A 576,716-nucleotide genomic window follows, 5' to 3' on the forward strand; every position below is an offset into this window, starting at 1 on the left:
CGAGACTTGGCTGGATGTAGTGATCGATGGTAATCAGAGTCTGAAAGACGTCGTCCAGGGTGGGTATGCAAAGTGCCTCCAGCAGTTCTTTATATGGCCGATTTGAATCGAAGAAGGATTCCATCATATTTCGATGCTTCCCGAACCTTCCGAGCAAGGATTTATAAATATTAATGACCGTGAAAATTGTATATAGGTTGCGGAAATATCTCCATGAAAATAGGACGACGGTCTCCCGCGCAAGATTTATACAGCAAGTGGTTTGTATTTGAACCCCGCGAATGCAACCGTTTCCATTGATATTCGACGTGATATTTCGCAGCGGCTATTTGATTTCGCATTCGCCGCAGCCGTGCGGTGAGCTTACTTCTAAATCTTTCGATCGTTTTCCATCTATCGATCAATTTAAGTGACGTGCGGGATAGGAAATAATATAATATCTGAATCTCCTTACTCACAAGTTGAGTAAAGTAAACATTACTTTAGAGATTATTTTCAGAGTGGCGCAATAGCGAAGATAAAACTCAATCTTTGAATAAAAGAGTTTATTAATGAACGGAAAAGAAGACAAGAGTAAATATGTAGTAATATTCCATAACTTTCTCAATATATGTCTCGATACCTTTTCACAAGGAAAGGTGTCAAACCCAGAAATTAAAAAAATTACAATACTTTATGTGTAAGTAGAGTAAGTATAGTCTGATACATTGCAATTTTTTTTGTACCAAATTTTGTTTTGAAGGAGTGAAACCACCCCTTGAAAAAAGGTGCAGATTTTTCATTCCCGTGAATTATTTTGAAAACGGTACGACATAACGAGAAAAAGTTTAAACGAGAAATACATTGTTCGTTCATATCTATAAAGCTACAAACTAAACATGTTTAAAAAGTTCAAATTTTTTCAGAGTTTTTGATGTGAATTTTGAATTTTGAACATTTTATTTTGTAAGTTTGTACACGTGAAAGAAGAATGTATTTTTCGTTCGAATTTTTCTGGCTATATCTCACAGTTTTCAAGGGAATCGACGGGAATGAAAAATCCCTTTTTTTCAAGGAGTGGTTCCATACCTCCAAAGCGAAGTTCGGCATGAAAAAGAATTGCAATATACTAGGTTTGACTTACTCTATTTGCACACAAAGTTTCATGATTTTTTGAATTTGCGGGATCGATACCTTTCCTTACCAGTCACTGATTCTTACAGTTAATCATCACAGTCGCTTATTCTGTGAATTTCGTTAACCACCCTTATAGACCTCACGTTCTTACTCTCTTTCACACATACACAGGGACGCGCCAAAGGTATTTGTCGTTCGGGTGCAAACTTTTATTGGCCTCTACGGCCTTATGACCCTTAAAAAATTTAAAAACATCATTATGGTCTTTTAACAATGCTTCGCCGCAAGGCCGTACGCCGTCTTAATCTGCACACTATTAATAATTATACTACATTGCATAATTCAAATTAGATATTTTATGTGCATAAAATAAATATTAAATATTTGTTTCTTACCAGCCTATCAATGTTGCCGTCCGAGTGCGGTGCACCAGTTACACCCTCGGGTTGGCGCGACACTCTACACATACATGCGCGTACTTTTCTCTAAACCACCCACAGTCCCACGCGAACTCTTGGCGATGCACGCAGGGCGATATATTCAGAACCGTCCACTCAGTCTGAAACACCCTTCATTCACACCCAAGATTTTCCAAGCATTTCATTTATTTATTACATCCATTTAATACATTTACGACGACAGACTCTTATTCTGAAAAAATGCTTACGCTATCTACAGGTTTTATATTACGTGCATCTAATAATACGAATGAATAAACATTGCAACACATTTTTATTGGTTACTTTATTACTTATTTTCTAGCAGCATTACCTCTAAAAAGATCTTAAATGTTTTACGTTTTCATGACTTTTGGGGTAAGAAAGTCTACATTTTTAAAATAGATTATTGCATAACTTTTATATTATATGAAAACATAACTTTATCCGAAGATGTCGCAATGATAATAAATTTGTATGTCCAATACATTGATTGATAAAAGATAACTACATTTTTCGCTCTTTATTTTGTCCGCCTATTCACTACACGTATCTCTTCATCTATGCGGAGTATTCGTTTCACGTGAATCCATTTGACGCGAATAAAAATTGCTTAAATAGGCTCTGTCAGTACAAAAGAAAACAAAATATTTCAAAGAAAAGCTGATATAAGTTTTAGAATAGATATATAATAATAATGGTATTTCAGAAAACAATAAATTTTATTTAGTATCATTATCGCTATTGTACATAATTAATAACGTTCAACCATTTCTTCGTAGAAAACAAGCACTTATGAACTTGCTTGTTAGTGTGACTGTTATTGTTTACGAATTCTAGAAAAATATAAATTGTGGCGCTCGTAAATTTAGATCGCGCAAATTGATATCGCGTTTAAACAGTGCCGCGTAAATGGTGTTATCATTCATCGCGTAAATGACCGGTAAACTGTATTTATTTCTACAGTAGAAACCATTATATAGCTTTTTTAATGAGTTAACGAGTAGATCACGTTCCAATTGTACAATAATATATTATTAGAACTGTCAAAAGATATTTTTAATCATCGTCCCTTCTAAATCTTTGATTCAAATGCAACTCAAAAAACGTAAGAAGTGTCTGCAAGATTGAAAATATCTAGTTGTATCCAGTGACATGCAATTATTTATTCCAAGGTTTTGAAATACGTGTAACACACGAGTTACTCATTGGGCAAATTGATTAACTGCACAAAACAGAAAGTTGAGAAAACTGATGCAACAGTTATATATTGATTTTCAAAATTTCCCTTTAAATGTAAAATCAAATCGTCATTATAGAATGTATTTTACTTTACTATCACAGGTATAACTTCAATTTAACAAACGTGTAAAATACATAAAATAATATATTCTTGAAGTAACTGTTATTATTATTACAATTTTTCCATGATTAAAAGACTTTTTATTATTTCGTGGTACCAAACGCAGTCATCACATCGTGCATTAAATATCAAACAGAAAGCAGAAAATATCAAATTAAAGAAAAACCTAAAGAAGTATCCCTAATAGTTCACTCATGCTTTAATATTTAGAAATTTCTAAAAGAAATCATAGTAATACCCTTAATTTAATCAGCGATCCAGAACTAAGGAATACACAATACAATCATACACATAAATAATCATGTGCATAATTTAAAGTAGTTGCCAAGGTCCCAATAGTATTTACGCAACTTAAAATATATAATTAAAAAAAAGAACGACGAACTGGCTGCGTATGAATAGATAATTATTCTTTACGAAGTACCCGGATCGACCGGGGACTTGGGCTGCTGAATCAATAAGAATATTTTGTTCGTTCTCTTCCGGAGCCAGTGAAAAGGGTAGGTTTTCCGCGCGACGAGGGAAACAAGTAAAGAGGGCACTCCCTCGCGTAATCGCGTGGAATTCAGCGTACCTGCCCTTTTCATTCCCTTTCCCGTGGTCCGCGCGAGCGTCGGGGGCTTCATACAAGCGACGAAATAAGGGCTATTTCAATTGTGGCATGCTAAACCGCCAGCAATTACCGTTAAAATTACACGATACTTACCAGGGCACCGAAGTTCTGCAATGCGGCGGGGGTCTATTATTTCCAGGCGTTGCCGTGTTGGTACGCGTTCATTGTGAGCCGAGCATAATGCCCGCGACTCTTTAGAACCACCTGCGCGCGCGTTCCCCCTAGATGTGCTCAGGTGCTCGCCAAGTGGATACACCGACGGATTCAGCGGAACAGATGATCCTTGTCAACAGCGCACACTGATTCGTTTCCTTTTTGTTTCCTATGCAGAAAACCTTCAAGCCTTGCCCATACTTTCGCCGATATGATCCAACGGGAAAACAGGGAGCGGATTGCTCCCTTAACACCTTAACCCTTAGTATCATGACTCTTTTGTTGCGTCTACCAACACACTTATCTGCTCATGTGTTATCGTAAAAATGAGTAAAAGATTCCTAATATAACAATTGTTCATTTAAACGGAAAAATTGGAATGTGCAACAATATAATTACATTATAACAATTATTTGTACCTATTTCATATCAAATTCAATGGGTGGCGTCACCGACTCTTTCTATTCACATTGAATTCTATTCATGTACCTGCAGAAAGATACCATATATGTAAATGTATATTAGATATAATTAAGTTATAAATGATTATGATTAACTGGAGCAGATATGTTCACTGGCCCTGATCAAGAGGATAACTTTTGCAAAATGAAGTGCTGAGTTAATTTGACGCAAAAGGAGGTAGCGTAATATTTATACAAAGTTCTGGAAAAAGATAGATGTTACTCGTTGGATAGAAGAAAAAGTTTTAACACGACGATACAATAGCCTCCAAAGCAAAAAAAAAAAATCAATCGTTTTAACCAAAATAAAAAATTCTTCATAATTTTAAAAATATTAATTTTACGATCAAATAAACGTTCTTTTAACGTCTTATTTATTTGTATAATTGTTAATTTATTCGTATAATTATTAGATGTGATTGCGAGGTGTGCGATTAAAAGTATGCATAAAATTTAATGTACAATTTCTTTTTACACTGTGTATAAAATGGAAATTCCATTATGGAACAAAATAGCCGGTGATTTTAAGAATTTGTTCCGTTCTTGGTTTTAAGTAGCACAAAATGAACAACAGGTATGGATTTTATACAGCCTGAGCTTATAACAGAATGCTGTTCGCGCAAATTGGGCTTGATTGTATGTTAGTAAACCATATATTATTGGCAAGCAATATGGAGTAGTACTATTAACCTTTATGCACTGTTGGGGTCCATCTGACCTGAAATGCATATTCAAATTATTCTATGCTTCTGTAGGGTATAGAAATATACTAAATATGTGTTATGCCTTTTTTGTATACTTTTGTGTTATTATAAATGTAGGTAATGTATACAGTACTTGAAATTTCTATAAAGTCATTTAGTTCGTGTTTGCGTTCGGAGTGGATAATTACAACAAGCTGCGAATATTCTAAGTGTAATCGTATTAAAACTCATCAAAATTCTGCGTTCATTATTACTTGTTTTATTTATATTAGAATGCCACGTGGAAAATTGTTAACAAATGAAGGAAAGACATCGATCGCTGTTTATAAAGATATGGAATGTTCTAATCGCACTATTGCAAAACAAATTAATCGCTCATACACAGAGAGAAACAATTATGTGAATTTTATTAAGTGGATATAATTTTAATATCATTTCTAGAAAACATAGAAGATGATAATATATATCAACATGATAATGCTGCAGTGCACACATCAACGTAGACAGAACAGTGGTTATATAAAGAATATAAGAGCTTTATCATGGCTCACTTGTTCTCCTGATTTCAACCCCACAGAAAGTGTTTGGCGGATCATTACCAGAAAAGTTTACGGCAATAGTAAACAATACAAGTCTGTTACTAAATTATAGAATGCAGTGAACGAAGCCTGGAAAAGTATTGAAACAGATACACGATAAAGCATTCATATAGAAAGAAACCGAAAACTATTGTTAATTTCTTTTTTATATGTGTAAAGTATTGGTAACTTCATAGAAATTTCACGATTACTTTTCTGTTAGATTATAGTTTTGTATTTTTTCTGAAATAAGAATGTTATTTTCATTTTTACGAACAATGTATAGAATAATTATAAGACTTTACCGAAAAACATGGTGACTTTATAGAAATTTCAGGCACTGTAGTACGTGTATTGTAAACATAATATATACTTATGTCTTTCTAGTTAACAGTTTTATAATTTTGATCGACTGTGTACGTGTAACCGTATTGAGGAATAACAAATCAGTGATTGAAGGTATCAAGAATTAGGAAATAAAACCAATAGAAAATTCGACAGTAAAAAAATGAAAACTGATCAATCAGCCGAATTCTTCAGCCTAACCATCAAGTAACCTAGCAGAATATACAAAGTGGGGCATTTATAGAACACCTTATCAGAACACCTGAATAATTTCATTACTTTTGGGAATAGAAAGAAACTTAAATAGTATAAGTTTTTTTAAAAGCAAAGGTAGTAAAAAAAAATATTTTTTTATAAGTTATTTTTTCCAAACTTCACGGTCATCGGTAAATTTTTTAATGAAACCGTATATTATCTATCGCATATTGTTGTACGGATTACATTTACTGAAGCGTATATTTATGTTATAATGCCCGTTATTGACAACTAGAGAGGTACTTTTGGATACGGAGTTATTTAGGTGTTCTGTTTCAACTGCCTCACTCTGTACATTATACTACATCTAGTTGCATGTTTAGTTGTTTTTCTATTATTACATGTAAAATACTTTGTATACTATTAAAAACTCATCAGAAAAAATTGGATAATTTTCTGGCAATATGCGAAAGAAGGACTTAAGTAAGAGTTTAATGAAATCGTCATTTTATTTTTAACTGGAAGAAAATCTTGCGCAGCAAGGTAACTTAAGGATGAGGTAGGATATTAAATTATAGTTTGTAGTTATGTGTACATTTATATGATATTATACTTAAGAAATTCCAGTACTAATTAGGTAAGAAAGTATTTCGTTTCAATTGAAGTACAATACGAGGAAACCATACAACATGGTATCATTCTAAATGAATAATTCTGAGATGGTTACGTATGCTTTCCAGTTTCTTCTAATGATGTTGATCTTGAATTGTGGATGATCGCCACGTTCGACGAATTCTTTTCGCTGACTTTTCACAGTTCCAGTATGTCAACCTGCTGCTGATGAGGCAGACTGCAATGTTTGCGCAACCAAGAAGAATCTTCGGAAACCTAGAAATCAAGGCCGACAAGCCAAGACCAATACAAAATTCCTTTTTCCTAGCCAGCAGCGTTCCTTCAACCAAACAAAAAGAAGCACGAGGAAAAATCAACGATAATACCTACCAAAAGGAACGTTTGAAACATCAATCAATAGACTAACAGAAATACGAATATTTTACTCTGAAAATAATTTTTGAATTTCGTGGTATATATGTAGTTTCGGATTACTGTTGATTAAAAGTTGCAAAGTTCGTTATAAGCAGCACATAAATAACTTTATTTCAGTATTTTTGTTGAATTTAATTAAATTACCGTAGACGTCTTTGCAATCGTCATAGTTATCCAATTCTCGCCAGAAAATCATTTCTTTAAATTGTATGATCATTGTTGAATTCATTATGGTAAGAAATTATTTCTTTTGTTCACAATTAAATAAATATGTTAGTAAATGGTTAGTAATAAATAGCTCTAAACAATCTGTAGTAATTACAACAATGAAATTCAGTGTATTGTTGTAAGTATATCATCAATGTTATCTGCTTGAAAATAGAAAAAGGATATTAAAAGAAGTTCTGCCACGAATTACATGTGAGATAAGTTTCAATTATATTATAGAGATTTTAATTCACCTTTTAAGTTGGAATGATATGCGACGCACATCAAGATGTTGTTCCAAAATTGTTAACGACATATTATACACGTCAATAGTCTTATTGTATTACAAATTCCTGATTGTTTTAAAATCCATCAATCTGTAAAACATTATTAAAGTTTTTGAAGCTGACTCTTTATTAGAGTTTTTGAATTAGTTACTAGCAAAAAGGATTAACCCTGTAATAAAATGGTAACTGTATGAGATACACCTGAATTTTTAATGTATTATGAATTTTATCACCTTGGTTATACGTAATGTCATGTTACAAACAGTTTTGTGAATATTGTTTCATAGTTGGTCAATTGATTGTGAATTATTAGTGTAAACTTTGAAATCTGACAAAACAAGCACTAAACCGTTTGTTTCGATAACGAAATGAATTTGTCCTATGATCACATGATTGACAATTCATATATGATAACCAATTAAAGATTTGTCATTTAGATTGAAATATTCTTTATTCTGTTATTTTAAGAATTTAATAAATTGGCATATTAACACTATTTCTATCGAAGGTGTCAAAGGACATCTTTTGAAATTTTAACTTAAAATTATTTTTTAGTTTAATCAGTTTTCCTCAATTGAATTTTGGACATTTCCTACAGTTAATTTTATAATCGTTATTGGAAAAATCGAAAAGACAATTCAGAATGTACGATTAATTTTGGATAATAATTTTAAGTTAAAATTTCAAAAGGTGGCTTTCAACACCTTTGTACACCGAACATCAAAATCGCAATGTGAGAACTAAATTTGAGTAATTTAAATAGATCAATCTTTAAATAGAAAAATTCTTCCATTTAATACCATCATAATATCTGCAATGAAATAAATTGGATCATATTTCTGTGTATTATGGTGTAAAATAGTTGAAATTAAGTGACCAGATTAAAATTTTAAGTAATTCTAAAACAATTACATCAACTATAGAAAATATTCACAAATATTTGTAGACTGATGAGACAGAACTACGAAAAATAATTGTTATAAAATATTTATGTTTGTTTTTAGCATTTCTTATGACGAACTTTAATACCATTTTTCAAGCCGACAATGATTTCTTTAGACGAAGGACACTTATTTTGATCTTCAAAATGTTGAGCCTTGTAAGTTCCTACCATTATCGATATGAAACTATAATAATTCAACTGATGAATTTCTCTCGTTATTATGGTTCGCTATGGTAGTCATTCAAATTAGGGTATTTGTCGGTCCCTTATAATGTTTAATACGTCCGCTAAGAAAGTTTCGATATTTTGATAATTACACTGTTCAAAGCGATTTTTTAACCGAATCCAATGGTGCATAGCAAATTCGTGCTAGCCAGCCTACTTTTCGTAGAAATCTAACAGAAATGCGTGCAAAGTACGCGTAGCTACTCTTTTTTAAACTTTGATTATCATTTACAAGCATTTAATGATACGCAAGATTCAAAATTTTTATAGCTACATATTCGGGCAACTCTCCTCTATTTTTTACGATAAAATTTTAACTACCTATTGTTTTTAGTTTTCACGTAACACTTGTTTCTCTGAAAAATTCGACCGTTTTTACAAAAACCCATGATTTTCGGAAACTGAGTGTAACCCAGTAATTTGGTTTTCGGATTCATATTAAGGTTAGGAACTCTATAAGGATCACCTAGTGGTTATTGCAAAACAAAAAAAGAGTTCAAATTTGTTCCACACTGTTATTTGCTTTAACATTTTTTTATACATGAAGTGTTTCTCAAGTCTCCCAGACATACGTTTGTAAAAATACATTCGATATTATGTAACTGTACTTAGTAGACTGTGTTTGAGTTGCACAATAAATTGAATAACTATCAATCCTAGTCATTCTTATTCGTAATTATTTATAAGTATTCACTACTTATCGATAAGAACGCCTGCAATTAGTAAGTATTAAATTGTTATGTAGTAACCAACTGGATAACGGATCTTTGGAAGTAATTAGTAAAATATCAAAACAGTTTTAATGAATATCATAAAAGCTATAAGAGACCGCGAAATAAGTTACCAAGGAAGGTTGCTCAAAATGGTATCCTTAACAACCCATGTAAAGGTCAATGTTATCAACACGGCATCCGTTAAAGTAAATATTTATGTAAATTAGAATAGAAAGTGTACAAATGATAACAAACGGCCACGTTCCGATAAAATCACACTCAACGACAAATGTGTCCCGTTCCGATCAGCGACGCCGCAATTCCGACCGCACGGTCATAATTAAACGAACTAAAACTGGTTAATTGATTAGGCGTGGGCAGGGACGAAGGGGATTGGCAATATTGGCTGTCGGTCGAATGTATCGGCGCATAAATCGAACGAGTATCCGTACATGTATATAAACATACACTTTATTATGATGATTTATAATTGCATCGTATTCACAATGAATATGCGCAATAACGTATTGTAATTAGATGTACAAACTGGTCTATGGAGTAATAACTTAGACTAATCAAATTCTGTGGCTAATTATATACGGCCCATGTTCATGGATTCCGCGTCGATTACCGGTGCCCACCAACTCGGAACCTTCGCACCCTCGATATCGTAGCATTCGGCCCGGGACGAGCAATCTTTACCGATCGTTCCAAACTTCAATCGACGCGGAATCTCATTTCGCTTCGTTTATGGTGGAATGTAAGCTCTGCCAATCAGAAATTTTCGCCCGGGGGGGGGGGGGGGGGAAACGCGAAACAAATGCGACAAATACTTATGTAGTTCCGACTGAATTTCTTTTTCAAACTCGGTTACATTCGACGAAAAACTGATAGGAATTGAACTGATTTAGCGATCCATCGACGAAGCTCGATACGCGTTATCCGATAATCCGATTTCATGTGTAAAGAAAGGAGAAATGAAAAATGGGGAAGAGACTTCTAGCTGTTCTGCATCTTCGATTTTTCAATCGATTCCGGTTCCTGCGCGCGGAGCCTTATTCGCTATAGCGGAAGTCGCGAACGCCATGGACTTTTGTTCTTTTGTTCCAGTAAATATGACAAACAAACGCGAATAAGAAACGATCCCGAACATTTTTACGATCCGCAGACCCCTGTGAGGTTGGAAAAGTAGCTATATTTGTCTCATTCTTTTTTTCTTTTTTGTTTTTTTTTTATTTGTGTAAGTTGTACTGTACACAGTAAGCGATGAACAACCTCGTCATCTCGCCCCTTATTTCGCTGAGCAATTATTGTAACAATTTCTGTACCGTTTCAGGTAGTAAAGCATAGCTATATGTATAATTCTCTGTTACTATCCGTTACCGATAATAAAATAACGTTTACATCGTCGTCTCGAGGAATTAGATGGATCCATAATTACATCGACCTCGTTGCAACTCACTGTCTTGAACGGAATGTCGTGGCAAGTCCAACATAAGTTCAGTCGTTACACTTTCAGGTAATGGAAATTTTATATTTAGTTGTTATGTAAATGATAATATTAATAATTTATTGCGATTGTAAACATTTCTGCCTGAGTTTACCAGACATTGCGTGTTGCATAATTCATTTATGATAAATTAGAAGTGTTAGATGGTTCCTAATTGCTAAGTGTGAAAATTTATAAATGATGTATAAATGCTACTAGGTAAGTACTAAGTAAGTAAGTCTCAATTACGTAAGTACTAAGCCTTTTGATCATGATTTTCCAAATGAGAAATTCGAGGACAAATTTATTTCTCTGCTAATAATTCTACAGTCAAATTATAGTAAAACGTTTATGATGTCGATATCTATCGAACTGTAAAACGTAATAAAAAAATCTGTGTTCCATAAATACCTATATAAGTACATTAATTTATTTTGGCGTTATTATTATATTTGAACAATTATATCATGCTCATTTAGTAGGGTGGTACGAAAAAATATACTCTTGTCAGCACAATAAATTTGATCGAATTATAAACGAATTCTAACGTAGATATTGGAAAATTATTAAATAAAAATGATCTAGTATTAATAATCTGAATATTTAAATCTGACAATCTCAACTAATTATTAACTTTCAAATATACATCACTCGCATAAGTTTGCGGATTAATAAACAAAGTTATTTTTATTTCAATTTCAGAGTTAATTTCGTTGAAAAAATATTTTCATTTTTATATATAATTTCCACGTGTTCAATGCCTTATAAAATATATAATAGATACATATCATTCGTATTATTTTTTGATTGATTTCTATACTGAATTCCGACACAAGTAATCAGAGACATTTACAAATTACCAAACACGCAACATCCTATATACTCATATTTAATGAAAATACGATCGGTATATGTATTTACACACCATCACTTAAAAGAAATTCTTCGTCTGAATTACATCAACATTCAACCACTTGCTTCTTCAGCAATCCTGTCCCTCCTGGATCGTCATTCGAAAGCGTCCCATAGAAAAGGTTCCGTGAGTCAAATATCCCGGTGACCAATGGCAGTCCCCTATGTATCGTTACCAACATGCAACGGTTCAAACATTTTCGGCGAAGTAAGAAACAGGGTGGCAGCATGGTCGGCAGGAGAGAGCGCACACACATAGCGACGCAAATCTTGCCAATAAATTCACGCCACGTCCCTGTATTTCACATCCCGGAATCTTATTTGACGCTTCGATACCGCGGCCACGTGTGACTATTTTCGAAAGCTCTTGGATACGACTGATTCGAGCGCGTGACCCGTTGACCCGACGCCAGATACTCCGTTCAAGCCCGTGACACACACACATAAAAATGCACACGTATTACACACCCACGTACCCGCAACAAACACACGCACGCAGACCGTTATTACTTGAACGTTAATTGTAAGAGAGAATTTCAATAAGCATCGCCGAATGTTTCGATGTTTTAACGGTTTTTAGTGTACAGGGTATATACATTGGTCTTCCATAAAGTTTTGGCAACGTTTCGGTTTCGAGTTCGTTCTAAGCAACGATTTACGAGGAGAAAACGACACTACGCCTGTGCATCTGGTGAAACAACCAATGAAATGGGACCACGAAATGTTCTACATCGCTTTCGATCTTGTTCAATCGAGAGGTTTTAGATTTGTGTGAACCAAGGCATCTAGGCATAGAGAGATACCTAAACGGAATAGCGACAGATTGAAGTTATATTTAAAGGAAACTTGTTTCTCAACTTTCCAATGGTATCGGTGATGAAATCTTTACTGGCACTCGAATGTACGGGATTTCTTGTTTAACGAATATTTCTGGAAAAATTTGTTTATATTTAGTTCCTTACAGTATTCTGTCCTTTGAAATATAGTAATGAAATTTGATTTCTTTGGTAATTATACAGAATGGGTGACACTAATTTCAATGAATTTTGAATATGTTATCGAGGGTATTATGTTGACAATGCGTAATTTTTTAATCTCCTTTTTGACATATTAACAAAATTTTGCCTATACAATTGTTTTTGTCTTTAGATTTGTCTATAGATTCCTCAATTGATACAAACATATGTGAAACTTTAGGGATACGATGTATAGTATATGTATAGATACAACAGTACTAAGCTAAAGTAACAGAAACTAATTAGAAATGTCTTTCACTTCATTGAAATCGGCGAGTGGCACCTCCTTATGGATAATTACTATCTTTTCTATTACCGTAATATTGTAAAATATTTAAGGAGAAATTTTTCAATAAAATTGTATGTTGTATCTTAAAAAGGAAAGCAAAAGTAATAAACGATAAAAAACATTTGTAAGAAGCATTTTGAAAGAAAATTTGTTCTTTGAATCTACAGAAAGAGAAATCCAGTATTTAGAGTATTAAATTTGGGACGTGCGTATGAGTTAGGAATGACGATACAGAGGAAAATATTGCTTCCATGTTTGTAACACGTGGAAACTGTTGTATAATGTTTCATACATATCCAAAACGTTCATGTTCAAAATTATTTGTTTCTGTCAGTTATTATTTATAAATATATTATTGAGGAATACAATGTCCTAAAGCAATTTTGTAATATTTCCTGTTTACCTTCTTTTTTAATGGTGTCGCTGGATATTGGAATTTTCCTGTTGCTAGAAACAAACATCCAGGAAACAAAAGATTCGAATAATAAGTATCTAGAATGTTGATAATCTAAGATGGTGATGTATTCCACTGTATTTCCTCGGTAAATCGAAGAATTTTTTAATTTGAGAACATAAGAAATTGATAGTGCATCGATCCATATATCTGCCAGGATTAATGTCACATCGTGTTTCAGTTGGTTTTGATAGGCATAAATTAAAACCGATTATCCATTAATTGCGGAACATTGGTTGTAAAAGGCTTTCCAGCTATAAGAGCGATTACCTCGAAGCATGTTAAATTAGTAGCTAAATTACCAAACATAATGGAAGCAATTTCAACTCCGTAATACCAACAGAATTTAACGCCCGGCCATTGCCTAGCGAATACTAGTTCATTCTATCCTAAATGCAATAATATTAATACTTTATACAGAAGCCAAATAATTCTATTTAGAAGTTTTGCATTGTAGTATTCGGTGAAACAATAACTGTTATTTTAATTTTTCCATTATAAATTGTTTACAAATGTATATTATATCAATAAAGTTGTTGGAAAACAATGTAATAATATTTTTCGCCATGCTATTATTTACATGTGTTGTAGTAGTATAGATTTGATATTGCAATAAAATTCTAGACGACCCAAAAATGTACCGATGAACTTTTTACTTACAATGCACGAATACTGCAATACCATCGTTATAAGGTAAATTAGAATTTTTCAAAAGTAATGGAAAAAATATTCAGCAATACGATGTCTAGATTTATAGCGTAGATTATAAATCACAACAATATCCGTACAATGTAATAAAAAGCTATTCGCGAAACACGTTATATGAGTTTAATATTTGGATACATTTCACAATTTTCTTTTTTGATAATGTGATACTCATCTCTTATTAATATAAGCTTTAGGTAACCAGTAACTACAAAACATGATTTACCTAAAAAAAGAAAATAATACACATACTCAAGAAGGAAATATAAAAGTATATTCACTGAAATTTAAATGAAGACAAATATTGAAATAAGACAGAATAAAATAGTATATTTTCACTTAGAAATAATTTCTTTTTCAGTTACATCACAAGTTACACAGCACACTGTGTAATCCATGTACTTCGTATAACCCACATAGAGTAAATTATCTTCGCATTAAACGGAGGCCCACATTGCCCCTCATTGCAAACTTTAACTAACTCCTTTAGCACCTTATAAATTGTGCTTCGACCGACTCCGGAAACGTTGCCGAACAAAGCTCATCGAAGAATGACGTTACCTATTATACCTTCTTACCATTCCCTTAGTCGAGTTTCTTACAAAAGCCATACTGAATGGCCAGATCGGCGTTACGTTCATTACGCTAAGATTGGCACCGTGTAGATACGTGCGGAGAGAGAGAGAATAGCAACGTGTCCGCCGTATCAGGGACAGACACGCGAGGAATCGATCTGAAGAGGAACGATCGACGATGACCGGTTAATCAGCCGCCAAGCATCGTCGTTCCGCTCGTCATAATATGAAAAATAAATTCGAGAGCGGTTCGATGCTCGTTTCAGCGCGCAGCGGTCACTGCCTCTCAATGGTTCCCGCTCTCATTAGACCACTAATTCCAGGCTATCGTCGATAGCCGCAGAGGACCTCAATCTGCCAACAACACGAATCATCAAAAGGCATCGATCACCGTTCAATCGTTAACCCGCGGACCGACCAAAGGACAAAATTTAGTATTTACATGAGTTCTCGATGAGTTACAGCTCCGTAATTCGCGTAACTCGCCACGAAGGCGCGCCTCTGTCTTCTAGGAACGAAGATGAAAGAAAAATATTCTCCGGAACGACGCTTCGTCGCAAGGAAACTGCACCGGAAAGCCCGCCCGTAACACTATCATGAACCGCGCATTCCTCGCTATTTTTCGTACGCGTTCCGGTTGGACTGATTAAAGTACCATTTTCCTTCGATCCTTCTTTCTATATAAATCACGCTCGCCGTTGAACGACGATATTCCTCGGATATCAAAGTATTCCCCCGTTACGCGTTACTTAAATACAAATCGAGCGTTGCTCTCTTAGGCTTTGAAGGACCTACTCGAGCAAATTTGTACCGAAGGAAACACATGCAATGTTAATGTCGACAATCGCGTGATCTTCGTTACTTGTTCAGTGTTGTCTGTGCAACGTGCACTGAGGGAATACTTCGAAAGAACGAACGGTGTCATTGGTACGTGCACTGTTCCTCGGGAAACGTTGAAAGCACACTCGAAGTACAGCGAATATTTATAGAAACATCTCGACACTACGGATAGTAACTATATTACCAGCGTCGGGCGTTCGCCTCTCGTGGGCTCGCGCAAGGATTACCGTCGTATTCGAGCGACGCTCCATTCGCTCGCAGTTTTCCCTCGATCCTGTGTATCTCGCACGAGACTGCTCGAAGCGTTTGGTCCACTTCGGTGCAAACGTTTAGCTTCTCCGTAACACAGCCGGGATGCTCCGTAGACACCTAACATCGGGATTCAATGCCGAATCGCGCGTCTCTCCGTCATTTTCCTCGCGTTACGTGCATCGTTCACTAAAGAGTAGCACGTGTCACACGGGTAAGCACGGAAATCTCGAGGGCCCGAGACGGATACAGCACTTGCGACCCCTTCCCTTGGCAGGGGGCGCGGAGAGGAATTTTTCGCGAGAGTTTCGAGTCCACCGAAGCTCGTTATCCCGTTGGCTGTCTCGTTAAGCCGACGCGCGTGAAACTGGCCGAGGGGATCGGGGAGTTCAGATGAAGGTACGAGGGAGCTAGAGCGTCTCCAAAAGGTTCTGAACTAGGAGGGCCGGTGCCGTCATGCGTGCTTTTCCCTTTCTCGACTGTCTACAGGTACGTACGCTACAACGGGGAGCCCGCTCCAGCTGTTCCGACTTGTTGCTGTCCTGCTCGAGCTGCACCGACACACTGGCGACACGCGGTGTCGAACAACCGCCCTCCTGCAACAGACAATTCGACATGTTTGAGGGGTGTCCTGACGTTTACCGGATCGGCGAGCGTACACGCCGGAACACGCGTTAAGGGGACGATCCCCCGCTCGTCCTGGCTAATCAGCTTCCATGCAGATCGACGCCTCTAATACGGTCGCGTGGAAGAATGGACTGTCCACTGTATTTTTAACCCTTAGCACTTCAGCTGATCTTCTGATCTATCAACAGCTCTATATCATTTTTATTGTATTTCTGACGGAAGTTAAACAATTTTATGTTATAACATTTCTTAGATTTTTTATTTTCAATAGCTTTATGCCATTTTTATAGATCTTGTGTATATGTAGTAATCTTAAGATAGTTTTCTTCAAATTTGTTGATTCAAATATTTGATACTGTAAATAGTATAGTGTATAAATAATAGCGTACAAATAATAGTGTACAAAGGATTAATAAACGAAATAAAGTTTTAGGCTTACTTTTTGGCCTATAATTTCTTTCACAATTGTGGTTGATAAAACTACTGTATCGTTAATAACTTAATAGGAAAAGTAAAGAATTTCACGCTTTTTTTGTGTTTAATCATACTCTGAAGACTACAGATTGATAGTAGACAAGTGATATTTCATTAATATGGAAAATAAATAAGCAACATTTAGATTTGTCAAATTCGGCTGAAGATTTTCATCACGAGTCTGACTTTATATTATAAGGAAAGGAGTTAATTATATCTAAAACGCTAGAATATTGGAAATCGGAAGAATATAAATTGAGTTTTTGTTATTTAAATAATTTAATTACTTTCTTGTAACGACTTGAGATATCTATCGGAGCTCGCGGTGCCGTCTATATGACGTTTGTCTTCAAAGAGCTAATTCTTCTTTGAAGAAGTTTAAAAATGATATATTAGTACCAAATTCTTTGTTCTAATAAATATGTTTATAATGTGCCTAATCGTTTATTGGGAAAATAAGAAGAATTAGCTCTCATTTTCCCAATAAACGATTAGGCACATTATAAACATATTTATTAGAACAAAGAATTTGGTACTGGTATATCATTTTTAAAGTAGAAAGTCAGTTAACAATTGCTCCTGTAATATAATATAAAATTATGTATATTTGAACAGTAGATGTAAACGCTTTTCGAATTTAGTTTGGAAATATTAATTTATTCCTTATGATATTCAAATTTTTCAGTGTATTATTATTACTATTATTATTTATGTTTCTTTAAGTGAAACGATTTCATCCAAGAAATCTTACAATTGTTGATATAAATCACCCTTGTTAATAAAATCACACGGTTAAAATTGATGACTTAAACAATTAAAAGAATTCATGTGATAATAACATTGAATTATACTATAGACTGTAATTCATATGGACAGAGTAAAACAATCCTCAAAGTTGGAAACTGTCCATAATTAAACAATATTGCAACACCCTTAAACTTAGATAATTAAAGTAGTAACGGAATAAATGATTTAACATAAATAATTCCTATAATATATTATACTACTTCACGCATATAAAAAAAGTTAACGGAAACATTATGCATATGCAAAGATCAAAGAAAAACAGACATTAATATTGAAAGAAGGGAAAATTGTGGGTGGGAAACGTCTGAGTTTTTACGAGTTGAACCTTAACGACTGGAACGAACTATACCGCGGGAACATGGCTTGAATAGAAAACGAGAGTTCAGCAAGGAGACCGAGAGGAGCCGAATCTATTTAATTAGAATTATGGCGATACGACGTGACCGAAGAATCTCAATTAATCTCCTGAAGAGTTTAAGAGAGCACCAGAATGGAACTACAACTGGATCGTAACATCTGGAGCTCGACTTCAGCCCGACTAATTTGTTCAATTACTTTTATCGCCGTGTTTCCGCGGCAGGAAGTATCCAAAGGCGAAATGAACTGAACGCCTCGAGAGTCTACGATGAAATAAATATTCAAAGGTGAGGATGAAAGTAAAAGTATCGTGAAGCAGAATAAACGTCGAGTATAATGGAAACTCGGTAAAAATATTAATGTTATTATATTGGGAGTCATTTCTGAACAGTTTCTGACGAAACAAGGTCCAAGTACAAAACAGTTTTATAGCTATTCAAGTCGCGTGGTTTCGCAGACACAATATTTCAAAATACAGTTTCTATTGCTCTGTAACATTGAGTTATGTTACTGAACACTTCTTAGATACAATTCTCACGATACGTGTTAATAAAACGCATTCAATTGTATAGTGCTACGACGTATTACAATTTACATTCTTAACTATACGAGGAATTTAATTTTCTTCGTTTCTGTTTCTGATGTGTTCATCGCGCAGAATCTTCAATATTATACGTGTCTTAAGTATTTTAACGTTTTCACAGTATCACATGATCTTTTACCAGATAACGGTTTCCAGTTAGTAATCAAGCAAACAAGATTTTACTACTAAACTCCATGAAGTAAGACCCAGTATACAAGAAAATATAAACATGCCAATGTTAACCAGAACAGATCAAGACACACCCGCCCGCATCCGAACAGGCCATTTAAGATTAACACACGAATATTTACTAACAAAGCAACCTCCATTTAAATGCATACTTTGTGGAACACCTCTAAGCAGTAAACACATTCTAATAAATCTCCTCTAATTCTCCCCTAAAAGAAACTGTAACATTAAATCTAATATGAAGATGAACTTAAATGATCCCACCAGTATCCAGAATATGCTTCAGTCCTTCAGACAAATTAGCCTTCTAAATTCATTATAATTAAGATATGGTTATTCCGGAAATCCTGTATTATTATTCATACAACTAGTATATTACTGCACAATAAGACATTATGTATTAAATATTAGTAAGTAATAATTAATGTATCCAAATGTTGGCGATCACTAATGACTTTACTGTTAATGTGATCACCTTAAAATAAACTTAGATATAAAAAAAAAGATTTTATTATTTTCGAACTTATCGCCTATAAAATGAAAAGAATGATTCTTTTCCAATTTAAATAAAGACGATTCGATATCATTAATTTAACTTCTAATCAACTACATTTGTTACGATGAATATCTATCGTATACGAATGTCAAATATGCTTGCAATAGGTGACTCACTTTACAACGGAACCCTAGCTTAAATATAAATTTGCTGAACTACGAATACTGACCGACAGACAAAGATTTGCTTGATGCTGGTGTGCTTGACGACGCGATTCGCTCTGTAGCTGCCACGCGCGTATATAAAGATCGCCGCGATATATGAGTCCACCCCGTTTCGCTCGTAGCATCAGGTGCCATCTGAAAAATGAGCAAACAATTTCCATTTAGCGTCAAAAATATACCAGGCAACTGATAGATTCAATATTATATCCGCGTTTCCGATAACAAACGATCGGTAATCCGCCGACAATGGAGCTTCGAAATGAAACAGCGATATCTCGTCCGGGATGATATTTTTCTCCGGTGAAAATATCACCGTCGTATTCCGCTATCGGTAGCAAGAAAGGAAACACGTGTTTAACGTAGGTGCGAAATAAATTGCCAGACAGTCGTGCGAGTCATGCTCGCATTCATCGTGATGGAGTTTCTGGCAGCGTCGCTCTCGAGTACTATTTTACCTCGTTCCCTCTCTCCCTCACTGCATTCATCTTCCTTCTCTTTTCTTGATAAAATAAATTTGGAAATGACACCCTTTTCACGCGTCACTTCTGTGCGCGGTTCATTATTCGCGCTTCTCTTTTCGCGGCCGAACGGTCTGTTTACGAGGCGGAAAAGAGGGTGAATATCAGGAGTCAGTGGTCGAGTCCTACGGAGGATCCTTTACCACGTCACGGTTTACTCGCAACACTCACCGGAGTACGGTGTGCATCGCGTAATTCAATATTTGAAATTACTCAAATCTAGCAGAATTTGTTTAGTGTAACAAAACTATCCATGCAGCGTTTGCTTTGTTCATAAATGTAGGATTCCAGGTTGATAAAGGTGAGATAAAGTTAACGTCTTAACCAGTTAACTGCGTTCGACGAGTATACATATCATCTTAAAACACAAAATGGTATTAATTTTTTCAAAGATTAAATTATTTTTTTCTGGCAAATGTGTAATTCTTCTTCGTTCTGCTGTAGTTTTTCGTTAGTATGTATCATAGATGAATTTTCCCTGCGTTTAACGGATATGTATACTTTTTATGCTTTATTTTTATTGCGCACACAATGAAAGATTTTTCAAACTAAATTCCACAGTTAACTGGTTAACCAACTGCGAATATACTTACAAAAATTAAACAACACAATGAGACTTTTGTATTTAGCGAACGCAACTCAACAACTGTTCGTCTTTTTTTCCTAACCTACGGTCGTCGTATTACAAGGGCCCACTCGTATGTGCGAAAAAGAACGTGCGCTCTTGACAGGGCCGTATCAAACTTCACTCTCTACATAAATACGAGAATTATGTGACATGCGTATATTACGAAATATGGTGCAACTTCTTGCATATATAATGCAATGTAAAATAAATTATTATTAGAACTGTTTAGCAGGTATGAAATTTTGCGTTATTATCGGTGTTAACAAATTTACGTAATTTAGCGTATAAATAGAGTGCATAAAGATATGAATAAATTATAAATTGTCACGATTTCTGTTTAACACTAAACGTACTGCGACCTGTTAAATGACCGGTTTTAAAAAAATAATTTAATAATCTGAATTTTCCTTTATACATTTAACTTTATGTTAATTCTTACATCGCCTGATTAATCAATTTTCTAATTTTTGTTATGCCTTTTATTTTCGTTTCCACTAAGAAAAATCTACTCCTTGACATGTTTACCTTTATTTTATAATCAGTTATTTGACTGGTTATGGTAGGAATAGTTATGTATAATTCTTACTAGATAATATTTTATCAGCTGCTGGTACGTTTAGTGTTAAAAAAATGAAAGTTAGAAATGAGATGTTCTGTTATGCGAACAACATAATATGTTACATAGTAGGTTAACATTGTCTACATAATAGGTTCTATATTGGTCTATTAAACACAACTATTTGTAAGGACTCGTAGAAAAGCAAAGTAAAAATTTGATAGTAGACGTTCGCAGGTGCCAGAATTCCATTCGTTCAATAAGGTATTCAATAGAGGCATTCACTAAGTATCAAATTGTGGCATTACAATTCCAAATAGTTTAAACTACCGGGTAATATACACCAAAAACTATGAAAGTCCTTGTCGAGCCTACGTTTTGTCAATAGAGAGAGAAATAGTGTGGTTATTCATTACAATAACACACATTGCCTTAGCGCAATGCGCACTATGCATGTATCTCTTCTTTCTTTTACTTTTTCTCGATTTTGTTGTCTTTTTACACTTTATTTTATTTTATTAATATTCTTTTGTTATTATTATTGGGCCGAGAACACCAACACATGCGGTGTTTCCGGACTCGGCTATGAAGTCCGAGATGTTCATTTATTTAGCCATTTAACTACCTATGTACTTATTTAATTATTTATGTATTTCTTTATTTCTTTATTTCTTTAGTTCTTTCTTTATTTATCTATTTATTTAATTAATTATTTATTTATCTACTTATTTATTTATTTGTGTATTTATCTATTTATGTATTTGTCTATTTATTCATTTTTCCTTATTTATCTATTTATTATTTAATTATTCGACGGTATATTATTTATCTCATAGACACACTCTATCTAGTCATGTCTATGTATTTATTTATTTATTCATTACAAACAATTGAACAGAATAAAGGTCATTGGCCATTTAATAGCTTGACATTGAACCATCATCAATATATGAGCCGTTCATTTGCCAAATTGATTAAGTCCACAAAACAAAAACTAGAAAAAGCTTTGAAGGAAGTCGTATGACTCTGTTAGAGTCTCAATTGTTAGATGAATTATAAGATAATAACAAAACTAGTGTTATTATTATACAACACAATCGATAAAAACGACAAAACACTATTTCCTCTAGCTCGATTTGTGTTGATCGTATTAAACTATGAACTTTAATCGCTATGGCATTTGACATAAATTTGATATTCCGTACTCTATACAGATTTATCATTTCGTGGCGTTAAAACAGTGATTAAGCAACTTCAGTTCAGATGCAAAAATGTAAGCATAAATCAAATACCTTAACACTAAAATTTATAAAGGTTCAAACAGTAGACTCACAGGCCTCATCGTTTTGAGCGACTGATACTTCACTTTGCTGCATTTTATGTCCTTTGTGTTTTTCGTTGCGTGATTCGACCAATAACAAATATGTGTCAGTACCGAGTATTATTAGTGGACGCTTCACCCTTGCCTCTGTGCACTTTCAGTTTGTAGGTTGTAGGCACAGAATAGAAAGTGAGCACAGCATAGAAATTCTCACGTCGTGACACCGAATGACGAATCAAATACGCGTGGCACGCTTCGACTTCTGTGAGAAGAAGTAAAAGGGGATCAGGTCGAGATTAGCGTGGCAAACATTTCGGTGTCGGGGAAAGCAGAAATATGAGCGAGTGATAGTATAAACGACAGTCGTGTGCCACGGGAGCAGTGTATTCGATTACGCGACCTGGAAACGGGGCGTACTTGTCGCCTGGAATCTAGCGTAACTGTTCTCAGATGAATGTAACGGCTTTGGTAATGATCTGAGATTATATTAGCTGACTGAATGATGAAGGCACCGGTGGGGTTTGCCACCGTATTTGCCGGCCTAGAAAGAAAAAGGTAGAGAAAACAGAAAGAAAAGACCTTCAATCTTTTAATCTATGATTTCCTTTATAAAGGCGCTGGCTACAACTGCTTTCTCATTGTAAACTTCAAATAAATTCGGATGATTGACAATTAAAATACGTTAACTGTATATTTGTTGCTGTATTGCAATTCTTGAATACGTGGCAATCTTAGTTGCTAAGAATAAATACACGGTGAGTCGGAAATCGCATTACAACCGGGAAGGGGGTGATTCTACGTGAAAAAATAAGATAAAAATTTGGTACAACATTTCTTCATACGACATTTCGTTTTCGAGAAAATCGATTTTGAAGTTTGAACAATTGAATATGATTTGATGGTCGTTATTCTGACCGATTATCTTTGTAGGAGCTGGTGTTGATAAACATTGACAGTGATATGATTGAAATAAACGCATAGAGGGCGCAAAAATAATAAAAAAGATTTATATGAACGTTTGTCCTATTTAGCCTCGTTTGAAAGTTATAACTATTTTTGTGTTTATGGAGTTTGCGAAGTGAGTCCCGCATGTTTTTGTACACTATGTAAGTATATTCTACAGATATTAACCCCTTCGTCTCAAATGGTACACGTAGATACCACGAACATTTTAAATTGCCGAAAAGCTAGTAAACGCTTTAAAGATAAAGGAAAATTGTATTACATGCGAATCTTTGCTTATACCTGACAGTTTAAGTGCTAATTATTATTATTATTATTAGTGCCCATTTTATTCTTTTTACTGAAAAGCTTCAATTTCACCCAAAGCAGCTGTTCTTGGTCCTCTAAAAAATACATATGCAGGGACGAAAAGGTTAAAGTTTGTAATTTGCCTATAATTTCTCTGTAATTCGGCTATAAATATTGTGATGGCACCTTCCTATAGTCTGCCAATAGCAGACTACGAAACCTTACTTGAGACCAATTTGTATGTATGCATTCTATAAACCTCCAACAGTCGCCTCCGCGTCTAAGGCACCGATCTACCAAAAAGCTTTTCTGACGAGTCCACTGGTAGGTCCCGAACGAAATGTTCCCTCCCTCACCCCTGTTCTTTTCAAATTCTTTCCTCCCTCAACCAACCATTACACGCCACTTAAACATATTAACACTTTGTTAACCGGCAATTTTACGCAGAAGCGATCCCATGCCGCTGGTTATTATTCCGCAATTAAATATGAAAGTGAAACAATCTAAATAAACTTCAATATTCTTTATTTATACATAATGAACTGAAATGAAACTTTGGACATATCTTTTAGATAACTTCGAATATTTCGCGTTTGCAATATTCTATATTATCCCGCGTTTCCAAAATTGTAATAGCTAATGCAAGTGCAAACATGAGTTAACTCGGAACTGGTCAACAATGTGTTAAATTATATTTGTTCAGGTACACTGAGTTCCATCTTATTTGAAGGTTAAGGGGTTAAGTGGAATAAAGAAGTGCAAATCTGCGGGACCAGCTGCCAGGAATCGAAGAAACATAAACGGAAGTGGTTGTTATAGAGAGGCATTAACACGATAGTAGTTAGCAGGGAACAAACAGCATTCTGATAAAGATGGAGCGGAAGGCGAACGAATGGAAAGGTATGGCAAAGAATAAACAGGGAGAAGCGGAACGCAGCTTTTTATTTTCCGAAAAAGCCGACGCGGAAGCATTCACTAGAGCATGGAATCTTCTATCCTAGAGGAAATTCCAAGGCTGATGGAAATTATCGCAGCCCTCCGCCATCCGGAAGCCCTGCGCAAATATTCGTGAGATGCGTTTAGCAAGACGTTCCGAGAAATTTTCCCTGAGGCGAAGGCGAATTTTAAAACGTTCCCTCTTCTCGGCGCGTTCCCGAATCGTATTGCTTCGGAATTATTCCGAGTGTTTTCCATAGCGCGTTCGTACCACGGAGATTGTAAAGACGCGTACAGGAATGTATAATGTAAGATAATTGTTTGCGCAGAAACGCAAGCGAGCAATTTCAGCTTGCCTGATAGTCAGTTTGCGTGGAAATCAATTTTAAAATTTTGAACTTTACATTTCGCTACCTTGAATTAAAGTATTTTCTTTTTATTCTGAGTGTTATATGCATGTATCAAACTTTGCACATATGTATAATGCACAATTGAAATTCCTACGTTAATAAAAAATTGGAAAAATGTGGAAACGAAGATTCATACACGATTAAAAAATAAGTGAAAAGTGGGATTTAAAAGTAGAAATTAATATTAAATAATTTTATGAGCTCGTAGATCCATACTTAGCCTTCTTCGTATCTATTCTTCTTCATTCGATCCTAATTCATATAAACATTTTGATTCCGTGTGACTAAATTGCATTACTCTTCGGTAATAAAGTTTAAATGCCTACTGTTCCTTGGACTGTGCTTACAACACGATAATTGTTTAATCAGTTTCCCGAGTCACTATAATTTCATCGTTACTTTGTCTGGATAAAAAAGAATGAATATCCTTTGTCTGTTTTCCCTTCTATTATTTCACCAAAATGATATACAAACTCAAAGTACGGTGCTTCAACGACATATAAAAGGCCACAACGTTTGACCGGAACAATTTACTAAAAAAAAGGAGGAAAGAAATTAAAACTTTTGTCATAAAGTCAACAATAACATCAAATCTGCCAGTTGAACAATCTCGTCGTTCACGAGCAAGACATCGAATTGTTTTGTCAGCCGATGCATACACCGGTATTTCACACGTTTCATTCTCTCCTGACAGCAAAATGGACGCCGTTCTCTGTGCCTCGTGCATTACCGACGCTTTCCCATTCTCTCTACCGAACGTTCAACCTTCCAACTGGAAATTAAACATTGTCGACTAACAGAGGGCGGAGGGAAGGAGAGAAAAGAGAAAAGAACGGTCCCTCGCACTCGGCTCAAACGTTAACGCAGAATAAACTTCGATCGAACGGTAGTCATAACGAAGTAGTAACGCGCAACCTAGCTCCCGTGATATCGGCCATTTGCTAGCGTACTGATAGACCGGATGAAACACCGTGCTCCATGAATTATAAAATCGCCATTTAGCGAACAAGATAAAGGCCGGTTCGGTTGCGGTGAAAGGTACGGCGAGAGAAAGGGGAATATATACGTATATGAGAGAGAGAGAGAATGAGAGAGCGAAAGGGGGGTATACACAGGGAGCTGGAGCGGGGGAGACAAAATAAAGGATTCAGGAGGCGAGAACAAAGAAAGAGAGATAAATGGTAAAAGAATACAAATAAAAGAAGGAAAGACAGAAATGGGAAATAGGGGAAGCAGAGATAGATCGAGACTGCGAGGGGATGAAGAAACGGAACGCGGAGTGTGAAGTGGGAAAAAGTGAGGAGTAATAAATTGTTTAATCCTACTGTAACTCTCGGTTTAATTGTGCGCTTAATCTTCTCCGACGGAAGAAGAAATCTGCGGTTTAATATTAATTAGAGATATTCAAAGAAATGAGAATGTGATTGGAACGAAAACGTTAGGAGGGTTGAATTTTATGACTCAAAAAGGCGGATGTTATTGCATTAAACAAGATTTGTTGAAAAATAGTCAAATAATCAAGGTAGTATAGTGTGTTGCCTAATATTGAAATATTGAAAATATTGAAAATATTGAAAACTACTCTCGACTGTTGGTTCTCCATTTTTATCTTTACTATATTACATGAAAATGATTATTCTATTGCTTTATTTTTGACTTGTTTATATTACCCCTAAGACATTTGCGATCGGCAAATTTTTCATTTTTCTAATACTCATTGCCTGTGAAAATGAAGAAAATGTTAAGCTAATTGCCGCGAGTTTCTAGCGTTAAAACAGGGTCAAAAATTCAAAAATTTGTTTTGAAACATTAGTCTTGTAACGATCTGTTGTTTGAAATGAAGAACTTTCCGTTAAAGAAGTCGCAAATGGAAAGGAGCAGAAGAATCAAATATTTTGGAAGTTATTATATTTAAAAAGACGCGATTCACGTGAATTTCGGTCGCGAACGTGTTAACATATAACATTGAATGAATGAAAACTTTAAATTCAGTTTGACGGATACTTCTCCAGTTGCAACTACGTTGAATTTCTACTGTCTAAACAATTTTATTCGATAAAAAAATTTGTATATTGCCATTCAATATACTCGTAACTGTTGACGATGTTCTTCTCGGGTTCCGAAAACTATGGCTTTCCAGAAATGTGTGATATTCCAAAAATCTCGCACGGGCAGGTGCACACGCGATTCCAGAGCCGACGAGTTGAAAATACAGAAACGGAGGTAGCGTCAGTAAATTCCCGATTTATCAGCTCGACGAGCGCTTAACGCAACGGTGACGACGTTATCGTTGTCTATGGAATCATCCCCCTGCGCAGTGGCTTCGCAGGGAATTTATATGTTCGAAAAACGAGGGGCATAAAGAGCTCCAACTAAAACCTTCACATTCCAATGAACTTCGATTTCATATCCCCCATTTGAATTACTAATTTCATCATTCATCACTGAAATTTTGCTTCCGATTATTTTGCAATATATTTCGTATTACATTATCGTAATTTCGTTCCCTTTTTCACTGTTTGCCGTGTATGTGATAATTACTGATCGTCTCGATATAACCATTCCACGCGCGGTTTTTCCAGGCTGTTTCGCAATTAATTAGTAATTATATCTCAAAACGAGAATTCACGTATTAATGGCAATGTAACGTGAATATTTAAATAACAAGAAATTCATTACCTTCAAATTAATTTTTTTAAGCAGAATCAGTGGTTTTAGGATTAAACGATTTTTCTGATTTAGAGGATAAAAAATTGAATGCTTTATATTTATCCAATTTTCATATTGCTAGTAATATAATTATTAAATGGTTCTATACAGTTTACAAAATTGTAAATATTATTATAGTTTGAACAATTCGTGCATTATTTACACTTTGATTTTAAACATTTTCCAGGTGCGTAAAATAATTTCAATTGAGTAAAGTTTATATGAACTTAGATAATTATCATATGGTGTACAGTATTGAACAGTGAAATATTTCTACGAAGCTGTTAGAAATATTTTAAAATTTTGTAAAGGTCATGGTTCAGAGAAGTAATAAGAGAAGTGTGGATCAAAGAAAACTACGAAACATGTTTTGAATTGGTATACAGTATAAGTTTTTATTTGTTCCGTCTATTTTTTTATCACGAGGAAAATACCCTTCTCTCTCAATTGTCTGTTTGAGAATAGTTCGTAAAACTTTAAAATGATTTCTAAATGATTTTCTTGAACCTTAGATATTTTTGCATATTCGACGATCTTTTTAAGAAATTATCAGATTCGATTGACTTATCCTTTTAACACTAAATGTACTTTGTCCAGTTAAACGACCGGTTAATTCTGCATTTTCATTCGTTTATTCAAATTTACATCAATCCTTAAATATATTGTTTAATTAATAAGTTTTTCATTTTTATCTTACACTTACCTTGTATATTTTATAACCGGTTATTTTACAATAAATTATCGATAGATTTTGTTTCAAACACATATTACGTATGTATTTGTCTCAGTGGTTATTAATAAAATTATATCAATATGAAATATGATTATGATGATTATTTCAAGATATAAATGATGGTACATTATATCCAAAAATAAAAAATCTAATTTATTTTTACTAACAATGATAATAACCATTTGTTAACTGAGCTTTCTACAAAAATTAAAAACATATATAAAGAAACAGCAGCTTGCTATACAAGAAGTTTTAAATATTCTTAACTGTATTGTTCCGTTAAATGTATTGTAATAAATTTCTATCGTTCGTGCATCATAACACTTCCAAGATAGCAATCCACGAAATTCTTTACAAACAGTTCGAATTTTTCAAAGTTTTCAAGCGTTAAAGTTTTCATCCCGTTAAACCAGCAATCATGCACGGCGTCGTACGAACAATCGTCTATTCGATTTACATTGCTCTTTTGACGCCGTGACATCATAGTTTACCTTGTTCCAGCGTCCGTTTTTTTTTAGGGAGAGGAAGCAGAAAATGGAATAATGTTTACAAAGAAAAATTCAGCTGCTATCCAATATTTTTGTCCGCGCCTCTGCGACCGGAGCGCTTTTACCGTCAAAAAGGGGGATGCGTTATGGCAGATGGCTGATGTCGATTTTTCAAAGCGAATGAAAACACATCGATTGGAAAGCACTAATGCCCGATAATTCTCTGTAGCTATGCCAAAACCATTCCCGTGCTTGCGAGCGTCGATAATGCGCCTGTACTTTCGGATCCCCTGTATATTATGTAATTTTATTCCTCCCCTCTGTTCCTCCACCGAACGCATTAGTTCGTCCCGAAAAACGGTTCTGATTGAAAGCGAACGCTTTTGATCGTGTATTTAAATAACATCGACTATAATAGACGATAATGCTTCCGGCCGCGCGACGCGACTATAAAACGCGTCGTCCGCCAATCGCGACGCGCACACCCACCCGCGATTGAAAATTATACCTCCCGGAATTGTTCCCGTGTGTTGCGTATCGGTTTGTTCCGCGAATATTCCGGTCGGAAATTAAATAACTCGATCGTTAATATACCGTATCACTGACGGGAAATCGTCCGCGAATTAAAATGTTTCAACGCGCCATTAATGCGGACATTTCCTAACTTCCGGCCGATATATTGCCCACTGGAAAAATTTTAACTGTCATTCAGTGGAAGATTAAACGTTCGACCGATGGAGATTTGAATAGAAAAAGAGCAATTAATTTGGTTACACGCATGGTATGATTCGAGAGTTTATTTTAATTCATGTAGAATTATGAAGTTAAATGAAAGGTGCCAGTGAAGTACCCACGAAAATAGAATCGTTATTTTTTTCTTTCGGGCGAAAATAAATTTTGACGTCAATACAGGGAAAGCTATCAATGATTTAAGAGGAATTATTTCAGCACTGTGCAATCAGTGAAAAATTCAAATTGGTCGATAGAATTGTAATGCGTTTGCATTAAAACAAACACATTACAATTCCAGTATTTTTAAATTTTCGAATTTTTTATTAAGTTTGCTTCAATAACATTTCCTCGTATATTTGAGCACAATAGAAAACACGCAAGTTGTATACTTTGAATTTTTACTTACTAATATATATTAAATTTGTTTAAAAGTTATTACATTTTTCCAATTATAGATTTCAAAAAAGATCGATGTGCCACACATACACCTAGATAAAATGAAATTGGTATAAAAAAAACATATTTACATATGAAAGCAGGGTTTTGATGAAATGTATTGCAGAATTACTGAATTGAACTCATAGAAGTATACGGTAATATTATTTTCTAGCTTATATTATTGTAAGTGAACGTTTGACAGGGAAGAATATATTTTCCAGCTTACAAGGAAACAGAAAAATGACATCAGATGATTTTTATAAAACTAGATAGAAAATACTTCTTACAAAAATACTGAAATATACTTTCTTACGTATGTTTTTCTGAAACTCTAAGCCAGGAATGAGAAAAATATTTGACAGAATATTTTAGGAACCTCTGAAGCTGAAAAAACATTGAAAAGGACAGAATTATGTCCTCTTTGTTACAGAATTCAGTTACGTGCAGATTGCAAGAATCTGCATTTATTTCAATACTACATGACAACTCAATTTTCTTAGTAATATTGCTAATAAACCTTCAATAAATTTTTCCATATACCTATATATAGAAATATATGTGTATATAGTAACTATTTTTTACATTGTAGAACACATTATTATTACTAAACTTCCATAAAATTTTTTGCAAGAATCCTGAATAATGCATAATTAAACAGGTAATAAACTTCAATCATGTTTGAAGTAATTATATTATGAAATGTCTTTGACGTTACGTTTTGAATCTTTGCAGCTTGAATATACAAAATATTCAACCAAATTCCTTCCTCATTTTCAATATTAAAGGATGTTCTCATCCCTTTCCTGTGAATAGTACCCAATAAAAACAAATATGTCAAATATCTTTCTTAAGGAATACTTCCTATCAAAGTTTAAGCAAAATAAGCTGACGTTGCTTTGGTGTATCTATTAATCCAACTAGTTAAATGACACCTGAAAGTACGTCATTTATTTAATGAATTTTTGGTGTTTCTTACAGATATGTACGTATATGTACACATATGTATTCCTGTAACCTCATACGCATTTGTACCGCGTAAATGCATACACTTATAAATCACACAATCCATTATCACAGTTTCTAGTAATTACATTTCACTGAAAACATAATACCTGAGTTTTCAGGGAAAACGCGGACAAAGTGACACGCGAATTTCTTTCGCAGCTGTTCACTGATTACCTGACACAGTTCTTGGATGATTTATGCGCCCGATGATTTGTATTATATACAACAGTGGGGGAGGGGGAGGAGGAGGGCGGGAGGAGGAGAAGGCTACTGGTTAAACGTTGGCCGGTTCTGCAGTTCTTCCGCTGAATAATTCATGCCACTGAATTATTCATAAGTCGAATGTACTGAAGGGATGAACAATGAAACGGTCGAAAATGCGGTGTAAGATTTGACAAATTTATCGCTTTATGGTTTATTTACAAGCGCGTTCGCGTGTGGCCCACCATAAGCAGAACCCACTTAAACGGCGAATCAATATTTCCCGGAATTGGACAGGTTTGCCGTGCACGGTCGCACGCAGAAATGAATAAACGCGGCGTTGCATGGTGTTTTATTATTATTACGTGGAGAGAGTGCTCCCGGCACTTGATGATGCCCGGCAATTTTTAAACCGTCGAAGTGAATTCCGTGCCGTGAACTTTTGTCTGCAGAGCTTAATACTACGGAGAAGAATTAGTCGTTAATAGACTTTATTAATCGAATTAGCGCTCAAGAGACCCGGATTTAAATTGTAATAAAGCTACCGGTTAAACGAAGTGGTAATTATTATCAATGGGAACGAGGGCGAGATTTCGTGTTGGACAGTTACCGTCCAGCAAGTTGAATATTCTTGTCAGTAATCCTTCTTAACGAACAGATTATACTTTTATGGAATAATTCAGTTTCGTATTGTTATTTTATGAATGGTACCAATGTTACTGTCGTTCCATTGTTCTCGAAGATATGGCTATAAAAGTACTGGTACTTTTGTGTGCTAAGTGTTATGATACACGTTTGTTTTAATCCTTAATATCATTTCATTTTAAACTTCTATTTCTGTGCATATTATGGTAATATGTCAAGAATCAGAGTTACTCTACTAATAATTCAATATTGCATATATCCTTTTTATACGTGTTTCCAATCAACTAAGTACCTACGTACCTTTCTTTTTTTCTCAAAACTAAGTACGATTATGTATTTAAGATTTCAACCACAATTTAAGAAATAGTCATGTTTAATTAAAGATAATGCATTCTCTAAAAGAAGATTAGCATTAATCGTATAATCAGTGCACTTTCTAATTCCTCAAAGAATATTTAATATTCCGATACAGAAGAATAAAGGCGCAATTATTTTTGTCTCATTTAAACATTAGTGGAAGTCGTTCGAATGGAAAAAGATCGGTGAACCCGTCTATATACTGCGCACGCATCGATTTTGATAATTTTAAATATGTTGTTCGAGACCTGACTTTGAACAACCTCTTTCTTTATATGTTGCTTACGGCAAGCTTTAGTTTCCGAGATATTCGTGGAAATCTTCTTCTACTATTACACTGAATTCTGCTCCCATGAGCTTGTCCATTGTAATTATGCAGTTGGATAGCCCTACGAAAATATAAGGGTGCGTAAAATTAGCGAGGACCGCACAGTGTTCAATCCAGTGGACAAAGTAAAAAATTCGAAATGCAAAATTTACTTGCACATTTTTTATCTTAAGATATTAATAATGAAATATAGTTTAAGATATTACCCACAATTTGGATTGGATATATCAATTTATCATTCAAATTTGAACCTGAAATTTACTAAAATAGTAGAGCATTTCTTTAAGCATATGTCATTAGCAGACCATTTGCTTTTTGCTTTGAATTTTATGGAATATATTTAGTACTATAAGACCTGCAAAATGGCATAAAAACATTTTTGCAATATTAACAATTTGATCTTTGTGATCTTGATTTTTTAACGATTTTTTAGAAAAACTTGTTGGAAATTTTTTATATTGCATTCATAGTCCATTTAAGGCTGATTAACTTTCATCGGAAACATTTATTAGTCAGATTATGAGAAGTGCTTAAAAAAACGCGGCGACAGTTATGTGGAGCACTGTATGCATATGTAATATAAAATTATGTACTTTTCATTTATGATACGTATCGGCCAAAACCGTCATGACGCATGTGTAAAATAAAATGTATTGGAATCTCTGTTGTTGTTTTGAAATACAGATTCTTGATCGAAGTAACTCCTTCATTGAGGAGGTTCAAATTATCTGATTAAATATTATCGATATTCCGTATCGCTTTTCATTTGTTTATTGGATCACTCATTTACATTTCTTTTGTTTGATTAACGATTTCAACATTCGTGCATTGTTCGAGTTAATTTAACAAAATATAGCTTTTTTATTACACACTTTGTTATGAAAATAAACAAACTATTGTGATATTACGAATTTTTATACATTATATTGCGTTTCGATTAAATGTTTTGAGAGCTAGCGGGAAAGATTTCTACAAACGGATAATGTATGACACAGATTTATTACACACGACTAAAGATACGAGTACTGACGGTTTTACAAAAATTAACGTGGTACGCAAATAACGTGAACAGAGATTGTCGAAAGGCTATTTGCGAAAATGCTTATCTTGAAGTGCGTAATAGCAAAGCGACGTGACGTATAAACTCTAACGGTGAAACTGCGTAAACCCAAAAAGCATTTTAAAGTGATTTCGGCTTTTATAATGATATTGGACAGAGGAATATGGAGCGTGAGTGGGGATTAGAGCAGTGAACTATATTCGGAAATTTCTGGAAGTTGAAGGAGAAGGTTGGAGTCGACCGTTGATTAGGGAGAGTGGATTGGGTTAACGAACTAGGTTAATGACCGATGACAGTTAGTAAATACGTTAGACGAGGAAATAGTATAGGTGAGAAGGATGGAGAGTAAGGTGTGACGACCGAGAGTGACAACAGAGGAGCGAATCGATGATACGCAAAAACAAGGATAGCGACACAACAACAAGAAAAGAAATTTAAAGTAATATAAAACGATTTAAAAATAGGAAAGCCTAACAATAAAGTTAATGCATTCTTATTGAACATTAGTAATCAGACTTCTCACTGAATTAGATGCTAATTCTGATCTAATATCATTCTCTAATTTTTAGAGAGTTCGATGAAACAAGATTAACATAATAACATTGTATTTGCGTTTATTATATATAAAGGGAACTTATATAATTCGAAAATTTCAACACTCAAAACTTTACAGATTTGTAGAAGATTTTAATAGTAGTGAAGAAACATTTTTCGTCGCTTTTTGGTTATTCAGGATGGAACAAGTATAAAAGTTTTAAAAGGAAACTTTTAAAAGTTAATGTACGTTTTCTTATTAATCCTGCTTGCATACCTTGGAAACCATGATAAATATAAAAATATTTAATAGCCCTTTTGCCTTCGCGAAGCTGTCAAAAACTTTTTAATATTATTTCTATTAGACAGTTTTAGATGTTCCCCCCTTTGTGACATTTGCAAAAATGGAAATATTTCAGTTCAGAAATGTGGTATTAATGGTATTTGAATATGTTTTATTTAAAAAAAACATAGGAATAAATAATTGAATAAAATATAAATAAACAGAAACGATATAACTCGCAGTGTACAGGTCTTTTCTCTTCTCAAGTCAACGCAACACTCTCCAAATCTCTCGCCATCCACACTTAAAAATCATTCTGGCCCCCACAAGCATTCTTCTTACTCACACTTCCAACAAATTCTCAAACACACCCCGCACTCATCATCCTCACTTACGCATCCTTCGGAAAAACCCACCAATCTTTGGACCTGGTCTCCATGAGTCCCATTCTCTTTTATGGCCCTTAGAACACTCGCTGTCCCACCGTCTTAAAACTACGATACTACAGAAAAATAAGTATAAGGACGTAAAATTATTGTTTTGTCCTTACATGCTACTTGACCCCGAATCATGGGCGGCCAGGTACTTAATTTAAATTTCGTGACCGACGGTCGGTCTCACGTAAAGCGTTTTTCAGAAATCACGTAAAAACTCGGAGCTGCTTGTTGCCCTAGCCCTATCGATTTACTGCCCTACTTAGAAAAAGAACTTTCGCAGTCCGTCACTTCTTAACCTCTTAACCATCGAGCTCGTGACACATACATGTAATATATTCATAAATTGAAAAATAATATTGAACCGTACTAATTTTTTTAAAGTCAGGAGTACGGATTAGTTTTTCGACAAAACGAAAAGCTTCGGCTACTAGCAATTGAATGGCAACAATTTTATGTTCATACGTGAATTGAAACAAGACTAATACTTGATTTGAAGTTTATAAATAACGTTGTTCGCCGAGAAAATTCAACAGTTAAGAGGATAACACATTTTCTGCAGGCGCCGTATTTTATGTTTATCAAGTAGCGGTCTAATCTAGACATTGCAAATCTTAAAGTGGTACAACAACCATGCAAGCTTAAAAATAAACATTTTTTTGAGTAATTATTAACCCTTATATTAACACAAAAATATTGCAACACTATAGTTTAAACAAACGGGAACATTTCAAAAGCTGAGATTGATTCTTTACATTCCTATGTTAACCGATTTGCAAAAAATCATTCACCATCTCACCTGGTGATGAGCTGCTGCACTCTTGACCACTGACCTCGCGACCTCAGGATCCTGACCGTTCCCAGGAGCGACGATCTGTGCGAGGGCGACAATTCCATGGCTTTTAGATAGTACTTCAGAGAGGGTAACCATTTGCCTGAAGAGACAAAGTAGAATCTGCCGTGAGTAGAAAGCCATGGCCATATCGCGAGGCTGTTTCGCGCCGGAGTTCCGACACTGTTTGGTTACTTTAAACTACTTTAACTCGTACTTTAGCCCCGCGCCGCGAAATGGGGACTCGAGGTTTATCCCTCTGAAGCAATTTAAACCGCTTTACCACTGTCACTTACCGTTTTGGTACAACCAGGAAGCATATTCCGCGAGATGGTCCGGACTTTGGGGTTGCAACCGGACAACGTGTCTGAGAAGAACACCGGCCGTTGGTCCAGTCGCCAGTCTCGCCAGAACTAGATACGCCGGTGTGTACGCCGGATCCAGCGACACACACTTTTGTAACATTCGTATGCACTCTTCTGTTCTGTTCGTTTTTCTGAAAATCAGAAAAGAGTTGTCTGCTGAGTATATGTAACCCCTAGAATATATTAGGGGAATACTCCGACGGAGAACAGACTTCGCTTGTCCTAAAAGCTAAATAATAAAGAAGGCAAGGGGGCACTTTCACTCGCGATGTTTGAGCCACCACAGTCTTCCACATATGGTCGTTATTGGCGCGCGACAATAACAAAGGACAGAAGCGAGGCTGAATGCGACGGAATGAGATGTAACGATGGAAAATAAAATTCATAATACCGTCAACATCGTTTCCTTGCTTACAGCCTCACATTTGTCGTTGAATCAATGTCGCAAACTTCGTGTGAATAAAGATAATGATCTATTAATGCTAAAATGTCCTCAAACACTGTCCTCATAAGCTACTTAAGTTTACTGGCAGATTGAATATTATTTAAAAAGGATATGTTCACATAAAGTGATGACGGAGCGTATCCCACATTGTATACTTTATGAATTTCGTAAAGAAAATAATGCTACCGTTGCAACAATCAATATTAATAGCGTTTAGTCCGAGGTCCTAAGTGTCCGAAAATGTCAACGAGGGTTCACAAAATTTTGAAACCACGACTTGCATCTGCAAGACGATGAGAGTTCAGGAAGTCCGTTTCTTTTTAAAGACGACGAATTGAAGGTTGTAGTTGAAAAAGATCCGAGATTGACAGTAGAGAGATTGCAGAAATGCTTGGTATATTGTGGTCTACAGTTCAAAAACATCTTTACAAAATTGGAAACGTGTAATGATGAGGAAAATGGGTTTCGCATGTCCTTAATGCAGAAAATCGAGCAACGAGAGTTGCTATATGCAATTTGTTACTCGGTAGACACAAGAACCTTTTTTGTATCGTTTAGTTACGGAGGACGATAAATGGGTTATGTATGATAGTCTAAAACGGAAACCACAATGATTTTCTCCAAGTGATACGCCGATATATTCTACAATTTCTGTATTATTTTAGGAGTAAATAGCCTGGAATGATCTTGAAACGTAACGGTTATGTAGGTCAACTTTATTATGAAATAGACTACACGTCTATCAAAATAAAAATATATTGTTGCATTTGAAAAAACAAACAAAAGTCACCTTGAAATTTCAGAAACACGTCCTCCACACAAGATTAGTAAACACCATTAAATATCCTCTCTCTCTCTCTTTTCCCGAAATTAAGTAAGTGCTACTTCAAACATCTTTTTCTGTAACGAATACTGTAAGATATACTTGTATAGTTTACCTCGAATTGGACACCTTATATTAAACTTCATTTATGAATTAACGATTAATTTACACCCTTTCAACATTTTGTTCTGAAATTCTTATAATATTCATCATTTAATATTTATCATTTTAAAGTAAATGTAATAACACGGACATTGGTGAATGGAAGAGGAATTACAAAAATTATCATAAATTGAGGGACTGATGGTAAGAACTACAGTTACTTTCTTACGATTGCCAGATGGGAAGAGAATGTTTTCATGATCAAGTATATTTTCAATGCAAGTTCCTATAGTCTGTTCAATGAAACAAAGGAGTAGGCATAAACAGAACATTCACGAACTAATCGCGGCAATTGGCAATTGGTTATCTCAGTCGCATCTAATTGCAAGTTAGCCATTTTATATACCAGGTGAGACGTTTGTGAGACATCTGAAATATTGTGGAGCTTTTTCAAAGTCGGGTTGTGAAACAAATGTGGAAAATATATTTTACTACAAGAATTGTGTAGAATATATCATTGAAGATGTATAATTAATAATTGAATTTCTAGAAGAACATTCAAATAACTAATAATGTGAACCGCTTGCACTACTTTTACAAGTCTCACTCATGATCTCAATTTCGGACTAAACATGGATATCATGAATGAGACTTGAGGTCAAAACACAAAGGAAATATCAACTATTGTAATTATGCCTCGGAATTAGCTCAATGGTAGGGCACAGAGTGAATAGACATATTCCGACTGTGTTTTATTTTCCCCTTCATTTCTCCGTGCCACGGGTTACCCTTTCCGTTTAATTTACTTAAAATTTAAAAAAACAATAAACGAGCAGTAATAACATCAGAACAGAATGGTTGCAGTAAAGTCCACTTTCATTTCAACAATGGAAACATATATTTGAAATGAACTAATTTCATCACGGCTGCGAATGAACCAATTTGTAACGGTTCCATGATTGGTCAGCATTCGTAGCTCGCGTAACAATGATTTCGCAGGAAACTTTTTCCATCAGGAAAAGTTGAAAAATGAATGGAAAATTTCCGTGCGAAAACGGTTCCAAAAATTCTGCAGAGGGACGGGCAGTACTCGTGCGCGCGTTTCACCCTTCTCGTCAATTAAACTTTAATTTATCAAGCAGGAGATGTTAATTAAACTTTAATTCTGATCACGCCGCCAGGATTAGCTTGCCACGGTAAATTTATCGCACAATATGCATTGCGGTTTACTCCCGATATATCATTAATAAAATGCAACGCGACGGAATTCGAAATCCTTCTGTGCAACTCTGTTTATACCGCGTTGACGTGGAACTCCATTAGATGCCTGGATATTCGCTGCGAACAGTAATCCTTGATTTCCGCGTTGTTCGATGTACATATGTCAACTTGTTCATTCTTTTTTTCACGACAATAGATGCATTGCTTTTTACAGGAAATTTTTAAAATAATATCAAAGCGAAATGCACGGAAAAATGGCATACATTATTTCGTGGAATTTAGAAACGAAGAATATCATCCTTGAAAGACAAATCTGACAGGTTCACACCTTTTATTTATTGGTCTATTCTTATATTAATTTAAGAGAGCATGGTTATTAATTTTTAGAATCTATTCTTTCAATTTTCGTGAATTCTGATTACAAATATTTTCCACTTTTTTCAAACATGAGTACAGAACTGTTACGTTTTCTCCAAGTTTCTTTTTCATATGTGAAAATATTAAATTCAAAGTAGAAGGTTTTTTAATTTGTGTTAGTGATAATGAATGCTATACATGTAAAATTAATTTGCTTTTCAATGTTAGAAAAAATATATACAAAAGTAGATGCTATAAATAACTGCAGCAGAAGATGCAGTTGGAGTCAGTTTCAATAATTACATTGATTTATAGGCAAATAAAACATCAAATTATTAAAAAATGTTGTAAGAATACTTCTAAGTGTTTAAGAAAGAATAATTTCAAGAACTCCAATTTTAGAGATCTGTGATTATATATTTATCTTTACAAACCTGTAAAGTTGACCGAGGTTATAATGAGCATTCACGTGTCCCGGTTGAGCGTTTATCGCTGCCAAAAAGTGTTGCTCCGCTTGGTCGCCCATCGTGAGTGTACCTAGGTTGTTATGCGCACTGGCGTACGTTGGCCATAGCCTGCAACAAATAAACACCGGTTGTGTGCAAAGTGATTAATGATGCAGGATACTAGCCGTATGATCGCGCAATTTATCACCAAGATTACATTGTTTCGTACTAACGTAATATATGTTGTAACGTTGATGGTCATATCGATATATCTCCTGCATCTCTCGTCAAGAAGAAACAATAAATCGAAGAATCACACTAGCAAAATGTTTTATTTATAAACATATAATTACTTTGAAAGTAATTTTCGATAATTAAAGGTTTATTACATCTAAACGGGGCGATAGATTACATCTATTAGAATCACATTCTGCACTGAATCTGAATATTACCTCAAATTTTGATTAAAATACAGACAATTAACTTTAGAAATTATTAGATTCACTTTTTAAACGTATGATGAACTATCGACGTTTATACAAAATAAGAGTTAACAAGAAACTTTATTGTTTTATTTCATTTATCTCCAGCCGCTATTGTTTTATAAAAAAGATTGGATAACTTTTGCAATTTAAGATAAATACTAGACTCCGTAGAAATAATGGCTTCTGCTGTAGTAAAAATACATTTCAATGCAACGTTTATTGTTATTGTTACTTAAAAGTGACGTATCAGCTGTACATAATTCTGTTGCATGCATGAGGTAGAAGGACAGTAGAATAGTCATAGTGAAGAATCTTAGCTTTTCAGATTCTGCTTCATTAACCCTTAGTACCATCGTGCAACACCCGCATAACGTAAATAGAAGGAGTCGGAAATGCCATTCAATGATTCTTACATGGAACATAAGTACTTAGACTATAATAATGTTCTACAAATTATTCCTAAGTAAAGAAATATAAATACAAATCCTTTAGTGCAGTGTGTCGCATTTGTTAATGCATTAAATATATCATTCTGTTAGAACCGCTGAAAGCAATGGATGAGTATTCTCTTCTTGCGTCTTAGTTATTTTATTTTATTTTTTAGAAAAATTTGTAATTACTACATATGTAATAGTAAATAATAGTAAAATTGAATAAAAATTGGTAATAGTTAAATATTATAACATATTTGCTAGACGGTACAACATTGATATTACATTCAAACTCTTGAATTTAAATAAAAAATCATTACATTAAGCATTTCTTATTTATTTTAATGGTAACATATGGCTGAAAACACATCGATAGAAATTACTCTAGGCAGAACAAAAAAATCATGATACTAAGAGTTAAAAACACTGTTCCGACTGTATAGGAGTTTTCATGAGTGTATATTTGTCGGACAACGTGTTAAACATTTGCTACGTAAGTCGATACAGAACGTCAAAATTTACGCGACATAATCGTGTACGTAACATCGGGCACAAGCACGATCCACCGATGCGTGCACCCCCGGCATTTACAGGGCGGCGTATCCGTCGTTGCAACGAGATAATTTGTGAATAGCATCCAAACACTATTTTCAGGTCGGGATATTGTTGCAGCCGAGTTAATTAACCCCATTGCGTGCGAATGCTCGCGCCCGTTGAAAGTACGGGATAGCTAACGAGCCGCGACTATCAACCAGGGTCAATAAGGGGTCAACCCCCGCTGCCACTGGTCGTCCGCCGACATGGTTTCCCAACGCGTCTCGTCGCGAACGAAATTACTAAAGTCACTTTCCGCGAAAAAGGAAAACCAACTGGCGCACTATGAATTCCGTGACTATGACAAACAATGACACCGAGTCGGTCATCGCGAGCTTCAAGTTTTTCTTTTAACACTGGAACTGTCGTACGAGTCAAAATGACTGGTTTCGACTTTTTTGTTCTGCATCTATTGATGTCTTAACCCTTTACACTCGAGAAGTGACTCTCAATCACCCTTTTATTTGATATAAAACAATTATAAAGTGTTACATATAATATTAAGTGTTATGTAATGCATCAGTATGTGAAATATTTATATAAAATAGCTGTGTTCCTTAATTTACGTATGTTTTCTCATTAGTTCGCTTCAAAAAGTATCATCTATGTCTGATCGGAAGATATCGAATGTTTCTAGTGAAAAGCTTCCGATTGCAAAGGGTTAAACGCGTTGAATATTCGAAATGATCTTGAAAATAAATAATTTCACTTGAATACTATAACGAATGTCTGAAGAACATAAAAATAATCTATTGTTACAATTTTTATAGGGATTACATATTAATCGTATTAAATGTTTGGTAGTTCTAGCGTTAACTCCTCCGCTACCGCTAGTCGCGGAAAAAAAGTGCTGCTCATAGTCGAGGCTTCTGATTTTCGAAAGTTTAAATAATATATGTATTTTTATACAGGTAGTATTAAAATATACTACGTAAACAACACGAATAATGAATATAATTTAATGAATAATTCGTTGTTACTTGCATTTGGAAGTATCTGCGAGGCAAATAAATAAAATTTCGGTAATTGTTTACATTAGTATTTTCGCACAAATTTCGATGGTCTTGAAATATGTTGTTGATATCGCTCAGAACAATTTTTAATCTTAGTTTTCTAAATATATAGATGTTTTACATTTTGTTAGGGCTTAACTTGAATTTTAGTTAAATTGGGATTAGGTTTGATTTGTTTTAACATTCGGTTACAAAATAAAAACTGCTATTTATAGTTATGAAATTTAAGAATACTGAGCAGCTGATCGCCTTACGGTGGCTAATCCAAATGCAACACACAAAGAACGGAATATAATATTCAACAGACAGGGTTAGTAAAAATTATGTTGACTTAAATGAAAAAAACATTTACTAAAGTAACATTCAATTCAATGAAAAAATAAAGAATCTGGTAAGATCTATTCCCAGAGAACTATGTACCAGGGCGTTAAATGTTACTTGTAGTCGTTTCCATGCATTTGTTGACAACAATAAGCAACAGGTTGAGACTTTACATTGAATAAGTTCAATAAACGTTTTCCCATTCAACTGTTAACATAGTTTTAACTAGCCCCGTATTTTTGCAATTACAAGAAATTGTTCAAAGTGATGTCCTTGACAACATATTTTATAGTCATTTAAGTTAGTGAGGAGATGAAACTTTTGAATAATTATCAAAATTTGTTGTGAATACCTCAGAAACTACAGCCGAGCGACAATAGCGTTGTAGACAAAAGTCGTTTAGAATCAAGCCACCAACAACATGCTTCAAGTATATTTAAGTTAGTTAGGAATTACTAATATAAAGAATTACTAAAGTTTCATCCATTAATATAAAAGAAAATTAAAATCGGATTTACGTCACGCATATGTAATGCTGGAATGTGAGAAGAAACTAGTATGTCGCATGTGTGTGATGGATAGAAGCTACTTTTAGTACACTATTTCACACTGCTTGTTGATAATGTCATTTTACTTAATGTATGCGTTGTGTCTGGCACATAAATATTGCAATACTGTTTTTGAGCAGCGTGTATATGTTTATTATCTATTTATTATAGATCTCTTATATTATATTAGATTATACTATTAATTACATACAATGATGTATACTGAAGTATCATACATGTGTACTCTATATGTATATAAATACTGCACTGTGCCTTTTTACATTATCTCCTTTTTTTTACAAACTACAACTGTGATATCTGCTCATTTTATATACGTATATAATATATATATATATATATATATATAAAGACACTAGATAAATCAGCTAATTCCTTTGGGCAAAGTAATTCGCGCTACCTCCCGACCGGAAATTAAAATTTGCGCAAGTTCTGTCGCGATATTCTTCCAATAGATGCCGGAAATAAGGATAATATTTGGGAAAATATATGCCATCTCCATGAGAATTTAACGGAGATTATTTAATTCCCGACTTAATGCATAACCGGGCTAATTTAGATAGTAACAGTGTTAGCGAAAATATATTACGCCAGAAACTTTGACCAACAAAATTTCCGAACTTCTGCCGGAAATTGTATACCCTGACAGTGATTCTTCGAAGCGGCACAATTTAAAGTAACATCGCGCGGGGATTAAAGATCCGCGTTATATTTCCGCGGGTATCCTGTGGGATTCTGTAAAATTGATTTTTCCACGGAGGCGAATTTTAGAAACTGTATTAAAGTTGTTCTCGGCGAGTATCTAGCACGTAAAAAGTAGTTTGTGGACGAAAGAGCGGTTTGACGTTTGTTGGGTAATCGTGCTGTTTTAACATCCTTGAACTATCGTTCAGTATATTTCATTCTATTTTCATTGTCTGAAATATGTTGTTGTTCGGATAATAAGACATATTTCTTAAGATAATTGTGTAATTCTACCGTTATCCGCGAATAGTGATTAGAGCTTCTTTATGTTGACAGGCATTAATAAGATACATAGGATAGTTAACTTTTTTTTCAAGTTGGATACTGCTTTCAGTGTCATAGATTCCTTAAAGAAGAATTTAATAATCTGAAACATTAAAGCTATTCAAGTGTTGGTTGATGGTTGCATAAATACATTTTTCCCCTTAATTTTTAGTATTACTGGAAAGTCACTGTATGTTCAATTTTTGATGGCTGAGCAACAGATTTGAAATGTTTTTAATGTAGGTTGTTCATCCAAAGAATAATTTATAGAAGAAATACTTTTCATAAAATTTTACTGGTAAAGGAATATTCGTGAAAATATTTAATTCGTAAAGTTAAGTAAAACACCCTTAATTATTTATCACTTATTACTTATGGGTGATCAGATATACATATAATACGTCAGCAGTGTCCTTTCATTCCGAGATATTTTTGTAAAAATATTTTTGTTTTTAAATTGGTACTGTCTGAATTCAGAAAATTGTACCTTCCGCAGCGTTTTCTCCACCGTTACCGAATATTTGGACAAGCTATAATGAAAAAGTTGATTGAATGTAAAAGATAAAATAACAATTTTTTGCAAATTTCGTTTGTTTCTTTCTTTTGTAAATTTTTCTGTTACATTGTACGTTATATGACGATTAATTTTTATGTACGCTGGAATTATTAACAGTAAAATTTCAAAAATATATTTACTTATAGCAAATAAGATGAATTATTTTTTTATCATAAAGCTACGTTAAAATGTTTAATTAAGCTCTAAATCTCTGATCAGTATGAAGTATCAAAATACATCAATTTCTTTCACCATTCTTCATTAACTTAAGATAGATAATAGGAGCAAACATTGTTTTAAAATTCTATTAAAGAGATATTAAGATAGTCTGAAACAATAACTCAAAATGAAGTTTGATTATTAATTGCAATATTACGATTTTTCTATGTATATATATACGTTCAAACTTTAGGTATTATATACAAGTTCACGCATTATGTATCATTTCCCTTCATTAAAAGTTCCAAGTTTTCCTTTTAAGTATGCTATTCAGAGTGTTTGAGCATTAGTGTATAAAAGTATATAACTTCAAAACTAACATCTAATTTCAACTCAGATGAATATAATGACACTTATTTACATTTGAAAGCTTGAGAATTAATAAAACAATTCCCATCGATAAAACTTTGAACTGATAAGGCAGTTGGGTACTGCTTGCACAAGTCAGTATCAGGTATAAAGCCTGTAACCTAATTGCATTATCAAGTGAAACTTTTGATAATAAAAACACTCTTTAAATGTTTAAAACGGAAACGTGACTTACTTCATTTAACTTCTGTACCCTCCATTTGTTCACTTCTGTTCGAAATTTTTGTCTGACACGATATTATAAGACAGGGGGTTAAAATGTTCGTTGGCGATGATGCATGATTATAAAGCAAACTCGCAGGACTCCGGAGGCCGGTCCAAAATGAGACCTGTTTAAATCACCGCCACGACTTCCAAGATTCAAACGATTTCCTCGCACACACTGGGGCTGTCATGAAACTTCTGCCCCGCGGTGTACGTCTAAATTGCTTCTAAGCATGAAACTCCGTGCTTAATAAAATGTCACTCGCACCCTTTCGGGCCGTTGCCGTGTACATAGTCAGCTACAACGTCTCGCTTCCAAACGGCGCAGACGAAATTTGCGTATTCCGAATCCGGCGTGCCTTTGGAGAACAGAGAGATTTACCGGGTAGATGTTTGTATTAAACCGTTTGTAATCCAAAGTCTACATTATGTCGGTTTAATCAACCGCGCTGTGAATGTATTACGCGAAACTCTCAAACGGCGCAAATCGCATCGATGAATGTAAACGAAACTGTTCAGGAGAACTGGAAATTAATGAAGATACATTTTAACATCTAGTTTATCTTGATAGATCATACACTTCCCTACGGTAGAATACCCTTTTGTGGGAGGTATTTGTCTATTTCCTATTAGCCGAGAAATGTTGAACTGAATCTCTGGTTAGCCCTCATCCGCCCCTTAATACATTATTGACCGGTTCCGAGTTAACTCGTGTTTGAACTTGCATTAGCTGTTTCAATTTTTGAAACGCAGGGTGATATAGAATATTGCAAAAGCAAAATATTCTAAATTATATAAAAGATATGTCCAAAGTTTCATTTCAATTCCTTATGCATAAATAAAGTATATTGAAGTTTATTTAGATGGTTTCACTTTCATATTCAATTACGGATAACTTCTGCATAAAATGCTGGTCAACGATGCCTTAAAAAAAGTTATAGGAAGAATTTATCTCGATTTGGGTTAAAAAAGATTGTAGGGCCTAATCAAGATTAGTGAAATTTCTGTTAGAGTTATAGTTTAGTTATATCAAGCGAAAGGTAAGAAATTCATGGTGAATGACTGGATGTGTGACTGTATCTAAGTACATAGAAATGAGTTTCATTTAGATAATAGTTGGTAATTGGTGCAACTGGTTTTATAAAGAGGGAAGGCCCACGCTTTGATTATATAATTACCAAATTAGACCACGTCAATATACTGTCAATATGACAGGTTCAGTCTAAAAACTTTCCAATTATTTTTTGCACTGTATTTACAGAACTTTTTACCTGCATGAAATATGTATGTGATTTTCAGTTCCAGCAACCCTAAAGAAAGATTTTCATAAGAGACATTTAAAGCCGGAGCACCTACAACGTATCGGCCACTTAAAGCCAAAACGCCGGCCTCATTCGCTTGTATCTGATCAATGAGTAGCCAAAAAAATATTCAAAACATTATGCATTTTCGTAAAATAGTACATTTTAATTGCATATTCGTCATACACAATTTAACGGAAATGAAAAATAGAAACAAAATCGAAATTTTTAATTTATAATTATAGAAAAAATACAATTTTTTATTTCATGGTGAATTATTACATATATATAGAGAGAGAGAGAGAGAGAGAGAGAACAAAAATATTAATATTTAATTTTACTGCGGGGCCGGCGCTCAAGCGATAGACTCAGAATCCCGCGGTTTCACGGAGCCGGCGCTCAATGTGTTAATATCCAAGGAATTTGGATACAAAATTTTACTGCCGGTCGACTACAGTGTATCCATTTACAACAGGCTACGATTTTAAATCAGAATGTTTCATGTGATGTTTCCACTTCTTCAATGCTTTATAAAATACAGATACGTAGGTTGTTGCAAAAGTTTTACAGTTTTGACAGTGGTTACGGTTACAAAGCGCAGACATAACATAATGGAAAATGTATCAATGTTGAAGGAAAGTATTTTGAGAAACAATAAAACCATTAGTTCAAACTTATTTGTAACTTTCTCATAGTTTCCCGAAACTTTTGCAGCAATTCATATGTAAGTTGCGTTTAATAAGGCCAGATACACACGAACAGTCAGCTCTCAATCCTCTAACAGTTCCATCAAATATTATCCTAAAAGGAGAATTAATCAGAATCTAATTTCACTTTGATCTCACTCTTTACCCTTGCTAAGAAGGAACAAATCGTTAAACGCGTTCAAGATTATTGTGGCGCTTAACGTGTTAATGGTCAGATCGCCACTACTGATTTCAAGATTCGACGCTAAATACTAATCAGGTCCAAATTATAATTACAAGGACTTTCAGCCGACCGAATAACGGTAGCGAGCGCGTTAATCTGAAACTTAAAACTTTATCAAAATAATACTTCCGAACTGCACACAAGTAGGAGACGAAAAGCACACGACCGCGGAATAGGGAAATCACCGTCAACTATAACCACCACCATCAAGTTTTCCCAGTCTCATAAACGGCGTGGGCGTACAACCTAATAAGGTAATCGAGAGAATATCACGCAACGGGAGCTCATTGAAGATTACAAACCCAACCGGGTTAATTAAATCTTAATGCATTCAGGTGCCACACACGACGAGAAAATCGAGGCTTGATGGGACTGAAATAAATTGTTCCCGTATCGAGGACAGCGATAAATTCTCCGACACGTCAAAAAATATGTTCGCCGAACGAAATATTTCACTTGGGAATCAATATTGTCCGCCGAGCAACTTAAACATAGATGAAACACTTCGAAGGTTGGATACGGCGGAAAGAGCACGCGAAACAAAAAAGACGCGCGATCCATCCCCAGTCGCGCGTCGAATAAAACGGATTCGTCGCGAGACCGTGAACATGCATCACAGGAACGAGACAGAACGGTCGTGCAGGTCGCGTCGCGGATTAAGGTGTATTTATAAAAGATTCCCTCTTAACCGACCCATATGGGACCGGATGCTTGATTGGATAAACGAAAAATCGGTTAATCCAATGGATTAAAGTAGAGTAAAAAGGCATATAAAATGCATATGGTACTTATTTTTTATATATACAATCTAGATATAAAATGTAAGCAATATAATATAATATAATATAATATACAGGATGTAAGAAAATTATTGCGCACAAATGATAGGGCATGTACAACTCGCTAAGTTGAGTAAAAAAAACCACAATGAACATGGGTCCAAAACTCAATAGCTTCCAAGATAAAAATAGGTTTAGTTTTAAAAACAATGTATGGAGACCGAATCAAGAACACCGAATTATCTTGGATAGTATCAGTGATACGAACAAATGTGTCAAACAAAGGTTATAAGGTATGAAATACTATATATCACGGCGGGAGGTTTTTGACCGTGACGTGTCCTTGAAACGTCTTAATAGGATCACTTTACAATTCTTAAATGTACTATGGTTTTTATTCCATATTTTTAAAGCCGAAAGTCAGACGTCTTCAACCCATAAACATGAAATTTTTCCTGTAAGCCATTATCGAGTTATAAGTATCCTACCTTGCATTGTTATATTCTTGTACTCACAAGAAAAATATAAAATTATATAAGACAAAAATTATATATATATATATATATATTTATAAAAGTATATGCATGTATAATTATAATAATAAAAAATAAGAATTTGTATCTAAATACATAAGTACTGTTAATGAAGAACGGTTAAAGCGAAGTCGGGTAAGAAAGAGTCTACTGTATATAATATCCCTTCAAATATGTAGCGTTTCATTTCAGGTAAAGACTCTTGTGGATAGAAGCAACGCGATGTTGTAATAAGTGAATTGAGAAGGGAAAAGATGGGAAAGAATAGGAGAGAAGAAGATAATGTGTTCGTCCCAGGATCTGCTACTGGACTCGCCGGTAAGGCTTCCTAGCAGATTCCTGCCTTAGATACAAATATGATATGTTGGGCAATTGCAGAACATAAATATGCATACAAATCGCAGAGAGAACTAACCAGTAGCGAGAAACAGGAGTAGATCTCGTTGCCCTCTGGTGACATGTTTGGAAGGTGCCGCTACATGGTAATAAGATAGGACCGTTTATCCATATCGTTGCATCTCAGTTCAGACACATTGTGCTTCTAACATTCGAAGCAGTTCTAAAAGCAGCAGATGAAGTTGAAGGAACGTGCCTGAACGGCAATTGTACCACCGCTAATTCACACTTGAATGTCACATCAGTCTGCGTGCACCACTGGTGGCTTACACTTTGATTTCACATCAGATAGCGTGCACCATACAAAATGTAGTTCTAAACTGGTTTGGTACGTACAAAAATTGCCATGTAACTCAAAATGAATCTGCTTACTAATAATTCCAATCAATTAAAAAATTTCAAGAATTTCACTGCTAAGTGAGCAAAAATGTAAATTACAACGTTAACGTTAACATGTTGCATGTAAACGACCCACGCTGAATTTTCCGTTCAGACCAAAAATGAATTCTCATTGAAAAACGAAGAACTTTTTAAAAATTTATCATGTATACTGCGTTTATTTAATTTTATTTAATTGTAAAAGTGTGGGTCGTATACGCCCCATACGGTCTGCACGGAAAGTCTTAAAAAAACAGTCCAGTTTAGAAACGTCCTCACAGTTGTTTTCGGCAAATTTATTTTTCAGTTAATCTCAAAGCCGTGCATTCCAATAGTATTACCCTTTCTAACAATATAATTTAAGGATGAGGATAACTGACGCTGCCATTACACATACGCAAATAACGGTCTTAATTCTTGATTAATTACACCTGTGTACTAACGTTCACTGTAAATATATTTCTATACGTTCTTAAACTGTGTATAAACTGTATAATCCGAAATTATTTACTCATAAAAACACTATAAAATTAATCTATAGTACGACGAATTCTTTACTCAAGTAACTTTCAGACTGATTCAATTAAAACTATATAAACACGTAGAGCGAGAAATATTGGTAGACATACTAGGTGCCACTATATTTTTGTCTGAACTGAAACGTTACGTGTCTGAACAGACAGTATAAACGTACCCTTATAGTTCTTTCTCCGTCATCGATGATCTACTCGCGTCGGATTTGGTTCTGTCCCATTTTATCCGATTCCTTCGAGGCTGTCGGATCTCATCCCTGTATTTTTCTTCGATCTCGAACCTCCGGTCCCTTATTGGAAGCCCGCGGCCGACCCCTGCAGACTAGTTGCGCCGTTACGAGGCAACTAACCCCGGATATACGTTTCTCTGGATCGCCCTCCGCCGTTTCTAATATTCTCCCGGGTGTTATGGGCGACGGTCCGCGGCGTCGTTGTAGTTGTCATGATACCCTCTTTAATATCGAATATTACACGATAAGGCTGCGCCATTTCGGCGGCATACAGATAGAGTCAATTTGCTGTTACAGATGTCACGCGGCGAGGGACACCTCTGATGTCACGACCGCAAATATAGCATGGTTTTTCTTGCGATGGCGGCGCTTGAGACTCTTAGACTGGTTCACAGATGTTTCTATGTTATTATTGGAACGCAGAGGATTTTTGGTTTCTTTATGCGGTATTATTGAAGTAACTCATTCAAGGAATATTTATTTCGCGTTTGAGCGACATTTCGATTTAGGGATTTTAGAGAAATAGATTTTCTTTAAGAATTAAATATACGATGATTGTAACGGATAATTTAACACTTTGATCACTATGTCACTTGAATTCGGGTGACATAACGCTTTATGTGAGCTTGAAAATTAAGTTTTTCGGTGACGTATCAAATAAACCGAATTTTGGTGGATTTAAAACTTGCAAGAATGTTAAAGGAAGCAATCGCAGAAAATCTTAACTTTTTAGATTCTGTTAATTTAGGAAAATTGAACGGCATCTAATATGGCACTCCTGATTGGAAAAGCTTGCCAAAAGGAGAGATATATATTTTTTTCAATGAAACCTGCATCGAAACACGAAGAAATTAATAAAAATTCATACACTGATCAATAAGAATTTAAATGCTTTCAAACCACGGTAAAAGATCTAAATAAAGTTAAAAACAGCGATCTGAAAAAATGGTTCCTAATATAAAACACCTAGGTAATTTGTAAACGAGAAATAAATATTTATGGAATTAAGAAGGATAAATAAACAAATTTTCCACTGTTTTAAATTTATATTATATTAATTTTTTTCTTTTTTTCCTTTATACATTAGATATATGAAAAACACATATGAAACGTGTTCTGTATTAGGAACCCAGGTATTTCAATAGAAAAATAATTACTATTTTAAGATGAAAATAAATTTGCAGCAACCTAGTTTTGAATAGTACAAAACAAACATGTTCAGTGATAAATTATTGAAAAGTAAAATTTTGTAGCCTATCTATATTAAGAAATGTAACTTATTAACTCGTCTTTCAGAAAACTGTCCACACAAAATACCAAACACAAAAATGCTTCGCATTCAATGTCAAATTTTTAATTGATGTCCTACTATTAACATAATTGTTTTCTATTACTAATGAAGTGTTTCCCATGGTAACTGACGCGTCAAGCTATTTGTTTTCCAAAAAATTGTGGTGTTACATATTAGGCACCGTTACCCTAAATATCAAATATGATAAAGCGGAAGCTAAAATTATTATTTTCACAACTATTTGTATCGAAATGCAAGTTTGTTATATAATACCTCTTGGTAAAAATAGGCATATGAAAAGACGGTGTAAAAATGGCATTACAAGAAAAGAATAACGCGATATGCTTTTATGCTTTTTATAAGCATAGTTACGAGCAATGCCCGCGAGAGGACAGTCCGGATTTAGCGAGAGATATTATTTAACACGTTCGCGACCAACGTTTGTTTCAGTAGTAATCTTCATGGTTACAATATTTTATAAAATGCAACAAACCATCTTGGTAAAATGTAAATAAAAATCAAGGAAAAAATCGGGTCGACTTCCTACTCTACACATCACGCGTTACGATTTTAAATACAAGCATGCGTCAGAGTAATTTAATTCTCTTTACGCAAGATACAAAATATTGAGCGATACAAATGTGTGACAATGTTCATGAACGTGTTAACTGGCGATTTTTATGCAATTCTGTGTATTATTGTTGCTTATGCAAAGTTACGATACATCGTGTCAGTTGTAAATTGTATTTTCGTTCACATGATGTGACAAGCTCCTTTTTGAATCTACCCTATTAAAATATTTTTTTTTTTTTAGTTAATTTAACTTTGCAGGTGACATTCGGGTGTTATTCAATTTGAAGTATAAGGGACATTTTTCAGAAAGGAGGAACGTTTAATTTCTTATATTCTATACTCGTAACTTCTAATGTTCGATAAATCTATAAGAGCAAGCTCCATACACTTGATATTATAATCAATTCAATCACAGTTTCCTATTGAAATTTTTACATGTATTTGTAATTAGATGGACTTGGATAAAGTTCAGAAAAATATGTTAAATATTATTCAAAATATTAAGTGCTATATAATTCATACAGAATAATACTACTTCAAATGAAAAATGAAATTTCAGCAAAAGATGTATTCCTTTTTCAAGGCTTCGCTTTATAATATTAAAGTAACACCCGGCGGAAGCTTTAAATTGAATTTCATAAATGAAAATATTCTACCATTCACATAAATTGGTAGGACATATTATGTATTTCGTTTTTATGAATATTTAACATTTTAAATGAATTTATTTGTATAATAAAATTCTTACAATGACTGATTTATTTTTCGTGGATTAAAAAAAGTCTAAGTTAATTAGAGTAGAAATGATAATAGTAGTACAAGAAATGATATCTATAATCATATAATAGAACTTTGTACGGATTGATTGATACTGTTTAAAACGAGTAGTTTTCACAATTTCCCAGCACAAAATTATCATATTAGTAGCAAATATTTGCAATAGTAAAAATAATGACTCCTTAAAGCTTCATATTAAACATATATCTTATTTACTTATCGTATAAGTTTTAAAAGATTGCTTAAATTTCTTTTCTGAAAACTCAAACTAGCATATTCATACCAGAAGTGTAAGAATGCGTGTATTGATGAGTGAGTGTGGGTGAATAGATGAATGACGCGACTGTGCATATGCGTGTATTTTGAATAAATCTTCAAGGCATTGGAATATTCTAGACTATGTAATTGATTTTCTGTAATATTGATTTTTGTGTTTATAGGAAATGAATCTAGAATATTCTAAACGAACAAATTTGATTCAATTTTAGGTCATTGTGTCATTGTGAGTCGTACGATAAAAATATTATTTATACAAATAAAATTCTCGTCCTCCTGCAGAAGCCATCAAAACGAACATGATCATGGGCATAAAAGAACTTCAACTTACAAACGATTAACAAAACATGAACTAGGTCGGCATGAATCTCCCCGTTATTATCATCTAAATACTCTGAAGCCATTTTGAAACTTTCCCAAACACCACTGCAATCGCATAAACGGCACAGATAAGAACGCCACTGATTATACACCCGTCGGCGATATAAAACAATCAACGGGGTATTACATTTTCCGCGGGGAAACGTCGATGAAAGTAAAATACGACTGCACTAAATCACGGAATTCAAGCTTTCCTCCCCTATCAGCATTTACGGGCCGAGCTACCGCAATGATTTCGAAGCGATGTAAGCATTTCTCCTCCTTCCCCCTGTCCGTTCAATTTTCTTAATCGCATGGAACGTCCGACGACTCGTTTCCGGGAGAACTGACATTCCGCTTGGAACCGCGTGGCACGAGAAAGATGGAGGAAAGGACGCGATGCGTGAAGCACGAAACGAAGTTCGTGCTTATCACATTATGGGGTTGGGCGGTGGACCCTTTCGGATGTCTTAAAAGGGAGATACCCGTTCGAGCAGCTTCGCCATTCCCCGTATTTGTACTCCTCCGAAAGAGGATTCCTGAGGAACGCGTAGCTCTTCCTCCATATAAAACGCAATCTCTAAGAACGCTAAGAGAACGTGTGGCTGGCGCACGCGATCCAAGCTAATGGAAGGCTGGTTACGTCACGAATTTAAATCCCCAGGTAAGTTTTACGTGCGAATCTTCAGTTCTTTCATGAGTGAAATCAAGGTCAGCGTTAAAAATTGAAATGCCACACACATATTTTTTTGGAGAATTGATCTCACTTCTATTGATAATTCAGTGCCAGAGAATTTCATTGATTGATAGTGGATTAAAATAAAATCAAGCGATGCACTTCGCTAAAATGTCATTTTTTGAAGGAAATTCTTTCAAACTTTCATGATAGCTGAATATAATGTATAATTTCAAGGATTTTGTATCTAAATGGTGCAGAATTATGATATTGAAATGAAAGCGAATATAAAGGGTATATATAATATTATGTTTGTAGTCGTTTACTGCTTAAAATTGAAAAATGTTGATGTTCCAGACGTAAATTGAAAAGGATAAAAAGTTTCTAAAGATTGTGAAGAAAGTTTTCTGTATATATTTACTTAAAAACGATTAAATAATTTTATATAACACGCAATCGCTAATTTTAACGTTGAAGGAATTAACAAATTTAATAATAATTCAACATCTGTATACAACATCACTTTAATTTTGAATAGTTATATCATAATCATACATCCAAATTGTAAAGATCTAATAATATGAGTATGAAGCGAGTAAAATATAAAAGTGAATATAAAATGAGCTAGAATTCTGTTAATGAATATCGATGTGTTAAGAATGTTTGCTGAACTGTAAGTATTTGTACGAACGTTAACAGTCTATGAACAACCGTTGCTCCATTGAAATAAACAAGTCGAGTAAAGAAAATCTTCGATCTTATTTAAACGGGGATACGTTTTCAATAAGCTTAAAAATCGAAAAGAAGCGAACCAGGCTTACGAGAACCGTCCGAAAGCAGAAAATCACGGGCTGTTTGAAAGGCTTCCTTAATTAAACCTAACCAACTACGTTTGAAGTGAACTCTCTGAATAAGATATCTCTTTTCACAGTCTTTTGACGATCAAACTCGCAACATAGCTATTGAAACCACAATTTTTCGTTAACAGTTTCTTTTCACGGAAACTTTTAAATAAAATCTGTGAAGACTGCGCACAGCATTTAATTACCGATTCCTCGGAGAAATTATACGCATGATCTGTTTCTAGGTAATATTTAATGAAAGATCAAAAGAAACCTATTGATTTAGTAATCATCTTTTTTACTTCAAATCATATAATACGCTACGAAAGATAGTTCGTTATTGGATTAATAGAAAATTAATCGCTTCCATTCGAGGAATTAATTTTCCAAATACATATGAATAATGAAATATGAATAAGAATACAATAAATTTCAGAATGTGATGGCTCGATGAATAGAATTGCTTTCACAGATGCAACCGCATAAAGGAAACATTCAGTATTAGCGTATGTAACGCGTGTGTGGCTGCGATAGAGGATAATGGTGTGGAATTATAGAAACAATGCGGCCAATTTATTCACCAGCGTTTCCGGCATACGAACAATACGAGCCTGCATACCGTTCACCGGGTCTTTCCTACTTCAAACATGCGCAGCTTCGTTATTGTCCGACCACCATAATGTTCAATTTACTCAAAACCTCCAAAATGAAGGTTGATTCTCAATTAACATTCGTTGAATCTCTCAGATAACTACTAATTCCACAAAAATGCAATCTAAAACTCTCTAAATTCATATTTGTTAACATTATCATGAACAGATATAGCCAGGAATTAATACCTGATTTAAATTATCCAAATACTAATATATTACACATTGCTTTTATTATCAAATAATATGAAAATATTCGTTTGCTCGTTTAACGAAGAATAGATTTGAATTTCATAGTGAGAAAAGCGTTTTCATACAGAATGTCTATAACACGAAATACTCAGTGATTCTATATGAAAAGTTAACTTGAAAAACAGAATAACATTGTTTCCTTAGTTCCAAATAAAAAAATGTTTTGTATATTTATGACTTTTTTCCCTTAACCCTTTCGCCCCTAAATGAAAGAAAACCAAGAATTAAAGAAAGCTAAACTCCGCAGCCAAGAGATCCTACGTACAAGTTTAAAATGCAGTAACGAAATTATTGGAAAATCCAGAAACTATTTGAACACTCAAAATAAAAACTAAGAGTAATATTTTTAATTTATTGTTTAACTTAATCTAGTTTTTTGATAATAAATGTTGCGATCTATATTTATTTTCTTTTGCTACTATTATTATGAGACAAATTAAATTCATCAACTGCTACTATTATTATGAGACAGAGGGAGTAATAATTAGCACTTAAGCTGTCAGCCACAAGTAAAGATTCCCGTGTGGTACAATTTTCCTTTATCATTCAAGCGTTTTCTAGCTTTCTGGTAATTTAAAATATCTAATGGTACCTATATGTACTATTCAGAAAGAAAGGATTAAAATTGCACCCTTACTGATCAAATCACTATGATTGATCAACATAGTTTGAATTAACACAAGTAATTAAAGAGGAACGCAGTAAAATAACACTCATAAAATTTACACTGCACTTTACGTTCTTGCCGCCGTAAACTGCGAACGCTGTTAGGTGCAACTGCTGAAAAATTCCTGAATGGTGCCGCGTATTTGACTTGTTACTTTAATGGATTTTCTTCTATAATGTACTCTTAAGAAACAATGTTGCAGATGTCTGCGCGATAAACCGAACTTCCCAGAAGTTCCATTTCAATCTATACCCACCGAGTAATAGATTAAATCATTCCGAGGTCGTTAATTTTCATAATAGGGAAAGCCATGAAAACTGAATATTAAAAATTGGCAATTTCCTGCTCCAGTTCATTATGACTCAGCATACCAGGTAAGTTCGCCTAGAGCGCTATGATAGCCTTATAATAGAAAACCGGATTCGTTATACTGTCAACACGTCCGTTTCCTATTTTGCTACATATATCTCCAACGCTCTGTCTCCACCTATTCGGTACTGTCATTGCCTTAACTTTACGATTCACTGCAACCATAAACTCGGTCTATCGAAAATTACGGCGGGATATCCTGCAAGAACCGAACTACGAGGAAGTGCCATCGAGTGAGCTTTCGCTATGGCAGGAATATTGGCATCGAGATGACGCATATTATATACGTCCATTTGCGAGCTTGACGCTTGAGGAGCTGCGAGTTGATAGAATAACAACGAGCGGGTTCGATTCCATGCCTAACAAGGAAACGTCGCACTGGTTGGATCTTCCACTTCGATTGAACTTATTTCAGTGAATCTAGAGCAAAAATAAGCAGACCCATATTCGGCCATTTTCTTCACCAATCGATATTTATGAAGATGTTTACTATTTAATTTTTCGGCTTCGAAAGTTACTTCAATACTTCACCGTATCATAATAGTGTCTGTAGCAGTAGAGTCTTAAATAATAGTAAATAAGAATAGAAGTGGCAAACATTAAATTACAATAAAATAGAAAAAGGAAGAACAGGAAAAATTAATTTAAAAAAGTAAAACGTTTGAAAAGTACTGAAGAAAGTATATTTATTACGAAAGAAGGAAAAAAATGATGGAATATGGGTCTGCTTATTTTTGTTCCAGATTCATTAAAAAACAGTTTTATTAAAATGAATGGTCCAATCAATCTGACGTCTCCTTCTAAATACTTAACGATTTTTTTATCCCCTTGCACTTTGATTTATTTATTTAATACTTATTCTACTTCTACAAAAATAATATTCAATTTAGACTTGAAACGATTAAGTGACATTTGTATTTGTTAAGTTCTATTTGAAATCTTCTCCACGAGTCTGACACGATATTGCAGAATGCTTTAACTACGCCTTAATTTAGCGACATGAATTTTATAAGTTTGATATTTTTCAGAAATAGTTTCTACAGTCTATTGATAAAATGCTAATCAGTTGACGGTTCACATGATTACAAGAAAAGTATTGGACCTATCAATCACTTTTTATCAGACGTTTTAACTGTTTATTAAGAAAGATTTCCTTTATCGTTTAATCCATAAACAATTTAATAGCATGTATAGTATTAACATTTAACAGACCCGTGATTAAGTCAGAGAATTTTCGTTGACGGCTGGCAATATTTTGTAAGTTTTCAGAAAAAGAAGAAAAAGAACAGATGAACTATAAATTTTGCTTGCATATGAACCTTCCCAGGAAAAAGCTTTTATTATTGTTTTATGATAACTGTTGGTGTATAATATGTCAAATTATAAAGAAATTGATAATTGTTATGATTAACACTAACCGTATCGGTTAAATGAATAAACTTTTGTCTTTTCTTCTGTTCCTGTTTTCCCTAAAAAAAATGTGTCGTCTACCTTGTTTTCCTTTACTTTGTAGCCAATTATCTGTCTGGTTACAGTAAATGTATTGTAACATTTTCATCTATAACCGATAAAAACAGTAAAATGCATCTATGACTTTTCTTTTCATAGGGGTACCATTTGTTTACATGTCAATATGCTTTTTATATTAAAATTGCTTCCAGTTTTTGGAAATATCAGTGAAAAAAAGCTTCGAGCGCCAAAGATTAAAAACGATTTCAGTCTACAACAAAGTCTAAATGGGTATTAATAACCGCCCGGCCGTTCACTTAAATTTTTAAAACTAGTATTTTTACTTGACCGGCCGGTTAAATGTCAGGAAAGATCAATAAATTTATTCTGATATTTCCATTGGTATTAAACGCAAAACCAATAGAATTACAGAAAAATTATATCAAGGCGAAACATTCTACATAAGCAACATATTCCATGACATCAAGTTCAGCTAAATAATCCGCTGAAACTGTTTGAAACAAGCAAGCTTCGCTTTCTCCCGAGAAAATTACGGGTCTCGGCAATTTGTCACAACAGTAGTTGCTTAGGTATAATTTATTTGACATAACGAGACATTCTTGCTTACTAGAATTATATCTTGACGTCTAAAGTACACAAAATGATTTACGAGGGGTCATTTGTCGCCGCGACCATCTCGAGATTTTGCGGAAGCACGAACTAGTTGAAACGCTCCCTGTGCATTAAATAAATATTAAAGGAATGAGGCAGACCTTAACCCTTCCCTTTGGTGAAACCATATAAGGAAGGATTCGTTGATGCATAGTGCCTCTGGTAAACTAAGGCGAATCGGATCGTCTTCTTTTTGACGATAAAGAAATAAAAATACTGAAACATTCCAGATAAAAAGAGAAACAGAATTTCTAAATCTTGCTTTTGCAAATACAAAGCAAAACATATAACTTCCGGTACACATAACAAATATGGAGTAGATTCTTATTTTTATCTTAGTTAGGTATAGCCGGTCTAATTGTGAATCAGAAATCAAATCTAATTTGTCTGTTTGCATTCTTTCTCATCTGATTTTCGATATTAACACGTTCACGACCATGGTCAAATTTTAAATACCTGTGCTGTGGACCGTATCTTTCTTGCAATGTTTCACGTGATATGTTATTCATATAATTTTGATACATTTAAAGCATGGTAAATAAACCAAACAAAATATTTTATATGAATGTCATATATGTGTGACATTATGTTATAACCAAAGCGAGAATAGGGTATACCATATGCTAAACATAATGAACATTGGATAATTGCAACACTCAATGGAACGGGAAGGTTGCAATTATAAAGGGGTAAAATCAAGTCCACCGCAATAAACGTAGATTTTAGCATGGCAGACGTAGAAAAGGGCAACGCGAGTGAAGGAAAATGAAAGACTAAGAGTCGAAGTGGTTGGCATGAATAGTTAGGCTCACCGTAAGCGTAAAACCTTTAACTCAAAAACCAAACTTTTTTATTTTTTACTTTTAACCAATGAATCTTTTACTAACGTGTTTGTTATATTTTTCCGATTAAAATAACACCAAAGACGATAGAATTACGATCATAATTACTTGTATAATAAGCAATTGAAGTTCCGGGTATAGAAAAGGACTGCAAATAGAAAAGAAAGAAACGTTGGAATCGTCGAATTCGACAATAGTCGGATCATGTTATAGCCCTCAACCGCGGTCGAGCGCAGTGGTCTATTAAAAGGAACCTGGTGGGAATATGGCGGGGATGGCGATGTTGCAATTATCCAATGTTCACTGTATATGTTAATATCATCATGGCAACAGTAATCAACAGTCACACGTATGTGACGCTGGAATCTCTAAACGAATCGTTGTGTCACACATATGTAACATGTGGTCGCGAATGTGTTAACCAGTTAACTGTGGAATTCAGTTTAAAAAATCTCTCATTATACGTGCAATAAAGTCTCATGATGAAATGTATACTTGTCAAATACATATAAAATGAATCTATAACATATTTTATGAAACGGAATCACATGTTTATATGAAAAAAATAAAGAATTAATCGTTGAAAAAATTAATAACATTTTGCGTTTTGACCTTTTAAAATTTCCAATGGCATCTAAGCATCGACAGTTTAATTGCATGACGCATACTAGATTGTTTTCAATTATACCACTCTAAAATTATGAATAAATCAAATTAGTGTACATATCCGAGTAAAATAGGTAAAAACGAAATTCTTTGCGTAAGATTTTGTCAAGTCTGTAAATGAAATTCCAGCGCAAGAGGTTAAGATGACGTGATACTCGTCAAACACAGTTAACTGGTTAAATATGCTATTCGACAATACGATTACGTGTAATCAATCAAAGCTGCAAACAAAACACATCGCGAAAGACTGCTCTTACCCGTATGCTGTCCCGTTAACCATCAAGCGGTATACGGTCAATAACACACTCAACTTGCATTCTATTTTGTTCTTATAAATGAAAGAGATTATTTATTATCCAATAAAGAGACACTCCCTATAGGAGAGAGATTTGCGGGTACATAGAGCGGGGTTGTATCCTCTGACGTGTAAATATCGAGATTTCCCTGGGCTCTTCCCAGGAGATCGTCCGAACGCGCCCCATCTTTCACCGCAGTTTTCGACAGCACATATTCCTAGCGACATTCGTGGGGATATTGGGACGAATGACAGGCAAACAGTGATTTCAATGGAGAATGTGGAACATTTTGAAAACGATAAAGGAAGATAGATAGAAAAGGTTCAGGGTCTTTGGAATTGGAAGTAATTTCCGATGTGTATGCCAAGGATTTATCATAAATTATCTTGTTATAACTGAAATTGTTATATATTTTATATATAATATATAATGTTTTAGTTAAAACTTTATTTATTATTTAAATAACGTAATAATGTACTAAATAAAAAAAAACTAAATTTAAATTAATATAAACGTTAGACATGCCAATTTACTAATCATGATTTTTATTACAGATTACTGATTACTTGTTATTAAACAATTTCTTTATTAAAAATAATTGTTATAACTAAAAGGAATAAATATTTTGATTTAAAAAGTTAAGAAGTTTTTAGATTTATTTAGTATAACGATTTATATAAATAATGCGACTTTTTGGGCCAGAAATATAAAAAAATTGGAGGATCGCATTACCGTCTTCTTCTCTAATAATTACCTCAAATTCATCAATTGAACGAAGAAATTTCTTCCGTAAAAATTTGTGGAGTTTTTACGTTTCTGTGCTGGATAATTCTACCAATTTTCAAACTTCCGTTTGTCCCCCAGGCGACGGGCCGTAGAACGGCGTGTACGCAAGCGTGCGGAACGAAATTCGATCGCATGACCCAAAGAAATCCCAAGACACGCTTTAATAGCTACAATTTCTTAAATTGCCCGCGGATGATTGTATCTCGCGGAAAGATTTCGTGTCGGTGACCTTTATCAGCGTCGGTGAAAAAGAAACGCCGGGGTTGGAGGGCAGAAGGGTGGAGGTGTAATCGGAACGCTCAACAAAGCGGCTTTAATTAAAACTTTGTAACAGGTCGAATAGCCCCAGGATATTTTTTGGGCGGGCATAAGCAGCCTGAACTTAAGGGCGGAGGTCGAAGTTCCCGGAACCAGCGCCCGTGGTCAGATTTCCAGACATGAATGTCGGAAGTGACTGAGTCTGAATTTTTGCGTGGCGCTAGGAATTACGAGTTTCAAACATTGAAGCCAGTAAAAATGTTGGCTGATTGATTCCGACGTTTTCGCGTGAATATAATTCAAACTTCGAAGCTGGTAAAAATTTCAGCTGATTGATTTCGACATTATCGCGTGAACATAATTTTGCTGGCTTTAAAAGGAGTTTTACGTTTTGTACTCGTGATCCTGGTTACATGTTTGTTACACATTAATTAATGTAAAGTGTATTAATAAGTTATACGTAAATAATTACATTAGCAATTAATATTTAATCTAGACCCAGGTGTGGATTATGGTAGTGTGAACATTGTAATATTGTGTTATTGATTATAGGAAGATAGGAAGCATGTTAATTAACCCTAAAACAGAAACACGATGTTGCTAGTGGCACGACCGATATTCAAGTTGACGTTACACGGATGATTAAGCATAAGGAAGCTCATGACCTGGTCTAGTAGTTAAATTGGAGTTAAATTAACTTCTGGTTTATGTATATGTTGAGCCGTCACGGCTTAACAGAGTCGACACATGCAGAGACTTAAGCTCTTTACAGCACGGGGCAAAAAACGGCTCTTATTGTTTAGTATTTTAACGGCACATCGCGGCAAGATTCATTGGCCTTTTGAAATCAAATTCTAAAACCTTCCTTTCACCCGCATTCTTTCACCTTTCAAAGCTTCCTTTGACTCGCAGATCGCCAGCGAAAAAGACAACTCATAACTTTCGAACGATACACATCATGCAAGCGCGTCTTAGTGTTCAGACATAATTGTACACACAAAAAATACAGTCCACTCACGAAGAAGCAAGCGGTTTCATTTAATCAGCTCCAAGTAAGGACGCTGCTGTGAACGCCCAACAGTATATTTATAAAGACATTTAGTTTCGTATTACAAATGATACTGGTATTATTGTTAAAGCAACGAAATATATTCAGAATTTTAGACTACGAAATTGATTTTTAACAAATTTTTCTACATTATCAGTCGAATTAAGCATACTATCGTATTAATATTTCTAGAAATATTGTAATTTGTTGCAGTGATTAATTTCGATCTTACATATTCGTACAACACATCAAAGCGTTTCATTTTTCATTCATAAGAAAATAAACACTGGATTTACGGACATTTACAGTTTGTTCCATCGTCCTTAGAAAAATTGATATTCGCTGATTTAGATTTTTGAAATTAGAGGTTTAAAAGTAAACGCTTAGGACACATATTAGCGTAACTGCATAAAATTCAATATGAGTCAAATTGGTTCGTTCCGTAAATCTAGTGTTAAATTTTAATATGGGAAGGTACAGGCTTTCGTCCTCCGTCATCGAAGAGCCAGTCGATAAACAATAGAAGCGAATGCATTAGTGTCATTTCTTGAAGCGATAGAAATGGGAATTTTTATTGTGGATCAACGTATCGGGAGATTTTCTTCGCACTTGATTTATCGCTAGCCTGCGTCACCCACCCTCGGTTTTCCAGTTTATGCCACGCCTCGAGTAATAATAAAACCGCACCCTCGTAAAATTGCAATCGCATAATGCGTTATCGTAAATACAAGGCGACCTCGCACCCCAATAAGAATCCAAGCGCGTTTGCGCCTGTAACATCCGGCGCTGATCTACAATATAAACTATGCAAATGCCCAGGCCATTTACTTTTTCTTCCTTTATTCTTCTCTTCTTCTGTTTTCGCGGGTATGTAACAACGAATCGTAAAAACTGGCGAAACCCTGTATCCGAACCTTTCGAAAGCATTTCCACGCGATTCACAGTTACGCAACGACCGCGACTTTTATCGCGAAATGGCATTCGACGTACCGGCGATAACCAAAATTCGTTAAATGACTGTGATGCGAAAGTCGATGCTTGCCAGATATTATTGAACCCTTTAATTGACTGTCTGCGGCCGAAGTATAGAAGGGAACTGAACTCTTATTGATGGAACATTGTGAATAACATTCTCAGTTTATTCTTTTTGTCCTTTTTTTGGGATTCGATATTTGATGATTAGTTTTTATCTTAATCAAATGAACTGACTTATTATTTTTATATTATTATTGTTTTTTATTGTATCAGATTGTTGAATTTGTTTTGAAGTTTTCCCATAAAAAATAAATGCTGAACTAAGATTTACGTTAACTTAGAAACTTTTATGAGTACCATGTATTATAAATACTTCTATTTTTATTACATTCTGTAAAATTTCACCTTACATTAGTTTTAATTAATTGGTTGAACTGATTTAATATTTTGAATTCATACCTTGTTGAAGTAAAAAAGATTTTCTAAATTTCCATGAGAAACTTTCCTCTTTTACTTTCTTCATTTCTTCATTTATCGATTTTTCAACGTCAAAATTTTCACTACATATTGAGGTTTCCAATCAGAACAACTAAAAAAAATTTAGAAACACATGCTTTGGTAACTGCAATATACTAACAATTTTTTGGAACATGTGCATAGTATAAAATAATGAAAATAAATAAAAACTGATAATCCAGTTTTTCATCTATAAAACTAACCTTTCAGAAAAACTACATATTGGAATTTGGCAGAAACGCATTGCTCTTGTACGCTACCGAATGATCTATAGTCGGCTTAATAAGGTTTAGCACGTCTCTGATTCTTGTGTTCGATTATATGTCAAACGCGCAGTTCAAACGACTCGTTTAATTATTCAGTGTCAATAGGTACGCTCCAGATGCACGAATGACGTAACTCCACGTTGCTATTGTGGACTTAGTATATTGGGGCTCGGTTCAGAATACTACAGTACATACTCAGACGTTGCGTTTCCGTTTAGTCGATTTTTATTTATAATGAACCGTATAATGTTTTCGTTACGCGACGGCAAGAAAAAAGAATACGACCCTTAGCCAAGTAATGATCTCTTTATACAGGGTGTCTCGTAATTGATGGCACAAACAAGCAGACGAAAATTCTATGTGAAAAATTGAATTGAAAATGTAGAATAAAATTTGTTCATATGAAGCTTTCTTTTCGAGAAAAATAAGTTTAAAAGTTTGTGGAGTACGTGTGCACTTAATGTAGTTTCAACTTGACCGATTTCATTATCTTACCTTCCGAGTAGGAGAGTACTTCTGTGCTTGTTGTAGTGTTTATAAACATTGTTAACATGATGATATCTCTTGTATCGTTTGTACTTTTTTCTCATGTTTATGGAACAGGCTTTTAGTTTCCGAAGTACTGTGAATATAGTCAAGAAGTAAGGCGCTTTTTAAATGAGAATTATCACTACTGCCGCATTACTTAGCCGCTATACTATAAATGTTTATATAAGTAGGTAATTCATGAAAGAAATAGATCTTCGTGTGTCTTCTAAAACAGTCGATCATAATCTAGAAACATCAATATAATCAAAGAAAACACTATACAGAAAAATAGTAAACATTAATTTTTCGAAATTCACTCGTACCGTCAATAGTTTTTCGGATAAAACGTTAAAAGGATATGTGTTGAAGGGAAATAGGTCATAATAGGGATCTGAGTAAATTATTTCTTCAATTAAAGAATTCTATACAGTGTCATATAAGTAAGCCTAAGAGAATATCTAGTTAAAAACATTTTTTGAACCTCAATTGGAAATTTGTCGTTAAATGCGGAGTATTATTTGAAATTATTCAATTTCTTAGTATAGATAGGTTAAAAATATTATTTTTTCATGATTTATCATGAAACACGTTTGCTTGACAATATTCAAAAGCAATTTGCTGTAAGCTTGTTTTCTTCTTAGAATAGTTATTCCTTTTCTATCAAGATATATGTGTTTCGAATATGGAACACATTCCATATAGTGTACATTCTGTGTTAACGTTCATAAAAAGAAAATGTGTCCAATACATTATGTTCACGAATAATATGGTCTCCGATGTGTCATCCATGTATCCATTACATAGAAGAAGGAGAAGAAGAAAAAATTAATATACAGTGATGACCGTTTAAATTTCTTTAAAATCCGTACGGTTAAATTCTCATGACTCATCCCCACTCTTTTACCATCACTCAGTTCGCGAACTCAACGAAGGTTCATTTCACTGTCAGTTGGCAAGGATAAACAATGAATACAGTAAAAAAAGAGGAGATCGGCACACATAAAAAATATGCCGCGATTATGAAAGGTAAACATTCAATAAAGAAAATTCCATTTACAATAATTTTCGTATTATTTTTATCATTGCAGCATTAATGGGAAGTTGGCATTCTTCTGATTAAAACAAGCCCAAACAGGACGTAAATGGAACTAATTTCATCCGTTCAACATAAATAACAAAATTAAATATAAGAATGTTCCAAATCGATGAAATTAGTCCAATACTCGTCGTGTTTGGGCTGATTTTAATTGGAGGAATCCCAGGAATCTATTGGTGTTACTTTTATAATGGTAAGGAGAAAATGATTAAAAATGAAATTGTCCCTTTTGTAGTTTATTGTGTTCTGTTGCAGTCTTTGAAGTATCGAGACTCGACGGTCGCTGTTTGACGTACTGCGTCCATCCTGCTTCCGCTCGTTATATTCTCTCACTTTGTCAAGTAGTCTTCCAGTCAATTCTTAAAAAAGACTACCCTGTTAGTGAGAATTTTACTACTGGCTCCCGAGTGTTGTGAAATTTAAGCAGGCAACACTGTAATATAATTTCAAAGATCTCGAAGATTCGCTTATTTAACCTATTTGATCGAATAAACATATGTTTTCTGGTTCAAAAATATTCGATCTCTTACAGATCAGAACCTAGCTACTCGATTCATCAAATTGGTTCTGCGAGAATATATTCCATTGAGACGCTCAGAAGATCTCATCAGACACAGAAGTATGCATAAGAAGATAAAAAGTAATACCGTGTGTTAAACGTGGGAGGACATAGGAGGACATAGTCCTTCCAATGGAACAAAATGGCGGGGAGGAACGAGGGAGAAGATTGCAAACGGTAAGAAGCGTTTCGTAGAAACGAGCGGACGAATGGAAAGCAAACAGGACTCGGCTATCCTCGACTCTGCGAGTATTCCATCGATTGACTACGTATTTCTCTCGGTCCTATCCCCTATTTCATTCTTCCCTGACAATTCTCTAGACACCTCGAGCCATTCTTTCCGCGAATGCAATAACAGCCGACAAGCGCCATGGCGGATAGACGGAAAAAGGTGCAAGGAAAGAGAGAAGTTCCCGGAGAAAAGCATTGCTCGGAGAACTTTGCGTCCTTCCAGCGGCACTCAATTATTACTAGTGTACGGACCGGGTCAATCTCGAGCTACTTTAAATTACTTAGCCGGTGCGCCGGTCCCCCAGGACGGAAAAGTTCGCGGAATGTCTCCTCGGGGAAATTTCCAGCAGCTGATCGAAAACTAATTCGTCGTGTGCGGAGGAACGTCAACGAGGACAACGTGGGAATCCGGTGGCGTGTAGACGCCACGGACCGCTCGTGATAAACGTCAATCGCTGTGAACGTCAGCTTTACCGTGTCTCCGGCCGAGCTTTCGCTGTCTCGTCGTGTTTTCTCGCCGGGACACGGGGATGTCTGAGGACTGTTTGGAAAGACCGTCAAAGATAAAACTCTGTGGACGTTTGTCGTTGAATGGACGTAACAGTTTTAATCGAAGAGTAAAATTTACTTTTGATTTTAATTCGGTTAGGTGGAAGATTTTAATGTTTCTTTCGTCGCGTATGGTGGTAAAATTAACAGAAAGGGAGTTTTAGAGACTTGAAGACCAATATTAGGACATTTTTTTACGTTTTCTTCGTCCAATCGAAACTTATTAGTGGATTCAATGTCATGTTTAATTACAGTTACAGAACGTTGATAATCGGTGATCGTTTTTACTTTTATTGAACAGTATTTTTTAACCAAAAATCCAGATTTTGTGGTTTATATTGTCACTTCATATAATTCTACAATATTGTAGAAAAAATCAGGAAGATTGTAATTCGGTAAGACATAGATATCGAAGAAACGTAATCGTCGTTATTATATAGTCACACAGAAGAAAACGCAATTTTACCATTATGACACAGGCTGTTCTTCATAAAAAAGAAATAAAACAGAAGAAAGCTATAATCTGCACTTCGAACAATCGCTGTAGTTTCAAAATAACATTGAAGAAACTGTTATTTTAATGAAATTCTAATTTCCTTCTAACTCACGTGCCAAATTCCGACAAGTGCAATTCTTCTAAACAGATTTCGGAGTTCGAACAGAATCTAAATACATTAACATCGACGTAAATCACGGAAGAAAAGAAAATGGAGAAGGAAGTCCATAAAAAGCGCGCGTCCATAATCGACAGATTATCTGGTCCAGTGCCGCCCGTGAAAAAAAATCAACCGTTGTACAATCAGTCGGCATTCGAAAACGAGGTTCACGGAGATGAGGAACGCGCGCCTGGTCGATTTGGAAAAAACAAGCGGAGGAAATTAACAGTTAGTCGAAGGCTCAATTTTTCAGAGCTAATACCGGTCGACCGGAGAAAGCTGCGCCCTGGCGAACGGTAGTTGCGGGGCGTGATGGGGAGTGGTGCGACGAAGAAAGCTCGAAACGGAGCAAATGGGACGGCCGGGAGAACCAGCCTAGGAAATGAGATCTACAGGCGAGCGAGCTGGCCGCGAGGGGCTGTACCATACGTACAAGTGCAATTCTCATCCTACTGCAGCCGTTCGACGACACTGCAGCTGTTGCTCTTGCGCTCTCCACCGATTTCACTCTTTCCACCGTTCCTGAACTTTTCACGGTTTCTTTTCCTGTCTGTTTTGACTCTCCCGTCCACGTTTTCCCCTGTGTTTACCGGACTGATTGCATTTTCGCAGACAAATATCGCTATATTGCAAACAGGTTGATGATTAGCTCGGAGATACCGATGAGATCAAGTACACCGCGGCGAATAAACTGAGAGTAATTATTGAAACACGTAATAAGCGCGGTAACTAGTCTATCTTCACTTTGACGTTTTCTTTATGATTGCATAACTATCCCCAGTGGACTTGGGCACTGGTGAGTTTCGATTTGAATATTGCATCTGTTAACCAGTAAGAAGGGTTGATTCTTAGTTGGGAATCAAAATGATAAGAGTATGCTTGTTGTGATTTTATTGTATACTCATGTTTGGTTGTGGTGAAACTTCAGCTTTGTCAAGTAAGATTTAAATGGATGGAACATTGTTTGTGTATGTTTGTGGTGAGTTTTATTTAAATGCTGAAGTGACAATGGTTGATGAGTGGTAGATATTGTACGTATTAATTTGTGATTATTTAATATATTTAAATTAACTTTTAGTTGTGTATCTACTGCGAAGTGCTTCTTGTCAAAATTGTTGCGCAGGTACTGAATCACTTCGTTACAGAACTTTCATGTATACGTGAAACTTGTGTATATACGTATATAGTATGTGAAAAATGTCTTTTAACTGGCCGAACGCTTTGTGCAGCAGGGGTTTTAACAGCACAATTAACAAGTTAAATCTCTTATTTTCAATTTTTGGTGTAATAATACCCGTAGAAATTGTAAAGAAGTTGCCGTATATTACATGCTTTTCGATCGATAACCGGATAAAATTGAAATCTCTAAAAGTAAAATAAATGATAATTAATAAATAATTATGAAACTCATTTAACAACAGTTAAAATGAAAAATAGTATAATCATTTTTGAAGGAATTAACTATAAATTACAGCTTTGCAATTACATGACTTAACACACCATGTATTACATCCAAATCAATTCACGTTTTCTATTTATGCATTCAGACTCATTCATCTCACTCGTAAAAATATTTAAATACATTCATCTCATTCGCACACTTTCTACAACATTCCATAGTTTTCAGAAATTTTATACATTATATACTTCAGCTACGTTTGCAACATTCTAGAATTTGATTTCCTATAATATTGATTTTACATAAGATGTCTTATTTATAGAACCTTCCAAACGTTTCATACACGATACACATACACGTTCACTCATACCAAAAACTTCCATTCCTAAATAATTGGTAAAACTACTTTTATAAATGCTTTTCAAGTACTGTGGTTACAGTTTATTTAACTTTTTTTTTAATTAACCCTTCGAAACATCGTATGTCGCCAAGTATACAAGAAAAATGGATGTATTAACTTGCTGAGAGTAACAAATGAAATTCTTGACAATAAATGTATGAAAACATCACGCGAATGTTTGTTTAAATTTATAATGGAAAGATCAGTTTTTGAATTCAAAGTGCTGGCAACTATAAAACGAATCAAATTATTGAATTTCGGTGGACGCTGAGGTACAGATATTTTTAATTACGTTTACAGTTCATGATGACTTGTATCATTCGCTACGTACCGTAATAATTTTTAATATATCGAAAATGAAGCCCCAAGTCACAAAATGTTATCGTTAACATTTAAATAAACGTCGTCGTTTTGGATTTGTGTTTGCGTGAGAAACTTGTATGTTTCAGATTAACCCAATATTTTTAGAATACCTAATGTATACTAGATATTTGGGGCAAGTATGAGAAAAGTCGCCAATAAGTTTGAGCTAATGGTTTTATTGTTTCTCACAATATTTTCCATCAACATTAATATATTTCCATTACGTCTTGGCAGTAGCTTTTAACCAAAAAATGTAAAGCTTTATAAAAATGACATAAATAACTGAATGGAAGTGAATTTTCGAAACTTTTACAGCAAATGATCTAAATACATAAGTTACATATAATATCGATGATCTTAGAAACCTCTTAGAGGTTTCAGATCGTAATCAGAGATCTTAATGATTTTAGAGATCTTTTTATTAGTACTAGTCAAATATTAATCAACGAGCATGTATACCGTTCGAAAGGATAAAAATGATTAAATATTTGAACAACGAAGAGAACAAAGCGTGTGTAGACACAGATGGAGATGTGCATATTCCATAAAAATAATTGTAAAACCTTTCACCCTGACGCAATAACGAGGCCAATTTGTTTCACGTAGCAAGATTTATGCCGTGTTCGCTGAGCGCATTAATTCGCCAACAGGAACGATTTAATGTAAATGTAATTGGATCCGGTTAGCGAATTTCGACGAAACATTACAGGGAAAAGCGGTGAAAGAATTTAAGGTGTACACATACGTAAGATTTCGCGGCTAGAATTTCTACGGCAATAAGTTACGATCGTAATAGAGTAATATAAAAACAAAAGAAAACATGAAAATATATTTCCATACAAGCCTTTTCAAATAATTAATTTTAGAAGTTTCACTGTTACGACAATTATAATTGAACTACTCACAAGTCAAATCGATTTAGTTCACTTTTTAATTTTTGAGGTTTTAGTGCAGACTTCCTGATTAATGTTTGACTTTTTGTGTTTGAAATAAATTTTATTAATAAATTATTTTAACATCACGAAATGTTAAACTTTTTGAGTACGAAATGATACCAAATTTATTTCAAAAGTCAAAGCAATTAACGCTCATAACTTAACGCGATAAGCACAAGCCTAGCTCGAGCAAACTGTGTTTTAACGTTTTTATCGATTGTGTTGTATTATTGTTTATCACTATGTTATAATTTATCCACTGATTTGAGCCAGAGGATGTAACAAAGACAAACGATTTCGACGCTTCAATTAACTACTTATAGATCACTGACGCACAGTGTAATATTTCATCAACATAAAAAGGTCAAAATAAAGAAAGTTTTAAAAAGTCACGACGTGAATAGACATTAGTAACATTGAAGCAACAAGCTGTTATCTCTTATCATAAATTTTGATATTTCAGTCTTATCTTTAGATCTAGAACATATTGGCGAACTTTATAATCATTCAATGCGAGTGCTAATAAATATGATCTAAAAGGCTCACAATAAAATCCATATATTTAATGACCACCTCAATGAAGTGTAACTCGCAATTAATCTGACATTAAGGACCCTTTAAATACAATACGACATGCATAATATATTTTCACGCAAATTAAAATATTTCATAACTAAGTCGATAATACTTCCACTGAATAAAAACCTATCCCTTTTGTTACTGGCTTCACGGCAACTTAACAAAAACTCATTTAAATTTCATTAAAAGTTGTTTTATCGTGCTTTATGCATTCATGAATATCGGGGGTGTGCGAAACCCCGGTCTACCGATTACCAGTCTTTTCACGGCAAAAAGTTTCGCCGCGAAGCAGATTCCGAGCACCCGATAAATCAATTACGCGAAACGAAAGGGGAAGTGAAAACATTCAATGTTTGAACGGGGAGCGTCGCTTGCCGTTCGTTCACCATTCTACAGCCAACGATTCAGGTCGTTTGGATGCAAGGTTCGAGTTCAGCTGATGGAAGAGGCGAATACAGTAGAACCCTGCATAACGCGGAACTTTTATAACGCAATTAATGAGGTATTCTAGTATGGCAGGTTTTTCACGTTTTCTACGAATTATTTATGACAATTCGAAAATGTCTAATTCTTTGTTGAAAAAAGCAAACCTTATTTGATATTCTAAGAAACATTTATCCAATTACAATATGCTCCATTCGACTCCATACACTTCTACCAATGAGTTTTTAATAAATATATTCCTTTCTTAAAATATCACCGAAACGAAATTTTAAAAACCAACGCTATATTATTCTTTCATTCGCAGAATTGTCTCCAAATGTTTTCTTTATATTTTCAGCGGTTTTTCATGTAAGACTTATTTATCTGCGTGCCCTTTTTCGCCAGGGGCATGGTCACTCTTGCGCCCAAATAAGAGGCTTACACGCCAAAATCATGTATTTACACGCGTATCCCATTTGACCAATGACAAAACCGTTTAGTTCAATCGCCTATAGGAAAATTACTCACTTTTAGGGTTTCTGGAAGTCGTCGAAAAACGTTGTTTAATTTACGTTTATACATCTTCCTGTACATTAATTCTAGCGACTAACATAGCCGCATAATCAAATCCCAAGAATCAACTATCTATGCAGTCCACTGTACTTTTAATAAATAATCAAGTTATTTGGAGTTTACAATTACCGTATATTCTTTTCTGTCACATAAAAACAAACATTTACGTGATTCCAATTTTTCACGCTCTTCGACTCGTACAACGCAAAAATCTTTGACGCGGAACGTATCTTTCGCGTTACAGGGGGTCCTACTGCATATCCGACGGGATTCGAAACGAGGGTGCATTAGCCTGGGCCAGGTGGAGAGCGTAAGGAGCGGCTTGATGTCGGGGAAACGGGTAGAAGAGAATAGGGGAGCGAGTCGGATGGTAGGAGGCGTACGAAAGCGAAACAGAAGGCGAGAAGGTGGTAGAGAGTCGGTTACCACTTCATCTCGCGCATACCGGGAGCTAATTAATGCACTTTTGTTGGCTTTCCACGGCCTTGGTCTGGCTGTCGCGGCTACCCGAACAGAAGAGGGGCGCGAGTGTCACGACCGCGATGCGGAGATTGCGCGACGCCAATTTAAGCCGACGCTCCCCGTTGATAGAACTGCGCCGGTGATAAGGACGAGTGGACTGCAAGAGACGACGGTATCGTACGAAATAATTAGCGCGGCACAATACGCCACTTAACTCGGTTTGAAGGCAGGGGGCAAGTACGCGGAGTAGGAAGAAGAGATGAAAGAGATACAGCGCATCCCGCGAAATTTTTCAAAATTCTCGTGGAACGCCCTTGTCTTTTTCGGGTTCAAAAAAGAGAAATTCGGATAACGAGATACGGGTGCTTCAACCTGTATGAACTTGCGGGATACTTCGCTGACTGGGCATGGTTGTTACGTAAATAGAAGCGATTTTTCTGCAAGAGAGTGCTACGGTAATGTCAATGGAAGGAGGGCAGCTGGATTATCTACGAGGAAATTGTTTGGTGGCTGCGAGAGACGAGGGAGATGGACTGGGAAGGAAAGGAGATGGAGAAGGATAGCGTTCTTTTAAGAAAATGATGTTCACTTTCGTCAGAAGCGGGTAGAGTGTTAAGGTTTTAATGCTTTCGATGAAGCAATTAAAAGCGTGTATCGCTATAAAGGATATGACAAGTTGAATTTCTTTGGAATTTTGTTAATATCTTAACACTGAGACTACCGGGTAGGATAAAATCATTTGTTTATGTCTGTTCTTCTGCAATTATTGAGTAGATATAGATTTCACCTTGAAAAATTATTAAGTAAATTGATTTAGTAACACGTAAAACTAAAATATGAAAGAATCAAAATCACAATAAATGTATTTTCATAGTTTGTATATAAAAGAGAATCAATTGCTGCGCATTTCATTTAACTCCTTGTTAGATACTTGTGTATTCAACGATGGTTCTTCCGGCAAATTCCATACTACCCCAACTAATCAGGTTAATAAAATAATGTCATCAATTATCTTCAGATACCCGAAACACACTTAACAAAATTTGTGTCTAATTAAAATTAAAGTTTTCATAGATTATTTTTCAAAAATTATAATGAAGTAGTATTACACTCATTATTTGAATACGTGAACAAATAAAGTGAAAACTGCATCGAAAGTATATTTCATATTTCAATCCGTCTTCCACATTTGTATTATACGTTTGTCTAAGTATCTGCAATTTAATAACTCCCAAAGGTATATTGCATATGCTGTGTAACAGTTCTTATTTTAATTTCAGAAAATCAGAACTTCGATACACAACTTCGCAAAGGAAGGTATTTTAGAATGAAAAATAAGTTTCATGAAACGTAATCACGATACGAACATGTAGGTTATTAAAGAAGGTAACATAAGCGCGAAGCCCAAGCAAACACGATATTAATGCGTACGTCGAAGCAGACAAGGTGAAATGTAATCTTGGCAAAGCTATTGAAATAAAATTCCATGAATATGCAACTTTGACTAGAAAAGTCTGTACACAGCTATTCCGCGATATTGCTCGCAGCGTCCTACGTGCTTCTATAACAGGGACTCTTTGACATTCTCTTTGGAAAGAAGAATGATTTTCAATAAAGTTCTTTCCGTGCTGCGCTACTTGCCAAGTCAGCCTCGCATCACGCGCCGCCTACTCGTTGCTTGATCGTTACTTTTTAATTAACTCCGAAACAACGAGGAGCACTTTCATTAATAAACATTGGCCTTCGTCGAGCCGAGCGCAAAAGAATCCGCCCATAAAGCCGCGCGAAGATTACAAAACTGTCGGCCGATTAAAATTCTTCAGTGTCGCGGGATTTCATCGCAGCTGCCTTCCGCATTTTGCGAAGGCGGCCCGGCTGCCTCGTAAGTTACATTGTCCCTGTCGCTTGTGTATCCATAGTCATGAGAACCTCGCCACGCTATTCCGTGATCCAGGTTACATCAATTCGAGGTGGATTTCTCTTATAGAGGACGATATACAGCCTCAAAGAGATACAGTCAGAAGGGTGCTATCTTTAACACTAAAACTACCGAGCAGCTTAATTGACTTTACTCTATAGAAATTCCGAGAGTGCATCTATTGAGACTTCAATTGATTAACATTTCAATTTGCGTATTACTAAATCAATTTCTTCAGTAATGCCTCGGAGAAGCATCTATTATCTTTTTAATCATTGTGAAAAGCAAAAATCAGGGATGGATCATTTCGACCTGTTTGGTAGTTTTAGTGTTAGTTTCTCGCGTTATAATTCAAATGACATATGAAGACTACCTTCTACTAATATGTAAACACTACCTACAGGGTATTTTCGAAAATGTGGGCATAACTGCGGAAATAGATTCCGTACGTTATAATTTGTCTCGATTTTCTTCAATATGTCACGAGGTTTCAGGAACTGTAGTTAACGAGCTTTAGGAGCACAGGTATTCACTATACGTCATCGATCTCGGTATATTTCGCTTTTCTCTGAACTCGATCGAAGCTATCTCATAGACCTGAATTGGCGCAAATAACGGTCATTTCCGATCGAGTCACCATTGTCGAGACTCGACAATTCAAGAATATTTGATTATTTATTGATGAATGTTTACTTCTTTCAACCGTTTGATTCCCACATATCTTTTTCATTGAAATTGTTCCAATTGTTCTGACATTAACTATTCAGAAGAAATGATCAAAAGTTAAAAAAATTTGTTCTGCATGTATATAACATGTTAAAAATTAAACAGTTTCACAAGTATGATCAATTCTTTTTTTTTCAAAACAAACTACAGAAGTCTGATCTATTAATAATATTATCTGGTTTTTACTACATTCGTAAGAGAGAAAAAAAATTAGGTATTTTACTACAAAAAAATATACAAATTTTACAACATCCATAAAAAAATGAAATTAGATACAATATAGTAGTCATGACAATTGGCCAAAGTTGACTACTTTCACATATCTCACGCTAAAGAACAAATTTTTTTCAAATGGTACAGAAATAATTTTTGTCTTCAAATATATCACAATTAGATTTACACTTGATGTGTAAATAATTATAATTGGACAATTCTATTAACAGTTATGAAGCATTCATCTAGTTCAAGCGTATTTGTAACAAAAACTGTAATTATGAATATTGAGACTTTATATTGGGTTAATGTTCTGTGGAAATGTATTCAAATTTTTTAACTATTTATTGTAATACGTAAACTTCGTCAGTGTAATCTTGCCGTTTCAAATCATAATTCACACTTTTATTGTACATATTAATACTAGAACTACCGCCCTCGTTATTTTGTAATATCTTAAAAGTAATAAATATTCGAAATGATATTAAAGTTAAACAGTTTCAATAGCATACTATAATGAATATATAAAGAAATAAAAAAATCTATTGTTACAATTTTGATAAAGATTACATATTAATCATCTTAAATAATCGTTAACTTTAATATTAAGTCCTTAAATAAATACTGCGAATTCTTTTTCAGCGTGTGATTAGTTTATAAGAATGTGATTTATGACAAATAAATGAAATATAACGAAATTATCAGGGCTAAAAATTACACGCTACAGTTAATTAAACATAAAAAGTTAATAAATAAATTTAGTGGCAACAAAGCAATTTAGTTTACGCTACATTTCCAAGAAACGTTGAAGATACTCAAAGAAAAGGGAAATTCTTAAATTCTTTTTAATCTTTATAGAATTCTTCTGAATCGAAGTTACCAACAATGTTTCACCAATTGCATTGGCCAATATTAAATCAGATGTATTTTCGCAACTTCTCAAAAACATACCAGTGAAAAATATACATTCTACTTTCAGCTAAAGTAAACTCTGCCCGCGAAAAACACAGTTCCATTCAATTTCCAATTTTTTCCAATGGCTTCGAAAAGATGGAAATTAACGAGAACATCCACAATGTTCGCTTCTTGTTTTCAATTTTTACACATTTTTCCGAGGCGATGTTCTGGACCCGCAATGTAAATGAGTGCCAAACGTAAATTGGATCGCCGGTTAAATCCGTTCTTCGTATAGCTCTCGACGTATCGCGGAACACTGAGCCGGCACTTGATCCCGGTACATATCGGGAAAATATCGAGTGTTTTGCAGCGAGTTTTCATGTGTTCTCGCGCGGTGCGGGGTCAGCGCTAAAACGCGCACGGTCCGTGTGGCTGCACCCACCCAAGTCGACCCTTCATTGCGCCGTCATGCTTGAATTATTTAATTGGATCCTGCATTTTATTCCGCCTGTAAACGGTGTACGTCGGTGCACGGATTAATTTTGCTTACCGGATCTGAATACGAAGGAACAGGATCGCCAGAGCGAACGAGCAGTTTCAGAAATTCACGAATCGTTGCACTTTTCCATTTCCTGCCCTCCACACCTCGCCACCGACAACACTCACCACCCCTTCTCCCGCCAACATTCCGCGACCCACTCTAGAACCGCTGTCAGCGTAAAAATCCAACGGGAGTTACGACTCAAAGTGCAATAGACTGGACGAGATTTCGTCACACGTCTCGAGCTGATGAGACACTGATGACGATCACTGGCTGATACCTCTCCACTTTCCTTCTCCGCCTCTGCTCTATCATTTCACCCATTTTATGTTCTTTTTTTGTTAACAGCCGAAATAGTTTTACGTACTAGTCGGATAGTTAAATTCGGAGTGAAATATCTTTGGGGATTTCTTAGATATAAAATTGTTTATTACGTTACATTATCGTAGCAGATTCTACCGAGACGTTTGAATCTCTCATTCGGAGAAGGTATTTCGAAATTATCGGTGAAAAGAAGATCAGGGTATTTTGTATTTTAAAATAAAGGAAAAATATCAATGAAGACTGAAGATTACTGTTCTTGGGTTAACTTCCACAACAGTGTCCGAATCTACTTTTGTACAATACTTTATAGGATTCATTGAACTGATTAAATTTCAAAGGGTTTGGTTGTTGATGGCGTGTCGTTATCGAGAAGTTAGTATTAGTGTCAGTTTTATTCGATTTAATAGAATTGTCGACACATCTGAAATAAACACGATAAAAAATACGTTATGGAAAATCGTGATTTGCTTGAATGTAAATATATTTTATTCGCATTGGATTATAAAATACTCATTATAACATTTTTTAAATAAACTAAATAAAATGAATAAACTTTCTGTGTCAGAACTGGGTCGACAAAAATAAAATAAAAGATAAGATTAAAAATTATTTTAAGAAGTAAATGATTACAAAGTGTACATGAAAACAAAATTATTTCTATGACATTTTGTCAATAATTTTATTTCCTTATCGGCAAGCTAGACCCATCGCGTCTTTTAACAATTCAACCATATTTCTCGGCTGTGAAGTAATTTTAACAGAAGACGGTACCATACATGCGATTTACTCGTATGCTTGAGGATATTTTCACATAATAGCGAAATAGAGCCATTCTGCGTCACAGTTATGAATAGTGATGGATATTCCAGTCGTTCAAGTGCATTTGAGCTTACTCCATATTCGAAATATTAATTATGAATTCAAATCCACGCTTAAGCTATTTGAATCTTGATTCAAGTGATAGATTATGAGAAAAGTGATAGATTTATGAGCCCTAATATTACGAAATTAAATAGAAAAACACAAATAGTGTACTGTCTGTTGCACCGAACTTGGCACTCTCGTCTGAGTGGTCAGATTTGAAGGCACATACCTAGCCCACACAGATTTTTGGTTCTGGTATATGATTCGCTGAGACGGTCACGCTTACTAATCGGGTGGCGTCACAAAGAGCGCGAAAAGCGGTTTCCGGACGAAATGAGATAAAGAGAACGATCACTAAATCCTGAAGCATTAGTGTACTCCAAGTTTCTTTATTTCTTACCCTTTAGAAATCCGCTGACATAGTTTTATGTAATGTCATAATATAATACATATGACAATTAATATACCATATATAATTCTGTACACCATGTAAATCATGGAACTTGTAGGTCCCTGTGTAAATACGGTGACCCTACTTTGCGAAATGTGACATCGGGAGTCAGAATTGGGGATTTCTTGGAACGGCAAAGAAGAAACAGGTGGACCAATCGAGCAACCGTTTCTGTTCCTATGACATCACGAACGTCAGGTTCCGTGCAACAGATGATACAGTGCAGCTCCCACATTTACATCAGCGACTTTAAGTTGAAAATGCACAGGGGCAGAGAGAAAGTCTGCAGTTTTACTTTGGAGTACGCGTCATTAAAGTTCACCTTAGAAGGCCCTCATGAGCGGCGGGCTTGGAATCAGGCTCAATTAACCTACGGCTGAAGCCTTACTAACGTAACTTCCTGCAGATGACGAGTCCCGTGGAAGTACTATTCGCCTTTCACGTTTGTTCTATCGACCTTAGGCTTATAAGTGCACAGAGGCAAGAGAAATCAACCGCACGTTCTACCTTAGCACGCGGCTCGACCAATAACAAGGACGTGTCGAAACTGAGCAGCCATAACTACTGGGCCGAGCGGCGCGAGTGGACGTTTCCTCTTGCCCCTGCGCACTTTTAAGCCTAAGACCGATGAAACTAACGTGAGAGGCGAATAGTCGGCTGTTGGTAGCGCCGAGTTCCTTTTCAAAGCTGTACTAACTATCCAGGCTAGTGCCGGACCAGTTGGAACGCTGCTCACGCGCCGGGACCCTCCAAAGGTCCCTGGCCCAGCACACGAGCTTTCAAACACTGCTATTAGGAAGCCAACAACAAATGACCACAACGGCCAAAGCCGCCGGGCATCCGATACATGTAGTACCAATTATCACTGTCCAACACGATTTTTGTTCTGCAGTGTCCACTGGCTGAGTCTTATAAAGTACGTTTCCCTAAACAAGAATCTGAAAACCGAATTTCTCGATCACCCTCAGTTTTCGAAAACGGTCGATTTTTGGAAAGAAACGAGTATTACAAGAAATCTAAAAGCGATAGGCAGTTCAAATTCGTCGTATAGAATATAGGAAAATTGTCCGAATATGTAGCTATAAAGATTTTGAATATTTCGTATCATTAAATACATTTAACTGATGATCAAAGTTCAAAAAGGGTAGATGCGCGTACTTCTTAGTCGCTAGAATTAATGTACAGAAAATCTATAAACGTAAATTAAAAATGTTTCTAAGCTTACAGAGTCTCGTTGCTGGCTAATTCCTAGAAAAATCTCGTCGTTGACAAAAAGAAAGATAGGAACGTCTTCGGTGACTCCCGGAAATCTTAGAATTAAGTAATTTTCCAATTGACGGCTGAACTAAGCGAATTTGGCATTGATCAAATTGGGATATGCGTGTAAATACATGATTTTAACGCGTAAGGCTCTTATTTGAGCGCGCGAATGACCATGCTCCTGGCGAAAAGGGATCCACAAGTAAAAAACGTAATTTCGCGACACGTGTTAGATGACTCTACGAGAAGCTATAACCTATTCTCCTGGGAGTAATAAACATAAAGTCGCGAGTAGAAACAATGAAACAGTCCCTGTCGGTACAAGGATGCATAGAAATGTATAAGGCTTTAATTACGCTGTGACTTCTCGTATTGCATTGTAGAAATTACAGAATCTTCTGGGAATCGCCGCTGCCTATTGTGGTTTTGAATCTCTAACACACTTCTATTAAAGAGAAAACTCCTCGGCTCGCGGCTTGGCCAATAGCAAGGACGTGCCGAAACCGAACCTCTCTATCAAGTCGAATGCCGCGAATGAACGCCCTCCCTTGCCCTTGTGCACTTTTAAACTGAAGGTTGCTGCTATAAACGTGGGAGCTGCACTGCACATATGTAGGTTTATGTGCTCTAGTATTCACAAATTGAAATGGAGCACACTAGGGATGTGCGAGTTCTCGAAAGTATCGAGAACGCGAGAGTTCGGCTCCATTGGTAAAGATCGGGCGAGCTCGAGCTGAGTACCCGAGACATTCGAGCATTCGAGTGTACACACTCGTCTAAATAAAAAATTTATCATACAATCGGATTCGCTTCAGATTAATGATCTCTGTATGACAATATATTTTATCAAAATAATATCTGAAGATATTTATTAATTGCAACTAATGCGTTTAAAATTTCATATGATGATGTTTAATTAATGGTGCCGATCACTAGAATGTCTATCACTTCGTTAATTGATAAAATTTTGAAACTTCACGAGATGACCCGTGATGATTGAGCTATATTCCATGTGAGGAGCCTCTCGAATTCTCGAATATCTTGTGTACTTGGTTGAAGCACACTTTTTATACTTCTAAAGGACACATATGTACCGTATAATCTGATTCAATTATTACTCCTTAATAAGCCAGTATGCTGTTGGACCGTATTTGAACAGTGGTATCATCAAGATTATATTAAAATCAAGTAAACAATTTATTGTTATCATATTATACAAGTCATGTATACTTATTATACAAACTTAGACAGGGTGGACCACGAAGCGTGATCAGCTTTTAGATTATTCTATCGCTAGCGGTTCGCAGATCGCGAAACATTATTAACAGTTCACGTTCGATATTATTAAATGTGTCCCAAGGTACGGAACGAAATATTTACAAACAGAACACCATGGATCAAAATCAATAATGACTAATACCAAGTAACAACTCTAGAAAGTGTACAACAGTGTGGCTTGGTACAACGTACGGTAGGAATTGGGTGGTGACATATACCGAGAACGGCGAATCTTTTTCTTAGGTGTGCATTTCTAAGAAAGTATTTTCTAATAATCAAAACACTGAATTCCACTACATTAAAACAATATTATTTATTTCTTTGTATTCTGCATTGAATTGTTAGTGTACCTACTAAAAGTTTAACATTAACATTACTGTTTTTCACAGTATATCTAATAATCTAATAAAGCAATATTTTTAAGCGCTTATAGTCGCCTATAATACCATAAGAACAAGTTTTTTGAGCGCTTTTAGACATTAACAGTAGTTAAAGTGTTAATAATCTTTAAGAATCTTGCAAAACTCAACCAACTGGGAGTTTTCTTCAGCTTTTTTAGATTCAGAAACAAATATTTGTTATGATGTTTATCGAATTCGTCTCATTATCCCCCAAAAGATGAGTGTAAAAAAATTGTAGGTTAACCTGTACAAAATTGAAGGTGACCTTGATAATTTTGGAAAAAAAGGGTTGACAAAAAATCTGGTAGAATCATCTTAAAGCTCTCCTTGAACCATGTTTTTTTAGCTAACGAAATATCTGATCGAACCGTCATAACAAAATAATCTAAGTCGATCACGCTTCGTGGTCTACCCTGTATATTTATATAGGTACTATGAATTATTTAGGAAAACCACTTACATAAATAAATTAATTTCAAAATGTGTTAGTCAGAGTTTATAACGTTACCGATTGACTTGACACTAGATTTACGAAATGCGTCAATTGGACGAGTACTGAATTTTATAAAAATGATTTATTACACGACGAATTTTAAATGATGCAACTACACGAATACATAGCCTAATGGTCTATTTTTAAACCTCTAATTTCCAAGATCTAAATCAATGAACATAAATCTTTTCAGGAACCATAGAATAAACTCTACAATAAATGTCCGCAAACTTAATGTTAATGCAATATATAAATAATTACATTGATGTCGTTACGTTCTATAGGTTATTCTTCAGTGAAAACATATGAATATAAAGCTCCTTGTAGTGCAGCCTAGTGTGGCATTTCTAAATGCAAATTAGATTCCGTTAGAACTACTAAAAGCAACAGATAAATGTTTCTTTTTCTCTTAGTTACTTTTCCACCTGCTTAAAAACTTCGATGAAGATCTTTTTCATTCAAATAAGAAATTGTTACACTAGAAAATTTACTTTTTTTTACAGTAGCATATCAACCAAACGCTTTATAGTAATTTTTGTAGGTGTAATATAAAAATGATGATACTAATGGTTCAGGGTTAAGTTCAATACAAACTAACATCTGTTCGCCGAGATTCGAACGAGCTCGACTTTCCTACCGCTGGAAATACCTGGCGAGTTCTAACCTAAAAATGTTCGGAGACCCATCAGTAGCTACCTACCGATGAGGCGGCGCGAAAGATGGCTGGCGTACCGGAAAAGAAAGCAGGGTACGGACTCGTCTGGAGAAAGAACGGGGATCCGTTCATTGAAGTGCCGACTTCAAAAGGATTCACGCGAACGGAGAAGTGGAATTTTCATTATCGGAATACCAGTCGCTGTCAGTAAACCTCTTACTACTTTGATAAGCGCGTCCCCTCGTCTGGGCATACTCGCCTCTCGCTAAAAAGGACACAAGGTGGAGTGAAAAAAGAAAGAAATAGGAGAAAAGAAACGATCGTGTAAATCTAAGCTTTCTCTCCTTGCCAACCGAGTTTCCGCCGAGACGTCTCTTCCGTGGCGTGATCAACGGTACACGATCCACGATCACGTTTAAGCTCGAAATGAATGGCCCCTGGCGGAAAGCATTCGATCAAGATCGTAAACGTGATCGCTCGGAGAATTATTTGTACACGTATTAAACTCGCTATACTGTATTTTATATGGGTACATGAGAAATGTAAAATAGGAGAGTTGCCTACGCATAACCGGTTATGTGCTAAACATAAAATATAGTAACGCTTGCTTGAACGTCGAGTTTATGATTCACTTATTGTTAGTGACACGATAAGCTACTGAAAGTTTTTATTATTATTATTATTATAGTATTTTCGATATTCGAATTTACCTATTAAACGAATCAATCGGCTCTGTTTCTAAGGAAATTTAACTAGATAAAAGGATACTTAACCAGTTAACTGCATTCGACGAGTATATACGTTATCATCAGGTAAATGTGTAATTCTTCTTCATTTTGCGTTAATTCTTCATTAGAATATATTATGGGTGTTTGACCAGTGTACACTTTATTGCTTCATTTTATTGCGTGCACAATGAAAAACTTTTGAAACTAAAAAACTACACAGTTAACAGGTTAAGAAAGTCACTTGCATAAATGTTAGATATTATATTTGTCCTCACAATGTCCATATTCATTGCTTTTTAATATTCATGTAAATTTAGTGCGAAATTTAAAAATCGAAGTAGGATATGGATAATTTTCGAATTTTTTGTTGTTCACTATAGAACTTGTTAATATCTCCTTTTCTAAAGGAACAATACTTCTCGCGGCATAATTTTACTCGACTCTTAATTTTACTCGCATCTATTCTCCGTTATTGAACCGCGCATAAATGGCATCTCGCATTCAGAGCACTCGCTCCACAATCGTTTCTGATCAAACGACTCGAATTTCGAACCAGGATTTTGTACCTGTTCGAAACGGTCCGTATCCCGAGATTATCACACGGTCGCTGAATTAGGACGTTCATTTCGCGTGAGTTACCACCGAAATTATTGCTGAATCGATCGCGGGCGAAAGGTGTGCGTGCGAAACGGTGCGGCGAAAATCCGGCTGTCAGAGGGATGTCGGTGAGTAGCTTGATTTATGCACTTCTGGTCTATGGACCACGCGCGTGCGATCGTTTCGTTCGCGTTGCCGAAATTCCTGCTTTTAAAATCCGGCCGCTGAACAGTCGCGATTCAGTCCTTGTTTTCAAAAAAACAAACCAGCCGCTGGTCGAGATCGCGAAGCTTATAAAATTATTATCGCCCGGTCCGCGGCCATCCGTTTAATCCGCGACGAGCCAGCCGCGCGACGTCACTTTCGCCGACTAATTTTTAACAATGACGCATCGCGCGCCGGTTTTTCCACGTAATAAACGCCATCATCGCGCCGAGTCGACGAGAATTTTCACCCCCATCTCCGCGTCCCGATGAAAATACGGGAATTCATCGGCTGCGAGTGCCTTTTAAATCGTCCCACCGGCAGACATCGCTGTCTGCGGCTTCCTGAAAACACTTTCCCGCTAGAAACCGTCGGTCTACGTGTATTTCCGAGCGGTTTTAATGCAAATAGAAGTGGGTAGTCTCGCAGCCATTCGGAGAACTTGACAGAAGCTTTTCTACGGATCCTATTGAAGGGAAAGGACGACGGCGGCCGATACCGTTTGCGTCTGCCGCTGGAAAATTGAAAACGTTGCGCGTATGCATTATGCAGGCCACCTTGCGGAACGTAAACGATTGCTCTTTTAATTTCCATCCTTTTGCGACTGAAGCGCGGAAATTGGCGCGACTTTAAAGTTATTATGAAAATTGTAAAATTTGTAAAACTTTCGTCTGTATACATTTAGATTTCTAGCGACTGTGGATTTTCAATATTTTTTTTATCAGTAAACCTGTAAATTCTGATAATGGTAACGAGCTACCTTTTTCTGAAGTACTTCTAAATCCACACTTTTTTTTAAAGTGGAATGTAAGTCAATGTTAAGATTTAAAATTCTTAACGTGTAAAATAGACTGTATAAGAATTTCATTTTATACTTCAACTACATAATATGTGTAACAAAAAAGTAGCATATAGAAGAATAGTTTGTCTTCAATGAAAGCTTACAGATATTTACGTTCGGACTGCAAGTTGGAAAAAGAAATAAAAATAATTAATTTGTAGTACTTATTTCAAAATATTGTTTTACATTCAAGAGGTAAACTGATGAAACCTACAATTACCAAAACCTAAAATATTTCAGTTAGGATGAAGTTGCATGCCAAATCTAAGATAAAAATACTGAAAATGTTTTCTTTGTTGGACATTCTACATTATAATTTATTATAAATTTATAAAAATCGGCAGTGTAATAATTAAATTTGGAAAAGCGGATCGTGAGAAATGTCAATTATGTCAAACAGTCTCTGTCACGATGCAATTAAACATTCCACGGACGTGACGTTACGAATAGTATTACAATCGTGATGGAGTATGATTAGAATTAATTTGTCCAGCGTTCGAGATAACATATTCAATTTTGTCCTCATTAATCCCACTGTTTCGAGTCCGTTGTTATTGAACGCTGTCGCAGTTATTATGGCAACTACTGTATCGACTAACGATACGTCATTGTTGGAATTCAGGATTCGAATGAATTAATCAGTTTTCACAGAGGGGTTCGAAACAACCTTAACAATATAATTCTTGTTAGATGTAATTGGAATAGCTGGAACTTCTGAAAAGTTGACTAAACCTTATCTTCTTTATTTTACAGTATTCGATTCTTCTTAATTTTGACAATGAATGATATACACTCTTTTACGACTTTAATGTTAGTACATATTATAGTGCTCCTTAAATTATTTTTAATCTTATTTTATGATAAACATCTCTGAACTTCAAAAAATTATAAGAAGAATGTTTCAAGTTCTTCAGAATTATTTATTTATTTAATGTAACAATGTATTTTAATGTAAGAAATAAAAAGATTATAATAAATATTTTTTATCCTCCTTTTGTTCTACTATCTAATAATTTTATTATGCATTTACTGCGAAAATTTTCAAGTTAATTAAGAGAAGAACATAATGCCGTTTCTACTGCTTCGAAAATAATAATAATTAGTTAAAACAGAACGTATCAAACCTTTTACTTCTTCAAAATTGTTGATAATAAAAAAGAGAACATATTGCATTTTTTATGGCTTCAAAATCTTGGCGAGAAGAACATATTGCGCATTTTACCGCTTCAAAAGTACTGATAATTAAAAAGTGAACATATTGCACTTTCTACTGCTTGAAAATTATTGATAATTAAAAAGAGAACATATTGCACTTCCTACTGCTTCGAAGTTATTGAAGTTTTTTTTCAGGACAATACAGAGAGAAATATTCCGAGAGATACAGCACGAGGAGCAAGTTCTCATTGCAGTTCCGATATTTTTTCCGTAGTTATTGTCATGTGCTGCGCAGTGATACCATGGAAATACAGAATACCGTCTACTCACTGATAGAAGAACATTTAACAACAAAATTATTAAAACAATTTTAACTTTTAACGTACTATCTACATATTCAATTACTTTTTATATTAATTTTGTGTTGTGGAAAAAAATGTTTATTCTACCTTCTACATTCCTCAATATTTCACAAGATATATTTCCAATCCTTACGACTACTAGCACCCTACAACATAAACGATGTCTACTCGACATCTTATAATAACTCGAGCTTGGTTTTGATACACTTCCTCGTGACAATCGTAACAAAGATAATTGCACGACTTGTTCTTTATGATACATCGTAACGTCAGTTGCATCGAAACATTCACAGTTTAGTGGTTCAGGAAACCTTGGCTGTGCCAAATCTCCTGGCAGTTTATGTTCCCCGGTCTTTGGCAAAAAGTTTCAGCCGGTTTTCTGTAGTTCCATCGCGGCGGTAAGAAGCTGGACAACGTAGCGTTTACAGACCTCTCGGACAGAATGAACAACATCGAAGACGGAGTACTCACCAAAGGGCTAGCTGGTAATGCAGAATCGCATGGTTCGGTTGCGACATGTCTCTGAGGAAGTTAGCGAAGTTGTAATGCATCTTGGCGTTGTGGGGAAGAGACCGCAAGCCCGCTCTGCAACAACGCGGCTCCGGGTCAGACAAAACCGCCCTCTCGACCTCCGACACGACCCCAACTTCTTTCCCTTGTCAGCCCCGTTATCTACGATAGTTACGTTTCGTATCGTCGCACACGGCCCAATTGCTTCACGGCAACTTCCGGTCATACCTAGGTGTGAGTGCGGGCCTGGCGGTGTGCCACGAGCGTTGTTCGAGTCGTGACAGAGAGCCCGCCGTAAATCTCCGCGGAATTACTTCGCGATTTCGCGAATCCGAACGCGGGGATTTAGCCGTGTGCCGCGAACAGCCCTTCGCGGCCTGCGAATGACTGTCGAGGAAATTTTGATGACGCGAGAATCCGCGTCTTCCGGCATTTCCCTCGCAATTCTTTTTCCTTTCATTGTGAATTTTCTTCTATTTGTTAACCCTTTCGTTCCCGCCTTGTTATATATGTGGAAATGTGTGACTACATGTATAAAATTGTGAAATGAAATATCCTTAGCGTATGTTTAGTTATTTCAAAATATGTCAAAGTTTCCTTTTGTCTTATTTGTATTGTGATATAATATAATATGACTGAATTTATTATTGATAACGATTAAAAATGATAATAAAAATTAATGAAACCATACTGTATTTCAATTGTTTAAGTAAAACGTACTAATCAAAGATGAGACAAATAATATCCTCTTCAATAATAAATAATACATACCGTCATTGAATATTTTAGATTAGTATAATCAGCGATATTCAGACGATATTCTCTACATTCGTAGAAAGCGAATATTTACAAAAATAGTCGATACATTATTAATTAAAGGTAAACGCTATAAGTAGTGTTGAATTCGTGTTGAAAAATACAATGAACTAACAGTAATGAAAATATGTGATTCTATTTTTAAAAATTCCATTGACTTTAAAATCTCTTTAAATAACAATGTACAAGAAATTGAGAAAGCTTAATAAATATCTCTCTTCTCACGTCAAACAATGTATACTTCAAACTTTTTTTCGTATCTTCAATAATTACGGATATATTCGAGTGTACACGAATAAAACGGACATGCTGTATGTATATCGTTCTACGATATAAATTACAATATACAACATTATATACATACGTATATAATTATAATGAAAGTAAGCCGCGGTTATGCGGTAACAAAATAAACTTGACAGTTACTACTTCCCAAATATAAAACATTTGTTTAAAAACAATTTCTACGTAATATCGTGCAAATAAAAATATACAAATATTTTTTGAAAATTGTCAAACAGCTTGGGAACAAAAGGGTTAAATGTATCATTATAGAGAATCCACATTCTTTATATTCTAGATACTATGACGTTTGCAATATATCTTAGTGTATGTAATATTTTTTATTTAACACTGAATTTCTTAAGTTTATGAATATCGATTTATGTAATGATATGCCATTTCAATTCTTTCTTCTAATCTAATAATTTTGAATATTTGTATAATGAAGTCTCCTTTTTTTGAAGTGTAAATTTCTTAATTAATATTGGATTATATTAATATAGTATTTGAAACATAAACATATAGGACGGCTTTAATGAGTCAGAGTAACAGAAGAAAATTTTCACACAATTCAATACTATTCCACTCAGTGTCAAGATTCTTGTTTTGTTATAAAATGTCTATTACCCTGTTAAACAATCGAGGACACACGTTTCGCAACGGTACGTCAAGTGAAACATTTGCGTACTACTAATTGGAGCAATAGTATCTATACTAACCTGAGCAACGTTTCTCTAGATGTCCAGTCTCTGTTTCGAAGGACAGTTTTGTAACACCCTAAGATCAGAAGAAGCGTTATTCCCGCTGCTATTAAGCTCCTTCTACGTGAAACGGCCGTCCAGGTAATTTGCATCCCGTATACAACGAGAAGGATCCATCCGACACTGCAAATTTAGTAATTCCCTACTGCGTTAGCATCTTTTCAATTAAAAAGCGATTACTACGTAGACTGTCAGCATTTATGCAAATTAAAATTTTTGAGAACGTAATTAGAATAATATTAGATAATAGAATTACAATGGAAAATAGTTTCCTCTAACGAATAATACAAAAAGCACTACACTTAGGATATTTTATATATTTCCTCGTATTATGTGCGATACTTTTACTTTCTTATATTTTCCATAAACGCATAGAAATCTGCAGTTTAGTAATTATATTTTCATGCGCAACCATAGTTCAATTAGAACAGAAAAAATAGTAAGGAATTGTGTCAAACGAAAATGTATCTATACGATACGAGAAAAATTCATCTTACAAATTACTTCTTTCAAATTTATTTTTATATTATTTTTAATAATACAGCGGGTGTAAGTATTAATTTGATAGAAGTCTAAATTAATATTACCTAGGCATGTACAGTACTCGTTCCGCAACGACAAATCCAACGGTAATAAAAAGGTTGGATGCGGGCAGGAACGGCAGTACCAGGAACATCCAACCAAGAAGAAGGGGCGGGTGCCTCTGTTGCTGGAAATGAAACAAGAATTTCTGTGTTAGATGCACGTGGTGTAAAAGTGATACGCCTTAGAACGAAATTGCTCGACGTTACTGGGAATGCGGCGTCACCCACTGACCGCATACTAAACAAAGTTTATGTGAAGAAAAAACAACTTCACGTTTCTTCCATTGTTCTCTTAAAGCACTTAGAACGTGACCGCAAATATTCGTCAACCTTTATATAAATTTGTAATAGAGACAAGAAACCAAGTGCTGAAGGAAGTTAAAATTAATTCTTTTAAGAGCTTTATTATTTGAACAAATTTATATGACTATTCCAAAAATAGTTTGCCCTTTTTCTTTTCATTGTAGCATCTAGAGAGTGCTGAAAAGGTGTTACAATATCTATGTGTTGAACATGACACACTGTACTCCGTAAAAAACCTTAGTGAACATAAATCGAGATATTAACCATTTTTTAGATATAAACGTTTATGATGTGTGAATATACAGTGCGTTCCTTCTATTTGTGGACAACAAATTTTTTTGAAAAATCTGAGTAATAGGAAGTACGATTAGTAAATTCTACATGTCACGTTGCTATATTTTTGACCTTGGCATAACCTTGAAACATTTTTTAAGGGTCACATAAAATTTTTTAAATAAAACTCCAGATTTTCTGGGAGAGTATGAGATACGATAACGTTTTATGCGAAAATAACAAATTTGTCGTGTTCTAAAAACGTATCAACATACAAAAATATTTATATTTCAGAAGCGATTGAGATTTCGACCTATGTTCACTAAGGTTTTTTATTCATAACGGTGCAGTGTATCCTATTTATCATATAAGTACTGTAACACTTTTTTAGCACCTTATATATTATTATGCCCAACAGAATATTATATATAAATAAATATCGAAAGGTGTTAAGAAAGTATTGAATAAAATGGGTTTAATGAAGAGAAATTGAAGAGAAATTTCTCTTCAAATTTTCTTAAAAAATGCAAATATGATTTTTTTATCAACATAAGGTATTCTAATTCTAAAATTTGTTTTTATTTCAATAAAGAAAAGGGTGGTAATCATTTACACCATGAGAGATTTAAGGTATCCATGTATAGTTACATAAACAGTGGATATACAGCTCTCATGGTCGAGATTTCAGTAAAATATATTCATGTGCAATAATTATTCCTACGCTTCATGTGCAATACATTGCAATCAGCATCATCTTCAAATTCGGCGCTTATGTTAATTCGACGCATACGTTGAATCATTTTTCAATGTGTACTTTCAAGAATATTCGTTATGTACATACTTTCAAATGATAATTTTAATACTGTATATACAAATAACAGTGTTATATCTACAAACAACAATTGACCGTAGTTTGATCCAGTTAAAAATATAAAATTTTCTTTGAAATTAAAAAAAAATAATTGATCTCAAAAACATTTCTTGGCGTTCTTAAGGGGGGAAATACCTTTAGACGGATGAAAACGAGCTTATATTTATTAATTTTTTTGTAAAGGAAAGGATTGTTTTACATTTTTGAAACTTTGGTTATCATTTATTATATTCTTTCTCTATTACAACGTATTTTTTGTTTTTCAAAATATTTAAAAATGGCGGAGTTATGTCCGTGTTTTTCGGGAAGGTTGTGGTGCGACTTATTAAATGGTGTAAGCTCTAGCTTTGGCTACATTGATTTGAAACAAACCAGCAAGACATATTTCGATAACTAACACTTACAGTTTGTAGGTGAACCTAAAAAAAGTGAAAAATATTGAAAATTGAAAAAATGACACGCTTTTAAACAGAAATTTTGAATTTTACATGAAATTTTCGCTATATTTTGCAATAAAAAGGTACTTGTATTTACAATTTATTTCATATCTCTAGGTTCATATAGAAGACAATATTGTTATAGATATGTGTGCAAAATTTCAGCAAGATTGATTGAGTATTTTTTGAGTTATTGATTCCACCGATTTCGAAAATGTAGTTTTGAGATAAACACGTTCAAAGTTTCAATAAGTGATAATTCAATAATTTCAATGACTTATCAGCTAGTATGCGATTCCTGCGCCATACAATATTCCTTCTGTTTCCTCATAGAGCTGATTTTCCTCCATACGTTGCTCTCTTCTTGCTTTTCGAGCCTCTTTGGTAGTTAATAAGGTGCGTCGCTCCCGTCGAATTATTCTCTGTTCGTCGATTTTGGCGGCGTATGTTTTTGCTTGTTTTCCAATTACAATATTCAAAGCACTCGTAGTTCTTAAAACTGAAGAATATCCTTCGTTAAATAAGCCAGCTGCCAAATATGCTGCAATTTCAATAATTTTTATTCCCGAGTGCAGGTGCTTTGGAGCGAAGAGCCAAACAGTTAAGTTGAAACTCTCGTTATTGTTTTGAGTGTGTCCGCCCAAGCACCTCTCAAGTAGATTCTCTTCAGATAAATCTTCGTAAATTGGTAGGATGTGCTTCTGCACGTCTGGATGTAGTGGTGCAGGATGTTCTATAAGGTCCAAATTTGCTCCTGTAGCTAGAGCTTTCTGCCACTTGCACCAGCTGTCATTTCCTACCGGGTAGTATTCGTGCCTTGGATTTTCTTTGGTGGAGCATAAGTGATAATACGAGGCCATTATAGCTTTCTTCATATTTTCCACACTATAAATATTTCTTCGTATGGCTAAGCCATAGTATGCGGTGAGTTTCCTGATAAGCGCATCAGTCAGCTTGCCTTTTCCACCGAGGTTTTTTGTTTCTTTTAATATTTCGAAGCCGACAGTATGATAATTTTTCTTGTATAACACAAACAATGTAAAGTAACATGTTTACAATGATTGAGAGGAGGGAATTATGAAAAGCGGGTCCTCCGCTTCTAGCGCGTGAATATATACCTGCGGTGGGCTACCGCCTATGAGTCCCGAGTCCCCTTAAGACAGATTTATAATACTGGTAACCAAATACAACTGTATTATTTTCGTAGTCAATACAATCAAGGAGTGTTATAAACTGTCGACAGTTAAACTGAATTAGTTATACAAGCTAATTTATCATTCGGAGTGAATGCTAAATAAAATATTATTTCAGAATCAAAATTCCGTTAGCAAATTCAAGTCCTACTAAACCTTTTAAATTTTAATGTACAGTTCTTGATAAAAAAATTGGGGCTACCATAGTTTTTACGCTACTTTCTTCGCGGTAACCATAGTATTGGAAATCTACAAAAGATAATTTAATAATAATTTATTCGTCATAACGTTAACCCTTTCTACTTTAGAAGTTATTCACTAAAAATACTCAACATTTTCTAATGAGATACAAACGACCTTTTCTGAAACTAACTTGGGAAATCGCACATAAATTGAAAAACAAAACTATTTTAATATATTTAGAGAGACGCCTCTGCAGTGCAAAGGATTAAGACCAAAAGTTAAGGAAAGACATTAAGATTTTGTTTCGCATCGACGAGGGTTGTGAGTTTTCGTTTCTACTTGCAGACACCACGACTTGCATGAATTTCTTTGTAAACGGTTAATACGTTCACTGCCACGAGAATATTCAGAGAGAATATTCATTAATGATTTGGTGTCACAGTTCTTAAGTTAGACTATTATCTAATTACTTACGTGACCAAATATTCTTATTTTACATTAATCTTCTTTATTAATATTCTTTACTAAAAATCACAATAATTTTTTTAAGCCATTTAAAAATTCTAGTCATCGATGATCATCGTATCAGTCAATGTGTAAAGTTTGGAAAGGGATAGTAATCTGAGAAAGGTGATTGAGTTGTAGTGAATAATTTAACGGTGAACTTTGCTAATGTGACCAGAGCGTCCACCGAAACTGTTCAAATTTGAGTTGCAAGCGAGTGTTTGAGACCATGTTGTATGTTTGAGTGGTGATCGAAAACGTATCGACCGTACTAAATTTGTGAATAGAATATGTAGATTTTCAAATGAAATAAGCGTCAGTTAAAATTTTGGGAAAAAATACACGAAATAGACCTAATCTATTACTTTTAATTGGCGCTTGCTTCATTTGTAAATCTTAAATAGTAATCAAGAAAAAAAATGACAAAGTTTAGGGGTTTTACCCCTGTATCATCCTTAAACGAAGGATTAGAGACCCGAAATTTTACAAAGTCGTTTTCCAGGAAAAGAACATGGTCTAACAAATAAAAATAATGAAAATCACGCAGAGGCCGATCGGCCCAGTTATCCTACTAGACCCTTTGTGCATGTAAACACACATATATTAAAAAATGTATACAGTATATAGCAGAATGAAACGAAAGGCATCATTTTCTGCTCGACAGCCAAAAAGTAAAGATACTTGAACATTAATAACAAAAAATAAACAGAATAACAAATGTAAACCGAATTTTATTGTAAACAATATATATTACGCGTATAAAATATATATTAAAATATACACATCCAGCATATTGTAAATTAAAACGTAATTCAAGAAATACAGATACACTCTTCTCACAAATCAATATCTATTATAAAACTGCACGAAAACGAAATACCGTCCACAGACAATATTTTTTTCACGTCTCCAACGAACTCATGGGGCAAGTGCAGCAAAGGGACGTGGAGCATAGTTTAACAAAGTCAGAGAATGAGTATAATGAGAAGAAGTGAGACAGACACAGTCCTCCATGCAATAAAGCAAATATAAATTTTATTAATTTCAATTTTACTTTCTTAAACGTAGTGACAGTGAATCTCTGTAATTGTTGTAATTAAAATGAATCTCTACACGATGGAAGTCGGACTAGTTTTACCGACTCCATGTAACTGACAAAATTAAAGGTTCATTTCCTTAAAATCGATAAAACTAGTTCGACGTACATCGTGTTTAAACTTATTTTAATCACAACAATCTTAACAATTCACTGAAAGTACGTTCGAAAAAGTAAGATCGAAAATAATGGAATTGATATTTCCTTAGACCGAATGCGACTGAGACGGAACTATAGAGTATTGTTTTCTATCGTTCCGTCTCACTTGATCGCATTCGATCTCGCTTCCGTCCTTTGTGATTGCCGCGTGCCAATAGAGACCATGCGTGGAAACGAAGGCAGCCCGAGCATCGCGAGTGGAAGTGTCCTCTTGCCTCTGTGTACTTTCAAACCTTCGGTCTGCGCTACGCTCGGAAGAGGCGAACTGTAAATGTATCGATATAATTTATTAGGCAAATACAGCCTTCACTGAACAACTTCGGCGCAATAAATCGTATTTCGATTGGATAAATCTAGTAGTTAGTCAGTACTGATATATCGAAACAAATGGTTTTTACGAACGGTGTATCGGGCATGTAATAAAGCGCCGAATGATTCTGTGAAAGTGAAGGCAGTTCAATTCGCTGCCTCTTCTTTTGTGTATGGTTCGTGTCTCGTCCGCAGTTGGACGTCAGAAATTTAACGAGCGGGTCGTGGAAGGGGTGGGTCGTAAAGCGACCGGAAAACACGTCGACGACAGGACAGCTTTTTTGAGCGTCGTCAGACCAGAGTACGGACAGCAGAAATCACGCAACAACCGGGCTGGATTAAAGTCTCCGGAAACGAGATCAGCACGACTGGCTTCGAGCGGAACTGATTGGGGAAGGTTGTTTCTTGGCGTCCCTGGGAGACAGGTGTGTTTGGACACACTGTCGCGGATCAAAGGCTTCCAGATGTTGAACACAATAGCTTGACCGTGTTTTTATTTTCTTTTACCCTGAACGAAGCTTCGCCACCGTAAAGTAATACAAATAAATTTGACGATTTTCCTTGCGGCGGAATTTGTTTTCATAGCTTATTTGGAAAGCAAACACTCGATACTAAACAGGTATAAACAATGTGTTTTTCTTTCTAATTTCTTTTCTGTCTAAAGTGAAATTTTATAATGACAAATATTGAAGGAAAATTTTAATATTTGGAGTTAGTTGAAACTAATTTAGAAATGAAAAAAGTAGCTGCTGTTTAATTTATTTTAGTACATATCAAAAGAAATGGAAAAGATAAGATAGAAAAAGTGAGAAAGGGTATATAAATTTGATTAAATTGTTTGATTTTATTCTGAATCGTAACCCTGAAAACAAATTTTTCGTGACTGTACTATGTTGCATAAAAATATTTGAAAAATACAGACCGATCTAAAAAAATAATTGATATATCGATCCTAGATGAATCCTAATTTGTTTTGAGCTAGATCCTGATATTTTATTAATAAAATTGGATGACGATGTAGTATATCGGAAGCAATTTTTTGTGGAGGCAGAAAATGCAGGTGTCATGAATAACAATTTTTTGAAAAATCATGAAATATAGGAGAAAATAAAAGGAATTAAACAATTGTTTTATGTAATCGTAATTTGTCTAATTGAACGTTGAAATAGTAGGACGAAAGGAATTCGAAAGAAACCAAATACCAAGCGATTCGAAATTAATTTTCGTTGTTAAATGGAATAAAAAATTTCAATTAAATTCTTAGTGTCAGAAATGATTGAAAATAATTGGAATAATAATTATTATGTTCGAGATAATGTAAAGAAGATGAAAAGGAAGAGGAATCACTGCCAAGATTGTATAAATCTTATGCCGCATTCGCCACAGAACATTCTATCCAAAGAGACAGACAGTCGTGAAAATATTCATGAAAAATATGATAAATATGTGAGTGCAGCTGAAACATCAATTTACACGAACATCGGGGCGGACGAACATCGCCATGTGAAACATCGTGAACGTATGGAAGAGGAATCAAGTGTCTGAGGAGGAAATACGCGGGCGCGAAAGTGAAGCGGAGAAAATCGCCGAGGGAGCGGCGAACGTAATGCTCCATCGAAGAACAATAGAAACAACGATACAGGTTTTCATGAAAATACAAGAGACGGTTGAATAGCTTCCGATAAGAGACAGAATGGAATCGGAATTGAAAACGGTCACGTAGAAGCAACGAAAGTAAAATGTATTAATTCTAGTATCAACTATCAAAGTGTCAAAAGCTCACAATTTCAGAAAATACTATGCTGCTTTTCTATTCCAAAAAAATTGTACGACCGATGAAATCAATTGTACGAGTGATTGTACGAACAATTTCCTAGTGTTTTAGAGAAACGAAAGAAAAATAGAATACGAGTATAAGAATTTCTAAAAAGAGAAACTATAGAAATTTACTTAATTTCAGAACAAAATTTGTTGAAAGATATTATTGAGGGAGGTATAAAACTATGATTAATATTAAGTTGAAACACATAAAGCACACGATATGAAACACGAGAACAGATATCGTATACAGAATTGTTCTGCAACAAAATCAGAGATTACAAGTGCCAAATCATTGGCGAGTCTTAAGATTTATGAAACGAAAGATAATACGTCGAAGCATTGAGTTCAACATACACTGAGTCAATCTGATAGATGCGGAATGCCAGATACTAAAAACTTATGTATCACATGTGAGCGGATGATGCGCTGCTGGCGCTATCAGACATTAAATGTGTCAGTCGCTGCCAGCGCTCGAAGCCTCGTCGATTCCATAGAAAACTCGGAATCGCCTGTGACAACTGGTGGAACGTGCATGGCGAAAATAGGAGATGAAAACAGAGCGCATCAGTCAAGCGAAGCTGACACATCTGAAGTGCAATCTACCGCAAACATTCACGTTGGCGCAGCTGCGATTATAAGATACGACGCGTCGACAGGTGGTGCTAATCAGGACAAAACCGAGATACGCGGTTCCAGTGGGGCTTTATATGGCTGTGTACTAGCAACTATACAATCCCTTCGCATTGAAAAAAGTTATGAATCCCCTCGTGCACCTGATAAAATATATTTCAATGAAAATGCGGAGACAAGTCCTTTCCCTGAATTTTATGTGATTTAATTACCATTAAATGGTAATAAGTGTTGAGGGAACTCTGTTATTCGAGTTGGGCATCAATTTGTTTGAAAGACGTAACAAAGCGTATATTATTATCGAAAAATATGAAAAAGAGAAGAAATAATCTTGCCTAATCGAGATAATTTTATAGACTGAGTTGTCTGAGTAAATTGCAAACACAGGAGCCTTAATAGGGAAGGATTATATATCTGGAATAAAATAAATACTGTGAAAATAAACAAATCTAACACTGGCTGATTGAAAGTTTAGCATAATTGGTAAATCTAATTCAGATGAAACAGAAGACATCGACAGTACAATTATTTCAGAAATGATAGCAATGTTAAAAGAAATCATATTCACATCAAGGGACTTTATTGATTTATCAAAGTATTTGAAATGTAGATATGTTTGTTAAATTTAACAACGATGTTACCGAAATTAAAATGGATTACAAGAAAGAAACGAACTAAATGTTTTCAGTTATTGAATGTAATTTCTGTCACTATGTGGGTCTCTCAGTTGAGTAATTAATTGAAAATAAGCAGTTACATTCTATGGAGACGCAGAAGGTTAAAATGTCAGATGATTTGAACTCAAAGTAAGCATTTCACATTAATTTTACAGGTCACAGTGATATCACGATAAAATGTCATATATCACATGATGCAATTAATCAAAGGTCCGAAGAAGAATTGGAGGAACGAAACCCGGTTGAACACCATGTAGTTGGAGATGATCTGTCTGAACGTGAAGGTTCTAAAATGATTAGCAATTTGTCATCTCAAGACAAAGGAAGAAATAAAGACGTCCTGGAAGAACAGGATTGATTAACCTCAATAACCAGTGATGAGACTTTATGAAACTGAACAATCTTCGATAAAAAATTGCGTCTCTAAATCGCAACGATAGATTAACGGAGACAGGAGTACTTACATACCTAAGTTTTAAAAATATTTTCGAATTTGGCAGTACATACAGCAAGAATATCCGTCAAGCAGAACTGATAAAATTAAAAATTATGATTTTAAGGGGAGACACCCAATCAAAAATGGGTTATCATTTTTATGTTGAATTACCTGCTGGAAATATTGGCTTCTTAATTTCTGCAAAGACTGTTTTTTTATAATTACGTAAAGAAAATTTTCTAATTAACTTCTAACTTTTGAACCATTTGCGAATAATAAAAAGGTGGAAAAATTAATTAAACGTAATCAGAAACATCGTTACTTCTCAATGAAAACTATCCAAATAAAGACAAATTCTTTATAAATTGCTTAAATTTGAAGGAAGAAACCAACTGCATCACCGAAGAAAATGGTGAACCATCGTATTAAATGCACACAAGGCTGGACCCTATTTCTCGACCATTATATTTTTTGCGGGACACTTCCTAGAATTGTAGCACAACTAAAAAAATATCCTGTGTAAAATTTGAAATCTACCGGACAACAGGAAGTAATGTCACATTGCGTTTGAAAATTTGTAATTCTTACATTTCGTTTCTCTCCAATAAATATTACTTGTTATAGTTTTAAATGTGCCCCTTTTTAAATTAACCTTTTTTTCGTTGGAAGAAGAAAATTGGAACATTTTTATTATTTGTATAGTTGTTTTTATAGTATTGTAAAGTATAAACAGACAAATTCAACGATGCATAATTTTATATGCTAACGATATACTGTAATGGAGAACAATGAAATACAAAAATTACAAATTTCCAAACTCAATGTGACACTATTTCCCACTGTCCGATCGATTTCAAATTTTGCAGATTATTTTTTCACCTAGTGCAACAATTCTAGGAGGTGTCCAACAAAAAAGTTTAAATTTCCTTTTTTCCAAGCATAGTTGAGGTTCATCTCAATGCACACGTTACAGATTTCATGGAACGTAATAAATTGTGAGCAAGTGCGAACAATGAATTGAATGACGCGAAGCATGCAAACATGGGTTCGCACTGCGGAAATCTGAACGGGGACAAACTCGCGACGCACAATTTGCAAGAAGTCGGGCATACGGAGTTGTCTGCAGCGCCATTAATCAAGGACAACGAGACCGAGGTGCTGTCTATTACGAGTATCCGAACTACTTTGAATACCAAAACAACTGCCGTGGCACACCCTTCACGCGCAGATGGGAATCCAATTATACGCCGTTTAGTTGAAAGATCTCCGGCCGAGCTCATCACTTGGCTCGATAACAAACGATATGAAGGACCATTAACGGAAACTGATCGAATATGGTAGCATTTGCTACGTGTTGATACTATATACACCCGATGAATACTTGATTAAGTGCTTGATTGAATGCTCGTTTGAATATTCAACTACATATTTGACTAAATACTTGACTGAATTGTAACTTGAAAGAAAAGGCTCATCTGAGATAATAAAAATAAGTAAGGAAACGCAGAAGAAGGGGTCAGGTATACATTGTATTAACCAGTTACTTACGTTTGACAAATATACATGTCGTCTTCAAGCTTGAACTGATACTAATTCTTTCAACGATGAATTATTTAATTTTTCGAATAAACATGTAATTCTCCTTTGTTTTGCTGTGGTTTTTCATTAAAATATACTCTAGATGCATTCGTTCTGCATTTGATGAATAGACACTTCATTTTTTAATTTTATTGTACGCAGAACGAGAGATTTTTGAAATTAAATTCCACAGTCAACAGGTTAATTAGTCAGACAAGATATGACAAAACAGGATTGTTAAGCAAAATTAAACACAAAAGAATTTCCGACATGATGATATTATGAATGGAGACATGAAATACTTGACTGAATTGTAACTTATAAAGAGAAAGTCTTCTGAAATGGTAAAACTAAAGGAAAAAGGTGAACAGTTTAAATAAAGAGGATGTTGATCATTATTAAGCTGCGAATATCTTTTATTCACGGCACACATTACTATTTAAAACTTCTAATAAAGTTTATGTATGTTTTTATTTCACTAACTTTCATTCTTGTTTTCATATCTCACAGATTAATTAAAAAAAATTTGCATTTGTATAAATAAAGGCAGCCTAATGGGCACAGTTCGAAAACAGCATATAAGATCAACGGAAAAATCCTTAAATCCAAACAATACTGTCGAAAAACAACATGACTGGACATTCTTATTGAAAGTGGGAAGAAATATGTAGAGATAATGGAGGGTGAATTTATGAAGGGTGCTTTAAGTATGTCAGATATAACTGATTCATCGAGAAAAGGCAGTAATACGTATGATTGATGGCGACAACACTTGTCAGTAATGTGAAAATTCATCGCCTGTGCTGTCTGAAACGAGCGTCGAGCGACAAGAAAGAGTCATAACGGTGTCACAACTTTTCCAAATAAATGATGCACTACTTATTCAGAGGTGTGTATATATATATATATATATACCTCTGAATAAGTATATATATATACTATAATTGAAAGCAGTCAACTAATTCATTAATGTGATATAAACGATGTGAGACTAAAGCGAATGAATAACATTATTTATTATTAAAAAGTTATATTATTTTATCGAAGGAATAAAATTAAAGAAACATTTGAAGATAATCTTGAAAAGACAAGGCAAAAGGGAAGTATAATAATGTAGTTGACGAAAAAAAATTCTAGAAGCATTCTGGCGAATGAAATAATTATTTAAGTTAATCAGAATCTATTTTAGATCCAAGGATAAGTAATAGCAATGATGTTGCGTCATTTTGGCGTTGAAACTTGTCCGGAAAACTTACAGAATAAGTTAATGGATCTATTCAATCTTGTTACCCTGCAAGGAGGAAAGTATTCTCAGTTAACTGATTCAATGAAAAGAATAATCACTCAGATAGAAGCATCTCAAAGGAGGTTGTTACGACGGTTCCGGAAAGTATTTCAGAAAGAGAACAATCTCCAAGAAATATAGGACCTTAGGAGGATAATAAATTTCATGATCGTCAGTGGTCACTTCAGCTGCGGAAAGAAAGGGCAGGAAACGATTTGGCCCATTTTATGAGCGAAGATCCTGAAAATGTGTGTCGGTATCCTAATAAAAAAGAAGAAAGGATTGAAACAAGCGAGGTTGCGTTCCATTTCTAATCAAAACATTCACATAGTAAATCCAGTGAAGGAATGTCAGATAGCAGATTCATAAAGGAACTGCAACCTAGTTTCTAGAAGTTCGCAAAATCGTTCGCATAACTCCAATATAAAAGCGAACCTTTTGTTCCTGTACCTTTGATGCCGTTTAAACTGTATCCTAGAGAAAAAGGAACCTTGGGATATGCGAGGTTCGCGTCTTCCATATCTTCGGGTGCAGTTGCGACGTCGTGAACGACGATTTATTCATGGCTCCTGCGACCATATTTTCGTCCGGATGAGCTCGCGAACATGTAAAAAGTAGCGAAGTACCGGATACATGTTATGTTTCGACTGATGGCAGAGGAAAGAATGGAAGTTGCTTTAGTCGCTTTTGCATCTGGAGCAAGAATCTCACGTAGTGACATTAAAATTTACGCTCAAAGTTTGTAAATTATGTTATTTCAAACAGCTATTCACTTCTACTTCTGCTTCGAGAGCAGAGCAAAAGTTGATGTCTATAATTTAAATCAAAAGCTCAAACGATCTATAAAACTTACAGATCCGGGAAGCGTGGATACGGGATATAAAAAATATGTCACTGTCTCTTAAAAGATTGATACTATTAATAGTCAGAATATATGAAAGAGAATTAAAAAAAGTTATAATATGGCTTACTAGGTTTGCCTTCGACCAGCTCATTACGAATTGTTTCTTGTTAATAATATTTTATTAAATTATTTATTTATTTTATACATATTGAATGTGTAATATATTATTTAATTTATTAGTAATTGTACCTATGGCATTTATTTATAAATCGTACTTAGTAATGTAATCGTACATAGTATTTGAATGTAATTATATATGTATAAATAATTAATACATTCTTGACATCGTGATCCACCGACAATCCATTTCCTATTCTTCTATATAAGTTTTTTATTCTTAACGCTTCTTAGATATGTATTGTATGTTTGACGTACCCCTACAGAATAAGATAAGTGTTACATGTAAAAATAATTAAAATACACGTAATTACTAATTGTTAAGAGATTTAAAACATAAAGCGTGTGCTAAAACTGTTGCGTGTATTACAGGGGAACCAAGGAAAACTCGATACATACATTTATTTTGCTCGTGATTTTTTCGAAATCTATCGTTTTGAACCATTCAAAAGAAGGCTGATAGTAGGGCAGAACCACCGGGGCCGTAATGTATTTCTTTATTTGTATCAAAAAATCGGATGGCAAAAGAAACTCTGAACAAGTCTAAATCTCTTCAGTGGACCTTAAGGAATAAAAAAAGAACGTTTCCTTTTGTAAAAATAATTTTATTTACAAGAAAATAAGATTTAACGGGAGCGCACAAAACTCCAGTTTTTTTAGAAGACGTATAAAATATTAATATAATTATAAAATTTTTACTTTCAAAAATTAAGAAATATTAAAAAAGTTATTTTCAATCATTTTAACAAATATGAAACTATTTTAATTTAATTTAACTCAAAGAAATAGATAATACGGACTTAGGAACATTTATCGAATTTAAGTTTCTGTGAGTTAAACAATATTATTTTTGTTCGCCATTGTAAGTAGTATGAGGTAAAACTGGGAATCCGGTTCTACCTTAAACATTAAATATTTATACTTCAGTATACAATAAAAAGACGAATAAAGTGGCAAAATACACTGTAAAGACTACAGAATATCGAGAATTCTTTAATGCCAAAATATAAAAAGGACAAAGCGACCACTTCACCATATAAATGCTGACATTTTTAACTTCGTCTACACGACACACTACAACGATATCTGTTCTGAGATTCACTTCATAATGTCTTGAGGACTGTCCGAATGTGACGGGACGTTTCATTTGCATTTTGCAACTTTTATCTTATAAAAAACAATAATACCCGGTTTTATACAACTTCCGCCTATTACTTATTAAAAAAGCAAAACCAAAACTTTATTCCTTTGAAAAGTTACGGCTGTGGGGAGAGACAGTAAAAACAGGTTACGACGCGAATGTGTTAATAATACTTAATATACCAATAGAAATCACAAAACTTTTCTTAAAATTTCTTTCATTCAGCAAGAGTGACTTAGTCATCTCTGACCATTCTCCCTCAATATTTTAACAATTCTCAGTTTCTCTTTCCGTTCCTTCAGCCATTTCAGTTACAACCACTCCTACCTCACGGACAGAAGAAGTGGCCCTTTAAGGGCCATTGAACGCTCTGCAAGGTCCTAAGTGTCCCTTAAAGGGTTATTAAAGGACAATCAGGACCCTGCGTGGCCTACCAGGGGTCACCAAAGTGTCTTTAAGGTGCACGATAATCTGGATCAGGTAGGAACAGTCTCTGAAACAATCTGGGTTAAATTGAGACTTCTATCAACACGGCCGAACAGTCATGCGACGGTTCCGCCCTTTTCCCGGCAGAACTGTGTGGAAGACACACACTGAATGCGAACAATGCGGCACAGAGAACAATGGCGGCAAGTACCACTACAGAAACATCTCAGAAATCGGATGTCGGGTACAAAGATTATCGCGACAAGGGAACAGGGGAGGCGAGGCCGGCCTCGTTCCTGAAAAGGGTGTCCGCGCATCGTTCCATCAGCGCGGCCAACCAACTAAAGGTGGTCCCAGGTCCCTAACTTAGGACGAGTGTTCACGTCGGCTTAACCCTTTGCGGTACTAATTAATTTTTCCTATTCTTAGTAGTCCAGTTTGAATTAATTTTTTACTTTTATCAATTCATCATATACCTAAGAACTTTGTCTCAATTTTAATAAAGTTGTAAGTACAAATTATGAAGTATAAATTAAGCTAAAAACAATTGAAGACCTTTATTGATTGCTTTTAATATAAATGAATTAATTGGCGTGCGGAAATAATTAAAATAATTATAATTCTTGAATTTGAAAATTATGTCGCGTCACATTCAAGGTTAGACCTGCTGCATGGAAATGTTATGTCGGGTCAGACTCGACGTTGGACCGCAAAAGATTAAGGCTTGAAACGATACTGATTCTTTCAACGATGAATTCCTTATATTCTCAGATAAATATGTAATCTTCTTTGTTTTCCTTTGTTTTATCATAAAAATATACCCTAAGTGCATTCGCCCTACGTTTGACGCGTACACTTTATTTTTTGATTTTATTGCGTGCAAAACGAGAGACTTTTCAAACTAAATTCCACAGTGAACAGGTTAAAACCGCAGATATGGGCTTCTTCGGGAAAAGTTGCCGACGACCCGCAAGTACGGAAAACCTTGAAGAGGTCATTACGCTGAATGCTCAGTCGCGTTACTGATAAATAACCCGGAAGACAGAGGACTTCGAGGCCGGCCGGCCCCACCAGTTGACTCGGCAGTTGCGCCGCGAAACTTTCTTCGTGGCTCTCGAGCCAAGTACAACTTTATCATAGGCGGCCGCGTTGCCCGCCGGGGACCGGCAGGCAGCGCGAAACTTTGCGGTTCGTTGCTTCCTGCATTCGTGGCCGAAACGTTTAGCGGGCGAAATGACTTCTTGCAGACGATAACTGGCTGATCGTTTAACTGCAAGGCCATTCGCGAGTCCGTGTTCAACATCGCCGGTACCTTTAACCCAATACCCGCCAAGGCGTACGGGAAATCGTGCATGTTGGCTTTAAGAGAACATTCTGGTGTAGACATGCTGTTTGAGATCGATATTTAGTTGTTCTGTCGCAGGGGTTGATTGGAGTTCTTTACTTACAAGTGAAAACGTGTTAAGAAAAACTAATAGTGACATGAATCTTGAACTTGAGACTTTTGGTCACGTTCCAGACCAAGTTTCTTAGATATTCCGTAGACAAGAAAATGAAAACAACTCATTTATTTTTTTGATATTCCACATAAGATTGTAGATCGTTTAACGTTAGTAGTTTGTATTAAAAATGAACGTACACAATTGTTCCAATACATACCCTCTTCTAATGAAAATGTATTGACATTATGTCATTATCATAGAATTGGTCGCACGATATGTCAAATAAAAGCAAACACGTCACTTCATTTTATCTCTAGTCTACTAAGTTGCCTTAGTCTAGTCTACTAAGTCTTTTAATCTTTATCCATCTCTGTTAAACTGTCTGTCATTTTTACTAACTAATTACTATTAAGCTGTTGACTTCTGTATACTTTGTTATATACTAATTTTATTTATTTTTAACTATTGCTCACACATTAATAGTTTATTAGTCGTGCATAAATGAATAATTATTTACCCGTCCCTGTTAAATAATTATTATGTATATATTTTATTTTATTATAACTTATTATCCATTCTCGCCATAAAGGCATATCGCTCTATGTACCGGAGGAACATTTTCTGTAAAAATAAAGCGCTTTTATCTATTATGTTTATATTACGAATTTATGTATCACCGAAGAAAATATTGGAAAAGAAGACTTTAAAGTATCATCAAGCAAGTTACAGAAAGATAAATTAGTTCCTTTTGTACAGGAATTACCCTTACCATGTGTCATTAACGAGCCACCTTTATCTTTTGTCTAACCATAACAATTCCTCATAATTGCTTCATATGATATTAAGAATCTCTCTATAAAGTATAAAAATAAAAACTAAACTAAAAGTACAATAATCCGTATTTACATTGAAATGAATAAAAAGTGATGTTGCAAGACTTAATTACCGCGACAAAAAAATTGCTGACTCTCAGATGGGCCCAGACTTGTACTGACAGTACAAGAGACAGTATAATAAAACACAAAGCGATACATGCTTGAACTCTTTGTCGGACATGATATGCCGGAATAAAGAGAACTTCATCCCGGGCATAAACAAGAATAAATCCGTCGAGCGAACAATTCCTGCGAACATCGAGTACAAACCAAACTTTTGCAAACAGCTCATGTTCTCCGTAATAAAAGTTTACCGCGCGATTTGCGTAAAACGTCCGCCTAAAATGCGCGTAATTAATTCGTAATTAAGAGCTCACCTCGAAGTCCGTGAAGGCTTTGTACGTGAGGATGAGGCAACCGCCGAAAAACAGGCAGGTGGCCATGTTCCTGGTGTCGGCCAACGAAGCGACCAAAGGAACGGATCCCATTTGCCAGTCGTGCGAGAGAGTCGCCGGACAGAGCAGCAGCCAGCAGTTCAGCGCGGCCAGATAACAGAACGTCAATAACCTGAAAGCAAAGGACATGGGCCACTTGTTAATCCCGCGATACAGACTGCGCAAAAATTGATGTCAAAAATTCCTTTTATCGAAAAGTCCGGCTCCACGAAATTCTCGTCGAATAATCGAATTTCTCTACGGTACTCGTACCGGGGTCGGTACTCGTGTCGCGCGCCGCTTATTACTATCCGAAACCGTCAATCACGAGTCATTGAAGTGGTCGAACGACGCGTCACACGCAGACGTGTTGCGTATGTTAAACATCAAGTTTTGTTGCCTAACTGTGATAAGAGGCCATACTATTTATAGCATAATATCCTTCGTATTTCAGATTAACCAATTGTACTTTGATTTTTTTCACAACTGTATTTGATGAAGCTATTTTATCGTTGATGAGTTTATTCGGGAAGGAAAATAGTTTGATATTTATTCTATGGCTACGTTCCTCGCGGAGGTTAACGATTGTGATAATAGAAAAGTAATACATCTAATCCTCTTTTTATGCCAATTCTTTTATGTGAATTCAGAGTTACGCGAATTGGGAGATTAAAAATGATTTTTATTTATTTACTTTTTTCCCACCAACAGTTGGGACGCTTAAAATCTGTTTTCAAAGTAGACGCCGACAATATGTCGCCATGATCTTTTTATATGAGTTCACATGTTATTTTATGATCGAGAACTATTGAAAATATTAATTACCTTTTACCATCCTTTTTTAAGAGTTTATAGGAGATTTCACAATTTACCTGTGAAATTTGCAATTTTATTTTTGGGGGTTGTTCTGCAAATACTGCTTGTTCTCGGATCGGTTAAATTTAGTGTTTGTGTAGACAACAAAGTTACAACATTTTTTCGCATTTGAACGTTGTAAGTAAAATAAGAATAAAAATCACGATATAAGATTAATAATTTTATCAAGTAATAATAAATGGTAAGCTATATGTGATTTGCAAACTTTTGTTTCAACCTTCAACTTTTCTATGGTGTCTATAGTTATTTTTACGCGAATTCTGTTTACACTAAATTTTTGAGAACGTATCTGCGCGTAAAAAGAAATGTATCTAATTTATAGTAGAAAAAGAACCTAACAATATTTAGATTTATATAGGAAAAACGGTTAGAGATGAAAAGAAGAACAAAAGTTTGGATAGAAATGAGGTCCATTGTAATATGCTTGCAAATTCGTCCATATTGTGTGGCACGTATTTGTCATGTGTGAATATTTGTTAGACACACGGGCCGTTAGATAAATCCTGGCTAAACACAGGCAGTGTAAGTAGTAAAGAGTTATTTTAGATACACTCATATAGAATATTGTTTTTCTACTTAAGATCTCATTTGCTGGAACATCAGGTTTATACTTTCCTCAATTCTTTGATGTTCTGACATCTGTGTAAATGAAGACTATTATTATAATATTATCTTTTTTTAAATATTGTCATAGTATTATAGTATTATTTTTCAACTGTAATATTACAGTATTATAATATTATTTTCAAGTAGTATTAATTATTATTGTAAAAAAATTGAAAATAAGTTCGTTTATCATATAAATACATTTCCATGAGAAATGAGAAATACTGACATATTAAAACCATTAATTTATGCAGAGACATGTAACACGTAACATTTGTTAGATAGCACTATTGACGGCTCCACAGCAGATCAAAAACGAAACGCTACCGCCACCTCTCTTTTTCTATTGTAGTATCGTAGTTTTAAGGCAGTGGGACAGCGAGTATTCTGAAAGAGAGGAAGAGGGCCATAAAAGAGAAAGGGACTGATGGAGACCAGGCCCAAGGGTTAGCGAGATTTCCCGAGCAATGCGTAAGCGAGGATGATGAGTGCGTGATAGTGAGAGTAGGGTGTGTTTGAGAATTTGTTGGAAGTGTGAGTGAGAAGAATGCTTGTGGGGGAGAGAATGATTTTTAAGTGCGGATGGCGAGAGTTTTTGAAGAGAGTTGCGTTGGCTTTGGAAGAGGGAAGACCTGTACACTGCAAACTATATCGTTTCTATTTATTTATATCTTATTTGATTAATTATTCCTATGTTTTTTAAAAATAAAACATATTTATTTTCCATTAATACCACACTATATATCCTCTTTCGCTCTCCACTTTCACACTCTACGCCAAACCAGTATATACAGACTCAAAAATCAACACCTATCCAAATAAAAAACATTTCCTAGGTAAACAAAGCAGCAGGTGTTCGCTAACCAACAAACAAAGCCCCATCCTCCCTCGAGCACTAAAAAAGAGACCCCTCGCCGTTGCATCAACCGAATTACCTTAATTCGGTTCCTAAGCAACAGATTCGAAGCGTGAAGCTCCTCACAAAGCGGTATCGATTTCAAGTAAATCTGAAAGTGTCCTTAACGCGGCAGCGCATTAAATACCCGCATCTCGTCATTCCACTCGAAAAATGATCATCAATGCCGCCACTTCCGATACCCTTGCCTCTTTGTGCACGCGAAAAAATCGAAATCTCTTATCGCCGGTTTCCGTTCGCTCCTCCTCTAAACTCGCTTTGTCTTCGACGGAAGTTTTTCTACCGCCTGGTGCTTGTTCCGTCTGTTCCGGTTTCTCCGAGCCTCTCGGCATGTTCTCCAGGTTCCGCCGCGTAAATTGGATGACGATACTTCGCGGTTGAAGCGGGTTCCCGCGAGCCGGCATTGTTGAAGCCGCACCGGGCGGCGCGGCGGCGTCGGTGAAGAGGTCGAACGACGCCGTTGGAGAGCCGCCCTCGAATGCTGACGCCAGGCTTCCATTTACTCCCTATCAGCGTCTACCGATATAATCGGCGATATAATGGCCGGGCATCCCACCGCGAACCGCATCAGCCATCTTCGAGGAGAAAGGAGCACGGTCTCGGCGCATCGTCGCGCCCAACGGCCGCTTACTCGGCAAGTCTATTGTTTAGCGAACAAACCGGCGCACACACGGCCCATCCCGCGCGTAACGCGCCGTTAAATATTGGTCCCGTCACCCGTGAACGCTAACACTGATCCCGCATGATCCTCTCTAATTGTTCATGGTGACGGCTATGGTGCCTTAGGCATCGTTGCTGTTCAATGCCACGACTGACAAGAGAATCGGAAACTGACGGTTATGCTTTGAGACAGATGAAATCCGCACACTACCGCTCGTAGGGTAAGATGCAGCGATCTTAAATAACAATGTTAAAACATGAGAATTTCCGAATGGGAAATCATTTAACCTTTAATTCTTTCAGTGCTGAATACTCGCAGCCAAAACGTTCCGTGAAGAGTGCATATTTTTTTGATTATCTGAAGATCGATGTTTTATTTTAGTTTATAGAATGGATTAAGTTGTCATTAAATTGTAATTGTAATTCATCAGTACCACCAAGTTGAATAATGCTAAGAAGCGTGTACATTAATCTCATATACTTATAATTGTCATCGCGGCGTGTGTACGATTAGAAAAGCCGAAAAACGCGTATATGCGCCCATAGCCAACAGCGATGATTTTCGCCAAACGCATATATGCGTCCATAGAACTCAAACGGTTAAGTGCGGACGTTATTTCATTTTACACTGTTATGGACGGGCGGTCTCACAACCCCTATATAAAATATCGTGAATTTTGAAACCAGTGAACTTTTCGTTATATATATGAAATATTCAAAATGTTTCTTGCATTTCTGATCTAGCATGATCTTGAAGGTCACTGTACAGTATACAGATGAATTCGTCTAAACACACCGTTTTATGTGATATAAAAGAATATACAGTATTCCATTTAAAAAAATGAAGATTACCTTTGTATCTAACAAAATAGTATAAACACAAAAACATTACATACGCCATTGTGTTGCGTATAAAAAACAGTACTACTTTTTCATCTTTTATTTTTTTCTAATATGTATGATTTACAAGAAAAACGCTGGCTGGTAATAGTGTAAACACCCTGTATATATAGTATGTAGAGATGTTTAATACAGATATTACATCGTCATTAGCATAACTAAAACTGAAGCTACTGAGAACGAAGACTCCGATTAAGGTGTGGGGTAGCGGGAAAACAGAAACTGGTACAACAGCGCGGTTTCTCAGACTACGCGTCTATAGTTAAGGGTTAATTGTTTTATTGATGGCAGGCTCATCGTTGACAACTTTCGGGAGCTTAAGTCAACTGATTACCAAATGACTTTCTTAGGAATTACATTGGTTCACAAAATTTAACTTTCTTTTTTGTCACAGAAGGTTTAATGAACGATCTTAATAGCATTTCTGATGTTGAATTCGGATATGCGATCCTTTTTTCTCCATCATCCATAGCATTTGAGAAAATCAAAATCTTCAAAAATTTGACAAACTTTTCTTGGACAGTATTATTCTACGGACCTTCTTGAGCACATGATGTAAATTCTAATGATATTATAGATATTTATTTTGCGGATTTTTGCGGATATTTTTCAATTTATTTTAAAATCTAAGCGTCTGGAAAAAAATCTAATTGCAGCATGCGATAGAACAGGCATCTACTTTACGAAATCCGTTGAAACAAGTTCTGTGGCGCATATCGTTTTCGATTGAGAATGAAAAATAGTTGTAGAAAACATAAGGTAACCGACAGTGATGCTCAATGTCGATAGATAACAAAATTCTCTATAGTTTCGTCTCACTCTGTCGCATTCGGTCTCGTTTTCGTCCTTTGCTATTGCCGCGCGCCGGTAATGACTATACGTCGAAAACTAAGACAACCCGAGCACCGTCAGTTGAAGAGTCCCCTTACCTCTATTCAACTTTTACCTTGTGTACCGCGGGAAATAACGTGACAGTTATTCTGTATGTAATAATGATGGCCTGTCTTATTTATTTATTTTTTCAGATAATGTAATTCTTCCTTGCTTTACTTTGAGTTTTCATTAAAATATACCCTAGGATTTCGTCCTGCGTTTTAAGAGTACACACTTCATTCTTTTATTTTATTGCACGTGGAACGAGAGGTTTTTTGACCCGTTTGGTCATGGCGTCCTTATATAAGGACATACTAAATAAATGCTTGGTGCATCTAATTCGTTAATTTTATTGTTTGTAAACGTTGTCCGCATATTATCGCAACCATAGATTCTATTTGATAATGGCGTCGACCTCTCGCATCAAATTGTGTTATCACAAAATAAAACTAAAGACGCACATTCAAGTGGACTCAGGAAAAAATAATTCGTGACCAACAGAGTTAAACTAAATACCACAATTAACAAGTTAAGTATCTAACGTGTGGACAGTAACACAAGTGTACTTGCCTCACTTCGGGGAACGCATGCATGTAACTTTGCCCAAAGGTCTGCCCGTGGGCAACCAAGGCTATCCTTACGCGAAAAGTTCTACACCCTTCATTACCAAATGAATTTTTCGGACAGGGAAAAGATGTAAGCAAGTGCTCGCAAAATTCAGCATGACCTTTAAAAATATGGTTAAAATTTTGTGTTGGCTGCATGGTGATCTACTCAGCGCGGAGGTAAATATTCTGAAAGGAACCATGAATCGGAAATAGTTTGTTTGCTTGTAAATTGTTGAAGTTCGCACGGAAGAATAAAGAACCACGATATCCAGTGCCCTTTTCTGGTACATAAATATCGATTACTAGGAACACTGAGTGCAATGACTGTGTTCTGTGGCAGTCCAAAATGACAAATGTGTAACAGAAAAGGACACTGGATATTATGGTCCTCTACTCTCCTATGAAAATTACAACAATTTGCAAGCAAACGAATTATTTCGGACCTATGGTTCCTTTCAAACTATTTACCACCACGATGATTAGACCATGATGATACAATAAAAAATCGTAAACCTCTTTTCAAGGTAAGGGTGAATTTTGCGAGCACTTGCTTATATCATTTTTTATCAAATGAGAGGTGTGCAATGACGCTATGTTATTAAATTCTTTGTCTAGTAATACCCCGTGTAATGTGAATTAAACTTGCGCTATTGCCCTGTGGATAACAAGATCAAAAAATTGTTGAAAAAGAATCGTGAAGGCGATATTCTTCATACAGAAATAATATAATACGAGCAGTCCCATTATGGAATTAGCAACACGCAAATTCTGACGTTGCAGAGAGCTCGAGCGACGAAGAATTTGGACCGGTCTCTAAAAAGGATGTCGATGGAACTTACCACGTAACCAGCCGGTCGGGTAATAAACTTGGGTAAACGGCAGGTTGGGTATTAACACTTTGCACTCCACAGAATATCTTATTATAAATATTCGTTGTTTTTTGTTGAAATATTGATAGCCACTAATTTAAAGAAAAATCTTTAAATCGAAAGTCACCGATTAAGTATAAAGGGTTTATACTCCTTTAGATTTTGTTGTAGATTTAAGTATTTCCAAGTTATTAATCATAACAATTACCAATTTCTTTATAAATGTATGTATTATACAATAGTAGGTACGACGAAACAATAAAAATTATATTAAGTATCATAAAAAATGTGGATAAATACAAAGTTATAGCAGAACTCATACTTCACTTCTTTCTTCTGCAAAGTTACAAAATATTACCGACCGTCAATGAAAATTTTCTCACTTAATCACCGGGCGGTTAACCCCTTTAACGGGGAGCACGTCTTTAAACGCGCTCCACCGCCGACCATAAATTGGGGAGAGCGTTTATAGACGCGCCTCATAAAAAGATTTTTCTCTTGTCAAGAAATGTGTCTATAGGCGCAATTCCTTCAAATACATCTTCCGCACAATTCTATCATTTAGTGTGATTTTTTTTTAACTTGATGTTCATAGCGGAAAAAGTACAGATATCCTTCGCATGAGTGAAAGTTTTATGGTTCAGTGAAGCTCTCACCTTTCGGCCGAGTTCCGTTAGTGGGGATACCCTTCCTTTCTTAATTTTTTTAAAGCATCAAGCATAAAGAGCATATTAGCGAAAGGATTTTTTAAAATCCAAACATCCGACGAAGTTACAGCAATGCATATGAACTAGCGACGTGTAAAGAACGGTTCAGCTGCATCAAATGAAAATTGAAAAAGAAATTCGGATAATATTGATATAAAACCAAAAGACGACCAAGAATAGTGTTTCCGAGCTAAAAGAACTGAAATACTGACTTTAAAACTTCTTTCATAATTTTCTCGAAACCGTGCTTTTCATAGTGGCACACACGGGATCTCTGAAATTACACGTTGGATTTTCTCCAAACTCAGAGAAAATATTTTACATACAATACTCTATAATGTAGCACAAAATTTTTTAGTTTTTTGAAAACATTTAGAACTAATTTTTGGAATAAAAATGAGTTTTTGCACTTCAAATACTTGCCATTTCCATAGTAATTAAAATTTCGGAAACACTATACGCTACATTTTAGATAATATATTTTTATTTATAAATCCACAAATATTTTTGTCTCTGGATATTTCAGTTGTTTACAATCGAGACCGCCAACAATGAGTGTTTTAAGAAAAGAGATTCCGAAGCTAGCGAATAGCTGCGCTAGTTAGTAACATTTAACGTGCATGTCAATAAGATAAAATTCTACAAAAAATCAATCATTTCTATCGAGAGGCAAAAACCTCCCACCAGAGAAATTATTACTGAAAAAGCACCTATTAAAGGGCTTAAGTGTTCATCTTAAGGGATTGTGAACCGTTCTTACAACAAATTCATGAAAATCAGTAATTTTTGGCGACGTTCATAAGGAAGAAATCCTTTAACAATGCCATCTCGTCTGGACAGCCAATGCAAAAATTGCATCTGGCATCAAAGCAGAGTATGTTACAAATGAATTCGGATTGACACAATTACCCATATTAACAAGGATCTTAAAATATGTTCTGAATATCTCAATAGTATCTATACATACAGCTTCCTGAAAGTGGCATTGTATCGCTCCTGGATATCTCTTTGTGTACATGAAAAGCAAGGCGCAACGTTTTTCTCTTTAGTCAACCATACAGCTGTGTAATACGTGTTTACTTTTTAAACAATAGAATGTCGTTACATTCGTTTTCAAAATGCTTCACTTAGGTTATTAACATGCTACAGGCGAGTAATTTAGGCTATTTACCAATTAAAACATCATATTTGTGGCACCTAGGTGTTCAACGTTTTTCTCCATCGTGATTAACAAAATAAAAGAACCATATGAATAGGGGTTGAAAACAGGTTAATTATTTATACCACTGATTCCTCATCGATTTGGATGATCTTGAAATATTATCATTATAGATTGGAATTAGTGGGGCTGGTTTCTTTGAAGGGGGGATCGATCTCAACCCTTCGGAAAAACTAGCCTCTCTAATACCAATCTCTATTATGTAAATAAAGTTTGAGTGCCTATATTATAAGGAACACAACTTCAAGAAATGAAAATGAAGACGAAAATTTCTAGCGCAATGCGAAACTTTAATTATTCATAACTTTTGAACCAATACTTACTGCCAAAAAATTTAAAGTCCTGGTTGTATAAAATAATGGTCTTAACAATCTGTGTCAAGATCAAGGTCACGCGAGGGTTATTCTTTTTGTAAATAAGTATAAAAACTCCCCATTTCCGGACTTATTTTTGCGTATACCTAGAAAACTCAGGCTGAGTGGTGGTAACATGTATAGGAAAGTAGTTCAAAATCAAGTCACTCAAAATATATATCGAGGTCATCCAAATCGATGAGGAATTACTGTTGTAAATAATTATCGAAAACAGTTATGATATTTGTTTCGGTTTTTGAAATAGTTATGAAGAACCGAAATAAAGTCATAACTGTTATTCAGTATATCGGTTTCGGTCTCGGTTCTTCAGAACCGATATTACATATTCTCGCGATTAGTACACGAAAATCGGAACTGCAACCGGGTATTAATCGTGCAGTTGTGTTGATTTGAAGCCGAGCACCTCTGTTTGTCCTTTGTAGAAAAGGATGGTACGAATGAAAGAATGAGAGATCTGAATTTCAGAAAAATCAAAACGAACAATTGAATGAGGAGATATCAATGCAATTTTAAATATTTTTATTTTTGACTTTCAGTAAATGAAACATTTACCAATTTAATTATAGGGTTGTTCGAATTAAAATGAGACCGAACATGGCATATTTTGAAACATATCTACTTAATAAATTATAATAATTTATTTTCTTCTTGTAAATTGTGACTTAAAGTATCTCATGTTTTATCTTATTTTTATCTAATAAAAGTTTCACTTACAAAAAATACAATAAATGTGTCACTCCAGCATTCTCTGCACCCAGTAACATCATCTTTATCATTTGTACTATATTTAGTGGACTTAATAGAATTCTGATGATATTCTTATTCAACAAAATTCGGTTTGCAATTGGATCTCAGTTTACCAAGCTTAATTTCATCCATAAAAATTCTATTACGTTACTTTTGTCAATTTATCTTTAAATAAGCGTTTGTCATTTCTTTCTCGCGATTGTCATTTGAACCAAATACTTAAATTTGTTTGCTTCTCGTTAGTGAAATATCTTTCGATCGTTTCTACCAGACAGTAGACGCTTTTAGCGATTTCATTTCCCGAAAAACACCATCCATAATTTCATGACTCGTAATACTTCGACGGTTGCATATTTCATGGAAGTATTCTCGCGTTCCGACGTTCCGCGGCGGGTGCGTTGAGCGTAAGTCTTGCAGTTTACTGGAGGCGCTTTTCGCACAGTCGTTCATAAAATAATTAAAACATATTTATTGAAGGAAACGTTGAAGCCATCATTTAAATTGTATAGTATGGCTTTAGCTTTTATCGTAATAAGAAATTTTATTATCATGTCGCCAGATAATTGCTAAGACAGAAAAATAACATATTTGCGATGGTGACTGCTAACCGCCTGGATAGAAAAATCAGGCATACGTGTCAGTGGTCGTAAAGGTTGTACGGCATAGAAATATTACATTAAAAATATTTTCGAATCTTTCAAATTTTATGATAAAATAAATTAGTAGTATTAGTATCATTAGTAATTTTGGTAGTATTAGTAATATTGGTAATATTGGTAATATTGGTAGTATCGGTAGGATCGATCATATCAATAGTAGTATCGATAGTAGTATCGATAGTAGTATTGGTAGTAGTATTGGTAGTAATATTGGTAGTAATATTGGTAGTAATATTGGTAGTAGTATTAATATTAGTGCTTCGCCAAAAGTTGCTGATTTGAACGGTCATAACGTCGTGAGAAAAAATCGTATAATAAGTTACAAAAAAGGATTTTGAAAAAAAGGTTTCAATTTTAAAATTCATAGTGAATTCACTCATAAAAAAATTGTCCAAAGTCCGCAGAAGTATTTGAACTTTACAAAATTTTAAAAACAAGATATATTCATCTACTCTATATATGATACAGAAACATTTGTAAAAAAAGATCAACTAAGGATTCTAAAAGTATAACCTCCACACTTGAAAACGAATGCACATTAATTATCGTATAAGTTCTTTTTACAATGTTATAACAATTTAGATATTAACGATCCTTAACGAATATTCGATTATTGTCATCAAATTGAACAATCCAAAGCTAATATTTAGATGTTATTGCTGTCACTTGTTTATCACACAAATGTTTAGTCATTCCATTATTATTACAAGATAAAGGGACACGCACATCTGAAGTTATATTTGTTTATTATTGTTGTCACTTGTTTATCAGGCAAATGTTTAGTGATTCCGTTATTATTACAACGAAAAGAGGCACGCGTGCAGTACGTAGACACCAGGAAACATGAAAGAATGTTCCTATATTCCGTATGTCACTTAAGCAACCACAATAACTCCTCGTTGTAGATCGATTTCTCCCTAGTGCATCATCGTTTCCACGCGAAAGACGCGTGTTGTGTCATTCCCTGTGGTTGAAAGTTGCTGCATCGTGCTGGTCGACCACGTTTGGAACGAGTTCCACGACAGGGACGACAGTACGCAGCGGTGCCATTATGTGCATAGCAGCAACGACGCTTCAGACGAAGGATATGGGACACGGTACATGGGATACGTGGTATCCCGAACTGCATTGCGGTATACTCGACTTCCCACTGAGTAAAGATGACCTTCCTACACTGTTTCCGTCACGGTAAACTGACCCGTGCTTGGCCCGGTACAATGTGTCTTGTGTTTGCCGTTTTAGAGCTCGCTTCCACAGACGAAAAACCCCTTGATTTCAAGTACTGTATATACCAGGTTAATCTGTCGACTCTGCTACTGCGCCGAGATTGAACGAAAGGAAAATAGAGAAACGTTAAAGATATTCCTTGAATAACAGGTTTTGGCGGTGAAGTTTATTTTCTTTTCCGAACGGTTAATTTTTATTTTTGTTTCATTTCTTTCTTTGTCGGAAAGAAATTGGACACTAAATACATATAAAGCTTTACTTGGCATCTACAAAAACAATATTAGTTGTTAATCATTTTCTACGTTATAATAATTTATATTAATTTCCTCAAACTACTCATTCAGAGGTTTTAAAAGTGTTATGTCTTAAACAATAATAAAAAGTATAATAGGAAGTATTATATAATGTCACATCGATACTTATTATCATGTATATCATACTCATTATCATTAATAGAAATGTTAGCATTATACTGTAATGCTGACGACACACTTTTTATTCAAAACTCAATAAAACAGTTAGAAAAAATCTTACATGAGATTTTAAGACATCGCTGTAAATGGGAGATTATTCTTCAAATCTATAGGAGGTTTGCTGTCGAGAAAAATTTTTTAGTCTCTATAAAGGTGCTTGAATTTTAACAATCTTTGACGCATAATACTATGTCTATTTTCTCACACGTTACATAGTAATACCTTTTTAATAAAACTATACCACTTTGAAGTGGAATAATTTTTCAACGGAAATTTTCTTATCCTTTAATTCTGCATGCTAGTATATATTAATAAGTTTTTTAATTACCGACTCAGCTCTTTCTTACTAAAATATCTGTTTAATACTCAAATATTGCATGTAGTTATAAATTTCTGGTTCTCTCTTTACAATATCTTCTAACATTAATTATGCATTATTAATATTGAATATTTCAGAAAAATAATATTTTGTATCTAGTACCTAATCCTAAGTTTCAAACACATAATTAAAAGAAAAGGAAATTCTCAGTGTTTTACCTACAGTTATTATTTATGCTATTTTATTTTCACCTTATTCCTTTAACTTGAAGAAAATTCTGAATTTGCTATTACAAACTTTCCCAATTTTCCTTGTATACTCTAAAAAAAATGCATTTAAAACTACCAAAGCAGCGCGCAGAAAAATAATAAAAATCACAGGAAAGAAAAAGAACAGAAATATATCCGCAATTTTCGAAATAATAACTGCGGTTCTGTATCTCCGACAAAATCTATTGTACCTCTAGTTAAGTAAATATCAGTTTCCTCGCGGTATTTCAAAAAGAAATGCCAACACGGACAAGAGGGACACCTCTGTCCTCGTCATAAATAACGCGTACGCCGTTTCCTTCTTCCGCGGTGGCACCGGCTTTCTGCACATTATTTTACAAATGCCGAGTATTACAGGACGAGCGTCGCCGTAACGCTTTAACAATACGTCTGTTCTTCAGATATTACACCCTCGACCTCATGCCAAACCGCACCCGCCATATATTACGAGGAATGGCGGCGAAGCAAGGATAGTCTGCGCGGCGCGCGCAAGAATTTTAAAGGAGCAGAACGACTGTTTACTCTGGTTAACTCCCGCGCGTGTGCGAGTAAAAACAATTTTTAGAGCAAACATTGCACGCTCCCGGGGAAAATACGGCCGGATTATTTTCTTCCGGTGGGTCGGATTAATATTTAAAGCCGCCCAATATGGAAACGCTACGGCGCGCGCGGCGTTACCATCTTCTAAAATCTTTATGTCTACACCTTCGCCCGGAAGAGCTGGAAGTCCCAGTTTTATTTCTGTTTACCTGCACTACCGAACAACGTTCACTGCTCCTGAGGCGAGGGTAATCCGTGTAGATCGAATAAATAAGTTAACCGGTCGAACAACCTAGCTTTCGATTCGCAATACATAAATGCCCATGTGGGTGGTAAGTACTCGTTTCGTGTATTAATTAAGCAAGGTAGTTTGTATTTCCGGAAGAAAATATGGTATTAAAAATAAACCGATATTGCCTCGATATTACTCGGAATAACAAATAAACGAATGGATACGTAAGTGATAATGCTGTTCGTGGTTATACTTGAGGGAATGAGAACTTTCAATGAATATATGATTGAGCTAATGGAAATTAAGGAATTAGAAAGTAATAATCGAAGAGTCTAACAGACAGTTCATAATAGCAGCACGTAATAATCTAATAGCATATGAAATGTCAGATTTTGTGGGAAAAAGGAAACATTATTTGATGTTTTAAAAGACGTCTATTCAAATAACGTATGCTCAATTCGATTTGATACACTTCTGCTAATGTGTTTTTAATGAACATATTCCTTTTTTGAAAAAGTTTGAATTTTTAAAATTAATAAATTCTACAGACATCATTATAAAGTATTGTTTTGAATTTGTCACGCGGCTCATTTTCCACAAAAAACATCACCGAAACGAAATTTTGCAAAACAACGCTTTATTGTTCTTTTATGCACAGTATTGTCAATGAATGCTTTGTTTATATTTTGAGCGGTTTTTGCGGCATTATTTCCAAGTTTGAATTTATATAAAAAAAATTGTGTGAATGTTAACAGTATCCACGTTTTCAAAAAAATATTCGGGAAATAGTTATTGTGCACAATTCGGACAAGCTTTTTTGTAAAACGCTACTCTGATAATAGACAATGAAGCCTTTTAAAACGTTATATGAAAAACGAAGATCGATGTTTATATAACTACTAGACAAAAGGTATGCACGAGTTTTACAATTTGTAGAACTACGCAAGATTTTGGCGTCGACGTTAACGATATTTAATTTGTTAGTTTAATAACATGGTATTGGGATATTTAAAATATATTTAAAAAATAATTAAGCATGTACTATATACATAGATGTGCACTTTCAAAATTAAATAAAAACATTTAAAAACTTAACGATACACATACCTAAAAAGAATACTACGTACATTTCACTTTTCCATTTAACGACATTCTACATAAAATATAGATCCTCTATTCATTCTAAAGCTGTCGCAATATGTTTTATAGCAACATAAATAGTTCGTTGGTAAAAATTCTAAAAGTAATGCCGGTAAAATGACAGTATTAAAAATATTGCCGAAAAAGTACCTGCCAGTCGCATCGAAAGGTCTCTCGAATTTCCTCTTTCCATTAGCATAATTTTATATGTTTCAAATTAAAAGGCAAAAAGGATCATGTGTTCGTTTACGTGCCATTAAAAGGTATCCGTGGACGTATCTCGTCGAACAAATAATCGTAAATTCACGAGCGGCACTGGTCACGTTATTTAGAAGTTTCTTTCGGTAGGTCCGACAACGCGTTTTCGTCGGCAGGAAATGCCATGTGACGCGTTACGTTGCGACGGGTTGCTAATTAATGTCCACCGTCGAGAAACAAAAGTAGCATGACCGGCTCACGCTGCAAAAACCAATGATAATAATGTATTCCACTTGGCGCGGCGGCGATCTCTTTTGCCCCGTATCATTTTTCTCGGCGGCACCGGGTACACTTTTATTTTGCTGACATGATTAATGGCCTCGGCGGTTTAAGAAGCGCAGACTCGAGACGTAGGAAGAAAGGCTGACCCGAAACGTCAAAATAATAATTCGAGGTATATATCAAGCGGCGTGCACGTACTGTTACGTGAAAGAGCTAGATTTTCCTTGGCGCAGAGACGGTTTCACAATTTCGGCCCGACGTAGGTATACCGGGGCGCGGCGGCTGCGTTTTTTACCAGAACGTGTACGCGACCGGATATTGCCGCGAACGTACGACGAATACACTAGGATTTATAGGCTTTTATTCGTTATTTGGAACGGATACGTATTGTTGCGCTCGTTTCACGCAGCGTATGAATCAAATATGGGAGAAAAATTGTGAACGCGACGACGTAAAAAGCGTTCACCTCCGTGATGGACACCGGAAATTCATTTAATAGGTTCTCGCTTTAACTTGCGGGTTATCACGGGGACGATCGTCGAAAAAGCGACGATTTTGAAAGTGACAATGATGTCCTCCAGTTTCTTTTCATTTCAATTCATATGAAATTGATAGGACAATTTGGGACCAAATTCATTTGTCAAATTAATTGTATGTAGCGTTGACAATGCTCAAGCGCCGCTGTGTATTACCTACTTCTTACTTTAGATTATTCTTCTGCGTGTATAATAATAAAATATAAACTCGTACTATCTTTCCTTTCACGAACATAGCAGGAAACTTATATAGTTGACGTAAAGTGTTTATTTCGCGTTATAAAATAATAATACTCATTTCCATCAATTATTGAATTTAGACTGATACATACAATTTCAGAACCACATTTATTAGTCCTCCAATTTAATTTTTAAATAGTCACGATAATTCTTACAGAAGAAGAAATAAATTTCCATTAACTTCGAAAATGTCCATAATTTCGTACATTGTCTTTTCCTTTTTTAGTGCGAAATTGATAGACGTTAATCTTCGATTACTAAACTAGTTAGATACGTAAATGCAATCGGCAGTGTTTACTTTCTTTCTCGATTGTCGAGAGAAAGGATGACTCAATGTCGTCGCCTACATTCAAACAAAATGAAGTCGTAATTTAAATTCTCACGATAGCCGAGCAAATGCGATTTGCATTCTAGAGCAAATATTTCAATGTCCGGTCGTACAAGTGGAACAAAAAACGGAGCTTGGCGTCACGCGTCTCGACGATTTAATTTACTCGGAGGTTAAATTGCTCCGCCACGCCCGCGGAGATTTAATTTGATAACGTCTTTCGTGCTGCGAGGAAAAAATTAAATTTTTTCTTAATAACTCGACGAAGACGGCGACGGATCGTTTGTCTTCAGTATTGCGACCACGATTTCCATCGAGTGCCATCAAGTAGATCGTTATCAAATCGCTGACTCTATCGCGATGGCAGTTCTAATTTTATTCTCTATTAGAGGGTTACTAATTGAAAGAAAATACCTTTCTTACAGTTATTCCAGCTGCCCGTCATTAATTTTATACACATATCGGTTCATCCTACATGCAAAAATTAACAAATTTGGAATTAATCTTTTTCATTTGAAGTCCGAGAAAATCGAGATCGAGTATTTGTTAAACACATGCATACCTGAGTATATATGCATTAGACTAAAAATAGACGATAGAATTGACAGGACGTTGCCCTACGCGAAAAAATAAAATTTTCAACTGAAATCTTCTTTCCAGAAAATTCGAAAATTTGTTGAGCATACCTGTATTTGACGTGTAACACGTGCAAACGTGCATTCCAAAAGCTATGTTTCACATGAAATCATTCACATTTCAGGAGCTTATAAAATATACTATATAATATATAGCCTACAAAATATTCTTAACCCTACCTTAAAAGGATTAAGTAATTTATAAATGTCTAATTGTCTACAACTTTGTATTTTCACAAGCGCAACTATGCACTTAAAAGACGCATGCTTCTTAGCCATTTTCTTAGCTAAAACTGCATATTCTATACGTTCTGCGTACAAAAATATGAAATGCCTTGGAAAAGACTCCATTAAGAAGCTTGAGACTCCACGTCCTCCTCCTTTTTTTCCCCATTTGCACATTTACATTCCAGTCGCCAAAAGATACTTCAGAATCAAAAATTTTAACTACATCTGAAACTGGAATCAAGCAATTACGACCGAAGTTCGGGTACGTTGTGACGCATTGAAATTAGTTTGGTAATTACTGTCTCGACGCGAAATTGTTAATCCACTTTAACTGTAACGTTATACGCGGGGACAGAACTAGGCGGAAGCTTGGCCGAGAACTTTCGCCATTAGAGCGCACAATGCGTAATACGGTACGCAAACTTGAAGGTTCGCGCGAGCGGGACAAAAGGGGAACTAGTAAGAGGAACAAGAATCGATAAACGGAGTAGCCTGTGGCTGCTCTCGCGTTTCTGGTGTTCGACGTTTCTCCCGTGGTGCTGGCTTCGTACTGGACAAAAGTGTTCGTGAACAGAAACAGCACCATGTCTAAGTATTTACACTATACCTACCGAACAGCTTGCGAGCAAATCACAAGCAGTTACAATTTTGTTCGTTCAATGTCCACGGGCAGTTCGAAAAAATGTCTGAAAAAGATCTGTTATTCGCATTTGCTATAATTTTGTAATCGTTTCACCAGATATCACCGCGTAAGTGAATCTGATGATTTTACTTTTCAGCTTCGATCTGTATTTAACCAGATTGGTGATCATCGATGTTGCAAAAAAACGGAATTTTTGAATTATTGCTATAAACATATTATAGAGACTATTTTTGAGCGATAACAAACATTTTATTTACTTATCTGCATAATTTGATTACTAGAGAGTAATTACGTTATTGTCCTTGATTTCTGTGACACCACGCTTCGGTCATAAAAACATCTTATTCTTAGTAAGGTGAAAAATGATTGGTAAAAATACTATTTTTTACGTTCATAAATTATATCTACGTAATAATATCTACACTGCAACGCTCACGCGTTGGCCAAGCAATACGAAGCTAAAAGTGCACAGAGGTAATCTGCCGCATGCTCCAACTCGGTCCTTTCAGGAAACATAGTAGCCTCTGTGTCTCCGGGATTCGACAAACATAAGAAGCTACCGAAATGAAATTGGACCCCATGTTCATTACATCTCGCTTCATCGCATTCAGTTTCACTTGTGCTCTTCGTTTCGCGACTCGGCCAATAATAACTGTATTTATTATGCACTGTATCTATATTCAGAATCAGTTTCTCGCATATTTTAAAAAATATAAAATTTGGAGTTGAGTCTGTTTGAATAAGGAAGTGATAAGTGGAACAACCATTAAAAAATTGAAGCTAGTGCAAACAGCAGATATTTCCAGATATTTTTTTCCAAAGGAAGTGCATATGGGCGAGATCAATATTTAACTACTCATGTACAGCAAACGAATATCTCTGTAACTGTTTGTTATCTGATCGCAAACCATTTTCTAAGTCTAGTGTAGACATGATACTGCTTTTGTTTGCGAGTACTTCTGCCTAACGTGGCATCGCTAGCAGTCCCTTCGATGCACCATGTTCTAAGCAAATACTGTTCCCTGTTCGTCGATCGGTTCGCTGTTCATTGTTGACAAAAGAGTTTACACTGCCGACGTATATACTCAGCGTTGTTCAGGAGTAAAATCTTGAAAGGAAAACGGGTCTAATTGGTCAGCTTTCATTTTTTCTCATTCCATTTTCGACACTACTTTGCTATTCGTCAGTATGGTTACAGCATCCAGACTTAAGCCAAGGTAAAGACGGCCCTAAAGAAGTCTTCCTTTTGCCGCCATAAAATTACAGATGTACAGATATGTGCATCATAAACCAATCTATCAAACCGTTTCTGCATTTAGAACACCATCCCCATAGATTTCAAATTTACTATCTATTCCACCACGAAATAACTCCCCTTCTAAACACCCGACCAGGTAACTATAACCCCGTAATCAGGGACTTTTTCTAGACATGTAAAAAGTTTCACTTCGTCTCTAACAATCGAGACCGTCAATGGTTCTGCAGTCAACCAGTTATCCGTTCAATAAAAACGAATTCATACCGTCAAATTGCGTCCATCATTTCTTCTGTCTATCATATTTTCGAAATAATCCGAAACACACGTAACCAATAAAAACTATGAATAAAAATATAGCAAGGGATCGTTCTTACTCCTCTGCTGTGCCGGGACTCTTCTCCTGAACAGAGTTGAACAGTTTCCGAATAGTAGCGTGGACCCGGCATAAGCGACAGAAGTACATTCGCGTATGCTTCCCTCTTATCTAAGTGGGCCGTTAAACTCGATTGCCGTTCGGGGAGCGGAGAGAATGTATCTGTGAGAACGTCTGGGAGGCTCTAACAGGTAGTTTTTTGTCGGATTTGTTTGAAATTGGAATATAAATCGGTGACCAGGGCAAGTATACCAAGCACGTGCGCGTTTCAAGTTTTACAATCGTGAAATTTGAACAATGCCTAACGCTGTGCCGTAATATTATAACCGTACGTTATCAAGCATGATTACCGGTGTATTAGTATTAAACCAATAGTAACAGTTTCACGCGTTTGTATATCGAGAGTGATGATTGTAACAGAAAAGCAATATGTAAGGACTATTTTAGGGAAACCCATATAGTGTCGGGATAAAGGGGTGAAATTTTACAAGAAATTCGCACATTAACGAATAATAAAGATTTATTAACACAGCGGAAAAAACTGTATACTGTAAATTGTAAAAACTCTCATCAACTTTCAAAAATTTCACTCAGTTGCTTTCATGAACTACCCTTATAAACCTGATTCGCTCTCTTGCACTCTCTCATTTTTTTACTCTTTTGCTCTTTTAATTTCTCTCTCACTCTCTCGTTTAGTTTCTTAACCAATCCCAGTCCCACGCATAACCTTGGCGACACACCCTAGCCCAAGCACTCAGCCGTCCACGCGGTCCCAAGCCGTGTGGCCAGAACGGAGAAACACAGTGTACCCTCTTTCTGGCGTTACTGATGGATTCTGTGGTGGTTGCGGATGTTGTTGGAGGATGCCCGCTGATGAGGAATGGGGCAGTGGAAAGGGTAAAGCGGAATGGGAAGAACGCAACCGTTTGGTTACTTTCTAGCTGAGAATGTCCCAGCCAGTCTCTGTTCATCTCAAGGTCTTCCCAAACGTTTAGACTAAGCTTTTCCTCTAACTGGAAATTCTATAAACATTTAATTATAATATTGTTTAAAAAATATTATTAAAAATATATTTTAATATTATGAGATATATATTTTGATATTATTAAAAATATATTCGAAAAAAGTAAATGACATGTATATTCGTCAAATTTAGTTTAATTTTTTCATCCCGAATTTAATATGATATCATAGGATTAGGGATTAACCCTAAAGTGCTACAGTCGATCTATCAGCCCGTCAAGATTTGTATTTATCTGCATTTTCTTCCGTGGATGACTTACAACGTTGAAACATCATGTACCTTTCAATTATAATATAATGTTTAATCATTGAAATTATGAAGTTCATGTTTTACAATTAGTATTGGTTTATAATTCGTCAACGTTCTGAGAGACCGTCTGCGGCACTTAAAGGTTAAGCGGTAATGGCGAAGTATCGACGGCTATCCGTTCAACTGCTGGAACACATTAGTCAGGTCAAACGCAAGCTGTATTTCTTCCCAGAGCGTCAAATTCCTGTGAGCAAAGCGAATCATGAAGCGCTCTCGGAACTGTACGTTAAACTTAATATCGCCTTTGTCACGTTAATGGATAACGGACGTTTGAAGGAGTGCTTTTATACCAAAATTAGACGAAAATCGTAAGTGACGAAATCGCGATTATGACTCGGTTATTAACTATTAAAACACGTCAATAGGGGCGCGCGAGTCACGCCTCTGCGTCTGAGTATCTCGCTCGATACGTCACTGTCCTCGCTCGTACCGACCTGCCTCACACGCATTGTTATTGACGGGCAAACATAGTTCAAAGAGAGTTTTGACAGTTAATAGATCAGCAATGAAGTTAACACCACAGTTGCGTTATTCCTGATTTTTATTCCATTTTCAATTCTATTATAGGATTATTCTTTAAAATATATTTAGCACCTTTTTGCAATAAATTAATCCCCGATTAACGAAAAAGTTATATACATCTTTGAATTTTAGAAAAATTCGTCATCGTTTTCAATATTTTCATCCAATCCGTGAGGCAGATATAGAAAGTTAAATAATTTAACTTAAAATTGATTTTTATGCAATTAACACTAAAACTACCGAGCAGATAAGTTGACTTTTTGAAATTCCTCTATAGAAACTTCAGGAGTGCATCTATCGAGACTTCAATTAATTTATAATTCAGTTTGCGTATTGCTAAATCACTATCCTTAATCATTTCTCAAGGAAACGTCTGTTATCTTTTTAATAACTGTAAAATCAAGTAATCAGGAATGATTTTGACTAGTCTGGTAGTGTTAGTGTTAAATAAAATGGCGCAGAATTAATGAAACCCTGACTCTGATTATGTGTTTGTTTATTGTTTTGATTGGTTACGAGTGACCGTAGCAACGAATAATAAATTAGTATCGAAAATGAGATGGGAATGATTCTGACTCATAAAGTCGATAAATAAATTTCGTTCGTGACACTTTCAATTTCAGCTTTGATGGATGTAGATGAAGATACAAACGTGATACATATCTGCTCAGGAAGGTTGTAAGCGGTTTGAGGAATTTTGAGAGTTTCAAGGACTCTGTTAGATCTAAGCAGTTTAGTACTATTCAAGGAGTTTAAATAGTTTTGAAGATCCTTAGGATATCGCGGAGCTAAATTCTATCAGAAATACTATCATTGTATAGAACTTGTGAGGTTATGACAGTTACTAAGTTCGTGCTTGAAGAATTCTTAAAAGTGTCGGGATAATAAAGATGTCTGCATTTCGTAAGCTGTTCGAAAGTTTCAACAGTCTTAACAGTATTTGAAAAACATTATTATCATCATCGATGACTGCCGTTACAGTTAACCCCTTGTCCTATCATTTTTTTCCTAATTGAATTCATCAGAGATGTTTTATTGTTTGGAATTCAAGAATTATGGGACATTTATATTTATTGAATTCCATTTGAAATCTTCACCACGAGTCTGACACGATATTGTAGGTCAAGGAATTAAGATGTGAATAGAATCTTCTAGTTTTGAAATATTCCTTTAACCTTTTGACCCCTTGATTTTTCTTTATTGAGATTAATTTGTTTCTACTGTTTTGGTATTAACTAATCAAAGTAAATGATCAAAAGATCGTTCATCGAGTGGTACGAGTAAGTACTTACTACTACAGTGGTAGTTTTTTAAATTTTCGAATTTTTGAGTCGCGTTATAAGAATTCACGTTACAGGTAAGTCCATTGTATTATAAGTAAACTGTAGATTTTTATACAAATTCCAATTGTCAAGAATATAATTAGAAATATAGAATTACGCCGAAAAATGGTTTCTCTCAGCAAATAGTATAGAAAGCACTATATTTTTAATATTTTATATATTTTTCGTATCGCATACATTCTGTGCAACTTTGCACTTTTAAATTTCCCGCAAATGCATAAAAATTCGCAATCTAATTAGAAACATAATTAGAACCAGAATTTATCTTTCCAAAGAAAATCCATTTGGCTTGAAATGTTGATTCATATCGAATTTTTTCAATGCAAAGTATTACGTTTTAAAGTTTAAAGTCCACAATTAACATTAAATGTACCGACATTTTATATACACCTGTACCTTCTATAACTAGTCAAATAACTAGTCATAAAATAAAGGTAAACGAGCCAAACGATGAACATTTTTTATTGAAAACAAAAACAGAAGGAAAGACAAAATTTGAAAAACTGAATAATCGGATAATAATGGAATTACTTGAATGTTAAATTTTACTATTATTGCACGTTTATCTTGCCGAATTTCACCGCATTAGGTAACATAACTCATAACATAAAAATGTTTGCAAATAATCATCGTTTAATTGACTGAATTATAATAATTCGACTTGGTCGGGGGTCACCGGTGACCCCCAAAGCATTCGAACTGTTAAATTAAATTATCAAACCGGTCATTTGACCGTTCGCGCTACGTTTAGTATTTAAAAAATCCGACATATCAGAAAATCAATGCTCACTATCAACTCCCGGTTAACAAGGACTAACAGTCCGCTCCGTGCACGCGTGCAATCGGTTAATTAGACATAAGAGTTCAAGGCGCAGGAAATAAGGTCGATGTTGATAGTTTCCGACATTCGTGCGGATCACTCAGAGAACGGAGCGCAATTCACGAAACGAGGTGCGAAGTGAAAACTTTAATCGACGCTCGCGTGATAAGTTCGTTCGGTCCCGTTCGCCTTTCTATTGCCGCCGCACGCCAGTACTTTGATCTTCGGCTGGCGCATGCCTTTGAATTCATACGAGGGCAATTTCTCTCGGTTCACTGGGATTCAGACACAAGATAACGCGAGGATCGATTCGTACGCTGTATTTCTAAGTATCCACCTCTAGAAATGAGATTAATCACGCGAATAATACCGGTTTCCCTACCGAACACGCGAACGTCGTTCGTTTTTTCATTGACAAATTAGTCACGTGTCCCAGCATTCTTCCTTTTTCGCGCTTCCACACGATGACAACGAAGTCCTGGGCTGGGATTTGCATAAATCGAAGCGTGTTCCTTCTCCTCGGAACTCGGGACAGGAAGTTAATGAAATTCTTTTGAGGACAAAAATGTCGGAACGAAAGATGCCCATCGGTTCTGGTGCAGCGGGGCGTTCCCGGAGATGAATTTTATTTCAAACTGTAACTCGACTAACTTACAGTTTGAGTCTTCCAAAGTTTCATGATACATGTTGCACTCGAACAAAAAGTGAAAAAAGGCTTAAACCCATCGCGATGAGTAATGGGTTTGAGTCATCCAAAGTTTCATGATACATGTTGCATTGAAACAAAAAGCGAAAAAGGATGAAACCCGCCACTTGTAGCGATACCTGCATCGCCGCAGGTTTCAACATGTATGAAGACCTTTACAAGCATATCTGTTACAAGATTTGCCTGAAGTCGCAAAGGAACTGTTCTCGTCGTCGAGAAAATTGAGCCGACACGTGTAATTTCTTATTTCCTTTCACGGACATTTTTAGTCGTGAGCTTCACAGGGCTGAAACGTTCACGTGATATTAAAATATCCCGAGCAAGTGGATTCCATACGGCAAATAAAGAATATTATACTTCGAAGGTACGGTTCGCGTATATGTTCGAAAGTTATCCACGAGGAATAAAAAGATCCCACGAGCTTTTCTGTTCCTCAGCGGATCCCTGCGGCAAGACAGTCGGCATGACGAAGATTCGGGTAATGAATGTTCCAACGAAATTTTTCCGTGGGTTCCTGGCGGTATCCGTTTTCCATGTCCCTGAACATCCGCCAGGGATAACATCGTTAAATTTATTGCGTCTGCGAAATACCGTGATCCACTGCCAATCCTATGATACACCATTTTAACCGTGGGCGTGGAAAATATGTTTGGATGGTTCTGCGTTTTACCCTCTTCAGAGGGCATAGAGAAGAAAATAACCCTTAAAGTTAGGATTTAAAAATTTATTCTAATAAATATCTTGCAAACTACTACAAAGACAGGAAAAAGCAAAATTTTTTTTGTATGCTTTCAAAGTAAACATTGTGGTCTGTATAGAAAATAATTTATTTAAAAGACTAATAAAAAGTATCTATTTATGTTGCAATGTAAGTACATCGTTTATAACAGCTGAATTAAATATTCAAATTTATTCATATTTTAGATCGATAAAAAAAGGTTAATATGAAATATTAATTCGGTAATTGAACATTCACTAACATAAACCATATTATACATTTCTTATCGGCGCTCAGATCTTTTTAAAATACTTAACGAAGTAGATTATTTAATTCATAGTTGAAACTTACTTTTACAATTAAAAATATGTTACTGTCAATATTATAAAATACATGCCAAACATCTTTTTAAGTTCTATATCACACTAAAAAAGCATCAAAATCTGCATGTATAAATTTAGTAATATCTGTCATTCATATAATTGGTTTTATTTCGTTTACTCATTTTCTGATTTCATAGACCGTTCATCTACCAAACAAAACGAAAATGAGAAAGTAACTTGCGAACAATACGTTGCGAAGTACCATCCGAGGGATGCAATGCACAGTGGGCCGAAATTATCGGACACTAAACACTTGACAGAAAAACAATTCCTTATTTCTGTACTGCTATAATGCATTGAAAAAATATGCGTCCAAATATTGTAACGTAAAAGCATATTTTGACTACGATTCACTAAACTTTTCTTGTATGTTCCTAAATATGTTTAAAACATGTGTTATGCAATAAAAGCTATGGTTTAAGAAATTGGAGTTAAACATATATATATATATATATATGTATATATATATATGTGTGTATATATACGACTTATTTAACCTGAAATGTGCAAATTAGAAGTGATAAATATGCGTAACCTACAAAAATATCTGTAACGCGGTATAAATAATTTATTTAGAAACAATTAATTACATTTTATCGATAAGTCCAATGTGATATAATCTTGTTTCTGATCGTACGCGTTCGTATGCAGTCTGTCTGACTAAAGCGTGCTCAGATTAATCAACAAATCAATGGTAGAATTGAAAAAGTAATATAACAGTGCAGAATAAAAAAATCATTTTTCTGTCAAACACCTAGTATTCTACGATTTCAGTTCATTGCGCGATGTTTCAAACTGAACGCGCAATCTGTACGTACAATGAAATTTCACCGCGTAAAATGTGCAATGTGAAAATCCGGTCGAGCAAATGCCACGCGAGGTCTGTTAGGCCAAAGTAGGAAGTAGGTATCCCGGAATGACGCTGGGCCATGAGAAGAGTGACGGTACGGGAAGAGGCCCCTATAATGGAGGTTTATTGGCAATTAATCTTGTGAACCGGATGTGCCCGCTTCGCCGGGCACGATACACTTCCGTCTCGTCGGGCTACCGGTAAACCGAGGATAGAGATGTATTGCATCCTCGCACGGAATCAAACGTACGTCCAACCTTCCATCTCTCTCGCCCCCTTTGCTCCGTTCATCCCATCGTTTGCTCGAGCGTTCATTCTACGTCGAGTGTTTGAGAATCGCCGTGTATCCGCTGGTCCGTTCTGTCGATACCGATCTCCCTCTAAACGTACGGATGTCTTTGACTAGCGACATCTATTGTTGAGCAACAACCTTGACGTTTTCTAAGAAACCGGCGATGTGAGTAAGATCGAAAGGATACCACGGTTTTTCGCGACAATGCCCGTTGGATCATGCTATTTGTATGTTGCGTATTATTTAGAAAATATACGTAGCCACCGACTCAACAATACGTTGCAGTTGAAATCCATTTATCTGTACTTCACTTGTATAAGCTGCCTTACAGTGAGTTGCGAACACTTGAATTCAAAGCTGAGCTTTTGTTGTATGAACTGAGGCCCAACGGCGGGGATCTAGTTACAGTCTGTCCGGTTAAAGCGTGTTCAGCTTTACTGATGGACACGTTTTGTGTTTTAGTTTTGTAAGCTATACACACATGTTTTATATTTACGACTAAAATGGAATTAGGTTAATCGAGTTTCTTGTGGCATCGATGAAAGGAAACAAGAAAGGCTGCATCCTACAGGAGGATACTGATCTAAAATATTGCAATAAGGCCAACATCAAGTAGTTGGAGTGACCATCACAGTCATGATTATATGAAGCAGAAACTTTGTGAGAAGCTAATATTAAATCTTAAATAATTAGTGTAAGAAACTCCTTAATCTTAACCACAAGAACATGCGGTTAAACTGGTTCACAGTGTACTTCGGAGATTATCGATGTGGTATCAAACGATTATCGATGCAACAGGCGACTGGATTAACTATTCATCTAATTCCATTTTAGTCGTAAATATGATATAGTTATAGAACTAAAATACAAAACTTTTCTTCTAGGAAATTCGAACACGATTTAATCAGGCAGACTGCATACGAACGCATAAATTATTCATACCACGTTACCAATATTTGTATAAGGTACGCATACTTATCACTTATAATTTGCACACTTCAGCTTAAGTAAGTCGTATACATATATGACTCCAGTTTCATAAACCTCAGTTCCTATTATTGAAACTGATAAGTAGACTGCTGATCTATATGCATTTGTGGAGTATTTGAGAGTGAAAAATTATACAAAATGCCCACGCTACGAAAAAACATATAACATACCCAAACTGTAATACATTTTATAATATTCATTAGGAGAAATTATGACCTAATGTTATTCTGTTTTTGGTGGGACTCTATAATATGAACCACTCAATTACATAAACTGTCGTGCCCCTCGACCTCTTGATGTAAACCAAGTTTTACTATGATATGATTTGAAATTCTGATCTTCGAAGAGATAGCAGATGTGGATTCGATTACTATATTAAGGCTGACTTACTGTTAATTACACTGCTTTATCCGGAGAGAATTTAAAGGAATAAGTAAATTGTTTTGAACGTACTCTTAATCAATGTTTTTCGGATTCGTACGACTGTTAGTTGACCGGAATGTGGAATTGAATCTAAGAAAGTGAAAACTTTGTAATCAACGTTTAGAAGTTTATTGGCTGATTAAGCAGACACTTTTTATATAATTATTACAATTTCGAAGGAGAAATCAAAAGACCGAAATTATGTTGATAATAGAATGTATTTTGGAAGTTTCTATGTAGAACTCAGGGTATAATAACAACTTTAAAGCCTACTTTAAATGATGAATTTCACTTCGAAAATTAACTCTTTTAATTTCGACTTAAAGAAAACTGAGAAAGCAACAGTTATAAATATTGCATATATTTTTGGCACTCAAAGATTTGCAATTTAAATAGAAATAATCTATTATCGTCTCTACTTATTTTGGTAAACAATGTTTACATATTTACGATAAACAGAACGAGATTAACCTCTTCAAGACCGAATTCTTTTTGAGAACAAAAGCAGATCATTTTATTTTTTGTTTGATTACAGTTTATTTTCTTACAACTGATACGAATTGACCAATACGAAGACGGACGGTGGCACTTATAAAATACATACGAAAAACCTAGTATCCGTTCGATGGACGTTAATGTTAAACTAAAATCAAATGTACACATATGTGTCAGTATCCTTGAAGAGGTTAAGAATCAAAGTCAGAGTAAGCTCAGAGTTATCGAACGTAATACAAATTTAATCTTCATATTTCGTCATTGTAAATATTTTAAATGATCGCGTAATATGGTTTTTTCAATGTTCATATTAATAAGAATTTTTTAAGGATATGGTGTATCCTCCAACAATCTATAATATGAACGTATTACATTGAAGAATGCAAAATATCGAAAGAAAACACGGGAAGGAGATATACTTTTCTAATATAAACGTATTAAACGCAACTAAAAATGAAATAAAGGCAAAAAGGAAAATGTAGAATTTTCTATAACCACATAGAGAAGAACTGACGAGATAACCAATTGTTTTGATACAACAAAGAAGCTTCTATGGGGAGTATGCCGTTCAATTTACCTTCTGAATGAAAAAACATCCACGATTTAAAAGAAATATTAATTTTCCGACTCACGTTTATATAACTTCTTTTCCACTCAGTAAATGCTAGCCTTAGCGTTCTACTTACTTGACCTGAACATTATACTATCCTTGTCGTTAATAATCTATTCCAAAAAAGATAGAATCTGATACTTACTCCATGTCTACGTCATCTTCAAAGTTTAACAACTGATAACAGGAAAGCAATATTCAATTTACATTTAAAAAAACTAAACAATATTTATATTTGTCGAATTCGATTTAAATTTTTCTCCCAAGTCTATCACGACGTTATACCAGAAGGAGCTGAAGCTTCGAACCCCCGTTTCTATCATTTTATATAGGGAGACATTAATTCGAGCACGAGCAGGATGGGTGGTTTGCGATCGTTCTTAAATTATTTGTCCCAGAGTTCTTCAGCCGAAGCAGTGCCAGCATTATCCTCCCCCAAGCTCGTCAGGGGATGATTCTTCCCTGCTCGGCGTGGCCGTGTCTCGATGCTCACGTGCACGTTCAATTAAAACCCGTCGGAGCGGGGGGTCGAATTAATACGAATGCGGTCATTAACGACCAACGATGAAAACTTGCCCCTTGAAGAGCGAAAGGATTTGTGACGGCGATGCAGTGCGACACAGCGGGAAGAAGCGGGGCGGGGAGAGTGAACTCGAGTTGCAGGCAACACCTCCGCGTGCTGTTGGCTTCGATCCACCTCGCTTTTCACCTCCGCGCGGGGGATTGACGCTTAAAGGGAAACGGTGACGTCAATTCTCGCCGCTGATATTTTGAATCCTTATCGTTTCCGCCAATTATGAGCGTTTTATGTGAACTATTACGCCGAGACATCGGTTTACCGATTTTCTTTACTAATCCTTAACAGTCGACAATATTTCACTGTGTGGAAATATTACAAAATTTCTTTTCATTTCTGTTTATTATATTTGATGTAACTTGAGATATATTTTCTGATTCATTGTGTGAAGAGTTTTGTCGATGTTTTCTCTACAGTAGCCAACATCCTGTTGTATTATAGGTGAGGTGAGTATTGCGAAATTAGATTAAATATTGAAGGTTAAAATTTCAGACGTGAACACAATGCAATCCTATAGAGGTTATTCTTCGAAATGAAGGTAAATTTAATGATTAGTGCCCATTTTTGACTAGGTGCACGATTCCATGACGACACCACGCCTCATCTTTGAGAGCGAAGAATTCATGGTAGTTTGTGTCGACATTGACTAGTATTGCGAAGTTCTGTTTATGCAAAAAACATGACATACCGTTTAATTTGTTTAACAGTTTTTGTACTGTAGAAATTAGAGCAACTTCTTTATTGGCAACTTGACAAATTTGTCTCGCTGCAACTGTCGTTTTGAAGTACTGTTTCCAGTAACATCGTAAAAGTATACAAATTTCAAATCACTTTTTATATAATAGTGTATGATTGTTCTTTGAATTGCAATTTGAACTCACGTAATACATCTCTAATAGAATAAGGATTGTATACTATCTATCAAACAGCAGACTATAACATTACATAATAACATTACAGAATAAGAATAACATTACAGTAACAATAGAATAACATTACCTATTTTAAAAATTAGTATGAATAGTACTACTGCGTATAGTAGAAATCTCACGAACTTATGAATTATTCTAATATACGTCGCAAATTTAAAAACGTATTATGTAATTTAGCAGAAATATTCTTCCTCGGAATTCCTTTTCCTATTTGTTCTTTCTATGATTTAATTGCTTGTTTATCTTGGTAAAGATACTTCTGAATTTAAGAAATGCACGACAATATTCTTTTTAATGTATGTAAATAAGTATACTCACTTTCTTAATAATATTTCAAATGTATAGATGAATTGACTAGTGCAACAGGATTAAACTATTTAATCTTACGTAATCAGTGTTTCTAAAGGTTAAAGTAAGTATTTAGTTTCTTTAGTTCTTAGTCATTACATATTATTTGGATAATTGTTGATTTTACGATAGTAGCATCTTCGAAGTGAAGTTACGACTGATTTTCCTCCGTGTTCTTGCAATCATTTCCTGTTATGTTTTAGTAAACTGCACGTCTTTATTAGAGAGCTGACGTTTATTTGAACTGAATGTTACGAATAGGAGACTTTATCTGATTGAAAGCGTTGACTGCTGGGCGGAGTTGACTAAAGTCGTAATTACAGCTCGGAGTTCTTCGACTGGAAGTTCTAACTGGAAGTCAGTGCGGTACAACTAAAGGAAGTAAATGGTCAAAGTATATTGGTCAGAAATCTTAAACAATTTAATCAATAAAGTGACGAAAACCGGTTCATAATGTAATTAATTTTAGACAGACCCTTCTAACGCTGATGTTTAAACTCTGTCCTCCAATTTGAATTGAACACATCTAATTTCATATTATGATCGTAATATTATACATTATTAGGTCGTCCCATGAGTTTGTGCTGCGATGTGTTTATACTTTTCGCGTTACATTTTGTTATCACAGAGCGATACGAGGACTTGGATGACTAAACTATTATGGTTCAGTTTAGTTGATAGTGTCGTAGTAGGTATCCTTGTGCGCCCTTTTTTCAATTTGCTCGGAAAGTGACCATAGTTAGTTCCTTCGAAGTGACATTTCAAACTTTCGCCGTTTCCTTTATCGTTACACTATATCCCTTTTAGGGATGACCAATACCTAATTTATGCATTCGCTAAAAATATCTCTTTTCCAAAACTCAGGAACGATGAAAGCCCGCAATATCGGACTACAGGACCCAAAGTAGTGGACCCGAATAACTGTCCCGCCCAACCTACAGATCATTACAGTACCAGTTTTTCCAAACTCTTTTTCTCCTTCTGAGGAAAAGCTGTAAGAGCGGTCAGTGTTTTGAAAACAAATAACACTTACACTACTCTCCGTCTAATTTTATACTAAGTTTTTGTTAAATGAAGTTACGTAAAATGAATTCTGTGAAGTTTTCTCTCTGGAAGCGTTCTCCCAGAGTCATCTCAAAGACAGTAGAAGGTATTCAAGAGTGACAGGTCGTGATGTTATAAAAATTTTACATTTAGTAAAATATTATTTTATATGGTAGAAAAATAACGAACACGAATTTATGGAACGACTTAATACATTTTTGTGTAAGTTCTATCCGCCTTCTCGTTCGTATAAACAATCTGTCCATCTTATCGCTTGTCAGAATTTTTAATCACAACAACGGTATTAAGAGAAGCTGGTATAAAATATTCTTGTTAATTTTTGAACTTGGAGTTTATAGTTCAAGTACTTTAAGACATTTCGACGATAACGCAAGACCACATGTGACTATGAGAACGCAAAAAGAAGTATCGGAATTACAATGAGAACTTATTCCACGCCCACCATATTCCCCAAATCTGGCACCAACAGATTTTCATCTCCTTGAAACGAACAGACTTTTCGCAACAACCTAATATATTAGCGAGTATTAGATAATAGTGTTCCTGATCGTCAATTACGAAACATTAAACGACCGCATTACGATTGCATTACCATCTGCGGCAGTTCTGGACTTACTTTGGGAATTTTTTTTTAATCTAGACTACATTTTGTTGACTTTTTACATATATATATTTACTAACATATTTGGACTATGTTACGTATATAAAGTTAAAATGTATAAAATTATGAGTTTTACGGGTCAATAGAAAAAGTCGTATTAAAAAATCATGTCATGATAGTTGACATAATGCTGGCTATTGTACTGGATTGAGATAAAAGGAACGAGGCATGATTGTTTTCAGTATGGATGTAATTACAGTTTCTACGAAAAGGATTAAAATATCTTATTCTTCATAAAAAGTAGCGGCAATTTAAATTTCAAGTTTGAATTCCCTTCAAATTTTAAAACAATCGCACATCTCGATCTTGAGATACGCGTAAGTTGCTGCAAAAGTTCCAAAAATCCGCCATTTCCAACACTGCCATTCAGTCGTTTGTTATTTTCGTAAAGTTCACATTTTTATCTTTGGAAAGTGTTAACGCAATACAATTGAAAATGTGTTAATGTTGAAAGAGAATATTTTGAGAAACAATAAAGCCATTAGTTCAAACTTATCTGTGACTTTTTTCATAATTTCCCGAAATCGTCGCAACAACCCACGTATTATATCAACGATGTCAGAAAATATGAATTCAAGAAAAAAATACGTTTAAAGTTCTTGTATTGTTTACTTGTATTGTGGAAAAGAGAATTAAAGGGACTTTCGTTAAACAAGGACATAATAAATGCTACGCAAGGGGGAAAATATGCCTGTCGTTCTTCAAATATCTATACCTCTCTTATTTTAAAAAATTCTGATATACCCTTCGCATGGATATTTTCAAAGATATACATTTTAAGAAAGTGCAAGAAAAATGTCGATTTCTCCGAAGTTCAAAACGAAAATACCCCTCTAAAGTGATTTAAACGTCAGTAAGCAACTCGCAACGCGCAGCCGATAAAAGAGGATCATCCACTATATGCGTATCGAACAGTTATTCAATACTATCGACATACTATCGTCAATAAAATGCGGCTTATACACCGAACAAGCGGATCTGATAAAATTTTTAGAATTGTGTTTAGTAACTTATCACGGTAGACATAGTCAACAACGATTACGATAATTTGGTATTTTGTACATAGTACCTGTATGCGTAACAGATCCGGCTCGAAGGACCAAAAAATGTTACGTTACGTTTCGCGATTTTACGTTGACCGTACGTGTGATGCCCGCCAAATTAATCTTGGGCACCTGGATCCGTCGGTGGAGCAGTGGTCGCGTCTTCGTGTTACGTTTTGTTCGAATCGAGATTTTAGTAAGCGAGTCCTCGAATCCGGAACGATGATTCGAGAGCGATTTCGAGTGGTTGTCGCGTGAGTTGTGAACGAGTCTTTCGTGTGACTGTAGTTTTCGTAGGTAGTACGTGAACTGTGCTTGTCGAATGTGGTGATTGAATTCTACTTGTCGAATGTTGTACGTGAACTCTGCTTGTCGAATGTGATACGTGAACTCGTGGAAGTGAACTGTTCTTGTCGAATGCAGTAAGTGAACTCTGCTTGTCGAATGTGATACGTGAACTCGTGGAAGTGAACTGTTCTTGTCGAATGCAGTAAGTGAACTCTACTTGTCGAATGCGTAAGGTGAACTATACTTCGTCGGAGCTCTTGCACCCACAAGTCAACTTTTTTACCCCTCCTTCGGGTGTTTGGAAGGGGATGCTGACGGAGTGGGAACAAGAGATCGACGAAGTTTTGGATAAAAAATACATTTGGCAACAGCGGGAAAATCCCGCTACTTGACGAACGTGCAAAGGTGTACCCCGACTACCTAAGTACGGGCAGGCACCCATGGCCGCAGATAATCTTCGCCGCTGCGCGAGAATTCGTCTGGTTTATGCCAGGGGCGATTTTTGTACGGGACAGAAAATGCGAGGCTGACCTGCACAAAGGCCGTAGCCGGGCCCCGGATCAACTGTCCCGAACGCTCGATCGTGTTTGCGCCCGTGTCATAAACCAGAGCCGTGTATCGACGTGCCGCGGTCTTCGGTATCCGTAAGGTCCCTTGTTCCGCGACGGAACAGTACCTATTCTTGCCGTAACTACTCAAATGATTGGTTGCAAAATAAAGGTAAACAAGTTATACGATAAATTTTTCTTAGTAGAAATAAAAGCAAAAGGGAAGACATAAAGTGAAAAACTGACTTATCGAGCAATGTAGGAATGGATATAAAAATAAATAAAAGAAAGAACATGAAGAGAAAAGCAAAATTTTAAAACCGGTTGTTGGATCAATCGCGATACGTTTAATGTTCATATCGGTCTAATTTAAATGAAAAAAAAAGCAAAATTTTAAAACCGGTTGTTTGATCAATCGCGATACGTTTAATATTCATATCAGACCAATTTACGCTCCCCTGTTTATAAAAACCAGTGCTGATTTTAAAGCTTTATTTTTGCAACGAAGGCACTCATTTCATTTTTCTCTCTCATCTTTCCTTTCTATTTGTTTCCCCCCTCTTCACTGTTTCTTCATTTAAAATACTAAATAACAGAACATTTCTGTGGGATTATACTGGAATTGTTGATTAAATATTTTAATTGTTTCGCTCGGCATATTCTCTTAGTAGCAGTACCCACTAGTCGAAGCAAATATATGTTAAGATTATTTTTCTAAACGTGATTCATAATAAATATATAGATATTAAAAAATACATATCATTTTTTGAAGTTAATATATTTCGTTGAATACAAATACTGTAGAGAAAAATAAATATTTAAAGTACCTCCCGATCGTAAAATATCACTGTATTCAGAAAAAAAGATAATGCAGCCATAGTGACGACACTGATTTTGAAAACAAATGTTAAATGTCTCCACTGTGACAGTATCGATCGCAAAGGGTTAATTATTGAAAATGAAATCCAGTTCAAGAGTTTGTTAAATTATTGTACTAAAACACCAACGCGGACTAGTAAATTGAAGGTTGAGGTCAGTTTGCCGTCACGATGTCACAAGATTTATTTGCGTGACTATCGCGCTGCATCTCTGTATGCCTGAACATACACACTCGGATACGTCAGCCAGATAAACGCAATACTTCGTGTCATCTGCCAGATTACACTGGATAACACTTGCTATACGCGGCGCTGCCGCAGTTTATATCTATCAGTGTAGCAGAGAATGAAAGGAGACCAGTATCGTGAAAGAAAGCCAACAGTGGTCTTTTAAATGAAGAAAAACACGCTCGATTTTCTTTTTACATCAATTTCATGCAACACGACGGAAAACACATCGCGGCATGAAATGTTACCAGTTTCACAACAATTTCAAAATAAAAATAACTCGACTGAGTATTGCGAAATATTATATAATAACTTTTAAATGGAAAACTTTGATCTTGTCTGTAAATATAGAGCGTTCTCACTGATTATTCAGTGTTTCTCCCACAAATAATAAATACAATAAAAAATTAAGGAAAACGAAGCTTTACCGCTTTATACTATCGGTAACGTACCTAATGTTTTATGTTTGCAATATGTATGATAGCTAAACTGTTGCAGCTTAATTTAAAGAATAAAGCGCTACAAATACGTAAGTAAGGGAGAACATTGAAATTGAGAAATTATTCATTAATCGGGTATTTTTACGAGATTAATGTAAGTTACTTAAACAATTTAATTCATTATGAAAAAAAGAAGCAAATTATAATGAATACTTAACACTAGAACTATCGTACTAGTCAAAATGCCTAGTTTTGATTGTTTTGTTTCGCAATTATTCATACCTTAAAAGCATTGAATATTCGAAATGATCTTAAAAATAAATAGTTCGACTTTTTATAAGGGTTATATATTAATTGTATTCAATGCTTGGTAGTTCTAGTATTAAGGAAGTTATCAACGAATACATGAATATCTTGGATGTCCTTTGTCACACTGTTCTTAATCCTTTCGCTACCAACTTTTCTTCTCATATCGTTTTTTTTGTATTCACTTGCAAGTGTCTCTAGGATTCCACTAGCACGAATTTGCATATTATTGCATATAGAGATGATTTTTAGGAGATGTGGGACATATGATCCCACCGGTATTTCTTTCTGGTACATATATGTCCGATTGCTGCCAAGCGGACGCAAACTACAATACACAAAATCGGCTGAAATATATGTTGATTGAACTACTAAGGTTTATGTGTGTATAATCCACTGGTCATATATTCCCAGTGTTTGAAACGTACGTGTTCCATGAATTCAAGAATTAAACGACACAAACTAATATCTCTAGCTAAATTCCTATCACTTCATAAAGTACTCAGAAAAATATAAAATCAGAATTGTTACAAATATATGGAGGATTCAGAAGTCAAATACTGCAAGTCAGAGTTTCTTTTCAAACATTTAAAAAGTATCTCTATAATTTCTAAACTTTCAATTAATAACTCAATTACTTTACTAACTCTGTATTAACGACTTAATTCCGCAAGTAGTTCCCCAACTACTTTATCAATCCAAACTTACACCGATCAAAACTCTTTTAAACTATGTGAAATGAAATCGTGACTTCAACTGTGCCTGATGAAATTACTTCTTCGAAAAGAAAAAGGATTTAATACTTAATCTATGCCTACGATTGTTCTAAAAGTTAACGATAGACAATAAAAAAGCAACATTTAATTCATATTTAAAGAAAGTAAATAACATTTAAATTTGTCAAATTCGGTTTAAAATTCTGATCGCGAGTCTGACACGGTGTTACAGGGCAAGGAGTTGAAAACATCGTATGTTTACAGCAGGTAGACAAAAGAACGTCAATTTCCTAAATCTTCTGAGAATAATTAAACAATACCCCGAAATCCCAACAAGAAAACCTTAAAAAAGAAAATTTTAATTCCATCGCGCGGTATTAACAGCGAGCAGTTGCCGAAGGGTATCGTCAAAGGCAAGCAATCGCGTGCAGCGGAAAACACCGGAACGGGGTTGAGGAATCGGTGAAAAGCGGAACCGCAGTCGCCTTCCAGGAAATTCCCATTCCCCCCTAGAGAGAGGATGAAGAGGAGGTGCCGCCAGGAACAGGAAGGTGGGCGGAGAAGTACAAGGCAGGAAGACGGGGCTGGGCGAAGGCATAGCAGGCACGAGGCGAGAGAATTAGTGGGTGGTTCTCTACGCAGATAATTTGTGGCGTGCAATCCCGGCCCAGCCATCTAGCCGGATAGCTAAGGCGTAGCTATACCCGTTTCGTAGTAATTTACCCCGGGCTCCCTGGGACCGCTAGGATGAACGAGTACACTCGGAAGCGGGTGGGTTGATTGATCGAAGACGGGGGCGATCCCGTCAAGCTAGGAGCTACTTGGCTGAAGATTCGGTTGCAAGCGACGACGGCGACAGTGCCACGCAAAGATACGAAACGGTTGCGGGAAACGTACAGCCTTGCTCACACGTTAGCCGAGGCGACCATAGGTTTAAACGTGCACAAGGGCAACGGGACTCTTCCACTCACGATGCTCGAGCCATCTCGAATTTCGACGCATAGTCATTATTGACGCGCGACAATAACAAAGGACTTCCTGTCATTACGTCTCGCTTCATCGCATTTGGTCCCCCTTCCGTCCATTGTTATTGCCGCGCGCCAATAATAACCATGCGTCGAAAACTAAGGTTGCCCGAGTATCCTGAGTGGAAGAGTCTCCTTGCCCCCGTGCATTCTTAAATCTACGGTCGCTTTGGTTAACGTGAGAGCAGCAACTATGAACTAGAATGGCGATTCTCCTGCTCATCAACCTCTTCAATGGTCTTCTGTCTCTACTACCGGCCGACCTGTCCAATGTCCGAACCATACTTGGCCGTGTCTGGTGTCACATTGTAATGAATGCAAGACGTCGACGTGGATGATGATGAACAGAGGTTTCGGGGATGCAACCAAATATTCGGCTTCGGTGTACGGTACGGGCGCGGCGGCGCAGGGTCCCGTTGTTGAGAGATGTCAGCGACATCCCCTGCGGTCTCCACGTCATCCAGCCTGGTCGTGTTCGCGTTACGGTATAATGGTGTACGCAGGTGTGGGCCTCCAAGGGGGCCGAGTTTATGACGCGCGCCACCGAGCCGACCGGGATGGAAAAATGTTCGCGCATCGCGTGGGACTGTGCCGTTTATGCAAATGCCGGGGGCAGTCGTTTCTGGATGATGTTCTGACGGCTCTGGGGAGCCCGGTAGCCGTTTGTTGATTAATGTCCGGTTAAGTGGCAGGAAATATTTAACTCGCGAGATGTTTGGATTAATATCGTCGAATGCTTCAGTCGATAATAGTTGAACGGCGGAAATGAAAGAAAATGAACATCCAGAGAAAGCAGATAAAATATTAACGAAATAAAAGTTTGTTCGTATTTTACAAACTATTGATGCCCACTTTTAGTGCATTTTCAACCATCTTGAATATTTTTTAAATTCAAGTTGGTGAATGCACATACAGTCCTGTGCATGATAGTTTTTCGCAACGGAATTATTTAACGAATAGAAAAGGCCCTTCTTCTGAAAATATACATGATGTATAACAGAGTTGTTATTTTTCGAATATAGAAAAAAATTATTTACTATTTTCATTATCATAGAATCATCTATTCTTACGTTTTTTAATCAGTATAGTTTGGAATGCGAGTTATTGATAAGTGTTATTTGTAATCTGCGGACAGTTACAAGAAAAAGTGAACAATAATATAAAAAATGAATTAAATTCATGAAGAAATTGAATTGAAATAAACTATATATATAAAATATTACATCTCGAGTAGGGTAGACCGAGGCGAATCGAATCACTTTAGCGAAACATTAATAGTTAAAACTGAGAATGAATATTTTTTTCATAAATTTGTCATTAATACAGATTCAGCTTCAATATCTGTAACAAAATTTTAAATACTTAAAAATTTTCGTTTTTCAGTTATGGTAATATGGACGGTCAACATGCTCATTTCTATAACAATGCAGCAAACATAGCCAATATTCTTATTTTTATCCGATTCACCTCGGTCTACCCTATTTAAAACCAGTTCGGGAGAACCTACGAAAGTCAGTATGCACTGAAAACTGACGCAAGCGAAAGAAGTTCAGGAACTTCAGCTACCACGAAAACACCCCAACCACTCCGTAGCCCATTATAAAATGAAGTTCACTGCCGTTCTTCGAAGTTCATTACAGTGTGATTTAGACGATCGCTGAGATTGTTCGAAGAAAACGGGGACGTTCTGCTCGCTTTCCGTCGCCTCATAAACTTCTCTTCTCGCCAAAGAACGCGGGGGCGCTAATAACACGACCATCATCCCAGCCAGCCCCTCTAATATCCGCGCGGAGCCGAAAAAGAGAGCAACTTCGGGGCGGCGCGCCGCTTAATATCGCGTGAAATATTCAACGGTAGGCGACTAAATGCTCGGCGTTAACCGGGCAACGGTTAGAATACATATTACGAAGGAAGCTCGCGATTTAGTTCTGCGGGCGCGGTAACGCGACGCGAACGCATTCACGTCACTCGAAATCGCGAAGCCGTTGCTAATATCCGTGACACACCGTACACCGTGAGCCGTTATACATGTCCGGAATACTAATACCTTCCGCTCGAATTCCGCACTCGAATTTTGTATTACGCGCGGTATTTCTAGTGAAATATCGGTGACGTCCCTCGTAAATCGAAAATGGTAATGGGACCCCGGTGCCGCCATTAACCGGGAACAAGAAGTCCCGCAAGGCGTTAGATTCACCCTGCTCCCAGTCAGCGATGATACATTATTCTCGGGCGTCGTTAAGACTGCGAAGCTAACCCATTATCGTTCTGTGACGTCTCATCAGGGGAGAACCGCGATCCCTCCACGCGACCGGCTGGCTCGTCTGACTCCACTTGAAACCGTCTCCGTTGGTTAAGGCCGAGTCTCCGACCCCGGCCTCGTAATTGAGTGCTCCGCACGAGTCGTTATGCGACGATACGCGGATACGCTTACGGAAACACGCACGAATGTATACCAACGACGACGGTGTACGTAAACGCGAGGGCTTCGCCGTGCGTCGAGCACCGTGGAAAATTTACAGAACCCTGTTCTAGCCGTGAGTAACATTCCGCGGCTTCGTAGCCAGACGTTAACGCGTGTTAACGGCCGCCCTCTCTTCTTGCCGGCTCGCGGAGTGGCCTAGATAGCTACAGTAATAAAATCACGGTTTCAGTCAGATTTCGGAGAACAATTACCGTTACGTGTTGGGCGAGTGATTCTTGTGCTCATGCTTGCGGTGCATTCAGTTACATGATGTGCATTTTGTGTTTACACGAATGGATGTATTCAATTTTGAAAGCGTTTAGATTGATTCTTTTATATCAGGCTACCCATTTTGTGTAGAATATTGTATGTGTCGCATTAGTTACCTACGCTTTGGATAGCCTGTTGACTTTCTTTTAAATTTCTTAAATACTTAATATATTTATATGGGGCCACGCATTGCTTTCTGTTATTATTTCAGATCGCTTTCTTAAGCCTTATTAGCAATTAGGTATAGTAGACATTTTTCAAATTTTTTCTAGGCAATTTATGTTTTAGCGAAACTTTCACAAAATTGCTTTGGATCTAAACCTCTTTAACTGTCTGAGTGCTGTGAGCGCATATATACGTCCGGCAAAAGTCGTCACTTGGGACTGTGGGCGCATATATGCGTTTTTCGATCTTTTAACCTCTTACGTTGGAAAGACGTACCACACACGTCGAGATGTTTTTGTTGTAAAATTGCCAATGATGCATTACACATACTACATTATTTTTAAATGTATCACTCTATAAAAAGGATTAATAAACAAAATTAGTGTGCATATCCGTGTGAAATAAGTAAAAACAAAATTCTTCGCACGGGACTTTGCCGAATTTCTGAATCCGTTAGCAGCATAAGAGTTCAATTTCACGTGCGTTTCAATTTGGTGAAATGAAGGAATTACAGTAACAATTTAATTACAATTTACTTAATTGTATGATTTAACAGAATTCATCGATCTTAAGATAAGCAAAGAAATATTACGTCGGCTGGGAGTATTCACCACTCAACCGATTAACACTCTCGCGTCGATTTGTGCTTTAAAGATCAAAGATTTTCCTGAAAATATTGCAATATTAAAGTTTGAATAAACGTAGATATTTCAATTACTAACATAAAGGTTGAAATCCAAATGATGCTCAGATAGGAGGGAGTTTGAAGAAGTAACAAGTTGAAACTTGAGATAGTTAATTCATTTTTTTACTTAATCACTTTTCTTCTCTATACACTTCTCAGAGCATTTCGTGAATTTCTCAATTCCATCAAAGGACGTTTTTGTTTGTATCTTCAGCTAGAACTGTAATGCTTCTTGAAACATTCAAATACATGATTATCGGAGGGAGTAAGACCTAGAATGCTTCTTACCAACCGTAATGTCTACAGCTGAGCTATGAAATATGCGTCCTTTCAGGAAGGCCTTACGGGGTACAAATACATGGGTATCAGAGGTAGCAAAGTCTAGACTGCATCCCTCTACTGTATACCGCTCCAATGTACAGCTCTCTAATTATCCTGTGTTTGGACCCCTTATGGATGCTGTGAGAGGATAACGATTTCATAGTGATAACGAGGTCAAAGGACCAATGTATTCCTGCTTGCATCCAGAATCAAAAATACTACTCTTGCAGAAGCATAAATTTGGTACAGTGGTTTGAGAAATGTATTACCAAAAGGGAGATTATGTACTGAAATTATATATATAATTTATATCTGTTATTGAGTATTATATTGGTTTCATAATTCTCAATTCCGTTGCTGTTCTTTGGAAAGTTTCCGCACGAACACGACACTTCATAAATAACTGTTTCCCATCGACATTTCTTTTTCTACGTATTTCGGATAAAAACTGCTATAAATGTGTTTCAGAAATACGATAAAGTAGTCTAAGACATAAGTGCAGCAGAATCACGTTTAAACTTTATTCGAGAATTGTAAAACCCACAGCTACATTGTTATACTCATATAAATAATGAATCTTTAGATGTAAAATAACTTATTAAGAAACTTTTGGTTATCAATCATTTTTATCAAGTGTCAAACCAGATATCCAGAAGACGAAAACATGATTTCGTTTTAGGCTACTCATTTTTTTCAGCATTATAATATAGAAAAATATAGTATTAGTTGCTCAATAAGAAAACCAATATCCGTCATTCTAATGGGTACACTAGTTCTAGTATCAACTAAACATAGGTTTATACATCGTTTCAATGCAAACGCTTATACTTAAAAGTACTTATGGTAGGCCTCTCAAGTTTGTGCCAAGTAACCATAAATTGAAAGTTCACAGATGCCAGGGGAATCGTCCACTCGCTATACTCGAATTTTATTATTGGTTGAATCGCGTAATGAAGAACGCAAACGAAACAAAATGTGACAAAGTGAAATATAAACATAGAGAATGAACATGTACGTCAATATCCTATTATTAAAAATAGAATTGGCAATGACAGCCATCTATGGATTCGACTGTATAAAATCATAATCAAACAGATCTCAATCTCCATGACAATATTTATAAAGCAAGTTAATGTAGTTGCTTATTACAGCTCGATCTATTCTACCGAACAGACGCTGTGTTTATTTGTCTTACTTAAATAAAAACTGATTCATTATTCCATTATAAAACCTAAACTTGTATCTCAGTTTTTTACATGCTGTTTCGTTTGCGTCCTTCGTTAAGATCCAATTTAAACAGTCAAGTCACGTCCATCGTGTTCTTATTCACCATCGCAAACGCACTCTGCAGGAATTAACTTCCCGAAAGAGCATTATCAGATCACGCGAGCTATTTTAAATAAATTAAAAGTCCACCTCAAATAATCCGAAACAAACACCGCCGACCACACAGTTGTTTCTTTCGTAACAAGAATTATATTAAATAATTAAAATGTATTATGTTGTATACACTATCGTTTTAACCAGTTAACTGCATTTGACGAGTATACACTTCATTCTTTGATTTTATTGCGCGTTCAATAACAGATTTTTGAAACTAAATCATACATTTAACGGGTTAACCCTTTGCCGTCGGAAATGCTCTTGGTTTCTCACTTTGAGGTTCACGTCGGCGTTAGTTCATTCAATTGCAGCTTAATATGACGCTCTACTTATTTATTCAAGAATATTTGGGAGTCATTGAAATGTTACCTTTAAATGTTACAATTGTGATACTACAAATAAATATAGAAAAAATTGTTAAAACAGGTAGAGGTTGCAATAAAATAGAATGTCGAGTCTGACTCGACATAGGACTGTTAAGGGTGAAGAATAACTCATTGCAGAATTTTTACCTTTGTGGCTGTTCGCTACCGCAAACCTATAGTTGGTTACCATATGTCCATACAGGTTTAATAATTGGCTTCTGTATACGTTTAATCCATTTGTATCCGCAAGTGGAATAATCCGCAACAATCCGCAGGCCGCAACTTGTATTATTTCAAATTCTATTAACTCTCATAGTACACGCGATTTTACCGGCCGTAGGTGACCATATCTGAATTTACACGAACCCACAGGTCAGTAAAATAACAAAATGTAAGTTCAAAAAACTTTATTGATACAAACATTTTGAACTTATATTTTATTATTTTATTGTACTTTTTTATTCTTAAAAAGTTGTGCTAACTAAACAGTTTCATAATGCAAAGATTGTAAAAAAATTAATAGTTATCAGTTCAGGGTTTGAACGTTCCAAGGTGTGGTACGACGAGGGTAATATATAATATACCCTGTATTTTGAATTTTCGTAATTAGATAGCAATAAAGCAAAATAATAAATATTTGAACCAGAGTAGATTATAAATAACTCGATAAATTAATGCCTCGGGAACGACGTCGGTACAGTGTACTACTCATTATATGTAGTCGAATTTTTATCTTTACATTAGTGTAGGATTAATCTCAGGATACAACGATACGATTGACAATCTTTCTACACGACTCGAAAAACAAAACAAACTACTCCCAAATTCAATCACACTCTCCATTTATACTCGCATCTTTCATCTCATTCGCACACCTTCCAGAACATTCTTTCATTACTTCATGTACATTTGGAATATTCCAGTTTCATTAGGCTGAACGTAGCAAAAACAATATTAGTAAAAATCAATATATTCTGGAATATTCCAAATGCCATGAACATTCACACCATGCATACCGTAGTTATTCATTTATTGCATACATGCACATGCTACGTCATCCATAGTTTCATCTATTGTACACATACACTCTACATTACCCACATTAGTATGATGTATATTTCGAATAAGAATTATATTATAATAATATTTCAACATTCTATACAATAATTTTGTTATTTTATTTTCTTTTAAATATGAGACTATAAAACAAATTATATTTTGACGTGTCAGCAGCGCGTAAAGAGGACGGGGGATACGTCCTTTGGGTCAGAGAGGTTAATCACTTGTCCTATGATTTCTTTCACAATAGTCCTTGACAGAACTGCTTTATCGTTAATAAATTAGTAGAAAAAAAAGAATTTGACTAAGATTAAGGATTGGTAATAAACAAGTAATATTCCATTTATTTGAAAAACAAATAAATAACATTTAGATCTGTCGAATTCGATTGAGAATTTTCATCACGAGTCCGACTCGATATTATAGGAGAAAGGATGAAGTATCTGTGTGTAATCGGTCATACATATTCCAACCCCCATAGTACGAGTCGTGCAAGTGTATTAACATTAATTATTTAATTTAAGATTCTCCTCGCCGATTTCGATGATGTTTGGATATGTTGTCGGTTTAATAATTCTGGGCAACTTTTTCCTATATACACAAGCCTTATTGTGTCTTATTTTCCGAGATAATTGCAAACAACTTTTGCTTATACGTATGTTATAAGTGCGGTTGAACGTAATAGTATCAAAACGTGTTCTGCGATTATCTCAGAAACTAAGATCCAGCGGAACTGATGTATATTTACAATAAGTTGTTTAAAATTATGTCCCCGACGACATATCCAAAAATCATCGAAATCGGTTAGGAAAACCTCAAACTAAATAATTAATAACTTTGACCAGGGCCTAGGTTCTTTTTCGATCCAGATCGAGATTAACATTTGCTGTGATTGTTTTAAAAAGCAGACAAAGGTTGAACATCTATCGTATCCTCTAGACTAGATTTAATACATTGGAAGATAACTTTACCCATCAAACTTCAACTGTCACATCTCAAACAATCCCGGATCTATTATTCCAGCATCTCTTTCTCGTGAGATTCATTTCATTTCGACTTCTTACCGCAATATTACATTCTACCCATATACACGGTTCAGCCCAACGGGGTTTAATATCGCGAGGTGTGGCAAGGAGAGATCCGCGGTCGCCGACAGCCCTAAAATAGACGCGTGAACATCAACCCCAGGAAAACGAGATGTTCGCGTTTCCTTTTACGACGGTGGGGGGAATCGCGTTCCCAACAGACGAGGGCGAGCCTGTAGCCTTGAATGAAAAACATCAGATGGAACGAGGAGGGCAGACGAAGGGGGTGGCCTCGACGATACCCGTTGAGGGCCAACCGAGCGGAGTTAAGTAGTCCTTCCGCGCACTAGAAACCGTAACGCCCCGTGGAAACGCGGGTCTCGGATGGGTTGAGTGCGCACGTACGAGGCCGCGGAACGGAGACGAAAGTTGTAGGCCAAGATGCCCGTAGGCGATCCCCGGCTCTGAAGTGTCTACTGTCTTCTCTGGAACGCCGGCTAATTGGATACTCTGCAGCCGACACTCGTTTCTTTCTGCGAGTCAACTCCATCCCCCCGTCCCGTTCCGTTCCGACCCGCCGCGCCGAGCTTTGTCTCTCGTCGAGATCGTTAGGCGCTGAAGGAGAACCGATCGGGCCTGCACTCGCGTGGAAAATCGCTGACCATGGGGGAGGGAGGTTTCGACGGTGCGAACGAACGATGGGTCGAGGTAACGGCGTTGAGGAATTGAAAATTGATGAGGGAACGCCTTTGAGGCGGTGCGGTCTAGCAGGAGCACTAAGAAATTTTTACCTGTGGCAGCTGTAAAAATCAGAGATCGCGAGTAACAGTTGCCACGAAAGTTTTTATGAAAGAAATCAGTAATTGAAACGTGTTTGTTAGTTTAGTGGAATATATTGATCGTGAAATGTAAAAAAAGTTTTAGAAATAACTCTGTGAATGGGAAGTGAAATTTTTTAATTAAACATAATGAAAAACGATTGGGAATATTTTTCGTTGTTCATAATCATTAATAGGTGTTGGCGAGAGAAATTTATTACGGTTGTTGATGATAGTTATTGATGGGAGAAATTGTAATTTAAATGCACATAATGATGTATATTAATCTGAATTCAGTCAAAGCAATCAAATTTTCTGAATTCTCACCAAAATAATGTATAAATTAATCTAACTAAATACATGTAAAAATGATTCTGTAATCCAGATCTGTAAATATTACACCCGATTGAAATGCAATTTTCCTCGTTGACAACTGTTATGAACAATACAAATAAATTTTCGATTATTGTAAGTACTATTTGTATTAAAAAATATTTTACTTGAGAAATAATTGTTATCCTAGCACTCTTCCTCATTTTAGTTATAGCAGTTATAGCACTTTACAATTTTTCCAATTTCCAATTGAATTTGTTCTGAATGATGCTACTAAAAATAGATTTAAGTCAGACTAATAAAAATTTCATCAATGTTAGTGATTTTCTAAGTTTTCCATTTTCTTTGTAGAATGCTAATATGAAAGTAATATTTCATTTTTGTGTCTTGAACTCCAAAATTACAGCGAAATCCAATTTTATTAATTAATCATAGTTAGATAAATTAGCAAACATAGCAACAAACGCAAAAACCAACAAAGTCTGAAAATCGTAGATTTAAATGGCTCAATGAAGTCAATCGAAAACGTTGATATTAAAAAAGAAGTTGCAGCTGAAGAGAAATATTACTTTCTAAAGCAACAAGTAAAACCGTGGTATTTTAATAAAAACTTTTAACCTGAAACTGTAACGACGAATAACAAATATCTGATTTCTGATTACTGATTCCGATATCTTTTATTTGTCTTTTCATTTCTTGGAATAATAAAAGATTCGTCAAGTTATGACAATGTCCAATATTTGAAGAACAGAGATTAAAGTTTGTATAAAGGAACTGTACTAACTAAATCTTTTTAATCTACCAGGAATATAATTAATAGTTATAGCTATACAAGAAACCTGTTACTACACTCTGAGTATCGATTATACCATTTATCCTTAGTATCATTATGTAATAACGTATTCCTTTTGTCATGGCTATAGAATAGCCGTACCTGCTCTATAAGTCAATGTTGAAGGTATGAGGTAGGAATGTTCAGTGTAATAAGAATTTGTTCTGAATTACCAATAGTTTCTAAGAATAAAGCCTCGGTAGAGTAACTATACAATTAAAATAAACGAATGTTGGTTAAGTGGTGAAGTACATGGGACGGCAATGAAATCATTCCATTAAAAAAATGCAAATTTTTAATCTCGTAAATTATCTTGGAAACGGTAAAAGATAACGAAAAAAGGTTTAAACAAAAAATACATTGTACTTTTACGTCTATGAAATTGCAAAATAAAATTTTTCAAAAGGAGCATATTTGAAAAAATTTTTATTTTGAAAATGTGAAGATTTGAACGCACGATATGGTTATTAATATAGTTTATGAATAAATGAATAAAAGTTGGGCACTAAACTATTCATTATACTATATTAAGAACTATGTTCATAATTTAATACGAAACTTTATGAAAAATGGTTTTCAATCTGTTGAAGCCGGTTGGCGTACGTGTATGTCTTCATAACAGTAATTTTCTAATTTGAATTACGTGTATGACATTATTAACGGTGTTGCATGGTGACTTTTCTTGCGATTCATTTATCGGGGTTGAATTCTATAATCGTAACAATTGTTGATTAGGTTAATAACATCAGAAATAATCAAAGAATTGTTCAAGTAACAATAAATAACACTTATACATACTATCTCTTGCACAAAACCTTAAGAATATAGAAACAATAGTGACAGTAAGCTGAGAAAATACCATCTGACAATAAACTTAGCCAGAAGTATACGATTTCGTTTGTCATGCAGTTAGAGTACTGAAATAGAAGCTATACCTGGAACTGGTCAAGGGAAACTAGGACAAACATGTCTGGCTAGTCACAAAAAGATTAAATGGTACAAATGATAAATGAGAATACCTCTGGATTTTAGAAAATCTCCCAGTAGACCATGACAGAAAAAGGACACTTCTTAAAATACTTCTCTAGTTATTGAGTTTGCATGCTCCGCATTGACACATTCGCTTTCGGAAAATTTTTCACTCTTCTAATACTCATTGCCGGTGAAAATGAAAAAAATCTTAAACTAGTTACCGTAAATTTCTAACGTTAAAATACAGACAAAAGTTAGAAAATTTGTTTTGAAATATTAGTCTTATATCGATGTGTTGCTTGAACTTAAGAACTATCTGTTAAAGAAGTCACAGAATACGTAACGTCAAAAGACGTGAAGTCCCATCAACAGTCGTGAATGTGTTAAATTTGGTTTGAAACTTCCTTAATTGTTTAATAGTAAACGTACCGACACTTTGTATATATTTATTTCTATCGTAATCAGTCAAAGAACTGGCTACAAAACAATTGGTAAACAAGTTAGATGATACATTTTTCTTAGTGGAAACAGAAGCAAAAGGAAAAGTAAAAGTTGAGAAACTGATTAATTTGACAATATAGGAATTAATATAAAATTAGATGAACAAAAGAAAATGCAGAATTTTCAATCAAATTTTGGAAACTGATCATTTGACCGGTTCACGGTTTGATTAGCGTTAAAGACCAAATTATTTTGCAAAAATATGTATCTGCATTTTAATCAACACAGGCGTGAATAGGTACGGTAGACAGAAATCTAGTGATGTTAACATATTTGTCTGTTAACACATATAATAAACATGGCTATACTTGATTTTGTGGCAATTAAGGCAAAAATTATAATTTGTAGATTTATAAGATGCATAAAATATATTTTTTGCAAAGAAATGAAATAGTATTCTGCAAAAATGTGGTACAGAATTAATTTTAAACAACAAATTTACACAAATGCAAAGTTAAAGGCAAACATAAAACGTAACGATGAAGCATGAAATAGTACAAAAATTTACTGTTAAATTATATGAAAAAATTTTATGTATCGTTCTTCTGATACCCGTGACGATATCAATTCCTTTTTAGGTGATTGTAGTGATTATAAATTCAAAGAATAAACTCCTAGTGAGTCCAAAATCGACATAACTTTCTGTAGATGATGTATGCCTATGTACCTACGTCAACGGCTGTTTACATATATGTTAATCTGGTTATGTTATGGACCACTAACACCACAATATTATGTCGCCACAACTCACCAGAGACGTTTCTGAATTTAGTTGGGTTCTTATCCGGCCTGAGATATAAGAATTTCCGGAATTTTTGGAAATTCTTTCATTTTAAAACTAAGCTAGATGTGGTTATGGTAAAAGTAATAATAATAGTAGTAAAAACAGTAAAAACTGATAATAATAAGAAGACAATGGTTGAAGATATCGTTTAGGATAATATGTAAATAGTTATTGCCGTAAAGTAGACTGCAACACCGGAACATAACGAATTGAACCATTCCGAAAATTATCCTTAGCGTTACTTAATCAGGATCGAAAGAAAGTATTATGAAAAAGTAAATAAAATAACTAACCATATAATAACTAAATTTAATAATTAAGTAATAAACATCTAACAAGCCACCCACGGCCACATCAATTCACTTTTAAACGTAATTTCTACGATAATAATCACGAATCCGAACAATAAAACCCTAATAAATGCAAAATGACGTAACGGTTACAAAAGTGTTAATTAAGCTTCATCTAGAATGCTCATACGCCAACATTCTCCTCGGCCAACGAATGTCATTTTACTGTGTGGTGAACACTAAAGCGCGCAGTAATTCAAAAACCACGTCACGGCCAGATAGAGAACCTGGAGCAAGCGGAATAAAGGAAAGCTGGCACACGGGTACAAGGAAAACGTTACCATTAGCTCCAGCCGCGCGAACGACTTTACACATCTGATATAGTATTCGCGGAGGCTATGACGAAAATAAGATTTCCACGGGTAAAGGAAATGTTGGGTGTGGGAGTGGGGCGTTGGACATACTGCAAAAAGCTCCAATAACGAGACGCTCGGTAATTCTTTGATGTCGAGGTGGAAGAGCGGCGGGCGCGTCGCAGAAAAGTCGCAAAAACTGTTTGATATGATCTTCGTTCCTTTGTTCCCTCGCAAAGTATAAAATTTACTACCGCGGGGGACTCGTCAGAGAACCGCGACCGGCCCCCTCTGGATATAACTAATTACGTGCACTCAGTAGTGTCGTCAAGCTACCTTTGTCGGAAACGCTTTATCTTCCACCGTGCGTCAGAATTTTCAGCAGCCGGGACATTTCGCGTCCTCGGTGTACCCTTGGGGACCTAACAGGAATTATTTAATGGCATTACTTTTACCGTTCTTCCTCCTCTTTTTCATCGTTAAAATCATGAACTACGCTATCGAATAGTTGCTCGCGACTGGATCATTTTCATTAGACGCTTCACCAATTATTTGTCAGAACACAACTGAAATTGATCGAAGGAATCGATAGATTTGAATTGGGGCTAGAGATATGCGAGAATTCGAAAATGTATTCCGTATGTAGGGTGGCCGAGCGTATATGCGTTGTGTGTATGATTGTGTGAGTGCTGTGTGGAACTGCGTGCCTTCTTAAGTGTTTGGAACGATGCGTCGGACAAATGTTTTAGTTTTAGAAATCGAGCGAAGAGTGCGAATTTGATTTCGACGACATAGCGAACGACTTCATAGCGTAGCACGTATTGCAGTGAACCATAGTACATATATATTTTACATTAAATACCTTATACGTTTAATTAGTTTTTCACGATTAACTATCCCTACTCACAATACTCATCACTACACATGTTATTTGAGTATACAATTTAATAGTGTAGTATCTAGAATTGTTAGGATATTTTTAAGAAGTTGAATGCGAGAATGAGTGAGAGCGAAGAGCAACAAAGAGGGAAGCTTAACGGTCAAGGGAAAGTGGCACGTCGCAGGTTGAGTTCCAGGTCCAAGGTTTCCAGTCGGCTTTAAAGGGGTGTGTTTGAGAGTTTGTGGAGAGTGCGAGTGAGAGAATGATTTTTATGTGCGAATGTCCAAAAGAGAGCTGTCTAGAGAGAGTCGTTCATTGGCCTTCATGGCAGTAAGTTGTGTGTTGCTTCAGTTGTGCACCGTTAGTATATAGCTTCTTATATTAATAAACATAGTTATTTCTTAGTTTTTCCTTTATTAGTGTTTCCGATCCACACATATTTTCACTACGATAGTGATAAGGTTTCTATTACAATTTCAGTGTAGACTACAGTACAACTTCAGTATGTATCTTCTTAATTGTACAAGACTTTAGTCAACGGTGTATAATACTGCTATTAACACGTTGACCGCCACGGTGGTCATATGTGACCGCAAATTGTTCCTCCTGTAACGCCACGGTGGTCATCCGTGACCGAAACTTCAAAATTACGAGAAAATGATTATAGCTTGTAAGATAACTGATGTCGAATATAAATGTTCAGTAGCGTAAACAATTAGATAATAGTGTAATGTAAGAATTGTGATATCAAATCATTAATAATTCTTCTTTCTTGTCTCTGCTGCAGAAAGAATAAGTGATACATAAAGCGCTGATGTTTTCCGTCGCGTTCTGAGTAAAACATGTGATTGTGGCGCGGCAGTCAACGTGTTAAGAATTGCTGGAGTAGATTTTTAAAAAACTGTGTTACTCAAGTACCGTGTCGTTCGAAACAAACTCAACGAGTGGACTTGCAATCTTTTGAATAATGTCATACTTATTTAATATACAAATTGCAGACCCTTTTCAGAAAATAAGTTGTAATTCACTGGTATGTAAACTATCGCGTTTACCTTTTTCTCCTTTATTAACCCCTTAACCCGTTAAATGCGGAATTTAGTTTAAAAAATCTCTTATTGTGGGCGCAATAAAATCAAATAATGAAGTGTGTACTCGTTAAATGCAGGCCAATTACACTTATAATATATTCTAACGAAAAACTAAAGCAAAACGAAGAAGAATTACATGTTTGTATAAAAAAGTAAATAATCCATCGTTGATAAAGTTAGCACCATTTAAAAATATCCAAGAGTTCTAAAATGATGTGTATTCTCGTCAAACGCAGTTAACTAGTAAACCTATGATTTATTTCATAACTGCACCAGCAAGAATTATTTTGTCAACAATGATTTACCAGAAACAAAGGAGAATTTAATATTCATTTATATCCATGTTCACTTTAAAGCATAAAAATTGATGATAAAAATAAAATATGTAATTTAGATTTAAGAAAATTGAGATTTATTTATTTTTATTAATTTTAATTCAAATCTTTTTCGCGAATCTAATACGATATTGTATGGCAAAAGGTTAAATAGCACTTCAGTGCATCGGCTAACAAATAATTGTCCATATTCACTTCTGAAATTGCTCCATTCACTGTTTTTATCACTTCCCGCTTAAAACAGTAGAACAATTGAGGAAAGAAAATGACGATGTGCAAAAAAATGTATAAACTTCAACGTAAAAATCTGTTGAAAATTAAAGTAATCGCTTGAACGATGAAATTTTAAGCAATTCACGATTATTATATTATATTTGGTGTGATGTAAGGTGTTATTGAGGAGACAGTAAAACACAAGTCACACCCACGTTTTACGTTCGCGGAAAGGTCAAAATCTGATATTTATTCGTATCTTTATACAGCGCGCTTGGACGATGTCTTTTTGGAGGCACGCGTCGGCGGTATCTCTGTTTTACCGGGGTTATATACCCGGTTCAAGACAGAGAACCGCGAACGGACAAATAAATCAAAAACGTAGTGACGAAGTTGCTACATATATATTATAATATATGTCTAGATACTAAATACGACTGCAAATAGTATGCAAAACTGTAGCAAGAAACGGGAAGAAGAATGCATGACAAAGATTATATTAATTTCCTGAAACAACGAGGCAAACATTTGTCCAAGAATTAATCACCGAACATCTTCATTAAGATTTCCATTTTCCCTTTAATCTGCGATTCTCTAATTGCTGGGTGCACAGTGCACGCACACAGTTCAAACAGCTCTGTATCTTCCAAATTATCGTTCCCGTCTGGAGAACGTTTAAGACAGCGATTTATAAGAGAGGAAAATTTATGATTAGCGTTAATTATTTACAGTCGAGCGCTCCAGTGCCGCAATCCTCGTTGCGACTGCGCACAGGGTGTCCAAACGATCGTTTTCTGGACAAAACTCAATAATTTAAGAAGTCTGAGTGATACAAAAGAATACTTTAGACAAAAGTTGTAAGGTGTAGAGCTAAACATGTGGTTATATTTTTTTTACATTATGAGAATGTTATGGAATTGTTTAAATGACAATAGGTATTTTACGTTTTGATTCCAACGTTACATAAATAGAGAAACAGAATTAATTTGCACAAAATTTTGATTTTTGAAATGAAAATCATTTTGTATAGCAGGGACTACTTAGCAACGCAGTGCTTTTTGCCGAAAAGCTGGCTAAAATTCATAATTTCATAGAATTTTCATAAAAATTGGTATACTTAGGTTTCTGGAGTTGCCCAATTTGAATACTTTACCAAAAATGCAAAATTCAAAATGCGGATCTAACATCACTGATATAAACATAATTTTCAAGTTGTTATGTTAATTTTAAAACGTTTTTGCAATGATTTTTTAAAAGAATTATTGAACTGATCGCTTTATAATTATATATTAGATAGATGATTTCCTTATTTTATATTCAACTTTTACAAATATATTCACCTTACTAATGCCAGAGGCTGACAGCATGTTTTGATCGACCAGCGCGTGGATATCCCTCATTAACACTTTAAAGTTAAATATCTCAAAATAGTGTAAATTTATGCAAATTTTCTCAACGGGATATCATACTAGACATGTTACTTGATATCACGGAACTTGCCTCAGTGTGGCACTCGGTAACACTCACCTTCGTCTTCCTTCCGGTTTATTAAAACTTGACTAAGATATATAGTACATTGAGAAAGGGTACAAGGGTAAATTCAAGGATATTGTACTTATGTTTACGGATAATATATGCTTATAACATGTATTTTAATAGTCAAGTGTTTTAAACAAGAAATTTGTTAATTGCACGTTAACCCTTTTGCATCATTGGAGTATATATACGTTCAATTTTCCTGGTCACTATCACTGGAACGTATATATACGTTCAATTTTCCTGGTCACTATCACTGGAACGTATATATACGTTCAATTTTCCTGGTCACTATCACTGGAATGTATATATACGCTCAATAGGGATAACATCAACTTCATCGAGAAAAGCCCAAAAGCGTTGGGTCGTTAGTTTCAAATTAATTCAAATTATCTCAAAAAACAAGAAGAGAAACAATTTATCAGTGTAAAAATTGTGAAGTAGCTGTATACATTCAACACTTTAAATACTATCATACTGCACAAAATACAAAATTAATCGACATCAGCACCACATCTTTGCGATCCCTTCCTTCGTATGTAAATTTTATTATATTTTATATATCATTTTATATTATTCTCTGTATTTTATATTAAAGTGTGCTGAAATTTTATGATGTTATGATGCAAATGAGTTAAAGAAACTCTAATTTTCGAGGCATTAAGAGGCTGGAAATTTCGTCAATTTTGACGGTCTGTATCTCAGTAAGAAATCAATATATTTAAAAATGTTAAGCGATATTAGATGCACTGAAATGTATAAGATATATCTACTGTCTCAGAAAACCGCGGCCGCATATTTCGAAAATTGAATTTTGGCCAGGTTTCTGTCGAAAGTCATTACTGTGCGACGTGTAGTCCTTGTCTAAAATTTCGCTGCCACGTGGCGTCGCGTCACAGGTGCACGAACGGCAACATAAATCGCAGACGAGTGCGAGCACTCGCTATGGGAAAGTACTCGGCAGAAGAAGGAGGTGTCTATGAATTCATACTCGAAAACGGCGCGCGCGCCCACGCGTTCCTCCGGAAACGCGTGTATAAAAGTGCCGTTTAAATCGTAAATTCGGAAGCTGCGCTTAAATCAACGGCAGAAGATGTTTTCCAGGAGAGCACTCGTCCAGCATTGATTCCACCGCTCTGTTGTGTTTCGAGCTTTCCCCTCGAGCTCTTTACGGCTTTCGCGAACGCGATCCGCGAATATTGAATTTCTTTTTCCACCGCGAGCCGACGAACCATTCCAATAGCAGCATTCTCCGATAGTTTCCCGAATTTTTCTCCTGCCGCTTAACGCTGCCTCGCTTCCCGGGAAATTCTTATATCATCAGATCAAGATACAGCCACCTGAAAATATTTCCGTCGATGAACATCGTCCGAAATTCCGACTGCCTGCGAACCTTCCACGAAGAGTAAAGAAATCAATGCTTCGCGAATAAGAATTTGTTTCACTAGAAACTCGTAAAAACCTGAATGACGCGAGGAGTCTTAAATAACGGAAGAGAAGAGAGCCGGGTATAAATTTAGTTGGATAATTCAATTATTCATTTGCAACTTTCGACTTTAGGTATCATAGCTCAGTGTCATTACTGCGACATTCGGCTACGAAAGATTAAACATAAAAATTTGAAGCAGAACATTTGGATTAACAATGGGATGTTGTTTTTCTTCTTGTTTTAAAACTGTTCGTTTAACTTTATTGCGCCGCTCGACGACAAGGATTTCCGTTATTTCGTCCAGCTAATCCCGGGGAAAGCGGGTTAAAGAGGTTTCTCGGAATAAACATTCGCGAGATCCGCACGCGCGTACACAGAGTGGCCGCTCTAAATTTCAGAGATTGCATAACAGAGACGTAGCCGTCCGTTAAAATTGTTTATACGCCGGCAGTGCTGTACCCTACGAAATGTATCACACAAGGGTACAGTGGGGAAGGGGTCGAGGGCGGGAGGGAGGTGGTGGGTGGAGGTCAGTGGAAAAGTGATAGAGATGGAGGCGCGTACAAGAGAAATAAAACAGACGTTTTTCACAGAAAGAATTTGTTCACGGGGAACATTTATTTCCGCTATAAAAGATTTTACGACGAATAAATTTCCTCCGTTGTATCGAACAAAATTTATCCATCCCACGGAAATTTACACGCAACGATTCGGTATACCCTGCGAACGACCGCGGGTACACGCATCGATTCTGCGGTCGGGATATTGTTTTAGGAACAGAGAACTGAATAGATGTTTCCCTTGCGACGAACGATCGTGAAAGAATACTACGTAAGTATTCTTATAAATCTGTTTGTCATTGTTTCGCTCGTTATTAAATTCAACTCATGATAACCAAAACTATATTGACAAAATAAGTTTCTGTGAATTCATTTCAACTAGGCACCATAAAAATCGTCAATTACAGGAAGGAATTAAAGTATTAAATTATAAATAACACGGAAACTTTGTGGGTAAGTTGAGTAAGTCAAGCGTAATATATTGCAATTTTTTTCTAGTCTAATTTCCTTCACATCGAAGGAGTGAAACCACCCTTTAAAAAATGCAAACTTACATTTCCTGTGAATTATCTTGAAAAAGTTAGAGAAAAGTTACACAAAAAGAAACATTGTTATTTCACGTCTATAAAATTGTAAAATAAAGTTCTCAAATTAATCATTTTCAAAATCAGAATTTTCAGAAATCTGAACTTTTTGGTCATGAAGAGACGCGATCAGCTACAGAGTTCTATTCAGTAGTACATACACCAAGCAAATTTTCAAAGAAATCTCACCTGCAGAAAAATTTACCTTTTTTTCTCAATTTTATTTTATATGCATACCGTCACTCAGAAACGTGGGATGACATATTTCATCAGAGGAGAACGCAGAAAATTGAATGGAGACCACGCGAATTTAAACTTTCAATTTGAAATTAGCATATACTTCACGCCTGAACTTTACACGTGCAAATTATAGTAAAATCGTGAAATTAAATTATTAACGTAAATACGTTTATTTAGGAGTGCTGCTCCAAGCTAATTTATATTCCGTTCAAGATAACTTCTGATCATTTTAATACAAACTTCCACTCTCATTTCGAATTGGATCAACAATTTTCTATCTTCACATTCATTATACCCCGAAGCCACCTCGGTTCTGCATCGAAAAGATAAAATCGATCACAATTAAACGTTACGTAGGATTCAACAAACATAAAGTGTCATTTAGAAAAAGAAATTTGATTTGTCGAGGTCCTCATGATTCCAGTGTGCTCAATTTCTGACGCGAAACTTGTCCACGGGCTGCCCAACCGAATGAGCGACTACTCACGGTGAAAAAAGCAAGTTTCACTTAGCTAGATACAGTTTGACACCTTAACCTGATAAATGGACTTGCCGGAGAAGTTTCGGCGATGGTTGGAGCTCGAGTTTCGCGACATCTCTTTAAGGAAACTTCCAGGCCCAACGTGGAAATTAATCGTCCGTCGATCGATCGTCGGAGAAGACACGTCGAGGCGTTGTTTGCACCTCGACTTCGCTTCGCTCGTCATCGTCTCGTAATCTGCGACCTCTTTGTGCTGTTAGCTTGCTAGGAAACGACCGAAACGACCGTCGGAATACGTCGCGTAGCTCGCGTAATTTATGAATGAAGTTCGGTACGCGCGCGGAGTAAACTTCAATTTTCTCGGCTCCCGTGGGAACGGAACCGGACGAACAAGTAAATTTTCAGATTGCCCTTGTTGTTTCCGTATCTCCGCGCTGCCTGTTCCCGAGAAAAATTCGTGCACCCGCCGCTGAGTAGCGGCAGATTACCTGGCTCGTGCTTCTCTCGACGATTCCAGCCAAAAACCAAGCGCTACTGTATTTATATATTTATTTATTTGCAACATTCTGTTGCATTTGGGCTGCGTAATGGAATTAACTCTTTCCGCGAATCCAAGGTCATTTAAAATGCTACATTAAAGTCGTTCTTTATTTATGCGATTATGTATGGCTGTAAATGGAATTAATTTAAGTATTATGTTTGTTCGTATGAAATCTCGGATTTTTCTTACTCGTAAACGTGTCTACTCCTGTTGTTATTCCTTTGTCTTTCACATAATCTTTTAAACAGTTTCATTGTCTATTATCAGAGTAACATTTTGCCAATAAGTTTGGGCGAATGATACAGAATAACTATTTCTTGAATAGTTTCTTGAAAGCATGTATACCATCAACATTTTTGTAATTTTTTTATATGAATTTGAACTTGGAAATAATGCTGCAGAAACCGCTGAAAATATAAACAAATCATGTGGGGACAGTACTGTGAATGAAAGAACAGTGTAGCGTTGATTTGCAAAATTTCATTTCGGTGATGTTTCTTTGCAAAATGAGCCGCGGAGTAAACCCAAAATAGTAGTTTATAACGATGTCTTTAGAATACATTAATTCTAAACATTCCAAATTTTTCAAAAAAGGAATATATTCATGAAAAACTCGTTGGTAGAACTGTATCGAATAGAATAGATTATATTTTAATTCAATAAACACCTTTTAAAACATCAAATAAGGTTTTCTTTTTTCGCCAAAATTTGACATTTCATATGCACCTACCTAATACATTGAAATCAGCGCGAACAAAATTAGACAAAAGTGAGAATTGATTTGCGACTTAATATGTGTACTTATATAAATGAGAATTCTTCTTTATAGTAATTGTAACAACATCCTTGTTAATAAGGCTTTAACATTCGAATAAGTTCATGTTATTTTGTTTTGTTACTTAACATAGCATTGCGTGTTGTTTATGGTAGTTTGATGCAAAAACGTATCGTGAAAAATGGTTGATTTAATGAACAATATTTTTTAGTATGTTTCCGGTGCCTTTTTGAACGAAATTTTTTTGTTCGAAAGCCATTCGTTTAGCTTAGAGTCCTTTTACGATGGCGGCGTAATAAGCCGGTTCAGGACCATATAAATTCCATTTCAAAATGCTTCAAATGCACAAACGTAAACACAAGCTTTAGGCAGAATGCGCGCGGAATAAATTCTAACAAACTTCCTCGGTGATTTAAGAATGCAATAGACTACGGTAATAACCCGCGTAAAACCATGCCGAAGTTCGTCCTATAGCTCGAATCACTAACCGGCACGCGAAATAGTGTTCATAACATTGTATATTTAGTTATAGTTATAAACCGAGTAGCCGGAGAAAGTGTTAAATGTAAGAAACACGGGAATTTCCAGACAGGTTGAATAATCATTAAACCAAAAAGAGTTATTCTACATTGTAAATATCAATCGTTAAACTGCAAAAATATCTCCAGCGGAGATTTACGTGCAATTTACTAGGACCGCGTATTTCCAATTCGACTCTTAAATTATAAAAAGTATTTCACTGTGTTTTAAGGACTATGAGAGAGAAGGAAATAATATTCAATTTTATCTGGTAGCTCATTATCGTATTTTTATCTGACATAATATTTTAGGAATTAATTATATTCTTCGTTTAATTGTAAAAAATTCTTATGGGGATCTCTTTATAGCAAACACTGTAAGTATTAAGATTGGAAAATGTTGTTCTGTTATCGAAAAATGTTCTATCGTCAATGCTATTACACAATTTACGTGAAATACTTCTTTTGCAAATAGTCATTAATTCTTCTAAAAAAAGATATTACTGGTACATCCAACGTGTAACTAGATAACTTAAACCTTTTTTCTGACAATTCGATTTTTTTGATTTTAAGCGTTTTCTACGAGTACTCTTCAATCGTAATCAAATCGAAGCTAAAACTGGGCAATTTATTTTCTTTGGACAATAAAATTTAAAGATATAAAAGAGCAATGTATTTTTTGTTTAAACTCTGTTTCACTAACTCTTACTTTTTCAATATAATCCACAGGAAATATAAATTTGCATTCTTCAAAGGGTGGTTTCACCCCGTTAAGGTGAAATTCGGCACGAAAAGAAATTGCAATATATTATACTTGACTTACTCTGCTTATACATAAAGTTTCATAATTTTTTTAATTTCCAGGTTCGATACCTTTCCTTGTGAGTTACTTGATCGCTTGCATTAACGGTAAAATTCTTTCCATTAACATTTTTTATTTATCATGCGATCCAGAACAATGGAACTGTAAAGCTCAATATTAAACGGAACTATTGGTATTTATAAGAATATGAATAAACTAGCTTTACACTGTAAAAGAAAGGAAAGAACCATAAATTTATGGACCCCTCCGGAAGACTTTTATACGTATCCACCATCGATTCCATCCACAACAAAATTCAATTACACGACCATTTATTTGCCTTGGAGTCCCACTCCCTTCCATAATCGAGCCTAGCAAAAATATAGATCGCTGCAAAAATTCACGGGGACCTTATTTGATACACGAAACACTCGAAACACATTGGACTGGCTTCCAACGACAGCGGCCTCCAACGATAATATTTTACGCGTTCCCACTGCAGCAGGAGCATGCAATATCATTGCACGAAATGCTTTGTGGTTTGGATGCCACCTGGACTTAATCACTAGTAACACCTTGCTCGGCTTGGACGAGCCGTACACGACCCGTGAACTGTTGCAATTGTAGATATTCTCTGTTACCACCCCATTTTTACATTTTAAGCCTTGTACGCTGCTTGAATTACTTCGACTCAAAGTACGTAACTTATCACTTCCAAATCTCACAGAAATTTGACAAATAAAATTTCGTTAACAACAATAATTACTGATAGTTGCAATGATTTAATATACATTTAAGCAAGATTATAAATGATCATATTTCATTAGTTTTGTTTAAATTTGGATGCGATTTAATAAGAAGAGTATGAATTTATAATATTAGACATGATTGCTAAAGCATTCCAATATTAATAATTGCATAATTAAAAGTACTCTGCACAAAATGTAATAGAAACTGCTTAAAAGTTTTCGTCACGCTAGTTCCATAACTCATTTTACTTTAATAAAATATATTTCCTTTGACACACAATACTCAGGCCTATTAGCCAGAAACACTCATTAAAATTTCATTACATGCGACAAGATGAGTCCAATTCAAAGTAATTAGATACATGTTCTATAGACACGAATAAAGCATAGAAACAAAGTTCAGCCCGATTAAACCTGTCGTATATAAACACCTACTTTAGAATAAATATTACATTTAATATCGTCAAAGGAAGTCGTTCCTACAGAAATTTTATTATAGTTACCGCTCATTGTGTAGACGAAAATAACGTGGAACATGACTGAGCCCACGTCTAAAATTGTACTTCCGTGCATGCCGCAATAAAGTCATAATTGCAGCATTTTGCGAAAATAAGCGGTGCTAGAGGAATTTACATTGCCTCGGCCACTTTGCTCGACACCATCGGCTAGCCTTGCAACGCGCTCGTTCCCTAAAGAGAGAGATTCAAATTTTAATGTTTCTGCTACATTCATGTTGGGAAAATCCAAATCCATTAAAAGCCACTAATCCTCGAAATTATAAGTGTCGTAGTTACTTTCCAGAAATAAAATAGAGTACTATATTACAGGAGAAGTAAAAGGGCAATTGCGATTGCTTTTGTGGGAAAGTCTACTGTCCTCCAACGACGTTTGGTAACTTGTCCATCGAACTGAAGGAGCAAGTGCGGCAAGTGGTTCACGTCTACTCGCGATGAACGTTGACGCTTTGTTTTCGACCTCTTTTGTTATTGACTGCTTTAAGCAAGTGAATTATTGAGACTGTTGTGGTTAAAATAAGTCCAAAGACGATGTAAATTGGACTACTTTTACGGATTTAATGCAACTAACAAAATTAAAGATCCAGTCCTTTAAAATCGATAAAACTACTCCGATTTATTTGTATCTCACTTTGTCGTACGCTGTTTCATTTGCGATCTTTGTTTATTCATGTGAATCAGTCAAAAAGAAAGACCACGGAAATAGCGGGCCCAGTATACATATTGAATTCAAAATGTGGAGAAAATAAAAATGAATGATCGAGGTTGTATACAATGTCTCAATTTAGCATACACGATTACAGAAAACTAATAGAATTATAATAATTAATTTACGTTTACCAAAGTTTTGTTCTTTCTGCTATTTTACATTCTCCTTTCGTTGAACTAACTTCTACTGTTACCAATTCGAATTTTTCTATTCCTTAGAATACAACAAACTCATATTAAACGAAACAATTCTGCAATTGCCAAAACTTTTCCGTGGGCATGAATTAGACAAGGAAGCAAAGAAACTGCTTGCTGAACTGAAAAACACATACAAAAGTATAATAAATACAATCTCTAATAAATGCACTACAAATAGTTGTTTAAAAAAATAGCAAACTATACTACTTTCTGTTTAATTATGTTTCATAAACTACGTATATTAAAAGTGATTCCAAACTTTGAAGCGGTAGTGCATATAAATTTAATAAAATGGCCTAATGCTACGGAGCTATACGCGCTATAAAGACACGGACATAAAACCTCTAAATTTACGAGCACAGGTCAATATTTCCGTGGCTCCGTAGATTATTTAAAAGAACCATAAAACCATTTCCTGGACTCGCGACAAAGAAGCATCGAAGAATCAGAATCAGAATATTCTCCGACCGCTAATAATGGCTCAACAGCTATTGAAAACCAGGTTCTATTCATGTCGACTAGGTCGGGGTGTAATTTCACAAATCTTTCTAGGTCGCGCGATATTAACAGCCGCGAGGAAAGCGAAATATCGTGTTGAAATTCCCTCAACTTGCACCGTCATCTGCGGACACGTGTACCGCGCGCATAGCGCATATGAAGCTGGCCAGCGGTGAAATCGACAAGTAGGGAAACGCAGCTAGTAGCCAGGACGTTACGGAAGAGGGATGAAGGTGTAGTATTTGTCAGCCTGCTTAAAGGTTAATCCGCTAACTTCGAAAGATCATAAATACCATAAAACTCGGAGTCTGAAACGGTTCCGAATAAGGGTGACTCTTTTAAATTTTTATACCTTAAGATAACTTAAGATCCCTTAATCTTTGAAAGTCTCTTCGGTAGGTATAATATAGGCATATAAATTAAGCCTTTGCGAATGAATATAGACATTTCGGTGAGATGAAATTTTCGTGTTTGGAAAACTAAGTCGCAAGCAAATGATTTAATCACTCGAATAGCAAGAGATTAGTAGGTAGTTTCCCTTTTTTTTCTATTATTTAAGCAATTGATATGTAACTTAGCTTCATCTGTTGAAGGTTTTGTATATTTCGAAGAATCTTCGTTCGCAAAGAGTTAAGGAACAGAACTATTTTTCATTTAATAGCGAATACTGAATTACTAATACTGAAATACTAATTTTGTTGTATTAAATTAAATGTCGACTGAGAGAGGGTGGAAGGTTAAAATATCATAAAGGCAAGTAATGTTTATCTACCAATGTGAAAAATGGTTAGAAAAATTCATATATCTTTCTTTATTTTTTTTTATTTAATCTATTTGTTTATTTTACATATTTATTGTATAGGTAGTACTGTTATTTTTTAATGCTATGTGCGTGCTGGTAGACGACAATTCTGATGTAAGTAAATATTGAACTTGGTGTAATCGAACCTTCTGGTTTTTTAAGAGTTATATGAGTCGTTCATTTGCTAAAGATGTGTTACAGTTATGTATTCTTTGTTAAGACTTATAATTGTTTCAAAACCGTATTTCATATCTGTTTTCAATTTCTACACAAATCGGCGTTATATCCGATCAAATTATATATCTTCCACGGTGGTTTCTTGAAGATAGTCCGAAAGTATTTCGCATAATATCATCAGTAACTTGAGGAGAAATACGACCACCCTTCGGCAAATTCGTTCGCTTGGTTGCTGAAGAAGAACAAAATGAGACAACGGAAAGGAGGGCGAACTTTGGGCATACCAACAGGGGGAGGATAAGGAATGAATGCAGAAACAGAGTTCGGGAAGGCCACCGATACGCTGATACGACTCATCGGAGCTAAAAGAACGAAACAATATTTCGACATGCTAAAATTATCGAGCGCTCTTCCCGGTTTACTTCTACTAAGTACAGCTGCTGTACTCTGATTTCGGATTCCACGCGGTAACGAACAGGAGTCTTCTGCTATTGTAGGTTCTGCGGTCCAATCTGGCATATTTGAAGAATTCCTTTTGAAGATGAATGAAGTCTGACGATCGTAGAATCGACGGACTCGAATTGGAACAGTAGAAACTTGGGAGAGTTGAATTAGATCCGCGGGAGATGGCAAAGTTTGAATTGACATGAATAAGGGTTATGGGATTTGAACTGGATCAAGCCAGGGTATGGACAATCATGCGAAGGTTACCATGGATTTCGGAATAAGTGGGACGAACTTTATCTTGTTTTATGCTCCCCAAGCTTCTTTTTGAATATTTAATGGCATGTAAAGTTCTTTCAACTGAACATATCGATAATATTTACAATTCAATTCAAGATATTGCAAAAATTAATTTAAGGAAAATTGCAAATGGTGACGTTGTAAAGGGGTAAAAACTCACAGGTATACTAATAAAAGAGTTTATTAATAAAAAAAAAAGTAAAGGCTATAATAACAAAGCTCCATGACTCTGACCTACTATTTCATGATATTTACACGCTGACTCTCGTGAAATGCCTCTCCCCACGCATGCAAGCACACATGGACGCATTTTCCTTGGACCACCCAAAGTATCACATAAACTCTGAGCAATGCACCCAGTCCATGCACCAAAAGCAGTCTACTCTGTCCGAAACACCCTTCAGTCACGCCCAAGGTTTCCCAAAGCTTTCAACAACGCTCACTGTGATTTATTATGTCCAACAAACTTTCACTCTAAACAAGATCCTATAATACTAACTAAAATCATTAGCGTCATGGTTGGATTTTATTGCTGATCGAGTTAGTTTCAACACATCATTAAATTAATCGGATTAAGAGAAGATCAGAAATGTTAATATATGTATATTATTGAGTTCCAACATGCATACCAACTTTACTTTCATAATTTTTTAAACTTTTCAATTAATTATACGTTTCTTCAGAGGTCTTTACAATTATAGTAATAATCTGATTCTAGCCGCAAGGAACATATCGGTTTAGGAGGAAAATTATTTATGCACATTTCAAAGGTGCTTGCAGAAAATGATAACATCATTTTTTCGAATAATGACTCTTTGCGCGAATGATACATTTCTACAGAAGTTGAGTTACAACATCCAATCCTTATTATTTCAATATTACATCCGGGTTTTCCAATTTCTAAACTTTCGATACTCTTTTAGATCTCGTGCAGAATCAAGTCAGTAATGGGTATTTAATACTAATTTACGAACAGCTCTAGAAAGTGTACAACTCTTTAATAATCTTTAAAAATCTTGTAAACCTCTTGCAACTAAGAGTTTTCTGCAGTTTTTTTAGGTTCAGAAACAAATATTTGTTATGATGATTGTTGAATTCATCTCAGTATCCTCGAAAAGATGGATGTAAAAAATTGTAGGTTTACCTGTAAAAACTGAAGGTAACCTTGATAACTCTGGGAAAGAGGATTGACAAAAAATTTGCTATAATTATCTTAAAACTCTCCTTGAACCATGTTATTTTAGCTAAAAAAAATTTCAATCGAACTGTTAACAGCAGAATAATCTAAGCTGATCACGCTTCGTGGCCCACCCTGTATATAGCATATTAATTGTTATATGTAATTATATCATGACATTATATAGAACAATGTCAGTGGTTTTCTGAAGCAAAAGAAATAAAGAAACTGAGAGTCCGCTAATGCCTCATGATTAAGCGATTTTTCTCTTCACCTCGATTCGTTCGGAAACGGCCCTTCGCACTTTTTGCCGCGCGACCCGGTCAGTGTGCGTAGACGCCTCAACGAATCATATACAAGATTCGCAAATCCGTGTGGATAAGGCGTTCGCCTTCTAATCTGACCACTCAAATGAGAGTGTAGTTTTGCTGCAACGGACGGAACGTGACTGCGTGAGTTTTGGCTATGAATGCAAGGATCTGAATGCAAGTGAAAAGGAAGCGCAAGAAGAAAGAAAGAGCGGTTGGCGATAAAATATAAAAGTGCGTGGAAGTTCAGTGGCGAATGAATCTAGCGCTTGTTTTCGGCAGGTTTTTGAAAACTTTTTCCCGCTCTTCTCTCTCACGATGGCAATTGCTATCCATTTCTTCGCTATAATTAATGTTTTTCACTCTTTTAGATTGTTAGGAGATCAAATCTCCCTTCCCCTTCCGGACTCAACTAGGATCCTATCCTTGTTTAAAAAAACAAGCAGATAATGAGTTTAGGGCGAGAGTACGTACCGATAATTTGACAGTGACTGGTTAGCGTAGCAACTGGCAAAACTTAGCGCATTAGTAAATAATATTAGCGTTATTCTTATTATTGTTGTAATAAACTGTTTTCTGTTATTTCACACACTAAGGGTCGTCCAGAATTTCGTTAACTAGTATCTTACAAAATCGGAGCTCGTTCGCGAAAGCATTTAACGAATTTCCTACAAAAATTAACGACTCGTCCGGAATATCATATAGCGAATTTCGTACAATATAGTATTCATCAACATAAATACCATTGTCAGCGCTACCCACACTCCTATTGAAAGGGTGAGCACAAACAGCAATCCACGTATCAAGACCATGATTGCAACGCGATATCGGTTTCCGTTGGTCATTCGTCGTCGAAACGACGGGGGACACCGTACCACGGGACGCGACAAACGCTCGGTCAAAAACAGGGCAGCGGAATTGAAAGTGGGCCGAGCACATTCTCTTCCACGAATAATACAATAATTCTTCCGTCGATACTGCCGGAAGCGGATACGGACGCGTTCCGGCGTAACCGGCGCGGCGCGGCGGGACGCGAACGGCCCCGGCCGAAAAGGAAGTTTGGCGCGTCATATCAAGATATTGAAATGGAGCGTTACATCGGAATCAGTTCTATTTTCCCGAGCCACGTAAACCACCCCGACATATTCCTTTCTCGCCGCGGGATAGCTGGAGCTCCGCCGCGCCGGGTCCAGTCGATATCGTCAGTCTTCAGGGAGATAGCGGAATCGGATTTACCGGACACGTCCGTCGGTCCGTAAAATCGAGTCGTATATTTCGGAATTTTTCGTCGGGCGTTGGTGGGTGCCTCGGGGCGACTTCGTGCTTTCCTTCCCTCGTCTTTTTTCCTCGTGAAAAACAGCCGGGAGGAAGGTAAACGCTCGCGCTAGAGGACGAATGGCGCGGAACCTCCAAAGAACCCGGCAAGAAAATGATCGGAAATCGAACGGAGGGTCTTTTCGGCTGTTGCGGGCGAGCGTCTTCCTACGTGCAAGTGTACGTCAGCCTTCCTCCAGTGCAGCGAGGGGAAATTTTTGAAAAGTCGAACGAGCATCGGCTCTTTGACGGTACACCGAAGCAGCGAGCCGGCTCTGCATTCCTCTATCGACCTCTTTTCACTCTTTCCGTTACGAATGGGCGAGGTGGGCAGAAGTAAGCAACTGGAAAAGTCGAGTCGCTCGGTTTAACCCGCCTGCGAATCGGGAGGCTCCGACGTCGTCGGGTGATTCGACCGACGCTTTTCGAACTTGAGGATATCGCTTCGAGCTCAGCCTAAAGAGGGAAGAGCGAGGAGCCTCGACTACTGCGCTGCCACGGATTCGGGTCGGGCGAGGTAGACCGCGGTATAAACGATGGCTCTACGGAAGTGCAACGGAAACGATCGCGAATAGGAGATAGTCGTGTTGAGAAAATAGTAGTGGCCGTTTATTTCGTTTTAGAATTATTATATTTATAGTTGCAGCAGGAAATTGTGTTTTACAGAACCTGGGAAAATTGTGTGATATCATAGGATGAACGGGTTTTCGATTAAATCATTGATTAACGATTGTTTTGATGTTAGCTTGGTTAGAATTATTTATTATTTATAGCTTCACGTTTGACGAGGACATTATACGTTCATAGATCAGTGTATGTTTACCTATTGCAAAAATTTAACGTTTGGTTGGGTAAAATAGTATTCTGTGCACAACGAAATTTATTTGGAGAATACCAACATTCATTGGTGTAGACTAGTATTTCTTGACTTAACTTTCTTGTATATTCTAAATTATAAAATCTTTACACTTAATATTTTAGAAAGAATCCTAGATAAATCATTAAAAATCTACGTACTCTTTTTGCACGAAATTAAATAAAGAAAGTCCCTAAACAGCAATAATGATTATTATTATTAATAATTAATATTAAATAAGATATGATAATTATTAAAATTGATTCATTCTGTTAGTCTTCTCAGTGTATTTAATTATCATTTTTTAAATTTGTTTAATTTCCGTAAACCCGATATTTTTGATTTACCATCACACAGAGAAGCCCCGTTTTGGTACATTCATACTTTTAGTATCTTTCGGATAATCATAATAATAATAAACTCTAAGTCTTCTTAAATTCTTTATAAGCCAATGTTGCGATGGACGACTTAAAAAAAAAGTTCTTGTCGAACTATCCTGTTGCTCCTTAAAAGTCGTCATCAAACTTCAGTTTACAATCTTTAAAGACGTTTCCGTTTTGTAATAAACTATCCAATGAACTTCGTGCAGCTTCAAAACTAAGATAAAAAATAAATAAGCCTGACTTAAAATTTTATACAGTATATACCCACTCTTTTATGGAGCAGTATTTTTCAGACCAAGTGTAAAATATCCAGGATTTTAGTGTCCAGTACGGTTCCCGTAGTTATTGTTTTATTAGGTCGTGTAATATGAAATGTTGGATTTTGCGGAAGAAAGAAAACCTCAGTTGATGTTCTAAAAGACGTTTGTTCAATCAAAATATACTCTTCAATTCTATTTGATACACTTCTAACAAAGTATTTTTAATGAATATATTCCTTTATTGAAAAATTCTGAATGTTTAGAATTAATAAATTCTACAGACATCGTTATAAGCTACTGTTTACTGAGAGACACATTTTGCAGAGAAACATCAGCAAAACAAAATTTCACAATTCAATGCTGCACTGTTCTTTCATTAACAGTATTGTTCCCAAATGCTTTGTTTATATTTTCAGCGGATTTTGCAGCATTATCCTAAATTTGAATTCATACAAGAAAATTACACAAACGTTGGCAGTATCCATGTTTTCAAAAAACGATGCAAAAAATAGTTATTAAGCACAACTCGGAGAAACTTTTTGCAAAAAGTTACTCTGATAATCGACAATGAGACTGTTTAGAGGGTTTTATGAAAAAGAAGAAAATAACAATAATAGGAGTACGAACCTTTACGAGTAAGAAAAATCCCACATTTCATGTTACACGATATAATAACTGACTAAAAAGCATGAAATATAGAGGTATAATTCTCGGTACTTCGCATTTAGATTGGCGTATCGCCTTATATTTCAGTCTCTCGTTACTTTGATGTCGTGTTTATCCAGGGTGTCAGCTTTGAACGCATGACAGCGGCGCATGGTGTCTCCGCGTCCACAATCGCCACGAGTTTTGCAACATTGTAATTGTAAACCTTGTTACAACTCGTGTAGTATAAAGGACTTATGCAGATACTCACCTGACGTGGAAACAGGGATGAAAAGCTGCCGGATTATCCTGCGGCGAGAACTTCGGTAAAGCGCCGTGAAGGAGGGCGAGTCGTACAACTAACAGCACCCCGAACTGTAAATAAAAGAAATCCTTTAATAACGTGGACAAACGTTAATTGTTTCAGCCACGTTTTTCCATGGCAATTTTTATACTTCTCGTACCTTCAATATACAGAGTAAATCGGATAAAACGTTACGAGTTGTTATGTCTGAAACTGTAAGAGCTATTGATGTAATTTCTGTTTAATTAACCGGTACAAGGAGCCCGATTATATCACAAACAAAATATTTTGTTTAAAATAGCTACTAGTTTATATCAAATTAAAGAACATTTGCTTTAATCATTTTTTGATATTTTTTATGGCAAACAATTTATAACAAAGGAAATTTGCAAAGGGTCAATATACGAAATAATCGAATGGGTCTACTCTTCAGAAAAACCGATGCTCGTTTATTTCATCATTTAGCAGTTGTTTTAGGAAAAAGTAAATTTTGTACCGTTTAAAACAGAAAATTAGATCGATAGCTGCTATAGTTTCCGAGAGGATTACTTGTAACAATTTATCTAATTTATCCTGCATGTGTTTCATGCAATTGGTATTGAATACATTTCACTCTTGCGAAGAAAAATTCATATCGAACGCGGCTCCGTTTATTTTTTATTTAAAAACACTTAACAGGTTCATCGAAATTTGCGTCTCTGAACTAAACAGAGACAATAAAGCTATCTATACTCCTTCGCTCACTCTATGTGACATATTTGTTCATTGCACAATAATTACGTCTATTTACACATGTAACGTTCCACACAACGTAATTCGTAGTTTGAATTTCGTTGGTCCGTAAATACCTTTCCAACTCAATCACGACGAATTTGCGAGACATAGGCTTTCATTAAATTAATTACTTACCTTTGCCTTATTAAAAATAGACGTTAACTGGCATACGCGAACAATCAATGCGGTTGCTTAAAATGAAAAATATGATTTAAAGTTTTCATGAATGATGGACCAAGAAGAGTATTTTTTATCTAGTGTTTATAGGCAGATGAAATATATTTCTATTAGTATCAGAATTCACATTTAGTAAATGTGTGAATTAACTAAGTATTTTATAGAATAATCAACTATTTCAAGTGAACTATAAAATTCATATTAACTTTAATTATTAGGCACATAATGTATGGCGTAACAACAATAGAATTTCATGTGTTTGTTATTGATTAATTAAGTTCGAACGTTATGAATTATCAAGACAACATTGGCAAGTAATATACACACTGATATTGTTTATCAAACATTATAACTGTATCTACAACAGTTTCAATAGGTATGTTGCCTATTACATCCTACCCCACTAAGTACCCCGAGTATTCATAATAATTATTATTACTATTACTACGTTTCCATCATGACACCACACCATCATCACCCCTATCTAAAAACAACATTATGCATACCGAAATGTCCCGTTAGCATTATGACTGCGTCTATTTGTAAACCTAACCGCTCTGTGAACATCTTGTATATCTGATGAAGCGTAAACATAACCGGTAGTCCGACGTCCAGATTCTTAGTCATTCCAACCTCCAACGTGAATTATTAAGGTCCGAATGTTTCCTCTTCTCTACTATGAAATTCTCCCTTTTCCGAGTTTTCCTAAATCCCATCAACCGAGAAGAAAAGCAAAATCATTCTAACCACGCAACCGTCAACATTAAATGAAAACCTCTACCACGTTTTTCCTATTCGGACTCGCTATTGTGTGATTCAGTAAAACACAAAACCTAAGCAACTTTGGTTTTCCTTTGAATCCGGACAAGATCCCACCCCCTTTTTCGAGAGTACTCCTGCCGTGTGTTATGGCAACGTTACATGCCCCAGAATTGTTTATCAGTGTAACAATAATTATATTATATTATAATATATTATTATTAATATTATTACAATCTATTTATCCAATTCTGTCGCATAATGTATTTCCGATCATTTCTATATATCCTTCGTTCAAATTGCATGCATGTTGTACGTAAGGTTCTTAGTTTTGTAAATAGAAATTTAATAGTAAAATTTGATAATACAGTCACAAGTGGACTCCAAAATACAATTTCTTTTGGTAAAAACACAACTAAAATAATGTTATAAAAATAATACGCATCACAATGAAATTCAGTAGAAATTTCTGTTATTTACTTTTAAAAACAATTGTGAGCTAGAAATGGATGCAAATCCGTATAGTGATGTCAATCTCGGGAAATTATCACTTTGTTTGAAACTAGCACATGCAGTGTCCGAGTACCAAAATCGCGGAACAAAGCGGTTTATAAAACAATTTGTCTGGACGTGATCGCTAATCCTGGCATTCAATCATCGAGAACGAACATGTTTTTATTATTCTGTAACATTGCGCAGTGATTCCCTGTTCTTTTCGATTTAAATATTTGACACGATGTATCTATAATCCGAACATCTGGGTGATTTTAATCCACAAAAATTTTTAAAAAAAGTCCACGAACGAGTTTTGTAAATTCCACTTGAATAATCTCAGCCGTTTAAAAACAATATTTTGCAATCAAATATTCCATATGTTTCATCAACATCTATCCAAGTATTTAATTTCGATTAACGTCATTGATATTTTCAAGTTGCACAACGCGAAACTAAAAAAGATTTTTTAATTAGTCTGTGAAACAATTAATGAAAGCTTAGAACAAATTTCCAAAACTGAAAAAGCGATAAATACAACAAATATTTCTTAATCAATTTTATTATTTCCGTATGTTACGTTTATCCAAAAAATATTTTTTCCATTTATCAACTGAAAACGAGGCAAAGAAATAACTAAATTTCATTATGTTTTTAATATATTTCTTCTTTGGAGGATCCCACCGACCCTACTCGAAACTTTCTGCGGACTGTATCTGTATTACCCAGCGGGTCCTAAAACGAGAATTTTCTACCTAGCGTTTACACGGCTCGAAAGATGAATGGGGGTGAAACAAAAGGGAATCCCGATTACGGAAGAGCCTCTTACTAGCCTTTTCTGGAGACCCTCCACTCGCAGCTCGATGACTCGCTACGCTGCTAGAGCCATTCGAAGCTTTCATTAGCTGGCTAGGAAGACGGAAAACAAGGAAAGGGTTGCCAGCTAAAAATTTCACACGGAAGTGCATCTTTCGACATATTTGCTCGAAGCAAACACTCTTCGTTTCGTATAATAATGTCTAAATTAATCATTTTCCACTAAAACACAATTTATTCATCAAATACTTGTCGCGTTACTGTGTACTCTTCAATTTGTTGTTATTTCTTATTTTTCTTTTAATTTCATCTTCTTCCTTAATGTTATATCGTTTGGCTTGAATAATATGAATAGAACGTTGGTTTGATACCTTCGATGCTCTGGTAAATTCTTTGCAAGTTTTTGCTCATACTATTATCTACATAAGGGTGTATTCAACAATTTCTGTCGTTTGTATACTTGTGTTATGCAAGCTTTTTCTTGTGTAGAATCGGCAGTTCAAAATTTTTTAATAAAAGTCAAGTATTAATTAGCAAAACTACTTCTTTCATGCGATGAAAATATATAAAAGGTTCATATCTGTAATTGAATATCAATCAAAATCAATCTGCTTGAATGACAATCAACGTGTACCATTAATTGAACCACTCATTGGATAAATCAATTAACTCCACAAAACAAAAAGTAGAGAAAAGTGATGCAACAGTTACATATTGATTTTTAATATTTCCCTTTAAATGCAGAATCGAGTCATCATAATAGAATGTATTTTACTTGATTAACACAGGTACAGCTTCAATCTAACAAATATTTAACTTTTATTATTATTATTGCAATTTTTCCATGATCGAAAGACTTTTCATTATGTCCAAACTCGGTCATAATGAAGTTTATATTAAATATAAAAAGTTAAGAGCCAATGAAACGTTTTAATAACAAAATCCTAAAAAATTCAAAAGGTTAATCGATCTGGCCAGTGAGCGGCTCAATTGTATCTTATCCATTGTTCAACGAATACGCAACAACTGTTTAATAACGCAAAAGTGAATAGAAAGAATTAAACAATCAACAATGAGTTCTGACACGTTGACCAGAAAAATACCCACGAAATACCTGAACCGAGTAACATTCCCTAATTCGCGAACCGTCAAAGCCGAGAACGCTTTATCCCCGTCACGGCTGCTCCTTCATCGCATTTCAGTCACGTCCCGCGACAGTTCGCTAACCCAATAGCCGTACGTCCACTCTTCACGCCTTGCCTTTACCACTTCAGACGAGAAATGCTATCAAACCCTTTCTCTTTCTGTCTTCGCCAGGAATGCCTCTATATCTGGCCGTTCTTGCCAGCCGACAGACAGCGGATAGAGGGGTTTCGGTTTCAGAAGGGAGCAGACAATATCTGCCAATCCAAGGTATTCATATCTTCTTCGATCGAGTCAGACACCGGAAACACCGTTGACCCTACTCAGAGTCGTGGTACTCGTGCACACGGCCGATACACGTGGCGCCCTCGTCCCATATCCCGTCTATACGATGTCGAACACCGGCTCTCATTCCGTCGTTTCGCCTTCCGATGGGGCTTGGGGCTCACCCCCGGAATATTGTATTATGTCGCCACGGGGCTAGTCCGGGGTAACCCGCGGAATACGTAGGACCAGACGGAAATTCAATTTTGGTAAATATCCGTGGCGACGCGCGCGAAACGTCACGGGACCAGCGAACCGGGTACCTATAAGTCCGGAATTCTCTCTTGTTAGTCTTCCTCTGGATCCCCAGGCTGCTGGGAAACGTATATATGTACATATGTGTTAGATGATTAGTTTTTGTGTCTTTCTTTGGAAATGTCCACGCGTGTGCAGAGCCACTTCAATCCGAGGGTGCAATGGGTGTACCGCACTCGGACAGCAACATTAATAGGGTGGCCAAAAACAAATGTCTAATATTTATTTTATGTGCCTAATATTGTAGGAAATAATAATAGTTCACGCGGAAATAATACACACACACTTTATTAAGGAGTTCGATTATAGTTACTCGTCGTCGTGCTCACACAATTGGACTTCAATCTTTAACACACGACTCGTCAATATACACAATGCACAATGCCCTGAAATTCGAGGGCAACCGCCATTTATACAATCGCATACTTCCATCTCACTTGCACACCTCCCAGAACATTCTTCCGTCACCATGCATTAATTTCATGTTTATTTGGAATATTCTAGATTCATTAAAATGAATATCATTAACGACGAGGAATCAATAATTTAAAAAATCAATATATTCTAGAATATTCCAAATATCATGAACATTCACGCGCACATGCATAATCGCCGTTTATCTATTTCCACAGATGCTCATCATCCATTCGTACATTCATTCCCACAATATCTAGTTTGAATTATACAATGCAGTATAGAAGAAAATAAGATAAAACAGACCGATCAGGTAAAATGGGACAGTAATGTTTTTCATGAATAGTTGATATCGCGTAACATAGTTCTAATAAGTCCTCGATGTAGTTTGAGATCGACTGCAGAGCAGTGTATAAGTTATTTTTCGATTAAAAGAATTGGAAAAATATTCAGTGAAAAAGGGGCAAAACAGAACACTTTAGTGCTTTGCTTATTCCTTTGTTTATAGTTTTAATTGGTTATGTGTAATCGTATTGATGCATAACAAATTAGAATCGAAGATGAGATAAAAACTGACCAAATAGATTGCACCAGTGCGGAAAAAGAAGATAACACATTTATTTGTGATTTTTGCTCACAAAATTATCTTTATTTGCAGCTTATTTATATCAGCTAATAATTTAATATATTCAGCTAGCAATTTTGATGTAGTAGAAATAAGTACTCTGTATTTTTATGATTTTACATGAGATATTAGGATATTTCAATACCCTTAGAAAATCGTATTTTCCTTAGTAACTAAACAATTTTAGTAAAATTATAAGTTATTTACTTATAGCCAAAGATCTATTTAAGACTTTCAAAAAAGATTCAGAGAAATGTTATTTTTCGGTTCTTCACTTCAGTTCTTCATAACTGTTTCAAGAACCGAAAAATAACAATTATAGAACCATATCAGAACGGATATAATATCAGTTTTGAAGAACTGGAACCGAAACCGATATACCGAATAATAATTATGACTTATTTCGATTCTTCATAACTGTTTTAGTCGGAACCGATAAATAACAGTTTCAAACAATTATTTTCGGAACCTTTTCAACCCCTGATTCTAATGCGTCAAATGCGGGAATCTCGTGATATATTTTGTGTTGAGACGTTCAAAAGTTCGCCGGTAATTGTCGAAACCTCAAATTAGCGGGTCACTGAACACCGTTGTTGTAGATAATTTTGGGGAATGCGTCGACTGCCGCACTACCAGCTTTTTATCTATATAAGTTGTATATCCCCTTAGAGGTTAGATTCTTATCCACCGACAAGGACGTAACGCTGCTGGGCGAAATAATAAGAATTTCAAGAAACTATTTTATTTTTTGTCGTCTCAAGTCCGCGTATACGTAACATTTTGTTTTCGTGTGTACATCGAAACTTCGATTGAGAAATAAGATATGGGTGGAAATTGTGGTGACGCCGAGGGCGAACAAGGATGATTTAGAGTTCATTGTTTCCTTGTTGAAAACATCGTATGGAATGACTTTTACTTTAACACATTCGCTATCAGCGTCACATATTCGTGACAATCTCAATCCTACACTTTACATAGAAATTTTGAAACTAATGCCATAGATATTGTTGTTTGAAATTATAAAATATGACATTATATTTAGGAATTCTGTAACTTTTTTCAGTTTAATTCTTCCAGTATTTTATTTGGAAGATCTATTGGATTTAATAGAATATGGCTTCAGAGAAGCTTTACTGAAACGAATGCTGATAGTGAAAGTTTTAAGGTATAAGTGCGTTTCGTCCAAGGGACACAACCATTTGGCATTTTAAAAAATACGTGTCTTGTGGATTTTGTAAAAAGCATAAATTATTTATTAATTGATTGTATAAATAAATGAAATGAAATAAAATCCTATATATCAAAATGAAGCTATGTTATTGAATTATAGTATTTCATTACGTAAAAAATCTTTAAATTAAACTACTTTAATTATTTCCACTGAATATTTTTAATTCAAACTGTATCGTAATCGGTACTTCTAAGTCCCCTTTTATTTTTCAGAAGTACCAACGTATATTAACTATAAATGAACTATATACTTATTTTTAATTTTGCACATTGAAGTTGTAATTTCTTACAAATGAAATATTGAGCGTTCGAGCACTTAAGCAGGCGACAAACGGGTTCATTAAATGCAGACTCACGCTCCCAAGTACTCAGTCCGGGATACCGTGAAGCAATCCGTTACCTAAACGTTCCGATTGCTAGCAGGCCGGCATAACTAGTTCGAAACGGCGTGTTAACTCGATGTATGAAATTATAATTGCGCTCGCGGCCTTAAGATAATTCGAAACCCGTGGGTAAGATTTAAGCGGTAAACCAATCGACTAATAGTGGACAAATTGATGTAGAACCAGTCAACATTATGTGCGCGTAATGTATTAGCTTGTCGACTACGTCTGTTAGATTCCAAACAATCATAACGTGCCGCTGCGTCGCCTCGGCTCCGTCCGGTCGCAAATACTGACCGAACAGAGCCAACGACTACTTTGTTGTCTGCAGTTGTAGCTGATTAATTGATCCAAGTTCTGAAGTTTAATTACCTTTCACAGAATTTTAGAAATGATAATCTGAATATATGTTCTAAATGAACAGTATCTTTGAAATTCACCGTAATAAACAAATAATTACGTAATTCAAAATTAATTCTATTATTTCCGGACATGTTAATTGAAAACATTATAAACATATAGATTAATAATAATGATTTGTTATTATTATATGTGCAATATAGGAATTTAATATATTTATCGAGTGAGTATTGAAACATAAATGTATGAGAAAAACAAGAAATTATTTCTAATTAACTAAAAAGTAACCTCTTTATCAAATTAAGTATTTCTAAGTGACAGGTTTAATTCTATAAACAGCTTTTCAGAAAACCTATTCATTTAACTTTTTAACGTCAACGTCCATACATCATATAGACCGTAACATCTAACTACTTCTCTAACATCTATACATTGTATGGATTTTTTAGACAAAGAGTTGACTCTTATGCATATCACCATCTATCAACTAAAGTTGTTCATACGGTAAGAGATAGCCAAAAAGAGGTTACACAAAAAGGAACATTGTTCTTTCACGTCTATAAAATATTAAAATTGTTTAAAATTTTATTTCACGATTTTATAGGCGTAAAAGAACAATGTATCTTTGGTTAAAATTTCTTTTACTATCTCTTACCGTTTTCAAGACAACCCTCGGAAAACAAAAATTTATATTTTTCTTAAGGGGTGGTCTCACCCCCTCAAAGTGAAATTCGTAAGGAAAAAAACAATTGTAATGTATTAGGTTTGACTTATTCTGCTTCCACACAGAGTTTCATAACTTTTTGAATTTCCGGGTTGGGTACCTTTCCTTGTCAATGGCATCAGCGAGGGGAAGAAACGTTAAATAACCCTCTTGGAAAGGACATATCTTGAAACGTGTAAGTGGTAATAGGTAACATGAACGAGCAAGGTGGAATGGGAGTCAAGTGTGTGCGGGATCCTGTGCGAGGGTCCGGGCTCGCACGCCTCCCTCGTTTCTTGACATAAATTAGCATAACTCGGAATCGTGTTCGGTCAAACTATGCCCCGTGCTCACCCTTGAGTTACCAACTGGCTGCACGATACTTTATACGCTTCTCTAACTTTCCGCGCATGATAGAAATACGAGACGTGTCGATGGACCGCCGGGAGTTGACTACGATGAAAAATATAGTGGAATGTCGGGATAATTTATAATCGATGCTACTTTTATTGCGTATCACACTGTGGCGCGTCCTCGTTAATTAAATCAATAAATTTGTAATAAAGATGGCTGCACCGGCCAATGACAATTACGCGTTATTTATCACCCGCGATTCGTTATTCAGTCGTTACAGCGACTTAATTAAAAGTAATTAATCACTTGCATAATGTACTTTGATATTAATTCATGGGATTGCGCGGTACTAATATTTAGCATCGTGTTGCAGGAATTTTTTGTACGAACGAGAGTTGACAGGCCATTAATCCTGCAACTCCTATGATATTTTTGAACTGCATTTGTGAGGATAACGATTCGACTATTCCATGTTTTTTCAATCTGAAAATTTAATGTTTGTCAAAGTTGGGTAAATCCTCCCCAAATTGACTGGCACATTCAATTCAGATTTATTTATTTATTCAGCACACAAAGGTTAGTAAAACAAAAATCGAATTTTTCTATTTCGAATCTCGTGTCTTTAAAAATTAAAATTACATATTTATCTAGACGTCTGCATTGGTTTTTTATAACGCGCTAACAGATTCCTATTTAGCACATTCCGTACTCTATGAATTTGAGAATTCAAGAATTTAACAATTTATTAAGTATAAAAATTGCTGAATAGGAATCTGTCAGTGTGTTACAGAGATCCAATGCAGACTAGATAAATATTTAAATTCAGTTTTGAAAAACGGGAAACACCAAATAGACAAATTTTATTCTCTATTGTTAACTGTTGCCTAACTTTCTGGGCAAGAAAATTTCGAATGAACAAATTTTCTTTCATATTTGCAAATTATTTGTTCATAAAGAATCGTTCTTTTTCCAGTCATATCATAATCTTTCAAATTACAGAAAACCAAAGGTATTTATGGAAAACAGACAGCATTACGCTTGAACGATCGAATAAGGCGAGGTCCTAAATTCATCGGACGGTCGCGCCAATATCTACGAACAGTTTCATTGTTAACTTTTCCTCGAAGTTTCGTGCTCGTATTTCATCCGTGGCGTCTTAAAAGCTACGACTGGCATTACACTGCGATTTCTCGGGTTGAATAGTAGTCCATAGCTGCCTAACAATTCAGCGAAACGCAGTTTATTTCCAGGACTCGTAAAGGGAGAACTGCTCGGGACGATTGTATCTGTGTTAGGTTAATAATCGTTAAACTTAGTTAAGGCATTAGAGGCTGTAAACATCAGTTGCTCGGTAAAAACGAGTGATTTCGGCCGTTAAAAATTAATGGCGCGGATCCGAAGCCGCTTGCAAATGCGGCAAGACACAGCCGAGGATTTCCTTGACGGCCTGGCAACTTTTATTCGCTGCTCCGTGCGGATCTTTATGTGCGACTCAAGTGGTTTATGCCGTTGCTCGTGTATGCGATGAGGCAGGACCGTTTCGAAGTAAATATTGAATGAAAGTAAATATTGAGTGAAATGCTTGATGGCGGAGAAAAAAGCAGAAAATTGAACTACCTCGATCTGTAGGTAAATTGAAATGTTGCAAGCGTGTAACGAGATTGTATTGAATTTTACACATGTTGTTTAAACAGTTTGAAAGCATCGACAGTGATTGGAGTGTGGGTCTTCATGTATATGTGAATGTTTGTGGATAAAGTAATGAAAATTGAGACCAATTGGAAATTTAATTTTATTAATTATATTTGCAATTTCATATGAACTAGCGCAATAATTTTGTTATTCAATTAGAATTAATCCCTTCGTTATGAATTTTATTACGTGTTACCAAGCAATCAGGGGAACTTCGCTTAAATTTTACTAAAATTTATTATTTTGTAGCATTTTACACATTTTTAAATGACGTTGTGGAAACAAATTTACAGCGTAACAAAAATATAAGATTTGGTTTATTTTTAGGTAAAAATCAATCAAAATCAACAGCGATTCCTTATTTTATCAGTGAAAATAAAAATAAGTTTTCATTTATAATATATATTATAGAATATATATATATATATATATAAATTATATATATAAATATAAATAAATATTAAACATTTCCATTATTTACATATAAGTTACGTAGCACGCGAATTGTTGAAGTAAAGGAAGTAATGAAATGATAAAGACAAAACAGAAAATCCTTCATATATTGTAAAGTTTAAAAGTTTGCCAGTCACTGTCGCGTATGCATGACATTTTTCATCAGCGGTTATCGGCCAGTGTCACGAAAATATGACTTTGAAGAATTATACTATCAACATAAAGCGTACAGAAATGATTTCAAACCACGAATTCAACGTTCGTATAGTAATATATGAGTCGTTCATTGGACAACTCGGTCAACTTCACTTCTTTAATTTTTAAAAATTTTATCGTCACAGTGACTGGCTCTTGATTCTTCATATCTTATTATTAGATTTGTTATCACGAAATAACAACAATCCTCTTGGCCATACAAGAATCGCAACAGTAATAAAGATTTCTTGGATATTCTATTTTAAACATTTTACGCATTCATTAGATTTAAATTACATCTATAATAATAAAGTAAAATACATTCTGTAATGTTTATCTGATTTTTCATTTAAAAGGAAGTTTTAAAAATCAATGTATATACTACATCACTTTTCTCTGCCTTCGGTTTCATACAGTTTATCAATTTAAATAATGAGTGCCTTTTTTGCCATTGTTTCACGTGATACATTATTCATATAATTTTTATACGTTTAAAACATAGTAAATAAACAAAACAAAGCGTTGTACGTGAATGTTATATATGTGTGTTAATTTGATTAATATTCTCATACCAGTCATACATATGCGACGCGTGTTCGCAAAAGTGAGTGTTTTAAGAAAACAGTTGCTGTTACTGTACGCGTGTTCGAATTGCTTAGACAGTTTCTTGTTGAAATTTTCCACATCGAAGTATAGTCTATCACTTCAAAATTAAAAATTCTAAATAATTTTATAAAATACATATGCAACAGAAATAAAGTAACAATGATCCTAATACTTTGTTCTATTAACAATTACGGCAATGAAAAAATGCATGTGGTAAAGTGTTAAGGTTAACAACTGTGTTACAAATTACTAAAATATATGATGTAATCGGAATTCTTTCAACCTTGTGAAGCAACCTTAAAGCGTAACGAGGATTCAGTCGTGCTCGGAAGCCTCACACGGAGGACCGGTAGTAGCAGCGGTGCGCCTCAATGGCTTTGTCGTTATTGTATTATCGGCAATGTCTACACTTCTGCGAGCCAGGAACGAATGGGACGGTAGAGAAAAGTCGACAGATCCATTTATCCAATTATTCCCGTTCAGATTCGACCGCCTTCACACTCGAGACTCTGTGTCCAGGAAATTCTCGGGCATGCTAGCTCGACGCGACGGGACGATAATAAAATTGAAATTGCGTCCCGGCAATCGATACCGACTATTCTATCGGCGTTCGAAAACATTTTCAGCCTGATATATTCGATAGTTTTACGGCGGTATCATAACGCCGGTCGTTTACACGACCGGCAAACCGTTCGGATAAAAGCTACGGACACAGAAGCGCTGAGACAACGGACAACTTGCTGACCAGTATTTTTGTTCAAAAACTTTTCTGTGCGGCTATTTTTTGGCAAATCAATATGAAATGAAAAACATCTTTAAGGTGAGACACACGGATAGATAAAAAAAAATCCAATTTTTTCTTTCTCAATTTTCTTCAAGCATCAAGTATATGGAATATATTAGCGAAAGGATTTTTCAAAATTCAAACATTCGACTAAATTAAAACAATGTATACGGGCCAGCGACGTCTAAGAAACGATTCAGCAAAGTCAGATGAAAATTCAAGGAACATTGATAACAACATTCGAAACTATTTTTTTGGAGTAAAAACAGGTTTCTGCAGCTCAAATGCTTGCGATTTCCATAATAATAAAAATTTCGAAAAATCCCTAGACTATATTTTAGATAATATATTTATATTTATAAATCTGCAACAACTTTTGTCGTCGGATGTTTCAGTTGTTTCCAATCGGATCCACCAAAAATGGATATTTTATAAAAAGAGGTCCTGAAGCTAGCAAATAATTGCGCCATTTTGTAATATTTTTGTTTAAAGAAATACAAATTTAAAGCAGAAGCACACTTATACACCTAGAGAAAATCGAAAGTTTTCACTTAATAGTTATTAATAAAAAAATTTCTAAAATTCACCTATGTTTAGGACGTTTCTAGGTGATTTAAGACTTTGTACTTCCTTTCGCCCATTTAACTTTGCATCAATTCTTATATTGTCCAATTAATTGGGTTTTTAAATTTAAGACAATTTAGTCTTAAGTCCATTAAGACAAATTTATCGTCTAACTTGTTATTAAACTTCAACATACTTAATTCGTTTACATATGATATCCTACAATAACTTAAACGTTTCAGACTAATGATTACAATTTAGAACAATTTTTTGAAGATGTGTATGAGCGGCTTAGAATTATAGTGGCGTAACTCTTACTTCTCAGTTCTTGAGAGAAAAAAGCTTGTATGAAATGTTATTGAATTTCAATTACTAATATTGGTAATTAATAATAATTATTATTGTTAATAACATTGCATTTCTGTGACATAGTAGTACTTAATTAATCTAAGGACATTTCACAAAAGCTTTTTATCTTGAAAACACGGACATAGGAGTTAGACCACTATTATTCTAGGCCACTTAGCTACTATTACCTTCAGATAGAAATGAATGTAAGCATAAATGCTATTTAACTCGTGATAGGTCTACACGATGTCAACTATAGTAATATAATTGACGGATCTTCTATAACTATAATAATACATCACTTGTTCTTTTTTAATAAAGATATTGGCTGTCATTGATCACTATGGCAATTAACGTGTTAAGTATGCATACAAATTAAATGTCAATACAAACAAGTAAAAGTAGATTTGAGAAGGGTAATTCGCCTTGATGGGAAAGTCATTATGGGGCTCGCGAGCTTCCAGTTAGACAGCCCTGATTTAATGTGTATTAGGTATAGTGATATTAATAGTACGCGTCCGCATTTCTTTAATGGAGTTACCTGGGCACTGCATTTATTAATTCAATTATATTCAAGTTACTGTCAGACTCACCGAGACTAACAGAGCCGCAGCACGTCGGGAAAAATGTCTGGAGTCGTCGTTCCATCTGGCCTCGAAAATAGATCTGAAATATGAAGAAGTGATGCTTTAGATGGCTTCTGTAATTGTCGCTGTCGGAGAATGAAAATGTTAAGCTAGATAGGTCTTCAGGGAATGAAACATAGATGAGTGTCGTAGGGGTTTGAAAACATTTACATGACGCAATGTTGGAAGCTCCCTGTGTTTTACTTCTACAACTTTTTTATTTTTATTTAAACAACAAGAATTTGGGCTTTATTTGATGGGGAAATTAATTTTCACTATACTAATATAATAAATAAATACTTCAGTAGATTGAATAAAATAGGAACATTTAATGAATCGAATTTATGCAATATTTCACTTAAATTTTTATGTATACAGCGTCTCGTATCATTACATCAGAACCTGGCGTTATATTTGTACAATTTAATTGATACAAACAAATATTGCCTCGGCACGCAATATTTGTACACATCACACTTTCAATATTTTTGTACAGATACGTTACACCTAATAAAATTTTGAAACACTCGTACCGTATGAATGAAAAGAATTCTAAGAAATAAAAGTCACTCAATTCTTAAGGGCCACGAATTATAATTCCCAATCAAAGTTTTCAGAATAAATTTGTCTTTGGCTCAGAATATTCGAAATCGTGTAACAAATACGCGACACACAAATACATGTTAAAAAATCATAATATAATCTATTCGTTGCATAGATTTTTCAAACGTTTATCAAACAAAAGACACCTGCAGATTAGAAGCAGAATGACAACTTGTCTCGGCGTCAAATTCACACCCGCGAGGTTTATAAAGGGAAGAACTACGGCGAGAATGACGGCGCGTATATTTCCGCGAGGTACGACTCAAGGCGGAGGACTGTTACTTCTTATTTCGGAATTTATCACCGAAAGGTACGTGTCGCGTTTCCAAACTGCTCTACGACCGCGCGCTTAAACGCTTACCTCTTGATTGAATGCCAGGAGCGACAGAGGTCGTAAAGAAGGTTTAGAGGCAAAACAGTAATGCCGGTTTCCTTGGCTAACATCGACAGCGCCCCGAGGCACACGCTGCTCCACACGTAAGTCGTCTGTTGCCTGGAACCAAAGCAAATCCGAAAGATTTAATTTAATGCACGCTCCCGGGCTTGGTTATTGTCGCCGGAATCTCGAGTTTACACTGTTTTCTAGCCGCTGTTAAATCCTTCTAATCGGAGGAAAAGGGCGGGGTTCGTCTAAAAGCATGCATAAACGCGCAGCTACCAGCAAAGGTTGGATCATGGTTGCGTTCAGGTAAACGTTATTAACACTCGCACAACCGCCGGTGAAGAAGTTACACGGATTGACATCGGTGGGACTTGTTAGACCCAGGTCTTATGCTAATTCTTATTTAACATTAAAACTGAGAGATGGGTCAAAATAATCCATTGCTGATTTCTTTTTTTTACAACTATTAAAAAGATAATAGATGTTTCTCTGAGGAATTATTGAAGAAACTGATTTAACAATACAAAAACTATATTATAAATCAATTAAACTCTCAATAAATGCACTTTTGAAATTTCTATAAAGGAATTTCAAAAAATCAAATCAATTGCTCAGTAGTTTTAGTGTTAAAACTATTTATATATGTAATATCTAGGATTTTATCATAGCTCAGGACATTTTTAGGAAGTGTGAGTGCGAGAATGAGCATGAGCGAAGAGCAATAACAGAGGAAAGCCTAACGGCCCAGGAAAAGTGGCCAGTACAACGTCGCAAGCCCAAGGTTTCCAATTCGGTTTTGAATAGGTGTGCCTGATAGTTTGTTGAGAGCGCGAATGAGAAGAATAATTGCGCGGCAGAGAATGATTTTTGAGTATAAATGTCTGAAAGAGAGTGTGTCCAGTGAAAATCGCACGTTGGCATTCGTAGTAGTAAAGTGTGTGTTGTTTTAGTCGTATGTAGCTATTATCTAGTTGCTTATATTTATACAGTACTTGTTTTATTATTAATAAACGTAGTTATTTAATGGAGTTTTCTATATTCCCATATATTATTTTCGATCCATACATATTTACACTGTATATATTTCCAATTAATCTGAAAATAATTAACTGGAGTATACAATTCGGAGATTATTGAGTGGCTAGACTGAGGAATGCGAAATGATGATTGATCGGTTTTCATCTGTTTTGTATATCCGGTTTGTATCTTAGTCACGGTTTATGCAGAAAATTAAATTTTTAATACTTTGAAGTCGTTTAAATGTCAGCTTCAAGAATATGGAATAGAATACAATTATCCACGGATAATAAATATCCTTGCTATAATTAGTAAATAATTAAAGTCAAGCAAGTGTATTACAAAAATAAGGGAGCAAATCTGTAATAATTTAGATTTTTTATTACAGGCAAACACGGAAACCTTCGAAAGATTAAAAATGTGTCACTGTTATTATAAAATATATAAAATATACTTATCACATTAATATTTTGTATATATTGCTATTAATAAACATAAAAAATTATTTACTCGCAATGTGTGGTTATTGGTACAGTTATGCTCATCACTTTATATGTACAGGTATATGAATGCAGCACAAGCGTCAAGTATATTTATTAATTATTATCATTACTAGCCTATGCAATATATTATTCAAGATTGTAGATAAATGTATATAAATTTCTAATAAAACAGGAACTTCCATCTTTTATTCCAAAGGGGTTACAGTCCCGCAACCCGCATGCACGAGCCGTCTATGGTTAAAATCCACATCGATAGCATCCAGGAATGATTATGACAGAAAAAGAAGGATAAAAAGGGAGAGCGTGCGTTTGAAATCCCACGGAACGGCTCTCCGAGGGGCGAGAAAAGTCAATTACCAGCTCGCATATTGAGCAAGTGTCGGTCAAAGGAACGGCAGAGATTTGCTATCGGCGGGCACGCGAGCGGCACGCGACCGTCACGCAATTGTCCCGATTACGATGCCTCGTAATTTTATTTTATCGTCGGCTGGAAAAAGGAATGCATGATAAAGCGACCGATCGATCGGAACAGAGCACCCGGGCCGTGGGCAGCGGCGAACGATTAAATCGTCCAACGACGTATTTGATCTCGCGCGCGTTTCAGCTTCGAGCCGGAGCGGCCTCAACCCAGGATCGCGTCGATCACGAACGGAATCGTAACACGCTCAGCGGCGTGCACGCGCGCGCGAATAAACATTTCGTCGGCTGAAGCACGAGCTTTATTAAATTATGCATGCGATGCAGGCTGCGCAGTGCGTGCCGCAGTTTTATTTGCGCAGGCTAGACCACCTTCTGCGGAACACCATCATGGAAGAATCGAATTCACCTGGATCTATAATCAGTTTCACGGAAATTGATTTTTACGGTATGACGATGGAATTATATACGCAATGTTCAAAGAAAAGTGATTCCATCGAGTCGAGCTCGTATTTCAACGAGCATTGTGTCGTGGTATGAATGATAAAACAGGTGAATATTGTGTTGATGGAACTTAATCAACCACAAAGAAATTGTACAGGATGTTTCTACATTATATATCATGACTATCGCAATATGATTCTACACATGAAATTGTTATTGTTGTGTGGCAGCAGCTTCCCGCACTCCATCAATAGAGGGTTACACACACTCTAGGCATTCTGTATAATGATTTTATAGATTGAACGAAACTTGTTACTGGCAGTTTGCACAATGTCTTTTCGAACGGGCACTCTACACAATGCCCGGTCATTTTACAAAATGCCCACGTTAAACACATTGCCCGTAACATATACGGCTATATATATATATATATATATATATATATATACACACACAGTCCGTAAACCTCCAATACTTGTCCCAACGTCTAAAACACTGGTCTGCCAAGATGTGTTATTGACGAGTTCACTAGGTTCCGGATGAAACGCCGCTCACTCCTTCTCTCCTAATTCCTTTTCCAACTTCTTCCTCCGTTCATAACATTATAGGCCGCTTCAGTTGCATCATGTTCTATTACTGTGAAGGTAAATATAAGGCTGAAGGAACTATTGGGTTTGGAAATGACTAGTTTGACTGCAAATTGCTGTTCAAGTTCCCATGGGAGAGTAAACGACTGCGATATCTAGTGTGTTCGTTCTTGTGTATTACAAGAATATCGATTAGTTGGGGTAGCAACTGCAATGCCTGTGTTCTGTTATGCTGCAAATTGACGAAATGTTACGCAATTTGACACGAGATGAAGTCCTATTTTGTCGAGTTCAGTGACCCACCGTGTACCAGAAAAGAACACTAGAGGTTTCTTTGAGATTAATTTATCTCTGCAATTTACAACACGATGCAACAATAATAGATTGTTACTCTTATTTCCTAAGTTAAAATGAATTTTGTGATCACTTTCTTACATGTTGTCCTTTGGTGGTTGTGATACATAATTTAGAAACATCGTGTATACCCTTTACAAAGGAAATGAAATATAATTAATGATCTGGGCACACACGTCCTTATGCTGTATACAGTGAAACCACCGTCGTGGACACACACAAGAATAAAAAGCAAAAGACAGCAGAAACTTTGATACTATGATCTTCCTTCCACTTTGACACATTCGTGACCATATGTGTGCAATCTAGAAGTTAGAAGAAAAATATGTGAAATGTAGATAATTATTCTGTAAATAAATATTTTAACTTTCAACAAGATTCGTATTGTAGTATAGCCGACTAAAAATCGTCATTTTTGAAATCTCACGAATGAACAATATTTTTCAATTGTAAAATAAGAGTTCAGACATCGTATAAGTAGTAGTAGTTAGATACAATAATATTTGAAGTAAAGAATGAAATGTTGTTAAGTTTTCTTACTTTTAACCGTACAACATGATGATACCTTTTCGCAGAGACAATTTTTAATAACCTGCTAGTAAATAGTAGTATTATACTGTTTTATTTTAATTACTATTTAGCTTTTTTGAACAAGCTATTGACGTCAATGTATCATTAAAATGGTTGGAAATCGCTGGTACATGAAAAGTATAATATATTCGTAGTACCTAGACTTATGACAAAACTTTCCTTGAAAATATAATATCTATTCAAGTTTATATCATTCCATGCTCAAATAGTTAAACAATAGATCACATTGTCTTGAATGATAAAATAACTAAATGAACAAACAATAGTTTTGGCTTCCATTAGCATTAGATCGATGTTACGAAATTTCATCTCATATCATTTTAATACGACAAATTTCGAAGAATGTGCTTTGAAGAAGAGTTAGTGGAACACCACCGATAACAATGACGAATGTAGACCTCAGTTTTTATCACGTTGGAAGCTAGAGTTCCCTGAAAACCATTCGAACTTCTCGAAATTAAATTAGAATATCTTTGAAGCACGGTGCTGACGTAAAAAGTTCAAGAAGGTCCAACGGCGAGTCGAGGAGACGTCCCAAGGATACGCGCAAGATAATTCTGCCTTTTAACGAGCCGGGGAGAGATAAAGAGCGGAACGAGAGGTCAACGGGATGAGGGGAGAGGAGAATAATCGCGCCTGCGGAAACTTTGGAAATACACATTTTTTTCCTCGCGGAACGAAATGAAATTGCTGAGCTTCCGTCAGAAATTTCGTTCTCTTCTTAGATTCCGCGGGGCATTAAACAACTGTTTGAGTTCCCTTTCGTGTTTACACTTTTATGGTAATTACATCGTAATCTCGTCGTTTAACTCACTCAAACTCGCTAATTTCAGCTACCTCTGTGTTGCAGTAATTTATGGAGTCGCGTAGTTTGCTTTTCGAAACATGGGCGACGTCAAATGGTCAGTACATTAAATTTTTTCCCCATTTCTCGCTTGTATTATAATCCACGCCTGTTTTGAAAAGTAAGCGAATTAGTGGAGCAAATTATTGATCGTGCGTTATTATTACTTTCCATCTCATTTCTCAATTATAGCTCACGTTACATTATCGAAGTGAATTATGTTCTGACTGCGTACACTTATAGGAAACTCGATTCAGTTAAGTTTTGATTGAAATAACATGTATTGATTTTTTGAAGCAAGTAATTATATATAATTATGTGTAGTGAAAGAATTATATGGAAAGACGCATTGAAATAAAATATGTTAATAAAATATCAAGCTTTTCATTGAATTGATATTGAGTGGCATCTGACCACGCGTATTAAATTTTAAAATGCAATTATGTAATGGCCAACTACTAAGGAAATTCATTTCCACGTCTACCCAAGTAACATTGTACTCCATGACACTTTATTTATAATGCCTGATATGGCGCTGTTTCTTGTACTGGCTACACTGTGCGCAGTACAACTTACGCACACTGTGAGACTTAATTTCTATTTTAGCTTTAACACGTTCTCGACCTCAGTCAAATCTGATACAACCGTTACTGCGGACCGTACCTTTCTTGCAATTTTTTCACATAATAATTTAAAACACACCTCATAAACCAAATGAAGTACTTTACATAAATGTTATATATGTGTACTATTTTAATATAACTAACGCGAAAGTAGGATACAATTACCATATGCCAAAAACATGCTGATACCATACTAATGGTAATCAACAGCGTCACCCGTATACGAGGCTGGGCTCTGTAAACGAATTACTGTGTGACACATATATGAGGGAATAGGAGTACTGATAAACGAGTGTGCGTGAATAAATGAACGGCGCGACTGTGCGTGGTATTTTAAATAAATGTTCAAGGCATTGAAACGGACCTAGAGTAATTGATTTTCAGTATCCAATTTTCTTGATGTGACGAAAAATTCTTTTAGAAAAAATATTGTTTATGCGAATAAAATTGTCTTACTCCTATATATGAGGCGAACGTGTGGTCACGAACGTGTTAAGTAGATACTATACACCAATCGGATGTTGACTACCCTAAAAAGGCACAATGGCAAGGGGAACTGTCCTGTCACTACACCTCAGCCTTACGTGCATACTTGTCCACGGGATTGCGTAAACATAAAGACTCCTCTAAACGTTGAAACAAGCGATGAGTTTAAGTCTTCTGATCTTCCATGGCACATGTTGCACTCGATCAAAGTGTTATAATGACTTAAACCCATCGCTTGGAACGATATCTGCATTGCTGCATGTCTGAATGATCTAAAATGTTACACCAACGTTCTTCTTCTATCGTTACATTTCACTTTGTTTTATTTAATTTCATCTGTGTCCTTTGTTATATAACTCAACCAGTAACGACGAGCCAAACATCGTAAGTGGAAGATTCCTCTTGCCTCTGTGCCCTTTTGTATGCTCGCGTAAATTCTACAATTTCGGATCCCAGCAGTGGAATTTAGCCGAGCAGAAAAAAACAGGAAGAAGCTATTTCCTTCCAGGAACTGACTTGAGCACAGCTTGGCAAAGCCAGAGAATCGATAGTGAGCGGAAGCGAGATAGATACAGTCCGCCGAAAATCGAAGGTCAAGACGCGAGACTTCAAAGCAATGCCGCACACGTCGAATATAAACGTCCAATTACGAAAATTTTAATTACACAAATGTTAACCTTGCCTTCACAAATATCAGTGAATTTCTCAGATTCTTGTGATTAAAATGAGCCCAAACACGATGGAAATCGAACTGGTTCTACCCACTTAATGTAATTAACGAAATTGAAGGTTCATTTCACTCAAATCGATAAAACTAGACCGATTTAGACTCATTTTAACGAGAATAATCTCGACATTCCATCGGTACTACGATTGAGAAGATAAGGTTAAAATTATTGCAATTGAAATTTTCTTCGTTGTATGTTTAAATTTAATGCGTGCGGCGTCGTTTTGAAGCCCCGCGCCTCGATTCTCGATGCTCGACGGACTGCGTCTATCCCGTTTCTGCTTATTATATTCATTTTCTGTCTCTGTCTAATGGGATCACGTAACACTGAGTTCGAAACAGTGAGTAATGGGGGATCAGTAGGGATCGTGCAGTGGAATTTAGCCAAGCAAATTTTGTGGATATTAAACGAGTATCATTGTATTCTCGAGCCAGGGCTGTTCAGCAGGCCTTCTCACGGACCAAAATCAGTGCGGTGTGCCCGTGGTCAGAGGTGATAGGAAAGCCAAGGGCAGCTGTCCGCGGAGTGGGAGAACTGGACATATAGTCAAGTCAACTATCATCTTAACCATCACATATGGTCAAGTATTCACTACTGTTAGGAAATTACTTGATAGCTAGATTGTGGAATTCGGCTGAGTGAATAATTTTCATTTTTTCTCACCCAATTTTCTATTGGTTCTGTATCCTAATTAGTATCGTATCTTGGATTTTAGCATAGCTCAGGGTATTTTCAAGAAGCGTGAATACGAAAATGAGTGAGCGAAGGGCAATAAAAGAGAAAAGTGTAACGGTCGAGGCAAAATGGCTTACGCAACGTCGCAACCCCAAGGTTTCCAGTTTGGCTTTGATGGAGTGTGTTTGAGAGTTTATTGAGAGTGCGAGTAAGAAGAATGATTGTGGGAGAGAGAATGATTTTTTAGTACAACTGTCCGAAAGAGAGTGTGCCCAGTGAGAGTCGCACGTTGGCTTTCGTAGCAGTAAGCTGTGTGTTGTTTTAGTTGTGTGTTGCTATTATATACTTCCTTATATTTATACACTACTTGTTATATTATTAATAAATCTAGTTATTTATCAGTGCTCTATATTCCCGTATATTATTCCCGATTCGTATATACTATATACATTATATTAGTAATATCGTCCATCAGTAATTTACTAATCGTCAATACAATTGTACGTGACCAATTTTAACTATGAAATTCTAAAATAGAAACCTCTCTTGCTACTGTACCGTTTTGCTAGACATCAAGTCATCCCCCAATTGCACACAGTTGGTAGTCACACGCACAAGCCGGACGCTCACGAACATGATATTGCCCACGGAAACACGCGTGGTTTGCGAGGGTTACTTGCTGAACAGCCTTGGTTCAGAGGTAGGCAGTTAATATCTCATTGATGCATGATACTTTAGGTATTTTCGCTTCCCTTGCTAGTTTTTAAGCAATACTTGTGAACTCAATAAAAACTCTTTAATAAATTCATAAATAATATATATATATACAATAATGTATAATATTTTGTAAATTCTAAGAAACTGAAGATTAGATCTTGTCGTCTACTACGGTTCTTTTTTGTATCCTAACCTTTTAGCTACTATAAGCCACTGTAGTGGCTTTCGTGTATATCATCTTTTTAAACGGTACACAATTATAGCGGTACAATCCTTTCTCTGTCATTGGTAGCTATGCACGTTATAGTCTAATCTATAAATGACAGTGCTACCTTTATGATGTACAGATCGCATCAAACCTTGTCGTACAGAGGTATATCTTCGCGGCTAGTCCCGCCGTAGCTAAAAGGTTAATTTTCACATTATCATTATATGTAAAAAGTCAATGACCTGGCCGACTGATCGACTGACAACGTCAAAACGAATCAAAGAAGTCCAAAGGCCGCAAATGCGAAACTAAAAACAGAGGCAGACACGTCTCCATGAATATTACAAAATATCGTGAATATGGCAAAAGAACAGTAGAAAAAGAGACGCCGTAGAGTAGAGCAGTTATAAATAGTAGATACTACTTCAAATCTGTCACTCACTTGAAATCCTAACATTATTATGGATAAAAGACCTCTGATATAATAAATATATAAATCTCCAGTTCATTTTCTCTAAAATTCATCGCTATCGAGTTTCTTCTTTTTCACCGCAATTTCTGCATGCTTATTTGAAATTCAGTCAACTATTAAATCAGAAATACATCGTTTAACAGCTATCGATATTAATTGTTACAAAATCTACTTTTAGGAATATAATACGCTTCATCGAACGCGCTTTAAGCGAGCGATGGATCAAGTAATCATTACTTCTCAACTGATGAAGGATGAGAAGCTGTCGATAAGCAGTTCTCATCCGGTAGGAAGACACTGACAAGGTGACGGGCCGATCTGCGTGATACGTATGTCAGTCCGAAATGGATTTCAGATCCGCCAATACACGTCGTTTCCGATTCAGAAGTCGATGAATCGGTTTTCGTCGAGAGGATTCGGCAAGAAGTGAAAGCGCGAAACGCGCGCGGCCTCGTAAAAACCCGGTGGATGTCCACACCAGTGCACCGCGGCGTTTCCTGCAATTTACATCGATACTACGTAACTAAGATTAATGGATGGCTAAAGGAACAGTTCGAGGCGGCGAGTTCCGAGAGTCCCTGCAAAAACGAGCGACAGTATGCTAGCGCCGGAAGACAGAGGATTAACGCGCTGGAATTATCACTGATTGGATATTCAACGTTAATTGCCTCGGAGACGGAGCTGTGCAACGCCGGCGCTGTTGCTCGGATTGGAAATTAATATTAAAACGACGAATGGACGAAATTATTATTTCGAAGCTGCAAAGAAATCGATGAAGGTGTTACGTCGTGCTATATTTATGACAATACTTAGAGTTGAAAATATTTTTATATTTTACTCGCAAATTTTCATCCTTGTCGCATGATATTCTGTTTTTTGAACTTATTTGTAATTTCAGCTTGTCATACTTCGATACCAGTGTCGCACGTAGTTGATTTCGTTAAGTAGTTGTTACTGGCTGGCATCGTGTAAATGTGATTTTGTTATGTGAGTGACTGGCTAAGAGCTATTATATATACAGTTGCGTGTAAAAGTTTCCAGACAGTTAAATTTTTCACTATATTTTCCATAAGTGATATTTAAAAGAATTATTATCAATATTAGTTAAAAAGATATCGCAAATATAGAAAAATAATGCAACAGTATAATACTGTGTGTTATTTTAAACCTACTTGTTTACAAAAGTATTAAAATAGCGTGTTCAAATGTATCCGGACAGTACAACGTTTTAATTCGTTAGAGATTTCGGAATGTTTACAATTGAATATTCGTGGAAAATGTCTTTACGATCAGTTAGAACTTCATTACTAGTACAGTAACATGCGTCAAAACAGGTCTGTCGAATTGTAGAGAAAAGTCATTGCATTATTGCAATCTCGAAAATCTGATCGTGAAATTGCTGCATCAATATTAATTGGAAAATCAACTGTTAGTCATATTATAAAGAAGTATCATGCAGGATATTGTTTAAAAGAGAAACTACGAAGTGGAAGACCAAGGAAAACAACAGTGCGGATAGATCGTATTATTAACCGAAAATCTGTAGGAGACGTAAGAAAGACAGCTTCTTAAATTATGCATGAATTACGCGAAGAAGGAGTCGCTAATATTAGTCATTTTACCATAAAAAGACGACTACATAACATTGGTCTCTTCGGCCGAACAGGTTCAAAACCCTTGATTAGTTAAAAAAACGAAAGCCTCGTTTAACATTCGCAAAGAAATATTTGCATTGGACAACTGAGGAGTGGAAGAACGTCGCATTCTCAGACGAATCGAAATTTAATTTATTTGGAAATGATGGAAAGCAATATTTACCACTTTCAATTGGTAGAAGGTATGACGCAAGATACCAAATACCATCCGTAAAACATGGCGGAGGAAATATAAAGATCTGAGGCCGTAAAATTTTAGATAATAATTTGCTTTAGTACGCAGAAAGTAACGTGTCTGAAAATTGGGCTTTTCCAACATGATAATGACCCAAAACACACTTAGAAAGTTGTTAAACAGTGGTTATCATCCAAAAAATATAAACGTTTCGACCTAACCTGCTCAATCCTCGGATCTTAATCTGATAGAGCATTTATGGGGAAAGCTGAAACAACGCGTTAGCAAATTTAAACATCAAAACAAAACGGAATTATTTGATGTTTTAAAGGAAGAAAGGCATAAAATCCCTTCAGCTGTTATTTTGAAATTAATAGATTCAATGCCACGCTTGATTCAATTAATAGATTCAATGACGCTGTGCTGCTGTGATTAGTGCAAACCGAATGGCAACGAGATATTAACCCTTACCCTCGGAAATCCCCTCAGAGGGGACATATTGAATGCAATGTTAAATGCTCGAGTGCAAAGAGTTAAGAATAATTTATGGTAACTGACAGGTTAACTTCTTTATATTATGAAATATCTTTGATAAAGTGACGTGTCCGGAAATTTTAGAATAAATTCATTTAACGATTTTGTAAATATGTACATATGAAACAATAAATATCCTTTATTTTCTAAACGATTGTTTTTTATTTGGAACACCCTTTTAACTAAAATTAATGACAACTCATTTTCATATCACTTTCGAAAAATACAATGAAAAATATAACTGTCCGGAAACTTTTGCACGCAACTGTATATATTTTTTTCTAAATACATCAGTTCTGATCGATGTTCAAGCTTTTTCATATAGTTTAAGTGGCAAAATTAACGTTGCCTCCGTTAAATACGTTATAATCATTTTATTGATAAGTGGCCGAAAAACGGCAACAGTAGACTAAAATTTATGGGAAACTCCTTATTCGTCTGAGATTTCTTAATATGATAAAACGCCTTTGTTTTGTGTTTGTTTGAAGTTGCTTTCGTTTTAAATAGATATGCGTGAAAATGTATATATTACGGTAAATGTGATTAATTCGGTGATTATGTATAATTGCCGGTTATTATATATAATCACCACTAACTTTTGTAAATGTGATGAATTCTTGAATATTTAATCAAATTAACCGGCGAGTTTATATAATTCCCAATTCGTCATGGTGAATGTGATAAATATCTTGACCGATTGAGCCAGTCGAATACAGCGCAGTTTTTTGAGTAGTTACTAGTCAGAAGGATATTTTTTCGTTGTACACTATAACATAAGAAGCTGCGAATAACAATATTTTATAATTTACAATTAAAAATTCAATAAATGGCTATTTTAAGTCACATTGATGTAGCCTGAATGAAATTTGAATAAGGGACTGACATGTCGTGTCAAATGAAGGACCTAAGTAGAGAAAATAATTTTATTCAATATCAAAAACAAACTAAACCCGTAGTCTAGAGAAAAAAGGCATTTTTACAAATAACGTTTATTGCTACTACTACAAATTATTAAATATTTTAAGTTCACTTATTTAAACATATTAGACTGTTATGACATTTTGAATTAGAAAGTTTGCCAGACTTTTTGACAAAGTCTGATCGCGACATATGTGCGTTCGGTGCTCGCCAAAGGGACCGCGTAAGAAAAAAAGAGAGTGCATCCGACATCGACAAAGACCGTCAATAACGAATAGTAACGGACTTTTATCACATTCGCCATTACGAGTTGGGAATTATATAAACTCGCCGGTTAATTTGATAAATATTTCAGAATTCATCACGTTTACCAAACTTAGTGGTGATTATATATAATAACCGGCAATTATACATAATCACCGGATTAATCACATTTACCGTAACATATAAAAAGTATAAAAGTAACGTATAAAAAGTCAAGCAAACTGAATGTTAGAAACTGATGTTACGATAGCTTCAGTTACGCTAAAATAAGAAAAAAGTTCATATAAAATATGCCCGATATAACTTTGCTTCCGAATTATAGCCGATTTTATGTGAAACCTGTTATTTAACAACTTTCATAAAAACTGTTCGAAATGGCCACTCCCAGTTTGAATAGAGACTTCCAACCGTCGCATCACAAATCTTCTCACCCGTTCAAAAATACCAAGTGTTGTTTGAATGCATCGGCAACTGTTTTGAATACGATATCGCAGTTCTTCAACATCGTTTACTGGTGTGTTGTAAATCAAAGAGCTTGGGCGTTGCCACAAATAAAAGTTCAATAGATTTACATCAGGTGATCATGCTGGCCAATTAATTGACCCTCCGCGATCAATCCATTTATTAAAAAATCTCTTATTTAAAAACTGTCTCGTTAGTTGATTAAAATGTGGTGGTGCACCATCATGTATAAACCACACACCGTTGATAACATCAAGCGATACGTCTTCCAATAGTTTATGTAAAATTTCTCTTAAAAATGAATCTATCATCTCACGATCTTTCGAGGGAGAGAATGCCGTTGTTAGAAAATAGCAAATAGAAGTATATTATATTATAGATCACAAAAATTGGAGCAATTGTTAAAGAAATTATCTAGATAAGTTATTGTTATAGAAATATTACAATTGAAGTGAATAGAATAAGTAAGAAGACAACTTCGATCCGTAAACATTTAGATCTTATATAATCGAAAATTCAAAGTCATTAGGAGAACAATTGATTCAATTTGACGAATGTAAAGGAGAACAATTACATGAAGGAAGAGGAGCACCTACACTTAGTATAAACGGAGCTCAAGTAAAAGAGAAAAGAACGAGTTCCTGCAATTCTGAGGTAACCGCTTTATCTTGCATCTAACTGTCAATCGAACGGGGTTGGAGCCGATGCTGCATCCTTTACTTTCTATTCTGAACTTTTCTGAAACGTTTTTTCTCAGTTTCAAGGGTCTACGCCTGGAAACTTTCTACCTCAGTGGAATGAATGGTAATTCACAACGTTTCTGAAATAGTTTCAGCGCTTCTGTTGCCTCGAATTTACGAGTATTTTCCGACTTCTCCAAAATTTAAAGAAAAATATTTCAAATACTATTTGAAGCATTAAATATTATAAAGACCACATGAAACATTATTCCCTATTGAAAGCATAATTTTTTAATTCAATTTTTTGTTTGAAATATATAATTGAAATATTTCTTTATTATGTAGTGTCAGAAAACATGTGTTGCAAAGCAACTTTATTTTTAATTTACCTTTACGTACTATTTTCAGGTAATAAAATAAACAATTGAACATTTTCGACGTTTTTAAAATAAAGTAAAAAATATCTTCAGTATCCCTCAACTAAAATACTGTATTTAAATGCTTTTAAATTTGTTTTGAAGGTTGCATTTTCTGATGCTGATGCTTCAACAGTTACTTAAGTACCTAATTGTGCAGATTGTGATTACAATAATATTTACCGCATTGAATGGTACTTATTATGTATATGGCTATATTTAATTATTATACCAAAATTACTGTATTATATCTCAATAAAAAATAAAGGTAAACAAATTAGATGATACACTTTTTTTCGTGGAAACAGAAACAAAAGGAAAGAAAAACAATGAAAAACTGATTAATCAAACAATATAGGAATTGAAATACAGTTAAATGAACAAAAGAAAACAGAATTTTAAATTCGATCATATGACCAATCCGGTACGGTTAGTGTTAATCAATTTATGAATCCACTAGCTTAAAAAAAGTTCATTTATTAGATTACTAAGCACTTTAGCACTTTACCTAGTGTGAAGATTCAGTTGGATCAATCACGACAATTGAATACAAAATGTCATCGTTTTAATCTTCCATCAGATCCTTTATGAATCATTAAGGGAAGCAGATGAGCGGATAAGTTTCACTGATTCGATTAGTAAATGGTGTCACTGGCTTCGCACAATGAACATTTGTCCCCGAACCTTTCGCTACAGCTCCCTTCACTTTTTCCCTTTTTTTAAATATGAATATTCATTCGAGGTTCATTACTTAAAAGCCCGTGGTTGACACACTGACCCGGTTCGACGCCCATTTACCTGGAGCGCCTGGTTTCCTCGTCGTTTACGAGCTATGCGCCTTCGTTTCTCTCAATATACCGCGTATTTTACACCGGCTCGCGCCGCTTTCGATATTTGTTTCTGTTTCCGTTCGCAACGGGCCGAGGAATGTGAGCATGCGAGTAAATACGCATTCACTCGAACCGTTACATACTAAAAAAGGACACGCCTCTATCGATTCTGGTGTTCGGAATAATGTTCTGTCTCGATTTCAAGCGGAACAGCTACCGTCCATGATTCAATTTTAAACATTAATACGATCGTTAGGTATTTTTCGTACTTAGTTCAAATTGTTTGAAAAATTATTTTATAACGTTGTGGAAAATAGTGGCACATAATAATCAACGTTCTTCCACATTATAATTTCGACTCTACTTATAATAGTTTCGTAGACTTTGAAACTGAAAATATCGATCATATTATTTCCACCTCCTGTTGCACAAAAGAAGGCGAGAAGAAGAAATGCAGGTCTGCGTGGTCAGATTCGAAAGAGTAGCATGCGATTAGTAAATATGTTAAGAACATACCTAAGAAAGATCTCTTTTGCCCCTGTGCCGACCTGCTTCCCTCAAGGGCTGAATGGCGATTGCAGTACGGGAATTGGCGATCAAAAAGTATAGTGCATCTCTGACGAGATGGTATGCTACCCATGAGCGGAAAAGTCCGAGCGGCAAAACGGGTCTTCTACTCAGAATGTTCGGGCTGCCTCGGTCTTCGACGTATGGTTACTAGTGGCATGCAGCAGTGACAAAAGACGGAAATGGAATTGATTGTGACAGAATGAGATGTAACGATAGAAAACGAAGTTGGCGGCACTATAGGTTTTGATTTCTATCGTTACATCTCACTCCGTCGCATTTAGTCCCGCTTCCATCCTTTGTTACTGCGACGCGGCCAATACCAACCACGTGTCGAAGGCCGCGGTTGCCGGAACGTTGTGACTAGCAGAATCGTATTGCCGCTCAGACTTTTCCACTCATGGGTGCCTATCATCTCCTTACGCGTCCTATACTAACCAAGCCTTGGTAGGGACGAGCTACTCAAATATGGAAGATACAGTGTATAAAGCATACGCATCGAACAGGTCTCACCAATAGAGCTACTCTTTCAATAAACCGTACCACGGGGTTTTCCCTATATCGGTTACGCCGGCCTGAGGTTCTTCGGTCCTACTTTCTAACTCCACAACTGCAAGGGGAGGTATTCGGTGTAGATGTCATACCGGATTCAGCTTGGAAAGACTCTCCTTCCATTTCCCTTGCGGAAAAGTCATTAAACAAGTTGGATCTACCCTCATAGGGGGAAACGACTCGATTAGTCTGCCCTGGACGCTGCTTGCAACGTCCAACGCTGTCCAGCAAGGACCACGAGGAGGTAGAGCTGCTAGCGATTGTTCGACCCGAAGCGGGTTGGCTCCAGCAAGTGTTTTCGCCGTCGAACCCTACAGTCACGGTGCCAAGGCACCGTCCACATAGACTGTCAAGGCTTTGTGCTTCCGCAACATCGCTGTGCATGGTCAAGGTTACGCGAAGGGAGGGTCGCGGACTCTCGCGATCACTGGCAGCAATCGGCCGTGATGGGGCGGGGCGTGTATGGCAGCTGTTTCCAGTAAGCGGTACCAACTGTCTACTTCCACGGGATTCGTCATCCCCCGGAAGCTACGTTGGTAAGGCTTCGGATGATTGGGCCTGACCCCAATCCCGCAGTCCATGGGGGCCTTCTCAGGTAAGCCTTAATGGAAGATACTCGGAAGGAAAACTAGATAGATTTCCTCTGTGTCGGACCATTATGGGTTCCACCAAGCTCTGCCCGAGACAGGCAACCTAAACCTGGAAAACATGGCCGAAAGCACTATTGTCAGGTCCTACCAGTAGATTTTTATTAACTGATACTATGGAGACTAGTTCCCGGCAACAGTGGTCGCTCGGGTAATTGGGAAAGACTCGTAGTGACAGTGGTCGATGACCTTAATGTTAGGCAAGAGACACCTTTTTCCAGGGTCCTGGCAGGTAAGCTGCGTCCCAACAGCTTGCGTACTGACCTGCTAAGCCGATAGAGTTTTGGAAAGTTAATTTGTTGCCATCAACAGTCTAACTCCACAGGACTTTGTCACCCCTGGGAATACCATTGGTAAACCTTCGGGTCCAGCTAATTGGGCCTCATCCCAATTCCACGTTCATGGTAACCGTGTTTGTTGGCCCTTCGTGGTGGGTACAAGCATGTTCAATTATTTTCCCTCTGTGCTGTCCTGCTTGCCTTCTTTCGTGCAACGGGTGGTAATTATCTGTTCCCACTAGAGGAGTCAAAATAACTGTTTCAAAAAGGATAAGTTTGTTAAAAAATTGAAAGCCAATTAGTATATATTATTGTATACTATATGTACACATGCTTGTTTATTTTTCACTTTTTTGAACATCTGTCAATATTATTTACGATAGATTGTTCGCTCGGAAGTTCATTAACTTAATTAAAACAAAAAGTTATCTTTTATCACATGACAATTCTTTTTATTTGTCCAAATACACGAGGAAATTTTCAGGATTCAAATTCCTTAAATCACACAACAGAAGTAAGCGCAAAACACAAATACCATTTGTCGAAACCTCTGCATTTAAGTTCCTTTAACAATAATACAATACAATCCCTTAATTAATCACAATTTATCTAACCAATCATCTCCGAGTACAATAGATTCTATCCAAAAAATATACTTTCATCGTTAAACAACAAATTTTTTGTTAGTTAATAATTACCATAAATTATTGTGCAAGAAGGGAAGCAGGTTCTCTGCCACGAGCTCTTGTTAATGTCTGAGGCTGTGTCTCAGCGGGAAAGCGTCTTCACGATGGCCTTCAAGTGCGGAGTTACAACGCTTACCCATGCATAAGTCGTGAATCCTCTTAAAGGGAACGATAAAAAGATTTTCGTCGTAAGTTCACGGGATCGCTGGTAAGCACTTTACATTTTCACGGGTGAAGATCGATGTAAATGAGGCCGTGGAGCGTTTACAGCGTGGCGCGTCGGTATATTGGTGCGTGTGAGTCGACGCGCGCCGCTCCAGGGTCCCAAGTAAATTAGTTTAGTTTATAATTTCCACACACCCGCCCCGGCGCTCATGAGCATGAATGAACTGCTGTTTCGGCGTCAGACTGGCGTCGCTCCGACGCTAAACGATGCCCGACATCACTGACGTATGTATGTGCTGCCTGTAAGTTCACTCGAGTTATGAGTGCATTATGCCTCTGACACGCTACCTTATAAGGTTACTCGCGACTCAAACACGAGGACAACGAAAAAAATAACAGCGAACTCCTTACCGATCATATCTAAGGCACGTAAGGATTTGCGGCAAAATGCAGCAGAGGCGATCGTTTTAAAAGAATAGAGACGCAAAAACGTTTTTCGTTGTCTCGAAAAAAGGAAGCTAAAAGAAATTTGTGTTTGTATTCCTTCAAACCAATCTCTCCAGCGGTCAACAAAATCATTAAAATTTTTAAGTTACATTGAACTGCTTCTTCGCCAAATCGGTTAATTCTAGTTTTTGAATTTTTTACAATTTTATCGTCAAAAGGTTTGATTCGCTCTTAACTTTTTATATTTGAAATAAATTTCTCTAATATTGGGTCTAGGATCATGACATGACAAAAAGTTGTTCAACTATGCAAGAATTACAATAATAATGAAGATTGCTTCAAAGGTGTACCACCATTTTACATATTTGTTAGATTAAAATTATATCTGCGATAATAAAATAAAATAAATTTTATAATGTTTGTTTGATTTTCCATTTACAGGAAGATTTAAAAACTCATTTTATACTCTTGCGTCATTTTTCTCTGTTTTTTTTTATTTTATAAGATTAATCAATTCGCCCTGTGTATGGTTAATACGTAATACGAAAATATAGCTAGTTACAGATAAATATAGTTAAACATAATTAGGTATACATTAGATGATATTTTTCTTGTTTCAAGGAGGCTATTATAAAACTCAGTGTATTAACTGAAACTTCTATATTACAGATATTTGTGTAAATTAAAAACTTAGACGCTCTTAAAAGTAGAAAAACCTTCTAGTTAAACTGCAACATTTATTCTGCTTTATAAAGTTAAAGTTATGACAAACAGAAATGTTGTAAGTTAGTTGAATCCGAAGTTGAACTGTTCGATGAAGTTTTATTATATAAAAATCGCAATGTGCTTTCCTTGCTACATTTATTCCGCTTTATACTTATTCAAAGGATATTTTTTTAATCGAACATAACACAAAGAGTAAACTTAAACTCATATAAAGAAATAATTTAAAAGTTAAAAGATTGATAAGTAACTTTCATTAATAAAAGTTAATACTTTTATTGGACATTTGCTTTCCACGTACTTTGCCTAAACTCCTGACAATGCCGAGGTATTTTTTGAAACACGAACTACCCACCCGATTTCACTCTCAAGCGAAACATGTACTGGAAAGTGTCATACTACTACTAATTATAATAATGATAATAAATATTTTCAGAATTTAATATGTATTGTTTAGTCAGAAAATGCGGCTAATAATAAGGGTACAAAGGAGAATATAAACTGTTCCCCCTGGTAGTGCGAAGTTTAAGGTTTCTAATCGAAAGATATCTTCTTGCCAGGGAGCTTAATTGAAGTGAAATATTTGTGAATTCGAAAGTAAAGTAAGAAAAGATAGTAATAGAAAACAGAAAAGAATTTGTGTTTAATTATTTGAAGCAAGTACACTGTTTCAAAATGTATGTTGCTTTTAAGTAAGATTGAACTTTAAGGATGAGATATGGTAAAAACTACGATTCTTCATGGACTGGAAGTTTTAGTGAAAAAAGAAGAGTTATAGATATGTTCAACTTTATTCAACATGCTTTATTCTGTTTTCAGAGAAGTTGGACATAATACGTATACGTTAAACGAAAATGTTTTATTTAGATACGAATAAATAAAATTGAGGTAATTAAAATTATCGTGTTAATTTAATCCTTATAGTACTGAACACAATATATCATCATTAGCACTTTTTGCAAGTGTTGCTAACAACAATATTTCATTTTCCGACACTGTAGGGATCAATTTTTTGATAGCTGGCAAAATTTTTCTATACTGTATGTTTCTATATATTTTACAAACTAAACAGAGATGGATAAACATTTTATGTAATACAAATATTCTATATTATTTGTCTTGAATGTATGACATCGTAATATATCTGTAGAAAGTACAATAATGGTAGGAAAATGATAGTCTAGTCTTTACCATTCTGCCCTAACATGTTTCTATTTGATCAGAATATTATTAAGAAATTAAGTTTCCAATTTGCAAGTGAAAAATTAAGAATACTGGCAATTATCGAGGCTAAGCTTAACTTTTCATTGTTACTATATTTGACGATGTTAGTATGTAGTATACTATATATACTATCGAACTACAAAATGTGAAGAAAGGTTTGTAGCAATAAGCACTTCTGACACTGCGAATTGACAAATGAGCTAAGGTCGTAGTATTACGTCGTTTCTTACGCTCCGCGTACAGTGCAACTTATTCGTGTTCGTTGTAACAATATTAAAGGCGAAGTCGATTTCACTTCATCATAGTTTCAAACAACTTGAACATGCAACCGACGTCGCCACTCTCTATAACAATAGCACGGCGTACACAAGTCGCGATTATTAATTCTGTTGCCATCGTGATGGGCGTAACCGTTGTACACGATGAAATTGTTCCTCCCCCTCCCCCCAGCCCCTTACCTCGTGGAACGATGAAAATTACTCACTGTTGGGAATGATTGGAACAAGGAAGAAACGATTTGTCCCTAATGGACACGGGCAAATGAAGTAATACGAAATTCCAGTCATATTAACTGGAATGGTTACCTGCTGGAAAATGGCTCGTCTAAAAAGTTATTTCAGTAATAGAGTCACGTTTACCTGAACGAACCTCTGGTTGAAGGCATTTACTGGTAAATCAATCATGGAATACCACCGATGGAGGAAATTGCAAACAGTATATCATTATAATAGGGTGTATAGGATCCGCGAGAGGTTAGACTAGAACTATCTCACTTCATCGAGTGTAATATCATCCACAAATTTAATTCCACTTACCCATGATAAGCAAGAAAGGACAACAGGAAGAAAATACAGGCGAGCACGTCCGCGCGTCCTACGATGCCAGTCACCTGAAATGAGAATGGAACATAATAATAATTTTAAGAAGGCAGGTTCATTATTCGCAGAAAATATTAAACATTAATCCCTTCCACTCGAAAATTTCTTCGCTACATAAATTTATTCATAATTTTCTAATGGAGTATTGATTAAATATTTGACTGTATTAAATGGAAATAATACACGAATTAATGGATAGAACCACTTTATTACAATATATCATGTATAACTACATTACATCAAATTTAATATTGAATATCGAATTTTATAATCTTGCTTTGTGATATTAAGTGGCGACTGTGAGTTGCCTATCGAGTACAAATGGTTAAATTCCAATGTACGTATGTAACTATAATGTTATTAAGTATTCGTTTTTGCTTAGATGTATCTTTTCGAAGTAATCTTCAAAATTCGATTTTTAAAGAATTTAATCGACATGTACTTATACTTGAAGTTTTCATATGTATTTTCGCTCTTACAAAGAGATTTTTTTTGTTACATCACCTATATTCCATTAACAACTAACAGCTACGGAGTTTTTCATAATTGAAAGCATGAATATAAATATAATTGCTTTCCTCGACTTTAACTATCCAAAAAAATATGAATGTAAACCACACTTTAACCACAATCTTTCTCATATAAAATTGTCAAAAGCAAGTATAAATTTTCGAATATAGGAACTATTAAAGTAATAAATATCAAAAGATAATTAGATACAAAGAGATCCATTAATAACAATTATTGCACACGCATACTATCTATCCACATATCAATAACGTCAAGTCTATCGAATCTCTACAACTTCAACAATTACTTAAATCTCATAAAACGCCCCAGAAATGACTATAACTTTTACAGTGTCTACATACATACGTAAAACTGTCTAAAAAATCGAATTTGTCAAAGAAGATCCTCTTTATCCGAACGACCGGATGAAACTCATTCGTTTCAGAACACAAACTTGTCTAGTCTCATCAAGAGTGTCTGTCTCATCAAGAGTTAAATTACAAACGGTTTCCCATCCGAAATCGATTCGCCTGTTCGAAGATGATATCAACGAGTAGATACACATCCTGCCGGAAGTTCGGACCGATTAACGGTAGGAGATTATATCGCGGAAGGGAGATGGGAAGAGGATCAATCGGTCGTCCTCTGTGTCTAGCGAAGAAGGTCGAAATGGTACAATGGCAGAGGCGGGTTACAGCGAAGATCCTTTCGAGGGAAGTACGAAGCGGTAAACTGAAATTGGATTTAGCGGTGTAAAACGAGGAGGCGGCGGGGGATGGATGCGGAAAAGCGGCTGTGAAAGCCAATGGGGCTGGATCTCTTTCACGGGGCACGCGATGACGGACAAGGCGGTCCGGCACGTTAGCCAAAGGAACAAACGGATCGAAAGAGCCGGTGGAGAGACTAGACTGGCCAGCCGAGTTATTGACAGCCCGCCACGACTGAATAACCGAGATTCCCGGGGATCGTCTAGCCAGGGAGCCGTGTGTGCCAAGATTCCGGAGAATCGTCCCGAATCAGACATTCGCATGGGCCATTTTCCGCTTCCACTCAGTTCCACCGGTTCCTTGTTTCCGAGCATTCCTCTTTCCTTTCGTCTTGAAAGTATAGCAGCAGGTGTATCTAGAAAATTTACGGACAGCATCCATCATGATGGCTGCGACCCCCTAACGAGTTAACCAGCGTATCTCAGAATACGAACAGGCGGCTGTAATGAGAAATTGAAGGCCCCTTTTAATTCAGAAGTTTCCGGCACTGGTTCGTTAAATGGGATCAGTTGGAAGAAGTTTCAATTGGCCAGGCCGAAGAAAGGTCGCTCCGCTTTAAGTGGATCTGAAGATCTACGACCGAGTTGGCATGTGCTTATGCAGGCTCCCACGGAGCTACTGTTCCACGTTAAAGCGCGATAGCGTCTAGAGCTACTTGCATTTCTGTTGCCGTGCTCGGCAGTGGACATTACAGCTGGGGTGAATTTTGTCTGTGGTACTTTGTGTGATATACGGTTGACTTGGAAATGATCTAAGGTTAAAAATGAAAGAAACAGTATAATTAAAGTTGCTCATTCCATCTAATTTTTTAAATTATTTGTTTGACTTCCACGAGTAAAAATGTATTTTTCATTGTCATGAATTACATTTTTAAGATATTGTCACCAAATCTGCATTCATTAATGTAAAGAATTTGTTTGTACAAATTTTAGTAAACAATCGCTTATGTTGTCATTTTGGCTTAGAAAAACGTAGAGCTACTTTTTATACCAGAGTTTAAGCTAATTTAATTAAGTTCCCTTTAGAAGTACTAATAATAACAACAGTAATAATATTTAACAATATTTAACAGAGTTTGAAATTCGTTTTGTTCAAGCGACCAGTCTTGTTTTTTAATTTAGCAACATTAATTTCTCATTGACACGTAACACAGTGATTAACAATGCATGCAGCGCGTATAAATACGCATAATATTCTCTCTGCTCGAAAAATCACAAACGTTTATCAGGGAAATTTCGAAGTTTCCCGATGGCATTAAATGTCCATCATTATTAATTGCCCAGCACGGTAATAAATTACGTCGCTGTTAATGAAGGGACGGAGTATACACTGTCTGCTAATTTTATATATTCTGTTGTAGATAGTTCAAGGATGCTCGGCTGCTAACCTGATGGAGCTACCGATGATAATATCAAATTTGAACCGTAATAACGTCAATGACGGACATAGATGAATATAACTTCCATCACGCTCGCCATACCAAGTCGTAATACATCAATGCCTCCGATAATACATAGACGAAAATACATAACCCAATGAGTGTGAACCCAATCAGAAACGAATATTTTGAAAATGAAGATCTACAGTGTCAGCGGAGGGAACGTGGTACACAATTTTTGAGAACATTTTATTTTTGAAGTAAAAAATCAGATATCGAAGACATTAATGATGTGCGTATTGCCACAGTGGCTTCGTAATTATAAGAAAACAATGAAAAATAATACAAAATTCTGCGGAAAAAATAGGAAACATAAATTAATTTGAAACCAACAAATGAATTGGAGACTATATTTTTATAGTCATAAATTGATTGACTAATATACTACAATGCTGAATTGTGTCGTGAATATGGATAGTTTGTAAGTTTGCTGCCACATAGTTCAAGTATTACATAAGTTTACACGCTAGGGTTTTCGTTGGCACATTTATCGTAAATAGATAGGAGTAAGAAATGTCCGTTTAAGATAAATTGCAAGTTGACATTTTGGGGAATCCTTTCGGCCTCTTATCTACCCTATCCGCTTAGTAGAATAGGAGGCCAGGAAAAATTTCGGTTCAGGAACAATACTCTGTCAACGTCAAGGGGATGAGAAAGGAGTCGAAAGTGGTCTCTTCGAGGACCAAAGAGCCATAAACGAAGGGTCTACTTAAGATAACAGAGATTACCCTAGCCACTTCGCGATAGATTCTTTCACGCGCCTTCAATGTCCCTCAAATTTATAGGCAGGGATAACGACCAATTTCAGAAAAAAAACAGCGTCCGACGATTATGCTGCTGGTCGGTAGCTATAGCTCTTTTGTGTCATGAAAAGATGGGCTTAAAGTGGACGTACTGAAGTGGAAGATGTTTGAGAGTTAGACAGAATGTTTCATTTCAATCTATAAATACAATTGTTTCCGGAATTATTTGTTATTTAAAAAGTATCTGAAATGTAATTTCTTCTGTTTTGATGGGTTCTCGATGTACATAGATGGGTTAACACCTTTCTGTGGAGAATGAATTGCTGTATGCAAAAGAATTACTTGATTATATTTGACAAAATTGCAATGACTTTCATTATCTCCTACTTACGTCTACTTAGAGAAATTAATTGTAGATATACCAAATTATAGCTTCTTCAAAATAGAGAACATTACATTTCAGACATTTTTTAAATAACGAATAGTGCTGGAAATGATTGCATTTATACATTAAAATAGAACATATACCTGTATATAAATAATTACATATAGTATACCCATGCATGTGAGGTTGTGAAGAGACTCATATTCTATGAATAAAGTCTCTTCACAATTCTGTTCTATGAATAGTTACCCTGAGTAACTTCGCAAGTTTTCTCTTAAAGCTTTGTTAAATTTTAAGGTTCAGACTTAACCTATTTTTGGACATGATCAATATGTTCTAATGTACCTTCGAGACTACTTACGATCGAGCATTTAGATATTAATCTAAACAGGATTTTACAACTGCGAAGTTGTACATATTGCTTGACAACACGGAACAACAACTTTTAATCGAGATTAATACATACGACTAGTTTTTTAAAAGTAATATTGTTGGTGATATTACAAACTAATTGTAACTAACGATTTTCGTATGAAAATTAAAGATATATTGTGTTCTTTCTTGATTGCTTCAATTGTAAGCGGTATAAGGTGACAATTTCTAACCGATCTTCTATAATTGTACACTGTTATCTATCAGTGCTCAGTTCTTCGTCACTTTATAATTTCTTAGCATTATAACTTAAACATATAGCTTCATGAGTCATCGAAAAATCACAAACATTAAATTATCACATTGTATTTAATTATTATATAATTATGGTATAGAATGTTTTAATGAATCCATAATATATTTTAGATCTCTGGTTGCACCGGGAACAGACACGCTAAAGGAACCGATGCTAGATGGAAGAGACGGGGTTGATCCGTTCGTTCGAATCAACGCCAGTTTGCTCCAGTTTATACTTAGCTCAACTCCATTACCATCTCACTCATTCTAGAGTTCTAATTGATTATATGAAGCGGTAGTTCCCCAGGAGTTCGCTCGTTGCTTCGAGGTGGCTCATCCCCATCTTTCACTTCCAGTTTCCTCATTGCTCGAGTTCGTCGCTCTCTTAAAACAGTTCGCATTCCTTTCACTTTTCCCCACCCTTCCAAATCCACAGATATATAATTAACGAGAGGCCCAAAAGCAAGGCGAAATGGCTCCTTTGACTGCACACGGTTTTCTTTGAAGCATAAAATATCGTTGCTTATTTGAACTAGTTCATTTTAATGCTCCTCTATAGTATACTATTCTGTAGTTCAGTGAACATTGGATAATTGCAATACCGATAATTGAACACTCAGTGAGACCGGAAGGTTGCAAACATGAAGAGGTATATATTTAGAATTGAATCCACTCCAGCAAATGAAAATTTCAGCATACCGGACGTAGAAAAAGACAACGGAAGTGAAGGAGAAAGAAAGACTGAGAATTAAAGCGTTCGACAACGTTAAAGGCTCACGATGAGCTTGAGACCCTTCACTCACAACCTCAAACGTTTTAATTTTTTACTTTTAATCAATACAACTTTCACCATCGTGTTTCGTATGTCCTTCTGATTAAACTGACACCAAACAAGATAGACTTGCGGTCGTAATTGCTGATATAATAAGATATTGCTTTTTCAGATATAAAAAGGACTGCGAATAGAAGAGAAAGAAACATTGAAATCGTCAAGTTTGACAATAGTCTGATTATGTTACAACATTTAACCGTGGCTGGTCGTCGAGAACTTTGGTATGTTAAAAGGAATGTGGTGTTGATGTGGTGCGGATGACGACGTTGCAATTATGAAGAAGTCCTCGATGTGCAATTATCCAATATTCACTGTATGTATATACTAGTACTTTTCTTCCTAACTAGTTCATTTACTTCAAAATTATATATTAGGTCATCCCTTAAGTAACGCCGTTTCTTATTCTACTGCTGTAAGATATATTTTAATACCATGTTGAAATGGTATTAAAAACTAATCGAAAAATAAGAAAAGGACGCACATAATAATGGCCATTGTGTCTGCGATTAATAAGAAAACGCAAGTGTTAATATTTTACACTAGGAGATAGAATTAAAAAACGACATTATTTATGGGATGAAATAATATAATTAGGGTAATTTCGAGAGAGATGGCTATATTTTCTTTGAAACGCATTTCAATGAAAACTGAAAGTATTAAAACACTATAATTGATTTTTAAATAAACATTAATCACTTACATTAGTATAAAACTTAATATTTTTTAAAGTAAGTGTCGTGCTAGGAAACGATCTCTCTGAGGTCGTAATAGGAGATTCGGTTCGAGTGCCTGGCGCGATACGGGACTGTTTTTGAGAAGTGCTTGAAGCACGTGGCCCTATGGTGGACCATAAATTAAGTGTCCCATCACTGGAGAAAGCGGGGCTGCACTCACAATTAGTCACAGCCGAACCATCGCGTAGAATAGATCTTGTATTTTAACCCTTTGCACTCGAGAGGCGACTCCCAGTCGCCAAATGATTTAATGCAGCGAAATTATAAACCTTGGTATTTACCATTAACCTTTGTATACAGCAGCAATACGTGAAATATTAAAAGAAAATATCTTTGTTCCCTAATTCATGTGTTTTCTTGATAAATTCATTTTAAATAATCTTCACTACATCTAATAGCATACTATTGAATATTTCAAGTGAAAAACTTTCGAGTGCAAAGGGTTAAACCGTATCATAATAAACGTACCACTTACATTTCATAGTAATTTTAATTTTTCTGCTCACTGCACCTTTGATATAAATCTCAAAATTACTACAGTAAGTAATTAATTTAACTATTAATAATTAGTATAAAACTTAATATTTTTTAAAGTATTATGAGAATATATTTTCGACATATATTTATTTGGACTTCTTATTTGAATTACTAATGTGCTAACTATTATTAAAGAACTGAATATTTCTTTTTATTGTGCTGTTTAATTACACAATAATAATTTTCTACTTTATTATGCGGTGCATATTATTACTATTTATATCAGTCAGAGTTATGTTATTTCAGAGGCATAAGAAACTCTTTCAATGTACTGGTTAAATTGTAGACACATGAAATGATGCGTTACACAAAAGCCTTTGACTAAATTCTCCAGGTTTTGTCGGAATTTAAATTAAACAATAAGCAGGGCAGTACAGTGACATTTAATTAAATTGCACATTTTATCATGATATTTAATTACACTTCTCCATTGTTCCTTACAATTTGAATAAACTATTATTATATAATTCGTAATATTGTCTATGAGTAATTAAATTTCTAGCAATGAAAATACTATGAACATTATCTCATCAAATATTTTCCATTTCTCAATATTTCTCGAAAATCGTCACAAAATTCTTCAATTCTGACCATTAACGATCAAAAAGATTTTTATTGAACAACTGCATTGCATTCTGTAAAATTTGTGTTATATGTAAATACACATATATTATTGTTTAACGTCAAGGAAAAGTTTGCAGTAAATTCTGTAACTTGATCGTCATCTGCAACACGTTTACATGCATGTGAATATCACAATTATTTCTTGTTAGTGTACCTACTCGCATGGAATGATTTTCTAAAACATAATTATGACTGTAGTGAATTCTATGAATTAGTCCGTGTGTATCACAATATGCACGAAACATACATTTTTGCTTTATGGAATCGCGTGTTCACTGTTGCGTCTTATTCCTTGCGGTACATCAGTACAAAGATTTGTTTTAGCAACTGTCGCACATTTCTCTTAACCTGCACCCCAGTTTCCCCTCCAGACGCTGCCAACGTGAACATTTGTTGGTATTCACGCGAAACGCCCCTTTAATTAGTCCGTTCCGCTCAGGCAGATATTAATTAAATTGGGACTGCTACGTTGTACTGCAGTGTGGAATTATGAACTTCAGTTTGTCGAAGTCAATCACGTGTCCTCAATTAATTAAACTACATCAGAAGACTTGGAAGTGGATACCGAGAAGACGAGGTTAAGTGTTATAGCCTTCTGGGTGTCCCAAAGATTTCATAATTCATATTCCTCCATTCCATTCCCGTAGAATGGATTCATAGCACTTCTACGAGCCGTATAAAGTTCCTAATATTTCAGTTCAGTAGAATATATATCTTTTAAAGTAGGTATTACGTGTCATATCGGTTCAACAGGTTTCATAGTGATATTGCTCTTTCAAGTGACAAAGTACGCTAACTTCGCCTGACTTTTTGTGTACAATGAAAACCATTAGGAAAGATATTTGTGGAAGGTAAACTGAATTTGAAATATGTTACGAAATCATAACAGTTTGGAAATAGATATTATATAAAAGATACAAGAATGTAGTAAACAGGATCCAGCAAAACTGATGAACAATTATAAAACATTTCATTAAATTCTCTTAGTTGAATGATTCTGCATACTAAATTTAAGTAAAGAAGGACTTAAACAAATTTAATATTAAGAAGTATGTGACAGTTTTTAACGAATTACATAAATTTTTTTCATTTTTGGAAGTAGCGTGTTGTGATTTCTTCCAAACGAGACTGTACGATTCTTGATTAAATTAATCTTTTGTCGACAATATGGTTTCTCATTAATATTGCCGATAATATGAACCTCTTATAATTAGTCTTGACTTTTCATTGTTGTAAGTTCAGCAAAAATATAAAAAAATGTTAAGATATTTATTATAGGACCTAATTTAATAAGCAGATAACATTTTAACCAAATTTTCACATCATTCTGCAACAAAAATGGAAAATCGTGGTGAAGTCATGAAAAAATAAGATCTCCAATAGTTCTTTAATGCTCCATATCACCAGCGGAGGGTTAAACGTTCATTTAATTTATGAAGATGACGTTTAAAAACAGATACATCTACAAATAATGCTATCAATTGCAAATACAATATTAAGCTCCTATCGCAATAATTTTCAGAATATCCTACATCTATCTCCAGCAACGTGTGAGACTCAATAAATTAGACTTCAAGGACAGCTAGTAAAGTTATTCCCGTGTTTGCTACTTCACATAACCACCGACAAAGAAATCCAATCTCTGCTGCATCCCATTTTCAATAATAACTCTATAAAAGTCAGAACCTATGAGAAGATCCTCAGTTCTTTAATAAGATCAGGATACAAGAACGATATAAAAGTCACACTATCAAACGTGTCGTCTTCAAATCGGGGTTCAAAGAAACGGATTCCAACCCCCGGTCTTCCTAACACGACTACCTAAACATTCAAGTCGCACAAGTAATTCATAGTTGCATCGTAAAAAGCGTTCTGGACAGAGAAGTTCATGCTTAATTTATCTCGGAACCTGTCACCGTGGATAAACTTGTCGTCGGTGGAACGGTGTCCCTCGCGGCTGTCTCCACCCCCGCTCGAAAATTGTGGGTCTCTTTCGTCGCTGGCGTACACCGATACGGTAACGACGTCGTAACCGCGAAACGGCATCCGCTCACGCGCATGTCTCTGCCTACGCCATAAATGAAACACGCTCCGCGCGGGGAGGCATTAACATAAGGTATACGAGTATCAAGAGGGATATCTCCGGCGAATAGACGCGGCAGCACGATTACCTTATCACAGGATGCGACCATTAATAACGAACGCGTGGCCGGGAAAAGAAGAAAAAAAATCCTTCTAACGGTGCACACAGAAGCCAAAGTACTACCTTCTATCCTGTTATTGCAGGAAGCAGGTTACGTAAGTGATAGAGGTGTGTGCAGCAACTTCCAGTACTTCGCCAATAGAGGCCTGCCGTACCAAGACCTTTCTCGCTCCTACCCAGTCCTTACACAATTTGTATATAAGACATCCGTAAAACCTGTAACACTTGTTCCTGCGTTTAAGGAACGGGTCTACCGGAATGTCTTAGAGACGAGAGTCCACTGATAGATCCTCTCCTAGCCTCTCTAATAGCCTCTCCTAAACTTTTCAAAGTTTCACCTCGTTTCAGTAATTTGGAAGAGCGCCTCATGTGATACCCCTGCACGCTGATATCAGCGCTGAATCTAATATATAGTCCCTGATAAAAAAATATTAGAGCCACCATTGATATCATCTTTGAGGATATCGGCAATGAATTAGCAATTTGATTCTTGTCTAGTCGTTTCCTCACATTAATTCTTTCTATTCAGGCTTCATATTTATTTGCTTAAATTTTAATCTTAACCTTTTACTCTCCAGAGGCGTTTCTTAGTTGCCAATTGATTTGACACAGCACAATTGTAAAATTTGATATTTAATACCAAATTTCGAAGAATGCGCCAGTATGTGAAATGTTGAAATAAAATAACTTTGTTCCTCAGTTTATGTGCGATTTTTCGTCAAATTAGTTTGAGAAAATGTCGTTTGTATTTCATTAGAAAAGGTTAAATATTTCTAGCGAACCACTTCTGGGATAGAAACGGTTAAAATTACGACAAAGAAATTATTATTAAATTACCCTTTCTGTGTGAACTTCCATTACTATGATTATCGCGAAAAATGTAGTGTAAAAACTATGGTGCTCCTAATTTTTTGATCAGGGACTCTACGTCTCTTACACCTTTCGATCGGAATGTACACTTTCTGCACAGTCACAAACTTCGAGATAACCCGGTACAATGTGTGGAACAACAGATACCTCACGAACGCGAACTTCTTATGCGTTGATTCTTATAAGTAAGATATTTTAAAAATAAGCTACAGGTGTAGGACTACTTAAGGTACAAGCATTAATGATTTTTACAAAATCGATATACAGGGATTTATAAATAGATATTTTAAAATAATTATGAACCAAGATGGATGTAAAAATTTTAAGAATTTACGAAAGTATGAAATTTTGAATAAAATGATTCAAGTAACTACATGTATATAGCCTAATCAAAGCTTACAGGTGCATAACCTGTTGAAATAATGTAATTTTACCTTAAAATATTTTTGTGTAAACATAAAAACAGGGATATTTAAATGTCTTGATCGTAAGATTGTTAGAACATACTTATTCAAATTGGAAGCAAATCAGTCAAAAAATCCAGGTTGTCGTTTAGAGTGATTATCAAAAATAACTAATTATGTAGATGCTTTCTATCGGGTGAGTTGAATTTTAAATAGTTCAAATATTTGGTTACACTAAATGTCTTAATCTTTAATGTATTGAATCATTGTTATCGCTCTGTAAGAACTAAATTTTCGATGTCTGATCTTGCGAATATATGAATTTAACACTAAACGTACTGCGACCAGTTTTAAAATTTAATATAAAATTCTGCATTTTATTTTGTTCGTTTAACTTTACATCAATTCCGATATTATCTGATTAATCAGTTTTTCAATTTTTGTCTTTGCCTCTATTTCTATCCAGATTAAGAAAAATCGATCATCTAAGTTTAATTATAAATTTAATTATAAATTATTCAACTGGTACTTTAAAAATTCAGCATAACGCAATGGACAGTCGAAAGAACAATGGTACGTGAGCGGAAAAGAATGACCAGTGGGAGCTGAGGAGGTAATGATAAATTTGATATTCGCACAAGGCATTTGCGAGCCACGTGATTCGTAAAGGCACATTGCGTCGCCAACAATCCGACCCGTTAGTATTATAACAGTCTTTATTAAAGCTCCATTTTCTTACAAGCTGCCAGCTGCATCCTCCGTTGCATCCGTGGCAACGACGTCGTTAACTTCTCTTGAATTTCGTTCATAAAACGGTAGCCGAATCGGCGAAGGGATGCCTGAGAATACCGAGGCCAATAATCCTTAGTACTACAACAGGCTTATTAAGGACGTTAAGACGTTTATAACGCCGCGGTTTGGAACGTGACAATATCGTCTACTTTCATCTCTACTTACCCTCATTCCGGCCTACATTGTGACAACGGGGCTGTTAACCCCCCTTGAATTTCGCGATGGCGGCCTACCACCCTTGGAACGGTAATGGAATGGAAATTTCGAATGGGAAAAGCGTTGCGCATCCTTTCCCCGTTTGTTTCTCCTGTCCCCTTAATTATGATCTTCCGGGCTACTAACTGGGGTCGCCAACATACAAAATTCTATTCGAAGAAAATCTTGCGTCACATCGTTTAATAACATTTGTCTTTTTAATTATACGAGTTATTTTAATGTCGATAAACTTTTTGCTCTAGTATTACTCTCGGACAACCTTTTATGAGATAATCTTCTATTTATATCGTATGCTGATTTATCGATTATGGCAAGGAGCAGCCTGTATTTGTGTTTTAGATATTTGCTATAGAGAATATACAAAATATGCACGTGTTCCTTTAAAAATATTATGCACTGCAGATCAAATGTGCAATGTTGAAAAATAAAATACAATAGATATATTTAAAAGAATTTATAATACATATGTATTTCTATTTAATTCTGCACTTTCAATTAAAATTTTAGTTAAAATTACGTAATATTTTTATGAGAAATTCCAATTTCTTTCAAACTTTTGTTAGTGAAAAATTTGTACGAGGAAGATGTTATTAGTAGACTTTTCATGTTTATGCGGAAACCGCAGAACTTGAATAGAATGCACACGATATGAAAAAATGTATAAAATATTTAAACTATTGCCTAATGTATTTTATAATATTTCTCAAAAAACCATTTTCCATCGTATTTCTACTTTTTCAATTACATCTTTAAAAATTTGAATTTGCATAAAGACCTCCAGTCTAGTTATTACGAAACTCGATTATTTTATTATCGTCTGACTCGAGTTACTACCTATAGATTCGTGTTAACTAAATTAAATTTAATTCCTCTTTCAAACTTTCTTTTACCATACAGCCTATTGTAATCCTAATTTCCAAAAATTTACAATAGAATCGATTATCATATTGCTACGCTAAATGTTCTACGAAAATCGGAGCCCACTTCTCTGGAGAACAGAATAAAACGGTTTCCGTCTAATTATAAACGCCAATAAAATCCATCACCGATATCGATCATCTGCTACCAAGCATCGCACCCCATCTCCAGAAACACGAAATTCTCCCTTCGATTTTAACTATCGTTGGCGTTTCGTTATGTACCAGTAACCTCTTCACCCGGTAGGTACTCGGGTTCCGGAAGAGGATTGAAGCGATCCCATTTTCGTGACGAGCATAAATCTTCCGGATCGAATATTATTATCGATAAAAGTGCCAGCCTTTAGGAGGCATTACACTTTTCCAATGATTCCGTGGCGCGATGTTTGCTGACGTCATCGGGAAATTGCTCGCTCGGTGGATATGCTCGCCCCCCCGTACTAAATCGCGCGTTGCGCGAATCCAGGCTAATCGAATACAACCCGAATATCTCGGCCAAACGCGCTTCTCCGTTGATAATCGGTTCATTAAGTGGGGTTAACGTATTGCCTGACCTCGTTAAAACCGAATCAACAGGGTCACTTTGTCCTCCCGGCCTGGACCTCCAATGGCAATACACTTTCAAGAAACGATTCCGACCGATCGTGCGCCAGCACAAAGATGACCACCGCCGCGTCGGCTATCAGAAGTATTTTCTCTATTTGTCCTCCAATTACTGTCAGGCCGTCCTGCGGACCTTCTTAAACCGAGCTCCAAGCCACCGCACCGGTCGACCGTACTGGCTACTTTTGTAGAATAAAACACCGGTGCCCGGAATGCAACCCTCTATCGGGTTCCGGCGTTCGGTTAACCAGCGGTTCCAACAAAGGGATTTCTGCTCGATACCGTTGGCTGGTGCCGCCGATACCTTCAACGGCCATATTACATCGCAACGTCGCGACGATAAGCCGGAACGCTGCTCGAAAGCAATTTTACCCGTGCCACGGGGACTGATCTTTACGATTGGCTGATAATTGCGGCAGCAATAAATGCGACCACGCGATTTAGGAGAGAAGAGTTTAACCGGAAGAATTAAGGAAATCTTTGTTTTGTAGAGAATAGGGAATGTTTATGCGTGATTGTAATGTAATTATAAGAGAATATTTGGTATCAATTTTTTATAGAATTGTTTATCTGGTAGAGGTCCAATTAACAACGTTACTAAACAGTAATGCTCGCTTAAATTACACAGTTTCGAGTGCCAGCAGTGGAATTTAACAGAGAAGAAAAACAGGAGGAAGCTATATGCATCCAGGAATTGACTCGAGCACAGCATGACAAAGGCAGAGAATCAATATAGCGAGCGAAAGCGGGATAGATACAGTCCGCCGAAAATAGAGGACCGAGATGCAGGACTTCAAAGCGATCACGCACACGTCAAATATAAACATACAATTAAGAAAGGTTCAATTGCAGTAATTTTATCCTTTGATATTATATTTGAGAAGGTAAGGATAAAATTATGAATTGCTGAGATTTTTTGAAATTGTGAATTTCTGAGATTCTTGTGATTAAAATGAGTTCAAACACGATGGAAATCAGACGGATTTTACAAACTTAATATAATTAACGAAATTGAAGGTTCATTTCAACCAAATCGACAGATCTAGACCAATCTATGTTGTGTTTGGAGTCATTTTAATGAGAAGAATCTCAGAAATTCACTGATATTTCATTCGAGAAGGTAAGGTTAAAATTATTGCCATTGAAATTTTCTTCATTGCATGTGTACGTTTTACGTGTACGGTGTCGCTTTGAAGTCCCGCGCCTCAACTCTCGATGCTTCACAGACTGCGTCTATCCCGTTTCTGCTAATTGTATTTTTATTTTCTGCTCCTGTCTATTGGGATCACGTTACATTGAGCTCGGGACAGTGAATAGTGGGGGAAGAGTAGGGATGGTGCAGTGGAATTCAGCCGAGCAGATTTTGTCGAATTTAAGGAAGCATCACCATACGTTTATTCTAAGTACTTTTAAAATTTATAATGACTAACGCTTGATTACAAGGAGAGAATTTAATCACGAGTGAAAGCACCATATCCATTATATAACTTGTTTCTTATTAATTTTTTAATCTTATATAGCATTATTTAACCCATTTACAGTTTTACTCTAAATGTGAAGCTTACTTTATAAATCTATTCAATTGAAAGGTTTTCGAGCTTTTGATTGAAATTAATCTGCTCCAACTGATATAGCCTAGTAACACATAGACTACCAAAAGCAATTGTATGCGAAATATTCTGTCTTTGGTGATTAAGTAATTAGTTATTGTTTGCGGATTGTTCCGCTTAATAATGCAAATGGGTGAATTGCATGTGGTCCCGATTAATGCAAATTCAAATAATATGATTTTCATTTAGCGCGTATTAGAAAATGTTAGCAGATCACATTTAATATAGATAAAAATTCAGTTAACACGCTACGTGCGAGAAAGATATTAATACCTTTCTAAAACAAGGTCTGGGTTAGGTTTCCAAAAACCTTTTCAAAAAGAGGTATTAATGCCCTTCCTGCAGACAGTGTGTTAATGTGAGGTTCGCGAGAAAAACCGTTCAAGCATGAATCAAAGCATGCAAATTGACAAAAATTTACGAAGATAAAAAGAAGCAAAATAACTTTTTAATTAAAATACTTTGTACAACAATAAACATGTTTATTTTTTTGTAAATTCATAAAATATGTATGAAAATACATATTAAAAAATTCTTGTTGCATATTTTTTAAAAATTAAAACGGATTTCTATATTTCAAGAATTGGAATAGCGTAAATTCGTACAATGCCATTAATTTTTTAGGTTTATTAGTCGCACTAGTCGAAACCTACCTTTCCATAAAAAATCAATATCTGTTACTAGACTATCAGTATATAAAATATCATACGATACTTCGATATGTATGTCGCGCACATAAAACGTAAATACATTTACGTAGAAAGCCTTTTGACACCGCGAGAAGAAAGTTTTACCGATTCCACTGCGAAATGCTCAGAAGGGGAATGACACGAGAAAGGGAAGAAAGAAGGAAAAACCGGGTGAATCGACGGTGAAAAGAAAAAGAGTAGCGGCCAAGCGAAGAAAGCGAGCACCGCTGCGGCAAAGCCCTTTTCTCGAGTGGAGTTGGCAAGCCTCCTCTCTTGCAACTTGCATAAAACCATTTTCCAACCCCAGTTAAGACGGGGTCCTATGAAGTTTCTTTCCGCGGGCAACTAATGCGTCGTTTCAGACACTCGCCGTGGCCCTTCGATGTTTCGAATTGCGCACGCCTGGACAGTTCGACGAAAAGCATGTTGAACATTACCACTAGATCGCGGATCTTTTACCATTTATGGGAAAAAGAAAGCAAACGTCCACAATATGCATACAACACGAAAAAATTTATAAAATATCCAATGTGTACTGCTTTTTAGAATATTTATTTCTTTAATAGCTGTAAAAAGTTCTCAAGTTAATATTTTCGTGTATTATGTTTCGGGAAGTTTGAAATTAATTACTGATTTTTAGTAAAATCACATTGCATAAGAATTTCTCCTATAATTCGAACTTGCTATTATTATGAACTGCTATTAAAACACTCAAGTCTTATCGTTTATAAATTCATTCGTTTGTTGCTGTTATTCGTTTGAATCCTTCGTATTCAACAGTATTTTTCATCGTGAAACATTGGTGATATTTTTGCACCTAATATAAAGAAAAATTGTGCATAAATTAAGGAACGGAACTACTTTATTTCAATGTTTCATACATTGACAGTGACAATGTTTGATGATTCAATTTAATATTGAATCTGATATTACTGTGTTGTATCGGATGACGATTAAGAGTCTCCCTTTGAGTGCGAAGGGTTAACAATAGTTTTACAATACAATATGATAAGCCCAAAAAATACGAGACTTCAATAGCAAACAAAATAAAATTATTGTGGTAACGTGAGTGTATTCTCTATTTGATATGTTTAATGTATTATAACCATGCACACAGCTAACCAGAAAATTGATCACAGAGCTGGTAGAACTTTTGTTCAATAACTGTGATGTGTATATACTGAATACATTGTAGAACGATTATTTTTCTGTTAATTGAACGTCAATTTGTTTTTCAAGGCACAACCAACTTTTATCGATCAATTTGTGCAATCATTGAACTAAAAATTGTATGACAAGCAAGGTTCAATAATAAATTCAGATAATTGATTTAGCTCAACAATATTCAACTTAAAACAAGAAATAAAAATAATTTAATGACATGGTTATTTGATGATTTCTCAATTCAGAGGATAGTTCATTTCAGTCAGACATTAAATATTACACAAATACACGTCATCTGTAACACCAAAGGATCACTGAATTAAAATTTCGATTTCATTAACATGTTTCTTAATAAGTAACAGTTTAAGTAATATTTTTAACATAGATTAAATCCATAAATGACGATGGCGAATAAGGTATAATAAACTTTATCAACTTGATTGTTTCTAAACGTAAAGTGATCAATTGTGTAGAAGTTGAAATGGTTCTATTCTGTAAATTACACGGCTACAAGTGCCTGAACGCCTTTGAACTATCTGAGTGATTGTTGTATCTTGATTACAGAAGTCCGATTGCTTCTGTCTATACTGTGCTAAACTGACTATCGACAGGCTTCTAACTGCTTTTCGAGTAAACTGGACTAGGTTCACTTCACGTCAAAGTAATTACTTTTTGTCTACCATGTTAAAGATTTTAATAAATAGTATTATGAAACTCTTAGATAGTTATAAATTAAAACATCGAGACAAGTATTTCTTCGATATTATTTTTAGATTTCATTATAAGTAGGCATAGGGTATGAGTGTCAAAGGCTCATTATGGTATTAATTTTGAAGACTGCCAACCGAAATTTTTATGTTAGGTAAGTAACGTTAATATTAAGAAGGAGACTATTATCATAAGCCTGGGAAAATGACCCTAGCCTTTTGACCCTAGCCTTTTGACCTTAGCCTTGCAGAATCTTTAATGACAAAGGGGAACTTTAACACCAGAACTACGAAGCAATCAAATTGACTTTTCCTTATTTTTTAAATAGAAATTATAGTAGTACATTTATTGAGATTTCAATGGAATTGTATTTTGGTTTTCGCATTGCTACTCTATTTAATAATTTAAAAGAAGAAGTCAGGGGCAGGTTACTTTATCCCATTTGGTAGTTCTAGCTTTAAGAGCACCGTCAAACACAATGAACGAGAAGGAACGATAATGTCGACGTACGCGTTGTAACGTTACGCGTTTGCCTCAATAGTTTCGTCGGGAGTTGGAAGTTTTCATTTTAGGGAGGAAAGGCGACTGAACTATCCGATCGAAATCTTAAGTTCCTCCATGGTATTGGTTTCGAATGGTCGAGTGGAATTTAGATCTTCGAATACTGCACTCTCCGGAAAAGGTTTATCGCCTTGAACAAAAAAACTATCTTCGCTTTGCTATTAGAAATTCTAATAAAATGGAACCGAAGACATAAAACGAATTCGTATTTCGCAATCAAAGTAAATTAAAAATAAATTGATTGGACTAATTGAAGAATGACATTTGGTGGGTGTACCTTGTATCGGGTATGTTTAACGGGAATCACAGATGGCAATGATTCATATAGGAAGTTCACCAGATGTTAAATTACTTTCGAAACAATAATGGCCGAAAGTTATAAGACCCGACCGCTGAGGAAGAGAAATAAGTGTTATTTGGACGAAAAATTCAGCATTGGCCATAAAGATGCCCGTTGACTTCGTCACAAGGTGAACGTAAATAACTTTCCTTTTATATTTCTTTCGGCTTTCCAATTAAATTACTACGAAGGAACCGCAGTTATTGTAGATATTTGATTTTCACCTCGGAGAATATTTCTCGATCATACTGACACCATCAATTTCTTAATGACAGAAAACAGCTATTTGTTCTATTAAAAACTTTTTAAATTGTTGACCTATTAATTTATAAATGGTCTTAAAAAATCTCTTTTTCTCTTTATTTCGTTGTTTATGCAGTTTACTTGTTAGAACATTATACTCTTAGATCCGAAATTATTCTATGGAATGTAACAGTATCAATTATTCACATAACGTTTACAAAAGTCACTTAAATAATTATTTATAAAAGAGGTTTTCTCATTGATTTCGATCATTTTTGTATATGTTATCAGAGTGCAATGTAAAAAAGCCACTTACTTCAATTTGAATGATTTTTTAATTTATTGTGGAACTCAACATTTTGAACTAATTGTTTTCTGAACATATAATTGGCGGTTTCTCTCAGTTTTTGAGTTATTTGCGAAAAACTGCAACGTATATTGGTATTCAGTCGTCTTACAAAGTAAAAGCTTGAGGAAAAAATTAGTCCCATTAATACTGGTCTCATAACCAGGTACCTAAATGAAACTCTAAATGAATCAGGCTGCTCTGAACACTACGTTTTTTGTGTTTTGAGAAGACCATGGTACACATAATTGTCTTCATGTGGATGTGCGTAGGGGATATGAGGGTCACTATTATTCTTTAAAATATAATCATGTAATTGTTTTTACATCCATCAATGCAGCAGGCAATTTTCTATGAAAATAACCAAACGTAACTATATGTATATTAAAATAAAACATCCTGTATATAGGAAATAATTGTTTAAAATCACGTCCCCGACGGCACATCCAATAATTTTGTAATTTGTAATAAATATAAAATATATTTATCGTACAAATTTTATAAAATGAACTCCATATTCTCTACGTCAAAAACAATTATATATGAACATTCTATTGAACTTTTATACCGATGAACGTGTTGAAAGTTCACTGTTTAATTTAAAAAGTGTTATAGGTACACAATGGATTTTCCAGCAACAACAATTAACCCTTCGACGACGACCGCACGCCAGATGACAACGGTGTAGTCGATTTTGATTCAACGTTGTCGGTCAATACACATAACTCAGTAACACAAGTCACAAGTGACTCCTGCACGGACGTCGGAAGGTTAATATCATTCGCATCATAAGTTTCATTGTGTTTTAATGTAACTTTGAAATTGTTCTGCCTCGTAATATTTAATAACAAAGATTCGTTTTCAATTACATTTTCAATTAACTCGCAGCGTTAGCCTGCCTCACAAAAATTAAAAGTTAATTCCTTGAAAAAGCAATCTGCGCCAAGACGTCAACGTTCAAAATGAATTTTTCTCGCATAACGCGATTTCCCGTTCTCAGTATTGCATTTTTTTGGAGGATCGTAATGGAAGATCGCGGTGATAAAAAAAATAGAGGAAGAGAGAGGGAGGGGTGGAGTTGCAAGCGGACCGGAACGAAATATCCAAGCGAAAAGCGAGTCAAAGGAAACTATTTGCTCTGGTAACCATTTTCGTTAGCATTCAGAAGCTTTTTAGGGAGGCAATTGTCGAAATTACTAGAGCCGCTCGGGTGGAAACGTAACAGCAAACCCCCGTGGCAGAAGTTGCGAGTCCTGTGAACCCTTTTAACAGCAACCGGAAGCTGAGAGGCATCAGCTGTCCGAAGTCAGCCGGGCTCAAGTGCCTCCAGTCTTGATTGCACGATTCATAACGGCGAGGATCCGGCGTGTTCATCCCGCCTCCTACCCCCTTTTCCATTTCTCGCCCCCGCCCATCCGTTTCGTCGTCATTGCACGCCATCCTTTACCGCGAAGCCCTCCGATTCTGTTGGCGGTAGATCATTCGTTAACGAAAGAAGGAAGAAAAAAGAGACGAAAAGTATAGAATTTACGGATATGAAAGATGACCGTCGCAACGCTAATGCGGCGCAGTTAGGAACGTTATTTTTACTCCGGATTTACTAATTCATTTGAAACGACAGTTTCGGCGAACTCTTCTTCTACCCAACGACTGGTTGGAGCCAGCTTTCTCTGCTCGTTAGTAACTGGAACATGAAAATGTTTAAATTATCCTGGCTGAAATTAGCATCGGCCATTCGCAAACTGTACAAACTGCGAACTTGAACCTTTATCGTTGGCGAATTATTCCACCTCTGAAAGGTAATCGCGGATATGAGTCTCTCGTTGAACGCGTGAAGAGATTTTGGCAGGTCCGCTGAAATTACTGGTCATTTGAATTTTTCAGTGTCCGCGGTGGGTATTCAACTAGATTTTTCCGACGAGCCAGTGCACTCATATTAGAGAAATGAAGAGAAAATGTGATGTAACATTCATTTGTTTTAATGTGTTGAAGAGTTATAAAAGGAATAAGCATGTAAAGGAAATAAATAATATAAAGGGTAAGCGTGAAAAGAATAAACGTATAACTTTACAAATTTAAGGTCATTGAAAGACACAGTACATTTCTGTTCTCATTCTTTGCAAACTACAAACGAAATTTCATTCTGCGAAAAAATTAACAGTCTAGTTATAACTTTTTAATGAAAAAGCAATATTCATTTTCGCAGACGTTAAATAATGAAAAGAACGCTACAGAAAATGATGAATTTAGATTCTGAAAATATAGATTTCGCGCTTTAAAATATGTCTAGACTGACTGCTTTTATTTCTTGATAAAGTTATACCACTTTAAATTTGAACATTTTCTCAGCGGAAATATTCTGGTCCTGTAATTTCGCACGGTAGTGTATGTTAGCGCCTTTTGGTAGAAATAACTTGAATACTATAATAAGAAATATGTAAAAGTTGTCATTATAAACTGTACAGTTTTGTCGTTAAATATATTACAATATTTTAAAATACATCAATGACTTTTCTTTTCATGCGTGTATCATTTATTTACATGTTAATATGTTTTTTCTATTAAAATTACTTCGCGTCGCTGATAATGCTAGTGAGAAAAAGATTATAAGATGATATGTTATGCAATGCACTGTAGCATCACTACTGGTCAATCGACAACCTTCTCGATAACGATTTATGCGAAAAATGTAATTTCTAGTGTTTTGAAAACGCCTGAATGGCAACTACAGATATATATAAAATAGGAACTATAAGGTTCCATTTAAGAATTCCAACGTGACGTTTACAGAACGTTTTTCAATCACCTCATGGTTAAAAATCACCCCCACACCTTATAATATATAGCAGTTTCACCCACTCTAAAACTTTTATCCAACATATTTGTTTATATCACTCGTATTTATCAAGACAATTCGGTATTCTCAGTTCGGTTGGAATACATTTTTGTTAAAATAAAAACTATTGGGTTGATGCCAAAGTTTTGACGTTTTTAGTTTTCAGATTTAGTTATTAATTCAGCTGTTCGCTGTCTAAACCAAAATTAATACAAAACAGAGAAAGAAGTATCCATTGTACACGTTATAATAGTTTGTAAACAGATGTTATTTGTTTTGCAGAAAAAATGTTTTTGTTAATATCTACGAAAAGCGTCAAATTTTTATATCAAACCAATATTTTTATCTTCACTATTTTATGTTCACTAGGGTTTTTTTACCTAATTTAGTGAACTCTATACACCCTTTCACTTGTATGCAATAATTTTTTAACACCCTGTATTTATGGTTCCTTTATTATAAAAACTTGTATTAATCTTATGCTTAATTTAATTTTCTTCCATTATATCAATCAGATATAGAATAACATATGGAACTTGATATCTTATGTAAAACATTCGGTAAAGTAAGGTCGCATACATAAATGGATCAATGATCGGCACAAGAAATAATGAAACTAATTTACATAAAAAACGTATTTAACTGTCGTCAGTTTGTATAATTTATAAAGAGAACTGATCCACATGTAACAATCTCATTTTACGAAATGTTTTGCCTGAAGTATCAAGTTTCATCTGTTATTCTATATTCGACTGAAATATTGTCAGAAAATTAAATTAAGCATAAGATTAATACAAAATTCTATAAAGACACATTAAAAACTAAAATTTAAAAATAAAGTAAATTAAGTGAAATATAATGAAATAAATAATAAAATAAATAATAAAACAAACAATAAAATAAATAATAAAATAAAATAGTTATTATACAATAGTAATCATTATGTTTATTAAAATTTATAACATCTTCCTAAAGAGAATTGAGTTTCTTCATTTCACTAGCACAGAAGTCTTAGAGTTCACGAATTTATGTTATTTCTAAAAAACTATTTAAGACGGAATTTATTTTCGAGGAACCTACTCCTAGTTCTAATTAATCACAAAGTGGCCGTGAGTTTCACGAAACTTTGTTGCAATTGCAGTGTGCCAGTGGCTTAGTCGACGAAATTTCTTTCTAGACCTGGGCGTTTTCTGACGTCCCGATGTCAATGTAAAGATATACAGCGTCAGCAGAGACGAAAGAAAAAAGTTTCGTCCACGCGAAATGAGGTTACCTTCTCTGCTTTGAATCGGCGTTGCGCGCGAATCGTGCACGGATTACGCCGACGGTCTCGAATTCCATCAGCATGAATATTTCACCACAAGATTTCGCGAGCACCCGCGTACACCGAGAAAGAAACGAAAACGAATTTCTACGAACGACAAGGAAATGCTTCTGAATCAATTATGCATGCGTCTCCAGTGGCATAGCTTGTAAGTACGCAAAAGTAAAATTGCTGCTCTACACGAAATTAGAAAAGAAAAAACACAAACAGGGATCCTGTATTAACACTGAACGTACCGCGACTGGCAAAATAGCCGGTATTCTGGATTTTCTTTAAACCATTTAACTTCATGTGAATTCTTATATTATCCAATTAATCGTTCTTTTTTCATTTTTGTCTTTCCTTTTGTTTATTTTCATTAAGAAAATGTATCATCTAACTTGTTTACCTTTATGTTGTAACCAATTATTTGACTGGTTGCGGTAGAAATTGTTTCATATAATGTGTCGGTATGTTTAGTGTTAACAATGTGTTTATTGAACGCGACAATTTGACGAATATTGAATATATATTGATTATATAAACATTATTTGGTAAACGTTTGCGTCGAGTTTGATTGATGCAATTACGTGAATATTCTAATTGGTTGCTTATAAACTTCTAATAGCAAGGTCTAATTGAACAAGCATCAATTTTCCTAGGAACAATGGAATAAACCGTGCAATAAATGTCCGTAAACTCACAAGGAAAGGTATCGCACTCGGAAATTTAAAAAATTATGAAACTTTGTGTGTAAGTAGAGTAAGTCAAGCCTAATACATTGCAATTGTACTATTCGGACCGCATTTCACTTTCAAGGGGTGAAAGAATCCCTTAAAAAAAATGAAAATATTTCTTTCCCGTGGATTATCTTGAGAACGGTAATAGATAGCGAAAAAAGCTTCATCAAAAAATACTTTATTCTTTTAGGTCTATCAGATTGCACAATAAAATTTTTCAAAAAGTTAAAATTTTTCAAAATTTTAATTTTGAAAATAATTGATCTGAGAATTTTAGTTTGCAATTTTATAGTCGTAAAAGAACAATGAATTTTGTGCACACATTCTATAGAATATATTTAATACAAACAAAGTTGCCACTAAAACGTCTCAATTTGATTTCTCGATTTCAAATCCATACATTGTATGTAAAACCAATGAAATGTTAAGCATTAAATGTTATTCGAGAATACAACATTAGAGATTGCAATACCTATAATAAAATCATGCTATCTCATGAAAGTATGATTGATTAAGTACATAATATTGGAGATTGGCTATCTGAATGAAATGTAGGATGTATTTATAAACGACTGTATTAAAGATCTTAATGGCATTTATTGGCCAGGTAAAATCGATCAGCCTGGGTGGTACTTTTAAATAGCAAAACGTGGAAATTATGTATTTCATTCAAATCAGTTTATATTAAGCTAATGATATGAGTTGAATCGTTGAAACTGAAATCCTTGATTAATGAAAATTCCTGGAGATTTGAAAAGTAGCGATTCATGTACTTAAGAAATAATTGAGAGTTGCAAATTATATTAGGAGATTTTATCTGGAATACACTTTCAATATTTAAATTAAAACGAATAATGTTTCATTCAGTGTATAAACATAAAGTGTAAGACAACATAAAACATAAAAATATGGTATCATCGTAATTAACTACAATAACACCACAACAGTATTATAGCATTCTCATTTTTCAGTAATAAAAGTGTTACAATGGGTCAAATAAGTTTGTGACACTGATAACGAAGAATGTATAGTCACCGCACATGACAACGAAGAATAATTTGACATTCTACAAATTTCTGTTTAGTACTAAAGGTACGTAAAAACATATTTAAAAAGTTCTCGTTAAGAAATTCTAAATATTCCCTAAAAAAGTGCTTCTAGACGAAGATACCCTTTTGAACCCACTATCTACCAAGCCGTTCCACTAAACAAAACTGCACACCGCCACTGAATATTTCACCCTAAATGTTTACGAGACAATATTTATTGAACATTTTTCTTAACGGAGGATCCCATTCATCAAACCCAGCACCTAAGATTTAGTAGTGTGGCATCATCCTTGTTTGTTGGCCCCTGTCCGGGCAAAGGAACCACGAGGTCGTGGGGCATATGAAATCTGTTCGCAGCGAAGGAAAGAACCACGACTGTCCTTTCTTCGTGAGATCTTCTCGCGGAACAAACGGCCGTAGGATTCGACGTGTAAACGATATCACCGCCTGTCCATTGTGCCCGGCCGATAATTCTTTCCGCCTCGTCGCCGAGGAGCCGAGAAACTTTCGGCTTCCGGCACCGGCTCCTTCCTCCATAAATCAGAGATAAATCACTTTTAAACTCGCGCTGTTAACTCCAGGTCGCCGCCGACTTGGCCGACCACCGTCGCTGAATCCCTCCAGGGGACACCGACGGAATCGATGGCCCGCGAGATAATGAATATGTCTCCTGGACCCCGTTAACGTCCCGCTGCCGACCGCGGCCGGACCGTATTCGTTCTTAATTAACATAATACGATAATGACCCGAATCCCGCTTCGCACCCCGAGTATCTAGGTTACCGATTACGTGGCGTTTCACGATTGCTCGTTAATAATGTACGTTAAAGGAAGTTTCAATCGAGCTTGTTACCGCTACCCGCCTCCCAAGTACCCGGCGTAGCGACCCAACAATTTCCAGGTAAAGAGAATCTCGCTCGGCGCCATGGAGACGGAAAATTCGCGAGGAGGTTGCTTTGTTTTCCAATCAACGCGTTTTCACTTTAACAGATCGAATGTTTACCGCTGTGCCGTGTATTTGCACATCCGGTGGAATTTGTTTAGCTTCGTTACCGATGTTGACGCTGAATGTTATTTTTAACCATCGTTTAGCTGATGTTTGGTTACTTTTCACCTGTGTATCGCTTAGTTTCATTTTGTGGTAGAAATACTAAATAATGAATGAGTATATGTAAATAAAGGAATACGTGGAAATTTCCAGTGTCTATTTAGCATGAAGTAATTAGTATGATAGCAGAAAGAGAAAATGCAAGTATGTAAATGAATATACATATATGCTTTATGAATATATTTTTAAAATATGACTTGTGCCGGATGCAAATTTTTTCCAAGCCATGAGACATAAAGGGAAACTATTTGTACTTTTGGAATTAAGAAAATAGGTTACAATCAAATTTTAATTACAAATACTTATGCCTTAATTAGTTCGCATTTTGATTTCATCTTCATTTTATCTTTTTAATTTTATTCTTATTTGTAGGTATCGTACCTACCGAATGCACGCGGACTCGTAATCAGATTTTACTGACACAAACATTTTGAACTTATATTTTGTTTTATTGCTCTTTCTTTATTGCTGCGGAACGTTTTGTTAAATAAACAGTTGAACAATGTGAAAATTATAAGAAAACAATAATAGTCATCAACTTAGGGTTCGAACGGATTCAGACCCGAAACGAAAATTTTCTAAGTTAGATACGATACTAGACAACATACTTAATATAAAGAAACTTGTCCCAGCGTTCCGGAACAGAAACAAAAGGAAGGATAAAAATTGAAAAACCAATTAATAGGACAATATAGGAATTGATATAAAATTAAATGAACAAAAGAAAAAGCAGAATTGTAAATCCAGTCACTTGACCAGTTCTCTGTGCGGTTAGTGTTAAAACATAACTAAAATTTATGTAGTATTGAGAAGAGAATTATAGAGGTAGAATAAAAAATAGTTTAGTTTGTTTTTATAGTTAATTTTTGCTAATAATGTTTATATTAATAATAATATATGTTAACATAAACTTTTCTCGATGCATTAAAAATTCTACAATTTTCGAGATATTAACACGTTGACTGCCACGGTAGTCACCGATGACCGGAGCTTCCAAATGACTTGAAAACAATTATACGTCGTAAGATAACTGACACCCAAAAAAAATGTTCAACAGCGTAAATAAATAGATAATAATGTATCTTAAGAATTGTAGTATCAAATAATTGATAATCATTTCTGTTTATCTTCTTTATAAAATAAAAAATGACCCATAAAACGCTGAGGTTTTCTGTGGCAGTCAACGTGTTAACCTTCAAGTATGGATGTGAATTTCACCTTTAAGTATGGAAGTATGCAAATTATCGATTAATGTTAAATACTTTAGTTTGTAGTAATTAATAAACGAACTTACTATATTGATTTGTTTTTACTTATTTAAATATCTTTACATAGCAATAGTATCAAATATAAACAAAAATTACACTGGTTTCAAAATTCACGATATTTTGTATAGAGGTTTGTGGAACACATCCGTACTTAAAGGTTAGTTATACTAGATTGACGGTCTATCTTTCAGTAACATGCCAATATATTAAAAAAGAAAACAATATTATATACACTGTACACAAATCTACTATATCAATAAAATACTGTCGCATACTTTGAAAATTAAATTTCAAGCGGCTTTTCGTTAAACGGCACCATTGTGCGGCGAGAGTTACACAAGTGTTCAAAGGAATTCTGCAATGATTGAAACGTTATTAAGTTCTGCAACGAAGAAAAAGTAACCGCCCGGCCATATTGTTCCAGCTTTTATTTACACGTTTCGTTGGTCCATATCCTCGATGTAATTACTTCGACAGACATTTAAACAAAGAGTGCGCAAGCCTCCGTGGCAGAAGACTGCAAGCAATCTCGCGACCAGCGCCATCAACCGGGAAATCGTCTGGTTCACGATTGCGCTGGGACGATATAATTTTTATGGCCACATGCTGGCACTGTTGGTCATCTCACGCAACGTTGTGCGTACCCGGTCTCGGCGATTTGCTGTCACGACTAGTTCACGGCGACGGTTTTAAACCACCGAGAGATGAAGAGGTAATTTTCGAAGGTGTACCGCACGTTTTATATCCAATTTCCTAGTAGTTTACACGCGACGTTGAGAGCTTCCTGTATCAAGGCCAATCATACGCGCGCAATGTTCCAACACTGACTGTCCGTTATAGATAACGCTGCCTTGTGGACGTTTATAATCTGATTTCGTGGCCATTACTAATTTATGTCGCTTTTAATAGAGATAACGCTCTTGTTTAACCGTTTGAGCATTGAAGAATTTTCTTGGATATATTTTGTTATTTGGAAAATAGTGAAAATGGTAACAATTTGTTCTAATTAAGTGTGTATTACATAAAAAGTAGTTTTTACCAACAAAAATAATTGTTATTCTCATTTATTACAAGAGCGTTTTACTGCACAAGTTCCATGAAGAAATATATTGAAATATTCAATTGGTTTCGCATTAAAAGCAGGGACATCGGGAGCATTTTCAGTTAGTTCATCTTCAATGTTATCACTAATAATTCGTAGTCTCTTACAAGAGAAGTGACTTCTGCTATCACTTTTAGAATCATTACTAAACACTTCATCATTTCAGATAAAGCAAGATTTGACATTATGCCTTAGATCATTTAAAACAGTTATTTAAAAAAAAACAAACATACCTTTTAAGTTTTATATTATTAAAAATCACAATTGATACAAACGCAATCGTTCTCAATGAATACAGAAATTATACTAACAAGCAGCAACGCTACAGCACTTCGCCACATTTTTGGCACGACATAAAAGCAGCTCGGACGCGCTCTGCAACATTCAAACGGTTTAGATTCTCTCAGAGATTACTGAAGCAGGAATAGATTCAACTTTCAGTATTTTCAGTATCTTAATACTTGTGTAAATTTACTCCAAAATAATTACTGTATGACATGATCGATACGAAGAACGATTCGTCGAGATTAATTAACTGCTTTACGGCATTAGGAGGAATATTTGAAATTGTAGTTTATCGGTTTAATAAAGGAAAAGTATGTGACCTTATTTTCTGTTTTTAAAACAGTATCATTGTTTGTAATTTCATTCAAATTAATTAAAAATATTTTTATCTGAACTGTTTGCTATATTTTTAAGGAATATTTTGTAGAAAAAATTCCAATATTTTAAGGCATTCAATTTTATTGCTGTATGTTAAAATATTTACTAAAGGCGAGTAAAAATCCATGATTACTAATTGTAATTGGAACGAATTACCTGTTTCATTTCAAATTTTCAATTTAAACTCATTTAATATCCACGTTCGTAATCAAACAGGAATATAATACACAATTACTGTGTCTCAACATTGTCTGTATTCGAGAAACGCGGACATATTTCCTCATTCAATTTCCGAGTAACTTTTGTATACACAGCTCCGTAATAAAATTGGACAAGTTCAAAATATACGTTCCGCGTATACGTTCATTAGCTAATGAAATAATCTTATCAAGGAAATTCACATTCGAATATGCCGTGTGCTTTACGGAAAATGTTAATGCAACTTTAACAAATAAATGGGTCAATTAATCACGTTAACAGATTGTTTGAGTGTAGATTCATATAAGTAAATACAATCTGATTGTGCCGCAGTCTGCAACACTGTACACGACTCGTTTATCCGCAGTTAATCTGTACGGGCCAGTATAATAATCTTCACGGAAGAATGGTTTGCGGAAGGGTGCCCGAAACATATGAGCTGGATAACCCATAGTTGCCGAGAAGTATTCGTAAATTACTTCGTTAATGCGCGTCGACTCAGCAGGTCCTCCGTTAATTCAGCGTCGGAACTTCCCATTACCCTTATCGACCACTGAAATACCGTGTAACGGCAGCAGTACGCGCGATTATTCGCTAAGCAATAAGAATGTAATCATAAAAAATATGGTATGCGCAGCAGGTCTTTCCTAAACAGCAACATGCGCCTCGAAAGCAGAAGTGAAGGAAATTATGGTGTAGCGACATGAATGCATGCTCCTTCGAAGTTTTAGGCACGTTTATGATGTACACCACTGAAGCTGACTATTTCTGGCACAACACTGATAAGCAGAATTATAAGCTGCCAATAAATTATTGCTCAGTAAAAATTATGGTTCTAGATACTTTTTCTATTACTCTAGCGTCTGGTTCTTTTTATAAACTGAAAGCTATAACCTGAAGCTGTACGATAACATACGAATTTTAATTTAAAAAATTTCCTAGAATTTCTTTTACAATTTCTTTCTGAACAACATTTCTAAAGAGACGTAAGTTTTTCTGGCTTCCTTACGTGTGGCTCTTTGAAGTTTCTTTCTCGTCCATCTGCTCCTTACTCACTCATTTATGAAATAACTCTACACAGTGACACAAGTGACAAACAAGTAAATAAAAGGAAAGATAAAGATACACGCTCTATGTATAATTGGTAAAAACCAATCAAGCTAACACCTACAGTTCTTTAACCAAGAAATTAATTTCTCTTATTTACAAAATCACTATTACAAAATTAACATATAATATTGTACGTGCGTGTTAACTGCAATACACACAAAGAAACAAAAGGAAATCAGCAATGTTAACAAAAAGGAGAAAGCAAAAGTAAGCTCCCTTATTCATTTCCATTTGTGTAAATATAGGGTTATAGCTTCCAATATGGAACACCACAATATTTCGGCAGATAAATAGCTTGGCGTGATAGTTACCATGGGAAATACTTCGTTAGTAATAGGAAACAATCATATTAATAGTTGGATGTTAATTAGAAATCTGTCATTGTGTGCGAAGCAGTTTTGTGTTTGATGGTGTGGAAAATTTTCTGAGAAACGAGTTATAAAGTTAAATTTCTTAATATAAATAGGCTAAACAATTTTACTTTTCAATGATTTATCATTAAACATATTTGTTTTTCATTATTCAAAAGTAATTTTCTGTAAGTTTATTTTCTTCTTAGAAAAGCTATTATTATTCTAACGGAATACGTAGGTGCTTAATATGAAACATGTTTCACATTATGTGCACATTCTTTGCTAATATTACATAATATTATGTTATATTTTTATTTAATGGTGACAATTATAAAAATGATAATAATGGAGAAAAATATGTCCAATGCGCTGTGTTCGGGAAGAACGTAGTGGTTCGGGTGTGTTACTCACATATCCAACATATAGAAGAAAAAAAAGAAAAAAGTTAATATATAAGCTATGAAGTGGAAAAATAGTTTATGAAAGAGATCGGGCATGGTAGCAGAGCGTGGTTGATGATCATTATATAATAGCATTTTATAAATAGCACACATCATCTACAAACTAAACTTAACACGTTTATTATAATAGAAAAAGGGATAAACTATCTATTCGAGCACGTGGCGAACACGTTACGCGTCTCGCACACTAACTAAACAAAACATGTTTAGAGACGAGATGGCGGGAAGAGCAAACTACAGTGCGTTACAGACATGATCCCAGTTGTTCTGGGGCTCGAAAGTGAAGAAGAGCAAGACGATTCGGCCGCACGTTCCACCTTAACTCGCGGTTCGGCCAGTAGCAAAGACGTGCCGATACTACATATTATAATTCCGCCATTACTATTGGGCCGAGCGTCGCGAGTGGACGTCTCCCCTTTCCCCTCTTCATTTTCAAACCGCTGACCGGTTAAAATCATGTCAGCAACGCACTGTACACACATACATACTTCAGTTTATTTATTCTTTCTAATTCTATAAATATTCATTTCTCGTGATAAAAATTAATTATTTTTATAAATGACCTAGGTGTTCTATATCAGGGGCCATTTTTCAATTCGTTGTTGTTGACTTTATTTACATTTCTTACCGTGGTTTGAAGATATTTAAATCTTTGCATTGTTATCAATCAGTGTATGAATGTATATTAATTTCTTCATGTTTCGATGCAGGTTTCATTGAAAAGATGCAAACCTCTAATTTTGAGAAGCTTTTAAAATCAGGTTTTCCATATTAGGTGCCGTTACTCTATTTCTATCTCGCCAGGCGCATTTCTAAATCATTCAGATACAATCCCGATTCGTCTGCACAACGGCGCCTTACTTTAAATTCGACCCCCCTTCGTATAAGTACATCTCAGTTCGTCCGTTTTCAGTTCCTTTTAACCCACACAGTCGTTCTTTCAGCGGATACACTTCGTCGATGATGCATGGTTGTAGAATTTCTTGTCTAGTCGTCTGGCTGTTGCGCTCAGAATGGTACACCCTCCAAGAGACGGGAAAAAATAGCACTGTGATCGACATTACATTACCCATACTCTTTACGGTTAATTTATACTATCCATGCAGACATGTAAGTTTCAGTGCAAACAAAAGTTCTGTTTATACTATTATGTACTTGATATGATTGTTTATATTGATTGTGTAATAGTATTTTTATATAGTATTATATAAGCTAGCCTTTTCGTTGACATTGCCGATCTCCTTTCTTTCTTTGTATGAATTGCAAACACGCACGTATGCACAATATTGTATGTTAACTTTGTGATAGTGACTTCGTAAATAAGAGAAATGAATGTCTTGGCTAAAAGTACTATAGTTATTAGGTTTACTTGTAATAATTAGTTAAAAGTAGTACGTGAAATATGGTGTACAAATAAGTGATTTATTAAGAATACTATATATCCTTATATATAGTATTGATTTTCCTGTTTGTAGTTTAATTAATATACGGTTTATACTTTTTGCACTGTTTATACTATTCATAAGATTACGGCTTATAGTACACTGTTCAACACGATTTTTGTTTTGTAATAGCCAAAAATTTTTATAGCTACATATTCTGGCGTCTCTCCCCTATTTTTTTACGACAAATTTGAACTCTCTATTATTTTTAGTTTTCATATAATACTTGTTTTTACAAAAACCAATGTTTTTCAAGAACTGGACGTGATCCAGCAATTTGGTTTTCGAATTCGTATTTAAGGCAAGGACCTCTGTAAGAATCACCTGATAGAAAAAAAAACAAGTTCAAGTTTGTTACACAGTGTTATTTATACTGTTAGCCACTTAACGTTTCGGTTCAGACATTCGAGGATTGAGACAAACTGGTCTCAACGATTTACAACTGCCGCCCCATTCGGGTATGTTCTGACACACAATAGTTGCTGAGTATACATAAATATTCACATCCTATTACCCACAAAAATGTTTGTTTGAACTTAAACATTACGTGTCCAAACAAATAGTACAAACGCACCCTTACTCATATCTTTCCTGGTACGTGAAATAACTTCGATGTTACTTTTAACCCTCGCATTATTTATGTGGATATTATGCTATGGATCTTTATGTAAAATCAAAATTTTCTGAAATCATTTCGAACAGAAATGGTTAAATAGAGATTGACTCTTTTTTTAAACATTTTTGCTAACTCGAAAATAAAATAAGAATGTTCTTAAATTCTTGTAATAAGTAATTCTAAGATTATATCGGAATATGGAAGAAGACTTAAAAGGAAATTTTCTAAACAAGGACACAATAAATGCCACGCAGGTGGGAAAAATATATCGCGATGTGCCGTAACAGTGCTTTCCAATATATCTATGATTCCATTATTTTTAAAAATTTTGATATATCCAATGACATAGATATTTTCGAAGATATATTATTTATCACTAGATTTACGGATTGAATCAATTTGACTCATATTGAATCTTATAAACATTGTTTGGTAAATGTATGGATTGATTTTGATTGATGCAGTTACACAAATATGTATGCTAATTGCACACTTTTAAACTTATAATTTCCAAAATCTAAATAAAGAGATATGTATTTTCCTAAGAACGATAGAACAAATCGTACAGTAAATATCCGTAAATCCAGTGTTAAGGAATTGTAAGAAACAAAATCGATCTTTCTAAAGTTTAAAACGAATACCTTCTTAAGAGGAACGACACTTAGGGAAAAAGGGTCAGGCAACCTTAACGAATAAAAAGGTCCAAGGCTACCATAAATCACACCCAAAGTCTGCTCGTTAAATCAAGAATGTAGAAAAACAGACACAGAATGAAGATCTTTTAGGAACACGAAGGATAAACGGCGTAGATTTAAAAGTCGTGGCTGAAATCAAGGGATCGTCAGTCAGTTGTCAAAGGGGTTGTCAATTGTAGTCGAGTTGGAGTCATAAAGTCGAAAGATGTCGTTAAACATTGTAAGTAGCTGTTACTTTTATTGAGACGTTCGTAGAACCCGCGACAATAAGCACGCGCTGGACATCAAGCGTCATCTTCGACGCGTCCACTCCCGCGTTTTTTTGTTTTGTTGTTCAATTACTAGTATGCCTTCTTTCTCGCAGTCGTATGGTCGCATGATCAGCCCATATAATGTATAATCTCGGATTGTTAAAATATATTTGTCTACTTATCAAGTGATTCATTTCTTTTAATTATTAAGGTGCACTTATCTCTTCATCAACTTTCTTTGTTAACATATAGTTCTAACACATTGTAATACAATTAATCTATAATCTATTTTATATCTGAAACAAATCCAAAATCAACTACAATACTTTTTCTTCGCTTCGGCCATTGTTTACGTGGAGAAATAATAATACTTATTTAGAAATTATCAAATCGTTTCTAATTAATTCTAGTTTAAATATTTACTATATTTGATTACTAACTCTTTATTTTGAAATCTCAAATTAACACGTTTGTACATGTGTGACGTTGATTAACACTGCTATGATAACATTAATATATATTTGACATATGGTATATCCTACATTTATGTAAAATGCTTTGTTCGATTTATTTACTGTGTTTTAAATGTGTAAAAGTTATATGAATAACATATCAGGTAACAATTACAAGAAAGGCACAGTCTACGATAAGGGTATTTCAAATTTGACCATGGTCGCGGACACGTCAATGAATACAAAATTCGAAACACTATGAAAGTTGCGAAATATTCCGCTGGGGAAATATTGGTCAGCCGCGGATTATTTTGCGTTTGGTAATACGAAGCTGATATTTTTTGTAGAATATTCTGCTCAGCGATCTGAATTCTAGGCATCGAGTTTGTACGAGTTTCTTCGGGTGTGCGAATTCACCGATTTTTAGCCGGAACGCTATGAAACAGTTCGCTGATGTTTTCTTCGAGCCGCATATACTCTCCGTCGTTCAGTGCTTTAGGAGCAGTGAGGAATTTTATTCGGACATGTGCAAAGCGAGCGTTTGCGTTAATTCAGAAGGGAACAAAAATTAAATTTGTTTGTGGAAGCGAGGGAATTTGATTTTGCGTGGCATTTTATTACGAAAATTTGTTACACTTGTGCTTTTTAGCAATCTGCGTAGTAAATGTTACATTGGGAGATATTGTGAGTTCGTCAGAAAATGTGAAAATATACATTTCTATACAGATTCCGTTCTAATCCGTTCCATGTAGATTCGTTTTACGCGAATGAAAATCGCGTAAGTAGAGTCTGTCGGTATAAGAGAAGACAAAATATTTTAAAGAAAAGCTGGTATAAGTTTCAGAAATACATATTTATTTTACATCGTCAAATGAAAGAAATAATAATAATGACATTTCAGAAAACAAAAGTACATTTTATTCGGTGTTACTAAATTCAGATCGCGGATAAAAACTACCGCGTAAATAGGATTCTAATTTACCGCGAGAAAGTAGTCTGCGTAAATCAAAGATCAGGTGTAAGTATATTAACCCCTTGCCCTATGACGTCGAGTCTGACTTGTGATGGAAATTTTGAATTTTTAAACATTATTTATTGTTTTAAATACAAATTTAACGGTTTTTTATTATTAACCGTTAACGTCTGAAGTAACGTGGACAGAATAAGTACTAAATTCTCTTTTTCTAGTAAATTATTAACAATAGTTAATAGCATAGTCATGATACAAATTGTGGGCGGTCTCGGTACAGTATTCTTGCGATTAATAATCAAAAATCAGGACTGCAATTTAATTGATTATCGGGACAATAAAATTGTGACGTAAAGTATATCAACTTTGGTCTTGTTTCTGTCAGAAGAATCTCAAAAATGCGTTAGTAAAAGTTTCATTTACACAAAAGTCCTTATAAAAAGGTTTTATCATTGCATTAATATTGTCTCAGCGATATCTGCCACCGCTGAACAACGCATCATATAACAACTCCTGCCCATTCAAACTTCTCGAAGGCTTGCCGAGGGGATTCGCCCCCACAGTGATGAGTATGACTACCAGCACTAATTCTGCAGATCGGATTGAGCACTAATTTTGGTATGCATCTATCGACCAGATCCATGTAGGCCCAATCTTGACTTTTCTAAGTTTTCGCAGGCTTCGCTCGAAGCTGTTCAAGGTTCACGGGCAAGACCTTGCAAGCCTCTACGCGTTCTATTTTTATAACACTCTTCGGTTTTCTCACTGTTCTATTCCTTTCCCTTACCTACATTTTTCCAAGCATGGTTTTGGGCGAACCAATCTGATCTGAGTCATCGACGAAACAAGCCTCCTTCACACGGTCACGAATACTGAATAAACTTGTGTCGAGGAAACAAAGTACGGAGTCGGTTTATTTTCCATTCCTAGTTCCTCCATAAAATCATAACGCGAGAGATTAATATACGCATTTTATAAAAATAAAAGGGGGAATGCGCATAGTCGGCCGAGCGACTTTCGCTAAGTTGACACTCTAGCGTAGAACAGAGCATAAACCATGGCCTGTGTAGTGTGCAAAACCGTTGGAGTCCTAACGAAAAATTTGTCAAAACGGAACCTTTTGCTTAGAGCGTAGTCCGAGGCGATTTTCCTCGACTTAAAGAGTTGTATCTATGGTCTGCCTCTTACGATAGCTCCATCGGCCGTAGGTTTAAAAGAGCACAGGGGCAAGGGAATTCATTCACTCACGACGCTCGATCCCTGGCGCGCAGCCAATAATGACCATGCGTTGAAAACCGAGCGTCGTGAATGGCAGAATACTCTTGCCCTTGTAAATTTTTAAACCTAAGGCCGATGGAGCTAACGTGTGAGGCGTATAGTATTATATAAAACTGAAAATAAGTACTCCTGGACGGCACATGTGTAAGAGGGGTTTCTCGATGTACCACCTATCCCCGCCTCCGACATTCAGAAAAGTATGCGTAGGTGATAATTCCAACAAATGGTATGCCAATGTCGACAATCCGCGTGAGGAAATCCGTGCTTTTTCCATTTTGACCACTCAAACCTGCATTCTATCCAGGAGACTTCTTTCCATCTCTATATAGTACTTACCAATAAAGCCAGAAAGCAACCAAACGGTTGCGTTTTCCTCACTCTATCTTGCCTCTTCCACTATGTACCTCTTTCCTCATCACCGGACATCGTCCAACAACCTCCGCAACCACCGCAGAACCCAACGGTACCGCTAAAGAGAAGATAAACTGTGTTCCCTAGAATTTCCCCGAACTGGCCACACTGACTTGTTCTATTGCCGCCTTTGCGAACGGACGTTTTGAAACGGCCACTGCTGCGTCTCCGAACTTCAATACATAGAATATATTTAGTAATATAATCAGTAACTTTTTGGATTTATTTAATTCACCACCGTGCTCGCTCCTCTATTCTTCCGCATCCCACATTAACAGTGTTTTAATCAGGGATGGAAATGGTTCCGAAAATAACTGTTTGAAACTGTTATTTATTGATCCGACTAAAGCAATTATAGAGAAGTGAAATTAAGTTATAATTTTAAGAACCGAATTCCGAAATCAATATACCTCAGAACCGATTTTCCAAATAAGGACCTATGTACACGAGTGACGAGATACCGCGTGATTGACAAAACGGTAACGAATCGCGATAAAGATGACAAATATATGTTCTAATGATATATTCAAAATGTTTCTTCCATTTATGATCTTGCATGACCTTGAAGGTCACTGTGCAGTATACGGATGAATTTGTCTAGACACATGCTTTTATGTGATATAAAAAATATACAGCATTCTATTAAAAAAAAAATTAAGGTTACCTTCATATCTAACAGAATAGTATAAATACAAAAAGATTTTAATTGTGTATGTTATGCAAGATGAAATTTTCTATGTATATGTGGTATATACAGTGCGTTACTGACATGATCCCAGTCGGCCGGTTGTTCCAAAGGGTAGAGGGGTAAGGGGATTCAGTGGCACGCTCTACCTCAGCTCGCGGCTCGGCTAGTAACAAAGACGTACCGAAACTAATTCCCCCATTACTATTGGTCAGAGAGCCGCGAGTGGAGATCTTCCTTTATGCCTCTCCACTTTTAAGCCACAGATTAGCTGGGATCATGTTAGTAATGCACTGTACATCTATATAAAATCGCTGACGTCAACCGCTGCAACGCCGCAATGGGATCGCATCACTCGTGTGCATAGATCTTTACAATGATGACTTTATTCCGATTCTTCATAACTGTTTCAAGAACCGAATCCGATACTATAATTGTCTTCGACTGATTGAATTAACGACGTACCGAGAATTATGAATTGAATTTTGAAAACGTGAATATTACTTTACAAATGAAGTTGTGAAATAAACCAGAAAAAATAGGCGTAACTTTAATTGTTAAACATTATGCATCAAAGGAAATTATTTTTTTTTCATGATAATGATTAGTATTTTTTAAATTTATGGCGAATTGTAGTATTTTGTTTGAAGTTAAATGACAATATTGATTATTACAGATTGTTCCCAAAACGATAAACAAAAGCGAAGTAAAATTTAAAGCGTGTGCATGCATTGATTAATTATGTTTAATGAACTATGTACGTTATACGTTGTTGACGCATAAATATGGAACAATTAAATCGAGCATAATTGTTAAATATAACCACTAAATTATTTCTTGTTGTAATCTCGGATGACATGTATTTACCAATTGTAATTTAATTACGTGCTAATGAATATACCCTTTACTCTTAATAAATAGGGTTCCCATTGTTTAATTCAATGAAATAAAATAATTAACAATCACGTAATGAATTGCTTTATACAGCCGTTTAATTTTATGCTGGTGTTTCTCGTTTGCGATGGATATAAATATTTCATTTTAGTAGCCTTTGTAAGATTTTAAAGTGAAATTTATTAAAGACGTACCCATTATAATAACATGAACATAAATCAGAATACACGAATACGTAGAAAACAATATTTCATCTGGACGTAAAGTATGAATGGAATATTGCTTTCAATTTAAATCACAATTACTTTTGCCCTTTGTAATGAGATTCGTAAAATTTCAAGACGAAACATAATAGTTTTCCATCTCTGCATTTCCACTGACATAGCTTTTTCTGTGATTAAGAAGAAATGCATTAAAGAGAAAAAGACGAAAACACAGTTTAAAAGAAAGACAATCCTATATTTAAACTGGAAAATGTGAGAAAGTCCTAAACTTTGTTATTTCTGTCTTGCTTTCAAATTTTATTTTATTTTCGTTTCTTTTAGGGCAATCCCAGATTTCATTCTTTATTCTGTTAATGAAGATAGACGACCTTTTTTACACAAACGAGACTTCATTCTCACAAATCATTAAGATGTATTCAAACTGAGATTTACAAATTACTGTGCTTGAGATACTGCACTTTAAAGAAGCTTTTCTGTTAGTAGGAATTCTGGTCTAATTGAATAGAAAGAAGTTCAAAAATACAGTTGAAATTTTATCTCGTTTAATATCTTAATTTCAATTCTTATACCTTATTAAAATCATTTCTGTACTAATATTTTGTAACTTAAATTAGATTATAAACGACTTTGAATTTGAGAACGATATTTCTTCTAATAATTAAAATATATAAAAATTGATATTATTAAACTAATTTATACATGTCTGAAATAATATATTGATAAATATTGTAACTAATATATAAATAATAAATTACGATACGGGACATAGAAAGTTTTATAAACAAAAGCTACCCACCAGATAATTTTTTTCATCAAAAAATTTTGTACAGAAGCCTCGACGTTTCCGTCATACTGCAGAAAATAGTCACGTAAGTAGCCATACAGGGGAGATAAATCGATGTAACCAATTTCACGAGCAACTAATAATATCGAAAAGCCGATAGCCGAAAGCAGTCTGGGAAAATCGAGCATCGAGAAATGCGAAGAGGGTCGTAGGGTGCTATCGAACAACCGGCGTGTTTCCAGTATCGATAAAGTGAGAAAGGTCTAGGCAGAAAGTAGGCTACTAGAAAGTGGGCTTAAAACACTTTGTATGCTACTTTCCAAGTAACAATTTATTGAAATTATATGTTAAATCATCCAAAATTTATACGAAATATGTGCAAACCGGAGAATAATGTAATGAAATAATTGTACAAATTGTACATTATGAATATGATTTTCATCGTTTATTATGCGTATTCGTTATGATACATAGGTTGCTGCAAAAATTTCGGGAATTCGCTGTCATTCGATTGTTCATTGTTTTTGTAAAGCTTCAGATTTTTAAGTTGATTTAAGTTAGTTATTGAAGTTAAATATCTTGAGAAACAATAAAATCATTAATCCAAACTAATTTGTGATTTTTCTCATTCCTCCTCAAAAGTTTTACAGTAACCCATCAGACATTGCGAAATTCAATGAAATTTCAGTTAATGCAATATACTAATACTATCACCGGCTGATAGGAGCATAAAAATCCGTTCATTCGAGAACCCCTAAAATTCTCTCTTGCGTACGGTGAAATGACCCGTTTTCAGTTGAACGATCCCCGTTGTTTACAGTAAACAAACTGTACGCTTCCTCAGGTTTTCGAAAACGCAGAAATTACCGAAGTTGAAGTGCTTTAAATAGGCTTCCAAGTATACTTGGCAGCTCGCGTAAACGATATTGAATATTGGTGTAATTTATGGGGCAACGGAGGAGAGCCGTTGAAAATTCGCAACATAAACGGAGATCATTTGGCAGCACTTTCGATGCAGGGCTAGTTAGTAGAGCGGAAAACAAGCTAATTCAGAGGCAGCGGGGGCTCGAGATTCCTGTGAATGTGAAGGGGCTTAAAGGAAACGGCATCGATCGATACAGCTTTAATAGCCAGTGTTTATCGTCAATACGAAACTCGTGAGTCCTGGGTCTCTCCCCTTATATGAGGAGAGGTCGGAGCAGCACTCGCTCCGTCAGACGCGAATTAGCCGAGTGCCTTTGATTACAAACGTTGCGCCGAAGAGCCACGTACGTCTGCCAATTAGGGAAATATTTCGAGTTTCCTTCTAATCTAATTGCCCGACACAAACGTAACTGGGCGCAGCGCCCGGGCTCCGGGTAGGTATTGGTTTCTTTGCTGTCAAAAGGATTGAGCATCGGCATCATTTGCCCTTCGAATTCGGGAGGACTGGTACTCTTAATATAATTTTGTTATCCGAATTTCGTGGTCTGAGTTACCTAACCTTAGACTTATTCGTGATCCTCTCAAAGAATAGTCAGGTACTTGTACCTTTTACCGTTATTGACTGGAATAAGGATTTTTTTATAGGCACAGTGGGTCTTCGAGTTACGTCCTCCTAATTTACGTCGTCTCTACGTAACCTAGTCAATCATTTGTAATCAATATTTCTAGTACTACGTGTTTAGCTTTAACTGAACCATTTTGAAACTTAATTGAGTAAAGAATTAGTCGTGCGCTAGATTAATTTTATAACGTTTTTATGGGTAAATTATTTCATATTATGTAGTTTATACATAGTTTAAGAACTTATAGAAATACATTTACATTTACAATAAACGTCAGTATGCAAGTGCAATTAATTCAGAATTCAGACCATTACCTACATTTATGTGTAATGGCATTACAACGTCAGATGTCTTCATCTTTAAATTATATTGTTAAAAAAGGAAATACTAAGGAATGCAATGTTTTGAGATTAACTAAAAAATAAATTTGCTGAAAAGAACTGTGAGCACAATTCTTGAAGATAAAAAATGTATTTTAATGGCGATAAAAGAAGGCCATCCAGTACGTTCCAGTATTATTCATGAATATCATGATCTCTACGGTTTTTCGCGAACGTTCGGTAAGTGTGATATGTTCTACCACTTTTATACATTTAAACGAAAATGAATCTCCTAATGTGACAAACATATGCACAGATATACATATATGTTTACATTCATGCATACATGTTTATCTTGCGTATCCAGACTTACGTCGTTTTCGACTTACGTCGTCTACTCTAGAACCAATTAAGACGTAATTCTTAAGCCTCACTATGCAGTGGAACATCATTTATATGCGAATGATTGATTGTGCGAATTAAACCACGGATCCACCAATCTTTGCATTTTAAAACACGTATCCTTCCTGTTTCAAGTGTCTTCTTTCAGTATCTTGTCTGAGTCTACACACATTAGTGTACGATTACATTTCATCAATCAATCAATGGAAGAATTATGAATAAGATTAGTTACTTTTCCTATTATTATGGATATTCAATTTTTAGAGTAAACGTACACTTCTAATGTATATAGATTTCAGTTTTCGTTCAACAAATGAATAACAATGAGCAGAGCCTTGTAACCATGATTGCCAACGAAGAAGAAAAGTAAACGCTACAATCCTAATCAATCCTAATAATTATATTATTCAATAATTTATTATGAATTACTAAAAGCAGCTTTTAATTTAAGGTCTAACCGTGTCTCAGAATCTGGCGAGAAAAATTGGCTCTTCAAAAGCAGGTTGCAATTAAAGTTATTGCAAGGTTAATGTGAATTCAATTTGCACATTGGTTATACGGTGCATTTCTAACTGAAGTGTTTGCAGAACTGTGGAGCTGTTAACTTTTCTGAAGATAGGAAACGAAATTCTGTGAAATCAAGTTGGTAATGGAATGTTTGGCGCTGATCAGGAAAACTCTGGTAAAATGAAAAGTTTTTCATAACGTCGCTCAACGCGAATCTTGCAAGTACTGCCTGTAATATTATGAATGCAATACATATAAATACAACGAGCGTTGCGTATTCTAACAGTTTTTATTAGAAAATTTGAACCTTGATTTTCTAGACACTAACTGGAACAACTCGAAGTAATTCCACGGAAATTAAAGGTACAATGAAATATATATTCCCTTCTTTCAAGTTTGTTACCTAAAAATAATTAAAAATATTGCATCTTCTTCATCTAACATTTTATCTATGTTCACATAGATACAACGAAATAAGTGTGCAGGGTATATCTAATAACTGGAGCAGGCTATAATTCTGTTCTTGGCGAAGTTAGGATAAAATTGTAAAGGAAATCTTTACTCTATTTAACAAGCTCTACTGTAGTCCAATACCAGTTTCTTCGTAATTGCGTTAACGCCGTTGCAAAGTGCAATTGCATTTTTAAAAATTAAACTATATATTTCTTTTATTTTTATATAAATTGTTTATTTACATCATTTTATATAAGAACGGTTTAAATTGCTATCATTGAAAACTGGAACTTTAGATATTTTACTTTGAATGTTTAGTGTTGTGTGAATACTTTATCATCTTGAAATCCCTATATCTGCTATGTTATTTACTGGCAGCGTGCTATCGGTGAATATTCAACGTAAACTATCTCGAAAAATATTGACTTATGTGAAATGAAGCAAAAAAACGATTTATATAAAAAAAATATAGAGTTTTATCATTAATAATTTATTAGGAAAAGAAATAATTTTGGTGCTTATTCTATGTCTATGTTTACTCCAAATGTTGAGATTAATAATAGAAAACTAATATTTAACTTATATTTAAAAAAAAATAAATAACTCTTAGATTTCCCAAATTCAGTTTAAAATTTTGTATCACGAGTTTGGCACGGCATTGTAGGTCAAGGGGTTAACACTGAAACTATCAAACGGGTCAAAATGACCCATTCTTGATTTCTTCTTCTTACAATTATTAAAAAAATAACAGACGTTTCTCTGAGCAGTGATTAAAGAAATTGATTTAGCAATACACAAATTGAATTGCAAATCAATTAAAGTCTCAATAGATGCGCTCTCGGAGTTTCTATAGAGGTCGCCGGACCTCTAAAAAGTGGATTTAACTGCTCGGTAGTTTTAATGTTAAATTCTGCGTAACATATTCTCACAATAGGACTCAGCACAGGCAATAATATAAGATAAACAAAATGTATGCGAAAGTAAAAGCATTCCATTTGAACAAAGGTATCGAGTTTAACGGTGGTATTCATCGCGAAATCGGCAGAAGTCTGGGTGCCCTTTTCATCCCTTCGCAATAAACCGATGGAACTCCAGGATCCCGCGTCATAATAGCCGCAAGGAATTACCTACGCGATAAAACTTAAGTCGCGAGTCGTAAGGCGCGAACGTAAATTTCACCGAGGAGATTGAACCGGTTGGACAATTTCATGATTTTCGCGTTGTTGCTGTAATAAGACGGTGAAGGACCATTTCGAAGAAGATAAATAAAAGCCACGCGTTATCGGGCGAATCGCTTCGTCATATTTTCCTTGGTCTCGTTGTTCTGTTGTCACACGGTGCACACTAGTCACGTCGAAACGAGGGACTAACCTGGCTATGAAACAACCAGAACAACGACCATTTTTCCTGAAACCAGTTAAGCTTAGCCGGCTGTTTCGTACGTACAATTTCATTTCAATCTCGAAGTAGGGAGGTAGATGCAGCGATCCGGCATCCGAGTGCAATTTATCAGAAACCCTGAATCCGATCAGACGCAGGATCTTGAAGGGAATGTGTAGAGGATACAGTAGAGTGCTCGAAACGTCGAGTCAATTGAGAAACTTGCGCATGTTACAAAAGTTTATTAATCACATTCAGCGATATTTAACTGTCGATCTGTAACAGGTATACCAGCTGTTCATTCGGCTATTGATCAACATTGCAGTAAAAAAAAGAATTATATAAAAAGGTAAAGATTTATGTATGGGAAAAATGAAACAGTTATTTCTTTAAGTATTTACAATGACAATTACAAATTTTCATTCAGTAGGATATTTTTAAAGAAATAAATGTCTTTAACTTTTCAAATAGATTACTCTGTATGTTCGGTGTAATATACAGGGTGTAACTAAATTGTTGCGCACAAATGATAGGGCGTGTACAACTCACTAAACCGAGTAAAAAATCCTCAGTGAAAATTGGTCCAAAACTTAATAGTTTCCGAGATAAAAATAAGTTTCAAAAAAATGTATGGGGACCGAAACAAGAAGTGACGAACCGGAAAATAGTAAATAACGGTGAGAAAATGATAAAAAATATTGTCATGAATGAATAACAAATGAATAATTTTACTTCAGTAAATTGTACTTTTAATCTAGTATTTTACATTAGCAAATATGTAGGATTGAAGTCCATATCCTATTATTTATTACTAATTGGAATAAAAATTTATGATAATGTAAGTATAAAATGTAGTACTGTATAAATATATTTCTTTGTTCAAAATACAATATTTTGAATTTTTATTCAACTGGTGGTATAAACTTCTTTACATATTTATTTATGTAACATGTCTTGAATTATTTTCTTCTCAATCGTTTCAGTAATATTTTCAATATGTAGCAAGATTAAATATATTAACCCTTTGTGGCCAAATGCCACCGTATTAGCGACCTCGAGCTTTTTATACATCAAATCTAAATAAATAATGTCATTATTCAAATATCGAGGGATTAGATTTGGGATTAGCCTGAGAATATCGCATAGATTAATACGCATTTTCTTCTTTTATAGTCTTTAAGAGTTCGATGGTTTCTCAGTTTTTTTATGAAAAGAGTCTCTAGTAGTTCAAAAAATGTTTGTCCACAAAGGGGTGAAAATACTGGCGTTACACCTTCATATCCATTTAATTTACTCACAAAAATCCATGACTAAAATTCATAAAATGACTCGTTAAAACTGTCGGTTGTTGCAAAGGCAATTATTTTAATACGAAGTTTTAAATATTTAAATTCTATTCTGACGAACCACAGTATTTGTCGCATACAAAAGAAAACATTCATTCCAAGAAGCCTAACATATCCGCTACAAGTGAGCGCGAAGAATTATCGAAAGGGACAGTCGTGTTCCAAGTCGATACGAGTGAAACGGTGTGCTTCCGGGTGCTTTAGCAATCAATCCGCTGTGAAAACGGAAGAAAAGCTGACCCAGATAACGTACTCGACAAACGTTATAATTGATCGATTGAGCTGAGCGGTAGGGGGATCAGCTAGAAATTTGCGTTCGCGTCGAAACGGGGCGAAGTCAAGGGACGGTCGGTGACCCTCTTCATGGCTCGGCTCTTGTCCCTCTTCCGAACCTGTTCGCCCTTTGTTCGGGTAGGGTTTACACTGGAAATAGCCGCTTCAGTGCCGCTGTACTTAATTAACGCGCTTCCTTTCAGCGCTCGGCCGAGAGCTTAATCCGACAGCCAGAAACCGGCCGGCGGCGCTTTCACCGCTTGATTATTTCGGCAAACAGCGACGCCGGCCCGACGCTGCAAACTGATTCGACAAGGAGATGAAACGCGGATCCCCGTTGTCTCTCGCCGTTGACGCGCGACCGGACTCGATGATAACGCCGCGCCGTGGCCAGCTGAATATCTCTCCGTGATGCAAACGAACGATCGAAATCGGCACAAAGAACCGGGTCGAAGCCTGTCCGGCGCGGCCGTATAAATGGCCGTCGCTCGACGTCGTCGATCAAAAGACACCGGTGCCCCTATCTTCCACCGTGTGCTTTTTCAAGACAGATCGTGCATTGGATCTACTTGATTAACGCGTCGCCACTGGCCGCCTGTTCCGACGGCCGATCGCGAATTCAATCCGGGACGGCTGGATTTAATGATTTTGGTAAACAACGCCTGCTAAAGCAAACAAAGGGATTCCGCTGTCTGTTGTCCGAGCGGTGGCTGAATAGCAATATGATGAGGGTTACCGAGCGAATCGGATGGCCCGGACGGGAAAACGTTCGAGATCGCGCACCACGGAAAGCGAAATATCGTTTGATATCGCAACATACGTCGATTCGATTCCCTTCTGTCCAGGCCGAACTGACGGTCGACTCTATTTGCTCGACGGATTTGCGCGAGATACATTTTTTCGAGGCGGCTTGCGGCCGGTGCAATTGCGTCGAGTGACGCGTGTGGAAAGCTTGTCCGAATGGTATTGGTTTGGCGGGGAAGTGGTGTCGGTTTTGTGGATGCGTGGGTAAATTTACTTTGTTTAGTCGAATGTTTGATGTTCGTTGTTTTGCGTGATTATCTTTTGTTTCGGGGTCCAGACCTATGTCCAGGTCAAGACGTCTGAAAGAGGCTCGCCTTTCGCTGTCATAAAAGTGGCGAATGTAGAAACAGCAAAAATCCCACGTATTATGCATCTTAAACACTTGCGCTGGAAGGTGTGCAAACCTAACGTCCTAAGTTAGATTAAGTTTATCTTTTATAAATTAACCAGTGTTTCACGGTGTCCTGTGTCGACTTGCAACGTTCTTACTTTCCTCACTGGAATTAAGGCTGTCAGAGTTTGAGTCCACAGATCCAACATGAAAACTATCATCGATAGGGTAATGTATACTGTTATTAACACATTGAGTGTGACGTCAGTTCCTGGGGACTGAGAGCGAACTTTCCGTTTGGGCTACATCGAAGCGTGAGACCGATAGTGTCAAGGTTAAAAAACAAATGTTGTAATTTTAATGAAGTTTATCAAAATATTGTAAGCGAAGAACCATAGCTAAAAGGAGCATTATATTCGTACTGTGTAATTGCACACCTAGCTGTGAAATCGCCGCTTTCTGCCGCTTGAACGAAAAGCAGAAAAAATTTGACTTCGCACTCAACGTGTTAACTGCATGAGATTGATAAAATTCAAACATTTATAATTCTAAAATCAAAGAGTGAGAATTATTGTTATCACGTTAAAGAAATCTTCCAGACTATTTCTGCATCTGTCGAACACCACCAGCTAGAGAAATCCCCACCATAATTGTAACCCTCTAACCAATCTGGGGAAACATCCAAATTGGGGAAAACGTCGTTGTTTCGCCTTCAACCGTCAAGACAATCAACCTGGTTCGGCAGTCAACCGACAATAAACTGTGCTATCCGCAAATAGTATTCTCAATCATTTGAACGCTCTCCGCCGACATTAGTTTGTTGAACGAGCATTGGACCTCGCAACTCATTATTTCGAGTTAATCTGCAACATATTCCGTTGTCTGGAGATACATAGTCTTAGTATATCTATAAGGATGCTGCAAAAATGACACGAAGTGGTAAATAATAACACAGAAGTTGTATTAACAACGACGTGTATATCTTACTAACTTTTTTCAAGTAGCGTATTTCTCCTCGATGAGACAAGGGTTTGTCCGTGCAGATACAATTTGGTAATGTCGGGTCATGCAAGTGCGTCGTGTGCGGATTACTGCAAGATTGGTACAGAACTGGCACAAGACTGATACAAGTCTGGTACAAGACTGCTACAAGACTGATATAAGACTGATATAAGACTCTGGTACAAGGCTGGCACAAGACCAATATAAAACTGATACAAAACTGATTCCGTAAGACTGATCCGCAAGACATTTATGACGTCTTTTTTAAAGAGGATCAATTCCCAACCTCGCAAGATCGTTCATTTGTTTATCCGTCATTGCAACTCCAACATCTACAGGTCTTTGATGAACATCTACGATGTTGACGAACAACACTGCTTCTGGACAGGGTCATCGTTCACGCGAATCGACCGCTTGTACTTTCACCGGCCCTCAAGGTGTTGTTCATTGTCTGGGACCCTCTCGATTCGTACCTAGTTTTCCAACGTTCCTTACAATGGATTATTTATCCATCAACTTCGTGTCTTATCTGTCGGAAACCTATTAATAGGTTTTTCGATACCTATGCTTACTGATCGATAACGTATTAATCGGTTTTCTTACTGCTAACGCTTATTGACCAATGGCCTGTTATAATTGCACTGCTTTGAAACAAAAGGAATTAGAACAACGTAACGAGTACTTTTTACATTTTGATATTAAAATTATAAATCTTTAGATATAGACGACGAAATCATATTCAACTGATTGTGAGGTGGTTGTTAATGAATTGCAGCTGCGATCATGAGCGGTAGATAAAGTGTTAATAAGATATTACCTCAGTAATGCGTTCAGTGAGATTTCAGAAGTGATTTTGTGTATTGTTTCAATTATTATTTACTGAGTAGTATATCTAAATAGTGTGAAGTGTTGATTGATTTGACAAACATGGAACTAATTTTTATATGTACAATGTAATTTTTAAAAATTACGTTCAGATTTCATTATTCAACAGATTCTTCACAAATGCTCTGCTTTTTCTGAAAGTGATGCTAATATTATAGATTCTACATAACAACATTTACATTTCATAAATTATTAAGAATTATAAATAACAGTATTTTTTCTTGATGAGAAATCGAAATAATCAAATTATCTATCAAATTAGTTTTTATTTATGAATGAGGTGACCTGGATTCCTTTTCGTTGAACAGTGTTAGTATATACGATACTGTGAATAAAAATAGAAAACGAATTTATGTAAATAAAGATTCTTAAATAATGAGTTTAACATTTATACAAGGAGGCAAAATAAAATTGGACTGGCTTTTACTTCGATAGAATGTAAAAACAGGATAGTTGGTTCCATTTCAAAGTCTATATAAATAATTCTTACAAAATCAAAATCTATTATATTAATCTATGACATATGATCAAATAAAGAATTTCTTCTTGATCTTCTTTTCCTTTTAACTGAATGATGACAGTTAAAATTGAATAGAAAGACACAGAAAAAGAAACTAATCATCTAAAGAGGTAAGGTCGTCGCAGTACAGAAAATAAAGCCAAGATGTACAACAGGTCATTTATAATTTATATAATAAACCCTCCAGAATTCACAACCTCAAATTGTTGTATGATAATGCACTCAATTACCATGCTTAGCATCATCCCAAGTTTAACAAGTTCGCGATCACGCGACACATGTATGACACAGCGATTCGTTTAGAGAGGCCAGCGTCACTATGTGTGTTGAGCGTATGCTGTATTTTTTAATAAAAATATTTAATTACGAAGGAAAATACGAAATGGTAGGGTAAAATGGAACTCTCATATGAAATCACATAAAAATATAAAATCTTTACTTCTACTAAATCAAAATTGTTAATTGAATATATTTAATTGTTAGCTGTTATAAATAAACTACAAATATATATGGTATTATTAACAAAAATCATAAATAAATGTATTATCTTCTTTTTCTGTACCTGGTGCAATCTAACTGGTCAGTTTTTATCTTGTCTCCGATTCTAATTTGGTATATAGTAATACGATTATACGTTACCAATTAAAACTATAAACAAACCTCGTAGCAAAGGACTCCCGTTGCCCCTGTAATAAAGTGTTCAGTTTTGCTCTGATCATCATAATTTAGAAAAGCATATAAAATGTACAGTTTAGCACGAGGTAAGAAAACAACTTGAATGTCAAAAATACAGCTTAAGGAACGTGGAATTCAGTACTATAATAGTTGTCTTATTCCATATTTTAGTCGAAAGGAAAAAGAATGCTTCAAACGTCTATGTAACATCAAAACTTTTTAACTGAATACTATTCCAATATCTTTAGTCGAAAAATAACTCATGTACTACTCTGCTGTCGATATCAAACTACATTAAGGGCTTATTAGAATCATATTATGCGATATCGACTCGACACGAGCTATTTATCTATGAAAAATATTACTGTCTCGTTTTACCTGACCAGTCCGTTTTATTTTATTTTCCCCTATATCCTATTCTGGCTTTGGTTACATCAAAATTCCACACATATATGATACTTATGTAAAATGCTTTCTTTAGTTTATTCACTAATTCACTATTCGCGAATAATATATCACACGAAACAATTGTACGAAAAACACAGTCTACAGTAAGGGTATTTCAAATGTGACTGTGGTCGCGAACGTGTTAAGTATTAGTCACAGCACGAATTCCTATTGAAAATAGCTAAAGTACACTGCAGCTCTCACGTTAGCTCCATAGACACCAAACTAAAAGAGCATAGGAGCAAGGGGATTCTTCCACTCACAATGTTCGGGTTGCCTCGGTTTTCGACGCATGGCCATTACTGGCGCGCGACAATAACAAAGGACAGAAGTGAGACTGAATGTGACGTGAGACGGAACTATAGTGAATTTTGTTTTCTGTCTGTATATCTCACTTCATTGCATTTGCTCTCGCTTTGTTATTGCGGGGCCAATGGTGACTATGCGTCAAAAGCTGTGGCGGTTCGAGCGTCGTGAATGGAAGAGTCTCCTTGCTTCTATGCACTTTTAAATTTAAGGTCGATGGACTTAACGCAAGAGACGTATGGTACTCATACCCTACAACCTTTATGTACTCGCATCTCCGAACCCAGTTACTCATCTATGACACAACTTAAGCCTCTACTTCACAATTCTCCCTCTTCTCCAAATTTTCTTTCTAAATTCATTTCCCAATACACAGTAAATTTCACCGAACCGTCTTCACACGAACTAGTCACATCGCGAAATCGAACGATACACCGTTATTCTTAGATCTACCAAAGTTCTATTAGTTTAGTTATTTTATTCATGCTCTTAAAAATACTGCTTCTTACTTTTTCTTCCATTATCATCGACATTTCCGAGGAATATTAGATCAATCAAATCGACTCTGCAATTAATCTAATCGATTCATCATACAGTATCATAATAATCACTCAGTCGCTCACTAAATCCTCCTTTTTGTTCCGCTGAGTTAATCCATAAGCCGTTATTAAGAACCGAAGCATGAATCTTCATTTTATCTATCCGTCGATCGCCTTCGATCCTCATTTATCAACGTCGCCGCTTCGTCGGGGCACGAACACTCTTATCAACATCTCGATCGTCGGGAGTGTGGCGCGGGTTCAGTCTAAATTCTGTTTATGGCGCGCGGCCGTGAAATGGTCACATGGTGTGATATTTGCACGATTCAGGCGACCAAAAGTAAATTTTCAAAATTTCACCTAAACTGTAAAATTGTTTGAGATAACTGAATATGCGAGGAATAATGTTTTAATAATTTATTTACCCTTAGAGCACTCGAAAAGTGTTGAGCTACTATTTCTCCACTGTTGGGCATTTTTCAACTACGCGGTTTACTCTTGAAATCCCGGGTAGCACTTTCTATATATTTTGGAAATGTTGTACGAATTTTTCTTCTATTATGCCTTTAGTAGTTCATTACTTTTTTTTACCACGAACCTTTACGTAAACATTCACGTTTTAACCCTTTCGTCCCAAATGGTACACATAGGCACCATAAACATTTGAAATTACTAATGTACCAAATTAAAATCCTACTGGCATACATTTGTACCCCCTCCCCCTCATATTGAAAGGATTATCTTATTTCTTTCTCCGAAAATCATCGATGTTTCTTACAGTTGCACTACTTCACGAGTGATTCTTTCACAGATTAAGATGCATCCGGACATTCTTTCAAGCACAGTTGTATCTGATAAAGCCTTAAGATTATGGATTTAAAAATGAAATGTTCGGTATATATCCGCCTTCCTGTGCCAGTTACACTTTGTTATCGCGATGCACCGCAAATCAGGCGATCACGGACGCGCGTCGCGATCTGCAGCGTTTCGGAAAACCGCTTTCTGTGGTTGTGTATAATACTTCGAAACAAATTTTTTCTTATAAAGTTATATAAGAAAACTTTTAACTTCATTGAATTTTTAATGGAAATTTTGTGATCCTTTAATTTTGCTCACTGGTATACGAAATTTACAGAGGAATAATAAATTAAACGATCTTATTGTATATTATATCATGTAATATATCATGTGTAACTATATGATTTTTTATATAAATATCTGGAATTTGATATAATGTATATTAATAAATTTATTATTATATGCCATATAATTACATATTATTATATATTATTATATTACATTCCCGTAGTTTCTTGTAAAAACGGGATATAAACCTAGTTATAGTTTTGGCCGCTCAGATCGGGCAAATACCCCACTGTGTGTCGGTAAGTTCACGGGGCCGCGCCGCGGGGTAGAACTTTAAATTAGAGCAATAAGGGGATGAGATCAGCAGCGAGATAGCCGGCCGCCGACTTAAACCTGATTTATATCACCTGTCACGGTACGGTCAAATCACGTCAAGTCAGGTACCGGTTAATATCGCTCACATGTAATCCAATGGGAGCATTCGTAGTACGTGGCTGAATCGAATCACATGAAAATCCGTGGATCGTCTTGTTGTTTTGGAGTCTTGAAATTTTGTTTATAAAGTGTTTTATTAATAATAATTAAACTTTTGTATTGATTTCACTAATAGAGGTTTATGAAGTGGTAATCAGATTAACCTTAATGGTTAGAATAAGTTATTTCCACGGGATTTGGCATGTCAAAATGTAAAGATTAATATGATGGTATAGGGGCTTAAAGTTGTAAGATTAATATTTTTTATAAATGTAAAGGATCGAAGTAAAGGAAATTATTCAACTTTCATTCTTTTCTTGAGATTTATATATTTATTTAATTTTAATAAAATTGACTTATTTGTCGAGTATGCATGATCAACAATAAAAAACAATTTTCGGATAACAAGTGATTAGTAGAATTTGTACAGAATTGCGAGTTAATCGATTTTGGCCACAGAAAATATTGTAATTCTAAGTAGATCGCTTTTATCCATATACATTTTTATTTTTTGCAAAATAGAACAATGTAATTAAACACTAGACTGTATATAACATTATATATAACATTTTATATAACTACATAAAATGGAAATTCCTTTATGAGAATATGCTATGTAGGATTTTAATTATATAAACTACGAACCTGTGAATTTTTATGCATTTATGAGGAATTTGAGAGTGAAAAATTGCACAAAATGCATACGATACGAAGAGTATAAAGAATATTCAAATTATAATAGTTTTTATAGTATTTATTATGAAAAACCTTGTTCTATCATAATTCTATTTTTCTAATTACGCTTTTAAAATTTAATTCGTATAAAAATCCATAGTCTATTTGTCGTGGTGCAGATTTTCAATGAAATGAAATATTATACTTAACACTACGTTTACCGGTTCGCGAGGGAAATTAGAGAAACCGTTTACATTTATTTTCTGTCACTTGTACTGACTTTTATCCGTACATCTCATAGTTTCATTTATAAGATCATTGTGTGTAGTTATGTCGTCTTTGAAGTTGTTTTTTTCAAGAAGATGTTTGATTTTGTTCATGAGTCAAATTAACCCGTATCGATAGAGATAAGTATATAAAAATATCAGTAAACCTAGTGTTAAGAGCAAACATAGTTATAAAATATGCCTACAACGTTTGACTTGAGAAAGAAATCATAAGGCAGCGGTTTAATTAATTACCCAAATTTAAACGAGAAGAACAATGCCAAAAACATACCTAAATCCATATAGATGGAATGAAAGGTTTAAAAGTTTAGTCGAATCTATCGAGTATTCTCGGTGATCAAAAATCTAAATGGCACCATCATTTCGTTATACAATGAAGCGTGATTTACGCCTTAATGTCGCGGCTCGCGCCATCGCGAATCACGTCGCGTATGCTCGACTTCTTCATTCGCGTATATGAACATAGCCGGGAGCACGACATTGTGGTAATGGCACGGGCAACAAGGGGTCGACGAGCACGCGACCCGCGACACATGCGACCCCGTACACGCGCCCGATGTACTAGAACGCAGTGCGTGACCGATAGTTGAAGCGGACTTGCAATGACCGGCTCAATCCAGAAAAAATCACTGCTGCGTGTCGCTGGTAATTCTCGCTGTAAAGTTCGCGTTTTTACGCAAATCGCCTCTCTTTTGAAACCCATAAACGAAGTCGACGATATAATGTCGCGGATAGTTTCTTAGAAAATATATTGGACAGGATAATTCTGTAGTGACAGCTTGACATTTTACAAAGGAGCTTTATGACAGAAAATTGAATGAAATCTGATTCCATGCTGTTTTTTTAAAAAATTCTTACTTGTTGATAACATCATAAGAGAGATGTTTTCATTCTATGTACATTAATGTAGATACATTTTTCGCATTATTCTCCTTGATCGAATATGAGTAACCAATGCTTCAACTAAATAATGTATTTCGTTTCACTAAACATTTCTCGCTGGCTTCATAATTAGAATTAATAGAGAGCTTTCATTACTTTCTATTTCGATTCCTTTATATGCCACATTCCTTTTTGTTGCACCTAGTCACGAGTTTTCTTGGTTAATCGGGTTATCGCGAACTTTGTTAGATGCAAATTTCCACGTCGCTGTTTAAGTTATTTGACCATAATTTTTGTCAAATGTTGCAAAAGTCTAATCGGCTCGTGTCTCGCGATCGTTTGCCTACTAAATGGTTTCCGATAGAAACAATTGCTCTTGAAAGAATATTGATAATCATGTTCTTTTGTGTTTTTCATTTATATTGCCACTAAAAATTTATTGATTACTTCCTTGATCCTTTGACAGCAAAATGGTTTTCTACTACACGTATCAAAAACGCAAAGCAGAAAAGTTTATATACACATATACTTCATATAAGTGTTGCTTAGGATCAGTCAAGGAGTGGGCCGACTTTTATTAAAAAAAACTATTACATTATAAATATTATTGATGAAAATAAATGTATCTATATAAGAAGAATAGTTAAATAGGTTTCTGTATAAAATTCAGTATACTACTCAATAAAATTGAAAATATTTGACAACTTTAATGAGATGGAGTCATCTCAACCACAGATTTTATCCAGAATTACCATATATATACCATATATAATTACCATATATATATTACCTATAATGTTACAAGTGTAAAAATGTTCTATTGTACAGTAGAAGTATATTTTTAAAAAATTATACTGACGAATACCGTGTTGTTTATTGTGTTGACACGACAAACACGATAAATAATTTATATGTTAAATAACTGTCACGGTCGCCGATGACCTACGCTTTCAAATTGCTTGAAAACAATCACAATACATAATGTAAGGTAATTAATGTTGAATAAAAATGTTTAATAGCGTGAATAATGAAATAATAGTGTGAAGTAAGAATTGCAATGTCAAATAATTAATAATTATTTCTACTTATGTTTGCTACGAAAAAAGAAGCACTATATAAGACCCTTAAGATTTTCGTGACAGACAACGTGTTAACTAACGGAAATGAATGAATTAATCTTTTATATTCATAATAAAATGTCATTTTCGTGACAGACGATGTTAAATAATTAATAATTATTTCTACTTATGTTTGCTACGAAAAAAGAAGCAATATATAAGACCCTTAAGATTTTCGTGACAGACAACGTGTTAACTGACGGAAATAAATTAATTAATCTTTTATATTCATAATAAAATGTCATTTTCGTGACAGACGATGTCTTAACCGAGGGAAACGAGTTAATGAATCCTTTATATTCATAGATATATTCTTGAATCGTTATTGGTTTCCTTTTTATGTGACAGACACTTATCACACATCATATTTATTTGCGTTTGTTGAATTATTACTAATGCTAAGGTAGCAAAAGTAAAACTGCCCAACGTTCATATATTTTTAGTCTAAACAAAGGCGATGGAAAGGCAACCAGATGTGTCTGGATTTTGTCACGCGAAGTCAAAAGACTTTTCTCCAGGCAAGGCCATAAACGGTCTTGTAAAGAAAAGCAGACTGCAGTTTACTTTTGGGAGTTCCGAGTCATTCGCATCCGAGGACTTGAAAGAGCTGGACGTGTTTTTCAAAGCCGTTATAATAAAGTCACACTATAAAGTACATACTGTTTCATTATTTCATCACCCATTTCCAATAGCGTTTATCCCAAAACGATAAGTTTTGAATCAGATACCAATCAACAGTATCCGGTTTGCATAATAATTTCAGTACTGGCTTATATTCTGTCCCCGTCATATACCCATGACTCACCGATCCTCCGCCACAGGAAATGGTGACAAAAGGGAAAGCGAATAGAAATTTAGAGGACCTAACCACGTGCTAACCCAAACCTAATCAACAATGCAGCTGTCACGTTAGCTCCATAGACCATCAAGCTAAAAGTGCATAGAAGCAAGGGGACTATACGCACGATGCTCATGCCGCCTCGGTTTTCGACGCATAGTCATTATTGGCGCGCGGTAATAACAAAGGAAGGAAACAAGACCTAATGCGACGGAGTGAGACGGAACTATAGAGAATTTTGTTTTCTATCATTACGTCTCACTTCGTCGCATTCGATCTCGCTTTGTTATTGATAATGATAATGACCATGCGTCGAAAACGGAAGCGGCCTGAGCATCGTGAGTGTTGGAACCCCTATGCACTTTTAGCTTGATGGTCTATGGTGCTAACGTTACAGGCGTATGGTAGTTATATTTGTATAAGTGGTGGGGATAGAACGTATTTGTATAAGTAGCGGAAACAGAACAAACCCGTGCCATGAATTCTATTTTAGTTATATTTTATATATTCTTAAAATGAAATTATTAAATATTTCTAAAGTTATCATTCCAGCTTCGGCATACTCTAAAAATCTAGTATTGGATACTAGTATTTGTACGCTGTACTATCCCACGTTGATCGTTCGAGACGAAACGAAAAGAAATATTTATATTACCTAACATAACCATAATCATTTGAAAATATAATAGAATTTATATAACGTTTACACGTTCATATTTTACAGTTCTATTCTCCTGAACTTTTTAGTTGCATAAATCTTCCGCGTTAGTTATACACAGTGGCAGGCTTTGTCCTTGAACGAGCCACCCTCTATCCCCAATCCTCTTTAAACCCAAACCCTCTGAAACAGCAGATAACCGAGGACGGCGATGAGTACAGCGTAACCATCACGCGCTTAGCTGAAGCAGGTTAAGTAGATAAACATTATCGGTGACGTCCAAGTTCATTGTTCTTGGGCACTGTGCGTACGATATAACCAGAAGAACAAGAGGCTTTCGCCACTGATCGGGACCAGAACCCTTCCGATCGGCTTAAGATAAACTTACAGCCGTGGGAATTTGAAAAGGGAGGATTAATTTCTAGCGTTGGATCCTGGAGTTACTTGGTACTGGTACCAGCTGTATAATCCGGATCGATTAAGGAACTTGTGATTGAGATGAAGTTACTGCGTAGATCATACTAAATACCTCGTTAATTGATTCTTTTAGCGAGGAATAATGCGTAATGTTTATAATATTCTGTGTAGATTGTAGCTTGTAATAAGCCATTTTGAGACTGATCTTTCAGCATATGAAATAATCAGAATGTCCTTTCATTAAATTAGATATATAGTGGAAATTTACTGTGTATTACAATTTCTATTCGATCTTTTCAATTTTAATTATAATCTCAATGTAAATCGAGCTGAAGGAATTGAACATTTATTATAGATACTGACGCGATAATTTGGCTATGTTCCAAGTGATTCTTTCAAGGTAGGAGAACAGTGTGATTTCTTTCCATTTTCCACCTGTTTATCTTTCGTTTCTGTAATTATTATCGTAAGTTATATGACGTGTCAAAGTTTAGTAAGAAGAACCATGCATTATTAGTTTGTTGTTAGGATAATACAACGATGAAGTAGATTATAGAGATTGTTCAAGAAAAAACAGGAATAATTTATAATTATTTAATGAAATGTAACTATAAATTACTGGTTGTGTTATCCTAATGATGTTTTACGTTACGTGTTTTGATTTTAATTGATTCAATCGATCAATCCGTCTTTTAGTTAGTGTGCTCAAACATTTGAGTATAGCACAAACCCTATTCTGGGAATTGACTGGTGTTTGCCTGACAACCCCGTGCGTCTGCTGCATCCTGTCACTACCGTATCAAAATTCCTCGTTACTCACCGCTTCAGTGTGCACAGGATGAGCGGCAAACAGCAGTCCTGTCAGGGCTGCGAATCCAGGACGCAGCGCTGCCACAACTAAGCTCACTCTTGTGACCAAAACGCATGCAATGGCGTGCAAGGCAATATTCGTCGCGTGATACCAGCTTGGTGTTAATCCTGACATCAGGTAGTTCAACCTGCAAGAAGAAAAAAACAAAAGTTAAATTTACGGGGCTGATTGATACAAAAACTTATGTATTTCAGATGGTATATATTCTTCTGTAGTGCAAATATTCACAACATGGTATGACAGTAAGTGATTATGTATTAAGTATTAAGTAATGTATCCAAATGTTGGTGGTCACTAATTACTTTAGTGTTAATGTGACCATCTTAAAATAAACTCAAATATAAAAAAAGATAGTAGGAACCAAATTATACGCTAATAATGGTTCAAAAATATTTGTCATTTTCGGATAACATTTTGTAGTGAGAAGTTTATAAAAAACAATTTAATTTTCGCATGAAATAAATTGTTCTATTGTTGTTATTTTATCATTTTTGTACTGTTTTCTGTTCGAATTTTTAGTTTATTTTTTTAATCGAACTTGTTTCGAGATTATGATGTAGCTCGACGAATTCAGTATGATGTTAACTACAGTGGGGAAAAATGACAAACGTGTTGAAAGAATATTTACAATGAATTTTATAGGATTTTTTCATTAATTCTTGATATATACTGATAAAATAATCTAAATATTGTAGACGTGTAGGTTAATATTGATGTAAACTTCATGGATGTGCGTGCATATGTATGGGTGTAGCGTGCGTGTATACGTTGTTTTGGATAAACGCGTAAAAAAAGAAAAGATATTGAAAAAAAACGAAGTTTGTGTTGACAACGAAAAATATGTAGAAATTGACATCGTTTAATTAAACGTCTATAATATTCAAATTATCGGAAATGTTCTCTTCATAATTAAACAGAAGTGTATGGAGGTTATACAAAAATATATCCCAGGAAGATAAATGTTTCCTTTTCGAGGGAATTCGAGAAATTCGAATACACACATATACCTTAATATGTGAGAAATAAAATGATCAATGGCATCAAGTATCATTACTATTCATAAAATGGTGCACTTGTGTATTCGATCGAAGAAACACGTTCTTGCAAATTCCCATTGCACTGTCCATAAATTAATTGCAATCATCGCGTCTATTATTCCTAACGTCGTTGTACAATGCCATTACACGACGGTGAATCCAATTTTCCAGCAAAATGCCTGGACGAAACCGATTCTTTCCTTCCGATCGGCTCTCGGGGCAAAGTATCCCAGTAAACGGTTAATTTCGTTTGATCTAATTACTCGCTAATTGAAACCATGCAGTCCTCCTGATAGGGGTGTAAGTGAAATCAGCGAGCCATGATCGTAATTAGATAATTACGACTACGCGTGACCCATTAAAGTTCATTCTACCTTCAGGTGCAGCTTTGGCTTCAAACTCCTCGCATACACTGTTGTGGGAATTTGTGAGAAAACACTGCGCCATACTAGCCAACGCCTGCACGCCTTTCCACAATGCACGAAATCCACTTTCTAAAAATGGTCCTTGGGATTCCGATGAAATTGTAATACGATGCATTTCCTGTGTTGGGAGAGAAAGCGGCTGAATTCATTACTTTGTCCGCTCCACATTAAAAAAAAAACACAATTTATACAAATATTTGACTTTAGATTACTTTGATCAAAACGGAATGAACGGTTTAATTTATATCTGCAGAGCTGTTTGTCTGATAGGCTGCATTGCTTTTACTTTAACGGTAAAAGGATGGCCATTTTAAATATATTGGAATGAAAACATGGAGATTCACTTTTTTATTACAATAATTAAATCAAATATTCTCTTTGAAGTCTTTATCCTTTGCGAAGACAAGTTGACGAAGTCTGGGAAAGATATAATCTCATTCTACACGAGCATTCTACAGTCACGGTAACAGTTGCACTATGTTTACTACTGCTAGAGAAGATTTACGGGGAACAAAGTGAAAAGCGTTAACTTTATATCGGCGTGATTGCAGTATTTTTCAAGCATTTCTCACAAGCTTGTCAGATCTCTTGCTTCTTCCACCAACAATACTATAATCGGAAGGATAATAAAAGAAAAAGGAAGTAGCGTCTTTTCGTTTATAAATACGACGGATTCAAAGCGGGAACGGTGGCGAAGTGATCACGCGAATCCGCTTAAGTCGAGCAGGATAATCGGCTTGCAGGCTGCCGTGCCATACATCAACTCGCTTTATCCTCTCGGGGCGCGAAACATTTTTTCTCTAAGCCCAACTGTACGAACGCCACATGTCCTAAACACGTTCGCGACCACGGGCAAATTTGAAATACCCTCACCGTGAACAATGCATTTGTTGCAATTGTTTCGCGTAATTTCTTATTTATATCATTTTTACACGTTTAAAACATAGTGAATAAACCAAACAAAGTATTTCACATGAATGTCATATATGTGTGACATTTTGATATAACCAAAGCGAGAATAAGGTAGACTATATACCAAATATGTATGAACCTTTCGTGGTCGTATACCGCCATAATCGCGATTTCGAGCTTTTACAAGTTCGCATTTCTAAATTTGGGATTAGGATTAGGACATCGCATAGATTAATACTCAATTTTCTTCTTTTCTAGTATTTAAGTGCTCCATGGGTTTTCAGTTTTCTTATGGATAGAGTTTCTAGAAATTCAAAAAATGCTCATCCGCAAAGAATTCAACGGTAATCAACAGCGTCACATAAACGACTATTTATTATTGATATGAAAGGTTTTATTTGAAAATCTGACACAAGTAATCGATTTTTAAGACATGTCATCGTTGGTGGAAGATGCTTGAGACGATAAATATAAAATACTCCATATTTTACAGCATTAGGGTTTTATTTTTTCACAATTAGAACCTGGATGATAAGAACTGTTAACACTATAGGAGAATCGCAAAATATTTCCACTGCGTCAAATAGCTCGCCTATCAACAGTGTTTCTATATTAGAGCACTAATATCATTCGAGTATTGCAAGAGTGATAATTGTAATCGATGTAGAAGATCTAATATACAAAAATACAACTCACAGAATCTCATCCGACAATAGAATGTATAGTTTGCAACAACAATGGCCAACGAAAGGAAACTAGACATTTTTGTAAAAATTGTTCCGTCGCATTATGCATTTCACCATGCTTTTAAGCATTCCATACAATTATATTTACCATCTTTAACACGTTGACTGCCACGGGGGTCACCGATGACCGAGGCATCCAAATTACAAGAAAATAATTATAACTTATAAGACAACTAATGTCAAATACAAATGTTCAGTAATGTAAATAACTAGAGAATAGTGTAACGTAACAATTATGGAACCAAATAATTAATAATTCTTCCTTTTAATCTTTGCTGCAGAAAGAATAAACGATACATAAAATACTGATGTCTTTCATGGGAGTTAACGTGTTAAGTGCCTTCCACCAACGATGACATATCTTAAAAATCGATTACTCGTGTCAGATTTTTATATAAAACACTTTATAGCAATAATAAAGATGCACAAGATATCTCGTCCATAGCGTTGTACGACAATATCATGGTGATGAGATACATCGTCCATAGCATCGTTTCTTCGATATCGTAGAACCGAGATTCTCGTCCATTGTAGCGAAAGAGTTCAAACGAATCGCTGTGTCACACATCTGTGACGCGTGGCCGCGAACGTGTTAATGAAAATGCCTCGCTAGATTCGAAGCAGTCTCCTTCGTCTGTTTCCTGGCTATCAATCAGCTGGTAGCTTGTTCTCGACAAGACAGGCTCATTGATAGTGTCTGCGCATCGATTCCGGTTACGGTGGATCGCGAGGCGGATGAGAACACGCGTTGCTAGCAGGATGATGGGATAGAGGGATAGCGGGCGGCACGAAAGATCGAAGGCTGCGAAGAAAAATAGGTGAGGCGGTGAGTCACCATCAGGAGGAACACAAACACCATAGCTGCTGACGCGAGACCGGGCAATAATTTTGAAAGTCTGCCGACGACATAAGTTCGACGCCCCTGGCGGGCCTGAGATTGGCCGTGTTCCAGGTGTCAGAGATCCTGGTCGAACGGAGGCGTATCCTGTCTTCTCCTTGGCCCTGGATCAACCGAGGAACTCGGTCGTGTCAGTTGCAAGTTTGCACGCAGATTTTATTGAGAGGTTTATCATCTATTTGGGAAAGGTCACACGAGGCTTGGGTAAAATTTGAATTAATCTCTTGTTCTAAGATTTCTTCCATAACTTTACTCGCTAGGAATACTTTGTCATTAATAATTTACCAAAAACAAAAATTATCGATTCATCTTTACTTCAGAATATAGCAATTAATAATAGAAAAACAGTATTTACTTTGAAATCAAAGTAATTGAGTAACTGTCAATTTTTGTGTGCGGAGACGAATGATAAGATGTTATTAGCCGATTTATTAAATTAAAGTTATACGTTCAGTGGCACGAACGGATAATTACAACCGTCAGCGGACGGTATCAGACAGTATCAGACTGAAGCTTGCTTACGTTATAAAGTTAGTCTTTATATACTACATATTTCTTCTGGAATTTTCTTTAATGTTAAACAGAAGCAGATTTCAAAATTTCTCGTTACCAACAGTTGATCAATATTTAACAGAACGCATTAACGTATTTCGGCGGGTTGTGAATATTCTTGATTTTTATAGAAAACGTACGATAATAATTCGAAAAATAATTCTTACATTTGTAATTTCTTTGAGAAAGTTTGATTTTGTCTTTTGATAGGTCAGTCATCATTTTACCCGATATGTTTAATTTCAGAATTTTCAAAATCTATAACTCTATTTTTAAAAACAATTTAACGATGAAATGGATCCAGCTTTAAACCAATCGTCAATTTTCGAGAGCTTCTATTTCGTTTAAAGTTATTCGTGTTAGCAATGTCCTCTTCCATATTTGAAAACTGGAAGAGGTCGCTAAGGGGTGGATCCGGAAAATGCAGTGAATGTGGAAGCAGTTATAACGTAATCCGAGGAATGTTGACATTGGGATTGCTGCAGTACGTACTGATATATTATTATAATGTTAACAAACGCGGTACTGGAATTCTGGAAAGCTTTTCCATGTACAAGGTTCATGCATGATTTTTAAGGCACTGATGAAGAAAACTTTATTCAAAGCTTCAGTTAGTCGATCAGAATGATAGTTCATAAGGTAAACATAATTGATTAAATGTAAATTTAAATAGACTAATGATTATTTAAATAATATTAAACCTTCCAACATATGATATTATGTAATAAATTATATTATATTACATTATATTATATTATATAGTAAATTATATAACAAACCGTACATATATAATAATTATAATAATTATCTTGCATTTCATTCAAGTACCTATATTAATTTCCAGGATAGTGCAACTTTGAACAGATTCTAAATTGCTTTAGTTAAAAACTCTTTAAAATTATTGCTTCCATCTCTAATTCCGTTCTGAAAAATACGTTCAACTACAGTTTCATTAACTTAAAGTGACACGTCTATCGAATTATAGTTCCCTCTGTTATTAAAGCAATAAAGGAATATATGTCTTTGAAGCAACATAAGACGGTTTGCTTTGATCGTAAAGTATCATTCCCCAAGTAAATCCGTTTCCAAGCGGCTTCATTCCTGAGGATGCAACGATGGCTAACAATGTATTTACAAATGGATGTTCTCGTTTCTCCCAGCCGTGGTATGCAGTTAGCAAACGGAGACCGACCGGCGTTTCGAAACATTTCCGAGACGCAATCTCGTTTCGCAAGGCGCAAGGGTACACTGAAACTCACGGCGCAAAGGGTATGAGGGCTGCATATTTAGGATCTTCCTGTTTGCACTTAAGGGGTTTCCTACCCGTGACGCAGGAGGCGCCGGTCTCATAGTTGCACGAGCCGCATCAGTCCAGATTCTATGTTTCCTTCAGCCTCAGCTGATTGTTTATGTGAATCTCCCTTCTATCTTATAAATGGAGCTGTTCCTATTGTACAAAAGTGAAATTGTCTTATATCTGTGAACAAGTTTACTAAGTCTTTTTTTTTATTTCAGCTTGGGACAAAATTAAGTTAAAATGAATAATCAGGCATTAATTGTACGCGGAACGCTCATATGGTAGAGTAAGTCCTGTTTCTAAGTGGAACAAATAATTAGTTTAAAAAATAATACCCGAAGTGTCATTCAAATGAATAACGGTACAATTTGAGTGGCTTGCTTAATTGAAGTGCTTAATTGTGCTCGAGGATGTATTGTCGCTTTGGTAATGTAAAGAATATAAGTAAATATGTGTGTAGTAATTGGAAACAATTTATTTGTAGAGATAAAAAATATGACGCGACGTAAGTAGCGACCACCTGCTATTCAAGGTTCTATCAATCGGTCGAGACGCAACGTTAAGGTTTAATTCAAAGGTATGAATGGACTGGTTGAGCGTATGGCTGTTGCCATGTTGCGACAGGGCGATGCCGGTATGCTTGGAGGAAGCGTGACAGAAGGCAGGGTGACCTTGAGTGGATGAAAATGTGCAAGGAAAGAATGTTTGGAACCAAGCGACTGGACCGTGAGAATGATGTGATTCGGAAAGTGTGTACGTGATCGAGTGAATGCAAGGTATGGATGCAAGGGGCAGGCTACAAGTGAGAAGGGATGCCTGTGAAAGAAAAAGCGATTGTGGGTGAACTTTAAAAATGCGTGGAAGTTCAGCGGCAGAGCAGAATGTCAGGATCAGCGAAGAGAGCATGAGTGAGAATAAGATAACGTAGGATAACGGAGTCTTCGACGAACGTACATTAGATACTTGTTCTATTTGTTTCATTTGTGAATTATTTAATTAAGTAAACTCCTGTTGATATTAAAGCCTACCACGGTGTTAAATCTTACACATTTGTAGAATTCTTAGTAAACCAACTGAGAGATGCAAAGAGAAGAAGAAAGTCTACGAACAATAATTTTGATACTTGAATAGCTGTTACTGAAGTTAATAAAGTTTACTTAGAAACTCTAATCTTATTGTATGTAACTTGAGAAAAGTAACGAATGCAAAAAGTTGACCAGAAGTAATATATTTTTATAATGAATGTGAAATAACTTTTAATAACAGCACACGAGATCTATTGAAAAGAATGTATAGAATGTATGCGATGTATAAAGTATGCATAATCGTTTACAATATGTTATTAGTGCCAAAGGTGGACCTGCTAAATATTAAAGATTGAAAAGTTACCTGTTCAAATACTTTTGTGGCTTCAGCAATCTTTATGTTTATAAGAAATAATTCATAACTGTTGTATATATTTTTTGATTTTCTTGAAACTTTACTTATATAGTCTAGAGAGTGATACCCCCTTACAATGTTTATAATATTTCGGTAAGAGTTGTATAATATACTTATTAGAGTTAATAAAATATTTCATGGTAAGTGTTCAAATACTTTCGCGAGTCACTGTATATATAGTCAAATTCAACTTGAAATGTAATTTGAACTTGGCGAGTTGTAAATAGCGTGAAATTTAAGTGTTCTTAATATTCTAATCTTTTCGTCTATAGCATTATTAATAATACATTTCAATACTGAAAATTTGTTCTCATATTTTAAAGAGATCTAATTAAAACATTGAAGTATCAATCACTTAGCGGCTACGCTCGTCATATATACGAGTACATCGGATTAATAATGACTGAATGGAACCTCGTTAATTCATTTAAATGTAAGAGTATGATTACTCTTACTACAGAAATAAGAAGCTTTTATAAGAGGAATCGAATGATACCGATTTCATTTTTATTTTTAGTTTAATATTCAACTTGAATTTCGAAAATATGATGGTCGACATCAATTAGCTAATTATGAAACCCGAAAACATGTTATCTCAAGAGAAATACCCTAAAAGCATCGTTCTTTTTACGATAATCCATGTCGTAACAATCGGTAATAACCGAGAAAATGTTACGGTCCAATATAAATATAATACGACGGTGCGGACGCTGGTGGCAGAACCTTCTGTCTTCGTTAGATACCTTCTGTGTTACGTCCGGTTATCCGATGTCCGTTCTATATTACGTGATCAATCACATCGTGGAACGAGGGGGAATTCGAAATCGAAACGACACGGGTAATCGCGTCGCGCGCGTGCGAACGGGCAGGAAACAAAAGCAGGGCATTACGCGATGCGACGCATTTACGCAAATAATCTGCCATTAATTATCGATTTCACGGGCCCGGAGTCACCGATGAGAAAGGTCAGATAAGCACGAGGTGCAACGCGTTGGTCGAGGCATTGGCCAATCAGCCGTTCAATTTCATTTTTCTTTGGCGAGGGGATTGATCGACGAACTTATCACAGCTGTGTAGAGCTGCAATTCTCAACCAGGGCCATATGGGGTCCCCCGGGAATCCTAAAGTACTCGAAGGAGACCACAGGTGAAAATCACGTAAAAAATGGCCATGAAATGAGATTAGCAGACAATAAAGGGAAATGAATTAGAATATTACGGTAAACTTGCTTGATTTATACCAGTTTTCAAGAAACTGTTGAAGAGCACTGAAAAATGTATGGAAAATATGAAATTTCAGTAGTTAAATCTTTATTCATAGAAGAAACATTTAAATTAATTAAACACGTAGAAAACCTATTTTATTATAACAAAATAAAATATTTTGAAAGAAGTTAATAAAGTATGATTTAGGACGTTATGTCTTTGATCTATATTTTAATCGTACTCTCCTTGCAATCGTCAGAGGTGAAGGAACATGTCTCTTTATTTGTACCTGTTATATATATATATGATGCATTTTGCTCATCTTTGCTACATGCTTTGCAGTACCAATTTTCTACCCCTGTTTTTTTCTTCTCACCAATTTGTTCAAAATCAACTTTTCTCTTCTGTATTTTATTGCGCACTTCGTTAATTTTATTTTTTAATTTTACTTTATTTGGAGTCTCAGTAAGTATTTGGATTTTGGTTGTTATTATCGATTTTTTTGCCGGAATTTTACAAAATGAAGACAGATTTTCTATAGTAGTCCTAATGGATGACACACTCGGATTATTTGCATTGATAGGCAGATTCGATGTGGAAGGACCAGGTTTAGTTAGTTGCACAGAATTTTGTGTAAAATTAAAGTAAACGTTTTGTAGTTCTATTCTTATTTCATACTGTTGCGAATTAAAGTTTCATATAAGGTACGAAATACGTTTAGGGTCGATCATGAATTGCACATGATTGTTTTTAGGTTATAAACGCACGCTGCGCGGCAAATCCACGATGAATAACATCGCAAAGAAATATTGTTTCATGCAAGTCTACGCTCTTCAATTTATGTTTTTGCATAAAAGCCTTATAAAACACGCAAAAATTGTACTCAAAAAGTCAGAAAAACTTATTTTGTTCAATAAAATTATGCTAAATTACAATATCTACAAACACTACACTCTAAAACACTCGTAGTAATACTAATTCCACTATTTGTCGTTAAATGCAGCCATGTGTATTATTATTCAGAAATAAATGTGATGCTGCGAATTAACCATAGTTACCAAAAACATTATAATTAAAAAAAAAATATATTAATATAGTAAAAAAGTCTCTTTTTGTGTAAATAAAAGTACCTATGTGTACCATTCGGGACGAATGGGTTAAACCGATCTGTTGGTCAGACGTCATGGGAGTGAGTTTAATACGGTTCCTGAAAGTGCATCACAATGGAGATGTTTTAGTTAATCAGTATGAGTCCTTGTACATTTTTAGGTGGGAACAGTTTTTCAGGAACCGTCCAAAGAGGCTCTAATTGATCAAAGAGAACGTTCCTTCATAAGGGAAAAATAGTCCGTGGAGTAAGAATTCTGCTTCCTCTAGAGTCTAGATAAAAATCAGATACGCTCTGGCATAAATTTTCATCAGAAAAAAGTAATAAAAAAAGTATGTAGACTTTCTGAGAATCAGTATGAGTTTCGTTATTCATACAAAGTGTTTGTCACCATATTAGTGAGGTGGTTTTACGAACTGTGTAGTAGATAGGAAATCGTGCAATAATCAGAGTTCGTTCGTAACTATCAGCGAATCATGTGATCTCAACGGAGTTAGTTTGAAAATGGATCACACTGAATTTATTGCGACGGGTCAAATGACCGGTTTTTAAATTTGATTGAAAATTATGTTTTCTCTCGGTAATTTAATATCAATATTAATCCCTGTATTGCCCGGTTAATCAGTCAAGTAAATTGAAATACTAATTATAAATTCGTTCGAATCGCTCAAAGCAAAAATGTATACTAACTAAATGTTACATGTCACATGTACAAATTATTGTCAGATATGGACAATTTTAATTATTTATATAATATACACTGTTTATAGCCAATCATATTTTTAATAATTTTTTTTATGGACGTTGGACTTTAACACCACTACAAGTTAATATGTTGAGACACAGTAAACTGTATATGTTGAGACACGTTAAACCGTATATTTAATAGGAGAAAATTCCAAAATTACAGGCAAAAAGTAGAAGTATTAATGGACGTCCTATATACTACATACACTACTAAACCGCACACTGATCTCTGTTATTAAATTAATCTACAATGGAACGAATAAAAGCAGAATTGCATACCTACATATATACATACTGTAGGAGAAAGAGAATTTTATTGATGTAAACAACATTTTAGTCTCACAAATTTTAATCAATTATTTCGTATAACCCACTATAACAAAATAACTCAAAATCAATACACACGCGCAATACCTATATAAGCTTAGAGACATCCATCTCACTAGCACGCTTTCTAGAACATTTTTTCGTCACCATGCATTAACATCAAGTAAATAGGTTTGGAGTATTCTACATTCATTTGATGTACATATAGAAATCAATAATCTAGAATATTTAAATCAACATTTACTCATACTACGCACACACGCACACGCATTCGTCAATATACCCATACCTACAATATTATATTAGTAAATCTCGAATCATCTAAACATAATAGCCATTATAATTGATAAATTAAGGAGATAAAACTTATTTTATTTTAAATGATAATTGCTACTGAACAATCAGTGTTGCCAGATGGTGTGAAAGATGAAACATATTTAACAATAATATTTCAAAAATTATTACTTTTTTCTACTTAAATTCGGTTACATTTGTTTTAGAATCAGAAGGTACATAGAAAATAGTATCGTAATCGATGAAAATGTAATTGGTCAAGGTGTCCTTTTTAATCTGACAATTGGTACCATTCTGGCATCGGTGAAAGGGAAAATACAAGAGTGAAAGAGAGACACAGTGATCAGACTAGCGGTCGTTATCCCGTTAGTGGGGGTGAATCTACTTGAACGGTGTTCACGGAGTAATTACGCATTCAACCGATTCGGTCCTAAGCGCTTAATCGGCTTTGTTTCGACCTGACATCCTCTTAAACGCGTGGCAAGTTAGGCCAACCCGACTTCCGTGGTTCGTGCCTCGTAGCCGTTACTTGTTGACAAACGCCGCCAACATACTTTCCGCGTAGGCTCCAACTCACTTGACCCAAATGGTTTTCCGTGAAATATTAAATTGTCTAGAAAGCGGTTCGCAACTCAATGAAACGGCTAGAGGGCCGGAAGTTCGACCTCCGTTGACGTCTTGCTGCTCACCGATACAGCTGTCCGGAAAATATTGTCGTTACATTTGAAAACGTTCCGCGTATGCACCGTACAAACAAGCCACGTCACGCTATTTCAACTATAAAAGTGTTTCAAAATGGAAAAGTGTACAGGGATAATTGAGTGTAACGAGGCTCGAATTCTTGTTACTCGGCGTTTCCACGAAATACAAGAATATAAGATGATTATATAGCTGTAGGGTATGAATACTCGATTGTTTGCGCGTGTGGTTTGCGTCGTCGTGCGACTGGGTGGCGCCGGTATGTTTGAGGAATAAGCTGACTGCGTTTGGGACCCAGCGACTGGACTATGAGAATGAGGCAATTAGCGAAGCGCGTATACTCCGCGTTGTCCACGAGGAGAGTCCTGAAAGGAATGCGGGTCGCATTGGTCAGCTTTCATTTTATCCCATCTCATTTTCGACATTAATTTGCTATTCATCAATACAGTTACATATAACCAATCAAAACAATAAACAAATTTCATGCCGAGAAACTCATTCAAACTATGTCGTCCCGGGGCACATTTCGTGAACAATGCTGAGGACGTGACTGCGTAAGTTTTGGCTACGGATCAAAAAGTCACAGTGCAAGTGGGAGGGATGAGCGTGAAAAGCAGGAAAGAATGACTGCGGGTGAAATATTGGGTTGTTCGGGAAGTTCGTGCCGATTTTTGGTAGGTGGCGTGAAGACAGGTCTGAATATATCAAAATGATTGAAAACAAATGGCATACATATATATCGTAAAAGACAGTACCTCAGGCATATTTGGAAAAAAATTTTTGTCAGTTTTATACGCTTTTGAATGTGAAAGAAAACAAAGTGCATTTTAGGCATTTAATGCTTTTCTTTTACCGGAAAGGCAAAAATGCCACACAAGAGGCAAACAAGATATGCGCTGTTAAAGATCAAGAACGCCCTCCACCACAAATGAAGATCAGATTAAAACATTGATCGAGGATAACCACCGCTTTTCCAAATATGCCTGAAGTACCGTCTTTTACGATATGTATGCATGTCATTTGTTTTCAATTATTCTGATATATTCAGAGCTGTCCTTACGCCACCTACCAAAAATCGGCACGAACTTCCCGAACAATCGAATATAAAAGTACGTAGAAGTGTGACGGTGAGTGAGTTTTGAAGAGTCTAGCGAGAGACTCATTAGCGTAGCAACTGAAAGGTTATAGATTGTTCGAGAGCACTATTTGTGTTATTCTTATTGTTATTTTAGTAAACTGTTTATGCCAACCAAAAATCGTGCAAATCGAAGTTCGTTCGGGATTTTATTTATCAAAATCCCACATAGATGAGCCTAAGGTCAGTCGAAGCTGAATAGGAAAAACTTGTTCAAAATGTTGATTTCTACAATATTTCCAACAATCATAAAAATCCGCGCGTTCATCTATATAATTACCGAATAAAAAATAAAGTCTGCAATGCATCGTCAATTCTTCCAAATGTAGAGAAAGCAGTACTGTAATGGAATCGTTATCGTGAATGTCACTGCTTGAACTCATTGTTCCTTTCCAGTTTGAGATTAATGATTTTGTGATCTGAAAAGTTGATTACGCTTCTACTTTAGTTTAGTTTTGTAGAAGTGGAACCTGAACAGTCGTAAAGTACAAAGTTTGCTCGCAAGCACGAAATAAAAAATAGAGGAAAATCCTGAAGTGGAGGTGAATAATAACAATTAACAATCAGATGAACAGAATATAGATTGTCAACCGAAGGAGAATTGCGATATCTGATACATGTATATATTTCCTAAAATAAAGTTTTAAAGTTTTAAATTCATGCATAGACCTTCCTTTCGAATAAACTTATCTGTTGTTTCATTGGAACCATTATTTTTATGTCTTATAGATTCCTTTATTCATTACCCTCGTTACGTAAAAGGCGTACAGTCCCGTCTATCCGATTATGCAGGAAAATGGAAATACTTCAAATAAATGTTATTTCGTTCGGTAAGATCTGTCTAAGTAGAGAGAATTAGTAGTATATCATTCCATTTAGGAAAACCAAGGGAAATATTTTGATCCTTTTATCAGTCACTCAAAAATATTTTGTGACATATCTACTAAATTATTAATATTCTGTCTTATTTAATTAAAGATAAAATCAATCTCTCGTATAATTTCGAAAAAACGTCTCTCATCATCTATTTTATTTAAATTGCTCCGCATCACATTCAAAAGCTTACATACAGCGATGAAAGGAGAAATAGAAGAAATAATGGGAATAAACTTCCAACTTCCATCTTATTCAGTGAGATTAAAATCGATCATGATCAGGTTTTATAACGAAATGTTCAAAAGTCCATTCATGCGGTCGGTAGTTCCTGTTTTAAGGTACGTGCTTCTATAGAATCGAGCTTCCGCGCCGTAAACATCTCTCCCCTTCATTATAATTCCCCTCGGCTGTTCGTCTTCCTCGCGGAGGACAGCCCATAAATTCCGTTAACGCCGAACTGTCCCCGGCGCGTCCTCGTTTTTTCTTGCACGCCCGCCAATTTCCCGACAGCGTTTCAGTCTCCAACGGGTCGTGACCGCGAGCGTTTTCGGGGCAAGAATACAATGAACGATGTACTAAAATTGTTATTCGCGACTGACCGCAGCGAGGCCTGATACTAACTGTCCGACCGCAACTGCCCTCTTACTACTGGCTAACCGCTGCCGGTTCCATTACTACTGTTTGACCATGCTCGCCGGCAACTACCGGCTCGACCGCCGCGTCCGATCGATACTTATTCGTACTCTTCCGTCATAAATGACCAGACGCTACCGTGTTCCGGCGGCAACGCGTGGCCGCGCTGAGGCTGCGTCCGGACTTATTAGCACGACTCGCTCTGCTACCACGACCTGTTACTTCGGCGATGTGTCATCACGAATATTTATGTAGGATTGGGACAACGCAATGGTACTTCAATATTAATAAAGAGTTTATTAACCCTTTGCGGACGAATGTCTACATTTCGGCGAGATGAAAATTTCATATTTGGAAGACTAAGTCGCGGAAGAATAATTTGATTCCTCGAACAGTAACAGATCAGTACGTAGTTTCCTTTTTTTATTGATAGATAATTCAGCTTCATCAACTGAAGGTTTCGTATATTTTATAGAAACTCCGTCCGCAAAGAGTTAACACCCTGCCTTATAATAACGTGTCAGACTCGCGATAAAAATTTTCAATTGAATTCGATAAATCTAAATGTCATTTATGTATTTTTTACGTAAATTAAATATTACTTGTCTGCTTTCAATTTTTAACACATTGTATACAGTACTCTGTTCCCTCAATGCGTTACCATTAAAATATTACTACATATATATTTCTTATTCATCTATTTATTATACAGGACTTCTTACATTTTAATTTTTATTTATTATATAAATAAAATTAGATCATCGATTCGTGCATATAAAGAAACAAACGAGATATCTCGTTACCCGGCCAGAAAGCTCGATTTTTTATATACGAGATATTTTGTGAGCCATGCGCAATGTGTTAACAGTTATAATGAACGTAGACACACTATAAATATAAAGTTTTTTTCTTTTCCTACCAAATTATGAATGATAAAGTTATTTCATCAAGTGCACCTAAGAAATAAATCATAGGGCAAAGGGTTATGTCAAATGATTAACAATAAATATATAATTTAGTAGATCGCTCACAATAGACTCTCGTGTAACACTTTCTTCAGACTACCACCAGACTACCTTTAGACTAACTTTACCTAACTGACTTTTTAATGTTTAAATTATTAAATTAATTCTTCGCGACTTTCAATTCTAAATATGAAGGTTTATATGTATGATTGTGATAATGTAGCAGTACGTTTAACATTTAACAAAAAAGTTTATTAACAAGATAAAAATATTAACCAGATGAACATGTGTGTGCATCCGCTGATGCTCGCTGAAGATTCACGTTTAAGACTCGTTTGCTTTACACTCTCGCAGCCTGTCCTCCAGACTGTCTTGTCTCTTAGATTGCACTGCTGCCTAACTTTTATACACACTGTTCATTCATCCTCAATCGTTATATCCTTCTCTTCACGTGCATCCTTTCTCACTTGCACCTTGCTCCTTGCATCCATAGCTCATACTCTTGCAGTCACGAATACGCTTTACTAATCACTTTAGTCTCACGGTCCAGTCGCTTAGTTAAAACATCCTGTTTTCACACTTCTTTTCTCAAGATCATTCTGTCTGCAATCATACTGAAACGTCTGAATGCTGGCTTCAAAAATATCAAGTATACCGTCGCAATACTACACCAGTTACGTGCCCAATCAGTCGTTCATCCATACCTTTGGAAGCTAAACCTCACAATATATTATACTTCGACCGATGGACAGATTCTTTTGACTGCGGGTGATCATCGCTTTCGCCGCAGCGCATTTCCCGTCTGTAGATTTATATGCTTAACTCTTGGAAAGCGGTTCGATCGGAAATTTTGTTAGCTAATAACATGATTCAAGGAGATCTTTAAGATGATTCTACCAAATTGTTTGTCAATCCTTTTTTTCTAGAGTTATCAGGGTCGAAAAGGAGTTTAATAATTTTCCAGAAACGATAGTTATAAAAAATTTTTAGAGTATACTACTGAAGATGATTTGGTGATCTAAAATTGTGATTGTTATTGCTATAAACTCTTTGTCCCATGATTTCGTTTTCAACTATGATCGATACAACTACTTTGTTATTAATACTTTATCGAAAAGATAGAATTTTAGGTACGTTTTATGTGTACGTTTGTTCTAAAGTGTAATAATTGATAACAGAAAAATAATATTTAATTTGACTCAAAAGAATCGAGCAACATTTATGTTTAATAGATTCCGTTTGAAAGTTTTACTACGAGTCTAACATGGTGTTATAAGGAAAGGGGTTAAAATCTGCTTAGAAAATCCTTGGATATTGATTATTAATTTTCAATGAACTGGTCAGTGACGGTAGGTAATGTGTTAAGAGCGGCTGAAACTTTGAATCGAGTTATGTCACTGGATTCCTCCTGACGTTGGCTACTTCGGGTAATGAAGTTTCACGCCTCGAAGTTGCTCCAGGGGAAAAGGAAAGGCTACTAAGAAAAAGTGGGACGATTCGTCTATGTAAAGGGCAGAACAAATATAAGGTACGCTCTATGAGACGTCTTGAACAGACTCGATGTCATAGACAGCTGGCCAAAGAATTTAATTAACTAATGACACGCGGTCTTTCAATCTCCAAGTGTATTTAGCATCAGTGGGTAGTTGTTTCATGTACAATTTCGATAATGATTTTCTTCCGGAAATTTGGATATGTGAATCATCGTTGAACACTTCTTTACTTGATACAGTTTTGTCTTTTACACAATATTCGATTTGTTTCACGATTTTAATTGAATTAGACATTTAATCTAAGGAGAGTAATGATTTTAGTTTTGATAATACTTGAAAATGTTCTGTGACGCACTGATTTCTGTGAAAATATTATTGTAATCTTCTACTTTTAACATAAAAATAGATTGTCATGTAGGAAAAAGTTCACAAATACTTGATTAAAAAGTAATAATGTACAAATGAAATGTAATGAATACGGAAATACTGTTTTAGCTTCAATTGAATAAATAAGTACACAGGGTTCAAAATAAATTCATTGACAGAAAGAAGTCCAATCTGTAATAACTTTAATATTATTATATATAAATACGTCGCTTTTATTTGAATATGCAACTACGTACTTTGATTTGCGCGAGCTGATACAAAATTTACTTTATGTATCACTGTTATTTTTAATTTCATAATTAAATTTGTAACACGAGTTATTTCGTAAATGATATTTTAATTATATTTTTACCGGCGTGGCACTTTGACAAAGTTTGTACAGAAACCTTTAAGCGAACACAGAGTTATACCCAATTATGAGGAATTTAATCATTTTACGTTTCCACTGACCTGAAAAGACTTTCGAGAAGCGAAATTGAAACGTAAATGGTCAGACAAGTAAAATCAAATCGTACGTGGACAGACAAGGGAAATGAGATGGTACGTGGCTAGGCTAAGAGAATAGGGTCTTACGTGAACGGAGAAGTAGATTCGCATCTAACCCGAGCAGTCAGACCATGTAGAAGATCTGAAATCTCAAACTATTTCAAGAAGATTCGTATAACAATTTAGAATGTTTTTTCCATTTTAATATTTTATGAACATTAAAATATAATTATTACTAATAATACAAGTTTGAGAATTAATAATTGTTACTCCCCATTCAGGTATAAAGAAGTCAATGCAACAGTATATGTATTTTAAACATGATAGAAATAAGATAAGAATAAGGCAAAATGAGATTTCTGCATGGTCAGTTGAGTAGAATACAACGGTGCTTGGTCAGACAAGCGTAACGAATTTGTTTACGTAAGAGTCTCGTATTTTCTTGGTATATCTTTCATTGTAGTTGTACCTTACGCAATCTGTTAATTTGTTTGTGTATATCAAATTAAGGACAATGTATGATACATATATTAACAGACTTTAGTTAATATAGATATATTTTTCAATTTTGCCTGTGAAATGTTTCACCTATTATAAACGTTTCTCATTAATATAACAATAGAATTAATAAAAACAGTTGTATTAACGCATTATGAAAAGTAAATTTTATAAATACTTAAACATTACCGCCTTCTTTTATTTATTATCCACTTCCACTGAAATAAACCAAATATGTAACTGCTTTCCGATGATGATACGGTGGATAATAAGTTCATTGAACTTTAATTTTGTAGCTGCCAAAATTGATAAAAATTAATGAGTAGACTTGATAAATTGTAATTCATTTATGGCGTTACTTATTCTTACTTATTCTTCCATATTCAATTGAGAAATCGTCCTCGGCCGCAGGACACGATTTTGAAGCATTCCGATTCCGGGTAAATCGTGCACGGAATATGGTACTACGACCAGTTACTATTCTCCGCCACTGCTTCAGTGATTTAAGGAACCGACCAGCTTCCCTTGCTTCCAGTCACGTATCACCGAGAAAGTGTACGATGATATATATCACTGACATTCAACGACTTCGACCGTCCTCCACGCACGTATGAACCAACTTTAATAGCGTTTCGATACTCGTATCCGAGCACATATATACTTGCATAATACGTAAGCAAGTGGATATCAAACGAATATGTTTTGTAAAGAAAATCGTAAATGTTGAAGAAGAAATTAACTTGTCGACGATCATGTCATTGGAATCGCATTTCAAATTTGCCGCCGCTACGGCGACACAGTTTTCTCTGAACAGATGTGTTATTTTATATATTATTTTATGATCAGGAGATGTAACAGAAGTGAAAATTCTCTTGTTTTCGTAAATTACGAGTAATATTTAAAAAATAAATTTTCTTCAAAATAATTTATGCTTTTTTAATATCTATATATTATTTTACATAATATATGCAAACATAACTTGAAATATGAACTTGTTTCGAACACTTGGTAAATAAAATTTTAGGAGAATCTATCAACTGAAGAAAAATTATATGATTTTCATGGATGCTGATTGGGCGGTCGATGTATTAATCCCGTGTTCTATGATTTATTTGTCAACAGTGATTAATAAAACAGCTTTGTCATTAATAACTTATTGAAAAAAAACAAAAATTCTATGCGTACTCTATGTCCACTTCTGCTCTAAACTATAATAATTGAAAGCGGAAAAATAATATTTCATTTGAATTCACAAGAATTCACAAGTAATATTTATATTTGTTAAATTCTGTTTAAAATCTACACCACGAATCGCACACGTTATTGTAAGGCAAGGAATTAAGCACGAGGCACGTTTCCACAGCAACGAATCCGTTTAATCATTCGTTGGGTCGTGAAAATTGTGAAGGAACAGCCGGCCATTGTTTAAAAGTCCTTCTCCAGGTCAATTAAATATGAAAAATACAGGCCTGCCAAACGGAGGGCGTAGGCAACCAGGAAGAAACCTAGAATCGTGAGCTAATGTCGGCAAGAACCGGGGTATAAAAACCCTCAACGAGGGTAATAATGGAACGAAGGGGCGGCTACGAAATAAATGGCGGAGGGAAAGTACTCGTGAATTTCATTATATGAACAATGGTATGTACTTCCGACGAATGAATCTGACGAAATCTGTCGAGCGAGTGGAGAAATTTTAATTGTGTCAACATTAATCGGCTAGCAAAAACAAATCGTGAACGTAGCGAAGCATTATAATATTCTAGTCTACTCCCTATTCGTAACGTTGAAAACTGTTCTATTGTTAACTACAATTCTTAAAAACGGCATTTAATGTCAAAAGAAGATTGATTGATATTGTTAAAGAATTATAATTTTTAGTTTTATTCTTATTATTTTTATTAATTTTCTTCATTTTCCTTTCGATTGACATAGTTAACGGTGTTCTTATTATTCAAGGCAATTATTAGTTGTACATTCAGCGAAAACTAAGACTGTATTATAGTGAAGAAGAGTTATCTGACTAGCTAGACATTAATTGCACATTTAATCCCGAATGGAAGATACACTTTACAGTTGTTGTCGTTTACCAGAAATTCTTTGGCGAAGTCTGCTTCTGTTACTAGCCCCCGCCTTTTGTTTATTATTATTAATATTTGATAATGACCACTATTATATACGTGAACTATTATTTTATATTATCTACATATTATTATTGTATTATTATAATGTCAGAATTGTATGAAAATATTCTAATGTCTGGTTAAGGGGAAGAAGGCAATATACATAAAAACGTAAAAAATTAGAAGGATATCTAATTATTTTAATGAAAACAGTATTTCAATCTAAATACTTCAATGCTCAACTTCGAACCAGGTAATGTTACTTTAACATAAAGTGAATGAAACTTTAAGAAACTTTGAATGTACTTGTTAGTACACAGCAGTGTTTCATCTGAAATGAAAAAGCACCCGAGACTAAAATGAATGTGTAATGAATGCAAAAACATTGTAACATCTATTAACACATTGAACCGGCCAATTTTCAGAAAACTGAATTGTGCTAAATTGGCTCACTTGTCAAATCGATTGACTCCATAAAACAAAAAGTGGAGAAAAGTAATGCAATAGCTGTATAATGATTTTCAAAATTTACCTTTAAATAGAAAATTAAATGATCATTATAGAATGTATTTTACTTCATTATTAGAGGTGTAGCTTTAATCTAAAGAACATGTAAAATGTATAAAACAGTATAACTCCGAAGTAAGTTTTATTAATACTGTAAGTTCTGCATAGGTAATGGAATTTTTATTATTTCATGGTATCACACCCAATAACAAGGAAATTTATTTTTAATATGAAAAGTCAAGAGAGAAAAGTCAACAGCAAAATCTTACAAAATTCTAAAAGTGAAGTTCTACGATTTAGCAAGTGAGCTATTCATACATTAAAGAAACTCAAATATCAGATTGTTGTGTAATATATTTAAAATCGATAATCAATGCAAATTAAATTTAATATTTTTTTAAATGCTGTTATTATTAGCAATGTTACATTGCTAAGTGTCTTTATATAAAAACGAGATTTCTCGTTACCGGTATGCAACGTGTTAATACAATTTCATCAAGAGTACAATCCGCTTTCAACAAACAAATTCCCAAATGAACATTCAAACAAACCGTTCCAGATACACACTCAACCGCCGTTTGTTTGGCAAAGTATCGATTCAGTGATAATCTCGCGAATCGGGTGACTCGGGTTCGATCGAGCCAATACACTGAGATCTTCGGTAAACCATCGCTGATGGATAACCATTTCTCTCTCTCTCTCTCTCTTTGTTCTTTTTTTCTTGTACCAAGCTTTCCTCTTCTCGCCGGTTGTTGATACTCCCGCGTGGGAGCTATCTGGTTTCACATAGCCACGCATCGAGATCAGATAATACCGTGAATTACTGCCGCTTATACGCCTTGAGTGGCGCCATATATCAACGGGCGCGGCCCGTTCCTTTCCCAGATTGTGTATTGGAAAATATGGCGTGTCCATGTCGAACATGATGAAGGGCCTTCCAGGGGGGCGCGCACAATGTTCCTGGGTAATACCTCATAATCATTATGCATTACACCGCTATCTGGCCCATGTCCGAAATCACAGGTACGCGGTTCAAGTGTTTCGCCCCTTGCATTAGCTGGGCGCAATAGTCCCGATGAATGAACCGAGGATCATCGGGCACCGCCGAAAAGTCAAGGGAGAGGTGATTAAGCCTCAGACGGACCATATCGGGTCACTTTCGCGTACGTTTATACGTATTCGAATGGTCCATCCTACATCAAACGTTGAAGTACATTTGGTACTTTCAGGAGCCGAGAGGCTGTAGCTATTCGTGGCTTTCGGAAGTACGCGATGTCGAATCGCAGAGTTATCCCGCCCTTTCATCATCATTGCAGTTTGCTTCACTAAGGGTCAAGTATATACTGATACTGATGTACATCTAAAAAGCGTTCTATATACAAGGTGATCCATTTTAACCTTCACTTACCTCTTAAAAAAATTACGGTAAAAGTTAATCTCAATTTGGGTTGAAAAAGTCCTAGAACCTGATCAAGGTTAATCTATGAATACAATTATCTCTGGAAGTATTCAAATTATTTAAAAAATGTTTCAGATGCAATTTTCTCTGTTCTGGAAGAATATGAGTGATTTGGTAGAATTTGTTTGTCTCTAGGTGGACACGTGTAGGAGATATAATAAAGGTCACTATTACCTTCCCAAGTGTAATTATGTAATTATTTTCGCATCGATTGATTCAACAAGCCATTCTCTATAAAGGAAGTGATGACCTATCTACGTCGGAAACCAAAGAAAATAGGAAGATTTGAATATATTTTAAATAACGAATAGTTCCGGAATGAATTGCAATTATGGATTGAAATGAGACGGCCCGTATAGTATCTGTACTTATGTTTCAAATTAGTGATCATAAGATGCTCTTTAATTGTTCAGCTGGACAACTTTCAATGAAGACAACCAATGATTACATCTAGCATTGCACTCTGTTTCTTCCTCCAAGTCTCTTCTGTTTCTTGGTAATTTTTTCTATCATCATTTAACGATAAGATGCGATAATTATAAGATATAACTTTGATGAAGGAATTAAAACAGAAGTGTAGATTATGAAAATTTTAATACGGGTCATAAATGACCCGACGTCAGCTCTTCACGTCACCGTTAGACGGTCGGCCATCAGAAGGTTCAGCTGACAAGGGAGAATATGATCGCCGCGGCTAAAGGTATTCCGCAGGTGGTTTTTGCGCCCCTGGAAAATTCAATTTCGCACGACTTCAATTTTGAGGAAGGTGCTCCGATTATCCTTACGTGGCAGCGTTTAGCATTTTAATTGTGGATCGATATTAATACGGATCGACATTGGGTGAAATTTTATTTAGATAAGAGATAAAATATGAGAGCAACGGACATGACTTTGCTTGAATAAAATAAATTAGGATGAAATCATTTTTGACTCTTGAAATAATTATTTATTCGTTGTTTAAAGTACTTGTATTAAATGCTCCATCAGTTTTGTCAGTTTCTTGAAGTATTATGTCAGTACATTATCGTCGTATAAATATGTATTTGTAATTATATCATTCTATAATTGCTTTCATGCTGGATTTTACATAATATATTTATTGTAATTCTGTAATCTTTCCATGCACGAAGAAAGATACCTTAGCATAATATATCGAAGGAATTATTTATATTAATATTTGAATAAATTAAGAAATAAATGGAATAATTTGTTATAAATAATCAACAATTCTTATCAATGATAAAAATTTATTTAATTTAATTTCAATGATACCACAGTCACGTACAAACTGAAGAAACATCTTACCCACATTTTAGTTTTAGTACTTTTTATGAAAACCGACTGTTATATTAAGAAGGATAAACAGAGTATTATTAGGAAATATTTACTGTTAGTTTCATGTAACGGTTCCATAATATTAATAACAAAGCGTCAACTTTATTAATTTAAGTATTGTATATAAGTAGTAATAACTAAAATGATCAAATGTTCGAATGACCACAATTTATCAATAAATCTTCATAGAAAATACTCACGTCACAGTGATCGGCCGTGACAATCAAATATAGACGCATTAGTTAAATTCTATAAGACTTTCAACAAAAACCGTACAACTATTCATTCCCAAGTTCTTTTCAACGCAGAGCGTATTTACATAACTGCCAAATTGTTTCGCCCTCTTTGATTTCTCGAGCGAAATCCTTTACATAAAGACCATCGATAATAGTTTGCTACCATCGCGTAATGGCTCAAAGGGCGTAGGTAATTCAATGCAAGGATGGGGGCAGATTTATCGTATCCCTCCAGCATTGGCGGTTCTCTTTCTTCTAACGGTCCGCTTGTAATCTGTTCCTTAACGAGGCCTGGTGCGGGGACACGCTCGATCGAAGGGTTAATTTGGACGCTATGAAACCAACCCTCGGAGCATTCCCCAGCGGATCCCCGATACGAGGGGATTCGGAGCGGACAGGTCTAAGTCAGATTTTCGTTTAGCGGTATCAGGGCCACGTCCGACACCATTGATTGGTGGCATCGTTCCAAATTACCCTTTAAGCTATATCCCATCAGTGACGCGGGATTGTTCACTTTTCCCGGTACGCCGATCAGTTTTTACGTGGCGAGCAACGCCGCGCCGGCCAGCAACGAGTGACGTGTAATTTCTCTCGACGTTTCGCCGTTTGCTCGGCGAAAAAGTGACAGCGGGCTTCGTACAAGTTCCGCTGCATGAACACCGCGATAGTGTGTTCCTCTTCAAATCCTCTCCCACCCTCCGCCACCCGCTGCCCGCTCAGGCTGGCACTTTCAATCCGTTTGATTGAACGAAATTCGGATCGACGTTGAGACTCCGTAGAAAAAACTCATTTTTTCTGTCCACTGTGCTGTGCACGGAAAGTTGAAATCCCCAAAAAATGGAGCTGACGAAAAAAGAGTATTAAAAATATGTATACAAATATATGTGTATGTACATATGTCGTGTATCTGTGTGTGTATGTATATATGCACTATTCACCGATCACGTTTGTACCGACTACCCACAAGCTAAAATTGCACAGGGGCAAGGGACAGACATTCGCGATGATCGGTTTCGTAGTTATAGCAACGATGATGGCTCGGTTTCGACTCAGTTTTTATTCAGAAATGAAACACGACAAGTGAGATATAGGGTAACGGCGCCTCATATGGAATACCACAATATTTTGGAAAATAAATAGCTTGATATGTCAGTTACCATGGGAAACACTTCATTAGCTGGACATTAATTAAGTATTTGTCATTGAATGCGAAGCATTATTGTGTTTGATAGTACATTGAATTTTCTGAGAGACGAGTTAAAATGTTATATTTCTTAATATTATGCAGGTATACTCGGACCATTACGACCAGGTCACTTGAACTCAGATGGTTCGCAGGCGACCGATGATGGCCTGTAGAATCATGCCTCGTGTAGACGGGATTAGAATTTAAGACAATTGTGTCCATTTCAATAAAAATACAAATACACCTGTGCTTTTACTCGCCAAAACCTCGCCCATCCCACAATATAGATAGGCTAAATAATTTTACTTTTCAATGATTTATTATTAGACGTATTTATTTTTCACTATTCAAAAGAGATTTGCTGTAATATTCTTTTTAAAATAGTTATTATTCTTCTATTAGAATACGTGAGTTTTTAATACGGAACACGTACCGTATTAGGTACACATTCTTTGTTAATGTTACAAATTATTATGTTATATTTTTATTTTATGGTGGCAATTACAAAAATGATAATCACAAAAAATATATGTGCAATACATCGTGTTCGCGAAGAATGTAGTGATCCCGATGTGTTATTCATATTTCCATTGTATAAAAGAAAAAAAGGAACATAAGTTGAAAAAAGTACAAAGTTCGTTTATTCATCCTTTTTAATTCCATAAATATTCATTTCCCGTGACAAAAATGAATTTCCTTCACCAATTACCTGGATGTTCCATATTAGGAGTCATTTTTTCAGACTGCTGTTTTTGGGTCATTTAAATTTAAGGCATTTAAATTTTTGTATGGTTATCGATCAGTGTTTGAATGTTTATTAATTTCTTCGTGTTTTGATGAGTATTTCCCGTTTTGGCAAGCTTTTCAAATCAGATGTTCCATGTTAGCTGCCGTTACCCTGAATAAAATATTGACACCGATGTTTATATTCTATCATTATATTTCACTTATGGGTAGTCAGCACAAACGTGATCGATGGACAGTACTTGTGTGTACAATGGGTCCGCCGTGTTTTTGCCGAGCTCCGCTAAGTTCAAAATGCCCAGAGTTGGCATGCCCTTGTTATTGGCCAAGTCGCGCAACGAAGAATGCAAATGAAATTAAATATGAAGGAATAAGATGTAACGAACATTGGCGTCGGGTTTTGTTTCTACGCCGCGGCGGTTTTTCATGTTAACCGAATCCTGGGCACGCGAAGGTCCGACTACAGTTCGTTGCTCGAAAGACGGCATGTAGGATGGAACAAAAGCAAGAGGAGGCTTTCGCTGTGTGCTTCGCATAACGCAACGACCTTAGTGTGCGTGACCGTTCCGACCAATCGCATTCTAGAGTCGAAAATGCATAAGGCAAGGAGCAAGGATCCTTCCACTCTAGCTACTCAGATCCGCATTTCTTAGATTTGTCATCTTTCAGGCAATGGACGATACTATTTTACCTCGAAGAACCGAGGTAGAACGTGCGGCTAACAAGGAAACGTATCGAACCCGGAAATTTAAAATATTATGTAACTTTGCGTGTAAATAGAGTAAGCCAAACCTCATGCATTGTAATTTTATTTCTTGCCGAATTGCAGTTTGAAAGGGTAAAACCTTACTAAAAAATTACTAACTTAAAAAATGGAATTTTTTCTTCCTGGGGATTATCTTTAGAGCAGTATGAGATAGCGGAAAAAAGTTTAAACAGAAAATACATTCTCTTTTCACGTCTATAACATTATAAAATAGAACTTTCAAAATCAAAATTTTGAAAAATTTTAACTTTTTGAACAATTTTATTTTGCAATTCTATAGACGTAAAATAACAATATATTTTTTCGTTTCGTTTTTGTTATCGTTCCGGGCGATATATATTTTATGCATTCATTAACTGAAAATAATCACCGAACTCGTTTAATTATATTTTCCAAGTTCTCTATATCGCGCAATCTGATTTGTGCGATTTTTAATTTTTTTGTTTTTCATTAATAAAGAATTCTTAATTAATTATCATCTTAATTTCGTTTTACTGACAATATTTACCAACTGCTTTCGCCTTATCTATTGTAAATAAAATTCAAACTTAAAGCAAATAAAGAGCAACTTGAAGTAGGTTCCAGGATTTACTATTTTTTGTCAATTTTCAAAATCGAGACAAACGTAGTAAGTTATTAAACAAAATTGGTCAAGGTAACAAATATTATTCTCCACCGTTCTCGTTGACGATCCTTCGAATAAAAAAAATTTAGATTCATTGAAACGAAACGTATCGCAATGTAAGGTTAAAGTTTTATAACGCAGACTGCCGCGCTGGGCCAGGAGATAAAGCTCCATTAATTATGCAGATTAAGTTGAAGAAGAGCAATCGGCGATGAAATTTATCATGCACGGTACGCTGAAGGATGAAATATAAAACAGTCCTCTGGCGCTTAACCCAGATACATTTTTATCGAAGGAATTACGACTCGAAAAAAAGTGTGAAATGTCTCTTTATACTTTTTATGCCGTTCCTCTCGCGTAGGGACGCTCTATTGCGTCCCCATGTTAAATTTACCGTAATTAATAAGGAACAGTCGCCTCGAGGATTTTTTTTATTCGTTTTATTTGGATGTAACGCAACGCGAAGATCGATCATCAGAATCGTGCCGCGGACTTACGAACATTTCTGTCAACAAAATTCATCATTCAAAATAACAAAGCTGCGTTACATCGAATACACGTAACTCTGTTTTTGTGATTAATTTCCGTGTCAAATGGAACGTTCACAATTCGCATTAAGTAAACAAAGTTTTATAACAAATGTATGCATTTGAGGATTGCAACAGTGAACATCCAGTTTTCCTTGAACTCTGTAAGTATATTGCTGAGACAAACGATATCCGGCACTAACTTTTATTAACACTAGGTTTGCGGAACGCATCAATTTGGCTCATATTGAATTTTTTAAACATTAATTGGTAAAAGTTTATGTAGGTCTTGATCGATGCAATTACGCGAATATGTATCCTATTATTATTTTTATATCCCTAATTTCCAAGATCCAGACTAACGAATATCAATTTTTCTAGGAACAACAGAATAAACCATACAATAAACATCCCTAATCCTAGTGTTAATGCGTTTATTGTCTATTTATCATCCAATGTCCACTATTTCTTTATATCTGGAGTTTATTTGGCGGGAATACAAGAATTGGACGTATCACGTACACATTCGAAATCTGGAGCACGTCGATGTATGTATGTCTTTGACCGACAGTTATCGCTGTGGATTGCGCAGGCATATGCAGGATGTTACGTATAAAGCGATGCACAATTTTTTACCCACTTGTAGTAATTTGACGAAAAAAAATGTAGAGCAAGAGTTGCAGTGTATGGAGTGTACAATATACATCAGTAAAAGAAATTAGAAAACAGTTTGTTTTCATGACAAAATCGAGGTGTCCTTGGGTTTTACAAATAGGAACACATATTTTTCTTTGCCATATTCTAGAGGACATCGAGACGAATTTAAAACACATATTACGTGATATTTTCATTAACACATTACTCGATTTATAGTAGTGGAAATGTAAAATATTTAGCTTTTCGTCGTATTTGACTTTAAGACAGTGTGAACATTACTTGACACGAAGAGATTACTGAAACGTAAATACGGAATGTTGCTTGTACGAAATTGTTAGTTTGTTATTGCAATTCCTCCATTAGTCTTCGTTGGTTTCCACACAAGATCGTACACCCAGTACTTGGTGCAAAGTAATCATTTGCGACAATTGTCCTTCTAATTCTGAGAAAGTTAATATGACATTAATATTTGGCGAATACCAGAGAAATTCTCGACATTAACGGATTAATGGGAAAACGAGTCGATAATAACTTTAAAGTTTTCCGCATTATTTCCAATGAATAATCAGATCGCCTGGGGAAAATTTGAATACCATTTCACCACAATTCGTGCACTACTCGCTAACAATTTGGAAGGTGCAACTGCATTCGTCAGATTCCTTCATATAGCAATTTTCAATATTACTCCCTGGGAGGCCTATAAATTTTGTGTATTCCAAGCGTGCGAATAATCGCTGGAAAACGCGTTCATGCGTATCAAACGATATCGTTGTACTGACTGCAAACTGCGCGTTTCGGAATTTAATTTCTTGATTATACGGAGCGCAAATAATTGTTAAGGAATGGGGAAATTTTGCGACCAGAATGTCACATACTTAACTATTTTGACATATGTACATGAATAAATCAGTATTACAGATTGAAGCGCACTTATTATAATATTATTCATTTTCCGGTTAATATAGACACAATATTGGAAATTAAAATTTTAGTTCGACGCTAATGATTACGCAGTTGATACTAGAAATAGTAGTTCTATTCCCTTTCTTAGTACTATACAGTCAAATATGTAAATTCGAATTATAAATGAGTACTGAGTTTTATGTATTCAGTGTTATCAATTTCAATTGTATTTTCTTGCGTTATCTATTTTTAACCGTGTGACTTTTGCTGGACACGATGTCTTGCACTATTAATCGTATCGCATTATTGATGATTATAATAGTAATTATGTTTAGGGGAGCTTGTTAAGCGAACAGTAGATATAATCTTATAGCGATTCTTTATTTACTTTTTTATGTTTTAGAGTTTGAATCACTGGCTCGAATAAGTATAAAACAGTCTACTAAATTTGTTTTAAACACGTTATTCAAATCACTTGATGTGTTATTTGTGTCTATATTAAACACCATTATTTACATATACCTTATGCGTATTACTCTATCAGAAATATTCATCACATGATTCGTGCAGTAAATGCATGTTCATTTATATCTGTTTTGAGTTTAGTAATACGAAAATATCATTGTATAATTTTTCAATAAATATGCTAAGTATATTAATGTAGTAGGCGTAAAAATGAAATGTAAGGTAAAAAAATAGAATATTAACCGTTTGAGTCCCACTGGTTTTTGGAAAAACCCGGTCAAAAACTGCCAAGTGGTGCAATCGCGCTCCTTGCGTTTCAATTCAGAAACTGAATTACGCTTTTCTATTTTTACAAAAACAAATTTTGAATAGTGCGATCATTACATTTTTCAAGTTCTAAACGGGTAATAACAAAAAATAAAAATGTATAATTAGAAGGAGAGAAAATAAATAAGCTTCATCTGATTCTACGAACCGATGGACCGGCACTTGTAGGCAGTGTAACGGAAAAGCGTAATCGCGTCGCTTGACACTCAAACGGTTAATACGTTTAACAAGTTACAAGGAACACACAAGGGAAGAACCTCGACATCTAAAGCGTTCACGTAAAGCAGCTTAAAGCAACTCTCCTAAAAACAAAAGTGTAACGCGGTGTGATACCGCGTCGAAATCGTACGCCTTCGAGAAACGTCATTAACACAGATGACTATATTATACAGATGACAATTTTCAGTGAGATCAATTTATATTGTATATATGTATGGTGCGTTTCCACTACACGCACCTAACGAAAGTATTATGTCCGTATATTCCCGATTGCTGTACATATGTAGACACGATGGCAGACTGATAGATACTAATAGTGTTTAGCGGTAAAGGTAAGATAGTAAGATGATAGGTAAAATAAACATTTCCGTGACATTGGAAGTGTTTATCAACATCCGTTATAACGAGACATGATCAAGTGCACGCGTACCCGGTGAAAATTAAAAGTCGATTTTCTCGAAAACAAAGCCTCACATGAAAAAATTTTATTGTATATTTTCGACTTATTTTTTCATGTAGAATCACCTCCTTTTCGCTTGTACCACTAGTTACCGAACACCACGTATAACTCACTGTCTTCATCAAAATGTAATGAATGTAATTCATGTTTTCAATTATACTTTCACAAAAATTGTACATACTGACTAGATTAGTTCAAGAAGCAATAAATATTTCAAGCACAGCATATCGCAGTCCATATTTTAGTCATCATTATTTTTACCGAAAGTTTCACCTTCTAAAATTTAAACCTAAAATGATTTTCTAAGTTTAATCATTTTCTCACAATTGACTTCAAATTTCCCTGTAATTATTATACAATTAATTTAACGGTATACGTTCTTATTAGCTTATATTAAATTATTTATTAAATTATATTAACCTTTAAGTGACACAGTTGATTTTTCCGACGGCTAGCGAATTATAAATTAATGCCAAACTATAACCATAAACTATCCATAATTTCAATAACTGTACATTATAGTATAACTGAAAAGTACATGGAGATTTAACATTGTAAGTCACATACGAAAGGAAATACAACTAAATACAAATTTAGGACGATTTGGCTGGTTAAGTAATTTAATACATTTTGTTAAATGTAGTGTTTAAGCTTAGTGATATCGTGATAATACCACCTTTTCAAATTCTATCATTACAACAGCTCACTGGTTTCATTTTATTACCACCGCTCTACTTCATATATAGGTCGGTCTTTACCTCAGTGACAAAAGACACTGTTTCGTAAAATCCCACAAAAAGAAATGTTAAGATGTGCTATTGTTAGATTTAAATAATAATAATAATAATAATATATGCTAATAATATTATCTAATACTACTAATATTTTCTACAGTATGAAGAAAATCTTAGCCTCTTGTAAAATATTGACACTTACTATATCACTGTATTTGTATACAGTCCAAATAAATCATAAGAAATAAAAACTGAACATCCTGCGTTAAAAGGGTTGAAACAACCGAATGCTCCCGATAGTGTATGGACAGTGGTGTACACGAGAAAGTAAGGAAAAACGCGAATCAATGTGAAAAGGAGAACAGTGAAACCAGAGAATACAAGAATAGAAAGGAAATCGCGTGGACACACATTTAACAAACAAGCTCCCACGGGCAAAGGTTTAATCGTTACCTTTTTCGTCGGTACAATCAACCGGACCGGATAGTTTACGAGCATTCGATCCGGTTCCTCGGCCACAAGCAGCGCACAAAAGGCCAGGACGAAAGGCAGAAACGAGCTGCCACGGTTCCGTTGCAGCAGGGGCGCAGGATGCGCTCGTTTCTGCCGCGATCGTTACAGTGGTAACGGTGCGCTGCACGAAACTGAACCGGCGAGTTCTCGTGCCTTGAGATTAATTGCGTTCCGGGTTCCTCCTGGGCCGAGCATTAAACACGACGTTCGAACGATCTCACATTTTCCGGGGCCAAAGAAGAGTGCGATGATAACGAACGATGAGCTGCGAACGAAATTAGAACGGCTCTCTTTTCGTTCTCGTTGCTCTTCTTTCCGCCGCGCCGGTCTACACGGGCAATATATTGGCCCTGTATTGGACACGGAACCATGGCCTGCTAAAATTAAGCTATCAAAAACGAAATGGAAATGAACTCGACGATGAACGAGTTTGCTAATACAATCAGTCTGAGACGAAGTATGAAATTGCTTGTGAGATACTTGAAATAGAGAATACGATATCGGTGTCTAGTGAAATAATTTTTAATTATTGGGGGAGGTAAAGTGATTTTACTTAATTCGCAAAATTGTAAATGATATAGAAAAAGGAGTATGAGTCACAAATTATGTTCGTTTTGCGGTTGAATAAAATAAAATACAAATTAATAGAAGTTAAATCTTAATTTGAAAAATTGTTTCAGTTTGAACGTGTTTAGTCGATAGTTATTTATTGCTACCATACAATTAACCAACATTCTTACAAGTACGAATTCCCGAACAAAAAATTGCGTGTTTCTATAGTTCGATAAGCATTTCTACGAATGCCAGCTTCGGAACACAGTAAAAAAAGTGAAAAGAAGAAGAACTACATACTTGCCTGCAGAGTTCCCTCGCCATCTATGGTCTATAAATCACGCAGCATTACTCAATTAGACGAAGCCGAGGGTACACGAAACGTTTCCGGCCCCTTTGAAGCATTAAGCCGAGTTTACAGTCCAATTTCAACCAATTGCCACGCGATATGGGTATTAAAAATTCTTTAGCCGGCCCAGTATACCTCACGGATAAGTTAATTGTCGGATCCGGACTTTCGAGATAATCATAAGTCGCGAGAATTTCAAAGCGGCGGGCATGCGAGAAACAGATTTCGATTGCGGGTTGCTCGATTGCGAGTATCATCGGTTTCCAGCAGCGCATTGAAATTCCTCTTTCTTTTTTTCTTTTTCAGGGATCAGAATCGTTTGAGGATTCGCCGTAATCTATTGGATTGCAATATAATGAACGATGACCGTTTATTGAAAACATGAAAGCATACAATCTAATAACGATTTTCGTATACCATGCTCAAAGTCAAAAATATCCTTGATAAAATGAGAATGCCACCAACTATAAATCGAAATGACATAAACACATAAAATTGTCTCAAAAAAGATCCGAAAAATGTAGCAGAGTTAAAATATTAAAAATCTTTCCGCAAGTTAAATTGTATATTGTACATTTTTCAATACAGGAAAAGCAGAATTATATACCCACTGACCTATTGATGTGTAAATAATTAATTTGAATAATTTTACATTAATAATTAATAACAGTTTAAATTAATAATTAATAATTAATCATTTCTCGTTGAATTCTATATATGGAAACTTATATCTAGGATTAGGCAATGTAGCGATACTTTTAACGTCTAACAAAAAGTTTATTAACAAGGTAAAAATATTGAAAAGATAAAAATGTGCGTGCATCGGCCGATGCTCGCTGAAGATTCACACTTAAGACTCATTCGCTTTACACTCTTGTAGACTGTTCTCTAGACTGTATTTGACTGCCCTGCTGCTGATCTTTCACGCACGTTTATCATTCATCTTCAATCGCTCTTTTTTTCTTTTTACACGCATCCCTTTTCACTTACATCCTGTTCCTTGCATTCATAGTTAACACTCTCGCAGTTACGTATGCGCTTCACTCTTACGATCCAGTCGCTCGGTTTCAAACATTCTCTTCAACCACTTGAGATCATTCTGTCTGCAGTCATATTTTTCCTAGATATACCGGCGTCACCCCGTCGCAAGACACTAGCCACACACCCAAGCAGTCGTCCATTTATACCTTAATAATTCTACATATTGCGTTCCATCACTGTCCTATGACAGTTGCTCTGTCCATCGGTTACCATCACTACCGACGAAACGACAACTTTGAAAACTGATATCTTAATAACAGCTTAAGCGAAAAATCTCATTTTTATGATTCGGAAACTTCTAAACATCGGCTTTAAAAATATTAAATAGAAATCATAGGGTTCTATTTAAGAATTGTAACGTGACCTTAGTAGGATGTTTCAAGGTCATATCATGGTCAAATAGCTCGCATCGTGATATGTAGTATTTCATAGCCTGTAACTTTTGTTTGATATATTTTTGGTATCACTGATATTTTTCGAGATAATTCAGTGTTCCCAATTCGGTCCCCATACATTTTTTTTAAAAGAAAACCTATTTTTATCTCGGAAACTGTTGAGTTTTGGAGCCATGTTTACTGGGGTTATTTTTATTCAGTTTAGTGAGTTGTATCGCCCTATCATTTGTACGCAATAATTTGGAAACACACTATATGTTAGAATTCCGAAGCTTTCAAACTTATAACAACTTTATTCTAAAACAATATACCAATCTAACAAAAATGTAATTTTTCATAAAGTGGAATAAATTGATCTCACAAGAGTGTTAGTACCTATAGTTATGCTCAAAGTAGAATTAATGTATTAATAACTAATATTTGGTTGTGCCTCCTTTGCATTTTATATTCTTGAGACGGTCTAAATCATCAGGCTTGTGAGACCAATGTCGTTCCTGTTTACATAAAATTACATTTTTTTCATATAGATATGTTTAGCAATAAAGTATATATAAGTTTGGAAGCTTCATAGTTCCAACATACGTTCCTGTCGATAAGAACTTTGAAACTTGCACCGTACACGAATATCAATCGTTCAAAGTTGTCAGTTCAGAAGGCACGGATATTCTTGTGACTCACTGTATATAGTCAAATTTGTTCGCAAAAGGTTACTTTCCTAAATTCTTGCTTTCTCAGAAATAAGTGGACAAAAGGGTTCATGGGACAATCTAGCTTGATATGATGTCTATAGCTTCTTTCGTGTACAATCATTGAGATAAATAAATTACAGAGATCATCGTGTAAGGTCGAATTGAATATACACTATAACACATCTGTCGTCATACGGAATATTTTGGATAGTATCTGTAGGGCATTGTGACTACGTTGAATTTACAGGTACAGACTTATAGCTTCATAGTTCTATCTCATAAGTCAGCGGGCCGAAACAAACAACGAAGTCCTCCGCGTATTTGTGCACAGAAGTGGTGAAGTGGCTGGTGATTATTCCGTTTAGGCTTGTGACGTCTCGAATGTACCGAGTGGCTTTGATTTAAGAGCGGTTTTACAATCAAGCCGCCGGCTCATAAAGCCGCTGCGCGCGGCCGGCTCGCACCTACGCTCCGGATTTACGAGCACATGCATACACGATGCGCTTCAGACTTTCTCGCTCTTTTCTCCTCCGCCACTCTGCGTTCGCTTGTTTTTCCTGATTTAACTTTATGATACCGGGTTTTATCGAGTCGTGACTATAAACTGGCAGTCGGCCGAAACGTCGAATAATCTTCGCGCGTGCGTTCTTCGCGCCGAAATATCCATACGTCGAGTAGAACGGTTGGTTATATTAACGACTCCATTGTGAAAGTGACGTGCAGTGTGTTGTACGGAAATGTAAAGTTGACCGACTATCTATAAACGAAAACTGTATGGGAGCAAAGGAAATTGTCCGCTTAAATCACCTTATAGTCTTTCAGAAGACTTATAATACGAAAAGGTGGTAACGTGGTCACAATCTTATATTTCTTTCTAAAATCTGATGAAATGTAAGGACACTAATGAGTTTATCTATGAGGAAAATTAAAATTAAAAAAAAAACAATTTCATTGAGTTTAATATTGTATATTATGAAAATAGGTCATCTTTGGAGCTTTTCGAAAAGACAGAGTAATGTGATCGCCTAAAAAAATCATAAAAATAATGTTTAGTAGCATTTTAATATTAAAAAGTAAAGAAATAAAGCCATCTTCTGAGCTCACGTACAAAAATGCCATATGTTTTGACACAGTATGCACACATTATATGCCCATAGTTGGATTAGGTACGTATGAAGCACTGAATTTATATTTTTGTACAACGTGCAACACAGCGAAAGTAAAAGTGAAATAATCGTAACATAATGATGGATTTTTTGATAGTCAAATTACCCTCTGTTATATATCGATATACCAGCATGCTTAGCTTGAGCAATTTTAACTTTATGTTTGAGAATATCAATAATTAAGTAATTTCGCTCAGATATATCGATTCTTCAAACATTTTATAGAATATATTCCAACACACGACTCTTAACTAATACTGCTTTCTTGTCACGACATAAAACTTCGGTTTTCAAATTACATTAATTATACTCTTTATTAGCAAAAATAATGTATTATGTACTACACAATGACCCAATGCATAAAAACCGCGGCGTCACTTTTACTATAGCTATTCAGTCGAGCATTGTGAGTGGACGATTTTCTTTGACCCTATGTCGTTTTAGTTTGTAAAACAACTTCTGTCGACCAACTTCTCATTTTCGCATAATACACCTTTTGTGAAAGGGCACACGATAATTCGAGTGCTGCTGCTCATAGTGATAAGCATGCTATTTGTCTTCCCTCAGTCGTAAATTTCGTCACGCCCTCGAAAAAGAGCGGAAACGCTTGTTGTTTCACGGGATCACCCTCTTAGTTACGGCTTCGGACCTGAATATACCTCCGGGGTGAGTTTCGTGCCGCTTTATTCGAGACCAGTTCATCGATCGCTCGTCGTCAACTCATAAACAGATTAAGCTGAGGGGTATTAATGAAATTAACTGGCGACGATCAACAAAAAATACATCCACTTAGTAAATATTGCCCGGGTGCTTTAAATTGTTAAACGAAGAAGCTAAAATGAATATACATTAGCGGCAGTTATTCCAAGAACGTAAAGTTCAAGCGATTGTCGACATACGAGGTTGCGATATAGATTCTTATGAGTTTATAACGACAGCAATTCGTCAAGTACTTTTGATTACAGCAATCTGGCATGACATCCTAATTTCTTACTAAATAGAGGGCAATAACTTTCATGCCACGCGACAAATTAATTTTCTATGACTAATGAGTACATACGCTGTGATACGTCAGTCGACACGATCTGATCTAGGTCAAAGAAGATAGCGACATAAGCGTGTCGCTGTGACAGGACAAGAGAGATAAGTGGTGACGGTGTAAGTAGTAAGTCTTTGATCGTACAGTTGCTTTGTAATTCCATTTGATTGAACATTGCACATTGTACAGTGCAATGGTTATAATGGATCAGACAAGTAACTAAATGATTTCAGTGATCAAAAAAATCATGTAGCTCGTTATTCGTACATTAGTATCGATATCTCGAACATAATGAATGTCAGGATATTTCACGTAAAAAGCTGAATTAAATTTTTAGATGGGTAAAAATATTCTGTTTGTCTTACGCGTAGTGTATTTGAAATTCATTTTTAAGATTGATTTTATTTGCGATACATCGTGAATGTCATAGAAAATTACTAAAATTTAAGCACGCAAGGATGGACAAGATGATTTTGACCGTTTACAAGCTTTGTCAACAAAAGTTTCCAGTATTACTTTGTAAGGTTACTTTGTAGTGTTATAGGATTCATCGAAGTTGGTATAGGTAGACCACTTTAAATTGCTAATACAACTTTAAGAAAGAAAGAATATTTTTTTGAAAACGTAAAATATTATTCCTTTTATATTACAGAAACTTCAATTTGATTAAAAGTGAAATGTGAATATTTAAATTAACTTAAATTAGTAACGTTTTGTTCGATTCAAACTGTCAGCTCTATAAAAGCCTACAAGGTACATTATTGCTCATGGGAAAATTGGCTTCTTTATTTTCATTGCACAGTGTGGAAGAAATAAAGATTTACTTCACCATTTGTGTCATCTTTTTTGTCTAAAGTGAAAATGCATTTTACAATTGAAAAACTTATGTTCGATTTCCTTTACAAGTAGTTATAGATAATTCTCTTCGAAAAATTCTAGACGATTGTAGGTCATACTGAACAAAGGAAGAATTATTTTTCTTAATTTGTTTTGTTCAGGAAAAGAGTTATACAATTTTCCGAAGAGCAAACAATGAGTACTCACAAAATGAAATTTCGGTTACCAGATATGCTTCATTCATAATATATAACAATTATCGACCAGATAATCGCTCTGTACATTAAATTAATGACATAGTAACCTCCTAATGGAAAGCACTTTAGTTCAAAACTGTACATCGATAACCTGAAAAAATACTCGTCATTATGAATTTAAGTAACAAGGTTGGACACATTTCTCACGATCAAATATACCATAATTTACGTGTATAACAATAAAAAAGAAATATGATTGTTTAAGTCGTATCACTTAAGTTTTGAATTTTACGTCACAGCGACAGCACTTCTGACAAAAAGCAGATGTGCATTAGTATCAACAATATTGGTTTGGGTAGTCAGGTTTAATTACCGACGGCTTAATAACATAAATAATATATGTATTATTGCTAAATTCTTGATCTGCTTTAAGTATGCAGTCTATAGCATTTAAACAGTCCTTTTTTTGAAATGATGTCGTACTAGTTCGATTTAGTGTTTTATCTTGTTATTTGAAATGTAACACGTGTCGGATCTTAAGTCGCACCCTCAAAATATTCTTAGTTCTTCAGTTTCAAATTCACAAGTGTGCTTCTTTGTTAAAATATTTTTAAAATGAATTATATTATTATGTTATTTTCAGTATTATTAGTAAGAAGAATTGTTTACACTGCCCTTTACAAACTATCTATTTTTTAAAATGCGTTTCAAATAAAATATCGGAATAATACAGGGTTATAGAGGAAAAAATGCAAAAGAAATTCGGGGTGAAAAGGGTTAAATCGTACCGGTACAATTTAGAAAGCCTTTCTCCCTTAACATATATGTCGTATGTTGTGTCGCAAATCTACCGGTTTATACCCTTACAACAGAGATGTGTTTAGAGGTAAAGAATATTCTGTTATTATACCAGAGACTGAAAACTCATTATACACTGAACCAATTAAAAAAGTCACAGTGGAAGTTGAAACTCCTCTAATTAACACTCACATTCAAGAAAATCTTACTGCAGAAATCTTATCACATAATCGACAAAAAATAAAGATGGAATTGAATTACTTATTTTGTATTCCGCGTTTGATAAATATCAGTCAACAAATCTGTGAAGGCACGACCTCATGTATAGAAATAACATCTGTTCTCTGTGAAGAAGAAATAGAAAACACAAAAATTAATTTGACAGGAGCAGTTAAAAAACATATAAAAAAGGTAAAAAATTAAGAAAAGAAAAAATGCATAGTATCATAAAATTTGCGCGGACGATAATAAGGAAAACAAAAAAAAAAAATATTTTTACAACGCTTATGCAACACAGGGTGTGTGAGAGTAATAATTTGCTTTCAGTTCTGTTCGCCCATACGACTTGGGCTATAATTGGTACGATTGAGATCGGCATTCTTAGTCGTACCGATCGCGATCTTAATATGTTAAGATATGTTCATCATATGTAATAGCATCAGAAATTTCGCATTCTGTTAAAATAAATAGTACCCATGCCCATTAAAGTTTTAAATAAGGCAATTATTTTTTGTTTATTTCTTTTATTATTATTTATTGATGCGTCACGTAATGACAACAGAAACTAAAATGCGTAGCCAATGCATAGTGACTGATTTAGTCATTTTAATCGGCTAAACCTCAATTTAAAAAATTTCACCTCAATTGAAACATTGTTACTCCCGAAGGTAGTAGAATGTGTGAGGAATAAGGTACTAATAGTAATTTTTAATTGGTGTACTCACAAACCACCATATTTCGTTAAAGGTTTGGAAGTTTCGTTACGAACAATTTGCCACTTCAATTTTTCGAAACATTTTATTTGTTTCAAAAATATTGTGTACATTTTTTACCAGGGTGAAACGTTTACAAGCAGGTAAAGTTTTTACACAGTTTTTTACAGTTTTTTACATACTTTAAACAGTATTTCATCGTTTTATTATACGTGTTTCTGTAATTATTTATAATTAATGATATTACTTACAAGTGTAATACTGCATGAATGATTGTGATATGTTTTAAGGTAAGTCTCGCCCTTTTTTCAAATCATATTTAGCAAAGATTTATGTTTATTATACAACAAATTTTTCCTCGACTCACTCCCTTTCTTTTAGAAAATTCATATCGTGTTGTGAAGCATTCAACAACACGCGGTATTTACCTATTATGTATTATATAACCGATTGTTATTTGTTAATTATTGTAAATAACAATTATTTATTATTCATTATATTGTTATTATTAGTATTTATCATATTTATAGTATGTAATATAACTCATTCTATATAAATATACAATTTTAATTTTGTAAATACTTATGATTGCAAATATTGATTATTTATTCATTTATTATATACTATATAATTAATTATCATTGCATATCATTACTTCATATTATCATATTTTGTCGAAAAAGTACAGTTCATACTCCTTACAATTGTAATACTTCGAAAATGATTTTTTTATACTCGAATTTTTTTAGGCATGATCATAGTTAGAAAATATTTGTGTTTTTTACATAAACAGAATTTTTTACCCATATTCACCTCCTTTTTCTTAGAAAATTTTTGTATACCATGACAGGAATCATTGTACTTATATAATTATATAATTAATATTTATTAACTTATTACATAGTATATAATGGATTATTCAGTATTCAAGTATTATTATTTATTATAAGGTATTTAATGTAACCCATTCTATATAAATATACAATATTTGGTATAAGTATATAGAACTAGCAATGTTTAATATTTATTTATTTATTATATATATAAGATATATATAATCATATTTTGTCGGAAAGATTCAATATATTGTATATAGTTGCTTTAAATTTTGGCCGGCTAAAACGCCAAATCGGCCACTGTGCAACAGCTCCGTAATTTTAGCAGTCGCGACCCCATGGGAATTTGTCCGCTTCATGAAATGTTGAATGTCGTGCAAACAACCAATTTTTCCGCGTTAGAGGAACGTTCGCAGGAACAGGAGCACCGCGGACAGAAGAATGGTGTTTGTCGAACATTAAAGAAAAGGAACCTTGAAACGGGTACGCCGAAGTACACGCCAATTAGCGTGAACGAATTTTCCACGGCTGAGTGTGTTTCTTACGATTCTTAACTTACGAACGACATAAATCCTCGGGTGCTTCCTCGCCGGTGGCTGCTAGCCGGGACGTGTTCGCAAAGCGCGGGAAGCTTTATCGTCCTCGAGTAATGAGTGGCTGTTTGCAAGGTGGAGGCGCGTATAAATTGCTTCGCGAGCAGGAACGGAGAATAAGAAGAGGAAAACGAACGGCGAACAGGAAGGAGTGGGGATGGGGATGGAGGTAATGGAGGGGTGGTAGGGTAACTTCTCTATCCTCCCAAGATATCCAGGGCTATTCACCAACGGGGAAAGAAGAAGACCTACAATTCCGTGGGAAGAATACCTCTGGGTATTTAAGGGATAAAGTGCCGCGACGAACTAAACGCTTCTGCGTATACAATCCGCCGGCAGTCCCTCTTTCCCCATAACTGGGACGAGGAGACATCCATATGAAATACAGGCGGCTGTATCTTCAGCTGAATTGAAATACATTTCCAAGCCAGATATAACGAACCTCGCGGAGGCTACAGCTCGCCATGAAACGAGAGGATCCTTCATCTAAAGCTCGCCTGGACGATAAACTCGGCGCGGCAGCGCTCCCGTTTCTTTCTCCCTTTCCCTCAGTACAAACTACTGCGAGTATCCGAACACAACGATGGAACATGGAAACAATACCGAGCTGTGTTCCGAATAGGCCTTGTGTAATTTTAGGGCAAGGTCAACACGAGGATTTTTTGAACTGCTGAACCCCTTGCAGTGTGATTTCTTTCACAACTATGCTCAACGCAGCCGTTTCATTCTGTGTAATTCGTTAGAAACAGTACAGAAGTCTACGCTCATTCTACATCTACGTTTACTCTGAAGCGTTACAATTAACCAGTTAACTGTAGAATTTCGTTTCGAAGATCTCTCATTGTGCGCGCAGTAATGTTAAGGAATCAAGTATACACCAGTCAAACACGGTACAAATGTACTTATAATATATTCTAACGAAAAACTAAAGCAAGACGAAGAAGAATTACATGTGTATCTGAAGAAATAACTAATTTATCGTTGAAAAGATTAATGTCACTTCGAGTTTTAGATGATGTGTATACTCGTCAAATGCAGTTAACACGTTCCGTGCCACGTGTACCACATATGGTACACGCCAATGTTTGTACGAAAATATTTTTAATGGATACATGGTCATAGTCGGCGGTATACGTTACAAAGCAGTAAAAACATAAAGAAACAATATCAAAATATATAAAAATGACCAGAAACTTGAATATAACTTATTATTTTATTGAAAAACTAGATATAGTCCATAAGCAAAACATAACCGAAGTTTCCGTGGCACGGAACGTGTTAACTGATTATCAATAGGGAAATAATATTCAATTCAGACCTGAAAGAATTAAGTAACATTTGTATTTATTAAATTCTATTTGGAATATTAATGAGTCTAACACGAAGTTATAGGGCTAGGGATTAAGGAGGTATAATTGTTTAAAGACTGAAAGAAGATTATGGAATACTTTCATAAGAGAAGTTTAACATACTGATTGCCACGAAAATCTTAAGCATTTTGTTCATTACGTATTTTTTTAGTAAAATTAAATGTAAACAATTCTTAATTATTTGGTATTGCAATTCCTATATTGCACTACTATCTAATTACTTAAAGTATTGAACATTTTCATTTATGTTGCAATCGTTTCAAGTGATTCAAAACCGTCAGTCATCGATGGCCTCCGTTGCAGCCGACGTGTTAATGTTGAATTCAAATTATCGACAAGCTTATAAAATTTCGGATAAAACGATCTAGGCAGCTTATGACGGCATCTAACACTTTAAATACGATTTTCTCGAAACTAGTTCATCCTTCTTTTCAGTTTTGCCTGTGCGTTTTTGATAAGGTTCGCGTGTGTCAAGGTAGCTATTTTTATTCGGGAGCTGTATTTTCAGTTATAACGAAAAAGTAGAATTTTGTTTATGAAAATGTTATAATATATATACTGCCACTCTCTCTCTTAATTATGTTTCTCGATATAATGCATGAAAATATTAAAAAAGTTTAATAATTTAACTTTCTTTTATATTACATTTAATTTAGTGAAATCATGAATATAGGGGAAAAAATTGTAATTTTGCAGTTTTTAACCCTCTCAATGCTAAATACTTTATTACCAGTACTATACAAAGTACGGAAAATTTTAGAAACAACACTTTTATTCATTTTCCAAGACTTTTATAAGCATTTTATAATCATAATAATCTTTATGCTATAAGTCGATACTGTGAACATTCTTCGCAAAATCGGAAAAAACTCTTTTGTTAGAGATGATATTTGAATACTTACTAAAATTAAACGGAAGTTGTAAAAAAGTACAGATTGGTTCCATATCTAAGAAGTCAGTAAAATAATGCAATAAAACATATTAGAATTCAGATAATTATTATAAATCAATCTAAATCATGAAAACATAAAATAAATTCTTTTCTGATAAGTGTTAAATCAAAATTGAGTAAAAATTCATGTAAAAACAATATTCGATGTACACAGATTACAAACACGTATTTTTTTCTATTGACAATTGTCTGAATAAAATGGATGAAAGTAGTTCCGAAAATTGTTAAACAAAAATATATTTCTTTGAATATTACAAGAACTGAAAGGTGTTAGGAAATAACTTCTTTTACAAAACTATATAATTTTAAATCAGTAATTGAGATGCATAAACAATTAAGGCATAGGCTTATTTTTTAAAACAAATAATTAAAAATTAGAACTGTTTGATAATTTTTTTCCGTGTATCACATAAATATCTTTGGAATCAATGTATCTGAATTGAATATATTATTTCCTAAGACTCAAGAACAAAATTTTTCTACTACACAAATTAAAGTCACATATCACCGTGAGAGCTACGTAAATTCGAATTTCATGACGCGTCGACAAGACGGAGGACGGGACAATGAATGCACGCCGGAAGATTTTCAATTTTTTTGTTCCAGACTTGCACAACTCCTCCGGCTGACCTAACTGCTCATCCGCTGAACGCGGGCATTTTAAAATTCCGAGCCAAACTTCGGGCGAACTACACTGCGTCAGCCTGGGACGGGGACGTGTCGCCCTAACCCAACTTATTCCCCGCCGAAAGAACGCCAAGCAAGCCAAGCAAGGGACGAGGAAGAAGAATTTCCCTATTTTCCCTATTTCACTTTCGTGGTGCACCTGTCACTTGCTTCGGGGAAGTTATATTGTTACTTTCGACAAGGGAACGACGTCCGCAAGCTAGTAGAAGCTAAGAGAAATTGTACCGCAGTACCTTCCGCAACAAATACCAGACATCGTAACAAAGTGTTCACGGAGGGACAAATTAACCCTGATCCAATTCCTCTCAATAGAAACAGCGACCATACATAATCCACATAGAAAAAAATACCTGGCATACAACGTCCACGTGAAAACAATGCCGAGAATTATTCAGAATTAACGTTTTTCCGGTTGCACGGGTTGAATCCACGAGTTTCACCGTGGGCCTTGTAATTTTTCCCACGTTGACCGCGAACAAAAAGGTCTCAGCTGGACGAATTTTCGCAAAGTAGTGTTTGCGAGTTGGACGAATGCTAATTTAATCCCCTGGGAAAATAGTATTTTCATATTAAATGCTGGGGAAACATTGAGGGAGCCAAAACAATACAGTCAATGTCAAAAAAGTCGCGGAGGGTCGCTGTAGGGATCACGTGCCTCTCTTGACCTAGAAAACGACAATGCTCCGGGGCAGCGCACGGTCGACTTCCTCCGCAGCTATAGTAAAAACTTCGATACGATCCTTCGACCCTCTTGAAACTGCCTTCGGTACAATCCTTTCGACTCTTCTGGAAATCTCTTCTTACCATCCGGTTATTTGCCCCGGGGGATAAACTTCTAAGCCCTTCACGATACAATACTACGACGCCGTATTTCGCCTATCGCCCGGCGCAGCGGGTACACACAGAAAATTAAATAAAAATAAACGAACAACGACGCTCAGATGAAAATGTTTCGCGAGAACAATGCTTAATATCTGCACGTTCGCGATCGGTTTCGATCATTGCAAATCGTCTAACCGTGCTCGACACAGGAGGGTGCTCGAACGGGACAATTGACAGGATCCTTGTATAGGTGGCTCAATTTAATACGATTCGATTCCAATTTTTCCGCTCGCGTTGCGGATAGTGTTCTGTAGAGAACGGAATTGATGAAGCCGCAGCGAAATAAGAATTGGATGTATTCGAACGGTGTCCATAGATCATCCATGTAAGCGTTAGACATTTCGTTTGTTTTTCTTTGCATTTATTAGTAATAGAGTGTTTAATAATAGTATAGTAAAACGTTAATTGTATTAACTAATAGGGAGAGAAATCTGTTCAGATAAACAATTTTTCGGACAATCTGTTTAAAGAGATCAAAGTGAACATGTAAATCAATCAGAAATTAGACAGTTTTCAAGTGTACTTTCACCCTTTCGGTATGCATTCAATAATATTCAATTTATTATTCAATTTCACACCATTACTATTTTTCTTTTAGCACTTATGATATAAATGAAATCTAATTCTACATATTAAATTCAAACAACATACTAAAATTGGACGCCTAAAACTGAAAGGATACATGTTTTAAAATTTAAATAGTGGTGATTACGTAATTTAATGTGTATATTCGGCCGTTCAACTAATTGAAAGTCGGATGATTATCCGATTATAATCGGATTATAATCTGTATTCGAATTAATGACATCAGAACATTATTATTGTATATGGAAAGAATAGTGGATATTACGTTATTATCACCTGAACCGTTTAGTTTATGGTTTATTTTTTGAATAAACTCGCAATAATGGCTTTGTTGTTAATAACTTCTTAGTAGGAAAAAGATAAAGCATTGGATACAAAAAGAATTATACAGATTAAATAGTCATAAGAGCAAAGTAGTATTGTCTTCCAATTAAGGCGGACTGAATTACATTCACGTAGGGATAGAACATGTGACGCGACCCAGGTAGCGAGCACCCACAATTCAAAGATCTGCCGATCGGTCGAGACGCAATGTTAAGATTTAGTTCTAAAGTATGAATGGATGAATGTTTGAGCGTATGGCTGGTGTCATGTTGTTTGTACCGGTATGTTTGGGAAAAGCGCGATTGTAGGCTGAGTGATCTTGAGTGAATGAAAATGTGCAAGGAAAGAATGTTTAGAACCGAGCGACTGGACTGCGAGAATGACGTGATTTAAAAGGTGTGTACGTGACCGACTAAATACTACCTATTGATGCAAGGGACAGTGTACAAGCGAGAAGGTATGCATCTGAAGGAAATAAAAAGTGATTGGGGGTGAGCTTTAAAAGTGCGTGGACGTTGAGTGGCAGGATAGAATGTCAAGATCAGCGAAGAAAGCATGAGTAAGAATAAAATAACGTAGTGATAATAGAATCTTCAATGAACATACATTAGATACTTGTTTTATTTGTTAATTAATTTATTAAACAAGCTCCTGTTGATATTAAAGCTCACCACGGTGTTTCAATTCTACATTCATATTCATTAAATTCAATTTACCACCACGTCACTACTATTTACCAATCGTCACCACCATAAGCCTTACCGGATGTTATGAATTTTTATATTAACACTAGGTTTACGGAACACGTCACATTCACGCATATTGAATTTTGTAAACATTACTTACTAAACGTTAATTTCAGTTTTAATTAACTCTCTGAATCCTGAGTACTCCCAGTGGAAAAGTTCCGTGTAAGCAGAATATTTTTTCCTCATCAGAAGATCGACGAATTATATTAATTCATACAATTAATTAAGTTGTAATTAAATTGTAATTGTAATTCCTCAGTTTCACCAAATTGAATAATGCTAAGAAACACGTATATTAATTACATACACTGATAATTATCACCGCGGCACGTATGAGATTAAAAAAATCGAGAAACGCATACATGCGTTCATAGTCCACAGCGATGACTTCCGCTGGACGCGTATATGTGCCTACAGCATTCAAAGGGTTAATGTAATTACGCGGATATGTATCTTAAAAGTTTATTTTTAAATCCATAATTTCTAAGACCTAAGCAGACGTACATCAATTTTTCTAGGAACAATAAACGTCCTATTGTTAATAAAATACGAAAGCTTGTATGATTAAGAAAAATTTATCCATTATAATGATTTTTACCTGCACTAAATAAATTTATTTCAACTAAAATAATGAATAGCCAATTTCAAATATTATCAAAGTCGTTTTCCAGAGTGCACTTTGCTGAAAAATTTATTCATCGACACTTTTTTTGGCGGAATAATTCGTATTGTTTCGTTCACGAGTTAACAGATTTCGGTATTTCTCTCTCGGTCAGCGGAGCAATAGAATTAGCTTCTACAACAATACGTGCTCATAATTATTGTCACTGACGGAAGGAAATTACAAGCGGGCATATTGTTCACGAGGTACTCGTATTACTGCTCTACCGGTCCCTTCCCTTCTTACAGTGAGAATCTTCGTCCAGTCCGACATCTAGAGACACTCTTATCAGCCTGCTCCAAGGTGGAAGGGTGAAACAAGGCCAGCCTCATTATGCGAAGACTGGCGGAGGCCTCTCGCCTCGAGAGCCTCGCATTGTCTCAGAATACCCATTCTACGAAAATACCAGGGCTCTGTGCCATGCACCGACTTATACAAGACTCACAGCTGCGTGCCGTTGACCTGCGTTTTTACCTGACGCTGATATTCTGCGCCCTAAGGGCTACAAAGTGCTATGTATTGCTAATAAGACCGAAGATGCTGCTGCGATTGCGAGGCAATCTGCTTCCCGAAATATTGTGGTCTTCGCGTTCGCAGAGACTAAAATTTGTCTGTGTAAGTACTATTGGAGATCACTTAACACTTTCGCTGTCACAGCGATTTCATGGGACTGGAGCTTCAAAATGACTTGAAAACAATTATAATTCATAAAATAACTGACCTAGAATAATTCAATAGAGTGAATAATTAGATAACAGTTTTACGTAAGAATTGTGGTAGTAAATAATTAATAATTGTTCCCTTTTATCTTTGCTGCAAAGGAATAAGTGATACGCTGATGTTTTTCGTGGCAGCCAACGTGTTAATGGCAATGCTGAGGAATGCGAGTCTCTTTGGTCAGCTTTCATCTTTTCTCATCTCATTTTCGATACTAGTTTGCCATGGGTCAATATGGTTACACGTAATCAATCAAAATCATAAACAAAATTGCTAGCGAGAGACTCGTCTTGCCCCTGCGCCGTCCCGCTGAACGTTAAGTGATCTCTCAACTACAGTCTTTCCCATACAGAAAAAATATTGGTCCATTCGTATCATTTATTTATATTTTAAAGTATATTAATCTTTAAACGCAGCAAAAGGTACTTATTAACGCAGGACGGAACAGGAGCAAGAGGGGTTTCCTGGTGTGTGCGTTGCGTGACGCAAAGGAATTAGTATGCGTGACTGATTCGACCAATCGCACACTAGAGCTGAAAACACACTACATTCTGACCAGTCAAACCCGCATTCCTTTCATGGGATTTATGACGGTTTATGATATTTATATGTAAAAAATTATAATTGTTCATGTGTTATCATAATGATTAGCTAAAACTGCTGGAGCTACAACTGTAACAGTCAACATTTCTAGTCATTAAAATTGGTGAGAGGACTGATTAAGTACAGTTTTGAAGCAATTTGGATGCAATGAAGAATTAATACCGGTAACTTAACAGACTTAAAAATCGAAAATGAAACCGAACATTGCTCGGAATTTTGTTTAATCCTAACAGTTATAATAGCACTTCGATTGCTATATAAGTATTCTAGTTAAAATTGCTACATGTGTAGTGACAGTTCCTCTAACCTCTTAAAGGCACTTAAGGTTCTTCAAAGATATGTAGAATTATACGTGTCTTTTTAATTAGCTTTTATTTCAAACAGTCCCAAACACGTGTACATATAAACAAAATTCAATATACGAGCAGGGTTGCACGCATAAGAAAATGTTGCAATGCCTTCAACGTATCCAAAAATCATCGAAATCAGTGATTTGCGTGCTCATCCATATAATTACCGTTGCTTATTTTAAATGAAACACCCGGTATAATATATGGTATATACATTAATTCGCCGTCAATCGCATAATTTACGAATTACTTAAAGCGATCAAATTACATTGTTAATGTTACATAGGTGCACATACAGAATCGTGTAATAGTACGACTCCTTGTAAACACGATACTGTTTCCTTCCGGCGATCACATCAGTGTAACAAGATGCGAAATGGATGCCAAATATAGAGATACTGTTACGTCTATGTTTCACAGATGTTCCTTCGACGAATCGGGAGCGCAGATCGATATCCATTCTCTTGCTCGATTTCGGGGGAGTCCATTGAGAAGCGTGGAAGCAAGATATGCAGAAAAACGACGAAATCGTGACCGATAGTTTTACGGTTGTGCCACCGACGTCGACGGCTCGAGAGAACGATCTCATATCGGGAGATCTTCCAGAATGACATCGCGATATATTGCTGTACCGTCGATACATGGACGTACCGCGTATCTGCTGTGTCGGATGTCATTCTCGGAGTACAGGAAACGTTGAACGCTTTCGTTACAACAGTTACTGTCGCCGCAGATGCTGCGCGAAAACGACGTCATCCAACCCCGGCGCCATCACGACAAATTTGCATGTGCGAATTTCTCTCGATACTGCTGTCGTGCTGAGTAGTCGGCAGTGTTACATGATAGTCGTAAACTAATGGCAACACGCACCCTCTATTCTGCAATTTAGAGTCGACGGAAATTGGAAATTGTGACAGTGTCAAAGTACACTATTTCAAAGGATGATCACATTCTATAGGATGATGCAAAGGAGTGTTTGGCGAGCTGTTTTTTAGAGATATGTATAACAAATGCGTTCTTCTCTGTACAGCAGGTAGGATATACTACGAAAGTGTAATTTATAACTTTGCTTTTGACTTCACAAAACTTATTTTGAGTCAAGACTATTTTGAAACATGTTACTTATGTATTGGTGACTGTGAATTAATTATTTTATTAAAATAAACAATAAAATGAATTAATTTTATTAAAATAAAATAATACTACGATTCATGTATGATATTACCAATGATCCACTATTATCTGCTGAATTGATTATATAGGAAACAAATTTCACGCAAATTTACAAATAATCGAGCAAACTAGATTTCTACAAACTGTAAAATCCAGTATAAGACAAATATAAGCAACCAAATGTTAATAAATAAGATATGTATTAATTCATTCTGATATTTCTTTAGTCCAACTATAAGCACAAATAAAATTCACAAGATTCTTTTCCCTTTTCTAGGATTTTCCTAGATACCTTACCACAATATTAATAAGTTTAAATAAGAAATAGCAATCATAAATATGGAAATTTCAATTAACACAACTTTTTGTAAGACTACTATACTGTGACATGGCTTCTCCTGCATTGGACCTCTCAGTTGACCACAGAGCAATCGCTTCGAATTCAGCATGACAACGGTTCTCGATACAAGATCCATAAAAACATCATTCCCAATGCAACTGTCGTAACCTAACGGGAGAGTATTCCCAACACCAGCACGGGAACTTTCCTCAAGCCGGCCATTTTTCACTGCACACGAGTCTTCTCGGTACGTGTCATGGGTTTCTCCGCCGCACGTAAGAAGTCTACCTGGCCCCTCGTTTAGGCTCACGATCTTCTTGTGGAGAACACGACCGACGGTAGATGCGCCCGGCCGACCGTGCGGCTTGTTTTCCTTTTTTCTTTTTTCTAATGCGGTGGCTCGTTGGGACCAGTCCACACGTGATAAAGGTTCCACAGGCGACGTCATTACGACGCTCGACGCGGCTAAAACGTTGGACACATCGTTTCTACGTGGCCAGGAAGTTTTCACATCGGCCCGGCAATGTGTCCGTCCGGCACGTCGACGTTTTCGAGGCTGCCTGTCCCAGCTGCCTCGAAATAAGAGGATTTCCTCGTTGCTTTACCACCCCGAGAAATATTCGTTTACCCTCCTTACCCAACTGGTGGCATATGTATACAGATGCAAACGCGAACATACATACTCGCCATGAATGACGTAATTAACGATTAAAACTTTCCACGGCAATTCTTTCCATCACGGACGGTTGACCGCGTTTCACAGCCGAAGTAACCCGGATTTCCATCTCCGCTGTCTCTTGATTTATCGAGCTCAATTCATAGCAGCATCTATGTCTCCTTCTGTCTTCCTTACCTTCCTCTTTCAGCGTTTCCGTGTCCCTTTTCGTTCTCATTTCCTTTCTTATTCCCATTGTTACCAGTCCTTACGCCCTACCCCTCGTTGACCCGAACACCCATTCCATTATTCCACAGTCTATGGACAATTGCTCTCTATCTTTTCTATCGAACTTGTTGCCTTTGAGTGTTACAGCGAGAGATTTAAGTGCACGAGGCAGCATCGTGTCATCGAGATTACCGGAACTTTGCTGGATTTTGATACTGTCCAATTGTTGTGAACTTTCGACAACTATTGGTTTGTCACCAGATTTATGAACGTTGTTTATTAAAGAATCGTTGTTCACTAGTACTGTTTACTACATATTTACTATAAGTAGAAGGTTGCACAAATATGAATTAAGGTACGTTTTCATATAATTACATTAATTATGGTTAAGCATGTTGTTGAAAGTAATATGCATTAAGCATGGAAACAGTTAATTAAATGGAATTTGTACATTTGCCACTAATGAGCATATTCACAAACCTGGTTACGAAATGAGCCATTAAAAACAGTTAATTGTGAGAGATTTCCGTTAAGCCGTATGTTTCAATGGTCATCAAATTAACTTTGAACCAGCAGTCAAAAGCAACTTTATTATCGAGCAATTTTTATAAACTCCCGCATCCAAATAGGTCATTCTAGAATTACTCACGAATTTCGAATCACTAACGAGAACCCTCCTATATACAAATCCCGTGGCACAGTATTAACTATTAAACATATATCATTACAGTGTAAAGACTTAACAATTATCAGAAATCAATACAATGTTCAGGAAAAATTATGAAGCAATTTAACCCTTTCGTCTTTGAATATATATTTTTCTCCTAAATCAAAGAGAGGACCAAGAATAGCTGCTTTCAAGTGAAATTGAAGCTTTTCAGTGAAAGAAATAAGATAAGCTCTCATAGTAATAATCATAATTAGCATTTAAGCAAGGATTACTGTGTGGTAGAATTTTCATTTATCATTAAGGCGTTTTCTAGCTCTCCGGTAATTTAAAATGTTTGTGGTAAACACCTGTGTGCCATTCGAGACGAAAGAGTTAAACGATCTCAGAAAGATACGAAATGTTTTAAAATTTCTCAAAGATCGTGAACATTTAAATTACATATTTCTTCATCGTTATATTGAAATATATTTTTTTCCACTTATTCTTTTAGTGTTTATTGTATCCTATATATATATATATTTCTTCATTACACTATACATTAACATTTTCCTATAATTAGCAACTGAAGTCAGAAAACTAAACATGTATCAAAATGATGCACTCCCATATTATATATATATATACATATAAATGTTAATGTATAGTGTAATGAAGAAATCAATTATTAATGTTAATTAATTTTGATTAAATTAAACTTACGACAGGTTACTAAAATGGGACAATTGAAACAGGAAGGATACATGTTTCCACATATAGTTTAATTCGTTCAATTCTTCATTTATATAATCGAATGGCGAATAACCGATATTCGCAAAAATATCTGACACGCATTTGTTTCATTCCTCCATCTAATCATGCAACCATCAGGAACAGGTCAAGACCTCTACCTCGTTTTTCCAACTGGGACTATCCATCGTGTGACACAATAAAACACAAAATCTAAGCAAATTTAGTTTTCCTCTGGATCCGGACAAGATTCCGGCCTCTTTCTCGGGAGTATTCTTCCCGTATGTCGTGGCAACATAACAGTTGCTAACAACGATATATCACTAAAAGGGTCAATTTTTCTATCAACGACCCAAGATACAGTCTCGCCAGGGTGCATACGAATATTTCGTTCGTCGTTACCGTATCGCAATTAGCAACAACTTTGAGGATCAATGAGAATCTTCCAGTCACCATCGATCGAGTCGATGTGTTTATGAAGCCTCGACGAGATCGCGTGTTGCTACGTACGCCTAATAATCGATAATTAGTCACCAACCCTTTCTCCTTTCCCCCCATCCCACCGCCATGGTTGAAGGATGTCCATTTGGGTAACGCGATAGCCTGATGGTGCCTATTATTATCAATGCTAATTCCCCGATAACACCCGACATTGGTAATCGTGTATTCACGATTATTGGAGTTTCTCTGAGTGTTAGGGGCGTTACATAGGCTCTCCGTGTCCTGGGCTGAGCTTCTTCGTCTCGCGTGGTTCCTGCGAGATCTCATTGACGAACGACGCTCATCCCTTCGAGGCGTTCATCGGATTGAACTGAGCGGGAACGGGTGAATTAAAATTAAAGAGGCCGGATAGCGGCAGTAGTTTACCGGGCGACGGCGAAACGTGTTCACCGCAGTGTGAATTATTAACGCGAGCATTTCTCATTTCCGGCGCGCTCAAGCACGACAGAAATTATTGGTGATCTCTGCAGATATATTATGCGGCCGCACGATTTATACGTCATCGTGCCGAGGATTGCACAGTTCGCATCGATCCGCGGGGCAACGGAACTGCGACTAATAGCTCGCGATCGTCGTTCTTATTCTTTATGTTTGTCGTCTCAAATGGATGTCTTAATTGCTGAGATGGAAGTACGTATTATAATGCTGGAAATAATTCAATATTAGAGAAACCAACTGCGGGAATATAAAATTCGACTATTAAACGTAGACCATTTGAAATAGATATCTAAAGAAAAATATTTGCCATTAAATATTTTTCTTTTTATCCTGATATTTTACTGTTTATGTCTGTGTATGCACGATTTACCACAAGAGAATTTGGTGCTTGTAAAGTAATTTTTTAAAGAGAAATTTTGTATCGTTAAGTGTAAAAATTTTGGGGTATGTACCTAATTAAATACCTGCTTGTGTGTTGACAGTTCTTTTAAAGCATTGTTGCACTGAAGTGTAACTTCTTCAATGCTTAAATATTTTTAATACATGGATTATTCAATTCTGATTGTTTATTTTTAATAATGTATGTATAAAATACAATTCGAGTGTAGAAAAAATATATGGAACAATTTCTCTAGTGTTCTCATGTAGTGTTCTCACAAACATTTTATAAGTAATTGATGTAAAAATAAGGAAATATATACTTACAGGCAAACTTTAAACGCAAAGGTATAAAAAGCGTTAATATATAATTTATGATAAATATGTATACGTTAGATGCATATATCTACACGTGAGTAAAATGAATTTTATCTAAAGAATTGCATCCAAATGTTTAATTAAAACGAAATAATGTTTGGGCAATGTTATTTTACAGAAAAATCAACCGACGTATCATGTGCCATATTTTCAATAGCAACACCTACAATTAAGTTTCCTTGATGATATTACATTTCTGAATTGCAGATCAATTACTTAGTTTTCTTTTTTGTACAATTCACAGAAACATGATTTAATATACATTAATTTCAGTAATATATTAGTTATTAGAGATGATATTAATATTGTAATTTTTCAGTAAGCCGATGTTACAAATCAATATCGATAGAATTAATACTCACACTAAGCTGATTATTCCCAATACTAATCATAGCATAATCCTAGAACACGGTCTCATGAATTTTGATCCATAGAATAGGTTAGTAATTCCTTTTGCAAACCGACTAGATTTAACATGCCATAATTATCCCCCACGAACAGTACTGTAAAAGTGATAACGATTTTAGAAATAGACGTTGGATTATTTGATATGACATTAGGCACCTGTCAATGTGGAATTACGAGATTTCGGTGATACGAGTTTGATTACTTCCTGACAGTTATTGTGTCGACTGGTTACGAAGATATTAATACTTGCTATTAGATTCATCGATATTTAGTATTGAATATCTACAGAATTAATGGTTATCTATTACACAGTGTATTATGTAATTTAATAGGTTATGCACAGACTTATTTACTCAAAAAGTTCGATAAAATAAATTATTTGAACTATTCCTGACATTGAGTCAACACACACTGTTTTATAAGCTTTCGCTTAAATTCAGTGTACTTTAAACTTTTCATGCGATATGTAAGATATTTTTGCACTGAACATAGTTAATAAAATCTCTAATCATAAAATTTTCAATATCAATACTGTATTTGTTCTACTTTGAAAATCTAATTTGAAAGCATAACTGACAAGTAATAAATTGTTTCAAATTTCTCTATATCAGTCAGTCAAGTTCGATAATAGTGATCTCACATTGTTAAATCTTACTTGTATTGTATATGTACTTTGACGTATTGAAAAATAATTGGTACGAAAATTACTAAAATAATGGCTGTTCTTCAATAATTACTTTTTCAAATTGTATAGAACCGAAACATCAACAACTGGAAATAGCAATTGTCACAGGATTGCCGATAATACAATTAAAACAGTAATTTAATTGTACGGGAAGAAAAATATGCTGGAAATTGGATCAATTTACGTGCCGGTTTTATGGCGACAATCAACGAATTTCGATACAAATCCATCTACACAGATTACGAATTGAAAGTAGCATGCGGTCGCGTTTCACGCAGTTAGCAATTTTCCCACCAATGAATTTATGGGTCTGCCATTTGCCCAATAACTTCACCGAACTCTGAAGACACCGGAATCCTGTAACTCCTCGATTCCATCTGCAACGGAGTAATTACAAGTTGGCTATCAGAATCGGGATCTCGGCCGCGAGAAAGATCGAACAACTCGCTGTTTGTACGACGCCCTGCGCTGAACTTCGGCCGGCCGTAACTGCACCCGATGCATTATCCCCGAGACGATGCAATTAGCATTACACTTCGGCTTGTTAGTTGTACGAGATTACAAAGTTGTAACTGGATGGGTGCCACCACGAGAACGGATCAGTAAGAAGATTAATACCGTTACATCGCCGCTTATAGATACAATGCGTAACATGCACCCTTACCAGTTACTGCGTTACTACAGAAATTATTGTTATTATTATACTATCTTCCTCTTTATATTTAATTATACTGGCAGGTATCATTAAAATATTATAAAAAGATATTTACAAATTATAATTGATGCTACTAAATTATTCATTCAGTAGCACGTTCAGTATTATAAATGCATAACGCGAAGAAATATGTTTGGTTTCGTTTTGTTTTCATAATTTATAAGCTTATAGGTATTATGCAATTAATTTTTCGTTTGCCATTCTACGGGGTATCTCAGTCCATCGGTGAACACATTTGCTATTCTACCTTTTCCCGAGTGATAGTAAGTTTTATGGTAGTATAATAGTTGAACCAACTCTGTTTATTAACTGATAGAACTCACTACCTGCCATAGAATCTTCTTTCTGTTTCTTTCTAATTTATAAATACTTTCTTATTAATAGCTCTCTATGTGTCTGCACAGTGGCGCACCAAAGGTATTTGCCGCCCAGATGCAACTTCTCATTAGCCTCCGCTTAAAAAATTGAAAAACAACATTATGATCTTTCAATAACGCTCCATCGAAAGGTCGTACTCCGTCTCATTACCCATGCTATTAATGATTATACTTTATTGCATCACTCAAATTAGTTATTAAGTGTATCAAATAAATACTAGATATTTGCTTTTTGTCGCTCTATTAATGTTGCCACACCTTGCACCTTCGGGTTGGCGCGGTTCTGAGTCTATAGAGCATTATGTAGTCTCCTGTGTGACGGCATTAAGAAACTGATCATCAGTGCATGTTTAGATGCAAGAAGGTCCCTTTTTATAAAGATGCACAGAAATTTTTCCATTGAAAAGATCATTATCAACAGCATAGTCAGAAATAGACCAACAAACAATTAACAAATTAGTTGAAAGTATGCCGCAAACGCTTCAGGCAGTCATAAAACACCGGAAATACCAAGTTTCGTACTAATTTCGTGCTTTGAGTTATTTAAAATTTTACTTCTTTACTAACAATTTTGTGTTAAGATATTTTCCGTAGATGACCAATATAAAAAAGATACTGTTTTGTAGCAAATAAGAAACGTGTATAGTTCATCGTATTATGTATGTTTTGTTAAGTATTGTCAATCAATATTTGTCAATTATTTACCCCATACAGTTTGGATTTTTCATTTGACAACGAGAAACTGCATTTTTTTGAGTTGTCAGCATACTTTCTGCGGCAATTGTATGTTTATATTAACTGTTTTTTATTTTTTTTTCAAATGTGGAATCCATTCCGGGGTGTCCTCCGCGATGAATAGGGACACCCCGTATATTTACGGCGTTTTAGTAGTGTGCAGCATTTATATAATTATGTTGAACGTTTGCAACAACAAAGAAAATATTGTGGACAGTAAATCCGCGGATCGAGTTACATTTCAATAGTCTATCTTTGTAAATCGACTGTCACGCCATGACATAATCATATTTTCTAGCATACATTTCACACACATGCAAACCGCTTAATTTATTCCCCTGCTCAGCACTGCCTGTTATTATTTCGATTTTAGTATAACAGAGTGACGCTTAAAAATGATACCGGCAAGTATTTTAATAAAGCTCGTCGAATTTATGACCGTTTCAGAGTTTATAAACGTATACTGTCACGACGTCGTTAATTTCGATACGAATCTATTAATTATGTTTGTGCCAAAGTTTAATTTGAAAATGCACTAGATTTATAGGTTCTAATATATTATATAATATCATGTGTATACTGAAGAAAACACGTAAAGTTACTCGCAAATTTAATATCCTTTATGTTTTGCCTATACTTTATTTTCTTTTTCATACAAGTCTACAACAATACATACAATTATAATAGATAATTCTTTAAATAAGAAAAATAAGAATAAATAATAATGTTAGAATTATTCAGTTTACTTATACTTTACTCAATAAGATTTCTAAAATCTAGCTAATCTTATATTAACAAATAGCCTCGAATTTTTATTTTAATTATACGCATCGATAAATATTATAGTAACAGAACAATGTTTCAAATAAAAAGTAAAATATTTTAATAACTGTAATAGCTAGCTTTTGACAAATATACAGCTTTATTATCCACTGTTTCCAATAGAATACTATACACAAATAAACACTAATGAGTGTATGACCTCTAATGTGATCATTTACTACAATCCTCTTTCCCCTTCCTCTTATATACACGATGTAAACAAGTACTACTCCGTATAATGTTACCAGATATTACTATCAGAAATTAGTTTCACCGAACCGCATTAAAACAAGCATCTTGCAGCATCTCGCGTTGCTCGTTCCTCGACGATCATGTTTCCCTCGAACCGATTGTCTAAAGGCTATCGATTCCACACCATCTGCAGAACTGGAACACAGGATTGATATATTCCATAACGTGGAACACAGTTTCACGAATGTCGCTGTATAATCGAGTAAAATCTAGTTAGGTGCATCATTAACCCTTTCGTTCCGGCGCATATGTGCGGTTACGTGCTTCCCTTGTACGAGATGCTCTGCCTGATGAATGTAGTTTTTCACAGTTGATATACTTATTATAAAGTAAATTTCGGAATATTAACAAGAACAAAATTTAAAATAATAAATGTTGTAATACGTAGAAAAAAATATTTAAACGATTATTGAGATAGTGTTGAAAATCTTCTATCTATAGCACTGGAAACCACAGATCTTAATTAAAGATCCTTATTTCACGTGTTTGTGAACACTCGTGTAAGTAAATATATGTCTATTAATTGAGTTCAGATCTTAATCCGTGTAATTTTTATTACTCATATATGTATCCACGTATACACAGATATGTATTTCTATTATACATGTTCACATTATTAACTCTTAAACTTCAGACGACAAAACGTGTAAAATGAGGCCTAGGTGTAGATATATTATACAAGCTGGGGCACGTAATTAGAATTACTTCGATTACTTCACGACTAATGACTTTACTGAAGAATGTTTCAGAGAAAAGTTTAATGGTTTTAAGGAGGCCATGTTTTGTTGTCATGTGAACGTCGAATTTGTTTCCTTCAATGGAATCATATATTTTTTATTATATAATTCGTTTACTATCGTAATACTCCATAGAAAAGTATGAATATTTACGTAATAACAAGTCATTAGTTTGGGAAGTATATCATCTTTAATTATTCAAAGTGATACGCTGAATAACTGCAGTAAATCAGTTAAAAATTTAAAGATGACTTTGAGATTTTCAAAAATTCAAATTATAAAAAGAAACCGAACAATTTACTACGTGTCTAAGGCAAAGATTTACCACTAGAAGATCTCTTATTGGCTAGGCTGAGGAATTCAGCTGATTTCATTTCTTTTCAGTTTTCATTTCTTTTCACCCATTTTTCTGCTGGTTTTATTCATTCCTAATATTTTCGATCACTAATTTCCTATTCATCAATACGCTTACACTTAACCAATTAAAACTATAAAAGTGTACACTATTAGGTTGTCCCATGAATTCATGATACGCTATATTTATACTTTTCGTGTTACGTTTTGTAATCCCAAAGCCATACGAGGACTTAGGTAACTAAATCTTTATACTTCAATTTAATCGGTAGAAGGTATTGAAGAGCGACAGGTCGTGAAGTTATAAACAATTCATGTTAAATAAAATATTATTTTATATGGTAGGAAAATCAGTAGCATGAACTTACGGGACGATCTAATAGGAAGACACATCTTGCCACTGTGGCGTTTTGCTAAAGATTAAGTCATCTCCCAACTGCACCAACAAAACTTATCGATACTTTTATGTTGAAAGAACACAAGTATCTCTTCTCCTAACTTTCGTTTTTTACATATGCTTCCTCCTAATTACGTATTACAGAGCCATTTCACCGACTATAGTCAGTATCAGGATCCACTGAACTTCAGATGGATGCCAACTATAGTTGGCAGTAGGAGTGAAAGGATTAAGCGCCCATGGCCTGAAACTTTCCCGCGACGCTGAAAACCTCAGGTTCAACTGGACGAGGTCGAGCACTTTATTTCCAGGTAATAACAGCGGAAATGTGCCACGACGGTTGATAATGACGAGCCAGAAGGTTCTAGACGAACGAAATTGCGAGCTTTGTTCCCGTCAAGCATCCGTTGAGTCGTCCTTCCGCTCAGCCGCGTACAGAGCCCACGCAGAATTGACCTATCAAACTTTCTTTTGTTCTTTCTCTTTCCCAGCTCACATCAACCTGAGAGGTTAAATTTATTATTTGGTAGGATTCAAGTCTTTTTGAGAAACTGCTAGATGTTACCTGGCTTTTGCTGTAGCATCTTGCCGTCTTCTCTTTATTTTCCACGATTATTGTATTTCATAAAATCTTCAATTTATAGTAAGCGTGACATTTTTATTTGATAAACAATTTTATGAATGTTAAGCAAATTGTGTTAAGATTATCTCTCGTATAGCGAAATAGTATTCTTTGAAAGAAGTAACAGGTCGTGATATATTTTAAAATTTGAACGTATGATAATTGTAGTTTCCATATTTGTTAATTAAAATGCGCAGAAATATGAAATTTTCACGCAAACAGCTTAAATGACCTTTTAAATACCTTCCAAAAAGTATGTAATTATGAAATTAATTATGACACTGCACCAATTTTGGCCAGTATATTTAGCAATGACATGCATACTCGGCAATAATGATTAATTTATTGCTTTATTTAATTTATAACAGAAATTATATAGTAATTCTAGTAATGCGTAATTCATCATAATATAATCTTACACAAACCACTAAAAACCGTTTGAAAATTCCATTCAAACATCACCCAAAATATTGAAAATTCCAATAGAAAATATCAGTCGCATCAATGATTAAACATAACTACGAGTACGTAGTAACATTTTCCGCATGAAACTGGGCGAAACGAACTGTTTACAGACCGACGTAACACAGAATTCGTACCATCCACCTCGTTCCAATTATATATACGCGTATGAGCTTGCACATCCCCGAAATCTAGATTATTCATGGTTAATAATGGATTATTCATAGCTTCATAGCAAACACTGAAACCGGCATCTCCATTTCGTGGAAAGAAGAGCGACGTATCAAATCATTTTCAATTCACGACACTCCGGTGCCAGTCGTGCAATATATGACGAAGCGAACGCCGCTCGCGTGTTCCCGAATACAAAGACAATTACATTGTTCGTTTTATGTACGTTAGGCAGCATTACAGCAGATTCAATCAAACCCGGTCGCGTTTCTGGTATCTTGTTCGTACGATCAACGAACGAGCCCGTCCTGACCCGCAACTGCGGCGAGCAATATAACTGTGACACGCGTTGCTGGCTTTTAATCGCGAGTCTCGATCGCAAGAACATCACGAGCGTACACTGAAAAACTTTCTGGCCAATGGTACGGAAAAACTAATCGCCTGTCGTCGACCGTGATCTCGCGACCCGCCGAAATCGTTTTCAGTAAGAACCGAGCGGTGTTTTCGTACTGGCCGTGTAAGCAGACAGCAAGACCTGGCCGCCGCACAGTAATTCACTTGCCCGAAAACGTGGCCAAAATAGAAAAAAATGTGTATGAGTAAATTTCACTTATTATGTGAAATTTAGGAATATTTTTCTGCATAAATGATATTTAGAGGTTTCTTAACAAATTTCAATCGAAATTAGGTGCAACATCCTGCGGCGATCTTATACGTCTGCTGTATCTGTGACTTTTATTAACAATAACTCCTTAATTATTGAGAAACAAGATTATGTCTATACGACATTATTTGCTTGAATTTGTATTCTACATAAGCTCGCCACGTTCATATTTTTTTGGGTGAACCACCCTTTATAAGGGTAGTTTTTTATCCTAGTAATATAATAACCCCAAAATCAGACTCCACGGACCAAAACACCCACAAACCGCGTATTGTTGTACTGAATAACGGATAACTAACGAAGATACATACTTTGGCCACGTTTTCGAAAAAATGGATCATTGTGCGCAACACCATTTCACGTCGCGTCATTCTCTTCCATTGCAGACCGCGGGAACAAAGAAGCTAACAAGAACTCTCGCGATGTAATGCGAATTAACGCATTACTTACTGGTAATTAATTAATGCATTCGAAACCGCATAGTAGATTTGATATGTCATAGATAGTCATAGTTGTTTGAGGTTGTTTGAGATGTTGGGAAAGAGCTGTGCCCTACAGGAAACTCCGAACGTTTCGCCATCATTGGAGCTAGTTTCATTAGGGGGTTAAAGACATACAGCTTGTTGATGTAAACTGCCTTAAGGGTAAAAATTATCGATCGTAGATCACCTATGGTTTTTTCTGTTATTTGGTTTTTAACTAAGCGTGGGTCGCTAGGTGTCGGTTATTAGGCATTTTCATAAACAATACTTAAAAAAACACCTATCAGTAGAATACCCTCGTAATCCCGGCTCTATAATTTTGTTTACAACTGAGCTCGTTAGAACTATTCCATTGTTAATAAATTACTAGAAACAAAAGAGAATTTCATGCTCCTTTCTATGTATAACTACATTCACTCCAACGATTAAGAATTGATAATAGAACAACAACGTTTAATTTTAACACGCAGGAACAGAACGACTTTTACATGCATTCAGTAGTCACTGTTCAGAATCTTCGTTAGCAGTCTGACACGATATTTTAAGACAAGGGGTTAACCGCGAATTCCCTAGCGAAACGTTATCGCGCACTTACAGTAAGCGAACGAATGCTGCTTCGGCCGCCATTGTGATCAACTGAGTGGTGACTTCGTGTAACGGTCTATGTTACATTTACCATATTCTACGATATTATAGTTTAAAGTTATAGTGTTATTACTTTATATGCAGGTATTATCCGGATAGTCTCCGATAACATAGACTTTTATTTTACTGAAACAATTAAAAGGACCGTAATCATAGATTTTATTTCAGTATTCGATGCAACGAGGGAACGTAAGTTAAGGTATTGATAAACAGACCCGGATATATACATACATACATACATACATATATATGAGTTATTCATATGAAGCAAAAAATGAAATTAGTGAAGATCGTATAAATATTCAATCATATATATAAATATGAATATACCACATATTATTGTAATTCAAATAATATTATTTTAATAAACTCAATAACGGTAACCCGAATTCACTAGTGAAATTTATAAAATTAAAAATGTCACGACGTTAGTGAACATTTATATGGTCATTAATTATACGTTTTTAATTAATTTAGTATTATGAAAACAAGGTCAAACAGGGCATATGTTTATCTGAGCTTTTTTTTTCATTGTTTTAATATCCTGAAGTCACTCCCAAAATATTTCCCACTTACCTTAGGACACCCTGTATACGTAACGCTATTTTCGTATTTATGGCGCGTAAGGTAAGCAGAAACATTGGCAGGTTCGAGCCAGAAATGGGACTCCATCGCGACGAGCTACTAATTAATTACGTAAATAGCTGAGCAACATAATTAGCTGCTGAAACTCCTCTAATTATATTATCTACGTTCGCTGGTGTATTCGATATTATCGTGCCCTGGCTCGCGTACACTATCAGCGGGATAATGAATTCTGTCGTCTTATCGAAACCATCGGGTTCCCCTAATTATTCACCGTGCGACTGGTAACTTGAAAATTCTGGTACATAGAAGCTATATATTCCGCGGAACATGATGCTGTTAACACTATTGCGAAAAGCGGCTAGACCGAATTCAAAGTTATGAGTGCAGAATAAATTGGATCTTTCCGTTAATGAAGCAATTTAGCTCTTGCGTCATAAAATCCCCTCAAAACGCTGCTGCACTGTGCTGTTCGTGTTTTTAACGTGTACCGAAGTGACGCCCGACGGCTATTATTATATTGACGGCAACTTCAACTTTTTGTTGTGCCTCTTTTGATTGCCGGATCGAATAAATATGGTAAACGGTGTCGATGAATCCGCGTGGAATAGCAACACGGGAAAAATGAACTTACAAAATGAAATACTCGTTGATTACTTTCTGAATCTGTTTACATTTCCAACTAAAGTGATCGTATTAGCCTTGGTCGAACGGAGTAACGGCGTTTTGTTGAAAATCCGTCTGCAATCTATACACAGAACTGTTGATGATAAAAAAATAGTGAAACTGTCGATTTCGCGAGGCATTCGAGTGAATCCTGAATAACAAAGCAGAATTTAGAAGCCAAATACCGTTTATTGGTACAATATATAATACACATGTATTTATAAACTTTCCAAAAAACAGGGCAGCGAATTATAATCAATGCTTCGAACAGTTTAGGGTAGAATTCACTAGCCTAATATTGTAAATTTACATGATGTGCAATATAAATTTGTAAAATTGTTCATAAAACAAGTCGGTGAAATATAACTAGTGTTCTACATATTCAATACAGCTTAGAATGAATTGAAGATAGATATTAAACTTGTGCTGAAGAATACGGTACATATCATTAATTTCCTTTGAATTGAATCAAGTACCTATTTCGTTTTCTGTTGCCAATGTTTAAATTTTACAGTAAACGTAGATTACTAACAATACAATAGAATGTAATAACGATATAGTAGAGTATCTTCCATAAAAGTAAATAGATAAGGTTTATTAAAAATTGAACTTGGTATAACGTGAAATCCATATTGGAAAAGATATGCGTTTGTACAAACTTCTATCCTTTCTGAAATCCTAAAACCAGCACAACTCACGTGTTATTAGACACCTTGTATATCAGTTTCGATAATGCCTTTCAGTCACTGAATACGCGTTTTCGTGATACCAGCTGATTCACTGTGACGCGTCGTAGGCGTTGACGTAGTTGCGAACAGATTAAATCTGGAGTCACGATACGAGCACTTGCTTTCTAATTCTTATATTCATGCAAACTGACGCGGCAGAAAACTTGAATGGGTGAACTGTTTATCAGCTTGTAAATCACGCCATCATGAATGAATTACGGTCGCACTTTTTATTCCAAAAACTATCCCCATTTTCACGAAGAAACAGTTTTCCACAGGGACTAAACGTGTAATTTTAACTTTGTCCAACATTGCACAATATTTTAAAATTAAACTTTGTTGAACAAATGAAAATTTGTTCAATTATTTTTATATAAAGATTGTTATCTTTAATTCCAAAAAAAAAAAAAATAGGAAATGTACCACACTTGACTAGTGACAGTGTATATATTATGTCATAGGATAGTTATTATATCAATGGATTAACTAAGATGTAACGTTAGAATAAAACGGTTAATATTTAGTACAAAATAATATTAGATAGTAACGAAAATAATATCGCCTGCAAGTATCAACATGTTAATTCTAAAACTTTAATTTTGGCTTATTCGAAATGCGCATAACTGTGATGAATAAGAAAGCACTTCTGGTTAATTTAAATCCAGCGTAATTATTTCATTGTTACATGATACTAATAGTACAAAAAGAAATTATGTTCGAACGTATTTATATTACGAGCCAATAGTAATCTATTTAAGAAGTAATTTTAGAAAACGTTATTACACACTATTTTGTTTTTATCTATAATGAAACTGAATGAGTAAAACTGATGAGTTGAGCGAAAGTTTCTGACAAAAACGTTCGTAAAATAGGAACGTTTGTGAACGAATCGTTGCTGTCGTAGTCTTAATTCGAATCAAACTCGAGGATCCTCGTGACATGAAGTTTATTCAAAGTATTTTCTGAAATATTCCTCGGTTCGTCTGCGGGGAATCTCATTTGCTCTATCTCCGGCATCTATGTCCGTGAATGAAGAGGGATAAAACCACAACTCCAGCAAAAGTAGCGAAATTATATGGCCGCAGAAAAATCAGGGATTTCTGGGTTAGGTGATACGGGCCGGAGAAAAATTGTAAATTTCACTGGAACTTAACTCAAAGTGATTCAATCGCAAAATAGGTTACCTATTAAGAATTAAATTCGTCGGCGAGCGTGTTTACCCCCGGAAATATCGAGGACTATCGATATCGGCGTTTCCTCGGCTCCGATTCAGCTCGAAAGAAGCCACCAGAAGAATTGAGAAAGTTTCTTGGTGAGGGCTCGAACCGCAGAAAGCTGTGATCAACAAAACTTACGAATCGATCAATTATTCCATCTTGTTCGAGAATTATTTTGAAAGTAATGTATTGAAATTACTGTAACATTGAGTTATTAGAAATTTATTCGTGAATTTTGGTACTTAAATTAATTTTAATAACATATCCGCAGAAATGGTAAAAGAAAGATTTTTTTTAAGTAAAACAAATGTTCAACTATATTTTAATTAACTGTAATAACAGATCTGTGAAATTAATGAATATATTTTTTTTAATATTTAGAATAATATTTTTTAAAGCATTTTTTAAGAAATTAAATGTTCAACTATTTATTTTTTCTTTTATAGATTTTATTAACGCTTGGAGTTCGTAAAATAGGGGAAGCTTTATGGACTTTCTTAGATAGGGTAAGTAATAGTCATTAGACGCAGTGTACTTGATTCAAAGATGTGGATTCTAGATATCCTGTGTATTTGGCTCGTAAGTTTAAGCTATCGATTATTATCACTTCCTATTACCATCTAGACTGCATCTGAAACGTAAACTGGGACCGTTCAGGCTTGATGGCTTGCCGATCGCGTTACTACTTCCACTCGGTGTCTATATAGCCTCCATTATACCCCATTCGCATTGGCAATTAGCGCCATCAAGTTCGAGCCTGCAAACGCGATCCATATCTTACTGGATAAATCATTGATTATAAGCTTGTTTGTTCTGAAAGTACTAAAATCGGGTACTGTAGTACTAGGGTTGCAACGGTAACTACTCAAGACCACTGATGTTATCGATAAACTGTAATTAATGTTGCAGTCATTTGTATTCACGCTTACGTTCAGTTTATGCTATTGAAGGGAACACATTCATTTGCAATATTTTCATTCAGTGATCACTTTCTTAAATAATTTTACAATTTAATGAACCTTTTTTAAAAGAATTTTACAATTTTTTCAAAACCTTTCCATCTCACTAATCTTCATTTTGATTTCAATTATTCTATTTCGAAAGGAGTATTTGACAAATATGCATTCAGAAACGTTTATGTAAAATATTCGAGAAGTGGATTCATAGCATATCTACGAACAGGCCGTACTATTAACAATACTGTTAATAATGTTATACATGTATTACTTGACAGTCATTTTACTTCTGTAACATTAAATTATCATTTTATTTCTTATTGCAAAATTAAGGATTGCACCATTTAAAGTCTGCAAATTCTCAGCTGACAAATCATTGATAGAATTTTCTTTACAATGTTTTAACTTCGATTGAAACCGAAGAATAACTTTTGTCAGTTTGTATTCTTTTTCGCTAAGTACCATAGAACATTAATTATTCCAACTAATTGAGGAACAAATCCATCCAGATAAGCGTTTTTTCGGATAGTCGGTTCGAAAACACCTCTTTCACCCTTTTAATATGCATGCGTTCAATACTCTTTATCGATATAAAGGACATTTAATCATGCACATTAAACTCAGGCAGAATATTAAAATGGGGTACTTGAAACAGGAAGGATACGCGTTTTATAATGTAAACGTTTCTGAATACGTTTACCGATAACACGAAAGTCGGGTGATCGGTGTTCGAATAAATGACGTTCCACTGCATTTAATTTTCCTTGACTCTTTGACTGCTGAGTGCTCCCAGCCGAAATGTTCCGCGTGGACGAAATGTTGTTTTGTTTAGCTTGCCATTCGAAAATCGATGAACTACGTATGTTAACTCATACAAGGTGTAATTAGGTTGTAATTGTAATTTCTCAGTTTCGTTAAATTGAATAATGTAAAGAAACGTGTGTTTTAATGGCATACACTTATAAGTGTCACTACCGCACATATGAGATCAGAAAGATTGAAAAACGTATATATGTATGCATATTCTACAGCGATGATTTTCGCTGGACGCATATATGAGTCCATAGCACTTTTTCTTGCTGACACCAAAACGTGACAATTAAAACCTTTTAATTTATCAATACTCTGAGTCAGATCTGTTGTCTCTCATACAGTATGTCACTGTCTATGCTCAAACTAATCTGCTTCACTGGTATTATTATTAATACATCGTCATAGCAGAGAATAATTTTAATTGTTAATAATTTGAATAGAAAACTGAAACTAATTTTCTTACCCTTGATTTTCAGGTTATTTTAATTTGCAGAATTTATTGCTACATTATGAGCTTTCTACATTTCTAGGAAAATAGGGAAAAATGACAATTTTATTTGGAGCTCAACGCAGTTTATAAAAGGTACGCTACTCATTTTTGTCTAAACTTCGTAAATGCTTCTTCTATTGAAAAGCAAGAACAAAAGATTATGCAACGCAAGCTCCATAAATGCTTTATTAAAAAATAGTAACATAAATATGAATTTTTACCATGCAAAAACACACGATAAAGTAAAATACAGTTTACAATATTTATTTGACTTTCCAGTTAAAAGGAAATTTTTAAAAGCAATGTATACTGCTGCACCATTTTTCTTCATGTTTAGTTAGTGGAGTGACTCAACTAACATACAATAGAATGCCCGAATGTAAACAAGCCTAAAGACTTCCAAAATGAAACAAACATCCTACAAACCCTTCGAATTCACGTCCATTCCCCAGTCGCCGTCCAACCGACGTAATTTATCCGATAATGCGTCCACGGTGAAGAGGCACGCGAACTAAGCAAGACAAACGATTACGCCGGAAGCAAACAATCTAATAACCTCATTATCGCACAGTTCTCCGTCAAGTGCTTTACTCAGCAAAAATGTCGGCGGGAAGAACGCTGGCGGGTATTTACTTGGACGCTTGCAAACACCTTCGACCGGTCGTTGTTTTTTTGAGAATCGGCTTACGCTGGACAAACGCGACCCGTTCGCTTCCACGTCGAGAGACGAGCAAACAAATTACTCTTCCAGTCGACGCTCGCACGGACTCGGGACCGGCTCCGTGAAGCTCGGCGACCGCTCGACCGCTTTTCCCCCTCTTTTCCCATGAATTTCATCGATCTTCCTCAAATACGGCGACGAATTAGAGAGAGATTAGAGTCCGCTTGTGCTGCATCGAGTCGGAAACGATCGATCAAACAGTCGGACTCCCCGTGTTCACGCGATATTCACCCTCGAGAATTCCTGCTCCCTTATTGCGTAACGCGCACCACCACCCCCTCATCGCCACCAGCTGATCTATCAATTCTTCATCTTCGAACTTCATGAGAGTTTGTTGCGTTCTTAGATGGAGCAGTTTCTAAACGTCGCCGATGAAAGCTCGCGCCTGGAAGCTAAATCTGAACGAATGCCGCCTGCCGATGGTAGATCATGGGTTGATGTACTTGTAATTGATTGCTCCGGTCCACTTGCCTGATGGATATGGAAAAAGTGGAGTGTTCTGGGACTCGAAGGCAAGTTCGCTGATGTATGCCGATGTTGTATCGATGAGACGCGAAACAGGAGAACGCAATGGAACAGGTATGTATCTTTCTTAGGGAATGCGAGCAAGGTTTAGTATACGGGTGAATGGTGCTTTCAGTTATACAGATGGGTGTTTTATTTAAATTTTGTACAGATATTTTGGTATCAATATGAAGTTATTCGATTTTGGAGAAACGTTTCCAACTTTTCTTGAGGAATGTACGAAGTAACGTATACACCGGGGTGTATTAAAAAAACTACTTTTCGAATATAGAGATCATATATTTATATAGATTGTTGAACCTGTTTCCGAGTACCTAAAGAAACAATGAAGTTACGAATGTGTGACCGATCTTCTACCTTCTTCGACAAGAATTTTACCATTTCTTTTACTCGAAACAAAATTCTAATATCGGTAAACAAAGGTTGAGCTATTCGACAGCTTGCAAAGAGACTGCACGTTGCTTTGTTTAAGATAGTCCTGTTGAAGAGCAACGCAGTCAAAACGAAGGACGCGTTCTCACGGCTCTTCGTGACAACTGTAAATCCATAAATCTCGTAAAAACGCATTTCTTCGAGTACCTATTGAAAGAGGAAAGTCTTCGAGGGCGAGTTCGACGGTTAAAGTGCACAAGGGTGGGGGGAGGTCCATTCGAGGCGCTCGACCCGGTAGTTATGGTAACAGTGACGGCTTCAGTTTTGGCACGTATTTTATTATTGGCTGAGTCGCGCAACAAAGACGCAAATGAAACGAAATGCGATGTAGTAAGATTTTGTACTACAAACATTGGCATCGGATTTCGTTTCGGCGCGGCGCACAGTGCGGCCGGGCGCTCGCTTTCTGGTCAAAACTCAATAACTTTATTATGGTTATATATTTTTTTACATTATGGGGATATTATGAAGTTTCTAAAATGACAAAGGATATTTTGCATTTCGATTCCAACGTTATATAAATAGAGAAACAGAATTTATTTGCACAAAATTATGTGAAATCAGATCTACATGCTTCGGAAAATATTTTCCATTGTTAAAAATCTATATAAATATACTTAACAATAATTATAATTATATCTTCAGGGCAATCTTTGAGCGTGCTAGATAGTGGTTCGTTCATTAATTTTTGAAATAAAAATCATTTTCTATAGCAGGAACAATTTAGTAACAGATTGGTAACCCTCGATTTTCATTATGTGAATAGTCGAAATTTTGGGTTAGGTCCACAAGCGTCCACATTGTGTGGTGACGGCTTTTCATGTTTACCGAATCCCGGGAACACGAAGGTTTGGCTACTATGTTTTCTGGAAGGACCGAGGTGGAGTGTGCTGCCGATTCTCTTTGCCCCGATGCATTTTTAGCTTTAGGTCGCAGTTCAAGATGTGAGAGCTGCACTGTTCCATAATACCGTATTTTGCACACCAACGACAATTCCCCTAATTTTATAACAAAAACTACACATTCCGCAGAACGCTAACAAAAATACTTCGTGCTCCAAAACAACACTTTTTTAGAGCATAGCTCTAATAATATATTTTGTGCCATAAGTATTTAATAAACGATAGTGTAAGGACTGGACGAGATTTAATACACCGTTGCATCTCCAACTTTCATACGACTCATCAGCTTCTATGAAGAGTATTAAATACTCAGTGAGTTTTATTAAAGAACATTAACAAAAATATTACCTTTTCACTTAGAAATATATGTATATGAATATCTGCAAACAAATTTAATTAAAAATTGAGGTAGATAATAGCCCACAATACATCTTAAAAGATTAATACCACGTTCGATTAAATAAATATAAAAATAGCCTAGGGTTAAGGACTAAATTGCAATACAAAACTTGGCTCACAAGAATATATAAATGAAAAATGTAAAGGGTCATATAACCACTGCATAATGTTAATATGGCTTTTAGATAAGGTTACTTAAGAGAACAAAGTGAACTAAACGTTTATAATCATGTCATCGATTTAACATGCTTCTTTTAATATGGCTGACAGAATACAGTGCCGCAGCATTTAAGAACACGACACGCAGAAGCGGAACCTGTTTAAAAAACATTTCACGCGACGGGAGTTTACTTTACGAGGAAAATGGCCGTATACGGGGAATCCTTGTGGCCGGGTAGCGAGAACGCTGATCGATCATGTTTATGATCGAACGATCCGAACGACGGTGCCACGAGAAGTCATATACGCCTGGAAAGACTCTCCTTAAAAATCTGTGAACTAACTATCCGGAAAATGGACGATGATTCATAAGAGCGGCACACGTCGCGGCAGTAAAGACGGCTATATCTTTATATAGCGTCGGGATTTAAAGTTTACGGGAAGAACATTTTAATAGCGCACTTTTAAGCGTTTTAATATGGCCGCTTTAGTGGAGCCACCTTCGTTTCAACTTTCGAAGCTCCTTTCAAGATCCTCGCGGCGCGAACTGAATGTCCGCTTTATAATGCGAAATGCAAAAGAGTCTAGAGGTCGTTCGACGAAATCTACGTTGCAACGGTCTTATTTTTTCTCGACTGGTTTTAAGTTCAAAGTGTTTGTCGCACTGGAATGGACACTTTCATATTTATATTTAATACTATTTAGATCCACACCGTTTATTTTTCCGGCGAAACTGCAAGGGTGCACTGCAATATGTAAAATCACGTTGAGAAGGTGAAAATTGTTTACACAGCATTAAAAATATAAATAGCAGAGATATTACAGGACTCTTTTGCAAACTAAATTAAATGGACTGAGCAAAAATGAAGAAATAAATGCATTTATAGTTGTGTTTAATTTAGGAAAATGTAGGTATTTATGCAGTCATAAGTACGTAATTCTGTTAATAAAATTAGCAACGGTATATTTGAAACTTGCAATTAAAAACGGTATATTTCATGCTAAATGTTATCTTTTAAACAAGAATATTTTACATAGATGTGTGTATTCACTATCAGTAATTTAGTATTGCGTGCTTATGCAGAATATTGTTCATACAAGTTACTTTAGAAAATACTAAAGATTTACCATTATTACTTAAACCACAAAAAGTCTTGCACAGCAAGTTTCATGTACAATGAAGCCGGATAATTAACAATATAACAGACTGGCTGCACTCTATACTGGCGTATTTAATAAAAACATATTCTATCATAAAAGGTTACGTAATACCAGAATTTTATTACCACTATTAGCTCGATAACAAGCAATTAGATAAACACTGCGTTTCACATAACAATTTATCTATTGTATATAGAAAATAATTTCAATTATAATGAGAACTATGATGATTGTGCTTAAAACTAAAATATTAAATTAAAGACAAATCTATTTGTTTCTTTGCAAAGAACAGATTATTTTTTTTTGCATATTTATTAGGTTATTTTATATTCTACGAATCATCAAGAGTATTACTTTCCTAATATTTCATTTAATTATTAACTCTTCCGTCTTTCGATATACAGTGAATCATAAAAATATTCGGACACTAGGATATGCTTAACTTTAACCGCCCATATTTTTCTTAATTATGACACAAATTAAGTCAAAGTTATTTTCTTCAATAAAGTATTTATTGTACTTTACCAATATACAACTTAATTACCTAACTTATTGTAGTGCGGTAATGTTATAAATTAAATGTGATCAAAGTAATTTTTCGCGTTACAAAAATATTCGATTATACATAATTAATATTATAAACCGAAAATAAATATATAAACCGAAATTTAACTTTTAATACTTAGTAATGTAATATTTTTGTGTTATCACTTGTTTTAATCGTTTTGGCGTACTAAATATACATTTTTGAAGGCATTCTACATTTGTTTCTTTCCCATTCGTCTCGCATTCTCTGTTTTAATTCTTCTTTATTTTCTACCGATGTTATTCTTGTTAAGTTTCAGGAATTTGCCATTTCTAGCGTTGCCGTTCAGTTGATAGTTAATAATGCTTCACATTTTCAAGCTTAGAAACTTCTAACACAATACAATGGAAAATGTATTGATGTAGAAGGAGAATATTTTGAAAAACAATAAAACCATTAGTTCAAACATATTTGTGACAGTAACCCACGCACCGTCCGTTGTTCGAAACGGGTCTCTCCCTAGGGATTCTGATTATGGTTTTGATTGGTTATGTCTAACCGTATTGACAAATTAGTATCGAAAATCAGACGAGAAAAGATGAAAACTGACCAATGAGACCCACGTTCCTTCTACGGGACTTCTTTCAAACAATGAACGCTATGTGTATACGTAATTTCTTCATTAATCGGATTCACGATATTAACACTAAACCTACCAGACAGGTCAAAATGATCCACTTCTGATTTCTTCTTTTTGCAATTATTAAAAATATAACAGATATTTCTCTGAGAAACTATTCAAGAAATTATTTTGGCAATACGCAAACTGAATTGTAAATCAATTGAAGTCTCTTATATGTACTCTCAGAATTGATATAGAGGAATTTCAAAAAGTCAATTTAACTGTTCGGTAGGTTTAGTGTTAATCTAAATACAGTGTAACTCCTACGTTTGCATCAACGACCTAAAGTTTGAAAGTGCACAGGGGTAAGGGGAAACGTAGTACTCGATCTCATAGTTATGGGTGCCCGGTTTCGGCACATCTTTGTCATTGGCCGAGTCACGAGCTAAGGTGGTGTGTGCGACCGATTTTCCTTGCCCTTGTTCACTTCCCTCAGGGACCGCAGGGTGATTCTGGTAAGAGTATTGGCGATCTCAAGGTAAAGTGCGACTCTGACGGGATGGCAGACTACCCGCGAGCGATCGAGACCGACCGGCAAGATAACTTTTCTACTCAGGATGTTCGGGCCGCCTCAGACTTCGACGCATGATCAGTATTGGCCACGTGGAAGTAACAAAAGACGGAAGCGGGACCAAATGCGTCTGAATGAGTTGTGACGATAGAGATCACAGTCCATAGTGCCGCCAACTTTATTCTCTATCATTACATCTTACTCCATCGCACTCAATCTCGCTGCCGTCCTTTATTATTGCCACGCTCCAATAATAACTGTGCATTGAAGACGATGGCGGCTCGAGCATCAGAACTGGAAGAGTCCCCTTGCCTCCCTGACTTTTTGTCTTCATGGGGAGTCGCCAACATTTCTAAGCCAGACGATACTCGAGCTGGGCCAACCAAGCCTTGGTATGGTCTAAATATGTACTGTGTTTGTGCACCGAGAAGTGTTGAATAAATAATTCGAAAGTGCACTGTATAAAAGTTACACATAACTGAGTGTAGAGAACTGAACTGTAAGACAAATTGTACAACAATATCAATGATAATACAGGTGACAATATAAATTACGAAAATACGCTGGTTAAAATTACAGGAGTCAGCCGGAGAAATCTCTGTCGTCAGTCCGTACGACTGTGAAAAATCTGACCCTTCGATCAAAAACAATTCTTTTTAAAGTGGTGCTGAAGGAGTAGCGATGGGGATGCATTCCCTGATTGTTTGCTTCTTAATTTGGTGATCGGCAAGTTGGCGGTCATCTTTTCTGCCATGCGTTAGATGAACACACGCCTCCAACGTAACGATCACCTTCAGGTGGTACCAGTGACATGTCCAGGAAATTCTTAAAGTCCTGACCGTAGCTTGAACACCACATGTTCCTCCCTTACTGTTTTAGAATATCAAATTTATAGGTACCAAAGCTAATTCAACGACAAAAAGGCAATTTCCTTTAGAAGTGTTCGTACAGAATTTCTTGGAGCACTAAAACGATTTATATTATACATTACAATTTCAACGGTATTTCATACATACAGGTCTAAACATGCTGAGATATGATATCAGGAACTGTAGACATGGAAGATATTATTTATTTTTGTATAAAAAATCAAACAGGTCCCATCAATGGACCTGCGATAATTGGTACTGCGAGGTCAAAGTACCCAACGGTTTCGGCCGTGCCGGACATTGGCGATAGCTTCATAGTGGCAGTGGCTGACAGCCCGCATGCTGGGCTAGAGATCTCTCAGAGATCCCGGCGTGTGAGCGGCATCTCAACTGCTCCAGCACTAGCTTGAGGAGCTAGTAGATCTTTGGAAAGGAGTTCGGCGCTACGAACACAGTCTACATACCTCCATGGAACTCGTCATCCCCGGATGGCTTTGTTGGTAACACTGGGCCTCATCCCAACCCCGCGCCAATGGGAGCCTTCTAAACGCATGGCGTACGCTACTGTTAGCACCGAACGCAGCATATTTCTCCAAGCCAACAGAAATATTGTCTTTCCACCTAATATAAGATCTGACAGACTATCTTAATACAACAATCCAACCCATGAAACTGTCAGCCGTCGGAATCGTTATTTGACTCCAGAAGAAATTGTATCCACGCGTTTCACGGTGGGCGTAAAACGACCGAACGGAAAGGCATATTAAATTTCTAGAAATCCGTTTCTGGAAACAAAAATTCTGCGCAGAGCGTTGCGAGTACGCCGTCGGCCACGGCAAAAGAAGAATTTTACGATAAATCTTGCAGCCTGTCGCGACAGATCCGTCGGTACACAGGATCTGGTTTCATTTTCCGTTCTGCACGCGGGAACGGGTTCCAACTGGTACCGTGGGGAGCAGACGAGTGACGATTTGTATTCGTCAGAGAGAATTCGGAGGTCACGACGCGCTCCGTATAATATTATCATGGAGAAATGCGCGCCTGGAAACTTCGTCCTCGTTATCATTCATGATATTAATAAACCAAACTCTATCTCTCATTCTCCCCCTCTCTCTCTCTCTGTCTTCTCTCTCTTACCCTCGCTACCTGTTTTGTTTGTTCACTATTTTACTTTCTCTCTTTCCATTTTATCTGTTTCTCTCTTTTTCCTTTCTCTTATCTTTCTCTCTCTGTTTCTTTTTACTTTCCTTCTCCCGTTTTCTCTTTCTCTGTTTGCCTTCTTCTCTCTACCTCTTTCTTTTTCTCTATTTCTTCTCCCATTCTCTCTTTCATTCTTTGCCACCTTTTTCTTTCTGTCTAATTCTTACTCTTCTCTCGCTTCTTTCTCCTTCTTCTATTTCCTTCTTCTTCCCCCTTTTTGTCTTTACCTCTTTTTTCTATCTTTCTTAACTTCTTTCTCTCTTTCGTTGTTTCCTACATTATTCTTCGAATTATCGTGAGAAAGGACCTGCCTGGATATTTCATCAGACGGTGTTAATCTTTTCCGCCCGACAAAATGAAGAGTTAATGCGGGCTCGACCCACGGTCGCCTGGTCGTATAAAGGTCAATTCTATGTATCATTGAAGTTTCCCTTTAGATCGCTTACGGTGAACCCATGGAATAGAGAGCCGGTAATATGGAATTTATAAGCTTGCTGTTCACCCCAGGTTCTTGGGAAACAGAGTAAAAAAGGAATTATCCTTTTCTTCCGACTTCAAGGTCAGGTGTGGGAGAATGAACTGAAAGAGTGACTTGATGTCTCAAGCGAAATTAATGTTTGCTGACCCTTTTAGGACATTTTCGTGGCCGTGGACCGCTCTATCAATGGAGTTAGCCTTTATTAACCTTCCGATAACCGTGCCGAAATTCCTTGTGACTCGTGTTATTGAATGGTGAAAGGTGCGTCTCAAGTGACAACGTTGAGTCAAAAATGACTCCGGCGTTATCACCTGATATGCGGTCGTCGGAATGTTGAACGGTTAGACGGTCTTTATCTCTTTCGTCCCGTATGGCACGCATACGTGTCACGAACATTTTAAATTACCATAAATCTAGAGAACGCCTTAAAGATAAACGAACATTGTACCACACGGTGATCTTTGCTTATGGCTGACAGTTTAAGTGCTAATTATTATTACTAGTATTTATCTTATTTATTTCGCTGAAAAGCTTTATTTTCACTTGAAAACAGCTGTTCTTGGATCTCTCTTTGATTTAGGGGAAAAATATATATTCAGGGACGAAAGGGTTAAGTCAGTATGGGATGAATGTTAGTTATTAGGTATGTAGAATGACAATGAGCAAAATATTTGGAACAATGAACAGGAAATAACTTGTTTACTCAGGTAAAGGTAGTAGTCTACGCGAAGAAGTTTTATACAATATTATTTAGAATTATATAGTAATTAGCAGTGAATGCCATCTATTTTCATAAAACACCTAAATAAAAGCATGTATAAGAACATTTAACCTAGTAGAATATGAGTTTAGCTTTTTGGGGTTGATTTTGTGCTCTAGGTGAAATATTTTTCATATTTGTAAATAATTACTTCAGTTCCTGAAAATAAAATTCGTCTTTCCACCGAAAGTACATTGTCTATACAGAACAGTATTTTATGTAAATGCGCAATTTAATAGATATAATAATATCTGCTACTGAAATCAATAATTGCAGAAGTTTCACATGAAAGTTCACTTCAATGTAAATTTAGTTTAATTCAATTTAATTTAATTAACTTACATTCAATTTTAAATTAAAGCTAATTAAATTACTGTGAAAGATCTAAGTAAAGTCCAGAACTTCGTGATCGTAGATATCTTTAACTTCTTGCATTATAATAACGTATCAGACCAGTCGTGAAGATTTTAAATAAAATTTAACAAACATAAATATTAACAAATTTTCTTAAATTCAAATTAAGCATTATTCTTCTGTTATCAATTATTATATATTAAGGGAAATATTGTTGAAAAAAGTCATAAGGCAAGAGGTTTAAATTGAAGATAGGCGGTATTCATGTTCTTCACAAGTGGTCATAAACGTATATTCGAGTCAGTAGAGATACTTCCCCTGAAAGTATCATTAAATTTGTTTAGATCAGAGGATGAGAACGTATGAAACAACTTGTAAACTGGACCATGTTGCAACAAACTGGATCTCCGACTATCGTAGTTTCATTGTAACTCTGTCTTAAAAAGAGTAGACGAAAAGTGCGGGAGTGGATGAATAAGATTGAAAGCCCTCGGGGTGTCAGCGAGCGTAAGTTATCGGTGGCTGGAATGAAAGCGGATACAGAAGTGTCCGTAGATAAATTCCGCTGACATCAGAGAAGTAGACACTTCTTTAGTAAAGAGACAATATTTTTAAACGTTTGGGCGTGATGTAGATTTAGACTGTAAGTACAAATATGCATACTGTTCAAAATAGTCTTCCTTTTCTATAGTTGCACATTTTCGTTTCTTTATAACCGCTTTGTTATTTCCACTTGTGACATTTTTCTTCAGCCACATCAGCGAAAAAAATCAACGAAGAAACGTTTGTCAATAAAACGATAGGAGGATTGCGATTTGGTCATACATATTCTTAAATGACATGTCTGTACTTTTTATAGAAAATATTACATAGGCACAAAGTACATATTACCACTTTTTTCCAATAAACTGCAGAAACATAATTTGCATGTAAAAGTCACAATTACAAAAGATTACTTGGAATTTCGTCTATACTTAGAAAAGTCAGTAAATATTTAACAAAATTGTAAATACGCACATAGAAATAGATCCCATGGAACACGTTACAAAAAAGTCAGTCATTCAATATTTGTTTACAATATTAAAAAAAAATTGAAAAATTGAAAATGTTATGCGCATATTGTCTCTAGTGATATAAATTAAGGAAAAGGTACTTTCTCTGACACAGGAAAATTGATATAAACTGTAATTTTATAAATAATTTTCTGAATAAATTTAATAAATAATTTAATTTTTATAAATAAATTCTATACGTAATTTAATTTTTATAAATAGGAATTGCAATTCACAGATAAGACTTTTAATCGTTGTCTTCATAAATATATTTTCTAAATGTTATACTATCTTCGACATGTAAAATCTAAATATGCATCTACATAATCAAATCAGTAACTGTCATTTACTTTCTGTTACAACACAATAAGTGCTCGGATATTTTCGCAAGAAAAGAGAGTAATTAATTTATGAGGGAACTATCAGAAATTATTGGAACTTTCAGAACTGTTGTTTATATGTTAAGTTCACACCACCTTATTTAGAGAAATTGTGATGTCTTTTTCATTGGTCATAACAATGAATTATTTAACCCTCTTCAGGGTTTGTAATAACTTCATCGACATTATAATGTTCGAGCTAACTTTTGCATACACTGCGTATTTTACAATGTTTTATTTTTTTACGAAGGATAAGCTGAAGCTCTGTTTCGTATTAAAATAAAGGAAAAGACATGCAACTTATAATTGAAAATAACGTAGAAAATATTTTTTCAACTTTTCAAATATACTAAAATAAAAAGAAAGATTGTTGCTGTTATTGCTGTTAATATTATGCTTATTATTACCGTTATTTTCGTTACTGAAATTACTACCATTGAAATTATTATTATAATTCTCCAAAATAGTAATTTCTAAAATAGGGCATCTTTCACCAACAAACACCTTGTTTCAAAGAGCAAAATTTATTTACTTTACTTCAACTATTAATAACATTTATGAAGAACTTTTACGAAAACCTCAATTCCTTCCCAATAACATAACGCTACTACAGAATGTTTAACTGACACCTTCACTAAAAACAGAATAAATGGTACTGCGTAAAGGTCAACTATGTATGTAAATATTTCTCCAGTCGAACTATGTGCATATCTTGAAAAAAATACTAACAAAAAGGAATCAACTACTTCCACTCGTTAAACCTTCAGCAAACACTACCAGCTAGTGTCAAATTCCGCGCGAGTCCACTCGCGGCGATACTTAACACTGCGCTAACAGAAAAGTACACAGCCGAGCAAAATTTGCCTTTCATTACCGCGAATGATCAAACACCATCAATTCTCCGCTCTCTGAAACGGTGGTTCCTCTGTTCGCAAAGGAATACCAATAACCGGACGATTTGCACACTGAAAAGTTTCGTTCGTATAGTTCCACCGGCAGAGGAGCGCCGCTGGATCAGGGCATATGTGAACTTTTCAATCGAGCGAGTTATACTGAACTCACTATACGAGTGCAATGTGCTTTATGCAATATACTTTCTGTCAAGTGACTGGAAAAGTGGTTGAACTATAGACTTAGCAATTAACCTTTTAACTAGGTATGATGTAAAATCCGGTCATGTTTGCATTTAAATTATAATGGCATGACGTGCACGTCATGTTTTTAATGATTGATATATATAGAAAATTGTTTACACCATCCTGCTTTTAATGATATGCATGACATGGAATTCTGTCACACGTGAGGAGTAATATCCACCCGGAATAAGACATTTTTAAACTTTTCACTGATTAATTACCTAGTTTAAAGGTTAAAGTCAAATTAGACGAAATCTGTTTGTGCAACATATACTTAAAATCTCGACTCGTTCATCGCGTTTCTCGTTCTCTGAGATACTGACCATCGTCTTTTTTTATACGGCGTCCTACTGCATAGTATAAATGTAATAGAATTTTGGGTAATGAACAATATTTACTATATATCTCACGTGCGTGCAATACTAAGGAAATACATAACTAAAACTTGGAAAGTTAATTTACAGGAAATAAAAAATGCTATAGAAATGAAATAAATAAAATGGCCACTTTAAACGCATGACTTTACTCGGCAGAAGAACTGTCAGATGAATTAGAATGGAAAGTCAGTCGAAAAAATTAAAAATCACAATTAGAACTATGCAATATTCAATTAACAGAATTGAAAAACATTAATGTAAATACTATAGATAAATTAATTTCTAGATAGCCAAGATTAATGAAAGCGCATTAATTAAAACACACAAAGGATACGTAGACCAAATAAATTACTGTACGTAATAATAAGTATAGCCAGAATATTAATTCTTAGCAGATCTATACCAAAGCAAATCCGCTATTCAATATTCAATTATTGAAATAGTACATATTTTATCAATTTCTGCTATAAGTAATTCGTAACATTATAATCATATCGTATCCATAGAATTTTAATGATTTTTAAAAGCTCTGAGATGAATGCTTAAAACCACATCAAGCTGAAAAATTGAATCATAGTAATTCAGTAACGTTGACACAACTTCTAGAGTAAAAATTAAGAGCACTACGAGACTGCTAAGCATTAAATATTATTAAAATGCCGTTAAACAACATTCTAACCATTGCAGTCATTGTCTTCGATCTTTCTGAAATTTTGCTAGGTGTACTATAACCTTTCAGCAGAAATGTACGCATACCTTCCGCCCTCTTAACTCCCTCCACCCAAATGTCCCTATGGCGTTTCCTCTTTCCCTCGTCACCGTCGTGTCGCGCAGCAAATTCAGCGTTGAATCATCTGGAGGCCACGCGACAAGCCGGTGGCGCAGATGTTGAGATAGCTATAATGCATGCAAACGTCGACGACAGCCAGAAGTAGAATTCGTGCCGTATCTTCCAGCGACGAAGGTGCTGCCTGGCGTGCCTTGATGGCGCCGTCGGTCGGCCGGGGCTCACCCGGTTTGGGCGGAACGTCGGAGAAGGCGGTCGGGGGGCTCCGAGCAATTTACCGATTACCCTTAATTGAAGACGATGACTTAACGCGGTCGTATAACCGCCTCTGAAGCTCAGAATCGCAATAAACGATCTGTTCTGCAGCGTCGGCACGGGCTACGTGACTTCGACGACAGCTCGATTAAAGAAGAAAAGTATTTTATGCGGGAACAGGCACGTACCTCACTGCGCCAGGGTATTTCCTTGCCGTCCTTGCGTTCTCGCGCAAGTGATTCGAACGATCGTCGTTTCTTTATTACCCAACCACCTCAGCCCCGTTCCCCTGTTCCCTCCGCTTCAAACGAAACGACACTCCCACCCTTGCATGTGGTTCGTCGAACGTGAACGGAAAACTTTTTTCATTTGGATCTCGCTGGTCTTTCTACGTTTGTCTGTGCCTACGAAGTGTTTCGGGAAGGCAGATGCGTTGATTCAGGCGGAGGTAGCGGTGTGTAAGTAGATGTTTAACCCCTTCTCCTGTGACTTCTTTCACGACTATGCTTCATGAACTTACCTTATCATTAATAATTTATTAGGAAAGTAGAGAACGTTTACGTTTATTTTATATGTCCTACATTTACTGAAATGGTTAACCCCTTGCTGCATTATTTACTTTTGCTATTAGACATGTGTAACATCGTATTATCAACAATTTGAAAGAAACGTAAAGTAATCTTTTATTTCACTGTAAGTGCAAATTTGCTTTCAAGATAATCAATTGATAATATCAATATAGTCTTTCACTCTAATCCATGCGTAACAAACAACATTGATTTTTATTAAATTAATCAAGAAATTTTCATCGCGAGTCTCACTCGTCATTGCATGGCAGAGGGTTAACGGTTAGTAATAGAAAAGTAATATTCAATTTATGATCGAAGAGCGTATCATAGGGTACGGAGTTAAGAACAAGTTTTGAGAATAATTATCCTGCTGATACAATTATGCATATATAATCTTGATGATTACGAATGAGTTTTGAGAATAAATATGTATCATAACCACTGCCCATGAATTTTTAACGGAAATAGAAGAGACTGTTCATAGATTTAACCATTAGAATTACCTTCTAAAATTTACATTGGTTAGATGAATATTGAACCAACAACCATGAAAATTCCGCATTTAAATGATTTGTTTAATGAAATAGAAAATGAAGTATTATTACAATATTCATTTTCAAGCTTATTTTATCTAAAAAATTCTTATGAAGCTTAGTTAACGACACGCGAAAAATATTAATTATTAAATTTGATTGTTATCACAATCAAATTAAAAAATTTCGGAAAAATAATATAACTCTCATAATTCATTGTTTTATGAACACTTTTGTAATTAATTAATGCTAAAGGCTATAAAATATACAGCTCCCCTTTAATATTAATTTGAACTTCCATTACATCAAAGGAGAACAAATTATAATATTCATTAGGAGTTATCGATTCGCAGACATACTAAACAAAATCTTGCAGTATTAAATTATTTATTTAATAATACGTTATTCTTTTAATCTTTTTGTACCCCACATATTCTATTGAAATTCGATTCACGAAATGTGTTAGCATGAAAATTTGATATGTAACTGATACGACAGTCCATAGGCTGTCAGCATATATGCTAACACATTGTTAATAAAAAACGTAAATTGGCGTCTTTCATTTCATAGATATTAGTGAGCAGAGATATTAATTAAAAATATAAATTGCAGTTAATAAAACCATTGAAAAACTTTTTCTCCACTAAATTTTAGTAGAATGTTTTCTTTATTAAAATAGTCACATTCTTCTAGATATGTGCATAGTATGAATAACGAGTTAAGAATGTTCTCTTTATACTATAATGTCCTAGCAAATATTGAAAATAGATAAACTAAAAGACAATAAAAAATCTTCAAATAGCAACGTATAGATCAATTTTCTAACATACATCAAGTTTAATTTAACGCAGCGAAAGAGACCTTTGACCAACGTAGTCCAACCTTAACATTATTTTTACGGCTCTTCTGTATATACCTACTGTTACCAAGAGATAATTTAATAAAATCCATTAACTTAAATACATGTATTAAATATAATCTCATAAATAATTCAACACAATTTAATAAAAACATATACTGCTAAACTTAGACAATAATTTTAAGTTAAAATTTTGAAAAGAGTCTCTTTGGTGAAAACAACACTAAAAGATTAGCAACAGCCCAATGCACTCACGGCCAAAGTTGAACTCCACGGTGCCAGATTAAAATTTTAATATCGACTGAAGGTAGAAATATGAGACTCCCTCCATCACGTTTAAACACTGCACGCTCATTGCCCGCAAGATCTGCGAGCGGTAGGGTTCGTGGAAACACGTGGCGTCGCGTCGTGTTGTTCTATGGCTTCCTGCAGCCGTCGTGTTTTTATTTGTCGCCGGCGCGGACACGCGCGATCATAAATCCACGTCCGAGCCACGAGGCGAAAAACGCCAAATATAAAACTGAAAATGACGACGCGCGGAACAATGAATATCGATGCGCCTTGTCCCCGTTAATATTTCACGGAGTCGCAGGCTTTTCCGGTGATCAAAGCCTTAAGCTCGCTTTATTTATTCAGTTTCGACATTGCTCAGCCGACTTTTCGACGCGGCTCGATTAATTGGTCGGGCACGGGCGGCGTGGACGTTAACGAACACGGGAATGCGTCGTCGTCGATAGGACACGGATAGACGACGCGTCTACGGCGCTAAAATTCGATACGTTAATGTAATTACACAGGCCGGTTAATCCGCGAGGAGGACGGGCGAAAAAAGAGGTGCACGACGCAGGCAGAAGAGAGGGAACTGCAAAGGCCGCACTCGCCGACGCCTGTGTGCATTCATGTATCGACGTGAAAATCAAAGGCTCGGCTTCGTGCAGCTAACACGCGCAGCCTCAATTTTCTTTTACACCTGCGGACCTATCAGCCGTTGATAATGCGAGTCACATTGAGATGCAGCTGTTCACCAGTTTCAAGTGGCTAGCTTTGTGCCGTCCGCAACATGTTACGTGCACGCCCTGCGCTTGACATTTTTAAACGACACTGTAACGCGGAAACGTATGCATTTAACATGAAGAGGGATGCCGCCGGATTGAGTAACGAATTCTGTGGAGGAGGTGTCCCCTTTGTAGCGAAATTTTCCGCTGACATTTACGCACCGCAACGGTGTAGATTTCAAGCATGATTTATTGCATCGGCAATATTGTCACTTGTGAATTAGGACTGTTTGATTTACACGGAGCGTTTTCATCGTAACCTTTTGTCATACAATGACGAGCGAGACTCGCGATGAAGACTTCTGGATTAATTTAACAAAACTCAATGTTGTTCATTCTCCACGGATCAAAGCAAAAAACTATTTTGCTATTATCAATTAATTATCTTCAATGAAATTTCCACTTAAAGTAGAACAGAAAATTTTGTTACATTTCTTCCAAATTCTCGATAGTAAAATGTTACACGAGCTCAGTAGCGAAAAAGAAATAATACGCGAAGGGGTTAATTAACCTTTTTCGATAATGATTTAAGCTTTCGGAGATTTGTATGGAAGGAATGTTTTGAATGCGTAACTTCGAAGGATTAGACGTTAGAGGGGTTTGATCTTGAGAACTGAGTGTTCATGTACTCGAAGTTCCTAATCTCTAAGCTATCGAAGTTGGAGGAGAACTTCGAAAGGCTTGACCTTAGAGAGCCAGAGGTCAGGGCTCCGAAGCTCCGGAGGTTACAACGTTGAAGAGATTCGTGAATCTTCGATGACAATGGACAATCACTTCAAAATCCTTTATAAATACTGGAGATTAAACGTCAGTGTCGTCGGAATAAATTTTTTTATTTCTAATTTTTGTTTTATCCTTTCTGCATAAAAAATTAATACAATTTTGTGAAAACCTGATTAAAAAAGTTATTTATCTAAAGGGGTTCGTTACTTTGTATATGTATTCTATATTTTCTCAAAATTGCATCGGTTTCTTTATCCACTACAAACTACAGTGCTGTATGCTAATACTCTGCACTATCAATTTGTTTCAAATAACAATATGTTAACTGTGACAGTCACTATACGTGTCTAGAGTTGTTCCTTTACTTTGAATGCTTGACATAAAAAGAATATCATCGAATCATGAATTCTGAATGAAATAAGAGTGTACTGTGACAAATCCATTATTCAATAGCGCAACGTAACTTTATGTGTTTACTAATCTCAAATAGTTATCAAGCTACACTTGATTACTCACATGATCCCGGTCCGCTTGCGTCTGAAACAGCTAGAGAGGCAAGACGAAACATCCAAACTCGTGGCACTCGGCTCGATAGCAATGGAGGAATTAGTTTCGGCATGTCTTTGTTACTGGCCCAGCGGCGAGCTGAGGTGGAGCGTGCAGCCGATCCTCTTAGCCTCATCACTTTTGAGCCTCCGGCCGGCTGGGATCATGTGAGTAACCAACTGTACAACTATCGACTAATATTATTCTATTATTTTATTAATCTATTACTATCTAATAATATTCATTAAATGTCTGTTAATAGCGCTGTCGTGCTAGGAGGCGATCTCTCCGAAGTCGTAATAAGAGGTTCGGTTCGAGCTCCTGGCGCGATACGGGGCTTTTTTTGAGAAGTGCTTAAATCACGTGGCCCGATGGTGGACCATAAATTAAATGTCCCATCGCTGGTGAAAGCTGTGACTGCAGTCAGTCATAGCCGAACCATCGGGTAGTATAAATCTTGTATTTTAAACCGTATCACAATAAACGTACCTCTTACTTCCATAGTAATTTTACTTTTCTGCCCACTGCACCTCTAATATAGACTTCGAATTTTTACGAGCGCAAGAAATTGCTTTAAAAAATGAGTATATAACAATAAACACTGATAAAATTGTATGTTACCGCCATGCTTTACAGAAAGCAGGTTACCAGGAATAATTTTCATTGCAGAACCAAGGTTGTCTATCACTGCGAGCTCACTACTAATGACAAGATAATTATATTTATTCACGTCACTCAATATTTTATCATTGTACATATATAACAATGAAAATTCTATAGCGGTTCCCGGGAAAAAACGCACGAAACTTGCACGGCAATCAACGCGCTAACTTCCTTTTTGGGAGAACCATCAAAGCTTCGTTACCATCGGTTCAATGCAACAGAGCCGCGGCCCAAAAGCCGAAGCTTCAAAAATATTCGGCGGGAGCAATTAATTCAGCCGTGATTAAGGGACTGATTTGCTCGTTATACGCGTTTCATTCTAACACGGGAAGCTAACAAACAACAGGAGAACGGATGTGACGCGTCGGAGTCGTCGCCGGCGCCGCGCCAAACTACCAAATTACATTTAACTGCAAGAAGTCTTTAATCAACGCGGGAAATCCTATTCGCTAGCGTGAACGTTGGCTCCCTGCAGAATTGCTTTCGACGAGTATTGCGACGGGGTGCCCGAAAGTAGCGAACATGGGAACGATTTAGAGGAACGGACGAAGAGAGGCAGGGGGAGTGACAGAGAGAGAGAGAGAGTGAAAGGGTGGAAGGGGCAGGAATATTTGTCAGAACTTATCACAATGTGTCATCGCGACAAGGCAGATAGGATCGTAATGAACGTTGCAGACGTATACGCGTCGAGGAAGATCGGAACGCGGCGCACAATACGCGATCCCGCAAATTGTTGTCCCGTCGGTACATTAATTCATGAATGAACAAGCCTCGCGACGCGCATCGCAAACTACCGTTGCCGGCCGATGATATTTTATTTACGGTCCACGCGACCGAATGTTATTAAGCCGATAATCCGTAATCAACGCGTAACTCACGAGATATTTCATCCCCGAGGTTGGTTTTTGAAGCGCGAACTCTCCCTCCCTCTCTTTCTCTCTGTGTCGTTTGATGTATTTTCACCGAAAAATTTTGATGGAAAATACGGTCGGGAGAGACACTGACCAGGGATATATGATTATCTTATATCGATAGTGCCAGAATAATCGATTCCGAATGGTACTATGAAACAGAGTACAAATAATTCGTTTATAAGCCAGTCATTTGAATTTTGAAATAGGTATTGGATCGAAAAATTGATTGCATAGCATAATAATAGCATGCTAATGTAATTTGATTATGTATTTGAGTAATTAATGTCAGTCTCTGCAATCTAATACATTCCGTTGAATATTCGTTAAATAAGTAGACAGATTCCAGGTCGTTTAAGGAATCTGTTCATTCAAGGAGTATTTAGAATGCTTAAACTGCAGTCAAATATACATTCAACGTGTATCGTTAGATATGAACTGTATTTAATAGAAGCGAATTATTCCGACATAATCGTGGTCAATAGTGAATATGGAACCATTTGTCTGCCCGAATTGTTAATATATCTTAAACCTTTTTAACGTTTATTGTAACGTTTTTATTAACTTTCTCTCCATTAAAAAAATGATAAAGTCTATGTAACTTTACATTCCCAAAATTGATTTTGGTCAATCGCTTCAATATATTTTCGCAGATTATCACAATTTTTGTAGCAATTTGATGGATCATGCAAAAATTATATTAAAACATACTATTTATATATTCATTTATATATTCATAAATATATTTTAATACTAGTGAGAAAGTTTTCCCAGAATTTTAGTTACTGCTAGAAAAATTCAATTACGCGTTCAAGAGCAGATGAAAGTAAGAATATTTGAAGATTTTATCTCTCTTAATAGTTAAAACGTACAGAAATATGAATCAAATTCATCTACAAATAACCTTATGTAACTCGAAATTGAATAGTGTTGATTGAATTAATTCTTGGCACTCTATAGGATCCGCTACGGAACCATTTATACTATCAAATATCTTAACAAACAAAGGTGAAGAAACTATCCTACGATTATTGCATGTGTCATACATGCAAATTTGATCTTAAAATGGAATATAAAAGAATCTAAGAAATGTTACAACATTTGTTTGATTTTCACTAAGGATATTATAAAAATAATTGAAGTTACTGCTGAACTATAAAATGGACTGGACTGCTAAGAGTTAACATGAACAAAGTCGTACTGTTTCAATTCTGTTCCCGTGAAAGATGATGATAAACAATCCACAAATAGTAACTGTAGAAGGAAATATCAAGACTTCCGGTTAACTATCAAGCGTGCTTCGAAAGTATCATACGCAGAGAGTTATTGAGCTTACGTGCCTAAAGTCTCTGAGAGATATCATACGAAACTGCAAATTTCATTCGTTCTGGAAAGAAGAAACACGTGCGAACAATAAATTACTTGGACCACGTTCGTCTCTAACGATGCTGTGCTATTAAGTCGAAATGTTTAATGGAACTTTCCGAGTATCTCGGTTTATTGACAGTGCTTTGTTAATGGCCATCCGCCACATTGGGAAATTGAAACTAAAAAGATTGCTATCGTAATAGCTGTAAAGACTTGGTTCTCTCTGACCCCTTAAGTAGAAATTACGAATCTCACGTGTACGTGCTCTCTCCGTGGAATTTAATTTTGAAAATTACATTATAAATCTTTGGTATTGTGCTCAAAATAATTGTTTTATTTTTATAAATAAATGTAATGGAAGCTGTAATACTTGAGTTTTATTTTATAATAGTTATATTGACAAATTTTCGACAAAATAATTAGTATCATAAGAAGGAACATTTGAATCGATATAAATCGTAAGACAAGAGGTAAAAACGAGTTCACTTTGCGCATACAAACTCAATGTAAACACATCCTAGATTAAGGAATGAACATTTTCCTCAATGAAACAATTGAAGTTCGTTACGATATCTGAATAATTAAAATTGGTATTCTTTAATAATATTACGGATATTAAAATTGTTAGTCATATATTAAATATAAAATGTCTTTCATCATTTGAAATTCATTGATTCAAAGCCCGTATTTTAGTATAGCTCTTTGGAATGCAAAAATCAAATAAATATGAAACAACCACAAAACGTCAATATTTAAAAATATTTATCGACAAATATTTTCAATGGATAGATAATAGGATTACAGAAAACCAGAAAAAATCTGTGGATCGTAAAATAATCATTTTTGACGAAAGGTAAATATACATATTGCTTTTATTACGTTGAACGGTCAGCGGTACGTTCGTACCACACAATTTTTTAATTAAAACACGGAAACATCGAAAATATGATTTTTCGGCATTTAAAAATTGCTGTTATTTTCCGTCATGTGAATATTTTTCCATTGTAAAGAACTCCGTTATTGTTTACACGCTTTTATTGCAATATTTCGTTAAAACAGCCTTTCGGATCGTGACATTTTAAACTGAATTATACATGTAAAATTGTCGAAGTTTGATTTAAAAAATATGCACTAAAAAATCTCAACTTTTTATCACAAGCGTAACGACTTGCACAATTCCTTACAATCTGTGCTAAAAAAGATAGTATGAATCCAGCTCAAACTATGTAAATACCTAACCGTCAGAAATTATTAAATTTTTTTACATTCTGATGATCTCCATAAGTACTACACTGTACGCCAATAATTGTTACACTGTCGAAGAAGATGGCAATTGATTTAATAGTAATAAGAAACAAATAACAAAATTTTGTCTACTTTTTAAATATATTTTTGTACTTGTACAATAATTAACTTCCATCCTTAATAATTTTCCGAAGCAAAAATATTTAAAAATTAGTCAATTTTACTGCTATAATACGAGATTCTCTCCTTAATAGTGAACATGATTGGCTGAAGACTATTACTGCGTATAAAAATGATGAGAGTGGTTTGAACGAATGTAGTCGTATTTATGAAGTTCCTAAAGCACCTATTAGGAGACACATTTGGAAAAAAATTTTTGAGCACATTCTGCAATCTGAAGACTGCTTTGTTGGCACTTTGAAACGGTGGTTTAGAAAACCGGTTTTCTTAATTAGACCGATTATACAAATTTAATTTTCACTGGTAACTGATCTAACTTAAAAAACATTATAATACATTGTATTAAAAAATTAAAAAGTACAATATTTTTTCACTGCTTGATTTTTCCTAAATACGCCTGTAACTGAAAATATTAGAAAATGTTTTAGTAGTTCAACTTCGGCAACTTTCTCCTTAGTAGTATTCGAGATGTATTTAGTGCATTTTAGATTTGTAACTTAGTCCTTAGAAGTATGAATGTAAGGATGTGTGCGAGCGAAGGGGCAGGAAAACGCCATTATTCGAAAGTTCGATTATCCGAATAAGGTGTGTCGTCATCAGTTCAAACAATTAGTCATACAATAGTTATATAAAGTGTTTCTAATACAATGGAAGTACATACTTAAAGACTTTAAATTCAACCGGCCATATTTACTGACTCTGATTAAGCTACTTCATATTTTTCATCTTCATCCAAATTACACCTAGTACCTAATTCAAATAACAAGAAAACGATTTCTCATAATCAGATTGCTGGTTTTCATGCATTTATAAAAAATTTGGAGGTGCAGAATAATACAGAATAACATTGCATTTAGTTTGAATAAATACTGTTTCTGTTCTTGTTACTTCGGTTTCCTCGTCTCGTTATTAAAATATTTCATTAAATAATTTACTTTTATACTCTCGTATAATAGACATGATTTCGAATGACACTAATTATAAGAATAACTTTGCCGTTCCAAGTTTAGCTGTAGTGAATGGTAGCAGGATAGCATGAAAACGGAGAGGATATCGCGGTAAATTTCTATGGTGTCATCCGCCATGCTGTTTCAGATTAAAACGTGTGACGTCTTCAAATATACACGAGGGAGAAGAAGATTCGAGAATTTGCGGAACGGGATTTTCCTGGAAAAAGCGAGCGTTTCACCTCCTTCCTTCCAACTCTGCTTCTCTATCTACGAATAATGTAATATTAATGGGACATCGTCCGATTCTCTTTTCTCCCATCTGACATCTTTCAGGGTGCCCATACGGCCGAAATTATTAACGAAGGTGCTACATAGATACAAATGAAAAAAATAAATAAAGAAAAAATATGAAAAACCGTGTATTCAGTTTCTACATCCAAAAGCTATAAGTGAATATACTTGACTCTATTCAGTAAAATATAGTTTAAAAAGTGTGTTTGTGTTTTCGAAATTTTGTCGCCTCGATTCTGCTACATGTCCACAATTTCGCACTCGCTATACAGAAAACCGCAATGTAATATTTTCATCCGTTTGTCTCAGTATTTAGAAATATTTTTTAACTCTCCAGCGCGCAAGTGTGAATTTTATTTGCTTATTTAATAACACGTTCCGCTCAGATGAGACCATTCACTAGAGCAGTTAAAAATTTGGGTTAAATCTAGGTTAGATTACTATGCAAATTACAAGCGGAAAAGTTTAAGATTCAATGAAAGAATAAGAAATCTACTTTACGCCATCCACTAAAATATAGTTCGAAGAATTCAAATGAAATTCTTTCACTCCTATCCCCGAAATTTTCACGCCTCGGTATTGCTGCGTGTCCACAGTTTCGTACGCACACCATAAAGGACAGTAGCGTAGTATTTTCATCCTTTCGTTTCAATGTTCAGAAATATTTTCATTAATTTCCGAGCAAGTATGAATTTTATTTACTTATATAATAACGCATTCCGAACGAACCCATTCATCACCACGGCTTTTTAAAAATCATCCAGTGAAGAGACGCTGTGAAAGGCAAAGTTGTAGCTGGGCGCGTGAAAATTGCGCGAGAACTGTTCTTGTCCGAACATCTGTTATTTATTTGCTCGCCTTTGTTCCCCTGTCGAGGGAAGTTAATTAAATTGTCTAGGTGCACGGACCCGGCGGAATTCTCGCCGAAAAATGTCACTCATTAGTTATTGGGACGCGCATAAAAATATTATTACCGGATATCGCATTCGAAGAACGTTTCGATTCCCGTTAAATAGACGTCACTTAGTCTGCCGTCGTATTATCTGAAGCAATTAGTATTCGTTCGGTGTACCGTTCTTCTTGTGTATACCGGGGGATTTGATTAAAACGTAATTTATTGCCGTTCTTGCAGGCGGGGGAGGAACAAGAAAAAATATTGTTGAGCAAATTACCCGGCGAAATTTAATTTTTCATCGCTGTATAGACAAGTTTTAATGAGAGGCGTACGAAACTTCGGCGAAGTTTTCGCGCGATGGCGGCCCGCGATACATCATGTATACGAAATCGTTGAACCTTGCCCCTCTCCATTTCTCGGAGCCGTTGCCCTGGGAACATTCTAATGAAGACAGATCACTTATATCATACTGTCAGCTATAGGAACAAATGGAATTGCGCGCATCAGGATTTCTTTTGATAGAAAAGACTGAGATTTCTTCACGCGACTCGAGACAGGTGAATAAATTTTAATGGAGCGTCATTTGTTATTCGAACTCCTACTATCTAGATGCTTTCTTGCGCGGAGAATGTAACTTTCATATTGTAGGATAAAATCCCGAACGAATCTTCACTTATAAGATTCTGTTTGATAAAATCCTGAACGAACCCCAATTTGGTTAATGGAAAACAATAGCAGTTTATTATATAATAATAACAACTACAGTAATATTATTTACTAATACCGCTAAGTGACAACGCTAATCGGTCGTTCGCTCTAATGCTCGTCGCTGAACATCCGCGCATTTTTATCGTCCATCCCTAATAGTCCTTTCTTTTCTTTCGCACGCATCCTTTTTCACTTGCACTTTGATGCTTGCAGCCACAGTCAAAACTTACACAGTCACGAAAATATATACACGCTTCGTTAATCACTTCATTCTGACGATCCAATAGCTCGGTCAAAAACACTCTTCTTTCACACATCTTCAGTCATTGGAGATTTTCCAAACACAGTCACCATATTTTCCAAATATACCAGCACTATCCAATCGCAAATGATACAGACCACACGCACAAACAATTAGCCATTCACACCCTGCAATATCAACATTTTTTATAACGCGAGCATCGAAATACTAGTTCGTAACTTTTTCTTACTAGGATTTATACTTTTCACACATAAATTTATAAGAAAGTGAACTAACTTCTTGGTTTACAATATTTACTGAGACTCATCATGAAGTTTGGCGTGTTTAACAAATATAAGTAGTACTTAATTTTTTTAAAGTCGAAATTTAATTTATCTTTTACTTGTGAATATTTAATCTTTATAATAATCGTAAACTTGGGATGAACGGAGTATTCCTTTTTTTTAATTAATCATTAAGAGTGTGGCGGCAGTTGTAGCGCCGTCAACAGACGGTCAACACGCTTAGACCTTCCCTTTACTAGCCAATTCCGCGTCAATTTGTATATAAAAATCCGTTAAACCTCTTTCACTCGTCCCAGTACCTAAGGCATAGGTCTTCCAGATTGCTTTACAGAGATTGTAGTCTACTGGTAGACCCCGGCTGAAACACCTCACTCGCTCTCTCCCAAACTTTTACTAGTTTCATCATTTCCGGTAAATTCCTAGGCTGCTTCAAGGGTAACAGGGATTTAAAGAGAACAGCAAGGGGTTAATCTTTGTCAAGAAAATTCTAAAAAATGTTGTTCCTTGATGTATTACTGAATCACATGATGCCTTTTAAGATCAAAATTCAAAGCTGGATTTCCTATTAAAAGATATACCATTTTATCACGTGTAACATTTGTCTTTGTTCTTGTTTTTCCAAGATATTCATCAAAAAATGCTTTCATTCATTTAATATGTCTGGTGGCTGATGAGAAGCTGTGAGTAAAATATTTTTAGAAAAACAATTTTCTATCAAAGGCTGGTCAATATTGGTGGGTGTCATTTCAATATGTTACCTTGACGGACAGATTCCGTTACCAGCAGTAGAATGAGTTGAGCGTCGTCAAGTAGAGTAACTCGTATATAGCCAGGCACTTAATCGAGAAGCCAATAAAATCTCAGGAATTTGTAGTTAAATTTCCAATGTGATTTAATAAATAGAATATTGAAGTGATTAATATAATAACATTGTAAATTTATATAAACCATATGTTAGTTTGCATTATAATCCAGAATATATTTACAAGTGTCGATACAACTAAGATCCTTTTCATTAATGAAAAAAAGACATGGTTTACTAAATCAAAATATAACTCAAGTACAAAGGCAGTTGTTTTGCATTCTCTCCTCAGAAAGAAAGTCCAAATACATCTAGTCACAAATATAGAATATTGTATAAATTCAACCGAATATTAAGCAAAGTGTATCTTGCAAAACCTTTCATATTCTCTTGACAATTGAATAATTAGTGTATGACATTCATTGAAGTAACTTTTAAATATTCAGAGTAAAACTAACGTCGTAACAACTCCGGTAACATGGCAATGTATATTACAACATAAAATGGAAAAACTGAGGGCAGTACTTTGAAACAAAAACGACCTCTAACAAATATTATTACCACAGCCATAGCTTTATTTCTAGTATATTCATGTTTGGAATCACAGAACTTCAAACAGGCGAATAATTTAACATAACAATAGAATTGTTAATGGAATAATTTGCGTTTCAAAAGTGACGGGTAAAAAATGATATAATGTCATATCGGGAAGCGATTGAACATTAAATTGGACCAACGGATATCATTAAAATCAACAAGCGTCTATTCTCATCTGAAGTACCGTGACCCTTAATTCAGCTCACGATGTTGCAAGTAACCCTTCGATTATTAGATGCCATTAGCTTCCCTAGCTTGTTCTCGACCAACGGATAACGGTATCAGGATCCTTCGAGGTGTCCCACGAAAGTGGCAATGATAGTAAGCGACGCGATGTTGGAAACTAGGTGTACAGAAACTAGGACTGAGTGGCTTGTACAGAAACGTTGAAGGCTCTCAAGATCGACATTTCCAGACAGTAAATCGATTGATCTTATTTTACAAATTGGGTCAAGCAAATGTAGAATCACTTCGGATAATCATTGCACAGTAGGTATATATTTATTTCTACATAAAGAATCATCTATAATGTAACCTAAAGTAGTGTAATATACAATTAAAACGAATTCAAAGAAAAAATATTACATTAAAAATATTAGAAATATTAAAATAATAATAAAATAATCTATATAGAAACAAAAATCTAGATTAATAAAAGATTCTTCTATTAATGATCCCAATCGTAAAGTAACATATTTTGATCTCATCTTTTAAATATAAACTTAAAATTTGTTTTCACAGTGAAAGTAAACGAACCGTAAAAATATTATAACGCAAGGAACTATAATGATTTTTACATTACATTCATACTTCATTTAAATTTGGTTGTTACATATAATAAAGAGCATTAATAAAAACCTGCATCGTTCTAAAGAAATTCAGAAATAATTTCAGATGCTACTTTAAAGACCTTTCCTATAGAATTAAAACAGTTTCCTTTCAAAGTTGAAAACACGATTTAAAACAAAGAAATTATATACTATTTACTATATAAAGTACAGTTTATTCAGACTGTGACCACGTGTCAATACCTGAATATAAAATAATGAAACCCACCTGGCGTCACAAACCAAAAATGTTATACATACCTACAAACCCTGCCTTCAACAAATTATCAAATACAACAAACTCCAAACTATCATGTCTACAATAATCAAGCACAAATAATTTCAAAAAAGGAACAATTCCGCAACAGCAGCATTCAACTCCGTCCACCCATAAATGATACTACGCAAACGTTGGGACCAAGACAATTCCAAGTTCCCGACAAAGTGCCAAGCTTCCTCGAGAAGCCCCGCGCAAGGACGATATACGAAGGACAAAGGAGAGGAAAGATATCCCGGGAAACAATTAGAAATGGAAGGGTGGGGGTGCAAGTGGTAGGAGTTGGCCACGGACATTCTCTGGAAAAATTATAATGGGAGAAAGAATAGATATAATAGGGTAGGGGTGATGGGGGCCGAAGAAGAAGGCGAAGAGGATGGCGAAGAGAGAGGGAGCAAGCAAGATTAGTTAAAGAGAGAAAAAGGCGGAGGGGCAAGAAGAGGTGGGGGTTGAAGGTAGTTGAAGGCGGAAGAATGGGAAGGGCAGAGGGCGGTTTGCGCAGCGCCAATTCATCTACCATACGACTCTATACTACGAGCAGGCTTGCGGACCACGCCGAGCCATTTCATCGTTCATCCACATCAACAATGCTTGCCAAGAATCAAGCTGGGTGGGGCTAGGTCTTGGTCGCGGAAACAATTCTGCCTTGGTGTACGATCCTACGGAGACGCATTATTTCCATCGTTGCAAGCGCCCGGTATTAACCCGTGAGAAAACGCCGCTTCAAGACGGTCCAAGAATGATCAGGGGACCCACGATTACAGGCAGGGTAATTATTTCCGATGGAAGTCAGTAAGACTTTATGTTCAGACGAAAGATGTAGTAGTTGAATGGGTGTCTTGAAGAAGGACCCAGGTTACACTTTATAAATTTTGAGGACGCCCGAAATACGAATTACCGTTTGCTGTGGTGACTGGAGAGACGGATGGTGTAATATAGGTTCTTCTTTCGAATTGAAAAATGAAAATAATAATTTAATAATTAACTCATTCGTATTATACGGGAGAGTTGGAAAATATTAGGTACTAGAAAAATTTCTTGCGGGTTCTTAAATTTAAACAGAGGAGAATGTTTTTGTGAAATAATTTTATCTTATTTGATACCAACGGCATGAACATAACTTACTGCTGATACTAATTACATTCATTTACCCTTTGCGGTCGTATTAATTTTATATGCAAAGGCAATTTATGACTTCTCTTTATATTTTAGAAAAATTTCATATAATAATAGATCTTTATTTTACGTAAATTATTTTAATAATAAATATTTCAAATTTTCTACTTTCATTTATAATTTATAATTATATATTTTAATTATTTTCATTTGATACAACCAGAATAGTAAAAGTATTCTGTCGACCGCAAAGGATTAAACTAGTGAAATACTGATTCAAATTGGAACTCAATTCATTGTTAACGAGAAAACCGCATAAACCTTTTCCGGTACTTGATGTATTCATATCACTACTATTTATTAATAATATTAACATGTGCATATATGCGCCAGTGGGTTAAGAAGTAATTCATTACATTTTAAAAATACACAATTGAAGCAAGTCCTTTTTCTTTTCTCTGCTAATAATGGACAATACATTTTTGTACAGAATTGGTAAAATTATTAAATTTTAGCATGTCGAGTGAAATTTGTAACATAGTCTATTTTTCTATATAGTCATCAATGTTCACTTTTGAACTCTTAATGCTTAATTTCTAACATCCAGATTAATAATTAGAAAACAAATCTACGTAGAAACGTTCTTTACGTCACATTCAGTTCTTTTTTTTTGTAAAAAAAAAACAATTTTTGTAAAATTTGTGACGGAGATCCTTCTTTTAGACATTCATTCAATTATTTCTGACTCGCGTTTGATAAAATGTCTCTCTTATTTGGTTTTTGAAACATACACTGTCATCTGTTGCCCACGCTTTAGTTTTCTAACCGCATTTTTTCAAACACTTCGCAGTTGTTATGAAACGTGATGATTAAACTGCGAATCATTATGAAACTTTTTATTTTTCTAGGTTAATCTGTGAAAGCCAGAATAACTAATACAGTTTGTTTTATTGTTTTGACATTTTTTTCTAAGTAAATCAAAGAAAAATATTATTACCTATATGTTATTAAGATGAATATGTTTAAGTACTGTAGATACCATGTGTGCCGTAATTTGACAGTTTAACACAAAATTTACGGACATTTATTGTATAGTTTATTCTAGTGTTCCTAGAAAAATGTATGTTCGTTCATTCGAATTTTAGAAGTTAGAAGTTTAAAAATAGATAATTAAGATACGTGTTAGTGTAATTATATCAATCAAAGTCGACGTAAACATTTATAAAATAGTGCTCATAAAATTCAATATGTGTTAAATTGTCGCCTTCCACAAGCCTAGTATTAATGATGATGATGTATAGGTAGTATCCTTCTTTAGAAAAAAATTTTACTGTAATACCATTTTGTGCATGTTAACCCCTTGTAATACGATTTTTTTGCGAGTACATCTGTTAGATTTACATTACGAAACCGAAAATAAATTTCTTATTTATTGTTATGTGCGCATTTGCTTTGAAGGTAAAACATTGATAACAGCAAAATAATTCTTCACTTAAACTTGTGTACAACAAGAAATGGAATCAATATACTCAATTATTTTGGAAAAGAAGTTTTTAGATAAAATCTTGGTTATCAGTATATCAATAAGCGAAATGTTCGATTCTACGAAGACTCGTTAAAGGAACATTTAATTACGTTTGATGAATATCAATTAAATTAATAATATTAATATTATTTAATTAAGAAAACCTTTGTAACGAACTATTAAGATATTCGAACAGTATTTCCCAAAGAATAACAAGGAGGAATATATATTCACGCACAATGTTTCAGTGAATAAAATGAGCATAAATTGACTGACCAGTAAATCGATAGGAACATAAAATAATGAGTTCATTAAAATCCGATAAAGCTGTGACTGCATTAATCGTTGAATATGGAATTGGTAAATGAGTCTGTAGCATAAGAAAGTGCAAAAAAGGATAAAAATAAATCATGCATTAAATATGCTAATGGTAAATTAATACTGTCATACAGTTGAAGAAAATGATGAAGAAGAGAAAGATGAAGAAGTTTAAATATAATCCAAATTTATTCTTTCAAAGTTAGAAGCAAGCATTGCTGGAGAATTACTGTACGACAGCCTCATAAAACAAAAGATTGCGAAATAAGAATAGATATTCAAGAAAACTAACAAGTTTCCGCTAATAACATTTTGATTGTGTTTTATACTGATTTCTATGAAATGCGAAGAAAATAATCTTTTTCGCTAACTCAAAGTAATCCGATTATTCGTAAGTTCAACTATCCGAATAAGCTGTGCAGTCGTTAGTTCAAACAATTAGCCAAACAATAGTTATATGAAGTATTTTAGTACAATACATATTTAAAGACTCTAATTTTAATCATCCATATTTATTAATTCTCAAACAAACTACGTCATAATTTATATTTTCAACGAAATTACACATTTCAATTTCTGCAAAGTACCTAACTCAAATAGCAAGAAAACGATCTCCCACAACTAGACTGCTGATTTTTATGCTTCCATAAAAAATTTGGAAGTACAAAATAGCACAGTATGCACAAAACACGAAAAAATATAGAAAATATCAAAATCGTATAGCTTTTTACAAGATATCCTTGAAAAGACCATTTTCTATCATAATCCTATTTCTTTAATCACATTCTTGACAATTCGGTTTTGCACAGAGATCTGCAGTCTATCCATAACTAGCGAAACAATGTCTGTGGAAGGCACGCTTTCAATAATTACGCAAGATATTACAAAGACATTATCTAGGAGTTGGGGTGTACGCATTCATACCGGCGGAAACGGAAGCGTTTCCCCGGCACAAAAGGAGCATAAATTTCTCTGGCCATTTGTCCAGCACAGATTGTTGTTTCCGAGAAAGGGGTCGGCGGAGCGAGATTCAGCCCCGAGTTTTTCCCCTCAGACACCGTGAGTGACGAATAGTCGGCGCGCGAAGAAGACTACGGAATTCCTCGGTTCTTCTGTCTCCGCTCGTTCTATCCTCGCCGCTGGTTTTTCATCGAGGCCGAATACAGACAGGATGCGCGATTTCGCGATCAACGCTCGGCAACGCTCGGCAACACGGATCCTAGCTGTTCGTCCAGCCGGCTCAGCCGAGCCGAGTCGTCGCTAGCTGTTGATTGAAACGGGTGACTTGCCAAAATGGCGAGGCATTGTGGAGGCCGGAACGCATTGTGAGTGACACTCGGTCGGTCCGCGCGCGACGACGGTTTATTTTTCGGGCGAGGTTGGCGTGAAAAATGTAGCGGCGAAACCAATTCGCGTGTTGTTCCGTTCGCTGCTCTATTCGCCGTCCTAGCTGGACCCTCTAACAATACAGGAAGCTGGAGCGTAGCCATTGTACCGAAATTAGACGGCGACTCCAGACCGACTTTTCATCCACCCTCCAGGTCGCCCATTTAATTCGACCAGCTTGGCCGGCATTGTTTCGATAGAAAATTTGGGAGGTTAATTTTTCAACTGTAGCACAGTAGAGTATTCGCACGATCTAGTCGATCAAAAGTCAGTTTTAATAATTCCACCTAAATTCTAAAATATCTGTTGCTTGAGATAGCTGAATATGCAAGAGAAAATGTCCTAATAACTTTTTTAGGACACTCGAAAAGTGCTATAAAGCTTAGCTAAGCTTTCCCGAAAATTAGGCATTAGTAGTATTTTCGGCGTAGCACTTTCTATATGCTTTGAAAATGCACGAGTTTTTCGTCAGCATCAAAGTTTTTCAAATAAGTATTTACTATGTCATTAATAGTTTGTTTCTTTTTTATCATGAATCTTGATATAAATATCCACATTTTACTCCTTTCGTCCCGAATGGTATACATAAGTACCACAAACATTTTAAATTACCAACGTATATATCGCAACTTATATCGCTTATTAAGTCGGTAATTGTGATCGTAACTCTATCGTGTTTGGTATAATTTTAATCAGGATGACATAACAAACATGATAGTGAAAATTCCATTTATTAAAGGTTAAAAATAAAAAAGTTTCATTTCTGAGTTAACACTTTCGAGACTATTAAAACACGTACGTCCTAGTCAAGTAAACGTAGATGCTACATATATGTCCTAGTACATAGGCCAGTTAATATATGATGTACTTTTAATCTTCGATCACAATTACTTACTTTTGTTGCAATTATGAAGAGGTTCCTGATATAATTCTATTATCTAAGGTTTGCTGCAATCGTCTAATTACATTTCACTGTGAAATTTTGTCAAATAGTGTAATTGTGTTATTTAATTCAATTAAACCGTATTTTCAAAAGAAGTGAATAATAACCGTAATTCATCTAATATTCGTAATAAATAACTAAAACCGTTACTTATACTCAGCTTGTTACAATAAAGATATGTGTACACGCATTAACAAAAAATGATGGATGTTATATCCTACCCCACTAAACACCCTATACATATATTCATAATAACTATCTTCAACATTCGCATTATGACATCATATCATGCCTGTGTCTATTTGAAAACTTGTACATCTGACGAAGTCTAAGCATAGCTAGCAGTAAGTTGTCCAGATTCTTAGTCACTGCAACCCCTGACATAATTTACCAAGACTCAAATGAGAGTTTCCCTCTCTCTACTATTAAATTCTTTCTTTCCCCAGTTTTCTTAAATTTCGTCAACTAAGAAGAAAAGCTGAATTATCCTAACCACGCAACCGTCAAGAACAAGTCAAAACCTCTACCTCGTATTTCCAACTCGGTCTCGCCATCGTGCAACATAATAAAACACACAAAACCAAAGCAACTTTGGTGTCCTCTGGATCCAGACAAGATCCCAGCCCCTTTTTCGGGAATATTCCTTCCATGTATTGTGGCATCATAACAACGGACACTAATCATAATTTTTTCCTTTTACAGTACCTTTTCTATTCCATCTGCCATCGCTCATGTCTCACATGCCCATAAGACGATAAAAAGCATTCTTTCAAAGCTAACATCAAGTCTACAGAAACTACCTTTAAATCGTCGCTGCATAAGTTTACCGAATACACCAGCGAAAAACACGCGCGCGCCGTCCATAAACCGTTACAGTATACTGCAACATACATACCGGAATAAATAGCTAAATTTACGGTAAAAGAATAAAAAATCCCTTTCCAGCGACCCGCGCTCCGTTGCAACGTGTCCCGTAGCGTTCGGTGCCGCGTATTTACGAGACCGTTTGCACCTTTCGGCGCGGCGCGAGATGAGATAGCGAGCGGTGCAGGTGGTGACGCAGCAAATTCAACGAATAACTGAAAATGTCGTTACGGTCGACGCAGCGATTGTTATTACAGGGCGCGATTATCGCGGTGCTACGATAGCCGGAATAAACGGGGTACGCGCGGTCGGTGGACCGGTCGCTCGAAATAAATTCTTTCGAACGATTTCATCTGGTCCTCTCCCCCTTCCTGGCCTCGCCCACCCCCCGATGCACCGACGGTCGAACGCGGCCGAATGTTATCGCGCGGCGGCCGGTGCGTAATCAAAAATCACGGGGCGGCAGCGCGAATTTTCGCGCTGCCGTGCCGGAATTAATCCACTAATTAGACCGGCGAGTACACCCTTTGACGGGGAAAACGAATATTGGAGCGCTGGTGGTCATTGCACCATGAAAAGCAACAGAACCCCGGACCACCTCCTTTCCTACGGCTTTTATTTTCGAAACGACGCTGCGACCGCTGTTCGATTAAATGACTCGTGGATTTAATTTCAACCGCTTTGGAAACCGGCAGAAATTAAACGCTGCGGGAACAAGGGCTCTCTCTCTTCCTCTCTGTCTCTTCTTCTCTCCTTTCCCTCCCTTCTCTTTTTTCCTCTCTTTGGCTGTTTCCTTCCCGCTCTCTCCTTCCATTGATGTCGATAAATGCGAAAACCGAATGAAAATGTCCGTACAATTGAAGCTTCGAATACGACTCACTCGACCGTGAAAACTGGTTGTATGCGGAGTGACGCGGTTTTTGTTGTTGGTCGCCGAGTGGTAGATGGATGGACAAGATACTACGGCTCAGTGTGCCATCATGGAATCAAATTAGAAAATTTGGGGGATTTCGAAGTCGCGGAAAGCAATTAAGAAACAAAGTAGAATAAAATATTGGTTTCGTTGTTCGTGTGGATAATTGTTTGAATTAAGTATATTTGAAAAGGAATGTACCTGTATGGTTAATCGGAGAAGTCTGTATTTCTGTTTAGAATTCATTCAGCGTCGCCTAACTTCCATAGAAGAAACAATATAGAAATAGTATATATTATGCCATTTGATTTATAAACATTGGACCAGCTATCAATGGAAACTAAAGTGATTTGGTAAATTACCAGGGGGAAAAAGGAATAGACAAGAACATCGAATTACAAAAGCATGTTTTTATCGCAATATCTCCGTGTAGCTACTTGAAGACAAAGAAAACAACCGTTAAGCGTTTTAACTTAATCGATCAAAAGTGTCACAAACCCCCCGCCCACACACAACTATCCATTCTTCGTCCCAGACGCGAGCATTAACGCTTAATTGTCCGCCCGTTTGTCTCTTAAGCTCTTTTCCCTTCGTGCTCCGGTTGGTCCGGCGTAGAAAGAAAGGACAAAGTAATCCGCAGCGAAAAGGAATTACGCCACTTTTATTCTCCGTCGGGATCGCGAAACAAAAGCGTTAATTAGATAAAAAGAAAGTCGCCGCGGAAGATCAGACGATAAAGACGGTGTTCCATTAAGGATAACTGGAGCGCCGTTTATCTCTCTATTTATCATTTGGTAGCAACATGCGAACGAAAGTCCGTCGCGATTCTCGCTCCGCGCTACTCGAAGGGGTCAATTAGGAGGATCGGAGAGGTTCAGCGCGCCTAATCACGAGCAACGCTTAGACGACGAGAAATCCATTCCTACTGTGAACAAGGGCAGGTACAGAGATGCAGAAACCGATTTCCAATGGCGGGCTTAAAGGTACACTTAGACAAAGGTAACGAACGGAGGATTGTGCAGCAAGATTTCTATTTATTTTCTAATTACATATAGGGTGTTTCAGAATTATAGCGCACAAGTGATAGGGCGTATATAGTTCATTAAACTGAGTAAAACGAAACCAGTAAACATAGGTTTAACACTCAATAGTTTCCGAAATAAAAATAAGTTTGGTTTCAAAAAAAAATATATGAGGATCGAATGAAGAACATCGAATTATCTAAAAAAATATCAGTGACGCGAAAAAATGTGCGAATAAAAATTACAGCGTATTAAATACTATATATAACGGCGGCAGGTATTTGACCATGACTTGACCTTAAAATGTCTTACTAAGGTCGTGTTACAATTCTTAAATACAACCCTACGGTTTCTTTTCCATATTTTTGAAGTCAACATTCAAATGTTTTCCAAATTATAGTAACGCAATTTTTCGCGGATATATATACATATACAATATAAATACATGTTGCATTTCATACTCTGTAACTTTTGTTTGATACATTTGTTCGTATCACTGATACTTTTCGAGATGATTCGGTATTCTTTATTCGGTCCCCATATATTTTTTTTTGCAACCAAACTTATTTTTATTTCCGAAACTATTGTGTGTTAAACCTGTTTTTACTGGTTTCGGTTTACTCAGTTTAGTGATCTGTGTACGTCCTATCCTACAGTACATACAGTGCTCTAATCGATTTTTTATTACCTTACCTTTTTAACGAAATATGAGGGTTACCTTCAGTTTTTTACATAGAATGTCTAATATTTTTTTTTCAAATTCGTATAAATCATCAAATTTTGTGTAAAAAAGTATTATACAAAGTGGAACTTAAAATGAATGATTATTATATATAGTAATAGAAAATCGTTCGTTACAAAAATTGGTAATCGTTACCAACCTGGTCTGAAATATGAACTTTACAGGCTTAAAATTTCATTGTTGCGAGTTTTATAAACATTTGACTAATTTTAAGGTATCAATTATAGTCGATATAACAATTTTTTCCAACTAAAATATTTTTGAATGTAAAATAATTATTATAATGACCGAAAGTTCGTTTTTGTTGCTCATAATAGATATCAATGATGCAAACTGTATTTCAATCGCATATAATAGTTACAAATAACGAGGATATGACTTTAATTAGATTGAATTAATATTACGTGTGTTTAGTTTTGAAAAAATGAAATATCGTTTCGGTGCTAATTCTGAAAATTATATTACTTTCGTTGAATTCAAAACAATATCCATCATTACGAATAACTGAAGTACAATTTCTTCTATGAATAACTATCATGAGCCTTCGAAACAAATTTCTCCCCAATACCTATTATAAATCATTGAAATAGAATTTCCGTTGTAATGATGATTATCGCCAACGAATAAAAATGTTCAATCACTTATAATTATTATTTTGAATTAAAACGTTTAATTTTTTAATTGTACAGTTTTTTCAACAATTTTCTTTAAACGCAACGTAAATAATAAATGCTCTTTAATGACTGATTTCTTTTCATAAAAATTTGCACGGTAACCGTTATTTTTGATTCTTTGTCTTTGATTCATTGTCTTGCAAAGCAATATTTTTCACGCATAGTCATATTTGCACGTGCACTCATAGTCCAATACCCCGATACCCACAAATGTAAATACCGATTCGGTCGAACTGGCCGCGCACTCGATTTTCATGAAATTTCGTTTCATATAATAGCTGTACCAGTAACGATCTTCTCGCTACTAACGACTAGCAATTTATCAAGTTCCGATGAAACGGTCCGCACAAATATCTGCTCCGTACCGACGGCGATGTTGATCGACGAAGGAACGAACAACCAATGGCCGATACGACCGTTCCGATTCTCTAATCCGTGTTCATTTCAGCGTACGATTAAATTCGAACTGCGCCGCTCCGAACAAAAAACAGTCGGAAGTGCTCTGACAATAAACGATAACGTTGTTACCTGGAAACAAGATAGGATCTAGTAGGGAGAGTAACGATCGCAGTGCTGCCCGCGGAATTTCTCTTCTCAGCTGCGAGTTCGATGAGAAATGAAAAAAAAGGGAAATAGTCGGTTTATTTTTTTTTTTTTAAATAGTATTGGAATTATGTTACAGATTAATATAAAACGTTATTCGACAGTCAATATAACCTAGAAGAAAAGCCGGAATGTTTTTAGAAAAAGATATTTACACTTTGATAAGTGTATTAATCGGTAACCGATTGATGGAATTTACGATTAAATGACTCGAGAAAATGTTGCAGGGATGTTGGAAGTATTTCTTAGAAATACAGGTACAAATTTTTCGTGAATTTTATATCGATGATCTTATAAACCGTTATTGTAAATTATAAGAAGATGCTTTCATACTAAGTACTTTAAACAATTTTTTTATGTGAATTCTGTTGTGGAGAATGTCTAAATTAAAAATTTGTAGGATAGGTATACACTCGACTAAATCGATTGAATTGCGAATAATATAATGTTCCATATATCCATATGAATAAATAAAGGGAAAATGTAAAATATACTCACTTATCGAAAATTTGTTGAGCACGATTGTATTTGGTCAACCACGGAAATATTCATACACGATTTCTGTAATGGCAAAGTTTCAAATGAAAAAAAATTATTTTTCTAAATAAACACTGTCGATGGTAGCACCTTTAATTAGTCAGCCAAATACATGTATGCTCAACAAATATTCGCATTCGATTCGTTCCAAACCAACATGTCAAGTGAATCAATTTTGTTATACATTTTTATCTTACTTTGACTTATAAAATCACATTTCTTGGGTTACGTTATTAATTCTATTAATACTATTCATATTCATGTATTATTTTTTTCATGTAATTTAATAAATAATCGTATCTGTTCAATTAAAGAAATAATAAATAATAAATAGTAAAGTTTTATTACTTTGGTCGTTACTTAATTTCCAGCAATTATCAATTATTAATTTCGTCCTTTTTTGTCCTTAATTCGCACACTTAATTGCATTTATTTACATCCTCTCAATACTTTCTAAACCAAAGATATATTTTCAGAAATTTAATATTTTTACTTTTAAAACCTCATTTCCTACAATATAAGTTTTCTAGTATTGGCCCTTTGTACTCGAATTTCTTTACACAAGAAATATTTATCTTGACTTAGTGCAACTGACGTAAAGAGAAATCACATATAAATAAATGAACAGAGCTATTTTGTTAAAATAGTTTGTCTTTCAGCATTATTTAAACATATTTAAATCTTTATACTGTTATTAAAATGTACATCATTGTGTTCAGGAAGGACCATAGACTAATATTGTGCAAGAAAAGTTTCAAAAGTTTTCATGATTAATATACAGCAAATGTTCAAAATTGAAAAATTGAGTTCTTCAAAATTAATTTTCTCAAAAATTGTAGGTGATGGAGATGAACGTATTACTGGAAAATTGTGCACTATAAATATTCAACGTTTTCCGATAAAATATAGACAACGTTCTTTGAAACTAATCAATTAAGGAACACATAAATTAATACATAAAGCTTAATAGTATATCTGATTTTATAATTTTGTTATGTCAAAGCAAGTGGTAACAGTGACTTCTCGAGTACAAAGGGTTAACACTAAATATACCCACACTTTGTGTATACTTATTCTTACCAGTCAAATAACTGGCTACAAAAGAAAGGTAGACAGGTTAAATAATACATTTTTCTTAATTACACAGAAATCAAAGGAAAGGCAGACATTAAAAAACTAATTAATACGACAAATGATTTCTATACGTGCAAATCTTGTCCTTAAGAGGAAAATCAAAAATCTAAGAAATGTTGGAATATAACATTTTTTCATTTTCATCAAAAGTACTATAAAAATGCCTTGAAGTTGCCGATAGTTTAAAAAATCAGCTGCAGCGCTAAGGGTTAAAAGTATATTATTTTTCTGCGACGTACTTACAAAAGGTTCGAATCTAACCTGTGTTCGAACCTACATGCGATATGCTTGAGTCCATCCTTACTAAATACCCGCACAACGTCAACAAGTAGATTCAAAATATTCGTCCATCTTCTTTCACACGCACGAAATTTCATCTCTCCTAGAAACGCGACTTTAAAATTATATTGAGCAGTTCGAGTCGCGAGGTTGCAGTTTTATTTGCACGTTGGTGAAGTAAAACGCCGGGTCATGAAGATTTTACCCGAATTTCTTCATCACGCTGCTCGCGTCGCTTGCCGGCGCTCGCTACAAGAGAAGAACGAAACGAGAGAGAAAAATGGGAGAGAGAAAGAGGAAACTCGGCGCGAATTGAGATTTCACTGAATCATTTCGCAGCGCATCCAATACTTTGGCCGCAGGCTCGATCCACGTTGAAGCAAACGTGTCGCTTCATAAATCAGTTAGACAAAGGGACGAGGCTGAAACGCAGAGGGCGGAAAAGGTAGAGAAAGACGAATGGCGGGTATATATGTGTCGGGGTGCATGCGTCGGTTAGAGGGAAAGCCACTTGCTTTTTGAACGACATGTGAAAACCGTATCAACGTCGCAAAAACCACAGTTCGACAAAATGTTATTTGATTACGCGCTAAGACGAATGATTAACATGCAACTGCTGGTTTTGTTACAAATTGCATTCTAGGGTTGCTAATTAGTATCATTCTTTTGTCAAGAGACAGCTTTTAAAACTTCAATTTAACCCATTTGCGCTACTAGCGCATATTTGCGTATATTTTGGGCCACTATCACCAGGGCACATGTATGTATGTGCGCCTTAAGATTGTGGATACTCAGTTGTGACCGCAAAGTGGTGACAAGGATATGTTTTTCATTTGTTGTGTGACGTATATGTGTTCAAATTAGTTTCTATCATCTTTCCTGAATTGACTTTTCGACTTTTCCTGTGATGATCATAAAATTCATGTAGCAATGTATAATTTTATTAGTTTATATGAAGTTAATATATTACATTAAGTGAGTTAATAGATTTGATTAAATCATCTTATAGTAACAATTAGCAGGTACATACAAAAGGATAGAAAAAGTAGTGTTAGGATTCACCGTGATTCCCTCAACTTTAATTATGAGTTAGTAACAACTATAACTTGTAAAAAAATTAATTGAAATTGAATCGACGATTACTGACTTTATGACACTTTATGACTTGATAAGTGTTACCATTGAAAATTCGATTATTCGGATCTCGGTAGGTAAAACCTATAAACATACCTATAGAAATATTTATAAATTCTCTATACTATTGAATCTTAAGAATAACTTCCTATTCTTACTAATAGTAGACGCATAAATACGATCCCTATTAGTTAACAACAGATGCATTAGAAACAGTGTATTTAGGTAAGATGGCTATGTATGTTTGTATCAGCGTAATGATTTTCAATTAGTTGAAAAAAATGCTTTATATTTTGTTCTTTAAACATGTTTCTCGGATCCTTAGAATTTTAGCGTTACATCCCATTACCTCCCATTCGTATGCCGACAATACCATTATTACTATTATAACCATCACCCCCACCATCATTTTTATCATTGTTATTGTTATTATTGTTATTAGTATTATCATCAATACTACTATTGTTATTATTGCTATTTTATTATTGCTATTGTATCATTATTGTTATAGCGAATCTGAACTATTGGTTATATGAATGCACAATGTATTGTCAACATCACACATATGTTAGATTATGGTTCGCATTGATGTGTTTCTAACTGTCCTATTGTAAATATCAGAGCCGTTCAAGCTTAAGAAATTCAACGTGTATCAACACTTACCACAAAATTTTCATCACACCTGAGTAACAACAAAAATACACGATTTATAAAAATGAAATCTCTCGCATGAAACTTAAAATTAGTTTCTCTGTGTCCACTCTATTTTAACCAAAGTTTATAACGTGGGGAAGTCGTATCACCTCTGGGTCGCTTGCCAGGCAATATTTGCGAAGAGGCGAAAGAATGAGAAATCATGGTGAAGGAGGGAGGGAAAAGCTAGAGAAACGTTCAAGTTTCGTTTGGCGTCGAGTCAGGTAAAGAAAAAAAGAAAGGAACAAATCGACGATTTTCTGTCGTGACATCGTATCGCGCTTCTGTGAGGTAGGAAAAAAGAGGAGTCACGAAACCCATTACGTCGGGGTCCTCGTAAAAACGCGAGTTAAAGAGTAAAAGCGCTTCAGCGTGCTTGTGGAAACGTGAGGCGAACCCTTATAGAAACGTCGACCAGCGGGTATGGCTTAGTCCTATTTATGGAACCAACGTCCATGCTGTTAGCTAAAGAGAACTGTACGCGAAATTTGAGACGATTACTGCCGGATAATTTTTGCTCTTTTCCATGGGTTGTAAACTCTCCATGATAGTGTGTTCTTTCCCTTTGCAGCTCATTATCTTTTCACTTGGCTCAAACCTGTGAAATCGGAGAGCTGTAGTCAGTTGATTCAACAAATAATTATATATTAAATGTTTTGCTATTTAAAAAAATATATAGTGAAAGGGAACCAAAAAAAAAAAATATATTAAACTCTTGTTACCATGTGTTTGATCGAACATAAAAATGATGTATAATATAACCATAAATGGTGAGATTATTTCTTCGTTTATGCGGAAAGAGGTACACATATATAGAAAACTTATATTTAAAACAGGAATGAGGACGTAAATATAAGATAAGAAAATTTCTACTTATTTCATTTCAGGTGAAAATTTAGAACTGTATTTCCTTCAAAACTGTGTGATTTAAAGGTTATATCTCTTCCATCATATCGACCTTCTGATTATATAAATGACTTTTTTCATCATTCCAATTTAATCTCACCAAATCTTAAAAATCTCCAGTTAAAAATTAAAGTCAAAGATTCACACAGTCAGAAGAAGGAACCGAAACGAATAAAAAGTATCTAAAAACGCCTCTTTCATCCTTGCTCTGGAATCAGCCAAATTCTTCGTGATACACGCTCGCGGGAAGGAGCTAAGTGGCTTACCAGAGTCTCCCGACTAAATTACATAAAAATATGCAATTACTGCCCGGAAAGTCGTTAAAGGAACAAGCCCGGGGGACTCGGTAACCGCACTGCCGGGCTGTTCTTAAAGTTCTTAAAATATTCAAATATTTAAGGTTGACTTTGCTACCATTGAACGTCATTAAAGCTCCGTTTGCCCGGGCATTAAGGAAATCTTCATATTTGCCTGCTCGTGGGGGAAGGGGTGAGGAAGAAAGTGGGAAGGAAAAGTTGTCGGCCGCGGGAATGAGGCGAGCGGCAAATGTTACAGAATCTTTAATAAGGGGTAAACATCTTGAAACAACCCTCGGCTGCGGTCGGCCCGCTGGACCGGCGTATTTACCTGTCCCAAGGGACTGTCGAGGCCGTGAGGCTGCTCGCGCGAAGAGACAACATAGCCCAGAGTCCTCGGTTATCTTTTTATAGGTCGCAGGGCCGTTTTTGCGGAAACAGCTCACGCCTTGGCCCGATTGTAAATGCGAATCGCGACGCGGTCCCGGACCGACGCGTCGAGAAGGGCGGAAAAGGCGGTGTCTGAAATTTTCACGGCGGAATGAGGTACAGAAATCCAATAGAATCCGAAGCGGAACGTCGTAAACACAATGTGTCCTCTCTACGTGTGCAAACGGAGCGGCGAATGCATTTTTCAGACGAGGCGAAACCTTCGCCTCTTAGCGCCCCAGAAGGAAGAGGAGGAACTTCCGTAGAATCCTTTTAGCCGGCGCGTCCATTTTAATGGCCGGGCGTTCTAGTGTCTCCGGCGGAGTCGAGTCGCCTCCTCGATGCGCCGATGAAAGCGCGGTCATTGGTATGCTTCAAAGGAAAGTGGGGCAAAGGTCAGACGGATGGAGAGAAACTTTCACAGTGAACACGCTCTTGACGGCGGACGGTGTTTGAAGAAGAGGTAATGGAAAAAGAAGAAAATCGAGGATAAAGTGATTAGTGATGCGGTGGATGTACGTTACAGTGAGCATTGGATAATTGCAACACTCAACGGGACCGGAAGGTTGCAATTATGAAAAGATAGAATCAAATTGATTCCAAGAAATGAAGATTTCAATATGGCGGACTTAGAGAAGGACAATGCGAATGAAGAACAGAGGAAGACTGAGAGTCGAAGCAAGGAGTTCCAGACCTTTAACTCAAGAATCAAACTTTTTTATTTTTTATTTTTGGCTAATGAAACTTCCACCATCATGTTTGTTATGTTTTTATGATTAAAATGCCACCTAATACGATAGAGTTACGGTTATAATTACTTATGTAATAAGAGATCGATGTTTCGGATATAGAAAAGAACTGTGAATAGAAAGGAAAGAGACGTTGAAATCGTCGAGTTCGACAATTGTCAGATCATGTTACACCATTCAATCGTGGCCGGTCATCAAACGTTACGATATGATAAAGGGAATCTGGTGAAAATGTGGTAGGGATGACGATACTATAATTATGAAGAGGTCCCCAATGTTGCAATTATCTAATGTTCACAGTATATTTATTTTCGTCGTACCATGCCTGGGTCCGTTTAAACCCTGAGCTGATGACTATCACATTTTTTTTATAACACAAACAACCCTTGAATAACACGGTTTTCAATGAGCATGTATTTTAACCCATTGCTCCATGATTTCTTTTATTACTGCGCTCGCTGAAATAATTTTATCCTTAATAATTTACTCAAAAGCAAAGAAAAATTCCTACCTTGTCTATATGCACATTTACTTCGGAGCATATCAATTGATAATCGAAGAATAGTTTTTATTTGAACATAAAATAATTGAGTGGAATTAATTTTTTTATCTTCCTTTTGAGAACTTTACGAGTTTGACTCGATATTGTATGCGAAGGAGTTAACAGTGATAAGGTTGAATTCCTGTTATAATTACAGTACAAACTACATTGCAATTTCAGTATATTAATTTATATAATTGTACAATACAATATCTTTTTAATTGTACAAGATTTTATTTAGCGCTGTAAAATAATGCTATTAAGAATTGCTAAAAAGTAGGTTTCAAAGAAACCCGATAATTGAAGTACCATGTTATACAAGACTCAGTGTAACGCAAGTACAGCTCGTGTTATTTGGAGGTAATAAATACTTCATGGCAATAAAAAAAGCAGTGAAGTAACAAAATATAAGTTCAAAATGATTGTGTCAGCAAGATCTCATATTATGGATCCACATGAACCCAGGCGTGGTCTGCACGGTCGCTAAAATCGCCAATGCTATAAGGGTTAAAAATGGAAGGAAATCCACCTAGCATATTTTTAACAAGAAGACTAATTTGTTGAGGAAGTTTATAAAACACCTCTTAACTACGTCTTACCTTTGCATAATCTTCAATTTGTGTAAATATTTAAGTTTTATTATGTATACATATATATGTACATATTATTAGTAATAATATACATATTATTATATATATATATATATATATATATATATATATATATTAATTTGAGTATATTTTAAGTAAACAAATAGATTTTAATACAGTAATACAAAAATGAAATTAACTTTCTAATGCAATATCACTGATAAACTAAACAACAAAATGCCGCTGCATCGAATCAAAGAACGACTGAAACTCGCTTCTTGAGTGTAAAGGGTTAAAAATGTTCTTCGACAATAATATTACGGAAAAGTATTGGAAGTAACAGACCAGGAAATTCCTCTAAATTACACCTTCGAAATGTTACGTTAATATTACATAAATGTTAACACAGATGCGCGTGTTTAGTTCATCGACAATACCAAACGTGGATAGAATAGAGAATAATTTCGAGCAGTCCGTAAACGAGCAGGAAATTATTCATGATACGACTGGCGCGTTCGTGCAATCATCTCTGTATCATAATAATGTTTACTCTCTCGGATACCATCGATAATGGAACGTGCATTGTACACACAGGCACATTCGCCCGATGGAACGTTTCTTTCCTTGGGCGGCACGAAACGGTGCGTGAATCGCGTTTCCATCCGCGCATCCCGGATCCTTCGATCGAGATGCACCCGTTAATCTTCAATGAGATCTAGCCGTAGCCGAGAGCGCCGGCGAAACCGCATGACGCGCGATTTGTCGCGCTCGGTTACTCCGCTTGTGAGAAAATCGTAATATCTCGGCGTTGTTCGCCTCCTCGGCTCTCCTCGCGCCACTTCACTGGCACAGTAAAACTAACGGCGTCCCGTCGAAATGGGAGAATCTTGATAACAGAGATTCTGGGTCGCGCTATTCAGCCGGGAGACAAGAAAACCGGTAAGCTCTCCGCTCACGTAACGGACAAAGTTCATCCGGAACGGCGCTGTTGCGGCCAGAGTTCCGGGTGGTTTCGGACGTTCGTTAAGGGTTGTTTTTGCCTTCCCCGTCCACCAACAGGGTCAACCAGAAACGCCACTTCCCTGTACCTTTTCCCTCGTCTTTTTATTATTACGTGTACCGTGCGCTACCGATTACGCTCGTCTACCGTGTATCGGTGTATACACTACTGCGCCGGAAAGTAGAAATGCCATGACAGTATTGATTCCGATGGGTTTACCCGATTAATCCCTTGTCTCATAATCTCGTATCAAACTGGCGATGAAAAATTCAGAATGAATTAACAAATGTCATTGAATCGTTTTAAGTCAAAATTAAATGTTACATTCAATTCTGTTTCGACGCGATTTTCATTTAACACGAATCGTTTTTTATTTTTACGCGATTTGTTTGATTTAACGCAATTACGTAAATTCTAACATGAATTTTCATATGGTTAATTGTATTATTTTATTGATTTCTTATTAGTTGTTAAGTATTAGTATTTACAGTTGTTAAACGAATGTGAGGAGTATTTTAGAAGTATTCTATTATGTACCGGAAGAAGACACTTACAAGGACTGTAATGCATGGAAAGGTAGATGACTGTGAACTGATTACGATAATTCTAGAAACATCGAGCGAATACACAAACATATTCTATCCTCTCTGTTTTTGTTTCTGTGTTTAACGCGGTACGTATGTCACTGCCTGGGATCGCACTGACCTACCTTAAATGCGTCACTATTGGAGAATTGCCACATTTCATTGAGGACATTTTATTATTAACACGTTCCGTGCCACATATACGATTTGTAATACACGCGCAACTTTTTTAAGGAAACACTTTTTATGAGATATGCGTCAAAGAACAATGAAACACGTCGCGAAACAATAAAAACGTAAAGAAATAATATCAAAATATATTAAAAGTCAGTACGGAATGTGTTAATAACTTGAAAATGGGGCCGAAATTATAATTTCATCAGTTCTGTTTTATTTTGGCTTGCACACCCACGCCAATCTTCATTTCACGTAGCCGTATGTCCTGTATAACGCTCCAAAAGTGTATTCACACATGTTTCATGAATGAAGCCTTCATCGACTGACAATGAAATTACGTTTATAAATATCAATACAAATATTAATTTTCAAAAAACTAGTCTACACAATTTCTAAACTTAAATAAATAAAAAGGCCTCGAGAGGTGAAGTAAAAGGAAAACTAAAAAGCTCTATGGTATGTGAAAAACAGTTCATAGGACATATGGTTGTCACTGAGAGGTTAATTTACTTTTATTTACTGTGAATTCGTATAAGAATATATATTTGCTACACAAAACTTTCTTTTCTAGATACATGAAATAACATTGTCTTTTATTTTAGAAGTTTACTACTTTTTTGTAACTATATTTGCAATTAGAGTGCTTCCTGAAGGTATAAACCAAATATACTCCAAGGTAAATATATTCGATCATAGATGCATTAACGAATTGAAATTTAAAATATTAGGTCTAGTGTTTCTTATTCACAGCAAAACAAGTAATTTTAAATTGTATTTTAATTTTTTTAATATTTCTAGAGTACAAAAGCTTAATCGTCGTTTACAGATGGTATGCTAATAAAATAAAATAGTTTCAAATAGTTTGAATATGTAGAAGACAACGTCTAATACCTTGACTGGAAGATAAATGAATAGAATTCAAGTACACTGTGGGTCAAAAGTTTGGGATCAATAGATCTGTCAAAAGAAAAGCTTTTATTTTTTGTGAGCAACTTTTATTAGAGAATTTTTGTGTATGATAAAGGAACATGGATAAATTTGTGTTAGCCAAGTATAAAAATATATCATTTTTATTATTTTATTGTATATGTTTATAACATACATCATTTTTAATTTGTGACGTTACATATCAATTGGTTCGAAACTTTTGACCGGTAGTGTAAATAAATTAGAAAATAAATGCAGATAGGAAGAAGGGAATCATTCATTTTCAAATGAAAATCAAAGAAGAATGGGATACGGAAGACAAGGGTACCGACATGAGGGGCGGTAAAGCGATTAAGGCGAGCCTACAGTGATACAGGAGAGAAAGTGTGGGTAGCAACGCAACATGATTACTCAGTGTGCCCACATGACGCAAAACACGTACGCGCACCCTTTATCTTCCATCGTAAAATGCCGCGCTACCTAAGCTGGTTTTCCCCTTTAAACAACACGTCAAGATAAACGGCTCAAAAGCGTCTCCCCCGACGAAGCTCGTATCACGCTTTAATCATACACATTTTTGACACCGTGGTAACGCCTGCGTATCTCGTATCATTCTCAATAATGGAACATGTTAACTGAAAAATACGAATTAGTGACATTTAATGCAGGCTTTGGATCTTCTGGAATTTCCATTAATGGTATATGCAGATTTCTAAATCAATAATGATAATATCTAAACTTTTCAATTTTCTTGACAGATGAATTAATTTCATTAAACCTATCCCATTAGTCTAAATTAAACCTATTAAACCTATCCCATTAGTCTAAATGATATTAAATTCCTTAGTTTTTGAGAATCTGTAAAATCAATTACGTTGAACCACGTTTCATACGGTGATATTGAATTTTACATCGCAAAAAAGGAATACATTAGTCATTGGAATAAGATAGAAACAATCAACATTGTTTCATCATGATTGTATTTATTAATTACTATAAATCTCACGATGACAGGACATTTAATCAATGAATAATGGATATGCGATTCTCCGCGTATATCAAACTTTCGATAAAAGTAAATCCATGGAGGACGTGTGAAATATGAATGAAAACACTTTTGCAAAAACATTTGTTATTAAAACAAATTACAAATGTCAAGCTATCGAAAAAATATCTAAGAAGGTATTTTTCGTGGATGAAAAGGATGCTTTTATAAAAAATATTTTCTTCGTTTAACCTTTTGCATTCGAAAGTTATCTCGCTGCATATGTTCAACATTTTCTAATAAAATACTGATGAAATGATGATGACACAGAAATAGTAGACGAATAAAAGGTTATAATTATAGTATTTTAATATTTCACGTCTAATTACATTACATAAGCTTTAATATTGAATATAGAATTTCATCATTGTTCTATGTCAAGACAAATGGCGATTGTGAGGCATCTCTCGAGTGCAAAGGGTTAACACTGTAACACTAAACGCTCGATCAACTTTCTAACTACAAGGTACTATTTGAATATCACGCTTTTCTATGGATAAGACACCGCGACCACTTGTTAAACGTAAAACTTTTCTTCCTATAAGATGATTTCTTAGTAATAATAAGACATTAGAAGTAAGATTCTTCCCGCAGCCACCTGGCAGTTGCCTTCTCAGAAATAATTAGATATGTACAATCAAAGAATGCGAGAGCGGAATTCAAGAAAGCGTTTAGTCTGTCGGTTGCTTTATTTATAAGAGTTAAGTGTCAAATTAAATTATAGTAAACCTGTATCTTCAATAAGTGTCACCTGCCGTGACCTGTACGTTGGAAGTTCGTTTTCTGTGCTATGTCGTTCTACCTCGTGACACAAGTAGCTTCGGTAATCGCTACGATCGCCGAGTTTATAGAATTCATTTCTGTGTTCATGGATCGGCAGGGGTAATATGTTTGCTCTTACAAGGGGATTATATTTCTTATGATGTACGAGGCTACCATTATGATAATGGTCTATCCAAGAAACTACGTTACGAACGGTCTCGGTGCCGCTGTAACAAAGCGAAGATAAAACTGCCGTGTAGCCCGGCCGAGTGTCGAGTGTGATAGTCCGTGACGTAACTCGAACATTTATCTCCACTATCGTATTATCTAACCCAATTAGGTAAATGGCCACTCAGGTGCACTTGGGCGTTGGAACGGTCCCGGGATCTATACCCGATAAATTGTACCCTTAATCTAGCGCGTGCGAAGAGAGGCGTAAGATCGCGGACGATTGGTGGATAAAACCCAGGGATATCGTATTACAAGAAATAATTGCGCTAATTAATGCCGGCCGAATGCCACGCGGAATAATGGCCAGCGATAGAGGTAGGGAAAGCTGGTAATTTTCGTTTAATTAATGGTATTTCGAGCTGTTTCAGAAATCGCGATACAACCCGGAAGATGCAGTGATTTTATAGGGAAAGATAAATTGAGGGTATTAAATGAAACTTCTCGGGAAACTTTTATAACGCGCGTGCATTGATCGTTAATCTTTCACAGTCAGCCGTTATGTTTGTATTTAACTAATAAATAACCTAATGAAGTCTTCAGTAGTTTATATTTATCATGTCGACTGGTTATTTTATTCGCTAGTAACGTCAAAAGATCAAAGTGAAGAAAAAGGTGAAAAGTGATGAAAGTTGTCGATTAATCTTTTCAATTCATAGTTAATGTTATACAATAGAATCTGAGTAATCTGCAAGCATGGAAATATCATTTCTCTGCTTACAGTTATTATTTCACGTAAAATTATTATTTGTTGAAATGAAGGAATAAATAAGTGGCTAACATTTTTTAAATATCCAAGTATTTATATTAAATCGATATTACAAATTCATTTTTTATCCCTCTTGCTCTGTTTCTGTATTACCTTAAAAATGTAAGTTTTGAAATTTCTTGAATGTACTTCCTATCAGAATTTCTCGTTCAAAGATCGAAGGGCAACATTGCGCTGATTGCTTTCGGCAACGGAAAAACAGAGAGGGAAAAAAAGAACTAGCCGATCTGCTTATTGAATCGGAATTCGAAGCAAGTTCCTGCGTTTGTTGAACCTGTGTTCTGGCCAATATCTATTATGTCGTTTCAGTGCTTGCTGTGCTTCATGCACTACAACGTCTGAAAGATACAATTTATCTTGATTGTGTACTCGATCAGTGATTGGAAGTAATACAGTAACGATAACTAAGGTAAACGTTAGGTCAAAATAAAAAAAGTTACAGATACACAAAAGTTTAAGAATACACCTTTAAAAGTATTAATATATATTTATAAAACAAAGTGTAACTATTTATTAAAAGCTAATTATTTCCAAACCATGCATCACTTGAAAATAAAATATTTAATATATGAATGCATCCGACTGACCATTTTTATGTTACGTCTGACCTACAATCAGTGTTCTTCCTATTTATGTCTAGGTTCAGACTGACATATTTCTCCAAGAGTCGTTGTCTTAATTTTATTTGTGTGGAAAACGAGCATCCTTTTGGGAGTAATGAGGGTAATGCGTCACGATAGATCTCAACCAAAAGACATTTGTGCAGACTCATTTACGTTAACCGATATTTAAGAGTTCATTTTCTCCCTGACAAAAGAGTTATTTCCGAAGAGAGGATCATAGAAAATATATCGAGGTCGGACAGAAGCTTTTTTCACGTTATTTATATCCATTGATTATCTAAAATTGATGTATAATATTAAAAAAAGGACAAGACAACTTGAATCAGGATAGCTGACTCAAGAATATAATTCCTATCCTAACCTAATAATTAGGTTCAAAAATAATTTTTTTTTAACTAAGAGTATAGCAGGATAAGAGGGTTAGTAGTACCCTTAAACCGGTTTTATTCGTGAGTTTCGTTCGATAGTTTACCCTCAGAAAACAATGTACATCAATTTTTAACCTAAAATAAAAAAAGATCAAATAATTTTGAAACTGTGGTGAAGGTAATATATATGCGACAAATGTGTCAATAATTGATTTTATTATCATTAAATTGTATAATTTTGGATGAAAAACTATTAGTTAAAATTGAAAATAACAATTTTTTTTATAGATATTTTAGTAATACACATTCAGTTTTGATATTAGTAAATGAGATTGTTAAAAAACTGAGAAACCTTCGTTTTATAAGCAAAGAACTGGAAAGCGAGGAATATCCAATTCACCCCGAGATTTTTTTACGAATGGAGTATTTCTCACTTTTTAGTTTTTTACTTATGAAACAAAAGTTTTTAAATTTTTTAATCATTTTTTTACTAATATTTTTACCAATGAGAAATTTATGAAAAAGAATGCTGATTCTAAGTTCTAACTATTAGTTTTTCACTGTTATATCTGATCTGATCCGATTCACTTCGGTCTATCCTATAAAAATATATAAATGTATGTTACATATACTGGAATTGTGCTATAATAACCTTATTATTCAAACATAGTAATTAACAGTTATAATTAAAATTACAAGTTACGAGAATTTTCTCGCGATTTTCAAGTGTTAATTGATGACGTTAATCGCTTGAGGTCAACTTATAAACTGAGGACGAACGTTCGTCCCAAGATGTGACTGGGACATTTTTAAATTTGCTCCAGTAGCATGCATAATCTCATTTAATTTTTCATTTATCTGACCCCGCAACATTTCACTCAGTTCTAAAACTGTTTGAAAACCGGGATTTCTTGTCAAACCGGCATTCCATATTGACACAATCTTTTTATCAATTATTTGACACTAGACAGTTTCTCTATCATTAGTAAAATTTTTTCTTTGTCGCCGAGTCGACCCAATTTTGTATTTTTGTACGTCTACTGTTTCTTGTTTTAGGATGCTTCACGATATTTGACTGAATTTATATATAGCATCTATCTACTGATGAGCAAGCTACTATGAGTAAACATGATGCGTATGTATGTATAATACATATACTCGTCTTCCTAATGAAAGCTAAATATATATGGCAGTGGTATCATGATGAGTGATCACTTAATCAACAAATTTAAACAGATAATATTTGAAAATCTGTGAGCATCAATTTTTCGAAAAGAAATTGTCAGAAAAATATGTGACATATGCAATACGTTTCTACATGTGTTCTTTTAAAGGCATATGTTAAACATATGAAATATTTATTTTATTACCTATTTTTTGTAAAAATATGCATTTGTATAAACAGCCGTAGTCTAGTGATTATCTTATGAGAAGTACTGTTGAATGAACTCTATGAATATTTTTGTGGAATATCAGTCATTTATATCGTTAACATTTCGATTTTTGCGGTTTAATTTAGAATATATGTTTAAAGGATATTTATAACAAATTTATAACAAAAAATTAATTCAGTACAGTATCTCTCTTATTAACTGATTTGTGCCTACTACGGAATTTTAAACTAAATAAATAAAAAATATTAGTTCCTCTCTATATTTGATTGCTATTTTATTAAATTGTTCTTGTAAATCGATATGTCATTTTATGGTTCTATAAACTTTTACTATAATATAAATGATTTCGAAAATATTTGAATGAACACTCCCTCTTCTAATCTTTTATTCAGAATCAATGAGTAAGTGGTAATAAAGAATAGAAATAAGTCATTTAAAAACTGAATATGTTAGATTTAAATATTTACTATTATTTTCAATAGTACTACATAAAAGAGTTGTCGGTAATAGGAACGTAGCCGCAAATAGAAGCTCTGTAACAAAAATCAATATAAGTGCTCCAACAGCTATTAGTCATTGATATAAGTATTTATTATAGGAATTAATCATCAAACAATACACGAATTTGTTGGTTCTGTCTTTCTATGCTATTTAATATTCAACTGTTGTATAACTGTTGGTTTATTATTGCTTATAAATTATTTATAACTTTTATATTTAATCTAATGAATGTGTTAATAATTATGTCCTCAAAATTACACAGCAGTGTGGTTAGATGATTCGCTGCGGATTATAAATGATTAACGCGGTCAACTAGATTCACAATTAGTATGTATCCTCGGTAACAAAATTCGCATAGAGGAAAACTGGGACAAAGTAACATTTTTTACATTTGACCTGTCAATTACCTTCTAAAGGTATAAAAAGAAACTTATGCCTTGAGAAAATATTTCTATTTTCCTTTATTATTCTATCATTTTATTCTGTCATTGTAACCTCTCGTGTTAAGTAACTAAACAGTTGTGACAGTTTTCTATATTTACTGACATTCTAACGTTCGTCCTGAACTGTCTGGAAAAGTACTTTTTCCGATACAAAATACATATACTTTACGTAATGATCAAAACACATTTTAAATATACTTAAAATAACGAAATATAGGAAGCATATTTGGTTTAATAATAGATAGTAAATCGTAACTACTTCGAATCACAGTTATGACATATTCAGTGAAAATCACCTGTGGCACAATAACGAGTTACTTTTGTCTCCACCCATGATTTTCATTATAATCTAGAACCTATGCAAAACTTACTGAAGCAAAATAACTTGTAAAGACATCGTTTAAAAATATTCTAACAAATAATAATTAGCTTAATATTTGTAGATTAATTATGAATATTAATGAGAAAGCTTAAAAAAAAAAACTTATCTGAAGGATCGAAATGAAAGGATATCCTTGATTACAGCAAGAAAATACACATGTTACGTTATTGATCAGTGTCAAACATTAAAATAAGGTAAAAGAAGGTAAAATAAGGTAAAATAATGTAAAATAAAGTAAAATAAAGTAAAATAAAGTAAAATAAAGTAAATATACATATATAACACAGTAAAACACATGTCTTGGCAATGTTTGTGGAATTGAGGAAAAGGCGTGTTACTTTGTATCCGCTGTTACTTCTGTCCACGCCCTTCTCAACCATCATTTACCACCCTTGGTAGTTCATAACGTTTATAGGTATGCGATTCAGAAAAGGAAACTGCAGTTTATTAGAACTTTTCTCGTTACACCGAGACAAAACACAGCCGTTTCGCGAACCCGGAAAATCGAATTAATTCGTTTTAACAAAGCAGAGTTCTCGTACGCGTGAAGAATACCGTCGTATTCCCGACCGTTCGTTACTCGACAGTACCAAGAGTAATGTCTCTTAATGTTAGGACGCCAGGCGCATCGGTAGGCGACGTTTCGAGCGGAGGAGTTCCCTGAATGGGGCTGAAACTTTTCGCGAAACTTATAAGGCGGACGAACTCGTTAAGATGCCATGGACATCGGTACCAAAGCTCATTACCATAGTCTGTAAAGCGGGTCCACGGAATTTCCATGTATTACTATGAGAACATGAAGAATTACACTCATCCACGGTACTCTTTTTCCTTTAGGCCACGATCGATATTAATTACTAAGATTAAAAGACGCGGCAAGCGGGTCATACCTCTTTAGAATTTTCTCGGGGAAGATGTGAAAAAGAAGTAGTTCGTGTACACAGGTTTACTTTATGCAGAATCGCAGCTATTGTGCGACCTAGATACAAGATTTCATTCAAAACAGAACTGCTCTTTCATTCCTGTGACAGTATTTTTTGGAGTTATTTGAATGATCTGTAACATTCGGAGAATACAAGTTCACACTTGAAGAATCAAGCTGTTTTACAGCCTGTTCGATTAAAGCGTATTACGCTTTACTAATAGAAAAACTTTGCATTTTATTTTTATAACCTGTTAGGATGATACATATGAAAAGAAGGAGTTTTCTTACTCGCAAACGTTTGTACTCTTGTTATTTTTATTCATTTTTTTTTTAAAAAGGTCTTTCAGAATTGTGCATAATAATAATTTTTTGAATATTTGTTTGAAAATATGGATTCCGCCAACATTCGGGTAATTTTCTGATGTGAATTCAAACTTGGAAATATTGCTACCAAAGCGATTCAAAATATAAACAAAGTATTCTGAGACAATACTGCGAATGAAAGAAAAATGCAGCGTTGGTATGCGAAATTTTGTTTCGATGATGTTTCTTCGTAAAATGAGCGAACTACCGAAACAGTAGTTTATAACGATGTGCTTAGGATTTATTAATTCTAAACGTTCAGAACTTTTTCCGCAAAATACAACATTTCATATCCACCTATTTCATATTTCATACCTATTTCACGTATTACTTTCTCATATTTACAACTAAAATGCAATTTGATTAATAGTTAATCCAGTAGTCTGGACTCTGCAAGAAGATAATAACCAAAAATAGCGCTGGAAGACTAATATTAACACGTTAAATGCTACATGATTTCATACAGCAAAATACACAAAATTGAAATAATATAATATTAAATCCTTTGATTGAATTGCATTATTATTATCTCACGTTAATCTAGCTGAATGTTCATCTGAGTATAATGCGGTGATCATTAGGTAGCAATATTTATAATATAGAAATGTTTACAAATAATCATCGTTTAATATTTAACGAACGGGCCACGTAAATTTACGTTTTTCCATTGTGACTTCCTAGGACGGGCCACGTAGATTTATATTTTAAATATACCTAAAATTGGAAAAGACAGGGTAAATTCGACCCGTCCGTTACGTGTTAATTGAATGAATTACAGTAATCCGATTTGATTGGATGTCATCGGTGACCTCCATGGCATTCAACATGTTAAGTTGTTGGAGTAACCGTCAGTCGTCTGACACAAATTGAAATGCAAGAAACCCATCGCATTTGAAGATCGTTCATCTAAAAATATTATAGTGTGATGGTGTGGTTTACTATTAGATATATTTGAAAATGTGGATCTTTAGTAAAAAGAGAATTAGGAAAACAACAATATATTTAATAAGATAAAGGAAACAATACGGACAACACGTAAAATACAACACACGACTCTCGCACCAAAAATGTTCTACTCCGCTGTCACTCACCAAAATGTTCCCATGCACGCATTTCCACTCGCTTTTATCACACACCCCCATTCGCTCTGCCTTTCTCACCCTTCTCACTCGCATCTTTCGTCCATGGTCAAAATTCACGCAGTCACGTACACACTTTTCTCACGGTTCAGTCGCTCAGTTCCAGACACTCTTCCTCGCATTCTTTCAGCCACTCGAAATTGTCTAAACGCAGTCACACTATTTCCCAAACATCCCGGCGCCGGTCCGTCGCAATACGACCTGGTCGCCCTCACGCACGCACAACAAACCATTCATCCTACAATAAATATTCTCGATATTACAATATGCAATTAAATAAGTCCTCATTGTACCATGGAGATGGTAGACGATTATCTATGCTGGAGGTGACTGAACTAATTATTAATCTAATTTCATTTTAGTCGTAAATATACAAAATTTATATACGGGTCATAAAACTGAAATATAAAATTTTTCAATTAATAATTCTGAGCATGCTTTAATCGGATAGACTGTATTGGAAGCTGGTACACTGGTCTGGAATATAACAGTACCTAGATGATAAATTATTTACTCATTTAAATAGCATTTATGAATATGTAAATATTTTTACGTTGATTATTAATTCGAAACATTTTTGACATTCGCTGAACCAATTGTATTACTGTTGGTATTTAATTGTTTCTGTTCTTATAATCTTTTCTACGTGTTTTCACGTAAAATTTCAATTTAATAGAAATAAAGCTAACAACTAAGTGAAAGATGTAGGACATAATAATAACCATTGCACAATAAAAGGACAGTTGATTATTATTATAAAGGATTGTTTATGTCAATGTAGTATTAATAAATTGTACTAACAATCCGTGTCAGAGAATTATATTACTTATAATATCGTGTCAGACACGTACTGATAATTTCGAAGAGGTTAGCAAATGTAAACTTGATTATACATATTTGGCTCGAAAATAAATATTATTTTTTTCGACGTAGGATAATCATAGAATTTTTCTTTTTGTCTAATAAATTATTAACGATAAAATAGATCTAATAAGCACAATCGTGGAGGAAATCATAGGTTAAAATAAAATACAATCACTATACCGAAAAATTCACCTATGTACAGTTAGGAGATGACTTGATGTTTAGCGAAACGGCACAAGGACAAAAAGTGTCTTTCAGTTTTATAGTTTTCATTGGTTACTTATAATCGTATTGACGAATAGTAAACTAGCAATAAAAAATGTGAGGAATTAAGAAATAAAACCAACAAAAAGTTGGTTGAGAAAAAATGAAAACTGACCAATAAGCTAAATTCCACAACCTAGCCATTAAGTGATCTAATAGTACCTACAAGCGTGATAACTTAAAAAAATGATAACTTTTTTTTAATGCAAAAATCAAAATTTCAATTTATCCGTATTTTGTGTTTGAATATACAATCATCGTAAAAAATATGCAAGAGAGAATATTAACATTTAAGTGAAAAAATGATTCAAAATATGCTATTTTTCAAGATATTATTTAACAAATGGCTTTTTACAAAAAAGACTACAGTATTCGATTTGTCATTAAAAGATACTAGTTTCGTCAATTTACACAATTACTCTGTCTCTAATAGTTTCCGAAATATTCATCGAAGTAGGTTGGGTTAGCAAACCCAACTTTGAGGGCTGTTTTCACTCCTTTAACGTGGACGATTGCCGAGAAAAAAATAAGGGTCAAATATTTTTACGAAAACTACAGTATTCTGAAGTTTCATAAAAATCGGTGATTTACACTTCGGTATGTTCCCTTGTTAACACGGTGAATGCCATGGGGCTATTGCCGGTGAACCCTACCCAAACTCAATTACTGTAATTCCCTCGATTAAACAATGGTTATTTGAAAACATTCCTATAGTATAATTAACGCTACGTAATACGTTGGCATTCAGAAAGGCAAATCTGCGGTAATAACGACGCAATTCGATTCAATAATTTAATATTGTATTGTTTTCATTCCGCATATCTGCACCTTAAAATCGTGCGGCATTCAAATTGCTGAGTAAATAGTAGGGTAACAATAAGCCCCATATTTCCTTTTCGCGTAAAATCATTGGTCAAAAGACAATCACAAAGTGCCGAAGACTCGTCGGATCACAACGGGATCCCGCGCGAAGACTAATTGTAGGGTGAACGCACGGACGAATAGGCGAATACCGGACAACGAACACCGGAGGTTCACGCGCGCTATTTCGGCCAATTACGGGCATCCAATTATCGAGGCAGCGGCCGCAGAATCACACGGAGGCGGATCGTTATTCTCTGGTACATGCGAAACACGTTTCAGATATCGCATCGCGTGCTTTTCATTCTTCGCCGTCCCGCTGGCTCCCCGGAAACGATGTCATACGTCATTGCCGGTTTCATTGTGACTTGCGGATACCCCTACTACAACGCGTCGTCCCGCTGGAACGCACGAATACCGCCGTATTCGATTGCGCTCCGCTCCTGGCATTCCAACTTCATCGTACTTTTACCAAGCATTGATTAACATTCCCCGCTTCGATAAATCGACGCGCGTACATGCGGATCAGCTGATCACTGCGCTTTGTGTGAGGTGTTTCCGAAATTATAATACAGTGGAACGCTGATTATATGAACTAATTGGGAGACAAATCAGTTCGGATAAACGAATTTTCCGATAACCGGTTTGAAAGGGTCACATTTGTGAACATGTCATGGATCATTCAGAAATTAAATAGTTTTCAATAATTTATCTTTGATTTCAATCATTTATCTTCCAATTTAAATGCCGTTGTTTCTCTTTTAGTAGTCACGATATAAATGAAATCTAATCGTACACACTAAACTCGGGTAGAACACTAAAATGCGACACTTGAAGCAGGAAGAATACGTGTTTTAAATGTAAATATTGGTAGATACTTAATTTAATACGTGTAATCGGTTATTCGCATGATCGAAAATTTGATAACCGGTATTCGAATAAATGACGGACCACTGTATCTTCAATCTAAGAGGGAGTAAATATACAGTGGACCGCAAAAATATTTATAATCGATGCATTTGTAATATAAATTACATGTCATACAAATATAGATCCCAAACTTTGATTGAAACGAATTTTCAAATGAGTTTATTTAAAAAATAATCTAGAGTAGAACATTGATTATCTGAACTCATTGGCATCTAAGTTATTTGAATCAAAAAACATGATTTGGATAATCGAACAGTAAGACAAATGGAAAGTGATGATATTGCCGGTTCAGATAATCTAGGTTTTACTGTATGACACGGGAAAGTGTTGTTTTACATTTTTTATTTAGTTATCTGTAAGTTTATAATTAAATTTAATAATTTCTGTTCCAGTTGTACCATAATTTCGAAAACGCCCTGTATATCGATACAGGACTTACAAAACTTACAAAACTTACAAAACGATTTGATTGTCCTTCCTTACTTTTGCACTACTTGCATAAAAAAATAAATAAATGGTTCAATAATAAAATTAAAAGCAATAAAGCAATAAAATGAACAATGGTGCATATATATTTAGAGCTCAAAGTTTTGAAGACACGGTGGATGATTAGTTAGTGTAAGTTAATACTATTTATTAATTACAATTAATAATAACAATTAATCAATATAAAAACTATAATTCCTGTATTTACAATTATTTAGACGTTAGTTTTGAGAACTTGTCATTTTCAGAAAAATTGTCCAACACTCAAGTCTTGATTGTACGAACTTTGATAAGGTAAGTAAACTCATTGATACAGAAAAACTAACGTGGTTCCATATTCACGAAGTCAGAAGCTAACTGCATTTCTCGCGTCGCGTCGTGACGGAATAATTCGAACCAAAGCTTCACGCTTTGTGTCGACTGCCATCTGAATCAATATTCTGTGAATTGTTAGTTCAGGAATTCTACCGACTGACCCATTTTCTTTCGCTTTATTTCCGAATGAAATATTACCACGTTTCCTCTAACTTTTCTTCATGCATACGTAGGTTGCGACTAAACTTATTATGATTTATAATTGTAATATGTTTTTCAGTTCTTTCACAATAACTGTAAAAGGTACAAACGAACCGGAAAGCGTTAAAAGGAGTTCGTGTAAATGTTTGTCGCCTATGAGACTATTTATGACTGTTACTCCACTTGTCGAGAACTGTACAGCTTCCATTTGACTGAATACAGATAATAATGTAGAAGTTGTTATCAGAATAAGAAAGAATATAAAGAAAAAATTACTATTACGAAAATGTTCGTATTGATTCGCTCCTCCTGCTTTAGTAGTTATTAAAATATAGAAACTTCGAAAGTGCAAGAATTTCTTTAGTTCACAGGAATCGAAATCATATTACATGTTACATGTAATAATAATACATATTACATGTTTTTATGATACGTTCGTCAAGTCTGGGTATCAAAAATGAGCATCTAAATTCCAGAGTTTGCTTTAGAGTCATTTCTGTACTCATAAGGAACGTGAAGTAAACGTAAACTAAATTTCAGCGTTTCCGACAACTTTTGCTGTTTCAATACTCTTAATTTTGCATCTTTTTTAACTATAAAGGATGCTTAAGTGTATTTTATAACTACTTTGATATTGTCACTAACTTTTAACATTTTTAGTCATGGTAGGCTTTTCTCTGTCTTCGAAATTTGGATCGCCACTGTTAACTTTTATACATCAATATTGATACATCCTACCTGCAAGAGCATTGAAACTGTACATTTCAAATATGTTATTAACTGTAATAGGTCTAAGACTTCTTTTTTTCATTTTATAGAGTATGTGAATCGTAACACTTTATATGAATGTTATTTACATTTATTTCAGTACATCTAAGAAATGTATCAATATCGTAAAAGTTTTTAATTTCTAGAGAATTATATTTTTAAACTGCAGCTTTATAAGAAAATCCTTGTCGAGTGCAAACGGCTGGTTTTTTCAGAAACATAAATTTAAAAACCTGGTCCATCCTCTAATTCAAACTCTTCTACACAAACTACAGTAAAATACAATAAACAGTTAATTCTATAAACAGCCTCGAGCTACCGAAAACTTTAAAGACTTTAAAAATATTAAATATAATATTCCTCGATAACTTTTAACCACGAAATAAACAGTATTTTGAAAAATCTTATAGTCACTCAGAATTTGACGTATTGAACATCATACACTTATCTAACGTTGTTATAATATTGAAATAGATTCTGCAAATCCTATAGACTTGTTTTATCTCATAAATAAAACATATGTATTTAACGTATACAAATGTACATTTATATAAATTTCGAAGGTTTAAGTTATTTGCAGTCTAATACATTCTTTTGAAAATACTTTGAGCAGAAATTTTTGGTAACGACTTCTGTAAGAAATTTCTTCAGTAATAATTTTGTCGTAATTTTCATAGGTGAGAAACATAATATATTGTCTAATAAATAGAATGAAGAAATCTACTGCAGATTAATAAATGATTAGGACAGTTAATAAAATTCTTTCCAAAAAATCTTCATCGGTAAAAATGTAATTTAAAAACACACGTTGGTGGCGAAGGAACAGAAACATTGACCATAAAGATTTTATCTGATACTCCTTTAATTAATTGGTAACAGTAACTTTTCGAAGAATACCGAAAAGGCGGGATAAATTTTCGTACGGTTGGGGCGGAAGGTTCGATATTTTAAGAAAGTTGGGGAAAGAAGCGAAGCAGGTAGGGGAAAAAAGTTAACTGTCCGCTTTGTGACGACGAGTTTGAAGTTCCCTCCGGTACGTCGGAGTCCTTCGAATTTGCATGAAAAAGGAAACGGGCTTTCGAGCAACTGGTATATAAGCTACTCCCAAATGAATGCAAATTCTTCTTCGAAAGCCTCTCCAGATGAGAGGCGGGGAATTTGCTTACATAAATATGGTGTTATTGTACAGGGAAATATTGCTTCGTCGTCACATTCGCGACGGTACGCCGCGAAACACACTAACTAACGTCCGAGTTTACCGCGGGGGTGGCATAAAATATTCATGTTTAATGGTAATTTCCACGCTTTGCCGTTGACAAAGTTTCCTAGCACGAGTTAATCCCCCGAAATTCACCGATTCCCACCGTGAACCGAACGCGCTAAGGTCCTGTAAACAAGGTGCCCTAAATGATTCAAAACTGTGAAATAACGGTGTAGTGCTCCAAGCGAAGATATAAATTGATTTTCAAAAATCTAATATTAAAACTTCACCATTAAATATGGAAGCTGTATACGTTAAGTTATCGTAATTTATTGAATACGATCGATATTTTATAAGTAAAACTCATAATGTAGTGGACATACCGTAACCGGCGATATAAATCGTTGCGTCATGTTTCGATGTGCAAAAAATAAATCGGAAATGTATGACGAAATCTGTCGGTAACTCGTTTTATTCACGAAAATATTGGCTTGAATTTTAGTCATTTGCATGTGACGTTGAATCGAATTTGACTAACATGTCTGTCCAATGTTTATCATTTGTACTTTTTGTAAGTAGGGATATATGAGCGTAAAACACACATCCGAAATTTATTGAAAAAAATGTTATTTTACGCCTACAACTTTATTTTTAAAATCTTTTTATTTATGTAGTATTTTCTACGTAGTAATAAAGTGTAATTTTATGTGGTATTTATTGAAAATATGACACGTTATTGCAAAATATATATATTTTTAATATTTGGGTGATAAAAATAATAATTAAAAAGTAAAGAGTGAACTATTGTACTATAATAAATTAGAACAGTATAATAGTAACAGCGAATAAAATCTGAATTAGTATTTTAGAAATTTCACTATTTTTACTTTTTAAGAAATGTGCAAAATAAATATTTTTGTAACGTACACATATTTTTGTCTACTGTATTGCTTTTTTGTGTTGGCATGTTCCATTTCCGCGGTTTTCAACCCCGCAAAAAACCCACATGAAACGAATATTTCATGTAAATCGAAGAACGAATATTTCCTTTTGACATTTTGTATTGATATACAATAAACAATGATCTCAGATTTAAATCCCTTTCAGGTGTAAGAGTAAAGTAAAAAAGAGTAAGATTGAATTAAGAAAAAAATAAAAGATCGTTCACTTCTGATAAAATATAAATTCATTTTACTTGAAATTATTAATTAAAATGCAAATACTTTAATATCGTTTACCTACCATTTCTGTCACTGAGATATTATTAACATGAAATATAACAGTGTGTTCATATACGTATAACAAACACATGTGACACATACTACGTCACATTCAATCTATGAATCAATTCTCTTATTAAGACTATCTGTAAGAAAACATCTGATGAACTAAATATGTTGGTATTATTGCCGAAAAGTCCTGTATAATAGAACGAATGTATAAAATAAGGAGGGAGGAAAATGTCCGTAAGCGTGGTGTATAAACAGTTTAGGGCAAAGATACTCAAGTAATTGATTACGCCCGGTTTTCGGGCTAAATCGATAATTGGCTGACACAGGGGGTACAAAAACAATTACCAGGCCGGATTAGGGACTGGCGTGCTGTGTATCGGTATATAGGAGGGATGGTGGTGGTTGGTGGCCGCGGTGGTGGTGGCGTGCCAAGAGATAGTAAGCACCGACCGACTATGCACCGCGATTCTCCAATCAGACGAACGAACGGTCCAACCCCTCAAGAATTTCTCAAAACGTCGAAGGCCGCACAAGGATCATTTTCGTCGTTGAGGTTCGATATATTCAATCTGTACGACTCAGTTAGTATTATTTTTACAAAGTGCCTTTGTCAGAAGACGTCTTTTAAAATTTTAACTTAAAATTATTTAAGCCTTTTCTTATAATGATTGTAAAATTAAATTAACGATGTACACATGTGTTTTTATTAGATTACATTAACTTATTTATTAGATTATATTATCTAAGTAAATTCATAGATTTTATTAAATTACCTATTGATAAGAGACAGGTACATTTAAAATATTAAACGTAAGTATTAAAGTGATGTGATATTAACGCTCTTTATAATATCATAAAATTTTGTAATCTTATAATTATTATTAATTGTAATTAATTGTTGCACGAAATAAACATCTACGTTAATTTAATTCCTTCGAATATATATACATACAATCCCAAAGGAAAAGATAGCACATGTGTGTTATCTTTAATTTCTTGTGTTATAATTATGACATAGGGAAGCAATAGGGATTATGAAAACTTGAAATGTGATTTTAGTTGTAAAATCTTTGCTGCGTTCCCAGTGTGCTGTTCGTCAAAGTTATCTGTACCGTATAGAATTGATTTCTATCGCTGCAACATGAATAAAACCGGGTGCACGCTATTTACCATCTCATGGATAGCACATGCGTAGAAATAAAGTTTCGTATACATAGTTCAAAAAGTCTATATCGTGAAACGACATAAATCTCGTTCAGTGAATACTATTCCATGGATATACTGCAATGAAATACAATAGAGAGGACGTTTCTTCACATGTCCAGCGAACTGAAGTAGCAAGTGCAGCAAGGGGAAGACGTCCACTCTCGATGAACGTTGACGTTCTCGGTTCCGACCGCGTTTTTTATTGGCTGGTTCGCGTTAACGAAGATCGCAAATGAAACAGAATACGACAAAGTGAGATATAACGATAGGAAATGGATATTAGCGTCAAACTTCTTATTTCTATCTCGCATTTTTGTATTCTGTTTCATTTTTAATCTTCGTTTACGCGAATCAACCAGTAACAAAAGCGATCGAAACCGAGGCGTCCATGTTCATCACCAGTGGACGTGTTAATAGACTTAAATTTTATTTTCAGACATTTTTTTAAGCGTTTATATTTGTAAACTCGCACTAATTCTAGACATTGTGAACTCTATTTTACGCGCTTTTTTTTTTTATAAGAACAGGCCGTTATTCTTTTTGCATTAGTAAGTAGTAATATTTCTACGTGTTATATAATATAAATTATTCAATAATTAAATACTCATAAAATACAATAAAAATAAATAAAACAAAATAAACCAGTGGCGAACTTAATTCCTTTAAAGAAAAAATCCTTTGTTGGAGTAGGAATAACAAGGATCCTAATTCGCAGGTACACGAAACGTTTAAACGAGCCGACACTTTCATCGAGTCCGAGACGACCTCGGCCAAGATTTCACCGCGAGAAAGACTGCGATGGCGGCCGAAGGACAGTCTCGGTCTGCCGTGCTTATATCATTTCACTATCAACCAACGACATCGAGTACCTAAAGTGGCTTCTCGATGACACTTCTGCTTCCCTTCTCGCCTCTTCCTGGCAGGATCGCCCGCTGCCGATATTGGCCCAATTCGAAAACGGCCAACCCTCCGAAAGGAAATGGATCTTGGCAAGAGGCTGCGCCAGAATCGAATCGGACCTAATCCAGCTGACCGCAACGATTTCACCCTCTGACCATCGGTGAATTGAAGACCCACCACCCTCCGCCCCGTCCGTTCTAAAATCTACGGTGTGTTCAGTTTCATGTTCCAGTCGCACGATTTACACCGGGCTTCGGTTTTCGGTCAATACAGCTGTAATTTATCGTGCCACCGGTGATACACCATTAAAGGGATTGTAATAAATCGGTCGTTTGTGGAGAGTCTGCGCGATAAAACTGGCCTCTGAAATCTTGTCGCGATCTCGTCTACTTCGTACCAGGCGTCCTGTTGTTTTTCCCTTTTGATCCTTTGAAATATGAATCGTGTAATCCTTTACAATAAGAACAACGGGTCATATGCGAAAAAACAGTAAATGCTTATAAATATTAACCCTTTTTATGCCGAACAATGATATGTCGTTAGCAACAACGAAAAGTGCCAATGACGATATATCGTTGCATATGCGATGGCGCCTTACTATTCGTTACTTACTACTACTATTATTTATGAAACGTTATAAGTGCTTGAATTCCTCTTCAAAAGCCCCGTGTAAGATGTTCCATGAATTGAAAAAATTGTTTATGGGTGTCACTTTTTGTTATATTCCGCCATGATTGATACTCTGAGGTTGTGTATACGCTAGGGCATAAAGTAGAAATTCGACACGGGGGATTTGATACTGAAACGGCCTGTAATGTTATAGATGGAGGAAGGGATTCGGAAAGATTAGGGAGGAAGGAGTCAGCGTTTCGTCCTGGATCTACCAGTAGATTCGTCAGTAAAGCATCCTGGTAGACCCATGCCTTAGTTGAAGGGTGTTTAAATCGATACCCGTGAACACCCTACTAACACTCCCTCATGAAAAGTTACCCTCTCCATACCCACTTTTACCAGTTTGTATTGAACAGTATTTACATAGAACTGCTCACATACACAATATCGAGCAGCTTTTCGAGCACAGGTGTAGTGGAGGAACGCTGTTTTCGAGTTCTAGAATGAGGAGAGTAAAGTTAGATACCTCTGCTTTAAGGCCCTAATTCACGTTGAAACATACGGCGATGTAGGCATCGGTAGAAGTGATGGATTTGAGCCTTTTTCACTTTTTGTTCGAGTGCAACATGTATTATGAAAGCTTGAAAGACTCAAAAACCTATTACTTGTACTGATGCCTGCATCGCTGCAAGTTTCAACGTGCATGAGAGCCGTTAAACGCTGGGACCAATGTTTGCCAGATCAGGGAAATTGAGGTGAATATAATTATAACCTCTCTTCTTGATGTTACCGTCGAATTCTGCGGTGGTTGCGGGGGTTGTTAAAATAGAGTGGTGGAAGGGGTAAGACGGAGTGGGGAAAAATGGTGGTTTCGCTTTTTTTCTGGCTGCACTGGCTGGGACAAATGTCGGAGGTAGATATATTTACAAACTGTGAAGAACTGGGAACGAGGGAGAAAGACTCTTAGGTTTCCATAGCCCTCCATTGGCGGAATGTAAGACGCTACCTCCACACTACAAATAATTCTGTAGTTACTTTTACAAACAATTTTGTTAAAAATAGTTAAAAATGCAATATTTATGCATTATACTACGTGTTCTCTACATCAAACTATGACCAAACAATTATTTTTCTTATTTGAAAATACTGTTTATAAAAGAAAATTGATCTTCCCATTTTTCCTAATGACTTTGAGTAAATATTATTAGTTTGATTTTCAACAAATATTTAAATACAAGTGGCATTCATTCATTCTCCATTTACTTCGTAATATGTTCCTTTTTGAATTTTTAAATATCTTTCATTTTTTTTTGTTTTTTTCCTAAAACTTCTTAAATTAGATCAAATTGGTTCTATATTCTTTGCTTAGGTACAATTCTTTCAGTCGACACTGAAAGGGTTAAATATAAGTAATAGCAAATGCTAGATTTCTTATACATAGTCTTTTACTACTACCAGCCGATGTTTCCTGGTAAATTTTAACACAAGGGACAGTATACTTGAAATTATTTAGTATGTAGTTAATGTTTTTAGTAAATGGTAAGCATTATGCATTTGAATTTTAAGTATTTACCTAAAAATTCAAATGTGCCTAGTAAATACAGTAGACGCCCGTATAATGCTAATTTCCACAACGTATATTCCTATAACGCGCCGAAGATTTTGTGCTACTATTTTCATATGACGCAATTTCTCGTACAAAGCTATATATAATAAATTCTGGAATTTCTCGTATTTAAAAATGAGGTAAGGTTTAGTTAGATCTCCAGTTTCCTAGTTATTTCATTTTTCATAAAGCATAGAAAATAAGAGTTGACATGGTAATAATCATTCGAAACATTTTACTTTATATTATTTGTGTTATATGAAAAAAATCTCGTACAGCACGCGTTCCTGTAACGCGAGTTCGTTAATCGCGTAATGTACTAACCGCGTTATACGAAGTTTACAGTACTTCAAACTCTTTATGCATATACAGCCAAGTATTTTACTTAAAAAATCCTTAGCAAACGCTAATACTTCTTTTGATAGATATGACTCAGCGTAACATGATCATCTTGGGTCATTCTGTCATTCCTGACACTACTGAAGTTTCTTTTATGTTGAATGATATGGCTCAAGAAAGTATTGAAATGATTATTGTTTATTTTCATTGATTTAAATTTATGTGTAGGTTTAATATTCTTCGTTAGTTAACAAAACTGTTATTAAAATAATAATTGTCGGTAAACTTATTTTTCTCACTAATAATGTTTTAATAATTTGAATTTACATAAAGATGCACAGTCTTGTGATCATGTTTATATGACACACGAAGCTTTAAAAAAGTCAAAATGCAATTAATCAAAAGAATCTACTAATAATTTAAGTTACTATCCCATTTTACCAAAATTAATACCTATTACAATGAATAAAATTATACTTTTTACAAGTTTCTTAATATTTGTATATAAAAATAAAAATAAAAGTTCACATGAACATCCTCAGTTTAACATTGTTCATTTCGATTGTTGTTGTTTATTTTACAAGGTATGCGAAGATATCAAAACCTTATTTTTCCGTCTTTTAAAGTACAGAGATTCAAATTGCATTAATATTGTAATACTTGTATAAACAGAAAATTTGCACGAATAGATAATTTCAGTTTTATATTGCAATGATTATTTCGTAGATGGTTATTTAGCGTTCTAATATTAGACTATTATAATAAAAAAATTCTTTTAAACTCCTTTTGTATTTATTAATAAGACGGAACAAATGAGACTATCAATAAAAAGACACACCTCTTTATCTAAAATGTCCGTATAAGTATTGAATTTTAAGACCGAGAAAAGTTCTGTCCGTTCTTTAACTGTGTATCATTCAGAAAATAGAGAACTTTTATGACAAAAGATATTGCCAGACTGCCGAAGAGATAAAACGTGATCATAAATAGACTCCGTATTCTATGCATTTAGAGCAGCTGCAACCTACTAGAGCACAATAAAGTGAACAATACGGTCTGTATTCAATACAAATTTCATTCTCTTTTCCACCTATCGAAACCATTCCTCGACGTAATAATGTGCATTTTCATAGAAAAATACCACCGATTATAAAAAGCAATGAACACTGACAACTAAACTTCAACTCAATTGAAATAAAAGATTTCTTAATCTAATTGATAATATTTATTGTCTTTTGAATATTATCTGTACTGTGATAGAAAATAACGACATTCAACAAGATAAACGAATAAAGTAAAATAAGTATAACCACAAAATTTAATTAAATAATTTCATTTAAAACGTTAACATTATGCGTTTTTCGCTGAGTAAAGGGACCAACATCTTAACTTTTAACTGCTTTACATGCTCATACTCACACAACTACTGTACAGCGTCTCACAGACTGCTAATGTTCATTACAGTTACTTATTTGTTTTAATAACTCAACATTACACTCTAATTAAGAAGTTCTTGGCATGAGAAAATTCTAGACCATGCTGGAAATAAAATAAGAATAAACGAAAATTTACAACTGTAAATGAAAAATTTCCCAACATGTGTAAAAAAGTAAAGATTAAACAGAAACTACTTCCCTCTCTTAACACTAGAACTACCGTGACAGTCAAACTGACTGGTTTCGATTTTCTTGTTTCGCAATTATTGATATCTTAAAAGCATTGGATACTCGAATTGATCTTGAGAATAAATAGTTTCACTTAAATACTATGAGTCTCCGAAGAAACTGGAAATAATCTATTGTTACATCTTTTGTAGGAATTACACATTAATCGTATTATACGCCCAGTAGTTCTAGTGTTAATAATCTTAACACGTTAAGCGCCACACCAGTCACTGATGACCGACGCTTCTGAATTACTTGAAAACAATCGTAACATGCAAGGTAACTGATGTCGAATGAAAATGTTTAATAACGTAACTAAGTTGGTAATAGTGTAATGCAAAGGTAGTAAATCCAAATAATTAATAATTGTTCCTACTTTTCTTTGCTATAAAGAAATAACTCTACGGAAAAACGGTCAAAATTTCCGTGGCGCTTGACATGTTAATAATTTCCAAATGTAAGAACATCACTCTGAAACCTTTACAAACATTTCTCCGGTTTATATTCTGTGCACTCGTGTTTGTGATAAACACATAAAATCCGCTCCCCACTAATAACCATGAACGAAGAAACGAAACGATTTCAAAGAACAGTTACGGAATATTCATGGCGGAGACGGACTGGCCATTCCTCGCGGAGAATCCGCGATCCCGAGCTGGCCATTCGCGCGCGAAACAATCGAAACAATCGGAGACGTAAGCCCGGACGACGCAGCGTCGCGGCCCACCGGGCCGTCCGCTCGTGTTTTACTGTTTGCCGGCCGCTGAGCTTCGCTAAGCTCCGCAGATAACGTCGCCGCTCTCCCTACATTGTTCCACGAGTTTAAACAGATTACGCTCGGCGCTGTTTAAACGTAAATTGCTGCTCTAACTACCGCGCCGTCGAAGAACCGCGCCGCAGCGGTTCCACGCGCGGCCCGCCCACCGCGCACCTGCTCAATCTACAAAATGGTACTGAAAGACATAGTGCGTCGAGAACTTGCTAGACGATCCGCGCGATTTATCCGCCGTCCGGCCGGCAGCAAAGAAATTATCAGATCGTTTGGTACAACGAGGGTAATCAACGATTTTCTGCTCGTTCCGAAAGTACTGTAATATCCAACAAATTTGTCAAATCTCATATTAGGTGGAGTAAAAAGACCGTTTTCGTTGACTGCGGCTCAGCCTTGTCTATATATGGATACACTTGATCCTCCATTTACGCAGAAATCCGGTCCACATGGATTCGTTTTACGCGAATGAAAATCAGTCGAGCCAATTTGACTCATATTGACGTTTATAAACATTATTTGGTAAATGTTTAGTTTGATTTTGATTGAATCAGATATGCCAATATGCGTCCTAATTGTCTACTTTTAAACCTCTAATTTTCAAAATTGAAATGAACGAATATCTATTTCTCTAAAAACAATAGAATATGCCTGTAAATCTAGTGTTTAATTTATAAAGTATTATGAACAGTAGCATTACCTAAAAATAGCAATAAAAGAAGGTATTCCTTGGTATCTATAAAGGGAATTGTTTTCTATCAAGACAACACATAATCGCACACATTCTCAATAATATGATAAACGAATACACTAAAATCCTTTAAAAATCTAGAAGAAATAAAAATGTATTTATCTAACATTATAAATAGAAAAGTACAATCGTTTTATGAGAAAGAAATATTGAAATGACCGAATGAATAAGAAAAAGGTTATACAACAAAATGACACGTACCTAATTGGTATGTTAAAGATAAGTCTGTTATTAAAATAAACAAATTTTATATACTTATGAAGAAGCGCAGAAGAACTTTATATTTAACCTTATAAATTTGTGATATGAAAAGTATTTAGTACTTACAGGGACTTATAGAGATAATCAATTCATGAGAGCATTATAAAATTATTTTGAACATGATTTTAGGAAAACCGCTTTTTATATAGTAACGCATATTATTACACAAGAAATTGAAATCACTTGTAGTATTCAAAATTTACAAAGACAAATAAAGTAATTCTTGTTTAAATGTTTGCAAACTGTAATTGTTAAAATCTAATGATACATGTGGAACAGCCGATAAGAAGTTAGATTTATCAAAAAGTTATCATAAGTGAAAACTGGAAAAATTAATAGAATAGTAAATTGATAGATTTGAATAATACCACAAAATAAATAAATCTTAATAATAAATCTCGAAAGACTGTGAAGCATGAAAATTCAGTTTAGAGATTCGCCTATCTAAGTTTCAAAAACAGATTTACTACATTATTATTTCAACTATAACCGACGGTGGTATAATATCTCTGGTTTGAACAGTTCCAGTTGAGAAACTGTGAAACAGTTTACGACAGTTCAAACATTCCCAGAGCAGAGCCGTGACACTCATCAAAACTTCTTGGAGCATCGCTGCTCTTAAAACAAAAATCTCATCGACGAAATGTATAACGTCGTATCAATTTACTCGCTCAATTTTTCTGAATTTTCCGAAAACATCATTGCTTCCTGCCATTTTAAAAATCCATGCACAACCGAATACTATGTAAGATATTTAGTAAGATCTCGAAAGTTAAAATTCTGTGTCAATTCATGTGATATAATTGTTTCTCTGCGATAATCATTTCAATAAGTTATTCAATCACTATTATAGTTTATGATGAAACGAAATATTTTCTTACATAGTCTTTATTTAATTGTTATAGCTGGATGATTATTTAGTAAGTTATATCAAGAGAAATATATATTTTAAAACAGATAAATTACATTTTAACCAATTCAGAGAGACGTAAGAACGATACAAAACAAAACAAATAATGAATGTTCTGAAATTCAGCGCACGCACATCTTTAAATTATACTATACACTAGTTTATATTTATAGAATTCATAAAACTTATACTATTTACAAAATATTAGCATTGAATATTTTTAGATAAAAATCGACATATCAATCAGATTTAGCAAATTATTTGTCTCAAATTTCATTATATCGGTTAAAATTTTGTATTGTTCTTTCCTAAAATCTTATCTGCATGTATCGTCACAAATTATCAATAGGTCATTATTTACTTGTAATACTCATCTCGACTTTTCATTTCAAACTATCCCTCAATTGATCTTAACAAATCCATTCAGTAAGTTTTCATCACTCTAATCGTGTTCAAATGATGCGTGAACAGCGATAAGGGCTCTAACTCTTGTTAGAAAAACACGTGCAAACATTCGTTCTTTCGGCGTGTTTTATGCTCCGTTGCAGGTGTCTGTCCAATGAAATTAACCTAGCACGATTAATAGTAGTTTACACTGGAACAAAAGTTTTATCTAAAAAGATTACGCTGTTTCTATTCCGGTTGATATTATCGCGCGCTCAAAGAATTCTGCATGCAATGCGCCCTTTAAAGAATAAAATTTTCCGTCACGTGCTTGGGTGAGTGCAAAAAAAGATCGATCCAACATGTGCCGCATTCATAAAACTTGAACATAGAACAATTTCCTTACATAGGTCGAAGAATTATCTATTAATTTTTTAAAACAAATTCGACATTCAATTTCATTTCAAGCTACATATTTCATCGACTTATCATCTTTAATTCAATTAAAGGGATTAAAATTTGCCTCTAATTTGTTGCAGGAGAAGAATCACATTGCCTGACATTACCAGAATTGTTATGATATCAACATCTAGGTAAAAATTTTACCTTGTAACTTTACTAGACAACACATTCGCATAACGGTAAACGTATCGGCACTTTACATATATACGTGGTGTTCTATTTTAATTTATATATGCAATGATGTCTGGAACTATTCATAATTTAAAAAATGTCTCAAATCCAATTTTTTCCGTTTTGAGAGGGTAGTAATTTGGTACACCTAATTTGTCGCTAGATGGATGTGTGTCGGAGATATGAAGGTACTACTATTTGCTCGAGCATAATCGTGTAATTGTTTTTGTATCAGCAACGAGTCATTCTCTACAAAAGACAGAGACAGACACGGAAATGATTGCATTTATAGATTAAAATGGAACATTCTGTATGCTTATTTCTATCGTAAACGGTCAAATATCAGGTTATACAATAAAAGTAAACAAGTTAGACAATAAATTCTTCTCTAAGTGAAAGTAAAAACGACAAACAATGTAAACGTTAATATAAAGTTAAATGCACGAACAAAAATGCAGAATTTTAAAAAAGTTTTCGAAATCAGTCGAGAATAATACGTTACGGTCCGATACGCACTATCGGTCAGCTCTTAGTCCGCTCTCCGTCCGTTCGCAGTTTTACCAAATATTATTCAATTGTTTATAATGCATTTATTCACACTATGAATTTCAATCCGATCCTATTCTATTTTCGTTCATTGAAAAAAATCCAAAATGAAAGAATATTGAGAGGAATATGGACCGAGAGTGAACCAATAATGTGTATCTGATCTTCGTGTTAAAATAAACTACTACATTGTAGTAGTGACAGCACGGTATCGTTCTTCGTCAGTTCACACATTATTTATTGGTATCCGGTTAATAGGCTTTACACCGTCAGCGTTTATCGATCGATAGACTATAAATCTACTCACCAAATCTTAAATGTTAAATGTTTTAATATTTAGCGTTCCATAATTTTTAACATTAATACTTAGAATGCGTGGATAATAATTCAAAATCATAGTCACCTCTGTGACTTGTCTTATATTTACATCTCGTAATTAACAAAATAATTATTGGAATTTCAAATGTGGCGTACAGTGTACAATATGTAATACTGAATATATTCCAGGTATATCTCTGAAACTAACAATAAACCCGGCCAGTGGTTGTATGTATGAAAAGAAGGTATTTAAGATGATGTCCTTGACAATATAGCTTAAAGTTATCCTTAGTCAGTGAGAAGGCAACATTTCTATGTTGTTTAGGGAACAGTTGTCCATAATGATGTCCTTGACAATATATTCGAAGCTCACTGAAATCAGTGATCATGTTCCCAAATACTTCGCAGTACGTGTTATTAACTCTTAGCACTCCCATTTTAATACAAGTAACCTTGATAAAAATTAAAAAATTTTATACTATAATACATGTATCTTAGATTTCTTATTTTCCTTCTTAAGACAACATTTGCACGTGTAAGAAATGCTACAATCTTAGGGTAGTTTTTCAAATTTGTTCATTAGAAATATTTAATACTATAAATAATAAGTGTCATAGTAGAGCCTATAGGATGAAAAGAGTTAATAATCACTAACCATAGACAAAAATGTGTCTTCAGTTCATATTTCAGTTCATTTATTCCTAAACGATAATCAAAATCCCGTTGTTACCGAAGAAGTCAAGTTAGAACAAACCGGTTACGCGTGCATCTGTTTAATCTGTTAACTGTTGAATTTAGTTTAAAAAATATCTCGCTTTGCGCACAATAAAATCAAAGAATGAAGTGTATACTCGTCAAACGGAGAGCGAATGCACCTAGGTAATAAAAAACCAAAACAAAACAAAGAATAATTACATGTTTATCTGAAAAAATAAATAATTCATCGTTGAAAGAATTAGTACCATTTGAAGCTTTAAGGTGACGTGTGTACTCGTCAAACGCAGTTAACAGGTTAATTCACAATCGATAAGTGATGTGTTAATATAGAAGATTCGGTGATCGTAGAGAGTAACATCTTCCTATCACAGAATACGTGCCCCAAGGGGCGACAAAGAGTGCAGGAGCATTACCAAGAGGGCTTCGGTGTTTTTGGTTGTCCTTTTGCGGTAACGGGGAGGCAATCTGTTCAATTCCGAGCGTGTACAACTACGTGGAATGGAGAACATTGACAGCCAATAAGCAATTCCGCAGGGAACTGACCCATTAGGGGAACCAACCCGGCCGCAATCTGACTCTTACCGCTCCGATTCTCCGGAATAAATTATCCTCGCCCTCCTAGCTCAGTGGCTGGCGCATGGCTCTCGCGTTCTCGCGCGACACGGTCGTGGGAAATGCGAATGCGACGCGAATATAATTCGTCGGTGAAATGAAACGCGATATGCCATCGGTGCAACGCAGTGAAATATTGCTCGGGATGATCGTAATAGTTTGCTTTTTTTCCCATTTTACGACGACCGCGATTCATTTCGATTAAAACGCTTCGTCCCGGGCCCTTTGACGGAAACGTTTGTTCCGTTCGTTTCCGTGCAACCGGCTTCCGATACGCACGAGCAAAATTGATTTTTATAACTGCTAATGGAGGATGCAACGGAAATGCCCGCGGAAAACGCAACGATACGTAACCGTGCGGCTTTGCACGCTAAAGCAACTGGAAATCATACTTTCCGAGGATTAATAGGATTTCATTGTGGACGCGATTGCTCATGCTTTTTTCATCAACGTGTCCTGGTATTGCGGTGTCGGCCGTGGTATAAATTGTTGTATCTGAATAGTCGTTTAGCGCAGCCGCTGCACCGAACGCACCATTTCGAATGCTCGCGATAAGTGAAATAGAATTTTTAATTTCCTGTTAAATGCATCGAGATTCCAACTCGTGAATAGCTTTGTCGAGTTTATTCGCGTCACGTCCTCGACGTGAACTCGACGGGCCTTCGAAATAATGAAAGTTTAACTATTCGACACAAACATACAATGGAATATTGCACTGAACTATGCTGTTGTGATACGATACAATATGGCCGTTTTCGCGACTGTTTTCTATGAAAGAAGCAATGTTTCGTTATAATACATTCGGATAAATTTCGTTAATTGTTGTTTAGTATCTTGATGTAAATATGCTGTTATGCATATGCAAGTTAAACATGTTTTAGGAAATCTAAAATCGAATTATAACAGAATATTGAACCGGTCTTTTTATCGTTAATCGAAGTTTTTATCGAAATATTCACTGTATGTTTATATTCTTTGTTTGTCATTATTCAAGTTGAAAGATTGAAAGCAGCTTTCAAGTTCGACAGTGAGAAAAAAACATTTCAGGGTGCAAATATAAGAAGTACGTCTTAAAACAAGTGCATGTAACTACTTAAAATATGATGAGTGGTTACTATTTAGTTCATTTTTCGTATTTATGGACTAGGTTTTGCAGAAAATGTGAGATATGCTAGAATCAAAATTCAAACACTATAAACGTTGCATTCTAACATTAGCAAATGTAAAATTTACTTCAATTACTGAATCCTTTACTCCAAAGCACAGAGTTCTGCAATCTACATATTATTTCGGTATTTCAATGACTCTGAACGTTGACTTATACTACTTACTACGTACATCTCTCGTTTCTAAGATTTCTGAGTGTGAGTACATACAGTGTGTCTCACAATCTCTGTCCACTTAAATATTTTGCTTATTTCAATTAATACGAGAAAATTTTACTTACAAAAGTTATAGGGTTTAAGGAATTACAGAATATGGTATAAATTATATTTTTGCAAGTAGAGGCGTAGAGAAGATATAGTGGTTACTTTTGTCTTTGTTAAATTGAATGTCCATGTTTCTATACTTGATTTAGATAGATTGGCGTATTCCGGGTATAAAAGTATTAAGATGCATTTATCCTAAAACTCACCGTTGCTGAGATATTTGATTTTTTTCATGAAACATGTTCGAAATAAAACGAATTATTGCCGCATGTTTACGTAAAATTACATTTTTGTTATATTGAAATGTTATTTTGCAATAAAGTATATATAAGTTTGAAAGGTTCATAATTCCAACATACATTCCTATTGATAAGAACTTTGGAACTTGCATTGTAAACAAATATCAATCGTTCAAAGTCGGCAATTCAGGAGGTACGAATACTCTCGTGACTCGCTGTATATGCTAATCAACTGAATTAAAATCTTTATATCTATAAGGACGTCTGGGCACGATAAACTTAAAGCAATGCCTTACTTTTATCTTTCTTTGTGCACAGTAACCCTTATCCCTTTCGTTACGACTAACTTAGTCGCCAGTGTAATGCCTTTAAACTGTACGATACAGTTATGCTGCGAGACTTTTGTCACGAACCAAAACAATCCGACGTCTACGACTTCGTTGAATTATGCGAATTGACAATATTCCCTTCGCGTAATTTCGAATTGTCAATTCATAGATACGCACTACCGCCAATTAGCCAAACAATCAGAAAATAACAAAATTCAATCATTATACTACAATTACTGCCTCGCAATTCCTGTTAACGGCGATACGCGAAATTACCCGAGAACAGTTAAGTTTTTCCGCAATACATCGTAATCTGCTTAAAAACACCAAAAAAAAAGAAAGATGGCGTAGATCCGATACACCCACAAAGCGTTTCCCTCTTCAGGGAACAAAGACCGCGCAGCAAGGGAAACATTCTAGCGAGCACAATCGATACGTCCTCAATAACGGGCCGCCGGTATGCTCGAACGGGAAGAAAAAACGATTTCCGTGACGTGCCTTTTTTAATAACGCTGGTTATTTGATTATACCGGCGAACTGGAGAAAAACAGACGAGGCGAAGAGCGAGAGATAAAGGGAGACAAGGAGAGACAGGGAGTGCAAGGAAAGAAAGAATGCAAGTGGAAATAGAAAGGGGACTGGGGACAGAATGCTGGATGCAATAACAAAGGAAGAACCGGTTCCTATATTGTAATACATAATGAAGTCTGCATTGAACGACTCAATATCCTGGCGCAGTTTAGCCGAGTAAAACGCAGTGAACGGGAAACGTTCCGGTGACGCGCGCACGGTCGCCAGATTACCACGACAAGAGGCTGTATTTTTTCTATTACTCGCTTTACGATTGCCCGGGATTAACATTATGACATGCCTCTTATATCGAGCTTTATGGTCGCGTATAAGTAATGCCCGTGACTTCGACGATGCCGGTGAGCTCGGAGGGGTCGGGGCAAAATGTCCCCAGGAAACCGGCTAGGCCGGCCGGCCGACCAACGCGAGAGGGCAGGGCACGATCGTTCGTGGAGAACGCGGCAGATCCAATTTCCCGGGTCGGCGAACGAGAGTCGGAAATAGAACGGGCACGATCCATTGTCGTTCTTCTTCGGCGGGCCGAGCGCACCCGGGAAAAGGATTACCATTTTATTATGTTCGGTGACGACCCGACGTCGCCCAACCCTCCTCTTTTTTATTTCGATGAGCGTGAGCGAGTCCTACTTAACACATTCGTGGCCGGCGACGTAGACCTACGTAATTTTAAATTCTTTCACTGAATACCGGTACCGTGGTCCTATGCCATTTCCAATTTTTTTAGGAGGACACCGGTAACGTAGCTCTGCGTCATTTAAAATTCTTTAACTGAATACCAGTAACGTGATCTTACGTCATTTAACAATTTGTTGGCAACGTCCATAACGTGATCTTAGGCTACTTAATATTTTTTGGATAATGTCGAAATGTGGTCCTGCGTTGTTTAAAATTTTTTGATTAATGTAAATAACGTGATTCTATGTTACTTAAAACCTTTTGGTGGTTCTACGCCATTTAAAATATTTCTTTAATGTCGGTGACGTGATTCTACGTTAATTAATATTTCTTGGATAATGTCGATGATGTGGCCATTTTAATTTCATTAGCTGAATACCGATAACGCAGCCCCCATTTTTCATTTTTTAGGAGACTGCTGGGCACTTAGTTTGGTGTCATTTCAAAATCTGTAGCTAAGTATGTATTTACAACCAAGTTCTGTCATACATATTTGAATAGCAGGATATTGCAGCATTTGATTATAAATTTTAGGAAATTATACTGTATACGGCTATGAATCTATTAAAAGCACTGCGCTGCCATGAAATAGGCACTTCCAAATATTTATTGTAACGTAGAACATATTCTTTTAGATAGATACTAAGAGTTAGTTGAGTATTAGGATCGATGTACATTATTAGTCTACTCTCGCGGTGTACTCATATTGAAAAGTTTTTCTTTGTATACTGTTTTTTATGAATGAATATAGAGCGAGATCGAACCGAAATTGAACTGGGATTCATCGCGTGAACATATACATCATAAATAACTGAAGAATATTTGATTGAACCGAGAACGCATCAAGACCAAACCGATATCGTGTATCGAGCCTTAGGTTACAATGCAGATTTTTGCGACAAATATTAACCAGTTAACTACTTCTTTATTTATTTATTTTTATTATTTATTTTTCCAGATAAACATGTAATTCTTCTTCGTTTTACTTTACTGTTTTGTTCAAATATATTACATTTTATATTTTATTATTTTATATATTATAGATGCATTTGAGTGATGATTTTAATTCGACTTTCTTGTAAGCACAATGAGAGATTTTTTAATCTAAATACCACAGTTAACAAGTTACAGTAACTAGGCTGTGGATCTTTATGCAAATTCAAGTTTTTAAGAATATAATTGGAAAAATAGAATTTCGATAATAGGATAATAGGAAATAGTTATTCCCAATAGATAGGGTAGATTGAAGCGAGTAGGATCACAGGAGGAACCTGAATGAATTATTCATTGATTTTCATCATTGATGAATTATTCTTCGATTCTTATCTGCTGAAGAAAAATTGAAAAATTGTTTTTCAGTTTTTATCATTAACGTTTAAGTATTTTTATTTATTTACTATCCAACAAAGAGTGAACCTATTCGCTTCGATCTACTATATTATAAGAAGTACAAAATAATGAAGTATAAATGCAAAATGATTCATGGTTTACTCATAACATTCAATAATACTTGCCCATTGACTATGTAACGTATATCAATAACGAGTTTTTATCATTGTAAATTTGTCCGTTTTGTACAAGTGACAGAGAAGTAAATCCAAACGAAGAATTTATGCACTACTCAAAGATTAGAAACGTACAATCTCCCTTTGCTTGACGATTTATTTTGGATCCTACGTTCCTACTGACTAATTTTGCCACAACAAAATAGACGCGAATATTTTAAAGAAAATAAAAAAGTTATTTTAGTTATGATACAGCATATTTCTAAAACAATTTGCAAAATCCAATTTCACACTGAGAGCACGTGCGAATAAGACTCATCATTTCAGTTTAAAGGGATGTTATTAAATGAAAAATACGTTATTTTTTTAATTAATAACTAGGAAATATTGAAGTAATTCGGAACAGAGATAGGCGAATTCAAAGGAACTTTTTAGACATCGCATATGCGTAGTTCAATCAGGACAAGAGTGAGATTATGTTTGTTCGAGTTTTGAATATTGTAGAGAGCATTTGTGCGAGTATATGCATTAGCAAACATTATTCCATTGTTTCAATCCTCCGTGATGCAATGGAAATATTCATGTTGATTCTTGGATTCTTCTAAAAACGTTATACGAAGCCTTATATTCTACTTTACGTTGATTTTCGCGTCACCTCGTTCGAAGAAACATTTCATTCCATTAATTATTTATATGCTTCAGTTTTTTCTGTAAATTTATTTTTGCGCAATAAGTATTTTGTGCAATATACGCAACATACTTGTAATCAAAAATTCACGCAGTTTGAATTCGCAAAGAATATAACAGGAAAATTAGAAAAAATGTGATTAATGCAGTAGAATAAGCCTATATATGATGAGATGTGGTAGCATTTAAAATAGTACATACAAATTCTTATTTGTCTAATTGTAATTGAAGTATTCAGAAATAAAATATTTATGCTGGACATTTATATTCATCCAACAGCATGAAACGACAGAGCTGGAAACAGGATTTGCGTAAAAAATGAGAAATTATTTTAATCTCGCAAACAACATCGAGGCTCCGTACGCGTTCGATTAAAAATGAGAGCAAGCTCGATAACTTTAACAGTTAACAAGGGAACCAGAATTTAAGCGTTACGTAAAATGGATTTACAAACGCGTATTATTTCATTATATAACGTCGCGCGTTGAGAGAACGGGAAGTACAACGAAAAGTGCAACGGCGTTAATCTCATAACGGCGTGGTTGCATTGTTAACGAGGTAAAATTCGAATTACGAGTAGCAAATCCGGGATCAGGGTATTTCAAAATAATTTCAAGAGGCGCATCTCTGCGCACATCGCGACGTGCTCGAAAGAATATTCAGGATAGATTAAATTTTAAAAATGTTTATAAATTATACATTGTTAGATTGCTGTTATATTTTGCTATTATTGATTGTTGTTATAGTTTGCTGTTATATTCTGCTGTTATAGATTGTTGTTACAGATTGCTCTTCCAAGACAATGCGTGCTGAAGGAATTACAAAATCCTGTAATAAGGTGGATTCCTTTTATAGCTGTATTTTCAAAATATTTCAAAAATATTTTATTAGGTGTGTCAATTATAATATTGATAAAAACAGCACGATTATCATTAGCTATAAGATTTAAATTATTACAATGTTCTTCCTTTGTTTACTGTTTCCGATGAAAAAAGATAGATCGAGATCGAATCAACATCTGACTGGGATTCAGAGTGAACTATAAACATTTGCAGATCGAGACTTGTACACGTAGTGTGTATCGAGTCTAACTGAACTAAAGATCGCTTGAAAATCAATCACTGTTCAACATTTAATTTGTGTTATATTAATTCTAGTACTTCACTGATGAAAACATATAAACCTGTTTTAACACTAGAACTTCCGGACCAGTCAAAATAACGGGTTTTATTTTTCTTATTTTACAATTATTGACGTGATAAGAGTATTAAATATCCAAAATTATTTTATAAATCAATAGCCGCACTTTCATACTATAGGGAACAATTTTAAAAATTAAAAAAAAATCTTTTATTCTAATTTTTATAAGAATTACATACCAGTCATATCAAATACTCAGTAGTCCTAGTGTTAAACCACATTGACGAATACTTCGTATCTAGAAAATCTTTTGAGAACGATTTATAATATTAAAATTTACTTACACCATTAAATATAATGGAAATATTTCAAGTTCTAATCTCGACCCATTCGCTCTGCATTGAGAACTTCAAATTACTTTAGTAGAAATACTTATTACCTGTTCTCAACAGGTGCCGATCGTATTCTCTCAGACAAAGAAAGAAGGATCGATAAGTTGACACAGAAGTTGCACGAGTTTCCAAAGAAAATGGTAAGTAGTTCAACAGAGAAAGGGTCGCGACGAGCTGAACCGAAACGAACCTTGAGCGACGTCTTCGGGCCAAAAGATTTTCATGAAATGCGACCTCTCGTTTCAGTGCACCGAAAACTAGACGCACGCCGAGGACGCGAGTTTTCAAGAATATGTCGGAGTATGAAAAAAGTTTTGGAGACAAAGAGCAGCAAGGAGTGAAAAACAAATAGAAATTTCAAAGAGTCGACTGTCATTACTATTTAACGCAGAAATGGGGGAACATCCGTGAGGACGGTCTGTTCCAGCTTTAAAGTATCACTGTCGTCGCGTGACGCCAGTCACGAGCGTCAAAAGCAATCCAGTTAAATATACCCCTTTAAAAATGCCGGAGATAAACGAGCGGCTCGCGTCTGAAAATCCGATTCCGGGTTGCAAGGTACCCTCCGCGACGCTTCTCGAGGTAATTAATGTACCTCCACTGCGTTCCCGGTGAAATATTTCCGATATTTTTTAAGCTGACGGTGTCGAGGCGATGGCACATGAGATATCGTATCTACTTTTTCTTTTGTCAAGTACATTTATGTAGTTATTAAAGGACGACGTGTTTATATTTACAGAAATATTCTTTGACAATGGTGGCTCCTTCTTTGAAAATTTGAATATAAGTGTTACCGATTGATCGATGATTCAGTGATTTTAATCATTAAGTATGCACGGTTTCGCAGATCTCTATATAAAATATCGTGAATTTTGAAACTAGTGAAATTTTCGTTACATAATTGATACTATTGCTACGTAGAGATATTTAAATAAGTAAACACAAATTAATACAATAAATACATTTTTTTATTAGTTATCTGCAATTTTCAGCCTCTCATACTTAAACTATAATTTTGAAGTGTAATTTTTCACAAGTGATGAATTACCTTGCAAAATATTGCTTGTTATTTAAATTATTTAAGCATTTTTATACCTTATGTCATTATTTTGTATGAACCGTCAGAAAAGTTGATCACGCATGGCGTTAGAACAGTCGTTCACTTCCACAAAATCAAAGCTGTGAAAGTGACTATTATTGACAATACTAATTCGCAGTTGTAAAATGGAAAATGAAAATAATTCAAAAATATGGGAATCTATAGTGATTTATAATGAAATTTCATTAGCTTTGTCACTGTTGATTTTCAGAAGTCCCAAGGGTATCTCAGCAAAGGGAAGAAAGCGTAAACTGCCCCTCCGGCAACTCAAACCTCGTCACACACCACTTCTGCTATACTACAAATTGCCTAATACAAACATATCGAAGTAAACGCGGAACACAAACACTTGTGGACAGTAGAACTAGTGTAGACTTAGAGAACAGAGGACAGAGAACAATTATTTAAGTCAAAACACTTAAACAGAAAGACAAAGTTCTAAACATAAAATAGCAACATTATTTATATTCTTTTTTATTATTCTCCTGTTCTATATGCCCAACAAACAAACGTTTAAAATCTTTTTAATAACATTAGTGGTGAATATTGATATGCGTATAGTTAACACTAGTTATGAAATGTACACAGGCGTATAGAAAGAATGTTTACGTTCAAATTGTAAATGTCATCTTCCATTTCTTTTAAAACGCTTAGCACATATTCAATCATACTGTGTATATGAACCACTGACGAGAAAAACACGAAACATAGCTCGCTACAGGCATGTAAAATTGGTGCATAACCTTATAGAAACTCGTACCTGTGCTTTGAGAATTAATCAAGGAAAGCGCTTCCATGTCCCGTTCAAGAAGCTCTTCCCCAGTAATTTGCACTGAATGCTAATATTTCAGAAAGAAATTCATTCCTAAAACTAACCAATGCCTAATAAAGGTTTCTCTTTACCTATCTATATCAGAGAGTAACAATCGTATCACAAGGAAGGACACCGTAATTAAATTGCTTATAACGCTCGAATTGAAATTGAAATCGTTGAAAACAAACGGTACTCCTTTCCTTATCGGTTATACGGGATAACAAGCTGTCACTGAACACACTGGGCTCTCTTTGAACGTAAAACGTGACTCTAATTCTTAACTCACGGAGTAAAGCCGCTCTACCTTAGTTTTATCTTCGGAAAAATCCGTGGCCTCTGCTTATGACAAACTTTGAGCACGGAAATGCCCGACGGTGACGTCCGTACGGTATAAAAATTACGAATTATCTTCACGTTTTTCTTCTCTATTACCCTGAAACGGCTGAGACATGCCTGGAGAATATAGTTTGCCGGGTGTTTCAAACTCGACCGTCCGTTATCGAAAATTGTGACCCACGAATTGATTTCACGAATTACTTCATTTAATTATTACCAATAAAACTACCAAGCGTGTTAAAATGATCCATTCTTGATGTCTTATTTTTGCAATTATTAAAATAGTAACAAACGTTTCGCTGAGAAATTATTGAAGAAATTGATTTAAAATTAAAGTCTCAATAGATGCACTCTTGGAGTTTCTATAGAGGAATTTCAAAAAGTCTGTGGCGGCCGAAAAGCTGCCTTACGCCACTGGATTTCCTCGCTATTCTTTTTCCGTTAACGCTGTCCTTCCGCGCGAGTTTGTTTCGTGTCATCGCACATTTGGCGACCAGACCCGCGCGGGCCCTCGAATTTTCCGAAGGTTTCCCAGGCCTCGCACGGAACTGCCCAGTTCGAGGGGCAGGCCCTTGCAGGTCTGGAAACTTGCACCGTTCTTACGACACTCTTGTTTACTGGTCTGTTCACCATCATCCTTCTTCTTCTTCTCTGTCTTTTGGATCTTTTCTCTCTTCCTCGTTTTTCTTCTCTGTCTTTTGAATCGTTTCTCTCTTTCTCGTTTTTCTCCTACTCTCCTATCTTTCTGTCCTTCTTTAGAGGAATATATATTTTCCGGGGAGAGTTTAGGAGCTCTCACTTTTTCTTCACCCGCGACCGACGTCACCACGAACCTCCGCGACACCGACCTTTGGCAAACTGTGTTGAGGACCGTACTTCACCAATCGTCTTCGGTTTAACTTCTCCGAACCCTCCACAAGTCAATTTAAGTGTTCGGTAGCATTAGTCTTGAATAGAATTGAAGAGTATTTGTAGAAAAGGTTGTAACTGCTAACATCAAATGTATGATGAGGAGAAAGAAAGTTACCTAACATTACGTTGAATTTTTCTTTCCTTAAATCATCTTTCTATATTAAAAGTATTATGACTGGTTGTTATCATTGATGGCTACTTATAAAGGGAAAATTTAAATTAATTTCAATTTTACACTACAGATCAAGAATAGAGAAAAGAATATTTTAGTTTTGGCATTTACAGTGTTTTCTACAAGACTTCTTTAATTATGTACATTGGATTACTTTTTTCAGCTTCTTATTTTCCCATATAGATGAAGAGTTAATAACAATGATTAATTGTTTGTGTATTTTGTCTACCTAATCTTGACTTGCTAATTTGACAAGCGGTCTGAGCAAATAAATTTCTTTAACAGTCGTGTCTGATAAGCCATACAATACAGGTATGTGTAAATCCACATTACTCGCGAGTATTAATCATAGTTAATGATTGTGAATTGTTTTGTGACATAAATAAGGGGAAGAAACGATATTCACAGTGTTAAAATTATGAGCAACAACATAAAAGTACAATTTGATATCTCTGAGTACTGGAATCTTCAACTAACAAGGAAAGGCATCGAACCCGGAAATTTAAAAATTTATGAAACTTTGTGTGTACGTAAAGTAAATCAATCCTAGTACATTACAATTTTTTTCGTGCCGAATTTCATTTTAAAGGTGTGAAACCACCTCTGAAAAGGAATACAACATTTTTCTTTCCCGTGGATTATCTTGAAAAAGTAAAAGATAGCGAAAGAAAGTTTAAACAAACAATACATTGTCCTTCGACTTCTATAAAATTGCAAAATAATATTTTTCAAAGGGTCAAAATTTTTAAAATATCTCCACCACCAACCCTTTTAAAAAATTTTATTGTACAGTTTTATAAATGGGAAAGAAAAACTTGCATTTTTTCAAGGGCTGATTCTACCCCACCAAACTGAAATTCGACAGGAAATAACAATTGCAATGTATTAGGCTTAATTTACTCTACATACAAATAAAATTTCATAATGTTTTAAATTTCCGAGTTCGATATCTTTTTTTGTAAGTATAAACAATTTAGAATCGGGTCGTGAAAATACAACTAACATGACAAATGTCAAAGAGTCTCATGCGACCACAATGGACAAAGTGTTCCTTACCAAAGAACAAGCAATTATAGCAGATGCTACTCAGGGAGTCGGAATTAATTAATATGTCAGTGCAATAGCTAAAATATCTGGACCTAAAGTTATATGATTCATTTCAGAAATCTCTGGCAATCTAGTATATATGTAGAGTGTATTTAGTACTCTGTCGGACTATAACTTTGTTCTCAATACAGTTAGAAAGAAATCATAAAGGAAAACTCAGCACTATACGACAGACTCTAACGCATTGCAATAGCAGTTATTTTCATAAATGTATTGATGCAGTTGCAAAGTGCGATTGCACTGGTCTTTTAAATGAAACGTTATGCTTCTTTTACATAAATCGTTTCATTTTTCAAAATATTTTACTTCGGATGTTGCTTGAAAACACATCAACATTTTATTACAAACGTTAGAAAAGTTTATTAAAAAAACCTCTCTTCAAATAAAGATATTGTTAAAGTAATTGGTGTTTGAATACAGAAATCTGAGGTTTATTTAAGAGGAATAAAAAATGTAATATGGTCCCCATGGGCCACCAGACATCGCTTGAACCTGTTTAGCACAATTTTTGTAACATAAGTACAGAAACACTATTAACTTAGAATTAATAACACAAAATGAACACCTGGTATAATTTAAGATGAAAAATAATTTTAGAACTAAATTCATTACGAAAATGATAAAATATATTAAAAGAAACAGACATGTCAATAACTAATTAGAATTACCAGTGCGTAAAAAGCACATAGCACGGCACGTTCAACTATATTTAAAAAATCGTATGACCGTTTTTGAATAGCAATCACTGGAAGTGACAAAAGAAATATTTCTCCGTACAAAATCAAATTTCATCTGTATTCCTCGGCGTCAATATGAACAAAACAATCTTCTTCCAACAGTCGACGAAGCATATGAGCTTCCTTTAAAAAATATCTCATTTACGAGGGGGAAAGGGATGCATCGTCGTTAACTGAAAAATGTTACGTGTGAAAGAGATCCGAGGTGCGAACGCGAATTTTGACAAAAACGGCGGGGTATATTGTCACGACGATTCGTTAACAGTGTACATTCAAGCGCGTGCTTAACTTCAAAACTAAGAACTAATTACGAGAACGTAATTAAGTAATTAACTGGCTGGCGTAGGAGGCTGGAAAGCGACCTTGCCACCTTAACTCACTCAGCGAGCGTGTAGGCACGCGGGAGGAGGCAGAATGCGGAGAGGTGGCATGTACACCCGCCGAGTCGGAGCAATTCCTAGGATTCGTCCTGTAGTCACGCAATTAAACCGTCCCATTATTCGGGGATGGGGGAGAGAACACCTGTATAGGCAAATGCATGTAATTTTGTCAGTTCGAGGGCCGACGATCATAATTGCGAATAAATATTCGCGATTCAGGGTGTAATTTCACGTGAACAGGCAACCGGAACCCGGTCTAGTAACGAGTTTTTATGTAATATTTTCAGGTGGCCGTGCGCCAAAATGCCTTTCGACGAAAAGTTAGTCAAAATTCAATATTCGAAGTGTGCAGTAGTGTTTTTCTGTCACAGTAGATTTATCGTATACACTTCAGTGCATTTAATATCGCTTAAAATTGTTAAATATATTGATTGGTTTCTGAGACATAGAACGTCAGAGTTGACGAAATTTTAAGCCTCTTAATGTCTGGAAAATTAGAGTCCTTTTAATTCGCCAAGGAAAATTTCTCTTAACACGTTTCTTTTTTGAAACACTTGACTATTAAAATAGATGATATAGACATGTATTATCCTAAAAAATGAAGCAAAATATCCTTGAATTTATCCTTGTAATTCCTTTCTCAATGTATCATAAATCTTAAGCGGATTTTAATAAACCGGAAGGAATACGAAGGTGAGTATCACCGAGTGTTACGCTCGGAAAAGTTTCCTGATATAACATAACATGTCTAGTATGATATTCCTTTGAGAACATTTGTATAAATTTATACCATTTCGAGATATTTAAATTTAAAGTGCTAATGATGCGCACGTACAGTTTGACCCATTAAATCTTATTAACGATATCTCTGGTATATTAATAGGGTTAATATATTTGTCAAAATTGAATGTAGAATAAGGAAATTTATCTAAATCATTTATATAACCTTACTTAACAGTATTTTCGAAATTATAGCTTTCCAAAGCTTCGATTTAGAACGGTTAGTTCTACAACTCTGTTAAAAATAAAAAATCATTGTAGAAACGTTTTGAAATTAACATCATCTTATTGAATGCAATGTATTAATTGCATAATTTTTGTCAAAAGTTGAAAAACAGTCAATTTTTACGAAAATTTTCGTACAGTTTAGGTTTATATCGGTGATGTTAGACCCGCCATTTTGAATTGTTCGTGTTTGACTGAATACTCAGATTTAGCAACTCCAAAAACATAAATATACCAATTTTTATGAAAATCATATGAAATTATGAATTTTGGCCAACTTTTCAGCAAAAAGCACCACTCTACACCGTTTCGCTTCTGATGAAAATGTATGCAACCTGTCCGTCCTAATTCCGGCCGGGATGCTAACAGACGAGTACATTTTTAATTCGCTTTGTTTCGACTAATCGGAAACTTTGAATTCTTATCTGGAACTTTCCAGTCAGAAATGTCGGTGATTATTTGATAACACTATTCGGAGATATAAAGGATTCATGCTTGCAGAGGATTTCTGCAGATGTTTGTTAATTAGCATTACCAGACTAATCGAAATGAATCACTTCAACAATGTCATTTTATAATTTCTTATACGATAAGGACATTTTCGTGAGGAGTTTTACAATAAATTCCTATGTCTTACAAGTGTCAGCAAACATACTCTCCCAATTTTTAAACTGTAGTATTTATGTGCATCAGATTGCTAATCGCATTGGCTGTCTTTTATAAAATCACTGGAGAATGTATTTTGAGGCAGTTTTGTAACATACAGTTTGTATCGTGGATGCATAAGTAAATTTATTATTATGTTGTTGTTTCATTTAGTAAATTATATAATCTTCTTTGCTTTTTATAGCTATATTCCCACTGTTATATAAGTGTTCCGATCAATATGTCAAGGATAAAAAAAGATGCAAGAATTAATTTTTTTACGAGTTACATTACTTATAGGATGACCGCAATAAATTTTTTTACCTTCGAATCCGTTTGTAGCATAACGATAGATGCAAAACTGATCGCATATTGATCACATCGTTGCTTAACATGAAATGCTTGTTAGTGGAATATCTGACCGAGTTCAGAATATTCTACCACGTTCTCAAATGAATATTTGATGCGCGAAGGAACCTATTTCCTAACTTGCTCTTTGCGTTACCATGGTTTACATAAATTATAAATCGTAACTCAAAAATGATTAATTCATAAAAGTTAACATTAACGTTATTTCCGATCTAAAATTGAGATCGGTACCATTACACGTGCATCGCAATAATTCGCAGTAAATATTGTAACAATTCGAGAAGTTTTAAAATTATTACAATATTACAATAATTATTAGAATAATTACGTCGCTCAAATCAATAATTTACGATTTCTATGCTCCTTTAAGAATCGATTAATAATTAAAGAAATTAATCAATTGCAATAAATTTCCCCCGCACAGCACATAGAAATTGAACAACCCTTATAACACAAAGAATTTTAAATGGCATCGGCGAACGCACTACAGCGACCAATTAAACAACAGAAACGTATACCGCAGCCGAGTACGACCAATTATCCCGGACAAAATCCGCGAGCGACGGCGCGATTAGCCCTCAATAATTAAACGCTGATAATCAGCGTTTCTACAAGAAAAGGGTCTCTTAATCGTTAATTAATTCACCGGATGGGGGAGACCGAGTGGAGGGTGAGTGGCAAACGACGCGTCGAAACCTGGATGAATATTGTGCGTACCAGCGCACGGGGACGCAATAAAGTGCTCTACCGCGAGCTGCAGGCCTATCGCGAATATTGGTGTGTACGCGGGCAGGAGAAAAGTGTTCTTTAATGCATGTGCACGATCAAGTAGGCGAGTTTACAACGGCCGCTCACGCTTTAAACCGATAGTCACGAAACCACCGTCGCCGCCGCCACCGCCGCCGCCGCCGTCGCCGCTGCGGATGAATCACTGAACGTCACGAACCGTTTCATCCCGCGTCGGCTAAATTCAGAAAATCGAACGACACGTCTTGCCGAGTAACGAATTATCGCCGCCACACTCCGCGTAATTATTCAATGAAACGACCAGAGATAGACTCCGCAAAGTCACGATCCAGCGAAACTTCTGGCAAACATTAATTGTAAACGACTAGCGGCCGCGCGAGATACGAATCACCACGTTTGTCTTTAGAATTTATCTTCCCGGACGAAGATATCTGGTCTATTGAATTATGTACGACCATCGTTCTTCGAGTAGCCCGGACAAAAGCACCGTGATAAGAATTACATTTTTTTCTTCACCGAAATGGCTGCGATCGGTCCTTTCAGGGAAACAGCGGATGGATCCGCGATTCCAATGTGCCGATATTAAAAAATTGAATATTCTAGGTCAATATTCAGTTCCAGCATTCCAGTTGGGTCGCTATGAACGAGTACATAATTTCCTATTCTCGACGCGGTCTTCGGGTTTTATTATCGGAACGCAATTTCGACGAATAATTTATGTATCTCGTTGATATTGGATCGCTGCGCGTAAAATTTTCTTCTTTTTTTTTACTTTAGGTGAACACTTTAGTACATGTAGTTCTTTTAAGCACCATTTTCGACATTTTATGAATTTGGAGCAATGAAATTAGTTGATCACTGTGAAAAGTGTAGAAAATAAACATTACCTTAATTAAATTTGCATTGTTTGATGAATGTAATAATCAAAGAGAAGATAACCACAGACATTAATCCATTATAGTATCAATTACATGTACTTGTATTGTACTTCTTAATGAAAACTTTTTAATAAAATGTACAACCATATGAAAGTGTTACACCATTCTGCGAATGTAATGGTCAGAAGTATTAAATTGGGAAAATGTTGTCTCATTAAAAATGAATGGGAGCACCCATTAGTACTATCAACGTATATGTGAACGCTTGAATGTAATATTTGACACGGTCACCGATTCCTTAAAATTCCAAACAGTTGAAACAATTTTCTTAACGATGTAGAAACTAGAAAGTCAAGACTTTTCATAGCAGTTCCTCTATTGTTCTTATATCTCATTCGCGCAACAAAATCTGATTCGTTCGATGTTTGAGCCAAAAAATTAACGTTTAGATCTGTACAAAGAATTGTTTTGTGACTTGACAGTCAAAGTTACAGTGATGCTTGGTTAAATTTCGCTAAAATCCGTAGGGTTAAATTCTCCAAGATTCATCTCCACTTATCTTCCACCACTTAGTGGACCTGTCAGTAGGCAAAAATAAAAAATGAACACAATAAAAAGAAAAAAGACAGGCACAAATCAATAAAATGAAGAAAATTTCCTTTTCAATCATTTTCATTTTACCTTTATAATTGTAACATCAATGGATAGTTGAGACTCGTCTGATTAAAACGAGCCCAAACAAGACGTAAATCGGCCAAATTCTACTCATTTGACATAAATAACAAAATTAAATGCATGATGGTTCCAAATCGATGAAACAAGTCTAATTTGCGTCGTGTTTAGACTCATTTTAATTGTAAAAATTCCAGCGATCCATTGGTGTTACATGTATAAAGGTAAAATGAATATGATTGAAAAGGAAATTTTCTCTCTGGTATGTTTATTTTTTTCTTCAATTGCAGAATAGCTTTGAACTATCGAGTCCCAACCGTTTGTAATTATTTACAAAAAGGGTAACTCTCCTATAACCTTGATGTTAACATACATTAATAAAGCTATTGTTCTGTATACCGAGAATTTTAAAGTTTTTGACAGCGAATGTTGGTTCAAAGGTTGGGCAGCGTTAAAATTTCGTATTGCGCTTGAAACTTCCGTCTTCATTTTCATTTATTGAAATTGTTCTTTGTAATATGTGTATGCGAACTTCATTTAGATAATAGAGATTTGTATTAACTAGACTGGTTTCTCTGGAAGAGGGGAGAGGTGGAACCTACTATTGTCTAAATGAAGTTCGAGTACACATATTATAAGGAACAAGTTCAATAAATGAAAATTAAGACAGAAGTTTCTAGCGCAATGCGAAACTTTAATGCTGCATAACTTTTGAATCAACATTCACTGTCAAAAAGTTTAAAGTCCTCGGTATACAGAATAATAACCTTAACAATATGTGTCAAGATGAAGGTTATACGAGAGTTGCTCTCTTTGTAAATAAGTACAAAAGCTCCTCGTTCCCGGACGTGTACAATATTTTTGCTAATATATGAAAAACTGAAACCGAATGACGGTAACGTGTATAGGAAAAGCTTGTTTAGAATGATTCACAACATGATCAAGATCATTCAATTTGGTGAGGAATCAGTGTCGTAAATAATTACATTAACTCTCATTAACAATTACGTTAACTCTCGTGCAACAGACGTTACTACCCATTGTACTATCGATTACATGTTTTATTTAAAAGAATGAATAAAAAGTGGCTCGAAAGAAGTTCGTTGAATGGTACGCCTCGAGTTCGCCGACTTATCGGCGAGTAACGACGATAGCGCACTGGGAAAGTAATGTGTCCTTAATTCCCTTCGACTTTTACCGGATCTTTGTCCCAGTTTTACTACCCCTTCACGCATTTCAAAACGCGAGCGTAACCTCTGCTTCAAGAGCGCCGAGTTTTCAGATCCGCGGTCCCAAGGACTCTCGTAAAAAGAGAGAGAGAGTTTCGAGTGTGTCGTAATACGATGGCACGGCCATACATACGGGAATGCTCGCGATAATCGTGTCAGGATCGCCGGAATACATTTTCCCTTCGTTCGCCTATTCGAAGCCTTTCGCTTTTACGTATTCGTACGAGAACAATTTTCAGAACTCTTTCGTATGGATGTACGTTTCTGTGACTATGGTCTCGTAATCAAGCCTCTCGGGAAAATTACCACTCGCATGACTATCGGTGAAAAAGTTCGCCTGACGGTTATCGGTGGGTCTTTTTAGAAGCAGGTCTTCCTACGTTAATACTTATCTAAAATCAGGGATTAAAAAGGTTCTGAAAATATCTGTTCAAAACTGTTATACAGAGTGTCATGTAACTGGCGATACAACCGGACAGGGGCTGATTCCATGTGAAAAATAAGACTAAAATATAGAATCAAATCTGTTGATTCCGCGTGAACTTTACTACGTCTTGTTACTGAAACTCACTGTAGATCATTGGTTAGATTGAAATTTATGTTGATAAAGTCTTCCAGCGTCACGAAAATGTTTATCTTACTTACTATTCTATTATTCTTACTATTTTACAGTAAGCCTTTCAAGTCTTGGCCAACTACCTACAAACTAAAAGTACTTGTTATAGCGTTTTATACATTAAAGCAATAGAATGCGTTAGAAAACGTTCATACAAATTTCATTAGAAGAGCAGAATTATGTGTTCGGCAGAATGGACATTTTCAACAATTTCTGTAATAATAAAGTTTATGGTTATTTCAACATTCTGTTTCATTGCCTATTTTTAATTCTTAAGTACAGTCAACATTTTCGTAACGTTCGTAGTCTTTATTAACATAAACTTCAATCGAGACAATGATCTAGAGTGAGATCCAATAACGAAACATGTACAAGTGTGTGCGTACCCGGCGAATATTCAAAGACAATTTTCTCGAAAACAGAACCTCATATGAACAATTATGATTCTATATTTTTGTCTTATTTTTCGCATAGAAATAGCTCCTATCCGGTTATACCACCAGTTACACAACAGCCTGTATATCGGCTCCGATTGAAACAGTTATGCAAAACCGAAATAAAGTCATAATTGTTATTCGGTACATCGGTTTCGGTTCCGGTTCTTCAGAACCGATATTATATGCATTTCAGTATTATATACAAATCAGTTATGACTTTGTTTTGATTCTTCGTAACACTTTCAAGAATCGAAACCGATATCATAACTGTGTTCAACCCCTACCTATGGCTGTTTACTTTTAGTCTCCGAATAAAGCGTTTCGCTTTACAAAGTGCAAATACTAACAAAAGCAAGGTTTTCCAGGCACCTTGAAATGTACAAGCTAGAAACTCTAATATTGGTTTTAACCTTACAAATGGTACGTTGCAAGAGCTGGATGCTAACTAGAGAAAGTCTGAATTAAATAGTTCTCAAATGTAGACTAAAATATCAAATATGTTTCAAAAAAGAAAGTGTATCTATACGTTACTCTATATATTGTTTTCGTTACGCAGAGATAAATCAGAGTCATCAGTAATACCGTAACTAGTGAATGGAAAATAATCGTGGTATATGAGACATTGCAGGATGCTTGAAGAGTGCTAAAAGTTCTGACTTTATTCGAAATTACTGGAAAGTGGGATATAAAACTTTAATTTTTCGGTCTAAAGATATCGACAGATGGTCCTGGGAATAGCTGTTAAATAAATGATGATGGTATGAAAACAAAAGAGCGTATCCCAGGTGAATCGTTACGTTATTAGATTACCACATATGGAATTCTATTCTCAGACAGAAAACTTTGAAAAAAGAACATTCATAATTTTTTGAAATCTAGTTTAATCAAAATACTTTCCGCTGTTCTGTATACATGTTTATCTATGATCAACTATATGATTTATCCATTTGTGATCAAAATCAATGTTCTTTGAATTTTTGAGCTAATTTACAAAAGTAGTCAAAAGTAGTTGAAGATTTATATATTGAAAAGGATATTTCAAATTGTTGGAACAAAATGTTTTACAAAACGTATAAACCATTTGTTACGGTTTCGTATGGGCTTGGTTCTATGGCAGGGACGGAAGGCGCTGAACATTGGGAGGCGTTAAGCCGAGGCCTAACCGGTAAGCTCTCGCGACGGCCAGATTTGCTCTTAGTTCCATTAAAAATGTCCTAGCCATAAACCAGGAAGATTTTCACGCAACGACTAGAGTCATCTAGATCCATGTGCGAGTACAGTTCCATGAGCGATGACATGTCCTAAAAATCGGTTACTTGTGTCAGATTTTCAAATAAAGCACATCATATCAATAATAAAGATGCACGACATAGCTTGTCCATAACATCGTACGTACAGCACAATGGTGACGAAATATCTCGTCTATAGTATAGTGTCTTCGACATCGTGAAACCGAGATATCTCGTCCATTGTAGCGAAGGGGTTAAACAATCTTCCGTGTCCATACAGTGGTTTGTAAATCCAATATATTATATTGGATATCCAGTATATTTTCTTCACCACAATATTCCAGGCATATAAATATTCCAAAGAGGAAGAGCATAGTCGAGGCAACGGGTCAATCAAGCGTACGAACAAACGGGTACAACTTTGAATAGATTCCTCCATTGATTAAATTTGTTGGATTTTTGTTTTGCCAGGGCAGATTAACTGGCTTGAATGCGAATTGAATAGAACTTCTAGAAAAATGACAGCCACATTTCAAGCTCCCGTTTGTTCTTTCCACAAGCGTTCGCCAGCGGCGACATGAATTTTCATATTATTCGCGACGAATGCAGGTTAAATCCCGCGCTTAACTTGCCTATTCCTGTTCACCGTACTTAAAATATGGCAGGTTCGAAACGCGAGGACGGGTGGGGGAGATGGGCGTCGATGGAAACGATGACGGTTCACGATTGAACGGGCCACCGCGTCGTATTTCGATATTACGATTGGGAAATTGTCGACTCAATGGATCGGGCAATTTTAATGCGAAGTCGCGCCGTCAACTCCGCAAATTTCCAATATACGCATGCACACCCGACAGCGTTTATCGGAAATTAATTACGTTCGTCCGGGCCTTCGCGTGATTTCCGGGAAGATGCCCCGACGAAATTGAATCATTTTTACATAAGACGAGCGAGCCGCGCTCAACGGGATCAAATTAAAAGTCAATTTGCGCCAGGATCATTCCGCATCGAATCAGTTTCTGTTCGTTCTAAATAGTTCAAATTAGCGGTTTATGTTCATAACTGAAATTGGAATACGGCAAAGATTCGATCACTGTCGCTATTAGACTGTGAATTTTATACGTTTCGAAGTGTAAAAGTGCAAGCAATACATAAAATCTCCAAAGTAGCCAGATTTTTATAACATTTGTTAGATAAAACCATTTTCCATTGTAATTTTCTTCTTCTAGATGTATTCTTAATTGAATAAAGTCGATTCTGTTTAGTCCACGCTAGCTAAATAATATTGATTTAGATAATTTATAATACGTTTAAATTTTAAAAATAATAAAGAAAAATATTATTAGAAATAGCAGCCGGATAATTGTTGGTATTGTTTCGTAATCAACTTTTACACGAACATAACGTACAACCTTTCATCAGAGTTTACTATTAACATATTTGATTGATTTATTACATACATGATTTCATTTGTCAACATTTCGTTTCGTAGAGTTAATCACTGTAGCAAATAAACAGCTCAAATATAGAACGTCCAGGAAATCCGTAAGCTTCGTTGGATATTATTATCCAACTGGAATTTAAATACGCTCGATGGAAAACGATAAAATTGGAAATCCAGTTAGCGGAATGTCGAATGTTTAACACTATAACTACCGAGCACTTATTACGATTCATATGTAATCTCTATAAAAATTGTAACAATAAATTATTTTCAGTTTCTTTAGACATACATTATGGTATTCAAGTGAAACTATTTATTTTCAAGGCCATTTCTGTAGTAGGCATAAATGAAAAGTTAAAGTTAAAAGACAAAATAAAATCTTGATATACTTAAAGAAGTTATCAATACTTGGGAAACAAAAAAAAAAACGAAATCAGTCAGTTTGACTGGATCGTAGTTCAAGTGTTAAGAGAGAGAAATAGTTTGTATTTAACCCTCGTTTCTTTACACACTTTGGGAATTATATAAAGATGCATCATGTTATGTATGCTGTTTTATGCTGACGATGATGCAATTTCGAAAATGTAAATGTTACAAGATAGGCATTTTAAAATTTACTTCGTTAGATACTTGATGATAATTTAATAGCGTTAAATATTTTCTGAGGTTTACTGATCCAGTTGGAAAATAAGGCTGCGGTACGAGAACAATATAAATTATAACCGAACACCGGTACTTCGGTCGATGAAACAGGCGCTACGGACGTTCGAAAACCAAAAATAAACATTTTTCGCGACACTGGATTCTCATTTGGAGAACCTTTGATCTGGATAACTTCGCATTTCGTTGGATCGCCGCGATATCGCCATGAATCAACGGGGTCAACTGTGGAATTTTTACGTTTTTAGCAGACTGCGATGAATATTCAGGCACCCCGGATATCCAGAAAGTTTACACGCTGCGAATTCGTATAGCCAAACTTTCTACGGCATCGATATTCTGTTGTGGTAAATGCAGCGGCCGGCGTTCGGCGACGAGTGCATTTGCATCCGCGTCATTTACAATCGCGAGACCAGACGCTCGCGCCGAAAGTGTATTTACTGCCACGGTGAAAACGCGACGGTTTGGGACTCGTCGCCCCTGCTCGAACCCATTTCACGGAACCTTCGCAGCGATTATTCGCGAGCAGGGAACTTTCGTAATTTGAGGGCTCCCGAATCAAGTTCCATGCCCCTTTCAATTGTACGCAATCGTTTAAAGCGTCGACTGCCACAAGAATCTTAAGTGTTTCATGTATGTATCTTGTAGGAGATAATTATTTCGCAGCAGAAATAGATGGTATTAGAAATAATTATTAATTACACTGACCGATAAAATGTAACTTTTGTTTTTGTTTCAAAAGATTTCATGGATGATCGCAATATTATTAAGTATTGCGCGGTTCTTAAATTAAAATTTAAACACAGAGAAGGTGTCTGTAAAACAGTTTTATTTTATTTTATATTAACAGCATAAGTATAACTTGCTGCTAATTTCATTCATTAATCTAGTGAACTAATGATTGAAACGAATTCATTGTTCGCTAGAAGATCGCACGAACTTTTTCAGATACTTAATTTTTCTCACGTTGTATTCAATGATGCAATCTGGTTTCCTCCATCATTCTCAGTTTTCGAGAAAATCAATTTTAAAAAGAGATTCAAATTTTCAAATTTTCAACTTTCAATATTTGTTGTTTTAATTGCGAAAATTATTCAAGTTTTTCTTGTACAACATTATTCTATGTAAATTTCCGATCATAACTATGTATACTTTTATAACATTATAAACATTTGAAATTTTTCGACTGATAAACGCTCGAAACGCATCAATTTCTGTAGATATTTTACAATTTATCTTAAAAATTAAGCGTCTAGGAGAAAATTTAATTCCAGCATGCGATAGAGTAGATGTGTTTCTTACGAAAACCATTGGAAAAAGTTCCAGGACAAATTTCGTTTTCACTTGAGAAATGAAAATAGTTGCGCAAAACATAAAGTACCGGTAATGATTCTCAATGTCAACGATTGCTTCTCCTCAACGCAATGCAGCCGCAGGTAGCCAGTCTATTCATCCTCCTAACTGTGTTAGCTTGCTTTACTTATGTATATGTTACGGGCAATGTTTTTAACGTGGGCATTTTGTAAAATTACCGGGCATTGTGTAGAATGCCTAATTTTTGGGGCAATGTATATAATGGACAAGATATTGCACAAATGACCCGGACATTTTATATAATGCTCACGGTTAGGTCTTGGTTAGGTCTTGGTTAGGTCTTGGTTACAGTGCAGAGCTACCGGTCAGCTCTGTAATTCCAAGTGCCACACTTCTTTGTCTTGCTCCAATAAATGATCCTTATGATTAAGTATGATTGTAATGACTGTATGTTGATTTTGACCAAGGGATACATTGTTTCAATAAAAAACAAATTTTTTAATTTCTTTATCAGAGCGTTTCAATACATTATCCGCCACCCTCTAGGCATTCTGTATAATGACCGGACATTTTATAGATTGACCAAAACGGCGGTCCTATGTCGAGTCAGACTCGACATTCTATTTTATTGCAACCTCTACCTGTTTTAACAAATTTTTCTATATTTATTTGTAGTATCACAATTATACCATTTAAAGGTAACATTTCAACGACTCCCAAATATTCTTGAATAAATAAATTGAGCGTCATATTAAGCTGTAATTGAATGAACTAACGTCGACGTTAACCTCAAAGTGAGAAACCAAGAGCACTTCGGACCGCAAAGAGTTAAAGCACGTGGTCCGATGTTGGACCATAAGTTAAAAGATTCCATTGCTGGCGAAAGCCGTGCCTGCACTCAGTCACAGCCGAACCATCGCGTAGTATAGATCTTGTATTTCAAACCATATCACAATAAACGTGCTTCTTATTTCCATAGTAATTTTACTGTTTCTGCCCACTGCACCTCTAACATAGACCTCAAATTACTACAGTTATTAATAACTAATACTTTCTGTTACGTGTCTTTCACATACACTATCACTGTATAATATTCTGTAGACTTACTAATACAGTTACTTGTGGTCTATACCATATGTTCTAGCACGTAGAAAAATGATATAATACGGCGGAGCTCATAACAACTAATCAAAAATACATTTAGCAACGAACCTGTTGCAAAAAATCACCGCCAACTATTTCTTTAGGGAAAATATGACTAACAATGGAAGTTATCGAACCTGGAAATTCAAAAAATGATGAAACTTTATGTGTAAGTCAAGTTTAATACATGGCAATCTTTTTCATACCGAATTCACTTTGAAGAGGTGAAACCATCCCTTGGAGTGCAAATTTTCTTTCCCGCGAATTATATTGAAAACGGTAAAAGATAGCGAAAAAAAGTTTAAACGAACAATACATTGTTCTTTGACTTCTATAAAAGTGAAAAATAATGTGGGTATGGATGGTCGAGCGTGCCTGTGGGTGGTCGATGTCGCTTTGTGACGGGATGGCGCCGGTTTGTCGTGAGAAAAGTGGAGTGACTACATGTGGAAAACCTGCGAGGTATGAATGGGTGATTGTCCGGGCGTGTGGTCGATGTCGCCTTGAGACTGCGCGGTTTGTTTTGAAATAAGAGTGATTGCATGTGGAAAAGTCAAGTACCTGGAGAAGCGCGAAAGAAGAGTGTTTGGGACTGAGCGACTAAGACTGTGAGAATGAAGCGTCTACATGACCTCGTGAATTTTGATCATGGACGAAAAGTTTGGGTGCGAGTGATGGGCATGCCAGTGAGAAGCGTAAGAAAGACAGAGCGACTGGAGTATGCTTCAAAAGCGAATGGGAATGCGTGCGCAAGAGACTTTTGGATGCGATTAGCGAGCGAGCGGGTGTGTCGTTAGCATAGCAGAAGTATTTTCGTGTGTTTTTCTTAATAAACTGTTTTGTTATTAACTTTGAGTGTTTTGAACATTAATTATTATCAACAACACTAAACTTCCTATAATAATATTTTTCGAAAAGTTCAAATTTTTCCAACCCTTTCTGAAGAATTTTATTTTACAATTTTATAAACGTGAAAGAACAATGTATTTTTTGTTTAAACTTTTTCCGCTATCAAAGTGAAATCCGGTACAAAAAAATTCGAATGTATTAGGCTTGACTTGATTTACTTACATACAAAGTTTCATAACTTTTTAAATTTCTGGGTTCGTTAATTTCCTTTGTAAGAATATGTGGCAATGGGTGTATTGATGAGCGAATGTGCGTGTGCGTTTATTTTTAATAAATATGTTCGAGGCATTGGAATATTCTAAATTACTTGATTTTCTGTAATATTCAACTTTGCGTTCATGGTAAATGAATCAAGAACATTGCAAATATACGTGAAGTTAATGCATACTGACGAAAAAATATAGAAAGTAAGCGAGTGAGATGAATGTATCAGAATATATATACTCTGTGCGATTTGACGTCAGGTCACTGTATCATTGCGCGTCCTGTAATTAAAATATTGTTTATAGAAATAAAATTTTCTTTCTGCTGCAAATATAGCGGAATCATTACGATGTTATTATGATAAAGAAAAGTGATTATACTAAGACGCGTTCACGAAAGGTATAAAAATCAATTGGACAAAGTTCGCGTAGCGTCATGCATTAATCATTTACCGAAATACGAAGGACAAACTTTTTCAATACTGAGCTCGTTTCAATCGCGCAATAATATCATTCCATCTATCTGGAGTTCTTAAGAGCACCAGCTTTTCTCTCTCCTCGCGGATTTACGGGGTTTCGCCTCCACGGTTATTACATACCCGGTGGCGAAGTTCACGAATCCAATAAAGGGCTGGATACACCTCGAAGAAGACAAATGCTCGCTTCGGATTCCTCGTCACGATCAACGCCATAAGAACGAGGACGTATAGTGGTACAGTGGTATACGTTTTCGTTGTTTTCCGATCAAAGATTTTTCTAGTTATTAGAACAAGAAGGAGAGATTCCAATAAACGAATCTATTTGGAATTATTAACTCGAAATCGGGTAGTTGATAGAGCCACTCGTTATATGAGCACCAATGAAAGGAGGGTATCGAAAGTAGGTGAATTTTGGGCAACCTCCAGAACAACAAACTGTTACAGCATGATTCTTCACACCCCAAGAAACAAAAAATGTACGTTCCATTATTCCTGGGAACGTTGAGCAAGTTATGAAAAACGTAGTTAGAAGTAAGGGCATGGCAATGATTATAATACATTTAATTGCAACTTTACTCTTTCGTTTCCTAATTTCAATAGTTTACTCATGTATTAATCACTTCGGAACTATAACTATTAAATATCATTTGCAAAGGTTGTTACCTAATGGTTGCTTATTAATTTGTTAGAAGTTTTAATCATTCGAGCATAAAAATCAGAAATTTTTTTACGCTACAATATTTCTGTCGTGAGTGATCAAAGAGACCAATAATTCTTTATTCTACAAATGTTAAATATTATAATATACCACTGTAAATATAGTGAATGCTATAAGCTTACTGTCAGTTAAGTGTTAGTGTATTATTAATCGTCAGTCTTGCTTTCTTCAGATAATGAAACATGCGAAAAATAATTGTTTAAATCGGATATAAGTATACAAGTATGTATGTAAGTATATGTAAATCAATATATTCAGTAATTTTTTAGAAAAGTATCCGTTTTTTTAAAATAAACGTACTGACACTTTGTATGTATCTATTCCTACCGCAACCTCAAATACCTAATTAGAGAATAAAAGTGAACAAATTAGATGACAAATTCTTCTTATTGAAAATAGAAACAGAAGGAAAGATAAAAATTGAGGAACTGATGTTCCGGACAATATCGGAATTTGTTTACACTTAACGTACTAGTGGCGATACGTTTAGTGTTATTAGTTATAAAAGATGAAACCCAAAATGGTGGTAAACTCCAGTTCTAGTGATAAATAAATATTCTCAATTCATCGAAAATTATTGTATACAGGACATTCTTCGTTGCTCCGATATTTTAGAAATAACCCCTAATCGAAGTAACAAAGGGCTAACGATATTTCATCGAAAGAGATATATACAGTTCATACGTCAGCCCCACTTGACCTATTAAACATAACAATAACGATCCATTTTGCTTACTAGTCGTTCTCAATTAACGCATATGACCACTATCACTCACAGTCACTAACGTGTAACCAATCGATCACCAACCAGTTATAAACCAAGTTTCATTGAACAACATCTAACCCTTCGCTGCGACACGCACCGTTATGCAATCAACTGTTCCACAAACCCGCATCGTTGCTCACGAACGGTGAATTTGTCAAACCAGATTTGTCCTCACCTTCATCTGAACCTGCATTTTCGCCCCTATTTGCACCTACTTCTACCTGAGGACGGTGTGTACTCTACGTACGAAATTTCAACGTGCGATTAAATAGTGAACTGAAAACATCTGCAGTTTTTGCATCACCGATTTTTCACCGAAAAAGTTTTGTGTGTTTCGTTAATTGAAACTCATATTAACCCTTTGTGGACAACGATTCTTTAAAGAATTTGAAACTTTCAGCAAACGAAGCTAAATTACGTAGTACGGTCCATAAGTTCGTGACCTAAGATATTTCCGTCGCAAATTTTACCGAATGTTTATTACGTCAAGGAATTTCTACGTCTTATTAATATGCATACGTAGTTTAGTTGCGATGCAAACATCAGTTTCCGAGCAACAAACGAAAAAGCAAGTGCAAGTTGGCGAAGAGAGGAAAAAAATGAAAAACTTGAACATCGTGCGATAATTAAATTTTTAACTATAGAAGGATTAACGCCAAACCAGATCAAGGAAAGGATGGATAATGTTTATGGCAACTCTGCACCATCGTACAGTATGATCAAAAATTGGTCAAAGTTATTTCGTTGGGGAAGAGTGTCAATCGAAGATGACCGACGCAGTGGTCGACCGGTTAGCGAGGCCACACCAGAAAGCGTGAAGTTAGCGGAGGAAATTGTTCCGAGTGATCCACACATGCCCTTTTTTAAACGGAGTCTTAAAAAGCTCCAGCGTTAATGTGTTAAAGACGAAGGAAATTGCAAAAAGGGCAACGCTTTCCAAGACAACTGTTCTTCAGTTCCTTCATAACCATCTGGGAATGTCAAAAATTAGTGCACGGTGTGTGCCACGAATTTTGAGTGCTATCCAAAAGCAGCAGAGAGTGAGGTGCTGCAGAGAATTTTTGCAGCTGTGTGAAGTGGATAAGCAAGGTGTTATCAATTCAATAGTAACTGGTGATAAAACAATGGTGTTGTATTATGATCCAACATCAAAAAGGGACTCAATGGAATGGCATAAGAAGGGAGAACCAGCACCCAAGAAAGCGAAAGTCACACAAAGTAAAAAAAAAGTTATGGCCACAATTTTCTAGGATTGCAAGGGTATTCTTTTTAAAGATTTCAAGCAGCCAAACACCGCTGTGAATGCCGAATATTACTCTAACCTTTTGCACCAATTGCGTAAAGCCATTGTTCAAAAACGCAGGGGAAAAATTAGCCGCGGTGTGCGGCTGCTGCACGATAATGCACCAGTCCACGTTGCTGCCCTAACAAAAGCTACCGTTCGCAAGTTAGGCTTCATTGAAATAAACCGTCCACCGTACAGTCCAGATTTAGCTCCTAGCAATTATTTTTTATTTTCAAAATTAAAAGCGGATCTCAAGGAAAGGAAATTTGGCATCGATGAAAAGGGGAAGGAATCCGTCAACGAACATTTTAGAAACAAAACTTCAGAGTACTTTTACAGCGGTATAGATGCAATCATCCAAAGGTATAAAAAATGTACTGAAATAAAGGGTGACTATATTGAGAAATAAAATAAGTGTTTTTCTTTACCAATCTTTTCTTCTATGTAATTACGTTATTCAGTTACCATTCTGTATTCCGGACATTTTCTACAACCGGCATCTGTTCGTCGCCGGTAGTATAGTTTATCTTAGTTTTTTGGAATTTTATACAATGGTTTTAGATTTTCATTTCGTTCGTCTTAATAACCGAACAGGTCATAAACTCGGTTTTTCCGAAGGGTAGGCTAAAACATGCGCATGACGACACTTCCAGACCAGAGTCGACCTGAAGGAAATTTCTGCATCCCAGGAAATAAATAAAAGGCGTTAACTAGTTTCAAGAAATGACAAAGATGCGTTGATGGGAGAAATAGAAAAGAAGACTCAGCGTACTCGACACGATACGAGCTGTCGCGGTCGGGGACCAGGAGACAGTTCATCACTTCTCACTAAGCAGTGGTACAGTCAACTTCCCACAATCCAGTGGGCCAGTCAGCTTTTCACCACTTAATGTGATAGTCACCTAAGATACAGTCCATTTAATACACATATGACAGGACATCACCCAATGAAGTTCCTCCGCGTCGTTTAATCGTCGCTAAAATAATTGTCGACGCTGCGACGCACATACAAACATGATATTGCCAAAATGACAAAATTCGTTCTCAAAGGGCTAATAGCAATATTCTGCTGCCCGATTCTTAAATCTAAGATCGAAATGACTTTGTAGATCTTGAATAAGTTAGGTCTGGATTAGGTCTGTCCTTCTTAATTTCAAGAATCTTGCTTGTTCAAATAGGATTTGTATTAACAGTGTCGTATATTACATTGTACAATTCTTAAGTCTAACAAGCAAAGAGCTCTGCAAATAGTAACTGAATTAAGTGTAAATTAGATTTGCATTTGTTTAATTACAGGAATTTTGTTTATTTAAGTAGAGCTTCTATTAATAGTAATATTCTGCTGTACAATCCTTACATTTAAGCTTGTAAAAACTTTACAGATCTTGATGAAATTTGAAGAGTGTTAGATCTGGGTCCATGTAATCTCAAGAATTGTACAATATTTTGCTTTACGGTCCTCAAATCTAAAGTCGAAAAGATTTTGCACACCTTAGCTCCATCCGGTCTGAATGAGACATAAACATAAAAAGAAAGAACAACAGTTTTTAAATGAACTGTGGAAAACACCGTCGGGAATAAAACGTTTGAAAGCAAGGAGATATAATGTCAGTCGATACTTGCATTTGGCTGCTACACATTTATGAACACTGATATTTCAATACGTTCAAAAAATCGTATTTTTCTTCGTAATTAAATATCTTTCTTAAAAAAATATTTTATTTCCTTAAGCCAAAGGTCTATTTAAGACTTTCAAAATAGTTTCATACGTTTATTGCTCCAAATACTTTGTTACTACGATTTAAAAAAAACGTCCAATCTTACCCTACTTCCCCCTAAACTGAGAAAACAGCATAGGATTCCGTAACTGACTATAACCGAGAATTATCAAAGCACGTTGAAACGAGTTGCCAATAAAATGTTGCGAGCAGGAAGCCTTAACATAATGGAATGCAAAGACGCATATATAGCTCCCCGTATAATGCGATATCACGAGTCTAAATTAGGCTCCGTGTAACGTAATCATTCATGCGTGTCAGTAACGCCGCGAAACGAGATTCCGGCTGTTGCGTAGGGTCAAGTAATTTAATAATAATTATTCCCTCGCTTGCACGCCGCACACGGAGCGCGCGGCACATCATCGCTCGCGGTCCCGCTCATAAATCATCATAGAACCACCCTGAGGAACTCGCATCACCCTGAATCGTGATTTAATCGTTCTAAACGGTAAAACGCGTTCAATGTTGGTTAAGCTAGTGAAACAATAGATTCGATGGATCGTATGCATGAAAGGAAATATTAGCTTTTACTAGGGATTTTGTAAATACTGGATTCTACATGCATAACGAGCAGGAGTATTTTGCTAGAAACATAGTATTTACTGAATTTGCTGGTAAATACTTAAACTTTGTATTCATACCGTTAGTATCATGATTTTTTAATTATGCTTATAAAAATTTCTATCGATGTATACTCGTTCGTATGTTACCATAGAAATAAGTAAAAAATCCATAGTGTTACAATCTTGTATTTAAATTGGAAAGGCCTGAATATAACACTAATGTTACACCATGCAGAAAATGTGTTATAATTATACGCTATTAGAAATGTTTATACAATTTTACTATCATTACTAATAATATTAATGTTACATGAAGAATATATTATATTTATGGTAGCAAAAAAGACTACAAATGTTTTGCAAAGAACATTCTTTGACTAAATAAAACTATAGCTTTTGATTTCCATGTGTACTGTACCATACATGTAGCCGTCACAAATTTTACAAAAAGAAACATAATAACTATTATAAAAGAAACAAGGAACACGTAGCTATTGCTTTCAATAGTTTTAACGGAACTACGCATGCACTTACATACGGGACACATTGCACTAAAAGGAGCTTTACATTTATATTTTTTCAATAGAGAATGTACAACTTCTAGAACCTAGTAACAAGAATGTACGTAATAAATACTTATATTTCAAATAAAAATTAATCGACGTTATCGATTCTTTCTATTTACGTAACACGGTAGTTACACGATTCTGATAAAGGGTTAATTCTTTAATATTAACTAAGAGCATCTAGTAAATACTATTGTAATATCAAGTATGCCACTAGTTTGTCTTAACACATTGTCGATCCGAAATTTTACCCAGAAGCTATCCCATGTTACTGGTTATTATTCCGTAATTAAATATGAAAATGAGACAATCTAAATAAACTTTAATATACTTTATTTATACACAATGAATTGGAAGGAAACTTTGGACATATCTTTTATATAGCTTTGAATATTTTGCTTCTGCAGTATTCTATATTGTCCAACGTTTCAAAAATTGAAATCGCTAATACAAGTGGAAACACGAGTTAATTCGTGACCGTCAAGAATGTGCTAAGATTTTTCAGCATTCATTATCTAATTCTCCTACTCTCCTTCTTCTCTCTAATTATGCATAAGAAATCCAGCATTTTTTTTTTTTTATTTCTATTCAATACTTATATTATGATTAACATTCACTCTTTTTTATGCATACCTTGTGTGACGTGAGCGTGTATACACGGCTTTCGTCAAAATGCGCCGCACCATGCGCTTTTCGAACGGCGATTTCTTTTTGTTTGCAGATACCCAGATGCCGTGGGCACTGAAACTCGCAAACAGAGTTACTCGCCCGAAAAACGGACTTGTATAATTACGTGACGAGAAAATGACGGTCAGACGTACATATTCGCGTTTTTAAAAAGAGAAAGTTTGCGGAACATTTTTTTGACCTTTAATAATTTAGTCGTACGTATCATTACATACTGCGTAATATACGAATTAAAAAGACCATTAGTTTACAGAAAGTTTCAGCAAAGCGACAAAAAGAAAATTGCTGCTCACAGCAATTAATTTTTTATTATCGTTTGGTTGCTCGCTGAAAAAATTGTAGAAAAGAATATTTTATTTGTATAAGTAATATTTTTACTGTACGACTTGCAATAAAACAATAAATCTTAAATCATGCGCACACTATATACATTCGGATACATTCTGGAATATTCTTTCATCAGCAGGCATTAACTTCATGTATATTTGGAATATTCTAGATTCGTTTAACATGAACATCATTAACATATAAAAATCAATATTATAGAAAATTTATTTAGTCTAGAATATTCCAATACCTTGAATGTTTATTCAAACACACATGCCTACACAGTCGAGCCGTTCATCCATTGATAGATACTTCATTAACCCTTTAAAAGTTTAATTCGCGCGTTGTACTGGTAATATAAAGCAGGCTAAAGCACTTATTTTATATGTTGTTTCGGGTATTTTTTCTTTTCAATACGTTCGCGACCAGCGTTTGTGTCAATAGCAATCTTCATACGTAATATTTTATTAAATGCAACAAATCGTTTTCATAAAGCACAAATAAAATTCAAACGAAAATCTCGTCAGTTTCTTCCGCCATACGTTACGATTGTAAATAAACATACATGTGAAATTAGTTTAACTTTGTTGACGCAGGATTCAAAATATCGAGTATCAAAAATATTTAACGTTGCTCACGAAGGTATTAACGAACTGCGAAAGGGTTACTCTAGTATTAAATAAGGAGCAAAACTTCCGACTGAATGTAATAATTAGGAATTTTATTCTTTTTTCTGTAATTGAAAACGAGATATACAAACCGCATATAATTCCTGCAAAATGCAGTCAGAACGTTCCAGCACATTCGGTTGGTCCTCATGATATTATTAAATGAGTTTCAGAACGGAGATTATTATAGTGTTTTATGCAGACGAAGTTAATAGTTTCAAGTTGATAAGTTTCGGGACTTCGGAGATTAAGTAGTTGCTTTGTAACTGATTTTTTTACATCTTGGTATTAAAAAATCCATTTGGAATAATACTATTTATTATTTTATAGTCTTTATAGAATATTTTGCCGTTTTATTCATCTTTCTGTCATATACTCAAGAAGAAATATTTAATGCATAGTAAATCACCCCAGCAGAACCGGATTCCTTGTTTCGCCTCATAGTATTTACAACGGCAGGCGAACGTAATATTTCTTAACTTATGGCAACAAAAAAGGGTATATTGTTAATAATAAAATATATATAGTTAATAATTAAAATTAATATTGTATATTAGTTACAATAAATTAAAGTTGTTTATAAATACGGTAAAAATTCTTAAACCTTTAATGTAAATTTTTATAGGTTAAAGTTAATTAAAATAATTTCACATTTGTTGAAATTGTTGAAAACAACTTTTTAATTATTTCTTAGCTGTTGAAAACAAGCATTTTATCATTATATTACATTTAATACGTCTTTTAAAGAGTATCCCTATGGATAAATCGTAGTTTTTTGTAAACACAACGATTTTTTCCAAAACGTATCGTCATTTTCTTATTCTTTAAACGTCCAACGTAGAAATCTAACACCATTCAATGTTTTCAGCCCCGGTTCTGCCCCATTTTCCGCTACCATCTTTTTATTAACGATATTTAACAAAAAATTCCATTTTCCTCTATAGATATCAAAGACCAACGACTGTTCTCCACTTCATGCTTCCACTAAGCATTTCTCAGCGACGGAAAGTCCGCGCACAGAATTTCCAGCACAAGAGTCATCGATATCGTTACAATTATTGAGGAACGTCGCCATAGGGTACTCGATCCCTATAATATTTTCCATCAGAAAAAAACTGGGAAGGAAGAAAAACGAAAAAGAAGAGCAGAGAAACACGCTAGATAGATGGCTATTGAAAGTTGCTCGAACGTATCGAGTTTCTCAAACAGATTTGCCTGGTCTTTCGGACGTGATTTTCGCTTCGAATCGGCACGAGTAACGTGCCGTGGGAATCATGCGTCACAGAATCGTCTGATGGCCCTCGACGGCTCGCGTTGAATTTTTAGGGCGACCGCGAGCGAGGAGCGTCTTTCTGATCCGTTGTTTCGGCAGTGAGAGACGGGGAATCGAACGGAAAAAGGTAACGACGCAAGCTTCGGTGTTGCGGTTTTCCGCTTTCATACACACGAGCCTCTTGTTTTGATCCAGAGCCGGCGTGATCGAGCGACGCGGCCGGAAGCTCGCGTGAAATCGCTTTTATCGAAGTTTTCACCTGGGAAACACGTACACTGGATAGATATCAGGAGCCCGAACAATCACGGCGTAGTCAATCGCCGAGAGAGATAAGACAGAAAACGGTCGTTGGAGTAGGGTAGAATTTCCATCGGATGAAAATTTGTAGGTTAGGCGGGTTACGTGCATACAGGGTGCACCACGAAGCGCGATCAGTTTAGATTATTCTGCTGCTAACAGTGCAGTTAGACATTCTTTCAGCTAAAATAACATGCTTCAAGGAGCACTTTAAGGTGATTCCACCAAAATTTTTGTCAACCCTTTCTTCCAGAGTTATCAAGGTCCTGCAGTTTTTTACAGGTTAACCTACAACCTTTTCACACATCATAACAATATTCTTTTCTGAATTTAAAAAAACTGAAGAAAACTCTTAGTTGGAAGAATTTTGCAAGATTCTTAAACATTACTAAAAAAGATTAGCAAACCAGACTGTTGTACACTTTCTAAAACTGTTGATAGATTGGAATTAATTAATCTTGACCTAATCCCTCGCGTACTGTTTGTAAACATTTCGTTCTGTACCCTGGATCACATTTATTGATATCGAACGTGAACTGTTAGTAGTATCTCCTAATCTGCGTGCACTGAAGGTGACCTTGGTAACTCTGGAAAAAAGGGTTGACAACAAGTTTGGTACAATCATCTGGAAGCTCTTCTTGAACCATGTTATTTTAGCTAACAAAATTTCGGATCGAACCGCTAGTAGCAGAATAATATAAGTTGATCATGTTTCGTGGTCCACCCTGTATATTCTTGCCTCCCGGCGACGAGCGTAAAAGAAATTTTCCACAAATACTCACTGCTAGTACTATCGAGGTAAAGAAGTCGATTCTTTCTGTAACCAAGGAATTTCGAATTTAACCCCTTGTTCTATGATTTCTCCTAGAACTTTGCTTGAAGAAATTACTTCATTAGTAAGAATTTATAAGACAAAGGAAATAATTTGATACTTTTTCTATATCTATGTTTGCTGCGGAGATTAACGCTTGATAATAAACAGGTAATATTTAGTTTACATTCAGGAAAAGGTGAATAACATTTAGATTTCTTGAATCTGGCCTAAAATTTGCATCAAGAATCTGTCACGATATTATAAGAGACTAAAGTGATTATTACTATATATTATTATTACTATATATTTACATAGCTGCGATGGTTTTGACTGCGACTCTTTAGCACTACATGCGAAGATATTCAGCTTGTGTACAATCATTCTGCTTATATCAATGATTTAACTTACAGGTATAGCTACTCAAATGCCATTATTTTTAACGCGTTATCAACAAATATTATTTTTCTGCGGGTAACCGCTTGTCTTATATATAACTGTCACGTAATACTTTTGTGTTCAATTTAAATATTATTTTTCTCTTAACACCGATTGGTCTTTATAGCAAACGTAAATGTAGAACAAGAAAAGAAGTCTTTTATTTTATAATAAATTATTAACAACGAAATAGTTCTAACGAGCGCAACTGAGAAATAAATCGTGCGGCAAGGGATTAACAAAATAGGTCTGGATGAAATACTTAGAAGTTGCTTAGTTTGTTTATAGAGAACCCCTTAGTATATCTAAGAATTTACTACTTATTACTTATAGTAGCTACTTATAATTAATGCAGAAATACAGGCTAAAGAATCATGAATTAAAAGTACTTTTCTATCACAAAGAAATCGCGAAATTTTTTATTAAAGTCCTAAATGAACACAACGTGGAAAAACTCTTGTTCAACACAAATCCATCGTATAAGGAACAACGCCTATGAAAGCAGTCCCACATTCTTGGATAAAAAACCACAGTAGTGTTAAATAAATTAAGAATCGGTCATACAAATCTTACTCGCAAACATCTGATAAATAATGAAGAAAAACTATTATATGGCAGATTAAACACGGATAACTCAATCAATCTCATCGTTAATACCTTCTTTGACATACCAACATGATAGAAGATTATTCAAAATTCAAGGAACTATCAAGGATGCCACTGACTGAAACTTCTTGTAAAAACGTTCCTAAATTTCTCAAACATACAAAAATATTTAATCTAATGTAAAACTTTGATTACCTATGTAAATTGCAGTTGTTAATAGTCCCGACGTGCTGTTGTAATTTAAAAATTAAATTTTAAAAAACTGGTGTCAGGCAATTTTTCCTTTTTTGTACTATATTTTCATGCTACTTCTATACTATACATACAATGTTTCCTTTGTCACGGAACATCATGGCATGGGACCGTTTTCATTGTTGCAAACTACATCGTAAAAATAGCACTTAAAATGATATTGGGAAATCGAGGTGAAATTCTTTTGCAACCGCAATATGAAAATTATTTTCTCGTTAAAATAAGTGTTTGCAAATGCTCAGTGAATGCATAGAAACAAAATAATGTTTTGTTATTTTTAAAAATTTATTTTCTTTCAATATACAAATTTTCATGGCCAATAAAAACAATCTTTCACTTTTATTCGTCTTTCATAGCGTGACTGTAGGATGATACATTGAATTGCACCTTACTTTGCTCAGTTATAAATATTCGTACTGGATAATGTGCCTATAGTCTTGATTACGCAATAAAATTACACTAATTAATGGACTCACTAGGAATGATAATTCGTAGTGTTTAGTCCATCCATGAACTTTTCTGTAACACAGTTTCTCCAACGCAGAGTTTACCTCTAGAGATGCGGGGTGGACAGAGGCTGTAAACCCAGTCAAGTGATTGTCCACGAAATGTACGGTCACGTCCTGCAAATGGGGTCTCGCAATCTATTTAGGTACGAAATGTCCAAGAGAAAACGCCCTTGCGGCTGGACACAACAAGGAAATTTTTAAATTACCTTAATGAGCTGAACTAATTACAATTTGTCACATGCTGTTATGACACGTTACATACGAGTACAAAAGAAGAACTGATTGTAACTTTCGAAGTTTCATGTTTCGTTTTATGGCATTAAAAGTATTGGGTCGATGAAAGAGTTTTGATGTTTTCTTTTATAAGAAATAAAAAGAAAAGTTTTTCAAATATTTTTATTGATTTAATGTATTATATTATTTCCATTGGTTACTATTACCCTCTCCCACCTTTCTGTAAGTTTATTTATTCCATCATTGTAAAAATGTTGTGATTTCGAATAGAAAAATGAATCCATTAATACTTTTACTTGTTCCAAAAAACGTCAAAATTATTGCATCAATCCAATAATTACATTTTCGTAATGTAAAAGCACAAAAAGCAAAAATATGCAAAAAAACAAATAAGTTAAATTTGATATCCCAGTTCAAAATTTAATTACAAGAAGAAATCATTTCCCTAGTATTGCAATTTTCATAATGAATCACTTCGTTTGAAATTTTCAGAATCAAACAACTAACAGAATCTATTATAGAAAGAAAAATACTTTAAGTTATATATTTTCAATAATCCATTATTACATAATAACCATTACCATGCACATGTCATGTACATATTATAACTGAACATTGAATATTTAGAAATAAAACTATTTCAACAAAAATATGATTTGTAATTATGTTCCTGGATATCTATACTAGTTGCGTTGTTTGAATGTACAATTTTTTCCACTTATCCATCTACAGAAATGGTTTCACCTTACGTATTTAAAATTAAAGATATCAGCTAATCGCCTCGGTATTCTGTGAAATGCTACTAAACCTTAACCACAATGAATACGTACAAGTGTCCCGGAAGGGACCAGATTATTTCCGCTGGATGACTCGGAAGCCATGTCAACGAAGAAAATGCGAAAGAGGAAAATTTCTTTCAGCGAGAAGAGTTAAGGTAGTTTTCAAGTAACCTTAGCCGGATGAACTGATTAAAAGACGACGGTATTTATCCAACACGTACTACCTTTAATCATCGTTTCGTTCTATTTCAACCGTAGGTAGAGGCTGAACGCCTGAGGTACTCCTTGAGCGGTTTTACACTTGAAAGCTGAAAATCACAGCAACTACCCAAGGCGGGCACCACGAGAAACTGTTTCGCTAACCATTTCGTAGACCCTTTCGACTATTTTAATATTTAACGCTTTACTTTATGATTTCTTTCGCAGCTATACTTGTCAAAGCTACTTGATACCATAATATATTAAATGAAAAAGGAATTCTACACTCACTTTGAACGTTAAACATTTACAAACAAAAAAGAATAATACTTCAGTCCAACTTAAAACGGACGAAATAATATTCTTTATTACGACGAACATTAAGATTGAATCATAATGTTTCAATAGTGTTTAATGTTTATCTGAATAAATGTTGTTACAACACATTTGAAAAACAGTGTGTTGGGATTACAGCGTAATTACTAAATCAATCTGTAAATGTATATCGGAAGTTGTTTCGGTGTGAATAATTGTAAATAGATGAAAATACAGCGTAAGAACATTTTTATATTTATTATTATTATATTCAATATTACTTGCGTCAAAGTCGCCGTTTAAAGTCTTCGGAGTATCAAATTAAAAATATAAGGCCCTTGAGTACTTTAAGGCTTCCAACTCGATAATGGAGTTTCGCTGTAGCTATAAATAAATCATAAACGTGATCCAACAATCTATAAAAGCGTAAAAATCTCACAATAACAGGAACGCTGGTAGATCAATCACGGTAAAGGAGGCTCGCGCCATTGAGTTGCCCGATCGAAGCGATCAATGACGAAGTGCGTGGTTAAGCTTCCGTTCGGAAAGATTCTCCGCGGAACGAGGGCTGCGGAGATGCGCGACCCACGGAGGCCAACTAATGAAAAACGTCTCCTAGTAAAGGACTGGATAAAAAACGCGACAAAAGCGGCGAAAAGCTTTGAAGTACAAGCTCCGCGAAGGGAAAGCTTGCCTCCAACAATTTTTATTCCGGTCGACACGCGCGTAACTGGCTCCCTCATCCTCGACGTATGATGAAACAAAGAAGAATCTCTCTCTCTCCCGGGGAACTGTATAAGTTCCTACTTGCGGTAAATGTGATTATATCGATCGTCATTGTACGGGCACAAAGAGCCCCGCGGATAAATGGACGAGAGTGTGCTCGACGAAAAACGCCCCGTGAATCCTACCGGCAGAAGAAAAATGTAATAAAGCATGCGCCGTTACCGCGAGTCCCGCCAACGAAAGAGGAAAATGGGGATGGCCGACAAAGAGGGTCCGATACTCTTTCCGTCCTCCTTCGTTTCCTGGCCGGACGAATGTAAATATTAAAATGCAAGGACCGCTCGGCTGATGCCCCTCGGACGGAAAGGAAAAACGAGATTTCGCGGGGGCTTAATGGATCTTCGCGGCGAGCATTTGCATTTCTTGATGGCGTTCCGCGTGCGCGACGTGACGCGGCTGCGTGACACTCGCCGCGGACCCGACGAATTTCGTCGAATCCTATTTACCCGAACTCCCTTTCTTCCTTTGTTATTTTCGTTTCTCTATTCTTTTTATTTTTGTTTTAATTTCCGTGTCGCTTTACGCGCCGCGCTTCGCCCGTTTGTTTTTAATCCCGGTGAAACGCGGAAATTCGCAGCTCCCTGCCGGCGAGGAATTTCAACCCGCGTTTAACGATCACCCGCATAACTAAAAACCCGTGGTCACGATACGCTAACGGTATCCGACGTTAATACAAATGTAATTTTAAATATAGGTCCGGCTATACCAGCGGCGAACAAAGCCGGCTAGCTGTTTGCGACGCGTTAAATGGTGTCGCGCTGCGTTCCACAATGATCCTTTCCCGGACGCAGCGTTTCACGGTTGAAATTTGATTTTTCCAGTTTAATGTTCGACAGAAATTTGTTTCTCTGCAAAACGGCGTGAAATTGCACTTGGTATATAAATGTATCACCGTTTTTTGGCCAATTGTGAGATAAAAAATAACATTTTGAAGAGAGAGTCGCGAAGTTCTAAGTGAAAGTAATTGTATCAATTATTTGCTCATACATGAGCAAGCATATTTAAATTATTCAATTCTGTCGTAGGAAAGACGATTATTTCTTTATCTTCAGATGACAGTTTCTTGTTTACTCTTTAATAGTACCTACCGGAAGCTATTGTAAATATGAATAATATTTACAGATAATGAATTTATACGAGCATTTCAATTTCTACGTCTACTGTTTCAGATTAAACTGCGCGGCCAATATTTCCGTTATTTTTCAAGTAAAGAAACTGTGGTTGGATGTTTGACTTTCTTAGTGCAGGTTGTTTCACGAATAAATAATTGTGGACAAGAAATATCATACAAAATAATGGATAAATATAATTCTATCATCAAGATATTCATCAGAATCATAATGTGTATAATCACTGTAAATCACATTAGTCTGCATTAAATGAAAGGCTTGATGCACATGACTGAATCATAACGAACATCAATGAAGCTGCTGTTCGTATCAACAATGATCTTGCCGATATTCCGGGGATGCAGTCAATGGAAGCATTAAAATGGAAAATCTATTTGAGTGCATCTAAGCACGAGATCGTTATTTTGAGTAATATGTGTAAGAACTGATACAATTATCCAAATGCTAACATGTCATAGTCGAATGCACTTTCAAATAATCTGAAATCAATAACTGTCAAAAAGAGAATCTAGTACCTAGTCTTTTTCAGGTGAAATTACAATACTCAGCAACACTTTACATAGAAATTTGTAGTTATATTCATAAATTATGTGCGTATACCTGGAAATAGTTTCGCATTGATCATTTGCCCCAGTTTTTGCACCTTTACATTTGCCTCTTTTAATTTCTTAGCGATTGTGGTTGCGTTGCATTCTCACATTTTAAGGACACCATTATATATTTCAACATTTATCGATATTAATCTCTTATCTTATAATTTCTTTCCCCATTACGTTTTTTCATATTTTATTTTTTATTTATAATACATTAAAAAAATGTAAAATCTACTTATTCTACGGCTACGTTTACTTAGAAAAATTATAATTAATAATAGAGAAATAATATTCAATTCGGTCTTGAAAGAATTAAGTGACATTTACATTTTCTAAATTCTATTTGAAATCTTCATCACGATGTCGTAGAGCAAGATGTTATTAACCTGATAGGCATAAATAAATAAGCTCACTTGAATTTTTGGTATTTCTGTAACTTGGAACTTGAGATCCGTCATTTCTTTTCGGTACGGGTACATTGGAATACATGAGCAATGATGTTTTGACATTATTTTTCCCGTTACTTACGTAATTAATGAATTGTTAAGATTAGTTAAAACAATGCTGTTGGACAAAACTATGAGTTCAATTGTAAAAGTTTGTTTATGTAACGTTAAATTGCAACAGTAAAAATGTTTAACACTCCGTTGCTGTACCATTACGATTTACCATCTGAAAAACTAGCACTTCTGCTGAAAAATGAGGTTTTCCTCAATTTTCCACAATTTCTTTCTACGTTTTATTCGAAGCTACATTTAGAAGGTTGATGGTCACATATGTGATATAATTTTTATAAATACGAGTTTCAAGGACTCTACATATATTTTCCATTGGTTTATCCCAATAACGATTTACGGAAAAGTAACATAAGCGTAGTGTTTCAAAGACGGGTCGTCGCCATCTACAAGAATATGAAATCAAAAATACATGTTTTCCTTCAAATTTCAATAGTGACCCTAACTACCTTTAACTACCGATCAGTTAAATTGATTTTTTTTAATTTATCTATAGAAACTCCAAGAGTGCATCTACCGAGATTTCAATTGATTTACAATTCAGTTTATGTATTGGTGAATCAATTTCTTTAACAATTTCTAAGAGAAATATCTATTATTTTTCTAATAATTGCAAAAAGACATTAGGAATGCATCATTTTGACCCGTCCAATAGATTCAGAGTTAAATACCTTTCCAAGATCACTACGTCCTCAAACGAATACAACCACAATATGCTTTCCCCTATACCTTACATCTTCCATCTAAAACATATTTTTGTATCACTTACATTTCTCCAATTATAGGATTCCGCCCTGAAAACAGGCTTCCCGACGCACTGTACGCTGTATTGCGACTGTTGCTGAGGGGTTAAAGACAGCCGGATCCTGAACGATAGCAGGATTTTATTAAACCGCGCCGTATCGAATTGCAGTTTCAGAATATTATTGTTCCGGCTGGAATATCTCGGACGAGGAAAGGCCGTCATGTTCGAGCGGAAAGTGGAGTCGCGCGAGCACGTGCGCGTCGAATACATAGGAAAGTTGATGGTCGTTTTCGCATGGAACGTTCGGAAATCCCTGGGAAACTTCGTTGCACAGGACAGGATGGTGGAACGAAGGTGAGGAGGAGTAGGGAGAAATGGAGGTTGCGAGCGTAAAAGGCACAGGTTCAACCGACGCGCTACATGCATTCCAAACTTTCGGGATTGTCGGCCACGTTTTCATTCCCGGTGCTGGAATTCCGGGAGCAAAATATTCTAAACGCCGTCAAAGTTTCGCGACAATAAAGAGATCAAAGGATGGTGAATAGATGTGGGCAATAAGAGAAAGATATCGAACGAAATGTGTGTACCTCCGACTACGTTCGATGGGTCGGATTGTTCGGAATCTTTAACCCGTGCGTCGCCAGTAGCGAAAAACAAAGGAGCAATTGAATCCTGGCTATCGGCAAACTGAAGGAACAACGATTGTACAGTTGAACCTTTAGAATTCGTAAAGTTTCTTCATTTCCTTTAGCAACTCTATAAAAACCTACACGACTCGAAGCAGAAGAAACCTGGATAATTATGCATAACATTGGTTTCTCACTGATTCGGATGACCTTGAAATATATTGCGGGGAGCTTGATTCTGAACTATTTTTCCCCATACATGTTATCGCTGTTCGACCTTAGTTTTTTCGATATCGCAAAAATATGTCTGAGAATGGGGAGCTTCCGTACTAATTAACAAACAGAGTGACCATCGTGTGACCTTCATCTTGATATATATTGTTAAGGTCGTTGTTCTGTATACCGCGATCTATAAACTTTTTGATAGTGAGCGTTGGTTCAGAAGTTATAAAGCATTAAAGTTTCGCATTGCTTTAGATATTTTCGTTTTCATTTTCATCTATTGAAGTTGTGTTCTTTGTACAAGGTGTTTCTAAACTATTGTGCACAAATGATAGGGTATATGCAACTTACTAATCTGAGTAGAAAAAACCCAATAATCATTGCTCCAAAACTCAATAATTTCCGAGATAAAAATAGGTTTTGTTTAGAAAATAAACATACGGAGACCGAATCATGAACATCGAATTATCTCGAAAAATATCAATGATAAGAACAAATGTGTCAAACAGGAATTGCAGGGTATGAAATGCTATATGTCACGGTGGGAGGTATTTGTTGATGTGACCTTAAAACGTCCTGGTAATTCTATTCCATATTTTTGAACCCGACATTCAGACGTTTCTAAGCCATAGGCATGAAATTTTTTGCGTAAGCGGTTATCAAGATAACAGTATCCACAGTTGCCGGTTTGTAGGTAGTGATGGTATCTGATGGGCAGTCTAACTCATCACTTGTGGACAGAAGGGCAAGGGGATCCTTGGTTGAGCAACCGTGACACTCAGTTGCAACAGATTCTCCGTAGTGAGTTAATCTTGAAATATGGTGAAGCGAGTGAAACGCCTATGGACTCCTATAAGAAGGCATGAGAGAGTAAAGGAAGGTAGCGAGTCCGATGTGTTCTCAACTGTAAATCCATGGCCTGATCGATAAACGATGTCATTCACTGTATGTCAGTCATACTGTCCGTCGGCTATCATCACTACTGACGAATCGATAACTTTCGATATCTTGATAACAGCTTAAGCGAAAAATTCCATGTCTATGGCTTGGAAACGTCTGAATGTCTGCTTCAAAAATATGGAACAGGAACCATAGGATTCCATTTAAGAATTGTATCGTAACCTTACTAGGACATTTCAAAGTCACGTCACCGGCAAATACCTCCCACCGTGACATGTAGTATTTCATACCCTGTAATTCCTGTTTGACACATTTGTTCTTATCGCTGATATTTTTCGAGATAATTTGGTGTTGTTGATTCGGTCCCCATACATTTTTTAAACAAAACCTACTTTTATCTCGGAATCTATTGGGTTTTGGAGCCATGTTTACTGGAGTCTTCTATTCAGTTTAGTGAGTTGTATACGCTTTATCATTTGTGCGCAATAATTTAGAAACACTTTGTATGTGTGATATGATATGTGTTGCTATGACGACATTAACATATATTTGGCGTATGGTTAGCCTATTGCCGCTTTGGCAATATCAAATTATCATACAGATACGACATTTATGAAGAATGTTTTGTTTGATTAATTTACTATGTCTTAAATGTGTACAATTGCAAGAAAACCCCACAACGAGAGTATTTCGAATTTAACTATGGTCGGGAACGTGTTAAACCTCTTTCATTCGACAACTCGGCGAAATCTCTATATCCGAAGATTTTTCGCCTTCTATATTTAATCTATATTTAAAGAAGATGAAATATACAGGGGGTGCTGTTTAAGCGTATACGATGGTATATTTTACAAAGTATTGAAGTTAGAAAAAACATGATTTACAAAAGTTGTTTGATATGAAGGGACACATTATTGGAAACCTTCAATTTTCGTTATGTAAATAGTCGATTTTTGGGGTTTTGTCCACAGGCGGGCACACTGTGCGCTGGTGTGAGGCACGCCGTGTGACGAACGCTTCACTTTCGCGAGTCGTGCCACAGTACGAAAAGATTAAGCGAAAGCGATAAACAATGCAAGAGCAGTTCGAACAGTAGTGAGCTTCCGATTATTGCAATATATTATGAGACGATGGACATTTTGAGATAGAGTATTAGTTATTTTTCATAATCGTAACTGAGAACGTGTAACCATTAAAATCTAAACATTCTGTATCTATCAGGTTACGTTTTTCTCCACCTTAACGTTTGCGAGACGGGTATTTCGGTTGCAATGCAAATATCTTCAATTGCATTTTTCACGGTATGGTTAATATTTCGTTTTAATGCACTGGCAGAGAAAATTGCATTTTTTATTTGCGACTGACTTAATTAACTGCATTTGGTAGTAGAGAAATTTTAATTTAGCTGTTGGATCATAAGGCTAATCGAATCGAATTAATTGGAATTACAAACGTCGCGACGCTTTAATTAATGAAACAAAGTTAGTTGCAGTCAATTAAAAATGAACGTTTTGGAACCTTGTAAATGTACATATGAAAAGAGATCAATCAGTTCACTAAAGATAATTAAATTAATTATTGAATAATTAATCCTTGAAACCGTATTCATGAAATACTCTGGATCATTGTATTTGTAATTAAAATGTGAAGATACTTTATGCAATGGTTAATAATTATTAATGACTGTTAATTTTTTAGATGTATATGTTTGAAAGTATATATTCAAATGCGAAATATAAATAAATTAAACATTTTATTTTTGTTTTATAGAAGATTAAAGTACAGTTATACCATTTTTACATTTTCTAACATTGCTGGAGAAAATCTATATAGTAAGCGACACATTTCAATATTAATATATTTTTAGTTAGCTATTAGTTAGATATAGTGTTAGATATAGTTACTGTCTTTTCACATCAAAAATCGTTGACTTTAAAGCCATAAAAGTAACCTTTAATTTTAAAACTGAAGAATACCTCTTTCGCTATAGTATACTTCTGCAAGTGGTCTTCCAATATTCGAAAGTGACACCATAGATATAAGAACAACGAAGCCGCTGACCTCCACTGAAAGAGGTATAGACGACTTATGGCACGACGCGGCGGGCGCTTGACCCACTCACAGGCATAAAACGCTTGTTAAGAACGGTATTGCATTATAATCGCTTTGAGTCTTTTTAAACTTTTCATCTCAAGTGTTCTACAACCGTAAAAATATGCTAGCTCTGCAATCTTTTATAACACCTGAAAGTTATTTTATATGTTTTTTGGTTGTTGGTGAAAAAACGAACGATACATAGCAAAGTATAATTGCTAACAATATTTATGTATAAGTTAATCAAAACTCTTAAAATACGTGACTTAATACCTTATCCATTACAAAATGGAAGAAAACAAAATACTTAATACTTATTGTTCAAAAGGAAAAACTTTAAAAATATGTATTTCTTGTTTTAGTTTATATATTCGACTTACGAATTTATATGAAAATTAACATTCATCGTGAAGAATTATTTAAAAAATTGAAATTTTTATTGTATTATTTAAAGAACTGATTTTCCTTGATAACTTTTTACATAATAAAATTCCAGATATAAAACCACATAATGTAAAAAATAAAAATGACACCAAATACTTGAATACTTTTCGATTCCAATATATTCCACGAAACATAGTTTCGACCGCCAGACTCGAGGATTGTTTTCACCGTTTCAACTTGAATGACGGACAACAATAAAATACGTATCAAATATATTTTCGAGGACTATCTTTCATCAAACTCGGCGAGTTCGGATGCAATAGAATCCCTTGTCACACCACACTCACAAAATTTCAAAAACATACCAGTACTTTAATTTCTTTATACATCAAACGTATCAATAAATTGTCACTAATCGATGCCTCTTTAATCCAGACCGAATCGCTTCGGGTAAAAAAAGAAATAATAACGTGATGGTTAGCAGACACAAATCGTTAAGAACAAATGGCCCAACGAAATTACTAACTTCTGCAAATCAGAGTTATATATTGAACTTTCAACTTTTAAATGATTTCTTGTCCGTTTTAAATTGCCTTGGTATATTAATAGTTTGTGCTTTTATTGTAAGGGTTCAATTTTAACAAATTTAAATTATTTCTTATTCGTGTTGTAGAATTTTTGGACGATCATATACTTTGGAACAGATATTTAAGGGTGTTTAATTCTTTAAAAGCAGGATAAATATAAAAGGAAAAGCATATTATGGTTTCCATGTAATAGAACTTCAAGCTTTAACTTCGAATCTATCTACTCCACAACATTTCCAGAAGAATTGTTCGGCATAACTAACTTTTCCAAAATGGAATAAATGTTTTTGTTCAACTAGAACTTTTTCTATTTTTACGCAAATGAAACTTTCTTATTTACACAAGAATGTGTGGAATAGTAATTTCAGTTAATACACTACATTTCGTAATCATTTTCTAGGTAAAAAGTAGATAACAGTGATAAAATGACAATTACCTCAAAACCGATGAAAAACTGTAACAATGCTATCCGACTCTTGTTAAGCCTTTGAGAACAAACGTCGTCCTATTAGTGATATTTGACTTTTGTATCCAGGATTAGAAGTTGGAAGCAAATAATTAAAGTATTTTAATAACAGAAAATCAGTGTATAGTTCTCTTTCGTTTCTACGAATTTAAGAATTTATTGCATAATTTACCTTTCAATGGAAATTGTTATTAGCATTTTCAGAACTCCTCGGCCGCAAAGAATTAACACTAAGTTTCCGGAACGCGTCAATTTGACGGATATTATATGAATTCTATAAATATTATTTCGTAAATGTTTACGTCGACTTCAATCGATGAAATTCCACGGACATGTATCCTAATTTTCTACTTTTAATCCTTAAGTAGCGGGTGAACATTTATAAATTAGTGTTAGTGTTAACGGTAAATGAATATTTCCAGACGTAAGAAATGAGAAATCTTTGTTTCAATGATCGGGGTAATCTTTCGTTGTTAGCACATTGCTTTTGCAATATTCTACATTGTCCTGTGTTTCAAAAATTTAAATGGCTAATGCAACTGCAAACAGGAGTTAACTCGTGATTGATCAAAAATATGTTAAGAAAATGAAAAGAATATGGAGATCTATCGAAAAGGCGAAATTTGTAAATAGAAATATAGGCGTTTCAGGTACAGAAGCTCGAATGTTCCACGACGATACACATTTTACTACGAGAAAATTTTTGCGAGAATGAATTTATGAAAAAATGGTTTAATGTTATTTGTGAAAACACACATTTTACATAGGAAAGTAAACGTGAAGTGTTAGAAACATCCCATCCGACCACTTAATCCCTTAACTCTCAAATCTTCTCTGCAAACGTTGTTCTTGTGCACTTCGAATCAAGTATTGGTCTTGTTTCCAATTGCTTATGAGCACAAACTAGTTGTCATGTAATTGACAGTAACAAATGCATTCTGTTTTACAGACAAACTAAACCGTACCTCTGATTTTAGAGAAATTAATAAGGTTTAATGTTGCTTTTCGTAAAGTCGTTGTACCCATACATGTCACAGACTGAACTATTAACATTTCGCACTCGAAGTACTCCTCACAGCCACTGTCAAAGTTTGATGTTGCACTCGAAGTGTGCCTCTCAGGCACACTAACAATGTACTGCCCTGAAGGTCAAACTGTTTGGATTTACAGTTAAACTTGAGTTGCGTGTGTTTTCATGTGTCACTAATTTTTCATTTACAAAATGTTCATATTATGATAATGATAATATAACGTTACAGCTTTAGCCTAGAAAAAGTTTGAATGCAAACGGTTAAGGGGTTGATGGTTAAACCTCTAATTTCCAAGATTTGAATGAACGAACACCAATTTTTATAGGAACAGTAAAATAAATTGTAGAGACGGAAAACACGTTGGGACGAAAGCGACGACTGCCCGTAGTCAAAAGGGTCTGCCGGACGGTTGAAGTATATTGTAAGGTTTAGTTTCTTAACGCATTGTTGACCGGTCACGAGTTAACTCGTATTTTCATACCCAAACATTTTTGACCATATATGAGTTAACTCGTGCTTGTATTCACATCAGCTATTTCAATTTTTGAAACATAGGACAATATTGCAAAAGGAAAATAGTAGACATTGTATAAAAGATATGTCCAAAGTCTCATTTTAACTCATTACGTAGAAATAAAGTATATTGAAGTTTACTTACATTGTTTCACTTTCATATTTAATTTCGAAATAATGACTGGTAACATGCGATAACTTCTGCGTGAAATTTCCGGTGAACAGCGTGTTGAAGTTCGAATGAACGACTGTTTGGAGTGGCGTCGATATGTTTAGGGAAAGTATGAGCAGACAGGTTGATCTCGAGTGACTGAAGAGGTATGAAGAAAAAATGTTTGGAACTGAGCGACTGGACCGTGAGAATGAAATAATTAGTAAAGCGTATACGTGATTAGCTATGGATGTAAAGGACAGGGTTCAAGTGAGAAGGGATGTCTGTGAAGAGAATGAAAGAATGATTGGGGATGACTGTTAAAAGTGCGTGCGAGTTCGGCGGGCAGTTAGTCTAAGGGAATCTTTTCAACCAGCATACACCGATTTTAATGAAACTTATATGAAACATAGTTCTCAATAAAATATTTAACACGTATTTTTTCTTATCGGTCAACATCCACTTTGAACGGGTGAAAACACCCCTCAAAGTTGAGGGTTGGAAATATATTCTTTACAATATCTCTGAATCTAGGGGGTGCAAGAAAGAAATCTAAATTGTTCATCTTCAGGCGATCAAGTTAATACGAAAATTTCTTTTTCTACACCCCCTAGTTTCAGAGATTTTATAAAGAGTATATGTTTAACTAATATATAACTAATATTTAACTAATATATAATAAATTTTATTAAAATCGGCGTGTGCTGGTTGAGAAGGTTTCTTTGTAAGGTTAGTTTAAAGGCCCCCATACACACTGAAATCTGCGGCGATGCAAGTATCGTTACAAACAATGGGTTTGAGCCTTTTTCACTTTTTGTTTGAGTACAACATGTATTATGAACCTTTGAAAGCTCAAACCCATCACTTGCAACAATGCCTGCATCGCCACAGGTTCCATCGTCTGTGGGGGCCTCAAGACAGTCTAAGGTGAATTTTCAGTGAGCATCAGCGGATACACACATGCTTTTTATCTTTTTATTATCGTTATCTAATTAAATAAACTTTTGTTAAATCTTAAGTACCGCTATTTTGTTTCAATCCTACAAAATCATACATCACTTCATAAAGTGAAAATAAACCTAGCGTTAACACTAGGTTTACGTGCATTTATTGTACAGTTTATTCCATTGCTCCCAGAGAAGTTGACATTCGTTCATACAGATTTTGAAACTGATGGATTTAAAAATAGACAAGTAGACCAATCAGAACCAACCGAAACATTTACTAAATAATGTTTATAAAATTCAGTGTGCGTCGATTCCACGAGTTTCGTAAACCTAGTGTTAATATCCTGTAATCTCAAGACGAACGATCGTAACCGGTGGCGCCCGTGACCCTCCCTTCCCGGGAGTCCCAGGAATTATGGATGCGTTTCACTTCCGGCAACGCGCGAAACGCGGAAGCGCGATGTTACGTCCACCCCACGCCCCTAGTTCGCGCTCTCCCTCGCGCACCTTCGTTCCTTCCGGCAGAAACCTACGGAGTCGAGCGGGCCGTCTCTGCTCGCGTCGAAGTTGGCAACAGCATCTGGAGCGTTAAGGCGAATGAGCGATGTGCCGGTGTCTTGCGGTATGATGGATCGCCCAATACCAGCCAATATGCAGTATTGCGCGCGGAGTGTGGCAAACTGGTATCCATGCATCAAATCGGCGCTGCTCGGATCGCCTGGGTTCTCGTGGTAGCTTGTAACACACCCTCGGTGTCCGCGAGGAGAACCGATGCGGTCGGGTTCTTGTCGCGTAGCCGCGACCCGCATGGACTACGCCAACCATACAGCGCTGTCCGACTACATTGCGTTCGCTATTTTCCAATCTGCGTTCCGGCCAGGCGGACCGATTATACAGAGTGTCTCCGAAACCGTGCTACCAACGGGGGCAGAATTGAATGGGTGTCTAGAAGAAGAGTCTACGTGACACTTCATAAATCTTAAATGACGGCGGAAAAACAAAGTGCTGCTCGTTGTAGCGACTGGACAGATAGCTGGTAACACAGGTCTTTCTTTCCAGTTGAAAAATGAAAGTAAACGTAATTTATTATTTTTAAAAATACAATATTGAAGGGAGTCTTTCTCTTTTTCTCTTTGCTAATAGGCAATCGATTTTTGTAGAAAATCGATAAGTTGTGTAACTGAAATATGTGACAGTCTATTTTTCCATATAGTCATTTATCTTGATTTTTATGTTATGTTCACTTTCTGACATGTAGAGTAATAATTTAAGAAACGAAACTTGGAATTTTGGAATCCGAAATACGGATTTGAGTGAAGATTCTGTATGTAGCTATAGCTCTCCTTTATAAACGTGCCAAATCTCGATAAGTTTGCTTGACGCAATCACGAACAGTCATGCAAGAACTCATCAAGATACCCTTGCGAGGGTGAATTTGGAGGTTAATTTGTATTCACCTTATAGTTCAGGTCTGGCTCCTTCCAGTTTTCATTTCTTCCAGAATTAAAGAAGATACAGAAAGGTATTTATTTCCAAATGCACAATGAAATCAAGGTGACTTCCTCTATCTGAATTAACATATCGCCGATTATGTACGAAAACATATAGATTTCATAGTTAACGAATCATACTTTCCTTTTCCTTTCGTTTACTTTGCATCGATAGTTACATTCGTTTTCGAGGTACAGGCAAAAGTTCAATACTCTTCAGCTAAGTGTTGTATATAAGACGCTAACAATAAGTAAAAAGTATAAAATACAATTTTTTCCACATGACCCTTCGTCTTCGAAATAATAACGTTTGAAAGTTCATCTGAATTCCTACTTCTATGAATAAATTGTTCACTGATGAAAGTAACTACTTCCACACTTTGAATATTTTCAAATACTAGTACCAAAACTTTTAACGCGTTCTTTATGTATATAAAATTCATCAAGTCTACTTTTCATTTTACAGAGTCAATCAGTTTGGCAGATGAACGGCTCAAATAGTTGTAAATGCATGTTAGACGCACACTCAAAGTCGATTCTTTTGGGAATGAAATCTCATGTAAGAAAATTTCATTGTATGTTTTTAACCTTTTTTAGATGTAGATTCACTTTTGTCTGTGTTCAACTACGATTTAAGGAACAACACTGTATAGAGTAAGTTTTGGTTCGTTCAATTACATTCACATACAAGCATAACTTACAATTAAATACAATTAAGTTACCGATTTTTACGCAAAATAAAAGTTTATCGAAATAATTTTAAAAAATTAAGTTTAATTAAGAAGTAAATTCTTCTCTAAAAAATTTGAATAAGTTGAAAATGAAAATACTTAAATTCTAATAAACATTTCTCTACCTTATATTTTGTACATTCGCATTTATTATAACTGCATAAAATCCACAGTCCAATCATAACTTAATAACAGTTTTGTAGTAACTATTAATGTAAGGTGCGATAGTAGACTGATTCATTTGTTTTGTTTAAATGAAATACAGAAAGTAACCGTTACTTGTCGATCTTTCTCTGTAATCAGACTACAGTATACATTATTCTATAATAGACCCCGATTATTCCAACTAATTAGAAACAAGATCGTTTCAGAAATAAAATGTAAACGTGGCAAAAGAGCAAATGAAAAATGATACATTACTGGTTTGGACAATCTAGAGCTTGGACAGAGCCAAGATTTGTATAACCGAGATTTTACAGTATTTTGAAATGAAATACCCCACACCGAACGAGAAATTGCTCGTCGGAGATTTCATACGAGTACGTTCCATCGATATGTCGGTTAGAGCGCACAGCGACTGAACAATTCCAAGAGCGCAATTCGTTTCAGGCGAAAGAGAAAATTGTGGAGATAAAGTGGACGATTCGAGAATGATACTATTTTCTGACCCGATTAGACTGAGTCGCGTCTTTCCTGGTAACTCGTTTCTCAGCGACGCACAACAGAACAAAAATGAAACAGTTAAATCTCGTATTGACGATAATACATTAGATTACCAAGGAACTTAGTGTAGTTTTTCAGAATAAGAAATAAACATATATAAAAATTTATCTAAAATGAAACGTTTTATTCATGAAAATAATTAGCTTCACAATTTACTACCTCCTCCAACAGAGAATTATGGTGGAATATTCCGTTTTTATAAAAGGTTATATTTCTTTAACATTAAACGTACCGCGACTGGTCAAATGACCGGTATTAAAGATTCATTTAAAATTCCACATTTTCTTTTGACCATTTAACCTTATATTAACCTAATATTGTCGGTTTTTCAGTTTTTGTCTTTCGTCTTGTTTATGTTCCCATTAAGAAAAATTTATCATCTATTTTGTTTACTTTTATTTTATAACCAATTATTTGACTAGTTATGGTAGAAATAAGTTATTATAAAGTGTCGGTTCGTTAAATCTGGGAGATTTCTCGGACTTTTCTAGTTATCTAATAATTCATAGGCATCTTTGTATATAACGTTAGACGAGCAGTAGCAATCATATGTTATTGGTCTTATTCATGACAATAAAATTAAGCGTTTGGTATGTATCTTCCAAATAGAGTAATGTTTCTAGACAATAAAAATGTGTATATTATATCATTTTCAACGAAGCATATTTCTGGAAATAAGTATTATTTGTTATAAATTTTAGTTTCTTTTTTGTACATTTCTTTTAAATTGCATTAAAAACTCCGAGTAGAACACTTTTTCAGCTTTGATTAAACTTTCCCAAAGTACTTCCCTAGACTCTGGCGTAATTTTGATTGAAAATTTGTCTAGATATAACCTGATAATGATTTTAAAAGAATTAGCAACTTCTACCTGTTCTTCAACTTTTAATAATTATTTAGTTGAATAAGTGTTTAATAAGTTCATCGCGAGTTCTCACGAATAAAATCTTCGACAAATGGCTTAGGGCACTCCAAGCCAATTTTATCAACAATCTTCCATTCCCCACCAAGGATTGCAAAAATACTTAACAAGCATTCTTACAATTCTGCACGTCATACGTACCAATAGATAAATGCTTTAAAGTGTAATACTTTCGAGTTACTACTAAATAAAGAACAATTTTCTAAAATCTGTGTTGCTGGATTGTGATATTATTAATGTCCCACTGTTATTATTATCATCATTACTTAGTAACTTGTACTATTGGGGCTGAAAATTTTACAACTGGAGAAAACAGGAATTATAAACATCATACGGGGTTCTATAAAAACCACACCAAGGTGCTACAAGAACTGAATTTGATTCAGTGCCAGCTACAACTAACAAATTTTCGAAATTTTCGAGAATAAACCCCGACATTAAGAAACTTAATTCTGCGGTTATAATTTATTTCTTTATCAAGCTCCCTTGCCTAAGCTATATTGTTACAGGTAATTTAATAGTATTACACACGATTAGATTAAATACTGACCGTATCGAACTAAAACTTCCTCGAAAGTCGTGTTACCCGTTAGACGCGCTTCGTAATAACAATGTAAGTGCACGCGTAGGATTAAGCGGGGTAAGTTAGATACGTTCGGTACTATTGTTGCGCGTAATTGGATAGGAGATCAGGCCGTAGCGTTCCCGTAACGATGCGTTACGTGTGGTTCATTTGAAATGCGCGAGATAACAGTTTGCTCGGGCGGCGATCGAGATCGCGGAATTTCTTCCCGAGGTGTCGTACGAGCTCGCCTTCACGCAATCACGCTTTTAACCGTGGCTCGCGCGACCAACCGTGCACAACAAAAACGCGACGTGTAATTATTCCATTCGCGATAACCCGACGGAACGGCCGCGCTTATTCCAGTTTATTTTGAATTCGCAGCTTTAATTGCGGCCCGCACCATGTTTACTAATTGTGGCCGTGCAGCGAATTCGTTTTAATAATACCACCGCTGATTGCCACGCTCATACTTGCGAAGACTTCCATTGACATCATATTTCCCCCGCTCACGACCCCTACGACTTCGCTTCGACATACCAGTCGTATAAAGCGGCGCTCTTGAATAAATAAAAATCTATTCAAACGTACTCGCTGTACGCGAACCGGCAAATAAAGTCATCGAATGATTATATGTAATTAATTTATTCAGCTGTTGTTCAGTTGTTAAAGGTACGTCAACATTCTTCCGAAACATTAGACTCGTGTAAATCGTATTTTCACGAAGCTCCATTATTCGAGAACTCGATGGGAAATAGCTTTCAATGCACTGTTGTCTGAGTCTACTTGGAAATATGAACTGTTGGATAGATCTCGGATAGATCTTGCGGAGATATTTTCATCATCGGGTCTGTCAGGTTACGAAATCGGATTACGTGAATATTAATATTCATAACGTTGTACCTAACTCAACCCATGAGTGACAGTCGGACATGTTGAAATTCTCTAGTTCTCAATGTTCTTAGCCCATTATCAAACTTGCTTATCCAATAACGAAACTTTCGCACGAACAGACTTCGCTGAAGAAAATTCTCCGAATGCACAAAATCACTAATGAACAATTCAATTCCAAGTAACTATCAACAATTTCGAATACTGAACAAAAAATATGTTCACCAAAAAGAAACATCACCAGTCCCTATAGCAGGAAAAACAGAAACTTTAAATGGCTGCTATATTAATCGTCCATTTCGTAGCGGCGTTAGGAAGCCATAAATCCGCCAGTAAAAGTGAAACTTTTTCCTTAAAAAAGTTTCCGGGCAAAAATTTATATCCAACCCACAATGGACCTCTTCGCGAAACCGTATCAAACCCGGAAATCAAGATGGACCGCGGGTAGAACGGAATTGAAATGGTAGGAAATAAAATCGTTCGTCGCTCACCGGAATGTCAACGTGGTCAGCGGTCTGTAGCTCTTGTGGCTGTTGATGTCGTGCATCGGGGTGCCCCAAAAATCGTCCTTGAACACGCTGGTCCAGGGTGTCTGGGCGAGCACGTCTTTGTTCCTGACGACCGCCGGTATATCGTCGTGCACGAAGTCACCGCCTAACGCGTTCAAGTAGCACCCGACGGCGACCACGGCGACCGTCGCGTAAATGCACCATCCGGGCAGTTCGTTTCCCTCCGCGTCGTTGCATCCGTTGCGACCCGCCCTCCTGCTCGACTGGAAGCAACAACCGGCGTTGCTCGAACCGTTGTTGCGTCGTCTCATGATTCACTAACTACCACGTGCTGCAACACCGGCACGGCCACACAAAAGGGATAAACGTTCTGCCGCGATCCTCGGGTATAATCACTCTCATGGAGCTACGCAGCACGCTTTCATACGCCGCTATCTGTCGCGTCGATAAAGCCTGCTCGGACAACCGGCCCGGTCTGGCTGACCGTCCCGCGACACAATCGTTGATCGCATTTCAATGACCGCGGCGACATCGATTGCTTTTTCCACGTAGATCGAAGCGCCAGTTTGGACCTCTTTATCCTCTAACCATCTATCCGCGAGTATAATCTCGAGGATTCCTCGAGAGCAATCTTGACTGACCACGGGACAGCTGAATCACGACGCACCGAGCACCGAGCACCGAAGAACGTTACCAGCTTTCCGTTACAATGACCGTGTTGCACTCTTCCATTTACTTGATCCAGGCTACTTCGAGCATTCGTTGGCCTCGCGGTGAGCATGACAAATGACTGCGGCGGTTCATTATTTACCAACCCCCGGACTCTATCCAGCGTGTGCGGCCGTTCTCCAAAGAGAAACCAGCCCTCGCGGCCGAGGCGATTGCTCTTCCGCGGATAATAGTTCTCGCGTGGTGCTTGTTTGGCCGGGATTGTCCCCGGGGGAGAGACAGAGCAGCCTCTCTCTGCTGTTTCCCGGCCCTCTTTTTTTTGTTTCCTGTCTCGGCACCGCGTGTAACGACGTAACAGCTCGTTACGGTCACTGGTATCGGGTTGCCGGACGACGCGTCACCGACCTACGCAAACAATTTAGCGACCTGTTTGATAGCAACCGGGCTGATGATAATTCCACCGAGCGTAAAGGTGTGGAGAGTCAGCGTCATTAAGGAGCGATGAACAGGACCTCGCTTGTCAACTGCTGAGTTCGGAATCCTTGAAAAAACTGCACTGGCGGAAACGAGCCGGATGCACCCTTCCGTCGGAGATCCTCGCGTTAAGTATCGATACTCGTCCGAGTCTACCGCATCACTAATCCGGACACTACGATGTTTCCATCGATAACAAGCGGAAGGACTCGGTATAATTGCATGTTTCGCTTAACGGAACTCCAGAACAATCTTCGTTCTTTTTCCTCCTCTAGCGGATAACATCGCGGATGGATATCGACACTCTGGATCCTCAACGCTCACAGTCCCCTTTGTTTACGTACGTTTTAATTACGGACTGCGAGCACTTGGTCTCACGGTCTGCGGACGTTTCCCAGCGGTTTTTGCCAACTAATCTCGCGAAATTATGGAAAACGAACAACGACAGCGGCTACAACTAGAGAGGACGGGTGTATGACCCAGATACACGTCGTAGTGGCCGGGGCTCTCCTCTATCGCCGCGACTTTACCGTGCATATAGATCTATAGAGGTGGTCCTATCTAGCCGGAGGCGCAGCTTCGGTTTCCCCGTAGCGTTTTCTCGTTGCTTCGCCTTTCTTCCGCTGCTCTTCCCTTCCGTCCGCTCCGATCCCCTAATGCGCCTTCACTTATTCCTCCTCGTATCCGTTCGCCTCCTCCGTAACTTTCCTGCAGAATCGAATCTCCCCGACTTGAAGAGCCTCTTCCGTTTCGCGATATCCCCAACGAACCGAACGAACGACACCGAGCGGCACCGGCACTCCGTGTTCGCGCTCTGCACCGAGGGGAGGCTCGTTGACGCGTGAACGAACGCCAGTAGACGCGCGTCTGGGCGCCGTCTCGTTAGCACCCTACGACACTTTTACCACCCCTTAACGAAGTGTTTACACGCCAGTTACACGGTCACACTGCGGGTTGACGCACTGTCGGCTTAGACCGCGCGGGGCGGCGACCGGATCCTCAGGGTAAGATCGATGGCAAATGTACGATGGGAGTTTCGATTATTTCCAAGACCGATGATCTCCAAAGTTTCTTGAGGTCACTGGCGGTCGATAGAGATCGCGATACACGAACGACCGATCGATGAAATCCGCCGCGATACCACGGGAAGCTTGAAGAATAGGATTTAGCCTAGAAGAAACACACTACGCGCATCACTAAACGCACCTGTCAATGGAAAATAAGATCGCGAGCGTGCGACCACGCGGCGATCGAGTTCGAGCGGATCGTCGCTACGACGATAAGCGCAAGACTAAAGGACGCTGGCATCCGCCCGGTTATATACCCGGCGCACTCTGACCCGCAAAGGCAAGCCGCGCCCGCGCACCAGCCACCCCGGGGGCTTTTCTCTCCTGCCTCCCTGCGCTGTCTCTGTCCGTTTTTTCGCGACGCTTTCGTTACCTTCGTCGCGTCTGCATCGCCGCCGCGCCGTGCATCGCGAGGACCGTTGTTTGTTTACCTGCATCCACCCTCTCGAAATCCTACTTCGAAATCAAGATAACCCCGACCCTCATGGATATCATGAATACCGACGATGAAGGTGGTCACGTTGAACGACTTCGCGCGGAACGCTGCGTTTCTTGTTGATTGTACTCTACGAGGGTCAAGGTTAACATCTAATACGGGATGCTGAATTGTTAGTTTCGTTTCGTATTGTTTTTACTGTTTTTCATCGAGCGGGGGTATTGAGTGCGAGTTTTTGGAATTTAGATGACAATTGGGGATTTATTTTCGGTGGTTAGTTTTTAACACTAAAACTACCAGACGGGTCAAAATGACCCATTCCTAATTTCTTTTTTTGCGATTATTAAAAAGATAACAACTGTTTCTCTGGGAAATTATTAAAGGAATTGATTTAGCAATATGCAAACTGAATTGTAAATCAATTAAATTTTCAACAGGTGCACTGTTGGAGTTTCTACAGAGAAATTTTAAAAAGTCAATTTAACTGCTCGGTAGTTTTAGTGTTAAGTTCCTAATGATGTTTCTTATCTGATGTATGTACTGTTTTATTAGTGAATGTCAGGGAACTAATCGTGTTAGTAGTTTACTAATTGGTGGTCGTAGTACTAAAGAACCGTGTTGACGTACATTCCAATTTATGTTTTATAAATAGCAGATTGGAAAAGTTTAAAGTGGGAAGAAGATAATGTGTACAAGTTATTAAGATAATAGGTAGTTATTAAGTAAGATAATTAAGTGTAATTATTATTTAGACATTTAGCTTTTGTTTTGTAACATAATTATTCCAAAAGCATTTTGTATTATACATAAAAGCATTAGATATTTATTTATTGAGAAAACTAAATTATGATCTATAAAATAACTCTAGAAAGCAGGTTAGGAATCCTCCATAGGTTTTAACTATTTTGTACGAATCTAAAGTATATCCTGTATTATCTCAATGCTCTGTTACTGCTACAATGTGTACACAGTTATTTGTGAACATTAAATTAGTCCGCACCACGTAACATCATCCATTTATTTTACTGTTACCACTAAATCTGTTAGTTACGCAGTGACAGACAGAAGTATCCGTGCAATGAGGAAATTATGGAAATAGTTTCAAACGATAAACGAATAATTTTATAACACCGGGTTTGTACATTTAAATTAATATTCAACTGTAATGAAATCAAATTTACATCCTGAAACCTGATAATGAATTTTAATTGAAATTCATAATTTCATAACAAATCGTAATTATATGAATAATTGCATAGTTTCCAATACCCTGAAAGAAAATTGATAAAAGTTATATTATTCGACAGTAAGGAATATCCATGAACGAATAGTTTAGCCATTCAGTATATTACATTATAAAATAATGAACCAAAATTCAAATTAACTATTTATATTGCACAACGTAATTTTTGCATACTCGCTTATATAGAATATTACCGAAAACATTCTACAATATTCGTGAAAACAAGTTAAAATTGTAACTACTTTCATCAGACTTTCCTTAATATATTCCATTACGATGAGTGTTCCAAACCTACATTAAAATTCCTTGAACGCACTTTCATAATTCAAACTAGCAGCCCCCAATCAGAACATTGCAAACGATTCTGAAGCATCCTCTATTCAATCTACCAAGTTCACTAACCTCTCTAATATCGCAATACATATAGAAGTATTCTCGGATATCAAACCAGTCCGATACATGCCATCAAATCCGTTCGATTTGCTACCACCAAACCGAGCGGGGTGTAAGCAGGCACCCCCGCGACTAAAATATTTCATGCGTTAGATAATCAGGCTCAGAAGTCAACGGGGGTGCGTAATTATTCTTGGTTATTGCCCTTCTAAACGCTCATCCAGGATTACTGAGGGATCGAACGGTGAAGCGATTCGTGGCACTCGATTCAGTGAACGTAATGACGATACGAGCTCGTTATGACGACGATGATGCGTTAACGAGCTGGTAGTGGTGCCACGGTAAAGCGTTACAATACCAGGATAGCGCCGCGCTGGGAGCACTCGTTGGATTATGCTTCTTGTTCATCGTCGGTCGATTTGTGCGTAAAGAGGCGGTCGAACGGCGGAACCGGTCGAATTATCGGCCGGAACGGCAAAAGTCGAATTACGGTTGCGGTAAATCGAGGATCGCTATTGGCGTTGTTGACGTAGTGGCGAAGGTCTGGAGAAAATGAAACTTGAATCTGTGTAATAATGTATTTATTACCATCATTTAAAAAAATTATTGGTACCGCCTAAATTAACATCTTCAAAGGAATTGTATCATCCTGTAATCTATATAAAGCCCATCTGACAATAGTAGAGGGGAGCAGAGTAAAACGGAACAGCATTTTCGTAGGTAGCACGTGTGCACTGATCTACAGGCGATGACAAAATATACCGAGGACTTATTAGATCTATGTTATGCAACAGCAACTTGTGAGGTATATGCGAGCTCCTTATTTACGAAAAACATTGGTGTTCCATTTTAACCATCGGTTCCATTTTATCCTACTCTCCCCTACATGCAAGGTGTCCGATTTTGACCTGTAAATCCAATTATCCCCGGAACTATTAGTTATTTAAAAAATGTTTCAAATACAGTTTCTCTGTTTAGAGGGGGCAGTAATTTGGTACACTTAATTTGTCTCTAAATTGACATGTGTAGGAGTTATAAAGGGAATTACTATTTTTTTTAAGTATAATCACGCAATTTTTTGCATCCACTGACGAAGCAGGTCATCTCTACGAAAAAGTGTTAATCTTTCCACCTACAAAATGTATCAAAACAGAAAAATTGCATTAAAGAGAGTTTTTAAGTAATGAATAGTTCCAGAAATAATTGCATTTATAGATTAAAGTGAGATACCCTGTATTATCGTCTGCTACAAAAGATACATTACAAACGAACGTCGATTCAACATAAGCTCCTCCCCCATCCCTAGTGATAACCTAAAAAATATGAAATCGATCTAAATCTATTACAGTATCTAAAACACACTAGTCTATACTTACAGCAAACTGTAAACCTAACTATGGGTAGTTAATAATTAACCCCTTGACCTACAATACCGTGTCAGATTCGTGGCGAAAAGTTTAAACTGAATTTGAGATATCTAAATGTTATTTATTTTTTAAATATAAATTAAATATTATTTTTCTATTATCGATCATTAACCTTTGGAGTAGACATAGAATAAACATCGACATTTGTTTCTTTTCCTAATACACTATTAACGATAAAGTCGTATCGACTATAGTTAAGAAATAAATCGTAGGGCAATGAGTTAACACAAAATAAATAATAAACATAAAAAAATAAGAAAATATGTTTATTTTGAAAATAAATTCGTTTCTCTACTGAGTTCGTAACGGAACCTTTAACCTTCAGTAACTCGTACGAACGCTATATATTCAGACTGAGCTTCGTTTTTACTACGAAAAGTTTTTAAAATTGCAGTTACACATTTCTTTTGAAAACTGTAGATCTTTTGAATCAAGAAAATGTGACTTCCTCAAGGTGCAATGTGGTTGCTTTTATTGATATTCCTAATCGGTAAAGTAGGCTCTAATGTTTGTACGAAGGCAAACACAGGCTAAAGTCAGTAGAACATTCAAAAAAACAAGATGTCTCAAATTAGGCGAGCAGTTAGCCAACAGTGGAAACAATAGGATACTCCTGGATGGACAGTTATCCTTATCGATTCAAAGCAACTCGAATGTAGACGATCATGTGACGATCGAGTGTTCAATTTGATCTGAAACTTCTATTACGTTATTTTTATAAAACAAGCTCATCAGAGCTGATGATTCCTGTGCTGGTGCTGTGCTGTTAACACAACAGAATTACCGACTATTTAATCTGATTAATAAGTAATCCCTATACAAATTGTAAAAATAGATTATTTTCAGTTTCTTCAGACATTCGTTATAGTATTCAAGTGAAATTATTTATTTTCAAAATCATTTCGAATATTCAATGCTTTTAAGATGTCAATATTTGAGAATGAAGAAAACCAAGACCAGTCATCTTGACGGATACGGTAGTTCTAGTGTTTACTGGACAACAGCTGTGAATGTTCTTGTGTATTTATTGTTAATGGCTGATTCTTGTGTTGTTAACATATTTACCGAGTATATTTTCAGTAAAATTTTCGACTGCGCCATCATATCGATTCTATTATATTAACTCTTTGCATTCTTATATCGAATGTGACTCGACATTAGATTTACTCAAACGCGTGTTTCTTTGTCAAGACATTTTTAAATTATATTATTAGCATAATACCATTTTCAATAGTATTAGTAAAAAGTTTGTTACACTGTTTCTTATCAACTAACTGTCTTCCGGAATACGTTCCAAATAAAACACTTGAAATAATACAAAACTGTCGAAAAGGAAATGTAATGGAATAAAAGGAATTTGGAATGCAAAAGGTTAAAAAGAATAATAGTATATTGAACTCGAATGTAATAATAAATCGCACAAATATATGATATTGCAAACGAAAAATGAAATGTAATTTGATCTTGGCGATATCGATATGTTTCTCGCGGACAGCAGCGTTGCTCATTAATATCTTCTACCTCAACCTATATTTTTTAATTTAATTATTTAAAACATACATGATTATTTGTGTGTCCCTCCATTTAACTACAATATATAACATCTTTATTTTTCTGCCCGTCGCCAATTATTTCCACAGCCTAAATAGTAAGTGTAAATAACAAATAAGCATTTACGTACGCGAGAAGCTTGATGGTCATCGGTAACCGCCACGGTGATGAATATGCTAAATGAGCGACGACCTTAATACGTTAAATGCCGTGTCGGTCACCGATGACCAACGCGTCCGAATTGCTTTAGAAAAAGAGCAATATACAAGGTGATTGCTGCCAACTAAAAATATTTAGTAACATAAATAAGTTAAAAATAGTGTAATATATGAATTCTGATGCCACATAATTAATCATTGTTTCTATTTACTTTCGCTACGAAGGAACAAATCACGTATAAAATGTTCAAGATCCTCATGACACTTAACGTGTTAAAGAAAGGACATCGAAGAATATTTGAGGAAAGAGAAAAGCGCAGGATACAAGAATCCATATCTATTTCGCAATGCCAACACTTGACAACACCGTCCAGAAAAATAAGCCACGATCGATCACGGAATTTCAGGCTGTCAAATCGACAACGCTTTATCATCGAAACGATTTGCCGAACCGAACATCACCGTCGATTCCCAGCCGATATCGAACGTGTCGACGACCAACCTTTTAATCTTGCTTACATACACACGGCTATTCCACGGTTTATTTAGTTAGAACACTGCCTGTGTGAAACATTGACAGAATCAATGTACGCGCAGGCTCATGCTAGGTGTCGATGGACGCGACGATTGGCATCGTTGACGGGACTACTTGAAAGTTCCATTAGTTTTGAAGACGATACGGTTATCTGGTCAATCGATTGGCACGCTTATTATTCATTGTAATCATCGATTAATAAAAGTCCTGTGCGTATTCCGATATATTCGTGAAAAATGTACCTCAGTTCGGTTAACCTGTTCACTGGGAAAGATGAGTTAATTTGAAAATTGTGATTGGATTCGCTATTAATAACTCTTCATTTCCTCATGTGTCCAACTAAATGATTCTGTCGTTTTACTATTATATATTATGGCCGGTATATTATCGTACACTGTATCGTATTTACGTTTGTTGCCATCAAATGTTGATTGCATTATGTACGCTTGTATACGCTTAAAGTTCTAGCTTCGTGCGTGTTTGTGCTTGATAAATAATTATTTGTCAGATTAATTATGATGTTAATTTTTGAATTCAGAAGGATAGTAAAGCAATACACATATCACTTGATTATAATTCGAATTATTCTACCCTCATAAATGGAACATACTTATTTGAACCTTCAAAAAATTAGTAATTTAATATATTATTATTTTATTAATATAATCATATTTTGGAATGGTGAAACTAAAGAAGAACCGGTGATCACATGAAAAGTTATTGAAATATATATATATATTTCTTTATTAATAACATAATTCGCTATCAATAATTTGAGAATGTTTTCAAAATTTTTCAGTCGGAACTATTGTAACTTGATAGAGATAAATACGTAGAACGGACTTCGAGTTTTCAAGACCATGTAGGAAGAGAAGCAATTTTGAGGAAATCACGTTTAAAGTTCGGTAGAGCCGCAAAACTACTTAGATTGTTTCGCTTAAAATGTTACAACTTTGTCAATTCTTCGAATTTTCACAGCATTCCTTTTGCTTCAACATGTTTTTAAGACATCAATTTACAATGATTAAAAACTGCATTTCATTCGATTTTCAAGTGACTATTTCTCGTTCAGGTTCCTAAAAGATCAATAAGTATTAAGTAATACCCACATGGAACTACCTGTTACTTGCACAAGTATCAAAAGACTACTCACAACGTTTCTTCTTTTTACTTTTACTCCATAAATCACACTTACTTCTTTCACAATATTACTCACTATAATTGATTACGAATTCAATAAGCTTATAACTTGTTTATTACCATCATTAATAGTATTCATTTTTAAGTGAAAAGTACCTGAAAAAATTAAAATCTTAAAAAAACTATGAATAACTTTTAGAAAAGTAACCATTAATATGAAAAGTATACTTTTTCTTTGATCGTTCATGTACATCCACTTTGAAATTATATTAATAACCGCCCTCGCAAATACTAATACACAAATCTCGGATGCAGACTATAATTCAAATACAAATATGACCATTCATTAAATAGAAACAAAATCATATACTTCCTCTATTGCTTCTTATATCGTCGTTGTGCAGATTCAATTCTTCCAAGTCCAGTGAAAGTTAGAAAACGAGTGAATAATGTAGTCCCCGTTCTGTTAACAATTAAGGTATACGTCTCGACACGTCTGATATTGTACAACATTGACTCGGTCGCGTCAGGGTATTTAATAATGCATTTAACCGGGGTTAGTGCACGCGTCCCAAAGGGGATGAAAGCCTTTCCAACGACCGTGAAAAGGTGTCGGTGTCTCGTATCACAAATGCAATTCCGGCGTGTCCCTCGAAAGCCAGACAGCGGGAAAAAGACTCGGTAGCAATTTCAGCAAGAATGCGGCCGTTGGGTGGCGGCCTGTCTCCTTCGTAGACGCTCGGCTCGCCCCATGGAACCGCACTGCGGTTCAAACTTTTCGCTCGCGCGGAACCTCCGCTGGGAGATCCGATTAGGAAGCAGACGGACAAGAAATTAGCATTGCAAGTAGCAGCCGTCATTTCGGAAGCGCGATTACCTGGACCCTGTAAAAGGATTATTAATGGAAATCCAGATTTCCTGTTGCATTCCGCTTTTTCGGAATTTCTCCGCTGCCCTCGCCATTACCCTTGCCTGTTAACCAGTTAACTACGTTTCACGAGTACGCACTTCATTTTTTCATTTTATTGCGCGTATAGTAACCAGACAAGTAATTCGTTATAGAATAAAGGTGAACAAGTTAGATGATACATTTTTCTTAGTGCAAACGGAAACAAAAGATAGAAATTGACAAACTGATTAACCGGACAATGTGGGAATTAATGTGAAGTTAAAGAAACGAAAGAATACGCGGAAGTTTGAATACAGTTCTTAAACCAGTCATTTGACGCGATACGGTTGTTATTAACCCATTTGCGTCATAGGAAAAAGTGGAAAATTGGTCCTCACCACCACAAATGTTTCAATTGCATCAAAATAAAATTGGTTTAAAACGTATAAAAAATTAAAAGCCTATATGGCCACACGGCAATTATCGCATTTATAAAATGTATCTTTCCTTTTTTTTGTGATATACAAATTACACAACGGTAGCGCGCATATAAGCGTTTATGGTGCGAATGAGTTAATAGGGATACCAATATTAACCCCTTAAGGGCTAAATTATTTTGCAAAAACCTCTTCGAAATTTACCAACTTTTTTTTTAAACAGCCTTTCAAAGAACATTAACAGCTCACAAACGTGCTTACACCTTCGCATGAGAAATGATAACAAATGAAATTGTAAAATCAATTTGCATGTTCTTTTTATTACAGCATATTGATTTTATAACGGTTTAGAAAAGAAGAAAATTTTATAGTGATTTTCAAATGATCTTCATTTCAACGTAAAAAATTGTTACATTATAATGGCAAAAAACTATTATTTATTAAGATAATTTGAAAAATATCTTATTGAATCAAATACTCATATATATTTTTCCATTAGACTGAAAACATTTCAAACCATTTATTTTTATAACTTGGTTAAGGTGATCACTCCTCATAACAAAAACAGATGCCTTTCCGTATTTGTCATATAAGCGTGACATTCAAAATCTCAAACAGATTTGAACGTCTTATTCAATAAAGACGTTTTTGTTTAAACATCTCGGTAACTAACGTAAACTAATAATAGAGGATGTTTCTTTTTCACATAATGTGTGCTCATTATGTACTTCTAATTAGGGCAGCACGTATAATGTTAGTGTATCAAATATCTGTTACCACAAAATACATTCGTATAACATAAGAACAGTCAAAAAAGAAATAATCTTAATACACTAATGAATTTTTTGGAGGTCACATTATCATTTCTTATGGAGGATCAAAATACGAATATGTTTAATTTAGAAAATCTTAACTTAACATTTCAAAATATGAGTAATAAACTAATTTCTCTTATAAATATCGATTCTACAAACCTTCTATAAAATATTGTATATTCCAGCACGCAATTCTATAACTTACATAATTTGCTAGAAATATTTCTTTCTTTCTTAATTATGTATTTTATTAAGAGAAATTATGCAGTATATATTGTGAATCTTTTTACTCGTACATAATTCAATTACATGCAACTAGGGGCACCATTAATTATTAGATGGTTTTTTATAATATGGAAAATCACGAGCGGGCAATATTACCACTTTTTTCTCTATAAATTAATACGATTCATTTGGGAAATTTAAAAAATGTGTGTGTAGTGCGCGCGCGTGTGTACACGCCTTTGTATGTATAAACACTTTTATAATATTTTGAATACAAATTTCTCAATTCAAAATTTTTAGTGCTTTCTCACCATTCGGTTAATATTATGTTTATCATGCAAGAATTGACTTCAATTCAATTGTAGCTGTAATTTACAATCATATTACATTTGATAACGTCAATTCAATTCCTATAAAATATTTGTTGTATTATGTTGTTGCAAACTAGGTAATTATTCTAACGGTTATAAATACTCAAAAAATTACATTTGAAAAACAAAACTATTTAATGTCCAACGTTATAAGGAACATGTCAAACACACATAAAAATGAACTCACTAACGCATTCCTCAGAAACTAAGTTACATTTGTAACCACTTGAACAAAAAGTAACATATTGCATAAAACGAATGAATATTATTACAACAAACAACCACTTCATCCATCTCTGTTTTCCAGCCAAAAGTAAACTAATTAACGCAGAAAAAAAAGAAAGTTCTCAAACACACCTCATCCCAGTGATTAATGCAAAGAACGATCCAACGATCGACGTAGCGCTGATAAGATTAAAGTATGATACCGTTGATGACTTCGGGAGCTGAAGGGAGCCCGAAGCAGTCGAGGTTTCATCAAAACCCCGTCCGAGGGGGCAGTTGCGTGGTCCCTAGTGTCGGAGACAGCTCGGCTCGCCACAATGGGAACTTCATGGACAATCAAAGGTGGAGAACATTTGGTTGCTCAAAAGGGTGGGAGGGAGAATGCGTGCGCGGACATGAGTGAACGGGTAAGAGAGAACAACAGCCATAGAGGAAGATGGAGAGTGAACAAGAGAGAGAGAGAGAGAGAGAATGTATTTAATTAATATAGTCACCGGGGCAGCGTTCACTATACACAAGTCGGGGCTACTCTCACGTCGCCGGTGTAAGTTGTTGGTGGCTGTGCAGGTCGCCGGGCGCGAACAACTGCGCGTATGCATACAAGGTGTCGAATTCGCCGCAAAACTCATGCATTTCGTGCCACACCTGAACTACGCCGAGAGTCGGGGAAGGCAGTGTCCGCAATTTCCGGTAATGTCGCGCCAGAAAGCTTTGACGAGGTCCGACCGACACCGAAACTCGAAAATTCAACCGCCCGCGTACTCACCCTCATCCCTTCATCCCCTAGTCGAACCGTTCCTCTTCAGGCTCGAACCTTGCTGCCTTATCCTTGCCAGTCACTCGATGGGTGGAGAAGCGTCCCAAGGCTTACGCGAGAAAGGCGTAGACGGTCCGCGAGGCTGCAATCTCGCGCGGAAATTTCAACGGGGCCGATCTCTCTCCACGGTAGACGTAATCGGAACGGTGGCCGAACATGCACCGTCCTTTCACATAGACCCGCCGACACTGAATAGTAACCACCGGCACCGGACCGGTCGTGTGTTCCATTTGTCCGACCGGATTATTGAAATTGTCCGTGGATCCTGCGAACGGTGCATTAATTCTTACCAGGCCAACCGGGGTTCCGAGGAAATCATGCATGCCGAGGATTTTTCGGTCGATTGTCAGATGGTCACGATGTGGAAATCGGAAATTACGTTACTTTGTGGAGTAAAAGATTTTATTAGGCGGTTTCTCGTGTGGAATTATTTTTGATTGACTGTTATTGGTTTTTGGCGAAGAAAATGGGCTATTGATTGTTTCGGAGAAGCCTGTGTGTTTTGTACTTTTTTAGATTGGACTTTACTTCGAGGCATCATTTTTTTAAACCTTTTATACGTATGTCTATAGTACTCGATGGAAAAAGAATAAGTTTTAAATTTTAGGTATAGAAATTCATTAGTTATAAATTATGCATATATAAAGTTAATTAATAAATATGCATATAGAATGGTATAGTCAATACGAATTTTGATGGTTTCTAAACATGTTGTCACGGTCATGATTTTGAACAAGTTTTACTCGTGAAAAAATCGACGCTATCTTTTGGTTTTTGAAATAATTGCAAGAAACTTCTACCACTATGTTAAATTCTATGTAACATGCATGAAAGTACCTTTATAATTCCCAAAAATTCCACCCGTTTTACTTCCTTTGGTTTTTATGAAAACTAAAAGAGTTCAAGATTTTTATAAGTTCTTTTCTCGAATTTACAATTAAATTGGCTTTATGGGAATATAGGATTTTTGGAAATTTTAAGGAAAAACTACTCACACCAATTTCTATTGTTTCATTAAAATTTACTTTTACATGTACGAAACGTCGTATATACCAGCTTACTGCAATTGGATCCGAGAAGATGGACGCCTATAATTATTCCCAGACACATTTTTTATAGCAATAGTAAAGGAAGTTTTTTGACTTGAAAAATTTGTTCAAAATCATCAAAATTTGAGTGAAGTATCTATCCCATTTTATTTACGTATTTATTAATTACCTTTATATAAACATAACTGGTAAATCAATGAATTCCTAAGCCTGAGACTTAAAATTTAGTTTTCTTTTTCATCGAGTACTATCAAAATCTATAAAAAAGGTTTTTATAACTGGTGCCCCAAAGTAAAATTCAGTCCTCTTTTATAATAGTGGTTATTACGCTTATAATAATTATACTTCAATATTTTTGTAGTATTCGTTTATAGAAATACATAGTCCGCTCTCTTTGATTGAAAACGGTCCAGGAATATGACATCGCAGGGGTACACTTCATACTGTTGAAGTATTACATATTATTTAAAAAACAACTGCAATGTAATTATATGCTTTACGGTTCAGATACTAAATTCGGGTGGCATTAATAACGACCGGCTAATAGTATTCATAGCTGCATCTTTTGCCAATGCGTTTAATAACAGGTAATAATTACATTTACCGGTGAATATTAATAATTAACAGTAAAGTCCGATAAATTTAATGAAAACATGTTTTATTATATTTATTACTGTATTATTAATTATTAAACATACATGTCGGTTATAACGTAAATTTTTCGATGCATATTTATTTATTTGTTTATAATTAATTTATCATTCAGAGAGTTGCAGCTTCTTAATTGTGTTTTAATCAATATTTACGGTTACGGAAATGGTATTTGTCCATTCTTATCATGCCTCGAACTGAATGTATTAAAAATTATTACATTCATCGTTGATGGTCATGAATTATTAATAATCACCGGTTCATGTGATAGGCCCTTATAAATTATTCACTTTAACCTTTTCATTATTAATACTAGCAGGTTAATATTAATACAATTCAATTAATCACTTGGACCGTATCATATGCAAGTCAAACTGATTTATAAAACTTTTTGTTCTAGAGCTTTCAATCTTAAAATTACGGGCTTAGCAGTTTCAAAACTCCTCACAGTAACATGCTGGTAATAGGATATCCTTAATGTTCGAAGATTATCGATTGAAATGGCTCCAAGGGACTGAACAAGTTCGACAAGGGTTCTAGCCTTCTGGGAATTGCATGAACTGTTCGATTTTCAACCTTGCCGAACAACAACCACTTCTCCACAAGTCTGACTACACGCGAAAGGCGTAGACGTTAGTTTAATAGCGGAAAGGTTGATCAAAGGAGCAAGAGTCTCTTGCAGCGAAAAGAGACAGTTCCCTGCGTCAGCAGTGGTTGGGTAATGACGATCTCTTAATCTCCGTAAAAAAGCTACTAAATCGACAAGACATGTTATATTAAACATTTAAGTTGAAACCATACTGAACAGAACAGAAACTGTTAAAGGCACAACAAAATCTATAAATAGAAGATAGCAAATGGTTAATATGTCACAAAATAATTCATAATACAAGCTATACTAACGTTTAATCGTTCACTTATCAGAAATTTTGAATATCGCAATTGTCTGCAGAAAGTACAATATAAATGTATAAATGTATTCCGTACATTACGAAATCTAACTAAATTCTATGAATCAACATAATTAATTACGACTGTAAATCTATATAATAAACATCAAAACTATTCAACATTTAAACATAAAAGTTGATCACTGTAATACAATCACATAACTTCACAGCAAACACAGGCACATAAATTCTCAACATCAAATTGAACATATGCCAGTATCGTTTTGATAGCCCTTACACTGTAACAAGGCTTATCATCGACCGCACGCATTCACATCGGCAGAATCAACGATTTATTATTCACCCTTCCGGACTTGTCACCAAACTTCCCCTCAAGTGAATAATTCGTTAGACGGAAACGTTGCCAACGGAATAGGAACTGCCTCCGCTCATTCCGAGTTTGCGTGTTCGAAACAAGGAAGATCTTCCGGCCGTAATTATTCCCAAGAGGCAGGATAATTCGACGTATACGCGTAACGCTATTCTTAATCCGGCTTATCCGGTGTATCTTTGTCCCCGTCCAGAAAGTTCCACGGGAAACGAAACACCCCTGGCCGCCTCCGACCCCTTAAACCCCTGTCCCATCATCCGGCAAATCTTCTCGAGCGTTAATCCGCTGATCAGAGATTGCGGGCGGCCGGTTCCCAGTGACTGGCGTAACGGCAAGTCAATCACAAGAAATCGCGTGAATTTATTACGTCGAATTCGAGGTGGTATCAATGTTTGGCCAGCCCCGCGGAACTTGGAATCAGCCGCGTCAACTCATGGCCGCGGGCCACGCGCGCATAAGCCACTTCGCAAGCCCTGCCCGGGCCAAATCCTCGGATCCGTGCGGACGAAATCCCCCGGGTTGATTGTATCGGACGATTACGCCGGTGATATCGCGATGACAGACGTAAATTCAGTGTTCCCGGTAAGCCCTGTCACTTTATTCCGCTATTTTACGTCATCGAAGCCCACGGAGATTTTCTGCCTCATCTTGGCGCAGGCTATCGGCCTGAGTATATGGAGTCGAAGATGGGATCGCGTTCGATTTTCCGCAATGATGAACACGACATCTTTACGAAAAGTCAACCTTCGAGGCTCTATTTATAGAGTAGATGATAGTCCAGCGTGCTTATCTCCCGCAGAAGCCTGTCAGTTTTATTATACAATTGACTCCGTAGGAAACAGATATGTCAGAAGTCGCAAAATCACCTTTTTGATGAATGCAGCCTAGACAGAAGCGAATCGGATCAGTTGAGATGTAACAGGAAAAAACTGATAATTGAATCTAGGAATGAATATTTCTTTTCATACATTCGTTATTAACTCATTAAATGCTGTAGGGGTCACTGATGACCCTCAACCAAATCGAATTATTACAGTTCACTCAGTTAAACGACGATTATTTGAAAATATTTCCGTATTACAGATAATGTTACCTACTGCGTAGTATAATTATAATGCAATTCAATCGAATGATTTAATATTATATTTTTCCATTTGGTGAATTTTTCTCTATGAAGTCGTGCGACATTCAACGTGTTAACGCACGTGCAGTTTTAATATCAGTAAAAAATTTGTTTAAAATTTTAAAATCTTCGTTATATAAGCAAAAATCAGAAAAATGGGAAAAATCCAATTTGCTCGAGATTCCGGAGTAAATCGAATATTTCTCATGTTTCAGTATTTTGCTTATAAAAGGAAGATTTTTATGTTTTTAAACCATTCTTTTTTTTTTATTGATATTAAAGCTGAACGTGTATTAATAACTAAGCTGCAAGTTCGAGAAATCGAATTCTTTGTACAAATGTCTACATGTCAACATGTCGACACGTCAATTAATTTATTCCATGTATTAACAAACTAATATATAAATGTCATAGCTTTATTAAATACGGACTTTTCGTACTTATATTACTGTGGTTGTCGAAAACTCGATTCTCGATCACTGATCATAAACATAACTCTAACACTTAATACCTTCAATCACGCAAAAATTTCGATTTATTATAATTAAATCAAATAAAATTTTCCAGAAGAAAGTTAATATTCTTAGGAAATATGTTATGTAAATGTCAGCATCGTTTACCGAAAGCATAAGACCGACTGTGCACTGTATATTTTTCTAGCGTCGCGCCGTGACGGTTCCAGTAATGCATCAATAAATCTACCCTGTGAAAATGAGAACCGGACGAAAAGACACGGCGACGCGGCGTGGCAACGCGATTCAACGCGAATCCTGTCAGTCCACTTCCGCTGTCTCCTTGTCGGACCGCTTTCCGTAGATTATTTACGACTGGCAATTTGGGTCGAATACCGACCGCTCGCTGGCATCCGCGATCATTCGTCATACCGAGAAATTATTCCTAATTTAATGTGACATGGTCACCTCGAAATCTCGTCCCTGGCGCAAAACGACACTACGGTGACTTTCAGTGTCTGTCTTATCAATTTATCCACCAAATGAATCTATCTTTATTGTACGCGATTGTGGAACCAGCTAAAATGAGATCATCTTTAATGAACGGATCATTTCAATTTTAACGGATCGATTTTAAGCAACATCTATCGAAATTATAATTATACCAAGGCGTTGCCAATATCTGTGAGGACCGTTGTTTTTCACGTTTCACTATATTTTACTAGATTGATGCAACAGTTTTGACGTTTTTTTATAAGAAATAAAAAGAGTTCTCAGATGTTCCCTGGTTAAATTAAAACTAAGTAACAATGAAGAAAGGAATGTTCTTTATACACGTTATAATAGCTTGAAAACAGATATTATTTGTTTTGAAGAAAAAAATTGTTTGTTAATCACGTACAAAAAACGTTCAAATTTTTGCATCAACTCAATACATAGCTTTACTTTCCTGTTTCGTAATACTATACCTATTTTCACACCAACTTTTTTATTTTTATCTAGCTGGTTACCACTCTTACCATGTTTCAATAAAAATTGTGAGGAAGACACGAGAGTATTTTGAAATTCGTACGAATCTCTGATAATATTTAAAGAAAATTTAATATGTAAATATTATTGTAAACTAACATTGTAAAATTTAATGATATTTTATAAAATATAACAAAAATATCTCCGATATATTAATCTATGTAAATGTATGCAACGCTTTAACCGTTTCAGTGTTGTAGGATTTTGTTAGATATAAACTAAAAGTGTGGAGTAAAATTCATATCTTTTGTTGTTAGGAAAAATTATAAAAATGGTAATAATTTCCTTTAATACAGTGTTGAGCGTCGCAGTTAGTTACGGCGATGCTCTGGCTCAGTTTCAGATTAGTGATGCTGAGCCTGAATGAAATAATGAGATTTTCGATGAGTTGTAAGTGAATCGATGTTGATACGTTAAGTTGTGGAATTCTTCGTTAGATATTCCGTTGATTCGTGTTATTTGTGGAACTTCTTCGGTAGATGTTCCGTTGATATGTGTTGTTGGTGGAACTCTTCTACAAAATATATAATGTTTATGTGTTATTAAAAATCACGAGTGATACGAATACAATTGCTCACAACAAATTTAAAAATTATAATATATCAACCAGCAACACAATTGCTCTTCACATTTTTTACACATAAGTCATTCATTTTCCAAATTGACTAAATCCGCAAAACAGAAAGTGGACAAATCGGTGAAGGAAATCGAATATCTTTATTGCAGCCTTGGGCTTAAATTATTGAATAAATTATAATAGAATAATAAACAATAATATAACATAATCGTTAAAAACAACAAAGCACTGTTTGCTCGAGCTTGGCTTGTACTCGTCGCGTTAATTCCTTACCCTACCATTTCTTCCTCAACTATATGAGATACAATTACTTTGACAGTAATAACTTATTGAAAAACCCGGAACATTGTAGATGTATTCTATGTCCGTATTTGCTTTAAAGCAGCGTTTCTCAAGTAGTGATACATATACCACTAATTACGTTATTTTTGGAGATACAATTTTTACATAAAATATTTTGAACCTTTTTGTAGAGATCTGTTTTTTTTTCTAGATAATCTTTGCTAGATAATATTTCAATTCAAGAAAGAGATCAACTCATAAATATTTCATGTGACAGAAATCTCATGCATGAATTCAAAAAAGATAACTTATGCACTTCCTGGTTAAAAAGAAAAGATGAATATAAGTATATTTCTGACAAAGCGATACAGTTTTTAATGCCCTTGAATACATCAATAACAAATCTTAATATTTGCTAATGTATTATTATTTACCATTTAATATGTTCATTATAATATAAAAGTTTAATTTAAGAATATAATTAAATAATATAAATTTAAAATGTTTGATTCCTTGATCATAAACACGGTAATATTGGTTATATTCTCTTTAAAATCTTCACAGCGTGTCAGAATCGTGGTAAAAATTTTTAGCAGAATCTACCAAACAGAAATATTACTCAATTCATGTGAATTCAAATAAAATATTATTCTCTTGATATCAATTATTATACGTTAGAAGAAATATGGACACACAGTATATCTAGAATTTTCCTCTTTTTCTAATAAACTATTAATTACAAGATAACTATATCAATCACAGCTAAGAAATAAATCGTAGGTCTAAGGGTTAATTTATAAACCTTAGCTTTGTTTAATCCGTCCGTGATGTCAAAACATTTATTAAGAAAATTTATTTCAGATATAAAAAGGTAAGCAACAATCAAATTCTTCTACATTAAAATCTGAAAAACTTAAAAGTGGGCTTGATCGATTTGGCTTGTGAGCGGCTCAAATAATAGTAGTACGATAGCGCTTCTTTGGATTGAAACGGTTAAATAGTGGTACGCACGTTCCTAACAACACGAAATGCGAGTCCTGCAAACGTGACGGTCCCGTCGCGTCGCCTGTTCCCACGAGGTGCGCTGCGTCACCCGTGGCGCTCCTGTTTTAATCGCGTGGAATCGAATAAGTAAATGACGAAATAATAGGGCACTCGTGCAATTATGCAAACGAGACTCGCGGCTGGAATTACCATAGGAACGTGATTCATGGAGCGATGCGAGGCGTCGAGATGTTGTAAAAATTTAACAAAGTGTCCCCGATTCGACTTTCGCATTGCACACGCTTTGTATTACAAAGGCCAATGCTTGGAACCCCGTATACGGTAAATCCATGTACATTCAAAATTTAGTTTCTCATTTCTAAAGCACATGCCAGGATGCAGATGGCACGGTGGAGCCGTGGCGCGAGGCATTGTCTACGATGCCAGCCCGTGTTCTGTCCATAAATGAGGAATCAAATCTTCTGCGGGCGGATGAATATTCTCGGTTGCACGAAATCGTCATACTAGAAGGAACGCGGATCGCAAAAGGCGGTTAATTAGAAATGCCCGCTGCGCGCTTCCCACGTTCGATCATGTCGCTCACGCCAGTGCTGGGTAAAGGTTATTCAGAATAACGAATAAAAAATGACGAATGAATGCAATCTGTTTGTTATTTGCGAATAATGAATAATTAATGTATTCACTCGTACATAATAAACAGAGTGAATTTATTCGTTATTCTGAATAACTTTTGTTAAACGTATATGACATAAGAAATGTAAATTACATTGTCTTGCTATCTATCGAATTTGTAAATGCGTCTAAGAGGTGACGAATAGTAAATAACGGATGAAGGTTTCCTACACGAATAACCAATGATTGTATAATAAATAAACGAATAACGATTAATTATTATCCATTTATGTCCAACACTGGCTCATGCGACGTTCACGGGCGTATTTTTGAATCTCAGCATGTCAAAGTGGAATGACTGAATTTCTTTATCAAAAATGGAAAATCTTATGCACCTTTTTTGGAGTAAAATTGTTGCATTCGTTTCTATTGCAGTTGTTTTGTCATAGAATTGTTGTTACATAACCAAATCGTGATAAAACTTAATACATACCTAAACTATTTGGAAAGTGTGTTCGAAGTATTCTCTTATATCTCCTCTTATATACCATGTTAACACATTACGTACTGGTTAATTTAAAAAGTACTGGGATGCATGGCCGTTGATTTTCAATAAGATCAACTTATATCGATATATGTAAAACATTCAAATATCTCATTGTTGTTTGATAAATTTTAATATAATTTTAAAATAATCAGCTGTAATAAAATTTAATATTTTTGTAAATGATGTGGTAGTTGGTAAAGTTACAGAGATAGATATTTATGTAAAACCAAGATTTCTCGTTTCCGGCACACAACGTGTTAAAAAAAAGGAAAGGGGATTTATTCATTTCTTATACAGAAAATGACACTGATGTCATTTTGGATATTTTTAAAATTAAATTTGGATATAGTGCGACAAATTGACGTTTTATGGTTGTTTAGGTGTCCTTTTAACAGCCTATTTGTTTCCAAAATACGTATAAAGTATGATACACCAGGATCATTGACATTATGTGTTTGTTTTTCTTTGAAATTATCTTCAACCACTGTAAATTATATATGAACAAGAATACATCATTGTGTAACCAGTATAATGGACTAATTCGAGTTTATCCAATGCGTATAATGAAATATAAATTAATTCCAAGATCATTAAGACTTAATGGATTATATGAAGCTCTAATGCAGCTCCACTAACTATGCTCAGTGTAGTGTAGTCTGGGTACTTTAATAACCGCTAATCACCTCTAATTCTTCACGGCCATGTTGTTCGATGCAGAATATTTCACTCGAGGTAGTTGATATTCGATAACATCCATTTTAATTAAAACCTTTATTTTAGGCAAACATTTGTAGAAATTTTGCCCAATGTTGCATTACAATCTTATTTATGTCTATCAAAGACAAAAATTAATTTAGGTTACATAAATATATATTTCAATTTTTATGTCAACTCTAATCCTAGCTCCAGCAAAATACCTAGGTATAACATATTCCCTTGCAAAGTAGATTCACATCAATAGAAATTTGATTCTCTAGAGTCCGAATTTCTACTTTATAGAATTTTCAGTTCGATAAATTCCATCGATTCCGTGTAAACAAAAAATGTTCTTCAATTCGATTCGACTGGTCAAACGAGGTATGGTTTTTATCGGTGTGTTCAGGCGGCAGCTAGTAACATAACCTATATTTATCAGGTAAAATATTTCTTCGGAATATTCGCCGCTCTATTTTCCACGCTGATACTCGTGTCGGTTCTCAACCGACTTTATATCGACCGAATAAAAAGTTAACCATGATACGCGCATAAAACTGGGATACATATTCTCCACGCACGACCCACCCATCCAATCGGTAGTTAATATTTCAAGCAAATGCGACGTCATACAATCTAGGAAATGAGTCTACACGGTAATACTGTTTGGTTTTATTCAATATAGAGTCACGATCAAATTATAATGTTTCTCTTAACCTAGAAATATTGCTGACAGATTTACACTCATTTACAAAAATATACACTAGTTTGTTTTTACTAAACTTCATAAATATAGCTTCTTAACACGTTAATCGCTTCGAGAATCTTGAATGTTTTATACATGATTTATTCCTTCGTAGCCAAAGTAAACAGGAACAATTATTAATTATTTGGCACCAGAATTCTTACATCATACTATTGTTAACTTATTTATATTATTACATATTTTTAGCCGACAGCAGTCATCTTGCATATTGTAATTTTTTTCAAGCAATTCAAAAGCGTCCGTCACCGGTGACCGACACGACATTTAACGTGTTAACTTAAATCGATTACGATAACATAAAAAATACCAGTAATTTTAACACTCATATTATAACTTTTACTTCTTTTGTTCTCCAAGCATGGTCTTCTACATCAAATCGGTTTCCATGAAAATTGAAGTATTTCTTGAATATTTATCTTTTACTATGTCCATTTATATTCAAAAGAAATAACAAAAATATTCCACGCCGAGCTTTTGTATAGTTTCTTTATACCCCTATAAAAATTTCAAACTTTATTTAAAAAATTATAATAGTTGTTAATATTTTTCAATACACTGGCTCTGCGAAAAGTTTCATTAAAACGAAAATTATCAGTTGGGTAATGTCCCTTGTAAGAAGCGGTGGACGAGGGCGCAGAGGAACTGTCGATGCACCGACTTCCACCGAAACTTTTCCAATTTTCCTTGGCTTCGTATTTATAACTCGTCTCCCCTCTTCATTTATTCTTCACCTTCTCTCCCTCCATTCCAACTTCACGACACTGATACGCGATTTTGCGAACGACTAAAGTTACCGCGCCTCTGACATTCGCAACACACCGAGGTTTCTTGCTACCTAAAAAGGAACAACAGCTTGTTATGCTTCGAACATTAATTTCAAGAATTCATGAGTCTACTTAGTTTTACAATGAAATGCTTACTGCCATTTTTTCACTCGGTAACAGTTGAATCGTGTATCAGAATATTATTCGTTAATCGATGTACATATAATAGTTAGACATGTGGTTTATTGACTAACATTGATATACCTATACTTAAAAGAATTGCGTGTGATATTATTACAATTCCAAACAGTCGGTTTATCAGCGAAACTTTAAATAACTGCGTATTACTATATTTTTACTGTCTTTTTTTAACCTTTTAGCAAATGAGCTTCATTGGAAAAATCGATTAATTTCACAAAACAAAAAGTAGAGAAAAGTGATGCAACAATTACATATAGGTTTTAAACATTTCCTTTTAAATGCAAAATCGAATCGTCATAACAGAATGTATTTTATTTGATTAACATAGGTACAGCTTCAATCTAACAAATATGTATAATACATGAAATACATACAATTTTTCCATGACCAAAAGACTTTTTCCAAAACCAGTTCCAAACCCAGTCACAATGAAATTTATATTAGATATAAAAAGTTAAGAGCTAATGAGGCGCCTTAATGATGAAATTTAAAAAAATGCAAATAGTGGGGTTAGTCGATTTGGCCTTTGCGCGGGTCAAATAGCCGTACAAGGTAAATTAATTTTTAGCGTCATCCTAATTTTCTTAATTATTCATATAGTTATTATTATGTTCAACCTCTTGTTAATACGATATATTCCACCTCTATTTTGTTTAATAAATGTTTGTTTTGTTTAAAAAAAGAATTTTTATTAAATGATTTTGTATGGACCAGGAAAGGTGATAATCGTTTAATGAAATATCTGAAGAATACAGAGGCTAAAAAATTATAGTTTCCCAATGAAGTTCTATTTTCTACTATAAGTTCTGTTACTTTTCACTTTACTTTCCCTAGAAGAAACAATTATGTAACGAATTTTTACATCGTAAATAATGCTTCTTGGATATAACCGTCCAAGAAAAGTTGCATCAATATTTTAGTACGAATAATTTCACGAATTGTTCTATTTAATAATTAGATAATTTAGATATTCTATTTAGATTAGATAATTTTAGTATAATATTGAAGAATTATATAACATTACACAATATTAATATTTAATACTTAACGTCTAATGCCATATTTTTATTGCTTAATGCATACCTTTACCTCAACTACATTAGTAACTGATAGACTATGGAGGCTTTATACGTACCTAAAGAGTAATGTAAGAAATTATTTGTGAAATTCGAGGTACGTAATTTCTAAAAATCCGAAGTTCCGCGAAGAAATTGGCATTGTCCAGTTCGGGGCAATTGGAGAACACGTCAGGATATTCTTCAGTGAATCGGATGGAATTTGCGGCGGTAGGTAAATGTAAGTGTGTTTACACGTCGAAACATTCCAGTGGCATGCAGAAACTTCTTGAAAGCTTCTTGCCGCCGTCCAATTCTGGATTAAACTTATGTCGTACATATCCACCGGCCACCTCTCGATGTATTCGGAAACTTAACGCGAGTTCGAAATCCAGTATCCAGACTTTGGCTTTGCGGCACTTTCAAGTCGGGCCCGCGGCCGGCTTGACCGAACTTCCGCTACAGCGAAATACCACTTAAGTTTCGATCCGTTCGAAACATAAGCGTCCTGATAAAAGCTTCAGAGTAGGTACGCAACAAGAATGCATTATTGTTTCAATTTCTTTCAGGATTTCTTAGTCCCCAGTTCGTTTCTTATTTCTATCGTTTAATAAAGAAAGCTTCTTTTTCAAATATTTTCTTAAAGTAAATAACCTTTGTATACTCGAATTAGTAGGATTCTTCTATTATTTCATAAAGAAAGCTTCTTTGTAAACTATTTTCTTGAAATAAACAACCTTTTTATATTTGAGCTAATAAAAAGTTCCTACCTGTTGATAAAGAAAGCTTCTTTCTCGAAGAATGCAAAGTAACAACCAAATTTCCCATTTTATGTATGTAATATTTTAAACCTATGAAGTATAAACCTATGAAGTAGTTTCTTTTTACATGGACGTATAATAATTATAAATACAAGTTAGTTGTCAGGAGATTTTCTTATGTACATATACAAATATAGAACGAAAGAATGAATAGATACGTTCGTCAATCGCGTCATACGCCCAAAAAAAGCTTAATAGATCCAAGCATAACAATAGATTTTTTCCCACACATTCTTATGTAGAAAATTGAATAAAATGGTTTCGAATGAAACGACATAGTTTCTAGTTCCAAAAATAACAGAATCAATCTCTTCACAAACCCAGTCAGATTCAACCCCGAAACGCTGCAATCCATTCACCGTATTCCACCTGCAATGCGTGTAATATTGTTCACTGGAACCGAATGTCGCTTGAAACGGGGCACACATGGGCTTTAAAAAAAAAGGGGTACCTTTGTCGGGAAAGAGAGAAGTCGGCGTTCCAAGTGCCCATTGGTGTCCGCGAGGGAGCGCAGGTATACGTGAAAATCAGAAGGCCCCGAAACGAGATAATCGAATTGTGGACGCTCGTCACGTCACAGCGAGATTTATAGAAAAACCTTTGTGTCTCTGTTGCCATTGTACGCGATGGCAATTCCACGGGAAATGCGCTTTATTGCGCATTCCGACACTCCTCTCTGTCCCGATTCGCGTCGGTTAGTGCGCTGAAAAGGGGAAGAAACAAAGGGCGGAAGAAAAACGAAGAAACGGAAACGAAGTATCGAGTGCAGAGAAGAGAAGCTACGTTCTTCGCTGCACAAGTTTTCAAGCACTCATATTACTGGGAAATTTATATTGCTTGAACGATGCTATATTTTTTAATTCTCAGTTCCTGGATATTTGTTCTGAGAATTATCTTGGGTCCGGTATATGCTGAATATATTTTTTCCTCTTCTATCAAACTACGAAGACATAAGATTTCATTGTTTATTGGCGTACTAAGATATCCGAATGAAACGACTTTCTGTAAACTACTTCAAAGTGAAAACTTGATTATGCAGAGTGCGCAGTAATATGCATACGTTATATTAACAAAGGATTTGGTATACAGAGATACTGAAGGAAGTTTTTGTTTCATAAGATGTTTCTGTGTTACAGAAGTGTTCCTTTGTATCAGTCGTTTTTAGTCATTTGGCTTCCACTAAATTAGATAACATCGATATATCCCAAAAATGTATTTTGTCAATATGCATTCGGAGAAACACAAATGAATCAAGCTGAAAATACTTTTTCGTGAATAAAAATTTGGAATTTTAGCTGCAATGAATGAATAAACACTACAATTATATGGCGAAATGATATAGAAGAGTAGGAATCAAAACTAATCCTTCGTGCAACAGATGAAATGCTGTAACAGAAAAACAGGTCAAACTGGAAAACGAAATCGGAAAAAACAAACGGTTATAGAAACATTTCATATTACGTTAAAGCGCGAAATCCGCTTATAAAAATGATGTCCAAATTTAAGATTTAAAAGGATGTCAAAACCTATAGTTTATTCCGTTTGCAGTCATCTGCCTTTCATTTTAACGGCAGCGCTTAAATAATGACGAATGAATAAGAGGGAAAAAATTTCGTAGCATATTTCCAGTTATTTTTGTTTCCTCTTGAAACTCAATATTCGTCACTGTCGATTATAAACTCCATGATATAATGAAAATAACGGGGCAATTATATAACAGTCAATAAAATCTACTTATGGAATGGAAATAAATATGATACACTCAGTGACAAACAGATAGCACACTGTATAAATAAGATATATACTGGAAAGTGAAAAACTAGTACGTAAGAAAGATATTCTTCTTAAACTAAATACTTAATATATACAGGAAAATATTATTTCAATATTTTGTAATTCCTCTTTTCGGTTGTATAAATAGACGTCCTGGAACAAATTTAAATATTTATAAATTTCACTGAAGACAGTTTTTTAATCCTTGAACGGTACGAAATTGGTATATACCAACCTCGCTAACTATGCCCAACAATTTTCGATGATGTTCAAGTCTGCTGACTTAGCCGGTCACTAAAATTTGAATATTTTGTTGTCCAAAGTATTCTTCTGCAGACTTTGCTTCATTAGCACTTGCTTTGTCCGATTGAAAAACAAAATTTTGCTCTGCAATTTTTACTGCCTGTTTCTTTAATTGTTCATCTATTAAATGAAAATAATTCGGATTTTTCATTCTTCTGTTTCTAAATTTAATTTCAGTGTCTAAATGTCAACGATTTAAAATCTGTTTCTTTACGTAAATCATGAAGATAATATTGATATGCATCTAGTCCATTCAACGACCATTTTACGACGATTTAATATTTTCGCAATTTTACTAATAAAAAAATGTTCTTTACATAAATTCTGAACTGTTGCTATTTCACAATCATTCAATCTTTTTCCGCGTCCCATTGTATAATGAACTATATAATTTTATAAGATATCGCTTTTGAAATACGCATAATATTAAATTCTTGCTGATGTAAATACTCTTACGACTCTGTACCAACTGAAATAGGAAAACTTTGAAGATGTGCTATTCTTTTTGACGCAGCGATTTAATGTTTACGTTTTCAGCTTTTCTGTAAGCCCATAAGTACAACAAAGGTGTTTACCCTGAACACCTGCAATGTATTGTTGACTGAAAAGTGGTACATAGTACAAGAACTTTTACTGTACAATTATGTTTGCAAAAATTAACAAAATTATACCGTGTACTTTTTGTCGCAGAGTGTAATATACAAATTGCACACCTCTAAAACTTACTACCCTCGTGCAATAATGTATTCTAGTGAAATAATATGAAATACTCACCCCTGTTTTTATAACAATACAAGGTAACCAATAGCTTTTCTAGAAGTAACAATGCTAAAAATATTTCAAACGCAAATGTATATAGTTTCAGTGAATACAATATTTAAAACAGATTCCCTAAAAAATTGCAGTGCTTTACAATTTTTTTCATTAATAAAATATGTTTAATTACATTCCTAAGTTGACTTGGGCACTCCTGAAATCCGAAATCTCAAGAAAGAAATGTTTTATACCTGCATTTACAGCTACAACATAAATACAAATATATATGCGTCTAAATATGAAAAAAGCTTAAGAAACCTGGAAAGTATAATGTTTATGAAAAAATTCTTCTTCCACAGTATTTTACTTCTTAACTTATTTTTGAATTTCATGAAAATTCTAGGTAATATTACTGCTAAAGGAAATAACCAAGTGTTACGATTTATAAGAAGAAAAGATCGATTAACCTCGAGATTTAGTATTGAACCCAGGTGATTACTTGTCTGGCAACTACTTAGTCCACTGACAAATTATCGTGTAAACTAAACAATCTGTCCGCAACTTTTCTTCTCCAAATTCGTAAACTTAAACACGGAAGCTATCTGCCAACTACACTTTATCGTTTATAAATTGTAATAGGTGTCCAATATTCTCATCCAAGATACTATAACATACTCAACATAAGTTTCACCAACATTTCAATATTCTTATATGAACAGCAGCTAAGCGTAAAAATAATTAAGCCTTACAATACTATGTATTCGCGTTCATTACTATTTAGAGGTACTGAAGTATCATCTTCATAATTATTTATAAAACTCATGGTTTTAATAAGCTTGAAATATGTTGCTAAGAATGTTATTCTAAGAAGTTTCTTCCCATACATACAGTGGTCGATTTTTCCTAATTTTCGAGTTACTTATCCGTCCCTCCATTTACGCGGAGTATCCGTTCCACGCGAATTCATTTCACGCGAATGAAAATCGCGTGAGTATGCCGGTTCAAAAGAAAATAAAATATTAGAAAGAAAAGCTGGTATAAGTTTTCGAAACGCATATTTATTTCACGTAGCTTAATAAAGAAATAATAACAATGAGTTTCAGATAACACAAGTAAATTCTATTCTATGCCACCAAATTCAAATCATGTAAATTGACATCGTATATAAACAAAACCGCGTAAAAGAAGTGTCGCGGAAATGGAGTGACGGTCGTAAAATTATTTTACAAAACTCTTCTGCACCACCAAGGTAGGTACACCGAAGAGAACGAAAATATTCAGCAAAGAGTAAGGCAAAGGATTAATATTCATAGAACTCGTAAAACATTATGACCCATTCAAACATTCCTGCTTTCCCAGTTCGTCGTCGAATGCGTCAAACTGAAGATGGAGAGTAACGGAAGCTGAAAAGGGAACAACAGAAGAAAAAACGAGGAGGCGAAAGATAGAACCAGGAAGAAAAGAAAGGGTGGACGCTTGCCATTCGCTGCACTCGGCCAAGTTTTCAAGGATACCGTACATTCGGTAATTGCGAAAGTTTTATATCTTAAATTCCGGCCCGTTTGCCAATGAACCCTTCTCGTTGCCCTTTTGCCGAACGGCGGCAGGGGGGTAGAGTTTCTGTCCGTGCCCTAAACTGCTCGGATTCTGACGAGGGTCAATCGTATTACTATGCAGGTCGTCCGTCGATGATCCAAGAGTTCGTTTCTCTGCGTTGGATTGGCTCCAGCGCCGTAGACCGCTCGTTACTCCGGCTTTTACCCTTCTGATCGTTACCACGTGTCCTCCTCGACGGTAATTCGCCGACCTTGAGTACGATGAGTTCCCAGGTACTTTTTCATAGCGACTGCGACGCCGAATTGAACGGCCGCGTCGCCGCAAGAGCTCGGAGGCTGGGATGCGCGCAGTCCTACCTCAAATTCATTCGCGAAGAATATGCAGATCGCGGAAGAAACTCTTGCCCGACGACTGCTTTTCTTGGGAAACTCGAGGAAATCTGATTTCCCACGAATTCCGCGTAGTTACGTGGTCCGCAACCGTTGGAAAGCTTCTTCGGCAAGTATCTTGAGAAATTACTGTAAAAGGAGGAACTGTTCTTATTTATTGAAGCGATGATGGTAATGTTAGATTGTTATGAATAAAGTTTGCGATTTTTAACCTCTTGCCGTACAATATCGAGTTAGACTCGTAAGAAAGCTCTAAATCAGAAGTTACAAAAATTAAATGTCACTCAATTATTTTGGGTTACACTTAAATATTATTTTTCTATTATTAATTATTATATTTTGAAGTAAAATTGGATATGCATGAATTAAGAATTTTCCTTTGTTTTTTAGTAAATGGCAAAGTTATCTTAGCGAGCGCAGGTATAAAAGAAATCATAAGACAAAGAGTTAACAGTACTTAACTTTAAGATACGGGAAAGTAGGATAAAATGGGACGTTTTCTTTAATCGTAATGGCAAAGTATCTGGAACAATAAACGATTGAAACCTTTTTGGAAATCTTAAACAGACCTTTGGCTACAAGGAAATAAAGGATTTTTTTTATGCAAATGTTTAGTTACAAAGAAAAATACGATTTCCTAAAGGTATTGAAATATCTGCTACGCAGAAATGATAGGGTGCAACGGGACACTCATGTAAAATCATATAAAACTACAAAATCTTTATTTAAGATCTTTATATCTCTACTTAATGAAAAATAAATGTGTCGTCACCGTTTTCTGCACTGGTGCAATCTAATTGGCTAGTTTTTATCTGATCTTCAATTCTAATTTATTATACATTAATACGATTAAACGTAACCAGTTAAAACTAAACAAAGCACATAGCAAGGGTTTGCCACCTTTAGCACCTATGCTAAAGTGTTCCATTTCGCCCGCGCATCATAATTTAGAAAAGCATTTACAATTTACAGTTTAGCATGAGATAAAGAAATAACATGTGTCAAAAATACAACTTGAGAAACGTAGAATCCAATACTGTAGTTATCTTGTTCAACTTTTTAATCGAAAGGTAAAGAAAATGCTACAAACGACTATGTAACATCAAAACTTTTTCACTGAATATTTTCTGCTACTCTGCTGTTGATTTAAAATTACATTAAGAACTTATTAGAACCATATTATGCGATATAAACTCGATACGAGTTATTTACCTATGAAACTAATTACTGTCTCGTTTCACCTGACCGGTTCGTTTTACCCTACTTTCCTCTATACTCAGAGGCATTTTCGACAGGTTCGTGATTGGAAACAATTTTCTCGAAACCAAAGAAATGAAGGCAGTTGAAGAAATGAAAATCTATCGGTAGTTAGTTATTTCGTCAAGTTCATCAGTTGATTTAAAATGACGGAAAACGGTTGGACTACTTCGTTTTTGATCATCCGCGTTCTTCATTTACGGGACATTCATCTCAGCCTTCAAATTTCACGTACCATGAACGAACTTTAACCAGAAGCAACGTGAACGTTTCAAGCGACTGCTGAATCGTTATGTCCGCTTTTCGACTCGCGCAAAAGAAAGTACACGAAAATCACGTTCATTCATTCTTCAAATTAATTCAATGTAAAAATAAAGTTACATACCAAAAAAATATAAAGTTCAGATTACAGAAAAATAAACTCTACATTTTGACATTCTGGTGAATTTAAGGACGAAAAGCATTTTTTCACGGAAATGACTTATAAAATTGATAATACAACATTTCACATTTATTACGCAAAAGCGACTCAACATAAAAAAGAATCGAGAATATCGTTGACGGTAGATACGGTGGAAATGCAACGTACAAACCAGATATTCCATATTTTCGGGAAATGTGAAAACGGCAGGAACCTAACCGCACGGTGTACTAAATTTTTCTATACGAATTAGAGAAACGTGCCTTCAACGCGGTTTTTGGAATACATTTTCCCGCAAGTTTTTGTCGCGATGACAGAAATGATGACGGCCGAACGTGACCGGGAATACTGGATACAAAAAACGAGAGAGAAGAGGAAAGATAGGGCTACCGCGGCTTTAAAATTATGCATTAGCGAAATTAAAAAATTTATATTCAGCCGTATTTACGCAGCATCGTACGATGAAAAATAAAACACAACAGCAAATTTCCATAGAAATATTGCGGGAACCGTTAAATGAACTGATTGCATCGAAATTAATGCATTCAATTGTAAACAGCTAGGAAATTGCGAATTTTTTTAATTATATTGAAGGCTGGCACGGGCATGAATCAAATCGGGCGAAGCAATGGAGCGGAAGGTAAAATTTTTTAATGAAAGGCGAGGGAAGTTCGCTGAATAAGAGGGAAGTTCATACAGGACAAAGATGAATATTCTTTTGAGAAATTTCATCAATATGCAAGTGTAACCAAAAAGAAATCAAAACGTGCCGTATGTGTAAACTATTCTGATTTAAATTGATTTATTATTGATCTGAGCATTCTTCGAAACAGAAGGAAAATACTGTCAATATAGAATGAATTTTAATTATACCGTAAAAATTTCAATTTTCGTTACACTGTATTTTTCAATGTCTTTTCCCATACTTACAATTATCCCTATAAGAAATGTAAAGTATAATTAAATTTTAGTTATTTACAGCAATTTTAAAGGTAAGTTTTTTTATTTCAACGTATTGTTACGTTATTTCTCATTTCCTTCTTAGTTAGATCAGACAAAACAATGGATTGTTCTGTCTTAATGAAGTGTCAAAGTTAGAATACACGAACCAAAATACTGAAAGAATATAATAATTACAGTAGAAGTGTGCAAGAAATTTTCTACGAACTGAGTTTTACATACTTCGATGAAGATTAATTCAGTGACGTGAAACTTATCTTGAAAATTCCTTGAAATACAAAATGAGACCTTCTAGTGTAATACTATACTAAAGTATATACTATATATTATATACTGTTATACTAAAATTACAATTAACAAGTGTGATGAACAGATCACAATGAAAATAAATAAATAAGTGATGAACTTGAAAAGTATGGAAATCTGAAATATTTAAATTACACATTGTAGAAGGTGTTCGGTAACTGATGGTTCAATCGGGGAGATGGTGATTTTATGTTAAAAAACAGGTAAAATATATGCAATGAAATTTTTCGTTTGAAGCTTTATTTTCATTTATAATATAACTATAACTTCGGCAATACATTCAGTATGCTAAAATAAGAAAACAAGTTCATACAACATGTACCAGATATGATCTTGTTTCCGAAGTATAGCAGTTTTTATGTGAAAGCTATTATTTAATAGTTTTCATAAAAACTGTTCGAAATGGCCACTCTTGACTTGAATACAAACGTTGCACCATAGATATCCTTACTCATTCGAAAGTGTCAAGTGTTATTTGAATTCACCGACACTCTCTTGAGTACGATATCGCAGATTTTCAACGTCGTTTACTGGTACATTGTAAACTAAAGGCCTTAGGTGTCCCCACAAATAAGAATCCAATGGATTTAGACCAGGTGATTGTGCTGGCCAATTAAGTGGCCATCTACTGCTAATCCATTTATGGGGGAATCTCTCATTTAAAAACTGTCTCGCCACTCGACTAAAATCTGATGGTGCACCAACATGCGATTACATGAAAAATGCGACCACGAACAATGCCCACAAAATAATGCGCACGTGTACGAAAACGGACAGGAAAAAACGCACGTGGAAAGAGTTGAAAAATGTAAAATACGCACAGTATCTATATGAATTGAACAATTGTAAAGCAAAAGCGTGTACCTCCAACCCCCCTGACAAAGCTAGTCCCACCTATACCAATCTTTATTATATAAATAAATCCCTTCTAGCTGTACAGTAGTAGCAGTCATTAATACTTGTAATAAATTACCAGAAAACTGTTGTATTTAAGAATTGCAATGCAATAAATAATTTGATTAATAATAAGTAAGTATTTTTTTGCAATAATTCAATAAATATGCAGAGCCCTTCCGCCTCTTACGCTTTTGCTCTATAATTGTACAATTCGTATATGTATGGATTATGTATCGTGCGTATTTTACATTGTGCGCTTCTTTCCCGTGCATTTTCGTACATGTGCGCATATTTCTGTACGCATTTTTAGTGTGTGCTTTTTCTTGTCCGCATTTGCCTGGTTACCCCCTCATGCATAAACGTACGGTTAAGCGATTCTTCTAATAATTCATGTAAGTTTCTCATCATATTATTGTGAAACGCAAACTTTCATAAGTGCTATTATATTATCACCAAGAGCATGCATTAAACTGACTCAAATGTAGGCTACACACTCTTCGAAGATGATCTGTGTCGAGCCTTATTTGAAACAAAGTAATCTTTGTTTCCTGGGACGACGACTAATAGTGTCTACAAACCAGACCAGAAGGTTGTTTTTCGATATGTGTAATTTCTTTTCAACACACTACTAATTCGACAAGAAACCTCACACGAGAGAGCTTTATTACACATTTTTAATTTATTTTTTCACGTAGAAATACTCTTTGTCCGATGGTACCACCAATTATCGAATATCCTGTATAGGTGTTTAAATAATGATTATTTCATATCAAGATCGCAAAAAAGGTTACCACTGTCCATGATCATCCACAGAACAATTCAGTTTCTTAACACGATCCGTGCCAGACTGTTTCTTGAAGACTCTGCGTTCAGGCCGCGTTACAATTGTATTGTTTTGTTTCTGGAGTATGCCTTACAATGATCAAAATAATGCAAAAATCATAACTATCAAGGAAATGGTGTATAGTTTAAGATGCATAACACAACAAAGCAATAAATTAATTTTTCTAGGAATTAATTTAACAAATACCTGGATGAACATTACTCTACTGAGCGAGTGGCATACTCGCACATAATATTTTTTTATGATGTCTACATTAGTTTAAAATAAAACATTTTAGTTGAAATATATTTAATATTATATTTATGTGACAAGTTTGTATACAATCATGAAGGGATGTTACGGTGAACTTTGTTAAAATTTGGCAAACAGAAATATGGTTTATCCACACAACTATCACAGAATGTTGCAACTCTTACAGTATAGTTTCTTGCCGCTTGGGAACCGAATTTTTTAACGTTAAAACAAATCGCAGTACAGAAAATGACTACCACGTCGCGTGGGACGTATGCGCCCCACGATCAAATAAACACAGCGGCAATAGTATTAAGATGCCCATAACTGACTGCATAATACATTTTCAGAAAATTCTTCATTTTACAATGACAATACCCAATAGCTTGACCGGAAATATCAAGCGTACGCGCCCCACGCGGCACGGCCCGTGTTAATGGCAAAGTAATAGTGGTTTTTAGAATTAATTAAAGCTAAACGTACCGGTACTTTGCATACACCTACTCTTAAAGTAATCAGCCGATTAACTGGTTGCAAAATAAAAGTAAACAAGTTGGACGATAAATTTGCTTAGTCGAAACAGATACAGAAGAAAAAGCAAAAATTGAAAAACTAATTAATCGGACAATATAGAAATTGATATAAAGTTAAATGTGTTGGAGTTTCATACAAAGTATAATGGAACAAAAGATTGTGGCATTCGACGCGGACAGCTACGAGCCTAGCGCAGCAGCACGGACCGTGGAGAGAGTCCGTCGTCTTTTCGATCGTCAATTGTCTCCAGCGTGGATCCAAAAAATGTATAAAAGGACGGATCCACGCTGGACGAGGAGAGTTGTGTAAACCTACAAGCACAGCATTACGGCCCCATTCCGTGTAAAATTGGGTGGTCCTTCGACAATAAATTTAGTAGACGGCACGAAGTGCAATAATTAGGGTTTAATTCGTACCCTGACAAAATGATAGAAAACTCTGAATTTTAAATCCAATTTTAAAACCGGTCATTTAACTGGTCACGATACGTTTAGCGTTAACACCTTGTTGACCGGCAATTTTACGCAGAAGCTATATCATGTCACCGATTGTTATTCCGTAATTAAATATAAAAGTGACACAATCTAAATACACTTCAATATACTTTGTTTATACATAATGAATTGAAATGAAATTTTGGATATATGTTTTATAGAACTTTGATTATTTTGCTTTTGCAAGATTCTGTATTGCCCTGCGTTTCAAAAATTGAAATAGCAAACACGAGTTAACTCGTGACCGGTCAACAGCGCTTGGGCATAAAAGCACGAGTTAACTAATGGCTGGCCAGCTATATATAAGAAGTAAATAATACAATATAATTACCGAAAACACGTTAAATTATTATAAACGTACCGACAGTTTATATACACCTACTCCTACCATAACCGGTCAAACTACTGATTATAAAATGAAGATGAACAAATTAAACGATAAACTTTCGTTAGTGAAAACAGAAACAAAAGGAAAGATAAAAATATTAAAAATTGATCAATCGGACATTATAAGAACCGATATAACGTTAAATGGGCGGAAGAAAATGCAGAATTTTTAATCAAATTTGAAAACCGAATTTGATCGGTCGCGGTACGTTTATTTTTGCATCCACAAAACTAACATTAGTTTTTCACCAATATAATGCTTACAATTTGATTTGTGGAATTAATAGCACCACATACGACGAAAGTACAAGTTTTCCAAAAATCATTTCTATGTTCCACTATCATTTCACGATCGAGTAAATTCTCGTGTTATCACGTGCAGCGTTAATACATGACTAATGCTGCCCCAGGCGGTGTATTTTGATTTAATGCAACGCAGCATGCGTACGTTCGCCGTCCACATTTGTCTCATTGATTCGTCGGGACATCCGAATCGAGAACGTGCAGAACGTACCCTCGGTTCGTCGAGAATTAGTCTGAAACGCGAAATCGTTTGACATGAACGCAGTTACGAAATCTCTGCTAATTTCGTCGCTGTATGAATATCTCTCCAGCTTATTACACACAGATTTCTATCATTATTATTTTCCTCATAATTCAGTCGGTAATCAGACTTGACAATTTTCCAAATAACCTGTGATGGCTGGATCCATAATTTCATACAATCTCATTTATAATGAAATTTTGTTTTCAAACATTCTTCATATCTTATTCTTCATATCTTATTCTCCATATATGCTAGTAGCGAAAATTATTTTATTACACAAGAATTATTACGAATTTATAGATTGAAAAATGGAGTTACAAATGTATAGATCTTTTATAAGTTATGCAGTGATAGCTTGACATATCCAAATTGGCAACATTTAAAAACTTACTTGTTTTATTTTTTCATTGAATTATTATAGACATTTTGTTAATCTTATAGGACTGTAACATTGCAGTCCCCTGACAGTTTTTATTAAATTAATGCTTAGATGTTCATCATTGAAACTATCTCGTTACGTTACTTTAAACCAATTAATTTTTGAAGTCCTGTAGATATTGTGAATTATCATTAAATATAATGTAATGATTCGGAATTACAGCAGTGTGAATGTGGTTCTTAAAAGTATTTTATTAATCAATAACTAAGATTGGCACACTAGATGCGAACTGTACATCTAGCGGAATATTCGCGGTAAGCGATATGACGGAGGGTTACGTGTTAGTAGTTTCGACCGGAGGAGTTAAGACTCTAGAAGGAAGTGTCTGGGATTGGTCTGCGTTTATATACTGTCTATGGGAAAAGGCAATGCCTTTCCCAACCAAATATGTCTTGGAGGAAAAACTCCCCTGACGCTGCCATTTTGGGCACGGAGCTGTTTACGCAAGTTTCGGGACTTTCCTTTAGTCCCGTTAGTTCCTTTAGTTTCCGTAGTCCCGTAGCGATACATGGTTAGCAAGCGCTATTAGAGGAAAAACACATTTGGTCCGTCCTGCGCACGTTATAAAGTAATCTCCGGATAATCTTTTTACTGGCAGAAATTAAAAGTTTTGGACTTTCGTTTTAACCTCTGTAAGTAATTTTCTCGACCATTCAGGCTGCGAACCATGTGTCTCTACAAAAATCGACTTATGGTCAGAACGTTTGTAAATATCAACAACCAAATTTTATAGAGCAAACAATACCAAATTCTATAGTTAGAAACTCTGAGTAAGCTGACTTTTAATTCTTTGAAATACTATTCGACCTAGGAAACAATAAGCTTACAGTATTTTACACTCCTAGGTCTTCAGGAGATTAGTACAAACCATCAGTATTTATGTACATAAAATCACGCATAGTTTTCGAAGGACTTTTGATAAATACATTTACTTTTCGGGTTTTCATGAATACCAGAAACAGTTAAACGACCAAATCAGCTCCTCCTAACATCGAAATACCATGGACAATTCCAAAGTGGTAACACACGAATGCTCGGCATCTGCCGCGAGCACGCGACTTTAAATACTGTGGAATTCTCTATTTCCCCTGAAACTGTTTCACCGTTGTCCATTGCATTGTAATTAACAGTACCAGTAAAAGTATCAAACTTGAACTCACGATTAAAAAGAAAATGCAGATTAATTAAACATTCATTCTTTAAAAGTATTTAATGTTATCATTCTACAATGTTATCAATATTTCATAATTATCAATAATAATATTTTCGCAATGCAATACAATTTTTAAAGTTAATAATTACATCAACCATTCGTGTTCCATTATGATGTATAAAGTTTTATTAAGCTTTCGCAGAATATCTTGCTTCTGCATTAATGAACCTTAAAAGCTGTCAATATAATATGGTGAACTCTAACTATTGTACACGAGTCTTGTTCATGTAACCGAAGGCTCACCCAATTATAATGTTTGAGAACTTTCCATAAGTTTATTAACACAGAATAGTACAACTTATTTACTTAATCCAACGTAATTTAGTTAAATATATACCTGAAAAAGCCATAAGACTCTGGTTACAGAAAAGTGAATACTTCTACATGGTACCTTTAAAATGAAATATTTTTAAAGTTTTGAAAGTCATAAGAATGAATATTCAACTGAAAATATTTACTTTTCTGCCACGTTCTCCTTAGATTAGGTACGTATATATAGTGTTCAAAAAAGAAAATTTAATATTTATATCGTGCATGGCATACTGTAAACACTCTATGTATGCTAATTATAGAAGATAGGTTATGATAGAAAATTTCACGATTCGAATAATGCGGTTATTAATGTTTTAATATTTAATAGAAAATTCTCGTACAGAAGATCACAAAGAACATAGTAGATAGGATCTCCATTCATGTCCATACATTCTTCATGTCTGACGAATATCGTGCATAGAGTGCAATAACATTTTATATCGTTCTAACGGTTCCTTTTCTATTCAGGAACTCCATGAGTATTCAACTAGTTTCCTCAAAACTATTAACCTATGTTTTTATTGCATGAACAGGTAGTCGGTATTGTCATGGGTAATGACGCTCTCAATTGGAAGTTCTGTGCAATTTTCGTTTTAATAGACGCAAAATTATCATTATTTTTATTAGAACTTTTAACCCTTTTTATTTCTAAGGCCAGCTATGCTATATTAATTTGTATACAATTGTGTTTGGTTAATACAAATATCAGTTTTAACCAAGTCGGTAAATGTATGTCTAGTGACTTTTCTCTATTTTTGATAATTGCTTAGTACCATTTTATATAAACATTTGATAGTGAATCTCAGTACTGTTGCGAAATAGTCTAAAACTAAAAAAACCCAAAGAAACCTGGAAAAAACTAGAAACTCGTATAATCTAACAAATTCTTAAGGTACTTTCCTGATTATTATATGGTTCAGAAGTCTAAGAAAAATATTTTTAAATTAACTACCAACGTACAGTGTTACTACTTCGAAGTAGGCAAAATCTATTAAATAATATAACATAGGTAATATAAAGCGTACATAATTTTACCCATACCACTCCATTAATAGAAAAGTCCATTGTTTTAAAATCGTTTGTTCTTTTGCCTCACTCTGTGTATGCACTTTTTTAATGTAATGCCTACAAAGCACGACGCTTTGTCTCTTAATGCTAAGAATAATCCAGACGTCAACAGCTTTGACTTGTAATCCACAAATAGCGTTTATGTCGCGAATATTTTTATTGTGCCAGGCAGATTTGAAGAAAGAATATAACCAGATAATGAGGTCAAAATTTCTCATTAACTGAAATTACTCGACAAACCGTACGTTAGCTTGCCACAAGAAAAAACATTCTGTAGGGTTTCAACTGTTAGAAATATTCAAAATGTGCGCCAAAGTTCTAAACATATATTCTGTGTTACATAATTGATAACATTTTTTTGTTTATATCGATCTGTGTCTTTCTCTCTGAATATAGTTAAAAATGAAATTTATCTGTTTAAACTATTTATTTTTTTTTAACATAATTTGTTAAATAAATATTATCCAGTTATAATAATGAGATAATTAAATAAAGTTTATTTGGAACATACGTTTTATCATCAACTTTCTACCTTGGACATTGCAACTAATATATAAATTAAATATTCTTTTATGTTTTTAACTTAGCCGCATGAAAATAGTGACTATCAAAACACACATTAATAAATTCTTTTCACGTTTCTCGTTAAAAAATTTAATTGTAAATGATTACAGACGATAACACGAATTTGGTATGTACCTTATTAAAAATTGAATGTGATTACGTCTGTATGTTTACAATACCGACGAATCATAATTCTTCTAGTTCTCAACGTATTCCATATTTTTTTATAGAAAATAATATAGTTCAGAAAAATTAATACCAAATTCATAAGCTGTTAAAGATAAATTCCAAAGGTATGAATCTCTAATGTTTAACAACTGTTAACAGGGAAGAAAAACAAGAACAAGTATTTAAATAATTAGTACGCTACATAATTGTGTAACAAGTAAATCTATTACATTATCAATTCAGTAAAATAGAAAATATTTTGAGTTTAATAAAATATATTGTAGATATATATCACATACTGGGAATATTTAATTATTTTCGAATAAAAATCAAAGAACTTTTGATAGAATTAAGATAGAGCGATGAATATCCTTTTTTCATCAAGGTTAAGATATTACAAGCTAAGTAAATTGACCAAAATTTATATTTCTTAAAACGAAAAAAGCCCTTTGAACCACCTTATAACTTATCTGGGGTTATTTTAATGACAGAGGTAAACTTTTCATTTAATCACTATATTATTCAATTAATAAATTTGTTTCTATAAATTTTAAAATGCTGAATTAAAATTCAATCACGTAATTCAACTACACATTTTAATAGAACAAAATAAATCTTTTTAAAAAATATTAACTTTAATAAATTTTAATCTATTTATCAAGCTTATCGCGTATCTTTTCCATATTCCGCAGCATTTCAGCTGCAATAAAAAAAATCATCACTCTATCTTAATTCTATGAAAAATTCTTAAACCAGTTAACTACGTTCAACGAGTATACATGGCATCTTAAAACGCAAAATGATACTAATTTTTTTTACGATAAATTATTTATTTTTTCAGATAAATGTGTAATTCTTCTTCGTTTTCCTTTAGTTTTTCGTTAGAATATATTATGGATGCATTTGCGTTTGATGAGTATGCACTTTATTATTTGATTTTATTACACTCACAATGAGAGATTTTTCAAACCAAATTCCACAGTTAACTAGTTAATTTTTCCAAAAAGATAATGAAATATTCCTCCTGCGCGCCACTCGTAAAGATCAATGAACGAGCATTTATGCACGCCTTTGGTTAGTAAGCAGTGATTCTCTGAAGACGGACGTCATAGTACGTATGGTATACGCATGTGCCGTCAAAGGGTTAATTAGAGAAACCCGGTCTCGTACTTTCGGTCGGCAGTGTGCACAGAGGTCTCAAACTGCGTGAAGGGGTCAAAGAAGCTCCATAAGGGAAGAAAAATGAGAAAGACGAGCAGGCGAGATCAGGAAACGTTTCGAGCACTTACCGCGCTCCTCTTCCATTTTCTATTGCGGATTCTTTTTATTGAATTTTTAATGGGCCACGGCCGAGTGTTGCCGCACGAACGATCTGAATACGAAGCAGGACACAAAAGTGGAACGGTTGCATCAGAGCAAGTACTACTTCGCGTCGCGTCGCGTCGTCCGTCTCATCGACACTGCCATTCAGAAGGAGAAGCGAGCTCCGGGGAAAATCTTGGTCCGCCAGCGTAGAAACGGTGCCGCTTTATGAAGACTCGCTCCATCCGTCCCGCGCGATTTACGTGAAAAAAGCACGGTAATGGGGAATTTTATGAGAAAAACCTGGGGAGTATGTCAATTGAGATCATCAACAGTCTACAGTGATAATGCACACAGAGTATCAGAGTGTTCTTTCCGTTTTTGTTTCTTACTTGGAGCGTCTTATTGAATCTTCTGTATTTTTCTGAAGATTTTTCCTTTAAGTTGACGCACTCAGTGATTGTTGCACAATGAAACTTCAAGCTTATTGAATAGGGGTGGAAACAGTGTATATTTTAAGGTGTAAATGGAAAAACAAGTGTATACACGTGTATAACTGTTGGCAAAGTGTGTAACACTTTGGATCAAGTGTAGTCTAATAGACAATGTTTTGCTATTGTTTTTGTAATGTTTTGAAATTAAGAGTCAAGTATAAGAACATTTTTTGTTATTACACAAAATTCTTTGGATGCTTTCTTTTCTGCGTGGTCTGAATAATAGAGACAAAACACGTCTCATAGGCGAGAGTTTTGTTAAGTATCTTCAGAAGAAAAAATTTTACATTTACATTTTCATATTTGACACCCTCTTTTTAAATTCAATTTGAAAAGATCAACAAATTTACGTTTAGTTGGCACGATAGAATCTATTCAACATTTTCGAAAATGAGACATCAAATTTTATTTAACTTCTAAACATTGTGCACCTTGCACCTATTTAGAAGAGGAAATATTTTTGAAAATCTGTTATTGTTGTTACTCTATATTACTATTTGAAGTACTCAAATATATGATAATTTCTGGTCATGATTGAATGGTATGAATCATTTTTTCCTACTATAAAATCTGCACTCGAATCATATAGTTAAAGGAAATTCCAATACTTCATAGATTGATAAAATATCCCAATCATCATAATAAAATTAAACATCGTGTACAGATAACACATGATTAAGTTCAACGTAAAGGGTCATCTTCAAGATGTCAGATGATTTGTGCTCCTGTATTCTTCAGATAATAAAAGTAATGCAAATTACAACATAAACCTTGTCAGAAGAAGTTATTACCACTCTCCACAGATTTCTAGTCGCTTGCGAAGGTAGGTGGCACATACCTTCCACCCTAAAAGTGGTAAGCGTATGAACTGATGTCAACCAAGCAAAAAGCTAACAACGAGAAGCAGCGATAACAGATATCAACGCGGTCGTACATCGCACTTAAGCCGCTGCTGCACCTCCTTCCTTTATCTGATGACCTAGTTTACTAACTTTCTTCCTGGCGCTGCTAGACATATCTCTGTAATAGATTTACTCAGACGGAGCTTGCAGAGATAGTTGCAAACCCATCTGCGATAAGGGTTTCCGAGTTTTCCTTCAGAATTTTCGATTTTATAGAAATGTCACTTTGCGCAGCTGTTGTCATTGAATGATTACGGTGAACCTTCGCACGAAATCACAGGGTTCCTTAAGTTTGTATGTACAATTCGTACGTTTATCGATGAGTTATCCTGTCATATCAGCTAACATTATTGTGCAGAAAAAAATATGATTTTATTACACCATTTGCATTTAACTGTAGGATAGCTGCAGGAGATGGGAAAGTCGCCGTATCTGGACAACCAATGGAACGGGACAAGACATTAAACTGTTTCCGGTATCCATTAATTTCGATCTGTCCCATACACTCCTTCGATTTCGTACGAGGCGACGCGTTCAGGTAAATTCATTCCATTACCGCTCCCTATTCGTACTATTCGTTCATTAAAACGTAGTTTATGCTGTCCGCAGGTTAAGAAGATTAAAACGAATTCAATAAAGATATTTTACTGAAATCTAAGAACATTCTATCCATTTAGAATAGAAGTTTTATTACATTGTCTTCAAATGAATTGCGATTTCTGGGCATTTAGTTTGAAACATCTGTGGAATTTAGTTTGAAACATCTCTTGTTTTACACGCAATAAAATCAAAAAACGAAGTGTATACGCGCAAACGCAGTTCACTGGTTTTTAATTCAATTGAGTATGTTTCGGAGCTAAATAAGTACTAAATACTCTAATACTTAGAATGCTTAGTTTACTGAGACGAAGGTTACCAGCGAATTTTGAATATGAATTTTATTATTATATATCCTGCACATTTTATACCTATGTAGTAGCGAACACATTCCTACTATTATATAACATCTGATTAACACTAGCTTTACGGGCATTTATTATATACATTATATCATTGTTCCTAGAAAAAGTGATGTTCGTTCATTTATATCTTAGAAATTACATGTTTAAACGTAGATAATTGAGGCACACATTCCTGTAATTCCATGAATTACAATCGACGTGAACATTTATTGAATAATATTGCCTCGCACGAAATATGCGCATAAAGTTATCGAGTCGAGGAAGACTGTAAAGGATTCATTTAGTCAATAGACGCCATCTGCAGCTGCGAACCGCTTAGCCAGTAAACCGGCACTTCGTACGAACGTTTGAAAAAATTGCATGTTTCGGAAGCTCAGCGCGTTTTATGAGTTTATTGCTTGTAATCCACAATCAGAACACGCGATCATCGCGGCGTCGTCTTGGGGCGAGTCGGCACCGTAGGACGTCGGTTGGTCAGGGTGGACTTTCCAACCCTTTACGTCAACTGCAGTATGTCCTCACCGCGTCGCTTCTTCCACCCTATCATTTGTAATTTTTGTAAATTTTAACCAATCTGCGTGTCCATCCTGGGCAGTAGGCCCAGCCTCAATACTCCCACATCGTTGAGACATCAGTTAGTACTCAACTATCAAGAAGGCTCAGTCGCATACGCCTTTGTAAATACACATGTGGCGGCAGTTCTACCTCTCCGCCAACAGAGGGCCAACACGCCCTAGGCTTTTTCCGCTCCTAGTCAGTTCCGCGTGAATTTGTACACAAGTGTGGGGTGCGACGCATAAGACCGGATACCGCAGGTATAGTCGGACCGTTACGACCACCTGAACTCTTTACATGGTTCGCAGGCGGCTGACGGTGGCCTTGCAGAATCCATGCCCTGTGTTGACAGGATTAGTAGTAGTATTTAATAAGACGATTGTGTGATATGTAAGGCGTTTTTAGGATAGTGTAGTTTCGCGAGTTGAGAGGAGGAGGAAGTAGTAGGACAGAGTTTGTTGTCGACCAGCATGGAACTTGGGGAGAGAACAACAGCGTTCGTAGTATTGCGTAAAATAAAAAAAATACATTACGATACCCCATAGTGTTGTTTAGTTTAACCCTTTACATTTGGAAGTTTTTCGCTAGAAATATTTGAGATAAAGACGATATTTTGTGAAATTAACTCGACGAGTAATCACACATACATTGAGGAACAAAGCTATTTTATTTGAATATTTCCAAATTGGTGCATTATACAAAGTATAATATCAAATTTTGTAATTTCACTATATGAAATTAAACCTTCTAATACCACATAAGTATTCGCTAAACCTCTTCCATTCACCCGACATCTAAGGTCTACCAGGTTGTCTTACTGACGAGTTCAGTAGATTCCGGACGAAACGTCTCACTCCTTTTCTTCCAAACTTTTCCAGTTCCATCCTCTATAGTAAATTCTAAGCTGCTTCACATACAATTTATGCATGTGACTTAATTCAACATTTTTCCTCTTCCATCTACAATTAACCTTGAGAGGGTTATGCTCGCGACAAGGGGTACGTCGGATAGTTGATACTGACTCTCCACCTTGTAACAAATAATATTTATAAAATTCAATATTCGTCAGATTGATACGTTTCGTGAACCAAGTGTTAAATAACTGTTCTAAGGTTCTTTATTGTTTAACATCACGACTCGAATTTTGAACATAAAATGGACATACTATTAAGTTGTTGAAAAGTATATATATTTTAGCATATTTTACATTGTGCGATTCTTTCCATGTTTGCTTTTCGCTACACGTACTTTATTCCATGTGCACATTTATCTGTACGCATTATTCGTGTGCGCTTTTTTCATGTGTCCGTCAAATTAATCAGTTTTTCAACTTTTATCTTTTATTCTGTTTCTGTATCCACTAAGAAAGATTGATCATCTAACTTATTTACCCGTTTTTGTAGCCAGTTATTTGACTGGTTACAATAGGAATAACTATATACAAAGTGCCGGTACGGTTAGTGTTAAAATTGTACGAATCCCTTTGAATTATTCAAACTCACCTTGCGTCTCGCGAACGAGGGGAGCCTGATAATTTTTCTTGTCTCCCGTTTACACCAGGCAACGGAGTCTGGCAGGAACCAAGGAATTCGAAGAAACTAGTCGGGACTGGGACAGCTTGATAGCCGCTATCTGCTTAACGGTCCGCTCGATTCCACGCGGAAAGAAAGGGCATCTTGGACGTTCGCTACGGAATCAGTGATTCCGCCGTGCATGGGCCATAAAACTCGGTGTACACCCTATAAAAATATCAGGAGCACGCGTATAAAGAGCCCTGGCCTGACGACAGCTCCCGTTCACCCGGCGGCGTTTTATTTTTCAATGATCGCGCGACGCGCGCGCGGTTCGCCAGACATTATTCGGGATTAATTCCGTGTGTACGGAGCGCGCCGGCTGCATCGCGGCCACGCGCGCCTCGTAATTCATTATTCCGCCGCCACCGGCTCGCCGAAAACACGCGCGAACGTCAACCGCGTGATTTCCACCGACGACGAATCGCCGCGCAACGCGACGTCGCGATCCGTTCATCTCGATTGAGGAAAGTTGTTGACAGTCCATTGGCGCAGGGCGTGACGTTTCAGAGTGATGTTCGAATGAACTGAAGGTAATTATTTACAATACTGATTGCTCTCCGATTTGAATGACCTCGAAATTTGTTATGGGGGACCTGATTCCGAACAACTTTTTCCTGTATATGTTACCGCCACTTGGCCTTAATTTTCTGGATATTTACAAAAATGATTCCGGAAATGGGCAGTTTTCTTACTTGTTTACAAAAAGAGGAACCCTCGTATGGCCTTGATCTTTACGTATATTGTTAAGATCATTGTTCAGTACACCTAGGACTTTAAACTTTTTGACAATAAGTGTTGGTTCAAAAGTTATAAAACATTAAAGTTTCGCATTGCGCTAGAAATTTTCGTCTTCATTTTTATTTATTGAAGTCATTCCTTATGACATGTGTATTCGAACTTCATTTAGATAACAGAAAGTGGTATTAGTGGGATTGGTTTCCCTAGGGAGGGAGGAAACGGAACCTGTAACCTCACCCCGGAAAACTAGCCCGACTAGTACCAACTTCTGTTATCTAAATGAAGTTTGAGTACACATATTATGAGGCACACGAATTAAATATATGATATTGAATACGAAAGTTTGTGCGCAATGCGAAAATTTAACAAGTTAACTGTGTTTGGCGAGTATACACGTCATCTTAAAACTTGAAACGATACTAATTTTTTCAACGATGAATTATTTATTTTTTCAGATAAACATGCAATTCTTCTTTGTTTTGCTTTGATTTTTCATTGAAATATAGCCTTGGTGAATTCGTCCTGCATTTGACAAGTACACACTCCATTTGTTGATTTTATTGCGCGCAAAACGACGGATTTTTCAAACTAAATTCCACAGTTAACAGGTTCAGCTTCATAACTTTTGAATCAATAATCACTGCTAAAAACTTTAAAGTCCTGCATATACAGAACAATAAGTTGAACAATGTATGTAAATATCAAGGTCATATGAGGGTTACTCCTTTATAAACAAATTCGGAAGCTGCCGATTTCCGAACTAATTTTTGTGAATACCTGGAAGGCTAAGGTCAAGCGGTGGTAACATTTATAGGAAAAAGTTGTTCAGAATCAGGTCCTCCACAACATATTTCGAGGTCATCCAAATTGATGCAAAACCAAACTGACCCGACTGTATACCATTCGATACACCTCTCAAGGAAAACATTTTTGCCAAGTATTAACACTGGGCTCGCAGAACTCGTCAATTTGACGCATATTGAATTTCATAAATATTATTTTCCGAAAGTTTATTTCAACTTTGATTGATGCAGTTGTACGAATATGCATCCTAATTGTCTATTTTTAAATGTATAATTATTAAAATCTAAATTAACAAACAATTTTTCTAAGGACAGAAGAGTAAATTATACAATAAATGTCAGTAAACCTAATGATAACTAATTATATAGTAGTAGGAATGTGTACTCTCACTAGTGGGTAGTTATAAGGTGAAACGCAATTTATAGCTTAAATTATCTTTCTTTCGTTTCAATTGGTGGAAAATTATGAAAAAAGCGGAGACATTCTATTCAATGACTTATATGTCTGTGAATTTTTTTAAACTTTTGATTCCAAAATCGATTTGGAAACATTAGAAAATGTTTTTAATGTTCACTTCTGCCACACTTATTCGGCTGTATCCAAGAAAATTGATAAAATTAAAATTTTCAAGAAAATTTATTAATGCCGGGAAAGCCGTAGAATGCTGTTACTAACTATTTATGAGTGCGAAAGTTTTGAAGATTTCAAGATGAATTTTTTATACAAATTATTCAAGAGTTTTTATTTTAATCTTCCTTTTGTTATATTTTACTCTTATAAACATTTTAAATAATACTTAACCGCAAATGGAATAAGTTGTACTTAAATTCTCATTGATTAGCGAGAATTAGCATTTCCGTTATGCATGTTTCCAGCATAACTCACGTTAACCCTTACGTGCACAACCGGGTTACCAGGTAACCAATTCCACTTGCACGTGAAAATTTATTACGCTCTGATTGGAATATTTAAAAATCCTTCTCAGTACTTTTTCTTTGGGCATTTTTGAGTTTAGACACGTTTAATAAATAAAGATTTCTGAAAAATATATAAGTTAGAGAGTTTAAACTAACATATGCTCTACTCAAACAAAAAAGGTTTTTTTTCGCTAATTAACATATTATTTATTTATTTATATATAAATGAATTATGTATTATGTAAATTACATTTATTTATTGTACTCAGAACCTACAATTGCTACATCTTGTAATCGTTTGTGTGCGCTCGTTGCATGTAAGCTTGTTACAATTTTGACAACATTTACATGTTTCTGTTTGTCTTTATATGGAACTAGCTACTTCTTCAATATATCTTATTCTAAGAACGTGTTCAAAAATGATGTTTTATTGTGCAATTCTGTTTATTTTTTATTGTTTTATGACACACGTAGTAAAACAGAATGAAATACATTGGATGCAATAAGGAATTAACAGAATTATACGATAAAATACCATTTTTGAATACGTTATTTTGTATGTTTCAATATGACTAAAATATATTATCAAATTTTTTTGCAACAATTCCATTCACAAATAAATATTTCTGGCAACAACTGATGTCAGCAGAGATGGGGTTTTTCCAAAACTTGTACTATACCTAATGCGAACCTACAGAATCTCAATACTGAGTGTGTGACTGACAGGTGATGGCGTCAGAGCAGTCATTATGTCATAATGTGAATATATTCCCCTATATACACGTCCATTTTTATGACGAAAAGAATGTATTAGATCATTTTCCAGTCATGCGTCACTTTTTCGTATTTAAATTGATAAAATATTACTTTGTTTATAATAATAATAAAATTTAATATATTTTTGAAAAGTTTTGGCATAAAATCATCATTCTATATAAAATCTGTTTGAATCATGTGCTTAGAGTACCCGGGTACCCGGTTATGGAACAACGTGGTTATTATGGTAGTGCATATAAGACTTAAATAGAACTTATCGTTAGTCTAGTAAAAAATATTAAAACTATATTGCCACAATTATGTTACTGATTATTTAAAGTTTCTCATGATTATAAACAGAATTAACATTTTGTGATAATTAAATGCGTCTCATCGATGACACAGATTTCATTCAGCTGGAAAATATACATTGACGTCGTAAGCGGCACTGAAACAAAAAATTATTTGCGGTTATACGAATGAGCGAAGTGGAGAACGAAGGCACGCTTTTGCATTTTACGGATGAACGGTGTGCGATCCACTGCACAAATTCCTTTTCATGCTCTGTGTACACATATGACTTATAAATCCCTTTGCGGCCTCGCAAACAGGAGCTATCGTGATGCATTTTAATTAAACGCAATCTCTGCGCCGCGAAATGAACCATGGCATGGATGAACGATCACGAAAGGTCTGGGACAAATGAAGCAAAAACTTCGTTGAATGGAACTCATTCAGGGGTCGTCATTCGGAGCTCCTTAAATTATATCTCAAATTAATTGTAACGATCTCTCTTTCGTTCGATCCTTTATTTGTTTTTCATTAAAGCTAGTAGCTGAGGGAAAATTTCAACGTTAATTGTTTATGAATATTTGATGTACTGATAATTCCGACAGCCATTGCGGCTGATGGTTTCAGTTATTAAATAAATGGTGTATCTAATGTTTACTAAGTTATTGAACTTAACCAGTTTTCTTATTTGACAGATTTAAGTAGATTTTAAATACTTTTCGTTTTTAAATTCTTTGACAGACTCTGTTAGTCTATCTATCTTGTCACTTTAAATATTTCAGTATCATTTAATTTACCGATAAAACTTTATATATACAGTGAAATAGATTAACACGTTATGTAAACCTTAAATGTCTGATTTAATAAGCCATTGATTCTTGCATCACCCAAGCGGTATAGAGCCTTATTTCGAAATTAAATGTTGTCGATTAAGGTAGAAGACTAAATAACTTAAATTAAATCATAAATAAATTTTCTTCCTGCGTTTTAATCACCAAGTAATTCTGTATTCATAAATTCAACGGCTGCACATAGTGAACCGAGATATTCAGCTATTTAAATTAGAGGTTATGTCAATTTAAGGGCGCTACACGCAGAAACTACGCACTAAAGCAAGGATGTCTAAATCAGTGCCACTCCTATAGTGACATTCTCCTCATGAAAAATTACCCTCTCCATATCTACTTTTACCTGTTTATATCGAACACTACATAGAACTGCTCACATACACAGTCTCGAGCAACTCTTAAATAGAGATAGTGGGAGAACGCTGTTTTCGAGTTACTAGCGTAAGGGGAGTAAGTTAGACACCTCTGCTCTAAAGGATCAGAGGGAGGTCGAGGTTTATTGTGGTGTAATGCTGAGTCCACATTGACTGGAGCTGTTCACGAGCTGTTCGTAACCATTGTACAAAGGTACCACATCCACATTGAAGTTCGCGAATAGTTGCTAGATTGTTCGCTGCTTGTAGGCAATCACCAAATCGATAAAATATGGAAGGAAACAAACAAATGCATCCACATACGCTTCGGTCTCGCGAATAGATCCTTTGAAGTACCGCCTCGCGAATGAATATTGTTCGCTCGAGTTCGCTGTTCTCCATCAGTTTGCTTCTCGTTGTTCGCGAACGTGTGGACAAAGCATAATGTCTTTCGATCTTTTACTTTGTTCGAACGTGTTCAATTAAACGTGATTGCAAGAAACATAAGATGAATTAATTAAAAGTAGATAATTACTCAGCGAATAATTGAAATCCGAGAATAAATTACCATATAATCACGCTTGTGAAGTAAAGATGAAAGTTCTATGAACCGAGAATGTCTTCCCCTTTCTAAAACAATATACACAGTATTCCAAGTTTTAATGTTCAAACTTTGTCAGTATATTCCATAGCACTAAATGAGAAAAAATGTTCTGTAAACATAGGTCACATAGAGTTTTATTAAAAAATTATAACAAAAATACGGAATATAAGTAATATGAGATCAATGTATTTACTACTTGACATCGTCATTTCCAAGGTTAATTAATGCATTTGAAAATGTCTACCGTGCTTGACAATACTCAAAGTGCATTGAATCGAATCGAATTTATAACTGTGCGAATTTCGTTTCTATTCTGTTTCATTTCATTGAATGCATTATTAATTTGTTGTATTCATTCATTAACACAGCTTACATAAACAGAATGTAAACATTGTTGATCTGTTCGAGCCAGTGCTCGCAGTAACACAAAGTCTGTTACTATTCCTATGCAAGGAACAGGATGCACGTGGAAGAAGGAAAGAGTGATTGGAGCTGAACGTTAAAAGTGCGTGGAAGTTAAGCGGCAGGGCAGTTGGCAGTATGACAGAAGAGAGTACGACAGGATAAGCGAAAAGAGTATAAGTGAGAGTCTAGGGCAAACGTTCTGCTTAAAAAAATACCTTCTTTTACTATTAATCATTTAATTTTAATAAACCGTTTTTCTATATTTGTTAAATGCGTGAGTTATTACGATTTTCCATACAGTTGCGTCTTACATGAATAGCTCGGAATAATAGTGGTCTAACTACTATTTCTGATTTGCAGATAAAGAACGCTTTCGTGAAATGTGCTTGTATTAATTAAACGCTAATATTGCAATGCTATTAATAATATTAATTATTATTAACTGTTTATATTAGTGATTGTAATATTAATATTTAACAATGTTGTCACTAATATTAACCATTAATAATGATTAATATTAGTAATTATCAAATTCGTTTTAATTAATTCAAGAACATTTCGCACAACCTTATGCTACTCGTGAATTTAGAAGTAGTAATTACAACATTATTATTCTGAGCCAGTCGCAGGTATGTATAAAATTGCAATTAAAAAACATAGGAACTTTGATAAATGATATTAAGGCGAGATATAAATTTACAATAAAAACTTACGCAAATGTAGAGGTCTGCTGGCGCACAATGCATGCATCATAAAATCTGTTGACGATTGAACAAAGACTCGAAGCAATTTGAGAACTATTCCAAGAATGAACGCGGAGCTAAACACGCTTAATTCGCCGTTATCGTCCAAGGAAGGCGGAAGACGGGTTCCGGTGCGAGCAGCCGGCGACTTTGTTCGCAAAGTTACAATAGCGTTTCGCGAGGTGTCGATTAATACTCGTCGAGGGACGCGTTCAATTTGCAAGTAGGAGATGCTGACATAATTCACTTAAGAGGCTCACACGCAGCGTCCCCTCGCAGTCGAATAAGCACGGAACGGAACGGAACGGCACGGGACAGGAGGCGGCGGATGACGGGTGCTGGCGGCAGGTGGCGAGACTAATAGGACCTTTCTTAAGGTCGAGTTATACCGGATCGGAATATGAAGCGGCAGCCATTTAAATGAGGAACTCGAGCTGCTAATGGAGAAGGCACTTACGGTTATTACATCACAGTTCAAACGTTATACCCAGTTGTAGTAACTACGGCTGCCCTTCGGGCAATTAAGGCGTAACGTTTTTGCCGTTGGCCCACGGTAAATCACAATACGAGTTACTCGCCCGGCAATAACACTTTTCGTCGACGGCGAACTTTCCGAACGATTTGCTCCCGTTTGATGCCGTAATTATCGCTGTCCAGGAATCGGCCCAGGGCAACCGTCTTAACGTTACTTTTCTCACGGACGATAAAGTGCGCCGAGAAAAATGTAATCAACGCAACAGAACTGCGTTTAATGAACGCCCCGTCCGCCTCTTTCGATCAATGTTCTGCATCATCTAACCGAGTCTGTCACTCATAGGGATTGATCGAAATTTTTTTATAGGAAATTTGTAATCTTCCTTTGTGTAACCTTATATTTATCTTCTGTTGTGAGACTGTATGTTATATGTACAGAGTGGGAGGGATATGTAAGAATGGAACCTTAAATATCTCTATTAATACATTGTGTGGAGGTTATTTTGCTTATTGCAATTTGTATCGATTATATTTAATTACAATTATTCAATATGTTTCGGGAGTTTCTATTCAAAATAATAATACCTGCAATCATAAAAAGAATCAAGTTAACAAACTTAAGTATGTTAAAAACTTCATACACCTAACATCAAAAGATACGCTAAAAAGTTATAAATATTATTATTAAATTATTTATGCAACGTTAAATTATATTTGTATAAAAAGAATTTTTGGAATTTTTCATTCTATTGGCTTTAATGACTCAACAATACAAAAATCATTTTTATCGTAATATTTGTCCATACAAGAAAATATTTGTTCTTCGAAAAATTTTGTTACATCATTAGAAAAAAGATAGATATTTTTGGTTCCACTTTTAAGTAATTCACCTTATATACAATTCTAAAAACTTCATATGAATAAGAAAATGCAAGTAAACTCTGAATTTCGAACATCCACTCTACTCCTTTTTTTGCTAAGTATTGTAATAAATTGTGATTGTTTGTCTTCACAGTAAATCCAGTCAAAATGCAGTACCGCACTCTACCAATTTCAATTAGAAGAATGTGTATCAGTAGTAAGTTGAAACTCACACTTGATGCAGTTTAACCAGCAACTACGTACAAAGCTTTTACACAGGACGGTTTTGAAGGATGAAAGGAAGTCCGTGGAATGGTGTCTCGTAAAAACGGCCCATAAAAGTGCTGCTATCGTTGCGGAGTGCGTCTGTAACTGACGTGGAAGTCCAGTCTTGTACAAAAATATATTTTATCCACGCCAGCGCAACGTGGTTCTGCAATAGATTGCATTGCGTTACGTTGTCCTAAACATCAAAGTGACATTTTTATTTACATCCCCCTAATCTCCTGGCAAATAACACGATAAAATATGACAAACACAAATAGTTATGCTACTTTATTATGTAAATTCGTGATTATGTATATCAAACATATTCCACGTTGAAAGGGATAGGTAGTAATGTTTAAATCTCGAAGTTTTAATATTTTTTAAGATCAACAGTAAGTACAATACGCTATGATCTCTGATTTGTCTTTTTTTTGTATGTACGCATCATCTGTATATGAATAATCATGATATTTATAATCATAGAAGTATTCAAATGAGGGAAAAAAGTGATCCAATTCGACCCACATATACAGATTTCAAAACGAATACAATAAATGAACAAAATACTATGTAATAATCTGAAGTACGTTAAATACTGAATTTAAACATCTCAGAGAATAACAGTAATAAAAACATTTAAATTTCCAAGCTTACCTTGCCATTTTAAATGTGAAATTCCAACTATGTATTTTAGATTGGCCACAAATTCGTTACGTTCGCGCGCGTTCACTTCAATTCTAACACACGCTGACAGCAAATAACGGTTTGAAACAATTGAAGATATATTGGATTAAGTGTAGAGAAGGTGTATACAGCAGTATGGACGGTCAGCACACGCATTTCCATAACAACGTAACAAATACGGCCAATATTCGTATTTTTATCCGATTCGCCTCAATCTACCCTAATAATTATTACCTGGCTAGAAGAAGCTTTAGACAAACTTTGTACAATGATGTTAACACGTATTTGCTTAATGTAAATGCATATGAATCATCTGCTAACTGTTAAAATTTCTTCCTTTTAGTTGTTTTCCTAAGTTACACGTCTGTAGTGACAATTGATATGTAAGTAGCTATTATTATATTTCCCGAATTGCTTCCTTTTTCCAATCTTGCTCGATCTACACAATATGTGTCCGCGTATACTCATTCATATGTTACATAAATCTTTGGGTTACTGAAAAATCAGTGTAATTTACTGTTTGCAGATCCCATGATCTGACAAACGAAATATTGAGAAACGATCTGTTAATTTCTAATGAATATAGAACCAAATATGAAGATTCGTGTATTACGTCTGCATCGGTACTAGTATCATTAACATCTGAACAACTACTAAACTTACATTCATCAAACTCCCTGCTCCGAAAGTAATTTCAAAGAAAAGGTCTCCTCTCCGTATCAGTCGTAGTTACGGTCTCCAATGAAACACGTCCAACATTGAAATTTTCTAGTGCTCTAAGGAAAAAACCTTTCCTCGAGACAGTAAACGCTCGTCTCCCGAAGTGACAAAACGATACGCAAATAATTCATGAAACTGGAAGACGAATCCCAGGGAATCGAACGTTATCTGTCGGATACAAAGACGGCCAGATATAAACGGAGAATCCTCGTCGAAGCAGTTTTTCAGGAGGGACAAGGCAGAAGAGCCTGTTCCCGGCCAGCAAAAAGAACACAGCTGCCCCGGGAAGTGGAGAAGGCGACTACTTTCTGAAAAGAGGATCGCGTAGTATGGCTGTATTAAGACGAGAGAAACGCCGCGTATCGCCATCGGTTTCGTTCGCCGCCCCCTCGACCCCTCCCGAGAAACTGCGAAATTTCCCTCGATGCTTTTAACGATAAACGCGACGCGCCCCCGCCGTGAATGTTATCTCGCCACCTGTCAACCCTCATACCCACCGCGAGCACCGCCTTATATTCAGCCTTAACGTTGCACTTACCGGGCTATCAGATGTTACGCCCGAGACGTTAAGGCGCCGTCGTGCGCAGATAATTTGCGTGCAGAAACGCAGACTGAAATTCACGCCTTCGTGAGACGTGCCAATGTAACGCGTGTTCTGGCAATACAGGTCCATTTCGGGCAATCGAAGAGCATCCGTCGTCTAACAATTGCGTAGATAAACGATGTCTGCTCAACTTTGTCTAACACTGACATTTTTTGTAAATACAATAGAACTATTAAATTTGAAGCTCTCACGGACTGGAATGTTATGATGAATAAAGGCTTTCAGGTGTAAGCCGTGTGCTCTGGGAAAGGAGGGTGTTAAAATAGGCGAATTTTGGGCGACCTTTGGAATAAGAAATTTTGGTGCAGCATTAAGAAATAAAAAACGTAAGTTCCATTATCCTAGGAAACGTTGGGATATTCGTAAGAAACGCAGTTGATGGTAAGATCATGAATATGTTTATAACTCATTCAATTGATAATTCACTGTTTCGTTTCCTATTTGTAATAGTTTATTAGTACGTTAATCACTTCGAACTTCATGTTGAATGTTATTTACAAAGATTGTTGCCTAATAGTTAGTTATTGATATGTTGAAAGTTATCAAAAGATCATTCAAGTATAAAACTCAAGAATTCTTTCACGATACAGCATTTATGTTCTAAGCGAAACTGTTCAACTGAACAATTAAAAAGTATCGATGACCATTGGACCGAAACACGAGCAGGAATACTATTGATGAACTTTGAAATATATCTTAAATATAATAATTACAATTTTTACATAGAATTATTAGAAAAAAGAGGATAATGGTAGATGATTTCATTAAAAGTTACAATAATATTGAGGTAAATCTCTTCGAGACAAGTACTATCACTTGGGCCACTTCAACTAGCAATTGATTGACGAGCACGTGTTACACGGTCTAAGTACACGAGAATAGTGTTGCACGAGCACGTTCAACGCAATTGAGGTGTTAAGTACAATCAAGGCCTGAAGTCATCTTAGATTATTTTTGTGTGAACATCGAATCACTGCAGTGTGCACATAAACAAGTTGATTAGAATTATCTGGACTTGTGTCTGTTTTTATATTACAGTCAAAAGGTACATAGATAGTTCGCTTTCTTGGGTATTTCTTGCTATGCGTGGATATTACAATTTTTCTTCAACCTTTAAGTATGGACATGAATTTGACTTTTAAATATAGAAGTCTGAAAATTTCCGATTAATGTTAAATATTTTCGTTTGTAGCAATTAATACAAACATTTATACTATTTATTTATTTTTCATTGATTTTTACACATTTTTAACGATAATTTCACTGGTTTAAAAATTCACGATGTTTTATATAAAGGTCTATATTGACGCATGTGTACCTGAAAAAATATCAAACTTAATTTTCTGTATGTACTTTTTTAATTTACTGCACATAAAACTTCGAAAATATTGAAGAAGAGCACTTACCTGAGTATATAGCGTAGTAGAGTATCACTTGCTAACTGAATTGCGAATTTATTATGTCCTTACGCGTTGAGAGCTTTTAGTAAGGTCACTTTCGAATAGCACGATCAGACGACCTACCATATACGTCGCGTTCACATTTGCGATAGTTAACATAAATCACAGAATACGAATAAAATACTTTGCAAGCAAAAATCGAACTATAAATTTAAATTTCACAATTTAAAAATCACCCTCCACAAAGTCTTATTTTCTTCGTGTATTTGAAGGATCTCTAAATCTTATATAGAATATTTCAAATAATTTTTCTCAATTTACCTAATATCGAAAAGCTTACATCAAAAACAGTATTTTCTGAAAATGGTCTCTGCGTAACGCCAAATCACAACATTTTCAATAAAAGGAATTTTCTTCTGTAACTAAAAATGTTATTATTCAAACATGTAAGAAGTAGCACTTTAGTGTTATAAAACATTAGTATTAACGTAACAACCATGATATTTAAAAATTAAAATAATAACGTTATAAAATAACAGGAAGTACAGTTGACAGTTGTAACTAAAGTAATCCTTTCTAAGTCCCCTCTCGCGTAGTTCCATCTGGGAGTACTGTGTGGTGTGAAATTGGTTCGTGCCAAACCAATATTCATTGTTCCTTGGACAAAACTAGTTCTTAATTAGTTATACTTTACATAATTCAATTATATATAAATTAATGACTATATAGAAAAATGATAATAATTATGGACATTTTAAAGAAGAAGTGTTAATATCAACTTAAAGTAAAAAATGTACTCATACGATTTATTAGTACTCATTTAAGAGTAGTAAACACTCTTTTCTATAAGTAACCCAACGGTGTATATAAATTTTGTCTGTTCACGATATTTTTTAATAACTATGGGTGATCTCCAATTTTTCATCAATGGTATATCAATCTGCAATATTTCAAATATTTCTTTCATTCCTGACATCGTGTTGCTCTGAAAATTATTATGTATACATCGTTGAATTCGTCTTAATAGACATTTCCATATAATACAGAAAAATATATACCAATCCATTTTAAAAATTAAAGGTTACCTTCAGTTCTTAAAAAATAGTGCGAATAAAAAAAAATTGGTAAATGTCTAGTCTCTAATCAAACTATAATAAGTAGTCTCTTTTATTTTTCAAGACATTCGCAAAAATATGTCCGGAGAAGGGAATCTATCGAAATTATTTAGAAAATGAACAAAACTTTGTATTATCTTAACCTTGACATACATATATTCTGGAGGTCATTTTTTTTGTGCCTAGCAATTAAAATTTTTTAACAGTAACTATTGGTTAAAAAATTGTAAAGCATTAAAATTTCATATTAAGCTCAAATCTTTCGTCTTCACATTTATTTATTAATAATGTTTTTGACTATACGTACGCATCAGTTCGATTCAAATAATAGGGGTACGTATTAGTGGAGCTAGTTTTTCTCAGGAAACGTATGCTGCATCCCCACCCTGTAATAACTAACCCAATTAAATGAAACTAATATCTATATACCATACGAAACAACTACAATGAATGAAGGAAAATATATAACACGACACATATTTTTCTATATACTAGTAACTTGAAAATGAAAAGAAACCGATGAATGTATGTATAGTAAAAGTTATTCAGAATGATACCCTTGACAACATATTTCAAGGTTATTTTGATTACCGCGGAGGGTGCTCATGCGGGTATTTCCCACGCATTTTTACGAGTAACTCGAAAACTATGACAGACCGGCTATTATATCTATAAAAAAAAGTTATTCCGAATAACGTCCTTGACAATATAGTTCAGTGCCGTTGAAATCGGTCAGAAGGGCACACATCTAAACATTTACCAATAATTTATATGTACCTTTAACGTTGGCTACAAGAAAATGGTACAACCTTCTCGTCTTCGATTTTCTCTAACATCTATCGTTTACAAGAAAAATGCTATAAAGTAAATCTGCGAACACCCTGTATACGCACAATAGAATAGGAATACCAAATGAATTTTTCACGAAGATAAATCCACCGCATATCCAGATAGCTGAGGATGATCGTAAAATTACCCTCGTTAAAAAATGAGATTTTATGAAGCGGTGACTGCCGCGGCCATAAATCATTCGGTTACTCGGGAGCAGAAAGGGCCTCGTAATGGGAATTCTTTAGAATCGTACCTTTGAGAAACAGCGTGACCCGCGAAACCAAGGTACAGTTACAATTCGCTCGGGGGATCTATGCATTTCCGAAGCATGCACCGGAGCGAAGTAAATAGCTTTATAAAATAACAAGACCGCATTTTTCGTCCGAGCACAATTAATTAATTCTACGGTCTTTTGATGTGCCCATATAAATTACGGCTCCATTCTGCAGGCTCTCAGGCGGGTGGAAAGGCTGACAGCTTTTTTAATGCATCAAAAATATAATGGCCGTGAAAAAAGAGAAAGAAATTATTATTAGCATTAACTTTCATCTACGCCATTACTTGCTCGCAATCTGAACTACTTTGTCGAAATGAAGTGTTTGTATGTCTGTGATGACTGAAAGTTCCACAAACGGATATTATTGCATCGCAGTCATAAAAGTACTAGTATTGTCGTTCGAACAGTTACGAGCACGTTCAAACGTGTCAAATGAAGATATTATGAAAGCTTTTCTCTTTGCCGTAGGAAAATTGAGTTAGCTCTAATCTGAAAATAAGTGTGTCTGTGCCGACTTCCCATAAGCCAAAAGCAAACAAGGGCAAGAAGATTCGGCCGCCCGCTCCACCTTGCTTTTTCCAGAAAACATAGTAATCGAGCTTCTGAGTCTATATGATTCCATTAACGCGTTCGCTATCAGCGTCAAATATTTGTAACACCCATAATTGAATGTTATACATAAAGAAAATTAAATTAACCCTGTAGGTATTGTTCTTTTAAGTTATAAGATATGTCATTATATTTAAGAACTCAATGACTCGTTTCAGTTGCATTTTTTCAATATTTTGTTTAGAAGATTTATGTGATTAAATCAAATATTACAATTGAAAAGATCGGTAGGTAGTGAATGTGTTAATATAAGAAGCTGCCGAAACGAAATTCGACGCCAGTATTCGTTATATCTCACTCCGTCGGATTCTGTTACGTCTGCTTTCTTCAAACGCGGTGGCTCAGCCAATAACAACACTGTATCACACCTCAGGCGTCATTGTTTTATAGCTATTGGCGCAAACATCTCGAGTGGAAGAGACCCTTACCCCTGTGCACTTTCAGCTTGTTGGTAGTCGGTACGAACGTGACGAACCAACAGTACCAGAATGGTGTTAAATCAGTTGAAGTTACTGTTATTAACAGAGAAAACTTTTTGTGTCCTAACGTATTTTTTCATTATTTTAATATTGAAATGACAAGTTTCTGAGAATATTTGAGCGTACCTACTGCTACTACTCGGATAATACGTGATCTTATTGGTGATGCGAGGGTTAAAAGAATCGTTGTTTCTACGTGAAAGTGGTTTCGAAAGCAGTCCTTAGATAAACGACGCGTTATAGATGTAAATCAACAAGAAATGTTCTAGCTCTTCTTCCCCTGCTTTGCTCTCTTATGCACATTAATCTTCCACGCCATTCAGACGGCGTAAAAGAAAACAAGATGGATGAGCATCTTCGCTTAATTAATGTAACGTGTCTGCAGCTGCGAAGGTGCACTTAGAGGATTTGCGTCAAAGCCGAACCACGACGACTTAATTAATATTTATTACAGTTTAATCTTAGTAATACTTATTGTCGTCAATCGTTCATACTGTAGCTTCGGTTTAATAGTCGTATTCGTTGACTATAAATAGTATAATATATATTTAAACATACTAAGAAAGAGAAAATTTAAAACAAAGTGTAAAAAAATTGTACATAGTAGACAACTTTCACTTCGAACGGGACAATGAATGAAAGCATACTGTACATATTGTATTATAAAAGAATGGGTTATATATGTAATATACCATGTATGTTGGAAGAGTCCTTGCAAGGAACAGATGTCAACTCTATCGAACATTTATGGGTAGAAATAAGCAAAGGATTATGTAACTATAACTTCCAAAGAATCGTGACTAGGAAAGATTATTGAAATTCGGAATAATTACAGAAGAAAATATGTCAGAAAATTTAGTGAACAGTACGTAACAACGTTTACAAGATGTGGTAAATGTTCATGGAGAAATAATAAAATATTAAAACTTGTTATAGTAGTATATTATGAAATTAATATTTAATTATTCTCTCACTTTTTTAAAATTGATATAAGCGTTGTTTCAAAGAAATCGTCTGTAAATATTGCCTATGTTGCTGGATGTTTTAACAATTTTACGTAGACAATTGGCACCCTCAAGTGTTATTAATGAAATAACATGGAGATTCTATTATAGGTATTTTAACATCAATTTCATTTCTTGATTTACGATTCCATTTTTTTATTTACTTACTTAAATCCAGACTCCGATTGCATGACCTGTCCATTGTTACTGGAATTGGGATATATATGTGACCGATTACGCGTAATTTGGTATTGTATACTTAATTTATTGAGTTAGGTACTTATCATTTATTCTAATTTAAATACTTACTATTCTCCTTCATTACTAACTAATTATAGAATTTTAAAACGCAAGATATACTGTAGATTAATAAAATTCAAATTAATACTCAGCTCACGAAGCAGTCTTTTGTTACGGATTATTCCGCTTACGAATGCAAATGGGTTATTTTGAAACGCTATTTTATTGTTAGCAGGCTTTCCACAGGAAAAGGAATTATATATTTATTGTTCAAGTAAATTCGCTGACAAAGTTAAACATTCGTAAGTAAATAACATTTTTTCGATTAATATGAATGCAATAATATTCATATTTTTTCAATGCGATATAAAATTTTCATCGCAAATTTAACATATTGAAAATAAGTTTAACTTTTAGAAGTCACTAAAGCATAAAGAAACATCGCTGGTATATTTATTTCTCGTTCTTTCTGTAATTATTCGGTATTAACACCTCCCTTTTTCGTTTGTATTGCAAAAAATTAAACCTAACGAAAAAATCAGAATAATAAATTTTGTGATTAAAAAGAGTAGTACCTCGTTGTGTCTACTAGGACGTGGTTAGCATATCGATTTCATCGTGCTCTTGTTTTTCCTTTGCGTTTAAACGAAGCACGATAGAAGAGCTGAATAAAGAACCCCCGGACATGATACAATGAAAATTGAATGCAAATATCGTTGACCCAAAACGAGGTGGAGCAATCAGTATCTCGATGAAAACGGTGAATGGAATTACAAATATCCACAAAAGGAAACTACCGAAATGTAAACGAGTTATAGAAGACAGGCACGAAAATCACTGGCTTCGACCCAATAAAAATACATTGATATTACGGCGCATGTACTCGTATTTGCAGTATCATTTCCCAACATCCTCAACAACTCTGATCATGATGCTGTAAATTTATTGTTCGAGCATCGTCCTGCCTTGTTTTCTGTTTGCGGATCACAATTGATCCAAATGAAATTTCTTCATTTGAACGTGCTTATGAATTTCTTTCTAGATACCGTATATTTAATGCTAATTTTTTTCAATTACCTTCAATGGTTTCATTGTGGTTCATTATAATAAATCATTTATATTTTATATGTACTTATTCTTCTTTCATTCGAAGTAGATTACATTCAGTTCTAATCTGTTATATTTACTATGGAGTGCTAGAAATTATATTAACCAACAGAAAATTAATCGAAATAAAGAATTATTACTAAAAGTAATAAAAGTGTTATAAATATCTCCTAAAAGTACTATATCTTATTATCTAAGTCCAATTTTTATAGAAAATGCTATTTTACAAATAAATAAATAACTTTCTAAATCCCGTGGCGACAATAATAATAACGAAAATGTACGATCTCCATTAAATAATGTAGTAACAAGCGACCCGCTACAAAGCTGCAGCTATTAAATCTAACCCTCCAGCTATAGAAGGTTCACCGTAAAATGCAAAACCGCGGCAGCCGTTCTGAGGAGAATAAGTTAATCGGTAAAGTAGATGCAGCATTAACCAAACGACCACCACGCCCACCAGCATTAACGCCAATAACGAATTCACTATGTGCCAGTGATTAAAGGGAGCACGCGAGAACGGATAACAAACCGCCCGATTTACCGCGCGATAAAACTTCCTCCGGCGTACCGATGAACAAGCGAAGGGGCTTCTGATCCGGCCAGGCTCGTACTTATTACCGTGGACAACATAATACCAGCGTGCCAAGGCAGAGAAGAGACACGAATGCAAGTACGGAGAGGGTGCAACGCTGCGAGAAACCCGCTCCAGAACAGAACACAGGACACCGATGCCAAGAATCCGGAACAAGGAGGATGCGCCATGGGTTCCGCCAACAATTTATTTGGATCGTACCCTGGGAAGAGTAACCTGGATTACCCAGAACGGCATCTTAGCAAGAAACTACTATCCAGTCAGCCCCGATCCCTTTTTAACCCCATACCCCTCTCGGGGTGCACCCTTAGAATACACGCTAATGTACACCTCGTCTTAACTAGTTAAGCGTGTTTATCGAGTATACACGTTATTGTAAAACCCAAATTTAGAGTGTTCGTCGAATATACATAGTTCGTAGTATATAGTTCATCATGTGAAGAGAAAAATTAAAATTATTCAACTTTTTCAGAACCTTTTAAAGTAGTGAGCATGATTATGTAGAAAGCCGAGCCGCTATCGGCCTCGCCCGGAAGAAGGGTGTACATGTTTTTAGAGCTGGTCACGGGCCGTTCGTCTTTGAGGTAAACGAGCGGCGCCCGAAAAACAACAACAATGAAGTGTAATGACCCCCAGTGTGTGCGTGAGAGAATGAGAGTGGAATTGGAAGAGAGAGTAAGTGTAACGACCCCCAGTATGTGCGTGAGAGAGTGAAAATGGAATTGGAAGAGAGAAAAGAGAGTAAGTGTAACGACCCCGAGTGCGCGCGCGCGTGTGTGTGTGTGAATGTGGTTCCTATATAAACGACAAAGGTCACAGGTTAGGATGAGAGAGTTAACGAGTTAACAGCAAACATTATCAATCATATTAGAGACTTTCTTGTTCTCGGCATTCTGCACCTCATATTTTGTAATTTTTATTACATTGCCAATAAAGCATTAATTATTTCCTAGAATTATGTATGATTGACTTTTGTTCCCGCACGTGTTACCAGCGAAAGTAAGACCCGCGAAGAGCGGCGAAGTTATGACCCAAAAAGGTTAGCGGCGAACTGAAATTGTAAAAGCCCGCAAGTGATTGCAGCGAGAGAATGTAGTCTGTACTTGACGATTTTTCTGCACCAACTGTATTTTAAATTTTCTCGAAGAGCGTCTTCTCTTCAAGTTTGATGTTTTACGTTTTTTGATTGGTTTTCATCCTGAAAGAGTAGGGCATTGTAGAGATACCGCCATGACCCAGTGGTGGAGGAAACACCTCCTTCAGGGTGAAACACATGGTAAAAAATGGCGTGATGTCGTCGGCGACTGAAGTGTGGTTCTGATGAAATGGCAAGCTACCCGCGAGCGATCAGGACCGAGCGGTAAAACGATTCCGCCACTCACAATGTTTGTGCCGCTTCGGTCTTCAACGCGTGGTTATTATTGAAACGTTGCAACGGCAAAACACGAAGTGAGATGTAACGATACAGAAAGAAGTTGGCGGCACTATGGACTTTGATCTTTATCGTTACATCTCACTCAGTCGCATTTAGTCCCGCTTCTGTCCTTTTTTACTACCACGAAGCCAATACTGACCATGTGTCGAAGATCGAGGCGGCCCGAACATTGTAAATAGAAGAGTTGTTTTAATGCTCGCTTCTGATCCTTCGTGGGTAGCCTACCATCTCATCAGAGCCGTACTTTACCAGTGTCGTCAAATCACGCAAGGCGAAGTTGGTTTAAACAAACTTTTATTCTATGGTGGTTGGATGTTACAATAATGTTTACAGGCGTGTATAGTACTGGCAGAGTGACGATAGGATATTGTTTTGATATTGCTGGAGTCCTCTTTTTATAAGGTTTTGGTGGAAAAATCGGAGGTAAGGGTAAGTGGGAGAGCAGGAGCAGCTGTGAGGGAAATTCAGGGAAGTGGTCCCGGATGCATAAATATGTCATCATGCAGGAAATGGGAAACAAGGCCTTTTTCAAGGGACGATTAGATAGGTGAAAAAAGGGAAAAGGCCCGGATGCATAAATATTGGTGTTATATAAGGAATAAGGAAATTCGATTTAGAGGAAAAAATAATAGCGAACCGTCGTTTTGGGAAAAGACTTGGGACTAAGGGTTGATTGGGGATCGATAGCGGATGACGAAGGAGGGAGTGGATCGACACCAGGCGAGTTAGCAGCGAGACGCCCCTCGGTGATTTTATGTCACTGGTAAATGTTACGCGACGTAACAGTTCTGAAAACATAAAAAGTGGAAGTGTACAAGAACCTAAAAATATCGGGTTGGTTTGGGTACTTTTTTTCGAGTTAGGCTTGGGTTCCAGAAATTTCTGATATTTTATTCTATTTATTATTGTAAGGTTTTCGTTAACAGAAACAGTTTATTAAAGTAACAATAAGAACTACAGTACTATTTTCTGGTACGTTATGTTTTTCTCAGTCGTTACAAGACTTGCGCTGTAAACTCTTGCTAGGTTCTCGCACTACACTTGCCACCGAACTTTCACGCAGTTTTTCTTTTACTATCATCCCTAATCACCCTTCCTTTTTTTCATATGCATATGTCTCACTCGCACTCTAACCATTAATGATGCATAATTGCATCCATAGTTCAAATCACACAGTCACATTCTGTCAGTTGCTGGGAACCTAGCACTCGTGACGTCAGTGGAGTAGAAACAATGGCGAGGTCCGCCTATCTCTCCTTCGCAGTTCCGAGAAATCCAATTGCGAGTCCGGAAACAGCTCTTTGCACTCTTTATCGCGCGACCAAATTAGTGTGTGTGATGTGTCAGCGAACCCTATACCAGAACCGAAAATCCGTGTGGGCAAGGCGTGCGCCTTTGAATCTGATCACACAGCCGAGAGTGCCAGGTCGCCAACAACTAGTGAAGCCAGAAAGGAACCAAACGGTTGCATTTTCCCCACTCCGCTTACTCCTTCCAGTATCACATTCCTCATCAGCGAACATCCTCCAGCAACCTCCGCAACCACCGTAGAACCCAACGGTAACGCCAGGGAGAGGGTAAACTACGTTCCCCTCAATTTCCCCCATTTGGCCACATTGCCAACGACTGACGGTACACGCTCCTCTAATCACTCCTTATTCATGGCGAATTTGCTCAATTGCAAACACTGTTCCTTCGCACCTCTTCGGCTACTAAAGATTTTCCAAACGCAGTCACTCTACTTCCTAAACATACCCACCACTCATACGCTACAATATTATTTCCTTCTTACTCAAATTTACAAATAAATTTACGTTTTCTTAAATCCAATTCTTTTGAGAACCTGCCTCGATCGATCGTCAGGCTTCTGACATTCTCGAGTTCTCACACACTTCTAATAAAAGGTAAACAAATTTTAATTGGTGAAGTTTGTACTTTATCTTTATTATTATTAGAACCACAATGTTTAATGATCGTATTTAATCATTATTAAAATATTTTAATTACCTGTCCCATAAGAAAATTTGAAAACTAAATTCCACAATTAACAAGTTAATTGTCTTGTGGTGAACGTAAAAAATGCAGTAAAGAAATAGTACGTAGAAAAATGTTTTACTTATGAATTGCGCGACGTTTAGATTTACACTGAATCATTCAGCGTGGACCCGTCTTTTTATGCGCTTTTTGGGTTCCACGCTGGAGACAATTGACGATCGATGAACGGTCGATTTTCATCATGGTCCGCACTGCTGCGTCACACTCGTGGCTGTCCGCGCAGACCGCCACAGTCTTATAAATCTGTGTACAACGTATCCTAGTTTAGCAGGAAGACTTTTTAGAAATAGATTCTACACGTGAAAACAATAAAAGAAGTTCATATAAATAAATGTCCTAGTCGATCTAGTCTTTGAGTTATAACAAGTTTACCTTCAAAAGAAATGTTCGAAACGAGCAACCTGTATCTGAACACACATTGAGGATCATCTTCATAATGCTGTCACACAGAAGACCAATACTCTAAAGGTTCGCGCAATAGATATTACCAAAAGAATGTTTACAAAATAAAAGAGCAAGGTTCTACAGCAGACATTGAGAGCTAGTCGTGGGTAAACAGATGGATGGAATTGGTTAAAATATTACGTAAAACTCGCTGTAACTTAAAAACATGATTAAATAGAAAATATGTTTATATCAACATTTTCAATTGTTTTCATGTGTAGAATTTCCTGTTAAGAGCTCTCCCAGATGAATTGGAACACCCTGTACAATTTTAATTAGGCAGCCTCTGCATTACCCTTTAACGCCCTAAGGTGCCTTTTGTGATTTGCGCATACACAGCGAGAAGGGAAAATTACAAAATGGGTCATGAATAGATAATACTTGACTTGGTGTTTAATTTTGGGATCCTGTTGACGTGGTAGAGACTTTTGGAACAGGTATCTTAACGGTAGTTAATGTGTTCATTGATATTCTTTTTTCACGACACTTATTTTATTTTTATTAACAATTATTTTCACATTGTGTTCCAGGATTGTACACCCTTACACTGTTGTAGAAAGAAATGGATAATATTGTAGAGGTGGTCGTTTTAATTTCGAAGTTTGTGAGCAAAAATTGTTTAATCTAGTAACGGTTTAAATATTTTTTATTTTTGCATTTTACAATTCTTTGTACACAAAATACGTTTTCTATTAATTATTGTACCTTCATATAATTGTACAAAGTACTTTGTAATAGTATAAGGAATCTGTAGATAAGAATATTGTGTAGTAACAATGTTATTATAATAAGATCGGATAACCAATGTTACAGGAAGGAAAAGGAATTATGCTGGTTTAAGCAATCAAACTTAAATTACTTAAAACATAAAGGATTATATTATTTCCAAAATAATTGAAATAAGGAGAAAGGAATTTATTCTAGTAATTACATTAGTTCCATTATAAAGTTATATATAACGTTTCATCAAAGATACACTTGGCCCTCAATTTACGTGAATCTCTTTTTTACGCGATAAATTAAAACATTTTAAGCGGTAGTTGTTACGTGCAATCTGAATTTAGTAACACCGAAGGAAATGTACCTTTGTTTTCTTATATGTCGTAATTATGTTTCTTTTGTTTGATTATATGGAATAAATATGTATTTCTAAAACTTATGCCAGCTTTTCTCTCCAATGTTTTGTTTTCTTTTACACCGACAGATTCTATTTATGCGATTTTCATTCGCGTAAAATGAATCCACGTAAAACGGATTTTCGCGAAAATCGAAGGTGAAGTGCAAATTTATATTTGAAGACTTTTAAACTGCACGTTGCTTCAATAATATAATACTACATTATTATTATTTTTCAATGCCCACTGTCTTTTAACTACGTTAGTACCAAACAACGATATATCGTTATCGCAACAGTAGCGAAAAGTGTCAACGACTATATATCGTTGCATATGCGACTCTTTTCGTTATTCACTATTACTATCAATTTACAAAACGTTATAAATGATTGAATTACTTTTCAGAAGCCTTATGTGAGATGTTCCATAAATTGAACAAATTGTTTATACTTGTAACTGTTTATTATGTACCGCGGTGAACGCTGAGCGATAAGGTAAAAATTCGACACGGGGGATTTCCTATAGATAATTTTGTAGCTACTTTTACTTATTTTCAAATACAGTTTATAGAAAAAAACTAATCTTTTTATTTTTACCAATAATTTTGAATAAATATGAGTATGATTTTCAATAAATCTTGAAATACAGTTAGCCTTAATACGTTCTCTCTTTACTTCATATATTTGTTTTTGAATTTTGTAAATATCATTCTTATTTTTCTTTCATGAGTTTTTTTTCAAACTTAACTAAATTACATCAAATTGGTTCGGTGTTCTTCGATGAAGTACAATCTTTTGGTAATAAAAGTCTCAAACGCAACAATGATGGTAAAATATATTAAACTTGAACCGCATTAGTACTTTATCAAGAAAGTAGCGAATTATCTATCGGTACGCCTATTAATAACCCCAAACAACATTCTCTTGTGCGGAGTATTTATATGCCACCCCATAGGCTTCTATAAATTTTAATCACCAGACACTGAGAATGGCGAGGTGCATAGTTCAGGCCTCTTTAAAGTAACTTCCGTGTTTAGATTTATAAGTATCACGCGGTGGTCCCGCGAACGCGGCCGCATCTAGGCTTGGATGTTAATTATAGTTTAGGAGTTTCTCGCCTGTTTACCGGAGCCGCGCCTGGCAAAAACGGGAGCCGCGTAAATGCCTTTCGAAGTTTGATTACGTATGTCGACGCTTCCTGAGGCTCACGAATTTTCGAGCAGTGCCGCGTCGCTGTAGTTTTATGCAATCAACCGGTCCGAAATTCGCCGTCGGCGCTGAAACTGTAATTTGAACTTTGCGCTTTTCGCGCCTGGAAACGTGGCCGCCATGCTCGCGGCTGACGACGCGAGTCGAGCAGGAACGGATTAAATTAGAAATTATCTTGCGTACTTACCGCCATTTTCGAAAAAATTCGACTGAGCTGCTACAGCGAGGAAGTAAATTAATTACACGTTCATCCTGACTGCATTTATTTAATTCAATGATGTTCTCTTTTCAACCCTTGCTAATAGGTCGCACAGAAAAAGTTGACAATAGGAAGATGAATACAAAGTAAGCGTGGTTTAATGTGCTAACGCCAAATATAAAGCATTTAGGCGATTAGAATGCATCTTTTTGCATCAATCAAAAAATGATTTTGTTGATATTCGCTTCATATGGACGAATTATAAACGAATATTTTTTTTATGATTCAGAAAGAAGTTAAATCTTTCTGTTCTTTCTTTTTCAGTAAAAAGTGACAAGTACCAATTTGTCATATCATTGAAAAAATGATTGAAATCGAGAAAAAACCAAAAGATACATCGTGCTAACATCAATAATGCATTTCCCATATTCAATGCAGTAACTCACTAAATGCTAATTAATTATTATAATGAGATCGTTCCGAATATGACTTTTTTTAAATACTTGCATCTTAAATGAAATCCAGAAATCTCTTTTGATGCTGATACATGCAATCACTTTGTCTATTGAGAATTTTTTATTCAGAAAAATGTTAAATCTTGAAGGTTTTTGGGAGAATAACGTCCAGATTGGTGCTTAAATATATTTGTATGTAATGATTTACATTGCGTGCACCGCTTACAATGCGTGGCTGAACAAAGAGTTAAAACAATAGAAGAGCGGGCGCGAGCGTCGCATGTTTTTATACGTAACGAACACCATAAACGGCACATCGAATATAGAAGCGTAGCTTCACGTGTAATTTCTAACAAATCTAATCAAAAGTGATCAAAATATTGCGTGATGCATTGGATCAATTTTCTAAATTTATATTTTTGTGTTATAAAATATTTGTTAGTGTGGAATTATAAATGTGTTATTAAATAAACTGTACTACGAAATAAAAAGAATATATTTGAAGATATTATAAAATGCACAGTTGTTCTGTCGTTTATTGCTTCGTTTCACTTTTACAATATAATACTTTATTTGAAAATGCCTATGGAAAGAACAGACGCAGAATATAATGCCACTGGTAACCACTGTTGCCAACTGAAGAGCTTTCAAGTAACAAACTCTTTAGTTAGTAACTGGTGATTAATTTTCGTTTCAATTACTTCAACGAAATATTCAGTAGTAGTAGAAGAAGAAATGACGATCAAACAGTTCTCAAAACCGAGTTTTTTCTTTTTGATACGTTTCAATGCATGCGCCTCAATACCCTTGAATCGTGTAATTGTTTTCGACATTTTTATTCTCAATAATATAAAATGACTGTTTCTGTTCTACATTTTTACAAATATATGTGGGAATTGGTTTTTGTACAAAAATTTGTTCACATATCCAACAACAATTGGCTGCCGTTCAATATATCATCAGTAACGGCAGTATTTCGAATAAAGTAGTGGTAGTATACTACTTTTATGATAGAAGCAGACTCAAAGCAAAGGTGTAGGGTATTGACGCCTAACATACAATAAAACACATGATTTGAAAAGCTTGAGAGAATCCATACAAAAAGAAATATATGCATTTCTTTCAATAAAACCTGCATCAAAACACGAAGAAATTAATAAACATTCATAACTAATCGATAAGAATACAAAAATTTAAATGCCTTCAAATCACGGTAAAAGATGTAAATAAAGTCTGAAACAGCGATCTGAAAAAATGGCTCCTAATATAAAATACCTAAGTAATTCGTAAACAAAACTTATTTTTATCACGAGAAATGAATATTTATAGATTTAAAAAGAATAAATAAACAAATCTTCTATTAGTGTGAACTTATATTATGTTAATTTCATTCTTTGTTTTTCTTCTATACGTTAGATATATGAATAACACATTGGAATCACTACATTCTTCGTGAAAACAATGTATTGGACATATTTTTTGCTATCAAATACAATAATGCTTCGCATTCAATGAAAAATTCTTAATCGATGTCTAACTATTAACGTGATTGTTTTCTATTATTAATGAACTGTTTCCCATGTCAACTGACACATCAAGCTATTTATTTTTCGACATATTGCAGGTGTTCCACATTAGGTGCCATTATCTTACATATGATTACCCGTCATAGTTTTAACATAACATCGTCACACACTGAAGTAATAAAACAGTGTACATTATAATGTACGTCGGCTCTGAAGGAATTAAATCAATAATTCCAAGAATTGTTAATGGCATTGCCTTATAAGTCAATGTGCTGTGACTGTGATTGAGTGTTTAAGGAAGTCTAGAAAGATGAAAAATGTATGCACGAGAGTATAAATGAGAACTGCGTGCCGCAAGTGTGGTCTTTTGCGTGTAAGCAATGTGAGTGTGTTTTCGACGTGTAATTTGACCGAATTATGAATATTTTCAATAATTAAAACATTCTTCGTACATATCATATATCTCCACTCCGCGACAAAAGGATAGTACATCGCATAATTTTGTTCATTTTTGCAAACATAATTGTACAGTAAAAGTTCTTGTACTATGTATCACTGTTCAGGGTAAACACCTCTGTTGTACCTATGGGCTTACAGAAAAGCTGAAAACGTAAACATTAGTACTGACTGCTGCGTCAAAAAGAATAGCATGTCTTCAAAGTTTTCCTATTTCAGTTAGTACAGAGTCGTAAGAGTGTTTACACCAGCAAGAATTTAATGTTATGCGTATTTCAAAAGCAATATCTTGTAAAATTATACAGTTTATTATACAATGGGTCGCGGCAAAAGGTTGAGTGATTGTGAAATAGCAACAATTCAAAATTTGCGTAAAGAATATTTTTTTTATTAGTAAAATTAGAGAATTATGAAAAAAAGTAGAGTATAGGTCGTCCAAAAGCAACCACTGATCGTCCACGATATGTAATTTGAAGAACTGTATCAAATTTAGCATCGACTGCATAATAAATTGCAGCAAAAGCTGGTGTAGATGTACTACTATCTGTAATGTATAGCATATTATAAAAATTGTAAGTACATGAAACGTCGGAAACTTATGCATAAACCATTACCAACGAAGTTGCACAAATAAAGTCGGTTACAATTTACAGAAAAAACATATTCACTAGAAAAAGAAATGACGAAGAGTTATTTTTAGTGACGAAAAGAGATTTACGTAAAGAAAGACAGACTTTAAGTCGTCGACGAGGAGGTCGTGAAAGAATAATGATGTGCGCTAGAATTGACTATTACAGCAACACTGAAATTAAGTTTAGAAATAGACAAATGAAAAGTTCCGGATTATATTAATTTAATAGACAAACAATTAAAGATACATACAGTAAAAATTGCAGTGAAAAATTGTATTTTTCAACCGAACAATGCAAGCGTGAATAAAACAAAGTTTTTACAAGAATACCTTAAACAACAAAATACTTAAATTTTAGAATAGCTAGCTAAGTCGTCAGATTTGAACATCATTGAAAATTGTTAACGAGATTAGTATATGCCAATTTTGTACCGTACAAGAATTAAAAAGCTATCGAGCAAAATTGGACATGATTAAGCAAAAAATTTGTCAGAAAATTACTTAAATCTGTCCCAAGCCGTTTACCGTCACTTATACAAGCACAAAGGAGGAGCCACAAAATATTGAAATAATATTTTCTTTTACATGTTAATTTAAGAAGAACGTGCTGTCACTTTGACGCCTTAATTTTTCACTTTCCAGTACACATTTTAAAACTAATGTTTTTCTTTTTGTAATTAGTCTGTTTCAGTACATTAAACTAATGTTATTCTTATTAAACAGTATGAATATCAAAAGTAATTCAATATATAGTTTTAAAAATAAAAAATATCTCAGTTATACACTGTACTATCTGTTTGTCGCTGAGTGTATTCACTGATCAAAACAATTTTACTGCGAACGAAGATTACATACAATATCTTTATTTCCGGCTACATATTTCGGTGATATAATAAACGTTTCAGATCACGCGACAGGATAGACGTCGGAACCGCTAGGACACCCCTAAAAAGCGCTCGGCACTGGTGATACAGTGGCACGCGGCGGTAAGAAAAACCGGTATATAACTGGGTTGCGGGCAACGTTCCGGGAGCTGGCACCGACTTTTTCTCCGAAGAATGCATTTCAGGCTCGACAACTTACCTAACCGTAAAAACATTTGGCAGCGGGTCCGGTCGACGGTCAGTCGTTCGCCGCGAAAGCCATGGAGAACGGTGCAGCATAGTAACCGGCGTCGACTGAAACTTCGGGCCGCGTCAAAGGTAATGCGGCCTGATTCGACTCGCGCCGTAAAATTCTGGTAACGAAGGTGCGGCGGGCATCCGTGGGTAATCACGATGCAAAATGCGGTTGGCTTCAGCGAGAAATATCGGCGCCATGCCCGTGAATCTCAATATTCGCGGACGGTGACCGGTCACATTTCCGCCGCGCAGCTCTCGGTCCCGTATCGCGGTCGAAACGACTGTTCATAATTCCGGAATAATTTACTCTCCGTGGGCGGCGGCCCGTGGAAAAGATACGGGAGTTTTCAGAAAAATCGTGGGGAATGTAAGATGCGTAAATCTCCCGCCCCACTCCCTCGGCGGCGATTGTTCAACCAAGAAAAAGCTTTATCCCCGATACCGTCGGGATTTGGAAAACGGTTTTCCCCGATTTTACGTCCCGTCCGCCATACATTGCTAGAACAAACGTAAATCCGCAATTCATTAAGCGAGAGTACCGATGTTTAAAGAGTATTTTTTCGTATACACATATGAAATGAAAAAAATGTTGATCTGGGAAATGGGTTTTATTTTTGACGACATTGATGTGGGTAACGTGATCAAGTAGCACTTATTTTACGAGCAAACTAATGTGTGAGTAAATTATGTGTTAACCCTCCAACCGCGGGCAACGTTGAATTCACGTTCTAAATATTTTGTAAAATATTCCCGCTTAATTGAGTTTTAACGTTTCTTGAGTATTTTATCAGGTTATTATTAAGTACCTCTGTCCCTTTAGTTAGTTTTTATCTAATTCTTAGGACGAATATGCATAAAAAATAAAACTAACCCACGATTCCATACCGAAAAATCAAAAACTCGCCCGCGGTTAGAGGATTAATACATGCACGGTCAGGGTTACGTATTTGTAACGCTCAATATTTTGTACCTTGCATGAAGAAAATTGAATTACTTTCACGTGTCCTTGTATATAACATTATAACGCCTGATGCAAGGTGTGAGAAGCTAACATTACCTTTTTCTTTTTGTTTGTACTTTATAAAGACGATTTGTTGCCTTCAATTAAAATGCCGATCGTGAATGTGTTAACCGTTCATTCTCGCCATTGCCACAAAAATATATTTTAAATTTTATTCTTGAATGTTTATTATTGCAATAATTAACCCTATGTACTCGAAAATTTTCAATTAGAAATATTCAACGTTTTCCGATAAGATATAGGCGACATTCTTTGAAACCAGCCAATAAGAAATCTTACATAAATCAAGAAACAAAGCTATTTTATTCCAATACTTCACATATCCATGCAATATACAAAGCTTAATATTATATATGAGCTTATAATTTCACTGTATCATATCAAGTGGTGATTGAGAGTCACCTTCCGAGTGCAAAGGGTTAAATATACTACAATCTTTTCACGTTACTTTAAATGGATACATGTTCTGAAAACAGTATATACATACATACATACATACATAAGTACCCGTTTGTTTTATAGATTTTTAAATTTTCATTTGAAATTTAAATCATCATTTATTATTTTCTTTTTAAAAAAGAAAATGTTATTTTGCGTTCAGCGAAGAAAAACTTTCTGAATATCACTTTATTCGAGAGAAAAGAAAACGTGAGCAGAAAAAGCTGTTGTTCATGATTTAGACAGTATGACGTCTACCTTCCCCAAGAAGAAGTCAGAGACTGAAGCGTGCTAAAGTGTAAGTATTTCTGCGTTGGCCCCATTCAAATAAAGCGCGTATTTTTCTAAGAAGACGTCAGACGTAAGCGTAATACGAGTTTTTTTTATCGTTTCTCTTCAACGATTCTTCCTATCGTCGACGTTTCGACAGGATTTTCCTTTCATCCTTGCTTCTGTCGCGACTACGTGGGTGTTTTCTTTTGCAACTGACTCAATTCCGAAGGTGGGCAAACAGACTTACACGCAGTCTAAAAGGAAGACACCTGCTCATTTATGTGGAAGTGGATACGCGCAAGAAATTTCTTCGTAGAAACTGCTTGAACATTTTACATTTTGTATCGATATTTCCTGACGACACTGACAGCCCATAAAAATTTAATGCTTTCTAAAAGCACTCAGCTACTTGGACATGATATAAAGCGATTATTGTACGCCACTATTTTCATTTATTTTGGCTTATTTCATATAATAATTTAGATTACGAGTGATTTACACAATTGTATCGTGTAAACATTAAAATCTCAAACTGAATTCTGTTGATTTCTCTTTTTTAATAAAAAGTTTTTCGCATTTTGAACAAATTTTCGATCGATAAAAATACCGTTTGTGTATCCATTGTTTTAACTCTCTGTGAAAGAAAAACAGGCAGAATGAAGTAGATAAAAGATAAATGTCATTAACCCAATATGTTACCCGACTTTTAACATGTGTATCCCCTAGAGAATCGATAGCATTGTGTAATATCATCAAGTGTTTAATGTCGGTTGTCGATAAATATTTACTCAAAATAATTGGAATCATACAATGAAAACAAGCATTTGCTGTTCCTACCATTCTCAGAGACCAGAAAGTGCGGTTAGCAAAGCGTTCAAATACTAGCTTACGGCAGTGTCTAAAATTTCTATTTGCTTTTATCGTTTTTGTAAACATTCGAAATTGGGATAACCGTGTGTGTCGCACGGAATTGTTTTTTTTCTTCGCCAGACAAATTGTAAAATGTTTCTTATGCCTGCAATCACGAGATAGGGATAAAAATATACGTAACCTGAATTTCTCGGGACACCGGTCACGCGCGACACGCTTTATTGGCCAAAAAAGGAGCGCGAGGTTCCTTTTTTCCCAAGCATAGTGACTTATTGCACCGTCCAAAGCTTTTAAAGTCCTCTCTAATCGCCGGCTCGATGCACGAGTTTCCTCGTTTCTCTTACTTTACCCTGTATCCGATAGCTCCGCGCTCGATTTTTCGAAAAGTCAAAAGTCGAAACTGTGCATTTCTTCCAATTCGTGTCACTGTACCTACATTGCATCTTTAACCTTTGCTCTATGATTACATTCACAACTGTGCTTGATAAAAGTACTTTAACGTTAATAATTTATTAGAAGAAAAAGAATGTTGTACATTCTACTCACTATATTTACTTCAGACGTTAACGATTGATGAACAGGATTATATTCTTTATTTATCCTTGTTTCCAAATATATATTAAAATCTTTTTTGTATATTTGTAAATTCATTAAAAACAATTTTCCATTATAAATGTAATTCTTTCGGTTTATTTTATGAAGAAACTTATAATTATTGTTGCCATCTTAACTGGGAATAACAATTTGGCTGAAACCAACTTCGGTTTCATTTCTCAATAGTTCTTCGTTTTCATGTTCGTACAATAAACAATTTGTGTTTCATCAAGCCATAATGTCTATACTAATATAAAATATGTTATATTGAAATGTATCCTTGTATGTACAGTGTTTACTATGTACTTTAATCAAATTCGTCCCGAATTGCGCTTTCATAAATGGTCACATTTCAAGAATACACAGCTAAAGGGTTAAACAGTAACATCAAAACAATATATTCGTTTAGATTCCATAATTTATACATACCATTTGTTGCAGCGAACGTGATACTTGCGACGTCAAACAGTGGCCGATTTGGTTGTTTTAGGCGACCAAAAGTCAATTTCAAAAATTTCGCCTAAGCTGCAAAACTTTTGCTTCCCAAGATACTTGAATATGCTAGAAATAAGGTACCATTTTGTTTTTTTATTCGTGCACTCATAAACTCGTATGTTTTGTTGAAATTTCGAAGTTTTCATTACTCTCGATTTACTCTTTTAATTCTTCGATCCTCGATTCGATTCCTCTTATTATGTATCTTTGTGTAATTATTTATATTTAAGTGTGATTTATAATCAATGTTATTTCTATTAATTGTAGTACTTCATGACTTTGTTAGGCTGTCCTGTGAGATCTGGTCTTCTTTCAAGTACTATCATATTCGGCAAAGGTTTGTATTTATTATGCACAAAAAATTTGTTCCGCGTAGTTCCGCGTTTTTTTAGAGCATCTTTTCTGAAGCGCGACACGAAGCATTTGAACGCTCGAGTGCGGTCGTATACTCGTATAATTAATATTTATTAACCTATTCTATATTATATAACTGATTGTAATCATATATTATTACCTACTGTATTATTATTATTATTTATTATATGTTATATAATGTTACCCATTCCATACAGGATGAGTCACGAAACGTGACGATTGCAAATAACTTATAAAATATGTATTGTACGAAAAATGTTTCGGATAAAAGTGGCACGGTTACGAAGGGAGCATTCAATAGTAATATGGGCTTTATGATGTTTTACTCTTTCACCGAGAGATGCAGATCAAATTCATTTTTTTAATGGAATGCATATATTTTCTTTCTAAATTCTGATAAAGCATCGAATTCTGCATAAAGAATTATTATGCCATGTAGGATTTAAAGCGAATTATTGCACAGATATTCACAAAATAATTTTCATACATTATAAGACATGCTCATTCAACGGGACTGTTATATTTGGAGGACAACATTGTTTACAACAACAGTTAATGTTGTTAAACACAATCTTAGGCATTAGACATCATCCATATAAAACATCAGCTAAGCTTACTAAGGATAAAAGCCGTATAGAGAAAAGTACTACATTTATTAGTATTTTCAGTAAGAAAGAGAAATATGATATGACAATTGTTTACGCCGCGTACGATGAAAATTCTGCCGGAGCTAAAATATTGTATCCAAATACACATCCTGATCAAAATCAGCCATCGCATTCTACCTTTTCAAAGCTTAGTAAGCATTTCAAAGAAACTGGCAGGTTTAATATATGAAATCTTAATAAATGTAGTACCTTTCTTTGTACGACTTTTATCCAAAGTCAGTTTAGTTGATGTTTTATATGGATGATGTCTAATGCCTAGGACCATGTTTAACAACATTACTTGTGGTCGTAAACAAAATTATCCTCCAAATTTAACAGTCCCGTTGAATGAGCATGCCCTGTAATGCAGGATAATTATTTTGTAAATATCTCAATAATTATTCGTTTTAGCCCCTGCATAGTATAATGATTTTTATGTAGAATGTGATGCTTTATCAGAATTTGGAAAGAAAATATAGGCATTCTATTTAAAAACATGAACGTGACCTGCATGTCTCGATAAAACAGTAGAATATCATAAAGCCCACATTACTCTATTGAATGTTCCCTTCGTAACCGTGCAACTTTTGTCCGAAACACTTTTTCGTGCAGTACATATTTTATGAGTTATTTAGAATCGTCACATTGTATGACTCACCCTCTATAAGTATGGTTTTTTTTATATTAGTATATATCATTAACAGTACTTAATATTTATTTATTTATTATACACTTTATAACTGCTCATTTGAAGGGAGCATTTTAAAAATCCTACGTCACTGTACCATCCCTCTCGAAAGACACTGCGAACCCACTGTCCTCACCCCCGAAAGGGTGCCAATTAAACCTACGCTGGAGACGACGACCAGGCCCGACGTTCTCTAGGGAACACATGGACCTTTCCCGGAGCCGCTGGAGGGTTACGGAATTGACCCGGTGAGAGGAACTGACAGATTATCCAAAAACGAGGTTCCAAAAACCAACACATTTCCAAAACGAAATGAATCTCCTCGCAACGGAACATGTTCTAGCGTTTAAAATTAATGTTACATATTATTATATGTTATTATATATATATATAATCATATTTTGTTGAAAGAATTCAATATACAGGTGTTTAGTTTTGGCCGGCTATAACGGCAAAATCGGTCGTATGTGTCACAGGGGCAGGAACGTCACTCGGTAAGTCCATCTATTCCCTCCTTTACAGTTCCCAGAAATCCCCCATTTAGGCTCTCGACGTCATACTTCACAAAGGAGTAGGATCACCGAGTTTACAGAGGGCCTACGAATACTTTGATTTACCACAAATATATAAATGTTATTCTCGTTTCTGCGTGGAACTATTGCTGTACAGAATTATATATAGCATTTTAATTGTTATATGTAATATATTGTGACATTAGAGAGAATAACGTCAGTAGTTTTCTGAAAGAAACTTTCAGAACTTTGAAGAAATATTCTCTATAAACAAAGAAGCTGAGAGTACGCTCATGCTTCATGATTTAACGATCGTTTTCTCCGTTTCACTTTCGCCTGGAAACGGCACATCGTGCTCTTTGTCGCGTGAACTGGTTAGTGTGCGTAAGCGCCTCCGTGAATCATGTACCGGAACCGAAAATCCCTGTTGGTATGTATAGCTTTTTAATGCGTTTTTGTTCTACTTTTTTCCATTCATCTTGGATGCATTGTTTTAAATCATTAACGTTTTGAAATTATCTACCATTTTTGTATACAACTATCGCAAGCATTCTACAACAGTTTTCAATAATATTTAAATCCACCAATCTTGTTGGTCAATTTAAAATATGAATTTTATTTTTTACAAAGTAGAAAGTGTACTGCAACGTTATAAATTTTATTTCCATTTTTTCGTGGTAGCCAATACCGACCCACATCATTACGCCTCTGCTTCCCATTTCATGACGATTGAAGTTGTATTATTCTTCTCGTAGATCATGATAGTAATAATTTCAACCAACAGGTCCATCTAGATTAAATTTTTTTTCGTCTGTGAATATCACATTCCGTTAGTTTTTCCTTATACACACCTGTATACCTTTCTGCATAATGTAAACCTTTTATTTTATGTTCCTCGTTTAATTGAAGCTTCTTCAATAATTTTCTCCGTACTGTGTGTTTGCATTCTTGTAAAACACGTTCCACGTGCTTCACATTAGTGTTTACTCCAACATTTTTAGCAATTTGCCTCTCAGTCATCTGAGAATTCGCGGCTGCTTTTAAATGTGCTCGTTCATTCGAGACGATAGACTTCGCGGACGGCCAGAACTCGTTTTCTTTCCATAAATATTTGAATTTTGTAATAAATTCATAATGATCTTCCAACTTCTGTTCATAACTTTCGCTATTTGAGCCACTGAGTAATGTTCTTTTTGTAATTTTAATACAGTTCCATATTTAATAAATTATCGTTTACTTCGAATAGAATACACTAAAACATGATAGTACACACTTTATTAATTACGACTTACGTCGAATGTTTACTATTCTGCAGCTTATGCACAACCGACACACTCCCAAAGAAAAAGATAGCACACCGTCTTTAGTTTCTCACGTTACAATTATGGTATACGGAAAGTGCAAGTGGTACGTAAAGACTACAGTCTAATAATATGTAAACATAACTTTTACTAACTTTTCTTCTACGAACTCTCTTAGTAAAAATATAAATATCCAAATGAATACAGACAAAATGATGGTACGCCTAAAAAATATTCCATATTATATAAATTTAAACTAGACAAATATGAAAATGATATAACTATACTTGTGTTTAATAATGTGGAGGACCTTCGTGCTTCTCAATTACTTCGATCATCCTTTTTGGTAAGGATTTATACAACATTTTAATTGAAAATTATGATAAGTTTTTCCATTCCTCTTTAACACAGATTTTTAAATCATTTAAATTTTCAAACTGTCTACCTTCTGTGCAGACAGCTTTTGATAATAATCCCCCAACAGTTCTCAATTATATTGAGGTCCGGGGAGAACGCCGGCCATTCCAAAGCAGAAATTTTCTCCTTTGAAAAATATTCATGAATCATTTTTGCCGTTTGTAGGGCAGCATTACCTTGCTGAAACACAAATTTTGTACCTGAAACGCATTGCGCATACTTATCAATTTAGTTTTTATTTAATCTCGAATAACTTGCACTAATCATTTTTCCTTGTATAAAATTAATATTCGTTCTCCCTTTGTAACATATGCCGGCCCAAATCATTGTTCCACCTCCTTTCATTTATCGTTTAATTTTTGTTAATTGGCCTTTTCGAATGTCATGATACTGGTATGCACTACTATCTGAACCATCCAGACAAAACCGTTTTTCATCTGTAAAGATTACATTCCTTCAGGTTTTCTTCCAGTTTATGTGTTTTTTCGCAAATTCAAAGTGTGCTTCCTTATGCTTCTTTGTTAATTGTGGCTTGGCTTTTATTTTTGATCGGTTTATAGTATTACTCAGTTCCTGCACACGTCGAACGTTTTGAATATTAGTATGTACACCAGCTTTACAAGCAATTTCTCTTGCAGTAGCACAAGAATTTTATGCGGCACGAATTATTGCTATTGTGACACGATGTGATAGGGTTGTTGGATTCCAGTGCTTTTCCTTTTGCCGTAGTTATCCACATCTTTTAATACGTTATATACATTATACAGATTAATGTCTTTTGCAATTTCTGTAATCATTACTTTTCGTTTTCTGAAAATAAGAATTGCGCTTATTTCACTGTAAGACCATCTGTTACCACGACCCATCGCGAAATGCGACAGATACCAATATCAAGAAGCACTGAACACTTACTGACCACTTTCAATTCCTTAAATCTCGCGACATATTGAAGAAAATCAAAATAAACCTTGAGTGTGCAATAATTTTGTCTCTGTCTATTTGTGTGTTTACATTCCTCCTAAGAGAATATCTAATACAAATTCCAATATAGGTAGTGTTTACATATTAGTAGAAGGTAGTCTTTATGTATCATTTACACCTTTCCTGTGCCATAATTATAACGCAAGAAATTAAAGATAGCACGCACGTGCTTGGGAGTGTAAGTATAGATATGAGGACTGTGCTATCATTTTGTCCCGCTTGTGAGCCATACTATTTCCATACGTTCACCTTTACAGAATTTTATTAATAATACGTTATTATACATATTTAATGTAGTTTCCGGAAAACATTTTTTTCGACCAACAAACACTGTTGTGTACGCGTTTTCTATTCGAAATCTTATAGTGAAACCCGTACGTCGCACGCCGACTTAACTTTGTGCGAACTGTTTAGAAAGTGGACTGTATCTAATTACTTCAGTGAAAAAATACTTTACTGTTTATTTTTGATTAGTTCAATAATACTCGTCAGCCGCGAGAGTGTACAACGACGTCTATGTTCCGTCTCGTGTCTAGTTCAAAATTTTTCTTGTGTCTCTGGTCTCTGTACCTTGCGTGGGTTTTTATAAACCTTTTTTGGTAGGGGTGTACAAAATTTGTCCGAGTGGGATTCAACCGGTGGTCCTGGAGGGGGTTGCCGATTGCAGCCCCCGGGTGACCCACGCAAGGGTCCTGAGCGTTCTTGACACTGACCATAGCGAGTAATAAAACCAAGGATCGCCTCGACTTCTGGCAAACAGATGTAAGTTAAAGTTACGGTAAATCTACAAACTGGCAAAACGTGCCGAAGCAACTACGACTAAATTATTGAAGTAACGGTTCCTTGGGCTTTTATTTCTGCTATGGTAAAAAATACTCAGGGCTCCAATGTGCCTCGCAGAAGGTGTCGTCAATAACCCTTCTAAAGAGATTTAGCGACGCGACAAACACCGATATAAATTTATGTGAGAAATGAGTGGGAACAGAAATATATCACGTGTACATGCCTGTCCAAAATTATTTACAAAATAAAATATACATTTTATCAGTTTGTAATTGAAACATAGAAATGTAACTGATGTGCTATCTTTTTGTCCCGAATTGTGCATTTACCCTAACCTACTATTAATACTGTTACACTTAAAGTACGCAGCACTAAATGCTTAGCAAACTCAAGAAGAAGCTTTCCATTCTGGAGTTTTGCCATGAATGCGTCGCACAGATGCATCGTACTGTTAAATGCCAAGATTCATCGACTAATAGAGACTGGTATTAATGTCTATTCCGAGCATTATTCTGCCGCTAATCGGCGAATGTAATGGAGCCAGTTCTTAAAACGTACCTTCACCCACATCCGATTTGATCAAAGGAGGACAAGGGAGTCTTAAGTCAATGGGCCCAACTGAGAACCGAATGAGTAATTAATCTCTCCTGATCCGCTTATCTGCATAAGCCCAGATTACCGACAGCCTGGCGGACGAGACATCGATGAAGCTTAGTTCGGCTAAGCCACTGGCTAGAAACAAGACTACACTTACCCAACTATCAATGTTTTCCGAATACGTATATTAAGAGATTAAATTGTTCATGGATACCGCAAAACGCGTCAGATTTTGGGAAAAATACTTTGCAATTGAAACTTTCCGAATAAAATTCTAAGAAATATAATTTTTTGAAGCTGTTTACGTTTCAATGAACATTGTTACAATTCGGTTCAAAGCTAATAATAACACAATTAATGGTTGAAGTTTACTTTGGAGCACCACTTTTTTAAAGTTTTATTGACATATATCGATAGTACTTGATAAAGAAAGATTAAATTTTAAGTTTCAGATTTGGGCATTCATTAGTTCACAAGTTATGCATATATAAGGTTAATTAATAAACATACACAGGGTGTAACAAAATTATTACGCACAAATGATAGGGCATGTACAATTCACTAAGCTGAGTAAAAAAACTCCAGAGAACATGGGTCCAAAATGCAAAAATAGTTTCCGAGATAATAATAGATTTAGTTCTAAAAAGACGGTACGAGGCCAAATTAAGAACACCTAATTATCTCGAAAAGTGTCGGTGTTTCGAACAAATGTATCAAACAAAAGTTACAGGGTATGAAATACTACATGTTACGATGAGACGTATTTGACCGTGAGGTGGCCTTGAAACGTTCTGCAAAGGTTACGCCACAATACTTAAATGGAACCCCAAATTTTCTATTCCATATTTTTGAAGCCGACATTCAAATGATTGCAAACCATAGACATAAAATTTTTTATGTAAACCGGTACAAAGTTGCCGGTTCGGTGGTAGTATATATATATAAATTTGAAATCTTCATAATTTCAATATACATTCTTGTTGATAAGAACTTTGTAACTTGCATTTTAAACGAATGGCAATCGTTTAAAGTCGGCAATTCAAGAGACACAAATACTCTTGTGACTCACTGTATGTAAAAAGAACTGTTAAAAAAAAATGGTACCTCGAATTGAAGTTCAGCCCAATTAGTATCCGATGCACTTTCTTAGACCACACAGTTCGTGTAGTTTTCATTCCATATTTCGTTTCTTGTCTAACACTATGAACCTTCTCATTCTGTACTAACAAGGAAACAAGAATCGGTATGTTCTTAATGCATAACATATTAGTAGAAAATGGGCAACACTAAGTATAATGGTTAGTGAGTCATTGTCACATTGCGCGAAAGGTTTCGAGTGTAGTTTTGAAGTAAAATAAATTAAAATTACATTTCTTGCGGTTAACGATTTCAGATACCGGAAATTCTGCGGCAGCCAGTTACACAACTGTTGCAGCGCGATAAGAAATTAGCTTTTCGGTGGGCAAAACTCGGGACAAGAGCGCGTTTCGAGTTTTCAGCGTCTTTAACTTCGCGACAGCTTCTTAGAAGGGCATCGTTAAACATTGTTGCCGGCCGTTCCGCCAGCGGAATTGCAATTCAGATACAATGGAGCCGAGTGCGGCCGGCGGCTTCCGTTGCGGGCTTTAAGTAGCGGTGATTATGATTATTGCAATTTTACGGGGAAAGTTCCACAGGAAAAAATGGATCATATGCAAATGTAATGTCGCTTCGGAACTCGCAACTTCGAGCATTCTGGCCGGTGACTTGGCGGATTCTTACGTGTTTTAGAAAATGTTATCTAAACAACGGTCAAAGTTCTTGATTCAACTGTTTCCACAACAAGCCCAGCGTACTTGAAAATTCTGAAAAGCTCGACGCTCATTGTTCACAATTAATCCCTTAAGAGAAGAAAATAGTACTTAAGAAAACGGTAAACAGTAAACAGACATCTTAAGCGGGGGAAAAATGCTATGTGCAAACAGTCTACACTGCAGACTCGAATCAAATTGGAAAAAATAAAATGAAAGTATCCTTTTACAGTCGAGTGCTTAGAATTCCGAATTTCTTAAGTTCTTTCAATATTTTGATTACCGACAAAAGTATTTCTCTTTGTTTAATCACAGTTCTCTGTGATAAAACTATAATCTATTAAACAGAAAAACGGATCTCCATGACGTTATTAATAAAACAAATTAATGTAGTTTTCATTACGTCCCGAGTTTGTATACCTTACAGACGTCGTGTTTTCCTTAGTGTGATAGTTTAAATAAAAACTCCTTTGTTATTCTATTATAAATATAATAATTAACCTGTAAAACATTTAATTTTCCTTTGATAAAGTCTACTTCATCTGTTATTCGAGATTCTAGATACTTATAGAGATAGAGGAATTGCATATTTCTGCTAAGTATTCGACTGCCTACAACATCAATAACTATATTCTGAAGGTGATGTGACCCATTTCAAACAGAAACTTAATCAACGCCTTAGAAATCATCTCCGACACAGAGATACTTTTAGAAACCCGTTCCAATTTCTCCGATGGGACTAAAATTTCGTATATCTAACATATTGGACTATGTACATACCTAAGTATCCGTAAAGAAAACTCCTGATAACACGTTAAAAAAATAATATTCACGATGACTGAATTATTTACAACATATGTGTATAGGAAGTTTGGCGTTGAAGGAGATCAATAAACTTTCACAATGCTCAAAGTTAATAACAAAACAATGAAAATAATAGTTTATTACTAAAAGACTTTAACAAAGGAATAACACAAAACAATTAACGCTACACTAACACACAATCGCTCGCTCCCTATTTCGCACGAAAAATTGCCCTGTTCAGGCATTTCACTCGGATCCTAACATTTTGTCCTTAGCCAAGATTCACGCGGTTACGTAATTATACGCCTCATTCTCACGGCCCCAGTTACTTGATCCCAAACACGCTTCTATCGCGGTTCTCCAGACACTCGATTTTTCCATACGCAATCACTTATTTCCAAACAAGTCGGCGTCACTCAGTCGCAAGATGACACCGGCCACCCACAAACACACTCAACCACCCATAACCACACGTGTTTTATAACATAAATACAGACTATACATGATTTAATTAAATACAGACCTTTGGACTGCAAAAGTTTCATCTGAATATGTGTTTTAAGAAGTATTTTAGGTTGCTGAAAATGAAAGTCATTAGTAACATAAATAATTCCTTTTAAAATAACGACCATCTTGTTCTAAAGACAAATATTAGTTAAATTTGGATTAGATATATTCCTAATAAGTGCAAGCCTGTTGTTACCTTACGAAACTAAAAGTAGCAAAAGAATTATCTAATAAATTATAAATTCCGTTTCTTTTACAATAAACAGTTATTTATACGACTGAATTTTCGAAAGTCTTCATTCATGAGTACTTTAAAATTCATCTTCATTTTCGTTTTTAGCGATATAAGGTTCCCACAAAAATGAAATATTTAACAAACTTTCACCTTCTTATCATCTGAATTTGGGTAACATAATTTCTGTATAAATTCAAGAATGATCTTTCTTGGTAACATATCGGGTAAACCAAATTTTGATGAATCTATGAGATACAGGGAGGTTACAAGAGCAATGGCTGTAAAAAAAACTTGAATTTTGAGTTACTTTTTCGTTAGGAAATTGCTTTGATGATACAAATAATTTGATGAACACCATTTTGAGGGTCAACGTGTTAAATGACTCTTTTCAGCTCGGAAACTTCACTCCAGTATCCACAATTCAAATTATTATATTATTATCCAAATAATTATTATATTATTGCATTATTATCCAATCCAAAGGCGAACAGGCCGAAATCCGTGCAACGTTTCGCGCTTCCCACTGCATTTAACCGCGGCGCGGGCGCTGCGACAGCGGAAACACGCTCTTTTTTGCAACGCTCATTGTTTCTCGTCCATAAATGTCACCGATGGCAGGGGACGTTTCGTTTGCGTTCCACGCCCGTCGCGCATTTTAAACTCTCATTTATTTTTCGCGCGTTTTCGACGCGCCAACATTTCCTCGTTGCCAATAAATCGATGGTCACGAATTGCACGCCATAAAGCAACCGACACCCGATGGTCGACCACGTGCCAAGTCCCCCAGTAATCAACGCAGTCGGTTCGTCGTTCGAAGATTAATAATGGATCAGGGTATCGCGGACATCCCGCGAACCCTAATTCGATCCCGATGAGTGACGGTTGCGCTCTTAACATTTTGACTGCCACGTCACCCGAATTCAGGTGACACTATTTTTCACTGAAACTTGGACATTAATTTTCTTGGTGACGTATCGAAGAAACCGAATTTTCCTGGACATACGAGGTATAAAAAATATAGTGTAGCAATTATTAGGAAGAATCTTGACTTCTCAGTTTCTGGTTAATAAAGAAAACTATTTCGAGTACATGGGAGTTTTGATGAGTGGCGAAGTGTTAATACCGAGGACAGGCGACAAGCTTCTCCCGCCATTTTATATCGAGCATTACCTTTACTCTTGCTATTGTCGACACGATGCACTATGGAGCATATGCCTTCCAAATGCAGTAAAAAGTCCCTTTTCATAAGTATCCCTAAAACCAAACAAAACAGTATACATATAGTTAAATAAAAGTTTGGGTCATAATGTAGCATAATTTGTTTTCATATTCGTTAATTATTAACGCGACTACACAGCTTTAAAGAAGACAACCTCGAAAATACTAAAACTAAAATAATCAACTGCAACCTTACTGCTTTTACAATTTAAAGAATTCCAAGTAGGAATAAGTATAGCATGTATTGTGGAGGTTCCACATTAGCCAAGCCGACCATTGATTCAAAAGTGCCAATAATGACCATGCGTCCGAAAGCCGGGCGTTGTGAACGGAAGAGACCCCTTGCCACTCTTCACTTTTCAACCAAAGGTCGGCTTGACTAACTTGGGACCTCCACAGTGTATTTCTATATTACTAAATTTCATGTCGATATCATAAACCTTTTTTTAATTATACATTATTTAACATTTTTCATGTCCACCCTTAATTTCAAAAACGAGTTTAGTAGAGTTCAGTAGAGTTCAGTATTCTGTTTGGTATCACTGGAAAGGACAAAGTTCAATCTTTACCAAAAAACAAAAATTGGCTGCTACTAGCTGTTATTGGAGTAGTTATAGCAATTTTTATTTAAAATGACGCTCGTAAACGGTATTTGTATGGATACGGAATATTTTAATTTTCAATATTATTTAGTTAAGTTCAGATTTGTTTCGGGTATCAATGGAAAGTGGACAGCCTAATCTTTAATACCTCGTACGAATTAAGTGCTATTATCTGCAGCTGTGATAACTACAGCAACGTTTATTTACATTGTCGCTCGCAGTGTATCACGCGATTTTAGGATGTACGTGGATTTTTAAAATTTTGAGACATATTTGATGGAATTCAGAGTTATTTTTTATATTAATGGAAAGGAGACGGTCTATTCTTTAATACTGAAACAGAATTATATGCTATCACCTGCAACTGTGGTTTTGCAATAATTTTTATTTATTCCAAATAAAATGTTCAATAACTACCACAATTGTAGCTAGTAGCAGTCAATTTTATTCTATATTAAAAAGTAGGTTTTGCTCTTTCCAGTGATACCAAAAACGACACCATATTCTACTAAATAAGCATTATACACACGATTTTATTCGGAAAACGTTTTATACCGCGCTTCATCTTCAAAGCCAATGAAGCAAGAAAAGCTTTCTTGTAAAATACTTTCTTTTTCAAGATGATCTTCTAGCGCAGGGATGCATGGATTTTCTTACAGTTTTTAAATCCCCATGTCATAGAACATATTTTCAAAACTTGTTGCTATTATTGGCAAGTCTACGCGAAACCCAAGTAAATATGTGCGTAGAATGCCACAGATTGGTCCTCTGAACGTAAACATCCATGTCCAATAAATCGGTCCGTTGGCATCAAAAGGATTAAGAAACAAAGATTAAGGGGTCTTCCTACTGTGACTGGCCAAAACACCCAATCTTTATGAAGTTTTTGTAAGAAAAAATGCAAAAGATATCAATTCCAAAGTTTGTGTCTTCAAAGCATATTTGAAGAATATTATCACTTTCGTAGTAAGTAAATATATTGCTTGTAATTGAAGTTACAGTGCCATAATCAAAACGTCTATAAAAAAAGTAAGTTTACGCGAGTCTCTGTTTTCCGCAGTAAATTAGAATACTATGCGGTAGTCTTTAAGCGCGATCTTAATTTACACGTCTTCATATCGTAATTTAAAAAACCTTGAGTAGTCGAGGCTAAAAGAACTCTCCTCGCATAATTTTGCCCAAGTGAAACATCTTTTATTTCAATGATTTTCTATGCATCGTGAACATGAATTTGTAACAACAGCACGCAACATGGCTAGAATTCCATTACTAAGAGCTCAGTAACACGTTCGGTAAACTGGCAACACTGATAAGATTAGTTCACATAAATGGAGTTCTACTGGAAACGATAATAGTATTATTGTGAGCATTATACTTAACATCACCGAGTAGAGCATCAAGGCCAATTTGTGACACAAGATCAAGAATCGACGTACATACATTAACCGATATACTCAGATATATTAATTTCACAGTTCCGAATAACGCATATACATATGTAGGATCAGGGTTGCACTGAACTGACAGCCTGGGTAACGTATAATCACTGGGTGTAATCAATAAATTTTACAAAAACGCTAAAAGGCACCAGGTATTCTTCTTGCCAATGTCACAACACGACTGACTCTCTCTACCCTCACGTTGACGTCGTTTGTCTTTTTGTTTCGTCGCGAACGCACCGAAGCCTGCTCGTCGTGCTCCGATCTCGATACATTGTATCTACCGCTACTCGCGCGCTACATCCTTCATATGTGACAGAGATACATCACTGAAAATAAACAGTGCTATGTTACTGGTGAATACTCCGTACATGTTATATAAATATTTTTTAACATTATATTGGCAGATGTAAATAATAATAAGATTTTAAAAAGGAAGATAGTGTCGCATAAATAGCTCTTTTTCTTCAGTATACCGAGTAACGAAATAGCAAGTGTATATTTTATCTCTAAGAACATGAAGCCTCGAGTTGTTATGTGAAGGACCATGGAGGATTTGTGAGATCCATTCGGATTTTTTTATAGTTTTTACATAAATATTTATATAACTATTTCAAGAGTGCAATTTCATACATGAGGAGAGAAATGACGTAAAGAAACGATTCATGTACAATAACTTGTTAATATGATTTGTTTATCATGTTTCTGATAATCGGAGATCGACATATGTACATATACATCTGACACTGTACATTCATACCTTTTTCATCCGATATAGCATTCTTTTGGTCCACATAAATTACATTTAATTTTTTTATTAGGACCTTCTGATATACACTTTCAACAGCGTTCTTCAAACACTTCAAGCGATACATTTGTATCTGACATATTTAATAATATTTTTACTGAACCAAAATCGTTTGTCCAATAGCAACCTTAAAGATATAAGTAACAATAAATAATTTTATGAAACCTTTCGAAATAAGAGAGATGATGGTTCTTTTTATCAAATTTTAGATGTAGTGGGTTCGAAGCCCCACGCTTAGTTTTCCTAATATTAAATATAAAATACTGTACGTACACTGATTGTCTGTTAGCTATATGGCCAATAAACTGCAGCGTGTGGTATTCACTGCAGTAACACTATTTTTATCGATGGTATTCAGAGACATTTTTAAAATTTTAGTTTAAAATTATTTTCCAAAAATTATCTTTGCTTAATTGAATTTTTGACTTTTTTATATTGATTGAGGATTTAATATATTACTGCAAAATTAACTTGATAATCATTGTAGCAGAAGTCAAAAAGTCAATTGAGGGACAATGATTAAACGTAGGAAGTATCTTCAAGTTAAAACTTTTAAAGCTCTCTTTTGACACCTTCGATGAAAATAGTGTCGACATGAATATGTTATGTAAGTCTAGATGTATAAATATTGTTTGCTTCAATTACAGAGTTTCACAACTGGAAACGTAAATAACTAGATCAAGGATTACAGGAGTTTTATAACTACTTTCCCAAGTGGGCATCAATTAGTTAAATACATAACCATAACTTCATTCAGATATCTTCGAAGATCTCAATGGAGAAAAATTGAAGCGAAAAATACGCCGATTGTGGTAACATGGGTGCACTATTAATTTGCCGGGAACGATTTCGTGGCCGTATATCGGACTTGCTTCTTCATGCGTGAAATTGCGACCACTGTGGGTTATCGGACACGGACTAAATCCCTAAAATTTTAATTTCGTGTTTCCATCTCGGATGCCATCGGCCAGATTTAGTTGCGCGTAAAAAGTCGATCGTCGTTCGAACGATTGAAGTGTAACGTTTCCGAACAAATTAGATATCAACTTCTACATTCTTAAGAGATCATTATTTTCTATCTTTAATATTTCGGCTGCTGCATCATTCATATATGAATGACATGGCCCGACATACAAAACTATTTAAATATTTTCTTCATAGGATTTAAAATTCAAATGTGAATAACGATAAAAAAATTGCAAAAGGTACTCAGATGTATACAACTTCTGCAAAATATGTTTAAAATCGTACTCCTGTAGTAAAATTATCCTAATAAATGGATGACAGCAAGTCGATTTCCAGGAGTAAAACCTGTGAATTAAACGGATATACCTAAAATCGGTTCGTTCAAACTTGAATTCTTTGGTAATACCAGCGATTTTTACTATTAAAAATGAGTGAAATAAAATAAAAATTTAAGACATCATTTTTTGTAAATTATTAGTGATTATTAGTAACACATGTTACAAGAATTAATATTTAAAGTTATAAGGAAATAAAACATTAAACATTTGAGATTTCTGGAGCCGATCTATAAGCTACCGGACGATAAACATTAGTGGTATAAACTGTATTAATCGACTATGGGAAAGTAATGTGTTCACATACAACTGATAAAAATAGAATCAAAGTTAATAGTTACACACGAATTTTAATACCCACGTTACATTTCATAGAAGATAATGTGTCAGTGATTATACCTGCAATATGTCCAATCTATATTAATCTCAATTGTTGTTTACAGGTTCCAGTAAATTTTTACAATGTACATATAAGAATTTTAAGGTTTGAAAAAATGGAATCTTATAAAACCAGTATATCAAAGCAGTAATGGTAATGAGAGACAATATACAATATAATCCCTTATAACGCGATTAAAATATTCCATGTTACAGAGTTTACGTTTACGAATTTCGCGTAAAATTTCCTTCTCGAATACTAGTCCAATTTCTATTAAGTTGGTCTTCAGTTTGTATCAATTTTCTACAGAAAATCTCACTTTCACAGTTACTTTTTGGCCACTTCTTAAACCGCGTTATAGGGGATCTGTTTTTTACGTGAGGAAGGAGTCGAAGTGCCACTGATTTAATCATGACGTCTCCGTTTTAAACCCCACAGCGAGCCTACCACCCGGTAATTATAAATCCGGTGCTGGGGTCTCTGATTAGGATTAATAACACAGCAGCGGTCCCCACCCCACCTGACGGGGGGTCTAAACTGGCTCCGGAAATCGATGGTACAACGGTGGGTGGTCTTGTGCCCAGGCTGTGCAGGGGCCCTGTACGAGCCTAGCGAATAATCCGCGGTTACCGTATCATCTCCGCAAAGGTGGGAGCACTTCTGCTGGGCCTTCTTCCTTTACAGTTAGTGGCGGAGAGGCTGGCGCATTGTGCATAACACGCGCCAGTCCCTCTGGATGAGGGGGTTGGACCCGTTGGAAGAGGCCTATGCGAAAACGTTGGCCGGCTGGAGAAAATTACTTACTCTCCCATTTCCGCCAACCGGCCTACTGTTGCAATTCTCCTACCCAATTTAGAGGATTGGCTGGGCAGTAGGTGGGAACGCTTGTCATACTGAGTGACGCAGGTGCTCCCCGAACACAACTGTTTCGGTGAGTACCTGTGTCGAATCGGGAAAGAGTCAGATTCAGGATGTCACGCCTGCAGAGATGCGCAAGACACTGCGAGTCATACGCTGAAGTCATAGCCAGTGTGAGACAAAGAACGCCGTGTTCTGCGGAGGGCAGCAGAGGTGGAACCCTCTGTGAAAACACTCATACCGTTATTTGTTGAGAACCTGACATTCGTGACGTTATAGAGGTAGAAACAGTCGCTTGGTAGGTCCGCCTATCGCTCCTTTGCGGTTCTGAGAAATTCAATTGCGAGTCGGGAAACGGCTCTTTGTACTCTTTATCGCGCGAGCCGATTAGTGTGCATGAGTACCTCAGCGAATCCTGTATTAGAACCGAAATTCGAATCTGACCACTCAGATAAGAGTGCCAGAACAACCGTCGGTACCTAAGATGCTTCAAAGGGAGAAATCCTCTCTTTCGGCAGTCAGTGACCGCCTTCTGTGAGAACGTTATGTGTCCTGGGAGGAGGCCGCCGAACGGGAACGGAAGAGTGACCCCGCTTTTGATTGCTGAGGGTGGTTCGGTGTATGTAGACGGGACCGGGCGGACCCGTCCTGGGACCGTACGTGGCGGCGGAGCCGGGACGAGTTACTTGCCCCGCCCCTAGTTCATACACTAATAAAACCACATGACCTCAGTTTCGTCCAGGGACATCGTGAGTCCCAGACTCCGTACGGCGAACAGTTCTCCTCCAGTCCTCTCCTGCCGCTAGCATCAACGGATCGTCTGCATACTGTACCGCTTTATTGTTCACATACGAACAGAGTAAGTAGAAATTCTCGGAGTTTAGTTTATGACATGAACGGGATAGACAGTTTATTTTTGTGTTTATGCTTCGTCAATATTTTAGAATTTTATTTTCTACAACCGGCATCTGTCCGTCGCTGTAGTAAAGTTTATCTTACTTTTTTTTGGAACTTCATACAATGGTTTTAGATTTTCATTTCATTCGTCTTAATAACCGAGCAGGTCATAAACTCGGTTTTTCCGAAGGGTCGGCTAAAACATGCGCATGATGACACTTCCAGACCAGAGTCGACTTGAAGGAAATTTCTGCATCCCAGGAAATAAATAAAAGGCGTTAACTGGTTTTAAGAAATGACAAAGATGCGTTGATTGGAGAAATAGAAAAGAAGACTCAGCATATTCGACACGGTACGAGCTGTCGCGGTCGGGAACGAAGAGACAGTTCATGACTTCTCATTAACCAGTGGTACAGTCAACTTCCCATAATCCAGTGGGCCAGTCAGTTTTCACCACTTAGTGTGATAGTCACCTAAGATACAGTCTACTTAATGCATACACGACGGGACTTCATCCAACGAAGTTCCTCCGCATCGTTTAATCGTCGCTAAAATAATTGTTGACGCTGTGACGCACATACAAACATTTATATTTAATAACTGTTTTATATCATGTCTGCTTTCAATGATGGACTTTGTTAAAGTGATATACTGTTGTTGACTATGAAACGTGCAATTTATAAAATTACTATCTATATGGCAGACTGTCACATAGCAGGAAAGAAAATGTAAATTGACGGGAAAGACGTAAAATTGGCAGGAAAAAAAATACTACTAAATGTGACACGAGAGCGTGTAAAAGAGTTTGAAGGGTGGAGTCTTTTCAGTAGGAAAAAGTGTAGTAGTGGGTAAATCGAAAGAGCTGAATCAAATACTCATTTGCCAAGTCGAATTTCAGTAAATAAACTAATAATGAAAACATTAAATTAAATATTATAACGTTTACAAATTGTTTATATCTACAATCTCTTTTACACTCGGATCTAGTAAAAAATATTGCTTTCTCCTTCCAAAATACTCATGGAGTATTCACAACTTTCTGGAAAATTTCAAATCTACTTGCAATATGCATACTTTATTCCTCCTTCAATCTTTTGGATTCAGAAGCTCAATTTATTTTTTAACATTTTATTGTCCCATAGCATATTAAATTAAAATTCTAATGTAATTTAATAAATTTGAAAAACTGACTGATCATTCATTTAAGCAGAACGGCGTGTAAGTAATCAGGACATCGAACCGTTTAACGGTTCGATAAAATGATCAATTATTCGACCGTGTAAAATTTGCACGCTGCAATGAAATCTATTTATAAATTACTTGTTAATCTGTCTATAGACGAAGGAAAAGCAGAAACGTTTAAAAGGAAGAATTAGAAAATAATTTAACTGTTCCTAAAAATAGGTCTTATAAATAATGAGGATATTCCTAATATATTTAGCTTAACAATTTTAATGAGAAAATAGTATGAACAAAATGCATCAGTAAATTGTAACATCTAGTTACTGTAAAATATATAAAGCGGAGAAAAGAAAATAAATGATGCAAACGAGTTTTAAAAGTGACAAAAAATGTGGCACATAATTTGTACAGACAATATATCCATATCGTGTTGTCAAAACCATTTCAACAGATAATTATTCACAGAAACAGCAATCCTTTTGAGATATATTGCAGATTTTTCATTTATTCAAATATTTACGAATTACCTTCCAAAGGTATTAATTCCGTTTTATACAGTGCACAAGTGAAAATATGAAAATTATATTTTCTCTGAACGAACGTATGAAAACGAAACTCCCTTCACATGCAATTGTGTTCTCTAATTATTTATCGCATAGTTGCCAGGCATAACGAGAATGCAGAAACGACGATGCAACCAAATGGGCAGCATACACGCAACACGTTTCAAACGACTCGTTCTTTATGTCTGTCAATTAAATCTCCAAACAAAGGTTAGCTTAATTCATCGTCAAAACATAACAAACCGTACATGCGTACATTTCGTTACGCACCGAGCGAGAAATTTCGATTCTCCTGAAGCAACGAGTGGAATACGCTTCGCGAACGAGATTTACATGCGCGACAAAGGCGAAAGAAGAAAAGAGAATTTACTCACGGACTCGATTTTTTCGCAACGCTACGAAGACAAACCTTCGTGAATGGTGCATAGAAGCAGGCCGGAAGGTTTGATTGGAACGCTGCTGGGAGCTCGTGGTAGGATGAGGACGATGAGTAGGGGTAGGGGCGAAGGCGAGGGTGCAAGACTGCGCGAACGAGCAAACGAACGCGCGGAATCATTGAATATTCAGGCGGACAGATGAAGCGAACAGATCTGTCCGTGAATATTCAAACGTCCACGGCGACGATAAAAATTATTCCTGATCGTGGAAGCGTCATATCACAGAGATCAGCGTTACCAAGAAACCGGTGGGCCGCGGCCGTTGATTGCGTGATAAATCCGAGGAGAGCGTCTTTCTCGCGTCCTCGATCTACTCGAATAAGAATGATTCATAAGTCGCCCCTCGCGCCGATAGGATTCAGGAACAAAAACGCTTCGTTTAACGCTTCGGGTTTCGCTCCGAGCTCGAATATTCGAATCCGTTTCTGCCATTGTTGAAAAGTTCGTCTAGTACTATCGTACTTCTTTCATGCGGAAACCGCGATCGGTGAAAATTTTTAGTGGATCGCTTGAATGAGGTAGAATTAAAGAGTATTTTAAAAAATGAATGGGAAAGTTTGATTACGGACTATAACATTCATTGAAACGGAATTTCAAATGGGTCGTGTTGGGTAACAATAAAACGACGGTTTTATTTTCCAGCTGCATTCGTAAGCATTGTATAATGTAGAATCGGCTATAAATGCAGAAGTGTTAATATATTATTTAAGGAAATGAGCACTTTGTCGTGAAACGAATATAGCAGAAATTATTTTATTGTAGTGCCTAATGTTAATATAAAATTACATATATTACGTAATATATTGTTAGATAATTTCCTGTGTTATATACAGATTGTTAGTATACGAAATGTCAAAACTTTTTTGCGGAACGTGTAGAGGTTTCTCAGATTAAGAATAAAAGTACAGGGGAGATACACTCGTTTTTGTTCCGTTTCGGAGAAAATCGCGGAAAAGGTAATTCTTGAACGAAAAAGAGGGAACAACTTTAAGAGAACGAGTTTATAACTACTGTGAATCAAATAACCCGAGGGCAGTGTCTAACTGCAATTGGAGTTGCCACTGGTGGGTGTTATGCTTGCATTACTACATTTTGAACAATATTTGCGTTACATATCTAATTATATCTGGAAATAAATGTAAGCAAACAAATAAAAATATGAAAACAGTTTTTTTCCTTTTTTCGTAAGATTTCCTAAAACAGAACGAAAGCTAGTATATTTCCTTTCCTAACTTTGTTTCTTAGCTTGAAAGTTTCCCACACACTCTTCAAGATTTAACATTTTATATTGTGACACGCTGTATAACCATCAAAATGAAATTGCTTTGTCATTTTTCTCTATGATATTTACATTCGACTACTTCACAAAACTGTTATAATGTCGACGTGAAAGCGTGTAGAATTATGAATTGAAAAATTAAACAAACGCGAAGCTTTTGATATGAAAAAGCGAAAAATGGCAGAGTCGCATACAATAGAGAACAATATATATACGTGAAACATTGCGATATGTTGACAGTTTTTTAAATATCATTAAAAATTCTTAACTCGAAACTCTCAAAACTCTGAACTCGAAATAGACAAAATCACTTACATACAACGACAAGGAAGAAACACCTTCTGAATCTAAAGTGTTCATTTAACACTAGATTTACGGAGATGTATTCTATACTTCATTCTATCGTTCCTAGAAGAGTATATGTTTGTTTATATAGATTGCGAAAATTAGTGTTTCAAGAACAAAGAATTATTATGAGTATTTGTAAAATTGCATCAATCAAAATCGAGTTAAATTGTTACGAAATAATGTTTAAAAAGTTCAATATCCGTCAAATTGACGGATCCCGTAAATCTGGTATTACGAAGAACAACTTAGACTGCAACACAGACGGAACGCAATTAAAAAGAAGCTACTGTAATTTATTGTTTGTTTACATTTCTTGAAAAACTGTCGTCCGACTATTAAAAAATCATTTGAATTACAGTTATCTAAGACTTTATGTATATCGGATAATCTTAATAATAGAGATTCCTCAGTAGCTGCATTATTTCGAAAAATAATGCACGGATTCACCATTACAAATTCCACAATGCTCCAAGGCACCTGTTTCCACGACATTCTTCAAATCCCAACCACATAATTTCCAGCCATGAATACTTTAACAGCGCAATTCCCCGCGCAACACGGAACTCGTCGTAGAAAATCTCAGTCTCGATATTTTATTAATCCCTCGAACAGTTTCAGATTCCACGTCCGCGCTCGCGCGGGCCATTGATTCGGTTCCGGGGAGCGGCGGGCCCGGTTTCCTAATACCGAAACGATTGGCTAAACCACTCACAATGGAGCAATTGAAAGGCGAGGGAACGGACAAAGGAGCCTGGGAAGATTTTTTTTCGTGAACCGGGCAGCGTGATCGACGGAGGAAGACTTACGAGGACCCGAGCATCCCCAAGTGGCGCGGTAGGTTCGAGCAAACACCTTAAGGGCATTTCGCCTTTGGCGATCGCGGGATTAGGGGGTGTTCTGGCTGCGAGGGGAGCCAGCGCGCCGCTGGGTCGACGTAATCAACTGAATGAGCAAGTGACTCTAGAGAACCGCGTAAGCTCGGCCTCGGCAGCTACGGGCTCGGTCCTCTCCAGTGTGGTCATCTGAATAAACCATGAGTGCTGCCTTAATGACGGAATCGAAGCTACAAACGGCTCCGTACCGTGCTTGAATCACCGGACCCTGGACGACATAGGTGGCAGAGATAAATTGCGGTACGTTCTACGACGTGTTACCCCGAGGAAGCTGAGCTTACATCGGCCTGACCCGATGCAACGCGTAAGCGTGACTGCTTCAATTCGCGTGACACCACGAGAATTATCGCCCAGGAACGCTCGAGCCGTTCGTTTCTCCCGGCGCCATGATGATTTTCCTTTGCGTATTCGCGTGCCTCCCAGGAACCGATTATTAGAGATCGTTACCGATCGCCCGACGACTTCCTGTCGTATGGACTGTTTTTTATCGTCCGCGTTGAGGACGATCGAAAACTGTGAGACTCACTCGAAAGACTTTTTTCTGGTTTAAAGTTGGTTTATTCCTTTTTACAGTGATGGTATTGTCGTGCTGGAATCTGAAGGATGTTCGAATTATTAGTCCATTTGCATCATTAGTGTGTAAGCGTTTACGCTGCTGGAGTAGATTGATAATGGATAAATAGTTAATAAACATTATTATGTTATCGTATTATTATTATTAGTTAGTATGTTATTATAATTCCAACTAATACTACACTTCAATTACTCAAGTATCATAACAGAATAAAACATTTGGCAATAGTGGAATATTTTTCATTCTATCGTATGATGTAAATAGATTGACAGTTGTCTTAGGATGTTGTTTCAAAGTTACTTATTTTGACCGAAATAAAATACTTACGTGTGTTCAAAATGCTTCAGGAAACGTAAAAGGAAAAGTAATTCTTCGTGTATAATAAAATCATTCTTAGTTTTTAAAGAGTTTAAGTGCAATTGAAAGAATTGAGAATAAAATGACTTGAATTATATATATCGCTCTATATGAGATGATCGCTATAAATATCGCTCATCGCACTATTATGAGGATGAAAATATTCTATGAAATGGACTTAAGGATTATTCAGTTTAAGAAGGGCG

At 35.5% G+C, this 576,716-nt stretch overlaps 3 protein-coding genes across 5 annotated transcripts; 1 reads left to right on the top strand and 2 right to left on the bottom strand.

Annotated features, from left to right (window-relative positions):
- Positions 1-9,836: 9,836 nt before the first annotated feature.
- Positions 9,837-477,108, bottom strand: LOC116428740 (protein O-mannosyl-transferase TMTC1). Of its 2 annotated transcripts, none has more exons than XM_031980776.2 (15): positions 474,670-477,108; positions 272,226-272,403; positions 213,374-213,447; positions 192,649-192,780; positions 191,652-191,724; positions 177,575-177,678; positions 107,836-108,025; positions 90,802-90,917; positions 90,173-90,337; positions 88,317-88,430; positions 39,820-39,960; positions 36,369-36,568; positions 36,040-36,175; positions 19,679-19,808; positions 9,837-16,512 (listed from the first exon to the last, which is right to left on the bottom strand). In XM_031980776.2, exons 1-15 carry the CDS (start codon positions 474,996-474,998, stop codon positions 16,327-16,329), a joined length of 2,268 nt encoding a protein of 755 aa, XP_031836636.1. In that variant the 5' UTR covers positions 474,999-477,108; the 3' UTR covers positions 9,837-16,326. The 2 variants fall into 2 exon arrangements, with proteins under 2 accessions (XP_031836636.1, XP_031836634.1); XM_031980774.2 differs by having other exon boundaries at positions 90,802-90,923.
- On the bottom strand, positions 92,967-93,599 carry LOC143174995 (uncharacterized). Its single transcript, XM_076371519.1, has one exon. It carries the CDS (start codon positions 93,555-93,557, stop codon positions 92,967-92,969), a length of 591 nt encoding a protein of 196 aa, XP_076227634.1. The 5' UTR covers positions 93,558-93,599.
- On the top strand, positions 354,763-359,437 carry LOC116428741 (uncharacterized). Of its 2 annotated transcripts, none has more exons than XM_031980777.2 (3): positions 354,763-355,117; positions 358,889-359,111; positions 359,207-359,437. In XM_031980777.2, exons 1-3 carry the CDS (start codon positions 354,991-354,993, stop codon positions 359,289-359,291), a joined length of 435 nt encoding a protein of 144 aa, XP_031836637.1. In that variant the 5' UTR covers positions 354,763-354,990; the 3' UTR covers positions 359,292-359,437. The 2 variants fall into 2 exon arrangements, 1 of the variants encoding a protein (XP_031836637.1); XR_004235334.2 differs by having other exon boundaries at positions 354,764-355,117; positions 358,945-359,111.
- Positions 477,109-576,716: the final 99,608 nt, after the last annotated feature.

The sequence above is a fragment of the Nomia melanderi genome, chromosome 10, assembly GCF_051020985.1.
Source record: "Nomia melanderi isolate GNS246 chromosome 10, iyNomMela1, whole genome shotgun sequence".
NCBI classification, from domain to species: Eukaryota; Metazoa; Arthropoda; class Insecta; order Hymenoptera; family Halictidae; genus Nomia; species Nomia melanderi.

Bases quoted from the DNA above. Each gene is read 5' to 3' on its own strand.
- LOC143174995 (XM_076371519.1), bottom strand. From the start codon at position 93,557: ATGAAGAAAGCTATAATGGCCTCGTATTATCACTTATGCTCCACCAAA.
- LOC116428741 (XM_031980777.2), top strand. From the start codon at position 354,991: ATGTGGTTCGTCGAACGTGAACGGAAAACTTTTTTCATTTGGATCTCG. The intron at 355,118-358,888 runs GTAAGTAGATGT...AATCTCAAATAG, and splicing joins TCAGGCGGAGGTAGCGGTGT to TTATCAAGCTACACTTGATT. The intron at 359,112-359,206 runs GTGAGTAACCAA...GTCTGTTAATAG, and splicing joins CTCCGGCCGGCTGGGATCAT to CGCTGTCGTGCTAGGAGGCG.
- LOC116428740 (XM_031980774.2), bottom strand. From the start codon at position 474,998: ATGAGACGACGCAACAACGGTTCGAGCAACGCCGGTTGTTGCTTCCAG. The intron at 177,679-191,651 runs GTGAGTCTGACA...TTTTATTTACAG, and splicing joins CTGCGGCTCTGTTAGTCTCG to TTCGGGGTGCTGTTAGTTGT. The intron at 90,924-107,835 runs GTGAGCTCTTAA...TTTCATTTCCAG, and splicing joins AAGCCTTCACGGACTTCGAG to CAACAGAGGCACCCGCCCCT.